The 487,626-nt window shown below is 61.0% G+C and overlaps 42 protein-coding genes, 1 long non-coding RNA gene and 1 other non-coding gene across 109 annotated transcripts; 20 read left to right on the top strand and 24 right to left on the bottom strand.

The window, feature by feature from the left end:
* Nucleotides 1-195: 195 nt before the first annotated feature.
* On the bottom strand, nucleotides 196-12,403 carry ZBTB7B (zinc finger and BTB domain containing 7B). 2 transcript variants are annotated; one of them, XM_054182494.1, is made up of 3 exons: nucleotides 12,282-12,403; nucleotides 1,338-2,341; nucleotides 196-731 (listed from the first exon to the last, which is right to left on the bottom strand). In XM_054182494.1, the coding sequence occupies exons 2-3, from the start codon at nucleotides 2,330-2,332 to the stop codon at nucleotides 311-313; spliced, it is 1,416 nt and encodes a 471-aa protein (XP_054038469.1). In that variant the 5' UTR covers nucleotides 2,333-2,341; nucleotides 12,282-12,403; the 3' UTR covers nucleotides 196-310. The 2 variants fall into 2 exon arrangements, with proteins under 2 accessions (XP_054038469.1, XP_054038468.1); XM_054182493.1 differs by lacking the exon at nucleotides 12,282-12,403 and having other exon boundaries at nucleotides 1,338-2,488.
* Nucleotides 12,404-14,635: 2,232 nt separating this feature from the next.
* On the bottom strand, nucleotides 14,636-15,719 carry LOC128900883 (uncharacterized). Its single transcript, XR_008463379.1, has 2 exons — nucleotides 15,626-15,719; nucleotides 14,636-15,541 (listed from the first exon to the last, which is right to left on the bottom strand). It is a non-coding gene; the product is annotated as an uncharacterized LOC128900883 (long non-coding RNA).
* Nucleotides 15,720-16,165: 446 nt separating this feature from the next.
* LOC128900879 (mothers against decapentaplegic homolog 6-like) lies at nucleotides 16,166-18,735 on the bottom strand. The gene is given in 6 exon segments (XM_054182497.1): nucleotides 16,166-16,650; nucleotides 16,652-16,845; nucleotides 17,542-17,655; nucleotides 17,824-17,890; nucleotides 17,892-18,226; nucleotides 18,628-18,735. Coding segments are annotated over 5 exon segments (1,032 nt in total). The 5' UTR covers nucleotides 18,207-18,226; nucleotides 18,628-18,735; the 3' UTR covers nucleotides 16,166-16,308.
* A 2,139-nt stretch (nucleotides 18,736-20,874) lies between these two features.
* FLAD1 (flavin adenine dinucleotide synthetase 1) lies at nucleotides 20,875-23,970 on the bottom strand. The gene is made up of 7 exons (XM_054182495.1): nucleotides 23,796-23,970; nucleotides 22,940-23,699; nucleotides 22,283-22,430; nucleotides 21,981-22,079; nucleotides 21,700-21,889; nucleotides 21,232-21,305; nucleotides 20,875-21,149 (listed from the first exon to the last, which is right to left on the bottom strand). Exons 1-7 carry the CDS (start codon nucleotides 23,925-23,927, stop codon nucleotides 21,014-21,016), a joined length of 1,539 nt encoding a protein of 512 aa, XP_054038470.1. The 5' UTR covers nucleotides 23,928-23,970; the 3' UTR covers nucleotides 20,875-21,013.
* A 419-nt stretch (nucleotides 23,971-24,389) lies between these two features.
* CKS1B (CDC28 protein kinase regulatory subunit 1B) lies at nucleotides 24,390-26,202 on the bottom strand. Its single transcript, XM_054182500.1, has 3 exons — nucleotides 26,092-26,202; nucleotides 25,425-25,552; nucleotides 24,390-24,551 (listed from the first exon to the last, which is right to left on the bottom strand). The coding sequence occupies exons 1-3, from the start codon at nucleotides 26,148-26,150 to the stop codon at nucleotides 24,499-24,501; spliced, it is 240 nt and encodes a 79-aa protein (XP_054038475.1). The 5' UTR covers nucleotides 26,151-26,202; the 3' UTR covers nucleotides 24,390-24,498.
* Nucleotides 26,203-26,443: 241 nt separating this feature from the next.
* Nucleotides 26,444-36,669, top strand: SHC1 (SHC adaptor protein 1). 6 transcript variants are annotated; one of them, XM_054182490.1, is made up of 14 exons: nucleotides 26,464-26,527; nucleotides 28,563-28,646; nucleotides 32,343-32,498; nucleotides 32,701-32,771; nucleotides 33,081-33,144; nucleotides 33,413-33,532; nucleotides 33,950-34,003; nucleotides 34,114-34,165; nucleotides 34,349-34,475; nucleotides 34,579-34,747; nucleotides 34,958-35,018; nucleotides 35,146-35,310; nucleotides 35,400-35,662; nucleotides 35,878-36,667. In XM_054182490.1, the coding sequence occupies exons 2-14, from the start codon at nucleotides 28,635-28,637 to the stop codon at nucleotides 36,004-36,006; spliced, it is 1,443 nt and encodes a 480-aa protein (XP_054038465.1). In that variant the 5' UTR covers nucleotides 26,464-26,527; nucleotides 28,563-28,634; the 3' UTR covers nucleotides 36,007-36,667. The 6 variants fall into 6 exon arrangements, with proteins under 6 accessions (XP_054038466.1, XP_054038465.1, XP_054038464.1 ...); XM_054182489.1 differs by having other exon boundaries at nucleotides 26,465-26,527; nucleotides 35,143-35,310; XM_054182491.1 differs by lacking the exon at nucleotides 28,563-28,646 and having other exon boundaries at nucleotides 26,444-26,527; nucleotides 35,143-35,310.
* Nucleotides 36,670-36,980: 311 nt separating this feature from the next.
* On the top strand, nucleotides 36,981-39,005 carry PYGO2 (pygopus family PHD finger 2). The gene is made up of 3 exons (XM_054182496.1): nucleotides 36,981-37,275; nucleotides 37,358-37,407; nucleotides 37,520-39,005. Exons 1-3 carry the CDS (start codon nucleotides 37,005-37,007, stop codon nucleotides 38,606-38,608), a joined length of 1,410 nt encoding a protein of 469 aa, XP_054038471.1. The 5' UTR covers nucleotides 36,981-37,004; the 3' UTR covers nucleotides 38,609-39,005.
* A 235-nt stretch (nucleotides 39,006-39,240) lies between these two features.
* Nucleotides 39,241-42,740, top strand: PBXIP1 (PBX homeobox interacting protein 1). The gene is made up of 11 exons (XM_054182486.1): nucleotides 39,241-39,352; nucleotides 39,989-40,060; nucleotides 40,136-40,244; nucleotides 40,327-40,373; nucleotides 40,452-40,590; nucleotides 40,677-40,892; nucleotides 40,961-40,984; nucleotides 41,107-41,180; nucleotides 41,260-41,385; nucleotides 41,478-42,466; nucleotides 42,583-42,740. The coding sequence occupies exons 2-11, from the start codon at nucleotides 40,001-40,003 to the stop codon at nucleotides 42,623-42,625; spliced, it is 1,827 nt and encodes a 608-aa protein (XP_054038461.1). The 5' UTR covers nucleotides 39,241-39,352; nucleotides 39,989-40,000; the 3' UTR covers nucleotides 42,626-42,740.
* Nucleotides 42,741-43,050: 310 nt separating this feature from the next.
* PMVK (phosphomevalonate kinase) lies at nucleotides 43,051-44,627 on the top strand. 2 transcript variants are annotated; one of them, XM_054182498.1, is made up of 5 exons: nucleotides 43,051-43,187; nucleotides 43,396-43,459; nucleotides 43,766-43,918; nucleotides 43,994-44,123; nucleotides 44,361-44,627. In XM_054182498.1, exons 1-5 carry the CDS (start codon nucleotides 43,099-43,101, stop codon nucleotides 44,495-44,497), a joined length of 573 nt encoding a protein of 190 aa, XP_054038473.1. In that variant the 5' UTR covers nucleotides 43,051-43,098; the 3' UTR covers nucleotides 44,498-44,627. The 2 variants fall into 2 exon arrangements, with proteins under 2 accessions (XP_054038473.1, XP_054038474.1); XM_054182499.1 differs by lacking the exon at nucleotides 43,396-43,459 and having other exon boundaries at nucleotides 43,096-43,187.
* A 1,473-nt stretch (nucleotides 44,628-46,100) lies between these two features.
* On the top strand, nucleotides 46,101-63,646 carry KCNN3 (potassium calcium-activated channel subfamily N member 3). The gene is made up of 8 exons (XM_054182485.1): nucleotides 46,101-46,931; nucleotides 50,164-50,259; nucleotides 53,687-54,105; nucleotides 58,298-58,439; nucleotides 60,378-60,488; nucleotides 61,861-61,988; nucleotides 62,168-62,237; nucleotides 63,350-63,646. Exons 1-8 carry the CDS (start codon nucleotides 46,194-46,196, stop codon nucleotides 63,644-63,646), a joined length of 2,001 nt encoding a protein of 666 aa, XP_054038460.1. The 5' UTR covers nucleotides 46,101-46,193.
* A 15,452-nt stretch (nucleotides 63,647-79,098) lies between these two features.
* Nucleotides 79,099-92,620, top strand: ADAR (adenosine deaminase RNA specific). Of its 4 annotated transcripts, none has more exons than XM_054182583.1 (15): nucleotides 79,099-79,228; nucleotides 81,254-82,795; nucleotides 84,114-84,300; nucleotides 84,383-84,540; nucleotides 84,924-85,065; nucleotides 85,259-85,476; nucleotides 85,876-86,032; nucleotides 87,065-87,236; nucleotides 87,822-87,915; nucleotides 89,373-89,501; nucleotides 89,613-89,746; nucleotides 90,221-90,403; nucleotides 90,883-90,995; nucleotides 91,354-91,481; nucleotides 91,781-92,620. In XM_054182583.1, the coding sequence occupies exons 2-15, from the start codon at nucleotides 81,348-81,350 to the stop codon at nucleotides 92,019-92,021; spliced, it is 3,504 nt and encodes a 1,167-aa protein (XP_054038558.1). In that variant the 5' UTR covers nucleotides 79,099-79,228; nucleotides 81,254-81,347; the 3' UTR covers nucleotides 92,022-92,620. The 4 variants fall into 4 exon arrangements, with proteins under 4 accessions (XP_054038558.1, XP_054038557.1, XP_054038556.1 ...); XM_054182582.1 differs by having other exon boundaries at nucleotides 79,119-79,228; nucleotides 81,251-82,795; XM_054182581.1 differs by lacking the exon at nucleotides 79,099-79,228 and adding an exon at nucleotides 79,284-80,061.
* A 2,038-nt stretch (nucleotides 92,621-94,658) lies between these two features.
* CHRNB2 (cholinergic receptor nicotinic beta 2 subunit) lies at nucleotides 94,659-98,472 on the bottom strand. Its single transcript, XM_054182585.1, has 6 exons — nucleotides 98,317-98,472; nucleotides 97,680-97,825; nucleotides 97,541-97,585; nucleotides 96,771-96,880; nucleotides 95,703-96,669; nucleotides 94,659-94,980 (listed from the first exon to the last, which is right to left on the bottom strand). Exons 1-6 carry the CDS (start codon nucleotides 98,357-98,359, stop codon nucleotides 94,810-94,812), a joined length of 1,482 nt encoding a protein of 493 aa, XP_054038560.1. The 5' UTR covers nucleotides 98,360-98,472; the 3' UTR covers nucleotides 94,659-94,809.
* Nucleotides 98,473-99,069: 597 nt separating this feature from the next.
* Nucleotides 99,070-107,475, top strand: UBE2Q1 (ubiquitin conjugating enzyme E2 Q1). The gene is given in 14 exon segments (XM_054182780.1): nucleotides 99,070-99,184; nucleotides 99,186-99,440; nucleotides 100,566-100,670; nucleotides 100,983-101,087; nucleotides 101,447-101,497; nucleotides 103,579-103,719; nucleotides 104,292-104,376; nucleotides 104,845-104,905; nucleotides 105,455-105,545; nucleotides 105,644-105,702; nucleotides 105,999-106,047; nucleotides 106,287-106,382; nucleotides 106,551-106,617; nucleotides 107,049-107,475. Coding segments are annotated over 14 exon segments (1,227 nt in total). The 5' UTR covers nucleotides 99,070-99,154; the 3' UTR covers nucleotides 107,081-107,475.
* A 3,023-nt stretch (nucleotides 107,476-110,498) lies between these two features.
* On the top strand, nucleotides 110,499-115,097 carry SHE (Src homology 2 domain containing E). The gene is given in 8 exon segments (XM_054182918.1): nucleotides 110,499-111,222; nucleotides 111,224-111,469; nucleotides 112,153-112,279; nucleotides 113,099-113,407; nucleotides 113,917-114,067; nucleotides 114,204-114,323; nucleotides 114,789-114,951; nucleotides 114,953-115,097. Coding segments are annotated over 8 exon segments (1,290 nt in total). The 5' UTR covers nucleotides 110,499-111,072; the 3' UTR covers nucleotides 114,977-115,097.
* Nucleotides 115,098-117,215: 2,118 nt separating this feature from the next.
* Nucleotides 117,216-121,088, bottom strand: IL6R (interleukin 6 receptor). The gene is given in 11 exon segments (XM_054182922.1): nucleotides 117,216-117,584; nucleotides 117,678-117,786; nucleotides 117,878-117,956; nucleotides 118,090-118,133; nucleotides 118,214-118,436; nucleotides 118,438-118,612; nucleotides 118,713-118,901; nucleotides 119,033-119,156; nucleotides 119,242-119,493; nucleotides 120,972-121,020; nucleotides 121,023-121,088. Coding segments are annotated over 11 exon segments (1,485 nt in total). The 5' UTR covers nucleotides 121,074-121,088; the 3' UTR covers nucleotides 117,216-117,394.
* A 432-nt stretch (nucleotides 121,089-121,520) lies between these two features.
* Nucleotides 121,521-133,307, bottom strand: ATP8B2 (ATPase phospholipid transporting 8B2). The gene is given in 31 exon segments (XM_054182441.1): nucleotides 121,521-122,763; nucleotides 122,861-122,991; nucleotides 123,094-123,145; nucleotides 123,148-123,237; nucleotides 123,383-123,553; nucleotides 123,555-123,632; nucleotides 123,842-123,925; nucleotides 124,278-124,304; nucleotides 124,306-124,502; nucleotides 124,649-124,778; nucleotides 124,780-124,833; nucleotides 124,920-125,064; nucleotides 125,181-125,286; nucleotides 125,430-125,541; nucleotides 125,632-125,796; nucleotides 125,950-126,065; nucleotides 126,265-126,453; nucleotides 126,531-126,696; nucleotides 126,776-126,819; nucleotides 126,958-127,166; nucleotides 127,878-128,074; nucleotides 128,150-128,238; nucleotides 128,314-128,472; nucleotides 128,697-128,776; nucleotides 128,946-129,016; nucleotides 129,378-129,450; nucleotides 129,602-129,663; nucleotides 129,856-129,954; nucleotides 130,141-130,254; nucleotides 131,031-131,089; nucleotides 133,232-133,307. Coding segments are annotated over 31 exon segments (3,618 nt in total). The 5' UTR covers nucleotides 133,293-133,307; the 3' UTR covers nucleotides 121,521-122,475.
* A 609-nt stretch (nucleotides 133,308-133,916) lies between these two features.
* AQP10 (aquaporin 10) lies at nucleotides 133,917-136,506 on the bottom strand. Of its 3 annotated transcripts, XM_054182460.1 has the most exons (6): nucleotides 135,910-136,506; nucleotides 135,131-135,257; nucleotides 134,898-135,035; nucleotides 134,693-134,811; nucleotides 134,393-134,610; nucleotides 133,920-134,321 (listed from the first exon to the last, which is right to left on the bottom strand). In XM_054182460.1, the coding sequence occupies exons 1-6, from the start codon at nucleotides 136,225-136,227 to the stop codon at nucleotides 134,096-134,098; spliced, it is 1,146 nt and encodes a 381-aa protein (XP_054038435.1). In that variant the 5' UTR covers nucleotides 136,228-136,506; the 3' UTR covers nucleotides 133,920-134,095. The 3 variants fall into 3 exon arrangements, with proteins under 3 accessions (XP_054038436.1, XP_054038434.1, XP_054038435.1); XM_054182461.1 differs by having other exon boundaries at nucleotides 133,917-134,811; nucleotides 135,131-135,639; XM_054182459.1 differs by having other exon boundaries at nucleotides 133,917-134,811.
* A 111-nt stretch (nucleotides 136,507-136,617) lies between these two features.
* HAX1 (HCLS1 associated protein X-1) lies at nucleotides 136,618-138,616 on the bottom strand. 2 transcript variants are annotated; one of them, XM_054182462.1, is made up of 8 exons: nucleotides 138,468-138,616; nucleotides 138,021-138,232; nucleotides 137,778-137,911; nucleotides 137,622-137,667; nucleotides 137,396-137,511; nucleotides 137,131-137,281; nucleotides 136,910-137,056; nucleotides 136,618-136,764 (listed from the first exon to the last, which is right to left on the bottom strand). In XM_054182462.1, exons 1-7 carry the CDS (start codon nucleotides 138,518-138,520, stop codon nucleotides 136,938-136,940), a joined length of 831 nt encoding a protein of 276 aa, XP_054038437.1. In that variant the 5' UTR covers nucleotides 138,521-138,616; the 3' UTR covers nucleotides 136,618-136,764; nucleotides 136,910-136,937. The 2 variants fall into 2 exon arrangements, with proteins under 2 accessions (XP_054038437.1, XP_054038438.1); XM_054182463.1 differs by having other exon boundaries at nucleotides 136,942-137,056.
* Nucleotides 138,617-139,066: 450 nt separating this feature from the next.
* UBAP2L (ubiquitin associated protein 2 like) lies at nucleotides 139,067-171,033 on the bottom strand. Of its 17 annotated transcripts, XR_008463373.1 has the most exons (30): nucleotides 170,954-171,033; nucleotides 166,937-167,066; nucleotides 166,281-166,358; nucleotides 165,777-165,887; nucleotides 163,115-163,310; nucleotides 162,710-162,805; nucleotides 161,947-161,992; nucleotides 161,558-161,670; nucleotides 159,518-159,592; nucleotides 155,926-155,978; nucleotides 154,392-154,477; nucleotides 153,753-153,924; nucleotides 152,662-152,863; nucleotides 151,145-151,422; nucleotides 150,692-150,864; nucleotides 149,661-149,850; nucleotides 148,982-149,036; nucleotides 148,364-148,538; nucleotides 148,096-148,168; nucleotides 146,454-146,649; nucleotides 146,274-146,362; nucleotides 145,507-145,560; nucleotides 144,792-144,873; nucleotides 143,089-143,306; nucleotides 142,893-142,998; nucleotides 141,620-141,687; nucleotides 141,092-141,289; nucleotides 140,590-140,640; nucleotides 139,765-140,040; nucleotides 139,067-139,153 (listed from the first exon to the last, which is right to left on the bottom strand). XR_008463373.1 is itself a non-coding variant. In XM_054182442.1 (29 exons), exons 2-29 carry the CDS (start codon nucleotides 167,024-167,026, stop codon nucleotides 139,945-139,947), a joined length of 3,420 nt encoding a protein of 1,139 aa, XP_054038417.1. In that variant the 5' UTR covers nucleotides 167,027-167,066; nucleotides 170,954-171,033; the 3' UTR covers nucleotides 139,395-139,944. The 17 variants fall into 17 exon arrangements, 16 of the variants coding, with proteins under 16 accessions (XP_054038417.1, XP_054038420.1, XP_054038419.1 ...); XM_054182442.1 differs by lacking the exon at nucleotides 139,067-139,153 and having other exon boundaries at nucleotides 139,395-140,040; XM_054182445.1 differs by lacking the exon at nucleotides 139,067-139,153 and having other exon boundaries at nucleotides 139,395-140,040; nucleotides 140,590-140,625.
* On the bottom strand, nucleotides 144,963-145,097 carry LOC128901202 (small nucleolar RNA SNORA58). The gene has a single exon (XR_008463438.1). It is a non-coding gene; the product is annotated as a small nucleolar RNA SNORA58 (small nucleolar RNA).
* A 103-nt stretch (nucleotides 171,034-171,136) lies between the features above and the next one.
* On the top strand, nucleotides 171,137-174,145 carry C23H1orf43 (chromosome 23 C1orf43 homolog). The gene is made up of 7 exons (XM_054182897.1): nucleotides 171,137-171,286; nucleotides 172,004-172,105; nucleotides 172,362-172,470; nucleotides 172,695-172,748; nucleotides 173,042-173,208; nucleotides 173,344-173,402; nucleotides 173,807-174,145. Exons 1-7 carry the CDS (start codon nucleotides 171,218-171,220, stop codon nucleotides 174,003-174,005), a joined length of 759 nt encoding a protein of 252 aa, XP_054038872.1. The 5' UTR covers nucleotides 171,137-171,217; the 3' UTR covers nucleotides 174,006-174,145.
* A 118-nt stretch (nucleotides 174,146-174,263) lies between these two features.
* CFAP141 (cilia and flagella associated protein 141) lies at nucleotides 174,264-175,871 on the top strand. The gene is made up of 3 exons (XM_054182898.1): nucleotides 174,264-175,186; nucleotides 175,314-175,354; nucleotides 175,475-175,871. Exons 1-3 carry the CDS (start codon nucleotides 175,142-175,144, stop codon nucleotides 175,830-175,832), a joined length of 444 nt encoding a protein of 147 aa, XP_054038873.1. The 5' UTR covers nucleotides 174,264-175,141; the 3' UTR covers nucleotides 175,833-175,871.
* Nucleotides 175,872-179,171: 3,300 nt separating this feature from the next.
* On the top strand, nucleotides 179,172-198,995 carry TPM3 (tropomyosin 3). Of its 21 annotated transcripts, XM_054182593.1 has the most exons (12): nucleotides 179,177-179,323; nucleotides 179,708-179,833; nucleotides 186,023-186,156; nucleotides 186,995-187,112; nucleotides 187,361-187,431; nucleotides 188,777-188,852; nucleotides 189,336-189,398; nucleotides 189,545-189,614; nucleotides 191,397-191,475; nucleotides 193,400-193,463; nucleotides 197,037-197,159; nucleotides 197,779-198,995. In XM_054182593.1, the coding sequence occupies exons 1-11, from the start codon at nucleotides 179,210-179,212 to the stop codon at nucleotides 197,112-197,114; spliced, it is 993 nt and encodes a 330-aa protein (XP_054038568.1). In that variant the 5' UTR covers nucleotides 179,177-179,209; the 3' UTR covers nucleotides 197,115-197,159; nucleotides 197,779-198,995. The 21 variants fall into 21 exon arrangements, 20 of the variants coding, with proteins under 20 accessions (XP_054038569.1, XP_054038583.1, XP_054038568.1 ...); XR_008463385.1 differs by lacking the exon at nucleotides 193,400-193,463 and having other exon boundaries at nucleotides 179,179-179,323; XM_054182597.1 differs by lacking the exons at nucleotides 179,177-179,323; nucleotides 179,708-179,833 and adding an exon at nucleotides 182,638-182,826.
* Nucleotides 198,996-199,346: 351 nt separating this feature from the next.
* Nucleotides 199,347-208,727, top strand: LOC128900959 (nuclear pore membrane glycoprotein 210-like). Its single transcript, XM_054182662.1, has 4 exons — nucleotides 199,347-199,768; nucleotides 206,355-206,486; nucleotides 207,785-207,877; nucleotides 208,593-208,727. The coding sequence occupies exons 2-4, from the start codon at nucleotides 206,355-206,357 to the stop codon at nucleotides 208,608-208,610; spliced, it is 243 nt and encodes an 80-aa protein (XP_054038637.1). The 5' UTR covers nucleotides 199,347-199,768; the 3' UTR covers nucleotides 208,611-208,727.
* Nucleotides 208,728-211,480: 2,753 nt separating this feature from the next.
* On the bottom strand, nucleotides 211,481-217,236 carry SSR2 (signal sequence receptor subunit 2). 2 transcript variants are annotated; one of them, XM_054182844.1, is made up of 6 exons: nucleotides 216,855-217,236; nucleotides 213,993-214,147; nucleotides 213,350-213,448; nucleotides 212,859-212,967; nucleotides 212,592-212,669; nucleotides 211,481-212,306 (listed from the first exon to the last, which is right to left on the bottom strand). In XM_054182844.1, exons 2-6 carry the CDS (start codon nucleotides 214,145-214,147, stop codon nucleotides 212,196-212,198), a joined length of 552 nt encoding a protein of 183 aa, XP_054038819.1. In that variant the 5' UTR covers nucleotides 216,855-217,236; the 3' UTR covers nucleotides 211,481-212,195. The 2 variants fall into 2 exon arrangements, with proteins under 2 accessions (XP_054038819.1, XP_054038818.1); XM_054182843.1 differs by lacking the exon at nucleotides 216,855-217,236 and adding an exon at nucleotides 215,563-215,674.
* Nucleotides 217,237-219,607: 2,371 nt separating this feature from the next.
* On the top strand, nucleotides 219,608-229,732 carry CCT3 (chaperonin containing TCP1 subunit 3). Its single transcript, XM_054182803.1, has 14 exons — nucleotides 219,608-219,798; nucleotides 221,366-221,427; nucleotides 221,909-221,959; nucleotides 222,061-222,123; nucleotides 222,702-222,798; nucleotides 223,181-223,298; nucleotides 223,496-223,682; nucleotides 224,143-224,292; nucleotides 224,768-224,900; nucleotides 225,369-225,450; nucleotides 225,580-225,760; nucleotides 227,048-227,293; nucleotides 228,588-228,719; nucleotides 229,396-229,732. Exons 1-14 carry the CDS (start codon nucleotides 219,768-219,770, stop codon nucleotides 229,498-229,500), a joined length of 1,638 nt encoding a protein of 545 aa, XP_054038778.1. The 5' UTR covers nucleotides 219,608-219,767; the 3' UTR covers nucleotides 229,501-229,732.
* A 203-nt stretch (nucleotides 229,733-229,935) lies between these two features.
* GLMP (glycosylated lysosomal membrane protein) lies at nucleotides 229,936-234,569 on the top strand. The gene is made up of 6 exons (XM_054182828.1): nucleotides 229,936-230,045; nucleotides 231,032-231,289; nucleotides 232,208-232,390; nucleotides 232,541-232,759; nucleotides 232,914-233,191; nucleotides 233,532-234,569. The coding sequence occupies exons 1-6, from the start codon at nucleotides 229,962-229,964 to the stop codon at nucleotides 233,698-233,700; spliced, it is 1,191 nt and encodes a 396-aa protein (XP_054038803.1). The 5' UTR covers nucleotides 229,936-229,961; the 3' UTR covers nucleotides 233,701-234,569.
* Nucleotides 234,570-234,647: 78 nt separating this feature from the next.
* On the bottom strand, nucleotides 234,648-239,286 carry TMEM79 (transmembrane protein 79). 2 transcript variants are annotated; one of them, XM_054182830.1, is made up of 5 exons: nucleotides 238,528-239,286; nucleotides 237,897-238,260; nucleotides 236,757-237,599; nucleotides 236,281-236,494; nucleotides 234,648-236,011 (listed from the first exon to the last, which is right to left on the bottom strand). In XM_054182830.1, exons 3-5 carry the CDS (start codon nucleotides 237,487-237,489, stop codon nucleotides 235,807-235,809), a joined length of 1,152 nt encoding a protein of 383 aa, XP_054038805.1. In that variant the 5' UTR covers nucleotides 237,490-237,599; nucleotides 237,897-238,260; nucleotides 238,528-239,286; the 3' UTR covers nucleotides 234,648-235,806. The 2 variants fall into 2 exon arrangements, with proteins under 2 accessions (XP_054038805.1, XP_054038804.1); XM_054182829.1 differs by lacking the exon at nucleotides 237,897-238,260.
* Nucleotides 239,287-239,536: 250 nt separating this feature from the next.
* SMG5 (SMG5 nonsense mediated mRNA decay factor) lies at nucleotides 239,537-269,262 on the top strand. Of its 2 annotated transcripts, XM_054182544.1 has the most exons (22): nucleotides 239,537-239,661; nucleotides 246,453-246,551; nucleotides 247,068-247,191; nucleotides 247,857-248,013; nucleotides 251,063-251,152; nucleotides 252,507-252,596; nucleotides 253,490-253,568; nucleotides 254,162-254,287; nucleotides 254,743-254,811; nucleotides 256,796-257,004; nucleotides 257,141-257,278; nucleotides 258,308-259,009; nucleotides 260,842-261,011; nucleotides 261,288-261,363; nucleotides 262,121-262,296; nucleotides 263,406-263,564; nucleotides 263,784-263,843; nucleotides 264,666-264,825; nucleotides 265,211-265,301; nucleotides 265,953-266,027; nucleotides 266,368-266,506; nucleotides 266,889-269,262. In XM_054182544.1, exons 1-22 carry the CDS (start codon nucleotides 239,585-239,587, stop codon nucleotides 266,970-266,972), a joined length of 3,150 nt encoding a protein of 1,049 aa, XP_054038519.1. In that variant the 5' UTR covers nucleotides 239,537-239,584; the 3' UTR covers nucleotides 266,973-269,262. The 2 variants fall into 2 exon arrangements, with proteins under 2 accessions (XP_054038519.1, XP_054038520.1); XM_054182545.1 differs by lacking the exons at nucleotides 265,211-265,301; nucleotides 265,953-266,027; nucleotides 266,368-266,506; nucleotides 266,889-269,262 and having other exon boundaries at nucleotides 263,767-263,843; nucleotides 264,666-264,804.
* Nucleotides 269,263-273,298: 4,036 nt separating this feature from the next.
* PAQR6 (progestin and adipoQ receptor family member 6) lies at nucleotides 273,299-278,446 on the top strand. Of its 3 annotated transcripts, XM_054182547.1 has the most exons (8): nucleotides 273,299-273,840; nucleotides 274,788-274,896; nucleotides 275,127-275,254; nucleotides 275,860-276,065; nucleotides 276,164-276,290; nucleotides 276,505-276,601; nucleotides 276,703-276,847; nucleotides 277,001-277,398. In XM_054182547.1, the coding sequence occupies exons 2-8, from the start codon at nucleotides 274,846-274,848 to the stop codon at nucleotides 277,270-277,272; spliced, it is 1,026 nt and encodes a 341-aa protein (XP_054038522.1). In that variant the 5' UTR covers nucleotides 273,299-273,840; nucleotides 274,788-274,845; the 3' UTR covers nucleotides 277,273-277,398. The 3 variants fall into 3 exon arrangements, with proteins under 3 accessions (XP_054038522.1, XP_054038521.1, XP_054038523.1); XM_054182546.1 differs by lacking the exon at nucleotides 276,505-276,601 and having other exon boundaries at nucleotides 277,001-278,446; XM_054182548.1 differs by lacking the exons at nucleotides 273,299-273,840; nucleotides 276,505-276,601 and having other exon boundaries at nucleotides 274,850-274,896; nucleotides 275,198-275,254; nucleotides 277,001-278,446.
* Nucleotides 278,447-278,749: 303 nt separating this feature from the next.
* Nucleotides 278,750-280,005, bottom strand: BGLAP (bone gamma-carboxyglutamate protein). Its single transcript, XM_054182876.1, has 4 exons — nucleotides 279,563-280,005; nucleotides 279,202-279,246; nucleotides 279,047-279,113; nucleotides 278,750-278,882 (listed from the first exon to the last, which is right to left on the bottom strand). Exons 1-4 carry the CDS (start codon nucleotides 279,621-279,623, stop codon nucleotides 278,750-278,752), a joined length of 306 nt encoding a protein of 101 aa, XP_054038851.1. The 5' UTR covers nucleotides 279,624-280,005.
* Nucleotides 280,006-281,042: 1,037 nt separating this feature from the next.
* On the bottom strand, nucleotides 281,043-286,585 carry PMF1 (polyamine modulated factor 1). Of its 2 annotated transcripts, XR_008463387.1 has the most exons (6): nucleotides 284,731-286,585; nucleotides 284,533-284,638; nucleotides 283,897-283,997; nucleotides 282,940-283,135; nucleotides 282,035-282,554; nucleotides 281,043-281,809 (listed from the first exon to the last, which is right to left on the bottom strand). XR_008463387.1 is itself a non-coding variant. In XM_054182659.1 (5 exons), the coding sequence occupies exons 1-5, from the start codon at nucleotides 284,997-284,999 to the stop codon at nucleotides 282,501-282,503; spliced, it is 726 nt and encodes a 241-aa protein (XP_054038634.1). In that variant the 5' UTR covers nucleotides 285,000-286,585; the 3' UTR covers nucleotides 281,043-282,500. The 2 variants fall into 2 exon arrangements, 1 of the variants encoding a protein (XP_054038634.1); XM_054182659.1 differs by having other exon boundaries at nucleotides 281,043-282,554.
* A 150-nt stretch (nucleotides 286,586-286,735) lies between these two features.
* On the bottom strand, nucleotides 286,736-296,099 carry SLC25A44 (solute carrier family 25 member 44). 6 transcript variants are annotated; one of them, XM_054182655.1, is made up of 5 exons: nucleotides 295,902-296,099; nucleotides 291,697-292,028; nucleotides 290,628-291,363; nucleotides 288,560-288,687; nucleotides 286,736-287,988 (listed from the first exon to the last, which is right to left on the bottom strand). In XM_054182655.1, the coding sequence occupies exons 3-5, from the start codon at nucleotides 291,247-291,249 to the stop codon at nucleotides 287,797-287,799; spliced, it is 942 nt and encodes a 313-aa protein (XP_054038630.1). In that variant the 5' UTR covers nucleotides 291,250-291,363; nucleotides 291,697-292,028; nucleotides 295,902-296,099; the 3' UTR covers nucleotides 286,736-287,796. The 6 variants fall into 6 exon arrangements, with proteins under 6 accessions (XP_054038630.1, XP_054038628.1, XP_054038631.1 ...); XM_054182653.1 differs by having other exon boundaries at nucleotides 291,697-291,807; XM_054182656.1 differs by lacking the exon at nucleotides 295,902-296,099 and adding an exon at nucleotides 295,043-295,469 and having other exon boundaries at nucleotides 291,697-291,807.
* A 1,907-nt stretch (nucleotides 296,100-298,006) lies between these two features.
* Nucleotides 298,007-303,367, bottom strand: SEMA4A (semaphorin 4A). The gene is given in 16 exon segments (XM_054182935.1): nucleotides 298,007-298,746; nucleotides 298,840-298,946; nucleotides 299,031-299,200; nucleotides 299,289-299,404; nucleotides 299,503-299,692; nucleotides 299,954-300,104; nucleotides 300,184-300,353; nucleotides 300,461-300,591; nucleotides 300,715-300,831; nucleotides 300,939-301,047; nucleotides 301,452-301,550; nucleotides 301,639-301,701; nucleotides 301,828-301,893; nucleotides 301,895-301,989; nucleotides 303,132-303,234; nucleotides 303,236-303,367. Coding segments are annotated over 16 exon segments (2,352 nt in total). The 5' UTR covers nucleotides 303,272-303,367; the 3' UTR covers nucleotides 298,007-298,117.
* Nucleotides 303,368-311,894: 8,527 nt separating this feature from the next.
* LMNA (lamin A/C) lies at nucleotides 311,895-336,567 on the bottom strand. The gene is made up of 12 exons (XM_054182652.1): nucleotides 336,099-336,567; nucleotides 318,723-318,879; nucleotides 318,463-318,588; nucleotides 318,161-318,331; nucleotides 317,925-318,050; nucleotides 317,606-317,826; nucleotides 317,312-317,516; nucleotides 317,088-317,195; nucleotides 316,759-316,878; nucleotides 316,562-316,657; nucleotides 314,825-315,079; nucleotides 311,895-313,384 (listed from the first exon to the last, which is right to left on the bottom strand). Exons 1-12 carry the CDS (start codon nucleotides 336,446-336,448, stop codon nucleotides 313,352-313,354), a joined length of 1,968 nt encoding a protein of 655 aa, XP_054038627.1. The 5' UTR covers nucleotides 336,449-336,567; the 3' UTR covers nucleotides 311,895-313,351.
* Nucleotides 336,568-366,824: 30,257 nt separating this feature from the next.
* Nucleotides 366,825-380,011, top strand: MEX3A (mex-3 RNA binding family member A). Its single transcript, XM_054182983.1, has 2 exons — nucleotides 366,825-367,298; nucleotides 378,896-380,011. The coding sequence occupies exons 1-2, from the start codon at nucleotides 366,830-366,832 to the stop codon at nucleotides 379,999-380,001; spliced, it is 1,575 nt and encodes a 524-aa protein (XP_054038958.1). The 5' UTR covers nucleotides 366,825-366,829; the 3' UTR covers nucleotides 380,002-380,011.
* A 14,472-nt stretch (nucleotides 380,012-394,483) lies between these two features.
* On the bottom strand, nucleotides 394,484-399,480 carry LOC128901158 (ras-related protein Rab-11A-like). The gene is made up of 5 exons (XM_054182997.1): nucleotides 399,402-399,480; nucleotides 395,541-395,736; nucleotides 395,270-395,463; nucleotides 395,103-395,183; nucleotides 394,484-394,856 (listed from the first exon to the last, which is right to left on the bottom strand). The coding sequence occupies exons 1-5, from the start codon at nucleotides 399,439-399,441 to the stop codon at nucleotides 394,717-394,719; spliced, it is 651 nt and encodes a 216-aa protein (XP_054038972.1). The 5' UTR covers nucleotides 399,442-399,480; the 3' UTR covers nucleotides 394,484-394,716.
* A 1,087-nt stretch (nucleotides 399,481-400,567) lies between these two features.
* RAB25 (RAB25, member RAS oncogene family) lies at nucleotides 400,568-405,485 on the bottom strand. Of its 2 annotated transcripts, XM_054182992.1 has the most exons (5): nucleotides 404,963-405,485; nucleotides 403,774-403,969; nucleotides 403,447-403,640; nucleotides 403,204-403,284; nucleotides 400,568-401,392 (listed from the first exon to the last, which is right to left on the bottom strand). In XM_054182992.1, exons 1-5 carry the CDS (start codon nucleotides 405,402-405,404, stop codon nucleotides 401,262-401,264), a joined length of 1,044 nt encoding a protein of 347 aa, XP_054038967.1. In that variant the 5' UTR covers nucleotides 405,405-405,485; the 3' UTR covers nucleotides 400,568-401,261. The 2 variants fall into 2 exon arrangements, with proteins under 2 accessions (XP_054038967.1, XP_054038966.1); XM_054182991.1 differs by lacking the exon at nucleotides 400,568-401,392 and having other exon boundaries at nucleotides 402,521-403,284.
* Nucleotides 405,486-405,728: 243 nt separating this feature from the next.
* LAMTOR2 (late endosomal/lysosomal adaptor, MAPK and MTOR activator 2) lies at nucleotides 405,729-408,342 on the bottom strand. The gene is made up of 4 exons (XM_054182998.1): nucleotides 408,149-408,342; nucleotides 406,433-406,595; nucleotides 406,210-406,299; nucleotides 405,729-405,904 (listed from the first exon to the last, which is right to left on the bottom strand). The coding sequence occupies exons 1-4, from the start codon at nucleotides 408,340-408,342 to the stop codon at nucleotides 405,848-405,850; spliced, it is 504 nt and encodes a 167-aa protein (XP_054038973.1). The 3' UTR covers nucleotides 405,729-405,847.
* Nucleotides 408,343-409,474: 1,132 nt separating this feature from the next.
* On the top strand, nucleotides 409,475-421,937 carry UBQLN4 (ubiquilin 4). 3 transcript variants are annotated; one of them, XM_054182979.1, is made up of 11 exons: nucleotides 409,475-409,657; nucleotides 411,854-412,005; nucleotides 414,535-414,740; nucleotides 415,073-415,335; nucleotides 416,579-416,737; nucleotides 417,449-417,674; nucleotides 418,024-418,163; nucleotides 418,610-418,693; nucleotides 419,322-419,437; nucleotides 420,083-420,260; nucleotides 420,719-421,937. In XM_054182979.1, exons 1-11 carry the CDS (start codon nucleotides 409,496-409,498, stop codon nucleotides 420,869-420,871), a joined length of 1,839 nt encoding a protein of 612 aa, XP_054038954.1. In that variant the 5' UTR covers nucleotides 409,475-409,495; the 3' UTR covers nucleotides 420,872-421,937. The 3 variants fall into 3 exon arrangements, with proteins under 3 accessions (XP_054038954.1, XP_054038955.1, XP_054038957.1); XM_054182980.1 differs by lacking the exon at nucleotides 418,610-418,693; XM_054182982.1 differs by lacking the exon at nucleotides 420,083-420,260.
* Nucleotides 421,938-429,490: 7,553 nt separating this feature from the next.
* On the top strand, nucleotides 429,491-431,973 carry LOC128901156 (G patch domain-containing protein 4). 2 transcript variants are annotated; one of them, XM_054182994.1, is made up of 8 exons: nucleotides 429,491-429,609; nucleotides 429,915-429,988; nucleotides 430,075-430,167; nucleotides 430,366-430,473; nucleotides 430,652-430,755; nucleotides 430,884-430,934; nucleotides 431,067-431,316; nucleotides 431,395-431,973. In XM_054182994.1, the coding sequence occupies exons 1-8, from the start codon at nucleotides 429,534-429,536 to the stop codon at nucleotides 431,617-431,619; spliced, it is 981 nt and encodes a 326-aa protein (XP_054038969.1). In that variant the 5' UTR covers nucleotides 429,491-429,533; the 3' UTR covers nucleotides 431,620-431,973. The 2 variants fall into 2 exon arrangements, with proteins under 2 accessions (XP_054038969.1, XP_054038968.1); XM_054182993.1 differs by having other exon boundaries at nucleotides 431,067-431,973.
* On the bottom strand, nucleotides 431,963-434,435 carry NAXE (NAD(P)HX epimerase). Its single transcript, XM_054182996.1, has 6 exons — nucleotides 434,218-434,435; nucleotides 433,256-433,364; nucleotides 433,047-433,157; nucleotides 432,810-432,923; nucleotides 432,577-432,724; nucleotides 431,963-432,494 (listed from the first exon to the last, which is right to left on the bottom strand). The coding sequence occupies exons 1-6, from the start codon at nucleotides 434,385-434,387 to the stop codon at nucleotides 432,292-432,294; spliced, it is 855 nt and encodes a 284-aa protein (XP_054038971.1). The 5' UTR covers nucleotides 434,388-434,435; the 3' UTR covers nucleotides 431,963-432,291.
* A 2,586-nt stretch (nucleotides 434,436-437,021) lies between these two features.
* Nucleotides 437,022-440,386, bottom strand: TTC24 (tetratricopeptide repeat domain 24). Its single transcript, XM_054183031.1, has 7 exons — nucleotides 439,617-440,386; nucleotides 439,325-439,537; nucleotides 439,116-439,244; nucleotides 437,970-438,091; nucleotides 437,711-437,851; nucleotides 437,146-437,278; nucleotides 437,022-437,077 (listed from the first exon to the last, which is right to left on the bottom strand). The coding sequence occupies exons 1-7, from the start codon at nucleotides 440,347-440,349 to the stop codon at nucleotides 437,022-437,024; spliced, it is 1,527 nt and encodes a 508-aa protein (XP_054039006.1). The 5' UTR covers nucleotides 440,350-440,386.
* Nucleotides 440,387-442,523: 2,137 nt separating this feature from the next.
* On the top strand, nucleotides 442,524-460,992 carry IQGAP3 (IQ motif containing GTPase activating protein 3). 2 transcript variants are annotated; one of them, XM_054182978.1, is made up of 38 exons: nucleotides 442,524-442,589; nucleotides 444,141-444,228; nucleotides 444,952-445,108; nucleotides 445,454-445,531; nucleotides 445,702-445,778; nucleotides 445,948-446,015; nucleotides 446,262-446,375; nucleotides 447,217-447,395; nucleotides 447,726-447,804; nucleotides 448,490-448,653; nucleotides 448,847-448,934; nucleotides 449,082-449,245; nucleotides 449,396-449,556; nucleotides 449,762-449,886; nucleotides 450,077-450,240; nucleotides 450,813-450,903; nucleotides 451,017-451,184; nucleotides 451,867-452,009; nucleotides 452,090-452,260; nucleotides 452,577-452,660; nucleotides 453,478-453,549; nucleotides 454,102-454,171; nucleotides 454,526-454,734; nucleotides 454,994-455,146; nucleotides 455,254-455,417; nucleotides 455,582-455,806; nucleotides 455,894-456,034; nucleotides 456,540-456,624; nucleotides 456,905-457,137; nucleotides 457,228-457,360; nucleotides 457,673-457,775; nucleotides 457,934-458,078; nucleotides 458,239-458,326; nucleotides 459,040-459,252; nucleotides 459,355-459,518; nucleotides 459,685-459,786; nucleotides 460,507-460,615; nucleotides 460,879-460,992. In XM_054182978.1, exons 1-38 carry the CDS (start codon nucleotides 442,559-442,561, stop codon nucleotides 460,990-460,992), a joined length of 4,917 nt encoding a protein of 1,638 aa, XP_054038953.1. In that variant the 5' UTR covers nucleotides 442,524-442,558. The 2 variants fall into 2 exon arrangements, with proteins under 2 accessions (XP_054038953.1, XP_054038952.1); XM_054182977.1 differs by having other exon boundaries at nucleotides 447,717-447,804.
* The last annotated feature ends 26,634 nt before the right edge of the window (nucleotides 460,993-487,626 follow it).

The raw sequence follows: 487,626 nt of genomic DNA, 5'->3' as shown, positions 1-487,626 counted from the left end.
TGGGGGGACAGCCCGGTCTCGCTTCCCCCCATCCCCCCCCATCCTCGCCGGGGCTCCGCCGCCCGGGCACGGCGTGGGGGGGGGTTGGGGGGTGGGACACGACCCGGACACGGTGAGGGTGGGGGGGCCCGGGCACGGTGGAGGGGGGGGACGGCGGGGACCCCCCCCCCCCCCACCCCATTGTGCAAATCGGCCAGGGGGGAGTTTCCCCCTTTGCATAACTGGGAACGAACCGTGACGGGAAAAACGGGAACAGAAACCCCGGGCGGGCACGGCTCGGCTCGGCACGGCACCCGCCATGGCGGCGGCTCTACGCCGTCTCCACCGGCACAGCACCGTCCGGCTGCGGCCCTTCCTCGCCCTCCGCCTCCTCTTCCTCCTCCTCGGGCCGTCCCGGAGCCCAATAACGGGCGATGGAGAGGCGCAACCCCTCCAAGCGCCCGTTGGAGAGGTCGAGGCCGGGGGGTCCGGCGGGCGGCGGGGGCGGCTCGTCGCGGCGGCGGCGGCGGGTCCGCACCTCCAGGCAGTTCTGGCCCTTGAGGTGCCGCTGGAGGTGGTCGTCCTTGGCGAAGGCCTTGTGGCAGCGGTAGCACTCGTAGGGCCGGGCGCCCGTGTGCAGGTGCATGTGGTTCTTCAGGTCGTAGCTGTGCAGGAAGCGGGCGCTGCAGTGCTGGCAGGAGTAGGGCCGCTCGCCCGTGTGCTTGCGCATGTGGATCTTCAGCTTGTCGTTCCTGGGAGGGGGGGACACACACACACACACACGGACAGGCAAGAGGTTGGCACGGGGCAGCCAACATCCCCGGGGATGTGGCTGCTTGGCCATGGCCGTAGCGGGTAGGGGGACGGTGCCGTTGCGTGGCAGGGACGCGCCGCAGGGCACGGGGGATGCGGCGGGACAAGGGACGGCGTCCGGCTGCCTGGCTGGGGCGCGCGGGGACCGCTGCGGCACCGGCGGCGGTGGGAAATGGGTCCCTGCGTTGCACCACAGCAGGGACGCTGGCAGGTGCCAGTGCGGCGGGGGGACGCTGCCGGGTACCCTGGGCGGCAGGGCAGGGAAGGTCGGGCCGGCAGCACGCAGGGTGCGCAGAAGAGCCCGGGGACCTGGAGAGCAGCATGGCGGGGATGCGGCCAGGCACCGGCAGGGCTGGCGGGGGATGCGGTGTGGGGGGATGCGGTGCAGGCGATGCTGCCGGCTACCCAGCGGAACCAGGAGGTCGGTCTGGCAGCACTCACGACGTGAAGCCGAACCCACCGACCCGCACCGCTGCGCTGTGCCAGGTGCCAGCAGGGGAGGTGCCACGGGGGATGCCGTCGGGTACCCGTCCGGCAGCACTCACCGTGTGAAGCGGACCCCGCAGACCTGGCAGGCGAAGGGCTTCTCGCCCGTGTGCGTGCGCATGTGGCGGGGCAGCTTGCCGGCGCCGTGGATGACCTTGTGGCAGACGGGGCACTCCTGGGGCATCTGCGAGCGGCGCTTGCGTACCAGCTTGTCGGGCGTATCCAGCCCGGGCGCCAGCGACTCGTGGTGCAGCGAGCTCAGGTACGCCATCAGGTCGGGGTCGATGGCGTCCTCGTCGGAGCCGCCCTCCTCAGGGGACAGGGAGGGCTGGTAGGGGAAGGGGAAGGGGTGCGGGGGCAGCTCCTCCTCCTCGGGCAGCTCGAAGCTCTCGTAGGGCAGGGGCAGCCCCTCGGGCAGGGGCGGCGAGGGCGGCCCGGGGGGCGGCGGGGGGCTGCCGCAGCCCTCGGCCTCGGCCGGCGGCTCCTCAGTGTGGTTGTTGAGCCGGGCGCCGCGGGCTTGCAGGAACTTGCGGGTCTTCTTGCTGCGGCGGGCGGTGGGGCGGGGGGGCGGCGGAGCGGGCACCTCGCCCTCGGGGAGGGCGGCGAAAGCCTCCAGGTAACGGCGGGCGCGTTCGCAGTCGCCGTCATCGGGGCCGGGCGCCTCTATCCCGCTGCCCTGCAGGATCTCCACGCAGGCGGCGATCACGCAGGGGATCTCCAGCAGCCGGGCGGCCCGCAGCACCTCGCCCATGTTGGCACTGCTGATGGTGAGCGTGGCCGTGTAGGCGAATTCCAGCAAGGCGCCCAACGCCTCCGGCCCCACGAAGTCCAGCTCGCAGACCTCCTGCCCCGGCCCCGGTCCGGCGAAAAGCTTCTTGAAGTAGCGGCTGGAGGCGGCCAGGACGGCGCGGTGGGTGCGGTACTCCAGCCCCTGCGTCTTGATGGTGACGTCGCAGAGCAGCCCGAGCTGCCGCTGCTCGTTCAGGCAGCTCAGCAGCTCGCTGCTGTGCTCGGGGAAGGGGATGCCGATGAGGTCGTCCTCCGGGCTGGCCATCGTCCTCACCTGCGGGAAGGAGGGGACGCTCGCCCACCGGCACGGGAACCAGCCCAAAGACGGCGCTGGGCCGAGACGCCGCGGCTGAAGCGCCAGCTCTGCCACGAAGCCGGGGCGCGAGGAAACCTCCATTGCGTGGGGCTTGGTGGCGGCGGCGCCGGGGTTTTGGTGGGACACCAAACCGGGGCAGGCTGGGGGCTGCCCTCACCCCCGCTCAGCCCCTGCCGGGGTTGGCGGGCGGCAGGGCCCCCCCCGCCGCAGCCCCCCGCGCTTCCTCCGCCGCCAGCACCCGGCCGCCCGCGCCGCCCCCCGCGCCACCACAGCAAAGGGGGAAATCTCGGCGCGGCGCCTTTGAACGGCGTCGAGGCGCGGCGCTTCCTGCCCCAGCCCACCCACCCCCCGGCACGGCCGGGCGCTGCCACCGGCTCCCGGCACCCTCGTCCTGGGAACGCGGGCCTCACCGGCGGCGGCGGGCGCGGGTGGGCGGGCGAGTGCTGGGAAGAGGGCCCCGAGGGCCGGGGGCCGCCCCACGGAGCCCAGCCGGGGCTGGGAACGGGGGCCACGCTTCCTGCCACCGCAGATTAGGATCTGCACCCGCGCCGCCGGTTCCTGCCCCCGCTCCAGTGGGGGCCCGGCCCCCTCCCTCCCTCTTTGCCCCAGCCCGGGGCTGCTCCTCGCCCAGCCAAGCCCTGCCTGCGCGAGCCGGGCCTTTCCCACGCTGCGGCTGGCAGGGCTTGGCCTCAGCCATAAACCCGGCTCTGGCACCCGGCGTCCTCGCCGTGCTGCGCTGGGGACCCGCGCGTCCCCACGGAGCCGGCGCAGGCGGGCGATGGAGGCTGTGGGAAGACGGGCAGAGGGAGCGCGCTGCCCTCCCGACCCACAGGCAGGGTGCGGGCAGCAGCGGCAGCTCCGGTGCTGCAACCTGGTCTGCGACCCCCTGCCCCGCCATGGGTAACGCCATCCCGGCTGTCCGGTGACGCTGGGTGACACCGGGGTGGGATGTCTGTCCGGTGGCTGCACCCTGGGGAAGGCAGAAGCGGGCACGTCGCACTGCCATGTCCAGGCTCTCGGTGCTGCCAGAGCCGTGCCGTGCCATGCTCGAGCCAAGCCAAGCCATGGCGGATGGTGGCACGTGGCACTGGACATCCCTGAGTCGCACCAGGCCGCACCGAGCTGCGCCAGGCCCATCCACACCGAACCCCACCGCGCTGTGCCAAGCCACGCTGTGCCGTCGGCGGGGCGCGGGGGACGTGCCCCCTCTTGCCCGTGGAGGGGCGGCGCGGCCGGCGGCCCCCGGCGCAGGGGCCCATCCCCGCGCCGGCCGCTCCCTGCGCTTGGGCGGCCGCCAGCTGGGGCTGCCTCGGCAGGCGGCTGGGAACGGCCCCGGAGCAACCGGCTGCGGAGCCGCCCCAGCCGCTGCCGAGCAGGCCCGACCGGCATGGCAGGCGGCAGCCGCCCCTGAAACTGGGAGCCGGGCAGTGCCGACCGCCCGGGATGCTGGCGCCAAGCGCCCATGGCCGCCCCCCCTCCTCCTTCCCTTGCCAGGAGCCCGTCCCGCCGCCGGCCGGGGTCCCCGCTGCCCGCCGGGGCGGGGGCGAGCGGATTAGGGGCGATTAAGCCATCAGGGCCCCGGGAGCCAACAGGCAGCGACAGCCCCCGGTGGGATTAGGCGGGATTAGCAGTGGGGGCAGGATTAGGGGAGGCGAGCGCCCCACACCGTGGCTCGGGCGGCCTCGGCGGGGGGACAAAGGGGATGCGGTGCCCGCTGAGGGACCCCCAGGGCTGTGGCAGGCGGTGGTCCTGGCATGGGGTGGCAGCCAGATCCTCCATCGCTGTCTCTCTTGACCAAACCCTGATGGCAGCAGGATGGACCCCCCCTGTCCCTGCGGCACCCCCAGGCCCATGGGACACCCGGGCACGGGGTACAACGCAGGGCTGGGGCCAGCAGCCGCCGGCATGTGCCCGTGGTGGGGCTCCTGCGCCAGGGCTGCCGGGGCCTGGTGCAGCAGCTGAGGTCCCGGCGGGTGACAGGGCGCTCTGAGGCATGGCCACCAGCCTCGCCATGTCGCGGTGCAGGCGGGAGCAGCCCCGGTGCTCAGGGTGCCACGGTGCTCCCCGGCGCGGGCCGGCTCAGCCTGGCGAGGGAGCCGGGACCCCCGCGAGCGGCCGCGGGGCCGGATGCCTGCGGACGAAGGCGCGGGGCTGGGGCAGGGCGGGGGCGAGGTGGCAGCAGGAGGGGGATTTTCCATCCACCAAACCGCCCGTTTACGGCTTCTTCCCCGACACCCCCCGCCCCCCCCCCCCCCGCGCATCCTCCCCGCTGGAGCGAAGTCACATGCTGAGCGGGTGCTGCCATCGAGATCGCAGCGGCGATAAGGAAATGGGGGGGGGGGACGAGGTGTGAGGGTGCCGGAGCCACCCCCGGACCCCCAACGTTCCCTGGAGACGATGGGGCGGGGGGCACGGCCGAGGAGGGGGCTGGCAACGATGCCCGCACCCCTGCCACGCCAGAGCTTTCTCAGTTACGTCAATGCCTGCGGCCGGGCCCGTTTCGGCTGCGGCAGCCGCACGGGGCCGAGGAAAGGGGGGGTCGCTCCCCACACTGAGCTGGCTGCCATGCCGGGGCGGGGTGGCAGCGGGAACAATGCCTGCCCGGGTCACCCTGACATCCCACCGCCGGCCCACGCCGCCTGGTGCAACTGCAGTCGGCCCCCATTTACCTGCCAGCCCCCGTTACCTGCCAGCCCCCCTCCGCCCCTGGGGGTCCGCAGGCAGCGGGGCGGGGGTCCGGCCCTGCCAGCGCCCACCCTGCACAGGCACCGGCTGTGTCCCGTGCTGCCGAGCCGGGATGGCACCCAGCGCACGGGCACAATGCCAGCCCGTGCCAGGCACTGGCCCCAGCTCGGGGATGGTGGGAGATGTGGGGTGGGAGGGGGTGCCTGGGGGTTCCCCCCCACCTGCTCCCCTGTGGGAAGGGGGGACAGGGGCCTCGGGGAGCGCGGCCCCCATCCCCGGGCTGCTGCCGGGTGCCGCTGCTTTCGGTCACAAGAGTCGCAAACGCTGTCGAGGGACTTCACAGCCGCACCGGGGAGAATGAGTCACCCAGGAAGGGGAGCGCGGCACCAGCCACCAACCCGGCCCCCAGCCCCTCGCCCCGCAGGGGCCCCTCGCCCTTTGGAAGCTGGGAAGGGGACGCAGGTATCCGGGCAGTGCATCCCCCCACCCACCCATCACCCTGCCCGAAGACGGTGGGGGAGCAGCAGCAGCCCTGGCCCCGGCCGCCGCGGTGCAAGGGGGGTGGCACGGCTGCGGGGCGGGGGGCTGTGCGGCCCCTCTGCCCACCCGGCGGGGAAGGCGGTGGGCCAGGGTCCGGCCAGGCTGGTGGCCCTGAAGTGGGCACGTGCCAGAGGCGTGCCGGGGGTCCCGGTGCTGGAGGGGAGGCAGGCGGGGGGGAAGCGGTCCCGCTCTTTGAAAGAAGAAGAAGAAGAAAACAGCGAGCGGAGCCGAAAGGAAATGGTTTGAAGTGAGAAGAGGATAAACAGACCCCCCGCCCCACGGTGCCGGGGAGCGAGCCCCATGGCACCACCCCGGCCCCCCGCTGCCGTCCGGCTCCCCGTGCCCGCAGTGCCCGTCCGAGCGCTCCCAGGCACCTCCGGCGCCTCGCGGGCACGGCCGTGCGCCGGTGGCCAAGGCACGGCGGCCATCAGCGCCGGGGAAAGGGCTCCGAGTGCCGCGGCCCAGGTCCGCCTGCGCGCCCAGCCGGCGCTGCCCGGCGCAGCTCCCGGGGCCCGGTGCCAGCCTGGCACGGTAGCTGGGCTGGAGGCTGGGCGCAGGCAGCCCTGCCGTGGCAGAGCTGTGGTGGCAGGACCTGCGGCATCACCGGCGCCAACCCCGGCACCTGCAGCCAGGACAAGCAGCTGCCGGCCCAGCCGAACCCCCGCGCCAGCCCCCTGCCCACCGTCCCCATGTTGGCATCACCGCACCCTCCCGCTGCCAAAACCTTCCCCCCCGCCCGGCCAGGCAGAGGCGTGTCCGGCATCGACGCCGCAAGGTGCGGGCCTCGCTCTGCCAGGCCGCGGTGACCCGGACCTTGCCACCCGTCCCTTCCCATCCCGTCCCGTCCCATCCCACCGGCAGCGAGGGCGGCGCAGGGCTCGGGCGACGCCAGCATCCCGGCAGCCTCCCGGCCGGTGCCAAAGCAGCCGTGCCCGGCCCTCCCCGCACCCACCCCGGTACCACGCCGGGTCCCCGCCGCCCCGGCACCTTCTCCGCCATGCCGGCAGCTGGCGGCGGGGGTGGGCGCGCGGCTCACCTGGCGCGCGTCCCGGCGTGGCTCGGTGTTGCGCCGCGGCCGGGTCGGCGGCCCGCGAGCGGCAGGGAGGGGAAGGCAGGGTGCTGTGTGAACTTGGCCCCGCTCCCCGCTGCACTTGAGCTCAGGATCCCACCTCAAAAGGAGTCGACGCCCACACCCCGGGTCACGCACCTCCCAGCCCCGCTTCCCAGAACACACACGGCATTAACCCTTCGCGGCCGGCGCCGTGCCGCGGGGCGCCAACCCGGAACCGGGCAAGGGGCATCCCCTGGCCCCCTCCCGCCGGAGGAAATTCCCAGCGCCGGCAGGACGGCCGCCCCGTGCCGCGGGCATCCCCTCCTCGCCGCCGGCATCGCCTCCCCCGGCCCCCAGCGTCGAGGCGTCGGACGAGCCCTCGCCCTCTCGCCGCCCCGGGGCAGGGCGATGGGTGCTGGGTGCTCGCCGCTGGCCGCGGCCGGCCCCGGCCGAGCCGGGAGGGCGCCTGCGCTCGGTGGGAGCGGGGCTGCCACCGCAGGGCTGGGCTCGGTGCGGCGTGCCGTGGCCTGCCTGGCCAGCCCCGGAGCCGCCCCCCAACCCTGCTGATGCACGTCCCGCTTCTGCCCCCAAAGCGGGTCCTCGAGGTCTCACAGGGGATGCGGTGACCAGAGGAGGGGGCTCAGGGATGGCACCTGTGTCTCACCCGGTCCCCTTGGGCAGGGCCACCGGTGGGGCACGGCACGGGCCCCCCCCCCCCCCCGCCGCCCACCCCCCCTGACTTTCCCCCCACAGCCCCCCTGGGGCCGGCTGCAGGTTCACGCAATCCCCCCCCCATAATTACACCCTCTGCGTCCCCAGCTAAACAGCAATTAGCAGCCAGGGGAGCGCTCCCCACACCCCACCGCCGGCACCCAGCACCCGCCCCGGCCGCCCACACCAGCCCGGCCGGGGCCGTGCCAGGGCGCTACGGTGGGGGGCAGCCCCACCGTAGCGCCCTGGCACGGCCCTGGCCAGCCTCTGGGCAACCGTGCCGGTGCTGCCGGCGGCACGAGGCCGGGCAGAAAGGGGAAGAGCCCTGTGCCAGCGGGGCCACGTAGCCGGGCAGGGAGGGGGCCTCCGTCCCCAGCAACGTCGGCGGAAAGAGCCGGGTTGTGCAAGAGCCCGACCACACCGGCGGGCAGCAGGGACGACGGGCAGAGGGGCAGCGGGCGCCTCGGCGACTCGCCCATGGGCGCCATGGCATGGCACGTCTCTCCTATCACCGGAGACCGCGCGCCACCACGGGTCAGCCCGATGGCCGGAGCGCGGCTGGGAGGCGGCGGTGGTGCCAGCAACCTTGGCCACCACCACGCTGCGGGCTGGCCGGCCACCCCGGTGGGGGGAGGACATCCCCAGGCCAGCGTCCCCAGGGGGGAGGGAGGGACATGGCACCTGCCTGCCAACCCTCTGCCTGCCCTTTGCTCCCCATAAAGGAGGGGAATGGCGCCAGCCCCCCCTGGCCCAGGTGTGCCAGGTGCTAAGGGCGGGAGATAAGGTGGGCGAGGCGGGCAGGGAGGGGCACGGCATGGGCACGCAGCCCTGACTCAGGGTTCCCGCTGGTGGCCAGGCCCCGCTGGGGTGAGTCACCACGTCCCCCCCACCCTGGGGGGGGGTGGGGGGGTGTTGCAACCGCCCACGCGCCGGCCACAAACTGCTGCTGGCCCCGGCTGGGGGGCACCCAGGGTGCCCACCTCGGGGTGGGGGGGAACCAGGCGGTGGAGGCGCTGGCCTTGGGGGAGGCAGGGCTGACCTTCCTCCATCCTCCTCCACGCTCCGCCCTTGCCTTGGCCAGTGGCACCCTGACCAGTGTCACCAGTGATGGGACACGGCCCCATCCTGCCAGCGATGGGCTCCGGCAGCATCCCAGCTCCCGCGTGGCACCAGCCCCTCTCTGGATGGCAGGACGGGCACCTTGGCCATGGGCATCCCCATCTCCCGCACCACGGGGGACCCCAACCTGCCAGGATGGGGGATCCCACAGCCACCTGCTCGCCCATGGGTGGCCAGCACGGATGCGTCCAAAGGTGCGTGGCCTCTGTCGGTCACCCCCGGGCTGCCTGCCGCGAGCGTCGCCGTCCCCAGCGTTGGGGAGAGGCCACGCGAGGCGGAGAGGGGCTGTCCCCGGCTGCTCCCTGCCAGGGCGGCCCCGGGAGCGGGGCCACGCACAGCCGGGAGCAGACAGAGAGAAGGGGGGTAGGAAGGAAGGAACGAAGGAAAGAAGGAAGGAAAGAAGGAAGGAAAGAAGGAAGGAAAGAAGGAAGGAAAGAAGGAAGGAAAGAAGGAAGGAAGGGGGCTGCTGAAATGGAGCTTGAGGAGGGGGGGAACAGGAAGGAAATGGTCAACAGCAAACCCCACGTTTGATCACCCCAGCGTGGAGTGAAAGCCACTGGCGGGTCCCCCATCGGCCGGAGGGACAGGGCTGCAGTCGAGGCAGGTGGCACTCGGCAGGGGTCCGAGGCCGGCTGGTGCCCAGGACACCCCTGCCAGTGCCAAGAGGGGCACAGCGGAGCCGGGCATCCCGCTACCCCCGGCTTGCATGGCCCAGCCTGGCCAGGACCCCACTGGGACGGACCAAGACTCGGCTGCCCACGTGCACCCCGACAGCCTGGTCCTGGGCACGGGGGGGGCCAGTGGCAGCAGGACGAGGCCCTGCCAGCCCTCGACAAGGCAGGCTTGCCCACGGCTGGTCCCGCTTGCCGGCCCCGGGGTGAGCCGGCTCCGGTGCTGCTCGCCCTGCGGCCCACAGTCACAGGAGCCCCTTGGAGGGCAGCCAGACCCCCGGGTCCTGCCGCGCCGCACGGCCCCGGGGGCCCCCCAGGCTGGTGGCATCTTCTCCCCGCCGTGGGGTCCCTGTCCTCACTGCACCCCGGGACAGACCGAGCACCGCCAGCCGGAGCTGGCACAGGACAGGCCTCCGCGCTCCATCCCGGCACCGGGGCGGTGCTGGTCCTGGTGCGGTCACCCGGCAAGGACAGTGCCAGCCCACGGCCCCCCCTCCACACCCCCCGAAATAGCCCGGCTTCCGCCCCCACGGCAGCTGCCTGCTGCCAGCTCCCCGCTGCCCACGGCTGATCCCGGGGGAGGAAGGAGGGGGCAGGCGGCTCTAATCCCCCCCAGAGCCCACGTAGCGCTGCCAGCGGGGACGTGCCCGCCGCGGCCTCCCCGACCCACACGGCGCCGCGAGCGAGACCCCGGCCAGCCCCGCACCGTGGGGAGGGCGACGGCCCCGGCCCCCGCAGCAGAGCGGAGCCGGGGGCAGCCGGCCGTGGAGCCCCGCTGTGGCACGCGGGGCCGTCCCCGAGCCGTCCCCAGCCCCGAGCCCCACCGGGATGTCCCCGCTGCGCCGGCTCCTCGGCACAGCCCCAGCGGGACGGGAATCCCCTTTGCCCTCCCCTCCTCGGCCCCGCAGCGGGCCAGGAGTGGAGCATCCTCCTGCCCATCCCCACCGCAGCCCCCAGGGACCCCCCGTGTCCCCAGGGCTACCCGCGGGAGGGGAGCCGAAGCGAAATTACCGGGGCGCTGTCATGCCCACCGCGTGCCAGCCAGCCCGGCCGCGCTCGCCGGCACCCAGGGCAGGCAGCGTCTGGCACCCACCCTGCCCAGGACCCAGCGCCCGGGGGCAGGACCCCGTACTCACCGCCCCCTCCAGCCGCTGCCCATGGGGCCCGGGGACACGGCGGGGACAGCCGGGGCAGAGCGGAGCACGCAGCGCAGCCGAGGCTGCCGGGAGAGGCCAGCGCTCGCCTGACCTACTTCTCCTTCCGCATCACCTGCTTTCATTTTCCCTCGCCACGGCTCGGTCCCCCCGCCCGCCCACGGCCCCGCCAAGTCACGCCACCGGCTCCGCAGGCACGGGACACCGGGGCCCTGCAGCTCCTGCCACACCGGCGCGCACGCCAACCCGCCACCCATCCCCAGACACAGAGCGTGGCCAGGCACCGGGCGCGCTGAAGGTCACCGGCCACGGCACCGGCATCGGACACGGCCGCCTCCCCCGCTGCTTGCACGGCCACCCAAGCGTCACCTCCCTGGCACGAAGCGAGTTTGACGGGTCTCAGCCCAGCCCCTCGCCAGGTCCTCCGGCCGCCCCGGGGCTCACTGGGGTGTGGACACGCAGCTCCCGGGGCATGTCGGGGACGCCAGCGCTGCCGCGGGGAGCCGGGCGGGCACCAACCCCCCAGACGGGGCGGCCTCCCCCGCCGGCACCCCGCCGGCTCCCGCGGTGGGGTTACCATGGAAAGGCGGCGGCGGCGGCGCAGGGGGAGCGCGGGCTCCCGGGGGCTCCCGCCAGCAGCCCGCGCGCTGCCAGGAGAGATTTCTCCGTGGTTTCATCATCCGCCACCCGCCCCGAAGGAGAAGTTCCTGCTCCGCGCGCGGGGCAGCGGCCACCCCTCGAGGGTCGGGCTGCAGGGGCCGCGCTGGCCCCGCACCCCCACTGCGCCCACTGCCCGCCCCTGTCGCGCTCAGGCCCGTCGCGCTCGTGCCACGTGTGCACCGAGGGTGCATGGCACCAGCTGGCAGAGCCGCGCTGCCACGGCCTCGGGCTCAGCACCGTGGCGTTGCCAGCGAGGGGGGGGGCCAGCCAGCCTGCACCCCGGCGGGTGGTCTCAGAGCGTCCCCAGGACCCAATGCCGACGTCCCCCCTAACCTCCTGTCACTTCCCCATGCTCGGGGGCTTCACCCGCTCTGCACCCCCGTCCCCAGCGAGGGCACCCCCAGCCCCAACCAGCCCCCAGCCCGGCTCCGCTGCCCCACACCCTCCCCTGCCCCACAGCTTCCCCTTCTCCACGCATCCACTTCAAGTTCCTGAGCCCAGCTCCTCCCTCGGCGCCCGGCACCGGCATCACCGGCCGCGGCCTCGAGTCACCGGCAGCGGCCGTGTGCCTCTGCCAGCGCCGGGGAGACCCCAGCCCCACCAACCTGGCCGCGGCGGGGGAAACCGAGGCACACCGAGACTCACCCCACGCCAAACCCGCCACCGCGTCCCCCCTCGCCCGGCGAAAGCGGCCTCGGGTCAAGCGCGGCCACGGCGCAAGACGGCAGCTCTCTTCTCTGGCGCGGGCCGCGGCGGGAGGGTAAATACCGCACCCCGCCCCGGGCAAACAGCCGGCTGGGGGCAGCCAGCCAGGGGGGGGGGACAGGTACAGCAGGGCTGGGTGCGCGCGGGGCAGAGTCCACCGGTGTTCGGCGGGTGCCACCAAGCCACCGGGCCCAGTGGGCAACCCCTTGTCAACGGCAAGCAGCCGCCCGCCGCCAGCGGGCCAGGCCCGGCGGGTCACCGGCGTGGGCACAGCATGCCGGGACACGGGGGACACCCACCCTCCGCTCCCACCTCTACCGGCACCTTGTCACCGGTGGGGGGGGGGGGGGGGGGGGGGGCGCAGCGTCGGGAAGCGGCGGGGACCTGCCGGTGGCACCGGTTTCCCGCAGCTCCCGTGCGGAGGGGACCGGGAACAACCCACGGGTGGTGGCCCCCCCACCCTACCGGCGGCGGGCGGGCGGGCACGGTCGGGGCGCGGAGCACCGCCCGCTCCCGGCGCACGGTTTCCGTGCGCCGGGAGCGGGCGGTGCTCCGCGCCCCGACCGTGCCCGCCGGTAGCATCCCGGATCCCCGCGACTCACCGCAACCGGGTTACAAAAGCCTCCGCCGTACCGGTCCCGCTCCCGGTCGGTCCCTCCCCGTCGGTGGGGTCCGTCCGTTCCCACCCGCCGCCGCTCACCTGCGAGCCCCGCCCGAGCTCCGGGGCCGGTCCCGGGGCCTCGGCCCCGCCTCCGCCTTCACCTGCCGCCCCCCCCCCGCCCCATCCATCCACCGACACCCCCCCCCCCGCTGCCCCCCCCCCCCCCCGCCCTCCACCGCCGCCACCGGGGCTCCAGGAAGCGCCCGCCCCCGCCTCGCTCATTGGGCAGCGCGCCGGCGGTCCGGCCTCCCATTGGTGGGGGGGGCCCGCCCATCAACCCCGCCCCACCCCCCCCCAGGGAGGGCGGGGGCCATGAGGGGGCCCCCCCGGGACCGGGGGGTGCGGTGGGAGGAGGGGGGGGGGTAAAGAGCTGAGTCAGAGGCGCGGGACGGCGGAGATTAACGGGGCCGCCGTGGGACCGACCCCGGGGATGGCGGGGTGGGGAGGGGGGGGAGTCCGGTACGGCCCCGCCGGCGCCTCGCCCGGTGCCAGGCGCCGAGCGCGCCCCGCCCGCTGCGGCCGACGAGCCCCGGGGCCGGGCCGCCCCGCTCCGCTCCGCCCCGCGGGCACGGGGCGGGGGAACCGGGCACGGGAGAGCTGGGCACGGCGGGGGGGGGGGTGGGGGGAGTGGGGGATGGAGAACCGGGCGCCGAGAACCGGGCGGGGATAGAGTATCGGGCATGGGGGGGTGTGTGGGGGGTGTGGAGAAGCGGGCACGGGGAGCAAGTCACCGGGGGGTGGGAGGATGGAGAACCAGGAACGGAGAACCGGGCACCGGGGTGGTGTGGAGAACCGGGCACCGAGAACCGGGCACCGGGGGGAAATAGAGAAAAGGCGCCGGCGGCGGATGGAACACCCGGTACGGGGGCTATGGAGAACGGGGCACCGGGGGGGGGGGGGCGGGATGGAGTACAGGGCACGGAGAACCGGGCACCGGGGGGGTGGTGAATGCAGAACTAGGCACGGGGACCGGGACACGGAGGGGGGAATGAAGAACCGGCCACCGGGGAGGGGGGGGTGGGTAAGTAGAACCGGGCCCGGGGAACGGGCTACGGAGAGGATGGAGGACCGGGAACCGGAGAAGGACGGAGAGCCGGGGGAGCGCGGCGCGGCGGGGCGGGGCAGGCCCCCCCCACTCCCCGTTCCCGGCGGCGCTGGGGCAGGGCGCGGCGGCAGCGGCCCCCCCCGGGAGCGGCCCCCCCCCGCAGGTGGCGGGGCGGGGACCCCGCGCAACCTGTTTGGCCGCCGCCGGCCCCCGGGAGGCAGCGGCGGCGGCGGCGGCGGCGGGGCCCGGCCCGGCCCCGGGCTCACCTCGCCTCACCCCGGCCTCCCCCGGCCCCCCCCCCCCCCCTCCGGCTGCTCCTGACTCAGAGCCCGGCCGCTGCCCGGCGCTGGCGGAAAGTGTGAGGAGCCGCCGCCGCCGCCGCCGCCGCCGGTGGCTGCCAAGGCAAACACCGCCCCGCGCAGACGTTATGTCAGCCCGGGGGGCACCGCTCCAGCGCCGCCCCCCCCCCCCCCAACACACACACACACACACTCCCCGCACGCCGGGCCCCGGTACCGGGCACCTGCCGCCGCGCCGGGCCTCGGATTCTGCTTCCCTCCCACCGTCCGTCCCTCCGTCCACCTGCCCCGCGCCCCCCCGGCCACACCTCCATCACCCCCCCGCGCACCGGCCGGCCGGTCACCTGCACCAACCCCTCCCCGGGCCGGCCGCCCCCCGCCCATCCCCGGCACCGACCCACCGGGCTCGGGGCTCCCGCGGGGGCGGCGGCAGCGGCGGGGGGGAGGGGGGGGGAAACCCGCAAAAAATCCCCTCCGCGCCGCTGACACCCGCTCCCGGCCCCGCCGCCCACCGGCCCGAAACCGGCACCCACGGCCCCCGCCGAGCCCCCCCCCCCCCCCCCCACCCGGCACCGCCGCTCTCCGTGGCCGCTGCGCTTTATCGGCGCCGGAGCCCCCGGTGCCCGCGGCGGCGCTCCCGGTGCCGCCCGGCCGCTCCCCCCCGGGGCGGCCCCGACGGCGCGGACCCCACTCACCTCCTGCCCGCGGGGACGCGGCGGGACCGGGGCCGGGACCGGGGCCGGGCGGGGCGGGCGGGGGCCGCGGAGCCCAGGCCCGTCTCAGCCGGGCCGGCGGCGTGGCAGGAAGGACCGGGCGGTCATCGCGGCCCGGCGGCGGCCGCCTGCAGAGGGCACTGCCGGTCCCCGGAGCCGAGCCCCGCGGGCCACGAGCCCCCCCCCGCCGGCTACTTCCCGCGGGCCCGGTACCGACACTCGTGGGGACACGGAGAGGGGGGGTTGGTGCCGGCGGCACCGTTTATTGGGGTTACAAATACCAGACGCAGCCCGGGCACCCCCAAGGCTGCGCTCGCCCGGGGGGACCCCCCCGCGCTGCCCCAGCGGCTGGAGGGGCCCGGGGGTTCCCCGGCCCCGGGACCCGCCGCGGGAGACCCTGCACCGGCCCCGGCCCCGGCCCCCGGCCCCGGGCTCAGCTCCGCTGGGCACCTCTGCCCCGGCTGTGCCGGCCCGGGCCAGCACCCGCTCGGGGGGGCTTGCCTGCCCCACACCCATCCAGCTGTGCGCACCTGCCCCACACTGCAGCTGTGCTCGCCTGCCCTAGAACCTGCCCCACACTCATCCAGCTGTGCGCACCTGCCCCACACCCATCCAGCTGTGCGCACCTGCTCCGGAACCTGCCCCACACCCACCCAGCTGTGCACACCTGCCCCACACGCATCCAGCTGTGCTCACCTGCCCCACACTGCAGCTGTGCTCGCCTGCCCTAGAACCTGCCCCACACTCATCCAGCTGTGCGCACCCGCCCCACACTTGTCCAGCTGTGCTCACCTGCTCCAGAACCTGCCCCATGCCCATCCAGCTGTGCTCACCTGCCCCATGCTCATCCAGCTGTGCTCGCCTGCCCCACGCCCATCCAGCTGTGCTCACCTGCCCCACACTGCAGCTGTGCTCGCTTGCCCTAGAACCTGCCCCACACTCATCCAGCTGTGCACACCTGCCCCACACCCATCCAGCTGTGCGCACCTGCCCCACGCTCATCCAGCTGTGCTCGCCCACCCCACGCCCATCCAGCTGTGCTCACCTGCCCCACACTTGTCCAGCTGTGCTCACCTGCTCCAGAACCTGCCCCATGCCCATCTAGCTGTGCACACCTGCCCCACACCCATCCAGCTGTGCTCACCTGCCCCACACCCATCCAGCTGTGCTCACCTACCCCACACTCCAGCTGTGCTCGCCCACCCCACACCCATCCAGCTGTGCTCACCTACCCCACACTCCAGCTGTGCTCGCCCACCCCACACCCATCCAGCTGTGCGCACCTGCTCCAGAACCTGCCCCACAGTCATCCAGCTGTGCTCACCCGCCCCACACCCCCCACTGCACCAGCTCACTCCAGTTCCCCCCACGCCTGCCATGACCCCCAGACCCACACCCCTCCTTCGCCGTGCTGGGGGTCTGCCCCACCTCCCTAGGGCTGCTCTGTGGCCCCCGACCTGCCCAGCTCCTGCACACCCTGCCCTGACTGCCCCCCCCCTCCGGCCTGGCCCCGGCCACTCACAGCGCGGGGGGGCGGCAGCTGCATCGCGCTTTTCTTTTTTTACAAAAATAAGATAAATTAAAATAAATTTAACCGTTAAAATAAAAAATAAAATAAAATAAAAAAAAAAAACAAAAAAAGAAAGATTAAATAGTGCCCTGTCTCAGCGAGAGGCTGGTGGCCGGGAGGGGTGGGTGCCCCCAGGGTGCTGGGACAGACGTGGGGGGCACTGGGCCCCCAGGGGGCTTGGGCAGAGGGTCCCAGTGCGTGTCCCCTGGGCCAGGACGGCCCCGCTGCAGCGCAGCCCTGGAGGGCTGGGGGGGGGCAGCAGAGGAGGGTTCCCCAGCTCGTGCCTGCCTCGCACTCGCCTCGGGGGGCTCCCTGGCACCCCCCCGGCCACCCCCAGCCCCTCAGCGCGGCCGGTTCAGCAGGACCTCCAGCCAGCACGGGCAGGAGGTGATGAACTGCCGGGAGTAGCAGGGACCCCAGCCCTTGGCGAAGCTGATGCGGACGCTGTGGGGGTCGCAGGGGCCCTCGCCGGGGAGCCGCCAGCCTCCCACCCCCCCCGCCCGCTCGTAGTCGAACACCTTCGCCGAGTAGCCCGGCAGCACCTTGAGGACGGTGAGCCCGCGGGCGCCGGGGGGGCCCAGGGTGGGCGAGCTGACGAAGATGGGGTGCTCGCTGCGGTTGTACGCCCACACGCCGCCCGGCTCCCGGCTCAGCACCAGCCCCCGCCCGATCTTGCCGCGCGCCCCGCCGGACGGCGCGGCTACGGTGGGCAGCGGGCAACTGGCCCAGGCAGAACCCGCTGCCCCGCGGCAGCTCGCCGAAGACGTTCACCGACACCTCGTGCACGGCGTAGAGGCGGCCCACGCGCGTCCGGTGCTCCCAGTAAGCCAGTTTGCACCAGCAGCCGTCCTTAATGGTGCTCCGCGAGATGCTGGTGTCTGGCGGGGGAGAGCAGAGCCGTCACCGCCGGCGCAGAGCGGTCGAGGGGAGAGGGGACGGGGAGGGGTTGGGGGCACAGGGGGTTCCGCGTCCCCCGGTTCACGCAGGGGGTGGCGGAGCGGACGGACGGACAGACGGCCGCGGCGCCCCGCCGATGTCCCAGCGCGGGCTCCGCTACGGGGCGTGAGTCACTGGAGCGGCTGCGAGCCGGCACGTAGGGCTGGCCCGTCCCTGTCCCCCGTCCCTGGGGACGGCGGCGAGGGGGGTCCCCGGGCGAGGGGAAGGTGGAGCCCCGGCGGGCAGTGGCCCGGTGGCCAGCAGCCAGGCCGGAGCCGGCGCTGTGTGCGTCAAGGCACATTGTGCGTGTCCCTGTGGGCAGCGCTTCCTCCGGCGGGGAGCCCGGCGCCGCCAAAAATAACAGGAGCCGCGGTTGGGGCGGGCCCCGGGCTGGGCCCCCCCGCAGGAACCCCCTCACCCTGCGCCAGAGCCTTTCCTCCTGCCCAGGGTGGGGGGGCTGCCGGCTCCGCTCACTGATTATTTTTTTGGGGGGGCGGGGGGGAGGGGGTTGGGATGACAGCGCTGTGCTCTGAGGAGCAGCAGGGTGGGGGGCAGAGCTGCTTGGGGGGTGCAGGACTGGGGGGGCCAGCGCTACCTTAAACCACCACCACCCCCCCCGGCCTGTGGGACCTTCTTACCGCGCCAGTCCCCGCCGTTGTAGCTGAACTCCAGGAGCTGGGTGCCGGGGTGCTGGGGCTCCTCCGGCCAGGAGGGACCGCAGGACGCCTTCGAGTAGGGGGGTGGGGGGGTCTCTGGGGGAGGACAGAAGGGGGTGAGGGGCTGGGATGTGTGTCCTGCCCCCCGCAGAACCCCCCAGAGCCCCGCAGAGCCCTGAGCTGGCCCCAGGGACCAGATATCGGAGGGTGGGGGGGTGAGGTGGGGCGGGGTGGGGGGGCTCCGGTGGAGCCGGGGGCACTCACCGGGCGCAGCCAGGCGGCCGAAGTGGTGGGGGTTGCAGCAGAGCGCGGCGGCGTCCCCGCAGCCCCCCCCGGCCCCCGGCGCAGTAACAGAGGTGCTTGAGCTCGTGGGGCTGGCGCAGGTCGGGCCAGCGGTAGAGGCGGCAGAGCAGGACCTGGGGGGGCAGCGCCTGCTTGGCCCCCCGCGGCGCCCAGACGCAGCCGGACTCCCAGGCGCCCCGGCTCTCCACCGCCTGCACCAGCAGCTCCAGTTCCTCGTCCTTCAGCTTCTTGAAGAGGGCGTGCGCCGCCGGTTTGAGGGCGCCGGGGCCCTCCTCGGGGCCGGCCGTCGCGCAGCGTTGCCGCCACAGCCGCCTCACCAGCCCGGCGCGGCGGGAGCGGAACATGGGGCGGCGGTGGGGACAGCCTGTGGGACGGGGACAGGTGTCACCCCCCGCCGCCGCAGGGAACCCCGGTGGGGACGCGGTGAATCCTCCCACACTGCTGTTCCCTTCCCCACCGCGGCCCCGGCAAGGCCACCCTGCCCGGGTTTGCCGCTGCCCGTGGCCACCAGTCCCCGGCGTCGCTGCCTGTCCCCACAGATGCGCGAGGATGCAGCGCTGCTCCCAGGGGGACGGGTGTCCCCAAGGTCGTGCGGGGACCTGACCCCAAAACCAACTCCCCGTGGAGGGGAAGCTGCCCGTGCCCAGACGGCGAGGGCAGGGGGCTCCGCACCCCCCGCCCGCAGCACCCACCCCACCCCTGTCACCCCCCGGTGTGGGGCTGGGCGAGGGGTCCCCGGGGAAGGGGGGGGGGGGTCTCACTCACGGCGGGCAGCGGAGCTGGGTGCGAGGAGCCGGGGCTGCGCTCTCAGGGCGGCCGGCACCACTCTGCCCGCCGCGCGCCGCCGCCAGGACCTTTTCCTGTGCCGGGACGGACTCTCCCCTCCCCCGGACCTCCCCGTTTGGGGAATTCATTGATTTGCCCCGTCCCGGCCGGCCCCCGGGCCGAGCCGCTGCGGGGTCAGGACGCGGCAACAGCGGGGCAGGCAGCAGACGCGTGGGCTCCGGTGGGCAGCGATGCCCAGTGCCACGCTCCCGGTGATGCCAGAGCCCACCCGGCTCCGTGGGCAGCCGGGCAGAGCCAGCAGCCCGTTCGGCACCGCAGACGGTGCCAGTGCACGGCCGCAGGGCAGGGTCCGGCCGCAGGAGCCGACTTGGGCGAGGGGGAGCCATGGGGTGCAGCCTCCTGGCAGCCCCCCATCCCTGCCTGCGAGCATGCAGGGGGTGCAGGGACCACCTGAGCCCCTCCTGGCACCCCAGGCAGGGGTCCCCACCGCCCCCCAGCCCTCCCTGCGGCCAGGGCCCCCCCGCAGGCGCTGGGCGAGGGTGGGAGCAGGCTCCACAACAAAGCAGCTAATGTAAACGGGACCCTTATCCCGCGCCGGGCCGCGCTTCCTGCTCCCAACTTCCTGCCGAGATAAGGGAGGCCGCGCTGGCGCCAGGCGCTGCCACTGCAGCCGGGACACACGGAGCTTCCCCTGCGCCGGGGACAGGGCTGCGGGCAGCCCCCACGCCGGGGCCTGGCACCGGCGCCACCGGGGCACGGCGGGGCTCAGCCCGCTGGGGGACCCGCAGCCGTCCCCACGGCAGGGTCCCGGTGCCCCGCACGTCCCACCGGCCGTGACCTTTGCCGCAGGTCCAGCCAGGCTGGGCCCTTTGGGGACATTTTGCTCTGGCTGCTTCCCGCCGGCTCTTGGCAGCGCCGGTGCCGGCCAGGCGCGCGGGGCCGGGGCAGGAAACGGCCTGGAGCAGGGACAAGCGGAGACGCTTTTTAAACAAGGGTCTGAGTCACGGGCAGGGATAAACCCGGCGGAGGGGCTGGCACAGCCACGGCCCCGCAGCCCCCAGGGGCCTGGGGACCCTCGGCCCCAGGCAGAGGCGACGTGTAGGTGCCCAGATCCCACCCAGGGTGAGGGGTGGCTGTTTTTTGGGGGGGGGGGGGGCTGCGCTCCCAGACACCCCCCCACCCCCACCCCAAACACACCCAGCCGGTCAGGTGCTGCGGAGGTTTATTGGGGTCTCTCATCAGGGGGAGCGCAGGCTGGAGCGGGGGTCCCAGCGCTGGGGGTCCGTCAGCTCCCACGGCACGGGGCGACGAGCAGTGCTGGGGAGGGGAGAGAGGCACGGGGGGTGAGGACCCCCTCACCGGCACCACGGCTGCACCCCATCACCCCCCAGGAGCACCACGGCCAAGCCCCCATCACCACCCAAGCACCACAGCCGGGCCGTTGTCACCCCCCAGGAGCACCATGGCCAGGCTCCCACTACCCCCCAAGCCCCACCACCCTGTCGCCCCCCAGGAGCACCATCGCCAGGCCCCAAACACCCCCCAAGAGCACCACGGCGGGGCCCCCATCACCCCCCAGGCACCATGGCCAGGCCCTTGTCACCCCCAGGAGCACTACGGCTGGGCCCCGCTCACCCCCCCTCCCCCAAGAGCCCCACGGTGGGGCCTCAAACACCCCCCAGGCACCGAGCGGAGCAGGCAGCGGAGGGCAGGGCACTCACCCATGGCGCAGGGGCGGGCAGGGGGTGCCGGGGGTCCCACGGCATCGGGGGGGGGGTGCTTTGTCTAGTCCAACAACTCACGGATGCACCAGCTGCAGAGCAGGAGGTAGACGCACTCCCGCAGCAGCCGCAGCAGCCAGGAGCCCAGGCGCAGCCCCAGGGAGGTCTCGGCGGGTGCCGGCAGTGCCACCACGCGTGCCATTCGCCTCCGAGTGCCCGGCGGACGGGACGCCGCAGCCCGGTGGAGGCGCATGGCCGAGGGATCAGCAGGGTCTGACAGGGGGAGGCAGCCGCACCGACACACGGGTCCCCGGTAAACGCTGGAACAAGCTCCATTCTCTGCGCTTCAAAAGCTTCCACAATAGCGGACACGGGGAGCGGGCACTGCCCGGGGACACTTTTGTTCAGGCAGAGCTGGCCTCACCCCCGTCCTGCCCCCGCCAGAGCCCCGCGGGGCTCGAAGTGACCAGCACGGCCAAGCGCGAGCACGATGCAGACCACGGGCTGAGCGCAGCAGGTTTATTCAGCGCTGGCAGGCAGCAGGTTTATTCAGTGTCATCCCCAGCAGTGCCAGGGGTGTCCGTGGGGGAGCCAGCTGCCGGCAGCGTCCCAGCAGAGCCTCTCCGAGTGCGGTCCACGGGCCTTCACTGGCGGGAGGTGCGCTCATCTTCCTCATTTTCCAGCTCGTAGGCAGGCCGGTAGCTCTCCCGGCCCCGGGTGTCAGTGTAGCGCAGCGCTGGGTTCTTCAGCGTGTTGGCCATGCTCCCCAGGGAGGTGTAGCTGCGGAGGGAGAAGGCGGCTGCAAGGCTGTGCCCAGGGGCATCGGCCGTGCCGAGCAGGGAGGGCAGCACCAGACACTCACCCCTTGTCATAGAGGACGCAGTAGGGCACGTAGAGCTTGCGCAGAAACTCCCAGATGTCCCGGTAGGTCCAGTCCTGCAGGCAGAATTGGGCAGGGATTGCCACAGAGGCGGGCAGGCTGCCCCCTCGCCCCCAGGGAAGTCAGCCACCCCCCCCTCCAAGAGCACACGGGAGAGCCAGCGGGTCCCCAGAGCACCCTGTCCCTCCCAGCACCTCCCCAAACCCAGGAAAAGCCCCCGGCGGGCAGGAGCGAGCCCTGCCTGACAGCACCAGGCAGCTTGGCTGCAGCGAGGGGCACCCACGACCGCACAACAGGGCAGGAGATGCTCTGAGGAGAGGGGGAATTGGGAGGGAAGCCCTCTGGGATGGGGGTGGATTCGTGCTGGCTTCCAGCCCTGGCATTTAACCTGCCACACTCAGTCCCCCGTTGGGATGAGCCTCATCCGCCGCGCAGGTGGAGGCCACGTACCAGCAAGGGGTTCACCCGCATGTACGGGGGCCAGTCGGGGTCAGTCATGCACATGGGCATCAGGGTGCGGGAGTAGGGGTCTGTCCGCCGCGTCCCCATCAGGACAGCCTCCAGCTGCGGCTGCTGCTCCTTCAGGTGGGCCAAGGCCTCCCGGATGGAGCCCTCCACTGTGCAGAGCTGGATCTTGTACCTGGTGCAGGCAGGACGGGCAGCTGCCTGCCGGGCTGCGGGAGACACTGCTCACCCTCCTGCCCGGCAGCCCACCCCCCTCTGCCCCATACCTCTGGACAGTCGCCTGGATGAACTGCTCCATTTCGGGGAAGGGGGACACGATGCGGATGTAGAGCACCTGCAGCTTCTCCTGCCTCATCGGGTACCGCCTGGGGAGAGACCCGTCGCAGCTGGGATCCAGCAGACAGCAACCGGAGGCAGAGCAGCCCCCCACTCCCTACGAACTGGGCCCCAAGAATCCGCTCTTTTCCCCAGAGCGGGGCAGGGGAGAGTCCCGGAGCCACAACCGGGGCCCATGGGACCCCCTCACCCCTGCCCCAGGCCAGGCCGGCAGAGCCCCGTGGCCGGGTACCTCTCCACGGCGGCGTGGACGAGGTGCAGCAGGGCCGTGCAGTCCTTGCCCCCGTTGAAGCCCACGCAGAGCTGGGCCAGGCTGTACTGGTCCAAAGCCTCCTCGATGGTCCGCAGTGCTGCTGCCACCTTCTGCCCCAGGGCTGAGCCTGCCGGGAAGGGATGGTCGGCGCCTGCCCGGAGGCCACGTTGCCCCAGTGCTACCCCAGGGCCTGTGGCACCTTGCCCTCCGGGCATGATTTGTCTCCAGACACACCATGGAGACAAGACTTGTCTCCAGACACACACTGCCGGCATCACGGCCTGGAGCCAGGAGCTTGCGCAACCCGGAGTTCTGTGCCACGGATGGGACCAGGTTCCTGCCTGCACTGGGGAACCGCAACACTGCTCCCCCTAAGGCACACTGCGCTCTCTGGGACCTGCACTGGCTGGCCCCAGCTGGGGTTATGGGTCGCACTCCCACCTGTGTGGGACGAAGCCCACTGCAGCTGCAGCACCAGTGAAGCTTCAGCACCCCTCAAGCGCCCCACCACACCAGAACAGGCACATTCTGCTCCCAGGCCGGTCTCCCCAGTGCCCCGGCCCTGCTGGGCCGCAGGGGTCTGCGCAGGAGCAGCGCAGAGGCACCGAGCTGTGTTACAGCAGCGCTTCTGTGTACCTGACTCAGCCAGGCCATAAACCTCCGCAGCCGCTGGCGAGACGCAGTCCGTCACCAACGGCACAACAACGCCCAGTGGCAGCTTTTCCATCAAGAAGCAGTAGGCTTCCTCCAGGTCCTGCTCCGATTCCGAGTCCAGCGTCAGCTTCACACGGTAGTAGTTGCTGGCCCAGTCCGGGTAGGAACCCAAACTGACACGGCCCTGGAAGGTGGCGTCGGCCTGGTCCAGCACAGGCGTGATGAGGATCTCATCGGCCGCCACATAGATGGCACGGGAGTGGAAGCGGGTCTGCTCACTGCGGAAGAGGTGGGCAAGGCCGTCCAGGGCACGCTCCATCAGCGCCGGGATGCCAGGGAAGATGTAGACGTTGCGCACGCTGACCAGCGGGTACTTGAAGGTGCCGCCCGTGCGCCCGTCGGTGCCGTAGTTGAGGCGGGAGGACTCGGGGATGCGAGCCAGCTTCATCTCGGGGCACTGCGCCTCCGTCTTGCCAAAGAACTTGTGCACCAGGGCCACCAGTTCGGGGTGGGGGGCAACCTTCTCCCCAAAAGCCCTGGCCACCGCCTCGAAGGTGACATCATCGTGCGTGGGGCCGATGCCCCCCGAGGTCAGCACGTAGGTGAAGCGGGCGGCGAAAGCGGCCACCTCGCTGGCGATGGCCTCCACCTCATCAGGCACCACGGAGATCCGGGCCACCCTCACGCCCAGGGCCCGCAGCCGCCGGCACATGAAGAAGGAGTTCGTGTCCTGCGTGTGGCCCTGGGGACACGGGGACACGCGTAAGAGAGGGGGGCCTCGGGCCCGCCCGGCCCCGACCCACGCAGCAGGCCCCGGCCCTCCCGCCCCCGCCCGCACCTTGAGGATCTCGTCGCCGATGACGATGATGCCGGCGGTGGCGGGGGAGACCCGGGCCGCCGCGGGGCCGGAGGCCGCCATGCAGCGGACGGCGACGCGCAGGGCCCGGCCTGCTCTCAGCACCCCCCACATCGGCCCGGCCGCCCCGACGGGCCGCGGCACCGCCCCACGCCCTCATTGGCCGGGCTGCGTGCCCGTCAAGAGGCGCTGCCGACGCGGATTGGCCGGGAGGCGGGACCTGCGTGGACGGAACCATCGCAGCGGGCGGGGGCAGGGCCCGCTCCCCCTTCGGTGGCCGTGGGTCCGCCCGGCCGGCAGGGGGCGGGGCCACGTGCCCCTACCGGGAGCTTCGGCTCCCCGCCCCCCCCCCCCCCCCCCCCGCGATGCCCGGAGGCACCGGGACCCCCCCCCTCAATCCCCTCCCAGGCACCGGAAGCCCCCCCAGCCCCGGGGAAGCCCTCCCATGCTCCCGGTCCCCGGGAGCAAACCCACAGTGCCCAGGCAGGATGCTCGCAGACACCGGGAGCGAGCCCCGGTGCCCACCCCCCTCCCCCCACCCCCCCCCGCACGGCACACAACAGCTCCTGAACATCCTTTTATTGAAGCTCAAGGCGGGAAAGGCCCCCCGGTACCGGGGGCAAACCCCCGCCGGGGACGGCGAGGCAGCGGCGGGCGCTGTCCCGGCGGGGCGGGGCCGATCATGTCACTTCTCCGGTTTCTTGGGCCGCGGGCGGCGGAAGAGCAGGATGTGGGGCTCTGGGGAGGGGGGGGTGCGGAAGATGTGGGACTCCGAGGGACCGGGGGGACACACGGGAGAAAGGGGATGTGGGTCCCCGGGGAGAACATGGGGCTTGGAGGATTACAGGGCTCGGAGGAGGTTCATGGGGAGGTTGGGGGGGGATGGAGAGACATGGGGGGGGCCCTAGGAGGGGTGAAGTGGCATGGGGGCTCAGCGGGGTTGGGGCAGGACATGGGGCTCAGGGGGTTGGTGGGGACGACGCAGGGGTGGGGTTTTAGAGGGATGAGGTGGCATGTGGGGCTCGGAAGAGGATGGGGGGCTCCATGGTGGGGACAGGGGGGGAAGATGTGGAGCTCAGGGGGACACAGAAGGGGCATGGGGTTCAGGCGGGGGGCATGGCTCGGGGGGGGATGTGGGGTGAGATGTGGGGCTCAGGGGGGAGGATATAGGGCACATGGGGTTGGGAGGCTGTCAGGGGGGATGTGGGGTGGCTGTGGAGGTCCCAGGGAGGCAGGGAGGATCCCGGGGGGGTCCCAAGGGAGATCCTGGGGGGAAGTGGGGTGGCTGTGGGGGTCCCCAGGGGGGCAGGGAGGATCCCGGGGGGCTGTGGGGTGGCAGGGGGGGTTCCCAGGGGGGATCCCGGGGGGATGGGGGGTTGCTGTAGGGTGGCTGCGGGGGTCCCAGGGGGGGATCCCGGGGGGCTCCTAGGGGGATGGGGGGGTCGCTGTAGGGGTGCCGGGAGGGGATCACGGGGGGCTGTAGGGTGGCTGTGGGGTGCCAGGGGGGATCCCAGTGAGATGTGGGGTGGCTGCGGGGGTCCTGGGGGGTCCCGGGGGATCCTGGGGAATGTGGGGTCGCTGGGGGGGTCCCGGTCCCGCCCCCCCCCTCACCTGGCTCGTGCACCATGTAGTGCACCCAGCCCTGGCTCTGCTGCACCCCCAGGTTCCGCCACTCAGTCTCGGAGAGCAGGTGGGTGCGGGGCACCAGCCGGGCCAGGTCCTTGGGCAGCACCACGTGCCTGCGGCCCCAACTCAGCCGGGACCGGCACCGGGACCGGCAGCCCCGGCACCCCCCCGGCTGGAGGACCCCCCCCCCCCCCCCCCCCACCACCCCGTGGAGCTGTTAACGGGACCTGCCCCCTACCCCGGTACCGAGACACACACCCCACCCCGCCTGCCATCCACTGGGGAACCGTTACCGGGATAACCCCGCTCCCACCCCACCGGGGAGCCGTGACTGCCCCCCCTCCTCCAGCGAGCCGTTAATGGCGGCCCCCCCCACCCCCCCGGGGAACCGTGAGTGGGACAGGCCGCCCCCTAGGGATCCGTTACCGGGACAACCCCCCCACCCAGGAATCCCTTACCGGGACAACCCCCTTCCCGCCCCTCAGGAAGGCGTTACCGGGACACCCCACCCCCCACAGGGAGCCGTTACCGGGACAACCCCCTTCCCAACCCCCAGGGATCCGTTACCAGGACTTCCCAACCCCACTCCCACCTCGCCCAGGAGCCGTTACCGGGACACCCCTCGCCCGGGAGCCGTTAAGGGGACACTCACCGGTACTCGAACTCCTCGTCGTCGTACTTGTCCGAGTAATAGATCTGCTTGTGCGCCATTGCCGCCGGTCCGCCCCCTTCCCGGCAGCCCCCGCGCACCCCTCGCCTCAGCGGGGCCGTTGGCGCCCCCACCCCTCACAGCGCTTTCAAACGCCGCCGCCCCGCGCGCCCATTGGGCCGCGCCGCCGTGCGGGCCGCGCGTCAGGGGGCGGGGCGGGCTCCCATTGGGCGGGGCTGGCGGGGCGGGGCGCGACGGCGGCGCCGCTACCCGCGGGTCGGGCGCGGCTCGCTATTGGCCCGCGCGTCACGTGACGGGGGCGCGGTGAGGCCGCGCTGGAGGGCGTGGGCCGGAAGTGAGTGGCGGCGCGGCGGGGGGAGGGCGGGCGGTGCGGCCGCCGGGACCGGAGGACGAACGGCGCGAGACCCATGGTGCCCCGGTGAGCGCGCGGGCCGGCCCGGGGCGGGGGGGCCGCGCCCGGGGGCCGCGGCGGGGTCGTGCAGCGGCCTAGTGTAGCCCCGTGGGAGCGGCCGGCGCCCCGCGGGGTCCTGGGCTGCCGGGGCGGGCCAGGCCCGGCCCCTCGGCGCCGGTGCTGAGTCCTCCCCGCCCGCCGCCGCTGTCTTCCGTTGAGGCGACTGGGGGTCCTGCCGCAGCCGTCCCCGAGGCCCGGTACTGCTTCCCTCGGTGCTGCGGGGCCTGGCCGCCCTTCCCTGCTGCCCGGCGGGGGGCACGGGCCTGGCCCCCTCCCCGGGGCGGCCCGGCCGGGGCCGGGCTCTGCCAGCCCCTCGGTTGTCTCCAGGTCTTGGGGTGACATCGGTGCCCTGGTTCCCCCGCCTCACTGTGCGTGCCCGGGGCCACTCACTGGGCTCCGGTTTGCATTGCTGCTGCCTCCCCGTGCTCGGGGCCGCGGGAGGGAGACCGGCTCGAGGGGCGCTGTCAGGCCTAGGGAAACCCCCAGACTGGCGTCGCCCGCAGCGGGCACAGGGCACCGGCTGGGTTTGGAGGTGTCCTTGGCCTCTGCAGTGCCTGGGCCCTCCTGCACTCCAGTATCCAGCCCTGCCTGCGCTTTCAGGCTTCTGAGGGTGGCAGGGGGCGAGTGGCCGGAGCAGACCTGGCTGTTGTGCCCAGGGCTAGATATTCCCCCTCGCCAGCCTTTGCCTCGCCCCTCCCAGCAGTGTGGTGTGTCCATCCATCGCAGGCTATCAATTCTCCGCTTGAATCTCTCCCACGGGGTCACCCCCTTGCTGGGAGACCCCAGACGTGGGGTGTGAGGAAGTGTGACCAGGGCCCTGCCCGCTGCAGAGGCCTGTGGCCAAAGGGCAGCTCTTGCGGCGCTTGCCAGGGCCGCCCTGGCCTCGTCCTGTTCCGGGGGGTCAAAGACACTGTCTCTCCCCAGCCGAGCAGGGTCTGAGGATCCACCCATAGCCCTTTGGTGTGGGAGTACAGTGGCTGGGCTGCCTGTGCCCCCTGGAGCTGTGTGGGGCAGCATCCCCTCAGGGGGGACACAACCGGGCCCCAAGGAGGCTTCAGTGAGGCTGAGCACCCCGGGTCGGGGTCCCAATCCTCCTTCCCTGTCGCCAACCTCGGCCCCAGCATCCAAAGGGCCTTGTGGCCACCTTTGCTCGGCAGTGAGTGACCTGGCGTGGTGCTGCTGGGCCCTGCCTGGGGCCAGTCTGCGCCGCTGCGCTTGCCAAACCGAGCCCTTCTTATCTCGCTGCCTCCCGAACTAATTGTGTTAGTGCCCGCCTGGGCTCCGGCGCTGCCTTTGCAGGCCCCAGATAAGGGCACGATTGCTGCAAGGAAGTAAATCATGTTTGCTGCCCTGCGCTGCTCGCCTGGCCTTGACCGCATCGGTGTGGGGGTGGGAGCGGGAAGGGCAGTGTCTCCGGAGCTGCTTTTGCTTCGCTTGCCTTGTTTTCCCCTCGCAGAGCTTCCTGCCCCTCCTGGCTTCCCTCTCGTAGCCTCTTTCCATGACTCCCTTCTTCACTGCCCTCCTGGGAAGGAGGGGACCGCAGACGCGGGGGCTCTGCACGTCCTTTTGCGGCGAGGTGCCAGCTGAGGGGGTGGCAGGAGGGGGCAGCTCTGCCCCCCTGGGCTGCCTCTGCTCTCCCCCCAGCCTTGCGTGTGGCCTCTCAGCACTGGTTTTGGGGCCAGGCAGGGATCGGCTCTGACGCTTGTCTCAGGTCACAGAGTGACCCTCAGCCCCCAACGCCGTTTGGTGAGGCCTGAGCAGAGCCAGGTTCAGTCTCACGTTCCTGCCCCAGCGCATCCCAGCTCCATCCTCCCTCGGATGGGAAGCAGGAGGCTTCCCTGGCTCTTGCGCCTAACGCGTCGGCAGTACGTTGTGCTGCTGCTACGGCCCCGTCTGCCTGCAGTCAGCGAAGAAGAGCAGGGTCTGCCTCTTGGTGCCAGGGCCACCGCCTCGGTGGGCCGGGGCAGGGCTGGCTAACTCCCTGTTTGTCCCCGAACCGCAGGTCGGAGTGCCAGACGAGAGGGGCTGTGCGTTTCTGTTCCCTGCCCGGGGCCTGCCCTGCCCTCCGCCGGCGATGGAGTATGTGGTAAGGATTCGGTGGAGGGCTAAGTGGCTTCGGTGGTGGATCCTGCCTCCCCGCTCTCCCCGCTGGCAGGGCCCCGGCCTCCTCCCCAGGTCTCCACTGGCATCTCCAGGCCCCTCTTCTGAGCAGCAGAGAGGTTGCACACAGGAATGTGTAGATGCTGTCAAGACGTTTGGGGGAAAAAACAGCTGTTGGTTAGATTTGAGTGTTTTTCTTTGCTTCCCCCCTGCCCTGGAGGCTTGGGGGCGGCTCCACTGCAGCTGCTGTGGGACCGAGGGGGTCTCCTGCCCCGGACCAGGCGTGTGTACGTGCGGCAGCGTCCGGCTGCCTGCTCGGTTTCTTGCCAAACCACTGGCGTGTTCCAGGTCTCTGACTCAGCTCCCAGTTTGTGTTTCCTGGGAGGATGTCAGGCGCTGGCCTGGTAGCAGGGCCCCAAGCGTCCCCTCTCCGCTCCTCTTCCTCGCCCCGGGCTGTGTGTGAAGTCCCAGCCCCAGGCGCCCAAAAGAAGCCCGCGTCCCTCTGCCTCTCCTGCACGCAGGGAGGATCCGGCGGATCCGGCACCTCTCCTTGCTGCTGGGGTGCGGGGAGCGGCTGGGCCGGGAGGAGCTCCTCGGGGGCGGTTGTTCTGGCTGCTCCGCTCGTCCTCCGCTGCAGGGGCAGGAGCTCGCTGCTGCCCTGTCTGCCTGCTGGATCGGGCTCAAGGGCTGCCTGTTCAGGCAGGGCTGTTCTGCGGCTCTGCAAGTGTCTCAGTTTGCCTTCTGCACTCCAAGCCCCCTGGGAAGGAGTCTCGGATACTCTGGGGGGGGGCTCTGGGGTTGGGGGGGCTGCAATGGTGGCACCTCTGGTCTCTGAGAACTGGGAGTGACGATATGTCTTGTCCCCAGCTGGTGCAGGCTGGTGAGGTGATGTGGGCTGGCTGGCCTCAGAGGATTCTGATAAAATCAGAAATTATTCCATCTTATAAAAGCAGAGGTCTGTGTGAGCAGGACGCTGCGGCTCCTGGGGCGCGCCAGCCCCTCAGTGCGTGTCGGGGACGGCTGCTCCGAGCCCTGTCGCCTGTCTGGGTGACAGCCAGGACCTGGGGTGGTGGGAAGGGGCCGAGGAGACCCCCCTGCCCCTGCTCAGTTCCCTCCTGCTCTTACCCCGGCAGGGGCCTGGGGAAGCGTCGGGGCTCATGGAGCCCGTGCTTCCATGCCAGGGGACCCGCAGCCCCATGTCCGCCAGCCGGCCGGGCCCTCATGGGCAAACCCCACTGCCCCGCGCCCCTTCGACGCCGCCCAGCTGGGCTCCCCCCGGCAGCTGGGGGCTGCGGCTGGCCCCTCGCCGGGCTGGCGGCTTCCTGGCTCCCTGGCCCCGGGCTTCCTGCTTTTCTTTAGAGCAGTGGCACTGCCGGCCACGGGAAGGTCACAGCGCCGAGCGGCCGGGGGCCCCCGGCGGGGACGAGAGCGTCACGGGACGGCTGGTGTGGGCTCTCTGCGCCTGTGGGATCGCCGCCGCCGCTGCCGTCGTCGGCTGAGGTGGGGGCTGATGCTCGCGGAGGCGGTGTGTGCGGCCGAGGCGATGCGCCGGTGCTGGGAGGAGGCGGGTGACGGACCCGCTGTTGTGAGCCACAGCCCCTCGCGCCGTGCAAGAGGCTATTTCCAGCTCCGTCCTGGCTTCCATTTCCCTGTCCCTGTGGCAGCATGCCAGCAGTTGGGAAGCAGGGCAGGCAGCCGCCCGTGCTGAGCAGTGCCCTGCGGCGGGTCCAAGCAGGGAGAGCATTTCCCTTGGGCTGGATTTACCCAGTTTTGGCACGGTGGCTGGTTTTGCGGAGGGCCTGGTGGCCAGGAAGGCCCTGGCCCATGGTGGGTCAGAGGGGTTGGGTGCCGTGGGGCTGCCCAAAACCCCTACTTCAACCCACGGGAAGTGGATGGCGGGGGGGAGAGCTTTTGCCTCCCGTGGAGGCTGGTGCGGATGAGGCCATGGAGAGTGGCGTGGGTGCGGGCGGTGCGTTGCGGTGGGTCTGGCCTGCGGTCCCGCTGGCGTGCCAGTGTGTCGAGGACGGGAGAGTGGGGGAGACTTGCCCCTGACACCCCCGACCTGCCTGCGGGGGCTCTGCCAGGCTCCCTGAGGCCGAGGTTCGCCCCCCGGCGTGCTCTCGCCGCATGCTCCCGCTAGCTCCGCCTGTGACCTTGATTTTTTCTGCTCCAGATCCGCGCTGGGTCCCCACCCCTCGCTGGGAGCCCCTCCTGCGCTGCGCCCCAGCCCGCACGCAGCCCCCGCCGCGGGCAGAGCCTGCCCCGCCGCCCGTGAGTCAGCACGGCCCTTCCCGGTAGCGGCAGCCCCTTCTGCTCCTTCTCCCGGGAGGAGCCGCCGCTCAGCGCCATCCGGGATGCGGGAAGCAGCAGCAATTAGCAGCAGCCGCTTCTCCTGCCGGCTCCTCGCTGCAGCCGGGAGCCTGCGCTGAGCCCTCCTTCGCCCCGCGGACAACCCACCTGTATCCCGCTCCCGGGCATCCTCCTGTTCCTTCGGGCGAGATCCGCACCCAGAGCCGCTCTCTCAAAGGACTGGATGTCTCTGCATCCCAGGCAGCTGCGAGTGCTGGCGGCATCTCAGCATCGCGGCCCCCCCAGCTTTGGGCGCCGCTCCCCCCGGCAGAGCCCGGGGAGCCAACGGCGGCTGCCCACCGCCGGCACGTGGGCTGCGTAGCGCTGGCGGCCACAGAAGGACCTTGTTCGCTCCTGGACGGTGCTTGGAGCAGGGCTGGGCTGGGCTTGGATGCGCTCTGTGGCTGCCTTGTCTCCGGGCTTTAAATATTCATGCTTTTGATTTCCTCCTAGCGGCAGCGGGGCAGCGCAGGGGCTGGAGCGGAGGGCAGCCGTGCCGGACCGGGCCGTGGGGCTTGAGGACCTCCAGGCTGGGGGTCGAGCGCGCTGAGCCCCCGTCCCCGCACCGGCAGCTCCCCGGGGCGTAGCCGCAGCCCCGTTTCCTCCCCACCGCGGCGGGAGCAGGGGGTCGCTCTCTGTCTGCCCGGATCTGCACATCCTTGCTGACGCCGATCGGGATCGATCGGCTGCGACGGCACGGAGCCGGGCAGCCCCCGGACCTGCTGCCTGGCGTCCCGGGGCCGGCTCTCCCTGCCAGCCATGCCGGGCGGGCACGGGCCTGGCACGGAACTCGGCCGAGGCTTGTGCTTGGGGGGGGTTTCCCGGCGGCTGCAGGCGCTCGGATTCTCCATGGGGCCCCCGTGAGACCCGGCCGGCTGCCTCCACCCCGGAGCTGTGCGGGCCGGGCCGGCCCCGGCCCTTCTCGCCTCTCTCCGGCATGGATCTCCTGCAGAAGAGCAAATACAGCCACCTGCGGAACGAGTCCGTCTCCTCCCTGGAGGAGGTGGTGGGGGGCCTGGGGGTCCCGGCCTCCCCGGTGGAGTCCCTCGCAGGCACCCAGTCTCTGCCTGGCTCCCTGTCCTCCTCCTCCCTCAGCCCCGCGGCGCCTCTCGGGGAGCTCTCCCCCGAGTCGGAGGACAGCCCCACCACCCTCTGCTCCTTCTTCCCCAAAATGGCCAACCTGAAGCTCTCGAACCCCGCCAACCTGCTCAGCCTGCGGGGCTCCTCGGCTGGCGGCAGCCCAGGGGACCCCGGCCCTGCCGGGACGGTGGCATCAGCGCCGGGGGGAGCTGCCGGCTCCGATTCAGCAGGACCTGTCACTGTCTGTTCCCAGGATATGAACAAGGGAGGGAAGAAGACGCGGGTGGAAGGTGGCCAGCTGGGGGGTGACGAATGGACCCGCCACGGCAGCTTCGTCAATAAGCCCACCCGTGGCTGGCTGCACCCCGATGACAAGGTCATGGGCCCCGGGGTCTCCTACCACGTCCGGGTGAGTGCTGGGGACTTGGGGGTGGGGTCACGGTGGGGATTTGGGGACTTCCTGGCATGCTCCTTGGGGGTGGCAGGTGGGCACTGGGATTCCTGGAGAGGTCGCTGCTGCGGAGCTGGGGGGCTCAGGGCCCCGGCCCCCTCCTCAGCGGGGTGGGGAGCAAACCCTGGGGCCAGCCGGGCTGACCCTGCTCTCTCCCCAGTACATGGGCTGCGTGGAGGTCCTCCAGTCCATGAGGGCTTTGGATTTCAACACCAGGACCCAGGTCACCAGGTGAGCTCTGCCCCTCCCCGGGGGCTGCTGCTTTTTGGGGTGGGGGTCCGAGCCCCACACAAGCCCCTGGTGGCACATGGGGCTTTTGGTGGTGGTGGGGGGGGGGGGGTGGTGTCAGGCTGCCTGCAGCCCCTTCAAACGTTAATGCCAGCGCGCTTGCCCCGCTTGAAGATCCTCCAGCTGGCGCTGCCCGAGGGCTTCCTGTTTGTCACCCTGTCCCTTCTGCGCTGGTCCCCGCGTCCTCGGTGCCGTTGTTGGGGGGTGACGGGGGAACGGGGTGGGACTGACGTGGCGCTGTGCTCCCCGCAGGGAGGCCATTGGGCTGGTGTGCGAGGCCGTGCCCGGTGCCAAGGGAGCCGTGCGGAGGAGGAAGGTGAGGCCGGGCTGGGGAGCTGCCGGGGGGGAGCGTGCTGGGCACGGGGCCGAGGGCCGGACTCCAGCCCAGCTGGCCATGCCCGGGCTGGGCAGCCTGGGACGCTGATGTCCGCACCGCAGCTCGGGCCAGCGGAGCTCGGCGGGAGCGCTGGGGAGGACGAGGGGCTCGTCTCCACTGTGGAGGGCAGCAGGACGTGCCCCGTCCCCCCACAGCGGGGCTGTGTCTGGCCCAAGGACCACCTTCCCCATGCTGCTGTTGCCCCTAGCCCTGCGGCCGCTCCCTGAACTCCATCCTGGGCAAGAGCAACCTGAAGTTCGCCGGCATGCCCATCACCCTGACCATCTCCACCAGCAGCCTCAACCTCATGGCTTCTGACTGCAAGCAGGTGAGAGCGGGGAGCCGGGGGGATGGCTTCAGATGAGCAGGAATCCTCGTGTCACCCCACCTTTGGGTCCTGCTGGGGCAAGGGATGTCCCCAGCCTTCCTCGGGGATGTCTGGGTGGGTTACGTGACCTGCTGAGTGCCCACCTGCCCGTGGTCCCCGGGGCTGAAGGAGTCGGAGCAACATCCCGCATGCTTTGCAGGATCCGTCCTGGGGAGTGCGAGACCCAGGTCTCCTGGTTTTGACCCCACTCTCAGTGGCCCCGCTGGTGTCCCAGCCCTTTGCCCGGTGGCCTGTGACTCATAACCAGGGCTCCAGGGTCTTGTAAGCCCCCATCATGGGCCAGCCCCGGGAGGAATGTGGCAAGCAGGAGGTGCCGAGGAGCTCCTGGCTGCGCCCGACAAACTCTCTGCCTTGCAGATCATTGCCAACCACCACATGCAGTCCATCTCCTTCGCTTCCGGAGGAGACCCGGTGAGTACGCGGTGTCCCTGTCCACGTCTGCCTTGCCCCGTGCTCGCCATCGGTGCCCCTCCTGCCCCCTCCCCAGCAGCCTCCTCTCATCGCCAGTGTCTCGCCCGCAGGACACAGCCGAGTACGTCGCTTACGTTGCCAAAGACCCCGTCAATCAGAGAGGTGAGGATGCGGCCGAGGGTCCTAAGTGCCAGAGCCCCGTTTCATGGGTGTTTAGGCGCAGCTCAGCAGGGTGGGGAGGGACTGGAGCCCCCCGAAGGGAAGCTCTGGGGTGCACAGGGCAGGCTGGAGGGGTGGGGAGCTTAACGTTGGTTCCCCGTTGCTATCCCGCCATTCCCTCCCCAGCCTGCCATATCCTGGAGTGCCCCGAGGGCTTGGCGCAGGACGTGATCAGCACCATCGGGCAGGCCTTCGAGCTGCGGTTCAAGCAGTACCTGAAGAACCCCCCCAAGCTGGTGACACCCCACGACAGGTAAGGGAAGGAGGAAGGTGGGAAGGTGTCCCAGATTGGTTTTGGAGTGGGGACGCAGCCCTGGCTGCTGGCGGTTGCTCACCTGTGCCGTGTCCCCCTCCAGGATGGCAGGCTTTGATGGCTCTGCCTGGGATGAGGAAGAGGAGGAACCGGCCCCGGATCACCAGTACTACAACGACTTCCCCGGCAAGGAGCCTCCCATCGGGGGGGTTGTGGACATGCGGCTGCGGGATGGGGCTGCTCAGACCCCCAATCACTTGGGGGCCACACTGGTAAGGCTCCTGGGCACGTCCTCACGGGGAGGCTCCACAATACAAGGGAGGTGCAGGGACCCCGACCAGGCCGCGGGCTCTTTGTTCAGGGTTCTTCCATCACGAGAGCGGTGGCACGTGTCTCCCCAGCACCTCCAGCAGCCCGGGGTGTGGGGAGTGGGAAAGGATGGGGAGCACAGCGGGGGGCTCATCACCCACATCTCCCTGCAGCCCGTCGGCCAGACGTCTGGCGGGGACTACGACCCTCGGAAGCAGCACGCTCCTGCCCAAGGTAACGTGACGGATGTGACCAGTCCTGCTCTGCTTTCCTTGGGGTCCCCAAGTGCTCCGACGGCCAGCACTGGTGTTGGGGCCAAGGCAGGCTGGAACCCAGCTGACCGCAGTCCTCTTGGCAGCAGGGAGAGAGAAATACCCGGCTCCGGCAGGCGCCTCCGGCCGCACGGACCTGTTCGATGACCCATCATACGTCAACGTGCAGAACATGGATAAGACACGCCAAGCCTCGGCTGCTGCCGCCCCTGCGACAGCCAACGGCAGCACCCAGAGAGACCTCTTCGACATGAGTGAGTGGGACGGTGGCCGGGGCCGTGCCTGCGCTGGGGGGGTGGCTGTGAGGTTGGTCACGGACCCCCTCGCTCCTGTCTCCCTGCAGAACCCTTCGAAGATGCCCTGCGTGTCCCCCCATCTGTGCCCGTGGGGCTGCCCCCCGCCCAGGTGGTGGCCTCCATGGAGGAGCAGCTGCGACGGGAGCCCTGGTACCACGGGAAGATGAACCGCAAGGAGGCCGAGAAGCTGCTGAAGGTGAACGGAGACTTCTTGGTGCGGGAGAGCACCACCACCCCGGGCCAGTACGTGCTGACCGGCTTGCAGGGCGGGCAGCCCAAGCATCTGCTGCTCGTCGACCCCGAGGGAGTGGTGAGTCCGCGTAGCACCGGGGACGGGGGTTTGGTGGGGGGGTCACAAGAGCCACCAGGGCACGGGGCTTCCCCGCTGCTCCTCTGGGCTGGTTCAGGGGCAGAGAGGGCACGGGCGGGAGCACGGGGAGCTCCCCCCAGGTCGGTGCCCAGCTCGTGGAGGTTGGTGGCATTGTCAGCCTCCTGAGTGTCCCTTTCGTGTCCCCCCCCCTCCAGGTGCGGACGAAAGACCACCGCTTCGAGAGCGTCAGCCACCTCATCAGCTACCACATGGACAATCACCTGCCCATCATCTCGGCCGGCAGCGAGATGTGCCTGCAGCAGCCGGTGGAGAGGAGACTGTGAGCGCCCCAGGGGCCCCCCCGGCCCCGCTCCCTGCCCCAGGGAGCCCTCGGACTCTCAGCCGGCTGCTCTGCCCGGGACTGAGCGTGGACTTGGCTGGGGTCCGTCCCCTTCTGCCCCAAGGAGCTGGTGGCAGCTGAGGGGGGGCTGCCTGCGGGGCAGGGGGGGGCTGCTCTTGCCAAAGTCCCCCTGTCACCCCCCTGGCTCCAGCCTTTGCACAGCAGCTCTACCAAAGCCTGGTGTGGGCAGGGGCTGCCAGAGCTGAGCCCCCCCGCCCCCGAGCGTGGTGGTGGTGGTGGGGGGGGAATGGACAGACGGACACCCCGGCCTTGGCCCCTGCCCACTGGCCCCCGTGGGGGGCCGCAGGGGGCCGCGCTCCCCTGAGCGCCCGCTGTACCGATCACTTGACGTGTTACTCTGTGCCTTACCCCGCGGGTCCCGCGCTCCTATGCAATGCCGGGGGGGCCGGGGCAGACCCCCCCCCTGAAAGCCCCCCGCACCCCCATCCCCGGCCGTGCCCTCTCCCGGGACGTGCTGCTCCTCTGCACCCCCTCCCTACCCCCCCCCACCGGGGTTCGGCGGGGCCCGGCCGGCTCCGGTAGCCCCGGGGCGGGGGGGCGGCGGGAGGGTCCCCCCCGCATGCACGGTGTATTTCCCCCCCTCCACCCCGAGCCAAAGCGCAGCCCCGGCTCCCCCCCCCCTGCCCCCCGGGGCCCTGCGATACCAAAGGAACCGGCGGTTAGTATTAAAGTTGGTATTTCTCTATTTTTCTCTATTCTCACACCGTTCGGTTGGGGGCGCGAGCACCCGGGAACGGCCCCTCCCGCCCCGGGGCGGTGTCGGTGTCCCCTCTATCGGCACATGGTTCCTTCCACCACCACCCCCCCCCCGGCCTTGCAAATGGTCCGTCCCACTCCTTCCGCCCCCCACCGCGGGCGCTGCAAATGGTCCGTCCAGCACCACCACCCCCCCCCCGCAGACCCCCTGCCCGAACGTTGCACATGGTTCGTCCCGCTCCCCGGCGTCCCGCCCCGCGCGCGGTGATTGGCTCCGCGCCGCCGCTACTTCCGGTTCCGGTCGGCGGCGCGGCGGAGGGGCTATGGCGGCGGGCCGGCTCTGAGGCCATGGCGGCCCCACACGCGGAGAAGCTGGAGGGAGGAGGCGGAGGAGGTGGAGGAGGAGGCGTCCCGGCCCCGCCGCCCCCTCCGGGACCTCCGCACCCCGCGGGAGGCGCCGCCGCCGGCGGGCCCGGCCGGAAGCAGGGGAAGGCAGGTGAGTGATGGCGGCCGGGCCGGTGTGTGTGGGGGTGAACGGGGCCAGGCTTCGGTTGACGCGGTCCCGGTTGTCCCCGCAGGGCTGCAGATGAAGAGCCCCGAGAAGAAGCGTCGTAAATCCAACACGCAGGTAGGACCGGGGGCTGCGGGCGACGCCGGGACCGGGGCCGGGGCCTCCGCCCCGGCCCCGGTCCCGGCGCCGCCCGCAGCCCTGACCGTCGCCGTTCCCCCCCTCCCCACAGGGCCCGGCCTACTCGCATCTCTCCGAATTCGCCCCGCCGCCCACCCCCATGGTGGATCACCTGGTGGCTTCCAACCCCTTCGAGGATGACTTCGGGCCCCCCAAAACCGGGGCGGCCCCCGCCGCCTTCCTGGGCAGCCCCGTCCCCTTCGGCGGCTTCCGCGTTCAAGGGGGGATGTCACCACAGGTGCCCCCCGGCTACGGCGGGGGTCCCCAGCCCCTGCGGAGGCAGCCACCCCCTCCCTTCGCCCCCGGGCAGATGGGTCCAGCGTTCGGTATGCCCCCCCAGAACCCCGGCTACGTCCAGCCTGGCGGCATGAGCTTCCCTGGGCAGCCCTTTGGGCAGCCCCTTGGACAGAACTTCAGCCCCCCCGCAGGGCAGCTCATGCAGGGGCCCGTGGGGGGCTTCGGGCCCATGATCTCCCCCACCATGGGGCAGCCACCCCGGGGGGGTGACATGGGTCCGGGGCCTGCCCTCAACCCCCCCGGGGGGCCGGCTGTGGCTCAGCGTTTTGGTCAACCTGGCAACCTCTTTGGACAGTCACCCCTGCAGCGCCCTGGGCAGAACGTGCCCCCTCTGCCCCCCACAGCCAGCCCCTTCCCGGGGGCCGACCCCGGCTTCCCCCCAGGGGGTGAGGAGGGGGGCAAGACCCTGAACCCACCCCCCAGCACCTTTGCCCAGGAGACACATTCAGGCTCCCCTGCCGCCGCCGTCAATGGGGCCCAGCCCCCCTTTGCCCCTGGCAGTGCTGCCCGCGCCGCCGGCACCCCCGAGACCAACAGCCTCCCGCCGCCTCCCCCTGGCAAAGCGGCCGGCGGGTCAGGCCACCAGCCACCCCCGGGGCTAGTGTACCCCTGCGGAGCTTGCCGCAACGAGGTGAACGACGACCAGGACGCCATCCTCTGCGAGGCATCCTGCCAGAAGTGGTTCCACCGGGAATGCACCGGGATGACGGAGAACGCCTACGGGCTGCTCACCACCGAGGCCTCCGCCGTCTGGGCCTGCGACTTCTGCCTCAAGACCAAGGAGATCCAGTCGGTTTACGTCCGGGAGGGCATGGGACAGCTGGTGGCCGCCAACGACGGCTGAGCCGCCCTCCCGCCGCCGCGGACACCTTCCCCTGCCGGTTTAGGACCAAACCCCCGTTTTTTTGTAGCCGTTAACCCCCCCGCCAGCCAGAGAGACTACACTGGGCGCTGGTTCCTCACTGGGGGCCAGCCGCAGCTGGCTCCTGGGCCAGTGCTGGCCGCGCCGTTGCCATCCCTTTGCTGCGGGGGAGGCTCCGGTGTATCGGTCCTTGGGGACTGAGGCTCCCTGGTGCCCCCCAGCTCTGCCCGGTGCCTTCAGTACCCTTGCGGGGGGGGGGGTGTGTGGGTGTGATCCGGTCCCTGCTACCATCCGTGACTCCCCGCGGGGCTGCAGTGTTCCCAGTGCCCCCCCCCCCTCCCCCCCATGTGCATGGGACAGTCCCGGTGCCCCCGGCTTCTCCCCCCCCTCCCCCCGGTGCTCGGGGCACTCCCGGTCGCCCCCCCCCCCGCCCCCGTTTTAGCCGATCGTTAATGGAAACTTTTTGTACCGTCGCTATAAAGCTCTGGAACCCGCCTGTCCGTCTCTCGCTCCGCTCCCGGGTTGGGGGGGGGGAAATCCGGTACCGGCGGGGCCCCGCGTACCCCCTCCCGCCCCCGCCACCCCGTTGGTCCCTCGCTGCCGCCGCCCGCTCCCATTGGCTGCTGGTGTCACGTGCGCGCCCCTTCCCGAGGGCGGCGACCGGCACCGGCGGAAAGTTACCGGGAGGGACTGAAGTTACCGGCGGGACCGCGGCGGCGGCACCAGGTACCGCCCGGCCCCCTCCTCGTCGTCCCCCCGCGTCCGAGCCCGCTGTCCCGGCGGGGCGGGACCGGGAGCGGGGCCGTGGGGGGCCCGGGCCGTTGCTGCGCAGCGGGGCGGCGGGCGGGGCCCGGTGCGTAGGGATGGGGGGGTGTCACCGGCGGGGCCCGGGACGGTCCCGGGTCTCCGGGGGGTGCGGGCGGCCGGGTGCTGCCCGAGGACCCACCTCCGGTATGGCCCCGGTGCCCCCGCGTCGGGCCCCGCGGCCCCATCCACCTGCCGGGCGGCATCACCGGCTAAAAATACCCGCGGCGGCAGCTGCTGTCGGGGGGGGGACACACGGGGGGCTTCGGCCGGGGCCGCTCCCCACAGCAGCCGCGGGCAGGGGCTGGGGACCGGCCGGCGCGGGGAGCGCGGCTCTCCCGGTGACACCCCGGCGGTGCCGGGGGCCGGGCACGTCCCCCCGCCCGTCCGTCCCTCCGTCCGTCTGTCCCTCCGTGCCCCGATCCCTCCATCCCTCCGTCTCTCTGTCCGTCCATCTGTCCCCCCATCCCTCCGTGCCCCCATCCCTCCCTCCGTCCGTCCGTCCTTCCGTCCATCGCTCCGTCCCGTCTGTCCCCCTGTCTGTCCGTCCCCTTGCAGGTGGCTGTCCCCATGGCGGAGGACTCAGGCTCCCGGGACTCGGACGGCAGCTGGGTGCTGGCGGGCGGCGAGGTGAGGGACCCCCGGAGCTGGGGGGCAGCGGGGGGGGCCGGGGACAAAGGTGCCACCCGCGCCCCCCCCTCCCAGGGCCTGCCCATCGACACGGTGGGTCCGGAGCAGGATCCGGCCTCTCACGGGGCCGAGGATGAGGAGCTGGAGGAGGAAGAGCAGGAAGGCGCCCAGGACCCTGTCCCAGGCAGGTGGCCACCGTGGGGATGGGACAGGCCCGGTGTCCCCCCCGTGCCACCGGTTTACCACTGCTCTTTGTGTCTCTGCAGCCACCGTCACCAGGCAGACCCCGTGCCCCGAGGACGCCGGGCTGGGGGTGAGCCAGGGCGCTGGGGGGGTTGGTGTCCTGCCCGCCCCGAGGGGACGCCTGAGCCCCCAGCACCCGTGTCCGCAGGACCTGGAGGACTGTGGGGACACGGGGACAGTGCCCACCCCGGACGGCTCGGCAGAGCCCGGCACGACGGATGGCGGGGAGCCGGAGGAGCCCGATGCCGAGGCTGAGCCAGGACCCTGCCCTGACGCCCCCAAAGCAGGTCAGGCCCCAGCAGGGGCCGGGAGGGGTCACGCTGGCAGTGCCGGGGTGCGTCCCCTCCCTGCAGGTCCCCCCATCCCTCCCCAGGGCCACCGGCGGAGGAGGGGAGCTGCACCAGCAGCGACGATGATGTGGAGGGGCTGCGGCGACGGCAGGGCCACGAGCCCCGGCCCGGCCCCCCTCCTCCTGCGCCTGCCCTGCACCGGGGGATGCCGGACACCGGTGATGAGGACGGGCTCAGCATGAGCAAGTACCTGCTGGGCGCCCTGGCGCTGGTGGCCGTGGGGCTACTGGTCATCTCCGGTGAGTGGGGGTCCCAGGGGCAGAGCGGGGGTCCCAGCATTCCCCTCATTGTCCCTTCCTCTCCCCAGGTGGCATCTACGACCCGGCTGACGGTGAGTACGGGGGACTGTCCTGCCCGGGCAGGGTGCAGCCCCGTGGCAGACCGGCCATTTGGCTGCCGTCTGATGTCCCTGTGGTGACATCGGGGTCCCTCGTCGGTCCGGTCCCTCCCCAGGCCCCGTGGAGAGCGTGGTGACCCGGGACGTGTCTGCCGAGGAGCAGGAGTTGCCGCTACCTGCCGACGGCAATGTAAGGAGCGGGGTCCGCCGCGGGGCTTAGCCCCCCGAGCTGGCAGCATCCTCAGGGCTCCCATCCTGCCCCTCCCCAGGACTCGCAGCAGAAGCCCCCCCCATCGGACGCTGGGGACCCCCAGAGCTTGCAGTCTGTCACCCTCCTCCTGGACAAGCTGGCCAAGGAGAACCAGGAGATCCGGCTCATGCAGGCGGAGCTGCAGGTGGGCGAGCACGGCCGTGCCCAGGGAAGCCGGGTGGGGGTCCCAGCGCCACTCTCCCGCCCCGGCTCACGGCGTCCCCGCTGCCTCCCCAGGCCCACAAGGACGAGCTGCGTTCCCTGCTGCAGAAGAGCGAGGGGGAGGCGGCGGCGGCTGGGGCGCAGCAGCAGAGCCTGGCCGCCGAGAACGCGCGGCTGCGCGCGGCGCTGGAGCGGGAGGCCACCGCGCTGCGCGACGCCCGGGCCGAGCTGCAGCGCCTGCGGGCTGCGGAGGCGCCGGGCGGCCACGGGGCCGGGGCACCGGCGGCAGAGCAGCCCCCCGGTATGGGCGCCGCAGCCCGTGGTGAGGACGCGGCGCGGCGGGAGGGTGCCTGGCTGGCGTCGGTGCGGCGGGAGCTGGCGGGGGCCCTGGAGCGGGCGCGGGGTCCCGGGGGGCTGGAGGGGCTGGCGGAGGAGCTGAGCGCCCTGGAGCAGCGCCTGGGCCGGGAGCTGGAGGCGCTGGGGGCCGAGCCCTTCCCCGGGCCGTGGAAGAAGCCGTTCAAGGCGGAGAAGAAGGAGAGCAAGCGGCACAAGCGGCGCGGCACCGGGGGGGACCCCCACGGGCGGGAGAGGAGGGAGCAGGGCAAACCCCACGGGCACGGGAAGGACCCCCGGCCCCCCCAGGAGCACAAACAGGGCAAAACCTGGGGGAAGTCACCCCACGGTCCCCCCCGGCGCGGCCCCCGCGAGCTGCCATCGCTCAGTCGGTACCGGGCACCCCAGGGCTGCTCAGGGGTGGCCGACTGCGCCCGCAAAGAGGGTCTGGAGGTGCTGGGGGCCGCGCTGGAGCCAGTGCAGAAGGCGCAGTTCCTGCGGTTGCTGGAGGGTTTCATGGGGCGGCTGGGCTGGGGGGAGCATTTCGGGGGGCTGGCGGGGCGGCTGGAGGGGGTTTTCGGGGCCGACGGCGTCTTCGCCCACGACCGCCTGCGTTTCGTCGACTTCGTGGACGACGTGGAGGAGCTGCTGGAGGAGGTGGCGCGGCGGGAGAGGGGCGACGAGGAGGCGGCCGACGGCTTCGAGGAATACGTGCTGCGGCACTACGGCGGGTGAGCCGGGGGGCGCCCGGTGTTGCGGGGGGGGGGGGGGGGGGGGCCGGGGGACTGACCCCAGCCCTCCCCCCTGCCCGCATCCCACCCCCCCCCCCCCCCCGTATCTCTTGCAGCGGCGCTGGGAAGGAGCGGAGCCGGACACCCATGGGGGGGTAGAGCCCCCGCTGCAAGCCTTGATCCAACGCCCCCGGGCATGGAGGGGTGGGGGGGTGGGGCGGGTGTGTGTCCACGAGCCGGTTTTGGGGGACCAGGGGTGTGCCCCCCCCCCCCCCCCCCCACGCACACTTAAGGCCGGGTCCCCGGCAACACGCACTGTGTGATGCTGCGCCGCCACCCGCAATAAAGTCACCGCTGGGCAGAGCGTGATGGTGTGGGGAAAAAAGGGGGGGGGCGTGGGGGGGGGGAAGGGGGGGGTTCAGAGGAGGGGGGCGGGGCGCGGCGGCGCTGACTCCGCCCCTCCGGCGGGCGGGCGGCCGCCCGCCCGCCGGAGGGGCGGAGTCAGCGCCGCCGCGCCCCGCCCCCTCCCCGGGCCGTACCACCCGGCTCCCCGCGGGGGGGGTGTGTGTGTGTGTGTGCGCGCGTAGGGCGTGGCCGGGAGGGCGTGGCCAGGGAGGGCGTGGCCGGGGCGCATGGCGGCGGCGGCGCCGCGCGCGGTGCTGCTGGTGAGCGGGAAGAGGAAGTCGGGGAAAGACTTCGTGGCCGAGGAGCTGCGGAACCGGTACCGGGAGGGCGGAGCCGGGAGCGGGGGTGGGGGCGTGGTCGGAGGCGGGGGGCGGGGCCGATGCCGGGGCCGGTATCCGGGTAGCGATGCCGGTACTGGGGGCCGGGACCGGGGCGGGTGGAGGCGGTACTGGGGGGGTGTGGCCGGCCCCGGGGTGGAGCCGTTACCGGGCCCGGTGCCGGTGCCTCTGACCCCTCTCCCGCAGGCTGGGCCCCGATGTCTGCGCCGTCCTGCGCCTCTCCGGGCCCCTCAAGGAGCAGTACGCCAAGGTACCCCCGGCTGCGCCGCGCCCTGCCACGCCCTGCCACGCCCTGCCACGCCCTGCCGCGCCCTGCCACGCCCTGCCGAGCCGTGCCAGGACGTGTTGCACCGTGCTGTGCCGTGCCACGCTGTGCCGTGCCGTGCCACACCATACTATGCCACGCCGCGCCGTGCCACGCCATGCCATGCCATGCCACGCTGCGCTATCCCATGCCGCGCTGTGCTGCGCCGCGCCATGCTGTGCTTAACTCTGCCGTGCTGCACCATCGTGCTGTGCCGTGCCGTGCCAGCCTGCTGAGCCCCTCTCCCCACAGGAACACGGCCTGGACTTCCAGCGGCTCCTGGATGCCAGCACCTACAAGGAGACGTACCGGCAGGACATGATCCGCTGGGGCGAGGAGAAGCGCCGCGCCGACCCCGGCTTCTTCTGCAGGACGGCGGTGGAGGGGGCGGCGCAGCCCGTGTGGGTGAGTGGGTGGGGGTTTTCGGCGGGGGGGGGGTGTGGGGCGCGTGGGGCAGGCGCTGACGGAGCTCCCATGTAGGTGGTGAGCGACGCGCGGCGCCTCTCGGATGTGGAGTGGTTCCGGGACGTCCACGGGGACGCGGTGCAGACCGTGCGGGTGGTGGCCAGCGAAGAGACGAGGAAGAGGAGGAACTGGGTCTTCACCGCCGGTGAGCAAGGGAACGCCACCTCCCAGAGCACGACGCCAAACCCGGGGCTGCGCTGGCACCGCCGTGGCCCCGCGGGCAAGGCTCCGCTATGCCGCCACCGTCCCCTGGCTGGAGGTTGTAGCTAAAGTCCCCCAGCTCCAGGAGGTCGGGGCTGCGGCGGGGGGGGGGGGACGGATGGACAGACGGAGGGGTGTGGGGGGGCCTCGGGGTCCTCACCCGGGCTCTGCTCCTCCCCAGGGGTGGATGATGCCGAGTCAGAGTGTGGCCTGGACCAGGGGGTGGCCTTCGACTGGGTGATCACCAACGACGGGGACGAGCAGTGCCTGGACGAGCAGCTGGAGCCGCTGCTGCGGTCGCTCCGTGGCCGGCTGTAGCTCGGTGACCCTCTGCCGGGGCTTGGGGACCGCGGCCCCCACCCGGCCCCACGGCGGCCCCCTGTTCTGCCTCCCGCCGGCCCTCCCCGCCCTGCAAATAAAGCTCCGCCACCACGGGGAGCCACCGCCACCCCGGGCCCGTGTGTCGTTTCCCTGGGAGGGGGGACCTTCACATGGGGCTGGGGGACACAGGGCCAGGGGACGTGGGCTGCTCCCCCGCCCCCCGCGTGGGCTCCCCAGCTTTTTGGGGGGGGGGGGGTCAGAGGTGCAGTTTAATTCCCGCTGCCAGGGCGGGAGGGTCGCCAGCTGGGTGCTTCATGGTGTATTTTAATAGGCTTCCAGCGGCCAATTCCCTGCGGATTATCTGCTTCCCGAGCAGACGGCTCCTGCCCTAATACCTGCTCCTCTCCCGCAACAGCTGGGGGGGGCTGGGGGGCTGCGAGGGGGGGGGTTGCAGGGTTGGGGAGGGGGATTAGGGTCCTATCCCCCACACCCCCTCGCTGTGGCAGCGAGCCCCGTGTCCAGCATCGCCCTGATCCCCCTTGGGGACATTTTGGGGATGGGACACCCAGTGTGGGAGCACCTGCTCCAGCTGCAGCTGGGCACGACCGGGGGGGTCCTGGGGAGCTCCGGGGTTGAGGAGGGGGATTAGGGTCCTACCCCCTGCACCCCGTCACTGTGGCAGCGAGCCCCGTGTCCAGCATCACCCTGATCCCCCCTGGGGACATTTTGGGGATGGGACAGGACACCCAATGTAGGAGCACCCACTCCAGCTGCAGCTGGGCATGGTTGGGGGGGGGTCCTGGGGGGCTGCGAGGGGGGGTTGTGGGTTTGGGGAGGGAGATTAGGGTCCTGTCCCCCACACCCCATCACCACGGCAGCGAATCCGTGTCCAGCATCACCATAATCCTCCTTGGGGACATCTCTGGGAGGGATGGGGACAGACACGGGGTGACCCGGCGTGGGAGCGCCTGCTCCAGCTGCAGCTGGGCATGGCCGGGGGGGGGGTGGTTCCTGGGGGGCTGCGAGGGGGGGTTGTGGGTTTGGGGAGGGGGATTAGGGTCCTATCCCCGGCACGCCATTGCTGTGAAAGCCAGCCCCGGGTCCAGGGATCACCCTGCTCCCCCTTGGGGACATCTCCGGGGGGGTGGGGGGGGTGGCACACGCGCGGACAGGGGGTGACCCAGCGTGGGAGCGCCCGCTCCAGCTGCTGCCCGTAATCTCCAGCTTCCACCGGGGGATTAGGGCGGGGGGGGGTGGGTTTGGGGGCTCGCTGTACCGTCGAGGGGAGAGCCCGGTGGGGGTCCCCGGGGGAGGGAGGATGGGTGGAACCGATGCGGGGTCGTTCGGGACTTGGAGTCCGCCGGGGTGCACCGGCGCCGGTACCGGCTCCGGTGCACCCCGGCGGACTACAAGTCCCGAACGACCCCGCAGAAAGGCAGGAACCGGGGGCGCGGGGAGGGACCGGGGGGGTGTGTGGGGGGGGGATACGAAGCGGGGAGCGGGCGGGGATGATGTCAGCCTGCGGGGAGCCCCGGCGCGGCCAATGGCGCGGCGGGGCCGGGCCAGCGGCGGCGGCGGCGGGGGCGGCGGCGGCGGCGGCGGCGGCGGCGGGGAGCGCCCGGCGCCCATTCATGATCGAAGGGCCCGGGAAAGCGGAACCGGTGCCCGGGCAAAAGGCGCCGGTGCCGCCGTTATGGAGACGTCGGGGCATCTCCACGATTCGGGCGTGGGGGACCTGGAGGAGGACGGTCGGTGTCCCTGCCCCTTGGCGGGGGATGAACGGGCACCGGTGCCGCCGCCGCCGCCGCCGCCGCCTCCCGCCGCGCTGCCGCCGCTCCAGCACAGCCTGTTGCACTCCTCGCCCGGGTCGTTACGGGCCCCTCCTCCTCCTCCCGCCGCCCCCGCCGCCCTCCACCCTTCCTCCCGCCACGGCAGCCAGCTCAACCTCGGCGACCACCCGGCGGGCTCCGGGGCGGGGAGCGGCAAACACCGGCAGCCCAGTCCCTTGGTTCACCGGCGGGACAGCAACCCCTTCACCGAGATCGCCATGAGCTCCTGCAAGTACAGCGGGGGGGTGATGAAACCCCTCAGCCGCCTCAGCGCATCCCGCCGGAACCTCATCGAGGCCGAACCGGAGGCTCAACCTTTACAGCTCTTCGGGGCCGGCGGACCCCCCGAGATCGTCGTCTCGCGCGAGGACAACCACGCGCCCGCCGCCCGTCGCCCCGACCGGCCCCCCGCCCGCCCGGCCCCCGCCGCCTTCGCCAAGGGGCCCAAGCGGAAGGCGCAAAACATCGGCTACCGGCTGGGGCACCGCCGGGCGCTCTTCGAAAAGAGGAAGCGCCTCAGCGACTACGCGCTCATCTTCGGCATGTTCGGCATCGTCGTCATGGTCATCGAGACCGAGCTCTCCTGGGGGCTCTACTCCAAGGTACCGGCAGGGCCAGGGGGGTGGGCATGGGGCTGTCGGCGCTGGCCGGTGCCCGGTGGGCTGAGCGCGGAGTGGTTTACCCCATATGGTGTCCCATGGGATAATCATGGAGCCAGTTGCCCCATCTGGGGTTGGACGGGGCGTACGGGCTGGCTGGGACCCACGGGGTGACCCCGGGGCCTCATGGGGCCGCTGCGGCCGCAGGTGTGGGACGGGGCGAGAGCAGGGCTGGGGGCTGCCGGGGCCGCGTGCCGGCCGTCGCGTGCCAGGACGGGCGTTGCACCGGGTCCTGTGCCGGGGACTGACCCACCGGGGTCTGCGGCGCCCGTCACTGGCCCAACCGGGCGCTCCTTGAGGCACCGTGCCCTCGGCGGTGCGGCGGAGCCCCCCCCTCCCCCCCCCCCCTCCTCCTCCTCCTCCTCCTCCTCCTCCTCCACACCCCTTTCTTCCATTTTTTTTTTTTTTTTTTTTTTTTTTTTTGCAGGACGGTGTCTTTTATTTATAATTCTCCCCCCCACGCCCCTTCCAGCTCCTGCTCCCGGGCTGCGCTGGTTGGCAGCGATATGAATAACTCTTTGTATAGACATCTGTCATGTTATTTATACCTATCCAGAGAGGGGAAGGCATCGGCACCCGCGCCGGCAGGGCGTGCGTGGCACCCATGGGCGTCAGCGGGACGGCGCTGCCGAGGAGGCTGGGGGGCGGCCGGCGGGGGTCCCCGTGCCGCGGTGCCGCCGGCGCAGGGGAAGGAGCCGGGGGGTGGTGGGAAGGGGCTGCTCAGCGCTTCCTGCCGTGATCCGGCGCGGGCGGCTGGGAGGGCGGCGCGGGCGGAGGAGGCGACGGAGCTGGAGCAGGTGGAGGGAGGGAGGGAAGGACGCTGCTGGGGGTCCTGTGGGCACGGGGGGGCCCCGCTGCCTCCCCACGGCTGGTGGTGGTGGGGGGTCCCGAGTCTCCGCTGCCGCCAGCGTCGGTGGGAGCGCAGGGGCTGCCGGCAGCGGTTCCCTCTGCTCCGGCCAAGCCCGCATCCCTGGCTTCCCCGCCAAGGAAGGAGGATGCTTCGCTCGGCTTCACCGCCGGAGCCTCTTCCCCGGCGGTTCCCGCTCCCCTTCAGCAGGATCGGGGCTGAACCACCGTCCCCCACCCGTCTCCGCTACCTGTTGAGCCGCGGCCGCCCTCACCGGGCTCCCTGGGCCCACGTGCCCGGTGCCGGGGGGGGACCGGCCGCCCTCGCCAAGCTGCCGGCAACGCCGTTGCCGCGCTCGCTGGCCCCGGCACGCCGAAGCTGCTGTGTCAGCCGGGGAAGACCCCGTGAGTCAGCGCTGCTGCCGTGCAGCCGCCTGTGGCCCCGACCCCTGCCACGATGCTTGTGCCGACAACCGCAGGGTGCAGGAGGGGGGGGGTCGCTGGGTCCCCGCCACCCCAAGCCCTTGGCCGGAGCTGCGGCGGCGGGCGACCATCTATAAATCACCCCCCCCCCACCCCCGGCAGGCCCTGGTGGGAAACCGGAGCTCCTCGGCCGTGACCGAAGGAGCACCCAGGGCCCGGGCAGGCAGCTGTCGTGCGGACGGGGATGTCGGTGCTGCCGGCGCTGGCCGGGCTCCAGCTCTGCCCCGCAGCCGTCAGCCGCGCCGCCGCGTGCTCCCCAGGCCGGAGGGTGCCGGGGCCGAGGCGGAAAACAGGGATGCGGTGGCTGGGTTTTGCCTGTCCCTCGAGCGTGGGCAGGATTGGGGGCTTCTCCTGCCACCCCCACAGCACCGCCGCTTCCCAGAGCCACCGGCGCCGCCGGGACGAAGCGTCCTGCCACCTGCGTGGCACGGGGGTTACCGAGGTGTCGCCGCGGTTCGGCCAAATCCATCCCCCCCCCCAACACACACACACACACCCCCCGCATCGTTGTTTGCCGCGAGCATGGGATCCGGCAGCCGCTCTTCCTGCCGGCTCCCTCCGGACCCAACGCTGGCAGGAGGCATTGGCAAACGCAGTGGTAGCCGATAACACTTGCCGGGAGGGCCGGTGGGGCCCCGGGTGGCGCAGCCGCCGCGACTGCGGCGGCTGCGCCACCCGGGGCCCCACCGGCCCCATGGCATCCCCATGATTTGGGCTCCCGGCCGGAGCAGCCTTGGCACGAGCCCTGCCCCGGAGTTTGCCTATTAATAGCCGTTGTTTGGTCCCCGGCACTTCTCTCTCGGCACCAGCCATTATATCCACACAATTGCCTGGCCGGAGCCAAGTCGTTAACAATGCGCCACCGCCTCCGCGGCAAACCGTCCCCGCGCCGCCTCGAAATCCCCCCGTGGGGCTGGGGAGAGGGAGAGGAGCGAGGCTGAAGGCCCCGTTGGGGTTGGGGGGCGGTGGGGAGAGGGAGAGGAGCGGGGCCGAAGGCGGCCGGGGGTGCTGGGGCCAAAGGATGGGGCGTGGCGTGTCGCGAGCGGGCCAGGTCTCAGCAATGCTGGGTCTCAGCGTTGTCACGAGCGCGCCAGCATCTCGAGCGTGCCACGAGCGCGCCGGATCTCAGCGTGCTGGGGATGGGGCGGAGGCGCGAGCCGGGTGTGGTAACGCCTTGGCGAGGGGCTGCCGGTGCTCGGCGGGTCCTACCTCGGCTTCCTCCTTGTGCCCCTTGGTACGGCACCCGTGGGACCCGCAGCACCCACACGGCGCCGATGGGGCATCCATCGCACCCATAGGGCAACCATAGCACCTGTGGGGCGCCCATGGGACCCACAGTCTCGCTGGGGTCCGGAGAGGAGCCCGTGCAAGGAGCTGGTGAATCCTGCTCTTCCCAGCAGGGTCCCGAGGAGCAGCCGCTTCGGTCGCCAGTCAATCAGGGGCTGGTTTAATTTACGTACAGCTAATTAACAGGAGGATCTAATTAGACTATCCGGTAGGGTGCCATAATATCGGGCTCAGGCTGGATGTGGCCGGGCCGCTTGACGACACGCGTCCCGGTGAGGGAAGGCTGGTAATTACACACTTGGCAGAATCGGATTCAAAAAAACATTTTGGAGAAAAGGTGGCTCTTGCCCGCAGCGTCGCCAGCGCCCGCGGTGCCAGCGCTGCCCTGGCCGCTCGGGGTGGGAGCTGGGGTGGCCGAAGTGCCGGATTGGGGGTGTGGGGGGGTGTTGGAGGGGATGCAGCTTCTCCCTGGGGGTGCGGAGCCCGGTGCCATGGCCAGCGCTGGCAGGGTCCTGTGGCCACGTCCCCCCCTAACGCCGGCCCTGCTCTCGCCTTGCAGGACTCCATGTTCTCCCTGGCCCTGAAATGCCTTATCAGCCTCTCCACCGTCATCCTGCTGGGCCTCATCATCGCCTACCACACGCGGGAGGTGCAGGTAGGTCCCGGCGCGGCCGGTGTGCCGAGCGAGGGGTGGCCGAGATGGGCTGGGGGCTTTGAAGGCCGCTCCGGTGGGATGCGGTGTCCGAACTCGCAGCCTGCACGGAGCCTCCCCGGCTCCTTGCCGGGGTCTTGTGGGGCAGCGCGGGGTCTCGTGGCGGGGGGTGTTGAGGCTGGGCACCGAGGGGTCTGCCCCGGCGCGGGGTGCCCGGTGGAGCTGCCGGTGGCTGGGGGAGGCTGCGGGCAGGAAGGGCTCGGACCAGCCGAGGTGCCAAGGAAAGCTGTGAAATCCTTTCCTAATCAGGGCTGCCCACTCTCTTCCTCCCTGCCCGCCCTTGGCTTCGCTGGGAAATTCAAGGGCTCCCTGTTTGCTCCAGGAAGGCTGCGCTTCCCCGCAGGATCCGGCGTCGGCGCGATGCCGGCGAGTTTTGGGGATGGGAGGAATCAGCAGGCAGGAGAAGGAGCATCCCGGGAAGGGACCCTGAAACCCCCGGCCCCAAGGTCCCACCTCGTCCTGCCCCGGGCTGGAGGTCGGCGCAGCTCCCTGCCTGCCTCCTGCCTGCCTCCTGCCTGCGGGGGACCTTCCCGGGAGCCAACCCTCCGGCTCACCCCACCGGCACAGGGACCGAGCCCGGCGGTGGCTTGTTCAAAGCAAATATTTGAGCGCGCTGTTTTTTCGCTAGAATAATATTTACCCCGGGGTGGGGGCGGCTGGGGTCAGCCGGGAGGGCCGTGCCCCGGCGCTCGCCGGCTTCCTCCCCTTGTTGTTCTTGGGAGCGGGTTGGGCAAAGGCAGCGTCCACCCGAGCGGCGCCTGGGGCTCCTCGCCTCTCCCCGCTCCGCCGGCGGCCGGAGTCGACATCCCCGCTGCCGTCTCTCCACAGGGTCCCGGTCCCCAAAGCGAGTGCAACGCGCCGGTGCCGAACCTCGCCACGGTCCGGCCGTGTGGCCCCGGTTTAACCGCGGGGCTGGTTAACGCTGGCAGGGAAGGGAATGAGATCGGTTTGACTTGATTTGCTCCGGACAAAGCTGCGCTGGCTGCTGATCGCCCTATTATCTCTTAGGTGCTTATAAAGGGATTGCTGATAATCCGGCCAGAGATGGAAGCGGGGCCGGCAGAGCTGTAAATCCTCAGCCTCTCGTCCCTTTTGTCCAAGGGGGGGCTGCGCTTGCCCTGTGTGGCACTGCCAGACCTCCCCGGCCTCCGGGAAAGGCTCGACAACAGCTTCGGCCTCTTCACTCAGTATTAATTCCGTTAATTGCTGAGTCCTTCGGGACGTTTGCAGCTCTCCCTGAGTCTCGGTTTCTCCAGGACTGGGGCATCGCTGTGCCCGGAGCCCTGGGTCCAGCTCCTGGGGTCCTACCTGTCCCCTGCCCACGCTGTCCCTGATGGGCTGGGACGGTGATGGGTCCCTGGGGTGTCCCCAAGCCCATCCCTCGCCAGCCAGGGCTGCAGGTGACCGAGCTCCTCCTGCCCCTCCATCCTCCCAGCTCTGCCTTGTGCTGCAGGGCCACGAGCCGCTGCTAATCGCGTGTGTCACTCGCTCTTCGTTAGGCTGAGCCTGTGCAGGGAGCTGCCGGCGGCGCCGCCGGGTCCTCGCGCTCCCTGTGCCGGCGGGCAGAGCCCGACCCGCTCCCGGTGGCACCAGGGGCTCGGTGTCCTTGGGGACGGCTCCGGGCTGCACCCCGGTGTGGTGCGGAGCGTGGCGTCCCCGGCCAGCGCCGCGTTCATCGCTGCGGCGCGTGATGGAGCGCGGTGCTGGCAAGGCTGCCGGCTCCAGCCGGGGGGGTTTTGGGGGGCACAGCCCCGCTCCGGCGCTGCCCTTGGGGTGCCCAGGGCTCTTTGTGCTTTGGGTTTGGTGAAGCTCTTTCCCCTGCGCGGCTTCTTGGTGGCTTCCCGTGTGCTTTCCTTGTCCGGAGCTGTGGCGGCCAACGCACTTGCTCCGTCCCCTGCCAGAGCTGGTGCTGGGGATGCTGGGGATGCCCCTGTCGGGTACCACCGGGCCGAGCCGGGGTTTCCATGGAAACCCGCAGCGATGCGCTGCAGGTGCGGGGCTGAGAGGGGCTGGCGCAGGGGGAACCTGCCCGAATCCCCCCTTGCTCCTTCCCTTCCCCGACCTGGCCTGTCGCAGCCCCCCCCCACACACACACAGTCAAAAGGCTCCCTGCCTCTTTCCTCTTGCTAATTTGTTTATTTTTAACACCCTTTTCCAGGAAGGAATGGGCTGTCAGCTTGTTAAATGCCTGAGGATCTCCCTTGACAGCTTGGAGCATTTTTATAAACAATTTCTCAAACAAAGCAGCTAAAAGGAGCGGAGCTTTCCAAACAGAAAGGGAGGTGGCCGGGGACGGCCGCTCCGTGAGTCAGTCCCGCCGGCTCTTGCCGTCCCCGGGGAGAGCCCCGTGTGCCGTGCCGTGCCGGCGAGGCGGCTGGCGCAGGTGCACCGGGGCTCCGGCGGGGCGGGGGGGTTGTTCCCGGGCTCGGCGCCAACCTGGGGCCACGCTCCCACCCACCGCCCAGCCGGCAGCGGCTGCGGGAGCTCCCGGACCCCCCGGCCGAGCCGGGGTCGGCCTGCGCTTTGCAGGGTCGAGGACACGCCGGTGACGGTGGTGACCGCTGCCACGTCCCCCTTGGATCCCTCCCAGCGGCGTCTTTGACAAGCGCTGCTTGCGGAGAGGCCCCGAGCGCGTCCCCGCTGCCGTAGGTGACACCGGTGTCCCCATCGCCCCAGGGGCGAGCTGGTGTCCTGGCGGGGCGGGTGACCCCCGGGGGTCTGGCGGCATCCCAGAGGGGCCAGCGCGAGCTGCCCGCGCCCCAGCTTCCGCAGAGACCCCGACTCTGTCGCCGGCAGCGGGAAAGGGAACCGGTACCCAGGATGAACCGGCGGTTGCTATGGCAACCAGATCCCATCGCCGCCAGCGGCCGGCTGCTCCGGCAGTGGTGTTCCCTCTCCAAAAGTTGCCCCCGATAGTGGGGGGGGGGCACGTGGTGGCTGTCGGTGACACCGGGGTGGTACCGGCGGGAGCCAAGGGGCTGGGGTGGCCCGTGCCGGTGCTCTGCGGCACCACGGCTTGCCCGGGCTGTGCCGGGAGCGGGGCTCCTGCCAGCCGCTGTGTGGGAGCGGGTCGGAGCCCGCTGTCCCCATGCCGTGCCTGGGCGTGTGCTCAAGGCTGGGCACCCCAAAGCTTCTGGGGTGTCCCCAGAGCTGTAACTGTCCCCTGAAGACACAGGCAGAGCAGCGGAGGGGATGGCGAAGGCTCGTTCTCACCTTTGCCTCCCCCATCCCTCTCCAGCCCTCCTGGCCGAAGCCGTCACCAGCTCCGCCGGGCTCTGGTGTCAGTCCCCCCACTGCCCGCGGTGGGATGCTGGTGGGGCAGGGTCCTCTGGGGCCACCAGTAATTTGTGTGGTTTTTGCATCCCGGTAGCTCTTTGTGATCGACAACGGAGCCGACGACTGGCGGATAGCGATGACGTACGAGCGCATCCTCTACATCGGCCTGGAGATGCTGGTTTGTGCCATACACCCCATTCCCGGGGAGTACAAATTTTTCTGGACAGCCCGCCTGGCTTTTTCCTACACGCCGTCTCGGGCAGAGGCAGACGTGGACATCATCCTGTCCATCCCCATGTTCCTGCGCCTCTACCTGATTGCTCGGGTGATGCTGCTGCACAGCAAGCTCTTCACCGACGCCTCCTCGCGCAGCATCGGGGCGCTCAACAAGATCAACTTCAACACCCGCTTCGTCATGAAGACTCTCATGACCATCTGCCCCGGGACGGTGCTGCTGGTCTTCAGCATTTCCCTCTGGATCATCGCTGCATGGACGGTCCGGGTGTGCGAGAGGTGAGAGGGGCTGCGGCGGGGGGGGGCGGGTTCGGGATGCGCGGTGGTTTGGGATGCTGAGTGGTTTGGGATGTCTCCTCTGCCCTGTCTCTGCTCTGCCCTGGGGAGGTCACAGCTGCAGCGCTGGGTCCAGTGCTGGGCTCCCCAGTTGCAGAAGGACGGGGAACTGCTGGAGAGAGTCCAGCGGAGGCCGCGAGGATGATGAGGGACTGGAGCGTCTCCGTGCTGGGGAAAGGCCGGAGCCCTGGGGCTGTTCAGCTGGAGAAGAGCAGGCTGAGGGGGGATCTCCTCGACGCTCAGCGAGAGCTAAAGGGCGGGGGGCGAGAGGATGGGGCCGGGCTCCTTCCAGTGGTGCCCGGGGACAGGACGAGGGGCAACGGGCACAAACTGGGACAGGGGAAATTACTCTGAGGGTGGCAGAGCCCTGGCACAGGCTGCCCGGAGAGGCTGTGGGGTCTCCTGCTCTGGGGATATTCCGAACCCGCCTGGAGGCGACCCTGCGCGACCTGCTCTGGGTGACCCTGCTCTGGCAGGGGGTGGGACGAGGTGACCTCCAGAGGTCCCTTCCAGCCCCGGCCAGGCGGGGATGCTGTGATGTGCGGCGGTTTGGGATGCTCAGCCATTTGGGTTGCTGAGCAGTTCAGGATGCTCCGCGGAGCTGCCGTGTCCCAGCACTCTGTGAGAGGGATGCAGAGAGCCGGGGGCTCGGCAGCCGCGGGTTCCCACCGACGAGCCCCCGTCCCGGGCAGGAGGCAGAGGCAGGGGCAGCCCTGTCCTCGCAGCGCCGTGCCTGGGGTCAGGCAGGGTCCCCCTGCGAGGGGACGGTGTGCGGTGCCAGCCGGCGCGGGAGCCCCGGGAGGGCGGGTGGGGGATGGGGGGAGCGGCGGGAGCTGGGGGGGCGCCGAGCACGGGGAGAGGCCGGAGGTGCTGGCGAGCAGCAGCAGCTGGCTCGGGCTCTGGCATCGCTGCGAGCGACTGCCATGACAACACCGCCGTGACAAACCCACTGCCGGATGGCATCACGCCGGCATCGGCGTGCTCGGCGCGGGGGTTGCTGTGGCGACCGGCTCCGGTGGGTACCACTGAGCCTTCCTCTCCCGGGGACACGCCGGCCGGCACCCTTTTGTCCCCTGAGGGGAACCGGGGGGGGCTGTGGCCACCCCCAGCCGCCCCAGCGCTGTGGGGGTTTCTCCCTGGCTGGGTGCGAGGTGCCGGTGGCACCCGTCCGTCCCGGGGCAGGGAGGGCAGGTCCCCCATGGGGTGTCCCGTGTCCTGTCCGGGCGTGGGGCCGTCCCTGTCCCCAGGAGGCTGAGCTCAAGGCCGTGCTGCCATCGAAGCCGCCGGGGCTGGTCTGCAGGGAAAGCGCCCGAGACCAACGAGCGCGTGTTGCGATTCGGTGGCCGGGGATTAGCCGAATCGCGCGAAATCCCTTTCAATTGTGGCGGCGCCATCGTGCCGTCCTCAGAACCGAGGTGCGAGGGATCGCGCCCCGGCGTCCCCTGTGCCACCCAACTTGCTTCTGGGCACTGGCAAGGTGGGGGGAAGGCCCCCCCCTCCTCTTCCCCGGGGTGAGACCCCTCGCACTGGTCACCCCGCGCAGGGGCTTTAAGTACCGTGGCTGCGGAGCGGAGCGGCACGCTGCGATTTTACGAGCTTTTACAGGCCGTCTTTGCCTTCCTGTCTCCCTTAATGATGCTCTCAGGATGTGCTGGATGGTTTTGCGCGGCTTAATTGTGTTTGGGAGATTTTTATTTGTGCCTCCTAAACGGGGAGCGGGCAGACGGGCTCCCGGGGGATATGCAGGGGGTTGATTCTGCACCTGGGGGGCTTAGGCTGGAAAAAGCAATGTAAATAAAGAACCATCAGGGACCAAAAGAAAAAAAAAAAGATAGAAAGAAATGACGCAGACGAGGCGCTGCAGATCACCGGCACCGTGGCTGCCGCCACCTCCCTCTGTCTACAGAGCGGCAGCCGTGAACGCGGGCGGGGTGGGGATGCACCGACCCGGGGGGATGCACCGACCCGGGGGGCTGCACGGACCCGCGGGGACGGACTGAGCCGGGGGGATGCAGGACGTCCGGGACGTGCTCTGTCCCCGGGGGATGCACCGTCCTCGGGGCATGCACGGGCCCTGGGTGCCACCCAGGTCCTGCGAGGGCCACGTCCCCGTGTCCCCACCGGTGGCAGGTTGCTTGCACTGGTGCTGGCAACCAGTTTGCTGTGGCCTGCGGGGACATCCGCAACCAGCCCCCACTGGGGCCGGGTGGCTCGGAGATGGCTGTGCCGCTCCGAGACGCGGTTCCCCGAGCTGGGGTGGCCTGGCCGTGGCACGTCCCCTCGGCGCCGTGGGCTGCTCCGGCGCCCGCAGGCACAGCGGCATCGCTGCCGGGCATCCTCCCGTGCGTGCCGGGGGGCCGCAGCTCTCGGCAGGCAGCGAGTCGCTTAGCAACCTCGCCCGCTCGCCCGGCCGCCACGCAGAGCTGCCTGCGGTGCCGGTGCCGGCAGCGCTGCCGGGGCTGCCCGCCGACGGCGCGCACGTGTGCCTGCACGTGCTGCCGGCCCCGCTGCCCGGCATGAGGGTGCAGCCAGCCCCAGCTCCGTGGCCGCGCTGCCCAAACCCACAGGCTCGGTCCAGCCGAGCCGGTGCCGCCGTAGCATCCTGGTGTGGCGATGCTCGGTGTGGCGGCGGCGTGGCACGGGACCCGTGGGGAGCGGCTGTGACCCTGGTGGGGACAGGCAGACGAGGGGACAATGGAAACCGGCACTGGGGTCTAACTGATCGCGGCACACCCAATTCCTGCCCGCACCAGCCCCAGCACGTGCCACCCCCGCCCCGTTTTATCAGCTCCTTGGGCTCAAAGTGCTTCTCGGAAGAGAAAATGTCTGTGTGTCCGGCGGCGCCGTAACCCCCGTCACCAGCGCGATGCTCCCGGGGTCATCCCCGTGGCTCGAGAGCTCACATCCTGCGGGATGGGCTCAGCCTTTCCCAGGGGAACACACGGGCTGGGATGGGGCGGGGGGTGCGTGGCACTGCTGGCACCGAGATTTCTGGGGAGCCCGGCCCTGGCCGCAGTGATGGGCTCCGGCTCCCCTGGCGCGGCAGCGGCTCTCGCCGTGGCTGAAGGCACTTCCTCATGCGCCAGGATCTCGATCGAGTCTCCGGTTGCTTGGGGCAGGGGGAGGGGGGAAACATTTCGGAAGAGGAGAAAACCCAACTGCTCGGGGCGCTGCGATGAACCGGGGGGGGATTGCCAAAAGATCCATCTGGTTTCCCTCTAACGATTCCGTGAGGAGGCTGGGAGAAGCCTGCCGGGGAGCGGGATGCGTGCGGGCAGGAGGGTGGCTGTCCTGCCATGGCCGGGTGCAGGCGCTGCCCGTCCGTGCCCACGCCGGGCTTGCGGCTGCGTCCCGGGCCCCACTCTGCCTCTGGGAGCCGGCGCTGCATCCCCGGGAGCATCCCCGCGGGGCTCGGCCGGGCTCGCACCGGCCCCGGGGAGCCGGAGGCAGCCAGGGCCCCGGTTGCGTGTTGGCTGGAAGGGCCGCAGCCGGATGCCGGGCCGGCCAGGACGGTCGCTGACCTCGCAGCTCGGCGGGGACGCGGCCATGGAAAGTTTGCAGCATCCCCGAAGCGGCGGCTGCTCCACGTGTGCTTCATCTCGAGCGTGTGAGCCGTTCCCCCGCGCTGTCCCGGAGCCAAGTGCGTGCCGGAGGTTTGGCTGGGTCCGTCCCCGGCGGTTCTGCCGGGGCTGCTGACGGCACCGTCCCCCGGGGCGGTGCAGGGGGAGCGGGCTCAGCCCGCGCCGCGGCAGCGGGGGGGACGCGGAGGAGGATGCAGCGCGGTCGGGGGCTCTGCAGAGCCGCAGCTGTTTCTCCCATCAGCCAGTTCTCGCCGCCGCGCCACGTGTCACCGGGGACGCCGGCGGCGGGACGGGGATGCGGTGACAGGTCTGACCGAAAGCAGAAGCCCTTTTGCGTTGAGTTTTCGCTCTGATTTTGTCCATGCGGGTTTTCCTGCGCCAGAAATTGTGCAACCGCTGTCGCTACGGGGCATCCTGCCGCGTCATTAATCCCTATTCCCCGTGGCACAGCACAGCCTCTCGCCAGAGAAGCCGCCGTGCCCAGGTGGCCCCGTCCCTCCCCGCAGCCGTCCCCGTCCCCTGCCGCGATGCTGATGCCCGTGTCTCCTTGGCAGGTACCACGATCAGCAGGACGTAACCAGCAACTTCCTGGGGGCCATGTGGCTCATCTCCATCACCTTCCTCTCCATCGGCTACGGCGACATGGTCCCACACACCTACTGCGGGAAGGGCGTCTGCCTGCTCACCGGCATCATGGTAAGGGCCGTGCTGAGCCAGTCGCCCGTCCCACGGGCTCTGCCCATCCCCACCCTGGCCACCAGATTTTACGGGGACCCGCTTGCCGTCTGGCATGTCCAGGCTTAACGGCTCCACCTCTGAGCTGTCGCAGCCTGGAAGCTGATCGAGCTGGAATTGCAATTCTGTAAGCGCGGTAATTAGCAGGACGTGGCGGTGTGGGTGAGGAGGTGACGGTGCAGGCTGGGCACGCGGTGTGGGACACCAGCTGGTCCCTTTGCCCCCGCTGGTGAATTTGGGGTGGATTTGGACCCGCGTTCGGTGAGAGCCGGGGGAGGCTGGACTGTGGCGGGGTCGGGGGTGTCCCCGGGGAGCAGAGGGGCCCCCGAGCATCCTTTGGCCATCCCTGTTCACTCCACCTGGCTCCCATCGCCAGGAGTGATCCCAAATGCTGCCGGCTCCTGTCGAGAGCCGGGACCAGCTGGGAGCCCTCCACGCCCCCACGCTCCCGCCGGCGTCACCGCTCCGCCGCGGCTTCGTTTCCCCATGGCCAGAAGGTCACCGTGCTCTGTGGCCTCCGGTGTACCTGCTCCAAGCCGCCCGTGAGATGTCCCGGCTTGTGGGGCTTTCACCGGAGGAACGGCTGGGGGCTCCGCAGTCACAGCCCAGCCCCGGACCCCCAGCTCTGCCCCCCCTCAGCTGCCAGGATCTGGGGACGGAGCCGTCCCTGTCCCCCGCTTCCCAGCTGGGACAGCCCGAGCTGGCGCCCGGCACCGCCAGGTTTAACTCTGAGCCCCGCGAGAGCCATCGGCCGAGGCGGCTCCGCCGGCGGGTATTAATTTTATATTATCTTCACGTCTTTGAGGTCGGGCGCCAGCGAGGCTGATGCTGGTGACAGGAGCCAAGCGAGGGACAAAACCCCTCCTGGGAGGGGGGACGCGGCGTTTCCCGGCTCAGGGGAGCAGCCGCCGGCTCGGCCGGGGGCTCCCGGAGCTCCCCCCACCCCCAAGTCAGGGTTTCCTTTGAACCGAGGCACCATCTGGCAAAGCGTGCCCCCCTCCCGGCACCCATCTGGCACAGGGACGGGGACCCTCCGCGACTGCCGGAGCCGGGGGAACCCCTGGGGTCCCTGAACCGTGGCACCGGGGGCGGCCGCCCCCCTGGGGAGAGAGAAGCGGTGGGAGCCGAGAGCGAGCACACAGCGGGCACCTTCGGGGATGCTAAAGGATTCAGCTCAGAGCATGATGTTAATTAATGACTCTTTAATAAATGAAGGAGCGTTTGCCAGGATCGTGGGCCTCTGCCAGAGTGCCGGGGGCGGGCGGGGGGAGCGTCTCATCTGGTCCGGGCAGCGGCAGGCAGAGTGCAGGAGCCCCGCGGGGAGCCGGGGTTTGGCACCTTTGCTTTCCAAAGACAAATACACGCCGGAGATGATGGCTCCCGCCCGGATCTGGCCCTAATCGCCGGGATAAGCGAGCTCCCAGCTGTCGCTGCTGGGAGACGCGGCGATTTCGGGGCTGGGGGTGGGGGGTGTCTCGAGTTGGGCCTCCCCTTCCCCGCGCTCCCCCAGGGCGCCCGGTGCTGCCCCACCGCTCTCCCTCCCCGCAGGGTGCGGGGTCTCGCCGTCCTCCCGGGGGGCAGGTCCCCAGCCCGTGGTGGCACCGGTAAGCAAGGCTTAGCCCGGCCATTTCCAAGGCGTGCCGGGGACGCCGGGGCTCGCCGCTCATCACCGCTGACCTCGTAAATCGGCCCCGGCCTCTCCCGTTAATTACCCAGCACATCGTCAGCTGCTCAAGGACACCCAGGCTCTGTGCTACCTCCTCATTGGGATGGCAGGGGCGGGTGAGGGGGGTGCCATGGAGCTTTGGTTAATTAGGGGGTCGCGCGGGTGGGGGTGGGCGCGCTGCTCTTGCCCCAGGTTGCTGGCGGGTGACAAACCGTTCGATGTCCCCGCGGCAGGGCGCCGGCTGCACAGCGCTGGTGGTGGCCGTGGTGGCCAGGAAGCTGGAGCTCACCAAAGCCGAGAAGCACGTCCACAACTTCATGATGGACACGCAGCTGACAAAGCGGGTAAGGTGCCGCGGGGGGGAGCTGGGGCGGGGGCTGTACTGTGCCGGGGGAGCCGGGGATGCCGGGAACCGTGGCGGGAGGAAGGTGTTGGCACCCCTGGGTGCGGGTCCCGCGGCGGGTGCGTTGGCTCTAAGCGCTTCGGCTGCAGCCCAGGCATTACGGTGAGAGCAAACAGCTCCCGCTCTGTGTCAGGGATTTAGGTGATGCAGGATGCTCGGCCGCACCCCGAGAGGAACAGCCTGGGGGTTTTTCCCCCCCCCCCCCGGGAGGATACGGACTCCCTCCTCTTGCAGGGAATGATCTCACTCAGCTCCGTGTCAGGAAAACAACTGGAGCCGTGAGGCCCCTGCCGTTTCCATCCTGCGGAGGGACCCGGAGGCTGCGGCTGCGGCTGGGGGGGGCCGTGGGGTGGGTGCTCATGCCGGGGTCCCCCGTTACATCCCCGGCAGCGTGCGGGGGGCTTGCGGGAGGTCTCTGGTCTCAGCAGCTTCGTCACGGCAAAGCATCGGCAACCCGACAGCGCCGCGTGATGCGATGGGCTCCGCGCACCGCTGGCAGTTGCGGTATTTTGTATAGGGCATGGCGGCAAAGCGGGGGTTGGTGCAACCCTTGGAAGGGCTTGGGACAGTGCTGGCATGTGGCCGGGGCTCCCCGCTTCCCCTGGGGGAGCAGAGCCGCGTGCCGGCAGAGGCCCTGGTGCCCCAGCGATAGTCGGGGGCTTCGGCGCGGCCGGGCTGGGAAAGCAAACGGCGGGTTGGCCCCGCTCCCCCCGCCCAAGCCGTGGATATGGATCCGCGGGCTCTGTGCCAGGCAGACGGCGGCGGCCAATTCATCTTGGAGTGCGCAGCGGAGCCGCGGTTTAGCCGGGGAGCCTGCGGAAGCCGTGTCCTCGTGCCGGCAGCCCAGCCGGGACCTGCCAAGAGTGCCAGATGGATGCAGGAATCGAGAAAAACTTGGGGATTTTTTTTTGTTTGTTTGTTTGGTTGGTTTTTTTCTCAAGGCTTAGGGCGCAGGCTGTGGAGTGAGGGGTGAGTGGGATGCGGGATGCGGGGTGCAGGCGAGGAGCCCGCTGGCGGAGCATCGGCGCAGAGTAGGGTGGGGACGTGGGTGCAGCGGGGACCGAGACCCACCGCGCGGCGTGGGCAGCTCTTGTTCCCGTCCCAGCGGCCCTTGATCCCTTGCAGAGGCGCAGGAGACCGTGCGGGAACGGAGCCGAGCACCTCGCTCCAGCTGGGGCGAGTCAAGTGCTCTCGCAGCACCGGCTCCCCAACGGGGGGCTCGCGGCAGAGCCGGGCTGGCGTCTCCGTGAAATCCCGTGTAGCCCGGCGCAGCCGGGGCCGGTGACCCGCCGCCGACTCTCCTCCTCTTGCAGATCAAGAACGCTGCAGCCAACGTCCTGCGGGAAACGTGGCTCATCTATAAGCACACCAAGCTGCTGAAGAAGATCGACCACGCCAAAGTCAGGAAGCATCAGAGGAAGTTCCTCCAAGCCATTCACCAGTAAGGGGCCGCGCGCCGGGTGGGGGGATGCTGAGCCCCAGCCACGGGGGAATCGTGGTCCAGTCCCTGGCCGGGGCGTGGGGACAAATTTCCCATTGCCCAGGACGCAGGCAGGCCTCCGGCTGCGGTTTGCGGTTGGGGAGGGGATGCAGCTGCGTTGCTCTTTCCTTCTCCCCCAGGTTGCGGAGCGTGAAGATGGAGCAGAGGAAGCTGAGCGATCAAGCCAACACCCTGGTCGACCTCTCGAAGGCAAGTCCCCGCTGCGACCCCGCGGCTCGGCCGGGCTGCCCCAGCGTTTCTCTTCAGCTGGAAAAACCAAAGCGGACATGGCCGACCGCGAGACGCTCCGGGCGGTAGATGTCAGCCGGGAATAGCTGCCGTGGGATGGCTGCCCTCGGGAGGCGGGAGGAGAAACGCAGACACAAAGCAGGGGCTGGTGGGGGGGGTGTCTTTGCTCCCTGCACCCCCTTACGCAGCCGCAGCCGGGGGTACCGTGGCTTGGCAGCACGGGGCTGGCCACTTCTGTCAGTTAAAAGCGAACCGCGAGAATTAAATGCTCATCTTTACGGGCGCGCAAGTTCTAACAACGGGCAAGGTAGGACGCAGGTTACGCCGTGAAAGCGTATTTGCTCGCAAACAGATAAAAATACTCGTTAACTAGTTTGGTAAGAAAATAAAAGTGTGAAAGTATCTAGCAAAAACATTTAATCACCTCTGGCAATGGCAAGATCGAATTCGTTTTTATATCACGCGGAACAAAACCAGCTGCAATTTTAGGTTTCCTCAATGCCTTACCCAGAAATACAAAGGAAGACGCAATTTGTTTCCAAACAAATGATGTGAAGTTTCTTAATAAGCTGAAAGGCCCCAGTGCAGGATGAGCTCGGGTATTTGGCCCTGTGCTAATCGTAGGGGTGGTTACCCCGCAGCCATTCTGGAGTCATCAAATAAATGACGGCAGACTGCTTTGGCCGCTGAAATAAAGCTGCAGCGTGGGAGAGAGGTGAAAACCTTTGCCGACACCGAAATTCGGTGCGGGTTTCTTAAGGCTAGGCAGATGCTGGCGTCTAATTTAACCGAGGGCAAAAAAGAGCCAAGCCACCCCTTTTTTTTAAGGGGGCATGACTTGGCCCCGCTGCCCGCGCGGAGGCAGGATTTCCTCGTTTTCGTGTCCTGGGACGAGCCGAGCTGGGTGGCGGCGCCCTGCGAGCTGCGACGGGGCAGCTCTCGGGGCTTTGCTCGCGGGAAGGGGTTCAAGGGCTCAGCGCCGGCGGTGGCACCGACCCAACCACGGCACTAACCCCTCTGTGTGTGTGTGTGTCCGTCTGTCCCCGTGTGTGTCCCCTCCTTCCCCCCAATAGATGCAGAACGTGATGTACGACCTCATCACCGAGCTCAACGACCGCAGCGAGGACCTGGAGAAGCAGATCGGCAGCCTGGAGTCCAAGCTGGAGCAGCTCAGCGCCAGCTTCAACTCCCTGCCCCTGCTGATGGCCGACATGCTGCGCCAGCAGCAGCAGCGCCTGCTCGCCGCCGTCCTGGAGGCGCGGGGGGTCGGCGTGCCGGTGGGCACCCCCCAAACGCCGCTCTCCGAGAGCCCCATCGGGGTCAGCTCCACCTCCTTCCCCACCCCTTACACGAGCTCAAGCAGCTGCTAAAACGCAGCCCCCCCCGGCCCCCCGCCACCGCCACCACCACCACCCCCCTCCACGGACAGGGGAAGCGTTTCCGCGCAGGTCCCGAGGTCTCCATGGACTTTCTTCTGGTCCTCGAACCGCCGCAGGACCCTTCGGCCGGAGCCGGTGGGACCAGCAGTGCCGAGCGCCGCTCGGAGCTTTGCCAACGCCTTGGTATCGGGAATCGCATCCCCGTTCAGGTGCCTCTACACGTGGTGAAGGAAGGGGACGGGAGGCGACGCCTCGGGCGAGCCCGCGCCGCGGCGTCCGGTGGCGGACGGAAAAACCCACGCTCAATCTCAGGTCTTCACATTTGAAAACAAAACGAAACGACGACGAGTCAGAAGCACTGAAGCGACGGAGACACCAGAGGGAGAGTTTTCCTCCCCTGCGTGGACCCCGCCGGGGGCCGGGGCGCTCCCCTCGCCCCCCCGCCCCTCTCACCATTGCAAAGCGCCGCCGGGCAGATGCCAACGTGGTGGTTTCTTGCACGGGCTCCAACCAACGCTGCCCACGCTCCATCCCGTCTCCTTACCGGGACCCACATGAACCCCCCGCCCCGGCCCCGCGCATTGCCGGGCAGGTGACAGTGTCTGGCCATAACCTGCCCGGGGTGGGGGCGGTTCTCCGGAGCCGTGAGTGTTTTCTGCCTGGGCAGAACAAGGGACGCTTCTTCTTTCTGGTCCTCGGCGTCGTATTCTGCCTGGAGACACGTGCCGGAGCCAGGAAAGCAGTGCCTAAAGCGTGCGGGGATGCAGGGCCGATGCGGCGACGGCCGATGACGGGGCTGGCAGGCCAGCCCGGGCGCCGGGGGGGGGAATCTCCAGGTGCTCACACACCGCCGCCCGCCCAGGAACCCCCCACCCAGCATTTCGGGAAGCCAACGGGCTCTTTGCGGCAGAAAAACCCCATGGGCGCCATCCACCTCCGTTCGCACCGGGAACGGTCGCGCTGGAGCCCGGCCGGCAGCGCCGAATCCGCCGGGGTGGAGCAGGGGCTCGCTGGCAAGTGCTGTAGTAGCGGGGGCAGGCGCTTCATCTGTTTAAAACCCGGCCCATCGCCTTCGTGCCGCTTCTGCTGGCTTTGGTGGGGATCAGCAGCACCATCCGGCAACGGCGCGGCACTCGGCGTCGGCCACCGCCTGTGCCCGCCGAAGCGTAGCCCCTCATGCTTTGGTTTTTGGTTGTTGTTTTTTTTTTTTTTTCTGGCATTCAGCTTCCTGAGGTACCCTTGGCATCCCCTGGCTACTTCTGGAACCATTCATTTTCTGTTCCACTTTCACCGTTTCCCCTTTTTTCCTCCCCAGTTCTGCCCCTGGGGTCGTGTTCGGGCTCCGGCTTTGGGGCTGGTGTTTGCTGCTTTCAACGAAAACTCAGCAGAGGCTATTTATATATTTTTTAAACAGATGAAGCAACCATGTAATTACTCCGCGATATTAATTACACCTCACCCAGCAGTGTCAGTAATTGTAATCAAAGTCACTGTGTTACTCCAGGTATACTCAGCCTGTAATCTTCTCCTTTGTAACTCCTTCCCTTCCATGGATAACGCTGGATTTCGCGCACACGTAGGCAGGGACGCATCAGCCCGATGCCGAGGAATTTCCGTGCAAAACTCCACTTGCTGCCGGTGGTAGGTGGTTTACTCCTTGTGCCCCGCAATTAAAGTTGCGTAGAAAACAAGCCGTAGCGAGCGAGGAGCGCTCCCCCCCCGCCCCCCACCCCCCGCCGCCAGCCCCAGGCAGTGGCAGGAGGAGGAGGAGGAGGAGGTGGAGGAAGGCTGCGAGGCGACAGCAGGAGTGCTGCAAGATGAGCCCCCGGTGCTGCAGAGGGGGTTGGCGGCGGCGGGGGAGCGAGCCGTGGCCGTTCCCTTCGCATTCGGGGAGGAGAGGAGTCCCGCGGCCATCGCTGCCGGCCCGTCCTGGTCCTCGGCCGGCCGGAGATACTCCGCTTCTGGGAAGGAGCCGCTCTTCCCCCTCTTCCATGCTCTTGTCGTTAGTGTGATTGCGGGGTGGGCAGGATGCCTGGGAGAGCCTCGCCGCCTTGGTAGCCACCCGCGCTCCGTTCGTAGCCCTGCTGCTGCTCCCTGTGTGCCTACAGGTGACCCTCAGCCCTACCTCCCCGGCAGGAGAAGCTTCTGCCCAGCTCTGCAAGAATGTTTCCGGTGTGGCAATGGAGAGAAAACGTTGCAAATTCTGAGAAGGAGCCTGAAAACGCAGCATCTGCCCTGGCCTGCGGGCAGCCAGCAGAGAAAAACGCTCCCGCGCCTCTCCCGGGGTTCGGGCAGGAACGGGGTGGAGGTGCGGAGACGTATCCTCGCGCGTCAGAGAGCCAGAGGAAGTCTTGACGCTCCAGAATCGATATTGCCGGCAGGAACCTTCTTAGGGGCTAACGATCAAGTCTGGGAAATCAAACGGAGTTAGACAAGACCCGGCACTGTCGGCTCGCCGGGACCCGAGGGGCTGAAGGGGAGCGAAGCGGCGGGAGCTGCAGGATGGCGACTGCTGCAAGAGATCCTTGTCCGGGGGGCAAAGCCACTGCTTCGGCGGGATGTCACCGGGGCGGTGACATCTCTGCACCTCGCACCCTGCGCCCCCGCCCTCCTCCCTGCACCCCAGACACCCCCCTCTGCCTGAGGCCTTGCAGCCCTGCGTCGGCACCCTGCGCCTTGCAGCCTGCATCCCGCGCACCCCTGCCACCCCCGTCCCACACCCTGCATCCCGCGCACCCCTCATTCCACACCCTGCACCCCCACCCTGCACCCCCATCCCACACCCTGCATCCCTGGACCCCCATCCCGCACACCCCCATCCCACACCCTGCACCCCCCACACCCTGCATCCCCATCCCACACCCCGCATCCCACACCCTGCATCCCTGCACCCCCATCCCGCACACCCCTATGCCTCCATCCCACACCCCGCATCCCGTGCACCCCTCATCCCGCACCCTGCATCCTGGCGCCCCCCATCCCGCTCACCCCTGCACCCCCATCCCACACCCCGCATCCCACTCAGCTCCTCATTCCACACCCTGCATCCCTGCACCCCCCATCCCACGCACCCCGCTCCCACACCCTGCACCCCCCTCCCACACCCCCCATCCCACGGACCTCTGCACCCCCCCCACCCTGCATCCCCCGCACCCCTGCGTCCTCCACCCCATGCCCTGCATCCCTGCACCCCCACCCCACACCCTGCGTCCCGCGCACCCTGCAGTCCTCACCCTGCTCCCCGCACCCCACGCCCTGCACCCCCACATCGCACCCCCCCCCATCGCACCCCTGCCAGTGCTTCAACACCGGTGCGGGTCACCCTGACCCACCGCCCCCAGCACCGGGCTCACCGGACCCCGCCGAAGCCAGCACCGGGACTAACCCCCCACCCAGCCCCGCTGCAGGGACCGAGGAGCCGCCCCGATGCCAGGGTGAGGGCAGGCATGGGGGGAACCCCCAGCGCCCCAGCACGGTCCAGCCCACGGTGTCCCCCGGTGCCGGGGGGCTCTGGGCCTGGGGGTGCCCACCTGGAGCCGCTGCCCTGCTCCCCACGCGCGGCTCTCGGTCCCCGGCGGTTGAGCAGCCTCGGCGCAGGCGGCAGCCCCCGGCTCACGCCCAGGGCAACGTGGCGGCTCGACCTGGAGCTTCCCTTCCCGGCAGCGGCTGGCAGGTCTCCGGTAAACAGCTCCGGTAAACGCTCCCCGGCCGGCGCCGCCTGCCCACCTGAGAACGTCATTTGGGAACCCGCGGCCACAAAGGGGATCGGGACACGTCGAGGAGAAGAGCTGGGACCAGCAGCCGAGGTGGAGGAAAAGCACAAGAACAAAACCGTGACGCAGAGTTATAATCCCAAAGAGATGCCGACCTCCCGCAGCCGGGAAGCATCCGAACCCCCCTCCCCGCGCCAGTGGAGCTGAACCCCGAAGCCCCCCCCCCCCGGGACCCACCCAGCCACGGCCCGTCTCGCTTTGGGCACAGCCTCGGGTGGTTTTTTGGTTTGGTTTTTTTTTTTTTTTTTTTTTTTTGCTCCACAAACCTCCTCCCTGCGCTGCCTGCGAGGAAACGGCCCAGAAACGCCAGAAGAATCCCACGTCCTCTCTGCAAACTCACAGACGTTTCTGTCCAGACTTAAGGAGCTTCGACCTGGGTTTGCATCTCGCCTCTGTACTGCTCGCTTCTTTTTTAACAATAGGGGAAAGCATAATAGTTTATTTTAACTATGAAATATATTGCTATATTATAAAGGTTATTGTAACTTTCAATTATGGTTTTGTACCCAACCCGGTTGTCGGTGGGCAGCGACGCCAGCCTGCTGCCAAAAAAATGTCTGTTTCTGAGTACAGCCGCTGCTCCCGGTGAGGACGGAGGCCAGGGGTGGCAGAGGAGGGGCGCAGGACCCCCGCCGGAGAGTGTCCCCACGCTCCTCCTCCCTTACCCCCCAGCTATTCATTCCCGTTACCTGGAAGCGGGTCCACGATCCGCAGAGCCCGCTGGGCACCGCCGCTCTGCTTCTCCCTAGGGAAAAGTCTGCCCCCCCACACACACACCCGCACCCCAAAACCTTTTCTCCTGGGGTCTCGGCGGTTTTTGGAAAGCCATTTGTGCCCCCCCACCCCTCCTCCAGCTGGAGGAGGGACTCAGCTCCCCTGGCACAACCTGTGCAAGAGCCAAAATTCCCCCTTTTCCCCAGGATGGAGGTTTTCACGGAAGAAGTGGCGCGGGGTGCGCTGCTTCCCTCCCCCGGCCGGGTTTTCAGCACGTTTGGGCTCAGCGCGGGCAGGATCCGGGCAGGCTTTGAACGAGGGAATCCCTTGCGCCTAGGGAAGGGTGAGGGTGCAAACATCCTCCTCCCCGGCAACACCGCTCTGTGCCGCGCCGGCTGCCGAAACACCGGGCTCCGCGTTTGGCCTGGGGACCTGCAGGACGGCTCCCACCTGCTCCGGCTCCCTGGCCACGGAGCCGCGCGGGGTTTTGCTCAGGAGGCGGCAGAAACAGCGTGCGCGCTTTTTCTTCTCAGGTCAAACACCTCCTTTCTGGGCTGGGGGTAAGGGGCAGCCCCTTGCCCCGGTGACCTGCGCTGCCGCAGGCAGGGGCTGCGTTCCTGGGAGCGATCCCGCTCTCCCCGGGGTGGGGGGGAATCGCCCCGAGGGAACGCAGCCGCTGTGCCCGGGATGGGTCCAGTTCAGGCTTCACCCCCTGCCCTGGGGAGCTGCGGCTTTTGCTCCCTTCAACCTCAGGCTGCGATGGAGGACGAAGCCCTGAGCGTGAAAGAGAAACGCGATGAGTTTGCGGGGGCTGCTCTCTCCCAGCCCCGCAGCCGACGCGCTCCTTGAGCCTCAGAGAGCATCTCTTCCTTCCCTCCAGCCCCTGAGCCACTGGACCTGACCCCCACTGGATCAAGATTTGTGGGCAAAAAAGGCTTAAAATGTTCTTTGGCAGCCCCGATGCTCCTTCCCGGCCAGTCTTCCCGCACGGCCGGGAACGAGCAGCGCCTACGGGACCAATTCCTGCTGCTGTTCTCCAGAGAAACCCTAAAAGCGCCCGCACCGGTTCTTCCCCGTCGGAATCACTATCAGTGCCGTGCTGTCATCGTTTTCTCGGTTATTACTGTCACGGCTGCCCTGGCCTGACCCTCCCAGGCCGGTTAACCCCAGTAGGGTCAGGTCCCGGCTCCAGTGGCTCCTGGCTGGCCCCTAGACCTGAAATCCCCCCGCAGACCCCAGCTGGCAGACGGTGGCTGCCTGGGATTGCCCGCCCGGGGCTGTTCCTGCCCCACGCATCTGCCCCGGCTTGTGGGGCGGTTGTTGGGGGCAGCCGCCCCTCGTTGGGGACCAGCTCGGGGGTTTATAGCTCCACCGGAGGAGAGGGGCTGGCTCCCCCCGGGGGGGCAGGGCTGAGCCCCCCCCCTCCCCCCGCTGCCAGGTGGGTCTGGGGGCTCCTGGGGATTTCTGGGGTGCTTCACCCCCCCCCGCACCGCTCTCCCTTAGGCTTCTCCTGCCCGGCATCGGACCTTGTGCGATGGCCAGCAGGTAGGTTTGCTGGGGGGGGGGAGAGGTGATTCCTCAGCAGTTGGAGAAGGGGAAGATGCTGCTCCGGGGCTCTGCGCTGGTCCCGGCTTCTCCTCGCCCGGCTCTGAGCTCCCTCCCCAAAGGCACCCAGAGGGCTTGGGGCGGTGGAGAGGGGCTCTCACAGGGGAGAGGAAAAGCTGCTCCGTGGGATTAGTTATTTCCTTGTGGAATGAGCCACCTCGGAGCCCTGTGGGACACCGGGCAGGGCTCCGCCACTGCCTGCCCGGTGGCTGCTCCCGACCGGGGGCTCTGGTGCTCCGGGCGCCGCGAGACGCGCACCCAGCTCTGCTCCTTCTTCTGCCCAAAGTGTTCTTCCCCCCCGCTGAGCCCTCAGACCCCCCGAGCGGCCCAGACACCTCCCAGCGGGAGCCTCTTGCACGTCCCTGGGGTCAGGATGCGGCCCCGGGCTTACGTCCCTCCCTCTGCTCCGCCGGCGGGGGGGGGTCTCTGGGCTGGGGAAGGGAGCGGGGACTGGCCTGTCCCCACAGCATTGCCATAAACCCGAGCTGTACCCAGAAACAGGCATGTTTTAAACTATGGCTTTAACCTGTTCACTGTAAAAAGTGCCTTGGACTTTAATCTGAAGAGGTCAGTATCTATAAATATTTACTTGTGCGGGTGTGTAAGTATGCAGCTATCAATGTATAGTTACACACACAAATATATGATATATCCGTACATCTGCCAATGCTTCGGAGCCCTCTGTTCCGCGGGTCTTGGGAGCTCCCTCCTTCCTGCCGCCGGGGCCGGTGTCCGGCTGTGGAGCGATGTTGGAGGCGTTTCTGCCGCCGTCACACCTGGCCGTCGGAGAACCTGGTGCCGCGAGGGCTGTGCTGGGCGCGGTGGTTCCCCCGGCGGCGCTGAGCTCCCCCGTGCCCCCCCCACCCCCCCCACCCCGGGAAGCAGCTTTGTGCCTCCTGGGGTCCGTCTCTGCGCTTTGGGGAGACCCCGGCGAGGGTCGGGATGGGGGGAGGGATGCTGGGGCTGGGGTAGCATCTCCGGAGCCCCCGTGCCGGGTGCCGCTGGGTGCTTCGTAAAACCACGTGCTCTAATTGCCGCCCCTCGGGATTCCCCGGCTCCCGGGCAGCTGCCTTCCTTTCCATGAGCAGGGAGGTGTTTTCCAGCCACCTGCTCCCAAAAGGGCTTTTTTGAAGCTTTTTGAAGGGGGTCGGGGGCCCTGTGCTCAAGGGGAGAGCGCAGGAGCTCGGCGGCGCAGCTGATGGTCTTTCCTCTGGCCCCGCGCCGAGGCTCCCCGAGGATTTCCCTCCCGCTTCCCCCCGAACATCGGAGCTGGGCTGCTCCCTCCAGCTCAGAGAACGGCTGGGTTCGTCCCTCACCTCTAAAGAAACGAGGATAAAAGCTGGCTGGGGTGCAAAGGGCACAAAAACAACTTTCCCGGGGGGGCGGGGGGGAATGCGTTGGTAGAGAGAAGGGGAAGCTGGAGCCTTTCCCACCGAGCGCCGCTAAATCCAGGCGACGAGTCAAAAGCCTCGCTCAGAGCCTGGCAACGCTGCGCCGCGAGCTTTGGCTCGCTCCGTCAGCAAGCGGGCACCAAGGCGGCAGCCCGAGGGACCGGCTGCCCCCAAATTCATCCCCAAACGCAGGGCAGGGGGGTACCAACAGGCACGACTTCCCCCGGCTAAGCCGGCTATGGGTGCCGTGGGGCCAGTGGAGGAGGAGCGGGTGATGTGCAGTAGTTGAATCACGATGAATGGATAAATTGGGCTCTTTTTTGGTTTGGTTTTGTTGGGGTTTTTTTGAGCTAATACCTGTGAATCCTAAAAAAATACCTCTGACGATCTGGGGGCCTCTTTGCCAGGCGATTAAAACCCTCGAGCTTCGTTTCCAGTACTAGTGGCTGGGCGCCGCGGAGCCCTAACGTACGAAGGCAGCTGTATTTCTGGTACTGCCCACGGAGACAAGGCAAAATTCGTTTAATCTTTGCGTGCGGCGTGAAATCTGGTTTTATTAATGGCTGGGGATTAAGGCTTCTCCGAGGAGAAAGAGAATCATGTCCCTAACGCGGATCTCCGCCTCCCTGCGGCCGTTTGCCCTTGGCTTTTCCAGCTGGAGGAGGGGAGGAGGGAGGATGGTGCTGTCGGTGCGAGGGTCCGGGCGCCTTCGCCCACCCCAGTGCGACGTGCCCACGGCAGCTCCGGGCTTGCGCGGTGACGGGAGGGGAAGTGCAATTTGGAGGAAAAGAGGAAAAACCAAACAAAAAAAATAAAGCTATCGTTTCACTCAACAGCTCCTTGCAGATAGAGCTTTCTATAAACGGTGGGGAACTGCTGGCCTTCCACAAGGGAGGGGAAAACCACCAGCAAATGGCTCCGCAAGGCAGGGGTCTGGATTGCTTTGAGTCGGCACCTGCCCGCTGGGAGCGAGCGGGAGGTGGGAGGCAGCTCCCGGGGACGTGGGAGGCAGCGGGGGGAGCGGGGTCTTTGGACCAGGCTCCGCGTTGGCACGCAGGCAGGAAAACGGCTCCAGCGCTGAGCGACGGCTTCTGCGCGCCGGCATTTCCCCGGCTCCTGAGCCGTGAGCCCCTCTCCCCGCGGAGCAGCTTCAGCTCCTGAGGGGATGGGGCAGGCGGTGAGCGAGGGGGAGCCGCCGTTTCCAGCTGGGCAATCCGGATCTCCTCCACGGCTCCCCCGAGCCCAGGCAGAAAAACCTCCTGTCAACACCCTCCTGCGGAAATTAAGCAAGCTGGGGGCCTGCCCTGCAGTTATTTCGATCTTGGATGGGCTCCTTCTCCAAGGTAAAATCGCAGCTGCTCGGCTGCTAATTCATCACCCCAGCCTTGGGATTCCAGGCACCGACGGGGTCGTTTGTTACTGCTAATTATCCGCCCGGCGGTGTGAGGTCTGCAGGCCAGATCGCGCCTTCGGAGAGGTCTGTGCAACGTCAGCCAAACAGCTCGGCGCGGCGAAAACTGCTCCTGAGCCCTCAAGAGCCCGGAGAGGGATGCTCCGGCTCCTGCTCCGGGGCAGTACTGCTGGGATTCGTTAGTCGATGGAGCCTGTGCCGGTGCCGCTTCTGCGTGATCCCTCTGCCCAGGGGGGGACACGCGGGGCTGGGGCTGCGTGCAAGGGCTGGCAGGGTGTATTTTAGCTCCTGAGCTTCCTGCTCTGGCCACGGCGTTTGCACATCGGCTTCCTCTTCTCTTCCAGACATGCCTGCAATTCCCACGAGCATCCACGGAGGATGCATCTGCACGAAAAGATGCCAGGCTCGAGTTAACGGCATTTGTGTCCCTTCACATGGCTATGGGGATGGAAGAGGCCATCTCTGTTTCCCAGGGCGGTGCTCGCACAGTAAGAGGGTTTCTCAGCAGGGATGGGCTGTAAAATGCGATGGTAAACGACACTTTTCTACCTAAATAGGGATTTCTGGGCTTCCTGCTGGGGAGCGGCTGCTGTGCTGGAGCAGGAGCAACCCTCACGAGCCGGCCGGTGGCGGGGGCTTTGCTGCAAAACCTGCAGACAAGTTGTCGCGACGATATTTCAACCAGAACTGGAGAGCCAAGGGCCAGGAGCGGGGGTCCGACTCCTGCATCTGCTGGGGAGAAGCCGCCGGGTGACAGGAGAGCCCCCACAGCCGCCCCGCGCCAGGGGAAGCCCTCGCGCAGGTCCGAAGAATTAAAACCATAAGGCGGCGTTTCCCGAAGCGCTAGAGCTGCGGGCGGGCGCTGCAGGGGGGGAGGTTTGGACGTGCTTGGCGAAGCCCCCACCTAACCCAGAGCGGCCCTTGCCAACACGGGGCCTGGTTTCAAACCCACGCGAGGGCTTGGACGTCCTTTCGAAGGTCAGGAGGCAAAAAGCTGAGAATTAGCTTCGCTGAAAATGAAGTTGAGCTCTTTTCCGTTCGGAAAATAACCGGATCTGGGTGAGAACTGGTGAGCCGCTGCCGGGCGAGGCCAGGCACAGGCACAGAAATCCCCGTGAAGTCTCGGTTACTCCGGGTGGTCCCATCCAAGCCCCTCGCCGTGGTTCCGTGCGCTGACACGGCCGGCTCTCCTCCTTCCTGCTCTCGCTGCCTGGAAGAAAGTCGTAGGAGCTGGAGGTGGCCCCGGTTCCCGGGTACGGAAGAGGCACCGTCAACCCCGCACCGTTCCCGGCGGCTCCTCTCCTCCCTCCGCCATGCCGAGCCGCGCTGGCGCGGGGACACGGAGGGTGCTGCTTGCTCCAAAGCTGGCACTGAAAGTTGGTTGAGAGCAACAGGTTTTGTACTAATTAAAGAGGAATCAATTAGGCTGCAAGATATTCAGCCACCTGGTGCTTCTGACTATTTTTTCCTCCTCCTTCTCCTCTTCCTTAATGTGCTGCTGCTGCCTCCAGGGAAGTCATGAAAGAAGCAAGACACGTTCCAGTTTCTTGCTTTCTTTTAGATTAAAAAATGCTGTTTGTGAGGAAATCTGTGCAGGCCGACCAATTAAAGTGCTGTACATGTCCCTGAGATCTGCAGCCGGCAGCTCCTGTGCCATCCATCACTCCCTCCAGCCGCCCTCCTGCCTCTCCATCAGTGCGTGTCGCTGGCTCTGGCAGCCGGTTTGTGCTGCGTGAAAAAAATAATCCGCAGCGAATAAAGAAAAAGCGGCGAAGGAGGTGTAATGGGATCCCGTGGGAGGCACAGAGGAGTCCTACACGCGAGGAAGCCCTTCGGAGACCGGGCCGTGCCAGGCTTTCCTTGCGAGACGGTCCATCAGAGCCTCTCTGTGCTCAACAGCACATAAATCCGGAGGAGCGGAGAGCAGCGGCTGCCCGCCCCGGGCGGCCCCTGGGGTTTGCCAAGCGCTGACCTTGAAGAAAATGTTGGGGTCAGCAGGGAGCCCCGCGGCAAGCGCCGCAAGCCCCGCGGGCGAAAATCGGACGCTGGGGCGGTGACGAGCGACAGGGGAGCAGCAGCACAGAGCTCTGCCCCGGGGACGTCTTTTCCCCTCAGGCCGACGCTTTTCCCACCCGCGGCTCGGCCCCCGGGAGGGATTGTGAAATCCTTTTGATTTGTCTGAGCGCGGGATAAAGCTCGCTTGCAGATAAATCCGATTATTTAATATTAAATATGAAAGGGAATAGTAAAGAGCAAAAAGGGGAACCTGGACTTAGATGGTGATGTAAAGGTCACAGAAGAGAGAGTATTAATGCCATGTCAACTGACACGTATTAGGAAGCTCCTTGAATTCTGGCTTTAGGGAGGATTCATTAATTTAACTGATTCATTCTCTGGGAACCACCGCAACGAGTGCACTAATTGAGAGCAGAGACAGTAATCCCCATCTCCTCGCTGGTCCCCCTCCAAGAACAAGCTCTGAGAGGTGCCGGGCGGCTCGAGGTCCGTCCGGGGTCCCCGTCTGACGCCCTGCAGCGACGCTTTGGCCATCACCCAAGAGACGACAACTCGGCAAGGGGCAGGCTGACCAGGCTGGAGCCACGCCGAGGAGAGACGCCGGTGTCTGAAGCGCGCCTTGTTGTGGTGGGAGCGGCCGGTCTTCCCGCAGCTCCTCTCCCAGCTGGAAGAGCCCCTGGCCATCACGGCAGCGGGCCGGAGGAGCCTCCCACTTGCCAAGCAGACGCTGCCATGGCTGTAAAAACACAACAAACGAGCCCGTCGGCATCCAAAGCTAAAGGTGAAGGCTGCGCTCACGTGGCATCCCCTGCCACGCGGGTGGCTGCGCCGCAGCCTGCCTTCTCCTGCCTATTTTTCAAGGGTACCTTTTGTAACAGCCGGGAATAAAACCCTCCTGCTTCCCACCGCTGCAGCTGCCGTGGGAGTCACCGCGCCGGCTCCTTTGCCTGCCGCAGCTGTGCCAGCCCCACCTGCCTTTCCCTGCCGGGGGGCTCCACGGCGGCTCAGAGCCAAGGACGAAGGCCGTGGGAGCGCGCCGGCGCGTCCCCGGAGCACACCGACACCCCAGGGGGATAAGCGTCGTGCGGACAGAGGTGCCGGGAGATGTGGCAGGGTCCCCTCTTCCCCTCTGCTCTGCACAGGGAGCGCCTGAGATGAGTAATCGCTGCTGACGTCTCGGGAGCACAGACATGGCAGCTGCCGGGGCTGGATCAAAGCTCAGGTTCACTCCTTTGCTGAGCAGCGAGGAGCCTCCAGAGAAAAAGCTTGTGCGACGCCCTGGATAGCTCTGGTGCTTCCCCAGCCGGGAACCAGCTCCTCGGGAGCAAAGCGGGTGAAAAACCCCCACTTTCTGGGAACCAGCACCTTTCTGCAGTGCCCAGACCAAAGCCCCAGGCTCAGGGCAGGGCAGCGTCTCCTGTGCGTTACCTCCGCTGTGCTTATAGCTACAATAAAAATCTATTCGAAGGAAATAAAGTGCTTTTTTTCCCCTCCAAGGGGAACTGAAGGCACTGGAGTTCTGGAGATTTTCCACGCCGGTTCCCAGCTGCGCGGTCGGACACAAGAAAGAGCAACGTTTGGGAGGAGGTGGGAACTGACTCAGCCCAATTCCTTGCTCCACATCCGAGGAGCCCGGAGCGCTCGACGGGCGCTTCTGCGAGAAGGCCGGAACCTAATTGAACCTCTTGCCCCGGCAGCGCGAAAGCGGAGCTTGCCCCTGGAGCGGAGGGGGGCAGGCACCAGCAAGGCCAATAACACACCACCCCTCCCAGGGCTGCCTTCAGTTAAAACATGCGGCCAGCTGATTTAGGAGAGTAACACAATGTCCCCTTCGCAACCGAGCCATCGGCTTTTATCTCTGTTATAGGAACAGGCTGCCTTCGAGAGCGAGGAAGTGATGTTTCAGAGCGTCTAATAAAGCAGTTTAAAATGAAGCGGCGGAACAATAGCCTTAGCTGAGAACTGGCATTTGAACAGAAAGTCGGGCGGGGGAGCTGTGCTACAATTTTTCTTCTCGTTTCATTTCATAAGAGGGGAAGCAAAACAAAGCAGACACCTGAGGCATCTATAGCTGGCGCTGGAGATTTAGCAAATGCTGCCATCACGCGGGGAAGCCTTCGCTCAGCCCCGGGGAAGCTGTGGGTTTTGGGGAGCCCCCCGGGGGGGCAGGATGAACCCCGGCATGCCAGGGTGCTGGTGCTGGGCGAGCAAAGGAGCCCTCTCCGTGTTCCACCAAAATCTGCGGGGATAACACAGGTAGCCAGCCGCACGTAAGCCAGTTATCGGCCGGCAGCTCCTTATCTCCGGCACAAATTGACTCGGCTTTGCGTGTCCGTGATGTCGGGAGGCCGCTGGAGCTTCTGCCAGACGCCGTGGCTGTGTTAACGCCGGGCCTTTGGCAGCCGGCGCTTCTCCCCCGTCTCCCAGCCCGTTCCTATGGAAACAGGTTGGGAGCCTGCCCCATTTTCCATAGAGAAGGAGAACGGAGAATGAACTCGTATCGATTAAGTGGCTATTTGTCGCGTTTAGGGTGTTGCAATTCAAGAGGATATATGGCCCCATAACGCCAGCTATAGATCCTTTCATGGGCAGGGTATATCACGTCGAGGCGGTGCAGAGCAGCGCCGCGACCTTCCCGTTCTGCCTTAACGGCAGCCAAGATGAATCACACTCACTGAGGCTGGGTTAAAGCTTCAGAGCGATCACAAGCAATTAAAAAGGGCGGGGGGGGGGGGAATAATAAAAGAACATATTGAGGAGTTGATCGCCGTGTGCTCCGCGTGCTGCAGAGTCTCTCCTGCTGTGGCAGAGTGGGTGGGACATGCTGCTTATGGGGACTGGTAGTGCCTGACCCCCGGTGTCTGCAGTTCTGCCGTGAGCCTCATACCAGTCGGGGGGGGGTTTGCGCACACAAATCCTCCTAGGAATAAAGATGTGACAATTTCAGTTGGCGGAGGGGGCCTTTTTTAGAAAATGAGTCTCCCCATTACAGCAAAAAAAACCCACCCCGCAACAGCACCAATGTGGGAAACACAAGCCCCCAGCTCTCTGAATCCAGAAATCATCTGAAAAAAAAACAAAACCCACCAAACTCTGAACAAGCCTCAACCTCAGCTTCACAAAACGGCCACCGAATGTGAGCAGCAGCTGAGCCCGGCAGTTCGGGGGCCTGACTCACCGCCTCTGCCTGCCTGCGGCGACTCCAGGCTCATTGAAATGCCTTCACGAAGCCGCGGGGAAGCAGCCACGGTGGGTGCAGCGTCCCCACCCGAAGGCACACGCAGCCTTTGGGACGGGCAGAGCTGCTGGCGGGGACCAGGGTCCTCCGAGGAGCTCGTCCTCGTGTGTTTTGCTCATTCGTGGGCAAGTGGAGGCAGATGGTCGCTTAAAACGCACCCAGAGCCCGTGCCCGTCCCTCCTGGCTCCCCTCCGCATCCACCCCCCTGGCAGAAGGGGGGCTGGGGACTCCCGGTCTGATGGTCCCAGATGTTGACTATCGCTTGCCGGTTGCCCCGAGCCACCGGCAGCCTCTGAGCCGTGGGAACCAGGCGTGGTGCCGGTACACCTCCCGCCTCTCCCCTGGCACCCAGCGCCGTCGCCTCGAAGCTCGGCGCTCGCTGCCAGATGGTAAATGACACACAACTATTTACACGCACACGGCAAAGCAGCAGACAGGAACAATCTGTTCTCTGACGGTAGTTTTTCGAACTCACACGACTAGGAGGGGTCTTGCCCGGGAAAGGGAGGATCCGCCGGGACCGGAGGCTGTTCCTGGTTTGGGATCGGGGAAGGGAACGTCTCCATCTTCCTGGAAGATGGGTCGGGGGTGGGGGGGGGAGGTGTGTGTGTGTGGAAACATGACTCGGGCCTCGACTGGAGGGATAGCTCTGCCATTAAAAAACACGTATTAAAATAGGGGTGAACATGTATTAAAATGGGGCTGAGGGGAGTCCCACAGGAAACGGGGAGCCCGTACAGGAAGGGGGAGCCCCACGGGGGAAAGGGGGGAGCACAGGGCGTCCCCAGGGGACAGGGGAGCCCCATGAGGGATGGGGGGGGGACACAGGAGATGGAAGAGCCCTACGCCCTACCAGAGATGGAGGGCCCGTGGGCAATGGGGCCCCCACAGGGCAGGGGCGGCTCACGGAGGGGGGAGCCCCATGGGGGGGGGGGGCAATGGAGGAGGGGGGAGCCCCACGGGGCACGGGCAGGCCCACTGGGGACGGCGGCACCGAAGCAGATGGCGGCCCGGCGAGGAGAGCGGGCGACGGGCCCCCCCCCCCGATCTCCCCCCTCCGTGGGCTCCCACCGCCCCACGGACGCGCATGCGCGGCCCGGCGGGCCTCCAGCGACGCCTCCAGCGACGGCTGCCGCTGCGGCGGGCGCTGCCCTGGGATGCAGCGGGAGCGGCTGCGGGCTCCCAGCCGCAGGAGCGGGGGGGTTGTGCAGCCTCTCCCGCAGCGCAGCGACCGAGCTCGGCCCCGCGGGGCCCCCGGCGGCGGCGGTAGAGCCAGGCGTGCCCTGGCTAAAGATGGCCGCCGCGCGTGGCCCTGAGGGAACATGGCGGCCGCGCGGCTCCCCGCACACTGCGCAGGCGCGGCGGGGGGCGCGCTTGCGTCATCACCCTGCGCCAGCCGCGGCCCCAGCGGCGGCAGCGGAGGGGGTAAGGGGGCGCGGGGGGGGGGGGCGGTTCCGGCCCGGTTCTGGGCCTTCAGCAGGGTCCGGGGCGCTCATGGGCCCCCTGGGTGGAGCGGGGCCTCCTCCCCGGCTCGTGGGTGTCCTCCGGCTGCCGCTGGGCCTGGCAGGATGGGGAGGCGCTGGGCGCAGGCCGTGGTTGGGCCTCTAGTGTGGGGAGCCCCGGAGAGGCGGCGCGATCGCGTCCCGGACCTCGGGGCCCCGCGCTGCGGGCGACCCCATCGTCTCCCACCGCGGGCGCGGGGTGGCCGCGCCGACCCGTGGCGGTTCTGCTCGGGGGAGGGGTGGGAGGCGGGCGCGGGTCGGCGCCGGGCGTTGGGGTCTCCTCCCGAGGGGTAGTTCCAGGTGCCCGCCGGTCCCGCAGCCCCTGGCCCAACCGGGAGAGCAGCCGCCCCTTCCGTGCGGACCCGCGTCCCGTCCCAGCGACGGCTCCTGGCTGCCTGGGGCTGTAAATCCCTGCCGGTACCGGGGGAAGGCGCTCCCCTCCGGGGTTTGCTGTCCCGGCCCGGCCGTGGCCGCCGCTGGGACGGCCGCTCGGGGCTCTGCAGGGCCGAGCGTGCTCGGGCCAGCCCGAAACCCAGCAGCCGCCTCCCCTCCCTGCCAGCGGGGCGGGGCGGCCGCTGCGGGAACGGGAACCGAAACCGAAAGGGAGCCCGCAGCCATCTTGCCGGGGTGATCGGTTACCCGCAGCCCGTCCGGCGCTGCCTGCCCTCCCCGGGAGACGTTCTGCGGGTCGGGGTGTCTTTTTTCCTATGTATTTTCTCACAAAGCGAGGGAATTTGGCCTATGGATGAGACTGAGGTAAGAGCGTTTTTTAAAAACCCCTCTTCCTGCCCGCCGGGGTTTCTCTCCTCCCTTTGCCTCAAGGGTCGCTTTTAAAACGAGTTCACCGAGCGGGGGGACAGTGGGACCCCCCCCCACCCCGCTGCACTGAGCACCCCAGCGCTACGCGTGGAGTCTGTGTTCATCAGAGTTGGTAAAATAAGTCCCGGGTGCAGTTGGAGGCTTTTAATGAGCTCCTTTAATGAAAGGGGTATTTAAGTTGGCCTTGAGGCGTGTTTGACAAAGATGAGGAGCTTTAGAAAGGTACGGCTTCGATCAGACAAATCTATCCCTATGAAGCTGGGTGCCTTAAAGAGGTCACCGGGAGGAAGGTAGGTCGGGGATGTAACAGCAGGTGTCCCTTGCATGTTTTCATCCACTCAGTTTCTCAACCAGCTGTTGTCAAAGAACTGGAATATAGCCTGTGCTGGGTTACTTATTTTTCAAAAGTGTATTAAAAGCTTAGATTTAGGCCCTGTACCTGAGGGGGGTAGCACAACTGTCTGTGATATGAGTGAAATTTGGGCTACAGTCCCAAGAAACTCTTCACACAGTTGCCAGCTGCACACCTATCCGATTTCGCTGCCTGTTCTTGCTTTACTTCCCCTGTGGCGTGCTGCTTTACATCCGCGGGTAACGTAATGGCCAGGAAGCAAAGGACATTTGGGATTTCAGACTTTTTTTGTCCATGAGTTTGAGAACTGTTGCAACTCTGTCCTGTGTGACCGTGCGAGCTGCTTCACCTCCTTGTTGCCTCTGTTTTTCCGATTCCAAAGCGGGTCTTGAGATCCTTCTCTCCCTCAGGGCAGAAGAATAAAACTTGCTTGTGTTTCGGAAGCGCGGGGTGAGCCTCTGGCAGACAGCGTTGTGAAAAGACAAACCGCCCCTGTGCAGCTGGCTTGAAATTCAGTCCAACGGGAACAGAGGGTCGCTCTTCTTCAAGCTGCTTCTCGTTGTTAACTTTGCAATTCCTGACTGCTGGGTTCTGTGCTGGACAGACGCAGAGTTCGCTATTTGTGTTTGCGTTAATAATTTAGACTCGGAAAGCTTGACACGGCGAAGATGCTTGAAATGCCTTGGTAGCAGGGAAGCTGTTTAAACTGCATTTCTGGAATCCTATAGTTGTGTAAACAGGTTCTGAATTGTGGTTTTTTTTTTTCCCTCCTAGCAGGTGCCTGTTCAGGACGGCAGAGTGCGGAGTGAATTGCAGGTCCCTTTCTGGCGCGCAAGCGGCCCGATTCACACGTGTGTCCCAGCAGTGCGCTATGAACAGAGGCGCTGGTCGAGGCAGAGGCTCGTATCTCACCTCGTCAAGACGTAACTACCCCAGCACTAATCAAGGTTTTTTTAACCGCCCTCATACCCCACGAGAAACTAATCGGGAAACCTTTTTACACCAGCAGTTCCTAACAGAGCAGGACACTGAAGTCTCTTTGCTTCAGGGACAGGGATCATACGACGACTCACACATCAGAGGCGTGCGAGCGGCGGCGCCGGCTCCTGCAGAGAGATGGCAACCCAGCTGCAGCAGGGCAGGATGGCATAGGTTCTCCAGCAAGTGTCCGTGGGTAGAAACTTCACCACGTTATTGCCCTCCTCGGTACCGTCATCAGGAGAACTCGGAGCGAGATTCTGATGCCATCAGGCTGAATTTCCAGAGACTGTCTCTTGCTGGACAAGACTGTGAACAAGAAATTCTGACGATTTTTAGGCAGCTGGGGGAGGGGAAGACTTGTACCGTTCATGATCTTGTACGTAAACTTAAAACTCAAAAGAAGGAGGTTAACCGTGTTTTGTATAAACTCTTCAAAGAAGGCAAGTTGCACAAAGGTGGAGAGACGCCGCCGCTGTGGAGGATTGCCAGCCCAAGCGCAGGGAGGGAAAGAAGCCCCGCTGACCACAGCTGTGGCCGCACAGATCCAGCTTGTGAGAGCAGAGGAGAGAGGAGCGCAGTTGGCTCAGGAGACGCCGATCCCATGATGGCTGAGACGAAGGACAAAATCTGCAACTACTTGTTCAGCGTAGCAGAAACGACGGCGCTCAACCTCGCCAAAAACATTGGGTTTTCGAGGGCCAAGGACGTTAACGCCTTTCTCAGCGCTCTGGAAAAGCTGGGAGATGTCCACAAGCAGAACACAAGCCCCCCACGGTGGTCCCTGACAGACAGGAAACGCGAGCGGATGCAGATGAGGCTGAAGGCCAGCATGGTAACGCAGACGACGGATCCCACGCCCGAATCAGGTTTTCCACCTTCTTCTGTTCCTCCATGTCCCCAGGAGGTGACTGTAGCTTCACCAGCAGTGAGAACATCGGAAGAAGAAAGTATAGAGAATGGACGGCAGGCTCCGGGCCAGGCTGATCAGGGCGATGCCAGTGACACAGAAGTGGCCCTGCCTGAAGACACTAAGCCCGAATTCTCCAGTTTAAGTAATTATGATAACTCTGAAAACGGCAAGTGGGCCACGGATGATATCCCGGATAATCTCAACACTATCAACAAGCAGCCTGATGCATCAGAATCCATCATGAATTCCCAGTCTTCCCCCAGTTACGCTGCCCAGTTTGAAACTGCTTTCCCTTGTACGCCTGTAGAGAAACTGATGGCTTGCCAGGAGAAGAACCCCGTGAGTGGCCTTACCGAATATTCCCAGTACACGTACCAGCACTGTGAGTTTGCCATGCTGGAGCAGAGCGGACCCTCTCACGAGCCACGGTAGGAAAATTTCCTCCCCTTCCTGAGCTGTCTTTTTGCTTAAAATGGTCTGACTTCAGCTAACTTCACCCACTCGGCTTTGTCCTGAAGGGCTGCTTGTTCATGCTTACCTTGTTTCAGAAGGATTAGGCTAGTTGATTCCTCACAGCAGCTTATTAAAAAAAAAAAACCAAAACCCAAACCACAGAACAGAACAAGGCTAAAATTTAATCCCAAGTAGCCCGTTTTTGGCAACCCTGCACCTCGTTCCGAGCAGCAAAGGTGGGAATCATCTCTTCAGCCAGGTGCCTGTCTGATTTAATCACTTGGCTTTCAAGTTGATCGTATATGGGGAAACTGGTATTTCTAAGTGACCTCTCAAGATGCTCTCACCCTGGCAGTGTTATAAAGGGGGCACAGAACAAAGTGCTTGGGTGCAGATATCTTGGGTTAGATGAGGTGAACCCACTGTAGAGGTTTCTGTGGCGTAGCAAGGCAGAGCGGCCTGTGTGAGCAGAGCGCGTTGCGCGTTTGCCCAGTCAGTCTCTGGAGTCCTGCTTCCCTGTGCTAAATCATGGCTGTTCCTGAGTGCCAGCGAGACGGTGCAAAGCGCTATATGTGCCACACCGGAATATGTCAATAGATCCGCTAGACAGGAAAATTGGCCTAATTTCTAATGATGGAGGCCCAGGCTTTTTTTTTTTTTATATATATAAGGAGGGTTCTGAATGGATTCAGCCCCATAACCCCTCTCCAGACCTGGTTTGACCTGTTCTCCTTGGAAGTAGGTTTCCTCTGTATAGGGCTGGAGGTCAGAAGAGAAGACGTTTTAGAGCTCACAGGGAGGAGAGAGACAGAAACATCAAAGGCAAGAGGTTTACGTGAGGCAGCACCTCTCTGAGATGGTGCGAATGCACTGCGTAGCCAGGGAAAATGCCAGCGGGACGAGTAACCCCAAACGACCAGGTGCAGATGGAACGGCACAGGCTGCTTTTAAGCTTTCTTCATCCCTGTGCGGGAGACATAAACCTGCTCTTTGCATACAGCTGTTAAAAGTCTCTGGCGCTTGTGGAACAAGGCAGTTAATCCTGTTCCTTTGAAATAAAGTCTGGAACTGCCCCTCTGTCATGAACAGCTCTGGAAACGTGATGAAACGAGGCCCAGATGCAGAGCTGTTGGGGCACCCTTGATATTTTTGTCTTCTGCACGCGGCAGCCTGGGTTTGCTCTCCCAGCCAGGAACTAGGTGTTTCTTCTCACTTGAATTCCAAGAGCAGCCTTGCTCTGAGAAGACCACACTTCTGCCTCTCGATTTACCTCTTTGGTTTTCTCTTTCAAAGATTTAAGTTCCAGGCAGTGATTAATGGGCGCCGATTCCCACCAGCAGAAGCAGGGAGCAAAAAACTTGCTAAACAGGAGGCAGCAGCCAACGCTATGAAGGTCCTGATGAATGAAGCAGAGAATGGAAGATCTGGTGGAATCAAATGTGAAGAGCCGTTTCCCTCCGACAATGCTGAACCAGAATTGGTGAGTCTTGGTTTTGTTACTTATGAGACCGCTCAAGACGGCGTTTAGTCTGGAATTGGTTTCCTCCATCTTCTTGCTGTAGCCTTTGCAGCCAGAGCCGGAGCCGTCGTCTGCGCCAGCTCATCTCAACCTGCTTCCTGGGAAGCACCCTATCAGCGTATTAATGGAGTACGGACAGAAATCGGGGAACACGATTGAATTTCAGCTGCTGTCTCAGGAAGGCCCACCTCACGATCCAAGGTATGGCATATTGTCGTCAGCTTTGGGGAGGACAGAAACCCTTTCTTTAATATCCTTCCTCTTCAGCACGCTACCCGCGTTCCTGGACTTGTCACTGAGTGCTCCTCTTATCTGAGGAGTCTGGGCATGGCTCCTTCAAAACATCTGCCTCCAGAAAGAGACCAAAACCAATTTGTCAGAGAAAGGATGCTGTTTCTTCTACCAGTCCAGGAGCAGGTTCCAGTCCTGTACCCTACCTGGCAGTGCTCTACCGGCAGTATTTAGGGTGTAGATTTAAATTGGAGATAACCCAGAAGGATTTAACTTGAACTGGGAGAAAGGGATAATAAATAGATCGAGACACCTATGCTTAACACTTTTCATATGCTATAATGTCCTGTCAGGTTCAGCTACTGTGTGAAAATGGGTGACCAAATTTTCCCTGCTGTGGTAGGAAACAGCAAGAAGGGAGCAAAGCAAATGGCAGCAGAAGTTGCTGTGAAGATTCTTTCTGGAGAGTCCGTACCCCATGTCTTGCCTGAACAGGTACAAACAGCTCCTTTATAAGAACCAAAGTGTTTTGGCTTGGGTTCCCCCCTGACTATTGTTTCCTATTCCACTGGATTTCACCCCACAAGGTCACGTGCTGGCTCCAGCAGGGGTTTGCGGAGTGCTCTTGGCCTGTGGTGATACCAGCTGCTCGGTATTTAACAGCTTCTCCTGTCTAACTCTGCTCCAGCCTGTCCTGAAGCCCCATGGTGACCAGTCCATGCACAGCTGTGGACCGTGGATCCCCACTCCAGATGAATCCCAGGTGGCGAAAGCGAAGGGTGTCGGGGAGCTCATCAAATACCTTAATGTCAATCCTGTCAGTGGCCTGCTGGAATACGCCCGCTCCAATGGGTTTGCTGCGGAGTTCAAGCTCATTGACCAGTCAGGACCTCCCCACGACCCCAAGTAAGTAGCTGCGTCTACTGGAGCACCATCCCTGGAGGTGTTTAAAAGCTGGGCAGGCGTGGTGCTGAGGGACACGGCTTAGTGGTGGACTTGTCAGTGCTGGGTTAACGGTTGGACTTGATGATCTTAAAGGTCCCTTCCAACCTCAATGATTCCGTGATCGGTCCAGGAGTAAATTTTGCACTGTTGCTGTCGTCCTGGAGAAAGGGCAGAGAACACAAAATTCCTGTTGTGGTTCAAGATGGCAGCAAGGCGAGCTGCTGCCTCTGCCAAACCTTGTATCCAGACGACAATAAGCTACCTCCACTCCTCTTCCCACTGAGACAATTTGAAAAAAAAAACAGGCTGAAATCCGTATGTTTCTTGGTTTCTCAGAGAAGTGCCCTGCTGTCTTTCTAGGTTTGTCTATCAGGCGAAGGTTGGAGGCCGTTGGTTCCCGGCTGTAACTGCACACAACAAAAAGCAGGGCAAGCAGGAAGCAGCTGATGCAGCGCTCCGAATCCTGATCGGGGAAACAGAGAAAATTGAGCGCATGGAAGGGATGAACATCACTGAGGTAAATCCTCCTCCTCCTCCAAAGCGGGGACGGCTTTCGTAGCCCTGCCCGTCCTGCGCCTCTCAGTCCAGCAGAAAAATGCCTTCAAGATCAACTGTGAGATCTCTGTTCTCTGAAGGTGTAAATAAGCTGATGTTTTCCTGAAGTGGGTTAGGTCTTTCCTCAGGGCACACACGTACTCTTCCCTCTTGCTGGCGTCTGCTGTAGGGCTAAATTATCATCAGATTCTTCCATGAGCTGTCGAAATGTGTTCCTGTGGTGGAGCAGGAACGCGCTCATTTTTAATGCTGTGACTTTCTTTTTCTTCCCTGCTTCCAAATTCCTTCACGCCGCGCTAAAAATTGTGTGTCAGCTCAAAAAAGCCTCCCGCATCAGATAAGAGCGAAGGTCTGCTTGTGTCGGGATGGCTGCCCCAAACCTGTGCCGCTTTAAAAATCACACTTAGGAGTTTTGTGATCTCTTAAAAGCCGCGTTCCAGGCTGCACAGCTGAGCACAGCAGCTGTGGCTCTAAATAGAAAAGCCATCAGGGAAGATTCGTCAGTCAGCAGTGGTAGAGGAGGCAAGTGCCCGTCTGCCATGGGAGCGACTGTGCCGACTCCTCGCAGGCAGCCAGAGAAGGGATTCCTCCAAAGCCAGTAACAGATTTCCTTGGCTGAGTCTCTGGGAACAAGCGGGATGGGCTTTGTTCCTTTGCGACGGGGGTTTCCCCTGGCAATCTCGGGAGGCCGTTCCTCAGCCCGGTTTGCTTGCTGCCGGGAAGAGAGCTTGCTGCTGCCTCTTAACGGTGTGCTCGAAGCAGAACTCAAAACGCTGGACAGGTTTTTCCCAGAAATACCTAAAAGAACTTCACCCCCCACCTTGGCGCGATGCTGTCCAGGCGCTCAGCCCCAAATCGCGCCGCCTGTAGCTCGTGTTTTCTGTGTTCCTGCCTCCTGCTTGGATGGCCGTGCTTCAGGTTAGCTACATCTCGAGCCGCTTTGTGACCTGCTCATGATCTCTTAACAGTCCTGATCTTGCTGTCCCCGTTCCAGCTCCCCGTGAGTGGCAGTACCCTGCACGATCAGATGGCTATGCTGAGCCACCAGCGCTTCAACACCCTCACTGCTCGCATCCAGCACAATCTGCTTGGGCGGAAAATCCTGGCTGCCATCATCATGCGGAGAGGAAGCAAGGGGCTGGGAGTGGTGGTCAGCATCGGAACGGGTATGAACAGCTTCTTCCAGCATAAAATGAGCTCTCGCTTCCCCACTAGATTCCCCCGTCAGCTACCACTAGGGAATGGCTTTTGCCTTAGGCTTCTTCAGAGGGCAAGAAACGTTCCCAGGGCTCGCGTGGTGTCACAAGTGATCTGGTTATAGAGAGAGAACAAAGCAAATGTGCCTGCAGCTATATTGCTCTTAATCTTTGCTTGCATTGCTACGCGCTGGTCTGTGCAGCAGAGCATGGATTCCTCACGTCGTACAGCACAAGATCCCCCAGCTTCTCGCAGCTGCACGTACCTTAGCTCCCTTCCTGCCACGCTTCCACCCAGAGCGGTGGGCTGAAAAGCGCTCAGGAAGGGACACTGACCCTAAACCTGTGGCAGTTTAAGTCTCTGCTGCCCCTAAAGTAGCGTGTGCTCTTTGTCCCGTTATTTTCCTATCTGCTTGGATCGGGATAATGATTTAACAGTCAGGGGGGTGCTGCTGCTCAGGAGCCCAAAGAATAAAACTTGAAGCGGGATGAAACCCTCCCTCTTTCTGTGAAGCTGCGTGTTGACTTTGATGCTCGCCTTTTTATTTCTTTCAGGTAATCGTTGTGTGAAAGGAGAAGAGCTGAGCTTGAAGGGGGAGACAGTGAACGACTGTCACGCAGAAATCATTTCTCGAAGAGGCTTTGTGAGGTGAGACAAGGGGAAACCTGCAGGAGGAGGCGACTGCCAAGAGGTGCTGACCCGTTCTAGAGGGACGTAGCTGCGGTTGCTGTGTCGAGGGAGGCTGCGATCCTCTTAACCCTACTGTTTACCCGTGTGTTGGTAAATAGAGGGAAGTTATTTCTGATAAGAAAGGGCCATGCCTGAATGGTGCCCAAATTAGTACCGAACTGGAAACTTGCCAAGAGCCCAGGGGCTGCATCTGATGTACTTCAAATAAAGCATCCTGCAGAGCCTGCTTGGCCGGCACGCAACGCGCTGACGGGGTCTGGCACAGCTCTGAGCCGAGGTGCTGGGGAATCTGCAGGCCACGTCCCCTCGTGGCCCTTCTGCCTCTGGGAGTAGAAGGCTTCAGGAAAACCTATTGAATGTGTTTGCGTTGCGTTGACAAGTCAAAAATCCTTTTTTTTTTTTTTTTTTTTTTTTCCCTCGTCGGTTGGAAAGGGTTTTCCCAACTAAACTGCACAATTGTTCTCTTTTCTTTATAAACATTCCGTGTGGCGCTTTTTTTTTTTTAAAAAACAAAAAGCTAAATTGAAGTGAAGTTGGACTAGCCTTGTTAACGTCTGCCCTTCCATTATGAACAGCAAAGCCCAGCTGCTTTCTTAAAGCCTTTTTTGCCTGCTCCCACTGTACTCTGGGTGCTTCTCGGCGCTGGAAGGTGTTGAGGGACGGTCCCCGGTGGGGTGCAAAGTCAGAGGATTGCGCTCTTACTCGATGGCTGTCTCAGCTGTTAATCTTGACAGTAGCGGCTGCTCTGGCGCAGCCCGTCAGAGACGGGAACAAGTGAGCTCCACCTCGCCTTGCAAAATAAGTCCCTGCACGGGCTCTGCTTGAGGAGTCTGTGGGAAGCTGCGGTTTTTCTTTAGTCCTTGGCGCTGCGTTGGAGACCTCCAGGTTTCTCGCTGTCCCCGGGCAGAAGCAGCCATAAAAGACCCAGTCATTGTAAACAGATCGTGGCGTTGTGCTAATAATACCCCTGGCCTTCAGCTGCCTGTGGGGCTGCTTACGCTTAATGCAGACTGGGTGCTGACTAAAGGTGCTAGGCTGACAACCTTGAAGTCTTCTTCCCACTCGGATCAGATGCATGCAAGGAGCAGCCAGCCAGGCTCCTTCCTCTCTCCTGCCACTGCTTCCTTCTGCTCACCTCACAAAATGCTTATTTTCTCTTGCGTGTCCTCTGCACCATGGGGAATCCGCTGTATTTCATGTCTTTTCCTGTAGCGTCGGACACTACTCGTTGGCTTCTGGGTGTTTTCAGCCGCGGCTCCTGGTCTGTGCTCTCCCGTGCGGCAGGACCTGGAGAGTTGGTGCGACGGAGACAGAGCTTTGGACCCTGCCCGTCCCGGGCACGGGCAGTGGTTGGATTGAAACGCTCCTTGTCTGAGGAGCAAAGCAGCCTTTTGACGCGGTGCTGTTGTTTTCAGGTTTCTCTATAGCGAGTTGATGAAGTATGACCCGTCTAATCCTTCCTCTGCAGAAGAGAGCATTTTTGAGCCAGCGGGAGGGAAGAGACTCAAAATAAAGAGCAGCGTTACCTTTCACCTCTACGTCAGGTTCGTGCGGGGTTGTGCGGGGGGTGACCGCTGTCAGCCAGCACCGTCGCGCCCCCGGCCCTGGCCGTTTTCTGAGAGTCGGTGCTAACCTGGGGAGCGTTTGTTTTCTAGCACAGCACCTTGTGGAGACGGGGCCCTCTTTGATAAATCCTGCAGCGATCAGGCGAGCGTGGTGGGGCAAGCCCAGCATCAACCTCTCTTCGAGAACCCCAAGCAAGGCAAGCTGCGGACCAAGGTGGAGAACGGTGAGCGCGTTTGCCCCCCTGCGGGGCTGGGGTGGCTCCAGTCCTCTCCTCTGAGCCTTTCTGGAGTTCCCGAGTTTCCTTACCCCTCTCTGTGGGGTGCTGTTGTGGGATTTGAAGCATTCAGGAACCAAAGCGGGGTGGGTAAAAGGGATGGGGGCGTTAGAGGGAGCCCCTCCTCCTTCCCCGGTCTGCCTGTCGGACTGCCGTGCGAGCGAGAGTACAGCTGGAGTGTGCGCTCTCTGGCCTCCCTCCCAAGCACCCTTTCGGTCCGCTTCAGCCACGTGAAAAATGACACGTCTGTAATCCGTACCGAGTTCCCTTTTTCACGTCACCTTAAAATGGTCCCCAAACCTGGAGACAAGGCTGACTCTGGAGCTCACCCCACGCCTGCGCGTAGGAGATAATTTCTTGTGCAGTTCGATCTATTGAACATCTGACTCTTTACAGAAAAGCTTTTCTTCTTCCCTTCTGCAGGGGAAGGAACCATTCCTGTGGAGTCGAGTGACATTGTGCCCACGTGGGATGGGATCCAGCACGGGGAGCGGTTGCGAACCATGTCCTGCAGCGACAAAATCTTACGCTGGAATGTCCTTGGCTTGCAAGGGGCATTGCTGTCACACTTCATCGAACCAGTTTATCTCAGCTCTGTTACACTCGGTATGAGATGCCCGCGCTGCTCTCTGGGTTGGGAGGGATGTGCCGCCCCGCTCCTTACAGCTGGGCTGCAGGGACGAGGAACCCCCCTTCCCCAAGCGATGGCAAAGCTTCTTTGTGGAGGCTGTAGGAGTAAGAGCCTGAACCGTCGTTCTTGGCAGCGCCGCGCTGTTTGGAAGCGAAAAGGGAGTTTGTGGATTTTATGCTGTGGGTGGGAGTGGGCTTTTCTCCAAGGCTTTTGATTTTTGGAAGGCACATGTGATCTACGAGGGCGAGACAAAAATTGCCTGTTTGTGTCGTCGGTGAGAAACGTTGCACTCTAACCCCTCATCTTACCCATCGAGGGTACGCGTAGCTGTTGCCGATCCACGTGGCCGCGAGCTTTCTGGAGCTTCGTGAGAAGTGCTGTGGTTCTTGGGGTTTGGCCTGTCCGTCGCCCGTGCCCTTCCCGCTTCCTAACGCCTTCGTCTCTGTCTTCACAGGTTACTTGTACAGTCAGGGGCATTTGACACGTGCGATCTGCTGCCGCCTGGCAAGAGACGGGAACGTGCTGCAGGGAAAGCTCCAGGCTCCGTATCACATTAACCATCCCGAGGTACTGCGGGCTTGGCACCCTTTTGTCTTTCCATCCCGCCCCCTTCCACCTCCGCCCTTGGTGTTTTGGGGGGGGGGGGTGTGTGTTTGTCACCTGGCAGAAGCTTTACAGCCAGGGCCAGGAAACCTGTGCCCTTGGTGTCATCCCACAGCGCCTGGGGGTTCCTGGCAATGACCCGATGCGGGGGAAAAAGGAGGCCAGGGTCACCCCTGTAGCCTTCAGCTTAGTAAAAACCTCGCGCTCGCTGCTCCCAGGATGAGCCGAAGCCCCTGCAGGGGACGGAGGAGGCGAGAGGCTGCCCTCAGCCGCGAGCTCGCGCAGCGGGACCCGGCGTTAAACCCTCGTACGTCTTCTGCAGGTCGGGCGAGTCAGTGTCTACGACTCTGCAAGGCAAACGGGCAAGACGAAGGAGTCGTCGGTGAATTGGTGCCTTGCTGATGAAAGCGAAGTTGAAGTCTTGGATGGCACAAAAGGGAAAGTAGACGGGTAAGAAGAGCCTCTCCTGACGCTGCTTTTCTCGTTGGGGAAGCGGGGGGGCGGCTCTGAAGTCACGAGCACGCTCTGCGCCTCGCGCGGGGGGAGGGTTGCAGAGAGGAGGGTCGAACTGACGTAAGCGAGCGCTCTTGAAGCCAAACGAAATATCGCCCAGACCCTACAACAGGGCCCCCCGCTGAGCCAGGAGATCTCTCAGACCGTCCCATTGGGGGTTTCTCCCCCTGCCCCCGGCTCCTCTTGGCTCTTCCGAGTGTCGTGTCCTTCATCGCCGCCTTTGTCTCCCTTCTCAGGCCGAAGCTGGATGTGTCTCGTGTGTCCAAGAGGAGAATGTTCGCCCTCTTCCAGCAGTTGTGTGCCAAGAACGACTGCAAAGACCTGCAGAACCTCTCGGTGTACTCGGACGCGAAGGAGGCAGCCGCGGGGTACCAAGAAGCCAAGCAGCGCTTCTTCAGCGCGCTGGAAGAGATGGGCTACGGCAGCTGGATCCGCAAGCCCCAGGAGGAAGACAATTTCTCGTTCTCTGATGCGTAACGAGACACCCCGCGTGTGTGAGGGGGTGAGTGTGCGCAAGGCCTGCGCGTGGGTGTGTGCGTCCTTCTCTCAAGCACCTTCTTTTTCGAAGCGGCGTCGGGAACGTGCAGCAGTTTCCCCCGTAGGCCTGGCTGCCTCCTCTCTCTGCTCTTCTTACTCGGAGACCCTGCCCTTTCCCTTTTTAAAACGCGCATGAAAATTACTGTCTCTTTTTTTAAGCTAGGGCAGGCTCAGTCCCCGTTTGCTTTTATGTTTTCCTCTCCTCTTTTTTTAAAAGAAGGCACAAGAAACCAGAGGGATTCTCGGACTGCGAGCTCGAAACCTTTGGACCGTGCACCGCGGTTCCCTCTGGCAGGTTTTGAGGCAAATTTTCTCTTTTGAGAGGAGGGGGAAAAAAAAAAAAAAAAAAGGAAAAAGCTGAGTGGCTGGTTTTATGTTTTTTTTTCCGTCAGAAGGTTTTTTTCTGTCAGAAGGTGGCTGGAAGCCCGTCTGAGGTGGGACATGGGACTGAACTCGGCCAAGACAGCCGGCAGGACCAGCGTAACATTCCGCATTAATAATAATAATAATAATTAAAAAAAGGAGATTTCTGTATTCTAGCTGGCTCTGTGCTGTTGTGTGTGGGGGGGTTAATTCCTGCAGAGGGAAGGGGGGGGCCCTGGCTAGAGCTGGGTGGGATTTGGGGAGGAACAGAGATGAGTTCGCGTTCACTAAATGATGGATGATCTGGGTGGAGCTGCGGCAGCTGTGAATTAAGTCTCCGGCCTTAAGCAGGGGCTCGTTGGGCAGAACTGGGCCCTCGGCGAGCTGGAGCGGCTCCTTCCTCCATTCTGTCTTTGGGGTGGGGTGTCTCCTCTCCGGTCCTGGGAGGTCACTCGGGAGGCTGGTGGTGTCTGCAGGCCCTGTCGTGTGTCTGCTTGTCTGAGCTCACACGCGCCAGAGGCGCTTGTAGAAGGTGGGAATCACAGAATGGTTTGGGTGGGAAGGGACCATGAAGACCATCCCGTCCCCTCCCCTGCCCTGGGCAGGGACACCTCCCACCAGCCCAGGTGGCTCCAAGCCCCGTCCAACCTGGCCTTGAACCCCTCCAGGGATGGGGCAGCCACAGCTTCTCTGGGCAACCTGGGCCAGGGGCTCACCGCCCTCGGAAGAAGGAATTTCTTCCCCACATCTCATCTCAATCTCCCCTCTTTTGGTTTCAACCCATTCCCAACGCCCCGTGGCTCCCCTCCCTGCTCCAGAGTCCCTCCCCAGCTTTCCCGGAGCCCCTTGAGGGACTGGAAGGGGCTCCAAGGTCTCCGCGGAGCCTTCTCTTCTCCAGGCTGACCCCCCCCAGCTCTCTCAGCCTGTCCTCCCAGCAGAGGGGCTCCAGCCCTCCCAGCATCTCCGGGGCCTCCTCCGGCCCCGCTCCCACAGCTCCGTGTCTCTCCTGTGCCGAGGCCCCGGAGCTGGAGGCAGCACTGCAGGGGGGTCTCCCCCGAGCACAGCAGAGGACGTCCTCGGCATCCTGGTGGCAGCAGCGGCACGAGGACGAGCCTGGGACCTCTTCCCTCCGCAGTGACCCCCCCCCATCATGCTGCCAGCTTCTCGGGGCTCCCGCATCCTCCTGCCCCCCCAGGGCGCAGCGGGGAGCCCCCGTCCCGCACTCCGGGGCTGCACCCACAGCAGCGGGGATGCAGCAGTGGGACAAAGCAGGACAAGCCCCAGCACGGGGCTGCTTCGGGGGTAAAACTCTCAACATTTAAGTATTGGGGCGCTCTCCCCTGAGAGGAGGAGGTCCAGGAGCAGCTGCTGGAGCAGCCTGGAATTTCTCTGACCGGGTGAAGTGATTTAAATTCATTTCTAGCGTGTGGCTTCTCCTGGGGCTGTGTGCCCCCGGCCCCACCGCGCTCCCCCCAGCAGGGAGGATTAGCCGCATTTATAGCTCCAGTTCGATTTTCCCCGATGAGGCTGATTCCTGCCTGCGAGGGAGAGTGTGGGAAGCGCTGCCGGGACTGCCAGCCCCCCGCTGCCGGCTCCCCCCCCACCACCCGGGCCCGCCTGCTCCCGGCTCCACTCCTGATCGATTCCTATTTTCCTTTTCCTCGCACAATTCATGCACCGAGCCGGGAGCTCAGCAGGGGCCGGTGGCATCGCCGGAGCGTGGGGCCCAGCCCGGTGCCGCCTGCCCTGGCCCTGCCTGCAGGTAGGACCTAAAAATAGCATCCTCCTGCCTGGTCCATGTGCTCACCTCGAGGAGCGGGAGCAGCTCCATCCTCCTCCCCGTGCGTCGCTGCAGCTCTGCCCGGCTCCCGGCAGCCCCGGGGGAGAGCGCGGGGCTCCGGCAGAGCCGGGGGCTGCCCCCAGGGCTGGGGCACCGGACCCCCCATGGCCGCATCGGTGGGAGAAGATGCGGTGAGCGGCCGGTGCTCCCGGCAGGGTGGGAGGGAGCCGGGTGCATCCCCATGAGGCCAGTTTCACGCCGCTGCGCTCCCTCCCACGGCAACTGGGGTTTTCCCTCTTCCAGAGCCGATTCCTCCCCAGCCTCTTACCTTGGGGAACCAGATTTCCCCCCCCCCCAGCCCTGGCCGCATCCTGCTCCCTCCTGCCTGCGGGGAGCGGCGCGGGATGAAACGACACTAAAATGAACCAGCCCCCTCCTGTGTGAGTATTTATTGGTTTGCTGTGGCTGCCTGGAGACCAGCACCCGGCTCTCCGGCCCCTGGCTCAGCAGCGGGGAGAGAGTGTGGAGCCCCCGGTCCCTCGCTGTCCCTGGGGCCGGCGGGGAGGACGGGCGGCCGCCCCGGCGCTATTTGGAGGTGGGGGTGCCCTGGCCGAGCTGCAGCAGAGAGTTGGTGGCATAGTTCTGGAAGAGCGGCTGGAGGAACATGCCGACGGTGCCGAAGACACAGACAAAGACGAAGATCCACAAGAAGAGGCGGTCGATGACCATGGCCACGTACTTCCAGTCCTCGCTCACCTGTGCGGGGCCGGGAGAGAGGCCGGGTCAGGCCGGGGCCTCCGGCATCACCCGGCGCTGCCTGCGCTGTTTCTGGCAGGACCAGGAGCTCGGCGTCTCCGCAGAGCCCTGAATCTGCTCCCTCAGCACTGCAGCTCCCGGGGCCGCCTGCCAGCCCGCCGTGGGCCCCGTGGGGCTCGCTGCCGCCCATGCCGCTGAGCCCGGGAAATGCATCTCCCCGGGGAGCCGAGCTGGGGGGGTTGCAGCGTCCCCCGGCCCTGCAGCCCCGGCCAGGGCTGGCTCCGGCGAAATCTGCAGCCTCACGGAGCCATGCAGGGTCAGGGCTCCTGGGAGCCTCCCGGGTTTCCAGAGCAGCTGATTCAGGCTGGGGCTGCGGCAGCAGGTTGGGGGCCATGGCCAGGCCCCCCCGCCCAGGCAGGGGCTGCGGGGAGTCCCCAGGCATGGGGCTGGGCAGGGACCCCCTTGGTGCTCCCGCACGTCCCTGCCTACGGTGCAGCCCTGCGCACGCTCCGCACCCCACAGCCCTGCCCGCACCCCACAGCTGCTCCCTGTACCCCACAGCCCTGCCTGCACCCCCAAACCCCTGCCTGCAGCCCTGTTCGCACCCCACATCCCCTGCCTGCACCCCACAGTCCTGCCCGCAGCCCTGCCGGCATCCCGCAGCCCTGCCCGCACCCTGCATCCCCTGCCGGCATCCCGCGGCCCTGCCCGCCCCGACTCACGCTCTGGTCGTCGTCCTCGCTGCGCATGTGGTCGGCGATGAAGCGCACGCCATCCACCGCCTCCTCCAGCCCGCAGGCGCAGCTGGCCGCGGGGGCCGGCGCCTGCCCCTGCCGCTCCCGGTAGCCATTGAGCCCCTCGGCCTTGGCAGCACCGGGGTTGGCGTAGCAGGCGCAGGCGCGGGTGCCGGCCCGGAGGAAGAGGGTGGCGGTGGTGGCGGCGGCGCGCTCCTGGGTGTGGCGGCGTTGGCGCAGGCGTTGGCGCGCGCAGTTCTGCCGCGGCTGCTTCATGAAGAGCAGCGCCGGGAGCTTGCGGAGGAAGAGGGTGCGGACCCAGGGCGGCATGGTGTGCGTGGTGGGTGAGCGGTGGTGCACGTTGAGGACGCAGACGCTGGTGACAATGGAGAAGGTCACCAGCACCATGGTGAACATGAGGTACTTGCCCACCAGCGGCACGTCCAGCGAGGTGGGCGGCACAATCTTGGAGATGAGCAGCAGGAAGACGGTGAGGGCGAGCAGGACGGAGATGCAGAGCGTCATCTTCTCGCCACAGTCGGATGGGAGGTAGAAGACGAGGATGGCCAGGGAGGTGATGAGGATGCAGGGGATGATGAGGTTGATGGTGTAGAAGAGCGGCTTGCGCCGGATGATGAAGTCATAGGTGATGTCCACGTAGGTGGAGTCGTCGGGGTTCTCGTTGCGCCGGCCTGGCAGCGCCACGATGTCCCACTCGCCGCTGGGCGTGAAGTCGTCCAGGCTGGCCACCTCGCTCTTCAGCACCAGGTCGATCTCGGTGCGGTCGTAGGTCCAGGAGCGGAACTTCATGGTGCAGTTTTGCTGGTCGAAGGGGAAGTGCTTCACCTCGATCTTGCAAGCGCTCTTGTAGATGGCCGGCGGCAGCCAGAAGATGCTGCCGTCGTAGGAGATGACCGCGTTGGAGTAGAAGGAGACTTCATACATCCCGTCGGCGCTGGGGTGAAGGGATGCACTGTCAGCCCTGCCCCCATGGCATCGCCCTGAGCCCCAGATGGGGTTGGGGCACGTTCGGCACCCCCAAAAAAAGCCACTTACTTGTTGTAGAGCACCACATCGGGCAGCCAGATGTGCTTGGAGGGCAGGCGGACCTTCTTCATGTTGTCAAAGTCCTCGGGCTTCCAGGTGAGCCGGTAGTCCTCCCACTCCTGTGGGCACGCAGGCTCAGCCCGGCCTGGCCGCCGGCAGCGGGGGGCCCAGGCGGGGAGGGCTCAGGGCAGGGTGGACACAGGGGTCCCACACAGGGCGCAGGGGGGTCCCCAGGACAGCAGGGGGGGGCCAGCGCAGGGTGTAGAGGGGCCATGGGGCAGGGTGCAGGGGGTCCCCAGGACATGGGGGGTTCCAGGGCAGGATGAACATGGGGGTTACACAAGGGTTCTATGGGGAGGGGGCCGGGACAGGGGGTTCCCCAGGACAGGGGGGATCCCAGGGCAGGGTAAACATGGGGGTTACACAAGGGTTCTATGGGGAGGGGGCCGGGACAGGGGGTTCCCCAGGACAGGGGGGATCCCAGGGCAGGGTGAACATGGGGGTTACACAAGGGTTCTATGGGGAGGGGGCCGGGACAGGGGGTTCCCCAGGACAGGGGGGATCCCAGGGCAGGGTGAACATGGGGGTCCCACACGGGGTGTATGGGAGGGGCTGGGGCAGGGTGCAGGGGGGTCCCCAGGACAAGGTGGACATGGGGGGATTCCTCGGGCAGGGTGCAGGGGGGTCCTGGGGCAGGGTGTATGGAGGGTCCCCAGGACAGGGTGCGGGGGGGGGGGGTCCCGCTGCAGGGCGGACACGGCAGAGTCGAGGGCTCCCACCTGGGTCAGCCAGACGTTGGTGGTCATGATCTGCTCCCGCTCGTGCTGCGGAGAGAGCGGGGCTGGTTACTCGGGGGGGCTGGCTGCAGGGCCCCCTCCTTCCCCGGGGGACGGGGGAGCTGAGCCCCGGGCAACTCACCACGCTGATGAGCTGCGCCAGCGACACCATCAGCTGCACGGTCACCAGCTCGGAGCCGTTGGTCGCCGGCCGGATCAGCTTGTTGTAGCGCGCGGGGTCCAGCAGATACTCCACCAGCCGCTCCTCCGTGTCGGTGCCCAGGCTCCCTGGGGGGCGGCGGGAGGCTGAGCCCCACGGCGGCGGGCAGGGCCGCCCCGGGAGGCTCCGGACCCCCCCTCGGGGCTGAGCCTGTGCCCATCCCGGGGGTCCCGGCCCGGCGGCTCGGGGGTGCCGGTGTCACGGGTGGAGGCACAGGGAGGGAGATGGGGGAAACCGGGGGGCGGTGGGTGCCTGCAGCTGGGTGCCCCTCCCGCCCCCCCCCGGCTACCCCCTGGTCCCGGCCCGGTGCTACCCCGCTGCTCCCCCGTCGGAGCCGTTCGGGCAGCGGAAGCCCCGGGCCCGGCGGTGCCGTGGGGGCCGCAGAGCCCCGGGATGGGGGGCGGCGAGCACCGGCAGCGCCGCCGGGCAGGGACAGCGGGCAGGGCCGGTACCGGGTCCGGTCCTGTGCAACAGGCGCATCCCGAGGACCCGGTCCGGTCCCCTCCCCGCCGGTGCCGGTACCGGTGCCGGTGCCGGTGCCCGCCCCCCCGGCACTTACGTCTGAGGGCGGCGAGGAGGCAGAGGACGCGGAGCAGCGCCATGGGGGCGGCCCGGTGCCGCTGCCGCTGCCGCTGCCGCTGCCGGTGCCCGGGCGCTGTCCCCGGTGCTGCCCGCGCTCTCCGCGGTGCTGGAGCCGGCGGCGGCGGCGGCGGCCCGGGCGGGGCGGCCCCGGGCGGGAGGCGGTGCCGGGCGCTGCGCCGGGGCCGCCCCGCGCTCCCCGCTCCGCCGCCGTCACCGCCGCCGTCAGCGGCCCCGCGGCCGCCCCGCCCCCGCCCCGGGGCCGGCGGGGGAGCGGGGGGTTCGGCGGGAACCGGGCTTACAGCACTGTCCGGCCGCTCCCGCTCCACCGGGGCCCGGCTCCCGCCGCCCTTGGTTCTTGCCCGGTGCCGGCGGGGCGGGGGGGGCGGCTCCCGGGACCCGGGACACAATGTGAAGGAGGATCGGCCCGGTCCCCCCCGGTCCTCCCCTCGGTGTTCCCCCCGCTGCCCCCTCACGGTGTCCCCCTCGGTGACCCCCCTCCCGGTGTCCCCCCCGGTGACACCCCCCCCGGTGACCCCCCCGTGACCCCCCCTCGACAGGGGAGGGGCGAGCCCCGCCCCTTCACGGTCCGCGGCACCGCCCCCCCCCCCCCCTCCCCGCCGCCGCCGTGGCGTCACTTCCGGCTCTGCGGCGCCCCGCCCGGTTGGCGAGGGCTTGTTCCGGCGGCTCTGGCCCCGCCCCTTCCGCTGTCGGCGGGAGGGGTCACTTCCGGAGAGCGGGGCCGTCCCGCCGCCATCTTGGGCCGGCTCCGGGGGCTGCGGCGGCGGCGGCGGCGGAGCGGGTCCCTCCATGGGAAGATGCAGCGGGCGGGGGCGGAGGAGGCGGCGGGGGGCGCAGGCGGCGGCGGGGGGGCCCGGGCGGAGCGGGGCCGAGGTGGCGGCGGCCCCCGCAGGGCGGCTCCTGAGGCGGGAGCTGCGGCTGCTCGAGTCCATCTTCCACCGGGGCCACGAGCGGTTCCGCATCGGCAGCGCCTGCCCCGACGAGATCAGCTGCGAGTTCGTCCCGGGGGCCGGGGCCCGCGCCGGGGCCTCCGCCTCCCGGGGGCCGCCGCCGGGGCCCGTCCGCATCCACTGCAACATCACGGTGAGGCCCGGGGGAGGACGGGGACACCGGCTCGGTGCGATGGGCCCCGGCTGCGGGGGCGGCCCTGGGACTGAGAGGCCCCCCCCCCCCTCTCCCCGCCTCCGGGAGTGCCCGCCCTTGGGCAACCGCGGCCCGGCCTTGGGGCGAGCTGGGCCCGGGGCCGGCTGCGGGGAGCCGGGGGGAGCTGCCTCCGGCCACCCCCCTCCCGGTGCCCGTGTGAGCGGGGTGCTCGGACTGTGCGGGGCTCCCCTCACCGGGAAGCGTCTCCCAGCAGAACAAACCCGGGAGCTTCACTCTGGAGGGAGGAGGGGGGAGCTGGCTGGTCACCCTGGGGGTACATGGGGTGCCCCTTCCTCCCCTGTGCACCCTCTGTGCCTCCCCCGGGGGGGGGGGTTGGGGGGGTCACAGGTGGCCCTGAGCAGCGACACCCCGATGTTGGGCCCTTTGCCTCCGCTCTGGCTCATCCTCACCTGGGTTTTAGGGGACCCCTGGTTCTGGGTGGGTTTGCAGCGAGGTGCGGGTCCCACCTCGTGTTGCAAGGCACAGCCGATGTTGCGGCTCCAGGCAAGGAGCAGCGGAGCACAGAAAGCCCCCGGCGTGGACTCTGTCCGGGATTCTCCAGAGGGGCAATTCGGAAACGGTGTTTGAGGCTGTCAGGGGCTTTGGCCTGGATTAAAGGCGCTTGCTTGGTCTCTGGCCCTGATTCTTCTCCAGCGCTTCTGGTGCAGAGCTGGCAAGGCGAGAGGCCCGTGGGGCAGCGTGAAATGCCCTTGGTGTCCTGCCTTAACTGCTTTCCGGTGACCAAAGGGGTGGCCAAAACGTCACCACTTTCTCTGTTACCCCCAGCTCCCCCAAGCTGGGGGGAAGTGGCACAGAGCTGAGCCAGACCAGCGCTGTTGGAGCAGGGGTTTGGTTTGCCCTCGGCCCCAGGGTTACTCTGGAGGGTGGATGCAGTGGCTCACAGGCCGTTTTGCTGATCTCTGCACTCTGGAGGGATCCGTTTGCAGGAGACACGGGGCTGCAGCTCCCTGTCCTGCCTGACCCGCTGCTCTGTTCCCCGCTGGCTGTGTCAGTGGGATGGAGGCAGTTGCAACGGCTCAGACATCATGTTCTCCTTCTCCCCAGGAGGCTTATCCAGCTGTTCCCCCGATATGGTCTGTGGAGTCGGACGATCCGAACCTGGCAGCTATCCTGGAGAGGCTGGTGGAAGTCAGGAAAGGAAATACACTGGTGAGAGCGCGCTGCCTGGGGAGAGGGGAGGCCAGAGGCTGGCTGCTTCGGGAAAGTAAAATCCCTGCTGCCATCCGAGGCGGGGAGCGTGTCTGGCCTCATAAGGGTTCAGTAAGTTTGGGATGAGCAGCTCTGACTTGTCGCGAGTTTGATGCTGGGGTGTGATTTCCCCCCTTGCTTCTGCTGCTGCGTGGAGAAGCAATGAGTGGCCGCTCGGCCTTCGCTCGCTTGTTGCAGCGCTGGGGACGGCTGAGGCTTAGCGTGGCGAGCGGGTCTCTGCACTTCTCTGACACTTGTCTGCTCTCCCGACAGCTTCTGCAGCACCTGAAGCGAATAATCTCTGACCTGTGCAAACTCTACAACCTCCCCCAACATCCAGATGTTGAAATGTTGGACCAGCCTCTGCCGGCAGAACCGGTGAGTGACTCGGGTGGGGACTTTGTAAGCTCATAAAACGAGTTCCCTGGAGTTCGCTTTAGAGGCTGAGGCTTCCTAACCCCTGAAGGAGGAACGCAGCAGGGGAGGCGTTGATCTCCTCTCAACACCTGGGATGGATTCCTGCCCAGGGTGATGCCAGGCTGCTCTGTTGGCCCTCGGTGCTGTTTAGTTGCTCTGGTGTAGTTTCCTGTAAAGGTTCTTGGCTTCACTCTGTTTTTAACTTGGTTCTGCATGTAAATCCCTGTTTAACCTTGCTTTCAAGTGTCTGGGAAGGCCGGAGAGCATTGCTCCAGGATGCTGGTGGTGCAGTCTTCATCTCTGTCTTTTTGTCCCTGCAGAGCACACAGGAAGAGGTGTCCTCTGAAGAGGAAGATGAAGAAATGCCAGAGGTAAGTGCTGCCTCGCTGTATGAGGAAGTATGCTGGAGAGCAGAGCACAGGGAGATAGCCGCTGAAAGGTGCGAGGGCACAGGGATCGTGTGTGGGAGGAGCCCATGGAGTCCAGACAGGGAAGAGTCTGACTCGAAGACTAGATTGTTCTCAGCATTTTGCTGCTGGGGACCCAGGTCCTGAGCCACCGATAGGAGCAATGTGTTCACAAACCGCAGCTGCAGCAGCTGAGAGGCATAGCCGTGGCCTCCAAAGCTGTGCAGACGAGCTGAGAGCGGGGCCCCTTGGACAACTTCTCTCTCAGATCACGCTGCTGTGCTCTGGAGCCTGAAGTTTACTCGCAAGCGATGGGATTTCCGGGTTGCCGTTGCTGGCGGGGAAATCACGCCGTGAAAACGGGAGTCCCACAGAGAGGATTAGGTAGGATGGCTGAGTGTGCGAGCGAGCTAATTGGCAGGAGGGACAGAGGAAGCCATACTTCACTGCAGGCTGAGAATATCATGCTGCAAAACCCACAAGCTTCGGTTGTTTGGTTTGCGGTTTAGAGATCTCTAGAAGTGGGTGGAATAATCTTCAATCTCCATGGTGACGTTTAGCGATGCCTCGCACGCTTCTCCTGGGGTGTGAGAGTCACGGGCACCGAGTCAGCAGCTCCGCAGAACCTGGGGGCAGGTCACTTAGCAGCAGCACGCCTGGCAGTTGTTGGGGTTTTAGCCAAGTTAACAGCTTGCTGAATCAAGGCCGGCCTTTGCTAGGGTCCTGGGGGAAAATGAGGAGGCTTAAACTGGTACCGGCATAACCTCGCTTGTCTGCAGACTTGCTCCTTCATGGCAAATTTGTGATGCGTGAGTCTGCACGCTCCTGTGGCCTGGAAAAGAAATCCCTGGGAACCGAGCGTTCCCCCTCGTGCTTTCTGCTAACACCCTGTGTCGCTGAGCAGGGACAACGCTCTTGCTTAGAGCAAAGGTTTCTTGCTGAGCAGATGGATTTGTTGGGCTGTGTCGGAAGAGCAGAGCCGTGCCCTGGTGTGGAGATGCATTATGCGGGTTAATCCACTCGAGGGATTTTCTAGAAGGATCTGTTTTCCCGTGTGACGGGCTAAAAATGTCAGAGCCCTTCCAAAAATGCTGCTCATCCAGAATAGCAGCAGCAGATAGCCTGGAGAGGCCGAAGTAAACACTTGTTCAGAGGGTTTAATAGCAGCGCTGGAGCTGTAAGTACCCACAGCCATTTGCAGGCAGCTCCTATGGTGAACACTGTGCACGGGGAGAGACCTCTGTGGTGGCCCCTGATTGCTGCAACGGGTTTTTACTGGTTATTAACACTGGTGTCTTGCACATGTCAGCCTGGTGAGCGTTGTGGAGGGGGCTGAGGGGCAGAGCCTCCGCTGGGGTTAGGGAGAGCACTGGGGATGTGCTGCGTGGTGAAGAGCTGAGCTGGTCTACAAAGAGCCTCCAGGCACGCTGTGAAACCTCACCTCCTTTTGAGGGGAAATTGTCCCGCGCTACTGAATGTTGTCTGTGAGGGTCTCCTCTTCTTGTGCCGCTGGCGACCTGTGTTCACGCTGGCTTTGTGGTGGTGAGGGGGGAGCAGCGCGGCCCAGCAGCACTGCACCGAGTGTCTGCGCCTTTGTTCCAGCTCTCCAGAAACGTGACATGGGGCTGCTTGAGCCACGTGCCTGCCGAGATGCAGTGTCCTTCAGTTACGTGGGGCTCGTTCAGGAGCACGCGTAAGGTTAATGGCTAATTATGAACATGCGTGAGACTTGGCAGGGAAGAATCCAGCCAACAAAGAGCTTGTATGAGCCCAATTTGATTCTGGAAAGAGAATTGGGCCGCTCTGCCTGATGGCTTTGTCACGGGAGGGTGGCAGGGGCCCAGGGCCCAAAACTTTGTCACGGAGCTTGCCCAGGCCTTGTGTCTGCCACCCGCTTTGTGCTTGGGATCAGAGCTTGGGACTTCCCTGGTGAGGGAGAGTTGCACCGGGAACCCTTCCTGGTTCAGGGCAGCTTCTGTCTGCAGTACTGGGAGCAGGGGGGAGCGAAGGCGCGTCTCCTACTGACTCTCCTCCCCCCTTCCCAGGACACCGAGGACTTGGACCACTATGAAATGAAAGAGGAAGAGCCGGCAGATGGGAAGAAGACAGAGGATGAAGGCATTGGGAAGGAAAACCTGGCCATTTTAGAGAAAATAAAAAAGAACCAGAGGCAAGATTACTTAAATGTACGTGTCGCCTGGCGGGCAGGCGGGTTGGGGAAGCAGAGGGAGCCAAGGGCGAGAGCGATGGAGGCACCTGCTAGCCCTAAAGCAAAGGGGCCGTCTCTGGCCAAAGGTACAGCGGTGGCTCTCAGGGGCTGGCCCAGCTGATGCAGAGGAGCCTGTGAACTGCCTCTGCGGCTCGGGGAAGTAAGTGTGGGCCGCAGGTGTCCCCGAGGCGTCAGCGCTACGCAGGGCAGCCTTCCTGCAGTGAGATCTGGGGTTGCCCTCTGCTCCCTGGAGCTGCACCTCGCTTCGGGCCGTGGAGGTGGCTGGTGGGCTGCGCTTTAATACTCCGGGGCTGAGATTCTTACTCAGTTGAGAGGGCACGGGGGCCTGGAGCTGCACAGCCTGGGGTGGCATATGTGGGGCAAGGGAAGTTGCTGTAGGGGAGAAGGGGAAGACAAAGGCGAGGGGCACAGTAAGGTCCGGTTTAGAGGCCGGATGGGAGCTCTAGCTTGGGTGTCGGCTTCGTAGAGCAACGGCCGTGGTGGGTGCAGTGTAACAATGCAACTTCCCTCCTCCCAAATTCCTCGTAGGGTGCAGTGTCTGGGTCTGTGCAGGCCACCGACCGGCTAATGAAGGAGCTCAGGGATATTTACCGATCACCAAGTTTCAAGGGCGGTAAGTACTGCGGGGAGCTCCAGGGAGGGGGGCTGCTGCCCCGCTGTTCATGCCGGGGTTTTCCGCATCGTTCTGGGTGGCACCTGATGGGCCTTAGAGCTCTTCTGCTCAGCTCGGCTGAGGAGAGGGTCTCCGGCCTTTGGTTGTTGCGGCTCTGTCAAGAGGAAGCAAAACTGCCGTACTGTCTCTGATCCCCGCCGGCGCTGGATGGAAGCGAGGAGTGCGCTGTGGGTGGGAGGATTATGCGGCTTTGAGGGTGATGGTGCTGTTACCCCTTTCCTGAGCCCAAGGCCTTGGGAAAGAGCAGTGGTCGGAAAAACTGCTGCCCTCAGGACGGTCCCTCTGGATAAATGCCGCTTTTGGGGGGGTTCTGTGTCAGGCTGAGGTGGTGCTGCAGGGTCGAGGGGGTTTGAAATCTTCCCTGTTCAGCCTCCCCCCGCGGTGACGCGCCTCTTCTCTGCCTTGCAGGATACTATGCAGTTGAACTAGTGAACGACAGCCTGTACGATTGGAACGTCAAACTCCTGAAGTAGGTGGCATAGCTTGGGATCATGCGACTGGGGTGGATTTTGGTGGTGGGACCAGAACGTCCCCGTGAGGCAGACAGAGGGGAAGTGAGCAGGGCAGGGGAGCGCCGGGCAGGCCTTGGGTTAGCCTCTCTCAGGCAGCTTGCTTGCTGTCTCCGCATCAGAAAGGAGGTGCCACATCTTCAGAGAAAGATGAGATAATCTGAGGGCTCTGCAAGTCTGTCTGCTGTTCCTAGAGTCCTGGAAGAGTTGCATCAGGCAAAACCCCGAGCTTTCACACCCTCCAGCCACCACTGCTGCCTTTCTCATGGGCCGGGCAGTCTTTATTTTTAAGCTGGCAGCATGCAAAAAGGGTGTGATGGTCTTCTCTGCAAACCGGGAGCAGAATGCCGACAGCCCGTGCTGTCGTTCCCCTCTGGGTGAGAACCTGAGGGCCCACGTGGCGGCCCGGTTGTGCAGGTACGGTAGCTCCGGGGTTCGGTGGCGGTGAGCGCGGCTGACGTGAGGTGCATGACCTTGGCTCTGACCCTCCGGCGTTTCCCCTTCGGCAGGGTTGACGAGGATAGCGCTTTGCACAATGATCTCCAGATCCTCAAAGAGAAAGAAGGAACAGATTTCATCCTCCTAAACTTCTCCTTTAAAGTAAGGCTTCCCGTACCTCCACCTCCTCCAGGTACGCCTGCCGCAGTGGGCTGTCAGAGATGTTTCTCAGCGGCTTTGCTTCCCTTCTCTTCTTCCAGGATAACTTCCCTTTTGATCCACCGTTTGTAAGGGTCGTGTCCCCGGTGCTGTCAGGGGGGTAAGTAGCTGTTTGTCTGTCTCTGCTCGCCGAGGTCTCCGGCGTTGCTTCCTGCAGCAGTTTTCACTCAGAGGGAGTTTATCCGGGGCTGCGCAGTCCCGTAATCTCCTGATGGGAGTTTGTAGTAGCTCTCCCAGGAAGCACAGACAGGGGTGGTGGATTATTTTTTTTATTTATTTTTGTTTGGTGTATTTTTTCCATCTGAGATCTCTGAGAAAAGCGTTTGTCTCCGGAGCAGCGGGTGGGGTGAGGCTGTGTCTGTCTCTGACGTAACTTTGCCCGATTCCTTCCCCAAGGTATGTTCTAGGTGGCGGTGCCATCTGCATGGAGCTACTTACAAAACAGGTGGGTACCGGCCGCTACGCGGGGCTCGAAGGCTGCCAGCGTGGTCGTTTTAGCCCGCCATGCTTTGTATTCCTGCTGCTGGGGGCCTGCGGGCAGCAGAATCCTGGCTGGCAGCTGCCTGGCGTGGCTTTGCGATGCCTGCGTCGGGCTCGGGGAGGCTCTTCGCTGTGGGGTAGCGCAGCCCCCCGGGCGGGGGTCCTGTCGGCGCCGCCCTCACTGCGTTTCTCTGTGTCCCGCAGGGCTGGAGCAGCGCGTACTCCATCGAGTCGGTGATCATGCAGATCAGCGCGACTCTGGTGAAAGGGAAAGCGCGAGTACAATTTGGAGCCAATAAGGTGGGGCCCGGTCAGCGCGAGAGAACCTGAGGGAGCAGTTGGTGGGGGGATGGAGGCAGATGGGGCGACAGCCGGCTCTGTGGCGGCGCGGTTCGCGTAGGGAGGGCGTGTGGGGTGGCTCGCACCGGGTTCCGGCCGGCCTGACGGTCGCCCTGGCTTCCCTTGCAGAATCAGTACAGCCTGACAAGAGCGCAGCAGTCCTACAAGTCCCTGGTTCAGATCCACGAGAAAAATGGTAAGTGCCGAGGGAGGGCGCCTGCCTTTCCCCTTGCTGCTCCGGGCTCCCCTAGGCCGAGCGTCCGGATGCGCCGCTTGAGTCTTCTCCTGCCCCAAGTGCAGAGATTACCTGGAGCGAGACGGCAGCGAGCAATAGCAGCCGCTGTCTTAACGCAGAGCGTGGGGCTGCGGCTCCTCTCTGCCCTTCCCCGCTGCCCGCCTTGGCCAGGGCTGAGCTCCTTCGGCTCTAACTAGAGACAGCGCGGCATCGTTGGGTGGTGTCGGGAAGTAACCCGGAGAAAAAGCCTCCCGGTAATCCGGGAGACGTGGCCCTTCTCGAAGTGGCGCTCGGCATGCTGGCGCTGCCGCTTTTCCAGCTGTGCGTTTCCAGGCGTGGATTTGCGTTCCGCCTGCAGCTCCGTCCCTCACGGCTCTCTCTTCTCCTTCCAGGCTGGTACACACCGCCCAAGGAGGACGGCTAGCGCGGATGCTGCGGGACCAAGCTGATTATCTTCTGGATGCTCTACTTGGATCTTAACGATGCCTCTCGGCTTTCTCCCAGGATGTAATAGCTCTGCCTGTTGCAGGACAATAATGGCTGTTTAAAAACTCTAAATAAAACTGTTTAAGCAGTTGGACTGATCTAAAACACTTGCTGGACCCTTGCTAGCAGGCATTCTTGTTAAAACAAACTTTTGAGCCTCTTGTATCGCTGGAAACTTTCGACTCTACTCCAGTCTAGAGCGTCCTCCTTACCTATGCTATGGATTTAATTTATTTTCTTATTTCATGTACACTGCTTTTTTTTGTTACAGTGTATGATGGATGTGTATGGAAAATGTATCTTTGGAGAAAAATTACAGTTTGTTAATTTGAAGATGCTGGTCTGACTATTTTTTTTTTTAATTGGTTTTTTTTTTTTCCCCCCTTCCCCCCCAGTGGACGGTACCCTGCGCCGGCAGCAGCGGGGAGCAAACCCCTTCGCGGCAGCCGTGCCATGCTGCAGCTCCGGCCCCGGCCTTCCCGTGGGCGCTGGATGGAGCTGAGGGGGCCGCACTGGAGGTGGGGACATGGGAATGGCCCAGACCTCTTGGGCTTGGCTGTAAAGCCCCCGGAGAAGCCCTGCGGAAGGTCTGGAACAGCTGCTGTGGAAGAAGGAAACCCTTTTTTTTTTTTCTTTTTGGCAGCAAGGGAGCAGGGCTTCTGTCCCCTTCTCCCCCAGAGCAAGAAGAGACTTTTCTTTCTATAAACTGCAAACTTAACGCCTCTGGATGCGGAGAGGAGAGGATCTGCACGGCTTTCCCGTGTCCTGCTGTGGATGAGGTGCACCCCGGGGCTGCCAGCCCTCGCCCCCGGCTTCTCCACGTCCCGTCCTGCCAAGCAGTAAGAGATGAGCGGAGGCTCAGCCGTGCCAAACCCGGAGCTGTAGCCCTTTGCCCGTCTCTCCCCACCCGCGGAAGGGGAAGGCACCTCTAAGGGCTGCGCTGTGGATGGAAGCTGCCGAAGGAAGGGGAGCGCGGGCGGTGCTGCGTGGGATCGCCGCTCTCATCCCAGCCCAGGACTCGCTCCGGCAGCAAGTGGCCTGCTTCTGCGGGGCTTTATTTTCTTCTTCTTCCTCAAGCCATCGTTCCTGCTCGCCTCAGTGCTGCAGGGCTGAGGCCAAGGCCTTGTTGCCGTCGTGTCCTGTCGCTTCAGTCCCTGTTCTTTGCTCGGATTCTCCTGCTCGGTCCTGAGGCTGCAGGGAAGGAGATTTGGGTGTTGGAGCTCCTCTAACGTCTGGCGCTGTGTCCTCGGCTGGAGGGCATAGCTGACTCACGGGTGTCAAAGCCGGACCATCAGTATTAATTCACTGTGTTTGAATAAAAGTTATTAGAAAATCAAAGGGCCTCAGAAGTCCGTTATCTCTGCCAGCAGCTGTTCCCCTCTTTAGGCATTGTCCTGCTCCAAGCCTTGGAAGAGAAAGATGCTGTAGGAGAGGGATTACTGATGCTGCAGGAGCGGCTCCAGCCTCGGCCGGGGGCTATTTTGAAGCGTGGGGCTGAAGGACCGGAGGATTTGCCTTGCTGAGCAGCCAGCCCTGCCCTGTGCTCTGCTCCTCTGCCCCGGACCAGCACCTGGGGGGGCGCTGAGCCCTCCCCAGCCCTGCCCCCAGCTCTTCAGCTCAATTAACACCGAGGAACCTGCTGGGGAGGGGGGTGAAGCTGCTTTAATGAAGGTTTAAAACGCTTGTGGTGTTGCAACAGCGATGGGGTTGGGGTTGGCTGGGAGAGCCAAATCCCGGTGCTTTTCCGGGCCGGGATGAGCAGGAGGGTCCCTGCAGGAGCCTCCACTGTTCGGATGCCGACCTGGGGGGTGTGGAGGCTGGAAGCGCGGCAGGAACAGCCCGTGCTGGCGTCTGGCAGGCGCCCGCTTCTCCCGTCTGTTCTCACCCGCCCGAGCGTCGGGATCCATCCCGCTCCCAGCCGGGCTCAGCGCCCGTCACCACCGCGCTGGCTCGGCTCTTGTTTTGGCTTCTCGGGGAAGGAGGCGCTGGGTGCCATCTGTCACCGCTCCCACAGCCTTCCCCTGCGGGAGCCGGCAGGGGACGGGGAGAGACTTCCCAAAGGAGACGCGTGGATGGCGCGGCGCCGGGAACAGCCACCACAGCACAAAGCCACCGAGATGGTGCCACCTGTCTGTCCGTCCGTTGAGGTCCCTGGGAAGATTAAAGGGAGATTTAAATCCGCCAAGGGAAGAAAATGAACCGGCACCTTTCACTCAGCTAGCACCCACGTTTACCGGTGGAGGCACCGAGTTTTTCTTGGCCTCGAGAAAGCGAAGCTGAAGCCGGCCAAGATCCCAGCACCAGTTCGGGCGCCAGCCTAGCAGCGGCGCCTTGGCACCGCGAGGAGCATCCTGCCCGGCAGCGCCGTCGAGGAAATCGCCACCACTTCCGACGGCGCTGCCGGTGACCCCGCGCTGCTGCTCGAGGCGCCCCGGCACCTCCCTGCACCCCGTGGGGGGGCACAGTGCTGGGGACCAGCCCTATCTGCCAGGTCAGGGTCTGTCCTCCCAGCGCCCCCCCACAGCAGCAGGACCCCCCAGTGGCCCTTGGGGACATTCTCCAGCCCCTGCAAACAGGAGGAGCCCCATGTGCTGCCCAGAATCGGAGACTTGGCGGGGGTGGGGAACACATCTTTACCTGCAAAACCATCCCTTTCTATTGTGCTGTTGCAAACAGGTTGGTGAGGGCCCCCTTCCCCCCCCCCCGGCACCCCACAGCCCCACAGGAAGCCAAATCGCTGGGCTCAGCCGATGTTTTCTGGCAAGGTCTGGGTACAACCAGCAGAAGTAGGTCTCTGCCGGCGTGGTGTGAACCACAGCGGTGGCACCAAACACAACCTGCGCCACGTCCTCGCCCCGGTGCGGGGGCCGGGGCGGGGGGGGCTGTGCATGGGCGGTGGGGCCCGTACGCAGATGAAGGGCGATGCAGAAGGTCTTGTGCTGGGGGGGGTGTCTGTGCATAAGGGTCCGTGCTGCGGGGGCTGCCTGTGGGGTCCGTGTGCGGGGTCAAGCCCCCTTGTCCCACCTGCCGGGCCGGGGCCTGAGGTCTCCGAGCCCCAGCGGGTCGGGACCCCCCCCGCCCCCCCCCCCCGCCTCTGCCCCACCGCTCTCGGGGGGACCGCGGATCCCCCGGCAGCCGCCGGATGGAGATCCCGACCCGGGGAGGACGGGGCCGGGGCTCCCCGAGGCCGCCGGGGCCGGGGGCCGCCCGCCCGGCCGGTGCCGCGCCGTCCCCCGGGGCCGCCCCCCTCCGGATCTGGGCGGGGAGCGCCGGCCCCGCCGCCCCCTCCGGCCCCTCCGGCTCCGTCCCGTCCCGTCCCGTCCCGCCGCCGCCGCATGGGGCCCCCCGGGCCGGCCTGACCCCCCCCCTGCAGCCCCGCCGCCCCCGGAGACGGGCCCCGCCGAGGAGCCGCGACGGGACCCCCCGGCTGCCCGGCCCCAGCCGGACCCCCCGGAGCACGGAGAGACCCCCCCGGGCCCCTTCCCCGGGGGCAGAGGACCCTCGGAGCCGCCCCGGGGCTGCCCCGGCCGGACCCACCGGACGCCCGGCGAGACCCCTCGACTCGTCCCATCGCTGGAGCTGAGACACCGGCCCCCCCCGGGACCCTTCCCCGGGGCCAGGGACCCCCGGGGAGACGCGGTCACCTCCCCGGGACGTGGGAACCGGCACCCCTGGGGACCCGCCAGCCGTCCCCGCGGGGACGAAGGACGCCTGGAGCCCCCTGCCCGCGCCGGGGGCGAAGGCCCCGGCCCCCCTGCCCGTATCCCCCCTCCCGGGCTGGCCCCCGGCCGCCGAGGGTCCCGCTCCCAGGGCTGGGGGGAGCCGGGCTGCCCCGTGCCCCCCGGCTGAGCCGGCCCTGAGCCGGCAGGGCGGCCGTGGGGCGTCGAGGAGCCCCGGGGGGGCCGCGGCACCCTGCCCCTCCCCAGCCCCATGGCGGCCAAGTGGTTCAAGGAGTTTCCCTCCAACCTGAAGACGGTTTCGGAGAGGGCTCGGCCCGGCAGCGGTAGCCTGGGCAAGAGCCGCAAGAACTCGGCCGCCGAGTTGGGGGGCTGCCGGGCCGGCCCGGGGGGTGGCAAGGAGGGGGGGTGGCCGGCTGTCGCGGGACAACCTGCAGGGTCTGCTCCAGGCCGCCACCGGGAAGATGCGGAAGAACTCGCGAGTGGAGGGGGTTACGCCCGAGGGACCCCCCAAATCCTGCGGCACCTACATCAACCGCCTCATCAAGGTGGAGGCTCATGAGAAGAACGGGAAGGGGTACCCGGCCCCTCCGCCCGCCGGCCTGCCTGCCCCCGAGCAGGACAAGGGCAAGACCCCCAAGACGGAGACGGTAAGGGGGGACTGGGAGGACTGGGAGGGGGGGGAGCGTGCCGCACTGACAGCTTTAACCGCTTTGGGCTCCGGCTCATTAGCCCGGCTAACCCCGGCCTTTCATCGCGCCCGGCTCTGCCGTCTTCAAATCCCGTTCAAAGCTCCCTTCATCCCGACCGCCCTTCATCACCGCTCCGGGAGGTGGTGGGGGGAGCGCTCGCTGGGGCCCCCCCCCCCCCACCCAACACTGCGTCCCACCGTGTCCCATCCCACCCTGACCCCAGCACTCTGCCGCTGGTTAAACAAAGGCTGACGTAAAGCTTTTCTGGGAAGCCGGACTTTCACCCCACACAGCCCCGGGGTGGCTGGGAGCCAGTCGCGGGGGGAGGTGGGGGTATGTTTGGTGTCACCTGAAAAGATCCCCGACCCACCCCCACCCCCACCCCCGGCTTCTCCCCACCGCTGGGGTGTGTAGGGATGGGTGCTGCCCCCACCCAAAGGTGCCACCCGCTGCATCCTCGTGAGGTGGTGGCGTGGCCCCATCCACCCCAGATGAGTTGCCGTTTCCCTCCCGGGGACCACACCGTCCCCAACCTGCCTCTGCGCCGGTGTCATCCCCGCCACCCCCCCCCTCCCACTCCACCACCCCCGGTGGGACCCCCGGCAGCCCCCTGAGGCCGGCGGTGCCCGTCCCTTCCCCAGGTCATCATCCTGGAGGACTACGCCGACCCCTACGACGCCAAGCGCACCAAGGGGCAGCGGGAGGCCGAGCGCCTGGGGGAGAACGACGGCTACATGGAGCCCTACGACGCCCAGCAGATGATCACAGGTACGTGCCGCCCCGGTGCCGCGGTGGCGCGGCTGGCACCGCTCCCCCGGCCAGGAGCACGCGGCCGCCCTCGGAGCCGCCCGGCGCGGGAGGCTCCGGGAACAGGAAAACCGCTCGCCGCTTCCTGCGGCTGCGCGGGGCCAGATAAGGAGCGGGCGCGAGGCCGGACGCTGACCCTGTGCCCGCCGGCCCCTCGCCCGGTGCCACGACCCGCCGCCATCGCCCCGCGGGTGCGTGGGGACAGTGCAAAGCCCTCGATGCCACCCAGCTGTCCCGGGGTGGTTGTGGGGTGTGTGGGGGGATACAGCACACCCCCGAGGGTCCCCCCCGCGGCCGTGCCCCCCAAGCAGCGACCCCCTGGCCGGCGCGGCGGCCGCCCAGCTGGCCAGAACAACAGGAACTGACTCGGCCGGAAGCTGGAAATAAAAGATTTGCTGCTGATGGTTTTTTTCCGTGCGGGGCAGCCCGGGCTGTTTGGCGGAGCCTGGCGCCGTGGGGCGAAGTGGGGGGCCGGGGTGTGTGTGTGGGGGGGCCTAAACCCCCCGGGGTGGCCTCCTGTGGGGGCTGAGCTCCAGCGTGGGGTGTCGCATCCTGCCCCACCGGCGTGGGTCTGTGCCCGGCCTTGGGGCTGTGACAGCCGCCCAGGCGCCACGAGAATGGGCCCCATCCTGCTCCGGTTCCTCCCAAGCCTGTTCCCAATGGGGTGTCCCCGCTATGGGGCAGGGGGTCCCCGGCGCTCATCCCTCCCCAAGGGCAGGCGGTGGGATGTCAGGGGGACGCGCAGCCCTCTCCCTCACCCCTCATCCCTCTTCCCTGCAGAAATCCGCCGTCGGGGCTCCAAGGACCCCCTGGTCAAAGCCATCCTGCTGCTGGACGGCCCTGGCGAGCCCGGGGAGGGGGGCGGCAAGCCGGAGGCGGCCAAGTGGCCGGGAGGCAAAGAAGCAGTGGGGAAGGGTCCCCAGCTCTACGACACCCCCTATGAGCCCGGGGAAGGGGTGGCCGGGGGGACCCCGGAGCGCAGGGCGAGGGCTGGGGACGGGCGACTGCCCGAGAACGACGAGCGCCCGGCGGGCGAGTACGAGCAGCCCTGGGAGTGGAAGAAGGAGCAGATCGTCAAAGCGCTGTCAGGTAGGGACGGGGACACGGATGGGGATGGGGACAGACGTTAGTAAGGCCTGAAGTGCGAGGGCAAGGCGGGGGAATGGTTTTTGAACTAAAAGATGGTGGATTTAGATTAGATCTAAGGAAGAAATTTGTTGTGCTGAGGGCGGTGAGCCCCTGGGCCAGGTTGCCCAGAGAAGCTGTGGCTGCCCCATCCCTGGAGGGGTTCAAGGCCAGGTTGGACGGGGCTTGGAGCCACCTGGGCTGGTGGGAGGTGTCCCTGAGCATGGCAAGGGGTTGGACTAGATGGGGATGGGGATGGGGATGGGGATGGGGATGGGGATAGGACTGGGGAGGGGGACAAAGATGGGGAGGGGGCAGGGGATGAGGATGGGACTGGGTCTGGGGGAGAGGACAAGATAGGGAAGTGGACAAAGATGGGGACAGGTGCCGAGGCTGGGGACAGGGACGCATGGAGGGGACTTTGGGGGCTCACGTCTCGTCCCATTCCCACCCCCCCCCACCCCCACCCCCAGTCCAGTTCGAGGGCTCGGAGCGTCCCAAGGAGGAGGCGCCGCGGCAGCACCTGCGCCAGAAGAGCTGGACCCCCAAGATGCTGAAGCCGGCGGGCGCCGAGCCCGGCGAGGGGGAGCGGGTGGACCCTGCCCTGGCACTGGAGAAGCAGCCGTGAGTCGCCAGGCTGAGCCGCGTGCGGCAGCCGGGGGGGGGGGGGGAAATGGGGGTGTGTGTGTGTGGGGGGGGGGGGTGTCTGGCGCTTTGCCACCTCTCAGTGTCCCCCCCGGTGTCCCCCCCCCCCTCGCAGCTGGTACCACGGGGCCATCACGCGGGCCGAGGCCGAGAGCCGGCTGCAGGCGTGCCGGGAGGCTGGCTACCTGGTGCGCACCAGCGAGACCGGCAGCGGCAAGTACTCCATCGCGCTCAAGTGAGTGGCCACAGAGTTGGGGGGGGGGGATGTCCCAGCGCGTGGTGATGGTGGGGGGGTCCCACCCTGGAGGGATGCCGCAGCAGGAGCCCCCCCAGGTTGTTTGTGCCCTGATGGGTGGGAGCACCCAGGTCCTTGGGGGGGGGGGTGGGGGTGGGGGAGTGGCACCCCCCGACCCCACGGGGGGACTCAGGCATCCTGGCGCGGTGCTGGGGGCCGTGGGGTGGGGTGGGGGGGTGGACGGGGCGGCGCGTCCCCCTCCCCGGCGCATTGTCGGGAGCGCCGGTGGCGTTTCCTTCCTGAGGAAGCGGAGCCCCTGGAGCCGAAACAATCGGAGCGGGACGGGAACAAACAGGGGTGGATGCGGCCCTGGCCGCGGGGCGGGTGGGTGGGCGCCCGGGGACGGGGTGGGGGGGGTGGGGGGCTGGCGGCACCGCTGACGCCCCCCCCTACCCACCCACCCAGGACCAGCCAGGGCTGCGTCCACATCATCGTGGCCCAGACCAAGGACAACAAGTACACGCTCAGCCAGGCCAGCGGCGTCTTCGCCAGCGTCCCCGAGGTCGTGCACTACTACTCCACCGAGAAGCTGCCCTTCAAGGGGGCCGAGCACATGGCCCTGCTGCACCCCCGTCCACTGCAAGCTGCATTAGCCCCCACTGATGCCCCCCCCCACCACGACTGGCCCGCGACCCCCCCCCCAACCCCAGGGCGTGGGGCAGGGTCCGGCCTCGGCCATCGCCACGTGCTGCGGGGAAGGGTCCGGCGGAGGAACACCCTCCCCCCCAGGCCCTCGGTGGCGTCCCCAGCCCTGCGGGGACCCCGCTCTTGCCCGGTGGCCGCTGGCCCGCCGCTGGACTCCGGCAGGGCTGCGGCCGCCCTTTGTGCCGGGACGGATCCTGCCCACCCTGTGCCGGAGCCGACCCACGGGGGGGCCACCTCCGGGGCGAGGCAGGGCCGGGGCGGGGGGGGGGTGTCACAGCAAGATTGGGATGTGTAACGAAGTAGTAAAATAAACTTGTTGGCTGAGGGGAGGTGGGTGGTCCTGGGGGCTGCAGGGGGACGGGGGGGGGTGTCTGGAAGTTATGGCGCTGGGGCTGTGATGGGGATTGGGGGGGGGCCTGGAAGGGACAGGGCTGGGGGCTGTGATGGGGAAGGGATTGAGGGGGGGGGTCTGGAGGGACGGGGCTTGGGGCTGTGATGGGGGCTGGTGGCTGAGCTGGGGAAGGGATTGGAGGGGGTCTGGAAGGGACAGCACTGGGGGCTGCAATGGGGCTGGGGGGGGGGGGTCTGGAAGGGACAGGGCTGGGGCTGCAATGGGGAAGGGATTGGGGGGGGTCTGGAAGGGCTGGGGGCTGCAATGGGGAAGGGATTGGGGGGGGTCTGGAAGGGACGGCACTGGGGGCTGCAATGGGGCTGGGGGGCCTGGAAGGGACAGGGCTGGGGGCTGGATGGGGAAGGGATTTGGGGGGGGGGGGGGGGGGGGGTCTGGAAGGGCTGGGGGGGCCGTAGTGGGGTTGGGGGTGCTGGGACAGGCGGGTGCCCGGCGGGGGGGGGGTGCTGCCAGGGGTGCAGTGAGTCACCCAGCCCCTTCCCTGCCCAGTGCCGTGGGGGGGCCACAGCGCTGCCCGAAACCGGGGCAGCTTTTTGGGGTCGGGGGGGACCATGAGGGCCGACCCCAGGATCCGGCCCCTCGCCCCCGTCCGCCCCCGAGGGGTCACCGACCTTCTCGGGAGGGTGGAAACGGGTGACTCAAACCCCGGTCTCGTGCCAGGTGGAGCCACCCCGGTTTCGGGGGGCAGGGGTACGGGGCTCCCCCCACCCGCACATCTGCATCCTGCCAGTCTTTTTATAGAGCGGGGCCGGCCGGGACGGGGGGAACGCGGCGTCCCCAGGGAGCCCGGGCACCCGCTCCCCTCGCCCTGCGGTTTCCTGCCCGGGTGCAGCTGCAGCTCCCGGGGGCCTTGCACAACCCAGCGTGGCATGGCCGGGGGGGGGGGACGGGGACGGGACACTCATTGGCACGGGGGCCATAGCCCGGGGGGGGGGCATGGCATGGGGTGTGTGGCACGGGGGGGGGGCATGGCCTGGGGTACCTGGCATGGGGGTAGGTGGCATGGGAGGGGAGGGGACATGGCACAGCATGGGGTGCATGGCCTGGGGCGCGGGGGGGGGGGCACAGCATGGTGTGCAGAGCCTGGGGTACGTGGCAGGGGGTACATGGCATGGCGGGGGGGGGGCACAGCATGGGGTGCAGAGCCTGGGAAGGCACTCGGTGGCATGGGGGGGCATGGCCTGGGGTACATGGCAGGGGGTACGTGTCATGGCTGGGGGGGGGACAGAGCATCGTGTGCAGAGCCTGGGGTACATGGCATGGGGTATGTGGCATGGGGGGGGGGGGGGCACAGCATGGGGTGCAGAGCCTGGGAGGCACTCAGTGACATGGGGGGGACACACAGCCTGGGGTACAGGGCCTGGTCAGGGGGCAGAGCGAGCTGCACAGACTTGGGGGGGGGGGCACAGCCCAGCCTCACCCCCCCCCACCCCCTGGAGTCACTCCCCAGGGAGGGCGGCTGCAGCGACCCCTCCATAACGCCCCCCCACGCCCCCAAAGCACCCACTCCGTTACAAATCCGAGGCATTTATTGCCACGTTTTCCCGACACGGTGGGGGGGATGGGGCTGATCCAGCCAGGCCCCCCCCCGGCCCCCCCCGGCCCCGCGGGAGCTACACCCTTCCCCGAGGGACCCCCAAAACCTGGCCCCGCGGGCAGAGCCCGGCCCCGCTCCCACGCTCCGGCCCGGCCGAGGAGCTCCCAGCGCCTTCACCCCCGGCCACCCCGGCTTGGCCGCGGCCCCCGGAGCTGGCCCCCCCGCCCGGGACCCATCTTGGAGGGCCCCCCCTCCCCCGGCCGGTTCTCCATAGGGGTGAGTTTTGGCACCCCCTGGATAGGGGGGTGGGGAGGCTGCGCTCAGGGCTCCATCCCAGCCCCGGGACCCCCCCCACCCCGCCAGGGTCAGGGACCCCCCCCGCCTGACCCGCAGGCGCCAGCAAGTGTGTCCAGCCCTCGGCTACTGCCCTGAGAAGAAATAGTCCAAGTTGGTGACGTGGAGAGCCCCGGGGGCCGGGGGGGCGGGGGACGAGAGCAGGGGGGTGTCACTGAGCGGGGGGCTGGGGGGGCTCAGGGGCACCAGCACGTGCTGCCCCTCGGCCTCCAGCTTGGCACCGCGCCGCCGGCCCGTCTGCCAAGTCTGCCTGTACCTGCGGAGGGGAGAGCAAGTCCCGGGTCAGGGGGGGCAGGTGGAGCCCCCCCCCCGCCCCGCCGCGGTGTGTCCCCCAGCCCCGGGCACTCACCTCACCATGATGCCCACGAAGAGGGCGATGCCCAGCAGCAGGCTCCCCCCGGCCACCAGGAAGGCGTAGGGGGACGCCATGGAGCTGGCGCTGGCTTCCACGACAGCCCCTGCGGCAGACGGGGGGGGGACGGGTTTTGTGGGGACGAGGGACGTGGGGGTCCCGGCCCCTCCACGGCCAACCCAGGGCCCCCTCCTCACCACCAGCGTCATCAGCAGCATCTTCCATGAAGAGCTCAGGGGGGAGCGTCACCCAGTAGGTGCCATCCTCCACGGGGAACTGCAAGAGAAGGCAGAGGGGTGCAATGGGACAGGGCAGCCCCCCCGGCCCTGGTGGCCCCTTGTCCCACACAGGGACACGAGGCCCAGCCAGCAGCGCGTCGTGTCCCCCCGTGGCTGAGGCCGAGTCCCACCTGCGAGCTGAAGAGCGCCATTTCAGAGGTGAGGTCCCTGGGGTCTGCAAGGCGAGGGGAGAGCGTGAGGCTGGGGGTCCCCGGGCTGAGCCCCCAGCCTCGCGGCCACATGTCCCCCTCCTACCTGTCCAGGGGGTGCCCACTGCCTCCCGGCTCCACTCGCTCCACGTGCCGTGGCCGAACTCCTCCTGCGCCCGCACTTGCACCACGTGCCGCGTCCCCCGCCAGGCGTCACGGATGTCCAGCCACGTCGTCGCCACCTGGTCCACCTGGAGGGGACACGGGCAGCGTGGGCTGGGGGACAGCCTCGCCGGGGCGAGGGGACAGCCCCACGCTGGGGGAGACGCGGAGCAGGGGGGGTCTCACCTCCGTGAAGGTCTGGGTGGGCTCGGGACGGTAGCGGACCTGGAAGTGGAGCCAGTAGAAGCGGGGGTCCCAGGAGGAGGGGTAGGACCAGTTGACCCGCAGCCGCTGCGGCGCCCTCTCCACCGCCTCCACCGTCACGTTGAAGGGGGGGGTCGGGCTTCACTGCCGGGGAAAGAAGCGGGGCGGGGGGGGGGGGGTCAGGGCCCGGCACCGGGCCACACGGCCAGCCCCGGCCCCCGGCAGGAGGGGAGCAGCACTCACGGATGCTGCTGAGGGTGATGATCCTGTCCTCGCCGGCCGAGCCACCGGCACCGTTGCTGACGCAGGTGGACACCACGAGGGGTTTGGTGTCGTCGACGCCGGGCGGCACCTTCACCCGGCAAACAAACTTCCGCGCCTTGGAGAAGTAGCGGCACCGCTGCCCCGTGGCGTTCTCAGCCGCGAACCTGCGGGGACGCGGCTCGTCCGGGGCTGTGGCACACAACGGGCACGGGGCAAGGGTCCGTGGGGAGGGACGGTCCCCCGCCCCCCGTGCCGTGGGGTCCCGGCCCCAGTTAGGTACCGGGAGGGCGCTCACCTCCGCTTCACCCAGAGCATCGCCCGCGTCCCCGGGGACGGCTTCATCCGCTGCGGCCACTCGCACAGGACGTCTTTGTCGTGGCTCCGCCGGTAGCAGGAGACGCGGGGAGTTTCGGGGGGCTCTGCAAGGCAGGGAGGCGCTGGGGGACGGGGGGCGCCAGACCGGGTGATGCCCCGAGGGAAGCCCCCGCCCCGGCGCGGACCCACCTTCCACCAGCAGCCGCAGGGAGCGCAGTGGGCGACCCCCCACGGAGCAGCTGTAGCGCCCCGAGTCCTCGTAGCGCAGGCGCCGCAGGAGCAGCGCGTTGCCCTCCGCCAGCTGCCGGTTGCGGCCCCCCAGCGCCGCCGCCCCCCGCTCCTCCACCTGCCAGGACACGGTGACGTTCGCCGGCTCCTCGTCCCAGCAGGTCAGCGTGACGTTCGCTCCCAGGCGTCCCAGCACTGTGTCCCGTGAGAGCCCTGCGGGGGGGACGAAAGGGGGGGTCAGGAGACCGAGACAAGACTCCACGGGCATCCCCAGAGGAGGGGGACACCCCACCATCTGTTCCCGCGTGCCCAGCGGCCGCTCAGTGGCAATATTTGCAGGAGGCACCGAGCCGGAGCGAGCGGCAGCTCCTGCTGAGCCAGTGATTCCCCACCCAGGCAGGCACCGGCTCCCCCCCGGCACACAGACCCCCCCTGGCACCGCCACCGACCGGCCACCGCAGCACCCAGCCAGGGTGCGAGAGGGGTCTGGTGGTGGGACATGGCCGGGCAGCGTGGGGAATGGCAAGTTAAGCGTGGGGAATGGCAAGTTGGGAGCGGGGCTCCGGGAAAGCTGCGGGCTGGGGGTCCCAGGGGGTCCGGGGACCTGGAGGCAGAGGGGTTAAGTGGCCGGGCTGGCCCGGTGGCACCGGGCCAGGCTGGGCTGGGGCCAGGGAGGCCACCGGGGGCAGCTCTCCCGGCTCCGGCTGCAAAGGTCAGCGGCCAGCCTGGACCTGCAGCTCCCATCGGCTCCCGCTGCCGGGAACGCACCCAGCACGATATCCAGCGCCCAGCACCCACTCGGTACACAGTAACCAGTACCCAGCACCCAGCCAGCACCCAGTACGCGATAACCAGTACCCAGCACCCGCCCAGTACGCAATATCCAGTACCCAGTACACAGTAACCAGTACCCAATAACCAGTACCCAGTACACAATATCCAGTACCCAGTATCCAGTACCCAATAACCAGTACCCAGGGCACAATATCCAGTACTCACTCAGTACCCAGCAGACAACAACCAGCACCCGGCACCCAATATCCAGTGCCAGCCCCCGCTCTGTACCCAGTAACCAGCCAGAACCCAGCCCAAAATATCCAGTACCAGCCCCCGCTCTGTACCCAGTACCCAGCCAGCACCCAATATCCAGTACCAGCACCCAGTATACAACACCCGGCACCCAGTACCCACCCAGTAGCAGCACCCAGTACAAAATATCCAGCACCAGCCCCCACTCTACCCAGTAACCAGTAACCAACCAGCACCCGGCACAAAATATCCAGCACCAGCACCCGCTCTGTACCCAGTAACCAGTACCCAGCCAGCACCCAATATCCAGTACCAGCCCCCAGTACCCAACAGCCAGCACCCAGTACCAGCCCCCACTCTACCCAGTAACCAGTACCCAGCACCCAGTACCCACCCAGCACCCAGTACAAAATATCCAGCCCCAGCCCCCAGCCCCAGTCCCCACCCGGGGTGCCCCGTACCCCCCCCCCGCCCCTCTCCCCGGCCCCGGCGGAGCCCTCCCGGGGCGCTCGGGGAACCGTGTGTCCCGTCCCCCCCCCGCGCGGGGCCCCGCTCCCGGCCGAGGCGCAGGAGCCGGGGCAGCTCCGCCGCCGGGGGGGTGGTGGCGGCTGTGGCCGGGGGGATCCCGCCGCTCCCGCCCCCCCGGTGCCGGTGGCACTCACCGGCGGGGCCGCAGGGCCGCCCGGCGGCGGCGGCGAAGAGGAGGAGAGGAGGAGGAGGAGGAGGCGGAGGAGGAGCGCGGCGGGGAGCGGCGGCCCCGCCATGCGCCCGGCCCCGGCCAGGAAAACATCGGCGCGGCCGGTGCCCGCGGTTGTGAAACCGGGACGGGGCGGGGGGGGGGGGGTGGGGGGGGGCGGCTCCGCGGCGGCAGCACGTGCGCCCGGGCGGGGCGGGGCCGGCACGGGGGGGAGGGGGGACACGGGCCTCCCCCCCCCCCCCCCCCCCCCGGGGTGTCCCGTACCTGCGACCGTCCCGTCCCCCCCCCCCCCCGCAGGACACAGGACACGGCAGAAGCTGCTCAGAACGTATTTTTTTTTTTCTTTTTTTTTTTTTTTATATAAAAAAAGCTGGGTTTTGCTTCTTTTTTTTTTTTTTTTTTTCTCTGTGGACCCATAAAATGATACAATTTCGCAATATAGAAACGTGTAATAAATTAGACGCCCCGATCCTCGCCCCCCCCCCCCAACCCAAAATAACCCCCAAAACACCCCCAAAAATGGACTCCGGCCCACGCCAGAGCCCGTCCCTGAACGGGTTCCTCTTTGGTATCAAGGGGAGAGCGGCCCCGGGACCCCGCCACCCCCCGGAGGGGGGGGGATGGCCACCCGCACCCCCCGGGAGAGGGTCCAGACCCCCGGGAGCCGGCGAGGAGGAGGAGGAGGAGGATGGAGGAAGCGGAGGCTGAGGGTTGTGCAAGACCCCGGCGTGGGAGTGAATCACGGCGGCCTGCAAACCCCCCCCCGCCTTCCCGCAGAAAGCAGGAAGGAGCCGGGGAACGCTTCCCCTTTCCCACCCGGCTCCCCCGGCCCCCACGGCGGGGGGGGGGGGGCGGACAGGGGATGGTGACACCCCCCGCCCCCCTGCACTGGACCCCGGCGCTCTCTCCGTAACCTGCCAACGCTGAGAGAAAGAAGTCGCTCCGTAAACTCCGTAAACTTGGAGGGGTTTTCCTTCCTTTTTTTTTTTTTTTTTTTTGTGTGTTTGTTTTGGTTCCCCCCCCCCCCCTTTTTTTTTTTTTTTTTTTTTTATATATAAAAAGAAGACACGTGGGTGAGGGGCAGGGGAGGGGGCAGGGCGCTGTCACAGCCCCCCCGGACCCCCTGCGCCTGCCCGCAGCGGTGGCTCTGGCATGATACATTCGCGTGTGATGGGGTATTTGCGCTCCGTGGAGGTGAATACTGAGAGAGGAGCAGCCTGTGGGGGGGGGGCTGCTGGGGACAGCGTGCGTCCGTCCGTCCGTCCCAGGGACGAGGAAGAGTATTTTTTTTTGGTTACACAGCAACAGTCCAGACTCCTCCAAACCGCAGCACCTGGGCCCACACGGCCTCCGCTCCCCCCACGGGGACCCCCCCCGCCCCTGCAAGCCACAGTGAGAGAAGGAGGCGAGGGGGGGTGTCCCTGGCTTCACGGGAGGGGACGCCACCCCCCCCCCGCGCGCCCCAAGCCTCACACCTTGAGCGTCTTGTCAGGCGCGGCGCTGGGGCTGCCGGCGGCGCTGCTGTCGCTGCCCTTCTTCTTGCGCAGGGTCTCGATCCAGCCGGCGCTGGGGCGGGCGGCGAAGCTGGAGAGGGCCAGGGAGCTGAGCCGCATGTTCTTGCCCGACATGATGAGCTCCCCGAAACCCTCCTGGTGGGAGAAGGCGTAGCCGGAGCGGCGCGAGCCCGCGCGGCCCACGCGCCGCATGCACCGGTGCTGCGTCTTCTGCTTCTTCCGTACCAGCTGCGTGTAGCGCACCTGGGGACAGGGGGGACGGGGTCAGGGATCCGCAGAACCGCCTGCCCCCAGGGGACCCGACCCCGCGTCCTCCGTCCCCACGGCCACGCGCTCTCACCGTGTCCGAGAGTTCGGGTTTCAGGTCCAGCTTGAGGAAGCGAAAGGCCACGACGGGCATGATGCAGACCACAGTGGTGAGGGCGATGGTCAGCCAGACCGTGGGCTGGGCCAGCGTGTTCTGCGCGTTACCTGGTGGGGGGGGGAAGCACGAATGCAGCCAGGGCTCAGCTGGGACAGCACCCTGCTGCGGGGCAGGGGGGGGGGACATTGCGCAGCCCCCCTGTGACTCACCCACAAAGCGGAACTGGTTGGGGAACATCTGGAAGAGGCCGTCGCTGTGCTGTGCATGGCAAAGAGGATGGCAAAGTAGGCAGCCAGGCTGCCCCAGATGAAGAAGTGGTTGATGGCCGTCCAGAAGCCCGTGTCCAACCCGATCTGGTGGAGAGGGGAAGGAGGTGGCAGGGCTCCGGGGACAGCCGCGCTGCTCCGAGCACGGCTGCAGGGCAGGATGGGACTCAAACCTTCACCCTGCCCTTTGTGCCGCAGGTGAGGGGTCGGAGCCAAGCAGCCACGTCCCTACCTGCACGCTGACGACAATCACGAGGGAGGTGGCGACGGTGACGGCAAAGGACTGGTAATCGGCCAGCTGGGCGCCATCGTCGCGGGTGGCGTCAGCGAAGACGCCGTAGGGGATGAAGAACATGAGGACGGAGGTGTAGATGCCCTGGGCGATGCAGATGAAGAACTCCCGCCTTGTTGAAGAGCAGGTTCAGCTGCCCGGGCCTCGTACAGCTTGGGGATACTCCATGCTCTCGCTGCTCCGGCACGTCCTGGGGGGCACAGGGCACTCTGGGCACCTCCCTCCAGCCCCAGGCAGGCACTGCCGGAGCCGGGCCGGCCTCCACCACCGGCCGAGGGACAACGACAGCCCAGCCCGCGCACCCAGCAGCCCTTCCTCCCGCAGGGTGGGCCACGCAGGGGAGCGGGGCCAGCTCCTCGCGCAGCCAGGGACCCCCCTCACCACCACCCCCCGCTGTACCTGGTCGAAGACGCCCATGGCAAGCACGGGCAGCGATGTGTAGACGATGTTGTAGAGAGTGATGAAGTACTGGTCGTACACGGTCTGCGTGAATGAAGCGCTCAGGGAGCCGCGAGACCTGCCCACCCTGTGTCCCAACCATCCTCGTGTCCCAACCATCCCCGCGTCCCCGCAGCTGCAGGGACGGGAGAGCCACTGCCAGCCCCCTGTGGGTGCCCTCCCCGAGCGGCCACCAGGTGCTGCTGCCACCAGGTGGCAGCCCCGGCCACACGGGCTCCTCGCACCCACCACAAGCTCCAGAGGAATCCCAGGCTGTGCCTGCTGGCCAGGATGGGGCCCCACAGGGAGCCTGGGGACCAGGACACACTTCTGCACAGGGCGGGGGGCCCACGGGCAAACCCTCCCCAACTCCGCGCGCGAGGGGCCAGCAACGCACCTGCGCCGAGAAGCCGCAGAAGAAGCCCAAACCAGAAGTGGACCATGGTGAAGGCGAAGTTCTTGTAGAAGAAGTAGCAGAGGAACTTGCACATGCGTAGGTAGGACCAGCGCCCGTGCACCAGGAGCAGGCGCTGCAGGAACTTGAACTGCGAGAAGGAGTAGTCGGAGGCCAGCACTGCTGGATGCCCTCCTGCCCGCTGATGCCCACACCCGATGTGGGCAGCTGGGGAGGGAAGAGACACGTGGAGTGAGGAGGGCTCTGCCAGGAGCATGGGGCACAGAGGGGCAAGGACAGAGGCTGCCACAGGCCCCGGGGTGGTGCAAGGAGGGACCTGTCCCTCCTTCGGCTCCCCAGATCCCAGGACTTACTCTTGATCATGCTGACATCGTTGGCCCCGTCCCCGATGGCCAGGGTCACAGCTTTCTTGTACTTCTTCACCAGCTCCACCACCTGGGCTTTCTGCAGAGGCGTGACGCGGCAGCAGATGACGGCCTTGCAGGGCACACGCCGTCTCCAGGAACTCCACCTCCATGTCAGCCTCCAGCGCGTGGGCCTGCGAGCAGAACGGGGGGACAGTGGGGGGCACGGCCCACAGCTGGGCACGGTGCCCCGTCCAGCCCGGTGCTCCCAGGTCCCTACCAGGCTGTGCCCGTTGATGACCAGGGCATATTCGCCCGCGATGGCTTCCAGCACAGAGGTGAGCTTGGAGGAGGAGAGTTTCTCCTGGTAGGAGAAGCCGTTGCCCATGGAGCGTGATGCATCCATCATCTTCTCCCGGGCTTTCCTGCGGAGAAAGAGAGGGGTCAGGGGGCCCTGATTCAGGGCACTTCTGTATCCCCCAGCTCCCCCGCGCCAGCCCCCCCCTGTGTCCTCTGCCCAGCCCTGCCCCCCGACCCTCACCTGAGCTCCTCTCGCACCTCCAGCACAGTGTGGCCCGTGACAACAAAAACCTCCGTCATGTCATCCGTCAGCATCTTGCAGGAGTAGCCGATGTTCACAGCCGTTTCTGGGACAGAAAACCCGGGGTTGAGCCCAGGGTCAGCTCAGGCGGGGGAGTGTCTGTCCCACCGCCCCCCAGGCAGGCGGCATCCAGCCCACGAATGTCCTCGTCTCCGGCCAGCCCAGACCCCCACCCCAGCGTTGCCTCACCCTGTTTGTCCCCCGTCAGCACCCAGATCTTGATGTTGGCCAGCGTCAGGATGGCGATGGTTTCAGGGACGCCCTGCTGCAGTTTGTCCTCGATGGCCGTGGCTCCCAGCAGCTAGGGGACCCAAACAGGCAGGAGGTCACCAAGAGCTGCCTCCCCAGCTGCCTCCCACCCCCCCCGCAGTGTCCCCAGCCCACCACATACCATCATATCGTGCTCCACCTCATCGTACAGCCGAGCCAGGCGATCCTCACGGGCCTCGGGAGCGCTGCCGGCTCGGTGCAGCCGCTCTGACCAGTCCTCGTAGTAACTCTCCTCCAGGTCTTTGTAGGCCAGCACCAGCGTCCGCAGCCCCTCGCCAGCATATTCCTGCAAGCGGCCGGAGCTGGGCGCACAGGCAGACCCCCAACCGTGTCCCCAGACCCCGATCGCCCCCCAGGACAGGACACAAGCCACGCTCCGCGCTTCTGGGCAGCCCCTCTTCCTTTCCCAGCCCTGCCCGCAGGACCCTGCCCCACTCACGTTGAGGTGGTCGGTGGTGACATTGGTCAGGTCCTGGTTGACGGGGTGCAGGCGCTCCAGCAGGATGGTGTCAGCCCCTTTGCAGTACAGTCGGATCTTGCCCTCGGGGCTGCGGACTGCGGGGAGCAGGGAACAAGCTGCCTGGCTCAGGGGCACAGGAGCAAATCGCACTCCAACCCCCAGCCATGACGCTACGATGCCTCCACCATCACAGCGCCATCTGCGCGGGGCTGCTCCCCAGCACACCGCACCGAGCCCCAGCCCCACTGCGGCCCTCCCAGCCCCACAGCCCCTGTGCCGTGCCCAGGACCTCACCGATGACAGACATGCGCTTGCGGATGTTGTTGAAATCCAAGATGGCCAGCAGCTGGTAAGTGATGGCTCGACCCAGCTCGTGCACCGTGATGGTCTTGGGCGTGCGGGACCGGAACACGAAACCGAAGTTTCTGGCAGCCGTGACCAGCGCTCCCTCGTCCGGGGACTGAGCCTTGTAATACAGCTCCCCTGGGGACAGCACGGGGGGTCAGAGCTGGCGTCACGCACTGCGCCATGCAGGGACAGGTCCTGCCCTCTGCGCCCACCTTCGCTCTTCTCCTCAGACATGACGGTGTGGCAGAGCGAGAGCAGGCGGAAAAACTCATGCACGTGGGGGTCTCCCAGCTTGACGGCTTCCAGCAGGCTGGGGTCCCAGAACTGGAACCGTGGGTCCGCCAGCGGGTTGAAGGAGAAGTCAACTGGCTCTGGCCTCTGGCAGGGGAAGAGATGGGGTTACCCCACTGCGGCACAGGCAGGCACGGCACCGGCCTCGGCCCCGGGGCACCCTTACCTCTCCCAGCTCCGCCTTGTGACCCAGCACGTCCTGCACGTCACCTGTGAACCGGGGCGCGGAGTTAACCGGCACAGGGACCCAACGCTGCAGCTGAGCGCCCTCGTCCCCCGGCTGCCCCAAAGGGTCTGCAGGAGGGGAGCTGGCGCACCCGCAGCCCGGCCCTGCTGCCCTGTGCTCACCGTAGCTGTGCCCGTTCACGGAGCACTTGCTGAAGACCATGATGTTCTGGGTGAGGGTGCCGGTCTTGTCGGAAAAGATGTACTCCACCTGCCCCAGCTCCTCATTGAGGGTGGTGGTCCGGGCCTCGGCTGGCGTCCGGCGCTTGGCACAGTACATCTTCTTGTCCCAGTTGATGAAGTAGCTGTGCCCGAGACGGATCACCTCCACGCTGCAGGGGGGGGGACAGCCGGGTGTCACCGGGGCAGGGCAGCAGGCTCTGCTGAGCCAGCGACGGGCACACACACACACACATCCGCCCACCCCGGACCCCCAAGCGCCTTGGGGCACCCAGGGCTCCCACGCTGTTTGCCAGCACCCGCGCCCGTCCCCGGGGCTGGCCCACACCCGCTCCTACTGACAGCCACCACCAAGCCAGGGCTGGGGACGCAGGGCCTGGCACCGAGGGGGGTTACCCGGGCATCTCACACACCTACGCGCCCCGAACCCCCTCCCCGGCCCCCAGGGCAGACAGCAATGAGCTAGTGGGAGGGGTGGGGGCGACACGTTCTTACCTCGGGGCTAAGGGTGACAGAACCCATGCTGGGGAACGAAAAGAGAGAGAAATTAAAAGAGAGAGAGAAGGGGACAGTGCAGGAGCCTGGGAGCTGCAGGAGGGCAGAGCAAAATAACCAGCATGCAGCCAGGGCAGGGAGAGACGAGCAGCCAGACAGACACAGCCGGGGGGGCCCCGAGGGACCTGTGGGGTCTCAGGTCTTGGGGTATCCCCGAGGGCAGACGTGGCCCGTCACCCTGACAGCAGCCCGCGCCCACCCCACGCACACAGCTCTGCCCGTGGGTCTCCATCCCCGTCTCCCCTCCCCAGAGGGCACCCCTAATTCCTGCCCCTCGCACACCCCCAGCCCCTCGGCCCCTGCCCTACCTCACGTAGAGCGAGATGGGCACCACAGTGTTGAGGATGATGATGTAGGACCAGAAGGAGAGGAAGCCGGAGAAGAAGGCACTGTGCACCCCCTCGTCCCAGGGCAGGTAGATCTGGAAGCAGACGCCCACCTCGTGCTCCCAGATGGCGTTGCCGATGGCCAGGATCACCCCCATGCACACCAGGAACCCGAAGATCTGGGGACAAGGAGAGGCCATCAGAGCCCAAACCAGACCAGAGCCAGGGCTCCCTGGGATCCACCTTCCCCATACCCAGAGCACCAGCGTGTTCATCAGCCGATCGATGCTCGTCCGCTTGAACTTGGTCCGGCCGCTGTTCTGCATCAGTTTCGTGTCGGGCCCTGGGGAGAGGGGAGCACGTCAGCGCGGGTCTCTGCCCCCCACACAGTGTGGCGGCGGTGGCCGTCCCAGCCCACCTGCAAAGATGACGAGGCCGAAGCACCACTCAGTGTTGCGCAGGACGCAGCCCCGCAGCAGCATGTTCTGGTTGCTCAAGGGATACTTGTTCTCCTTCCAGTACAGCGTCCCGCCAAACTTGTCCAGCTTGTTGTTGGGGGGTTCACAGATCACCTCGCCTGGGCGCAGGGGATGGCTCGGCTGTAACGTGCCTTCTCCACGTGGCCAGCTCCATCCCAGTGCTCCCAGCACCGTCCCCACCTCCCCAGAGATCCGCTTCAAGCCACAGGACCTCACCACCGCGTGGATGGTCCTGGTCTCTCCAGGGTGGAGCCAGGCCAGGTGATGGAGAAGGAAACCCAGGGGCCGCCCCCTTCGCAGAGGGCCGGTCGCGGGCACTCACCATCAAACCGAGCCAGCTTGCTGGTGTCACCCAGCTCCGAGGTGACGGGGATGGCCTGCCGCACCTTCATGTTGGTCTCTCTGCGGGCAAGGAGGCACCACGCGCGGGGTTAGCGACAGCCTGGCAGGGAGGGCTTTGGCAGAGGCTCCACAGTTTCAGGTCCCCGGTGGCTCCTGCCCTGTCCGCAGCCCATTCTCACTCCTACCTCTCACCTTCCCTTGCCACCCGAGGCGAGCGGGGGCTACCTACCCATCCAGCTCCGCGGTCTCTATGTAGCACAGCCCATGGGGTTCGCTGCTGCAGAGGAGGAGGAGGTCAGCCTGCCGGGAGAGACATGTGAAGAATCATGCTGACACTGGGGCTCCCCTGCACCTTTCCCCAGGGAAGCTCCTGACCCTCGGATGCCAGGGGCCAGCGGGGTCCCTGGAGCCATGTTGTCCTTAGCAAGGCGCTGCTGGCACCCTGGCCTGGACACCATCGCCTGAAGCGCCCACATCAGCCAAACCCCCAGAGCTCAAACGCTCCAACCTAAATGCAACTTCCAGGCTAGAAAGTCCCTGCTATCTCCACCCCAGGAGGTGATGGAGGAGCACGAAAGCAGAGCGGGCGCAGCACCACGGCGTGCTCCTGTCCCTGTGTGCCGCCCACCCGGGAATGTGCCCATCTTGGGGCCACACTCACCGCCACAAACTGGTTGTTCTCCAACTTGATGATGTCTCCGACACGGACGTTCATCCACTGCTCCTGCCGGAGGCTGCAGAGGGACAGCAGAGTGGAGTTAGGCAGGAGCTGGCAGCACCACTTCTCCCCTGCCCCACTGCCCTCTGCCCCTGCCTGCAGCACTGCGCCGTGGCCCACAGGGCCCCGTGTCCCCTCCCCGGCCGCCCCGTCCCCGTGACACTCACACTCCGCCGATCAGCACCTGAGACTGCCGGTTGTTCACCTGGTTGTCGCTTTTATGGCGGAACTGGGTGCGGAGGAGAAGAGACAGCGGCATCAGCCCCTCTGGGGACGGGGTCCCGCACCCCTCCCCCTCCAAACGCCACGGCCCCGGGCACCGCACACCCACACCAGGGTCACAGCCCCCCTGCCCAGCCCCTGCTCCCCATGCCCAGGGGGCAGCCAGCCCGGGTAGAGGGGCGTGTGGGGGACCACTCACATAGTCGTCGGTGGCATCTTTGACAGCTGTGATGGTTAAGACAAGAACCAAAGGCACGATGGTGGTGAACCAGGAGAGCGACGAGATCTGCGGGATCAGCTGGGGACAGGGCGCGGGAGTTGGAGGGGACCAGGCCACCCCCAGGCCCCCGCTACCCCTGCCCGAGGGTGCCAAACCCCCCGCTTCCCAGGGGCAGGACGGTGTCCTGAGCCCTCCCGGCCGCCCAGCCAGGGAAGGACAGCGTGGGGGGGCCCCGTCTGCCTCCCCGGACCCCCCACCACTCACCTGCAGGATGAGGAGGAAGAGGAAATAGGTGTTGGCCACTTCCTGGAACTGCTCGAAGAGGTTGACAGGCAGGAAGGTGACGATGTTGTACTTGGAGGTCTTGATGCAGTTGCTCTGGGGACAGACGGGGCAAGAAGGGTGTTCAGGAGCTGCCGAGGCCCCGTGCCCCCCCCCAGCATCGCTCTGGAGGCAGGGCTGCAGCTCACCATGCCCCTAATTTGGGATTTCTGGGCAGCAGCCCGGCCCCCCCCACCCAGCTCCTGCCCCTGCTCTAACGCCATGGCAGCTTCCTCAAGGAGCCCGTTCCTCTGCCTCGGTCACCAGCCGGTACCCGGGGACCAGCCTCCTCCAGCGGCAGCATCCTGCGCACCCTGGCAGCACCCGGCCCCCAACAAGGGTCACCCCAACCCAGACCCCCTGTTTCCCCCCCCCCAACAGCGAGGCCGGGGCAGGGTCCGGTCTGGAGGAGCCAGAAATAACCTCCAGCGTGGAGGGGGAGGCCAAGGTGAGTGGTGCCCTTCCCCCAGCGGCTCCGGAAGCTCGTTAATTAGCCAGACACAGGACCGCATCATCAGGGGACCAGGCAGGGGTGCAGGCAGAGCTGGGGGGGGCTCAGGCCCCGGCAGAGGATGGGGGGGGAGGGTTTGCATCTCTTCCACGGGAGCGTGCCATGCCCCCCTCCACCCAGGCCGTCCCCACCACAGAGCTCCGTTAGCGTTAGCGGCTCGTCAGCACAATTTTCTCCGGGACAAACATCTATATTTAGCCATAACTGCCCCCCCCGCCCCCCCCCCCGCTGACCTAGACGGTGACGCAGGCCCCAGCCCCCCCAAACCTGCCCGAGCCGTGGGATGAGGCCCCCGGGGACGGAGCTCGGTCACCCCACTCACCGCGTACTGGAACTTCTCGTTGTACTCCCGCGCGTTGGCTCGCACCCGCCTCTCCTCCTCTGCAACACAGCGCGCCCCGTCAGCCCCCCACCCCCAGACCTCCCCTCTGCGCCCCCAGAGCTCCCCCCTGCGTGCCCCCAGATCTCCCCGCTCTGTGTCCCCAGATCTCCCCTCTGCACCCCCAGATCTTCTCTCTGCACCCCCAGATCCCCTCTCTGCACCCCCAGATCTCCCCTCTGCGCCCCCAGACCTCCCCTCTGAGCCCCCAGATCCCCCCTCTGCACCCCCAGAGCTCCCCTCTCTGCACCCCCAGATCTCCCCCCTCTGTGTCCCCAGATCTCCCCTCTGCACCCCCAGATCTTCTCTCTGCGCCCCCAGACCTCCCCTCTCTGCACCCCCAGATCTTCTCTCTGTGCCCCCAGATCCCCCCTCTGCACCCCCAGATCTCCCCTCTGAGCCCCCAGACCTCCCCTCTGAGCCCCCAGATCCCCCCTCTGCACCCCCAGAGCTCCCCTCTCTGCACCCCCAGATCTCCCCTCTGCACCCCCAGATCTCCCCTCTCTGCACCCCCAGATCTCCCCTCTGCACCCCCAGATCCCCCCTCTGCACCCCCAGATCTCCCCTCTCTGCACCCCCAGATCCCCCCTCTCTGCACCCCCAGATCTCCCCTCTGCACCCCCAGACCTCCCCTCTGAGCCCCCAGATCCCCCCTCTGCACCCCCAGAGCTCCCCTCTCTGCACCCCCAGATCTCCCCTCTCTGCACCCACGGACCCTCCAGCACCGCTTACCTGCACCCCCAGCCCCCGTCTTGCACCCTCGGACGGCCCGCCCTGCCTCTCTGCACCCCCAGACCCCTTCCAGCCCTACACTGCCGCACCTCTAGCCCAGAACCCCCGGACTCTGCACCCCCAGTCTTACTTATCTGCACCCCCAGCCCCGGATATCTTCACTCCTAGCCCCCTCCAGCCCTGCTTAGCTGCACCCCCAGACCCTGTCCTGCACCCCCAGATCCACAGCCCTGCTCCTCTGCACCCCCAGATCCCCAGCCCTGCGGCTCCAGACCCCCCAGCCTTACTTCTGTGCACCCCCAGGTCTCCAGACCCCTCCAGCATTGCGCTCCCAGACCCCTACCCCAGGACCCCCAGATCTTGCACCCCCAGTCTTGCTTCTCTGCACCCCCAGACCCCATCCAGCCCCGCACCCCCAGCCCTGCTCAGCTGCACCCCTAGACCCTCAGGCCCCCAGCCCTGCACCCCGAGACCCAGCCTTGCTCTTCTGCACCCCCAGCCCCCCAACCCTGCACCTCCAGCCCCCCAGGGCCGCACTCCCACACCCCTAGCCCAAAACCTGCATCCCTAGAACCCCAGCTTTTCTCCTCTGCACCCCCAGCCCTGCACCCCCAGACCCCCAGACCGCTCCGGTATTGCGCTCCCAGACCCCCAGCCCGGGACTCCCAGATCTTGCACCCCCAGTCTTGCTTCTCTGCACCCCTGGACCACCAGCCCTGGATATCTGAACCCTCAGACTGTTCCAGCCCTGCACCCCTAGCCCCGCTCAGCTGCACCCCTGGACCCCCAGCCCCCCAGCCCTGCACCCCCAGACTCCCAGCCCTGGATATCAGAACCCCCAGACCCCCAGCCCTGCACCCCCAGACTCCCAGCCCTGGATATCAGAACCCCCAGACCCCCAGCTCTGCACCCCCAGACTCCCAGCCTTGCTTCTCCACGCCCCAGACCCCCAGCCCTGGATATCTGAACCCCCAGACCCCCAGCCTTGCTTCTCCACGCCCCAGACCCCCAGCCCTGTTTCTCTGCACCCCCAGACCCCGTCCTCCAGCCCCAGCCCCCCAGCTTTGCTTCTCCACACCCCCAGACCCTGTCCTGCGCATCCAGATCCCCAGCCCTGAGGCCCCAGGCCTGCTTCTCTGCACCCCCAGCCCCCCAGCCCTGCGCCCCCAGACTTCCAGCCATACTTCTCTCTGCACCCCCAGGACCCCTCCAGCCCTGCGCTCCCAGACCCCCAGCCCAGGACCCCCAGATCCTGCACCCCCAGACCCTGTCCTGCACCCCCAGCCCCCCAGCCCCGCTTCTCTGCACCCCCAGCCCCCCACTGCCGTCCCCCCCCCCAGCCCAGACCCTGCCCCCCCACAACCCAGGCCCCCGGCCCTGCCCCGCCGCAGGCCCGCCCGCCCCGCACCCACCGGCCCGTCCGGGCCCGCGGACCCGCGGCCACTTCTCGGGCATCTCCCGGGGCACCGTCATGGCTGCGGGGCCGCGGCGCGCCCCGGCGGCGCCATCCCGCTCTGCCGCTGCCGGTGCCCCGGGCCCGGGCCCTCCCGCCCCGCCCCGCCCCGCTCCGCCGCGTTGCCGGGGCAACGCCCGCACCGGGGCCCACCGGGGCCTACCGGGGCCTACCGGGCCCCCGCCCCGCTCACCTGGGGCCCGGCGGGCCGCGCACCGCTCCATGGCCCGCGGCCCCGCAGCCCATGGGGAGCGGGCGGCGGGGGCCGGGGCCGGTGCCGGGGCCGGTGCGGCCCCGCTCCCGCTGCCGCTGCCGCCGCTTCAGCGCCCCATGGCCGCGGCGGCGCCGGTCGGCGGCGGAAGTGATGGGGGGGGGGGAGCGGGGGGAAAGGCGGGCGGCGACCGAGCGCTGCCCCGGGGGGACGGGGCAGCCTCGGGGGGTCCCGTGGATGGTCCTGGGGGGCCAGAGGCAGCCCCGGGGGGGCACCAGGGGTCCCGGGCAGCTGGGGGGGAGGCGTTCTGGGGGTCAGAGGCAGCCCCGGGGGGTACCAGGGGCATCCCCGGGGGGTTCCGGGGAGGGTCCTCGGGGGTCAGAGGCGGCCCCGGGGGGCACCAGGGACAGCCCATGGGGGTCCCAGGGAGCCAGGGAGGGGGGCTGGGGGGCCAGAGGCAGTCCCAGGGGTTCCCAAGAGGGCAGGCCCCCCCGCGCCGGGGGCTGGGGGCCACTGCCTCCCCCTGTGCCCAGACACAAGACACCCCATGATCTCAGGGCTGGTTTAATGGTGTGACGGGGGCTGCAGGGGCGACCAGGGCGATCCCTGGCGTCACTTCTTCTGGGACAGCATCACCCCCTCGTCCTTCTTCCCAGGTGACATCTTGGTGTCCGAGGGGATGGTGGTGCTGACGAGGACCAGGGAGTTCTGCTCATCCTGGGGGTTGCCCTCCTCCGCCGGGTGGTGGAAAGCCACGAAGAGCTGGTAAAGGGCCGAGCCCACGACGGCCCCCAGCAGCGGTGCCACCAAGGGCACCCACCACCACCCATTGCCCCTGCTGGAGACGGGGCACGGTGGGCAGGGGATCACCCCTGCCACCCCCCACCTTGCCCCCGTCCCTCTACCCACCTGAAGACCTCCGCGCCCCAACCTGCCACGTAAGTGAAGAGCCGGGGTCCGAAATCCCGCGCAGGGTTCATGGGGCAGCCACAGTTGGCGCCCATGGAGACCTCGATGGAGAGCACCAGCAGGGCCACGGCCACTGACTCCAGGCCCTTGGGGACAGGCTTGTTGCGGGTGTCCGTGATGGCCAGAACGCCCAAGATCAGCATCCCTGTGCCTATCACCTGCGGGGCCGGCACGGCAGCTCAGCACCGCGGGGATCGGCACCACCGGAGGGGTCTGGGTGCAGCCGACACCGGCACCCACCTGATCCAAGAAGCCGTTGGCGATGGAGACGTAGTCAGCAGGGTAGGTAGCAAAGATGGAGGCGGTTTCCCGGGGGCCGGAGGTGGTGAGGGTCCCGTTGCTGTAGTGCCAAATGGCGTCTGCGGAGCAGAGCCCGTGCGTGAGCCCGGCCACCCTGTCACAGCTGTGGCGTCCCCCCGCCGGGCGCCCACCCACCTCCCCGTACCGTAGTAGAGGAAGTAGACGGCTCCAGCAGCAATGAAGGAGCCCAAGGTCTGCACGGCCACGTAAATGGGAAACTTCCACCAGGGAAACTGCTCCAGCAGGCACATGGCGAAGGAGTACGCCGGGTTCAGGTGGGCTCCTGCAAGGGAGTGGGGAGAGGGGCCAGGAGTGGAGGGTCCTGGGGGATCTGGAAGTGGGGGACAGCAGGAGCTGGGACCCCCTCCCCAGCCTCACCTGAGACTCCCCCCCCTGTGTGGATGGCCACCATGATGGCCAGGGCGCCCGCCAAGTAGGCGCTGAGGTAGTTCCCCTTGGTCTCAGAGGTGGTGACCATCTGTGCCGAGCCGCTCAGGGTGATCAGCTGGAGAGGAGGGACAAGGGCTGCATCATGGCCCCCCCTCGCCAAGCCCCCCCTGCTCCTCAAGAGCCGCTGCCCCACCGTGCCGCAGCCGCCGGCGGAATTAGCACCGATCCCGGGCGGCAGAGGGGCAAGGGCTGCTCCGGTGCCGCTGCCTGCGCTGGCTCCATGGTTTGACAGGGGCAGGCTGGGAGGCAGCTACGGTTTCATTTGTGGTTTTGACAGCAAGGTAAACAAATTATCAGTAATTAAGTAATCTGCTTTCCTGAGGAGACAGCAGGGAAAGGTGCGCCACCAGCGTGGACGAGCTGTCACCGACCACGGGGTTCGCCGTCATGGGATGCAGCCAAACCGCCAAGCGCAGCTCCAGAGCCCCAACCTTTGCCTGCTCCAGGGTGGGAGGCGTCAAGGCCGGTCGGTGCTGCCCGGCACCGCTCCCTCAGCCGCTGCATGGCAGCGCCTGTGCCCGCATTGCACCGAGGGCACACCACGCTGCCGAAAATGGGTCCAGGGGGGAGGCTGGGCAGTGCTGAGCCACTCAACAAGCACGGTGCAGCCCCAAACCCCCCCCACTCCCGGCCAGGGGAGCCCTGGGACCCCTGGCCCCCGCCACCGCCCCACGGTCAGCCCCGGCCCACCCACATGCCCCACTCACCATGAGCACGAAGACAGACAGCAGCTCGGCCAGGCATTCCCGCGCCAGCTGGTTCCGGACCCGGAGCAGAGCTTGCGCCTTCTTCAAGAAAGAAGCGGAGCCCATGGTGCCGTCCGAGAACGGGCAGAGGTGACAGCAGGAACGGGCAAGCAGTGTGTTTGTGGCTTTGTCCCAGTGTGATTTTATGAGCCCCGGGGCTGGGGTGGGTGATAACACGCAGACTTTAAACCAATCCAGGGCCACACCGCAGGGAGACGCCTGGCAGGGACCAGAGTCCCATGTGTGGCCGGGGACAGCGGTGCCTTGTGACCATGGCATCCCCTGGTAGGACCAGACCTGGCGGGAGCCCCCCGCGGATCCCCGACTGGCCGTGGGGACCCGAGACCTCGCTCAGGTGAGCTGGCACCGGCGTTTCCCCTCCGGGGAGCCCCCCCTTTTCCCTGCCAGAGCCCTGCCCAAGCCGCAACCGCAGGCAGCGCTAATGAAGAGGCCTTGGAAAGGCTCCCAGGATGGGCCCTCGAGAGCGGCCCAGGGGAGGCATCAGCCGAGCGCCGGGCAGGCAGGGGAACGGGAGCGGAGGTGGGCAGGGAGCGGTGCAGGCACGGGGCCAGGCCAGAGGAGCCCAGCGGCTGCCTGCACCCATGGGGCAGCCCCCAGGAGCCGTGCAGGTCCCTGCCTCCGAGTCGGAGCCTGAAGGAGCCTGACAGGTCGCCGTTAGCATAAATAGATTTTTATTGCTCTGTACACATGCACACACACACACTCAGCCCCATGGGGCTCCCCGCAGCTCCGCAGCGCCCCAGAAGGTGGACAGCCCCCAGCGTGGGCACCAGCTCCCAGCAGGATCTGACCCATCTGTAACGAAAACAGGGGGTGAGATGAGGCCGCTGCCCACCGCCCACCCTGGATGGAGCCGGCAGCCCCGGCTCCCAAGCTGGCGTCTGTCCCCACAGCCCTGGGAAGCCCCGGGGCCCCCCCACCCCACACCTATCACACATACGGGGCGCTCAGTCAGGGAGGGGGCACAGCTACCAGCTTGAGAACCAGCGTCGGAAGAAGCTGCCCAGCGCGGATGAGGGGTCGCTCAGGTTGGGAGCGCGGAGCTCATCTTGCCGTGGCCACGTGCCCGCGAACTGCGCCAGCTCCCCTGGGAGAGCAGGGAGAGCTCACTCAGAGGGGACCCGGCCCCGCTCCCCTCACCCTCCTCAGCGCCCCACTCACGGTCATCCATGTTGACCACCTCCTCCCGGTAGTCCTTGCTCTGCCCGTCCTCCTTGGTGGTGGTGATGAAGGCCTGGTCCCCCCTCCGGCGGGTCACCGTTGTCTCCCGGCGGCCCTGGCTGTCCTGCACGGTCCGGCGCTCCTCCACCGCCTGTGCAGAGCACCAAGCCCTGAGACATGCCACCAGCCGGGGCTCTGCTCCCTGCCCGAGGACGGTGTCCTCAGGTCACCCATGAGACCATCCCTACGTGATAAGGACACTCACCCCGTCAGGGAGAGTCACTTTGGTGACAGAGACGCTCTGGAAGTAAGAGTGGGACTTGGGCTCATGGGGTCTCAGGATGGTCCCCAACCCTGCAGAGGAGACTTGGGAGTCCAGGTCTGTGGGGGAGACGTGAGACGGTGACAGGAGTGACATGCCCTGACAGCCGCCGCAGCGCGGGCAGGAGCAGGAAAGGCAAAGAACACGCGGCCCCGCTCCCAGCACCCACCTTGGTCTTCCTTGAGGTCTGGAGGCGCCGGGTGAGCGTCTTCCAGCTGCAAGGCAAAGCCACACACCGGTGACGGGGAGGCACAGTGTGACACCGCGCTGGCAGGCTCCAACGGCTGCCAGAGCCCAGCCCGCGGGAGGCGGAGCCCTCACCCACCCCCGGGAAGGGTCTCCAGGGCCGGGCCGGGTCACCGGTGCCTTCCGGGGCCGCGCTGGGAGCGGGGCTGTCTGGGTGCTTCAGCATGGAGTCCCGCAGGGGCCGCCCCTCGCCGGGGCCGGGCAGGGCGGGCTCTGGGGAGCAAAAGGGGGTCGGGTCAGGCCGGGCCGCCCGCGGGGCTCCGCATCGGCCCCCCCCGGGCTCCACGCAGCCCCGGCGGGGGCGGCCCCATCCCTTCCCCACCGAAGGGCTGCGGGGGCCCGGCCCAGGCCCCCCCAAAGACGCCTAGAAGCTCGCCCACGTCCCGGAACAGCTCCTCGAAGGCACCGCGGGACCCGCCGGGACCGAAGCCGAAGCCGAAGAAGTCCTGGGGGGGCTGCGCCAGGGCCGGGCCGTCGTCGTCGTCCTCCTCCTCCTCGTCCCACGCCGAGCTGCCGAAGAGCGGGTCCCGGGGCCTGGGGGACCGCGGCGCTGAGACACACCCGGGCCCGGAGCAACCGGGGGCCGGGACAGGCCCTGCGGGGCAACAGGGGGCTGGGGGGGGACGGACCGGGCGGCAAACCGAGCCAGGGCCTGTGCGGGCGGGGGGACGGGGGGCAACCGGGGGAAAGGGGGCCGGGGTTTGCGCAGCCGGGGGGACCAGGGACGCCCAGTCGGGGGTGGCGGGGGCCGGGGCGGGGGTGGCAGTACCTGCGCCGCCCCGGGAACCCGAAGAAGCCGCGGAACGCGTCGTAGAAGCTCATCGCGCTCCGCCCGCCGCGTCCAGGTCGCGCTGCCGTAAAGCGCCGGGAGCCGCGCGACGGCCGTAAAGCGCCGCCGGGTGTCGCGAGGCGCCGCGGCCTGGAACGGAGGCGGATCCGCGGGGCCCGTCCCGGTCCCGGTCCCCGTCCCGCCGCCGCCCCCGCCTCGGCCCCCCCACCCTCGTGCCCCTCACACTCCGGGGCAGCCCTGGGGCCTCCCGCTCCCTGCTGCCACTGGGCCGCCAGGCTGCCACCGGGCTCCAGGCCCTCCATCCACCGGCCCCAGGCCCGTCCCCTCCATGTCCCCGGGCGTCCCGCCCTCCCTCCCTTGGGGCTGGTGGAGAAGGGCCGGGGCAGAGGACCGTGACGGGGACCCTGTGCTGGGATCCTTTCCTCCTCCAGGAAGAGGAAAAAGCTACAAAAAGGGGAAAAAAAAGCAGCTGGGGTGGGGGAACCGTTCCCCCCCCCCCCCCCGGCCCGGGGCCTCGCACCCCCGGGGTGAAAAACACGGCGGCAGGCTGGGGAGGCAGGTATTAAAAAATACACACATCACTTTGTGATCTTTATTCTCTTTAGTAAATCACCCGCACGGGGGCTTCGGTTGAAGTGACCGGTTTGAACTGAAAAATACAAGATCTGGACCGCATAGAAAAAAAAAAAAAAAAAAAAAAAAAAAAAAGAAGAAAAAAAGACCAAAAAAATAAAACCAAACCAAAAGCAGAAGGTACTTACAGCGTGCAAGGGGAGTGTGGGGGGGGGGGAAGCAGGACCTGCGCTCAGGGCCCGCAGGGAGGGAGGGGGTGCGGATGGAGAACGTAAAATAAGGGGGGGCCCCTCCGGGGGTGTCAGAGCGAGGAAATGAGAGAACTACAGGACGGCGTGGGGTTTTTGTTTTTATATACAAGACACATTTATCCATTAAATTTAGAACACGGTACAAAAAAAACACTTCAACTAATTCATCTTACAATGCTGTTCATATCAATTACTGTTCTTATTCCTAATAATAAGGGGGTTTTTGCTGTAGGCGACTCGCAGCTTCCACTCCTTTGGATCCGAGAGGTTGTGGGGCAGCAGGAGGTGGGGGGGGGAGAGGGGAGAAAGGAGTAAAAACCAAAAAAGGCCCCTACGGCAAACGGTTCAGAATCTGAATGCAGAGAGAGGGGGGCAGGGCGGGGAAAAAGAAAGAAAAGGGGGAGGGGGGGGGGCGGGGAAAAAAGAAAAAATACAAATTCTATATTACATACAACAGGAAAGGTGGCTGAAGACAGACGCGGCCGAGCCGCCTGCCCTGCTCGGGGGCTGCGGGGCCGGGCGCTGCCCTGCGGCAGAGCCTTCTCCTCCCCGGGGTCCTTCGGCATCGTCGGGTTCGGTTGGATTCTCTTCCGGAAGAAGCAAGTGGTGGGTGGGCGAGGGCGGGCCCGGCCTCAGTTGGCGCCCCAGCTGTAGCTGTTGTAGGCCGACTTGTTGGCCTGGGATTTCTGGGGGATGGAGCTGCCTTGGCTGCGCTGCCCGGAGCCGCTCTGCGGGAAGGGGGCGAGAATTGGGGCAAGTTATCACGGGGCAGCGGGTGCCACCATCTCTGGGGACCCAACCCCGGCTTGCTCCGCAGGGCGATGCTGGTCCCCGCAGGACGGCTCCTCGGCTCTGGCTGACCCGCCTCAGCCCAGCGCAAGCCCGCTGGGGCCACCGACACCAGGGCGCGGGCCACCTCCTGCGCCCAGCCGGTGGCCCCTCAATGTCCCAGCACCCTCCCCTCAGCTCTGCGCCTTCCTCCAGGCTGGCACGGTGCCAGGACCGCAGGCAACGGGGGGGGGGGAGCCCTGGCAGCGCTGGGGGGGCTGCCGCGCAGCAGGGAGGGGGGAAAGAGGGAGGGGGGGGAAGGGGTCGAGCCGGGGGGGTGTGTGTCTGCGCGCGCGGGTGTGTGTGTGTGCACATACTGACTGAGGGCCTCTCTCCTCGCCTGGCAGGGCCGCGGGGGGAGAAGGAAGGGGCTACGTGAGCCTGGGGGGCCTTAGGGGCGGGGGGAGACCCCAGGGCAAGTGCAAGGCATTATCAGAGAGGTTCATTACCTGGTCTTCCTGCTGGCGTTGGCAGCACAGTATCATCTGCAAATATGGAAGCTGTTGCAGTACCAGGATATGTAAAATAAAGGGACAAACTATGACAATAGAAATCCACGGTTAGACCTGCAAGCTATGGCGGGGTCGTGGCTGTGGCGAGTCACCCCTTCGCTGCTGGCCTGCGGAGCCGCCCCTCCGAGGAAGGGGGAGGTCGGGGGGTACCAGGCATGTCTGCGAGAAGGGGCACTACCCGACCCTACCTGGTACAGCCCGGCAGCGAGGGGGCCGTGCCGAGTACCCCCCAGCGGAGCGCACCCCGGGCCTTCCTCACCTCGTCCTCTTTATCGGCCCTGTGTGTATGTGCAGGTGTGAGCGTGTGCATGTCACCGCGTGTGTCCGCCGCAGGGCGTGAGGGAGGGAGGGAAGGGGGGGGGGGCCGGGGAGAGGGGGAGCGAGAGCCCTAGGAGATACCCCAGCGAGGGCCGGGGGGAGGCTGGGGGGGGTCGCTTACCTGCCCGTCCTGCTGCAGGTGGTGGTGGAGGATCTGCGAGTGCGGCTGCTGATGCGGGGTCAGGATGTGCATGAAAGGGGTCGGGGGGTACGCCGCCGCCGTCGCGGGGTTGATGGGGCCCCCGCTGCCCAGCGCCGAAGGCAGGTTGAAGGAGGCTGCCGGGGTTCCAGTGTGAAATCCCTGCTTCTCGAAGGATTGCTGAGGAGGAGACGCCAACGGCGGAGTAAGGGCTGGGAGCTGGGCGGCGCTGCCTTGCCCTTTCCCAGCAGCGTGTCCCTTCCCAGCAGCGTACCCCCCCCAGCTCTACAAGTCGTGGGCCCAGGAGCTAGCACGTGGTGCAGAGAACGGCCAAAAGTCTCTGCCTATGGCTCTTTCTGGGCTTGGAATTGCTCTAAGTTGGGAAAGGCCGAGCATTTTCTTTCTGCTCCAAGGGGAAAGAGACCTTGTTGCCCAGGGGGGCTGTCTCAGAGCTGGGCTTCCGCTCCCCAGCAAAGCGGCGCCTTCCTGGAGCACACACCAGACACTAACCTGAGTTTTGGAGTAGACAGAGCCCGAGATGTCCGGCACTCCCGTATTACTGGATGTCACGGATACACCTGGGGAGAAGGAAAGGCAAGCGAGAGTTAGGCAGCAGCCACCGGTTCAGCAGGAGCTACTGCCGCTAATGCCAGCGTCAGGTGGGGGAGAGCTCTAGTGGCCCCGCAGCCAGGGAAAGGTTTGGAGCCAGACGTCGTCTGAGAGAGCAGGGCCTTGGCCAAGCCAAGCTGCAAAATGCCTGCAGGAGTGTAAGTTCTCTCGCTCTGGACACCGGCGGTTTCTGAATGCCTCCAGGAAAAAAAAAAAAAAAAAAAAAAAATCAGGGACCTGCCGCCACCCCGAGAAATGCACGTTATTGAAGAGCCCAGAAAACAGCAACTGGGAGAAGATCCGGGGGGGATGCGGCAGACAAGACAGGGAAACAAACTCCCAGCACGACACAGCAGCAAGGACGGGCCGAGAGCTCCTTGGATGTAAACCAGGCAATTGCATGGAAAGGCCGCTCAACGGCGGGCAGGGACGGCCGGCGCAAGGACTGGCAACGCTGGCACACAACCCCCATTTGAGGCTGTTTCTGACAGGGTGGTACGGAAGAAAGCCTCAGCAATCATTTAAGGCACGGAAAAAGTGTTAAAATCAAAAAGGTTTGAAGGACTCGGTACCGGGTGACCTGGTACAGAGCTGAAGTATCTTTGCCAGGAGAAAACAGTGTCTTGAAGGGCTCTAATGTAGGGAAAAGAGGCGCAACAGGAATTTGGGAAGAGGGACCCAGATGCAGGCCCTCTGTAAGTCAACCAGACGTTAACCGTGAAACCCAGTACCGAGACAAGTGGCAGGTTCACGACTTTCTTGCATCTTTGAATCAAGGACGACACTCCTCTAGAAAGCATCATCTGCCAAACACAGGAGTCAAACAAGTTTCCAGGCTCAAATCTGGAATAATTATTGTTCTACCGATCACATACAGGCAGTAAAAAAACCCACAAACAAACAAAACCCCAACAATTCCGCAGCTTAAGCTCTCCGACGCGAGTCCAAGGCCCCAGCCAGCCAACTGCTGGGCAGAGGGGAGGGCGTGAAGTGCTCCATACTCCTCAAATCCGCTCCAGACCTGGATGCGGAACAAGCCTGGGCCTTTCCACGGAGAATTAAATGATCTGCGAGTTGCACCACAGCCATCTTCCTCCCTTACTGCTGGAAACTGTGGACAAGCCCTGCCACTGTCAGGAACTGCTGCCAAGATGCTCTTTTAGGTGTGTCTTACCAGTGCTGTATCCATGGGAGCCGTAGCCACTGGGCTGCTGAAAAGGGGTTGCTGATGCGTTGACGCTGACATTCACACCATGCTGCTTGGAAGAGGTAGGAGCAACCTACAGCACGGAGAGAAGCGGAGTGAGGAGAGGCTTCGCTGCGTTGCCCTCCTGCCCGAATCCCACACGCCTTGCCTCCGGAAAACTCACAGGGAACACGGCGGGCCCGTATTGGAAGGTGCTGGGGAGCCCTGGTACCCCTGTGTAGTACGGCAGACTGGTGTAACTGTAGCCAGGAGGCAGCGCCGGGTTCAGGAACGTCTGCTGCGTGGTGTGGTGAGTCTGGGTCTGGCTCTGCTGAGGCTGGGCCAAAGTCGTTGCAGGAGCCGGGGAAGAGGCATCGCCTCGGCCAAATTTTGTTAAATCCCCTGGAATACAGGAGACGAAAGGAGAATGAAGAACAGGCACGTGTCAAATCCCGGCCCACTCTGGCTCAGCCCAAGGTGACCCAGCCTTTTGATCAACGGTGACTTGAATCAACCCCCCTTCTACAGCCCTCCCAAGCCCTCAGAGCCTTGCATGCTGATAAGGATAAGCTGTTAATTACTCTCCTCATCCCTGAGAGGACTTCAGAGGGGAAGGGAAACCCCCAGCAGCTAAGCCACAGTGCGGCACTGCCTGATGTCAGCCTGCCATCCGGCACGGGATAAACCTTGCCACTGGCCGCCGGCGCAGCAACAGAGCCCCGGATGCCAGAGCTCTCCCTGCGCCCTCTCCGTGCATCACCCGCAGGCCTGAACACGACTCGGCTCCCTCCAGAGCCAGACCCGAGGCCAGAGTGGCAGCGCGGGGGCCCTGTCCTACCGCCAAACAGCCCCTCACTGAAGGGGGGCGGCAAGTATCTTCCAGTTGAGGATGCGTGAATGGCCCCTTTCTACCGCAGGGTTCACGTCTCCTTCTCTCTTGCTGGAATCAAATGCACCGAGTCAAATGCCGCTGCAGAGCCCCAGCAGCCCGCGGAGAGTACGCGGAAATACAGTTTCCCCTCTTCCCAGTCTGGGCACTGGGCAAGGGTTTGGCTGCAGGGCTCGGGGAAGCTCCCTTTGCTGCTCCTTCACGCAAACACTCAGAGCTCAAACGGTAAGCCAGTGAATTTTCAGTGCTGCCCCAGCTCACAAGCGAGTCCAGGACAGCCACAAGTATTAATTACCACTGATGTTAACTTGGCAAATCCCGCATGCAGCAGTGCCGCACTCTGAGCTTGGGATTTCAGCCTCAGTGTGCCAGGCAAAAGCACCTCCTCACAAAAAAGCTCCCGCTGACGCTGGGGAGAAGCGGTGCTGGGAAAAGAGCGATCCACAAAGTGCAACAATTCCTAGAGCACGTGAAAGCTCAGCAGAACTGCTGCCCGCTGCAAATCAGCAGCGGGAATAAACACACCTACTGAGGTCAGCGAGAGAGCAGCCACTCACTGGGCATTTGGGTTGAATTTGACAGGTCCTAAATGCCCCGTTTTCTTTCTCCATGAGACTGTTGCATAGATAAAAAACTTTAATTCCTCCAGATTTTATGTTTCTTTCTATTTTAAGTCTAAGTGCTTGAGAAGCACTGCTTAATCCCTGCCTCACCACGACCTGAAAAGCAGTTCCCCAGTTTTACACCTCTCAGATTCTTTCAGCCCTTCCTTGCTCCCTTTCCAACTGCTGCATCAACTCCTACTCTGCATCTTCCCGGTAACGTGCCTCGACACGACCAGACGATCAAAGGGAAGTCAAGAATTTAGCTGCTGAGAAACATGCTCCAGACCAAAGGCAGTGCAGGGGGTGGTGCCAGCAGACAACGGCACAGGAAACTAGTAGGCAGCAGCACAAACACCTGATGGGATACACCATCGGAGCAGTGTGTTTCCCTACCAGAGTACGGATTGCTGCTCAGGCTGCCATCTCTTCCAGTCAGCGGGGTGGTAGGTGTAGGGAATGGGATGCTGTAGTAATCCTGAAGGATAAAACCAAAAGGAGAAGTTTTACGAGCTCTGTCCAAAGATGCAAAGCAGTTTTTGGAAAAGAAGAATTTCTGGACTGCAGATATGTTGGAGTATTGCAGTTCAATCAGCCACAGCGGGGCTGATCGCAGCCTACAGCAAGCCCAGGTTTTTGTAGCATGCACCATCCCCCTCGTCTGGCTATGAGAAGAACCAGATAAGGTCTACTGGTATGCAGTCCTCAAACTGCCCGGACTTCCCCCTCCACTTCACCAAAAAAGGAACACGTGTCCTATGGCTAAATAAAACGCATTCTCATAAAAGTATTTGGTCACTGCCTCTTTCAAGGATCAGTGTCTCCAACAGCTCATCAGACCGCTGCCGGGCAAAACAGCTCTGCCTGTGTAGGTCTGGCATTCCCTGGCCCCACCACCCATACCGCTGTCCATATAACCAGCGCTCCTAACTCCAAGTGCAAAGGAGCAACCGATTAACTCCTCACTACTGCCACAGAGCATCTAGCACCCCGCTTTGCCAGCTCCTCAGGACCACCTCGCAGCCTGCCCTGTCTGTACACCCAGGGCACGCAGCACCGGCGAGCTTTGCACCGCTAGAAGCGCGTGTCCCTGGCGGGCTGCAGAACTCACCAATGGGAATCGCGTCTGGAGCATTTGCAAGTCATCGTATCCATACACCTGTGGCTAGAAAAAGAGCAGGAGACAATGTCAGGGACGCAGACTAGATAAAGACACTTACCTAATGTTAGATTAAACATTTAGAGAAGTGTGAGATACAGCCAGACAACCGGAGGCTACACGATTACCTAGGCACAGGCAGCCCGCATTCACTACGGCAAGACTGACGCTCCAAGAGTATTTTTATGAGCTGCTCAAATGAAGAGTGAGCACCAACGCCTAGCACAGCTGCTCCGGACCACAAAGGCACTCGACGGTTTTACTCTAGTAATTGTTCTAACACCAAAAATCTGTCCTCGCCTTCAGAAGCGGGCTGTGACACACCATCAGATCTTTGGGGCAGTAGCCGCCCTTGTTCTGACTGTTTGGCCTCTGTCATAGCGTGTTGCTAATACAGCTCCACGCTTTCACGAGCCACGCTCTGACCGAGGGCTGCTGCTCCCCAGAGGCCTGGGGAGGCTGCAGAGAACAGGCAGACAGTATCTGCTCCAGGGTGACCAGAATTACAGAGATTCACTCCCACAGGCACATGGATTTCCTCTGCTACCATTTTGTGGAAAACGGCAGGTCCAAACTCTTCCCATCCAAGGCAGTCGTGCTGGGCTGGTGTTACCGTTTCTGGTTTCTCTACCACACTACGTCCCTCCCTGCTAGCTGAAGACAGAGCTAGGAGGGATCTAGTGGCATGACAACTGCAGAGAGCCAGTCGTCCCACTCACCGGATAGGCGTGCAGCAACCCCGGAGCCATGATATACGGATTAGGCAACAACGGTGGGACTCCAGGAGGGAGATTGGGAGGGGCTTTTCCTGGAAAAGGAAGAGAAAGGAAAAGTTCCCCAGTGAAGCCATCCCTCAGCCCCTATACCCTCCTTGTGTTTAGCAGTACCCAAGGAAGTACCTGATGTTGTTGCAACGGAGCTGCGAGTTGAGGCCGTCACCGTGGAGTTACTACTGAGGCTGAGGCCCAGGCTGCTGACACTGCTGAGGCTGGATGAAACGCTTACGACTGGCAGGGCGGCTGACACTGTGCTGGAGGAGGTGGAGAAAGTGCTAGCAGAAGAATGGAGGCTCGCTTCACTCTCCACACTTGTGTGCTAGGGAAGGAAGGGAAGAGAGTTAGGGGCCCAGGAAGATAAAAATGAGTGCAGAAATATCGCAGGACGCTGTCTACACAGTGCTAGGTTAATGGTTGGACTTGACGATCTTAAAGGTCTCTTCCAACTAAAACAATCCTATTCTACGCAATATTTTTTGTGGCTCCATCTGCACCCAAATGTTCCCGAGAGCCTGCAATGAACTCGGCTGCTGCAGGCTACGGAGAAACCTGCTCTGCATCTGGCTTAAATCCAAAGTCCTGATAGCAGTCAGCCCCTAGCGCTTCCAAGCCTCTGTGCGGCTGTGTCCCAACACGTCTGTCTGCTGGGAGAAGCAGAGCTGAACACCGCGTCTGCGGTAGGGAGATTTATTCTGCTGCAGAAGCCAACACCCAGGGGCTCTGTACTGCAGAAGCTCCATCACTATCTACATTTGAACAGTGACACCCCATCAGCTACCAGTTTGCTCTGACAACTGGTTGCAACTCCCCAGCATTTTCAAGAGCTGCTACAGGCCCAGAAGAATCACAGAATGGTTTGGGTGGGAAGGGACCTTGAAGACCACCCAGTGCCAGCCCCTGCCCTGGGCAGGGACACCTCCCACCAGCCCAGGTGGCTCCAAGCCCCGTCCAACCTGGCCTTGAACCCCTCCAGGGATGGGGCAGCCACAGCTCCTCTGGGCAACCTGGGCCAGGGGCTCAGCGCCCTCGGAAGAAGGAATTTCTTCCCCACATCTCATCTCAATCTCCCCTCTTTTGGTTTCAACCCATTCCCAACGTCCCGTGGCTCCCCTCCCTGCTCCAGAGTCCCTCCCCAGCTTTCCCGGAGCCCCTTGAGGGACTGGAAGGGGCTCCAAGGTCTCCGCGGAGCCTTCTCTTCTCCAGGCTGACCCCCCCAGCTCTCTCAGCCTGTCCTCCCAGCAGAGGGGCTCCAGCCCTCCCAGCAGCTCCGGGGCCTCCTCCGGCCCCGCTCCCACAGCTCCGTGTCTCTCCTGTGCCGAGGCCCCGGAGCTGGAGGCAGCACTGCAGGGGGGTCTCCCCCGAGGGGAGCAGAGGGGCAGAATCCCCCCCCTCGCCCCCCTGCCCACGCTGCTGGGGATGCAGCCCAGGCTGGGGGGGGGTTCTGGGCTGCCAGCATGCATCGCCTTATTGCACTGCACTTATTGTACTGCACTTATTGTACTGCAAGCGCGTAACAGCATCTACTGTTATGTCTGAAACAGGCAGGGTGTCAAAAGCCTCGAGCCAGAGGTGCAGAACGTTCTGACATAACCCTCCATCCCCTCTCCACATGAAATCCAAACTCTAGCGGGACAGGAGCTGCCAGGCTGCTGGTTGTCACAACTGCAGACCCCGCCAGCCACACACCAAGGTCGGGCACCCCAGCAGAGCTCTCCACGCTGAGCAGGGACGGGGGCGCACAGCACCAGAGCACAGCGAGACTCACCAGAAGAGTTGAAGTTGACGTTCGCCCGGAGGACGTGGATGAGGACAGACTGTTCTGCTGGGTGGGTAACGTACTGCGGAAGGAGGAATAAAAGGTTGTCAAGCCAAGGTGCGAGAATCACCACTGATGGCGCCAGGCCAGATCCCATTCCCCATTTACTCGGATGAGTCATCTCAGTCTTCCCCGCTGCACGAGACAGCCTTCGATGTCTATTTTAGACCCCTGCTTCTAGCTCTGCTCTAGAAATCCGCCCCCCACGCCGGCTCACCTGCTGAGTTGGGCGGTGGTCGTACTGGGGAGCTCCTCACTGTGGCTCAGGCTGCTCAGAGCTGTTGAGTGTTGGCTGGCTGTTGTCAGCAAGGAGGATGCAGACACCCCATCGTTGAGAGGCGTGATACTGGGAGCAGAGGGGGAATCGGATTTCACTGCGGGGCCTGTAGCACCTGCGAAGAAAGGCTTTGGGTTAGGGGCAGCTACTAGCAGCTCCCGGAGGACGACCAGCAAAGGCTCAGCTCAAGGAGCAGGGAGATCTGGGGCTTCCCTCGCTGCTGCCAACCAGTTACACACTTGTGACAGCACGATTGTGTCCTACGTCTCACTTTACCCCAACACCACAATCAGCTCCGCAAAGAGCTTCAAGACCTACACATGAGGTGCCTTTCACAAGCAAATCAGAGTAAATTATTGTCATCAGGGAGTGACCCATCAAGGATCTCAAGGATCCACCAGCAGAAAGCTGAATATTTCAAGGCAAGCAAATAAACAGAGTGGCAGCAATTAGTCCAGCAGGGAAAGGATTTGCTATTAGATGAAGTTTTTAATCCAAAGCAATGAATGCAAGCAGTACAAGAGACTCAGGATACCCACTGCAGCGACAGACTCTTACCTTCAACGGCCTGTGTGGTTTGTAATGGCGTGGGTTGTACAGAACTGAAACCATTCTGAGGAAGAAGAGAAAAAAAAAAAGAGTACTGGGCACTGCAGCTGCTCGTTTCCAGAGGCAGATCTAGTGTCAGCCCCCTCCCACACGCCCTCCTCAGTTGTGAAAAAGGCACACTACTGATACCCGTCACCAGGCTGCGCCAGGGTTGGTCCCAAGCTCAACTAGCCCAGTGCCAGCACAACCCTCGGGCACATATTTTAGAAAGCAGTTCCAAGAAGTTTCTCTACTGTTGGTAGTTAGACTAGCTCAACACCCTCAACCCAAGTTCGTTAGCCAAAATTGATGTCACCGAACCTGTGTGCAGCATGCAAGAATCAAATCCTTAAGACAAAACTAAATCCTTAGCCTGACCGCCGCTCTGCAGCAGGGTAATTATGCGTGACACGACACATGGCCTGCAATCAACTTAACCACTGTTAACCCCACTGGCCCAGCCCCAGGTAAGTAACGTAACTAAGGGCTCTCGTAGCAGCCAGAAGAAAGCTCTCACGAGAGTCCACAAGCCACGTGGTGAGGCTGGAGGATTGCAGAAACACTTGATAAACCACTTGGCTTCCCCCGAGACAGTGCTTTACACGCTATGCTTACTCAGCACAAAGGGAGAGCAAAGCTATTTTCCTACCTTGGCCTGGGTCAGATCTTTCTGGGGCGAGGAGGAGATTGAATTTGGGTATCGCCTCGTCTGGGTGGATCTCTGTTCGTACAGTGGTCCCTGAGCGCTGTTCTGGGAGGTAAACGTTGCTGTCTGTATTGTGCCGCTCTGGTAACCAGACTCCTGGCTTTGATTGGACGAAATTGTGGATGAAGATTCACTACAAAGGGGAAGGAAAGAAGGAGGGGGGGGGGAAAGGAGTTAAGGAGTTTAATGTTCTCCTCCAAAACAGCCCTGCTGACCCAGACTGCTGTAGGCTCTTCATTTCAAATCTTCAAAATAAAGATCCCCATAAAGGCACCACACAAAGCATCAAAGCAAACCCAGCAGAGAAACGCACCCCGACAAGGGCTACAGCCCGACCGCAGGAGGATGCTGGCACCTCGCTGCAGCCTTGCCTGACACACTGCTGTGCTCTGGGTGACGTTTCATGAGCTGCCATCACTCAGGTCCCTGCACTCAAGGGACCGGCAAGATACTAAGGGTCAATCCAACAGGGGCTCTGAACAACCTGGTCCAGTTGAAGATGTCCCTGCTCACTGCAGGGGGATTAGACTAGATGGGCTTTAAAGGTCCCTTCCAACCCAGACTATCCTGTGATTCTAAAAGAAGAGAGGAACGCTTTGCCGTAGATACACCTACTCCACCGTGTTCTTGTTTGCCAGGCAAAAAGCGGGACAAAACACACAGAATCTGTTCACCAGGGACAAGGAACAGTTGCGCTGGGGATTCCCCTCCTGAGTTTCCAGCAACACCGTTTAAAGGCAGCAGGAAACGTCTGTGTTCTGTATAAGTACCACAGGCCAACCAGTCACAGAGCTGCCTGAATGAGCCTGCGGGCAACTTATCCTTTGCTGTTGCATACGTTGTCCCCCCTTTGTGACCACGGCACAGTCAGAAAGGGTCTACTAGTATGCAGCATAACTAAAGCCCACGGGACCAGCTACCTTCCAAAGCTACCTGCTTGGATTAATCGTTCCCTTCCTTGTCCTGGTCCTCACCTAGCCGTGCTGGTGTACAGGCTGCTTTGAGATTGGCTAACAGCGGTGCTCGTTGTGGGCGTCGATTCGTACTCGGCGAGAACAGGCTCCGAACCAAACTGTAACGCCCCAAACTGCAGGTTTAGCCCTGAGATATCTGCTGAGCCAGGCATTTCCACCGCAAGCGCAGGAATCTGCAAGGGAGGAACAACAGAAAGGGTCAATCCCTCCCTGGGGTCAGCCCAGAAAATGACTTTAGTATCCATAATTCCCAGCACACGACGGCAGTTACAGGCTTGTATCCTCTGAATTACGCTGTTCAAGCCAGGCAGGCCAGCTTTTCTCCGTCACCCCCACAAACACCCAGTGCTAACAGCAGGAAAGCCAAGCCCAGCCCTTCCCTCACCAGCCCAAATGGATTTTTCTGCAGCTCTAACACAATACGCCGCCTCCTCCCCCACCATTGATGCGCACCTTTGATGTTAACGACGCTTTCTTCTTCTGCTGCTTCAGCTTCTGCTGTGCTGGCTGGGGACTGGAGGACTGGTTGTCCGAGGACCCTGGGGACATCTGGGGAACAGGATTGGTTTTGCTGGGCAGCGGCGAGGAAGGGGGTGCCGGCACAGTTGTGGAGGCAGTAACCACAGGCTGCTTCTCCTGCATGAACACTTCTATCATGGTTGAAGTTGACGTGAAGGCCTGACGCTTAGTGAAGGGACTATGCACAGAAGAGTCCGTTGGGTTCTTGAGATCTACCAGGGGAGACAAGAGTTGAATTAGCAGGATTTGTTTCCTTAAAATTAAATCTAAGTTCTGACACTTCTCAGCATCAAGAAAAATAAAATCATTTCACACTATGACTCCTCCTGGAGTCTGTCAAAATCAGAAAGCCGAGAATCCGAGCATCTCCACTCCCAGCCTTGCGCTCTCACCACCACCAGCGTCGAGCCTTTTGAGCCCTTCTTCCCTCAGCTCCTTCCACCACCCCTTACAGGACAAAGTGAGCTTGCGCAGCACACATCCTCCATCCTCGGAGAAAAGCTGGACTTCAGAGTCCCTTGTGTGCAGGCACCGCATGGCAGAGTCCTCATGGGCCTGACAGTGCTTCCTTCCCCTTCTCTGCCAACCGCTACATTCACTGCCTGCCCTTTTCCCTGCAAGTACTGGGTATCCTCCACGCAACACCACCGCTCGAGGCTGCCCACCCTCACGCCTTTGCGCGACTGCACCGCCCTCCTCCTTTGCCTAAGCCTTACCGCAGCTTATTAAAAACAACTCCTATTCTCTCTGACTCTCCTCTGTGGCTCCTTGTCTGAAAAGATCAGAAGCTGCCAACACTGACTATTACTAGGACAGGGCTCAATTTTTCTTCAGCTTAGATTTGAACCAGAGCCATTTCCCTACAGCAAGAAACAAAATGCACAAGCTGAAAGAAAAGGCACTAGTACTCGACCACTGTAGGGCTCAGCATCTCATCTAAAAAAAGCAGGATCCTCTCTTAATCACTGTTTATTCCCTCACGCCAGCCCAGAGGCAGAGTTACCTCTTGGCATTTAACAGTCACCAGAACTGAGTTTCTTTAAAAGATAACATCAGGTCAGCAGTGAGGTGAGACTGACAAGTGTTGGTATTCAGGAACCCTTCTCCAGAGGCGCCCACTTTCAGACCCCTTCTCTGCTAACACGGCTTTACACCAGGGAGCAGGTTCTGCACACTGTGAGGGTCTCGGGAGTGCCAGATCCCTGGCTCTGAAGCTGTCTGGAAAGATCAAGAGGCAGACAGATCCAACTGTTCCAAGTATAAAAGGAACAGGGAAAGACTCACACGCGCTATTACGTTTTACTCTCACAAACTCACACACGTTTCTTTTAATTTCTCCAGCAGTTGGCTCGGTTCTGAACTTGTGATCCGTCCCTCCACCAAGTCCCTCACATTTCTGCAGTTCTGGGAGAACACGCTCCCCTCTGGGGAGCCATGCTGCTTTTCCTTACCATACTGCACGAGAGACGAGGGCTGCGTAGTGGATCCCATGTCCCAGGAAGAGGGGGTGGTGCTCCCGCCAGGCTGGGTGTGCTGAGCAGCCAGCTGAGCCAGAGCCTGGGCTGTCTTGAACTGCTCCAGGAACTGAGAACCCGTGGTACTGCTGCCTTTGGCCTCCCCGACGTCTCCAAACCCCTTCCCCAGCATGCTCACCTGCAATTTCAGCAATGAAATAACAAAGTCAGTGTCTCCCCTGGCTTGGAACTTGGCTCAGAGGACAGATCTATCTCTTAACGTAAGCCTGAACGCGCTGTACCCTGCTGCTTCTCGCTGGGTGCTCAGCCAAACGCTCCTGAGCTCCTGATGCACACAGACACCGCTGGCAAGGAGAGCTCACACGTCTCTCTCCACCTTTATCACTTGTGAGCGCAGCTACACTTATCTGCTGCCCAACCCATGGCATTTTACAGCGTCATGGAGGTGTACAAAGAAAGTTAATAGGTGGGATCTTTAAAAATGTACTAAATTAGTGCAACCAAATGCCTGGGAATAAGACAGACAACCACCAGGAGAACGTGGCTTTTACAGTTAAGGTGGTTTTGAAAATTCTTCCTGAACTATCTCACCATTAAGCACACAATTTTAATTTCTTTTGCTGAAGTTACACAAAGCAGCATCTGCCCAGGTCTGTGCCCATCCCTGATTCAGATTCAACACCTCTCTCCTTCACCTGTCCGTAGATACCGGCATTTCATCCCGCACCAAATTCCCAGTCATTCCCACTGCTCAAACTGTTGAATTTGCAAGCCCTGGACTGCAAGAGCTTTTCCTTTCCTCTAAGCAGGAAAGAAGCACGTGTTGCAAGTCTGGCAAGGGCAACAGGGGAGGAATTATCCCAATGATTTCTAATTAAGAAATGGACTTCATGCCTCTGTATTTAGAGCAGACCGGCGTATCAGCCAAGCAGAGGACTCTGCCACCCACAAGAAGCGAGCAGGTGTCAGAACTGGATTTCCCATATTGCCCAAATGCAGACAGAGAACGTCAGGGGAACCAACGCCTGCCAAAACCCACGCGCTGGCAGAGAGGAGCGTTTCCTTACCATGCTGTGGTGAGAGAAGGAGTTACCAGAGGCAGGCTGGGATATAGCACTCTGCTTGGAATTGCTGAACACCAGCGGCTGGGCCAGGGAAGGAGCCTGGGACGACTCCAGGTTTGTTGACTCATTCTCCATAGAAGAGGGCGTCTTTCCTAGCAGGACTGCAAGATCGATTCTGGGTAAAGAAAGAAGACAACCCACTGAGATTAACAAGAGCTCTCTCACTCCCCTCGCTTCCATTACAGTGGTATTCTACCTCCAGCCTCACAATTTATAGCTTTTCCTTTACAAATTGAATGAATCCGCAGAACATTAACTCACAACTGCCAGTAGCAACCTCAAAAGGACAGAGACCAAGCAAGATCCTGCAAGGCCTTCTATTTTAAAGCCTGCCTTCCATTAATTTAACACAATGCAAAATGCCCCCAGATCTGAAGAACCAGCAGCAGAGCCTAGGAAAACTCCGATCCCAGGATTAGGACCCAGAAACTCCTAACTCAACTTTTCGATTTAAATCCATCTCATCTTATTCGGAGCAGGTGCATTTTAGCTAGCTGGCAAGGTTTAGTCTGAGACAGCAAAATGGCTCTGGGACTTGTGTGCCACTCTTCCCACGTAAACAGCATTGCCATGGGTTATCACCTCTGTCCAGCTGTGATTGTCACATTCTCGGCAGGCAGAGGCACTGAAGACACGTTGGAGGCGGTGAAGATCTTCGTCTCAGACAGCTGAAAGATTAAAAAAAAGGCAAACAGAATGAAAAAGTGAGAACGGCGTCTCAGGACTCCAAGTGAAACACACAAACGGTTGAGACAAGCAGCCACAAAAATGATTCAAGAAATTCAAGTGTTTAGACTTAAACTTCTCTAACTGTTGGCTCCCATCTCATTTGTTTCTTCTCAGGCTAGGGCACAAATCACCTGCCAGTGGGGAAAAAAACCCAACCAAATCCTTCTACAAATTTCCCCGTAGTCCACAAATCCGGTGGGGCTGCTGGGTCTTAGGCGGGTGCTCTGAACTGCCGGTACACGCCGCACCAGCCTGCAAAACCCACTGCACAGGTAGGAGCACGCATTGATAAAGAAGTCAAAGGAAAAAGCTTCAGACCCATAGTTCGACTTCCAACGATCCTGGCCTCGCCTGCACGATCCAACCAGAGACCAACAGACCTACTTCAACTACGGAAGGGAAAATAACATTGCTCAAAAATGAACGAAGGGGAGGTTTGACGACCGCCTGTGATTTAGCCCAGAACATATCTGAATATGACCAGCTTTTACTCCAGACTGAGGAGCTGCCAGCAACTCAACAGCATGAGTTTAATACCAAAATCAGGAACCCCTGGGAGCGTTATCACCCACACTGAGGGCAAGAAGGGCTATCAAAGGCTCTCCCCAAGCAGAGACCTGACTGAGCGGACACAGAAGCTGCTTGTGTCTCCAAGCACAGCAGGAGCGCTTCCTTCAGACAGTGCCTGGAAAGCAAAACCTTTCCCTTCGTGCCTGTTCTGTAGGCTTAGCAAAAACGAGCATGCAAAACTAGTAATAATACTAAAAAGGCCCAACCCTGCTCTCATCTGCGATAATAGAAGTTCTCCCTTGATTCAGAGAGGCACCGAAGCCCATTTCAGAAGCAACTGATACAGAGGAATTAAAAGCAAGTGATAACAGTGTCCATCCTGCCCTGAAGAAGACACCAGGTAGAGAACAAAAAGCGGCGAGATGTGCCAACGAGCAAGTCAGAAGGTAAAGCCAAGAGCTTCTCTTCAATCCAAACCACAAGGACCCGCTGATGCACGTGACACACACGAAACCACTGCAGCACGTGGTGTGGATCAAAAGAAAACCTTCCCAAACTGCCGCTTCACCGGAGGAGCGGAGCAAGACTCTTGTGTCAGGCTGGTTCACGGAAGAATTCAATCACGTAGCTGCAGGAAGTGAGAGGACCAGACTCGATGCCCTGGGAGAGGAGATCCCTTCCTGTCTTGAGCTCCTACAACAAGCTTTACTACACCTGTACTTTAGAAGCAGCAATGTTTACTTATTCATCACAGCTCCTGGAACTGGGAGCTTGGCTTTGGGCTATGCCCACATTTTGGGAAGGACGGGCCTTGCGCTCCCCTCGTAGCTGTGTGCGCAGCAGACGCATGGAGGAGAGGGGTTTGGAGAGTACCTACATCTTCATTCCAGTCCTCCGTGCCCCATTCTTCTGTCGCTGCCCTCCACGCACCTACAAGGATAACAACAGGTAGAGAAGTTACACAGGCATCAAAGCTCTAACTCCAAGAGCCAGGGAAGCACTGGGGAGCTTTGCAAGCGGCCGAGAGGATTTCTATTTGCCAACCAGACAAGTTAAAGCAGTCGACCCCAACCCACGATTCACGGGCAAGGTACCGCGATGGGGTGGCCTCAGCTTTGCTGGGGCAGGCTAGGCTGAAACAGAGGGAGCGCCGGGCCGGCAGCGAGGGCAGCGCACACACCCCGACACCGAAGAGGGAAGCTGAGCTTGGCAAGGAAGTCCCGGCATCGTCCCCAGCCTCCTCCTGCCATTTTCCTGATTTCCCCTTGTATTACAGTAGCTGCAAGTTTCAGCATCCACGAGCAGCTCGTGTTACCCCAGCAGTTCAGACAGAGCACCTCCTTCGGGGATTCCTGCCAGCTCTCGTGCGGGATCTCACCACCCAGTTAAACCTGAAGCTTCTATAAACCCCTGGGACAACGGAACCATTCGCATGGTTCATCTTTTCTTCCACACACCAATCCCCCCCGCCCCCCAAAAATGGTGAATCCTCACTGCACCAGGAGCTGCTGTACAGAGGCAAATGGGAATCAGAAAGGAAAATTCAAGGGACTAAGCAATCCATGCATTTTCTGCGACCAGTTTTCAGAAATGCACTGGAAGTGAGTAGCTCAAATACCAGGGAGAAAACCAGGAGATTTCAGCCGCAATCCAGCACAGCGCAGTTTGTAAGAGAGCAAAATTTACCAGGAATGAAAAAGTTTTGCCTGGCCGCATCTTCAACTTGTTCCACCCCTCGCTTCCATCACAGTTTAACCTCAGTACTTTGAATTTTACGTGGCAACTTACGAATCCATTAGACAACTTAAAATTTGGTGTGGGAGGAGGGCGGGAACATTTTACATCCCAAAAAACTCAAGAGCGTAAAAACAGCCACCTTTTGCACGGCCTGTTTTCAGCCCATGCAAACCAGATCAACAAAACAACGACACAGCCGACAGGGTTAATCCTGGAGACGTTTACAGGGACGGAACAAGTTGGCATCAGCCCTTTTATAAGCCAAAAGCCTTTTACAGCAAAAAACCAGAGCACGTGGGAACAAGAACATTGTGGATTCTTCTGCAGGACACAACCAGGCTCGCTGAGATTTTTGGGGGGAAGAATACGGCAGATCTTCCCATTTACACTTCAATTATGAGGCCAAAACAACCAAACAACTGCTTGTATAGAAGCGGGGGATTTAGTGCATGAAATAAGTATATAGCAGTGAATTAGCCTTTTTTCCTTGTTGTTTTGTTGGATGTTTTGTTTTGCCTGGCAAGTGGAGCCAACTCAAGAAGCCTTCCTGGGTTGTTTTTTTTTTTTTTTTTTAAATATTCAAGTTAGAAATACAGATATTAATACAAACATGACTTCCCTGAGTGCCAGGAGTCTCAAGGCACAGCCCTCTACCCCTTCCTCCCCAGACAGAAGCATCAGGAGGAGTTCAGCATATTCAATGCAAAACACATCTGGGCTTTAAAAACCCCGATTCCACCATTCCTTAGATTTTTTTTGTGCAGTAGCGGGAAGGCTCCTTTCCAGATTTTCATGGATCAGAAAGATCCTACCAGCTCGACCCTTACCCAGGGGGTGGAGTGGGAGCTGGAGGTACCTGGGCTGCTGCAGTTGGCAGCGGGGAGCAGGAAGCCAGGAGAGTTTCCCGAGAAGAGTTTGTGCATGTAGGAACACATCACGGGGCTCTCTCAGTCTTGCCTGCTTCGGGGAAACGAGAAGAAAAGCAAAGCAGCAGGAAAAGCAGAAGGAAAACCTGCAGATGGAGAGCAGCCATTGATGGGGCTTTCCTGGCAAGTCTAATTCTCGAGTACCAGACACCTATCAGCACGGCTTGTGCTCCTCGCACCCAAGGGACGGATGGAAAACCAAAGACCTGTGATGTAGAACCGGGCATTTGCCAGAAATGTTCCAGAAAGCTTCCTAACCGGCACAGTGTGGTTAGATTTTTTTTTTTTTTTTTTTAAAAACTGGGTGTATCGCTCTCCATCAAGCTCTTCCGCAGGGGAGAGCTGCAACGCAAGCAGCGCCCTGACGCTTCTAACACCATTTCAGAAGTGTCGTCTTCTGAACAGCAACCCCTCCTCTCCGCTTTAAGGAACCCTTTGAAGAGCTGCTGGTCTTTGAGCTCCTCAAACGAGGAAAAGGGGAAAAAATAAAATTAAAAGTCAATAGGCATTTGCAAATATGAATGTGCTGAAGAAAAAAAAAAATCTCATCGTGTCTTCAAGATTGTCCCCTCTCCAAATACACTATCTCTCAGTTTTAAACCGGGAGGTGGGCAGCCAGCTTGCTCCTCCTGCAGCCCAACAGGAGCTCTGCCGCTATCTCAGTGACTGGATACGGGCTGGATGGCCCAGCCTGGAAGGGTGACAGGGCCAAACCCCCCAACTCTGCACCTCAAAGGTATGTAAATCCAAACAAAGCCAAAGCGTGGCCAAAATACAAAGGCAGTGCTGGAGCAGATGGCCTTGTGCTGCCTGCGGGAGTTAATCTTTAACGCAGAGATGAGAACTGCAAGATGCCCCAAAGCAGGAGAAGCACTCCAAGCAGGTCTGCCTCTGGGCCCCTGCAAGACAGACTCTACAGCCTCAACCCTCCTCCTGTCCTGACCTTCAAGAGCAATGTGACGAGTTCCTTCAAAAGGGCCCTCGACTTTCAGAGCTCAGGTTAGCTTGAGGAGACCTTAAACAAACAGGATTTTGGTCTCGTTACAGACACTGATGGGATTTGGTAGGTAAAAGGCAAACTGCATCAATCTCATGGGCGTCTCTTGGCTTCGTAAGGCACAAAGGTGTAAGAGCAGGAAACAAAGCAGCCAGGCACTGAGCCGCTTTGCCATCAAACATCCCGGTCATCTCAAAATCCACCGTCATCTTCAACTGCAGGGTACGTCGGCTCAGGTGAAGAAAAGCAGCCAGGCAGCAAGGACAGGCCAAAGCAGCCATCAAGCGCATCGCTCCCCCAGAAGCAGTCGTAAGCAGAGGCAAAGCGCTGAGATGGTTTGGCCAGACTAATTCCCCTCCCAGCACTGTTGTGACCCTGAGCAGAAACACAGTGGGGAGAGCAGTGAAGCGATGGCTGCAGAACCCAACCGCCGCGCCGAGGAAATGGCGCAGGGACAACGGCAAGTCACAGCTTTCTGGATGCGAGAGCAGACCACGACTGAGCTGCCTCCCGCTTCCTCCCCTCGGGTGGGATACTCTGTCATCAGTGCTGTGGACACGGAGCTGCTCTGGGCACCGAGAAGCAGTGGCTGAAGTTAAGATTTACATAATCCACACGAATTTGGGTTAACCTCTCCCAATTTACATTCAAGGTGTCAGCATTAGTAAAAGCACAGTCAGAACAAACGCCAAATATTCATTAAAATCAACAAATTAAGAGAGAGAAGAATGACATATCCACAGATATTTCAGTTGTTTTTTTTTTTTAAAAAAGCTATAGAGTAAAAGTATCCGGGGCAGTTAGTGCACCTGGATGTATCGTACCAGGAGCAGTGTCAAATTTTCGGGGATAATTTGACCCCTCACCCCCAATGAAATCAAGTCCTGAAACAAAAAAAAAAAGAAAAGAAAGACAACCAGTGAAATTTCGACTTAAAAGAAGTGAAGGCGAGTTTCATTGCCCCCACGTACACCAGTCACATTGTACCTGTGGATATTGTTAATTTAAAGAGATGCCTGCGGCTACTAAAATGGAAACAAAACGACCACACACGACACAGGTGAACAGCCTCGTTGCACGACCAACTTTACAGCTGTGTTGCAGCACTAGAGCAAATTTGAGTTGTTCCATCAGAAAAATCTTCAGTTCCCCCCAACCAGGCTCTAACCCGCTTTGTTCCACAAAACACCAACACATTAAAAAACCAAAACCCCACACAGAAGCCTGTTCAGACCAGTTAAACCTCCAGCACACAGAGCTCGTCCACTCCCATCCCTTTTTCCTCCAGAGACAAGCCTGCCCGTTGCCCTTAACACATGCCCACATGACTCCCTCTGGTATTTAAAACTCCATTTCTCAGTCGGCAAGACGACGATCGCTCAATCTGTTCGCGTTTTACAAAACCACGCTTGGGTTTTTTTCTCCTTTCAAAACAGCTGTTTTCTGAAAACAAGAAACAAAAAGCCACCAAAACACAAGCCAACCCAAAAAAAAAAACCCAACCCCTACACTAACAACGCGTAGTAAAAGGTATCACAATTCACGGTGTTTTATTTCTCTCTTTCCAAAGCTACCAGTTTTCCAGCAAATACAAGAAATATGGAAGTGGCCCAAAGCAACATTGACATGGTTGTGAATGCTTCTGACAACCAAGATGTGGTATTTACTTGAGCGCTCAAAAACCATGGGAAAACAGTTTGACTTCACAGTGGTGCAAGACTGCTCCATAAAAAAAAACCCCAAAATCCAAACCTCTTAACCCCCCCCTCCCCCAAACAGACTACTTACGATTAAGGGTTGTCCCCTGCGACTCTGTCCAGTTATCACCCTGCACAATCTGAGTTCACTTGTGTCTTACGACAGTGTGCATACTTGAAACAGAAGAAAAGTACCATTTTTCCAAAGCAAGAGAATGTGCCAGGGCAGACGGGTGTTTATGAGCCGCCCAGGGAAGAACGTTTGCTTCAAAGAGGGAAGTGATGAAGATTTCTTTTCGGCTAGCTTTCTGTTACGGGGTCTCATCCTGCAGCACTTTGGGCAAGATGGCCATGACAGAGAGAATGCTCCCCATACCAAAATCAAGAGCAAGACATCTGAGCTCCAAGCAATGCTCTCTGGAGGATGCACCAAATACCAGCACAATTTGCATGTGTTTATCAAGCTACAATTTATAAAAAATACTTTTCCAAGGAGGCAACACGGTTTCTCAAGGAAGGCCTTCTCGCTTGCTACAGCTCCCTGAAAAGAGGGGGTAGCCAGGGGGGGTCGGGCTCTTCTCCCAAGGAACAGGCGATGGGACTACAGGAAACAGCCTCAAGTTGTGCCAGGGGAGGTTTAGGATGGATATTAGGAAAAGTTTCTTCTCTGAAAGGGTTGTCAAACACCGGAGCAGGCTGCCCAGGGCAGTGGTGGAGTCGCCATCCCTGGAGGGGTTCAAAAGCCGGGCAGACGCAGTGCTGAGGGACGTGGGTCAGTGGGGGTTTGGGCAGGGTTGGGGTGATGGTTGGACTCAATGATCGGACTCAATGGTCTTAAAGGTCCCTTCCAATCTTGACCATTCTGTGATTCTGCTGGAAAGGCAAGTGTTCCTGTGCCTCCGTTGGGCAACAGCACGCACAAGCTCACACCAGAACAATCGTCCAGCTCCCAATTTCCAACGTGATCTCCCTAACAGATGCAAAGGCACCAACGGGTGCAGGGAGACAGGGTCACTGAATTCCATCTCGGAACCAACAACCTGTTCCTCCATCCCTGAGACAAAGCCCTACCCAGAACCTCCTCAGTACAACTGGACAGACACAAAATCCACTAAACACAAACCAGCCAACACGCGCGTGAAAACCACTTACTTGTGCCATCATCCGGCTCGAAGCTGCCAGTGTTGTTCCACGTGTTGTTGTTGCTATTCCCGTAGTTCTCATCTGCGCCGGACGGCTCGGCATAGTCAGCTGGGTTGAAAGTTCTGCAAGAAATATAAGGATGGAAATTTTTACTCCCTCTCCCTAAGCATATTAAAAGCACTTGATTTTATTCAGATCATGACACTTCTCAGAGAGTCTCAAAAGACAATTCTCTCAGCAGAGGGATGTTTCAGCTCCACCAGCCATTCCAAATTTAAGTTAGCATGATAGAGTTTTGGTTTTTTTAACAAAAAAAAAAAGGAAACTCGGAACACAAACGACTGATGCAAACAGTACTATTCATGCGCAAAGACTTCTATTTTTGCTTTCAAACTTACCCCATGCCTTGGGCAGAAAACCTTCCCCCTCGCCTTCCAGAGCCACCTGTAAAATACAAATGCACGCATTGCTGAGCATCTCTTGCTCTGCATCACTGGGAAAAGAAATATTTGAACAACATATGGATTTCTGATGCCAGAATATGAGTGGTGAGGATCTTCCCGAGTTGATGGGATTTCCAGCAGCGTTTTTATATGTATGGGAATGACCTCGGCTAGCTGGCAGTGTAATTAGCGATGTGCGATTCCAGGCTCAGATGAGGTTTCCAGCTGGCACAAACCATAAATACCGGACCCCAGGTTCTGATTTCTGCGGTGCGTGTCCTCAGCAACAATTCCTGAGCAGCACGGATTTTGTGGAAAAAATAATTTCTGCCGCCGAGTATTTAAAAACCAAGCCAAGCATCTGCACAGTCACGGTGCTCGGAGACACATGAGCAAGAACAAGGAGGATCCAGATTCTGTTCCTAACAAGCAATTGTCCCACCTGCCAAACTGTCACCTGAGTTTTTTTTAACTTCCCACCTTTATACAATAAAGCCCTATTTTTTTTCAGCTCCATGGGATGCAAGAACTAGGTACTGTTTCTAGAGCATCTAAGATGGGGAAGCAACGTGTAGACACTAGGTGTAAGCATAAGAACAGAAAAATCAAGCGCTTATTTTCAGTTTGGTGACTCCTCCCATAAAAGAGGCTTTCAAACTCCGCAGGGGAGATAGAAACGCTGACTCCCACCCCCTCTGACCTCAAACCCCATGTGTACCTCGGCCTCGGCCACGTCCCCGTCTCCCTCTTTCTGTGCCTCTTCCAGAAGTTCCTCCACTCTTACCACCATCTAGTCCGTTCTCCTGGCCCCGAACTGGAAGACAGAACGAATGCAAAGACAATTTCAAGATTCACCCCGCTTTAGGGAGGATACAAGACCGACCTCAAACAGCGAAGCGCGGCAGCTGTGCGGGAGATCACGCCGCCAAAGGCTCCCATAGCTTCTTTTATTTCAGCTGATGGGACTGAGGGTATCGCCCAAGGAATCATCTCAGACAGGGGAGCATCAAACAGAGCGCCACACACACAAGGAGAGTTTTCCTCAAAGACATGTCTGCCCAAGAAGCTTCACTGGGAGCTTTTATGCAGCACAAAGCGCCCCGGGGTGCGATGTGACAATTACGGGTATTATTAAAGGGCAGGTCCATACACTCTCTTCCACGGCTGGCACCTCGCCCCCGCCTCGGTGGCCCGCCACGTCGTCTGCTGAAATCCCGATCCCTCTCCCGGTTTTCTTTGCTTTCTTCACTAGGTTCTGTCTGTCCGCTCTCCTTCTGTCCCGAGACACCCTTCTTCTTCCCGACCATTTCCCAGGAATGCTGAAGGTTTGCAAAGGGGAAAGTAGTTAATCGTAGTTTGATCAATGCAAATACACACGTATTTAAACATGCTACAGAGAATATAACGAAAGTCTCCAGAAAAATGGTGCCCAGTCCAACTTTATTATTTTTTTTTTTAAAGAAGAGTCTATCAGCCTACACACAGTACAGCCTCTTCCTTGAAGGAAAGCTCTCTTACTAGCATGCACTTTGAGCTAACAGGAGAGGAGTTATTCTATTTCTGCAAAGATCTACTAAACCTCTTAAATAAAGTGGACATAACACTTACTCAGGTTCAAAGTGTGGCTAAATTTACCCTGTTCAGGGGAAAAAAAACCCAACCCTGCCATTTCATATAGGTCACTGTTTTGGGGAGCTCCCAGAATAACCCAGGCAAATGTCCCGAAGTGCTCTGCCGTCAACATTTCAGGGAAAGTTGTTCTCTCAGCTGCGGAGCGATTTAACAAAACCCCTCCTCTGAGCAGCAGCTCACAGGGAGAGGAGTATCACAGAATTTATCCAACAGGCAAGTTCAAGTCATCACAACTGTAAGAAGTTACAAGCACCTCCAGCTTACAGCCGCGGGCCCGCATCGGTTTATTTTATGACAGTCTGCAGAGGTTTCATAGTCTTAAACTGATGCTGCACACTGTTAGAACAATTAAAAATAGGCACAAGTCATTGACAAACACCTGAAAACATAACTGGCAGACGAGTAAACAGCTGGGTTTGGATGACAACATGCACAGACAGTGACAAAAAAACCTCGGAGGCACAAGCTGCCTTCAAACCCAAAGCTTCCGAAGTCTCTCTCCATAGGTATCTGGCTCAGAAGGAAATTTAGGAAAATATTTACTTTGAATACTGTAAATTTTAAGCCAAATCTACCTCGATGCTAAGATCACGCCAGCTCCTCTACTGTTTGAAATACGGTTATGAGTAACTAGCTCAGCAGGTGAGCTGTCTTCATCAGCGGGTGAATATCTGAGCAATTAGCAAGCCCGTTTCTTATCAGAAAATCCCCTTTACAGGATTGCTGCACAAGCTGAATCCGGGCCAGAAGCAGCTCCGAGACCTTTGACCAATTACAGCACAGACGCTGCCGCCTGCGCTCGGTGCGGCGGGCACTGGCCGCAGGCCCCCCATGGCACTGCAGGCTCTCCAGGGCTTTGCTCTGCCAACTCCCTTTCTGCCTCTACAAATCCTCCGCAGTAGCCGTGCCTTGCCCTGCATCTCACGCCGCTGGGCATTCCAGCTGCTCAAATAAAGGAAGTACCGCACACCATCCTGGATGCTATTTTCATGAGCAATGCGTTTATCCAGGAAACGCAACTGCCGTTGCAGCAGGAGTTCATCGTTTGACTAGAAGCCGCTGGTTACAAGGGTTGTGGAGGAAAATGACAGTCATGGCAGAGCTCTGCCTCAGCAACGCACAATCATATCATCCCCCCTTCTAAAAGGATTTTCCGACAGCTATTTTGGTCAGTTGTCAATGGAAAGGGCTCTCTAAAGGCAGGGAAGACCCTTACGCATGCGGTTCTGAGCTCGGCCGGTGCCAAAGCTAGCAAAGCACCCGAATTGTGAAGCAGGTACATTACGCAGAATAGACTCTGAGCCCTCCAGCGCATCCATCTATGCTCAGGGCTAATAAAAAGAAAAAAAAAAAGAGCTAATACATAATATTCTGAATCGACACTTAGAGCCTCAACTCTACAAAGAGTCGAGTCGGCTTCAGCCAAAGCGGGGTGCTGGGAGGACACCTCTGATCAGCGGCAGTTTGGAAGGATCTGATATTTGTAGGCTTTGTACTGGGCTGTAACAGAACTTGTGTCTGCTGTCTGTCACAAAATGAACAACATCCCACATGCCAGGCAGAAGGTTCCTCCGAACCAAGCACTCACTTGTTCTCCGAGCTGACTTTGGCTTGCCTGAGACAGGCACCTTCATGACGGCAGCTGAGCTTAACTCCACAGAAAACAAACGGCAAAAAGACCCTCAAAAATGCAGCACGGGCACACAAGCCAGTCAGCACGCCGCTGAGAAGCAAATGTTTAGGGCCAGAGACACAAAACCGCATTACCCTAACAGAAAGGAACCACAGCTGACACGTACCTGCCCTTTAACACAGACCACTCGGCCCTCGTGGGGAAAGATAAGTTATTTCATGCTCACAGCACTGTGAAAGCTTATACGGATGCCACTGTGCCGTTGTAAAAGTACATAGGAAATAAATGATTTATGGCATTTTCCCCTCTACTCCTTTGGCCATGCTGGCCACGCTCGTTTTCTGTGCAAGCCTACAGAGAGCAGCGTTAAGAAGCCAGGACGCAATCACACATTACGTGCTACTTGTGGAACTAGTAGGTCATTTTGGCTCTTGTTAGCTAGACATTACTGTATGTCTTGTCTCCAAATACGCAGCTACACTGAAATAGGCCTCACCAGATTTACAGGACCCAATCCTACCGTGTCCGGATTGCCCTCCAGCAGCACGTTGATGGCTCTGTTGACATCTCCGTTGCAGTCATGCAGAGCAATCACACACTCGTCCTGGTTCTTGCCTGTGATGTCGATCAGCTGTAGAGAAGACAACACCATGGTCAAAACCATGTGTTCCAAACATCAAACGTGTTCCAAACCAAGAAGGCACCAAAATCTCCACGGATCTCTTAGGAGCCAAGCAAGTTGAATCCCAAACCAGAAATCCTACAAAGAAGTGTCAGGGTTTGGGAGTCTCCCCGTCCTCCTGAGCTTAATTACACCCCCGCAATGAGAAGGTAACTGAGAGTGGGAATTTCTGAGCTACAACCTCCTTTTTCTCAGGGTAACACCATCCCCTACATTCTGGGGAACAAGCCAGTCCAAGAAAATTCAAGGAGCAGCCAGCCGCGTCCCTCCCACCCCCTACACGGTACTCTCGACATCGATCTTGCCTTCCCATCAGGGTTCACCCTCACTTTCCACACTCACTTGTTTCACCTTCTCCTCAAAGTCAGCGTCGTTGTGGTCCGAAATCATCTGTGCAAGTCGAATCTGTTCCGCAGTGGCCTAAAGAAATTGAAGGCAGAGAGAGCGCGCGGTTAGAGCGGCGCATTTCCAACAAACCTTCCTCCAAACGCCACACCGCTTCCCTGAGATCTCTGGAAAGGAATCAATACGATGAAGAGGAGGCACAAACAAGGGTCAGAGAGAGGAAAGCTTCAGGGAGAAAGTCAGACGAAGAGGAGTGAGCGAGGGGAGTCTGGAAAAAAGGGACATACCGCTGGATGGCCTTGCAGCCCCAGGTGAGCAAGACTCACCTAAACCATGTCTATTTTGAGGCAGACCTTACCAACACCAGAGCACCAAGACCCAGAGCAGGTGGCTTCTCAGCCACTTGCGCTCATTAAAGTGAACGAGGAATGGTCAGATGGAAATGAAAACAAGTCTCAGCCCCAGCTGCTGCTCAGAGGCACCGACGCAGAAACCCCACCGTCAGTGGCCGCCCAATTAACCTGGCTCTGCCAGCAGCGCCCCGCAGCACGCGGGAAGTTCGTTAGAGCAAGCCCAGCCGTTAGCGCTGGGCCAGGCAGGAGTGCCAGGTCTCCACCTCCAAGCTAACTGGTTTCCATAGATGCTGCCCTTACCTGCGGCCGCTGCTTGTGCTGTGTCTGGCTCTGTGTCTGTGTCTGCTCCCAGTTCCCCCGGGCTCGGTTAGTGCCCACCGATGTCATCATTTACAGTATATACAAATAACAGTATTTACAAGGTAGAACTCTGTGGTGGGTCAGGGGAGAAGAGAGAACAGACCATTAGAAACCGAAAACAAAAGGCAGCACCAAGACTGAACGATCGCGTAGGCAAGGCAGCCAGTAAAGCCGTTGCGGGCCCCCACCCTCCCCGCCGCTTCCCCAAAAGCCCTGGCGGGCAGCCTACCATTTCCACGTGTCCCCAAGACAAAAAGACCACCTGTACTTCTCGAGGTTTCTCCACCGCTACCACGGTGGAGCGCTTCAAATGAAGCATCACCTGCATTCAGGTGGGAGCTATCAGGACCCAGGAGCAGAATTACTTGGGGTAAAGGGTTGAGCAACTCACTGCTAAAATACAAGTGTGTGAGCGGGCAGGGATTTGCCATGACCAGGGCTGTAAGAGGCTACGGAGATCAACTGGAGCAAGGAGCGTTTGAAAAAAAGCTCTAAAGAAACTTCACTTTGAGAGAACACCTCAGAGCCCCAGACACATCAGCTACTTCCCCTTCTCCTTCCTTACCTCCAAAGCAGGGCAGGGGAAGCAAAAACTCTGCAGTAATAAGTGGTGCTACAGGTTTGGGGGACATTGCTTTAAAAAAAAAATACTGCCCTTGTAGAACTGATGATTTTTGCTTGCTTCAATTATTCCCCAGAACTGGAAATAATGTTTTCTTCTACCAAGTATTCCAGATTAAAAAAACTACCAAAAAAAAAAAATTAACTAGATGTCAACAAGGAATAACAGCCAGTAATGTTGTTGAGTAACTGCTTGAGGCAAAAAATCCCAGTAAGAGTTCAGGCCATGGAGCATCCAAAGCAAGTGGAGTTCTGTAACTTCACTCGGACTTTGGAGGAAGAGCCCAACCCTGCTGGTTAGAACGGGATCGGCACCCAGTAGTTTTACGCTGCCTATTGTCTCCCGGGCACAAGGGATGCCAGGCACAGCCCAAGGCAGGACTTTCTACCTCCGAGCCCCCAAAATCTCAATAATCGCAAACTTCTCATTTTCAGATTTCGTTAACAAGACTGCGACGCCTTCCTCCAAAGCAGCAGGGTGTGCTCCTGGTGCTGCAGGCAGCCGCTTGGGACAGGGGAACGAGCCACAGAGAGAGCATGAGAGGGGGGAGGAAAGCCAAGCGAGAAAATCCGACCTGCAGGATACAATCCGAAACATCGCTTGCGAACACCAACGGGGCAGCACAGGGCAAGACCCAGTGTGCAAAGCGGGGAGAGCTCGGAAGCGGCGTTAGCAAATGGCCCTGTAAGAACCGGGGAGTCTCTTGCCCAAGTCCCCCAGCGGAGAGCTTGACCAGGCTGAGACACCTTTCCCTGAGAGCACGGAGACCCCAAGGTCACCTCCGCGCCGTGGCTCGATGCACATGCCACCGCTCCTGCTCCCATCAGCTTCTAGCCTCCGTTTGCAGGCAAATTTTCAAATGCAATTGCTCTCGTCGCTTCCCACAAAACCTCAAAAGTTGGCCCTTTGGGGCACCCATGCCTCGCGGCAACTTCGAAACACAGTTTTCCAGCCACACAGTGCCAAGGTTCCTTATCAGGAGCTAATCCAAGCTACCTGCCTGGTCACCAGGAGCCCCCAAGGTGCGTGTGACACCGAGCAGATTTAAGAAAGAGCAGCACCAAGCCTGGACTTCACCCAAGGCAGATGAGACAAAGCCTCCTGGGCTACGCAGCCACCCCTCCCACGCTCCACGCAGGCTTCTTCCCCACGGTATTTATTTTCGCTCTCCACCGCTAGGTCTCTTCCAGTTCTAAGTGTTTCACGCACAAACAAGTTGTCATATTAAACCAATTTGGCAGCAGAACGGCAGGCCCAGAGGGAAGCAATCCTGCGCGTTTGCAGTAACTTAATCTGCAATTTCAATAGGATACAGTTCCAGCAGTCTGCTGCCCCGAACCTTTGTGCAGTGGCTGGGCATTGTTCAACAGCTGCCACGCTCTGCCCAGCTGCATTGCTGCCACGATTAAATCATATTTATTTTTTTTCTTTAATGTGAGAAAAAAAAAACAAAACAAAAAACACCAACCCAAACCCACAGGAAAAACATCTATTATAGAAATATCAGCCAGGCCCTGGCCCCGCTGATAAACGGGCATCCCCACGCAACACCCCACGTGCTGCATTGAGGGAAGAGGACTCGGCTGCTGGTAATTTATTCCTCAATCGTGTAACTTCAGTACAGCTCACGGGCAACGTTTAACTGCAAATCCTGGTTATCCTGACCCCGCACAGAAGTAACAACAGTATGAGTTTACCAGTTCAAAGCAGTCTTCATCAAAAGTGTTTTACCATTTAAAACAAATAAAAAAAAAAAGAGCAAGCCCAAATATCAAATATATTCACCAAGAGGGATGTAATAAAAAAGGGCGACTCCGGCCAAAGCAAAATGTGGCTGCTCCACACCAGAGAAACAGCGTTAAACCAGGCCAGCGCTTATGTTTCAAGACAACGGGAAAGCGAGGCATTCATAGAGGATTTAGGGAAAACAAGAAGCTTCACAGCTACAGGTTACAACATCTTTTCTTCAAAGGAGCTGCAAGTAAACGTGACACACTTTGCCGTTACCCCTTTTCCTTTCCAGACTACACCGCGACTCGCCTTCCACGGCCAGAGGAAAGAGAATCTTGGCTACGAGAAACATGAAGCGCGGAGTCTCCAGAAAAAGAGGTGATACAGAAACATAACGAACTGTTAATTTTATTAGAAATTTCAGGTAAGTTACAGTTTTAGAACAAGGATCTGTTGGTCACATCCACTATCCCCGGCTGTGTCAGACCTGCTGGCTGATGCTGGGCGAGTCCCGGCACATCCCAGCCTCAGTTTCCCTTATCTGTTAACACAGAAAATTGGAATTTCCAACCCCCTCTGACAAAGCTTAATTAACGCGTGCAAAAGGCTCCGAAGCTCCAAAGGAAAGGACCCCAGAGGGCAAAGCATTTGGAAAGATTTTCCCTGCGACGAAGGAGCACCCAAAGGAGCCCGACGCAGGGGGCTGGTCTATCAGTGTTAGAAGTTTTCCCCCGGAGCCAACACACTGCGGCTGAGAGCCGAGCCGCTCCCACAAGATTTTGGGGGGACGCCCCCCGGATACGCCATCAGAGCCCCCGGGTCGGTACCGACGCGCAGCGCCGGGTCGGTGCTGCCGCCCGGGAGCGCACAGGCAGAGCCCCCCGCACCGGCGGGGAGGCCGGCGCCGCGCCCGGGACCCCGCCATCGCCCGGGAACCCGCGGTGGGGCCCGCCCCGCGGCCAGGGGCCGAGCTCGGTAACGACCCCCGAGGCGCCGCCGAAGGACGGGTGCCCGGCGGCGGGCGAGGAGCCCCGAGAGCGCGGCGGGCGCGGCGCGGCCCCCATTGTTAGCGCCGGCAGCGGCGGGGCCGGGCGGGCCCCGGGAGCAGGGCAGGGCCCGGTCCCGCGGCCCAGCAGGCCCGGCGGCCCAGCCCGCGGCGCACAATGGGGGCGGGAGGGAACCGGAGGGGGCCGGCGGGGCCGCGCGGGAGCCCCCGCGGCGGCGCGGCGCCAGGCCGGGCCCGCACCCGGGAGGCGGGCGAGCGCGGGCCGCTTCCGCCCTCATGGCCGCGGCCGCCATTCCACCCCCACCCCCCGCCTCCTCCGCCCGCCTCCCGCCCGCCCTCACCTGCGGCGGCCGCGCGTTACGCCAGCCCCCGGCTGCGGCCCGGCCCACTAGGCCGCGCGGGGCCCGGCGGCGGGGCGCGGCGGCCGCCCCCGGAGCGGCGCGGTAGGGCCCGTAGGGGGGGAGGGGGGAGCGGAGGGGCCGGGGGGGAACCGGGGGGCGCTCGGCGGTGGCGGAAGGGGGGCGGGAAGGGGGAGCGGGATTTAAAGGGGCCGCGCGCGGTTACCGGAGCCGCCGCCGCCGCCGCGCAGCAACTTTACCTGGGTCTCACCACACTGACAACTACCAGCGGCGCCCGCCCCCATCACGTGACGAGGGCGCGGGGGCGGGGCCAGCCCGGCTTCACCCACGTGACGCGCTCGCGGCGGGGGCGGTGGGGAGAGGGCAGGGGGCGCTCTCCTGGCGGCACGCGCGTAGTGACGCGCCGCGGTCACGTGGGAGCGGCTCCTCTCCTTGGTCACGTGGTGGGGGCGCGGAGCGGCTTCGGCGGCCGCCATGTTGTGCGGCCCCGGGCCGGGCCGGGGATGGCGGGGGCCGGCAGCAACTGGCTCTCCGGGGTCAACGTGGTGCTGGTGATGGCCTACGGCAGCCTGGTGAGGCGGGGGTGGAGGAGGCCGGGGGAGCCCGTGGGTACGGGCCCGGCGTGCCCCTGGGGCCGCTGTGAGGCCCATCCGGGGGGTGTCTGTGGGGTGTCCGTGGGGCTCCCGTGAAGCCCATCCCGGCCTGTCCGTGGGGCTCCCGTGGGGCTCGGCTCCGGGTGTCCGTGGAGCCCATATGAGGCCTATCATGGCGGGTCCGTGGGGCTCCCGTGGAACGGGGACCGGGGTATCCGTGGGGCTCCCGTGGGGCCCATCCTGGTGTGTCGCTGGGGCCCATGCGAGGCCCATCCCGGCGTGTCCGTGGGGCTTCCGTGGAACCGGGCCCGCGGTATCCGTGGGGCCCTTGTGAGGCCCATCCCGGGGTGTCCATAAAGCTCCAGTGAGATGCATCCAGGGTATTTGCGGGGAACTCGTGGCCCTCACGGGGCTGGGCCGAAGTGCCTGTGGGGTCCTGGCGCCTGTGGGGCGGCGAGGGGACGTGAGCGGGAGCCTCTGTGGAGGCTGGGGCGTTTGTGGGGCTGGCCCGGGTGTCCGTGGGGCTCTGGGTGGGCTGGACAGGGACCCCTGAGCTTGCCGGGTTTGCGGGGGTCTGTGGCGCCCGGTGGCTGCTCGGCCTGGAGTGTCCGGGGGGTTGGGAAGAGGGCGTCGGCGGGGACATCCCCAGGGTGCCACTCAGTGTCCCTGACCCCTGTCCCTGCTGTGGCACCCCAGGTCTTCGTGCTGCTCTTTATCTTCGTGAAACGCCAGATCATGCGCTTCGCCATGAAGTCCCGCCGCGGCCCCCACGTGCCCGTTGGACAACACGCCCCCAAGGTGAGTGCACGGGGCCCCGTGGTGGGGACGTGCCCTCCCTCTCCCGCGCCCGCAGACCCATCCGTGCCCAGAGGGGCAAGCAGGGTCCGCTTCCAAATCGGACCTTTCCAGGAGCTGACACCTTGGTGCGGGGCTGGGCAGCCGGACGGGGAGCGGGTTTATTTCAGAAGGCCCACAGGATGACTGTCGTCGTTCTTGTGATCCCCCAAACAAAGAGAGCGCCCTCTAAATGTTGTGGTTTTTTCCTGCTGTGCAGGATTTAAAGGAAGAAATCGACATTCGACTGTCAAGGGTGCAAGACATCAAGTACGAGCCCCGGCTGTTAGCTGAGGACGACAGCAGGCTTCTGCAGCTGGAGACACAAGGTACGCTCTCTCGCTGCTGCCAGAGACACCGTCCAGTGCTTGTCCCGCTACACCTGGTCGTTGCCCGAGTCGCTGGCCCCTCTTGTTGGCTGTCCCATCGCAACGTCGCGTTTGGCGAGCCGACCCGAGATGGTCTCTCTGCGCTCTGCTCCTATCTGCTTTCCCCACCTCCCTCCCGCTGCCGAGTTTTGCAGAGCTTTCAGTTTGGGTTTTCTCTTTGCCAGGCTGCTATAACTACCTGTACAGGATGAAGGCGCTGGATGCGATCAGAACATCTGGTAAGGGAGCTCGGGGCAGGAGTGGGAGGGGAAGGGTGGAGAGAGACGGGGTGAGGAGGAAATAAGGGTGGGGTGCGTGACCAGCAGCCTCGTGGTAAGGCTCGAGGTCCTGGTTTGGGAATAACAGTCACTTATCCCACCCGGGGCTGAGGGTCCGCTCTGCTCATGCGTTGGGAGCAATCAGCAGATGTGGTGGGACGTTTAATTCCCCACCAACTTCTGACGTCTGTGGGTGAACACGAGCGTTTTCACCTGCACAACAACCGGTTGTGTTGTGCCTTTTTATTTTCCAGAAATCCCCTTTCAAGCAGAGGTCCGGTACCCAAAGTCTTTAATAGGGAAGAACTTCTGTGCCTACCTGCTGGAGCTGCGGAATTCCAGCTCCTCCTTCAAAGGCATCCGCAAAGCCTTGATCGACACCTTGCTGGATGGCTATGAGAGCGCCCGCTATGGCACTGGGGTAAGTGCTGGCACTGCGGCACCCGGCCCCCGCGGCAGAGCAGGGGCCCGCTCCTGCACTCCAGTCCGACGGCTGGACCGTGGTCACCCTGTAACCTCGGCTGGGTTTTCCACGGTCTTTTCTCTTTGCGTCCAGGTCTTTGGGAAACCGGAATATCTGAAGTACCAGGATGCTCTGAACGAGCTGGCAAACATGTAAGTGTTACTGCCCGGGTGTGCAGCTGGGGTGCAGTGGTGGCTTCATGGGGCCCAGCAGCCCATTGTGGCGTGTGAACAGAGACAGGTTTTGGGGCAAAACCCAGCCTCTGAGACATGGGCTGTTTATGCCTGTTTGTCCTTCCAGGTTTACTTGTTCCTTACAGCCTGTCTGTTAATGCGTTTTTGGGTTTGTTACTTGGTCACAGTCACGTTCCTGCTTGCGCTGGCTGCTTTGAGCCAGGGACCTCACGCAGGCTCTGGGCCTGGCACCGGCAGAAGCATTAACCTTGGTTTTCAAAACGGCAGTGAGCGCCGTTGTCCTGGGGGGCACATCTGCCTTGTGTCTGACAGACGGATGTGACGGTGGAGCAGCTGTGACGGTGCCTCTCCTCTCCCTGCAGGACCAAGGCCCGGGGAGGCAGCAGCCAGCGGCAGCACCAGTCGGCAGCGAAGGACCTCACCCTCTCCCCTGAAGTCTCCAACCCTGCCACCATCCAGGTCACCTACCTGCCTTCCAACCAGAAGAGCAAACGTGCCAAACACTTCCTGGAGCTGAAGAGCTTCAAGGACAACTACAACACGCTGGAGAGCACCCTGTGAGCCGCACCGGGAGCACTGCTCCGCGGACCTGCCACGAGCAGAGCATCTTGCTGGGTGCAGCTGGTGTCCTTGGTGGGGTTTGGCCGCAGTTCGGCGTGCCGGCAGCGTCGGGAGGAAGCAGCTGCGCTCTCAGGTCTCCCTCTTGCACGGTGTCCGAGATCGTCGCTCAGCAGAGGCTCCGTTTCGGCTGGCGGAGCTTGGCCCTCGCCAGGAGCCCATTTGAAAGCAGCGTGCCTGCCCGCTGGATCCGGAGGGGGTGAGCTGTGGGCCTCCTCCACAGCGGGCTTGGGACATGCTTCAGGCTTGAGGCTTTGAGTCTGGCAACGTCTTAGAGCCCTGGCCCTGTGAATAAACTGATCAGCTTTAGCTTATTTATAAAAGACATCGATCCCAGCCAGCGCTCTCCTCCACCTGTCCTCTTTCCCCGTGATGGCTGGCACGGGCTGATGCTGTTTCTCCGTCCCGTCTGTGTGGCTCTCAGGCTCTGGAGCTGCTCGTCTGTTCTTTCCAAAGGGTGAACGCTCGTTTTTTTCTCTGCGGCACCGTGCCCAGCCTGCCTGTGTGCCCGGGCCGCGCACGAGGGGGCCTGGACAGAGTGTAAATAGTTTGGTGGTCAGTTCTCAGCTGCCGTGGCTGAGGTGCCTCTTTGGGCTGCGGTTTCTACTCTTTCTCCTGCAACTGGGCATTTGGGGACGTCTCGGGCAGACAAATACCAGCTTTGAACGTCCTGTCTGTCCTGCCAAGGGGGTGTTTCCTCCCACTCTCACCAGCGCCTGTGTGCCAGCGGCTGCCGAGCCCCCATGGGCGGAAGCTCGCGGCCCCAGACTCGACGGCTGCGTTCTGCCGGGCCGACGGCAGCGCCCGCTGCTCACCAGTCACCGCAGCGTGTACCGCGTGGGGCGGGGTCCCCTGCCCCTCGCCTGGGCCTCTGCACTCTTTTTAATTGCTGTTTAATAAAATCACAGTTACCCTGAGCAGGATGTGTGCCGTCGGGCCTCTGACTGCGGGAAGCCCCTCCCTGTCCCTGCGCTGCCACCGTGGTAACCAGGATGCTGCAGTAACCGGGATGCCGTTAACGGCGTGGCTGGTGCAGAGGGCGGTTGCGGGGTCGTTGCGGGGTCCCTGCGGTACCGGCCATGGCACAGCCAAGCAGCCAGACCCCTGTGCTGCGGCGGGAGGAGGTGGGACGGGGCAGGGGGGTGGGTGTCCTGGGTCTCCCCGCAGCAGTTGGGGACAGTGGGGCTCAATGTCCCCCTTGTGCGCGTTAAACCCGGCCTCCCCCCACCAAATGTGTCGCTTTGGTTGCAGGTCCTGGCGAAGGGCAGCGCCTGCACGAGGTTGCTGGAGAGGTAGAGCTGGCAGAGGGAGCCCCGGGGCTGGGGGGTAGTGGGCGAGGGGGAGCTCTGGTGTGGGGTCTCCCTGGCACCCCATCCTGTCCACCCCATCCTGTCCACCCCGTGTCCCCACAGCTGTGGGCAGGTGGCCGTTGAGCACCCGCGGTGTTGGGAGAGGATCTGGGCCGCGGCGCTGCGGCAGCGCATGGAGTCGGAGCTGCACCTCGCCAGCAAGGAGCAGATGGCGGTGAGGCCGGGCGTGGGTCCGGCGTGGCTGGGTGCACCCTGGGCTGTGAGGGATGGGTGTCCCCCTCATCCCGCTCCGGTACCGCATCCCGTGGGACCAGCCAGGGGGACAGTGGGGTTCAGCCCCGGCTCCTGTGCCCGGCAGGTCCGCCGAGCCGCCCTGCACCGGCTCCTCCAGGATGAGCACCAGCAGCACCAGTGGGAGCTGCACCGGCTCGGGAAAGCCTTCTACGTGGAGCGGCTGTGAGTGCCCAACCTGGCGGGCTCAGCACTGGCCCACCGTCACCCAGCTTTGAATAAAACACATTGAGCAAGATGGGGGCTGCGTCTGCTGCGTGCTGGGATGTGGGACAGCCCTGGGCGGAGGTGGAGGGAAGGGGCAGCCCAGCACGATCCCTGCGGCTGGGATCTGGTCGTTGCCTGCGACCCTACTCTGCGTGCCGGATCCTGCACACGCGGGCCCAGCCGTGGCCACGCCAGGAGATGGCAGCACGGCCAGCGTGCTACATGGCTGGGTCCCGCTCCAGCACGGCTCCCGCATCGGCCACACGCTCCTGTCCCCCGTGGCCCAGCGCTCCTGGCCGTGTGGCACTATCCTGCAGCTGCGGGGAGAGGAGACCGGCCAGGTGCGAAGCTCCTGGGCCCCGATCACCGTCCGGGCACCCCTGAGCCCCTGTCTGCTCCCTGCTGGGGGAGGGCCCTGTCCCCCACTTGCTGTCCCCGCTGCCTGCGCCCGACCTTGGTGTCTCCCGGCCCCAGGGCCCATCAGCGCCTTTCCTGGCTCTGCTTATTGACAGGGCTGGGAGCCGCTGGGCCGGCACCCCCCGCCCACGGCCCTTCATTAGCTCGGCTGTCGGGATGCATCACATCAGCCGCCACTGCACGCGCGCTCCCGGCACCGCGCTGCCACCACATGTGTCCCCACCATCCCCGCTGCCACCCTCCCCGCACTGCCCTGCCGCCCCACTGCCACCCCCATGGGGCCAGAGCCCCATGTCCCCCAGCCCAGGCAGGCAGCGGGGTAGGGGCTACGCGCCTGTGCCCCCGTGGCATTCAGGGGCTCCCGCTTGCCCCATGTCCTGCCCCATTGGCCCCCCAAAGTTTGGGGTCCCGCAGAGCTCCCAGTGCCATTCCCAAGGTCGGTGTGTCCCGCTGCAGTGAAGCACCGGTACGGCACAGGGAGACATGTGCCCGCAGCATCCCGAGAGACTCCGTGTGCCCTCCTGCCTAGAGGCCACTGGCTAGGTCCCAATGGCCACCCCAGAGTGGGTCTGGGGTCCTGCCTTTGTCACCCAGCTGTGCCCACTGCAGTGGGACCATCTCCACAGGCTGTCACCTCCTCCGGCCACCCCAGGGAGGGAATGCTCCTGTGCACGGGGGGTCCCAGTGGTTCCCCCGAAGTGAGGGGACAGGGACAAAGCCCCCCAGCGCTGGCTGGGGCTTGTCCTTGGGCAGGGTCACACGCAGCCCCCTTCCTTGGTGGCGCAGAGCCCGCCGGGATGGGCCCGGCTCCCCAGTATTGATGGCCCCGCTAATGACGGCGGCGTGTAACTGGGGGCAGGAGCAGGCGGCGCGGGGCCATCGACCTGTATCGACCGGCAGCGCTCGGCGGCAAGGGCACGGGGGTCTGCAGAGGGGGCAGGGGGACGTCGATGGGTGGTAATTAATGGGAACGAGGCCACGTGCGTGAGGCCAGGGCATTTGCCGGCTGCATCCCCCCGCCGGGTGCAGCTGAGCGCGGTTATAAATGGCGGCTGGGCGGCCCCTGAGCCAGACCGCCGAGGAGCCCCCCAAGCCAGCCCAGGTAAGGCAGGGACGGACGTGGGGTGCCCTCGGCCCCGGGCACGCAGGGACGGGTGGGCAGTGCTGCCTTGCCATGCCATGCCGTGCCAGTCCGTGCCATGGTGTGGTGTGCCGTGCCACGCCGGGAGCACTGCCCTGCTCTGGCTTCCTCCCCGCTGCAGGACACCTCCTGCTCGGGTACTGGATCCTGGAGCATCCCAATACCGGCGCAGCTGCCCAAGAGGGCTCCAGACACCGAAGCGGCACCGAGGTGCTGCCTGCGCAGTGCCCTGGGGGGTCCTGCCTGGGCAAACCGGGGAGTTACCCCCCCCGCCAGCTCTCAGCCTCTCCTTCTCTCTCCTTCTCTTGCAGGGAGCTGAGCCCCGGGTCTTGCCGCCTCTGCCTGCCCCTGCCTCTGTCTGATATGTTTGATATTAGGTTGTTTTATTGGAAAGCCAACTAAATATCAAACATATTCTTACAGCGCCAGGGATGCCCAGCGCCGACCAGGCGAGATGCTGCCTGCACCCTTTGGCGGGCTGGGGCGGGGAGCGCAGGGGGTCCCTCCGCGCCCCTTCCCGCACCCCCTGCCCGCCCTCTCGCTGCTGTAATAAACCCCGTCTGCCCGCACCGCGTGCCGGTCTCGGCAGGGCCAGGGAGAGGCAGCCAAGGAGCTGCCATCCCCAGGGCCCGGCGGAGGTTTGGGATGGCGGTGGGGTCAGTGCTCACCACCTGTCCCCCCCCGGCTCACGCCCGGGATGATCCCAGGACAAAGGCGCGTGGCCCCGTGCCCACCGCTGGCTCCGCTGCCCCTGCTGCACGGGGTTATTTATGGCTCCCAGGGCATGGGGGTGTAGCAGCCGCTCGGGGCCCTTTGTGGGCACCGTCCCTCCTGGCGCCCTGCCCAGGGAGCTGCCGCCGGGGTCCTTGGGTGCTGACCCCCTCAGCCCCCAAAATCTGTCCCTGGAAGGGAGCGGTGGGTCTCCCCCCGTTGGGACATCCCGACTTGGCTCACGGGGCCAGCAGGACCTCGGGGCTGGCGCAAGGAGGCTGCTAATCCCCCGGCTGCGTAGGAAGTGCCGCCGCTCTCCCTGACAATTCCTCCCTGCGCCTGGGGAATTCGCTCCTCCGGCTGCCAACAGCATCTTCTGCCTCGCTGCCGAGCACCAGTGCGGTCAGAGCCAGGCTGGGGGCTCAGGGGGTTCCCGGGGTGCTCTTCCCTGGGTGTTGGGCTTGAATCCCCCCGCTGCTCCCCACCGAGCCAAACAATTCGGGCTGGGGGCTGCTGCTAAGCCCCTGCTCTTAAAATAGTGTCGGGATGAGCTCGCCCTTTTCCACGCCACCCCCGGGCACGGGTAAATGTCAGCCCGGGGGCCACCAAAACATCCCGGTGGGGTGCAAACCGGCTTCGCTGCCGGTGCTGCACGGACCCGGCTCAATGTCCCGAGTGTGTCTCAAGGGAGTGCTGGGTGGGAGCACGGTGTCCCCATGATGTCGGACAGGGTGTCCCATTGCAAGGGGGGGGTGCAGGCGGCTGGAACAATGCGGGACCCCTCTCTTGCAGACCTGCCGCTGCTTTTTATAACCGCCCCAGCTGTTCTCAGGAGCCCAAATAAGGCTGCAGCCACCCGGACCCCCCCAGGGCAGACAATGGGTCCCCAGCACAGACTTTTTGGGAAGGTGGGGAGGCGGCTCGGCCCAAGAAAGGCAAAGCCCCTGCACCAGCGGGCAGGGCAGAGTTGATAAACCGAGCAGCGGGGCATCGGGCAGCACTGCCGCCCTGCCTTCCTTGCCCATCCTGCTGCCCGCTGCCCCGCTGCCGGCACCCGCGTCCCACCGAGGATGGAGGCCATCAAGAAGAAGATGCAGATGCTGAAGCTGGACAAGGAGAACGCCCTGGACCGGGCAGAGCAGGCGGAGGCCGAGCAGAAGCAGGCGGAGGAGCGGAGCAAGCAGGTAGGGCAGGCAGGAGACGTCCTCAGCTGAGGGATGTCAGGGGGGGTGGACCGTGCTGAGCCCAGACCCTGGCAAGGGGAACAAGGGTGTGAGAGCTGCCACTGTCCCACAGCTCGGGGACTGTGTCACGATGTTGTGGGCGTCCCGAGGGCTGCCCAGGGCTCAGCCCATGCCAGCTGGTGGCACGTGGGACAGGTACAGACGTGTGGGGCAGAGCTGAGCCTGGGATGGGGCAGGAGGGATGCTGTAGGGCAGAGCTGAGCCTGGGCTGGGGTAGGCAGGGCTCTCCCTTTGTGTGCGGGTCCAGAGGGGTGTCCAAGGGCTCTCCCCCTATTTGGGGTCCAGAGGGGCATCCACCTGCGGTGACTTTCGCTGCCCTTCCAGCTGGAGGATGAGCTCGCCGCCATGCAGAAGAAGCTGAAAGGGACAGAGGATGAGCTGGACAAATACTCCGAGGCCCTGAAAGATGCCCAGGAGAAGCTGGAGCTGGCGGAGAAGAAGGCGGCAGACGTACGTATGGGGTGCAGGGTGGGAGCTGGGTTGGCTGCCTTCCCCTTGCCCTCCCGGTGGGACTGCAGCCCTTCACTGTGGCCTCAGGGACGGAAGAAGGTCCCTATCAGGCTTGGAGCATTCCTCCAACGCTGTGTATGGGAGCAGAGGGTGACCCTGGGAAGGACATGTCCCCGGCGGGGGCACCCACAGCCACGCAGGGGCCAGAGGGATGCTGGCAGGGGCCAGTCCCAGCTTCTTCCCGGGCAAGGACATCCCAAGGCAGCTGGGATGGAGCGGGCTGGGCAGCCAGGCTCCGCCAAGCAGGACGTGGGGAGCCCGAGCTGGGGGCAGAGCCACAGTGGCTGGTGGCAGCGAGCAGCCCCTCAAGCATGGGACGTGGGGTCCCTGCCTGTCCCCAGGGAAGTCGGTGTCATGGCTGCTGTCAGAGGAGCCGAGCTCCCCAGGCAGGCAGAGGCTGCGTGGGCAGTGTGACAACTGCACAGCCCGGCTATTGTTGTCCGCCGTTACCAGGAAAACAATGGCGCGAGCAGTGCAGGGTTTCGCTGTCCGGCCGCTCTCCCGGCCATCACGTGGCACGGAGTTTGGCTCCACTCCTCACGGCCAGAGGGGCTGTCACCTCGTGGGGCCGCCGTGTCTCAGGGGTCGAGCGGCGAGGAGATGCAGGTCTTGCCTCCTGCACGGGCTGGAAGAAATCCCCCGTCTCCTCTCCCTGACGGGCCCAGCTCTGACGCTCAGGCTGGAGGCAGGGGCGGCACGGCCGCCGACGCTGGGCCATGGGGAAGCGCCCCAAGCCCCAGCACGCTGCCCGGGCTGCCTCTCACCGGCGCATCCCGGCTCCAAGCCGGGGGCCGGGGTGTAATCGGGAACTGTCGAGCCCTCCCTGAGCCCTGGGCAGTCTGTCAGCCCCGTGCCTTTGCTCATGGCTTCCTCTCCTGGCCCCGGCTGAGTGTGCGGCAGCGCTGGAGGTCGGCACACACCGAGCGTGGCCTTGCAGAGCTCTGGGGAGCCCCTTCCCTCCCGCTCGCCCTTCTTTCCTCCCTGGCTGGCATTTTCAGACTCTCTCCCTGCCGTCGGGCTGCAGCACTGAGGACTGCATCCCCGTCGCCTCGCCCCTCGTTAAATCCCTTTCTGTTCATTCTGAGACCCCTTTTTCTGGCCGCCACCCCCCAGGGTGGCTCTTGGGGGTCCCCCGGTTTCACCCCAGCTCATGGAAGGTGGGGGGCGGGAGGAGGGATCTCAGGCCCTGGAGCGTTGGATGCGCAGAGCTGCCTCCCAGCTCCTGCCAGCCGGCGGGTGCAGGCAGAGTCAGGCCCTTTTGGTCGCCAGCTCATCTCCGGGGGATCTGCCAAGACATTCGGCCGCATGAGCCTGTGCCAGCCCGCTCTGCCCCGGCAAACGCACCCCCGGGGCATGTGCCTGCCTGGTTGCTGAGGGTTTTCGGAAGCGGCACAGGGGTGGCAGCCCGACACCCCCTTTCTCTTTTACTTGTGTGCCCAAAGCGGCGCTGAACAGGCTGCGTGGTGAACGAGGGCAGCAACAGCTCTTGGTTACATTTTTATTGAGCTCCCGGGAGCCTCCGTGACCCTCGTGGCACAGAGGAACATCACCCTCGGCAGCGTTTTCTGCCCTCCCAAGACCAGAGAGTTTTAGCAATGGTGTGTTTTGGTGCACGGCGGTGGAGCGGGAGCCTGGCATCGGCGTGCTGGCAGGTGCCGGAGCCCTGTCCCTGGGGAAGAAGCGGGGAACGGGACCTGCGGCAGGGCTGCGGGACCTCGGCCCCGGCGGGTGCGGGGGCTCTGCAGGGCGGGCAGTGCGTGAGCTCAGCCCTCGGGAACATGGTGCCACTGCGGCCCGGCCGTGCCCGTGTGAGGCCTGTGGGGCTGAGGGACAGGGTGGGGCTGCCGGGGCTGCACAGCCACCTGGCTGGTGGGGCCGCATGGGGCACGGTGGGGGCTGAGGGGTGCGTGCAACCCCATGGGGCAGGATGCGGAGGGCCCTGTGGGGCAGGGCTCCAGTCCTTAGGCCTTTGTGGGGCAGGTCCCGGTGTCGCCGCACACACATGGGGCAGGCCCTGGTGGCCCCATACCCACATGGGGCAGGTCCCCGTGCCCGTAGGTCTACATAGGACTAGTCCCAGTGTCCCCCCACCCACATGGGGCAGGCCCCAGTGTCCCCAGGCCTCTGTGGGGCAGGTCCCCAGTGTCCCCAGGTCCCCAACGGGGCAGGTCCTGGTGTCCCCATACCCACATGGGGCAGGTCCCAGTGTCTCCAGGTCCCTGGGGGGCAGGTCCCGGTGTCATCCCAGTGTTCCCATACCCACATGGGGCAGGTCCCAGTGTCCCCAGGTCCCTGTGGGGCAGGTCCCGGTGTCGTCCCGGTGTTCCCATACCCACATGGGGCAGGTCCCAGTGTCCCCAGGCCTCCACGGGGCAGGTCCCAGTGTCCCCATACCCACATGGGGCAGGTCCCAGTGTCCCCAGGCCTCCACGGGGCAGGTCCCGGTGTCCCCATACCCACATGGGGCAGGTCCCGGTGTCCCCAGGCCTCCGTGGGGCAGGTCCCGGTGTCCCCCCACCCACATGGGGCAGGTCCCGGTGTCCCCAGACCCCCATGGTGCCGTGTGGGGTTGTCCCCCGTGTCTCCGCTCCCGCCCGGGCCGTCCCGCTGGCCCCAGGCCCCCCGGCGGCGGAACCGGGCTGCTGCTCCCCGTCTCCACGGCAACGCGGGGGGGGGGGGGGGGGGAGGAAGTGACGTCACTTCCCGGGCGGCGGGACCGGGGCGGTGGGTTCCGGTATTTCAGGGCGGGGCCGGCGCGGAGCGGAGCGGCGGGTCGGGTCGGGCGGCGGGTCGGAGGAAGGATGGCGGGGGCCACCACCATCGAGGCGGTGAAGCGCAAGATCCAGGTGCTGCAGCAGCAGGCGGACGACGCCGAGGAGCGGGCGGACCGCCTGCAGCGGGAGGTGGAGGCCGAGCGCCGCAACCGCGAGCAGGTACCGGCGGGACGGGGGGCGGCCCCGGGAAGGGGACGAGGTGTGTGTGGGGGGTCGCAATTGGCCCCCGGGGGTGTTAGGCCCGCGGACGTGGCGGTGCTGGGGGTCGCACCAGCCGGGCTGCGGGAGGAGCCGCGGGATCCTGGCCCCCGCTCGCAGCGATCCGGGCCCCGCCGCCGTGGTGTCTGCGGGGCCCGGGGGGGGTCCCGTCCCCACCCAGCGTCCCCCGGGTTTCGCCGGGGTCCCCGGGACCACAACGGCGATGCCTCGACCCGTGCTGGGGAGTGACTGGGGCTGGAGTGAGCCCGCGGGTTTTTCTTTCATCGTTACGGGTCACCCCCGCCCCGGTCCCCGGGTCACCCCCCGCCTCGGTCGGGACTCCCCCCGGTCGCTTGCTGGCTCCGAGCTGCCAGAGGAAGGGGAGGAACCCGGCCATCTTGTCTGGCCCCGTGTTGCAAGCACAAAGGTGCGAGTAGCCTTGGCATGTGCTGATAAAATGGAAGTGAGCTCACTGGTGCTGCTGCCAGCGCGGGGGGAGCGGGAAGACTCCCAGGCTCCGCATCCCGGCCAGCGGGAATCCCCGGGGCCGGCAGCCTCGGGAGAGCGTGCTGGGGGCAGGCAGGGGCTGGGATTGCTGGGAGGGAAGGAGGGAGCAGCCACGGCCGAATCTGACCTGGGGAGCGCCCGCTCTGGCGGCTCGGTGGGGCCGGGGGAGGCAGGCGAGGCTGGTGTCATCGTGGGGGCGGCGGATGGGGCGACACGGGGCAGGTCCTCGCAGGTGACTGGCTCGGATCTGAGCGTGGCTCTCTGCAAATTTGCAGGGTGATTTTGCTACTGATTCTGTTGAAAATGTGGAGCTGAGGCTTTTCCACCGCCAGTGCCCACGTCCGTGAGAGGAGCGTGGTGCTGCTGCCGTGGGGCTGACCCGGCTTTGCTACTGGGGCTGGTGGCAAAGGCTTCTGCCGTGCAGTGGGACGAGGCCACTCCCAGACCTCAGCTGGGCTCTGGCTTTGCAGCCACATAAGGAATTCTCTTGCGATAGTGGTGTTGTCATGGGAACGTGCGTGTTTCTCCCAGCTTGCTGGAGCCTCGCTAACTGGAGAGAAAGAACCAGTGCTCCCAGTGTAGTGGCGTCTAGTACTCATCCTGTGGGTTGGCCTTTGGGTCCTGAGGAATGTCCCTGTCAGATCTTGGTGGCCTGGGGAAGCGATGGTGAGCCTCCAAGGCTGAGGCGAGCTCTGCCCTTGGCTTGCAGAGCTCCCGGTAGCTCCCTGACTCAGGGCTGCCTTCCTGAAGGAAGCATGGAGTAATGAGACTGTGCTGCTCGGCAGCAGGGCTGCCTGGAAGTGTCACTCCCGTGCTCCGGGGAAGCCTGACAGCTCAGCTGTATCCAGTGAGGAGAAGTTGAAAAGGAGGTGTAAGGACCCTTCTGCAGAGGGAAAGAGGCGGTTCTTTAAAAGCAAGAGTGTTTTGGGTTTTTTTGTGTGGGCTAAGAGCTGCCTGTGGAAAGTCAGGGCTAAATGATGTGGTTCAGGGGGTCAGGAAATGGAGACCTGTCGTGCTGGTGTGTCTCCATCCCCTGGGAGGAGGAGGAGGTGGCTCTCCACCTTGACAGCTCATTGCCTTTTTAGCAGGCAAAAGACTTGTGTGTCAAGCAGTCTCCTTCCCAGTTCTGTTTAACGTATCATTTTGTTCCTCTTCGAGCAGACCACTTCCTCCTCCTCCTCCGGAGGGTGCCGGTGGAGCTGGCTGTGGGGCAGCCTGCTGCAGCGCTGCCTTGTTTGAGCATCAAAGTGTTGCGGATTTCCCTGGTGAAGAGCAGGGTGTGCCAGCAGGGGAGCTCCTCTTCAACTTGTGCTCTCATAACCTGGCCTTGAAACATGTTGGGGGGGCGGGGGGTGCCAAAGGCCTTGCTGCCTACTGCGGGGAAGAGCTCGGACAGCCTCTCCCAGGAATTCAACGTGATTTGTGTCGGGCCCTGCTCTAACACTGGCTTCTTTCATCTCTCTGCTCCTCCCTCCTTGGGCATGGATAGAAGCAGCATGTTCTTGCAGGCTGCTTTGTTACGAGTAGCTGGGATATTTCATATATGCCTGGCATGTGCCTGTGCGCGGGTCTCTGTAGAAGATCACAGCGCTGCCCTGAAATGCCTGCAGCCCTGTCCATCTTTGTACCAGTGCAGTATTCCCGCTGGAGAACAGGGTGCTGGGTTCTCCCGGGGCGACTCACGCGAGGTGTTGGTGTCCCCAAAGCATCTAGGCTTCCCCCCAGGCTCTGGTCGGGCTTGACACAGCCTGGGCTGTAAGCAGATGCCTTGTGGTTGATAGCAGTGCTGCTGTAACAGGTCTCGCTGGGGGGTGTGTGATGGCTTCTGATCTCTGCTGATTCATTAAAGCCTTGGTCACTTTTGTGGTCACGCTTCTGACAAATGCGCAGCGCCTGAGGGCTCTCGGCAATTTCACAGGCTCCTGGCATGTATGGTGGAGCTGAGGTGGCTGTCGGCTGTGGCTGTTGCTGGGGAGCAGCCTCTTCAACCTGTCTCAAGACTGGATGAGGCTTTTGCTCTTTCTCTGGGTTATTAGTGAATCTCTGGGAGGAAGGAAGCCTAGAACACAGCTGGCTCTCTGGGGCTTGAGCTGCTGGGGCCCCAGGTCAGGGCAACGCTGTAGAAAGCCCAGCCTGCGACGCCTTGACACAGCTTGGCAAACCTCTGAACCTGAAGCTGTTAATCTTTCTCACGTTGCTGATGAGAGGGCTTGTTTCAAGCAACGCTCGTGTCCGGATCACATGAGTAAACTGACTTTGTGCTAAATGGCAGCTGTCACAGCGCTCTGGTGTGGTGGATAAATAGGACTCTGATTGATGGCCTGTCAGGATTACAGCAGCTGCAGAAAAGACCCATTAGCGTAAGTCATCTACTTAGTGTTTATGGCTTAAACTGTCACGTCAGCTCAAGCTGACAGGCGAGGAACCTGCAGGATGACTGCTGCACGGACAAAGCGTGTGTGTGAAATGTTGTGAAGCTTAACATGCGTGCAAGCATAGGGGAGTGCAGCCTCTGTAAGAAAGTGGATAAAGCACCCTGGCTTTGTTTTGGCTTCCCATGCGCTGTCCCTGACCGAAGGAAGAGCTCAGCTGCCCTGCACTAACTGCTAAACCTGCCACAGACTGAGCCACTCTCATCTGCTCCCTCTAGGCTGAGGCAGAAGTGGCATCTTTGAATCGCCGTATTCAGCTGGTAGAGGAGGAGTTAGACCGAGCCCAGGAGCGCCTTGCCACAGCGCTGCAGAAGCTGGAAGAGGCGGAGAAGGCTGCAGATGAAAGTGAAAGGTGAGCAAGGGCTGCTGCTCTTACTCCATCAAACATCTCAGACGTGCTCCTGACTGAGGGCCTGGTGCCATCAACCTCTTGGGCTTCCTGGAGGGTGGGAAGTAGATACCACATCAAGGCGGGATGTGGGAGTTGGTACCCGCTTATATGAAGCAACTAAAACATTGTTGTTGGCCTTGAGAGGGTATCCTGGAACCTGAGGTGAAGGAGCGAGTAAGTGCTGTGTGCTACCATGCCTCCCCACCTCACAGGGAAAAGAAATAAGTGGGCTCTGGGACACTGTGGACTCGTGAAGGTGGCTGCTGGTGGGGAAGCCTCTCTTCCTACTGCCTCTGCCAGCATCCTCCCTTCTGGCAGCCGTCCTCTGACCTGGCAGTGTGATTCAGAGGGGAGCGGTCCACTTCCACTTGGCTGATGTGCTTCATCGGTGCGCACGCTGTAGGGAGCAACCTGACCCTGCTGATGCCCTGCCATAAAGATGGACTTGGCTCTTCCTGTGTTCCAGCCTGGAAAACGCTTGGCTCAGCTATGTGGAGTCCCTAAAACAGCCTGGCTTGTTCTTCTCGGCAGCACGACATTTCCTTTGGTCCGGGGGCCCAATGAGCTGCTGGAGTAATGCTCCAAGAAACAGTTAATTCTGAGCAATCGAGGTTGCTGTATTTGCATCAGCTCAGCGATGGCTGCCTTCCTGTGCTGTCTTCTGCACTCAGAGGTGTTGCAGCTCATAAGGAAGCAACGTGGTCCCAGGGGAGCACAGTTAATGCTCTGAAAGTCATTACACTGCTGGCTTGTACAGGATTTTCATGCATCTCCCCTCCCTGTGCTTTCTTTTGGGCAGAGGCATGAAAGTCATTGAAAACAGAGCCCTGAAGGATGAGGAGAAGATGGAACTGCAGGAGATCCAGCTGAAGGAAGCCAAGCACATTGCAGAGGAGGCAGACAGGAAGTATGAGGAGGTGAGACCTTTGGATGCTCAAGTCCAGCAGACCCTGGCCAGGAGAGGCGGTTCCTCTTCCTGCAGGCAGGGCTTTCCGCAATGAATCTGGGGGGAGAACCTGTCTCTAAGCAGAGCTACATCAGTGTTCCCCTTAGCCAAAAGACTCTGGCAGCTCCAGTGACTCCTGCAGGCGTTACCTTACTGTCTTGCACGGCCTACAAGTACAGAATCACCTTCCTTCCTCTTAACTCCATTTCTTCCTTCCAGGTTGCTCGGAAACTGGTGATCATAGAAGGAGATCTGGAGCGTACTGAAGAGAGAGCTGAGCTTGCAGAGTCGTGAGTAATCTGCTTGCATGTAACCGGCATGTCTACCTTTGCATGGGAACTAACACCGCATTTCTAACCTTGTTACACAAGGCCTGAAGCACAGGGTGGGTTTAGAGCTGTAGGTGAAAGAGCTGGAAACACTCTTCTGCTTAGAACAGGATTAGATCCACAGAGGATGTGGAGTTTGCGATGGCGTGATTTGCCTTGTAGTGGAAGCGTTCTGCCCCTTTGCATGGAGGGCCTCCCTGGTTAGTGAGGCCAGAGAATCCTTCTCCACTCGGTATTCACCGGCACTGCTTTGTACGTGTGGTCACTACATCCTACACATTGCTATGGGGCACGTGTATGCACAGCACTTGTCCTAAAGCAGCAGAGTGGCATGTGGGATGTCCGTGGTCAGAACTGCGGCTGAGGTTGGTCTCTGGCCCCTTAAAATATTTGCAGTAACTACTACAGGCTTCTGCACTGCTGAGCAGCAAGCTGGACTTCCTCTGCTCGGAGCAGACACGCAGATTGTGATGTTTGGGCTCCTTTCATGTGTTTGGATGCTCGAGCTGGTCCTTGAGGAGCTGGTCAGGGCTTCTCTGTTCTCTGGGCCTTGTCTAACAAAGTTAGTGTGCACGCAGCAGTAGCTCTGTGCTTCCTGCCCAGACATGCATGTCATGACCATGACTCTTTTGTGTTTCTCCCCTACCCCCTTTTTTTGCTCTGCGGTATTGTGTTATATTGGTGCTCCTTTTGACCCTTGTCCCCACCTGGCTTGTGCCATCGTGTGACCGTCACTAACAGTCGTTGCCGGGAGCTGCAGGAGCAGATCAGAGTGATGGACCAGAACTTGAAGTGTCTGTCTGTTGCCGAAGAAAAGGTACTAACCTTTCCCTTCTCGAACCATTAAACAAGAACTCTTGTGGTCTTCTTGCTACGCTCCTTCCCTCAGCTTAACTGCGTCTTTCTCCTGGAATGTTTTGTCCTCTCTGCCCATAAATATTCCTGTCTGAGTGGTGGTGGCTGTCCATCTGTCTGTCAGAACAGCTTCCCTCCTTACAGCAAACTAAACATGCAGTTTCTACCGGAAGACTCCAGGTCTGGCAGAAATCTGTGTCCATATCTCAGCTGCTCAGCTCAGTGCCCTGTGCATGTGCTGGCAGAATACTTAAAATATGAACTTGGAGGCGGGACGGGAACTTGCTTTCCGCACAAGTGCCTGAAGGCAGGGTCCCATCCAGTCTGATCACAGACCATATCCTAGTGAACTTCCTGGTCTTCCCTGCACGTGGATTCACTTCTTGTGTCTCCTGTCTTTCCCTCCCACTTCTTTTCCTTTTTCCCCTCCTTTATTTACAAAAACCCACAGTAAATGTTCCGAGCTGGAAGAAGAGCTGAAGAATGTCACCAACAATCTCAAGTCTCTTGAGGCTCAGGCTGAGAAGGTAGGGCTGCTTGTCCAAGGGCCAGAAAGATTTCTGTTTTGCTAGGAGGGTGTGTGACAGCAGAGCACCCACCGGGATGGAAATGATGCAACTGCAGCCTTAAGCAAGCAAGGAGAGCTGTGCCTGCTCTCCTGGGAGAGCTAACGGATTTCCGTGCAGGGCTAACGTTGACTGTAGAAGCTGGGAGTGTGGGAAGTCTGGCTGCCCTTCCCTGCCTCGGGGCAGACTCGATCAGCCAAGATGTTTATGCTGCTGGGATGAGAATTTTTCTGCGCCCAAGTGTGTGTTTTGTGCGTGGTGTGGGACTTGCTGCCTGACCCAGTTCTCTTGGACTAGGGTAGGGGTGTGAACAACTCCTAGTTGGAAGTTTCTGCGGGCACGTGCACTGCAGTGAGGAGTTTAAGTCTCCCTCTGTAGCTGTGGGCTTTCTGGAGTGGGAGATACCTGGGGCTGCTCATTGCCGACTCCTTTCCTTTTCCACAGTACTCTCAAAAAGAGGATAAATATGAAGAAGAGATCAAGATCCTGACTGATAAACTCAAAGAGGTGAGTGACCATGTTGGGATGGCCTGGCTGGGTAAGCTGGCCTCAGCTTGATTGGGTGGGAGAATTCATGTCCTCAGCTGATGCCTCTGTAGTCCTTTGCTGCATCCCAAAGCTGTTGTACTAACTGGCATGCCTCTGTCTGGCAGGCGGAGACCCGTGCTGAATTTGCTGAACGGTCTGTAGCCAAGCTGGAGAAGACAATTGATGATTTGGAAGGTACATTCTGGGGATGGGAAGCCAAAGAATACGTGGTGAGAAGTGGGGAGCTGAGGAAGGAAGGCTGTCTCCCAGATAGTTGGAGAGTGGAGACACTGCTCTGCTCCCCAGTACATGGAGCATGACCTAACTCGGCTTCTGAGGTGAGGCTTGGTGCCTCTGGGCTCAAGAGTCATGCCCCGTGTATCTGCTCTGCAAACAGTTCCCTGGCTGTGCTGCGGCAGGCCTCAAGCTCTCGATCCAAACACCTTGCCATATCTGACTGATGGTGATAGATACTGCGGCTGGTGTGTCTTGATTGTGATGTCCTCAGGAATGTAACTGGATTCCTGTGCTCCAACCTAGGCCGATTTAAGGAGTGGTGTAGGAAAAAATGCCTGAACGCAACAGGAATTGGTTACGATAACATACTTGTGTGCAGAATCTCATGTACGTGGCTGTCTGCTGTAGACAGTGTTGCTGCAAGTCTTGAAACAGCCCCCATGAAGACTTAAGACCAGTATCGCTCCTGGTTCAAGATTAAATCACTGGAAGCCCCATCCATGCAGTATGGTGGTCAGCCTGTGACAAGGATGGGTTCTTTTTTTTTTTTTTTTTTTTCCTCCTGTTCCTGGTTTCACAGTACTTTGGGGGAGCACTCCTGAGGCCAGCCATCGCAGAATCTTGCCTTTTGCCAGGCCATGGAAGGAGAAGGTTCCAACTGCTGCCCTTAAATCTGGGGTTGTGGCTGGAGTGGTGGTGCTGGTAAACCAAAACTCTTACAGGCCTCCTGCCTCGACAACAGCATGTGCCTTTCTGGTCTTTTAGTGCTAGGTCTTGGAGATTCAAAGCCACATCCTACCATCTGGAGTCACTCGGGAGATTTTTTTAATCTAGAAATAGCAATGGTGTCAGCTGAGCTGTTCCAGAACTGCTGCCAAGCAGCAATCTGAGCCACCTCATGATCCAGGGCAAGCTTTTATTTGGAACTGCAAAAACTCCGCCAAATCCCTGCATGCTCCCCTTGAAACACATTGATCGAGAGCTGGCTCTAGTCTCCGGCCTTGCTGCTGAAGTGACCTAGTTTATGACAACTGACAAAGTTCTCTGGGCTCTGTGGAGCTGTTAACAACATTACCAGCTGTCCTGTACCTAGGCAGCCAGAGCTGGGAGAAGTCGGTGCCAGCTCTGCGCGGTGCTCAGGGAGTGCATCAGTGCAGAGTTTCAGGCCTGCCTCCTTCCCTGAAGGCAGGTGATCTGCTCCATTACCTGATGGAGGACACAGGTGTGGCCTGTCTGTTGGGCTCTCACTGCCTAGCTACAGAATGGGAATTCCCTCTGATGCCTGGGACTATTATGTGACTGGCTTCTCCCAAGCATGCTTTTGTATTGAGACTGAAGGTGAGAACAAAGCACCTTGATTGATCTGTGCCTTCCTTAGGCGTAGCAAGCTTCTCCCTAAGTGGATGGAGTTGCCCTTCCCTGCTCCTCCTCCTGTCAGTGGTTTTTGCTGACCTGGCTGGGCAGCTTGTTCTCACAAGCTGATGTGGTTTGAGTTCTTGGCTCTGCTCCCCTCAGAGCTGGCTTGTAATCCTGGAAGGCACTTGCTGGTCAGACTGTCCTCGGGCTGTCGGAACCCTCCTGTTCATTGTCAGGAACTAATGCAGAGTCGTGATGGCTCCACATCTAACTTCATTTTCTTCTGTTCATGAATCCCATACTGCTTTTCCTGCCCCAGGGTGTTGGAAGAACTCTGCCTTCCCTCATTGTTACCCTTTTGTTCTCCTCCTAAACCTCTTCTAGATGAGCTCTATGCCCAGAAACTGAAGTACAAAGCAATTAGTGAGGAACTGGACCACGCCCTGAATGACATGACTTCCATGTAAATATGAGCTGGCTGGTGTTTGCCTCTCGCTTCAGCAGGCTAGACCGCCAGAGCTTGCTTGGTTTGCTGTGATTTTCATAGCTGGAGAATCGATGGCACTGTGTTGTCTAGGTTACTTCTACAGATCTCTGCCTCGAGGACTGTGGAGGCTTCCCTGCAGCATGCTGTATTCTAACTCTAGGTCCTTGTGATCTGCATGTGTAACACTAAGTGCTGTGCTGGCCTGAAAGGGTTCTGACTTGAACTCTGAGTGCAGTTCCCAGTCCCACTGGGAAAGGCTTCCTAAGGTACTGCAGCTTATAGTTGGCTGCTGGAGCCACTGGGCCATGGTCTCGGGATTCCTCCTGGAAGAGGCCGTGGATAGCGCTCAAGTGGATTCCTTAGGGATTGCCATAACAGGCTTGAGATGGGCTGGATCATGAACCGATCTGTGGAAGTAGCTGAACTCATATGTTTCTGCAACTTTGCTACTCGGCTTTTTGTTCGGATTTGTAGTGGGTTCTGCTAACAGCTGCTCCGCACGGTCCTTACCACTAACCAAGGAGAGGCCAGGTACTTGCACTGCAGAGGAAGAGCCTTAACGCGACTACAACGCTAGTGTCCGAAAGCTCCCTAAGCCAAGTTTGCTGTGCACAAACACTTAAACTTTCTCTTAAAATTAGTGTCTCCTTCTGTCTCACACAGATAAGTCTTGCGATTCCAAACTCCACTTTGGATTTGCCTCTCTGCTTGATGGCTTGTTCTGCATCTGCACCCTGCATTCACGCTCTTGTCATCTCGCTCTGAATTCCAGTACCTTTTTCCAGTTACTGTGCACAGGGCATCCCTGGGAACGAGTGCTGTAAAGACGCTGAAGCTTGACAGCAGCAGCCCCCCGGTTATGCTGCCCTTGCTCCTAAACAAAGCTCCCACTGTTTTGACCCGATGTGCCAGACACTGCTGTGCTCTGAGGGGCTGCCCTTTCAATGTCTGGGTGTAGCTGGGAGTATGTTGTTCTCATCTGCATATCTTGTGTAGAGCCATAAAGCTCCTTTTGTATTTCTCTTGCCTCTTGCTTGAGCATGATGTCACAATTTTTAAGGAAAACAACTCTTGTATAAGTTGAATGGAACGGCCGGTGCTTTTGAGAAATGGGTTTCCAGTGACCACTTGCTGCTTTAGAGTAACTGTTTCAACGTTGCCTTCAAACCAGTGTAACCCTCATCACCCATGGTGGAATACACAAGACTTCATTAACGCACTGGATTTTTCCCTTTGGGTGTCTTATTGGCTCACAGATGTGAATTGCAGTTCTGGAAAGGGTGCCTTGGCACGCAGCATGCACTGTAGGGCCAAATGGGAGGCTGGGGTCTGTAGCAGGAGGTCCTCGAGCTGTGCCTGCTTCAGCCTGGCTGAAGACACTCCTCACACCTGCCTGCTCTGTAATGTTCACCGGCCTCGGTTGCCAAATGCTGGCTTGCAGTGGGAAGTCACCATACCTGATAGTCACTGTCAGGGTGTGAAAGCTAATAAATATCAAGTAAGGTCTGGCTGGTTTCCAGTTGGCCAGGACTGTTCGGGTGCGAGGTGCTGCCTGTTGCCTGTTGGGAGGGATGGATGGCCCCTTGCTTCAGGAATGAGAATGCACCACAGCAGGGCTGTGGGCACCCGAGCCAGGGAATCTGTGTTTTGCAGAGTCCTCCCTTCCCCGTGCAAGGGCTGGGGGTGAGAGGATCCTCCTGGGAGCGTGGCACGGAGCTGTACACTGAGCACTGCAGCTGGCGGCAGGCTGCAAACACTTGATGTGCGTCACCGCCGGTCTGAGTCTGTTGTTAGTTGCTCTGGTATCATAACACTGATCAGCCTCTCGTAACTGTATGTGCTGCCTCTTGGTGGCTTGTCAAATACTTTTTTCCTTTCTGGATTGGTTCATCTGCCACAGTGCCCGAAGAGCCCTTCATGAGCAGAGTTTTGGTGAAATGGGACACCTCCCCTGGTTTCCTCAGGTTTGTGTCACTCCGTTCTCCACACAAATGGCACCAGCCGTAAGGATAGTCCAGACACGCTCAACTGCCCCAGCCTGTTCTCACTCTGTCTTCTGTGTCAGGGCTATCCCCTCTCTGCCAGGTCTGGGTGGGGAAGGAGGGAGCATTCCCACAAGGAATTTCAAAGGGTAATAGCCTGGAAAGCTCTGGCAGGTGGTGGTCTGACTCTCCTTGGGTATGGGACAATAACTGTGCCCTGTAAGACCTACAAAGCAAGAAGCCATAACTCCTCAGTAACCAAACCTGCAGCTGGAGTAGGGGCTCTACATCCTGTGGGAGCGACAGGGCTTCTGTCACAAGTGTCCGGGTGTGTGGAGGCTTCCAGCCCAGTGCTCCGTTGCCAGTTCTCACCAGGTGGGAGGTGGCACCCTGCCCTTGTGAAAGAGCCTCTCTCCTCATGGGGAGGTCCTGTCAGCAGTGGGTTTATTACTGACTCGCACTGTGTGGAACTGGTGGCTCTGCTGTTGCACAGTGGTGTTGCAAGCGATCTTATCGAAGGCTGGGCTGTGGCAGGCCCTTTTCCTGCTTGTCCTGATGGAATTCCATGCTGGGTGATGGATGGGTGGGTGATGCAACTTCTGCCCTGGGAGGTTTTGAGAGGCTTCTGGTCTGACTGGATTGTGAGGCTTGTGTGGGCTGGTTACTGTGAGCTGGGCTGTTGACTCAGGAGTGCTGCAAATGCAGGTTAGCTGACCAGGAGGCACAGGTCCTGGAGCTCCCCAGGTTGCAAGGATGGCTAGTAAGGCTGCCCTGCGGGCTGGGTGGAGAAGGGAGCAGCCAAACAAACACTGGAGCTAGCCCCAGCAGAGCTGAGCATGGGAAGGGTCATGCTAGTTACTTCAGTCTGTTCCCTCATGCGGGTGGATCATCAGGTCCCTGTCTAGAAGCAGAAACCCTTGCTCGAAGGCCGAGAGCCGTTGCACCAGCCTGCAGTCACTGGTACTTCTGATGGCAGTTCACTCCCATCCTCTGCTGCTCTGGAGACCCAGGACCAGCCCTGATCACCTGGGGGGCTGGAGACTGGCATCAGGGTGCCCAGCCTACCTGCTCAGAACCAGCCTGGAGGCCAGAGAGCAAGTCACTAGCAGCAGCAGTAGCTGATGTGCAAAGCAGGCTCTGCTGTAGGCCAGGATGGGGTGTACCCGTCTCCCGTACCGCAACTTTCCTCAACTTCTAGTTAGACTGTGGCGGGGCTCAAGTTGGTGGCTTCTCTGGCTGTTGCTTGGTCCCTTGGTGGCTTTAAAGAAGGGATAACCAATCAGCATTGCTACCTTCTGTCCTGCAGAGTGAGGCGCAGCTAGAGCGGGTGCTGAGGGCTGAAAGGAGCTGAGGGTGAGCTTCCCCCCTCACGTGTGGCTGTCATGCTGGAGGGACGGGGCAGAGACGCTCTGCAGAGGGGGATGTGCTTTGGCTGCTCCATGTGAACAGCTTAACTCAGTGTCCTGAATCTTACCTGGCCAAGTCGTCTTCGAGAGCAAAACATTCCTAGGCTTGAAAACAATGAGGAATGGTGTGGATGCCCTTCAGAGCGTGCCCTAGATTCCTAGGGACCTTGTAGACCAGGATTTGAGGAGAAGCCTAAGGCCAACAAGAATTGCTGTGCTTTATGCTCACTCATCAGCTGGAGGCAGCACACTGTGTGTGTCGCTGCAGTTTGTGATGATTAGTTCTGCCAGGCTGGGAGCTGTCACAGAAGGACTTTTCACTGCCTGGAATTCCCCCAAATGCAGGAATTGCGCAGGATCCTCCCAGTCTGAGAACTCCGTGTAGGTGGGCAGAGATAGGTATTGAACTGGTTCTCTGGGGGCTGGTTGTGGCTGACAGGCTGCATGGCAGTACAGTGGCCCTGAGAGGTGACCTGTCCTGGGAGATGATCAGAATGGTTCTCCCTTTCCCTGGAGCTGCTGATGAGCACATGTGCTTGGTACCAGCCTTGGGGACAAGTGTGGCCGCTAGAGCCCTGTGAGGCTGTAAGGACAGGGACTGGGTGTGAGGTGAAGGCACTTTGTGCCCCACGCATTGGGTTGTTCTGGGGGCAGATGTAAAATAGGAGCCTGTGCTCCAGAACTTCCTCTCTCCTGTACCTGACGCAGATACTGCCTTCAGTGCTTGTCTGGATGTGGTGGGTTGTTAGTATGGCATAAAGGCATGTCCTTGGAGGAGTGTCCTCCAGGTCAGGTATGAGGTATGTCATTCTCAGTTCTTCTGGTGTCCCTGTCCTACTGCTAAAACCCCATTAATCCCACTGCTGTGTGGTCACTCTGGAAGGTGCTTCTGGTTCAGCTGTGGTAGGACTACTTTCTGCAAAGTGCTCCACAGGCTTAAAGCACATCCCAAGTCTGTCTCCTTACCTGAGTACAGCCCAGCGTGCAGGCTCCTCTTCTGGTGTTCTCCTCTTCTGTTCTTTGCCTTTGCAAGCCCGTGGTGGCACTTCCATTTCTGCCTGCACTTGGCTTCCTCTGTGATCCTCCTGACCTGAAATGCAAGTTAGAGTAAGACAAACCTTTGTTCTCCCCGGCTTCATCTGTGTAATAGCCTAGACTTGATTCTCAGAGACACGCGTTATGGAGGCAGCTTATTTGATGTGCTCATCTTGGTATTCTACTAACCTTCCCTTTCTCTCTTTTTCTCTCTTCCTCTTGTTTCCCCTAATCCTGTTGCTGCCGCAGAGCGCCTGTACAGCCAGCTTGAGAAAAACCGCCTGCTCTCTAACGAGCTGAAGTTAACGCTGCATGATCTGTGTGACTGAGAAGGGGGCCCTCTAATGCCATTAAACAAGCTTATTGCGACCACCAGTGCTGTGGACCACAGTGAAATCTGATCATTCTTAAGACCGGCAGACTTGCAAATTTTATGCAATTGCTGCTATTTAATGGGGCACTTGAATTGGTCCTCTAATTTAAGAGTTTGGGTTTTTTTGTTGTTTTATTTTTTTTATAAAGGTAACCTCTATTCTTGGTGAAATAACCCTCAAACTTGGCTGTTTTTTCATCAGTCTTGTTCCCTTGTCCAGGGGGTCCTGCCTGGCTCCTCCATGGAACCAGAACGGCTGTACCCACCAGGAGAGGGGTGGGGTGAAGTTAGGCTTATGTCTGCTAGTAGATGCCTGTTGAGTGCTACGACTTAATTTACTGTTAGCTGAATGACTGTAGGATTTCCTGCTGCATGGAATAATGGCTTCTAACAATAAATGACTGACCTCGTGGTCTGTAACGACTGCACACCTGTAGTATTTTCCTATATAGTTGAGTCCTAACCTAGAAGGTTTGGGGGAAGCGGTCAGTCCCGGGGCCTGAGCCCAGTGCAGCTGCAGAGCCCCAGAACCGTTTGGGAAAGCTCACGGACACCTTGAAAGCAACTCCTGAAATCCACAGCATGAAGCTGTGTCTTGAGTGCTTGCAGGGAATCTTTACGTGCCGCAGTTGCTAGTGCTCTAGGAAGGCTGCTTCTCGCTCTGTGCACAGTTTCTGACCCTGGGGAGGTTGGGGAGTGGCTTTGAGAAACTGCCTGTGCCTAAAGGACATCTTTCTACAGCCTGTCTGTCCGGTGTCCCAGCGTGTGGATGTCTTCAGTGATGTGGGTGGGCTCACCTTTGGAGTAAAGCCTACCTAGAGCGCTAGTTGCTGGTCTGAGCTCTCCTCCTGGCTTAAGGAACATGTGAGAATTGACTGTGCAGCTGCCTGGAGTCTCGGGCAGAGTTGTAGCACCCTCGCTCTTGCTCCCTGCCTGCCCTTCACTGACAACAGCCTCTTCCCCGCTGTCCTTGAGGCACGGTTGTCTGCTCCCTGCTGCTAGGTAGTTACGGTCTCGGTGACCAGCTTGGCATCTCTGTCCTGTGCTGGGGGGGGAAAGCGGGGAGCACCACCAGCTGTCCTTCCAGGGGGGTGATTTCTAAGTGTGGTTTTTTTATTTTTTACCTCTGCGTTGCTCTTGGGTGGCTTGCTGGGCCATGGGGGTCTGCTGTCTGGAGGCGTTGAAGCCCTGGGGAAAGCTAGCTACAGTCAGAGGCACCTGCATGCAAAACACTGCCTAAGCACTGCCTAAAAGTACATCGTGAGCACCATGCCGACTGGGAGCACCGGCAATGTGAGAGGCAAGGGCTACAGATGAGCCAGGTAACCTCAGAGCTTCTAGCTGCACCCAGCCAGGCACCCCCGGCCCGAGGACTTGCTGCGGCAGCGTGCTGGGAAGGGGCTACTAGTGCAAGCTTTCTGTGGCCAAGCTTTCTTGGTTGTCTGAAGCCGACTTGTAACTCTTGACTCTTGCTTCCTGCCAGATAAACTGAAATCCACCAAAGAGGAGCATCTCTGCACGCAAAGAATGCTGGACCAGACCCTGCTAGACCTGAACGAGATGTAATGGATCCCTGCCACCGCCTCCGCCACACGATGCCTGGGGGGGCCAGCCCAGCCGCTGCTGGCCTCTAACCCTTGGGGACCAGAGTTTACTTTCTGTTGCCAACTTGACCAAACACAAATCTTCTTTGCCTCAGGGTTAAAGGCCATCAGGTTGGGCAGAGCTTCAAACAGCATTATTAAGGGAAATGAACAATGCAATAATGTTTGGGGAGCATGTTTGAGATGTATACATTTTGTAACTACCTTTTTTTGTAGCAACCATTGTAAACATTCCAAATAACTCTGAGGCTGGTGAGCTACACTTCAAAGCTCTTGGCTTTAAAATTCGGTGTTAACCTTCTGTTAATCAGCTCTGGGCCACCCTGCTTTGTCGGGGGAGGAAGGAGGGTGTGACAGTTCCTGGCTGTGGGCCACTGAATCAGAGTAGCCGGGCTAGGGATGGAAGCCTGTTGGGAAAACTTCCTTTCCAGGAGCTGTTTGCCAAAAGAGCAGTTCAGTTTCTCAGCTTTAAGGTAACTCTCTGTGTTGTGAAGAAGCAACTTGGGAAAAAGGAAACTTTGTGTGTGTTTTTTTTTTTTTTTTTTTTTAAAGCCAAGCCTGTTATCTGAACAATTGAACCTTCACAGGGCTTGTTTCCCTTCCCTCCCCCCACCCCCTTGGCCACTTCCTTTCCTGGTAGGCTTAGAGAAGCCACGGCCCCTCTAACCCATTGCTACACAGGCGTTGAATTTGCCTTCACTAAGTGCTGATGCACCAAGCTTTATTGCTCATTGCTGGGTTACACTTAACAGCTTAAGTACAACAGCCTTGTTTTCTTGGGGAAGTTTGTTTGGTGGGTTTTTTTTTTTTTTTGCCTACCCTGAGGGAGGGAGCTGAGGCCTTCCCTCCTGGCCAGGAGTGCTCTTAGTGTCTTAATAAGGTACAAGCCATCTTGCTGTGCATTGCTGATGTGTAGTTGTTGTGAGGCGTGAGTGTGGAGATGTGTCAAGCTCGTGGCGTGTAGCTTGTGCTCGAGCATGCTGCTTGGTTGTAGCAGTTTTAGGGGCCAATCTGGAGAAAAGAACCTTATCAAGTGTTTTGATACTAAATTGAAAAATTGTCTTACTGTCTTTTGAAATAAAAACCAATCCCTCCACGCTGCTGTCTGGCTACAGAGCTTTACTGTGTGTGAGTTGCTCTCTCTGGGCCTGAGGGGGAGTCGGGAGCGGTGGGGGGAGGGAGCCCTGTGCCCGCCCCTGACGGCGGGGGAGACCGGGACTGAGGTAAGGCTAAGCTTGCCTCCTTCTTCCCGGGCCCGGAGAGCAAAAGCGGGCCTGTGGGAGAGCGAGTCCGCCCTTTTTTACCTCAGTCGTTCCGGCGGGAACTGCTGCTCCCTGCGGGGCTGCGGCCCGGTCGCCGCTCGGCAGGCGGCAGCGCGCATGCGCGGGACGCCGTTGGGGGGGCCGGGTCGCGCATGCGCAGGGCGGCGGCGCGCGGGAAGGGAGCTGTGCCGCCGGCGCCATTGTGGCTGCGGTGTGAGGGGCTGGGGCGGGCTCGGCCGCCTGCTCTGCTCTTCCTCCGCCCGCGCTCGCGGTCCCGTTTCCGCCTTTAAGCTAAATCCTACCCTGCTTGAGGGTAGGAAGGGTCTGCAGAGGGGCCTGGTCAGGCTGGGCCGATGGGTCGAGGCCAGTGGTGTGTGGTGGTCCTGCCCTTGGGTCACACCAACCCCATGGACGCTCCAGGCTGGGGGCAGAGTGGCTGGAGAGCTGCCCGGCGGAAAAGGACCTGGGGGTGTTGGTCGACAGCCATCTGGACGTGAGCCAGCAGTGTGCCCAGGGCGCCAAGAAGGCCAACAGCACCCTGGCCCGTACCAGCAGTAGTGTGGCCAGCAGGACCGGGGCAGTGACCGTCCCCCTGAACTCGGCACTGGTGAGGCCCCCCCTCAGGTGCTGTGTCCAGTTTTGGGCCCCTCACTCCAGGAAAGACACTGAGGGGCTGGAGCGAGTCCAGAGAAGGGCAACGGAGCCGGTGAGGGGTCTGGAGCAGGAGTCCTGCGAGGAGCGGCTGAGGGAGCTGGGGGTGTTCAGCCTGGAGAAGAGGGGGCTGAGGGGAGACCTCGCTCTCTACAGCTCCCTGAAAGGAGGGGGTAGCCGGGGGGGGTCGGGCTCTTCCCCCAAGGAACAGGCGATGGGACAAGAGGGAACAGCCTCAAATTGCACCAGGGGAGGTTTAGGATGGATATTAGGAAAAATTCCTTCATGGAAAGGGCTGTCAGGCATTGGAAGAGGCTGCCCAGGGCAGTGGTGGAGTCGCCATCCCTGGAGGGGTTTAAAAGCCGGGCAGACGCGGTGCTGAGGGATGTGGGTCAGTGGGGGTTTGGGCAGTGTCAGGTTGATGGTTGGACGCGATGATCTGAAAGGTCCCTTCCAACCTAGATGATTCTATCAATCTAAATGTGCCCAAAGTGTTGCTGCCCTTCAGTAAAATTTTGGGATCTGTTTCTGTGTTTCTGTGAATGCTTTAACTTCGCAGAGTAGTTACTTGGGCTCTCTGAGGACGTCTGGATTTTCTTTTAATAAAATGAAAATCATGAAAGAATTCCTATACAAGTACAAAGATGTTCACATGCAAGCTGCATCTGGTCTTCCTGATTGTTGTAGAAGCTGGATTTTTATGTAATAAGAAAATGAAAGCTCGATCGTAAAACTCTTGACTTTTTTTTTTTTTGATGAGGAACATCTTTATGGGAGAATTGCATCCATTGTATTGGCCGTGGGCATCTAAATCTTAAGGCAAAAGTAGACTGCATCTTTTCAAGAGCATTGTTTTGAAAATTGGAGTTGGCTTTTCTCCATTTGATGGGCTGCTCTCTAAATCAAAGTAATTAACTAAACTCAAGATTAACAGCAGGGAAATGGGCCTCGGAGCTTGGAAAGCATGTGTCATGATTGCCTTTGTGCTGCTTTTGGGCTGCTTGCTGAACTGTTTTTGCTGGAGAGTGTTTAGATTCAAGAATTAGTTTGTACATGATACTGGATACTTCGGAGGATGAATAATGAGAGCCTTTCTGCTTCAGTCACTAATTCCTATCCAGAAAAGTTTCACGGTGACCTTAAGTGCTGGCTGCCTCGTGGCTCTCCTTCTCCATCCTGCAGAGAAATCTGTTTATTGGCAGCAGAAAGATGTCTCCGTTACAGAAATTAGCATCGCTGGCACTCACTGCTCTAGGACAAAATGTGGTGCAAACTTCAGGTTTCCAAGCCAATTTAGGAGTGCTTCTGTTATGAATATGCAGACGAATAACTTTTGATAAATAGAGTTGTGTTTCTTAATGAAAAATGCGTTACCACCATTAGTTGCTGTTGATTGTTCTCGGGAGCAAACCCACGTGTTTCATTTCAGGTTTCACTGTCTGCCCGGGAGACAGGTGGATACTGGAAGTGAAGCGAGAGTATGTGATCACTGTAGAAGTTTATGACACAGACAGCACTAAAGTGCATTTATCTGATGTGAATATGTGTTTAGTTAAAACCAGCAGCTGCCAAAGGGAGTGTCATGATGAATTGTGTTACAGATACTTAGCTCTAATAAGGAAATGAGAGAGAGGAGGAAATTAACCCTTGCTGTGTTGTTAGCTCAGTCTCTTCCTCAGTCTCACTCACATTTCATCCATACCAGTTTTCTTGCTGTGTTACAAACCTCTACAGAATGCACAATTCTGTGAGTGTTTGTGGAAGGTGCATCGGGTTTTCCATGGAAGGGGACACAATTTTCACTGGTCTTCGTCATTTTGCAGCACCTGAGAATAACTCACCATTTTTCTAAGGAGTATTTTGAAGAGCTCCTCTCTTCTCAGAATGGGTCTTTCCATGTAGTTCAGGTCCTGAAAGATGGCATTGCAGGGATAAAAGCTGAACTGGTTTCTTTTATTCTACAGGTAAGAGGCAAAGGCAGTCGTCTTCAGATTTTTTTTTCTCTAGTCTCTCAGGTCATGTAATAATACTCTTGTTCACCCCTGTGTGAAAGGAACTGCTCTGTGGTTCAAGTTAGGCCATATTTCTCCTGCAAGAGCAAGTTACTCTCTACAAGGTTTTCGTAGACAATGTCTTCTGCAGTTGGGAGCACTCCAAGAGGCAAATCGGACTCCCTCAGAAATGAGAGAAACCAGGTGCTTTGATAGAAAGTGGAATTACAGCAGTGACTCCTGAATTTCCAGCTCTGGCATCGGAGCAGCAGCAGCTTTTACGTGAGCTGCGTGTAGCATGGCTTCTTCTTGCCTACACCACGTGGAGGTCCATGGCACACTTGCTCGTTGCCAAGTAGTGTTCTTGCAAACAATTTCCAGACCAAGTTTTAGAGTGAGGGTGTTTCGGGGACCATTCTCCATAGGTGAATTAGATGCAGTTTTTGAAGCTGATGAGTTTCAAAGCATAAGCAAGTTATTCCATGCCAACTGGCCTCAGCACCTGGGAATGTAAATTAAATGTGTTCAAGAACTACTATAAATGTAGCCAAAGACTCCTGTCTCTAATTTTATACAGAGCAAAATATTTTGGAGGCAATCCAGCATGTTACAGCGACATTTTGATTACCTCAAAAAAGAAGCAACTAATTGCTTATGTCCTAAGCAATCAGTACAAAATCCTCTTTGCAGGATTTCAGACCTGTTCAGACTTGTATCATGTGTCTAGTTCTGTTACCTGTCACTTTCTACCCGTTAAAAGCCTGAGCTTTCGCCTTTTGATGGTAAGCTGCTTTGCTTGAAAGATTGCTTCCACTTCCCCTTGTTTGTGGGATGGCTCTGAGGTTTACTCCCCATTCCAGTCAGCCACGAGCAGGAGGGGAAGATTTGCCTTCCCATCGAGCTGTCACCTTCTTTCCTTGCATTTCCACACCATCCCATGGAAGTCTTGTATCGACGTAAACGTCAGGTGAAGTAGACTATGGACAGGAAAGTCATGAAGGCCCTCTTGGTGTGAGCGCCTCTTCCAGAAGAAAAGGTAGTTAAAAATGTCTAGCCACTAGAGGCTTAATGAGAATCCTGACCACTGAATGGGCCAAAACACTCTCATTTTCCTTCTTTAGCCTTGTAGCAGTTCCGCTCCCACACTGCTCTCTGTTTAGCTCCCTCAAGCAAACCCCATTTTTTGTTGATAAAGTCACGTACTCTCTTCCTGTCTCCAGAGATGCCATGCTCCTATTCTCAAATGGTTTTCCTCTGTCTTCCTCTCTCGTGTCTTTTTGTTGTCTTGTTCTTTGGTCACGTGCTTCTGTTCCTGGGTCATTTGCTGTTCACTTGGCTGTGCATCATTGAAGTTCTCTGGGTTTTTGAACTGTTGACAGTGTTGTGCAAGAAGAGGCAATGAGCTTTTCCCCCTGTTCTTTGACAAGCTTTGTTCAGTAGTTACCTGGTAAATGATGTCCCCGTGTCTTGGCTGGAAAAATGGAGTTTATGTGGTTTTATTTGAGTTGTAAAAGAAGTCTGCGTGTTTTTCATTTGACTTCTGACAGTGCATTGTGAGATGTAATCGAAGTCTGAAAAGTACTTTGAAATCCTCAGCTGAAAAAGTTACAGGAGTGCTGCTGCTGGGTTTGGTTGGGTATTTGCTTATTTTTATACTGTTACTCCATAGCTAGGCTAGCACTGCTCGCGTTGTTACAGGAGATAATCTTGTGGTGAATTGTATGAACTGAGCCCAGTGAAGCTTTTCTTATGTCAAGTCAATGTAGTTGCCTACCAATGATCGATGTAGTTGATTTGAGCAATGCTTTTGGGCTTTTGAGTAGAATACCTTCTTTCTGTACATTTAGATTAGATATTAGATATTTAGATTAGGTATGCAGTCAATGGATCAATGTCCATGTGGCGACCGGTGACGAGTGGCATTCCTCAGGGGTCGGTATTGGGACCAGCGCTGTTTAACGTCTTTGTTGGCAACATGGACAGTGGGATCAAGGGCACCCTCAGCAAGTTTGGCAATGACACCAAGCTGTGTGGAGCAGGCAACACGCCGGAGGGATGGGATGCCATCCAGAGGGACTGGGGCAGGCTGGAGAGGTGGATCTGTGTGAACCTCATGGGGTTTGACAAGGCCAAGAGCAGGGTCCTGCACCTGGGTCGCCCAAGCACAAGTCCAGGCTGGGTGGAAAATGGCTGGAGAGCTGCCCTGGGGAGAAGGACTTGGGGGTGTTGGTGGATGAGAAGCTCCACACACTCCAGCAACGTGCGCTGGCAGCACAGAAGTCCCCCCCAGCCTGGGCTGCATCCCCAGCAGCGTGGGCAGGGGGGCGAGGGGGGGGATTCTGCCCCTCTGCTCCCCTCGGGGGAGACCCTCCTGCAGTGCTGCCTCCAGCTCCGGTGCCTCAGCACAGGAGAGACATGGAGCTGTCGGAGCGGGGCCGGAGGAGGCCCCAGAGATGCTGGGAGGGCTGGAGCCCCTCTGCTGGGAGGACAGGCTGAGAGAGCTGGGGGGGGTTCAGCCTGGAGAAGAGAAGGCTCCGCGGAGACCTTGGAGCCCCTTCCAGTCCCTCAAGGGGCTCCGGGAAAGCTGGGGAGGGACTCTGGAGCAGGGAGGGGAGCCACGGGACGTTGGGAATGGGTTGAAACCAAAAGAGGGGAGATTGAGATGAGATGTGGGGAAGAAATTCTTGGCCGTGAGGGTGGTGAGCCCCTGGGCCAGGTTGCCCAGAGAAGCTGTGGCTGCCCCATCCCTGGAGGGGTTCAAGGCCAGGTTGGACGGGGCTTGGAGCCACCTGGGCTGGTGGGAGGTGTCCCTGCCCAGGGCAGGGCAGGGAGTGGGATGATCTTTAAGGTCCCTTGACCTTGAAAAGCTGGCATTGGAAAAAAACTACCGTTAATGGCATATTTGATCTCGTACTGTGACAGCTGAGGGGAAGAGGTAATTGTAAAACCGCTGTTGCAGTTTGTTTCCCATTGTAAACAAGAGATGGGGCCGTTACAACTTGGGTGGGAAGCTGCTATTTCTCCACGTGTTTTGATTTTTTCTTGCTTTCTGGCGCCCCCAGGGGGATATTTTTAAGGGCGATGTTCAATCCATGAGAGAAGTCAACAGGAATCAGAGCATTAAAAGAAATCTCTTTAAGTTTTGTTAGCAGTTACCAGCATTGTAGAGGTGACAGCTTGGAAACGGTAAGCCAGAGTGGCAATATAACCCCCTCCTTGGTGGCGCCTGGAGACGTGGTAGGTAACTCTTCCCCGCTTGGCAAAAAACAGCCGAGCCCTTAACCACAGTATGGACGGTTTGTTTCAGAAGCAGAGCTATAGACTATTTCAGGCTGTTCAGTTTGCTCAGATGTCTCAAAGCTTAGTTGTTGTTTTATTTTTGCAAGACCAAGCGGAATTAGAAGTAATTCAGTTAAAAGCAATAAGAATTCATGTACCTGCCACAAAACTTAGAACAGCCACTGTGGTAGGTATTGTAGGCGATACTGAAAACTTCCGTTGGCCAGAAGTTGTGGAGGATTCTTACCCTAATAGGCTTCTGCGATGAAACTGCGGGTTTAAACCCTGAGGTACGTGTTCACTTGAGTGATGCAATCAGTAAAAAGAATTTCTTCGGTTCTCTAATTCAGCAATTCTAGTGTGCTAGAGTGGGTCCTACTGCTAGTTTATGAAACAGAAGCAACAGCCTTGTCCAGCTGTTGAGGCCGGCTGCTTTAGTCCCATGTACCTAATGGGAGGAATTCAAGTGGTGTAAGGGGCTAGAGCTCTGCGCTGAACCGCAGTTGGGGTCTGGGAAATGATGGTGTGCAAGTGTGCAGGGGAGGGCAGCAGAGAAATGCTACGGGGTGAGTGAGGACAAGCCGAGAAGTGCCAAAACACAAATGCCTGGAGTAGCAGTACTGACCTCAGCTGTGTTTTAGGTCTCAAATGAACGGTACTTACTGAAATGGCCTCAAGTTCTGCCAGGGGAGGTTTAGGATGAATATTAGGAAAAATTTCTTCAGCAAAAGGGTTGTCAGGCATTGGAAGAGGCTGCCCAGGGCAGTGGTGGAGTCGCCATCCCTGGAGGTGTTTAAAAGCCGGGCAGACGCGGCGCTGAGGGACGTGGGTCAGTGGGGGTTTGGGCAGCGTCAGGTTGATGGTTGGACTCGATGATCTGAAAGGTCCCTTCCAACCTCGACGATTCTATGATTCTTTGAAATTCCTTTACAGAAATTTGGAGTGCTGTCACATGCTTTGGGAATTGATTCATGGTGGGAAGAGGACAGGATCTTTTCACTGAAGTTAGTCATTTAACTGAAGAAGAGGAGGGTTTGTTTTGTATTTTAAAGGACCACAGAGAATATGCCACTGGTAATAAGTTTACGATGCACATGTCATCATTCCCCTTCCACTCCCAATTTTTAAGCGTTCGTGTTCAATTTCTAATGGCGTATAATGTGGCCTAATGATTTGTCAGCTCTTCAAGCAGGATTGAGACGAGAAGTCCAGAATACAGGAAACCTAAGATGACTTTCCAATCGCTGTGGTGATAATATTCCTCCTTTGCAGATGCCAGTCTTCACGGTGGGGCTGAACAGCATGCTGACTCCCTTTTCCTTCGGTAATGCCAACCCCAAACTCATATTCCACTGGTCGGTGAACAAAAGAGATGTTCCAGACCTTCTTCCTCGACACATGGAGGTATGGAGCAAACCACCGAGAATGGGTCTGAGGCGCAGTGCTGTGGCTGAAAGCATCAGGAGATGGGGCAGGCAGCATTTAGGATTCTCAACTGAGCAGATGGGCCTTGAAGGCTGTATGGTTCCAGTGCTGTCTCCCCAGTTGTTTGTAGTTAGTATATGAAGTGAAGGCATCTCACGCTCTTTCCATCTTTTCTCTCTCAAAATCCCCTTCAAAACATGCAAGCCTTTGCGGAAGATTTTGCATAAAACTTTTGACTCTGTAATGATACTGCTGTAATTTTCTTTACCTCCTGTATGTATGGCCCAGATGGAGACGCTTGAGATCGCGTGCCGTTAGAAACTTCTGTATGCCATATGGAAAGCAGTGGAGTCTGAACAGATGAAATCACATCTGTGCTAGAAGATCTCATCGTTAGGAAGGGAATCCAAGAAAAAGGAGGTTTTTCTATTTCTACACGTGGCACTGTCTCCTTACTAAAACTAGCCACTTAATGTAAGGACTGTTGACCTGTAGTGACAGCTGGGCTGTATCTCTTAACAGGTTTCTATTCAACTCCCATCAAAGAATAATGTCACTATGGTGGTGTATATGAAAGCAGCAGGCAGAGTCAGTATTAAGGTAATAGTGCAGTGTCTGAACGCATCTGCTGGACAGTTTGAAAGAAGAGGAGGCTGAGGGATGACCTTATCGCTGTCTACAACTCCCTGAAAGGAAGGTGTAGTGAGGGGGGTCAGTCTTTTCTCCCAAGTAACAGGTGATAGGACAAGAGGAAACGGACTCAAGTTGCTCTGAAAGAGTTACCAAGCATTGGACCAGGCTGCCCAGGGCAGTGGTGGAGTCGCCATCCCTGGAGGTGTTTAAAAGCCGGGCAGACGCGGTGCTGAGGGACGTGGGGTAGTGGGGGTTTGGGCAGTGTCAGGTTGATGGTTGGACTCGATGATCTGAAAGGTCTCTTCCAAACGAGACAATTCTATGATTATATGAAACTGTACTGAACTATTGGATGAAGTGCAAATCCTGGTAAGTACTGAGTCATAATTGTTAGGGAGATAGGTGTATTTCAAACAGAAGAAACTTGCGGGCAGCATGCACGGACAGATGCATCCAGAAAGCTTCCTTCCAGGTGTAGACGTTGGGCAAACCCGCGTAAAGAGGTTTACACCTCCTTTTGTTCATGACTGTTTTTTTCTGTTGATCAATAACAGGTTTTCTTTCACTCCTGACTTAGAGCTGTTGTTAATCCAGATTTAAAAAAAAATTCCCTGTGTAATAATTTCTTTTTGTTCTGCCTGTAGGTATTTGATAAGCCGCTGCTGTTCTCTCCTGTGTTTTCCACTGAAGGAATTTTGATCTCCACGAATTCTCAACTCAAGCTGTACACAAAACAGGTAGGCGAAGAAAGGAAAAACCAGAATGCAGAGACAGTTCATGATGTGTTTCTCTCCTGTTAGTGCCTGAAGCTGTCTGTCAGCTTATTTTTCCCGTGCTAAAATGCTCAGCAGGGACTTGCAGACTTCCTGCTGCCTGACTGAGAATTTGAGGCATGCTCAGTTTCAAATTTCTGTCTAAAAAGGCTCTATTAAGCATAGTTCAATACAGAGCAGAAAACGGTACTCAAATTTTAAAGGGATAGCTCTGTACTGGTGAAACTTTCACTGCTGAGCATTGACAGGCGGAGCAACATGATTAATCTGAGAAAATGAACTCGACCTACAGGAGCAGATCTCTTGAATGTACGTAGGTCGTGGTGCCTGCTTCTATCATTCTTTTTGGCTTGGTGGGTTTACACTGCCAGCTTCTGGGGAATCTCCTGGGTTGCTCCAGGGGCTGTGTGTTGGAGTGATTACTGAGCGGGGCTGCCGTTTAACAAATCCATTCAATAAAATGTTCTTTTGTGGTGCTCTGTCTGTTGGCATGAGGCTGAAGCCATAGACTTGATGCCATTCCCTGATCTCCTGCCACCATTGAACCCGTGAGTCAGTAGTTTGGTGTGGTATTGAACTAGAAGAACTTCAAAAGCAGCATCCTGAATACATGGTTGGTTGTCAGGGAAAAAGCATTAGCTGATGATGTTTCCTGTCTTTTTTTTTTTTTACCTTACAGTGGCCTTCCAGTATCTGAAGCGGCCTACAAGAAAGCTGTCGAGGGACTTATTACAAGGGCGTATTGTGATAGGACGAGGGGTAATGGCTTCAAACTGAGAGGGGAGATTTAGATGAGCTACAAGGAAGAAATTCTTGGCTGTGAGGGCGGTGAGCCCCTGGCCCAGGTTGCCCAGAGAAGCTGTGGCTGCCCCATCCCTGGAGGGGTTCAAGGCCAGGTTGGATGGGACTTGGAGCCACCTGGGCTGGTGGGAGGTGTCCCTGCCCAGGGCAGGGGGTGGCACTGGATGTTTTTTGAGGTCCCTTTCAATCTAAATCATTCTATGATTCTATGATTTAGTGGCCACCACTGTGAGTGAAACAAACCGCCAGACTATCAAAGTCTAACAGACCTCGTTCACTTTTGTTCTTCACTAAGGGAAGGGGCTGCATCTCTCAGCTTTCACGTGTTGCAGTGTTACCCAGCTCTTCTGTCCTTGAGGAACATCACTGCGGTCTCCTGAGAGCTGGAGCCATCACAGGCATTGCAGTGTTAGAAGGGACTTCTTGAGAAGTTTTTGGAGTCAGACAGACGATCGCAATGGAGCAGTCTGCTGAGAATGCATTTGGTTTGAATGTTACCAAGTATTGTAGGGTTAAAAATAGTTTGTAGTAGCCTAACCTATTTTGTTCTCATGGACCATGATAGTTTTGAGACAGTGATCATCAAATGTGGTCAGAGAGATTCAGAAAGTACATTTTTTTTGTCCCTTGAGTGCAAGAAAAAGATTATGAAGCTGGAGAGAGTCCGGCAGAGACCCCAGCCCCTGGCTGGTGCTGGTGTTGTCAGAGGTGTGTGAGTAGTTGATAGACCAGGAGGCACCTGGCTGGGGCTGGCACTTGCGATGCCGCCTGTGCCTTTCTGTGAGGTAAGGCTGGAACAGGCTGCGGCTTGTGCAGCTCCCTGTGGTGTCTACTGGTGGCTCTGCAGCCATGAGGGCAGGAGCAGGGCCCTGGCTTGTGCAGGTGCCGGTGATGTCCCATGATGCCAGGTAGGGTGTAGGGCCAGAGGTGGCCCCCAGGATGTGCATCGAAGATGATTAAGGGATTGGAACACCTTTCTTACGATGAACGGCTGAAGGATTTGGGTCTCTTCACCCTGGAAAAAAGACGACTGAGGGGGGATCTTACCAACGCTTATAAATACTCAAAGGGTGGGTGTCAGGAGGATGGGGCCAGGCTCTTTTCAGTGGTGCCTGGTGACAGGACAAGAGGTAACAGGCACAAACTTGACCATGGGAAGTTCCATCTCAACATGAGGAGGAACTTCTTTCCTGTGAGGGTGGCAGAGCCCTGGCACAGGCTGCCCAGAGAGGTGGGGGAGTCTCCGTCTCTGGAGACATCCCAACCCCGCCTGGACGCGTTCCTGTGCCACCTGCTCTGGGTGACCCTGTTCTGGCCGGGGGTTGGACTAGATGATCTCCAGAGGTCCCTTCCAACTCTACGATTCTGTGCTCTCCTCTGATGACACTGGTGGCACTGTAGGGCAGGAGCAGGCCCCTGGCTTGTGCAGGTGCTTGTGATGTCACCTGTACCTGCGCAGGTGATGGGGCTGGAGCAGGAACGTTCCTTGCGCAGCTCATTATGATGTCACAGGTGCCTGGGTAGTCGACAGCAGGAACTTGGCTGGTACAGCTGCTTGGGATGTCACTGGTGGCTTTGTAGCTGATTGGGAATGAATGGACCCCTGGCCAGTGCAGGTGCTTGTGATGTTGGTGGTGTCTCTGCAGCTCACAGGGCAGGAGCAGGACGCTGGCTTGTGCAGGTGCTAGTGATGTCATACGTGACGAGAGTGAGAGAAAGTGTTGGGACCATTATGTCACCAGGAAAGCACGGACCCCAAAGGTCTGTAGGGAGATGAAAGCGCTTCCCAGGGACAGCGAGAACAAGCCACAGTTTTCCCTGCTGGCATCTTGGGTGTGGGAGCAATCTCCAGACATTTGATATTTTTGATCCCAGCCCTGGGGAGAGTGAAAAAAGGTGGGTTTGAAGATGACATCACCAGGAAAGTGTGGAGCCCCAAGGTTTGTGGGGCTGTGAAAGTGGTGCCAAGAGATAGTTGTGGGCAAGTAAAATTTTTCAGTCCTGGCACCTTTGGTGTGGAAGCAATTGCTGGATGTTTGCAATTTTTGAGCCTGGTTCTTATGAGAATGAGAAATGTTGTTTTGAGGATTAAGTGCCCCTAGTCCTACCTGGGGCCTGGGCCCTGCTTCCCACTTATTTCCCTGGGGCCTTCACTGGGTTTTTCCAGTGCCCAGCTGCCCTCCAGAATTTCCTTGGGCCTCCACCCAGGTGGTTCCCCGTTCTAGAGCACCCTGGGGCCTTCGCTAGGTGAAATGGAGGGTGCAACCACCAGCAGCAGCAGCAGTTGGGGTGAGGAATCCTGGCTTGGAACCATTGTTCTGGTAACAAAGGCACAGGGTTCGCTCCCGTGTTGCCCAGGATTTCTCAGTTGTCACCACCATGCTGTTGAGTAGGGTCCAACAACTGGCCAGAGGCAGACCATACAGTGCCACAGGAGCACTGGAAACAGCCAGAGCTCAGGGCAGAAATCAACCGCCTCTCACCACTTGCAGGTCTTCCTTGTGCCACCACCGCCCCGTAGGAAAAGCACAAATCGATGCCCAGCACACAGCCACGGCAGCGTTTATTTATGGCTGTGAAGAGAAATCTACTAGGGCCTGGAGCTGTGAGGAAAGCTGGTGCAAGGTACCAGGCTTTCTGGGCCCTTCTTTCCCTCTATTTATTTTACTGATGGTACAGCAATTTATTTTACTCCCTGTGTGCTCATTAGCTGCTGCTGAAGGCAGCCAGGTGCCTCCAGGACTCCCCGGTAAAAGAAAGGCAGGCTTCTTTCATGGTGTTCATTTTATTACAAAATCCTCAGTACCTCAACACACCTCAGCCCTTAACAGAGCAACCAGAAAGAACAGAAACATGGCAATTAACTGCTCACCGAAACACAACGGGGCTTCCTAGAGAACAAGCATCGACAGGGACCTCCCGCACCCCACCCAGCAAAGCAGCAGCTCTGACGAGCCTCCGTCACAAGGAGACCTGGTTTTGTCACTCGACAGAGCTCCTTCCCACAGATATCTCAGGGAGGCGGGCACCACTTGGAGGTGGGGGGCCCCGAGACGTAATACGTTCAAGGAGACTGCAGAAGGCAGAGCCACACGGCTGAACGAGTCGGGAAGGCAGCACAGACACCAGAGACACTGCGGAGCTGCACCACCCCACCCCTCTGAAACAACCTCCTCTGGGTGTTAAAACACGTTCGTATCACAGATGCGCTATGGCTGCAATGGAGTGAGGGGTCTCTGCTCCGAATATGCAGACAAGGGGGGTGGGATTTTCGGTGGCGTTATTTTTTGGTTTGCTTGTTTCCTTTCTAAAATGTAGAAGACGACACGTTGCTGGCAGTGGAGCGATCAATTCCCTCTTGCCCCCCAGACAGCACTTCTTCGGGGGTGGCTGTTGCTGATCCCAACACACCCGCTGCTCTGGGGGGGACGAATGTTTGTTCTTTCCTGAGCTCTGGGGTGCTGGTGGCATTTGACTTTGCTCAGTTCTTTTTGGTCTTGGGGGTGTCATACTTTCTCTTGCTCGAGTACCACAGCAGCAGCGGGATCCCGATGGAGGGCAGGGTCATCACACCAAAAGCTGCCCAGTCCAGCTAGAAAGAGAAATTGTTAGAAAGAAGTGAAACCAAATCCTGTACAGATGAGTCTTATCTTCAGATCTTCTACTCTCAAAGCTTCTGGCTCAAATCCCACAGGGCCAGCTGGGATGAAAACTCTCTCTTATTCAGTGATACGGATTAATTGCGATCCGTGTTGGAGTTTTCCAGGTGACTGTAGTGCAAACCAAAGCCAACCCACCACAAACTGGCAGAAAGCCACCGTGCCGGGCTGCACAGTTGGTGCAGTGCAATTTCCATTACCAACTGAAAGGTACTTACAAAGTGAGGGGAGAACCTCCTGTCAAACTCCCGCTGAGCCAAGATTCCTCCCTGCCCAGGAGCACTAGTGAAACCAACCTGGAAAAGGCAGGGGAAAAAGATAATACTATCTCTTTTTGCAGATAATACTATCTCTTCTTGCACCAGAGCCTGCGCAGTATAAGAGCGCAGGGACATGCATCATCCCCTAAAAAGCAGCTCGAAGAGCAGAGTCAGGTGTATCTGCTGTCCAATTTTGGGCAAGGAGCCTATAAATACTCAACTCACCACAACCTGTCCGCCCTCCTGTGCCAGGTACGTGATGGTAGCAGAGGTGAAGTTGAAGTAACCAGCTTTGAGAGGCCGCAGGACCACAGTGTGGGACACGTTACTTGCTCTGAGAGCCGTGAATTAAGGAAAATAGTTGCATTTCATCAAAGGAAGAAAAGTGAGGAGATGGGTAAAGAAGAGCCTCGACCCAGGTGGAAAAGTCAGTCGTGCTGCCGGATCCGAGTCCTCTGTGGTCACAGACATCCAGCCCCATCCAAGGCTGATCCAGCTGCTCTCCCTGCGCAGGTGGATGAACTGGGACCTGGCCCCGCTTGTGAGGAACCTTTTTTTACACAACATCTTCAAGGGGAACAGAGGTTTGTGTTCCATACCCTGCCCAGGGTCTGGCATGCTGAGATTCCAGTGACAAGGAATGAAGACAGGAAAGCTACAGGATGCTGAGGGGTAAGAAGGAGCATTGGGAGACATTTTAAAACATGAAAAGATACGGAGCGATCCTGTCCCATTTGACGTTGAGCATCCCAGAGACAATGCCAAAATCTTCAGGGGGGAAAGAATCATCCGACAGCTCCACATCTAAAGCAGCACTAAATGCAACAAAGGGATGAAAAGAGAATCTTAGACTTGGCATTCTGCTCACGGGGGACTGCGCCAAAGAGCGATGACAGTGCCACACTGACAGTTCAGCAGCTGGAATAACCGATTTTTGAAACATAAAAAAAATCACCAATAGAAGACTGGGGGGAGAGACAAGGTGCATTACAGGGAGTCTGCAGAAAGAGGAAGGCAAAGCTGAGAGAAACCGCAAAAAAAAAAAAACCAACCAGTAAACCAGATGTGAAAAAGAGCTCACGAAGCCAAGAAAGTGAGGCTGCGTGCGTGGGGAGCAGAGACACAGAAGGAGCTACACCACGCTGGACCAACAGCTGGAGCGTCTGCGAGGTGAAAGCAGGAAACAGGGGACAACAGAACAGGAAGAAAAAGGCAAATTGCAGGGTGAAACCTTCAGGCGGCGGTGGGAAGCTCAGAGTTAGGGGGAGCAAAGGTAACAGCACATCACAGAGCCTGGAAATAGTCTCATACCCATAACGTTTGCTCCTGGTCAGGATTAGAAGCCTGGACACGGCTTACCTGGAGCCGACGTTGTAGATGTTGTACTGCAAGGTCAAGTCCTTGCCCTCCACTGCGTATCTGTTTAACAGAGACTTGGAGGCCAGGAGCCTGGCGCCCTCCTCACAGCGGGCCACGGAAAACAGGGCAAACACAGCAAGAATCAGGAGCTTCATCTAGAAGGAAAAAACGACGGAATGTCATTGGTAACTTAATTGCAAAAAGAGCACGCGCAGGACAACTAAACTATTCGGGCGTTCACATGTAGTGTGACGTGAGCAGCCGTACACCTCACAGCAGTCTGGATAAAGGATTATCCCAAGCCGGCAGAAAGTTGCCCTGGCTCCGCGCAAGTCTGCAGCCGCCCCTGAAACGCCTGGATGCTTTCCCGCGAGGACGTAAGCGGTGGCACAGCAGCATCCCAGATCGGTAGGTGTGGAGAAACGACGATGGGTTTTCTCCCTTTCCAAACCGCCAGCAAGTATCACTCCCCGTTATCACAACCAGCAAAGGTCTCCAATCACAAAGCCTCTTCTAGTCACTTTCAGAGCAAAAGCTTTGGCAATTAACGGTTTCACCAGTTTTAGCAATTAACAGTTAATTGCTATTGCAAAGCATGGCAGCTTTCCAGCACCGTCTTACACAACAGAGTTGGTTCTTCTCCCCAGCAAATTCTCTGTTCTTCTCAGAAAGTACTAGTTCCTCACTTCCAACTTTTGTTATTCTTTCCCGTTTCTAGGCACGGAGGAGCCACTAACTCCCTCCAGTGGCCTTTTGGTCCCCAGAAGTCCCTGTTTCGGGCCACGTCTCCCAGTTTCCCTCAGCCCAGCGTGCCTGGAGCTGCCCTGCTGAGAGGCCAAGGAGGCCACACGGTCATTATACGTGTAACCCATTAGGGAAACTCGTTAGTGCTTTTAGATGCAAAAACAGCTCCCGTGTCAGAGCCTGCACTCTGTGCCAGGGGACCTTTCCTTCCCCTCCAGCCTCCCCTGCTCCAGTCAACACACCACCATTTCCACCCTGGTCTGCTCCCACGGCATCCCAGCCTGGCCGGGGCTGGAAGGGACCTCTGGAGGTCACCTCGTCCCACCCGCTGCCAGAGCAGGGTCACCCAGAGCAGGTCGCGCAGGGTCGCGTCCAGGAGGGTTCGGAATATCCCCAGAGAAGGAGACTCTGGGACCCTCAAAGAAGTTTTTCCTCATATTCAGACGAACCGTAATATTCCAGTTTGTGCCCGCTGCCCCTCGTCCTGTCCCCGGGCACCACTGGAAGGAGCCCGGCCCCATCCTCTCGCCCCCCGCCCTTTAGCTCTTGCTGAGCGTCGAGGAGATCCCCCCTCAGCCTGCTCTTCTCCAGCTGAACAGCCCCAGGGTTCTCTACACACCGACACGGCCCGGAGATACCGCTCCGCAATGCGCCGCCCGCGGCAGACCCGGCCACCAGCGCTCCCCTCCCGCTGCTCCCTCGCGTCCCCTCAGCGCCCAGGCGGCCCCCGCCGACTCCGCCCGGGATCCCCCGCCGGGAACCGTCGGATGCGCCACGGAGCTCCCCCCGTTCACCGATCCTCCCCCGGGAGCCCCCGGCCCCTCACCGTCCCGGCCCCGCGGCGCCCAACGGAAGGCCAAGTCAGCGCAGAGGCAGCGGAAGCGCCTCAGACCGCAACATGGCGCCGAGCGGCGGCCCGGGGCACGCCGGGAAATGTAGTTTGGGGGGGGGGGGAGGGAATCGGACTCGGCGCCTGCGCAGAGCGCGCCTCTGCCGCCTGCGCTGGGGCTTCCCTCGGGGAGGGGTTGGAACCGCTTTCCTGCAAAACACCCGCTTTTAGTCCAAAAATACCGCTTATAACGCCCCGGAGGAGAGGCAGAGTGCCGCCCCCCGCCCTGCCCCAGGCCCCGCAGCCCGAGGGGAGGGCCCTGTTGAGGGATATTAGTGATTTAGTGTAAATCAGTACGTTTTAATTAGACTAAATTACTTAGGATTACAATAGGGTGTGATTTGGGCTGTTGGCCTGGCTTTACTTAGCGTGAGGAGCTGGATTTGCTGAAGCCTTTAGGCCGCGATAGAGTTATTTTTCTTAGTAATTTCTGTAGCAGCTGGTACAGTGCTGGGTTTAGTCTTTTAGTACGGGAGAGATGCTGATACCGCTCTGATGTTTGGGTAGGGTTTTTCCCAAGTCTGGGACTCTTCAGTTCCCCGTGTTCTGCCAGCGAGTGCAGGTGCACAGGGAGTGGAAACCAGAGGATAAGGAGGCTCCAGCCCTCAGGTGACAGTGCAAATTAAGAAGGTAGGAGACTGCCCGCCTGGACACAGGAAAATAATCCAATGAGATATTAGAAGACCCCGGACCGAAAATCATGAACTAAAAGGCACGTGGACAGTGGGTGAGGGGCGGGTGCGTGGATCACAAGGGTTTAGTTGCCCAGGGATTTCTTTCTTTGGGGTCCCTCTCTTTGGAGGCACCCAGCCCGGGCTGTCCTTGCTGCTGGACCTTCCAATTACATTAATTATTTTATAAAATCCAGCACCTGAGACTCTGCTGTGGGAAGCCGAGGGTCGAGCCTGAAGAAGGAGGAAGCACCGGAGAGACTGTGTATGAGTGCTTGGGCAGCGTCTCCTCCTTTAGCAGGCCCCACGGCGGAGCTGCCCCAAGCACGGCAGGGAGACGGGGTTTGATCCGCGCCAGGACAGGCTTCCCCTGGAAGGTGCGGCTGCAGGAACGCACCTTGCCAGGACTCGTTTTCCCCTTAGGGAGAAGGGGACAAATGGCCTGGAGCTGTGATTTGGGTTTGCTGGGGACCCGCTGCTGACGTTAGTGCTTTGGGAGAGAAGACGACAAAGCTGCCAAGCAAGGACAGAGCATGGGAAGCCAGAAGGCAGCCATACCTCCCCTCCTCTGACTACTGCTCATGTTTCTCTCCATCGGTTCTTGAGGTCGCTGCAATTCTCCTCTTATCTCCTTCTTGGTGAGCGCTGGGGGTTAAGAGGCGATCGCCCCACTTTGCTTCAGTTAGTGACGAGCACATAGAGCAGAAGCCCGATGACCACCACGGCTCGGAGGAGCACCTCAACGAGAAGCAGCAGCATGCCCAAGAGGACGATGGCCAGCAGCTCTGCCCAGCTCACCAGTGCCGCCAACTGCATAGAGGCTCCGTGAAGCGATGAGGGAGAAGAGGATGAGAGCAGGGAGGAGAATCTGGGTGAAACTCCTCAAACATTAGGTGGGATGCCTCTCCAAGGGCACAGATGCCAAAACTATACCTTCGTGTATCGGGACGCTCTGCTTAACTAACCCCGCACCAGAGAGGCTCCGCCCGTCTGTTTCCAGTAGATTAGGAAATGTCCTGACCTCCCTGTTGCAAAACGAGTAACAAAACAGAAACGCACTGGGCCCGATTCTGGGCCCGGGAGGAAGCCTCAGGAGGTCACCTCTTCCCATGTGTCTCAGGCAGTTGCCTGCAGAACTCTGGGGGCAGAAGGGTCCCAAATCCACACCCGGGTACACCTCTTCCTCCTCACCCACGCAAATGAACAGCCCATGAATCCACCTCTCCAGGGCCCCAGCAAAGTTCCCCACTCCCAACCTTTGCCATCAGCTCTCCATACGCTCACTTTCTTCTTTTCCTGCTGAACCAGGCAGAGCTTATCCAAGCTGCAGGCTCTGGGCAGCATCACAGAGCTTAAACCAATGTCAGCCGCCTGCCACTGAGGCAGCATAACCACGGGCTGGGTTTCTCTCTTCCACAGTATCACAGGCTGGCAGGGGCTGGAAGGGACCTCTGGAGATCACCTTGTACAACCCCCCCTGACAGGGTCACCCAGAGCAGGTCGCGCAGGGTCGCCTCCAGGCGGGTTCGGAATATCCCCAGAGCAGGAGACCCCACAGCCTCTCCGGGCAGCCTGTGCCAGGGCTCTGCCACCCTCAGAGTAATTTCCCCTGTCCCAGTTTGTGCCCGCTGCCCCTCGTCCTGTCCCCGGGCACCACTGGAAGGAGCCCGGCCCCATCCTCTCGCCCCCCGCCCTTTAGCTCTTACTGAGCGTCGAGGAGATCCCCCCTCAGCCTGCTCTTCTCCAGCTGAACAGCCCCAGGGCTCCGGCCTTTCCCCAGCACGGAGATGCTCCAGTCCCTCATCATCCTCGCGGCCTCCGCTGGACTCTCTCCAGCAGTTCCCCGTCCTTCTGCAACTGGGGAGCCCAGCACTGGACCCAGCGCTGCAGCTGTGGCCTCCCCGGGGCAGAGCCGAGGGGGACGATGACCTCCACACCTCAGCAGGGTTTGCTGCGGTGCCAGGATAGAGCAGGACCCCGTCGCTCAAACACTGAGACAATACCTGCACTTGGCCAAAGAAGCTTTGAGCTTTTGACAAAGGAGGGGCTTGAATTTCTCTGCAAAGCACCTTGCTCAAGCAGCAGTTGGCTGCCAGAGGTTAATGCACCCACCCTCCTTCTTCTGTATGTGTTACTGGCTAACAGTTGGTGGGTCTGTGTGAGCTGGGAGAGAGCGGGAACTGTGAGAGAGGAAGATGAAGCCTCGTTATTGTGCAGAACAATTTGAGAAGGGGAAAAATCAGACGAGCTGGAAACTTTTCTAGGCCTGTGGGCTGTGAAAGGGCAAACAGAGGTGGTTTTCATAGAACCGCAGAACGGTTTGGGTGGGAAGGGACCTGGAAGACCATCCCGTCCCACCCCCTGCCCTGGGCAGGGACACCTCCCACCAGCCCAGGTGGCTCCAAGCCCCGTCCAACCCGGCCTTGAACCCCTCCAGGGATGGGGCAGCCACAGCTTCTCTGGGCAACCTGGGCCAGGGGCTCAGCGCCCTCGGAAGAAGGAATTTCTTCCCCACATCTCATCTCAATCTCCCCTCTTTTGGTTTCAACCCATTCCCAACGTCCCGTGGCTCCCCTCCCTGCTCCAGAGTCCCTCCCCAGCTTTCCCGGAGCCCCTTGAGGGACTGGAAGGGGCTCCAAGGTCTCCGCGGAGCCTTCTCTTCTCCAGGCTGAACCCCCCCCAGCTCTCCCAGCGTGTCTTTCCCTGTAATTAACACCGATTAACGGGCCGGCCTGACCAAGCACACCCTGACAGACATGGCTGCTGCGGGGATGCCTAAGGGTAGAGGCCGAGAAGCTCCGCCCTGAGGGGGCACCAGACCCTCCGGGTCACCGGGAAGCTCTCGGATCCCAGGAGGCAGCCCCGTTCCAGCCTCCGGCCGCCGAGAGGGCGGCGGTGCCGCGGCCGCCGCCTCGGGAACTACCGCTCCCAGCGTGCCTGGCGGCAGCGCGCCGCTCCCATGGTGCACCGCGGGGCGGGCGAGACCACAGCGCTGAAAGGAAGGGGGAGGGACACTTTGAGAACTTCCAGATACCGTTCTGAGAGACCCCGGTCCGCCTCCCAGCTCGCCCGTGGCGCCGTTCCATCCCTCTTCGGTGCCTTTCAAATGCAACGGAGAGCGCGGCAGGAGAGTGGCCCCCGGCCCCTTTGGCCATGCGGGGATCGGTCCCCCCCGCATCCTCCATGTGCCTGGTGCCGGCGGATAGCGCATGCGCAGTCCCAACGCGCAGCGGCCCCATGCGCCGGAGCCGTCGCTTCTCAACCGAACCTACTGTGAGCGCCAGGAAAGGAGGAGGAGGAGCAGCGCCTTCTGATTGGGCGCCGGGCCGGCGGGTCGGGTCGGGATTGGTCGTTGCCGGGGGAGGCGAGGTAGGGTGTCGCTCGGGGTGAAGCGGCAGTTCTGGGAGCGGCCGCCCCACGCTCGCTGTCTCCAGAAGGTTCCGCGCCCGGTGCCGCGCTCCCGCCGCCGCGATGATGGGTCCGCGCCCCGTCCTCGTCCTCAGTGAGTGTCTCCACCGCCCGTCCCGGCCTCCCGGGGGAGCTCCCGGGGCAGCTCCCGGGGCTGGGAGAGCGAGGGGAGGGATGCCCCTTCCCTTCTCTCCTTCCCCGCCGCCATGTTGGGTCCCCTCCCTCACAGACCCCGGCCGGGCCTGGGTCCCCCCTCTCCCCTCGGGGGTTCCGCCGGGCCCTGGCGCGCCCCGAGCTGCCCCCTCGCCGCTTCTTCTCGGTCCCCTCAGGCTCCCCGTGGCCGCTGCCCAGCGCTGACGGGCCGTGCCCCCCCCCTCCGCGGCCCCGCTCCGCGCCTCCCGCGGGAGGTCTCGGGGCAGCGGAGCCCCCGCTTCTCGTTGCGCCGCTCCCCGGCCGCTCGCAGCTGTTTTCTCCTCGCGTGGTTCCCAGCACGTTTCTTTGTGCGGTCCCGTTTGAACCCCTTGTGCTTCGTGGTTCTTCTGCCACCTTCCAACGCGAGGCGTTCCCGGGGGTTTTCTTCCAGCTTGGTTTTTCTCCTTCTCTCCCCCCGCCTGCTCTGTTCAGTTGTAGCCTGGGGCTCCTCAGCTCTAGGGCTGCTTACCTTATTCTTGGTGCTGCTTTTGTTGGTGCTTTCTTTTGTTCTGTCTTCTAAATCTATACACACGAGCATCCACGCCTGAAGTAAATCTGTGCTCGTCCAGTCTAGGCTTGTAATAGAAGAAAAGCAGCACCAAGCCTGGAGATTCTTTGAGGCAGACCCTTTTGACAGCTGGTCCCCAGATACGGTTGTGAGCCCGTGGCGTGGCAGTGGCTGCTCACCCTGATGTGACAAAGGCTGAGTGCCACTGACTGTAGAATCACAGAATGGTCGAGGCTGGAAGGGACCTTCCAGATCATCGAGTCCAACCATCACCCCAACCCTGCCCAAACCCCCACTGACCCACGTCCCTCAGCACCGCGTCTGCCCGGCTTTTAAACCCCTCCAGGGATGGCGACTCCACCACTGCCCTGGGCAGCCTCCTCCAATGCTTGACAGCCCTTTTGGTGAACAAATTTTTCCTAATAACCATCCTAAACCTCGCCTGGCAGAACTTGAGGCCATTTTCTCTTGTCCTGTCGCTTATTACTTGGCAGAAGAGACCAACCCCCCCCTCCTTGCTATTTTTAAATCAATGTTTAACTTGCTATGCGTGAGCATCTGTAACTGGTTTTGACTGAAAACTACGGTGCAGCAGTTCCTGGGCTTTGTGGGATCCTGCAGACAGTAGCGAGTGACGGCTGTTTGATTTTCTTGGGGCAGTAGTTTATATTTCAGGATTGCAAAGTTTTTTCTCATTTGAATTATGATGCTAATCAGGAATTCTGTTATAATAAAGAACGTGGCTTTTCGCTGACGCTTTTCTACAAATATCCCTTCTTGCAGTGGCTGTGGTGTTTATATTGTAAACTTAATTTAGAACTGGACATGTATCAAGTGTGTGTGACAGAGGGTATCTTTGAGGCACTGTCAGTATCATTGTTTCAGGCTTGGACTTCTTAGTAAGATCAGATTAAAGTTATATTTGTACTTTAATATATTTCTTTTTTCCTGTGTGCATTAGGTCAGAATGTGAAACGCGAGTCTGGAAGAAAAGTCCAGACTGGAAACATCACTGCTGCTAAGGTACCGTATTCTCATGTCAGGCTATTTTGATTCTTTTTTTTTTTTTTTTGATAGTGTGTGTTTGCATATATATATACATATTTATATATTTGAGAGGGAAAACTGGATCTGAAGCATATTTTCTCTAGTTTTTATGAATCCAGAGTAGAAGTAGCGTAGCAAATGAATTTTCAGTGTCCGAGTAATAGGTGCAGTGGAACTGAACATGGAGGGGTTTAACCCACAAAAGCCTCTTTCTCTGCAAAATCTGGAAGTGTGTAAGTTTTGACATCTGATTTAGTTAAGTTAGTGTGGTGCCAGCACTCTTACAATCCCTCTGTGTTCTCATTCCCTCACAATTGTTAACTTCTGCTGCATCTAAGCAACTGCAGGGTCATTTGGTCACTTAAATTTTGCAGTGGCTGCTTGTTTCCTGTAGACTATGGGGTTTTTAGACTTCCGATGCCCTCCTGTATTGCCTGATTCCTTTTGTTCCTCCTAGACTATTGCTGACATTATCCGAACGTGTTTGGGACCGAGAGCGATGATGAAGGTAAGACCTTTTGCTGCAAAACCTGTGCTGCACGTACTGACTAGAAACACTGCACCTATTACAGGTCAGTGCAAAATTGTGGGGTTTTTTTTTGGTTGCAGATGCTTTTGGACCCCATGGGTGGGATTGTGATGACCAACGACGGCAATGCTATTCTTAGGGAGGTAAGTTTCTCCTTAAGGTTTGTCTCGCTTAACGTGCGAGTCGGAATCTTCCAGGATACAGTTACATTGCTGCCGATGGAACTATGGTATTTTGTCTTCTGTCTTGAGAGCCACCAAGTACTAAACAGCAGTACCGAGAAGGCTGCTTACTGGGGAGGAATTAAATATTTGCAGCAAATGCTCTTCTTCCTCAGAAATCTAGGTTTGATCCCAGGGTGGTAGGTTTTCATGGAGGTTTTACGGTACTGGTGTAAATCCTGTGGTAATTGTAGCTATAATCACTTGCGTCAAAACCTTACGAGTAGATGCCAGATAATTAGACCAAGAAATCATTGTTGTCTTTCTGGTGCAAGTGAAACAACATCACAAAAATCGTAATGCCTGAAAAACTGTGGGAGACATAATATTGGGAAATACCAGGGCTTATTTTCGGTCACAAAAAGTAAGAAAAATCTCTGCTGTAGTTGAGCAGGATGCCTTTGGCTGTTTAAAAGGTGCGGTATTTGTTCTATTGAGCGGTGCAAGAAGTTTCAGTGTTAATATTCTGAAAAAAACCCATACCCCTCGCTCCTGTACAGATTCAAGTCCAGCATCCAGCTGCAAAATCAATGATTGAGATCAGCCGTACTCAAGATGAAGAAGTTGGAGATGGGACCACATCTGTAATTATCCTTGGTAAGGAGCGTTAATAAGGCATACGTTTTTGTAAAGGCTGAAGTTCACCCTTTTTGCTCATCAAAGCCCAGTCAGTATGCCTTAATGAGACAGATATTTGTTATTTAGCAACCCTAAAATTGATCCTTTTTCTTACCGTGGAAGATAATGCTAGGTTCATTAGACCCTTAGGTGATCAGCTCCGTGCTTTGGAAAGTTGTGTTCTTTCCCCGAGATAAGCAGAATGAAGTATAAAGACAGGTATAGATGACGTTAGAGCTCTCTGTGTGGATAGCAGATACTTTTTATCTGGTGTGCTGTTCTCCTGGCTTGACTGTTGATTGTTGTACTAACTTATCTTTTGATGTTTTTTTTTGTTTGGGTTTTTTTTTTTGGTTTTTAGCTGGAGAGATGCTCTCTGTGGCCGAACACTTCCTTGAGCAGCAGATGCACCCAACTGTGATCATTGGGGCTTATCGTAAGGCTCTGGATGACATGATCAGTATTCTAAAGAAAATTGGGTAAGCGTGGACTGGTGGGAGACAGAGAGAAGGGATATGGGGTTCCTGTACTGCCTAAAGGTGATTCTTCAGGGAATCATGTTAGTAAAATATAACTTAATTTCATAATATAATTGGAGAGGGACTCAATGGGATTATGAATAGATTGTAGCCTGGAGTAATACTCAATTTACTGTTTGGTTTTTCCTTTGTGTCAGCACTCCAGTGGACGTGAACAACAAAGAGATGATGCTTAAAATAATAAAGAGTGCTATAAATACCAAGGCGATAAACCGCTGGGCTGACTTGGCCTGTAGCATTGCTCTTGACGCTGTTAAGACAGTGGAGTTTGAAGAAAATGGCAGAAAGGAAATTGATATTAAAAAATACGCAAAAGTGGAAAAGGTGAGTGTGTCCTGAACTGTTCCGAGTCTGCACGCCCCTTTCTTGTTCCGCACTAGCTGTTCCTAGGATGCTGTGGGAATTCTGTGCCGCGGTTCACAAACGTAACCCTTGAAGACGTTTTAGCGCTGTCAGCCTGGCTGGCTTGCGGTGAGAACAGGGGTAGTTATTTCTGCTCTTTTCCGATGTTTGTCAAAAAGATGGTTTAAGTTGGTTTGGTTGCCGTTTCTTAAACGCGTGTTGTCAGGCAGTAGGATGTGAGCAGTTTCTCAAGTTCTTCCCTGGCTTTGCGCTTAATCGGTGTGCTCTGGAAATGAACTCGGATGGTCAGCTGGATGCATCACGGTTACTTGGGAGAGTTTTCCCTTCTCCGTACCCAGGATGGATAGTTTCGCCAGATATACAGGTTTTCGTAGAGTAGACTGATTTATCTCATTTTTTCCCCCTTTCTTATGTCTGTCAGATTCCAGGTGGTTTTAGTGAAGACTCCTGTGTGTTGCGTGGAATCATGGTGAATAAAGACGTAACCCATCCCAGGATGCGTCGCCTTATTAAGAATCCCCGCATCGTCCTTCTGGATTGTTCCCTAGAGTACAAGAAAGGAGAGAGCCAGGTAAAGCATGTCCTGTTAGAGATGCCCACGGCTTTTGCTGTAAGACTATTAAAGTCAACAAATCCAGATCGATAGTTGCACGAGTGGCAAAAGGTTCTCTTCGTGTTCTGCCTTTCAGAGACCGTTTGCGTGTCTAGGCTAATTCTGCCGTGGGGTCAGTACCCTGGTGGAGGAAAAGGTAGAAAAATAGTGAGGCAAAGCACTGTAGCCTCAGTTCTGAAGCAGCTGCAGTGATTTGTGTCTCTAAGCGATGGTCAAGAGTCAAAGAAATATTTCTGTGCTTTAATTAACGCTAATGTTAAACTGACGCAGCGTCACCGTTTATTCGATCGGTGTTTTTCGCTGCGCAGTTGTCCTTAACTCTTCCCCAGGCAATGTTGGAGGAGTTAAGATCGCTCAGGCCAGGGGATCTGTGTGTAACTGGGTGACGGGTGGGGAGGAATACAGCAAGGCACTGACGCCTCTCTCTGTGCAGACCGATATTGAGATAACGCGGGAGGAAGACTTTGCCCGCATCCTGCAGATGGAGGAAGAGTACATTCAGCAGATCTGCGAGGATCTCATGAGAGTCAAGCCGGATCTGGTCATCACAGAAAAAGGGATTTCTGGTAATAACACGTGTGTGATCCTTTGTGTTGAATTCATCTAATAAGGTTTGTGCTGTGTTAAATGCACCAGTCAGTAACTTTAAAGAAAAAAAAACAAAACAACACAACAAACCAAACATCACAAAAAACCCACAAACCTGATTTTGACCCTGGTTTTGGTTTGTTTTAGCTTTCTAGCAAATAATTCTACATTGCAGGCATCGAAGTGGGTTCTTGAGATTGTTCTGTGAACGTGGACACTTCACAATAGAACTTGGCTTTTCCAGCGTTTGGAAACGATATGAAACTCTAAGCGAGGATGAGTCTAGCAAACCCTGGAAAGCTGCACTGGAATTGTGCCTTGCAGCTTGGGTTAAGAAGCTACATTTAGGTTTTTCTTTCCAGAACCCTTTTTGACTTTAAAAAGACGCATAAAGTTTGTCGTGATACAGCTGATTCATCAATAAAGTTGTCCCAACCTGATTTCAGACTTGGCCCAGCACTACCTGATGAGAGCAAACATCACTGCGATCCGCAGAGTGAGAAAGACGGACAACAACAGGATCGCCAGGTAAGCGCTGTCTCCTCGCTGGAGCTCTCTTCTTGCTCTCTGTGGCACGGATTTTTTTCATTCTTATCTCGCCCTTTCCGCCCAGCTCTTCTTTGTGAGCACCTCACTGGACTGTTCTCTGTGTGCTAGGGCCTGCGGGGCTCGCATCGTGAGTCGCACAGACGAGCTGCGGGAGGAGGATGTGGGAACCGGAGCCAGGCTTTTTGAAGTTAAAAAAATAGGAGATGAGTATTTTGCCTTCATCACCGACTGCAAAGACCCCAAGGCTTGCACTATCATTCTGCGTGGAGCCAGCAAGGAAATCCTAGCAGTAAGTTATCGCACGTTCTGCCTCCCCTCCTGTCCTGGCCACCTTCTTGATGTCACTCAGTCATTGCTTCCCTTGGAGCAGCCGTTGCGCGCAAATGAAGTAAATGCGGGTTTCTTCTGGGTTCTGGAGCGACAAAGAATTTCTGTCTTGTGGGCCGCGTACAGCAAAGGCAAAAAACTTACATACAAAAACGAGAAAGAAGCGTCTTGGAACAGAAATATTTCATCACAGATGAAGTTTCTGACACAGGCATTTTGATGCTTTTGATGATGACTAAAGAAAGCTCTGTCGCTATTGACGCTGCACCGTGGAGTGGTTTTCGTTCGGCCAGCGATGGGGGTGGGGAAAAAAAAAGCTATAAATGAGGAAATGGCCACTTTGTCCTACTGTCACTGTCTCAAGCTTGTTCGGAAAAGTGAGAAAACATGTGGAAAATGTAACAGTGAAAATATTACAGGTGATTAGACTGGGTGCAGATGGGACGTCTGCCATCACTGTGAGGAAGAAAAACGGTTGTGGCGTTCTGCTAGAGGAAAGATTTGGACAGGAAGTTACTCAGCTCCCCCTGCGTTGGCCATAAAGAGGGTCTTTGTGCCAAAAATGCATGTTTCTTACATGCTTAAAATCCCACTTGTCTGGGACATCAGTAAAGTCGGTGGGATCTTAACAGGTCCAGAGGGGGCCCCAGAGATGCTGGGAGGGCTGGAGCCCCTCTGCTGGGAGGACAGGCTGAGAGAGCTGGGGGGGGTCAGCCTGGAGAAGAGAAGGCTCCGCGCAGACCTTGGAGCCCCTTCCAGTCCCTCAAGGGGCTCCGGGAAAGCTGGGGAGGGACTCTGGAGCAGGGAGGGGAGCCACGGGACGTTGGGAATGGGTTGAAACCAAAAGAGGGGAGATTGAGATGAGATGTGGGGAAGAAATTCCTTCTTCCGAGGGCGGTGAGCCCCTGGGCCAGGTTGCCCAGAGAAGCTGTGGCTGCCCCATCCCTGGAGGGGTTCAAGGCCAGGTTGGACGGGGCTTGGAGCCACCTGGGCTGGTGGGAGGTGTCCCTGCCCAGGGCAGGGGCTGGCACTGGGTGGTCTTCAAGGTCCCTTCCCACCCAAACCATTCTGTGATTCTGTGATTTCAGGAGTTTTGTGTTTGCTGGGAGTTGGACTCGATGTTTCTTATGGGTCCCTTCCAGCTTGAGATACTGCGGGACCCGGCGCAGCAGAGCGTGGGCTGTGCTTTCAGCCGGCGGTTTGCTACAGTTCCCGCAAGTGATAAATCCCTGCTTTCCTGCTGTTACAGGAGGTCGAGCGCAACCTTCAGGATGCCATGCAGGTGTGTCGCAATGTCCTCATCGACCCGCAGCTGGTCCCAGGAGGGGGGGCCACCGAAATGGCCGTTTCCCACGCGCTGACGGAGAAGTCCAAAGGCATGACGGGTGTGGAGCAGTGGCCCTACCGGGCGGTGGCCCAGGCTCTGGAAGTCATTCCCCGAACGCTGATCCAGAACTGCGGCGCGAGTACCATCCGCGTGCTGACCTCGCTCAGGGTAAGGTGCAGGGCTGGGGGGTCACCTGAAGAGGGTCAGCCCCGTCCTGCCGTGATCGGTTGAGGAACCCACAACAGTTTAGTGTCATTTAGATAATTATTTTCTCACCCCATGACTGTTCCTCACCTGGGAAGGGGAATTGGTGAGAAAACAAGGGAATCCGAGGGTTGAAATATAAACAGATTTAGTAGAATAAGACTAAATAATTAACAATAATAACACTGAAGAACCAGCGTTGATCCCGATACCAGTATAAAACACCCCAGGACTCTGCCCAGCCCATTCCCTCAGCAGGAAGCCGCGCACTCCCAGCAGGGACAGCCAACGTGGGCCACGGCGAGCGCTGCGGCTTCGGGAGGAAGGGAAGGGCTCAGGGCTCCGGCACCGGGGCGAGGAGTGCTCAGAGGGAGAACTCCTCAGCAAACTTCCTAATTTCTACAGAACGTGCCGTTCACGGTGTGAAATAACCCTGTTGGCAGCTTGGGGCAAGTGCCCGGGTCTCGCTCCTCCTCGTCCCCGCACCTGGGGAGCTCGAAAACACCGAGACCTTGAAACCCGCACCCCAGAGCTGGCTCTAAAGTAAATATTTTCACAGATTCAGCCACTAGAGTCTTCTAAAAGTGCAGTTTTCCCAAGCGTTAAAAGAGCAATTAGTCCTGTGTCGCTCAAACCAGGGCACCCCCCCCCTCAGGTGGATCATCCTTCCGTAGCAGCGCAGCTTCTCGGGCCGGCGATGGTGCAGCTCTTCTGCAGTCGCTTTTACGTTAGAGGAGGCCGGTGTTGAGCTGCTCCGTTGAAGGTGACTGACGGGCCGTTGGGCTTTTTTTCATTGGCTGGGCTGCAGCCGTTTTTACTGAAGTTTTGTGCCAAATTTGAAAGTATGAAAATGGAATTTTCGTGGTGGTCTTAGTGGGAGGGGTCCCTGCCCAGGGCGGGGGGTTGGAACGAGCTGATCTTTAAGATCCTTCCCAACCCACACCCTTCTGTCGTTCTGTGAATTCAGTCGCTTGTTTGAGGTACCAGAGTTTAAAAACAAAACCCTGACGGTAAACAAAATCAAAATCCTCCTTTGCGATTAGATTGGGTGGCGTGAGAGAGAGTATCGCCCAGTCCAACTTGTGATGTAATTAAGTGTTTCAGGTGGTGCTCGGTCACACGCTCTGGTACAAACTCCAAAACTGAGAAAATTCTAATGACCTTTTCCTATTTTCCTGCGCTCGTGCTCAGTTTGGGTTTCCAGCAGGTGAATTTGACGTTTTATTCCGCCGGTGGTGACCTGTCTTTCCGCTTCCAGGCAAAACACACCCAAGAAGGCAGCCAGACGTGGGGCGTGAACGGCGAGAGCGGAGCCTTGGTTGATATGAAGGACCTGGGGATCTGGGAGCCTTTGGCGGTCAAACTGCAGACCTACAAAACCGCGGTGGAGGTGAGGAGAGGGGGGGACGGGACTTCAGAGCCTCCGGGGGCGGTCTCTTGGGAGGGGGGGAACGTTACTGGTCGCGCACTGGGCTGTTTGCGGCGCTTGCCCCCAGCCCGGTGCGTGTGTGACGATGAGGGACGCAGCACCCGCGGGAGCCCCGGCTCGGGCTTTCCAAGGGGTTGATTTTTGATCCTGTGGCCCAAATCCGACACGTTCCATCCCACCTCTTTCTGTGCGGACTCGTTAGTCCCGTGAGGACGGGCTGTTCCGGAGCCGTCACCCAGGTGCCAGCCGCGTGCTGGAGTCCCGTTAGTGGCCCTGAGAGCTCCTGCCCTTCGGCTCCTCGGGGCGGCCGTGCCTCAGCCGCCCGCCCCTGCTCGGAGATCCCGTTCTGAGCGTTCGCTCGCTGGTGTTGGATCAAACGCGGTCGCTCGGGGGGACGCTGTGTCCCGTTCTGGAAATAATCGGTGTCCCCTTTTCCACGGGGCGTCCTGCCAGGTGTCGGAGCCCCTGACCGCTCCTGTGAGGGGCGGCGTGTCTTTTCCACTCTGCTGTGGGGCGAGAATGATTTAATTATTATTACTTAATTAAGGCAGATGCTTCTTTGGTGTGAAAGCTGTGTGGATTGTATTTTATTTGGGCCGAGCTTCTGACTGGAGCTGGGCACGGGCTTTCTCCCCAGACCGCGGTTCTCCTCCTCCGCATCGATGACATCGTTTCGGGGCACAAAAAGAAGGGCGACGATCAGAGCAAGCAGCCGGCGGCGCCGGAGCCGGCCCAGGAGTGAGAGGGGCCGCGACGCCCCTGGGACGGAACCGGGCACTCGGCGCTGGGAGGAGCGGGATGGAGCCCCCCCCTGGGCCGAGGCTGAGCGCGGGGAAAAGTTTGAAATAAAACCAACCACGAAGGTGGGGAAAGGGCTGATGTGCCTCTGGGGGGAGATGCTGATGCTTAATTTAAGTTTCTGGACTGTAACTTCCCTTTCCCCGTTTGCCTCAACAATAAACCGCCTCATTTCACTCGCTGTGTGTGTTTAATGCGGGGCGGGGGGGGGATGGAGGAGCCTCCCCCGGGGCCGGGCGCTGACGGGGAGCTCCGGCTGCGGGTCGGGACCCACCGCGGCGCCGTCTCCGCCCCCGGGATCTTCCTGGAGGGCGGCGGCTCCTTTAAGAGTCTCCCGCGCGGCGCCTTTAAGGGGGGGGGGTGGGTGGGAGGTCCGGCGGTCACGTGAGCGGGTGGGCTGGCAACATGGCGGCGAGCAGCGGCCTCCTCCTGCTGCTGCCGCTGCTGGCGGCGGCGGCGGGCGGCCGCGGTGGCGGCGGCCGGCGGCAGGTGAGCGGGGGACACCGGGGCTCCAGCCCCTGGGCTGGGGCTCGTCCCGCTCCCTTCCCGCGGGGGGCCGGGGCAGGGCCCCGGGGAGCGCCCGGGGGCAGCGTCGGAGGGGCCGGAGTCCGCCCGCCCCCGGTGGTGCCGCTACCGGGGGCCAAACGCGCGGGGTCCGGGGAGGAGAGGGGCTTCCTCGGGTCGCCCAGCCCCGCGCTAAGCGAATGCCCCCCCCGGGGCTCGGAGGGGGAACCTGCCACCGTGGGTCACCCGTGGCCGGGGACACTGTCCCGGTGCCGCCGTCGTCCCTCCCCGCCGTGTCCCGGCCCGGCGGGGGCAGCGCGGGCGGGGAAGGGGAAGGGGCTGGGGCTCCCTGCGCGGCCGGAAACCTGTTGCGAAAGAGCCGGGTGTGAAACGCTGAGCGAGCTGGGACAGCGCGGCGGGGCTTCGTCACCGAGGAGGCTCCTGTCCCCTCGTCCCACCAGTTTCCTGAACTGGGTCCAGTGCTGGGCTCCCCAGTTCAAGAAGGACAAGGAACTGCTGGAGAGAGTCCAGCGGAGGCTGCGGAGACGATCCAGGGAGTGGAGCATCAGCCTGGAGAAGAGCAGGCTGAGGGGGGATCTCCTCGACGCTCAGCGAGAGCTAAAGGGCGGGGGGCGAGAGGATGGGGCCGGGCTCCTTCCAGTGGTGCCCGGGGACAGGACGAGGGGCAGCGGGCACAAACTGGGACAGGGGAAATTACTCTGAGGGTGGCAGAGCCCTGGCACAGGCTGCCCGGAGAGGCTGTGGGGTCTCCTGCTCTGGGGATATTCCGAACCCGCCTGGGGGCGACCCTGCGCGACCTGCTCTGGGTGACCCTGCTCTGGCAGGGGGTGGGACAAGGTGACCTCCAGAGGTCCCTTCCAGCCCCCGCCAGTCTCTGATTCTGTGTAATTTGGAATTGTCCCACGCTGGGTAGGACTGAATCCCCCCCAAGACCTCTCCTTCCCCCGCAGGTGTCGATGCAGTACAACCCCGGCTGGAACAACTCCTCCGTCAACCTGCTTCACGTGCGGGCGGTGGGGCCCGCTGACACCCTGCACTACGTCTGGAGCAGCATCGGGGCCCCCGCGGTGCTGCTGGTGGCCACGGCAAGCGGGAGCAGCGTCCTGCGCATCAACTGGACCCAGCTGCTCTCCCCAGCTCCTGCCGGCGCCATCTGGATCGACCCTCCCAGCAGCGTCGTCTACTCCGCTGCCGTCGTCTTCACCAAGGTAGCACCGAGGAAGGCGGCCCCGTGCCGGGAGAGCTGCCCCGTGGCGGAGGGGTGTCCTGCTCTGAGGAACCCACAAGAAGTTGTTGTCGTTCAGACAATTATTCTCTCACCCCATGACCCCTCCCCACCTGGGAAGGGGAATTGTCAAAAACCAAGGAAACCCAAGGGTTGAAATATAAACAGATTTAGTAGAATAAGACTAAATAATTAACATCAATAACACTAAAGAACCAGCGTTGATCCCGATACCAATATAAAACACCCCAGGACTCTGCCCAGCCCATTCCCTCAGCAGGAAGCCGCGCACTCCCAGCAGGGACAGCCAACGTGGGCCACGGCGAGCGCTGCGGCTTCGGGAGGAAGGGAAGGGCTCAGGGCTCCGGCACCGGGGCGAGGAGTGCTCAGAGGGAGAACTCCTCAGCAAACTTCCTAATTTCTACGGAACGTGCCGTTCACGGTGTGAAATAACCCTGTTGGCAGCTTGGGGCAAGTGCCCGGGTCTCGCTCCTCCTCGTCCCCGCACCTGGGGAGCTCGAAAACACCGAGACCTTGAAACCCGCACCCCAGAGCTGGCTCTAAAGTAAATATTTTCACAGATTCAGCCACTAGAGTCTTCTAAAAGTGCAGTTTCCCCAAGCGTTAAAAGAGCAATTAGTCCTGTGTCGCTCCAACCGGGACAAGGGGTTGCTCGGGGCAGAGCAGGTCCGGCAGCAGCAAAATGGCCCCTCGTGTGTCCTGCCCTGGTTGTCTCTGGCTTGAGCTGTGATGGTGCCCGAGATGTTTGGCCAAGGCAGCTCCTTTCTGGTCTCCACCGCTCCCTGGTGACGGTGCCAGCCCGGTGGACCACAGCACAGGGCGGTGGTGTCCCCAGCCCCTGCTGGTGGCTCCCGGCCCCTCTCCCCTTCCTTCTCTCCAGGTGTTCGAGTACAGCGAGGCCAAAACGCTGGAAGAGCTCTTCTACCCCCCGTACGACCTGTCTGACTTTTCCTGGGACAGCATCAATCGCACCCTGAACCACACGGCCCTGACGGCCGAGTTCACGGGCGTCCCGGCCACCGACCCCAGCGGCAGCTTCTCCAATGGCAGCGTGGCGTTCCGGGTGAGTCCCCGGGGGGTGTTTGCTGCGCTGGGATGCTGTAGGGAGGACACAGTGAATGTCGTGTCCAGAGCACCTTCTGGGGAGGGAACGCTTCTCCTCGGTGTCCTCGCTGGTGATCATGCTGTCCCCTCTCATCTGTGTCCCCTGCAGGTGACAGCCTACGACGCCGGTGGCCGTGACAGGCCGCTGCCCAGCCTCCTGCACACGGCAAACAGCTCCAAAGTGGAGTTTGTCCTGGCGGGGGTGGCTCCGCGGGGCAACGGCTCCCGATTTGCGCTGGAGGTGGCCACGGTGGAGGAGATGGGGGTGGTGCAGAAGCTGCGCTCCACGCGCTCCATCGACGATGAGTACACTCCCACCATCTTCGAGGTGAGCGTGGGGGGAGCGCTGGGCTCGGGGACGTCCCCTGCTGCAGGAACGAGGGGGATCCGGGGCCAGCAGCCTGGGCGACCTGGGCTCCCTGCTGTGGCACGAAGGCCTTCTCCTGCCCTCGCTTCACCGCCCGTTGCTTGCTCTCCGCCAGATGCTCTCCCTGGTAGCCGAGTCCCGAAACGACAGCTCCACGCTCAGCTTCCTGCAGTGGAAGGCGACAGCCTACGGCTCCCGGAGCCCCAGGCGCGAGGACGGCATCCAGTGCCGGTCCCGCGGCCTGCAGGCAGCCAACTGGACCCTGCCCGCGTCCAGCATCGTCCACGCCTACTTCGGGGAGGGCATGGGCAGCACCTACACCGTCAGCGCCATCAATATCTCCTTCGGGGGAGAGGACGGGAAGGTTTACCAGGAGAAGCGCTACCTCAGCTGGTGAGTGGGGTCCAGCGTACGTGAAGTGGTGCTGTCCCGTCACCGCTGCTGTCCCCGCCATGAAGAACTTGCGGTTCGGGCAACTGGTTGGAGGGTTTGTCTGTGTAATAACTTAACTCCTTTCAAAAGTCTCGTGTTTTCCTATGATCCCGTAGAAGGAGTTTTGCAGTTTATCGACGCATTCCCTCCCCCGGTCAGGGAGACCCTCTCCTGCCCTGTGTGGGATCCCGCCAAGAAATCGCGGTCTGATCCTATCGGGGTAGAAAGCCCCAGATATTCCACCCACAGGACACGGCTGATCCCCATCTCCCTGGCTGATTTGTCTCATCCCCTCCTGCAGGTCGGCGCTGCTGGGCTTCGGGCAGCCCCCCAAGGACACCTTCTCCCCCCTCGTCATCTCCATCATGGCCGTGGCGCTGGGCACCCCCATGGCCATGCTGCTGGTGGGCAGCTGCGTGGTCCTCTTTGCCCAGAGGAAACGCTACTCTGAGTATGAGCCCATCAACTGAGAGGGACGGTCCCTGGAGAGACCCCCAGGATCCTTCTTGTCACCAGGATACGACCGCAGCTGCTGCAGGGGCTCCTGCAATGTCCTCTCTGTCCTCAGCCCAGGCTCGGAGGGGACCGGGGCAACATCTGCAGCAGTTGCCCACGTCGTGTATCCCTCTGTCCTGCTCCCTCCTCCTGCCCAGGGTTGCCCAGATCCTGCACGGGATTGCACTTCTTCCTCTCTCTTTTCCTGATCCATCCAGACAAGGGAAATGACTGGGAGGAGCTGGTCAGGGTGGCCTTGAGCCGTGGAAAGATCCTCCTTCTCCCCGGGGATAAAACCACTGTTGTCATGTCCGCGGCCGAGCGGCAGCTGGGACTGGCTGCGCCCTGTCCTGTGCCACCTCCAGAGCACTCCGGAGTTGCTTGGGTGGCTCCGACCCCAGGAGCAGGGCTGGAGGACAGGGCTGGCGACCTTGCAGGGTGCCTTGCTGCTTCTCACTGTGCTGGGGGTGTCCCAGAACACCCCCCCCTCAACCCCGCCGGGGCTCACGGACTCCTCAGTCCCCCAAGAGGCACTTTCTGCTGCGCTGGCCTCGGGGAGGGCTGCTGGTACAAGAGGGAAACCCGGCGCCGCTTCGCAGCGGCTGCTTGAGCTCAGGTGCGTCCTGTCAGCCCAGGAAGGGCTGCTCCAGCCTTGCTCTCCGTTAACCGCAGCCCTCGGCTCGGCAGGGCTGGCTCGGAGGTGCCATCCAGGTGCTTGAAGCCATGGGGCAAGCGTGGTGTGTGGCTGCCAGGCGTTTGCATCACTTGGGGGGGGTGTGTGTGTGCTGGGTTTTGGTGTTCTCTGTCACCAAGTTGTCTTTGACCAAATAAAGTGGATTTCTAAGAGCAGTTTCTTGGGGAAACGCTACGCTACGGGTGGGCGCGAGGGGAGCAGGGTGCTGGAACTCAGCAGGAGCCGAGGTATGAAAACGCCTCTGAGAGGAGGGAGACTCCCTGCCCCTAGATTGACTCCTGCCCCGCAGCAGCGGGTGGTGCTCTGGGGTGGTTTTTTTATGAACCGTGGGGTCAGCGTGAGCGCAGGCCGTGGGCCCTGCCCCTGCCGAGAATTGTGTTTGAGGAGTCACGCTGTTCCCGTTCCCCAACTCAGCTGGGCTGCAGTGGGTGAGCCGCTCCCGTGATTCAGGGATGGGAGGCGGGACGCGACGAACACTTGGCAGATGTAGGGCTGGAGGGGCTTTCCCTTTATTTGGTGGATTTTTAACTGGTTTGGGTTACGCAGAGAATGAGAGAACTGAGACAATCAGAATTCCACGGGGCTGGACTCCCAGGGGTCTGCAATGGACTCCCAAGGGGTGCCCTGAGGGGTGCAGGCTGGGTGCCCGTCCTTGGGGGGGATCAGCCATCCCCAGCCCTCGTCAGCGGCAAGCCTGCTGCCAGCTCACCCATCCTGGCTTCTCCCTGCATCCCTCCCTGGGGCAGGGCTCCCTCCCTCCTACCCGGCCAACTGGTTTGTGAACCTCCACCAGGAGGAAGAGGAGGAGGGACAGGCTGGGCAGGACCAGCCACGCAGGGACCCGGGAGCAGGACGCAGGGCTGGGCTGTTGCTGCAGCGCTGGGAGATGGACAGTTTGGGGAAGCATCTTTCCCCCCCCCCCATCTTGGAAACATCATTTTGGGGCTGGATGACGGCTTTGCGAGAGCGAAGCTATAAATCCTGGCAGCAGCGATTCCATGCGAATGTAACCCACCCTCCCCAAACCAGCCACAGAGCCACTCGGTGAAGGGCTTTATTGGGCAAAGCCAGCTCCAGCATGAGGTTCGCAACTCCCAGCCCGCCCCATCCCTGTGGAACAGGGCTCACTGGTCTTGCTCCAGGCCCTGTTCGCCCTCCTGCAGGAATCTCCCAGTGCAGAGGGTTTTACAGCTTGGCTCTATCATCTCTGGTACCCAGCAAAACCCCGGGTGCCCAGCAAAACCCCACCGGGCCTGGGCAGGGAGCGGGGGCCCAGCCAGATCCGCCTGCACCCCTCCACCTCCAAGGCTGCCAAGGCAGGGCAGCGAGGAAGGCTCAAGCCCTCTGCACTGCGGGGTCCCGGCACCCCATCTCCCTGGGGTCTCCCTCACCCCCAGTACCGCAGTTTGGCTCCGTTGGCCTTGGAGCCGTCCTCGGGCTTTGGCGCTGCCACAGCAAGCAGGTTTTCGGGCTCCACGACGAACATGCTGTAGAGGTTCCAGAGTAGCATGGCCAGGAGGGGCAGGAAGGTCATGCTGAAGCCGAAGGCGCGGAAGGAGCGTCCAATGGCGTATGACAGCCAGTAAATCAACCTGGAGAGGGCAGAGAGGTGCGGGCTCAGCGAGGGCAATGCCTTGGGGCTGGCACCCAGCTTCGCCCAGGGGTTCTGACCCCAGCGAGGGTTTGCCAGGCCGGGCCGATGAGGGATAGAGCAACCCTTCCCCTGTGCCAGCTTTCCTGGCTGTCGTTGGCCAGGTGAGGCACTGCCAGAGCAGGAGTTTCCACCAAGGCGTGGTGTTTGCCAGCGCTGACAGAGCCTGTTTGCACCCTGGGCACTGCCGCAGCCCAGGTAGCCACTTACCGGGAGATGGCAAAAAGCCCCGTGAGCAGGGGGATGAGCTTGAGGACCTCCTGTGGGAGGTAGGTGGCCAGCACAGCCATGTTGAAGAAGTAGAGGATGAAGAGATGGACGGACTGGGAGACGTAGGTGCGGTGGATCTCCACCTCCCGCTGCAGCTCCCCGAAGGCCTCCAATGCAGAGGAGCAGAGGCGGGAGATGCCGCTGACAATCATCCCTGGGGGGCAAAGAGAGGGGCTGAGCCCAGTGAAACTGCACTGGGGCCCGAGGGCTGGGCGTGGGGCGGGGACCAGAGAGAGATGCAAGGGAGTGGGAAGAGGGTAGGAAAAATCCTGCTGCTCCTGGTGGGAGCAATGGAGCTGCAAAGAGCTCAGCCCTGGCTCTGCTCCCCGCCCCCCACAGCCCCTGCTCCCCTCCCCCGGGACTAGTGCAGCCCACCGGTGGGGCGAAGGGCTTTGTACGCCAACCCCGCGGCTCACCCAGAACGATGGGGAAGGTGGCAAAGGCGGCGCAGCGCAGCGTGTAGACCAGGCGGGCGCTGACGGTGGGCAGCAGCGGCGCGTCAAAAGGCAGAAAGACGTAGGCCCCATAGATGAAGCAGGGGCAGAGGAGCAGGGCCCCCACCACGGAGGCCACGGCCTTTAGGTTGCCGGTGCCACACTCTCTGGCGCACAGGCACCCCGGCTCCTCAGCCAGTGGCTTGGTCACTCGCCCCTCAAAGCCCAGCGGGTCCCTGTAGCGTGAGGGGCCGATGGGAAGGAAGACCTGCTTCTGGCGGAGGCCGTCGGGTCTGTCGCTGTGGGGGACGTGCCCCCCCTTGCCCTCCTCCTGAGGCCACGGGGTGGGTTGCTTCTTCTGCTTGCTGGGTCTCTGCTCAATGCACTGCGGGTCGATGGGCACAAAGACATGGGCCGCCATCACGGGCAGCCCGGGGGCTTCCTCGTCTTCGGCCTCAGCTGGGGGGCAGTTGAGAGCAGCCTCCTCTGGGTCTTCGCGGCCCCCTTCGGGACTTGAGCGCCTCTTTGTCTCTGCAGGCTCTGGCTGGCTCGGGGCGCTGTGCTGGCTCCGGTCCCATGGCAGGGTGGCATCAGGGTCCCCTGGGTGTTCACCTGGGGCCGGTGGCACCTTGTCCAGGGGGGTGGCCAGGGCAACCTTCCCTAGCTCCAGCAAAGCCACCTCCTCAGGAGGCAGGATGGGGTCAGCGGCAGCCATGAGAGCAGCCGGCTCAGTATCACTCGGGACGCAGCTGGGGACTGGCAAGAAACTCTCCTGTGTTTTGGGGTGTCGAGAGGGGACTGGGTTCCTGTCCCTTCCACTTCACCCTGTGCCAGGAGAAAGGAGACAGACGAAAAAACAGCAGAAATGAGAGGTTTGGGGTCACGCGCACAGCCCCAGTTACAAAGTGGGCTGCGAACTGGCAGCCGCCACCCCTGGAGTCCCCATCACCTGCCTGCCCTTCCACTAAAGCAGAGCCCAGTGTCCCCATGCTCTCATGCCCTGCCAGCACACCCAGCGCATGGCAGCGGGATCGGGGCATGTGGCATCACACACGTGGGCACCATTGCCCAGAGCTGGGTGCCTGCTGAGCCCTGGCTGTGCCCCGGGAATCGCATCCCCACCTGGCCAAACATCCTGGGGGTTCTGGCGGGCACGAGCCCAGTGACTCTGGCGAGCTGGACACTGCCTGGCTGACACAACCGGCTCCACACGCAGCTCCGTCCCCTGCCGCCATCAGCCGAGCCCCGATACTCGGGCAGAGCCAGCCAGGCTGCATCTAGGATTCACAGCTAAATCCAGGGTGAGCCAGATTTGCTGCCTCTTGTGGCTGAGACTGATCTGGGGCAGGCACAGGAGGCTGCCGGGTGCCGCTTGCTATAGGGAAGCAGGAGATCCAGGCAGAAATCTCCCATTTTTCCCTCTTAGCAGGGGACCCCTGTCTCTTAGCCCGCCTCAGGTGCTGCTGGCTGCAGGCATGGGAGCTTCCTGCAATGAAAATGTCTCTCGCTCTCCCTCCTGGGCACATTCATCCCTGCACCCCCAGAAAGTGCCCTGGCCTGGCCACAGCCATGGGGAAACTGAGGCAGAGCGGCGCAGGGCTTCACCTAAGGTCCACGCAAGGGAGCACGGCAAAAGCAGCTGCCTGTACCTTGCATACCTCCACCTCCCCACTCCCAGCCCCACTCCCTCCCTCATCACCCCCCAGGATGCGGGGGGAAGCTGGCACCGGGCTCCCCTCGCTGCTGGACTTACTTGGAGAGAGGTGGGGGGCCATGGGCCTGGGGGGGGCCACACAGCAGCAGCAGCCGTGCTGGGAGCCTGCGAAATGCTTCCTCAATCTGTGTGTAGACTTCAAACCTGTTTAACCAGCCCAAGGTGGGGCCGAGCCAAAGGGGCAGGCGCAGCCGCCTTGCCCGACGCGGGGCCGAGCCTGCGGTGGCCCCTCAAGCCCTCTGCCAGCTTCCCAGCCCACCCACGCCCGGGGATGTGTCCCTGCATGGGACAGCCACCATGGAGGGGTTGGCACAGGGCGGCGTGTCCCCCTTCCAGGGGGGTTCTGTGCCAGGAGGGCTGGCGGCAGGGCCTGGTGCAGGAGAAGCCCCAGTGCTTGTCAGCCATGGCGGAGACAGGCCAGGCCTGGATCTCCTGTGAAAGCCATGGCCGTGCTGAGGAGGTGACACGCCAAAGGGACCCCGGGGAGTCCCCGTTCCAGCACCGGGCCTCCGTGCTGCATGGCGGCGTGAAGGGAATCCCAGGGCTGGGGAGGGATTCCTGCCGCCACCCCAGCTCATGGCCCTCACAAGGATGGAGTCTGACCCCCGTAACACCCCTCAGGGGCGGCCCTGAGGCGCCAAGGCAGGGGGACGCCCGCCCCACAGCCAGGCTCATGGCGCGGGACAGCTATAGGGAGGGCTCACAGCGGGAACAGCCCCCCTGAGGCCCAGCTCCCGGCAGAGCGACCACCACGGCCCAGCCGCCTGAGACCGCCGCCGCCATATTTGCCCGCCCCCGGCGCTGGCGCAGCGAGAGGGCGAACTCTCGCGAGATGAGGCCGAGCTCTCGCGAGGTGAGGCCGGCCCCACCGCCGCCATGTTTGCCCGCCGCGGGCCGGTCTCGCGCGGAGTCTCGCGAGAGCTGTGCGGGGCAGGGGGCAGCCGCGCAGCCATGGCGGCCGAGCGGGGCCGGGGGCGGCGGCGGCGGCGGGGAGCGGCGGGGCGGCGCGGCCGCTGCTGAGAGGGCGGGCGGGCGGGCGGAGGCCGGGGGGGGTGTCTCGGCCGGGTGGGCCGGGCCTTGCCCTCGGCCGGGCGCCATGAGCCAAGGCGGCGGGGCTACCGGCGAGAGCGGCGAGCCGGAGGCCAAGGTGCTGCACACCAAGCGGCTGTACCGGTGAGGAGAGGGGCGTCCGGGGGGAGGAGGAGGGAGCCGGGGGAGAGATGGAGGGGGTCAGGGGAGAGGTGGGGAGCGGGGGAAGGGGATGAGGGGGTGCAGGGGAAAGTAGGGGGGCGAAAGGAGATGGGGCGGGGTCCGGAGGAGGTTGGGGGGGACCCAGGCGGAGGGGACTGAGGGGATTTAGGGAAGGTTGAAGGGAATGAGGTGGGGGAAGGAGTCAGGGAAGGTTTAGAGGGGCTGGGGAAGGAAATGGCGGCAGGGAGGGAAGGCTGGGGGTTTATCGGGGGTGAGGGGGGATTCAGGGGGCGTTGGAGGGAAACCTGGAGGGGGAAGGAATGCAGGGGAGACTGGGGGAACCGGGGGGGGGGCTTGGAGGGATGTTCAGGAAAGATGGGGGGGGAAGGAGGTGGTGGGATGTAGGGAAGACGGGGGGAAACAGGGGAAGGGGGTGGTGGAATTTAGGGAAGATTGAGGTGAAGAAAATGAGGGGGAATCCAGGGGAAGCAGGGCAGTGCTAAGGGAAAGGAGAAGGGGGAAATTTAGGGAAGACTGGGAGGAAGGGGGTTGTGTGGGATCCAGGGGAGGTGAGGTGTACGTGGGGTGGGGGGCGGCACTGGTGAAAAAGGGGTATGGGGGGTGCAGGGGAGACAAGTCAAAACAAAGTGGGGGGAAAGGAACTGGGGGGGGGATCCAGGGGAGATGAGAGAACACTGGAGAGATGGGGGGAAGAAGACAGGTGGGAGGGTAAGGAGGGGATCAGGAAAGGGGCACCCAGGGGGATGGGTCAGGACATGGGGGATGGAGGAAGGAGTTATGCGGGAATTGGGGGTTACGGGGGCTGATGGGGAGGGAGGTGTGGGGATGCAGTGGGATAAGGGCAAGATGTAGGGGTTACCCAGGGAGATGGGGGGCTGGAGAGGGGGTCCCTGGCATTGACAGCAGATGGGGATTAAGTAGGAAAGGCTGGAGAAGAGGGTGCGATGAGCAGGAGCTTGAGCCAGGGCACTCCTGCTGTGCGGAGGGCAAGGCTGCTCTAGCTGCAGGTTTTACCAATGAAGCACTCCCTGGGACTCCACTCTCACTCACATCTCTGCACCGTGCATTGGAAATAGCATCAGAAGACAAGATTCAGGAAATAACGATGGCCTTGGTCAGCTCAGCCCAGCAGGGATGAGGTGCCACGCTGTCAGCGCTGGGGTGCCTGGCCTCTGCTTTGCTGATGACTTGTTTTGTGAGTGCGGCCCAGAAATTGTCCTCTTCTGTCTCAATTTCTCTATCAGTAAAGCAGATTCGTAGTGGAGTTTCAGCAGTGGCAATGTGGTTTTGAAGATGAGCAACATAATGAAGGCAAGAGATGGGCTCCGTTTTCTTTTTGTCTTGCTGACTTGGTTGGTGACGTTGGCCATGTCCTTTCATCTCCTGGAACCTCACTACCCTCCTCTAAAACAGGGCAAGGCTTGCCTTCCTCTGAGAAATCTGGCAAGATCCTTGCCCAGAAGTCCAAAGCAGTAATAGCAGGTTTGAGTGGTAGTTACCGGAATTCGTTTGTTTCTGTGATGCGCTTCATACAAGCACGTTCCCGGTGCTTTGAAGTTGTATTAGGTGCATTTCTCTTTCTTATTGTAAGGTCAGTGGTAAGACACAATGGCTTGGATTACCCGAGGTGTGGGCTGCGTTGTCGTGCTGGAAGCGCCTGCAGGGCTGTGGTGCTCTGTATCTGCTGTCACATTGAGATACCCCATTTGATCTTAGGGGTGGCTTCCCACATCTGCGAGGAGTCGAGCTGGCACAGCGTAGCACCTTGCCCACTGCTACCCGAGGTGTGGTGGACAGGATTGGAGAGGATGTATGTGCTGCTGCTTGCAAAATAGAATGCATTTTGTTTAAACCACCTTCATCATGGTTTAAGATGTGTTTTACTTTGTGGTCACAGTGGACCAGCAATGTGTGTGCTTCTTGGCTCACCTGGCAAGCGGTACCTCATTATGCCGCTGGAGCTCACAAGTGAACGTCCCTTGACCAGACACTGGATTGGTCATCAAGGCAAGGAAGTGGTTGTTTTCTGTTTAAATTTTTATGGCAGAATAAGGTGTGTGGTTGCTTTATAGCATTTTTATGGCAGAAAAAGAAAACCACACTCCTGTAGAAATGGCCCTTTTTTTATCTGGAAGTGAGTACTGGGATTTTAGTGCAGGATTTATAATGTCTGCAGTGCCCACAAATTTTCTTGCTATGTAGCTGGTAGCTCTCTTAGCAAGCTCTCTACCTTAACAGTCTCTTGTCAGTTCTGTTCTGTTTCAGCCTGAAGTTCAGTTAGATGAAGCGGTAACTTCCTGTCCTCTGAGAAGCACGTTGTACTTTGTGTGGTGGCTGACTGTCTCTGGAAAGTTTCGGCCACCGGATTAAACAGTGCCTTTGAATCACAGGTGTTTGAATGTTCCAGTCGCAGCTATAAACTGCCCACATGGGATCAGCTTTGTGTCTGCTTGTGAGAGCAGCGGGAGTTGAGCTCAGGTCTCCACGGTTCTCGGCAAGTGTGCTGGCCATCGGAGTGTTCTTTTGGAGATGAGGTTGCCCATCACTGTTCATAGGGTGGTCTTTGATCTTTTCCATTTAAGTCTTCCTGGACTGGTAATCCCCAAGTTTCACCTCCGAATGTGGCAACTGGATTACCCTGGGTGCTGTTTTAAAACGTATGTTTTACTGTAGGGTGACCGGCTTTATTTTACAGATTTCTTTTCTGGATTCTGGGTAACCATTAGCTCATTGGCTTTGCGTTACTATTCTTGTCTGCCAGCCTTGTTCTGGGCAGTATTATTTGTGTACTGACACATGCCAGAATACAAATGAATGATTGCAGATCTTTTCCCTGAGAAATGTCTTACTCCTCAGAGACTGTGGCTCTCAGTGGTCTATTAAATAAAGAAATAGAGGGCAAATAATTCTCCCTGCTGTCTTGCCCCATCCCAGAATGTTAGTTGCACAGAAGGAAAGTGATAGATCGGTGTCTGCGTGGCTGAAGAGGACTTCACCTTGGACCATTTCCACCCTGCTTGGCATGATGTGCTGTACTTGGTTCTTTTAATAGACTGGCATCTGATTTGCCTCCTCTGTGGTTTTGATGTGCTGTCTGAAAGCAACGTTTAGACCCAGCAGGTATAAAAATGGGGACTGGGACAAAATTTGGCCTCTTAACTGCTAAGTAAAATTCAGCCCGTGGTCTCAAGCCATCCGAGGCACAAATACCGTATTGCCTTTTAATCAGAGCATGGTCTGTAGTGCCTGTGTTGATGTTTGCTAACATTTTTGAAGTGAGGTGGCTCCTGTACCTTTTTGTCCTCATCGTGTCCCCTTTCCTCACCACTGCGGACATGGGATCCTTGCAGGTCGTCACTGGCTGTCACAGATTCTTAACTCCTGCCTCCGCCTCCTCCAGCAGCACCATGGAGCTCTTGCGAAGAAGGCATTTTTGTGTGGGGTCTGCCTTCTGCCTTACGGCTCAGGAACCTGCATCCTAAAACATAGACCTTGCTGCTTTCGAGTCACCAACCCTGTTTTTTTTTTAATGAACCCATAAAAAGTAGCAGAAGCAACCAGTGTCTTCATGTGCCCGTTCCTGACTGTTGTAGGAAACAGGGCAGTATGGGAGATGCCCTCTGGGATGTCTCCCACCCTGTGCTCGAGGGGAAGGTGGGATACCCTCCAGTGTCCCTGCTCTGATCGTCCCTGGAAGGAAACTTTTCTGTACTTCACATTTGGCAGGCGTTTGAGTCCTGGCGCATGTGCGTAGGCTTTCCTTAACTGCTTGATCCCATTTCTTACCCACTGATACTGTTGGCAGCCAAATAGCTGTCTGTTTGCTTGCAGCTGGGTTAATGGTGCTGGGTTAACGGTTGGACTTGATGATCTTAAAGGTCTCTTCCAACCATAACGATTCTATGAACTTGGGAAGGGGGTTCTGGCCGCTGCTTTTTGAGTAATTCCTGTTATTTCACAGGTGTCGTGCTGCACAGTGTCAAGATGCATTTCTGTCACTGCTGAACTCAGGAGGGCTCTTAGATGAGGTTTTATGACCTGTTTTTTTCCAGATATAAAAAAATAGAGGCTTGTTTGGCATGTGAGCTACCGAGCAGTGGGAGAACCTGGACCACGTGCCCATAAAAGAATCTGAATTGAATAAGTGGCAGGAGAAGGAATCAGTGTTGAGCTTTTGAATATAGTTAACTTGCACATGAGGATTTGGACACACGTGTTCACACCTGCATGTGTGACATCCCGCCCTAAGGGTCGACCGTGTCCTTGGATGCAGGTGTCCACTGCTTGTAGTCACCGTGAAATCATTTCTCACCTTGAGGTGTCAGTGACATGTGAGCTTCTATCAGACACACAGCGGCTGCCGAGCACAGTGAATGCATTTTTACAGCTATTTTGAAGATGTAGAGACTGCCTATTTTGGGACCAGAGGATCATAGTTTTCCTATACTTCTCTCTGGGAATCAAATGAATCAGCAGTTCCCCTTTCTTCTGGTCGCCCTTCTGCGTAGGAAACAAATCAGTTCCCTGTGAGCCACGCTGTTCGTTTCCTGCTGAGGGTCTTTGAGGGATACAGTGACAAGAGATTAATCACCGGTTGCAGTAAGGATGTGTTTATTGCCTGCCGCTTTGTGGAGATCTATTCTGGGGAAACTAAATGTCTATGTGGGGCTTCTTGGCCCTCCCTGTCCATCCCTCCTCCACCAATATGTTGTGAGCTTGGATGAATGCTTCATACACACTGCCTTGTACCTGTAAACCAAAAAGCATTTTACTCGCTTGCTTTATGTGCTCTTGAGGGTATTAGGTTGTTAGAGTTTGCGAAGGACCTTCGGGCCACGGGAGAAAGTCGCTAGGGGGCAGAAGTGGCTGCGGGTGTCAAGGTTAGTTGCAGACGCTTGTGTGTGATTCTTACTCTATTCTTGGTTTTCTTCATGATTATTTAGGAAGAAGTTGGTTGAACACTGTGGTGTTTTGATCTCCCAAGCCATTGTGCAAGACAGTCCTATACCCTATGCTTCTCTTCTGTCAGGTTCTGTGATTTACTGGAAATAAAGGAGATTTCCAGTTACCCTTGAATGAAAGGCTTCCCGTGACGTAGCGTGAGATGGGACGCTTTCTCTTTGAGCTCCTGAATATTCTGGGGTTTTTTTCAGGGAGGTTCCTTTTGGTGTGGTGGGTTTGTGAAAGCGGATTTGCCTTGTTAGCAAGGAGCTGCTGTGTGAAACCGTCAGTTACTTCACAGTAATATCTGTAGTTTTCAAGGAAGTGGTGGTGGTTTCAGCCTGCCTCCTTAGCGTACGGTTTTGCATGCTTTTGCTTGCGAGTGCCCTGTGTTCAATCTGGCGACCGTTTGTGCATGTGCGGGAAAAGACGGTTTGGTCCTCGCGTTGTGCTGCGAGCGTGGTGAGGGGGTTTGCGTTCTGCAGACGATGGAGATTTCGGGGAAGGGGGAGCAGGCTGGGAGCAGCATCGCGCTGTTCTGCTACGCAGAAGTTTGCTCTGATCAAGTGTCCCATTCTGTGTTTACAATGCGTCTTCCTTGTCTTCAGCTTCTTGTTCAAACGGCTCTTGTGCGCGGGAGGCTCAGCAGTGGGAGCAGCGAAGGTATTGGAGCAAACGGGGAGTGACGGGTAGACAGATGTGAAGTTGGGGGGGAGAACAAGTACCTGTGGAGTTTGATAGCTAGTGGCTGGGGATGGTTTGGAGGACAGATTTCTTAGAGGAACATGTCGAGTTAACAGCTGGGGAAAGTTAATTTCAGGAGTCAGTTTATTGAGCTCAAATACAGGCTTAACAAAGGCAGAAGTTTAGAGATGATCTCCCTTGGTAGGAAGGGTTTAACGCAGCTGGTCGATTTTTCTTTATCAAACTGTCCATGAGATATCGATGAGGGTGCTTCCTGTAAGCACTAATGCTTCTGTAAGTCCCTGGTTTTATTTCACTGCAATGTTTTAGTCTGATTTGTTCACAAGCACAAACTTTCAAGTGCTTGGTTTTGCACAGTGTGGTGTTCCTCCTCCAGGAGGAGAGTCTTGGGCAGTGATTCGGTATTTTTTTGCATGGCTCAGAGGTTTGGAGGGGTTGCTTAGTCTGTCTTTTAGCTGGCTTTTGGGGGAAAAATCTCGTAACAAAGTTCGTATTTTAGGCTGGGTTTGAGTATCTCTGTTACCTATTGTTGAGAAATCTTTAAGGGCTTTAATCAATGAATCACTGTAATGAAGTTTTGGCAAATGAGTGACGTGAATTGCCTTCTTTCATAGGCAAGTATGTAAGGAAACGAGTTGGTGGAGGTTTGACTCTTACGCTGTCGATACAGTTAGAAATCAGTCCATTTTTTTAATTCGTAGAGCTTAAGATTCGTAGAGCCTATGCCCAAATTAATTTGGGTGTATGTATAGCGTGATTTAATTGCTGAGGTTAAAAGTTGCTGACATGTCCACCGACACTTCTGACTTTGCCACTGTAGAAATAATTGATGTTTTTGACGAGACGGGCAGTGGTAACTGGTGATTAAACAACTGTTTTGCAGCAAAATCATTACAGTGTACGTAACTGCTTTTCACTTATTTCCATAAGCTTTTTAAAATAGAGGGCAGAAAGGAAATCAATTAATATGGCGTGGTGGTATAGCGCGGCTTGCTAATAATGGAGTTAACTAGGCTGGTACGGTTCTGTGCAGACATCCCAGATCTCACGGAATGATCCCAGATAACCTGCTCTTCTGAAACTCTTCTTGCTGTGTTACCTTGCAGAGCAGTGGTAGAGGCCGTTCATCGTTTGGATCTCATCCTTGGCAATAAGGCAGCGTATCAAGAAGTGTTCAAGCCGGAGAACATCAGCTTGAGGAACAAGTAAGTTGGGCAGGCCCTTAGTTGTTTTAGATTTAGATTAGGTTTAGGAAGAAACTCTTTGCTGTGAGGGCGGTGAGCCCCTGGCCCAGGTTGCCCAGAGAAGCTGTGGCTGCCCCATCCCTGGAGGGGTTCAAGGCCAGGTCGGACGGGGCTTGGAGCAACCTTTAAAAAACTGCGTGGTGAAGAAACTTCTTATATGTGTGTGAAATCTTTTATCAGGTTTAGAGGGTGCCTGGCAGGGATGATTTTCTTACTAATTTTTGAAGCTGTCGAGACAATTCTTGATATTACTGTGCAATTTAGAAAGTTACTGATGGCTGGCTGAGCCAAGGTAACTGGTTAGGTGTATGGCTTTTCCAGATGCTCTTGTGTGGGAGTGACACAAGCTGTACTGTCACCAGATGGCCTAGCTCATCCATCATAATGAATTCAGATTTTCCTCTTCCATGCTTATGTAGTGGCAGCTGTATTTGTAGCTGCTGTAGCTAAATGTGAATTCTCTGCTGTCTGTCGCAGGCTGCGGGAGCTGTGTGTGAAGCTGATGTTCTTGCATCCAGTGGATTACGGAAGAAAAGCAGAAGAACTGCTCTGGAGAAAAGTTTACTATGAAGTTATCCAGCTCATTAAAACAAATAAAAAGGCAGGTATCTGTGGCTCTGGCATGAGAAAGTCTCTGGCTGTGCAATGGGTGAGACCAAGTTAAAAGCTTCATTTGCTTGGAGAAGTTGTGGTCTGAACACAGGGCGGGAAGCCAGGCGCTCCTGAATTTTAATTGTGGAGCTGCCATACACTTTTTGTCTAGCTGTGGGCAGGTAAGCTTTAATGATCTGCTGAGAGTGCTGCCGTTGCAGAGGATATTTCAACATAATTTGCTTAATTTGTGTTTTCCCATCTTCAGTAGACATACAGCTCCGTGTAGAACAGTGGTCTTAAGAGGCTTTTTCCGTGCTGATTGTTTTTGCTGGACTTGATTCCTGGAAAATACTCACAGCATTCACACTTGTATTTTCTAATGCCGTGAACTCTCTCCTGGTGATCTGGTTGTGTGAATGTATTTAAGGTGTTCTAACCAGACACCTTGATTTTATTTATTTGTTGTAGCAGCAAGTGTTCCTCCTTCTTGATGTTGACCCTTAGTCAATACCACTTGGGTACAACATTGTTGAGCAAGAGGAGGTACAGAACTGCAAAACCAGTTACAGCTGAGCTCCCCACTATCTGGCTTCATACTTGGTGTAACTTGGGTGGGCAGCCTGAAATGTTATCCAGACTGCATTAACATATTCTCATTTTTCTTCCCTCCAGCACATTCACAGCCGTAGCACTCTGGAGTGCGCGTACCGGACTCACTTAGTTGCTGGCATAGGATTTTACCAGCACCTTCTCCTCTACATCCAGTCTCACTATCAGCTGGAGCTGCAGTGCTGTATTGACTGGACGCACGTAACAGACCCTCTCATAGGTTAGTGCTTGGCGTGTTGGTCTCATGGGCAAGGCCCGAATCCCCGAACAGGTGGCATCCCCTTGTGCTAGTCCATCTTTGTTCCGGCATTCAAGGGATTATCTTTTTTTTTTTTTCCTGATTAGCTGTTTAGAACAGACTGTCTGTCCTGCTTTCTTTTCCATGGCACTGTGTTGTTGTATGGTTTTTTGTTTGGTTTTTTTTTTTTTTAAATACTAAAGTGGGGAAGAAAGAAGGGTTTCTAACAGGAAGAAAAAGCTGTTAGAAAGTTCTTTAGTATGTGTTTGGTGATGGCAGATTTTTATGGAAAATTGAAAAGCACTTTTGGCTGTACAGGATGTTTTTAAAAGCTTAATTAAAGCAGACAAATGGGCTATCGGGGGAATAGGCTCTTGAAATCAACAGATTTTTGTCAGGACATCCTATTCACTAGGTGTAAGATATTGTTCCTCTTCTTGGTGCCCCTTCTATCTGTGCTCCTTTCACGTGCTTCCTAGTTGTACTGTGTGTAGCTTTGAAACTGCTGTTGACTCTTGGATTGAGAACATGAGGAAGCTGCTGTAACACAGTAAGGTATGTTAGCTGTCTCGCGTAACTGCCTCTCTGTGCCCGTAGATGCAGGGTAATTTGAGGTATCTCACCTATTAGGGAGGAAAGAATAAGAGTGTTCACAGCCTGAAACAGCTCAAGGCTGCACGTGCGTTCACATCCTCGATTACCTTGTAATAGTTTGTTCACATTTGCTCGTGGATTGTGCTCAGTGGCCTAAAGCCACGTGTTTCTGTTTGGGTGGGTCCAGGTGAGAAATGGAACCTCTGTATGTTTTGTGACCTGTATTAGCAAGGGTTTAATTGACATTCTTAAAGCTGGCGGGTTGGGGGACAGCAGAAACAGGCATAGAAGAAGTTAGTGTGTCTGGAGCAATAGAATGTTTTAGTTGCTGGTATCCTATTCTTAGTTCTGGGAGATGATTGTATCATGATTGGCTTTGAGATGTCTGTTTAAAAGGCAGATGTCCCTGGCAACTGTTGCTTTGAGAAATGTGTCTCAGTACCGCAGAATTAATAAATTCTCAAAATGCACATTCCAGATGGGTTTGTACCCTGTGGTGCGTGATTGCATTTGGAAGGCTCCCCTTATTCAGGTTTCTTAATGTCTTTAGGCTCTTTAATTAAAAGGATGCAGCAGGTCAGTACGTAACTGGATAACAGAGATGTAACCTTGCATATCAGGAAAAGATCTGGGTGCAACTTGGTGGTTATAATTGGGAGCAAGAGGATTTAAAGCAAAAAAGAAAGGGAGGGTAGGTCCGGTCCACAGATTTGAAGGCCAGAATTTGTATAACGTAACTCATGCAGTGCCTGTTAGCAAGTGGGAGCTGTTCCTCACTGGTCGCTTAAGAGTGGAAGTGAAATCTGGAGGCTTTTAAACTAAGCCAGGAGGGAAGCGGCTCGGACAGCAGGCTGAACGGGTCTTAAAGATCTTCCTTGGGAATTCCTGCTTGAGGGAATTTTCTCTTCCAGAAGGTGGGAGCCCTTGGCAACAGGGAGACCGAACCTAGACTGAATCCAGGGTACTGGTCTGCCCAGTGGCAGTAAATGCCCTCTGGAGAGGAAGCGCGGACGCGGCAGCCTTTGCTTCCCGATCTCTGGCTGAGCCACGACCCGCTGGCCCGGGAGAAAGTGCTGATGGGGAGGTGGGAAGCACAGTCTTGCCAGCAGCAGCCCCTCCCAGGAGCTGAGTCATGTTTGATGGCATAAGTTAGTTCAGGTCATCTGGCTGCAGCCTTCCCCTGTTGCTTTCGACACTTTCCACTGTCTGAAGTGCTTTTTTCTTTTTTTTTTTTTTTTTTTTTAAAGTTCAGTATAGAATAGAATAGACTATTTCAGTTAGAAGGGACCTCCAACAATCATCTAGTCCAACTGCCCAACCAATTCAGGGCTGGCCAAAAGTTAAAGCATGTTATTAAGGGCATTGTCCAAATGCCTCTTAAACGCTGACAGCCTTGGGGCATCGACCACCTCTCTAGGAAGCCTGTTCCAGTGTTTGACCCACCCTCTTGGGAAAGAAATGCTTCCTCATGTCCAGTCTAAACCTCCCTTGACGCAGCTTTGAACCATTCCCAGGCAGCCTATCACTGGATCCCAGGGAGAAGAGATCAGTCCTTTTCTCCCCACGTCCCCTTCTCAGGAACTTGCAGGGAGCGGTGAGGTCGCCCCTCAGCCTCCTTTTTTCCAGACTAGGCAAGGCCGAAGTCCTCAGCTGCTCCTCACGGGACATTCCTTCCAGCCCTTTCACCAGCTTGTTGCCCTCCTCTGGACGAAGGCAGTTCTTCCTAACTGACGGCAGCCGCCCTGCCTACAGCACAGATTTGCTGTCCTCATTTTGCCTTGTTTTCCTTCTCTTCCTCCCTTTTTGGTCGGCCAGCCCTAAATCTAGATCTCAGTCTTGAGACAATGAGTCTGTTTCCATCTTCGGTGTCGGGGAGGGTACGTCTGCATCGTACGCTACTGCCAGGTGCGAGTGTGCTCAGACTTTGTTCTGGCTTCCAGGGATTTGCTCCGGCTCCCATCCGAAGGCCTCATTAGCCATGCTAACAAAATCAGCCTCTCAACAGGCCTTATGAGCTTGTGCTCAATGCTGCGTTAACACGATCACATGGCGTATAGAGAGGAATTGGCCTTTGTCCCCTTGTCTGAGTGCAAATGGAGCCAGCTCTCGGTGGCATACCTTGTAGGCAAAGTCTGAGTGACAGTCACTTCAGTGACTTTGACATGCACTGCCCCTGACCAGCAGGGAACTGAAGAGGGAGTGGGTGAACATCAGTGTCTCCATGTATTCTCTACATTTATTTTCCGCATTTTGACAATGAGAGCGAAGCGGTGCTGGTCAGATGCCACAGACGGCAGCCAACAGTGTGGTCTGACCTTGTGGTCTTTGTTTTCATCCGGTGAAATGTTGGGTGTCTCGGGCAGAGGCATGAGCTGCTCCTCTGTCTTTCCAGCCGCCTGTACCCAACGGTGTATGTGATTTCGTATTTCTCGTGTAGGCTGCAAGAAACCTGTGTCTGCATCGGAGAAGGAGATGGAGTGGGCACAGATGGCATGTCACAGATGTCTGGTTTATCTGGGAGATCTAGGTAAGGACAGCGTCGTCTTTCAGGGCAGCCTTTAATACATCAAAAAGTTGGTGCCTGTACAGTGCTGAGTCCGTCGTCGTTAGTCACCAGCTGTAGTTATTTGCAGACACTTGTTTCCCTCTGACACGTTTGTGTAAGCTGAAATCCTTGTGGATAACCGAACGGCTACAAATTGCAGAAGCTTTGTTTTTGGACAAGTAGGTGAGGATTTTGCTATTGCTAAACAGCCGTATCCGTGGCTGTGTACGAATGGAAGCCCTTGCTTTTATTTACGTTGTTTGGCCAGCGTGAAGGAAACGCAGAGTGGGCTGACTTCTCACTTCAGACTGGCTCTAAGGTTGCCTTACGGAGCCACCGTCATCAGCACAAGTGTGACTGAGAATCAGATTTATTAAGCAGTGTTGTGAATCAATCCGGAGTGGTAGGCCGCTGCAAAGCCCCGGGTTCTTTGTCATTGTGTCTGGCTGCATGTCATCCTTTTTATAGCAGACGTGTCTATCCCACAGTCACGACCTCCTGAAGTGTGTGGTAAGTGTGTCAGCTTCTTGCTTGATTGTGAACATGTGGGAGCGAAGGCAGTGAGAAAACATGTAACTGTGTGAAAAACAGCTATTTGAAGTGTGGCACGGGTAAATGTGCTTGACACGCAGCAGCCTTCAAGCTCTTGAAAGCTGTTTGGCATTTTATCGTTGCACATGAATCAGCCTAAAAATGGCATTGCAAATAAATGTCTTATGGGGGTAGTAAGAATGACTTACTTGACTGGTGGGAGAGAAATGCGCTTGCCTCTTCACAGTGCTTTCACCTAAGGTTTCCAAAACTGCTGTCAAAAAATAATATAATAAATTAGTAAAGTCCAGTCTGACCACAGCCAGGTATTTTTATATATATATATATATATATATATATATATATACACATGTCAGCTGACATGCTTTAGATTCCACACTCTGCTGTAGTAGAATATAGCCTGTTTGAGGTACCGGGAAATGGAGCACAACTCTGAGTTATTTCCAGGATAAATGAATCGGCACTTAACACTTGGAGCACAAGAACATCTTCCTTTTGCTTACGTGCTGCCGCAAGTGTCGAGGGATATCCCCTTTGCTTGAAGTGGCAGGGGTTGTGATGTGCGGAATAGCGCGGTTAAAATAAAAGCCCTTCAGACGGGCCTGGCAAACCCTGTACGTTCCTGTGTTTTGCCAAGAGCGGTTCTTTGATGGATTTGTTGACTTGGCCAGTATTTCTCGTTTTGTGGTGTTGTTAATCTGTAGGGAAGCTGTGCTTCTCTGCAGGAGGGAAGAGAAGACGCTGCCTTCTGGTTTGTGATGGGCAACGTGTGGTTTTCTTTCAGCTCGCTATCAGAATGAACTGGCAGGTGTGGACACAGAGCTGCTGGCTGAGCGGTTTTACTATCAAGCCCTTTCTGTTGCACCACAAATTGGTGAGTGAGTTACCGTGAATTTTCAGTTGTTACAATCGTGTTGCCGCAACCTCAAAACAATACCGTGTGATACTGCGCTGGTCAGATTTGTATCCTGCTGCTGGGAGAGGAGTGGTTTTATCCTCTGGTCAAAATTACTTCCTTTTTTGAGAATCTCTCTCTTGCTGGCAAGCCAAAGAGAGGAGTTAACAGCAAAGGTGCCCTTCCCGAATGACCTCAACTTTTACCCATCTGATAAGCTCTCAGCAGTTCAGGCTTCCATGAATGTGGTAACGTTGTGCTTGTCTGGCGAAGGGAAGATCCAGCTGTCCGTTGCCAGAAGCGGAGCATTATTGGTCACCTCCCTCTTTTTACCCCTGCAAAAAAATCTCACATGCTGCTTTCTCCTTCAGGTGCGACTACCTTATGAAAACACGCCCTGGCGAGAGTCGAGGGCCTGTCTTAGCTTAAGAAGTGTTTGTACTGTCTTTGCAGAGTTCTCACTGAGTTGTTTGACGGGCTGATCCCAAACACCAATAAACAACAAAAAATTATGTACCCCAGTGGGCTGGAATAGAACTCTTAAATGCTGATAAGATGACGTCTGTGTCAAGAGGAATACAGAGTCAAGGCTGTGGCATTATTCATACAGAGGAGGCGCATTGTTTGCTCTGCTTTCTCATGTAGATAACTGGCAGGAAGGTGGGGAGGGTCTAAAAGCACTATAAAACAGGGAAAAAAAAGCTGGGTGGTGAAGGGATCGAGTAGCTCAGACTCTGTGCTGCAGCTCTACTACTCTTTGTGTCTCCTGGCTTCCCTCCTGTGTGGAAATGTAGTGAGAGGGGAAGGATCTGCTTTCTGGCAGGGCTGTTGGAGAGTTGTGAGTTAATTGCGTTGCCCCTCTCTCATGGCAGGCATGCCCTTTAACCAGCTGGGGACGCTGGCAGGGAGCAAGTACTACAACGTGGAAGCTACCTACTGCTACTTACGCTGGTGAGTGTCTGTGGGGATTGTGGCTTCCTGCACAGAGAACCAGTGCGCTGTGGTTGCTGGTGCCACGCTCTTTTCTCCTTTACTTTGGACTTGTGACTGTTTTCAGCAGACGAGTTCCAGGGGAGGGGGAAGAGAGATGGAGTTATTTCACCCTTGAGCAGGACTGGTAATAAGAGCGAGCCTCGGTCAAACCAAACCGTCGTGCTGGTCGCTAAAATACATGTGCAGGGCTGCGCTTGGAGGGCAGGGTTTCACCTGAGACCCTGTGCTACAGAGCCGGGTTTGAAGGGGAGTGGAGGTGCTGAGTGAGGCACCCCGCACAGTGAGGTGGGTGGAATTCAGTTATCGGAGAATGGCCTCAAGGCACATATTTGAAAAGGTGTGTAAACATTGCAGATGGAGCTGTGGTACAGCTTGAAGTGGGGTTTGCAGACATCAGTGGGAGTTAAGTAGCCCAGCGTGTTCAAACAAAAGCATTAGGTACCTGTCTTCATACTTAGAAAACTGAATAACTTTCTAGTGAATTAAAGCCATAAAATGTGAGCAACCTTGTGGCAAAGTAACTTTTGATGTGGTGTATTTTGGTACCTCAGTATCCAGTCTGAAGTGTCCTTTGAAGGTGCCTATGGGAACCTGAAGCGGCTGTACGACAAAGCAGCCAAAATGTATCACCAGCTGAAGAAATGTGAAACCAGGAAGTTGTCTCCAAGCAAGAAACGGTAAGAGGGAAGAGAAAAGGAGAGGGATGCAGGCTGGGGGTTTGCAGTGCCACCAGCGTCATCCTCTGGGTTGAGAGTAGTGTCTTTCTGGGAAGTGGGAACTGGTAGATGGCTGATGCAAGTCAGTGACTGTTCCCAGAATTTTGAGAGCCCCAATCTAGGTCCCATTCTCGATCTCTCGGGTGATAATTTCAGGAGAAAAGCTAAATGCTGGCTAGGTGTGGAGTTTGAGCTCAGAGATTTTCTCACTCTCCCCTGGAGCTGGTGACTGTTCTTGAGGGTTGAGGCGTATTGGTGGAAGTTAGAAGTGTATACGCTGTCTTTTTTTCTCCAGTTTCACCAGAATGTAGTTTTCAGTTGAGACCCGCTTTACCTATTAATAACGCTCTCTTAGTCTAGTCCCTCTCTGTGACGGCGGTACCTGCTTTACAGTGTTTTCTTCTCAATCTTTTTAGAGGCAAAGACATTAAGAGGTTGCTGGTGAGCTTTATGTACCTGCAGAGTCTTTTGCAGCCAAAGAGCAGGTAAGGTTACGGCAGATATATCTTCTATTGATAACTCACAGTAGCAGGCATTCAGAATTGGAAGAGACTGTTCCCTGTAGAATAACGGTGCCTGTGCTGAGGCTTTCTGCCAAAAGGTCCAAGACTTTAGTCTTCTAACCTTGCAGGGAGAGTGAAAAAGATTATCTTCCAAGGGAGGCTGAAATACCAAAAGGTTAAATACAACTTTGTATTTATGTAAAAGGGTTAAATACAGCCCTTTAAATACAAAGGGTTAAATGCAACTCTGGCTAAATCAAGCCAGTAGCTGAGTGAATGTTGAATTCCTGAGCCTCACAGCTCATCTCTGTGCTATACTGTGCCTTTGGTGTTTTCTTGCCATGCTCACTCATCAAATGCTTTTTCCTGGCAAGCACTGGATTTAGGCTGATGGGACAGTCACTGTCTGTACGTGTGCGGGGCTGTTCACCGCATTTGGAAATGCGTAACCAAATACCTCGTTCAAAGAAACAGATAGCGTAACCTGGGCATGCTTTGCACAGCTGTGTGATTTTATTTTTTTTTTTTCTTGGCTTTTCTCTGTCTCTGCCGGGAGGTTTTCAGATGGTTGTAAATGAACCTCTTACTCCTTAAAATTGAGCAGGTGTTCCAAAGGGCTTGTACACAGGCTGCAGTAAAACTCATCATGGAATAGTTTAGGATGGAAGGGACCTTCTAGAGGTCCAGTCCTCTCCCAAAGTAAGGTCCACTGTGAAGGTAGATTCAAATGAGTTGGATCAGGTTGCTCCGAGCCTCATCCAGCTGAGTTTTGAATGTATTTAAGGACAGAGATTCCACACCTCTCTGGTCCCCCTTCCAGTGTTTGACCGCCTTCACTGTGGAATTTTTTTTTTTTTCCTTCCATCCAGTCTCATTTTCCTTTTCTGCAGCTTGTACCCATCACTTCCCTTCCTTTTGCTGTGCACCATTGAGAAGTCTTCCTCAGTGCCCTGTAACCACCTATTCGGCACCTGAAACCAGGAGATTATACCCGCAAAGCCTTCTCTCTTTCAGGCTGGACAAACTTGATTCTCTTTGCCTCTTCTCATACATCACATTCTCTGTTCCCCTTGACAGGTCCTCTGCTGGAGTAAGTCCAGTTTGTCAGTGCCTTTTTGTTTGGTTGGGTTTTGTTGTTTTTTCATACCGGGGACCCCAAGACTGGATGCAGTACTCCAGATGCCATCTTGCGAGTGCCGAATAGAGAGGGATAATCATTTTCCTCAGCCTGCCGGCTGTGCCCTTGCTAATGCAGCCCAGTATGGGATCAGCTTTCAAATACTGACTTACGCCAGAGTGGAACTTCAAGACTCACTTAATATCTGCTTAACACATATTTAGTGCATAAGAAAATTGGAAATTACTTCAGTTTCCCAAGCATGTTGCCCCCTGAAAAGGATTTGCTAGATGTTTTGCAGACGGGTTTATTTTCTAACCAGGAGACTCCCATAGCCCGTTATATTGAATACTGTGGGTGCTTCCTCTGAGGTAGCTAATAGCTCCAGAGGATTTTAGAATATTCTTACAGGGCTGCAAGTTAGAGCCAGGGGAGGAGGAAAATTTGAGTCCGCAGTTCGTGTGCTGCAATGTCATCCTTTAACTGAGCAGCGGATCCAAAACTTTTGCTGCCGTTAGCATGGAAGCGCCCTGTATATCTTAGTGACTATTGCCAGAGCTCCCAGGGAAGTCGTCATATATTTTTTTTTTTGGTGACCCATCTGTTTGCAGTGAGGTGCTCTCGTTATCGTTTGTCTTTAATTTAGCAGCTTTGGAGAGGAAAACATAATCTGATTCATCTCACTTGCTTCCCGTAGCTGTTGTTCCCCGCAGTATATTCACTGGTGCTTCATCCTGTCTAGTGCTAAAGAATCGCCTAACTGCCAGTTTTGGTTCAGTTTCCATGCAGACATTGCCAGGAGCTTGAGTCTTGAATAATAATTCGTGTTTATTTTTGCCTCTTGTTAAGTTCTCTGGATTCTGAGCTGACATCTCTCTGCCAGTCTGTGCTGGAGGATTTCAACCTGTGCTTGTTCTACCTGCCCTCTCCTCCTAATCTGAGCTCAACTAGTGAAGATGAAGAAGAGTATGAGAGTGGCTACTCCTTCCTTCCCGATCTCCTGATCTTTCGCATGGTGATCATCTGCCTTATGAGTGTTCACAGCCTCAAGAGGGCAGGTAAGCAGTGCTTTATTCAGAAATTTAGTAATTAACATTCAGCAGTCCAGTTAGGCTGAAGATGTTGTCTCAACTGGCGTACGTGTTTTGGGCTAGTGGTCAGTCTCCTCCAGCTCATTACGCTGTCTTGTTGCAGGTTCAAAGCAGTACAGCGCAGCCATCGCTTTCACGCTGGCCCTCTTCTCTCACCTGATAAATCACGTCAATATTCGCCTCCAAGCAGAGCTGGAAGAAGGGGAAAACCCAGTCCCAGCCTTTCAGAGCGATGGCACAGGTAAGAGAACTGAGGCAGTTGCCTGCTTATAGGGCTGGCTTTTACTTTTCTTTCCTAAATCTCCTGGGCATGGGTTTTGGAGTGTAGTGTCTGAGTGGTGCTAATTAGAGACATCTTGGTCTTTGATTGGCGGGCTGAAATCCCCAAAGATGGGTAATCTGCCTCCACTTAGACGTTCTCTGTGAGTATCAGAATCATCACAGGATGAAAATGTTGCTTTCCTTGTTGTGAGGAGTTATCTTTCTGTATCTCTTGGCAGCTCATTTGTCATCTGTTTACCGCAATCTGTGCTCTTTATTTTCTGTCTCTCTATTTGCTGTTATTTACTGGACTCTTTTCTCCTCCACTGAGGGGATGATCTCAGGTGAAACACCTGGGCAGGGCAGTGTCTAAGGGAGACAGGCTCTGCTCAGCACACCTCACCTCTGCTCAGACAAAACCACATCTTTAGTTTCTGGGGGATCCTGTTGAGCAGAGAATCTTTCCCCGGCAAACAGTCAATTTGTAATATTTCACAGAATGCAAGACTAGGGTTTTCCTGGTCAAAAGCAACAGTGAATGGGTTTTGAAGCTGTCGGGGTGACATAGTGCTGCTGGAAAGGCTGTGAGCATGTTGGTCAAGGAAGGGATTAGGTCAACGCAGCCCAGTCACAGGGTGGAGTGGTTGGTTTAATCAAGCTGAGTGGCACGTGTCCTCGCCCTGCTTGGTGTGGTGGAGAAAGCTGGGGAAAAGATTCAAGATTCAACTGTATTTTATGCTGGTCGAGCGGCATTCAGCACTGAGGCTGCCTGATAACGGAGCAGCACAGCTTGGGCAGTAGGAATCCAGGTTTCCTAAGTCGTTCTGGGCTCCTTTTAGAAAGTGAGTCATTCTTCTGGGGTTGCCATTGCTTGTTCTCTGGTTGAAGACACTAATAGAAGTGATGGCTGAAATTTGCACTACTGGTTCCCCAGGCTCAGGGCTGGCAAGCAGTTTGTGTGACGCATCGGGACTTTCTTAACTTGTGGTCTCATTTTAAATGCCGGCAGATGACCAGGAGCCGCGGGAGCCATTGAACTCGATCGAGAAGGAAGCCGACGCTGACTTGGCCAATCATCAGCCCAGCGAGGAACAGCGTAAGAATGACTGCAAGAAAAGCAAGAAATACTCCCGCCTCTCCTGTTTGCGCCGCCGCCGCCACCCCCAGAAGGTGGATGAGAGCGACCTGAGCGAGGGCTTTGACTCTGACTCCAGCCAGGGCTCCATAAAGGGCAGCGATGGCTCAGAAAGTGGCTCAGAGAAGAGTGACGAGGAAGCAGAAGCTGCTTTTGATGTGGAGACGGACTCTGACATGAACAGCCAAGAATCTCGGTCCGACTTAGAGGACATGGAGGATGAGCCGGGTGAGGAGGGAGGCGGCCGAGGCAAAAGTGGGCCCAAAGAGGCCTTAAAAAACTGTGTGGATGGCAGTGGGCTTGGGGACTCCAACAGCCCAAGCATCTCTAAAATTGAGGCTCCGGATCCCGGAGTCAATGGGCCGACTTCCGTGAGCACTAATGACGCGAGCATAGCCAGTAATCTCCAGGCCATGTCCACCCAGCTGTTTCAGACCAAACGCTGCTTTCGCTTGGCTCCCACTTTCAGCAACATCCTTCTGAAACCGAACAGTGACCCGCCTGTCTTGAAGGATGGACTAGAAAGCAAGCCATGTGTCAATGGGGATCTGGAGAAGCCCAGCTTGGCAGAGCAAGGTAAGCATCAGCGACCTCTCTCAAAAGCTCTGTGTAGAAAACTGTGAGCTGTAGCAGTCCGTCCGCTAAAATCCACCTCTTCTCATGGTGCAAGTTCTCCTTCAGCCAGGTTTGGAGGAGCAGGTTGCCCAAGTACCTGGTAGTTCTTAGGTTGGGTGTTTCCTGAAGGAGGAGCTTTACTCTTACAGCCTGACATCCAGGAATATGTGCACAGAACAAACACCTGCAGCCAGCCAGGGTTGTCTGTTGTTCTGCTCAACAGGCTAAACACTGAGCAGCTTTGATAATACAGAGGATAATTCCAGCAGGTATTAAAATTTTGGATTATCTTCCTTTTTTCCTATGTGGAATCTCTGTAATCAGACACTTCCTATTGCTTCTGGAGGTGGATGGTGCAGATGCTGTCCAGGAAGTTCTCCACGAGATGTCAGGCTGTCAAGTCTGCAAAACTCATAGGAGATTTCTGTAAGATGTGATCTAGGTGCATGCGAGAGGAGTTGAGGGCCTCTTTCCCTGACCCTCCCAACGCTGCCTCGCTGAGTGCTCGGGGCTGAACCAGCCTGCAGATGCACAGCAGGTGGAGCTGCGATGTCTCTACACAACTTACCCAGCTGAGTAATGTTCTGGGAAAAATCAGCTTGAAAGGGAGATCTGATGCACTACAGGGAGTTGTTTGTATTTCACATAAAACCACATGGGCCTGTTTGGTCTTGTTTGTCATTCCTCCCAGCTTCCCTGGAGCAAGGAAACATTTTTGCATCGTGCTGCCAAATTCAATGGGCCTGAAGCACTGGCAAGATTCAGGCTTTGCCTGGGCCAGGATTTGAAGGGGGAGTATTAGATCATGTTAATGTTTACTGGCTCCCGGCATTGCTTCATAGCCACTTGAAAGAGATCAGGGTAAAGGAAGAAACGAACGATTTTTGGTCTGTTTAACATTTTCCTTCAATGGGTTACCCAGATGTTTCAGCTCCAGGAACGTATTTGAATAGTGTGGCCATGATACCTTTATAGCTGTAGAAAATGAGAGGTTGAATGAGCCAGGTTGAATGAATTAACCCATGTGCTTTTTAGCTTTGAGCTCTCCTTGCCTCAGCTGTGCTGTTTCAAAACTCGAGCTATTTAACGGTCTTAACACTCTATCGGGGATGGTTTCTGAATAAATTACTTCCTCCCTTTTGATTCTGAGGGCTTATTGAATGATAATTGCTCCGCTAATAGGCAGAAATGACTGTGCAATTAAAATAAGGGACTGTAGCAAAATGCATCGTTGATTCCCAGCTTGCTGCTACCTTGACCTCGGGTCACTCGTGTAGCTCGTGGGCAGTTTCATTGGCTTTGAAATCCTCAGGCTTTGAGATCCTCAGGTCTGTAGAATTACAAGATTGCAAAGCGTATTCAATATTTAAAATCACCTGGGCCCTGGCTTGTACAATAGCCCTGCTGTTTTCTTCTCTTGCATAGCCCGAAGTTTGGTGCGTGTTGACCTAAACAGCGATCGCTGGCTCTGTTCTCTGCAGGAAATGAGTGCCGGCACGTGCTGCTTCTCCCTGCTCTGTTAGTGAGCGTCTCAGGGGCTGCTGCAGGGGTTAAGGTGTTTGTCAGACTTTCACAAGGGAAATTTTAGCAATGTTCTCCCAGTGAAGAAAACGAAACAGTGATACGCTCTTATCAGCAGCCCAGGGGACAGAGAACTGGTTTTGTGAGGGTGTGTGGAGGCACCAAGAAGTTCAACTCAACTCTTGCCAACCCAGCGCTGTTCTCGTACCAGCAGGGCTTGGCTTCTCAAGGGGTTTAATGCCTGCCATCCTGCTTTTCCCTTCATCTTCCAGATGACGTGTCTGACTCTGAGGAAAGCATTTCAAGTAACAAATCCTGCAGGAATGAGCGATCCCTTCAGGAGAAGCTAGAGATCGTGACCAATGAAGGGCTGCTTCTCACTGTCAAGGTGTTTCTGGACTGGCTGAGGACAAACACGGACCTCATCATCATGTGTGCTCAGGTGGGAGCTCTGCTTTGAGTTCAGTCCAAGACTGCGTCTGTTCTGTTCCTCCGGGCTGGGATGCTCGGGGCATATTGAAGCCACTGTCCCAGTCCTGGACAGAGGTGATGTTAAATACCCCGCCAGCTGAATTAAGGTAGTCTTGACCTGTAGTGAAGTTTACTCTTCATAAAGTGTTCTGAGGTCTGTGAAAGATGCTGGAAAGCCCAAGCGGCCTGGTTATTGCATACATCTGTCTTGACGTTTTCTGTGGCCTTTTGTGTTCTGTTCCTGCAGAGCTCTCAGAGCCTGTGGAACAGGCTGTCTGTGCTCCTGAACCTTCTGCCTTCTGCTGCAGACCTGCAGGAATCAGGTACTGGAGAAGGAAGTGGCAATGTAATGTTTCAGCAAGCCTAGTCATCAGGGATTTCCATGGTGTGTGGTAGATCCCGGGGTGAGAGATTTGCCAGCGGCAGTTTGCTTATAGGCACAACGGGAAGCGACATCATGCATGTGTTGTTTTCGCGTTTAAATGCTATTCCGGTTAAATACTGTGCCATAGACTTTAGCTCTATTAATCCATTATATATGGTTGACAATATACCAAAACACTTGCGTGACGTCCTTGCGTGGCCAATGTGGTTGGAATTAACTGTCAAGACCGTAAGTAAGAGTACGATTCTGAGGACGGGGAGAGCATCTGTCGTTCATCTCAGTGGCCAGTCCAGCCCAAACCACGACACGTGGCAATCGTGGAAACTAGTTTTGAAGCTCCAGATGCTCGTGATGTGCCGTGTAGCTCAGCCTAAAGATCCCCGTGGTTCTTGAGAAGCATAGTTTGAACCAAATTGTTTGTCTGTTGGAAGGAATGGGAAAGCTAACCCTCCAAACTACAGTTTTTCTGAAGTGGTGTGTCTCAGCAGGTTGTTTGGGATGGTTACTCTTTATGTTGTGGGTGGCCTTTTTGTTCCTCCTTCAACACATGCTCACAGTACACGTGTAATTTAAAACCTCTGCCCTTGATCATTACAGATTTTGTGCCTTAAAGCAGTTTTCCTCTTTGTCCCCACATCAGTTTTTTTTTTTTTAAGCCGCCATATATTGCTGTGCTTCCCCTCCATCCTCTCCAGGGCTGGCCCTGTGTAATGAAGTCAAGGACATTCTGAGTGGTGCTGAGCTCCCAGACCTGAAAGCCAACTTGCTGCTCCCAGAAGACGTGGCCCTGCGAAATCTTCCCCCTCTGAAAAATGCACACAAGAAGTTTAACTTTGAGCAAGACCGGCCCATTTTCTCAGCAGTTGAGGAGGTGAGTCAGGGTAAACCCTGAATCTCGGCACGAGCTGCGTTTTACTTTGTGGAGGTGCAGCCTTTTCGCTGTGCGGATGAAGATCTAGTTCTTTCTTGCCAAAAAAGACCTCAAACTGATTCAAACTTCTGAGTCTGAGTTACTGGTGGTTGCTGCAATCACCTGTCTATCCAAAAATCAGTGCTCAAAAAATTGCCTTGCCTTCCTCTCCCTGTCAGAGTCGTTGTGAAAGGAAGCAGAGTCACACGTTGACAGCTGTGCTGGATGAAGTCTCCTGACCTCCCTGTCTGGGCAGAAGAGGGAATTTGGGGAGGAGCTGCAGGGATTGGGGGAATTAAGGGAATTTGGTTGGAGCCGCAGGATACTTCCTGCGATCCTTCTCTAGTAAGTGCAAAAGTCAGTGAAATCTCACTTGGTGTGGCACTCTGTGCTCTCGCAGTGCACTTCTGTCTCTTTTCCCCAGCACAAAGGGCCAAGGTGATCGTTTCTGGGTAGTGGAGGTGTGCAGAAAAATGCAACTGTTCTTCTCCGGTCTTGCCTTGCTAGACCAGTCTGCTCCCTTTGGAGTGGGGAATAATACATTAACATCTTCTGCCTTGATTTGAGGGCACCGCTCTGCTGCGTGACGTGGGACACGTGTTTGTGAAATCGCAGTCCAGCCAGCTGAGGTCTTGCATGGCATCTCGTGCTGCCGGGGCAGCCGGAGCAAAGTGCAGCAATCCCACGTCAGCTCACCTTTTGCTGCCTTTGCTCAGTAGCCCAGCCAAGAGTAATGCCTGCCCCAAAATCAGATCTAGGTTGTTGTATTATTTGATTGCTTTTCCCAGCACTGAGGGCTTGAGCAGAGATTTGTGGGGGAGAACTTGCTGATGTTTTCTGGACTCGGGGAAGCCCAGACTGCAAGCACTTCTCCGGTTTCTGGCCAACTGTAGGCTTTCCTGCAGCCCTCTCCTGTGGTTTCTGTCTTCAGAAGCACGTTTCCATCAGAAATGTTTCCTTTGGATTTTTTTTTTAATAGCTTTTTCCGAAAGCGCGAGCTGCAGGGTCAGAGCTGGCTACAGCCCCCGTGGGGAGACGTGGCTGGTGATTGCCTGTCTGCTTCTTTGCAGTCTATTGTTCGGATTTGCTGCATTCGGAGCTTCGGCCACTTCATTACCCACTTGCAAGGCAGCATCCTGCAGTTCAACTCGGAGCTTGGGATCTTCATCAGCATAGCACAGTCGGAGCAAGACAACTTGCTGCACCAGGCGCAAGCCCAGTTTCACATGGTGAGTTGGCAGAGGCGGGCTAATTCTCTGTACTTGGCATAATTTCCTGTAGATTACCGTTAGATTGTAACTATAATCACAGTTCTTTGTTGCGAGACAAAAGTTTTGCTCCTTAAAGCTACTCATGTACCCTCTTTTCACCCTGTTTCTGGAAGCATGGGGTAATGTCAGCTTGTGTGTTTCCTGCTAACTGATATGGAAGTTTGTTTCTGTAACTAGGCTGCAGAGGAAGCGCGTCGGAACAGGCTGATGAGAGATATGGCTCAGCTTCGACTGCAGGTAGGAGATGCTGGTTCCAGCCTGAAAACTGGCAGGGTGGTGGCAGAAATATCTGAAACTGGGGAGGGAAGGGGCAGCTCTCTGCTCTCATTCTGCACAGAGGCAGTGTCTGTTCTGCAAAGACAGAACATCTCGAGTTGGAAGGGATCCATAAGGATCATGGAGTCCATCTCCCTGCTCGTCACGGGGCTACCTAAAACTGAACCCTGTGCCTACGAGTGTTGTCCAGACACTCCTTGAACTCTGCCAGGCTTGGTGCCGTGGCCGCTTCCCTGGGGAGCCTGTTCCAGTCACCGACCGCCTTGTCAGTGAAGAACCTTTTCCTAATGGCCAATCTGAACTTCCCCTGATGCAACTTCATTCCATGTCCTCGTGCCCTGTCGCTGCTCACCAGAGAGAGATCAGCGCCTCCCCGCTGCTGCCCGCCTTGAGGAAGGTGCGGGCTGCCATGAGGGCACCCCTCAGCCTTCTCTTCTCCAAGCTGAACAAGCCAAGTGACCTCAGCTGCTCCTCATAAATCTTCCCCTTGAGACCTTTCACCATCTTGGTCACCCTCCTCTGGACACCCTCTTAATAGTTTGGGGGTCGTCTTGTATTGAGGTGCCCAAACCAGCCCACAGTACCCGAGGCAGGGCCGCACCAGTGCAGTGTAGAGTGGGACAGTCACCTCCCTCTGACTTCCTAGTTGCCTCCAGCCCTCTGCTCCATGTGCTGGGAGGTTGCCAGGGCTCGATGGAGCTTTGCAGGGTGAGTCCTGCCTTGTTTGATGGTTTCTTTCAGCATAAATGTGAAACAAGTGTCTCTGCTTGTGTGTTTTTTCAGCTGGAGGTTTCTCAGCTGGAGGGAAGTCTCCAGCAGCCCAAAGCGCAGTCAGCCATGTCTCCTTATCTTGTCCCGGACACCCAGGCCCTCTGCCAGCACCTGGCTGTCGTCAAGCAGCTAGCCACCAGCGGGAGGTTCATAATCATCATCCCTCGAACAGGTATGGAGACTCCACCTCAAATCACTGAGCCTGCCTTCCCCTCATCCCCTCGCTAGAGGGCAAGCCCTGTGGGCCAAGGTGGTGCCTTTCTCGCCTGCTGCTGTTGTCCTTTACTTTGGCTGAAGCAGCTGAAAAACCATTTCCACGTGGCACTTTTGGGGTCTGTTTTGTGTGGCCCGTGCTTTGGAATCTAACGTAGTGTATCGACAAACAGCCCTGTTCACCCGCTGCCTCCTGTGGCAGCCACTGCTGCCGTGCATCACAGACGGTTCAGTTCGATGAGGAATTCTTGGCACATCTGGATTAGTTTGCAGAAGTATAGCTGTAACCCAGATGTTTTTCCTTCTCTCTTTTTTTTTTTCCTTTTTTTTTTTTTTCCTGTTAGTGATCGATGGCTTAGACTTCCTGAAAAAGGAGAACGCAGGTGCTCGGGACAGCATCCGCTATCTGGAGGCAGAATTTAAAAAGGGAAACAGGTGAGAGTGGTGTGATTTGTCCTTGCTTTTGGAATGGCTGTTATTTTGGGGTGGAAGATGATGTCGATGGGGGGAGTGGGCTGTGCATCCCTTGGAGCAGAGTGAGGAGTGGGCCAAGGGGAAGCCAGGCCTCGGGAATGCGCTTGGCAAGAGGGAAGGTGCCGAAGTAACAGATTTGGCAGCTGGTTCTCCACATGCGCTTGTAGCTGGTGCTCGGCCGTGAAATGTCGGTGCTTTTGAGAAGTGGAGGGAGTTGTGTCTCTATCGGTGTATGAAACTGAGCAGTACCTTGTGCTGATGCGCTGGGGGTGCTGGAAGAGCTGTACTGCGTTGTTGCCTGGGTTAGCCGTAGGAGGGCAAGGAGCTCTGCTTCTGTGAAGGCAAACTGCATCTTCAGGGCCTGTGTCGGGGCTGGTGGGCGTTGAAACACGTGTAATATTGTGAGCTGCGCCCAGTGATGGTGGGGAGATGGGAGGCGATCCGAGGGATTTCACGGGGGATGCCTTTGGCAGGCCTTTGGGTGTTACTTTGATTGATAAAAGGCAGCGTTGCAAAAGGGTCCTGCAGCACCTGGCAGACCTGCTGTAGAGCATTGACTTCAGCCTGTGGGATGGTCTCCGTGTGAGCTCAGTGACTCTCATCTTTCCTTAGGTACATCCGTTGCCAGAAAGATGTTGGGAAGAGCTTTGAGAGGCATAAATTGAAGAGACAAGATTTAGATGCCTGGTAAGATGACAGCATCTGGAGATGTCTGAGCCTGACTCCCAGCAGGCAGGTGGCTTTGGGGAGGGGTGTTAGCACTGGGACCCGTCATGCAGCTTGCTTGATTTGGTGTTCTGTGTGAGTAATTTTAAAATTCCCTAGAGAGTGTGTTAGAGCATTCGTCTCGCATAGCACCGAACACTTGGTGCGAAGAAGGGTCTCAGAAAAGCCCTCAAGAGGCAACAGAGAAACAGTCCTGCCTTCCGCGTGTCCTCCTGAGCATATATGAAACTGTTTGCACAAACAAGTGGTTTTCCCTCTGACTTTTCCCTTCTGTTTCTCTTTTCTTGCATCGATGTGGCAGGAATCTCTATAAAATACTGGACAGCTGCAAACAACTGACAGTGTCCCAGGGAAGCGGAGAAGACGACACCACAGGAATGGTCACCATCATCACGGGCTTTCAGCTGGAGGACCCAAGCACGTTCTCGGCGCCCATGCAGGTCAGCAGCTCTTTCTGCTTCCTAGCAAGATCAAAATCGGGTTGATTGGCAAGAGAATTCTTTCTTTTTTTTTTTTTCTAATGTTTTCTGCCTTGGGTAATAACTGTCCTGGATTTCCCAAATTTAGTTTAGAAGAAGTGGTTCCTATTTCCTTGAAAGGCCCCTTGATTTGTCATGCTTTTGTGGTGCAAAGTGTCCTGGGGGAGGTGGGAGAAGTAATTTGCACGTCTGTGCAGGTCTCTCCTGCCAGAGCAGCTTTGGCATGAAGGAGAATTGGGTCTTTTAGCCATGACAAACTGCCTGAGAATCTCCAAGTTGTAAAGGGCAGTCCTCTTGACAGGACAAGAAAAAAATACCCTGTTTTGTCTCTGTTTGTTTGCAGTCTGCCATCCAGGCAGCCGCCAATGCCAGCGTAGAAATAAAAAATGTTCTGGAGTTCTACAAGCAGTGGAAAGAGATGGGCTGATGATCAGAAAGGCATCGGGTTGGTGTACCTTTCTCTCCCCCTCTCGGAACGTGCAGCGTCTGAACGAAGGAAACAAAAATCCAGGCGACACTTAGACACGAAGAAGCAGCAGCAGCAACAATAACAAAAATACCTACCAAAAAAAAAAAACCAAAACAAAAAAAAAAAACCACAAAAAAAAAATTTTCCAATTTGGGCACGCACACAGACACCCTCCACCTGTATCCCGACCAGACGGCTGTACATCTCCGACGGCGCCAACTGCTCTGAGAAGAGAGAGGCACCTCGGCATGGCCGAGGCAGAGCTCTGCCCTTCTCCCAGTCGGCAGAGATGGGCGAGAGACGGGCAGTCATTCGTTCCCCCTCACTCCCCCCCGCCCAGAGCTTGCTCCGCCATCTGAAATGGGCAGGCGGCTTCTAAAGCGTGGACTTGACTTTAGTGAAACCAAACCAGCGCAGCAGAAATGGAGCCCTCCTAAGTTTGGGAAAGAAGATCCAAAGAGTGTTTAGCCCTTGTTTGGCAATCTGGTGACAGGAAAGCAGATATTCTTTTTTTTCTTTTTTTTTTTTCCCCCTCCCTCCTCCTTTGAATTAATTATTTTTCAAGGTTGTTTTTTTTTTTCCTTTTAATTCTTAGTTTTTATATATATAAATAATATTAAAAAAAAAAGAAAAAGTGGAGTTCCTCTGGGGTTCTGGATACTCTTCCAATGTCAGAGAGAAAAGGAAACAATTATGCTATTTAAAAGGGGGGGAAAGCTCTTAATATAATTTTTTTTTTTTTTTTTCTTTGAGCAAGCATATTTATTTCCTTTCCCTGTCGCCCACGGAGCAGGCTTAGTGCAAAGGGATGGCGGCCTGCAAGGAGAGAGCAGACTGAAGCGCACACCCTTGCTCTGCTTACAAGCTGCACACTTCATGAGCAACGCGACTGGCCGGGCTGCTCGAGGGAGGTGAAAAGGACTCTGCTCCTCCTTCCCCCGTCCCTCCCGCTTCCTTGATTCCAGCGTTAGACCTTGGAGAAAAGGAGCGGAGCCCGGCAGAGATGCTGGAAGAGAGAGAAGAACTGTGTGGGATTTAAACACCGATAAGGCTCAACCACTTGGCTTGAGTGCTGTGACGGAGCAGACATCTCCGAAGGACCCAATGCCTCTTCTTTTTTTTTTTTTTTCTTTTTTTTCCTTTTTATTTTCTTTTTTCCCTTTATTCTTTTTGCTCTCTAAATCTTGCAATGAGGTGTGGAGGAGGAAGGAGGATCTCAAAGCCATTATCTCTTCTGCTGGTTGTTCGGACGCACCACTGCTGCTATGCCGTGCTAGAGAGGGTGGCAGAACTTGAGTGTTTGTATCCCCCGTCCTCACGTCCCTCCAGGGCAGGCAGAGGCAGCGCGGTGACCGCCGCTGCCCAGGACTGAGCTCACAAACCGTTCAGCGCTTTTAGCATCCCAAAAAGAAGGGATGATGTTACCTGGACGGATGCTGGAAGAGCTAATTCCCCGTGTGACCTGCGAGGGACCTTTCAGACCTCCATCCTGACGGCATCTCAAGCAACCCGTGTCTGACGTCCTCCTGTCACACCCTGATGCTTGGAAATGAAGAAACGGGTTGCTCCCGGGACAGCAGAGCGGAGGGAAATAGGCTGAACGGCCTCTTTGTAGTTCATCTGCGTCAATGTACTCAAGAAACAGATGTCTCCATCCACATGAACTAACAGCAGCTATGCAAGTAAAAACCACTAGTCTTCTACATTTGTGTGTTTTTTTTTTTTTTTTTCACATGGGCCAGCCAGAAGCTGCTACAAAAGGGGCATGATATGGAAGGACAAGCAACATACTCCAATCTGTGCGGACTTCCTAGCATGATGCATTGTACTGGAGTGGCAGGATTTGTTTTCAGGTAAAAACTTAAAAAAAAAAAAAACAAACCCAACAAAACCCAACAGCACAAGTCCCAGAGGATTCATCGGTATTCCAGTTTCACTTCCTTTGCAGCATGCGGCCTCGTAGCACAGCAGAGAGAAATGCCGAGCGGGAAGTTCCAGCTCCATTCCGTGGGGGCTGAAGGGCAGGTGGGAGGGGGTGGAGGGGCAGGCTTTCCCTACAGGTCGTTCCTTTTGCAGCTTCTCCTGAAACTCGCGGTGCTTTTCTAGGCTAAGCCAAGGAAACAACACAAGCAGAACAGCAGCTCAAAGACTCTGGCTCATCTTGGGTGTTCTTAGAGATCTAAGATGGGCTGTGAAGCTCGTCAGTCACTCTTTCCTCCAGCGCTACCGGGGTTTTTCTTTGAAGCCATTTGTTTGTCTAGCTCATTATTTTTGTTTGATGGGGTGGAAAAAGAAAAGAGAGTCGCCTTGTGGGACATGTCCTTCAGTGTATGAGGCAGAGCGATGTGGATGGCAGAGTCACCTCCCCGCCTGCCCCTCCCTTGGCTCGGGGAGTGCTGCTGAGCTACGGTGAAATACGCTCCCCGTTCGCTGGAAGCCTGGCGCAGTGGGACGGGTGGCTGGTGGACTGTGCTTTCCCCCCCCGCTGCTTAAGAAAACCATCTGCCTCCTCGCTGCAAAGCACATCGGCAGGGTCTGCAGTCTGCAGCCGTCTTCTGGAGGGCTGCTCGAGCTGCAGCCGGGCTGCCTTTGCAGTCCTGAGAGGTTTATTGTCATTCCCTTGTGGCTGCATGGCGCAGAGCCTGCGCGCGGGGTTTATAGAGCGGAGAGCGGCGCTTGGCTGCCATCAAACCAGCGAGGAGCTGGAGGCGTCCCTCAGCTTCGCTCCGGGCCAGGTGTTCCCTTGGCCACAGCTGGATCTCGAGGGGGAGGAAAGAGCAATGCAAATAAAGCAGCAACCCAAAGGCACCGCCCGGCGCTCCCATCACGGCGCTCTCGGTTCCGTAGCTCCGGTTCCCGTAGCTCCGTGGTGCGGGGTGAGAGCCGGGAGCCCAGTGCTGTGGGCTCAGGGCAGCGGGTGCTGTCACTGGCAGCAAGGGCTCACAGTCGGGGGCAGAAACTGGGCTAACCCGGTCTCTCCGCGTCCCGAGTCAGCCCCAGGGCTTGTTTGGGCTGGATACAGAAGGCAGTTTAAGAAAAAAGTAAATAAACTTGACATTTCCGTAACGAGATGTTGCTGAGCTGCGGTGAGCCCGCCTAGGGGCCACACGGCGCCCTCGGAGGGCTTCTTCCTAAAAGGCAACAAAGCTGTTGCCTTACTGTCCTCGTCCCTCAGTAACTGCCCTGCTCTCCCGAGGCGTTGTTTTAGTGTTGCCCTGGAGCTTTGCACACCTGGAGAGGAGGAGAAGGCCCTGGCCCTTCACCAGGGACGCTTAACTGCCCAGTGGCATCATTCGGGACGTCGTACCTCTGGGCTGAGGGGGGAGGGACAGTGACCTTTTACAAAAAAAAAAAAAAGGCACCTGAAAGCTCCAGAACCTGCCACTAGGGTTGAGGACCTGATAATTTGGTTTCTGTTTTGGATGCATGTCCCCGGTCAGAGATAGGCCGAGCTGAAAGAACGGGAGACTTCAAAGCTCCGGAACAGCGTAGCTGCAAAGCGGCCTCAGGGAAGATGGCAAGCTGCGTCCTCCGGCAAGTGTTGCCTTCTAATGGAGGAGCAACTTGACGTCTTTAAGGTTGGGGTGAAAGAAGACACTTCTTAGCCCCAATCCCAGCACTTGCCGTGAGTGGGAGTCTCCTCCCTGGCTATAAATTGATACCCACCCGTTACGCCCCAGGCCCAGTTTGCCCCAGACGCGATTTGGTGCGTCCCTTCCAAATCCCAACCCAGAAGCCAAAAGCAGGAGCCCGGGCTCCCTGGCGGGTTGTGCTGGCGGCCGATGCTGAGCGGTTCTCCAGGGCTAAAGAAAAGGTGAAGGTCGGGGGGGAGGCTCTGCGTCTCCTGGCTTTCTGCTCCGCGCGGGGCTGGGGTGTCCCGCGAGCTCCCCGACGCGTTTCCATCCCAGCCCGAGAGCGAGCCCCAAACCGCCCTGCCGCGCTCCCGCCAGGCGCGAGCCGGGTGACGGCCAGCTCTGCTCCGCCGCTCGCCCAGACGGTGCTATTGCTGTCCCGGCTCAAAGCTTGCTGCCACCCGCTCCGAGCTCGTCCCGTTATCGCCCACAGTGCTGGGGAAGGAGAGCGAAAAGAAAAACAATCTTGTGGGCCGAAAGCAGTGTTTTTGACGTGTTTTTGTGTGTTTCTTGGTTTTGATTTTTTTTTTTTTTTTCCCCCTCTTCGTTACCACCATGTTGAGCCCTGTGGGGTGACCCCAGGCTGGGAGAGCGCGGGTTTGTGGTGGTTGAGGCTCGCTGGGTTTCCCGGGAGGGGGTGGCACAGGGGCTGTCCCCATCCCGTGCCGGGGTGGACGCGGTCCCTGGTGCTCCTTGGGCTTCTGCTCAGCGGTTTCACGGGCTGTGCCAAGCAGGCGCCTCCTTCTGCTCCCATCCTTGCCGGGCTGGATGCCGCCTGCAATGCCTTGGATTTGCGCTTTGCAACTTAGATTTGATTTTTTTGTTGTTTTTTTCTGTTTATTTCTTCCCCCCCCCCCCCCCCCCCTTCTTGATGTCTAGCAGAGCTAGCCGGTCTGGCTGGGGCAGAACACGGGGTGGGGACGACAGGGTGGCTGCGAGAATGGGGAAAGGCCGGAGGGTTGGCCCAGGGTCCCCGTATCGCAGGTCCCATCTCCGTCTGCTGGCGGGGAGAGGACCGTGGCTTGGTCCGAGGCGAGGGATGGTCACCTCTCCCTCCCTCCCTCCTCCTTTTGCACAAAAGCCGCCCAGCCCAGGGACGCGCGCGCGGATCGCTCTTGCTGGGGGAGCGAGGGGATGGCTGGTGGAGCCCAGCAGGGACGAGGGGGAGCGCGGGGGCTCTCACGGCATGTGTCTTGTCTGGGATCCAAACACATTGACTGGCTTAATAAAATACAAGATGTTTGTAGCTCTCGTTCTGTGGTGATTCCCAGCCCGGCCCCGTCCGTCTCCTGGGCAGCCCCAGGGACGGGTACGTTTTTTGATGTGTGAATCCGCCCTCAAACCTGCGCTTTGCTGACCAAACGTTTTGCTTTTCAGAAAAAAAAGAAAAAAAAAAAAAAAGAAGCTTTGCCGTTCCCAACGCCTTTGTTATTTGACTTGGGTGAAGGAAGGCGTAACCTTGGTTTGCTGTTGAGTTGCTGGGATCAAATGTAGGTGGGTCCCTTCCTTATCCCTGTAGCCGGAAGAGTGTTTTCCTTCGTTCCTTTGCCCGCTGCCCTTCGGGGGTCAGGGTGAGTTTGTCCTTTTGCCAGGACTCTGCCTGGAATCACAGGATAGTTACGGCTGGAAGGGGCCGTTGGGATGGGCGAGTCCAACCATCGACCCAACCCTGCCCAAACCCCCGCTGACCCACGTCCCTCGGCGCCACGGTCCCGGCTTTTAAACCCCTCCAGGGATGGCGACTCCACCGCTGCCCTGGGCAGCCTGGTCCAACGCTTGGCAACCCTTTTGGTGAAGAATTTTTTCCTAATATCCATCCTAAACCTCCCCCGTTACTGCCCTCGGGGGCATCCTAACGCCGGCAGCCGTCGTGAACAGCAAAAATAACGGCGGTGGTTCATGGGGCGGCTTCTCAGCTCGGTTTTAAACCGGGGGGTTGGAAAGTAGACGTCTTTAAATACGCGTGACTTTTAAATGGCGATTCGAGGCGCCTTTAAGAGGCTGGGTGTCGGGGGCAGAGCCGGGCAGCCCGCGAAGTCGGGCGCTGTGACTGGGGAAGCTGGAGGGCGGTGGTTTATGGCGGGGGTGGGGGGAGGAAACTCTTCCATTCCCTGTATTCCCACACCAAAGCTCCTTTATTTGCCCTGCTGGTGGGAAGCGCTGAGCCGGGCGCCGGTAGAATTTGCCCTCCTCCAGTTCTTTGGCGGCTGCCAGCACTGGGAAGGTTTTTGGGGGGGAGGGGGGGTGTTGCGAAAAGGCGACTCCGTCTTTCAGGCTGCAGTGGGAGAAGAAGCCGGGGGCGACTTCTTCCCGCGGGGCGAGACGTGCCCTGCGTCCCAACGCCGCTGCCTGCGGTGGCACAAAAGGGACCCGTCACCGCCAGCTCTGTCCCTTCCGAAGGGGCTGGAAACGCCTCTTCCAGCTCAGGAGGGCTGTGCCAAGACGCTGCCCCGGCGTTCACGGCCTCGCCGGCGGCTGTGGATGCGCCACCTGCCCCGTCACCGAACTCCGGGCCGCCGTTCCCAGTCGGCGGCGGCCGCATGTTGCTGCCGGGGTCGCCCCATGGCTGTGGGTCTGGAATTGAAGCAGGATAAAAGCGTTATAACACTGATCGAGAGTTGGGACTCCTGGTCCTGCTCATTGGGGTGACGAATCCTTGGAAAACCCCGGGAGCATCCCTGTCTCCAGCCCCGCTCACCGGCCTTTCCCCTCCCTCTCTGCGCCTCCGCTTCCCGCTTCTCCCCCATCTCCCTGCCCCGAACCCGGGCTTTGCTGTGCTTCATCCAGGTTATTTTGGAGGGGCTTTTCAGCTCCGGGGGCTGCATCCCTGCCAAGATCCGGCAGGTCCCGAGACCCCAGACCCTCCCGCCGGCCTCCTGCCAACGCCGGCCGGAGAAAGGCAGGACCAGAGCCCAGTGCGCGGCTCTGCCCGCCGAGTGCCGTGGATGCGACCTGCTCGTCCCACCGAGCTGTGCCCGGCTCCCGCGGCCGAGCCGGGAACACGAGCCCTCCAATGGTAAAGAAATCCCCAAAAATGGGGGCTGTGAAAGCACCGATCCCGCTCACAGCTCAACCCTCCACCTCCTGACCGGCGCCTGCATCCAGCCCCGGGTGGACGCCTCCGCTGGCATTCGCCGCCATGGACTGAGCCCGAGCCACCTCCAGCCCTCCTCATGCCAGCGGGACGCCAGCAGGTCAGTCGGGGATGTTTTCCCAAACTTGTTTTCGCTTTTTCCGCCTCTTCTCCCTCTTCCCAGGTCTCTTCGTGGGACCCCCGCCATGTCACCCGAGGGGGGGGGTTTGCTGCGGATCTGGGTCCGGCTCTCCCAGCTGAGGGGCTCCTTGGCATTTAAAGTTCGATAAAGTTCGATAAAGAAGCCACTTGCCAGTCCCCCCGCCACCCATGGAGGTGCACGTGCCCCTCTGGCAGCACACGGCGGGGCAAAACCCCCCCGTGCGCAGTGAGGGGTCTGGCATTTGGGGGGATTTGAGGAGGGGGGGGGATTTCAGCCAAAGCAGGCGGCGTGGCCGGTACAAAGCTCCCTTTGAGCCCCCGCAGAGGCCGCGGCTGCCCCTTCGCCAACGAGCAGGAGCTGCCGGGGCCGGGGGGGGACCCTCGGCCATTTCCCAGCGCTGCAGGGGGCCGGGGAGAGGGGCAGCGAGCGGCCCTGGAGGGGACGGGACCCCCCCGGCCCATGGGGGCGAGGAGGGGGCTCCCCGGGGCGGCTGGAGGAGGGGGCTGCCAGCACGGTGTCCCCCATGTCCCACCCGTGCTCCTCGCCGGCTCCGCGCAGGGTGGTGGGAGGGGTCTCCGGACGCTTGCGGGTTGTTTTGTTGGTTTTCTTTTTTTTTTTCTTCTTTTCTGCCCCCCCCCCCCCCCCCCCGCCCCTTATAAACCACTGGGTGAGTTTTGGGCTGGGGGGTGGTGAGTGGGGACACTCAGGACCCCCCCCACCACCGGTGCTGTCGGGCTGCTTTCCCCATGCCGTGCCTCAGTTTCCCCACCCGCCGAGTTTGGTGTCCCGCTTCATCCCGGACCCTGCGTAACACTGGGGGGCGGGGGGGGGGTGGGGTGGGGTGGCTGTTCTGGCTCCTGCAGCCCCGTCCCAGTCGCCCACTGGGCTCCGTCCCGTCTCCGCAGGACATGGGCTGTGGCCCGGTGCCCTGACACCTCCAGCCCCCGGCGCCCCGGCCCCGCCATGCTGACGATAAAGCTGCCGCAGATCTTCCGGGTCCACCAGGTGCCTCGGGTACGTGTGGCTGGGTGCTGGCGGGGCTCCGTCCCCCCCGTTTCTCCCCCCACTTCCCTCCTCCAAGGTGGAAAATCACCCGGGGTCCCCGGCCAACCTTGCTCCGGCTGCTGAGATGCTCCCAGCCCATCCTGCCTCAGTTTCCCCACCCACCGCGAGGCCAGAGCAGCTCTCGGGGGCTGCCCCGCTCCCCCCGCTGCGTCCCCTGACCGGCCCCGCTGTCCCCACAGACCTTCTGGGAGGATGGGATCATGTCAGGGTACCGGCACCCCAAGAGCTCAGCCCTTGACTGCGTCCTCAGCTCCTTCCAGATGACTAACGAGACAGTCAACATCTGGACACACTTCCTGCCGGCCTGGTGGGGACGGGGATGGGGACAGAGACGAGGATGTGAATTGGAATGGTGATGGGGACACAGGATAGAGACAGGGATGGGGATGGGGACAGGGATGGGGATGGCAATGGTGGAAGGATGGAGAAGGGAATGGGGACAGGGACGGGGATGGCAATGATGGAAGGATGGCAATGGTGGAAGGATGGAGATGGGAATGGGGACAGGGACAGGGATGGCAATGATGGAAGGATGGAGAAGGGAATGGGGACAGGGACAGGGATGGCAATGACGGAAGGATGGCAATGACGGAAGGGTGGAGACGGGAATGGGGACAGGGACGGGGATGGCAATGATGGAAGGATGGCAATGGTGGAAGGATGGAGATGGGAATGGGGACGGGGACAGGTAAGGATGGCAATGACGGAAGGGTGGAGACGGGAATAGGGACAGGGACGGGGATGGCAATGATGGAAGGATGGCAATGGTGGAAGGATGGAGACGGGAATGGGGACAGAGGTGTGGAGATGGGGACAAGCACGGGGATGAGGATGGAGATGGGGATGGGGACAAAGACAGGCTGGAGATGGGGACAGGGACGGAGCTCACCCCAGCGTCTCCTGTGCCCGCAGGTATTTCGTGTGGCGCTTCCTGGTGCTCTCCTCCTCCCTGGAGCTGTGGCGGGACCCCTACCACTGGCCGCTGCTCATCTACCTGCTGCTCGTCTGCCTCTACCCCTTCGCCTCCAGCTGCGCCCACACCTTCAGCTCCATGTCGGCGCGCGCCCGCCACATCTGCTACTTCTGCGACTACGGAGCCCTCAGCCTCTACAGCCTGGGTGAGCCGCTGCCGAGAGGGTCCGGCACGGGGCCGGGGCCGGGTCTGGGGCCGGGGCCGGGGAGCCAGTGGCCCCATCACGCTGCATTTCTCTCGCAGGCTGTGCTTTTGCCTACGGTGCCTACGCGATGCCGGACCACTGGGTCAGCGGCGTTTGGCACCGTTACTTTGTCCCCGCGGCCGCTTTGAACTCCTTTGTCTGCACCGGCCTCTCCTGCTACTCCCGGTACGTTTCGGGGTCGAAGCTCCAGCGCCGCAGCCGGGTGGAAACTGGGGCTGGAGGATTTTGTCCTTCTCAGCTCTGGGGGTGTCTCGGGGCTGGGGGGGGGGGGGATGTCCCTGCTCAGGCCCAAAGCCAAGGTGCTTGCAGGGTCCTGGCTGTGGGGGCCGACAGGGATCTGTGCGTGTGTTGCCCCCCCGGCCCCGGTCCCCCTTCACAGCTTCCCGGAGCTGGAGCGTCCCCGGCTGAGCAAGGTGCTGCGGACGGCGGCTTTCGTCTACCCCTTCCTCTACGACAACATCCCGCTCTTCTGCCGGGTGAGCCGGGAGCGGGGGGGGGTCAGGGGCCGGGTGCCACCACCACGGGGGTCCCAGGTGTTTGTCCCCCTCCCCCTTTTTCACCCCCCCCCTCCCCACAGCTCCTCTTCTTCTTCTGGAGTAACCACCCCTGGAGCGATGCCATGGCCGGGTACTGCTACCACCTCCTCTTCGCGCTGCTCACCGGCTTCCTCTTCGCCTCCCACCTTCCTGAGCGCCTGGCGCCCGGCCGCTTCGACTACATCGGTGAGCAGCCATTCCCCCCCTCCCGGTGCCTCCTGGTGCCCCCCAGTGCCCCCCAGTGCCGCAGCTCCGGTCCCCAGCCCCGCAAAGCAGCAGGAGCTGCGCAGGGAGTCCCAGCACCCAGGGGTGACGTTGGCTTCTCCCTCCCCCGGGCAGGCCACAGCCACCAGCTCTTCCACATCTGCGCCGTGCTGGGCACCCACTTCCAGCTGGAGGCCATCCTCTGCGACGCGCGCTCGCGCCGGGCCTGGCTGCGGGGCCACCTGCCCGTCCCGGGGCTCCCCGGCACCTTTGGCACCGCCGGACTGGCGTTTTTGGGCAACGCTGCCATCATCGGCGCCTTCACCGCCGCCTTGCCCCGGGCACCCAGCAGCTCCGGCAGCCCCCCGAGCGTCCCCAGCGAGGCCGGGCGCTGGAGGGACCCGTGACACTGCGGGCGAGGGGCCAGGCTGCAGGGGCTGCGCACCCTCAGAGCTCTCCCCCCACGCAAGTGTGGGGAGAAGAGGGGCTCACACACCTGGGTCCTGCTGTGGGGTGTCACAAGGTGAGGCGTGTGAGTCCCCCTCCTGCCCTGGTCCCTCTGCAGCCCCGTGCCTCAGTTTCCCCACCTTTTAAACGCAGCTAATCGTACTCATCACTGCGGGAAGGGCACCGTAGCGCACTTAGCTTGCACCTAACCCATGTAGGAGCCCCGTGCGGTGGCCTCACCCCCAGGGCACGGGATCCCCAGGCCACCACAGCGTCCCGTTTCCCAGCAGGTTCAGTGCAGTAACGCTGGGCACCCCGTCTGTCTGTCTGTCTGTGTGTCGGTGAGAGAGAGAGAGAGAGAGAGAGTGTGTGTGTGTGTGTGTGAGATGTGCAGGGCTCTGACATGGCGTGCACGGCCCCGCTGCAGCGTGCATGGCCGTGACACGGCGTGCACAGCTCCAACACGGCGTGCACGGCCCCGCTGCAGCGTGCATGGCTGTGACATGGCATGCATGGCCCTGCCGCAGCCCAGCCATTGCGCAGTGTCGGCAGTGGGTGCCTGGGGACGGCCGAGGGCCGCAGGGACTGGGGCTGGCAGCAGAGGGGGGGGCTTCAGGCTGGAGCTGAGGGTGCAGGGGGCCGGCAGAGGTGGCAGCTGGGGTCAGGGCCTGGCACAGAGTTGGCCCCAGTGGCCCCAGCATGGGGTCAGGGGGTCCTGTGCTGTGGGACGCCAGGAGCGGTGGCTGCGCAGGAGGAGGATTTGGGGCAGGGGAGCTGTGGCCCGGCGTGGGGACCCAGCAGCAACGGGGCAAGTGCTTTGGTTGAGGGGAGCGGGGGTAGGAGAGACAGAGCCCGGCAGCCCCCAGCACGACGGGGGGGTGTGTGTGTGGGTGTGTGTGTGGGAAGGGACGGGATGGGACAGGACACCATGGCCGTGGCCAGGCAGAGCACCACGCACGGGACGTGGGTCCCAATCTCCCCTCGCTCCCCCCCTGCCCCACCCCAGCCTCAATGAACCGGTGGTTTGCCGAGGAAACCCTGCCGCTGGGAAGGGCTCTGGGCCCCACGGGGCAACCCCGCTGCCCCCTAATGACCCCGCGCTTCGGACAAGCAGCTCTAAATTAAACTGGAATAACGGCGGCGCAAGCGCTGGTCTCGCCATTGACAGGAGCCGGCTGGTGACGGCCCCGGCTCTGCCCTGGAGGCTGCTCCCGGTGCTGGGAGAGGGAGGAGGAGCTGGGGGGGGGGTCGTCAACCTCGACCCAGGGCCCTTCTGCTGCCATCTCACCCCCATCCCACCCCCTCAGGCGAGGAAGGGGCTGGCGACACCATTTCTGCATTTATTTCTTTCCACGGTTGACAGAAAGGGGGGTGGAAGCGGTGGTAGCGGCGGTGGCCGGAGGTCAGACCCACGGCCCGGGCGGGGGGCGGCGGGGGCTACACGGTGCCGTAGAAGCGCCGGTACGCCTCCTGGAAGCCGATGTGGTCGGCCAGCTCGTCGCAGTCGGGGTTGAACTCGCAAACCTCGCGCTTGGCCTCCAGCGGGTCCCACACGACACCGTAGGCGCTGCTGGGGACAGGTGAAGGACACAGGGGATGGCAGAGGGTCCCCGGCCCTGGGGAAGGGCCCAAACCCAGGATTTCTTTGCGTGTGCTGGCCGGGGACCGTGTGGCCCCCGCGGTGTCACCCGGGGGGGTGGGAGGGGTCTCCAGCACAACGGGGTCAAGCGCTACCTGTCATAGACGTAATTCCTCTTGTGTCTCCGCACCACCTCGGCGCTGGCGCGTTTGGAGACGAAGGCTGCGGGGACACAGCGGTGGGTGGGTCAGGGGGGGGCTGGGTGTCCCAGCCCCTCTCCCTGGGGACAAACCCGAGCGCAGACACTCACCTTCGGAGCTGGGCGAGTCGTCGGCGCTGCTGGAGCGGTCGGCAGCTGAGGGATGGCACGGAGCGGTCAGGGCAGACGCGGGGAGGCTGGGGATGGCCCCGCGCAGGCTGTGCCCTCACCCTGCTCCTCCTTTTGGGGCTCCCATCCCACCCCCCCAGTCCAACCCCTCACCCAGACCCCCCACCCCCTCCCTGGGCCTGGCAGAGGGTTCCCCATCCCCCTGCTCGGGCCCTGCACCCTCCACCCCACGGCTCGGCAAATCTCCCTCTGAGCCCCTCGGCTCCCTGCAGCCGACAGCAGAGCCCATCCTGGGGCACGGTGCCCCCCACCAGCCCCCGTCACCCCCCCGGACACCCCGTACCTCTGCGGCAGAGGCCGAGGGTGAGGAGGGCCAGGAGGGTCAGCAAGACGAGGGGCTTCATGGTGCCTCTCTGCGCGGGCGCTGGGCTCGGTGCAGCCCCTGGTCCCCGACCGGCTTTATAGGGCGCTGTGACCACCGCGACCAGTCAAGGAGGGGCCCAGCGGCCCCGTCAGGGCTATTTCCAGCACATCCGCTGGGGCCGGGAGCCGCCAGCACAGGCGGCAATTGTGGTTTGGGGTGAACTCGGTTCCCCCGTGACCAGCCAGAGCCCACAGGGAGGGAAACACGGCCCCGGGCCAGTGGAGATTTGCTGGTGAGCCCAGCCCTGTCCGCCTGGCAGCACCCCGTCCCGAACTGGGATGGGAAACGGGGCACTGGTGGGACTCCTCGCTGCACCCCCCCAGGCACCGTCCCCCTGGATCCCAGCGGGGTTGCTGCCACACTAGGAGAGTTTCACAGAATCACAAAAAAAAAATCACAGAACCACAGAATGGTTTGGGTTGGGAAGGGACCTTGAAGACCATCCCGTCCCCTCCCCTGCCCTGGGCAGGGACACCTCCCACCAGCCCAGGTGGCTCCAAGCCCCGTCCAACCTGGCCTTGAACCCCTCCAGGGATGGGGCAGCCACAGCTTCTCTGGGCAACCTGGCCCAGGGGCTCAGCGCCCTCGGAAGAAGGAATTTCTTCCCCACATCTCATCTCAATCTCCCCTCTTTTGGTTTCAACCCATTCCCAACGTCCCGTGGCTCCCCTCCCTGCTCCAGAGTCCCTCCCCAGCTTTCCCGGAGCCCCTTGAGGGACTGGAAGGGGCTCCAAGGTCTCCGCGGAGCCTTCTCTTCTCCAGGCTGAACCCCCCCAGCTCTCTCAGCCTGTGAGAACCTCTTTCCTGCCAAAACCCGGGGGTTTTGCCTCTCCGTGCAGGGCCAACAGGGACTTGGCCCATTTTTGCTTCAGGGACCAGCGTGTGCTCCGTCCGTGGCATCGCCATCGCAGCCCCTCACCAGGGGGGAGGAGGGGGAGCAGGTGCCCTGGCCCTCGGGCTCCGTGCAGCTCTGCCGTGCCGCATCCCACGGGCAGATGCTGCCTGCCAGCGCCAGGGCCCCAGGAACAAGACCCCAGGAAGCGGTCCAGCACCTCTCAAAACCCCAAAACGGGGCCTTCCAAGAACAAAAAGCGTGCTGCTGGTGTGTTTCAGGCACCAGGCAGAGGCAAAGGGGAGTGGAACAGCTGGAGAAGGAGAATCTCTTGTTCCTCCATCCTTTTACTTCCCCCTCTCCACCAGACCCCAACAGTGCTCCGGGTGCTCACCCACCTCCAGAGTTTGCTCCTGTTTAACTCCAGGAGGGCTCTGAGCAGTGGGAGCTCCCAGGGCCACCTGGGCTGACATTCCTCTTTGGGATCCTGACCACTTTCCAGACTTTCAGATCCTATAAATCCCAGCCCTGTCTTGAAAAGCGGAACCGGAGGCTTTGGGGCGGAGGAGGAGAGAAATGCTGAAGCCAGAGCCTTTGTCAAACAAACCCATAAACTATAGACTACGCGGGCCAAGCGCACACAGCGGGAGCCAAGACTGGGGGAACAACAGCTCCAATTTATTTAGATTATAATGCAGCGAGGGAAGGCTTGTTTACGACAGAAGGAAAATATGCCTAAGTCAGTCAATCGCAGGCTCTGGCTGCCTCTAATTAAAACCAGAGGCCTGCGCTTGGTGGAAATCGCCACCATTGTTCTCTGAGTTTGTATTTCCCCACCGCAGAGGCGGGGGGGACGCGCGCACTCGCAGCCGCAGAGCGCAACAGGCGAGGACGACAACAGGTGACCGGAGAACCTGCTGCCCTCGGCAGGTCTGGTGCCTGTTGGAAACAGACTCGCCCTCGCTCCTTGTCAGGCCCAGAAAGACTCTCCTCGTTATCTGCCCGGCCCAGGGGAAGGATCTTTTCTTCGTTTTGAAGACAGAGCTCACGTGCAGGGCTTCACTAACGCCCCGGCAGGCAGACTCCAGTGAGCCCCCGCTTCCCTGGCCGGAAAACTTCCCATGAGACGGTAAAGAACAACTCCAGATGGGTAAAGCCAATCCCAGTTTGGTTCCAGAAGTCAACACACAGATGTTTCACAGGAAAACATTAAAACCCTTCGCCGCGAGCCCACAAAGTCGAGACAGGGCCGTTCAAACCTCTGCTCGTCTCCGCACAGCCAAACGGCAGAGCCCCGGAGCCTTCACACTCGGAGAAGCGGCATCAGCGTGGACCTGCTGGGAGGGAGCAGGGTTGGAAACTAACTGGAAAGAAGGAATATGTGGCAACGAGGAACTTGATGCGATAAAGCAGCTGCTGACACGTCTGTTCTGATGGCCTGCGGGCGGACAACTGCTTAAAAACATGGATAGTGAAAACGAGCACTGCAAAACCATGGCAAAAAAGAGTCCGATGTGGCTGTTTACACTCCACAAAATGCCGTAGTGGCATTTACCCACCTGCAGGCTCCGTGTGCAACAGCTCCCCGGCTCCTCATTCCTGCGCACAGCCCGGCCTCTGGGCTTAAGGCACCATTTTTCCTCTAATTCACACCTGAAATACTTTTAAGGCCACAAATTTGGCTTCGGCGAGCTCGAATCACGCATGTGACGGCGCTAAAGAAGCGTGGGAGTGCACAGGCAGGCCCTGGCTATCAGATCTGTGGGATTCTCCTCCCTGTTGAGCTGAGTGGGGAACAGGAAATCGTCATCTGTTTATTTCCAAAGATCCTGATGTGTTCTTTTTTTATTTCTTCACAAACTTTATCAAATTGTGCAAGTCCAGCAGCTTTTCAGTCCCACTGCGAGTTCCTTCTGGCCTGACAAGATGAAGGCGAGTCTGCGTGGTTTGAACACGCCACGCACAGAGTCCCACTTGAGATGAGGATAAATTTCCCCGCGAGACGTGCAGAACCTCCCCGCGTCCTCACTGGGGCTCCCTGAATGTCATGATGAGTTCTCGTTGCTCTTTAGTAATTGCCTGGAAGGAAAACAACCACCATTGAACTCAGCAAAGCGCTTTTCTTCACAGATAACGCCGTTCAGGACGCAAAGCAGGCTGATATGAAACAGAGCGTCACTTACGCTGCCGTCCCCAGCACGTACGGAATACAACCCCCGAATCTCACATGCTCACCCACAGAAACATCCCACCCGCACACAGGGAAAGCATCCAAGACCTCCAGTGGAAATTCCCAGACCTCCCAGGCCAATTTCAGCAGCACTTGGCGCCCGGTGAGGCCTTTGATAAGCGGAAGGCTTAAATATAGTGCAGCCATTTGCTAGTCAAGCCACAGAACAGCGCTTCTTTCAGGCTGATGCTGCAAAAAGAAGGGGGATTTTAGTTGTTTATTTTTTATTTCTACCTGCCAGGCAAGTTTACGAGCTTGTATCAGCTGCTGCAGCTCCGCAATCCTATCCCTCCCCGCAAGCACAGACTCCGCCACCTTCCTGTTCTCTTCCTCCTTCTCCTTTAGGACTTTCTGCAGGTACGACCGGTGCTTGAGGAGGTACGGCACCATAGCGCTGCGGACGTCCTCCTCCGGGATCCCGCTGGGACGCCTGCCAACAAGCGGAGGTGAAGCAACCAGAGAGCAACAACGTGGCGCAGCAATTAGTCTCACGCACCTCAACTGGGAGCTGAGCTGCTGCCGTAACAGATCAGCTCACCGACTCCCGCAATTTACCTCTGGATGCTTGAGGGCAGCTAAAACCCCATTGCGTAGCTCCCTAACGCCATAGATGAAGGAACAAGAGGAATCCTGCCCAAAACTCTGCCCTCAGTTGAGGCCTGGAGGCAGGTGGGATGTAATTAACTTCCCCAAACACAAACCCAAGAAATCATGGTGATGCTTTTGATTAAAAGACCCAGCCTGCCTTTAGGCCAAAAAAAGGCAGCGCTTACAACTTCCAGTGCCTGCTGAGGCCCTGAGCAAGGCACCCCAAGGAGAAGTGCTGCTGTGAGCTCTGCTATTAGAACAGGAGCTGGGGCTAAAACACACCGCCAGCCTTTCGAATTATTCAGAATTGAGTTTACCTCCCCTCCGGTCTCCGCGGCACTAACCTCCTCCTTGCACTGAGGAAGCATAGATAGATACATGACGTAGAGAAGCACAAATACAACTTATTTTCGGATGTTTTAGACGCAATGACATTACTGTTCATCTCAACACGAAGTTTAAAAAACTCCCTTGCATCACAATGCCGAGAGCACACTTCAACATGACCCAAACGTCACACGGGAACTGACTTTTCCCCTTGAAGGAACACCCCTCCACACACACGCCCACTCCCCAAGCGCCTTCCACAAGGCTATTCCATACCACGCAGGCTCTTTGTGGTCCTTTGCCTCCTCCACGATCTTATCCAGTGAATTAAAGAGCACCTCCAGATTCCCTTCCTCCTTTACCTCCTGGATCTCCTCCTGTGAAGGAAGGACACCACAGGGATTCAGCAGGACCCAAACTGAACTGATGTGGGCATCGTTCTGCTTGTGAGCCCTCGCTTTTCCCTGGATGAGGGCTACACACTGGGAATCATCAGGTCCCCATCCCTGGAGGTCTTTAAAAGATGTGCAGACATGGGGCTTTGGGACATGGTTTAGCAGTGGAATTGGCAGTGTGAGGTTTACAGTTGGACTCGATGGTCTTTTCCAACCTAAGGAAGGCAGTGGATTCCCCATCATTGGCAATTTGAAGATTCAGCTGCCCAGGGTGCTGGGCCATCTTGTCCAGACCATGCATCTGCTAGGAAACGTTGGACAAGGTGGATCCTTGAGGCCCCTTCCAACCTGGGATTCTACAATTAAATGATTCTATAATTCCGCAGCTCTGGCTGGGGAAGTCTCTGGGCAGCAGCCTTAACTTTCTGGTTTCGCCATTCAATAAATGCATTTTCCACCCTTAACACCACGGCGGTCAGTGCCTCCGGGGGCGGCCCGGCCCCGCCTCCCCCTTCACCTTGATGGACGTCTGCAGCTGGGACACGAACTGGTCGTAAATGCTCCTGGTCATCTCGGGCTGCAGTTTGTAGAAGCAGCGGTAGCAGTTGGCGAACCTCTGGTAGCTGCAAAGCGGGAGGGGCAGGGTTAGGCCTCCCCGCCGCGGGGCCCGCCCAGGCCCCGGCTCTCCCGGAGCCCGACCCCGCTCCCGCCTCACCTCCCGGCTGTCACCAGCTTCTCCAGGAAGGTGTCCACCACGGCGGCGAAAACCTGGGCGCGGCCCGGCGTCGCGGGTACGGACGGGTCGCCATCGCCGTTCCCCGCCGCTGCTGCCGCCGCCGCCTCCTCCCCCTCAGCCCCGCTCCGCGCCGCCGCCATCTTCCACCGCCCGCCGGGCCCGCCACTGCCGCTCATTGGCTGCCGCCGCCGCGATGCGGCGCGCCCATTGGATGGCTGCGCGGGGCCCGCCCCTCCCTCAGTGCGCATGCGGGAAAGGGCGCCACGCCTCCCTGCGCGGGCAGGGGCGTGGCCTGTGCCCTGGGGGCGTGGCCTCGGCGGGCAAGGGGCGGGGCCCAGCTCAGCCCCGCCCGGGGCAGAACGGCTCAAGCGTCAAAAAATCCCCAAAGTAATAAAAATCACACACGGGGGAAACGCTTCCTCCCCCGCGTCACGGCAGGAAGCAGCGAGTAGCCCCTGAAGCGTAATCGACCGTCCCCCTCCTGACACCCCCACCCCAGTCCGCTCACGGCCTGCCTCATACACTCAATTATTCAATGAAATAAAGCGACCAAGTCTGAAGAATTCCAAGGGGGAAGAATAACCCAAGTTCTGCACAGAAGGAGAGGGAAACGCAATTTTTCCCTTGTCAAAATACTCCGTGTAAGAGCTAACTAGAACTACCCGCGGACTGTAACGGAGGACGGGTGCTCTGCGCTTTCAGGCGCTACACCTGCTTTAACCTCTTTTTTTTTTCCTGGCTTGCTCAGCTTTACACAGTCACTGCTGTTTCTTGTCAGGTCCCTCCTGGCACTACTCAGAAAGCAAAGTGTTAAAACCAAGAAAGCATCGCTGTGAGATGGCAGGACCTGGCAGACTCCCTCAGCGAGCGCCCTCCCCGCGACTAACGCGCTTTGAAACTCAGGCGTCAAACTGAAGGTCTCTGAAGTTTATTAGTTGTCAAGAACTTCGCTGGTTAAGAGAGGAATATTAAGCTTTAAAGTGTCTCCCTACATTCGTGCTGTCCGCCACTTCGCGACGCGCACCCAGACTTACCCTGCTGGTAATGACAGAGGATGATGATTACCATTTCTTTTAATATCGGTATTAGTACCGCCTTTGTGCGAGACCGGGGCTCCCGTCGGCTCGGGATACTTGCACGCTGGTGACGCTGCTGTTCCACTTTTTAGAGCAGAATCCACTATTACAGAAAGAACCGACTGGGGTCGACTTTTAAACGCCAAAAAGGCGACAGAAGAGCAGCTCGCAGAACACGCTGCTCCAACAGCTCGGGCATACGTCACCTTATTTAACGCTGCAGAAAACAAAGGTGGGATTAAAAAGGCCTTTGATGACTCATCTGCAACCCCAGTAAAGAGTGCCGTATCTTATAACCGAGTTCTGCCCTTAAACATAAAAGTCTCTCTCCAGCGGCGTCTTGTCCCACCTCCAGCAGGAACCGCAGCACATCCAGCCCCTGCATGGCTCAACTGCGGACGGCGGAACGATGGCAAGAGCCACGCTCAGCAAATCCCAGGTGAAAAGGCAGCCAAGAGCCACAGGATCAACGCAACAACCGAGAATTCCTTGTGACAGCCTTGAGATGAACAGAGGCGGCGATATGTATCTGTTGTCGGAGGTGTATCTCTCGCCTCTCAGACATGCAGCTACCTGGGATGAGCACCAGGCCTGGGCTGGCATCGCGAGAGGCAAATCTCAAATCCCGAGACCAGCAGAGCGAAGTCAAAACGATCCCTTCATTCCTCCTCCCCCCCAAAGAGCAGCCTCTTGCTTCATCACTCGACTGCAAGTTTTCATCTGGTAAAAAACACAGACCAAGAGCTGAAGGGTTTTGATCCAGCCAGAGTGCGCGAAGAATCGTCCTTGCCCTTCCCAAACAGGATAAGCAGGATTTAAACTTACAAAGTATTAGCGAACTCTTACTTCTTATTCAATATGAACATGCCGATCAGGTTTGAACTGGATCAAAAGCCAGTACGAACGGGTTTGGTTTTTTTTTTTTTTTTTTTCCCCCACCTCACATCCCATTGTAGCTCCCATCCCCTGCAGTTCTTCTCCGGGCTGCTGGCAGCACTGCAACCTGACACTTCCAAACCCCGCATCTGCCGGAATCTGACACTTCCAAACTCCGCATCTGGCGGGGCTTAAACTAACTACGGGTGGGAAGTGGCAGCAGCCACCCTGAACATGCAGTATGGACACTCACATTGAACAAGGCCACAGAACAACCACTCAGTCCCCCAGAAATCAGAATAAGCTTCCCTAAAATAAAATTTAAAAAAAAAAAAATAATTAAATAACAACAGATTAAAACCATAGGTTAGGTGTCAAAATTGCCACCAGCTAATTACAAACAGCCGGCTCAACTCCTAACTTGCCTATCAGCCAGCTCGCTGTTTGAAGGATGAGAGACAGGAAACATTTTCCAAGAACATACAAAAAAGGTATGTACAGATCTACCCAAAACGCAGTAAATAAGGTCTTAAGCGGTTCCGGGTTACTCTCGTCTCACATCTTCTAGAAATAAGCGCGGGCGATTGGAGAAATCTACTTGTCTATTCTACTCTTCCAGCTTCCCACAGTGCAACTGCAATCAGCACACAACCCGCCAGAGGGCTCTGCTGCAGTCGGTTAGACTCCCCTCCTCGGAAGTTTGGCAAAGATTAAAATAATTTAAAGAATAAACTGGCTTCTTGCTTCAGCCAGTAAGTCTTTAATTTAAAAAAAAAAAAAAAAAAAAAAAAAAAAGGGAATTAAGAACTCGCCAGGATGCATTCACGCACCTGGCTGCTCTTGAATGAACGGTCACAGGCAAACAGCGTTGCCAAAGGTCACATTTTGATGGATTTAAGCAGAAAACAGCAGCAGAGCATCATGTACAATCAAATCTAAAGAGGTGAATTGCAGTTGCTCTTGCTTCTGCCTTGCACTGCGAAACCAGCTTAGAGACAAAAGAGATAGCAGCTGCCTCTCCTCCCGAGCTTTCAACCGTCGGTCCAAACTCAGAGGGTTCAAAAGGTGTTTTTTTCTCTTCCACCGGCTGCCTCTACCAGTGTCTCGAATCCACCAGCTCCGGGCGGAGGCTCAGCTTCTTCAGAGTTTCATACCCCACCACGATGACGATGGTGGAAGGAGTGGCCGAGATGATGCGGGCGGAGAGGCCTTTAGTCAGGCCCCAGGGACCTTCCTCCGCCATGAGCTGTTTGAAGGTGAGGATGATGGAGCTCTTGCCTTCCACCTGCAAAGCCAGAACAAATATTCACTGAGCTGCCAGACTTCAAGCTGAGCTGCTCTGGGGCCCTGCTCCAACTGAAGACTCTGGAGACTACAGATCAGCCAGTCCGGTGACCTTGATCCGGTCTCCAGAACTCCCTGGGGGGGGGGGAAAGGCATAAAGTCCTAAACTGGCAGCAGTAAGTGGGATTCTTAGACCTGCCTCCTCCTCCTCCTCCTCCCCATCTGCGCCTGTCTAGAAGGGGCTGGATCAACACGGCAGCTCAAGTCTCACTAGAGCCGACGCTGCTGGAAGCACCTCGCCTTTTCTGAAGGATGCCGCGGAGGATGCCAAATGAGGGAAACCTCATTTGAGCAGTTTGGGTAGGCGAAGCCAGCCTTGCTACCTGAGCTGCCCCCTATTAAGGCCGAGTGTAAATTAAGCAGCACGATATCTAGGACAAACCAACCTATGAACAGGGAGAGAAGGGGAGCCATTTACCTGAAGCCACAGAGATCAAAGAGGCGAGACCGCACCCCACCCCTGCGTCATGCTGCTGTTGCAGACAGACGTGCCGAGCAGGCTGAGCTCTTACCTGAACCCGAGCTCTGATGACATCCATGGGGTTGGTGAGGGTGGAAGCTGTGGCAGCTGCCAGTGGCCCCGATATAGCTTGCAGGAGGAGATGGGGACAGTCTTTAGGAGTCAAGCTGGAAAGCTGTTCTGGGAACGGGAGAGAGAGAGAGAGTAAAGTTTCAGACGAGTGGCTGCTTATCACTTCCTGAACTCCACCTGCTAATTTAGACTGATTTGCAGTGGGCAGAATCCCTGATTTACAACCTGTCACCTCCTCCCACAGCATGTCTGAACGGTGCTTTCTGCATCAACCAGAAAGTCAGCAAAGCGCAGGGAACAAGCCCGTCAACACCCCAACAGCTCCATCACACAGCCTCTGATCAGCTCAACCGCAGGCGCTCAGACCTGCTGGGCAAAGAGGGCAGAACAAGGCTGTACGTTCCCAGCTCAGAGCACGGAAACATTCACCCCCCTGTAAAAGGCACAGGGGAAACCTTTAGACAAAGCTATCGGAAGTTGCCTGCAAAGTTTCACACAGCTCCAGAAAGCTGCCACTACCACCGAGGACACTGTCCAAGAGATATTCACGTGGTAGCCCGCTGCGGGATCTCTCAGGAGAAAAGCGCTGCGTCCTGCTCAGCCCAGGGATTTCCTCATTCTGCTCCTACTACCTGGCAAACGGGATCTGAACCTCCCCCACTTTTATTGGTTCAAGTCGTAGGGAAGACAGTCCAAAAGTCCCAGTTTCTTTGGATGATGGGGTGGTTGCGTCTCTCTGGCAAGAGGGAAGGAAGCTGCTGTGTTTGACCCAGAACACGGAGCTGAATCGCTGCCAGCGCTGTACTTTGAGGCCGAGGAAGGTTCAATGACCAACGGCGCTGCCAGCCGAGACCTGCACTCTACCCAGGGACAGGGGACTAGAAAAGGCAGCCAAAGCAGAGATGTACTGAAAGCTGGGGCTTAACGTTTAGCATCATCTTGATTGCCACTCCAGAAGACAAGGAAAGAGAGCGAGGCCGTTCGCTCCATATCAACTTTCTCGTTCTTAGATTTTGAACCTTTTTGGCGTGAAAGTCTTACCATTAACACGGCGGATTTTCAGTATTAAAAATCGTGGACACGGAGAGCGAAGGGAGCGCTCCCCAAAAGTTCAGACTGGACCAACATCTCGAGGTGCTGTTGCCATTTAAAGGCACCACTGATGTATAACCATTGTTACCCACTCTGAAAAGCAAACTAGATATTCGCCACACCTGTATTTTTAGAAGCAGTTGATTTCCAAGATACACTTTAAGCCTAGTACAGTGAAATCTGAGCCTCTCATTGTCATCACTTTTAGGCAGATTGCTATTAGGTACATATTAGTCTAAAAACCACATGCAAAGCTGCACGACAAATCTAAAGGATTACTGGGGGGGTGGAAAATAAATCTTAGCTGACCAACATCTTTAGTATTTGGGAACACCCTGAGGATTAGCAGGGCTGAGCTAGGGAGAGAGAACATGCCGCTGAGTGTCATTTTGTATCACAAGGCTTAGTGCCAGTTTTAAAGGTATGGAAACTGAAACATAACCTTAAAACACAAAACCACAGAAGATTTGGCTTTTCTCTGTGCCTGCTGTTTAGTTTTGCTATGAGATTTGCAGCTCTAGAAGTCGTTCTGCCATATATGAGACTCCGGAGCCCACGTGAACTGAAAGAGGAATTGTACTTACGCAGTGGCTTCAAAACTCTGCCCAATGCCAGACAACAGCCTTCCTCACTTCCATGCAGAAAGTAAGCGTTATTTGGGATTAGCGGAAGTCAAAGTAGACACATGAGGTCCCTCTTGCCTAGAGCGACCGAGTTTTAAGTCCTCTAACAGTCAGACCCCTATACTTTGCATTTAAAACAAACAGTTAAGCTTCCACCCAACACCTGCAGAGCTCCATTAAACTGGATACAGCTATTTGTTTTGAGACAGGTTCTGCTCCCACCCCAAATCAAAGACAGAAAGCAAACCACGCTGGGTCCACAGTTTCAGAGTTGATCTGAGGGGCTTCTAGGCCTCCCGGGATAAGATACGTTCAAAGCCTCCTTTCACTCACCGGCATAGAAGTGGTAGAAGGGCCACCAGACCGCACTGTTGGGAATATAGGTGAGCAGCGAGGCCACGTAGCCCCTGTAGAAGCCTCTAAAGCCATCGGCCTTGAAAATCTGTACAATGATGTCCTTGGTTTGGCCAAAGACCAACATCCGCTTGCCGTCTTGGTTCTGCACCTTAAACCTGCCCATGCTTTCCCCCTTCCTCTGCATCATGAGGTGTTGGGAGATGACATCGATGGGCACCGTGATGCTCTGGGCCACCAGGGAGGCTGAGCCGCCCGCCACCAGCGACTTCACAGCGTTGTTGTTGTTGTACCGTGACACATACTTTCGAGTGAGCTCATACGTTGTCACATAGCACTGTCCGGAGATCAGGGTGAAAGTGTTGACCAAAAAGCCACGGTAGAGCCCGGCTGTCCCTTCTGTCCGCAGGATTTTCACAAAAGCATCAAAAGTCCCGTTGTATAGGCTCTTGCCCTTCTGAACCTGCAACCGTGTTCGGATAAGTGTGAAAGGGTAAACGCTCACCCGGATCATCATAGTCATGCAAATCCCAAACACGTAGAATTTCCTTTTGTCCAGGTGCTCCCACTCAATGATGGGGATGTTGCGTTTGTCCTCCATGACTCCTTGGAGCCGGGAAGGAGAGGTGGTATGTCCCAGATCAACCTCAAAAGTACAGAGCAGGTCCAGGCTCAGCCCTCCCGTCGTGACTGCCTAGGTTGGAAGTGCTGGCATCTGAAACGAGAGACACTTTCAGTAGATGACGAGGCACCTAAGATAGGTAAAGCAGCCTACGTCACCTCACTTCGCTGATTCTCCTGAAGCACCCATAAACCACTCTGTGGGCAGAGCAGTGGGACTGTGACCTCGGGAAGCAGGGCCGTATCACGTGGTTGATGGTGGCACCTTCTGATGTCACCACCGCTATTTGTTAAACTCTAACAGTCTGCACACACGGCAGTTCTTACTACGGTCCAGACTACTCTGCTGCAAAGCAAAGCTTGCCAGACTTTGCAAAGCAGTTTGAGATCCACGGAGAAAGTGCACCGCTCCGACAGCAAGCACTACCTTTTAACGAACAGGCAGGACTATGGCTTGTCAACCAAAGCAGCTTCTTCCCAGTCATTCCGGGTTTGCGATGCTCCAAGACGTCAGGATGTCACTTTTCAGTTCCGGGCTCTGTACAAAGGAGGAAGCAACACGTCTCCGTTTGTGTTCCCAGATTCTCTGCACAAATTAAGACGCATTTTTCTGGGCATTTCCATTTTGGCCTTCCTAAAGCTGGAGGGTGATGCAAGCCAGGGAAGGGGGAAGAGAAGGTCGTGAAAAGAAGAGCAACAATGGGAGAACAAGGCAAATGCAAACAGCCATGTAGAGTCTCTACGTTGATGACCAAGACCCTGAAAAGAAAGGGTTAAAAATCACAGCTCAGGGACCTCTCAGTTGAGCAGTGCCTAATTGCGCTTTTGAGCTAAGGCGAGCAAAGTTCACCTTCACTCCCAGTACTGCATCATCCCCTCTGGTACGATAACGCTCACAAACCTGCCGTCCTTCCAATTTTGGCAGCATTCAGAGCACCAGGAACCGAGGGACGAGGCGGGAAACTCCTGATTCAGCCTCCTCCGGCAGACCCTGCCCGAGCCCAGCTCCTGCCCCTGAAGCACTATCCCTGCATCTCATCCCGCAAGGCGGCCGCATCCCAGCTGCTTCCCCAGGACGAGACTCTCGGTAGTTCCACCCGTCTTCCCTTTTGGCTGTAATTTGCTCTAATTTGGTGCATGATTAACCGAGCTTGGAATTAGCGAACCTCCTTGCTGGGCCAGGCATATACAAGCAAAAAGAGCACCTCATAGAATCAACCCAACACGAAACCAATTATTTCGCTGACCACAAGGACCTTCTTCCCATATTGAAAGAAGGGTCTTTCAGGAATAACAGGCTGCTAAATTATTAGAAAGCGCTTGACTGCAGCCGCCTCACAGCTTATATTCCAGGCTCCGGCAAATGGATATCGGAAGTCTGTGCACAGAAACAGGCAGAACTGCTGGAGAGCAGAGCGATACCGAGTAGCTCCACTTGTAAATGCAGAAATTGGAACAAGCGCGCCAAAACCAGAGATCTGAAAACTGATTCGCTTTGAATCTAGACCGAGCAATGACTGAAATTCAACGTGAGATGCAGCCAGCGCCACGCAGCAATCTGGGGGCCATTTTACGTTATCAGTGTAACGCGGAAAGGCCGTGGCGCAAACGCCTCAAAACTGCAGGCTGCACGAAGAGCGCTCAAACAGCCAACAGCCATTTGGTTAGAGACGCAACAACAAAACAACGGGCAATTACTTACCCTCTGGCACAGAGAAGAAATTCTGATTATGAAACCATGGGGGGGAGGGCGATTGCTATTAACGGACCATTTCATTGCCTATCTGCCAACAAAATATTTGCTTAAGATCAGCAAACAGCGTTACAGGCTGCCACCACTCCTGCTGATGGACAGTGAAGTTAAAAATACCCCAGGGCACCCGGGTCCAACAGGGAAGGTGGGGGGGAAACCCTGTTTTACCCAGTAAAAAGAAAACTGCACTTCATTGTTCCAGTCAATTGACTTGACAGATAACGCATAACAAATACCACGGCTTGTCTAAACAAAAGTTGTATTGCTTTAATTATAACTACACTATTACTCGTTCACTAATACAGGCATAATTAGACAGCATAAAGCTTCCTACACAGGAATTATCTGCACACAGCACCTATAAAAACATTATTTTCCTCTTGTCAGGAGTTACATTTAGCTTAATATTTTATAAAAAACCCCAACAAAATAAAAACTATCCAATGCAATTTCCTGGTGAAGCCTGGGGGCTTACTCCACACTCCAAGTTCCTCTGCCACCTAAAAACGGAACCATTTGTAACACGGCTCCCCGTGTGACAGGTAAGGTGTACCTGCTAAGAAAAATCCTCACCACTACCTTAAGGACAACAAATAAATAATAATTTTAAAAGTATGCTTGATTTTTATTCAGTGTTATGTGCTACAGCGCTTTGTTTTTAGAATTTCATCCGTAATCTCCTTGAGGAAGCAACCATACTTTCTTTGGACTCTTACTAATAACCGCTTTCATTTAGGATCTAAATTAAAAAGACAACGTCACTCTAATCCCAGGGCCTGCAGGCAATCGAAGCCAGAAGCTCCTCCTGCGGGAGGTGGAGAGGGATGGCAGCCTGCCACCACCAGGGATGCTTCGGTTTGACCACCACGGCCACAGTTCTCGCTCTGCCAAGACGAGAGTTTTGCTCAGAGCATTTATTCCTCCAGAAATTCCAGCCAGGGCCTTGCTCAGAGGCAAGGTCTGATCTTGTCGCATCCAGTTTCAGTAACTCTTTGATGATCTTTCAAAGTAATTTTGGGGAGATCGACATAAAAGTAATTGCCGAATCTCAAAAGAAGTGGCCTGCCCTCCAAAACAAATCACAAGTACACCAGCTCCCCTCCCAGGTCATGGAGCCGTTCTGTACTTCCACACTTGAACAGTTTCCACGTCAAAACTACGCTTCAATAGATCTATGCAGATGGTGACTTCTCGCCCTGAACAGAAAAGCATTTTGTGAATTTCTGCCTAGGAATTAATTAAAGCAGAGGATTACCAAGCCGACTATACCTGCTTCTGCTCGCTCCCTAGTTTGTGGTCTGACCCACAGGACACCGCTTCATCCCTCTAAACACAGACTGCAACTTTGTGCGAATGCCTTCCCTCAGTTTATCTCCTTTTTAATGCAGCCCCAGCAATCCGTTCTCCAAACTTTTCTTGCTGCAGCTCTACCTAAATATGATTCTTTGGCAAATTAAGACGGGTCCTTTGTGTAGCCCTGGCCAAGGGCGTCTCCTGCTCAGCATACTAATGCCTTCGCACGATGGCCTGGGAACCATCCAGAAGCAGGCGGCGAGGTCGCCTTCCCAAGCCCCAACCGCTATAGGCGGTTGCCTGTGGAGATCCTCTCAAGTGGGAAAGCACGAGACCAAACGAATCCGTGACACGTCTCTCAAATTTGAAGCCTTTTATCCGTGCCACGCTATGCCAAACCTGGTCCAAGGTGGCAGCTGTGTTTTCAAACTCTTTACTGTTAAATTTACCCTGGGAGGGAAGCGGACATAAAACCAGCCTCACTGAAGATCTGCAGTTCCTCCGCAAGCAGCTGTCGCTCTGTAAACGATGAGGCAGAGACGTTCTAAGGCCAGCGCTTCCCAACACACCCACAGCCTGTACGCAGCCGGCCGTACGCAGCCAGCCACCCGCCTACCTCACAGGTAAAGCCATCGGTGCTTATGTTTGGGCAGACAAAAGATCAGACGTGCTCTAAAGGCGGCAAAAAGGAGGCTGAGGAGAGACCCTTATCACTCTCTACAGCTACCTGAAAGGAGGTTGTAGTGAGGGGGTGTGTGCGTCAATCTCTTCTCCCAAGTAACAAATGACAGGACAAGAGGAAATAGCCTCGTGTTGCGCCAGGGGAGGTTTAGGACCGATATTAGGAAAAATTTCTTCACCAAAAGGGCTGTCAAGCATTGGACCAGGCTGCCCAGGGCAGTGGTGGAGTCGCCATCCCTGGAGGTGTTTAAAAGCCGGGCAGACGCGGTGCTGAGGGACGTGGGTCAGTGGGGGTTTGGGCAGCGTCAGGTGGATGGTTGGACTCGATGATCTGAAAGGTCCCTTCCAGCCTCAACCGTTCTGTGATTCTACGAACACGTGCAGAGTCTGGCACGGGACCCGCTCAAGGTCACCGGCGGGGTGAGCAGCTGTGTGGACCAGACGCCTTTCCCACCGCCCGGGTTTCACGTCGCGGCCGTCTCCCCCCCTCTCTCCCCCTCCCACCTTTGCTTCCCGCAGCCCGGGAGTCGCAGGGGACCTCCATCCCCGTCCCCTCCCGCCCCCAGGCCCCCCCAGTGGCGCAGCACCCTCCTCCTCACCCACGGGGGTCTTGCACCAAACCGCACCCCGGCTTCCCCGACGCCTCGCCCCCCCTTCCCCGCCAGCCGTCCCCCAGCATCCTGCCCCGGGGGCTCCCCATCGCTCCCCCTCCCGCCCCACGGCCAGCGCCCCCCAACCCGCCCCAGGCGCGCCCAACCCCACCAGCCACCCACAGCACCGGCACAGAGCCGGGCCGCGGCCGCCGCTCGCCCAGGCCTCCCCCTCCTCCCGCCCCACAACCGAGCCCCGCTCCCCCCCCAGCGCCTCCCGGCCTGGGTCCGCCGCCTCCTCCGCCACCCCCTCACCTCAGGCCGGCGGGCGGGAGGCCCCCGTCCCGCCTGGCCCCGCCGCCGGCCGGTCCCGCCGCCCCATGGCCGCTTCCCCCCCGCGTCCCTCGACGGCGGCCGCCGGCCGGAAGTGAACGGCGGCGGCAGCGCGTCGGGGCCCTCGCGCGCCGCCCGAGCAATCAGCGCCCAAGCGCCGGCGCCATCTTGGAGAAGGGCTGACGCCGCTCCGGAAGAGGCGCCGCATGCTTCCGCCCGCAATAAAGAGGACGGACGCCCGCCGCGCCCCGGCAAGAGGCGCAGGGGACGCATCGCGCGTGCGCACAGCGGGGAGGCCTCGCCTTTAAAGGGACAGCACCGAATCCCGGCTCTTAAAGGGCCAGCGCCTCCAGGCGCGCACGGAGATGTCGCAGCTGTGGATGTACCGAGCGTCAGCCGCCCCAGCGGGCCCAGGAGGAGTGCAGGGCGCTGGTCACACACACGAGCCCCCGAGAACCACTGCTCAAGAGGGGCTGGAGGACAGACCCCAGCGGGAACGACTCACGGAGTCAGGAAACGCCCTCGGCTCGGGCAGCAAAGACGGAGAGTCCAAACCGCCCTCCCGCCCCCGCGCCGGCGCTGAGGGTCCCCTTCCAGTTGTCTCCGCTTCCACCTTTGCCCTTCTCTGTGCCAAGCCTGGCCCCCGGCGCCGGCCTGTCAGATCTGCAGTGCTCAGCCCACCCCGAAAATGATCCCTCCATGAGGAGTGTGGAGTCCTCAAAGCTCATCTGGCCAAGGTGATGGTCCAGGCCTCGGTTTCTCCATTTGCCAGTGCCTTCTTCCAGCCTTTTCCCATCTTAGCTCTTCACCTGGGAGTTTCTCTGGATAGAGATGGTCTCTTTAAGCCTACAGAATCACAGAACGGTTTGGGTGGGAAGGGACCTCGAAGACCATCCCGTCCCACCCCCTGCCCTGGGCAGGGACACCTCCCACCAGCCCAGGTGGCTCCAAGCCCCGTCCAACCTGGCCTTGAACCCCTCCAGGGATGGGGCAGCCACAGCTTCTCTGGGCAACCTGGGCCAGGGGCTCACCGCCCTCAGAAGAAGGAATTTCTTCCCCACATCTCATCTCAATCTCCCCTCTTTTGGTTTCAACCCATTCCCAACGTCTTGTGGCTCCCCTCCCTGCTCCAGAGTCCCTCCCCAGCTTTCCCGGAGCCCCTTGAGGGACTGGAAGGGGCTCCAAGGTCTCCGCGGAGCCTTCTCTTCTCCAGGCTGACGCCCCCCAGCTCTCTCAGCCTGTCCTCCCAGCAGAGGGGCTCCAGCCCTCCCAGCATCTCCGGGGCCTCCTCTGGACCTGTGCACACCTTGCACACGCGTACGCATCCTATGCACATCCCTGCACACGCACAAACACAAGTGCACACACACGCACACCGCCCCCCCGGTTACACTGACACACTCCTGGAAGCCGGAGGCCGAGGGGCCAGGTGCTGCCCTCCCCTGCTCCTGGGACCCAGCAGCACAACGCAGTAGCTTTTCCTTTTTAATTAAAAAAAAAAAAACAAAAACCAAATGTACAAAGAGCAGGAAAATTTACAGCTTGTTCGTCTTAAAAAAAAAAGAAGGCTCAACGTCATCAAAAAAGCAGCAGGGGCCAACGCCGGGGGGGGGTGCAGCTGGGGAGAAGTGGGGGGGCTCCACCACCGCGGCTGTCCAGGGGGCAGGCGATGGGGTGCCGTCCCCCCCCCAGCACCCAGGGCGGTGGGGAGTGGGGTGGGGAGGTCTGGTGGCGCAGGGTGGGTGCCCGTGGGGTCAGCCCATGGAGCCCAGCTGGGATCGGCCTTCCCCATTTTGGAGCTTTGATGGGTCCCAGTTTTTCTTTTTTTTTTCCCTGGGGCGACACCAGTGTCGGCATCCGCCAGCTCCCCCCGTCCCCACCCCACGGCCACGTCCTGCCCTTGGCTCCATGTCTTTGCCCCACGGCCACGTCCCTCCTCTGTGCCACGTCCTTTCCCTGTCCCCGTGTCCTTGCCTCGACCCCCTCTCTCCCCCAAACCCACCTCCTTGCCCCGTCCCACCCCCTTGCTTCCCGGGGCCCGTCCCACCCCGCTGCCCCTCGCCACTACCCCATAATGTTACCTTAACGTTAAAACACATGTATTAAATTAAAAAAAAAAAAAGAAAAAAACCCCTTCACATTCGTATCCCCCTCACACCCCGCTGCTTCTCCACAGTCTCCCCGACCCGCTGGCGGCGTCACGCCGTGTCCCCCGCTGGGACGCGGACCCTGTTGTTATCAGCATCTATGTCCCCATCGAGCTGGAGGCAGCAAGCGCGGGAGCTTTCCTCCTCCTCCTCCTCCTCCTCCGTGGTGGGGACTCCGGGTGCCGGGGGCTCTCCCGTCCCCCCGTTGAGGGGTACCTTCTCCCGGCGCTGGGATGGGGGGCTCTGGGGCGCACTGCACCCCCGCACCTTGCTCCTGGCTTTGAGCTGGTCGTGGTAGGCGAGGAGGGCCAGGCAGGCGGCAGCGGCCAGCGTCACGGCCAGCAGCACGGTGACGGTGACAAACTGGGGCCAGTAAGACCCGGGTGTGCTGGGGGCTGAGGACAACCCCTCCTCAGCCACCCCATCCGGCTGGGGGGCCGCCCCGCCGGGGTCCTGCAGCTGGTAGTGAGCCACAGTCCACGTGTAGCCGTTCTCGGTGGCCAGGCACTTGTAGGTGCCGACAGTCCCCCGTCGCATGATGACCACCAGCGTGTGGTCGGGCAGCAGCGCCGTGTCCCCCTGGTCCCGACGGCCGTTGGGCTGCTGCCAGCTGTAGGTGGCCAGGGCGGAACGGTGGGGGCACGGCAGGTGGACCACGGCGTTGAGCTGGGGTCTGATGCCTGCGGGGTGCGGAGGGGGAGAGCGGGGTGATGAAGTGCCCCCCCATGTCCTACCTTCCAGATCCCGTCCCGCCGTGCCCCCCCATACTCAACTCTCTGCGGCGGGGTCCTCCTGTGTCCCCAAGGCTCGGGGCATGGCCCTCCCACGGTGGCACATGGTGTCTGGGCTCCCCTCCTCGACGTCCTGCACCCATGCGCTCCTGCGGCCGGGAGAGCGGCATCAGCATCCCGGTCCCCTCCGCCGTCCCCCGTCCCGTCCTCATCCCACTCCCTCCCCGGCTCACATGTCCTCGGCAGCGACGGCGGTGCGGGTGGGCTGGCAGGAGCCCTCCAGGCTGTGCCAGGCGCAGTACGGGTCCCGCGCCAGCACGCACTCGGCACAGCTCCGGTGCAGGCTGCAGTTGGCCAATGGGACTTGGAGGACGCCACCGGAGTAGCCCACGAAGAGGATGCCCTGGGGTGGGAGAGGTGCAGGGCTGAGCCTCCCCCTTGCCCCCCCGTGCCAGGCTGGGGTGGGCTGTTGGGTCATCCCTATCCCCTACCTTCCCCGGAGCCAGCAGTAGGTTCTTCACCGGTTCCGGCGTCTTGAAGAGCTGGATGCTCTCCACGATGTGGGGACCCCCAGGCAGCTCCACCGCTTTGTGCAGGAAACCCTCCGCTGCAGGGGCACAGGGGACATCACCGGTGTTTTAGGGGGACGCGGGAAGGGTAGGAGGGGTGACCAGGTGGCCTGTGTGTACCCCCATGGAAACCCACCTGTGGCCAGGAACATGACACGGTAGATGGCCCCCGAGACGCCACGAGTCTCGTCCACCACGATGCGTGTGTATGTGACGTCCGTTTTCACCAGCAGCGGCTGCCCCTGGGTGGGTGTCACCTTCCCATCCATCAGGAAATGGTCCTTCATGAAGGTGAGGGCTTTGTCAGAGGAGGGACCCATGTAGCACTGTAGGGAGAGAGGAGTCAGTGCTGGCGGGGGGACACTGAGGTACGGGGACTGGGGGGGACAGGCCACCAGGCGGCCCTGTGCCAGTGTCAGTTGGGTGCAAAAAGGACCACTATCCCCTTCCCATCCCACTTGCAACGCCACCACCATTTCACCCCAGTGCGAGCACACAGGGTGAACTGGGACAGAAAACCCACTCCTCATGGGGACCAGCATCGTCCCCCAGGAGGGTCTTGGCCCCCGGGGGTGGGCAGTACTCACGCTGCCGGGCCGGGGACTTATGTCGGCGCCGCTGTAGACCGTCCAGCGGGAGCTCTCCTTGTTCAGCTCCTTGTACTTGCCCTCGAAGACCTCCTCCAGAGCCTCCCGGCTGTAGGCACAGACGGCTGCGCTGCCCGCCCTGCCCGCCTGCCTGCAGGGACAGCAAGGTGAGCACGGGGAGGACGCAGGTCCCCGGTGCCCCCGCGACACCCCCGGGTGCTGGGACTCACCACTGCGAGGTGAAGACGGCGTAGAAGTCGGCACCGCCGTCGTGGCGGGGCAGGGCGAAGGCGTGATGGATGACATTGAAGGGGAAGCGGCCGGGTTGGGAGCACACCAGCTGGGCCTTCAGGAATGTCGTCCACTTCTTCTGCAGCACCTTGTCCCCCCCGACATCGCTCTGCGGGAGGCGGGAGGATGCTCAGCCCCTGGGGTGACAGGGGCTGGGTACCCCCATTGTCCCCCGCCATCGTCCCCCGTCATCGTCCCCCGTCATCATCCCTGCACCTTGCAGACACGGGCCACCCGCGGCACCAGGAGCCGCTCGAAGAAATCGAACTCGTCGGCCGTCTCCTCGAAGAAGAAGTAGACCTTGTCGTCTCCAGGGATGCTGAAGGAGGCCACGAAGGCGGCGTCGGCTGTGGGGCACAGCCAGGGCAGGCGGGTGAGGAGCTGGGGTGAGGGGGGGGCTGCAGACACCCCCAGCATGGGGAGGGCGAGGCGGGGGGGGGGATCCTCCCAGGGACCGTCTCCCCGCTCACCCGAAAGCCAGCGGAGGAAGGCGTCCGTCTTGAGCAGGGTCCGGCTGCCCAGCGAGCGGGAGATGATGGGCTCGTTGCCCTGGAAGTTGTTCATGGTGCCGGCGTAGAGCTCGCCATCTGCTCGGGGACGGGGCAGGGGTGAGCCGCGGCAGGGACCTCCCCCCGCTCCACTCCACCCCGGGGATGGGTGCCCACCCATGGGGGCCACTGGCCTCGTTACTCACCCACCAGCAGGGCCGTGTGGGTGTGCTGGGGGTCAAAGGGGCACTGGCCCTTCCCATCCAGGAAAGGTTGTCCTCTGCGGCTGGACACCAGCGTGAAGTTCTCCCGGTGCTGTGGGAAAAGGGGAGAAAAAATCAACGGAGGGAGTTAAAGCAAACCCCAAATCTGCAAGAAACGGCTGCGGACTCCCTCTGGCCTGCGGGGAAGCTGCGGGGCTCGGCAAGTGGGGAGACTTCTTCACTGTGAAATTTTTGGCCGTGAGGGCGGTGAGCCCCTGGCCCAGGTTGCCCAGAGAAGCTGTGGCTGCCCCATCCCTGGAGGGGTTCAAGGCCAGGTTGGACGGGGCTTGGAGCCACCTGGGCTGGTGGGAGGTGTCCCTGCCCAGGGCAGGGGGTGGGATGGGATGGTCTTCAAGGTCCCTTCCCACCCAAACCGTTCCATGGTTCTATGCAACAGAGACACAACACGTCTGGAGACACCCCCTCGTCCCCCTCCTCGGCTGGGGGGACACTCACGATGTAGGTGCAGGCGGGGCTGAAGGCGTAGGTCCCGCAGACGTAGAGGTGGGTCTGGTTCAGGGCCACGAGGACGCGGATGAAGTTGAAGCACTCGGTCTGCGGAGGCCGGGAAAGAGCAAGAGACGGGGGCTGAGCATCCCTGCAGCCCTGCCGGACCCCCCCCCAAACCGTGATGCTGTCTCACCTCCTGGCTCTTCTTCTTAAAAGCGCACTCGGAGGTTTTCTCAGCCGTGGGTCCCCACATTATCTGCGGAGGGAAGGGAAAGTGTCCACGGCCGCCCAGCCCGAGAGGGAAAACTGAGGCACAGCGGAGGGCAACTTCCCCCACCACCACCTCCCCCCTGCTCCAGCCTCCCCAAAAGCTGCTGCTCACCGAGGCTTTGGCACGGATGCTGCCCGGGGTGCCGACGGCGAGGGCCAGCACCCGGTCCCGCGCCCCCCACGTACAGCTCCTCCTCGCTCTCGTGCAGGAGGAAGATGTCGTAATGGGAGACGTTGTCCTGGCTGAAATGGGTCAGGGTCCGGCGGGGGTCCCCTGGCAGGAGCAAAAAGGGGATGACGGGGGCCAAGGGACACACGCGCACGTCCCGGCATCACCGTCAACCCCGGGGCGGATGCGGCAGCAGCTGCCATTGCGGCTTGTGTCACCGCTCACGTAGGAAATGGGGTGCGTCGCTTCCCCCACAGCCCCCCCACTGCCATTCCCACTTCCCCTTCAGGTCCCCACCTGACCCCCCCCCCCATCCCCTCCAGGTCCTGCTGCAAGAGCAGGACGTCCCCAAGCTGCTGCCCTCGCCCTCTGATGTCCCTGCGCTGCCCGTAAGAAACGGGGCGCATTTTCCCTTGTTGGGCTGCGAGCTCTGCCCGAGATGCTTTGGGGCCTCAGCCGTGGGGCGTTTCGGGGATGCCGCACCCCAAGGCGGAGGCCTGAGGGGTTACAAGCCCCCACGGTGCCCCCAGGCACAGCTGGGGGGCCGCAGGCTTCTTGTTTGCCCCCCGCCAGCCACCGAAATAGAGAAAAGGAAAAGGGAGATTTTGCAATTCTTGGAACGGCTGCGTGGGGAAAGGGAAGTGGCCGCGCGGGCAGGGGCCTCGGCCAGGCACGGCCCTGCCATGGGGGCACAGACCTCTCCTGCCTGCCCCCCCCCGCCGCCCTCCCGCCCCCAAACCCCTTGCTCTGCCACCTGCCATTTGGCTGGACGCAGTGCCCCGTCCCCCCGAGGAGGCAGCTTTTCCCCCCACCCAGGGTGGCCCTGAGCGGATCCCTGGGTGCCGGGGGGGGCGGCTAAAATCGCTCTGCCGGAGCTGGCACCCTGGGGTGCACCCAACTCCCGCTCCAAAAGCCATTTGGGTGCCGACCAGCCCCATTACATCTGCCCCCGCAGCGGCCCCGTAGCCCTTCGCATCGCCCTGCTGCCACCAGCCCCCGTCCCCAGCCCCGTAGCCACCGTCCCACTGCCCCAGCCCGTTGCGGGGCTAATGAGAGGGGCTAATGAGAGGGGCTAACGAGGCAGGGAGGCTGTGATGGAGAGCAGCCCATGGGGCCGCCCTGACGCCGGATGCTCCCCCCTGGGCATGGATGCTCCCCCCTGGGCACGGATGCTGTGCCAAGGTGATGTTGTCCCCCTCCCCAGCCAGCTTGTCCCCATCCCCTCCCCAGCCCGGTGCCGTACTCACCGCTGGGGAAGGCGACGCGGGGCAGGGGCTCGGCGCAGAGCATGGCGGCCGGCATCACCACGCCGCAGAGCAGGCGGAGGGCGGCGGTGGGCATGGCGGGGGGGCGGCAGGGATGTAGCCCTCGAGGGTCCCGGCACCATCCCTGCGGGAAGGGCGAGGGTTAGGGCGAGCGCTGCCGGGGCTGCGTGTTACCCAGCGGAAACGAGATGGGGGAAGCCAGCAACCCGGCGCGGGGGGGCCCTGGGTACCCGGCGCCTGAAGCCACACGTGGGCCCCCGAATATGGCTGAGAGCTTCCCGCTGCACAGACGGAGACGTCCCCACACCCTGTGGGGACAGGGTCTCCCCCCCCGGCATGGGGTGTCCAGATGCCCCCGCAGAGCCCCACAGTGCCCGACCCCATCAGGGATTCCCCCGTGCAGCTCCATCAGCGGCCGGAGAATCCAGAAAATTAGTGGGGGGGACCGAGAAACCCCCCTCTTGCAGCTCTTTTTGCAGCTCTTGCTGGAAGCAATGGGGAAAGAGCAACGTCTTGAGAAACGGGTGGTTCCCGGGACCCCTTGCAGGTGGCCACCGTGTCCCCAGTGAGTGGCATTACCTCTCCGGCGGGCGAGGACAGAGCTGGCTCACCTCCGGCCCTGGAGCATCGGCACCCGGCAGGCGCCCGGCCCCAGGGGGCTGCGGCCACAAGACCCTCGCGGGCCCATGCCCAGCACCCGGCCAAGGTCCAGCCGCGCTGCAGGGCTCCCAGCCCGGCTGGTGGTGGGGCTCGCAGTGGCCCGGCCCAGCCCAGCGTGGCCCCGGCGGGGACTACGGGAACCAGAAAGTCCTGCTGGAAGAGGACGAGCCTCAGCAGGTTGGGGCAGCGGGCGCCTGCTCCCGCCTCGCTGCCTTGCGTCCCCGCTGGGAGGGCAGCGAAGCCTGGTGGAGGGAACTGGGATGGGAGCCGGGGTGCTCCCGCTCCTCCGACTGGGGTGCCCGGGGGGGGATGTGGGTGCCAACGGGGTCCCCGGATGCCTGGGTTCTTTTCCTGGCTTCGGGGAAATCTTTAGGGTGAGAGCAAAGCGATGGCGATTCTCCTGCTGACTGTGAGGATCGACAGCGGGTCTGAGCATTGCCCCCCACAACAGCCCCATGGGGCCGAGTATTGCCCCCACAAACAACTACATGGGGCTGAGCGTCGCCCCCACAAACAGCCCCCCAGGGCCGAGCATCGCCCCCACAAACAACCCCATGGGGCTGAGCATCACCCCCACAAACAGCTCCATGGGACTGTTGGCCCCACAAACAGCCCCCCAGGGCCGAGCATCGCCCCCACAAACAACCCCATGGGGCTGAGCATCACCCCCACAAACAGCTTCATGGGACTGTCGCCCCCACAAACAGCCCCCCAGGGCCGAGCATCGCCCCCACAAACAACCCCATGGGGCTGAGCATCACCCCCACAAACAGCTCCATGGGACTGTTGGCCCCACAAACAGCCCCCCAGGGCTGAGCATCGCCCCCACAAACAACCCCGTGGGGCTGAGCATCAGCATCAGCATCACCCCCCACAAAGAACCCCATGGGTCAGAGCATTGCTCCCCACAACCAACCCCATGGGGCTGAGCGTCACCCCCGCAAACAGCCCCCCGGGGCTGAGCACTGCCCCTACAACCAGCCTGTAGCTGTCAGGCTCCACTCCAGGCTGCTCTGGGATGGCCGTGGGCGAGAAACCCACCGAAGCCAAAGCCCTGGGGTCCCCCCAACACCATAGCCACATCGGAGGCACTCTGATAGCCCACTCCTGACGAGGCTGAGGAGCATCCTGCCCTGTTGGCACCTCCTTACCTGCCTCCCCCGGTGCCACCATCCGCCCGCCGGGACACCGAGCCCCGGGAGGGCAGCTCCGTCCCTGCCACCTTGCTTGGCCAGGACAGAAAGCTCCTTGTCAGCCCAGAAACTAGGTTACTCTGCCCCGGATTTCCCACTTGGCGAAGGGTTGGCTGAGAAATGGGGCCGCACGGAGGCTTGGACCGGCCGCATTGTTCTGCCCTGGGCCGGAGCCACCGGGGCCGGCGGAGGGGGAGGAGGGATGGGAAAGAGAGTGGAGGCTCCTCGGCGAGGCTGAAGGCTCGGGGGGCTGGGGAAAGCCCCCGGAGAGGGTTCCCCCCCGATGTGAGCCATCTCTGTGAAGGAAGAGCTGTCTCAAGGCTGCTCCAGCGGCATGGGGAGCCGAAGCTCCGTCACAGCCCTGTCCCTCCTCCTCTCCGGGTCCTCTGGCCAAAGTGGGCTGGGGACACGCAGGGGGGGAGACACCGTTACAGCCTCCTGCGTGGGATTTGGCACGTAGAAGCGAGCGTCACCAAGGGCCTCTCAACATTGGGGTGGTTTCATTTTCCCTGGTGCTTTCGGGTTCACCACGGCTCCATGGGACTCGGTCCCCTGCCCCACTCACTCTCCAGGTCCCCTCCAAGCCGGGGAATACAACGCTGCCGATAAACACACATCATCCCTGGAAAGAGGGGTTTAACCTGCCCCGGGACAGGGCCAGACCCAGACGTGTCACGACGGCGCAGGGCAGACATGAAGCTGGTGGCCACATTGGCACTGCCGAGACTTTCCCCGTGCCTCAGTTTCCCAAGCGGCTGGGAACTGGGATCCCCCTGCAGCGGGGAAGAGCGTGGTCCTTCTCTGCTGCTTGACCCCAACCCCCTGTCCGTGTCCCCCCCGGGACAGGAGCATCCCTGTGGCGTGCCGGGGTGCAGGGATGCTTCCAACACCCAGGCGTTTATCAGGGACTGGGGCAGCCTGGCTCAGACTGGGGGAGGCTCCTTCGGTCCCCCCCTAGACAAGGAGCAGGAGGGGGTGCGGGGGAGATGGAAAGCGAGGGAGAAGCGGGGGGGGGGGTGGGATGCGGTAAGGATACAGGAGGCTGCAGGGGAGGGAGCTGGGGGGGTGGGATTCAGGAGTTGGGGAATGCAAAGGGCGGGATGCGGAGGGTGGGGAGAGATGTGGGGCAGTGCGGGGAGCAGACGGGAGGGTGCACCGGAGGGAACCGGGGCGGGGGGCGGGGGGCGGGCAGAGGAGGTGTGGAGGGATGCAAAGGAGAGCCGGGAGGAAGGAGCGGGGAGGGGGGGGACGCGGGAGGGGTGGGATGCGGGGTGGGGGGGCGCAGGGCAGCTCCCCCCGGGGTCGGGACCTCGGCCCCCCTTTGTCAGCGTCGGGGCTGTCTGGGGAGGGGGGGGTGTCCCCAAAGCCCGTCCCCACTATGGCGACTGCCCCCAGCCCCGGCTTTGCCTCCCACCGCCCAGCAGTGACACCCCCCGCCCCCCCCGCCCCGCTCCCCGGCCCCGTTCCCGTCCCGGTGCGGCGGTACCGACCTGTGGCAGCCCCCGGGGCCGGGCGGCCGGGGAGGCCTGGCGGGAGCAGCATCCCTGCGGGGCCACCGGATCCTGCTCCAGTCGCCATGGCTACGGCTTACCTCGGCCGGCTCCGGCTGGCCTCCCCCCCCCCCCCCCACTTCCCGCTCCCCCCGCAGCCACACACCGACACACGGACCGGCCCGACAGATGGACCCCCGGCCCCTGCACGGGCACGGCTGGGCTCACGCCGCCACGCACAGACCCGCACACACGCGAGAACATGCACATGGACACCCCCCACCCACCCCTCCAAATCTCCCCCCCCCTCCAGATGGGGACGGAGGCGCACGGGCACAGACACCCCTCTGCACCCACAGTGTCCCGTCAAACACCCCCCCTCGACGCGTTCTGGTGTCCCCAGAGCTGCGCCCTGTCCCTTCGCCCCAGTGTTGCTCCCTGCCATTTGCACCATGGCCCCGCACGCCCATCTCTGCACCCCCGGATCCACACTGCACCCCTGCACCCCCACCTCTGCACCCCCGGATCCACACTGCACCCCTGCACCCCCACCTCTGCACCCCCCCTACCCACACTGCACCCCTGCACCCCCATCTCTGCACCCCCGGATCCACACTGCACCCCTGCACCCCCACCTCTGCACCCCCGGATCCACACTGCACCCCTGCACCCCCACCTCTGCACCCCCCCTACCCACACTGCACCCCTGCACCCCCACCTCTGCACCCCCGGATCCACACTGCAGCCCTGCACCCCCATACCCGCACTGCATCCCTGCACCCCCACCTCTGCACCCCCATACCCGCACTGCATCCCTGCACCCCCACCTCTGCACCCCCAAATCCGCACTGCACCCCTGCAGCCCCATTTCTGCACCCCCCTACCCACACTGCACCCCTGCACCCCCACCTCTGCACCTCCGGATCCACACTGCACCCCTGCACCCCCATCCCCGCACCCCCTTACCCACACTGCGTCCCCATCCCTGCACCCCGTCTCTGCACCCCCAAATCCACACTGCAGCCCTGCACCCCCACCTCTGCACCCCCATATCCACACTGCAGCCCTGCACCCCCATCTCTGCACCCCCAAATCCACACTGCATCCCTGCACCCCCACCTCTGCACCCCCATATCCACACTGCAGCCCTGCACCCCCATCTCTGCACCTCCGTATCCACACTGCATTCCCAAATCTGTGCTCCATCCCTGCACCCCCATCCCTACACCTGCCTCCCCGCATCCCACCTCTGCACCCCCAAATCCACGCTGCAACCCTGCACCCCCAAATCCACACCACATCTCTACACTCCCATCCCTGCACTCCCAAATCCACCCCCATCCCTGTGCCCCCATCTCTGCACCCCCAAATCCACACTGGATCCCTGCATCCTTGAATCTGCACCTCCATCCCTGCACCCCCATCCCTGCACCCCCAAATCCACACCACATCCCTGCACTCCAATCACTGCACCCCCATCTCTGCACCCCCAAATCCCCACTGCAACCCTGCATCCTTGAAGCTGCGCTGAATCCCTGCACCCCCATCTCTGCACCCCCAAATCCATCTGCATCCCTGCACCCTCACCCCTGCGCCCCCATCCCTGCACCCCCAAATCCACCTGCTTCCCTGCACCCCCACCCCTGCACCCCCATCCCTGCGCCCTCATCTCTGCACCCCCAAATCCACCTGCATCCCTGCACCCCCACCCCTGCACCCCCAAATCCACCTGCATCCCTGCACCCCCACCCCTGCACCCCCACCCCTGCACCCCCATCCCTGCACCCCCAAATCCACACTGGATCCCTGCGTCCTTGAATCTGCGCCCCCACCTCTGCGCCCCTGTCTCAGCCCCCGTTGCCGCTCACGTGTCCCCGATGGTCCCTGGCTCTGGCTGCCCGCTCTCCCTGGCTTTGGGGGGGGTTCCGGGGGGGTGCGTTCGGGGCCCAGCCCTGGCACAACCAGCAGCTGCCAGGCCCCGGTCCCGAGCGGGTCACCTGTGTCCTCACACCCCGCAGCACCCGATGATGGCGGATGGCACTTCCCCCCCATTGGAACTTCCCTTGCCGGGGAGACCGGCCCCGCTGTCGCCGGCAGATCCCACTTCTCCTTCGGAAGCCGCCCTCCTTCCCCTTCCCGGCCGTGTTGCAGCGGGGTGCCCCGAGCCCCAAAACAGGATCCCCCGCCACCGACTTCCCTGCACGACCTCAGGCTCGGTGTCACCTCGTCCCCAGCCTGAAACTGCAGAACCACCCGCGGGGCGCCCAGGAGAGGTGTTGGCCCCGCTGCTTCACGCACACCGGGGCGCCGCCATCGACACCCCCAAAAGCAGCCAGCCGGGAACGGGCCCGTTCACCCCACGCTGGGGCTACCTGTCCCCCCGTCCCCTCCCCGGGGCTGCTCCCCGCTTCCCGCTCCCCGCTTCCCACGGGGCTCGGGAGTCTTTCCCGGGAGTCGTAAGGACCTTGTGCCTCGTGCCTGCCGTCCCGCCGGCACCGGGGGCTTAGTGCAGGGACACGGAGCTGCCCCGGCCCCCCTCCCACCCCAAAAGTTGAGCCGCAGCAACCCCCCCGCCCCTGCCTGGTTCCCCCCGAGGGTGCCCCGTGGGGTGTCCCGCAACACGTGTCCCGCAACACGCAGCACCTTGGGGTGCAACCTCGGGGGGCGGCAGCGGGCAGAAACTCACATCTTAAACCACCCTTGGGATTAGCGGGGCGGCCTGACCTTAATCCCACCGGGCACGCGGGGGCCTGGAGGGGGCCAGCATGGGGCTCGCGGGGCCCCCAGCACCCCTTCGGCCATGTCCCAGCCCGGTAAACCCAGTGGCTGCCAAACGTCGGGGTCAGCCCTGGCTCTACCCCATCCCGGTGATTGCTCCAAGGCTCCCTTGTGCTAGATTTTTTTCCCCCCCAAAAGCACAACGGTCCCCAGCACATGCCTCCCCCCCGCCCCCCATCCCCACGGCCATGTTTTGTCTGCTGTGCCCAAACCCCGTTGCTCCCACCCGGCCGTGCACCCCAGGGTGCAGAGACCCTGACACTCGATGCACAAGTGAGCGAGGCTGAGTCCTGGCCATTTCCCCCTCGGCAGCCTGCTGGGCGGGGGGGGGTGGGCCCAGTGGGATGGCAGGAGGAGCTGGAGAAACCGCCCCGACTTGGTGCTTCAGCTGGAGCGGGGCCGGAGATCTGTCATGGGCACCCGTGTGCACGGTCCCCAGGGGCTGCGCGAGGTCCCCGAGGGCCACACACGCTCCCCGTGGGTGGTGCAAGGTCCCCACGGGGCTGTGCAAGGTCCCCACGGGCTGTACGTTGTCCCCATGGGTGGTGCAAGGTCCATATGGGGCTGTGCGAGGTCCCCAAGGGCTGTGCCAGGTCCCCATGGGCTGTACATTGTCCCCATGTGGGCCTGTGTGAGGTCCACATGGGGCTGTGCAAGGTCCCCCTGGGCTATGCAAGGTCCCCATGGGCTGAACATGGTCCCCATGGGGCTGTGCGAGGTCCCCATGGGCCATACATGCTCTCCATGGGTGGTGCAAGGTCCGTATGGGGCTGTGCGAGGTCCCCAAGGGCTGTGTGAGGTCCCCATGGGCTGTACGTTGTCCCCACGGGGCTGGGCAAGGTCCCCACAGGCTGAACATGGTCCCCATGGGGCTGTACATGGTCCCCAAGGGCTGTATATGGTCCCCATGGGTCTGTGCAAGCTCCCCACGGGCCGTACGTGGTCCCCATGGGGCTGTACATGGTCCCCAAGGGCTGTATATGGTCCCCATGGGGCTGTGCAAGCTCCCCACGGGCCGTACGTGGTCCCCATGGGGCTGTACATGGTCCCCAAGGGCTGTATATGGTCCCCATGGCGCTGTGCAAGGTCCCTATGGGTCTGTACATTGTCCCCATGGGCTGTGCAAGGTCCCCATGGGGCTGTGCAAGGTCCCTATGGGGCTGTACATTGTCCCCATGGGCTGTACATGGTCCCCATGGCGCTGTGCAAGGTCCCTATGGTTCTGTACATTGTCCCCATGGGCTGTGCAAGGTCCCCGTGGGGCCGTGCAGGGACCCCACAGGTCGTGTGAGCCGTGGGGCACCGAGGGTGGCAAAGGGACCGACGCCGCCAGCGCAGCCCTTCCCTGGGGTGACCCAGCCCCGCCGTGCCAGGACGCCCGGGTCCCATGGGGGGGACATGGGGAGGACCCGTGACATGTCCCCTCACCTCCTGACCTCGTTTCTCCCCGTGGCACGGCCGGGCGGGAGCACGAGGTCCCGGCAGCGTCGCCGGCTTCCCCTCGCCGTTCAGTAACCCGCTATTTTGGGCGCAACCTCATGACTTTCGGGGCTCGGGGTCAGGCTGGATTCCCACCCCAGGGCCAGAGGTGGCACAGAGGGGACGCGCGGCAGCTCCTCGGCATCGCCGGCAGCGCGGGGGTACCTGTCCCAGTGGCGCTGGCACCCCTGAGCCGGGCAGAGAGACGGTGTGGGGAGGGGGCAAATGGGGCACAGGGAGGGGGTGGCACTGGAGCCAGTGTGTCCCCTGCCACCCACCTCTGAGATCCCCCACCATAACCCCCCCCGTCCATGGGCCATGGGTACCTCGCTGCGTCCCCCCCAGCCGGCCCAAAGCTGGAAGGTGGCAGCGATGCCCCGGGGACCCCCTTGGCACCCCCTGCCAGCCCTGCTTGCCCCCTAAGTCCGGGGCGATGTGACCCTGTGGGGCTGGGGGGGTGTGTGTTGTACCCAGGCACCCGAGCGCTTGGGGGGGGGGGTTACCCCAGGATGGGGGGCACTTACCTGGCTGTGCCTGCGCCCCGGCCACCCGCCCGCGGTCCCTCACATCGCGGCTCCCAGCGCGGTGCCCGGTAAAGCCGATTACGCGCCGGCTTTACGGCTCTCTCCTTCTCCCCGGCATCGCCTCCCGCCTCGCTCCAGTGCCTGGCACGGCCCCGCACACAGGGGGGGGTCCCCTTGGCGGGGTGCCGGGGTGCCCCACGGTAGGAGCAAACTGCACTCGCTTGGGTGCTGCCCCCCCCCCGCCCCCGCCACCCCGGCCAAGTCCACCCCATCCAGGGCAATGTCTGCTCCCCAAAATCCCAGGGGGAGAAAATCTCTGAGCCCTCTCCCCAAATTCCACCCCCTCCCCACCAGCTGGGGGGGGGGGCTCCTGGCCCTGCTCAGCACCCCCTCCAGGGCACCCCCCCCCCGGTGATTCGGGTGCACGGGCCCACCCCGCTCTCCCCCTCTCCACCGTAGGGCGCGCTGAGCCCCAGCCCTGGATGGGGGGGCTGAAAGAGATCCCCCCCCGCCACCCCGGGCCAAGAGCGAGCGCCAAGCTGGGGTGCAGCAAAGCCTCTCCCCCCGCCCCCCCCCTGCCAAATTCCGCCCCCCAGGACAGATTGACGACAGCACGCGGGGTGGAAAGGGTTCAGCTGTATTGATTCTGCAAGGAAATACAGGCAGTAATACGGAAGCTTTGCAAGCACAAATACAAACGCTGTCTCACCAGATCCCGCCGGAGTCGGGGGGAGAGGGGGGGCTCGTGTCGGGGACCCGATCCTGCCCCCGGGCTGTGCTCGAGGCAGGGGGTGCTGCCGGCGTTCCCCAATCGAGGCAAAAAGCTGAAATCTCCGTCACCGGCTGGATGGACCCTTGCAGAGAGGGGAGCTGCCCACGCCGGACCCCAAAATCCCCCTCACTGGGACAAAAAGCCTTTCTCAGCGCCCTCCTGGCAAACCAGCCCTGTCCTGGACTCAGCATCCTTGGCCTCATCCTTCCCCGAAACGGGCTCCCGAGCTCCCGCCACCGGAGGAGAGCCCAACTAACCGCGGCCGAGAAAAAAACCGGGGTGAACCCCACTGGATGCGGCAGCCCCAAAAGAGGGGGGTCCACGGGGTCCGAGCTCCATCACCCCATCCGTCAAATCCACCTGGTCCCGGGATGCAGCTCCGGTGGGTTTTCACTTCCCAAACTCCTTCTACATCCACGCTGTGCAGGGGGCCGGGAGGGGGCTCCCAGCCTCGGCTAAGGCACAACTGGGCTGTTTGATAAAAAAAAAATAACGAAAACCCAAAGGGCAAGAGGTGCCTGGGGTGGGCGATACAGTACGTGGAGCGCCGGGAGGGCGCACGCGGGCCAAGCCGGGGGAAATGCCCGCACGGCCGCGGAGAGACGCGGGGCATCGCCCGCCAGCCACCCCCACGGGAGCCCCCCCCTGCAGTAAAATAGAAAAAAAATCCAAAAAAAAAAAAAAAAAAAAAAGAAAGAAAGGGAATTTTGGGTTTTCAGAAACCGCCCACCCCCTCAAAAAAAAAAAAAAACAAAACAAAAAAAAACAAAAATAAGGGTTGCGGAGGTGCCGCGCTCTGCTCGAGACAGCGACCTCCACGGCCCAGCGGGACGATGGGCGCCAGCGTCGGGGCTCAGCCTCTGCCCCAGCCCCTCCGACGGCGCGGCCTCTCCCGCTCCTGGATAAAAAAGCTTTGGCAAAAAAAGGTACAATCTAAAGAGCTATTAAACGACAATCTCTTCCCGCGGGGCTGTTCGGTAAACACGACTCCTCGGTGTCTTTGGCTGAAGTTTTAAAAAAATTACGAAGCTGAAAAGCTTTTTTTTTTTTTTGTTTGTTTGTTTGTTTGGTTTTTTTTATAGAAATAGATTTTTTTTCTTTACAAAAAAAAAAAATCAAAGCATCTTTTAGCATTTTTAATATATATATATATATATATATAAAATTCCTGCTATAGAAAACAAAAACCCCAACCTTGGTTTTTGGTATCATTTTTTTAAAGGGGGGAAAAAAAAAAATATTTCTTTTGCTTTGGGAAAAAAACGAGCTGGAGACGGCCAGCAAACACAGGAATGGTGCCACAGAGTTACATGATGCTGCAGTTTTGCACGGCCTGAGCCTGGGAGGAAGAAAGAAAAAGCAGAAAATTAGAAATAACCCCGTGTTCCTGGTTCCCATCCCTTTGCTCCGGCTGTGGGGGAGGCGGCGATGTCCATAGCGGGACCCTCCGGATGCCCACGGTGCCCGACCGCGTGCGCCCCTGGCTCTCGTCCACCCTTGGCGTACAACGACTACCCCTTGGCTGGGCTATTTCTAGCACTGGAGTCAGAAATTTGGGAATTAGGGTAATAATATTGACTAATAGCGAGGGTATTCATCTGCAAGTGCCGAAATATTCCTGTTCCCAGCACGGAGAGAATCACGGAATCGTTAGGGTTGGAAGGGACCTTAAAGATCATCTAGTTCCATCCCCCCTGCCGTGGGCAGGGACACCTCCCACTAGATGGGGTTGCTCAGAGCCCCATCCAGCCTGGCCTTAAAAACTTCCAGGGATGGGGCTTCCACCACCTCCCTGGGCACCCTGTGCCAGTGTCTCACCACCCTCATGGTGAAGAACTTCTCTCTGGGCAACCTGGGCCAGTGTCTCGCCACCCTCACGGTGAAGAACTTCTCTCTGGGCAACCTGGGCCAGTGTCTCACCACCCTCACAGTGAAGAACTCTCTGGGCACCCTGTGCCTGTGTCTCACCACCCTCATGGTGAAGAACTTCTCTCTGGGCAACCTGGGCCAGTGTCTCACCACCCTCACAGTGAAGAACTTCTTCCTAACGTCCAGTCTGAATCGTCCCATCTCTAGTTTTAATCCATTCCCTCTAGTCCTACCGTTACCCGACATCCTAAAAAGTCCCTCCCCAGCTTTCTTGTAGGCCCCCTTCAGATACTGGTGGGCCGCCATAAGGTCTCCTCGGAGCCTTCTTTTCTCCAGACTGAACAACCCCAGCTCTCTCCGTCTGTCCTCACAGGAGAGGTGCTCCAGCCCTCGGATCATCCTCCTGGCCCTTCTCTGGACACGTTCCAGCGCGACCATATCTTTCTTGTAGTAGGGGCTCCAGAACTGGATAACGCTGGGCGGTGGTGGAACATGGAGGAGGAAGGATGCTCTGGGGTTGCCAAGAGGGGCCGAGCATGGGATGGGGTGGGGAGATCAGAGAACCATGGAATGGTTCGGGTTGGAAGGGACCTTAAAGCCCATCCAGTGCCACCCCCTGCCCTGGGCAGGGACACCTCCCACCAGGCCAGGCTGCTCAAAGCCTCATCCAGCCTGGCCTTGAACCCCTCCAGGCATGGGGATACTACGGCCACGTCCTTTTCCAGTCCCTCTTGGACTCCACGCTCCCCTGGCAAAGAGCCCGACGGTGGCCGGGGCAGGAGGAAAAGCGGAGAGGAGGAGAGGAGGGAGGGGAAGGGCCCCCCCCTGCGCCGAGAGGGGCTGGGAGGGACCGTGTGGAGACCCACCGGCACAGGGAGAGCTGGACCCGGGCTCTGGCCACACCACTAACCTGCCTACGGGGGCTGGAGGTCCCCAGGAGGTAGTTCCTGCTCATCAGGCTCTCCCCAAGGCCGATGCCGGAGTCGCCGACGCTGCGGTAGCTGCGGGTGACGGTGACGCTGGAAGTGGAGGAGCCCGAGGACACGGTGTTGATACCGGTGTTCTGGCCGCCCGACTTCTCGGCCGGCTGGCCGCACGTGCCGCAGACCACCGTGCGCGAGCGCAGGTTGTATTCACCGGGGTCCCCAGAGCCACTGCAGCTACCCTAGATGGGGGCAGGGAGGGGGGGGACGACAGAGAGAACAACCTTGAGCACCCGCCTGAGCATCTTCTGCCCCGAGCACCCTGTCCTGGGCACCGCGGCAGCGCCGGTGTCACCCAGGGAGGGCTCTTCAAGTTGGTCTTCAAAGAAGGTCCGTACTCCAGCCATCCTCCCCATCATGTGGTTTAAAAATAATAATAATAAATAATAATAATAGTAATAATAATAATTATTACTACTATTATTACTATTACTCCTCCTCCTCCTCCTCTTCTTCTTCTTCTTCTTCTTCTTCTTCTCCTCCTCTTCTATTTCTATTTCTATTTCTATTTCTATTTCTATTTCTATTTCTATTTCTTTTTCTATTTCTATTTCTATTTCTATTTCTATTTCTATTTCTATATATTTATAGTATTTATTTATATTTCTAATCCCAAATTCCCAGGGCTGGCGCACTGGGTGAACCGTCCCTGCTGCCCTGTCCTTGCACCCTGGGCTCTCCGCACACGGGAGACGTCTCAGCCGCGCTTCTCTTCTGCTTATCCAAGAGCATCCTCTTCCTCGCTGCCTGGGAGAGCGCAAGCTGACTGCTTGCTGACGGGAAATGCGCTCTTGGAAAGGATTCGCCCTCAGATGAATGGGCAGCACTGGTTCCTCCGGCCAGGGATAATCGATATCCATCTCGGCGCGGCTCTTCACATCCAGAGAACTCCAAGGAAAGCGGGCGATGGAGGCCTCATCCTGCTCCTGGCACACAGAGCCCCCGGGGCAGCGGCATCTGGCGGTTTTTTTGCCGGCGCTGAGGCACAGCATGGCAGCGATGGCACCTCTCCGTGCATGATTCCTGCGGGCGTCTCCTGGGCAAGACAGATCTCTCCCTGCGGGATGGGCTGGGGGGGTCCTGGGCTGCAGCCCCCCCTGCTATGGGGAGAAGCGGCTGCAGCTCTGCTCCGGGCACGCTGCCTGTTCCCTGCCTGCTGCCTGCCTGCTCCCTGCCTGCAGCTCTTCCTGGTGCATATTTCAGCTCCGTGGAGGGGAGCGATGGGCCGGGAGGAAGGACAAAGTCACCTCTGGATTCGTTCCAGCCCCCTCGCGAAGAGGAGAGGATGGAGCAGCTGCCGCCGAGGAGCATCATCCATCAACTTCCCACCACCCTGCCCTCCACCTCCGAGCGGCGCGAGGTACCGGCTGGTCCTCCCTCCCGGCTCCTCCAGCCTTTTTCCCGGCAGGTCAAGGTTGCTCGGGGTCGGAGATGAGTTCCAGCAAGGTCCCTAGAGCTTTTTTGGCGAGCAGTGATCTTCTCCGTGTGCCAGAGCTCTGTCGGCTTCTCCCCCGTGGTTGTTCCCACAGCAGCCTCCCAACTGCCTTCTCCCACGAGGCCCCATCCTGTGCGGTGCTGAGCTGCCCCCCACCCTGCCGACCCCCCCCGCCAGCATCCCCCCCCAGCACCCCTGGGACCAGCGCCTTCCCCAGCGCGGCACTCACGTGGTGATGGCGGTGGTGGATGGCGTCATCGTCGTCTTCATCCTCGTCTTCATCGTTGATGATCACGGTGCGGACCAGTTTCCGCATGGCCACCTCCTGCGGGGGACAGGAAAGGAGTTTGGCGGGGGTGGGGGTGGGGGGTTCGGTGTCTGCCCACCCCCTTGCGCCCCGAGCCGGTGCTGCCGCCGTGCTCTCACCTCCCCGTTGGAGTTGATGAGGGCAGTGCGCAGGCTGTCCCCGGAGCCCCAGCTGCTCTGGGCTTTCCACACCACGTTGCTGGGGGGGCTATGGGTCGCCCCGGCCCCCGAGGCCCAGATCTAGGGAGAAAAGCACAGAGGAAAGTGACGTCTCAGGTCTGCGGAGCCCGGACCCCGGGCATGCGGCTCTGTCCCCCCCAAAAAGGCCATGTGCCGAGGAGCCGGCGCCCTGGCTCCAGCCACTCGGTGTCACCAACCGGTGGCCACCACCCACCACCGGCTGGGTTTGGGATCTCGGCTGGATCCTTCTTCTCCGGGCAGCGACTCACCGTGACCACCTGGCCAGCCTTCAGGGTGAACTTCGGGGGGAAGCGGTAGGTGATGGGGGGATCGTCTCCATTCTGCCGCTTGATCTGCCAGTTCCCCATCGCCTGGTCCTGTGCGAGAGAGAGAGCAGCAACCTTGAGATCCTCCAGTTCCTCCCCAGCTTGTCCTCGTTCACCTCCTGCCCGTGGCTGAACCCCCAGAGGGTCCTCCCCGACGGCAAACGCACCTCGTTGGACTTGTTCCTGAGACGGACGAATCTGCCCTCCAAGTCCACCTCCTCCACGCCGACGCGGCCGCTTGTCCTGGCGTGGTGGGAGAAGCTGGTCCGACTCTCGCTGTCCTCCAGCTTCCGCTTCTTGGAGGAGCCCGGGGTGGACAAGTGGCTGCGGGACGCCCCTTTGTGGGAGGAAGGGCTGGGGGACAGCCTCAGCCTGGGCAGGAGGAGAAGGAGAGATGGAGTCAGTGGGGACACGAGGGCTGGGACCCCCAGAGCCCACTGGGCGCAGCTCCCCGCGCTCACCGCTCCTCCTCGCCCTCCAGCAGCTTGCGGTAGGCGTTGATCTCCATGTCCAGAGCCAGCTTGATGTCCAACAGCTCCTGGTACTCGTCCAGCTGCTGCTGCATGCGCGCCCGCATCTCGGCCATCTCCCGCTCCTTGTCGGAGAGCAGGCGCCGGTTGGTCTCGCGTTCCCTGGCCAGAATATCCTCCAAATCGTGCAGCTTCGCCTCCTTGGCGGCCAACTGCGTGGAGAAGGAAGGTGAGGATGGCTGCTGGGGACCATCCCCAGGAGGGGACCATCCCCGGGGCCGGGGGAGGGGGGGACATCCCCCAGCTTCACCTGCTTCTGCAGCTGGCTGACTTCAGAGGAGAGGTTGTCGATGCGGATGCGGGTTTGCTGCAGCTCCTCGTGGGCAGCACCCACCATGTTGCTGTTCCTCTCAGCCGACTGCTTGGCGTTCTCCAGCTGGAGGACAAGACCGGGGAGGGGTTGGCATCCCCAGCGCCTTCTGCCCACCGGCACCCCGCCGGGCAGGGTGGGGAGAGGATCGGGGAGGGGGAGGGGTGCTTGCTCACCTTCGCCCCGTAGGTCTTCTCCAGTTCCTCCTTGTAAAGCCTGATCTGGTCTTCATGCTGTCTCCGCAGCTCCTGCAAGGCTTCGGAGAGCTTGCTCTCGAACTCCCGCTGCCGCCCGTTGTCGATCTCCACCAGCCGGGTCTCGTGGCGGCGCTTGGTCTCCCGCAGCTCCTGGGGACAGGCCAGGGGACACAGTGTCACCTCGGGGTTGGGATCAGCTTGGGGACAGGGACACAACACACGGATTGTGGGGGGGAGGGGTGTTAGCCCAAGCAAGCCCGGCACCGCACATGGCACCTCACCTCGCTGTAAATGTTCTTCTGGAATTCGAGCTCTTCCTTCAGTGTCTGCAGCCGGTTCTCGGCATCCACGCGGCGCAACATCTCATCCTGCAGCTGCTTCTTGGCTTCGCTCAAGGCACTTTCCAGCTGCGGGGAATGGAGAAGGACCGTCAGAGCAGGCTCCCGGCGACTGTCCAGGACCCACCGCCCAGCCGTGCCCCTGGCACCGAGGGTACCCGGGGGTCCCTGGAGCAACTGGGGACAGGGCTGCCACCGCTCACCTTGGCCACCTGCCCCCTCAGGTCCCGCACTTCGGACTCCAGGTTCCTCTTCTCGCCCAGGGCCGTGGAGAGCGCGGCCTCCTTGGAGTTAAGCAGGGCCTCCACGTCCTTGAGGCGCGCCTGGGCGGTCAGCAGGTCCCCTTCCTTCTTGGCATTCCTGCAAGGCACCGGTGGCACGGGGCAGGGGGGTAAGCGGCACGGCGGGGAGGAACCAGGCATCGCGCCCCGCGCCCAGCACACCGAGCGTCACGTCCGCACCCCTCCGATCGCCCCCAGAAGAGCTGCGGGACTGAACCCTACACCCACCCGCCAAAGGCACCGGCACCTCCCGGCCACCCGGCCCGTCCCGCACCGGTTTGGATACCGGAAAGCAGAAAAGGTTGGGAAAAACTGGGGGAGCAGGAGGTGTCTCGGGGCCGTAACGCCCCGGTGCAGTATGCGCACCCCGGCCCGGCTGCACCCACTAGAGGTCAGTGCCGACCGGCGCAGCGCAGCTTGGCACAACGTGGGGTGGTGTGGCACGGTACGGCGTGGCATGTCATGGCACAACGTGGCGTGCTGTGGCACGGTATGGCATGGTATGGCATGGCACGGCTTGGCACAGTGTGGCGTGGTGTGGCACAGTACGGTGTGGCATGGCACGGCGCGGCGTGGCACAACGTGGCGTGGTGTGTCACGGTATGGCGTGGCATGGCGCAGCACAGCGTGACATGGCGTGGTGTGCTGTGGCACAGTATGGCATGGCATGGCACAGCGCGGCGTGGCACAGTGTGGTGTGGTGTGACATGGTATGGTGTAGCATGGCACAGCATGGTGTGGCACAATGTGGTGTGGTGCGGCACACTACGGCATGGCATGGCACAGCGTGGTGTGGCACAATGGGGTGTGGTGTGGCACGGTACGGAGTGGCACAGCATGGCGTGGTGTGGCACGGTATGGCATGGCATGGCACAGCGCGGCGTGACACGGCGTGGCACGACATGGCATGGCACAGTGCGACGTGGCACAGCGCGGTGTGGTGTGGCACGGTGCGGCATGGCATGGCACAGCACGCCACAGTGTGACACAGTGTGGTGTGACATGGTGCAGGGTGGCATGGCACAGTGCAGCATGGCATGGCACAGTGTGGTGTGACGCGGTGCGGCACGGCATGGCACAGCATGGCACGGCGAGGCACAGCGTGGTGTGGTGTGACATGATGCAGCACGGCCTGGCACAGTGTGGCGTGGTGTGGCACGGCATGGCACAGCGCGGTGTGGGGTGACGCGGTGTGGGGTGACACAGTGCAGCGCGGCATGACATGGTGTGTCATGGCACAGTGCAGTGTGGCACAGCGCGGTGTGGGGTGACGCGGTGCAGCGTGGCATGGCACAGCGGCCGCGTGTCCCGGCCCCCAGCACCGCTGCGCACCCTCACAGCCCCCCGCCATCCCCTGCCTCCATCCCCTCTCGCTTTTCCAGCCCCGACAGCAGGTCGAGGCCGTTTCTCAGAGGCGGCAGAGCCGAGACGTGCCGCGAGCCTCGGGAATTTGATCCGACTGAACCACCAAAACGCCACCTGACGCTATTTCGGCAGGGCCTATAAAAAGAACAGACCCTACGCTCTGTCTGCGGCACCCAGCGGCCGCCGGCACCGGGCCGGCTTGCGCTGTCGGCTCACGACGGGGATTGTCACCCCACCTCCCTGGAAATCGGGCGCGGGACTCATGGAGTTGGGATGCGCCCGGGGACCGGCGCCGGCTGCGGTGCCCCCTCGGCCGGGGGCGAGCGTTGGCCGCAGGCCGGCGCGTGGTGCGCATTCCTGGGGCGGCGAGCGCGCACCCGCGCCATGAGATCATGGGTAAAAACATACCAGGGAGGGGCCGGCGGCGGAGACGGGGCTCAGCCTGCCCCAGCTGCAGGATCGGGCCCCGGGGCAGGACGGGGCAGCGTCAGCAGCGAGATGCCGAGGAGGCGGCTCGACTCCTCTCCTCCTGCCCACGGGGACCGGGGACAAGCAGGGACCGGCGTCCCCAGACTTGCACGCACTTGGGAAGCTCCTTCCTTGGCCAACAGCAGGTTTTCCTGCATTTCTTTCTGCTTTCTGAACACCGGAGACGGTGTTCTGAGATAATCGCGTGCCGTACCCCATGAACCCCCTTTGGCGGGGAACCGCGGTTCTGCCTGCCGGAGCCCGTGCCGGAGCCTGTGCCGGAGCCCGGCCGCTCCAGCCCACGCCGGCGGGTCCCCGCTCTTTTCATGCCAGTGACTCATAGGACAAAAATGCCATCTGGGAGTGGATCCGGAGCTCTTTGCGAGCAACGTTTGAGGCTGAGTTTTCCCATCTGGCAGCGGCTCGCCCTTGCAGCCAGCGTGGCCGCCCCGGCGCTGCCGGCGGGGTTTCATCCCGCTGTCCTGGATGGAGTTAACACCGGCGCTGAGCTCGGGGAAGAGCCTGCCCTCGGCATTTTGCTTCCTTAGCTCTTTGCTCACCGTGTCGGCTGCAGGGACTCGGGTACGGCCGGGGGTCACGGCTTTTTGGGATGGGGCTTGTGGCACGTGCACCAGGCACATCCCGAAGCCTCCGACGACTCTTTAGGGAACACCGGTACCATTGATAAGTGAAATATGGAAGGGAAAACGCTGAGATTAGATAGATGCACTTGTGCCTCCGCAGCGGTGACAGATTCGCCCTCTCCAGGGGACCGGAGGCATCCAGGACTCAGGGCAAAACGCACCGACGCCTAGAAAGCCCCGTGGTAAATCCCAGAATTGAGGACAAATCCTTTTTTCCATACAAGCCTCCTGTGCCCGGCTCCGGGTTGCGCCAAGGAGGAGCAGAGCCGGGCGCCTGCCGGCGGGGCTGATTCTGGGAGCTGTTTTGCGGGAAGGTGAAGGGTGAGACGAACCCCTGCCCTGTCCTTTCCCCTCCTCCGGCGAGGCCGGGGCTCTGCGCGACGCTGCTCTCCGGGACCTGAGCATCTCCCGAATCTTCCTTCGAAACGCAGCCCTGACTCCCGACGCGGCAGCCTCCAGACGACGTTCCAACGCTCCTGCGCGTCCTCTCCGGCACCGGGACCCCCTCCTTCCCCATGCCCACCGCCCCCAGGCGAGCCCTTGTGCTCCCCGTTCCAGCCCAACCAGGGTTTGGATTTTCCCTTCGCCTCCCGTTGGGTCCTGCTTTTATTTCCCCCGCAGCCTCCCCGGCTCCAGCTGGCGCTGGGCTAAAAATAAAAAACTTTGGATGGCAGCTGCGTCGCTCCCACTTCCCTCGGCCCAGGGATGAAGAGGGACCGTCCTCCTCCTCCCCGCAGGGTTTCACCGGTCCCCCCATCCTGCCAAAAAGATCCCAAATCCTCTGCCAGCCAAAAGGGAAGCAGAGATCCACCCTGAAGGACACGGGCTCGGCGTCCCGCGGGATTTGATCCCCCGTGCTGGGAGAGCCGGGCGTAAAAAACAAGCATTTACCGAAGCCAAGAGGAGAAAAAACACAACAGAGGCACCAAATCCTCAAGAAACAAACGTCTCCAGAGAAAAGATGGAGGGGAAAAGGGGCCTCAAGACGTTTTTATTTTTAGCTTTTAAAAGCAGGAAGGAGAGGAAGAAAAAAAAAAAAAAAAAGAAGAAAAAAAGAAAATCGCAGCTGAGCTGCCAGAAAATCCAAATGTTAATGGAAAGTTGGAGCTGCTCTGCCGGCACTCAGCACCGACACGGACACGGACACGAGCCGGCAAAGCTGGAGCGATGGCTTCAAAAAGGGCCGGGGGCTGAAGACGCTCGGGGCGGAGGGTCCCTGCAGAAGGATCAGGGACGGCGCCCAGGACCTGCCATCTCTCCCCTTCGCTCTGCCCCCAAATTCCAACCCCAAAAACCCCGCAGATCCGGGCTCTCCCTCTGGAAAAGCTGTCGGAGCCGACGGGAGATGAGCAGCTTTGGGCAGGCGCCCGCCGGGCTGGCAGGAGGGTGCCAATGCCCGCTCCGTGCGTTTTAGGGAACACCCTTTGGTTTCTCCCTATCCCTAATCCCCAGGAGCCGTTTCTGAAGCAGGAGTGGGATGGAGCCAGGGGGAGAAACGGGGGTTCCCTCCTTCCCTGCCTCCCATCGCAGCCGCCCCCCCCTGCCCCCAGGACGAGGTGCCAAGCCGGGGGGGCTCGCAGGCTCGTGCCCCGTCTATAAATCCTTTTACGCATCCACCGTTCCCCGGGGACGGCGGGTTTTTTCCTCACCTCGCTGCCAGGCGACCCCCCCCAGCCTGCTCCTCCTGCCCCGAGCCCCGGCCCAACGCTTCCCCGGAAAAGGCCCCACGACAGATTTACAGCTGGGGAAACTGAGGCAAGAGAGGCGTCGAGCAGGTTTGCGATGGAGCCGATTGCTGGGAGGACCCAGAAAACCGGCTCTGCCCCACCTTGGGCTCGCTCTGCGCCACGCCGTGCTGCCTCCAGCACCGGGATCCGTCCCAGGGATTGTTCCCCCGCCTCCCAGGGATCATTCTCCATATCCCAGGGATCGCTCCCCCGTCGCAGGGATCCCTCCCTCATCCCAGGAATCGTTCCCCCTATCCCAGAGATTGCTCCCCCACCCCAGGGATCGCTCTCCCATCACAGGGATCGTTCCCCCATCCCAAGGATCGTTCTCCCATCACAAGGATTGCTCCCCCTATCCCAGGGATCGTTCTCCCATCCCAGGGAGCATTCCCCCATCCCAGGGATCACTCTCCCATCACAGGGATGATTCCCCCATCCCAGGGATCCCTCCCCCATCACAGGAATCATTCCCCCTATCCCAGGGATTGCTCCCCCACCCCAGGGATTGTCCGTCCTATCCCAGAGATCAGTCCCCCACCCCAGGAATCGCTCCCCCATCCCAGGGATCGTTCTCCCATCACATGGATTGTTCCCCCTATCCCAGGGATCGTTCTCCCATCCCAGGGATCATCTCTCCAACAAATACGGATCCCAGGGATCACTCCCCCTATCCCAGGGATCATTTCCCCATCCCAGGGATCGCTCTCCCATCACAGGGATGATTCCCCCATCCCAGGGATCCCTCCCCCATCACAGGAATCGTTCCCCCTATCCCAGGGATTGCTTCCCCATCCCAGGGATTGTTCGCCCTATCCCAGAGATCGTTCCTCCATCCCGGGAATTGCTCTCCCATCCCAAGGATCGCTCCCCCATCCCCAGGATCATCCTCCCATTGCAGGGATCACTCCCCCATCACAGGAATCGTTCCCCCTATCCCGAAGATCAGTCCCCCATCCCAGGGATCGCTCCCCCATCCCAGGGATCATTCTCCCATTGCAGGAATCATTCCCCCTATCCCAGGGATGATTCCCCCATCCCAGGGATCGCCCTCCCACCCACCGCAAGGATCACTCCTCCATCGCAGGGATCGCTCCTCCATCGCAGGGATCACTCCCCCATCCCAGGGATTGTCTGCCCTATCCCAGAGATCACTCCCCCATCCTAGGGATCGCTCCCCCATCGCAGGGATCGTTCTCCCATTCCAGGGATCGTTCCCCCATCGCAGGGATCATCCCCCCATCGCGGGGATCGTTCCCCCGTTGCAGGAATCCCTGGGACCCTCAGGGCCAGCGGGAGGAAAGGCGGTCTTGGGAAAACCTCTGCGGTGGGGCAATGGGAATGTGGCAAAGCAGCTTCTCCCAGCTCCTGACTCATCCGTGCCGCTGCGCCTTTGCCAAATCACCAGGATAAACATCGGCCGGTCTCCAGGCAGGGGAGCCGTAAATAGCCAGCGCGATGTATAGCGAGAAGAACATCTGCAGGGCGCCAGCATCCTGCTCGGCACCAAAACCCCGGCCAAACGGCAGCCCGGGGATGCCAGGGCCGGCGGGGTTCAAGGATGCACGGGAAGAGCCCCCACCCTCCAGCCTCAGCTCTGCCAAAGCCCTTCCCGGTGCCAGGGTTGGTGCCGGCCATGCCGCACGCTCCTGGCACGTTCCTCCCTGGGTTTGTTCAGCGGAGCGAGAGCAGCTCGTTGGCATCACCAAAGAGCTGGACTTTCCCCGCGCCCCCCCCCCCCCGCCCTTTGGAATTGGGATCCGGCCTTTCCTTGCATCCTAAAAATGAACCAAAACCGCTGCTTCGCTGGGAAGCAGAAAAGAGCGTTTTGCTGGGAGGCGGACGGAGCCTTCAACCCGGGGTTCCCAAAATCTCAGTCGCTCCCGTCCCTCCACAAAACCCCGTCCCCGGGAGCCTCGCTGGGAGCTGCGGGCGCATACAAAGTCCTGAACGTGATCCCAGCGGATACCTCCAGGAATCGGCTACCAACGCTCCCCAGGGAGCCTTTGGGAGTTTTTCTCCTCCGGCTGGGTACGGCAAGAGCAGCCGCCCCCCGCGCCCCCCCGCAGCCGCGCCACTCCTCACGGGGCTTCACCAGCGCCGCGACACAGCCATGCACGTGACCACGGCGCGGACCGATGGCCTTCCACCCCCCCGCTATTTAAAAACACCATTTCGGAGAAGAAATAGCACCCCCGCGGCTGGTGGGGGAGCCCCGCTGTCACTCGCTCCCCGTCCCGGGGCTGTCACGCCAGCGCTGGTGACTCATCCCGGCCTTCGCCAGCGGCTCGAAATGGAAAGCCCAAGTCATCGAGCGACGTTGCTGTTTGGGCTGAGTCCCCCCTAGAAACGGGTGGCTTTTGTGGTTTTGGAGGGCGGATGGTTTTTAGAGCTGGAAAAGGGGGTTTTGCCGGCTCCCGTGTGGGAGTCGACAGGGGGACGGGACGGGACTTGGCTTTCCGCTGCCCACGCCGCGTTTTTGGGGGCCCCAGGTGAGGTTTGCATCGGGCAGCAATCGATGCGTTCGCGGAGACAAGGGGCAGGATTTATTCTCCGTGGACAGCGTGCCCCAGCGCGGAGCAGGGAGAACAGCTTCCTGCCAGGTCCGACGGCACCTTGATGCCTCTGCACCCCCCTCGCTGCCTCTGCACCCCCTTTCCCAGCTGCCTTGAACTTTTCCGGGCTTTGCTCCCACGCGCAAAGAGGACGCAAAGAGCCGGGAAGGCGCAAGCGAGCGGCGGCTGTTGGAAGCCACCAGCGCAGCCCCCGTCCCTGCTCGCGGCCGAGCCTCGGGGACGAGGGAGCAAACCGAGGGCAGAATTCCCCTGTTTTCCCTATTTTCCCTTTCGCCACCAAACCCCTGGGCTACCTGGAACAGGCAGAAACCCAGGCCTCCGGGCTGGGATAACATGCAAAGTGCCACCGGTTGAAACTTGATTTCGGCAAACTGGTCCAGTTTGTCACCAGAGCCCGGCAATTTTGGCTGCAACGGCGCACAGGAAAAAACCCGGCCGGCCGTTTCGTCTCCGCGGGTCTCGAGGGAATTGGCTGATCCTGGGCTTTCCGGTGGGAGGGAAAGGCCTCGCTTGTAAAAACTGTATTTTCCATTGGAAAAAAAAAAAAAAAAAAAAAAATCCCCAAAGACTTTAAGAACCTGAACACCTCAACCGCTCGGAAACCGCCATCAAACACGGATCGGTCCCCACCCGCCGGCCCAAGCTCGGCACGACCCAAACCCGTCTGTTACGGTTATGAACCCATCCAGGATTGTGAACACACCAGCTCGGCTTTGGCTTTTTTGAATGACACTTGGTGGCCTGGACTTGAACCATCTTAAATCCAGAGGAAAGCAATAACGGCCCTTATCAGGAAAAAAGGAGCTCGCTCTCTGTCTCAAAAAAAAAAAAAAAAAAAAAACCAAAACCAAACTGGAATTGTGCTGGAAAGACAATTTTTTTTAGACATAGCTCAAATACATGAATACGAGACCGTCCGCGTTGCTCATCTGCCACCTTCTGAGGACAAGGTTTTGGTAGAACGGGCACAAGAAGAAAGCTTGTTCTTCCAATCCAGAATTTGCTAATAATTGATAGTGTTGTATATAACACAAAAGCCTGTTAAAAGCGCAACCCTGCGTTGCGTGTCCTTCTGCCGTTGAGAAGAGGAGAGAACAAGGAAATCCCAAGTGTTCACTGCAACACTGGGAACACCCACGATGGCGACAAGCGCCGGTTTCTATCTTTAGTAGAATGGCCAAATATTCACCCAACAACTACTTTCTGGACTGAATTAAATTTAAGGGATTTCGCTCAGTCTTGACTATCTTGCTCTGACACGGCAAATCCCCGTTTTTGCGATAATGGGTTTAAGACTTAACGGGAAAGTTTTATATGTAATTTTTGGTTCCCCCCCCTCCCCCCAGCTTAAAACGACTCCTCGCATTGCACCTCCGGAGAAATCCCATCAGATTTACTTTAATATACACTTCTCCTGATGAAGGAGAAAGGCAAAGCCTATAAACCACCGCCTTAAAGGATGGAGACCACGTGCAGGTTCCCAGCGTTTCCCTGGGGGGATTTGACGTGGGGGGGGGAGGTTTTACAAAAGGAGTCAAAAACAGGGAGCTGAGTCGTGTTAAATAATGTCTTCGGGATGGGGAACGTTGGGGTGGGGGGAAAAAACCAGCCGTGAGCTCGCGTTTCGCTGGGAGATGGCAGCTGAGGATGCGGACGGGACCCGGGGCAGCGGAAGAGGAGCAGGGATGCAAATCCCAGCCCCCGGAGCAAGGAAACGCGTGGCCACCATGCAAACGCATGGCCACCATGCAAATGCGTGGCCGCCATGCAAACGTGGTGGCCATCTCCCTTCCCTCTGCGCACAATGGGTGGGGGGAGCCGAGGGCGATGCCAAATGCAGAGTTTGCAGCTCCCAGGTGGCGAGCAAGGAGGAGGTTGCTCTGCTCACGGGGACATGGCTGCGCCCCAGCCAGGGGCGAAGAGCTGGGAACAGGGACCCTGGGCAAGAGGGGACGAGGCAGAGAGGACCCAAGTGAGGGAAACCAGGCAACAAGCTCAAATTCTCCTTTTTCCTCCCCAGCAGCAGCAGCTCACCCCATGGAGGAGCTCCATACGAGCCGGCAATGTGCGCTGGTGTTGTGGTTTGGGACGGGATGCCACCCAGAGGGATGGGGACAGGCTGGAGAGGTGGGACCGTGCCAATGTCATGGGGTTCAACCAGGCACAGGGCAGGGTCCTGCCCCGGGGTGGGGGCAGCCCCCAGTGCCAGCCCAGGCTGGGGATGGAGGGATGGGGAGCGGCCCTGAGAGAAGGGCTTGGGGGCGCTGGGGGGTGAGAAGCTCAACACGCCCCGGCAACGTGCGCTGGCAGCCCATGAACCCCCCCCCAGCCTGGGCTGCATCCCCAGCAGCGTGGGCAGGGGGGCGAGGGGGGGGATTCTGCCCCTCTGCTCCCCTCGGGGGAGACCCCCTGCAGTGCTGCCTCCAGCTCCGGGGCCTCGGCACAGGAGAGACACGGAGCTGTGGGAGCGGGGCCAGAGGAGGCCCCGGAGCTGCTGGGAGGGCTGGAGCCCCTCTGCTGGGAGGACAGGCTGAGAGAGCTGGGGGGGGTCAGCCTGGAGAAGAGAAGGCTCCGCGGAGACCTTGGAGCCCCTTCCAGTCCCTCAAGGGGCTCCGGGAAAGCTGGGGAGGGACTCTGGAGCAGGGAGGGGAGCCACGGGACGTTGGGAATGGGTTGAAACCAAAAGAGGGGAGATTGAGATGAGATGTGGGGAAGAAATTCCTTCTTCCGAGGGCGCTGAGCCCCTGGGCCAGGTTGCCCAGAGAAGCTGTGGCTGCCCCATCCCTGGAGGGGTTCAAGGCCAGGTTGGACGGGGCTTGGAGCCACCTGGGCTGGTGGGAGGTGTCCCTGCCCAGGGCAGGGGGTGGGACGGGATGGTCTTCAAGGTCCCTTCCCACCCAAACCATTCTATGGTTCTATGGTTTTCCATAAGTCCGGGTACACAAAGCTTCCGGCCAGTAAAATCTGCTTAAGAAACAAAGCTGGGGATTGTTGGATCCAGCTGCCACCCATCTTCCTGGGAACACAAAGGGTTTTGCCATCCCGGCTGCGGGAGCGCAGATAAGGGCGGGCGAGGTGTTTACACTGCCACAAGGTCTGTTTGCATGCCACAGTGGCGCGGGCTGCGCCGGGGCCGCCTTGTTTGCCCACTTTGGCCGCTGGTGTGAGTCACCGCCTCCATCGGGGTGGCTGCCGGCATGGCTCCGAATGTGGATGCTGTTGGGAAAAGGGCAGCTCGGTGCGGGGAGAAGCGGGAGCAACCACGAGCGCCGGCGCCTCACTGCGCTCTGCCGTACGCAGCAGGTCCCAGCACCCCCCTGCCCACCCTGCGCTGTGCCGGGGCGAAACCCAGAACGCCTCGGCGTCCGTGCGGGGAAGAACCGCTTCTTCCAGGGCTGCAGACGGGGCATCCCTAGAAAGTACAATTTAGCCCCAGTTGCAAACGGGGCCACTGCAAGAGGCTCCAGCCTCCCCATTGCCCCCCTCCTGCTCAGCCCCCCGGACCCACAAGCCGGTGGCTTTTTGCACCGGAGTGACAGAATTGAGGCGAAAAAGCAGCGCCGGTGGCTAGTTGGGACGCGCATGCCGCAGTTTCGCCTCCCTGCCCTGCGAACGGGGGCTCCGGGTGCATCCCGGCCTGCCAAAGCACTGTGCCAAGGAGCCAAATCTGATCCTCCCGCCCAGCACTCCGCTTCCCCCCCACCAGCCCAGGGCACGAAGGCTCTGCATTGGACCCCCCCTAATTTCTCCTGGAGAGGTGATGGGGGGAGTGAGCGCAGCGCGGTGCCCCGCGGCGGGGGGGGGAATCCTCGCACCCCACAGATGCTGCCAGGGAGCGGGTTATCCGCCAGCACCCGGCACGGCAGGAAGGAAGGGGCAGGCGAGCGTGACTCCGGAACGGGGGGACCTCGGAGTGCCGGCGGTGGCCGCACCCTGCTCCAGCCCGAAGACGTGCCACCGAGCGTGACTCATCTCCCCGCTCCTGCCCCGCTGCCGGGCTCCATCCTCCCCCTGCCCCGCTGCAACCTCCCCACGGAGCGGGGCAGGCGTTCAAAACCCACGGAGAGCGGAATGGAGGTTTTATTGCCACCATTCACCTCCTGCTTCGCCACCGGGCTGGATCCAGTGCCCTCCCCAAAGCTACCGGCGAGCCCAGAGCTCGGCCAACGGATTGCAAAGAAGAGGGGGACAAGCGGCTCTTCCCAGCGGGGACTGGGAGCTGCAATGGGGCAACTGGCCGCCCCCAGTGCTGGAAAACAGCCGGGCGCCCATGAGCACGGGAGCCAAGTCTCCTTCAGGCTCCCACCCCTTTGAAGCCCTCACATTACGCATCCGTGTCAAGAGCTTGGCCTTTTTTTTTTTTTTTGGATTTACGTGACTCAGAGCTGGGGCTTTAAGGGAGAAAGCGGGTCCCTGAACTGTTATTAATGAAAACCCCAACAAATTGGCGCTACGGAGGCAGGGAGACGCCAAGCTTTGCTCGGCCGGGGTGGGGGACACGGAGCTGGACGGCCGGAGGAGGCGGCGGCTGTTGAAAGCCGGAGCCGCCGCGAGTGGCTGGAGGTGGCTTTTGTCCAAGAGGGTTGGGAGACCTGGGCTATCGCAAACCCTCTCTCCTCCAGAGGTGCTTCTGCGCCGCTCGCAGCCCCCGTGCAAAAATTCAAAAAGCTTCATGAGAGCTCGTTGTTTGCGCCCAAGCCTGGCTCCGACACCTCTCTGCAGGGACACGGAGCCAGCCCCCGCAGCGGTGCCAGCCCCGTAATTAAGCAGGGTAAAGTACAGGCTGTGGGGCACCCGCCGCGCACACTCCCCGGGAACTTTGTCCCTGTTGCTATCGCACCTCCTGGCTCTAAATACATGAAAGGGGCAATAAAGCATCACAGCTGGCTACGGCTGGGACAGTAAGCCCAGCCACAGGCGCCTTCGCCTTCACCTTGGAGAGGAAATCGGTTTACCGTCGGCAGCGGGCGATGCTGACTCAGCGTCGCTCGGGAAGGCGAGGTGTCCTAACCCCAGCCTGGTTTTGCGGCATCCCTGCGGGCTGGGTTCGATGCACTTCTTCAACTGACTTCCACTCCCTTTGGCTCAACCTTAACACCCACGGCGCACCACGGGGCTCGCAGACGTGCTGTGACACCCTTCACACACCGAAACGGGGTGGGTTTTTTGGCTTTTTTTTTTCCCCAGGACGGCAGAGAGCCCGGCTGCGGAGCAGGGGGCCGCAGCTGCCGCCGCAGCCATGGGAGCGGGGGGGACCGCGCCAGCCCCCGGCAGTTGTTCAGCATCACACTGGGGCTATTCAGCCCCGGGGAGTGGGGGGGTGGCAGGAGCGGAGGCAGGTGGGCGCCCAGCCCCGACACCCCGGTGAGGGGCTGCGGGCGACTGGCGGCAGCTGCGGGCAAGAAAGGGGTTTCATGTGGCACCGGCCTCGGCTGTTTGGGAACGCGCCGAGCCCGGCGCAGGGGAAGAAGCTCAAAGGGCCTCGCCACAAGAGCAGGACGGGGAAACGGGTAACGTGGCCGGCGGCAGGCCAGCGGGAGGCGATTCCCAGCTCTGCCATGCGGAAGCCCGTCCCAAACCCACCGATGCTTCCCAGGGAACTCCTCCATGCCAGCCCTAATTTTGGCCAGGAGCAGGGGAAGAGCTCCGGTGGCTTCCTCCTACCGTGGCTGCCAGCAGCAGGGAAGGAAACGGCAGCTCCCAAAGGGCACGGATTTAGCAAAGTAAGGAGCTGGCAGCAGCTGGGGGTGCCGCACCCCGTCCGCCTCGCACGCCACGGCCGAGCACTGCGCCGGGGAAGGCTCTCCCTTCTGCCAGGCTCCGAATTTAAGCGTTATTGGGATTCAGACAACCCAAGTGACGCACGCGAGGCTGGAAAAAAAAAAAAACACACTTGTGGCAGCAAACGCAGCCAAGGGCAGGCTGGGACGCACCGCGGTAGGCGCTGTACGGGGGACGGACGCCTTCCCGCAGCAAAACCAGCCCCTTTTCCCTCTGCAGTCGCTCCTCTAATCCCCCACCTCTGAGGCCGAGGGCCTTAATTTGCCGGGGTGGATCCTATGGTAATAAAAAAAAAAAAAAAAAAAAATGGGGTTTCCTCCCGTTCCCCTCCTCCCCCGGGACAGCGAGGGGGTAACAGAAGCGTGTGGAAGAGGCCGGTGAATGCAGCCAGCGACGGGAGCAGAGCCGGGGAGCCTTTTCCTGCTCGGGGAGCTGGGAAAAAGCAGGGCTGGATATTCGCACAGATAAGAAATAATATGTGTGTGTCGTCCCCCCCCCAAAAATAACGGACAAAAGCCTCAGCCTTGAAGCAACAGGGCTTTTGCCACGGCGCCTTTCAGCCCCGCAGGGAGGGCAGGGGCTCCTGCCCATCCCGAGCTGCCGGCTGAGGATGTCAGGGGAAAATAAATCTGTCCAGAGGGCTGGAGACTCAGGGAGGACGTGTTTAAGAGGGTCCTCGAGGGACACGGAGGGTCCCGGACCAGCCCAGGCTCCGCGTCTCCCGCTCTCCCAGAGCATCACCCGCCTGCACAAACTGTTCTTTGTTTTCTCGGAAAGGGCAAAGCCTCCTCCGAGCCAACCCGTCCCTCCCCTGGCGGGGTTTCTATGAGGCAGAGCGGGGGGGAAAGAGCCCAGGAGCCTGAGGTTTCTCCCCCACGCGAAACGTTCCAGCGCGAGCACATCGCTGCTAAAGGCAGCAGAGAGGCAGCGCCCAGCCCTGCGGCAAGGAGGCTTATTTAGTGATTTATTTCTAATCTTTTTTTTTTTTTTTTTTTTTTTTTTTCTTTTCCCTTTTTCTTTTCCTCACCAGTAAACGGGTCCCAGTTTACCTGCTCCTTCCCGGCAGGTCATCACTGAACCCAGCACGGGGCAAAATCCACCTGGGATTGGGAAGGGCTGTGGGACTGACCCTCTTGGCACCGTCGCTGCCACCGCCTTTGCTCTGCCCTTGGACGAGCTTCACCGCCCGCCACCTCCCCCCACCCCCAACCCTCTTCAACAACCTTTGGAAAACAGGAGATTTTTCCTCATTAGGGCCAGAGATGAGATCTAGGCCCGGGGAGGAAGAGGCGCTGCCAAGGCATCGGCTTAATCGGGTTAGGGGCTGCAATTCAGGAAGCCATCGCTCATCAGCCGCGCTGCTAACGAGGGCTCGGTTCCTGTTTCGGAGGAGGGAGCCGGCCACAGCACAGCCCCCCTTGCCCACGGGAGTGGGGCACTGGGAACCCCCCCCCGGGGCTCCTCGCCTGGGGATGGAGGAGCCCAAGGGCCGTATCCATACACCCCCTGCGCCCCCGAATTGGGGCTTGCGCTGACAAAACGCCTCCGCCTTGAGGATCTGGGCTGGGGCGAATCCCTGGCGAAGCCGGGCGAGGGCTGCGGCTCCTGTTCTCACCCCGTGAGTCAGGAGCCAGCTCACGGCGAGGGGGCGATGGGCAGGACCGGGGTGCAGAGCATCCCTCCGCAGCAGCCCGGTGCCGTGCTGCAGCCTGAGCCCTCTAAAACCACTCGCCCGTCCCTCCTTGGGGACCGCGGGTCAGGGACACGTGGGATGGGGACATTTGGGGCTGGTCCTGGCTCTCCCCACGCGCTGGGAGGGGACGATGCCAGGCGTTGCCAGCACCCCTGAGTCACCAGCCACCCTCACCGCACCCTCTGCTTCGCCTCAAACGCGGCTCTGGCACGGTCAGCAGCCGCACGGGGCCGGGGAGCCGGCAGTGGCTTGGGGACACGGGTGGGTGGCACGGGGCCAGGCAGCGGTCCCTTGGCCGGGGGCACAGGCAGCGCCAGGCTGCGCAGGGATGAGGATGATGGTGGGATGATGCGGGTGATTTGGGAAACCGCTCTTGGACCTGCACCGAGAGCAGCCAAACAGGCAGCGGGAAGGGAAAGCCGGACGGGAAGGGTCCAGCCGGACGGGACAAGGGGGTGGTGGGAGGCAGAGGACGGGCAGATGCCTGCACCTCTCGACCCAGCTCTGCCCCAGGCTGGCCAGACCCTCCTCCACCCCGGCAGCTCCCGCACCAGTGCGTCAGCGGCTGGTGAGACCGGTCTCGGGTTTGCACGCCCTGTCCCCCTCTTCCCCCACCCCAGATGGGGCACCCAGCTCCTCTCCCTCCCGGGGAGGCTCCAGCACCGGCACTGGGCACCGTGCCCGCAGCCAGACACGCCGTGCCCCGACACCCCCCAGCCCTCCCTTCTGCGCAGGCGAGACAACCCCGGCGGCGGGCAGCGGCGATGCTGCGGGTGGCGATAACGCGGCCCCAGAGCCGCCTGCCCCGCGGGAGATACCCAGCGCTTCCCCCGGGGCTGACGGGCAGAGCGGGGGGCTGGCAAGTTAGTTATTAGCCAAGAAAAGCGTCGCTGCACCCAGGTCAGCAGAAATGCCCGGGCTAACCCGGGGCGGGCAGGCAGAGCCGGCAGGATCGTGGAATCATGGAATGGTTTGGGTGGGAAGGGACCTCAAAGACCGTTCCCCCCCCGCTGCCCTGGGCAGGGACACCTCCCACCAGCCCAGGTCACTCCAAGCCCCGTCTGACCTGGCCTTGAACCCCTCCAGGGATGGAGCAGCCATCGGTACCGATGGCACCAGCACACGGGTCCTTCCCGACCCCGTGAACGCTCCAACCCATCCGCAGGGTCTGCCTCGCGGCTGCCCCATTGCCAAAAGTTTCGGGGCGCCCCAGCCAAACCGAGCCCTAAGAGCAACATCGCAGCGCGGCAGCTGATCTGTGCCCCTCTCTGAGGGTCCCCAGCGAGACGAGAGGAGCCGCAGCCCCTCTGCAAGGATTTTGGGGGTTGGAAAGCGGCTCTGGCACCACCGCCCAAGGAAGCGGGGACACGCCAGAGGCAGGAATGAATAGCACCGGCTTCCCCCGGCAGAGCCGCTCTTCCACCTCGCGCACTGTGACTCAGAGGCGACTCACCCCATCGAAAAACCTCTCTCCAGAAACCCTGCTTGCCGCCCGTCCTCCAAAACCAGCCATCTGAAACCCCACCGAAACCTGCCCTCAAACCGGCTGCTGCTCTTCGGGAATCCCCTCGAGTCGAAGCACTTTTTTTTTTTAGGGGGATCTGTCAGCATTGGGGAACGAGCACGGGGAGCTCCGGGAGCTCAGGAAAAAAGCTTAACGCATATTTTTCGCAGGGCCGGCTCCGCGGCGCGGCCGGCTCCGGGCTGAGCGTGCAGCTCTCGGCCAGGAACGCAAGTCGGGCATTTTTTCCAGCCCTCGAAAGATCGCAGCCAAGATAGTTCTGGGTTTGCATAAGGCAGCAAAGGCCTTTAGGCAGCTCAGCCCCTCGTCGCGCCAGCTCCCGGGGATCCGGCGAGCGGGACGGGCGAAGCCGCCTTATCTAAGGACAGAACCGCAGCAGCGCACGGGAAATAGAAAGCTAAATATAAAACACCGCCCGGCTTTCAAAGACAGCTGGAGAAGGCTGCACGTTCGCTCCCTTCCCAGCAGATAGAGTATTTATGGCATCTTCCAAGGACGTTAATTTTAGCCTCATTTGGTACCGACTCAAAACCGGGCGTCCAGAATAAGAGGGAAAAGCTCAAATGGAGGAAGAGGGGGTTGTCCCACCCGGATCCTGCCCTGAGGCAAAGCTGAGGACGGAAAGGGACTTTCCATGGAGCGGGCTGCGGTCCCAGTGCCGCACGGGCTGGCAGAGCCCCGGGGAAGCCCCGCGGCCGGTCCTTGCCCGGCCAGGGGTGTGACAGTGGCCAGGGAGCCCCGTGCAGGGACCCGCGTCCTCAGGGGACCCGTGCTGGGCATCTGCCACCGTCCCCAGGAGGCACCCGACGGCGGCAGGGAGGTGGCAACGCGGTGAGCATGTCTGACGTCAGGAAGGGAAAGAGATAAACCTGACGGGAAGGGGCTGGGGGGATTCGAGCCTCAGAGCAGAGCCGGAGCACGTCACCCAGAGCCAGCCCATGGGACGCGAATGTGGGCGCTGCCCGGGCACTGCCGGCCCCAGAGCGGGGGACGCCGCAGAGCGGGGACAGCTCGGCACGGGGAGGGTTAAGGCGAACAAAACCCGAGCAGGTTCTATAACGGCTGCCAAAGACAGCAGAGGAAAATAGGACGAGCAGGCGAGATCTGTGGGCAGGACACAGCCAGCTGGCTGGCACCGCTTCCCGCTCTGCGCTGGAGCCTTTGGGAACTGCTCCAGGATGACGAAGGCGGAGGGGCCGCCATCCCCGCGGCGCACAGTCCCTCCCCAGGAGCCCGGGGCACGTCCCCTCAGCCCCAGCCCCGCGCTTTGGCGGCTCTGCTCCCCGATCCCCCCTCCAAGGGCATCCCGGCCAAAGATGGCGCTTGGAGGGGGAGCAGGAATGCCGGGAGAGCTTCCCTCCTCTCTCGGTCCCCACCATGGACGCTCCTGCCCCAGTCGGGTCACGGGTTTCCCCTCTCCCTGCCTCCTCCAGGTCGCTCCTTCCTCCCTCCCGTCTCCCTGCCAAGCATGACGACAGTGACCGTCCCGCCACCGTCCCCCCCTCCCTGTCCCCAGGGCACTCACCGGGCTTTCAGCTCCTTGTGCTCCTCCCGGACTTTGCTGAGCTCCAGCTGCAGCCGGGCTCTCTCCTTGGCCACCGAATCCAAGGTCTTGCGGGCATCCGCCAGCTCCGACTCATAGGCGGCCTTGATGCCCGAGACCTCGCGGCTCACCACCTCCTCGGATTCGGTGATGCGGAGCCGCAAGCCGGCGTTCTCCAGCTCCAGCGAGCGCACCTTGTCGATGTAGACGGCCAAGCGGTCATTGAGCTCCTGCAGGTCCTCCTTCTCCTGCAAGCGGGTGATGCGGGTGGGGGACAAGGGGGTCCCCGAAGCCCCGCTGCGGGTGCTCCTCTTCTGGGAAGGCGTCGCCATGGGGCCCGGCGTCGAGGCGAAGGACAACGGCACAGGTCACGGCTCGGCGTCCCACGCCACCCACCCAGCTGTCTCGGCTGCTCCTGGTTGTGTGAGTGACTTGCTTATATCCCAGCTGGGCTGTGCAGCGGGAGGAGGAGCGGCGGGAGGCGGCGGGTGGAGTCACCCGGGCCCTGGGTGGAGACAACCCCCTTGCATCAGTCAAGGCCATCGCCTCCCAAAGGCTGGAAAAGCATCCCTGGGAAAAGGGGCCTTGGGAGGGCGGCTCTGGGGGTTTGCCCCTTGCAAACACCCTGCGCCCCCCCCCTTTTCTGCTGCAGTTCCCCCGGCCGAGGCTCGATTTCAGCTTGGGGGGGGGCTTGGCAAAGGCGAAGCGCACCCTTGAGAGGGGCTGCGCGGCACCCCCAGGACCCCCCGGCTGGGCACCCCCAGGACATTCCCCCCCCCCCCCCCCCCCCCCGCCCCAGGACAGGGCAGGCGGCATCTCAGCAGCGTCGGGGGGGTTCTGGCGTACCCCGACTGCGGGAGCCCCCGGCTGCGCGGGGCCCTGGAGCACCCCGAACTCTGGGCTCCGGGGACGCAAATACAGAGCCCCAGGCCACCCAGGCGTCACAGCCGTAGAGCCCTGGGGGGCCAGAGGACACCCCCCCACCTCACCACCCCCCCAGTTTCCCCAGCACTAGCTTCTCCCAGCACTGGCTGTCCCCATTTCCTTGCCCTCCCCAGTACCAGCTCTGCCCGGTTTTATCCTTCCTCCCAGTTTCCCATGCTGGTTGGGCTCAGTTTGTAACTGCCCCCCCCCCCCCAATTTCAAGCACCAGCTGAGCCCAGTTTCCCTGCCCCAGCTGTTTCCCATTCTCCCGCTTCCCAACCCCAGCCATTCCCAGTCTCCCCCCGCCCCCCCCCCCCCCATTCTTCCCGTACCTCCAGCTCCCACCACGGGCGATTCCCAGTCCTCCCAGCTGCTGGCCAGCTCGGAGCGGGGTGCGGGGTGCCCTGACTCCCTCGAGGCGCCGCCGAGATTCGGCAACTTGTGACTTTGAGATCTGCCACGCGCTTCCTGGCACACCCCCCCCAGGAGCTACCGCGGAGGGGGGGGCTGTCCCCTCCTCGGACTTCGTCCCCCACACGCACACACACGCTTTGCACTCCAGAGCCAATCCCTCCGGCAGGGGAAGAGGGAGAACTGGGAATGGCGAGGGGAATGGAGGAACAACCCCTTTGCACCCCACTAAGGAGGGGCTGAGGCAGGACCTCGGTGGGTGGTGGTCGTGGGGGCTCCAGCTTCCTCCCTTCGGCTGCTCCCGCTTGCAAAACTGGGTTCTGCAGCCAGGAAAGCTGGAATGGGAGCGGTGCCCAGTGGCTGGGGACACTGGGAATAGCCCGGGTGGGGGTGCCCACCCCAAAGCACCATCTGCCCCGGCGGACGGAGGGGTCGGGGGCTGCTGAGATTCTTGGCCAAAGTGCCGCTTCCCGAGGCCCGGCCGGCCCGGCTCGTCCTGCCCCGCGCTGTAACGAGCTCCATTCCCTTTCCAGCTAATTGCAGTGTGGCAGAGCCCCAGGCAGGCAGGGGATGACTCACACGGCAACCGGAGCAACACACGCAAACACACACACGCGCGCACACACACGCGTGTGCTTTATGAATGATTAATCCCAGTGCCGATGAGTCACTGCTGCCAGCCAACAGTAGCGGGGTGGGGAGAGGGACCACGGCGAAAATCCAGGGTCCAACTTTCAAAAAGCAACAGCCCGATGCCGCGAAACCGCCCCAGGGCTGGGGGTTTGGGGGGGGGAGGTGTTGGTGGGGGTTGGTACAGCCTGGGCACAGCCCTCCTGGCACTGCCACGGGGAGGGAGCCGGGGGGGGATTTGGGGTGCTCCGCTCCCCTGGCCTCATTGCACCCCCTTCCCCATCCCACCGGGGGTCCCTCCCTGCACCCAGGGGCACCCTGGGGTGCTGCGGGCAGGGGGTGACCGTGCCCCCACCCACCCACCGTTGATTCTACTCTCTTTTACCCCCACCCCTCAGTCCTCCCCCTTTCCATTTGCAGCTGAATGTCCCCTTTTCCTCCCTCCTCGTCTGTCCCAGGCTGCCTTTCCTCCCCCATGTTCCCCCACGCACTTATCCCCTTGCCTGGGGGGGACGACACACGCTGCACCCCTGGGGACCCCCATCCATGTCACGTCCCCAAGGGAGGTGAGAGCACGTGGGACCCCGGGGCCTGGCAACGCAGGCAGGGGCCATGGGCAGGGATGGTGACGCTGGCCCTGGCACCACGGCGGGCCAGGCTGGGGGCCCGTGGCCCCCCGGGACGCCCGTGCGGGCGCAGCGTGGCTGCCGAAGGCGGGGTCTGGCCGAGGGCTCTGGCGGGGCGGCTGCCAAACCGCGGGGCACTGTGGGACGCAAACAGCCGCCTTCCACTCCCCGGCTCTGTTTTGTTTTAAAAAGTAACCCCCGGGCGGGAGGGAAAGCGCTTTCTGCCCTTTGCCTCGGGGTGCTCCCCGAAGGGGTGTTGTTCACCGGGGTCCGGAGCATCCCCTGGGACAAGGACAGTGGGATTCGAGCTTCCAAGCCTTAACGTGGGAAACCGTGGCCAGGGCAAAGGGACCTCCCCACGGAGGGACCAGCTTGGGCAACGGCAAAAAATGACAGCTAAGGGTCACGGGCACAGCCTGTCCATGCTCCGGCGCGTCCCGGCACATCCCGGCCCCTTGCGCTGCCCACAGAGCTCCCGCCGCACACCGCACCCTGGCACTTGGTCCCGTGGGGGGACTGAGCCTGGGGGCTTCCCCTGGGCGGGGGGCGGCAGGACGACACGGGGGCCTGGGGTTGGGGGGGGGGGCTCTTGCAATCCTCCTCGGTGGCATCGGCAGCCCGGAGTAAAGAGGCCCCGGGGAGGGTCAGACTCCGGCTCCTTTGCAGGAGTTGCTCCGTGCAGAGCCCCGAGGGGATGGGACGGGGCCGTCCCCCGCACCGCACCCGTGCGAACCCCCCTTCTCCTGGCTGCAGCCAGCCCCGTCTTCCCCGCCAGCCCCAAGCAAGGGGGCAACCAGGGCAGGAGGATCCCGACCCGGCACGCACACGGGGAGACAGAGGAGCCCGTCGCCAGCGCAGCCATGAGCCAGCCACCGGGTCCGGCTGGTCCAGGGCTGGCAAAGAGGCGTTTGCCAGAGGCGTTTGATTTAAACCGGATGAGCCGGGCTGGCTCTCAGGCCAGGCGGGAGGACAGGCTCCGCTCCGCATCGCCTTTCCCCGCCGGGGCGCGTGGCAAGGGGCGATGCTTCAGCCCACAAAGGAGAATTCCTGCGGTTTCCAGGAGCGCGTGGGGCGCTGGAGCGGCGTGCAGCCGCTGCGGCAGAGCGAGGGGGACCGGAGAGGGGCCATGGATGGACTGGACTGGAGGCTGCGTGGCTCCAGGAGAGGCTGTCGGCACGGGCCGCATCTTCCTCGGCGTGACTCAGAAGGCAGAGAGCAGTCACATCCCTGGAATTTCAAACCCATCCAAAGCTCTTTGGCCTGCAAAAAAAGCCCGGAAACATTGGGTGCCTGCAAATGCCGCAATGCAAACTTACGTGCGCAAACGTGGGCAGCGCTGAAGCGCAGCTGCTCCCGGGGTCGGGGGCGGCGGGAGGAGCTGCGGCTCCAGGGACCCCCGCACCGGGCGGCTGCTCCAGCACAGAGGGACGTGGGAAGGGGACGTGCCGTCATTCCCAGGTGGGAGCCCTGGGGACTGCTCTTCAGAGGACTTTTCAGCTCTTTTTGGCTCTTCCCAAGGACCCTGGGGTTCGCCTCCCAGGCCATGCACAGCTTTTGTCACTTGCTTTTGCAGGCACGGAGCAGCCCCGCACTGAGACGCCGCGAGCCCCCAGACACCTTCCAAGTGCTCCCCTCGCTCCCGGCCCCAGCGTGGGGCCGTTTTTCCAGCTATTTCCTTTCCAAAGCAGACACGCCCCATCTCCAAGTGGGGATTTTCCCTTTCCAACCCTCTCTTCTGGCCAACAAGACTTAGCACCGTTAACCCTGCATCCCCAACCACCCCGTTACCAGGAGGAGAAGATCCCGGCCTCCCAAGTTTTTTCCCCATCTGATCCCAGACAGCCGAAAATCACTGCGTTGGGTGTACGCAGCCGTCCCCCCTCCCTTATAGCCCTGGCAGCGAGTGACATCCCCGAGGATGAAGAGACGCGGTGGTAGAGGCAGGGACGGGACCCGCGTCTCTCCGTCCAGCATCCCCAGCCCATGGCATCGTGCCACGCACCGCGCTGACCCGCAAGGCCCTGACCGCGATGGGCTTCCAGTTCCCCCCCCCCAACAATCTGTGCACATAAGGGGGTTGGTGTGTGTGCATAGAGGAGTTTTAATTAGCTAATAATCTTTAATAGGGTTTAATTGCCTTGTTATAAAAGGTAATTACAGCAATACGTCAATTAGAGCTGTAAAATTAATAGATTTACCAGTTGTATTTATTGAGAGAGCTGAAACTTGCAGCGAGCGGCAGCCAGGGCAGCGCTGACGATGCTCTCAGATGCCAACAGCAGAAAGGAGAGCAGCCGCAGAGCCGCTCCGGCACGAATCCTGTTCCAGCCCCTCTGCCCGGGCCAGCCTGGGAGCCGCCAGCCCCCCCCGGACCGCGCTGTGACCAGAGCGGATGGACAGACGGACACGCCAAACGTGAGGATGGGGCTCCACCGGCGCAGGCTCCGGCTCACGGGATGCCCGCCGTGTCCCTCGGGGACACTGGAACAAGTCACCCCTGCTCTGGCTGAGCTCCTGAGGTGGGAACAGCGCTGTTTGCTTGGGCTGGGGCAGGTGTCTGCCCCACAGTGACAACCGAGGGGACGCCTGCGTCCCCCCCCCGGCAAGTCCCGTGCTTCACTCTCGGAAGCAAAAGCATCCCTAACATCCAGCCTCTGGATCCCCCTTTAGCAGGACAGCAGGGACCCAAGGGTGCAGGAACCCATGGGTGCTGGGGCAGAGAGAGGAGCACACCCAGAGTGGTGGGGCCGGGGGGAGCGCGGAGGGTTTGCAGCTCCCCCAACCCCAGGAGCCGCTGGGCTGCCGAGCGGGAGATGCGGCCGCTCCAGGCAGCCCAATGGAAAATGCATCTCGTGGCTTCCCCGCGAGGGGAGGGGTTTAAAGGAAAAGCTGTTTTGGCGTCGCGTTGCTTTTTGGCCCCGTTATCCAACCCGTACCAGGCGTGGACGGGATGCTGAGCCCTCCTGCCCCTTTCCCAGCTTCGCTGAGGGTCGCTCCTATAGAGCGGGATCAGCCGATTTTCCATGAAGTCAGTTGGCCACGCGCACAACCACCCCAAATATCCCATTTTGCCGAAAGAAGCAAATTTCTGAGTGTAAAATCCTGAGCAAGCCAGTTTTCTGCTCCCCACAACCCCCCGGCGCGGCTGGGTTTGGGGTCACGCTCACATTTTTAATCACCTTTCCCCCCCCCACCCCCCACCAAGCTTGGCGCGCGCAGGAAAAGCGAACACAATGGGCTGGCGCCAGCCCAGGCCGGCGTGGGGTAGAGGACGGAGGCACGGAGACACGCGCCAGCCGGGGCTGTGCCCTGTTAAACACCGCCTCGGGAACGACACCCATACGCGGGAGCCTGGCTCACCCCCACAGATCCGGAGCGGGGGGGCTTGAAGGGGTTAAAAATGCCTTTGCGCTTTGCCCAGACACCTGGGGCAAATTAGGGGAACCTTGGTGCTGCTGGAAATTAATCTCTGCTTCCCACACAGGCGGCAGCAGAGTCATCTCGGCCGCGGCGCGGAGCTGGGGGATCTCCCGCGGTGGATGCGCTTTGCGAATCAAAAAAGCAGAGCTGCAGGCGGCTCTTCCCGGCCACTCTCGCTATTTATCATAGAATCACGGAATGGTTTGGGTGGGAAGGGACCTTGAAGACCGTCTTATCCCACCCCCTGCCCTGGGCAGGGACACCTCCCACCAGCCCAGGTGGCTCCAAGCCCCGTCCAACCTGGCCTTGAACCCCTCCAGGGATGGGGCAGCCACAGCTTCTCTGGGCAGCCTGGGCCAGGGGCTCACCGCCCTCACAGCCAAGAATTTCTTCCTATTTCTGCTATAAAAAGGTCTAAAGCAGCCACAGCCCTCATGACACCCCCGGGCAGGGATGGGCTGGTTGCGACCAGGCTGTGGTGTCAATGCATGGGGCTGGGGGGGTTCCTCCTGAGCCCCCCGGCCACGACTCGAGCTGGGCTGAGGACGGTCCCGTGGTGTTGCCTCTCGCCCAGCCCGCGGGATGCGCGGGCAGGGATGTGGATTGCAGGGCCGGGGAGGTTTTCCTCCCGTGCGGGCTGCATCAGCTCACCTTGGCGTGCGAAACGCCGGAGCCTCCGAGCCCTGGCAAGTCCGGCAGGATGCGCATCTGCCTCCTTCATCCCAGGCCAGAGAAATCGGGCGGCAGCTCACCAGCTTCCTCGCGGGGCAGTGGAGGTGCCAATGGGGATGTTTGTGCAGGATGGAGCTGGAGAAGATCCAGGACATTGGCAGTGCTCAGCCCTCCCCGTCTGCCTCGCTTGAATGCCCGCAGGAAAGGTGGCTAAAAGCCATCCTGCCTCCAGGGCTCACCGCGTGAGCTTCCCCGGCATCCTCCGCCACGCCAGCCCAGCCCCAAACCTGGCCTCGGGGACAATGTCCCCAGGTTGGCAGCGCTCCCGGCGCCTTTCCTTCGTCCCCGGGGAAGCCCCAAGGTGGACGGCTGCGGGCACAAGGAATTGCAGCCGAGGGCTGGCGCTGCTCCGACGGCAAAACAGCCACGTGCTCACAGGTCTCTGCTGCTTGGGGCTTTTAGGATCCCACGGGACAAATATCCCCAGGGGTGGTTTCAGGATGAATTAATCCTGCCTTTAAGGTGAGCTCTCCTGCTTTTACATTTTCCCATACACACAACGCCCAGCCCAGCACCTTTGTTCCTGCTCTTTGGGCAGCTTCAGGGATTAAAACCCCCCCTTTTTCCTGGGGGCCGTGCAGAGCCAGGCTGCCCTGTGCCGGAGAGCAGCCTCCGGGCATCGCTCACTCACCCCTGCAGCCCCGGGGAAGGGACGGGGACAGGGACAAGGCACATGAGCTGGGACGGTGCCAGGACAAACCCCCCGGAGCCCCACGCCCGCTGTGCAGATATTCACATCCCTTTTTGCTGCATTTAAAAGGGAGAACCGGGGGAGAGACCAGGGATGGCCTGTGCGTGTCGGCGCACACTGGCCTCGGCACGTCCCTCCTGGCATCCTCGGCACAGATGGGCGAGAGCCCGTGTTTCCCAGCAGCATCCCCACCTCCCCGGCGGCCCCCACGCGGCTCCGTTTCCTTGGGCGGGTGCCACCATCTCACAGCAGGGGACGGCTCCTCCTGTCACCTCTCGGCAGCTCCCCGCAGAAGGGGTGACATCTCCAGATGCCGGTCCCCGTGCCCAGCCGGGAGCAGAGGGAATGACCCATCTCACCCGCTGGCAGAAGGAAATCCAGCCCCAGCACATCCAGCTCCTGGCAGCTCGAGGACTTCTTACGCCAGAGGTGCTTCATTAAGGCCACTAGTCCTCCAAAAACCACCTTCTCATCCCGTTCTTGAGCCTCTTCATCCTTTTGGCCACCCTGGATCCTATGGCAATGAACCCCTCAGTGTCATCACACGCTGCGAGAAACATCCCAGACATTTTCTCATACAAAATCCAGTGTTTGCTTCGTTCAGCTCGGAATCACAGGGATACGGAAATCTCAGTTCTTCCCTTCTTTCCTCCTCAATCTGCAACCCTTGCCCGCTGCGGAGGCAACTTAAAAGTGTGGCCGAGCAATGCTGAAAAGCTCGGAGAGCAGGATCCGGAGGGAAAAAACCAGCATTTAGGGCGACTTATCTCCCGGTCCCAAGGCCTGACTCACGCTCTCCGGGCACTTGGTGTGTGGAGCATCCCCTGGGTTCCCCCCACCCAGCAGCGGAGAGCTGCTCGGAGCTGCAAATTCCCAGTGCGGGGATGGGAGCAGGAGGGGACAGAAGCCGTGCCAAGGGTCTGGATGGTGGGAGTTACTCCGCTGGCAGCCGAGCACCTTCCCTCCTCTGCGCCCTCTGTATTTCCTGGAGATGAACCATCGCTCCCCGTAACCCATCGACGGGGGAAGCCGCGCTGGCCAAGCGAGCCCAGACGGCTGCGTCAGCCTTTCATTCATTTCCCTTCACACACCTTTCTGCAACAGGGGTGTTTTCCTGCTATTTTACTACCAACCTCTCCCTCCCAGAACCCCGCTCGGCTTTTCTGCCGGGGCGGGAGAGGAAAGGGATGCGGTCTGGCCGCTTTGCCATCCTTCAGCGCTGCAAAAAGCGAAATTAAAAAAAAAAAAAAAAAAAAAAAAAAAAAAAACTACACAAAAAAAACCAACAAAACCCCAAAAAACCCCAAACCCAACTCGCACCCAAAATAGTGCAAAACGGAAGCGGTGGGGTAGTCCCGCAGATTAAAGGAGAAAAAGAAACGGGCTCGCTTGCAGAAATGAGAGCAGGATGTTGCACGAAGAGGACGGCGCAGACCCGCCGAGGGAGGGGGTGCGGGATTTACCGCCTGCTCGCTCCAGCCCAGCCCCTGCAGGGGGAGAGCGACCCCGGGGCTGCTCTCGGCTATGTTGCGGGTGGAAAAAAAGTCTTTCCCCAAAGCGGGGTGAACAAATCTGCCCCGTGGGGGGCAGCTCCGCGTATCGGCTCTGCTGGGAAGACAGGCTGAGAGAGCTGGGGGGGGTCAGCCTGGAGAAGAGAAGGCTCCGCGGAGACCTTGGAGCCCCTTCCAGTCCCTCAAGGGGCTCCGGGAAAGCTGGGGAGGGACTCTGGAGCAGGGAGGGGAGCCACGGGACGTTGGGAATGGGTTGAAACCAAAAGAGGGGAGATTGAGATGAGATGTGGGGAAGAAATTCCTTCTTCCGAGGGCGCTGAGCCCCTGGCCCAGGTTGCCCAGAGAAGCTGTGGCTGCCCCATCCCTGGAGGGGTTCAAGGCCAGGTTGGACGGGGCTTGGAGCCACCTGGGCTGGTGGGAGGTGTCCCTGCCCAGGGCAGGTGGGGGGATGAGACGATCTTCAAGGTCCCTTCCCACCCAAACCATTCTGTGGTTCTACGAAGGCACCGGAGCCCCAGGATGGCCCCAGGAGTGCCCGGGCGGTGGTTTGCCGGGGCAGCCGCAGGACGGCGAGGCGGGGTGACGCTGGAGCACCCAGGCAGCAGAGGTTTGCGGAGCACCCAGGAGGCAGAGTTTCGTGGGCGCTGCTGATCTGAGCTGATCCTGCAGCATCTCTGGGTACGTGGGCGGAGGAGCGACGGGAGTTCTCTTAATGGGGCTTGGACGTAAATGGCAGCGGAGGCTGGAATTGAATAGATTAACATCAAAGGGGAAATGTGATGTAAAAGTGCCTCGTCGTGGTTTTGTCCCAGGCAGGAGGGGCCAAGCAGTCGAACGGGCCTTTCTGTCCTCACTATTAATTACGGGCTGCGGTGTGACGAAGCCCAGCGGCCGAGCTCAGCACCGGGCTGTTTGTTTGCCCGTTGCCAAGTGCCCCGTGGCTGCGGGTTGGGATTTGCAAGCCCCGCGGTTCAGGCACTGCTTCGAACTCGCCGAGGGGGTTTGGGACGGGGGAAGCCAGGGAGATCCCTGCCTTGGACCGGACGGCAGAGCTGAAACCAGAGGGCTGGATGGACTGGGCAGGATGGAGCCTGTGGTAGCAGGAGAGGGGGCCGTGCTGGCCATGCTGGCACCGGTGGAGACCTCAATGGCTGCAGAGAGCCACGAGGATGGAGGCTGTGGACATACCGAGCGTCAGCTGCCCCAGCGGGCCCAGGAGGAGCGCAGGGCGCTGGTCACACACACGAGCCCCCGAGAACCACTGCTCAAGAGGGGCTGGAGGACAGACCCCAGCGGGAACGACTCACGGAGTCAGGAAACGCCCTCGGCTCGGGCAGCAAAGACGGAGAGTCCAAACCGCCCTCCCGCCCCCGCGCCGGAGCTGAGGGTCCCCTTCCAGTTGTCTCCGCTTCCACCTTTGCCCTTCTCTGTGCCAAGCCTGGCCCCCGGCGCCGGCCTGTCAGATCTGCAGTGCTCAGCCCACCCCGAAAATGATCCCTCTACCCCCCAGCAAGCCATGGGGTCCTGGAAACTCATCTGGCCAAGGTGATGGTCCAGGCCTCAGTTTCTCCATTTGCCAGACTGGGGTAAGTGCCTTCTTCCAGCCTTTTCCCATCTTAGCTCTTCACCTGGGAGTTTCTCTGGATAGAGATGGTCTCTTTAAGTCTACAGAATCATAGAATCACAGAATAGTTTGTATTGGAAGAGACCTTACAGACCACTCAGTGCCCCCTCCTGCCCTGGGCAGGGACACCTCCCACCAGCCCAGGTGGCTCCAAGCCCCGTCCAACCTGGCCTTGAACCCCTCCAGGGATGGGGCAGCCACAGCTTCTCTGGGCAACCTGGGCCAGGGGCTCACTGCCCTCAGCATAAAACTTTTCTTCCTTATACCTAGTCTAAATCTCCCCTCTTTTAGGTTAAAACCGTTACCCCTTGCCCTATTGGAACAGGTCCTACTAAAAGTAGGCCCCATCTTTCTTATAAGCCCCCTGTAGGGACTGGAAGGGGCTCCAAGGTCTCCCTGGAGCCTTCTCTTCTCCAGGCTGAACCCCCCCAGCTCTCTCAGCCTGTCCTTACAGCAGAGGGGCTCCAGCCGGTCCCAGTATGGACCCCTGAGGGACACCACTAGTCACTGATCTCCACCCGGACACTGAGCCATGGACCACTACCCTCTGGATGTGACCATCCAACCAATTCCTCATCCACTGAACAGTCCACCCATCAAATCCATATCCTTCCAATTTAGAGAGAAGGATGGTGTGGGGGACTGAAGGCCCTACAGAGGTCCAGACAGGCGACATCCATAGCTCTTCCCTTGTCCCCTGCTGTAGTCACTCCACCACAGAAGGCCACTGGATTGCTCGGGCAGGACTTGCCCTTGGTGAAGGCACGCTGGCTGTCTCGAATGGCCTCCCTGTCCTCCACATGCCCTAGCAGAGCTTCTAGGAGGATCTGTTCCATGATCTTCCCAGGCACAGAGGTGAGGCTGACGGGTCGGTAGTTCCCAGTGTCCTCCTTTCTCCCCTTTCTAAACATGGCTGCAATGTTTCCCTGTTTTCAGTCACCAGGGACTTCACCGGAGCAGCCATGACTTTTCAATCACCATGTGGAGTGGCTTGGCAACTGCATCCGCCAATTCGCTGGAGACTATGGGATCAGGTCCCATAGACTTCTGGATGTTCAGGTTCCTCAAGTGGTCTCGAACCTGATCGTCTCTTACAGTGGGTGGGACTTTGCTACCCCTGTCCCTGCCTTGAGGTCTGTCCACTCGAGAGGTGTGGGGAGAGGGGTTGCTAGCGAAGACTGAAGCAAAGAAGTTGTTCTTTTCGCCCATTGTTACCAGTTTGCTGGTCTGGCTCATCATGGGGGGCACACTTTCTTTGACCTTCCTTTTCTGGCTGACGTACCTGCAGAAGACCTTCTTTGCACCCCTTGCCGACTTCAGCTCCAGCCGTGCCTTGGCCTTCCTGACCCCATCCCTACCCAACCGGGCAGCATCCCTGTACTCCTCCCAGGATCTCTGTCCCTGCTTCAACGGCCTGTGCACTTCCTTCTTGCCCTTTAGTTTGACCAGCAGGTCTCCACTCGGCCATGCCGGTCTCTTGCCTTCCTTCCCTGATTTCTTACACCTGGGGATCGAGAGCTCTTGCATGGAAAGCGTCCTTAAATCTCTGCCAGCTCCGTTCTGCGCCCCTGTCCCTGAGGGCAGTTTCCCAGCGGCTCCTACTGACTAACTCCTGGAAGAACTCTAAGTTTGCTTTTCTAAAATTTAGGGTCCTGACATTACTCTTTGCCCATCCCACACCCCTCCGGACTGCGAACTCGCCCAGTGCGTGATCCCTGCAGCCCAGCCCGCCTCCGGTCCTGATGTCACCGATCAGCTCACTCGTGTTGGTGACCATCAGGTCCAGTAAGGCACCCCCTCCGGCAGGACATATGTACACGGCAGACAGCAAGGCCAAGCCCCGCTCTCATCTGAGGATGCTGGAAACTACCATAATACAAATAAAGCCACAGATTAATATTGATTATACAGCATCATCCATGCCACAGGCTCTGTGCCGTCCTCAGTTCTGCCAAGCAAGTGCCATCACCCAGGGTCTGACCAGCCCCGTGGTTTTGCAGACACATGGCCGGGTCCATCCCGGTTCCCTTCCCTTGGCCGCGAGAGGCGGCACGGCCAGCCGTCCCCGTGGGGCTCCGCATTGGCAAAGACATGGCACAAACCCCTCTCTTACTGCATGGACACCATAACCCCCAGCTTTGCACCCACAGAATCACAGGACGGTGGGGGTTGGAAGGGCCCTCTGGAGATCGTCTCCTCCAACCCCCGGCCAGAGCAGGGTCACCCAGAGCAGGTGGCACAGGAACGCGTCCAGGCGGGGTTGGGATGTCTCCAGAGACGGAGACTCCCCCACCTCTCTGGGCAGCCCGTGCCAGGGCTCTGCCACCCTCACAGCAAAGAAGTTCCTCCTTGTGTTGAGATGGAACTTCCCATGGTCAAGTTTGGGCCCGTTACCCCTTGTCCTGTCCCCGGGCACCACTGGAAGGAGCCTGGCCCCATCCTCCTGACACCCCCCTTGAAGTATTTATAAGCGTTGATAAGATCCCCCCTCAGCCGTCTTTTTTCCAGACTGGAGACCCAAATCCCTCAGCCTTTCCTCATCAGAGAGGTGTTCCAGTCCCCTCAGCATCTTCATAGCCCTTTGCTGTCCCCTCTCCAGCAGTTCCCCGTCCTTCTGGAACCGGGGAGCGGACGGCCGAGGGGAGCTGCCAGCTCTCCGGGAAGGGCTGGCAGGGTGTCACACCCCGCGGGTGACAGCGGCTCTGTCCCCCCCGGAGGGATTAGCAGCCGGGGGGGCCGCTCTCCCGGCAGGAGAAGGTCGGAGGCCGGGCACAGCCGGGTTCCCCAGGCAGGGAACGGAGCGAACGGCAGCTCCACCTGGTGTCTGAGGGGTGCGGTACAGAACCCCAGAGCCCTGGGTGCGAGGGGCTGGGAGGGACCTCTGGAGATCGCAGAATCACGGAATCACAGAATGGTTTGGGTGGGAAGGGACCTTAAAGACCATCCCGTTCCACCCCCCTGCCCTGGGCGAGAGCTCCGAGGCATCACCTCCCCATCCCAGGGCAGCTCGTTTCAATCCCTGCTCAGCCGCAAGTGAAACAGGACTATCCCAAACCCTGGAAAGGTGGAAGGGAGCATAGAACCATGTAACGGTTTGGGTGGGAAGGGACCTTGAAGACCGTCCTGTCCCACCCCCTGCCCTGGGCAGGGACACCTCCCACCAGCCCAGGTGGCTCCAAGCCCCGTCCAACCTGGCCTTGAACCCCTCCAGGGATGGGGCAGCCACAGCTTCTCTGGGCAACCTGGGCCAGGGGCTCACCGCCCTCGGAAGAAGGAATTTCTTCCCCACATCTCATCTCAATCTCCCCTCTTTTGGTTTCAACCCATTCCCAACGTCCCGTGGCTCCCCTGCCTGCTCCAGAGTCCCTCCCCAGCTTTCCCGGAGCCCCTTGAGGGACTGGAAGGGGCTCCAAGGTCTCCGCGGAGCCTTCTCTTCTCCAGGCTGACCCCCCCCAGCTCTCTCAGCCTGTCCTCCCAGCAGAGGGGCTCCAGCCCTCCCAGCAGCTCCGGGGCCTCCTCCAGCCCCGCTCCCACAGCTCCATGTCTCTCCTGTGCCGAGGCCCCGGAGCTGGAGGCAGCACTGCAGGGGGGTCTCCCCCGAGCAGAGCAGAGGGGCAAAGTAGATATCTCGTCCCACCCCCTGCCAGAGCAGGGTCACCCAGAGCAGGTCACGCAGGGTCACCTCCAGACGGGTTCGGAATATCCCCAGAGCAGGAGACCCCACAGCCTCTCCGGGCAGCCTGTGCCAGGGCTCTGCCACCCTCAGAGTAATTTCCCCTGTCCCAGTTTGTGCCCGTTGCCCCTCGTCCTGTCCCCGGGCACCACTGGAAGGAGCCCGGCCCCATCCTCTCGCCCCCCGCCCTTTAGCTCTTACTGAGCGTCGAGGAGATCCCCCCTCAGCCTGCTCTTCTCCAGCTGAACAGCCCCAGGGCTCCGGCCTTTCCCCAGCACGGAGATGCTCCAGTCCCTCATCATCCTCGCGGCCTCCGCTGGACTCTCTCCAGCAGTTCCCCGTCCTTCTGCAACTGGGGAGCCCAGCACTGGACCCAGCGCTGCAGCTGTGGCCTCCCCAGGGCAGAGCCGAGGGGGTCGATGACCTCCCTCCGCCTGCTGGCCACGCTCTTTTTAACGCACCTCAGGCCACCATTGGCCTTCTTGGCCACGAGGGCACATCGCTGGCTCATGGGCAACTTGTTGCCCACCAGGACTCCCAGGTCTCTTTCTGCAGAGCTGCTCTCCAGCAGGTCAGCCCCAAGCTGTCCTGGTGCAGGGGGTTATTCCTCCCCAGGTGCAGGACCCTGCACTTGCCCTTGTTGAACTTCCTTGGGTCCCTCTCCGCCCATCTCTCCAGGCTGTTAGTCCAGAAGAGGTGAGTCCGGTTCTGGGACAACACTGTCCATGGCAGGTCCTCTCTTCATCTCCCAGGGACCCCGAGTTGGGTGGGCTCTGGGAGCTGCCAGCGTCACAGCCACCCTCACCCGGCGCCTTCTGGAGAAGGCTGGGACCTACAACAGAGATGTCACTTGTCTCTGAGAAGTCCCCGGCCTGGAGACCCAGGGTGGCGTGGGGATCACCCGCCTGCCGTCCAGAGCTTTCAGGCTCCCAGCACTCTGGGGGTGTTCACCCCCGGGGATGCCACCCCCTCGCTGCCCTATGCCACCCGGCTCCGCAGATCCCTGCTCTCGCGGCACAGCGCGTGGCAGCAGCAGCACAGGCACGGATTCATTTGTACAGGCACGGCGCCAGGGCCGAGAAACTGCTTCTCATCAGACGAGCAGAGCCTGGTAATAAATGGTGCTGAGCTCCCATAACGGGCTGGCGTCCTACCAAGGGATGCAGAGGGGACGGGGAGGGGAGACATCCCTCACGGGGGTCTGCGCTGCCTGCAGCGCTTGGCCCATTGCACCCAACGCAGCCCCGGGTTGTGGGGAGCACCCCCTTGTCTCCACCTGCTGCTGGTGTGGGGACACACAACCGTGTCCTGACCCCCGTGGTGTCATGGCAGCTCACCCCCCTCTCCCCGAGCACCGACCGCCCCACGCCGCTCGTTTCTGCCTCCAGGCCCTTTGCCAATGGCACGCTGCGGAGGGAGGAGAGAGGGGGAACAAGGCTCCCGGATAGCAGATAGTCCCGGTGAGCCAGCCAGGAGATGGGACACGCTGCCAACAAGGCTGCTGGGTGACAGCAGGAATGGGAAACCAGCTGGGGCCCCCGTATGGAGCAAGCTCCGGTGGTGCCACCACAGCCCGGGTGGGACGGGGATGAAGATGAACACAGTGCCCTGCGCAGGTCGAAACTCATAGCGTTGGACCAAAAAGACAGCAGGGCCCTTTGGAGACTCAGGATGCGAGCGATGGCTCCTGCATCCCCGCCTCTCTGCACGGAGCACGCCGGACACGGAGCTGGGCTCCCTGCTTCTGGGATGGACCCAGGGTCCTTCCTGCCTCCCAGCGCCCTTCCAGCCCAGCTGCGCGGCTCCGGCGTCCTCCCCCCCGAGCGCAAACCCCTCCTCTGCTCTTGCTGGCACATCGCTGGCGCCAGGATCTCGTTGCTCCAGAGGCAGAGCGCCAAGCGATCTGGCCGGGAATAGTTAGCAGGCTGACAGCCGGGCTGAGCTGCAGGTGTTGGGCCGACAGCAGCACGGGGAGGTGGCGGGGGCAGCGCCAAGGCTTCTCCGGTTTCCAGAAACAAGATCTCCGGGGGAGGCTGCCTGCTCCGGGCACCAACTGGCAGAACGTGGCAAACGCCGCGGTGGGGACGGCCGGGCAGCGAGGTGTCGCTCTGCTGCCCCGGGACCCTGCCTGCCGCGGGAGCGTTGCCTGGTAAAGAACGTTTTGGTGCTGCCCACAGCCAGCTCGGTCCCCAGCCCGGCACCTCAACGCTGCCCCGGGCGTCCGTCCCGCTGACACCGACCTTCCAGCTCCTCTGAGCAAGGTGATGGGTCAGGCGTGGCACGAGGAGCCCACGGCGTCTCCTGACACCGGCATCTAGGATGGGGCCCTACGTGTCCTAGAGGGGCTCGGCCACCTGGGTGGCTCTTTGCCAAAGCGCTGAATTGTGCCATGTGCAAGAAACATCTCCCCGTGGACCCCCACCGGGCAGGGAGGCCAACCCTGGCCACCCACCCTCGCCAAGGCAAAGGCAGGGCGGGATTTGAGGCAGGAGCGGGGTAAAACCCAGCATCAGCACCGCTGCGCCGGCTGCTTCTCCCTCACCTGACCCGCTGCCTCCTCCTTTGGCATGTCACGGGGACGGGATGGCAGAGCCCTGGGCCACCTCCTTGCCTCCGAGATGCCGAAACCAAGGCGTGGGCGGCTTTGGCCACCATGGGATGTGGTGGGGGGGGGGTCTCTCGGGCTTTGCAAAAGCAGGGCCAAGGGCTGCCCTTGCTCCTCTCGCTGCCACCCCATAGAGGGGTCTGAGCCCAAGGCAGCGCTGGGCCCTGCCCGAGGTGAGACGTCCCAGGCGGGGGCTGCGCGAACCTTGGCCATTGCCTCCCGCTCGCCTTCGCCTTCTCCCTCCTGGCCTCATCCGTGTGAGAAACCCGCAGCCCTTGTGCCTTCGGCAGGGCCCTGTGCCCCGCGGGTGGCCGGGACCCCGGGGGCTCCCAAGGGGCGGCAGGATGTTCCCACAGCCGCGGCAATCCCAGCGTTTCGGGGAGCGTCCGAGCCGTCTGCTTGGATTTACACCGGGTGGCCGTTTTGCTGCTTGCAGAGGATCCGGCCCCTTGGCAGGCTCCGAAACGATCCCAAGCCCCCCTGCTTTGTTATTAAATCAAATCCATCTGGCCTCGACCACGGACGTTTGTTATTCGAGATCCCTCTCGGAGCGGAGCTGGGATTAGCTGCCGGGCATGGGGGGATTCTCCCTCCCTCCCTCCCTGGCTCCCACCCGCTCCCAGCCCCTCCTGCCTCTCTCTTTTGTGTTTCTCCACTTCTCGGAGGAGCAGGGGGAGGCGCGGGCTCTTAAGGCTGCTTTGTGCAGCGCGGAGCTGCACGGGTGTCCCCGTGGGACCATTAGGCCACCGTGCTCCCGGCGGGTCCCGTCTAGACATAATTGCCTGCACCTGATTTACCCGCGCACAGGGCAGCCCCCCAAACCCCGGGGACGCCGCGGGCCGCCAAGGCGGGTGACACGGTGCTTCGTCCCCAAGCCACCTGCCATTCCCATTTCTGACCCGGAGCTGCCGGAACCACAGCGCTGGCGGGAGCCGCGATGCCCAGGGGACACGCAGGGCTGAGCAGCGTCCCCAGCCCCGGGGAAGCCACCGTCCCTGCAGAGTGGAGGCAGGCGCCGGGGTAAATCAGCGCAACGCAGGACATGCTGCCACCGAACAACTGCTTTTAAGCGTTACAGCAAGTGCTTTTAAGCGTGGCGGCTCGCCTGGGCCGTCACCGCTGGTTTCCCTTCAGGCTGCAGCTTTCAGACCCCTGTTTAGGAGTCGCTGGATTGAGCAACCGCCTCTGGACGTATCCTCCATGAAGACGAACCGATTCTCATTGCTCTGACAACACAGAAAATGTGGGGAAATGCAATTGTGGATGAGCTGCCAGCACGACGCGGATGCCAGGGACCCAGTCGGTGGCACGTGTGCTCCCGGTGCCACCCTCGGGGCCAGCAGCCACCGTCACCCAGCCGGGACGAGGCGACAGCGTGTCTCGCTCCAGCCCCGCGGGTAAACCCTCGAGGTCGGGCAGACGGGAGCTGTGGTCCCCACGGGCTCCCCAGCCCTGGGCCCGGGGTTCAGGCTGCCAGCAAAGGTGCCAATTAGTGCACCACCAGCTCATTTCAGAGCTATCGCTGGTCACGCCGGGGGCTCGGGACGTGCCCCAGCCCTACTGCTCCCAGCTGAGCCTCACCGTGCCCGCTTGTGTCTCCCCTGCTGCAAACTCCTCTCCAGAGGACACAGCTTACAGCCCCAACACGCTGTTATCTCCGTCACTGCTGGTGGATGTTGTCCCCAGGGAACTACAGGGTGACCCCACGCCGAGCCTGCTCACACCTCCAGCCCCTCGGCCCCCCAGAAGCTGCGGTGAGAGGCACAACCTTCCTGTGATGGTCTTGCTTATAGAATCGTAGAATGGTTTGAGTGGGAAGGGACCTTGAAGACCATCCCGTCCCACCCAAACCATGCTCCAAGCCCCGTCCAACCCGGCCTTGAACCCCTCCAGGGATGGGGCAGCCACAGCTTCTCTGGGCAACCTGCGCCAGGGGCTCACCACCCTCACAGCCAAGAATTTCTTCCCCACATCTCATCTCAATCTCCCCTCTTTTGGTTTCAACCCATTCCCAACGTCCCGTGGCTCCCCTCCCTGCTCCAGAGTCCCTCCCCAGCTTTCCCGGAGCCCCTTGAGGGACGGGAAGGGGCTCCAAGGTCTCCCCGGAGACCTTCATCTCGCTTTACAGGAGACGGATGATCTCAAAGCGCTGACTGAAGGCCAGCTGGGTATGGTGTGAGCCAGACCGGAGAAGACAGAGACTAACTTTAAACACGAGTCGGTGTTTATACCTCACCTGCAAGGCCAGGAGGAAGCAGCATGCCTGGGTTCCCTCTCCAGCCTCGGCAAATGTGTGGTGCCTTAAAAACACCCTCGAAGAGCCGGCCCCCCACGCTGCCCTTTCACCACAGGCTTACCTGTACCAGAGCCCGGCCACCGCCTGGCAGCAGGGAGGTGGCCTCCGAGCAGCAGGTGCATGGATGGCCCTTCATCCCCAGGAGCAGGCAGAGGCTCGGAGCCTCCTCCGTGTCCCGGCAGCAGATTCCCGTCTCACCGCAGACCTCTTCAGGACCAGCCTGGGGATTCGGCATCCCGCAGCCAGGTAATGCCAGATCGGCTGGATTTCCGCCTGACTTCCAAGTCCTGGTCCTTCCGCATCTGACTGGAAAATACAAAAGGAGACAAGGCACTTTCTCAGGGAGCCTTGGAGTCCGGGGCACTCAGCAATGCAATAATGAACAGCGGGTGCCTTCATTCCTGGGTCACACACACACACACACACACGTGAAGGTTATCGCACCAGCTCTGCTCTCTTAGAGGAACCTCAACATTTCAGCGCAATATCTACAGCCAGCAGGAACTTCTGAACGGCACAAGGGACCTTTCAGTGACAGAGACGTTGCTGTCACCTTCTCCGGATGGTCCTGCGGGTCCCGGTCCCCACGGGGACCTCATGGGAGTCCCGGCTCCCAACTGGGCCACCCTGCCCCGCGGTGGGCTGGCAGCCCGTTTGGGAGGAGGCCAGGAACGTGTCCACTTGACGCGCCTGAAAAGCAGCGCACATCTCCCCGTTGCCATGGAAACGCTTCTTTTAAAGCAAATGAACAATAATAATTAACACGATCTATTAAATAATAGTAATGAAGGCATTCGTAATGACTTGTAATTGGTAAAGCGCTCCTAATAATACAGGGCCTGCTCCCGGCACAGGGCCAGGGGCTGGAGCAGGATCTCCCACCCAAGGGGAGTCTCGGGTGAGGCCGAGTGCCCTCTGCCTTCCGCGCTGTAAAGGCGGGAGCTTAGCGGGATTCAGCGGGGGATCAGACATTTATCTGGATAATGAGGATGTCTAGACTGATAAGAAGAAGGGTTAAATTGGCTCAGGGCCTGATTCTGCTTCGCAAGGGCGGTGGGTGCAGCCTGGCACGGCCAGCGCCCCCGGGAGCGTCTCTGTGGGCAGAAGCAAGACGGGTCGAGGCCCTGTGTCCCCAGCCTTTCTTCTTCCCGCTTTTTTCAGAGGTATTGTCAGGATCCCTAACCCCTGGGAGGCAGAGGCGAGGAGAACTCTCAGAAACCTTCAACGTGCTCAAATTAGCTTTTCTGAGGGCTTAGTTTTCTGCCGTGGCCATGCCCTCGCTGTCCCCCCGCTCTCCATGGAGCAAACCCCACAGACTGGGGCACCGCCACCTGCGACACCATCCCGCAGCCTGCCCCCACAAGAAAGGCAAAGACCATTTTAGGATCATGGAGCCACAGAATGGTGGAGGTTGGAAGGGACCTTTCAGATCATCGCGTCCAACCATCAACCTGACGCTGCCCAAACCCCCACTGACCCACGTCCCTCAGCACCGCGTCTGCCCAGCTTTTAAACACCTCCAGGGATGGCGGCTCCACCACTGCCCTGGGCAGCCTCCTCCAATGCTTGACAGCCCTTTCCATGAAGGAATGTTTCCTAATATCCATCCTAAACCTCCCCTGGTGCAATTTGAGGCTGTTCCCTCTTGTCCCATTGCCTGTTCCTTGGGGGAAGAGCCCGACCCCCCCCGGCTACCCCCTCCTTTCAGGGAGCTGTAGAGAGCGAGGTCTCCCCTCAGCCCCCTCTTCTCCAGGCTGAACACCCCCAGCTCCCTCAGCCGCTCCTCGCAGGACTCCTGCTCCAGACCCCTCACCGGCTCCGTTGCCCTTCTCTGGACTCGCTCCAGCCCCTCAGTGTCTTTCCTGGAGTGAGGGGCCCAAAACTGGACACAGCACCTGAGGGGGGGCCTCACCAGTGCCGAGTTCAGGGGGACGGTCACTGCCCCGGTCCTGCTGGCCACACTACTGCTGGTACAGGCCAGGGTGCTGTTGGCCTTCTTGGCGCCCTGGGCACACTGCTGGCTCACGTTCAGATGGCCGTTGACCAACACCCCCAGGTCCTTTTCCGCCGGGCAGCTCTCCAGCCACTCTGCCCCCAGCCTGGAGCGTCCATGGGGTTGGTGTGACCCAAGGGCAGGACCCAGCACTTGGCCTTGGTGAACCTCACACCATTGGCCTCTCTGCTCCCCTCGGGGGAGACCCCCCTGCAGTGCTGCCTCCAGCTCCGGGGCCTCGGCACAGGAGAGACACGGAGCTGTGGGAGCGGGGCCGGAGGAGGCCCCGGAGCTGCTGGGAGGGCTGGAGCCCCTCTGCTGGGAGGACAGGCTGAGAGAGCTGGGGGGGGTCAGCCTGGAGAAGAGAAGGCTCCACGGAGACCTTGGAGCCCCTTCCAGTCCCTCAAGGGGCTCCGGGAAAGCTGGGGAGGGACTCTGGAGCAGGGAGGGGAGCCACGGGACATTGGGAATGGGTTGAAACCAAAAGAGGGGAGATTGAGATGAGATGTGGGGAAGAAATTCCTTCTTCCGAGGGCGCTGAGCCCCTGGCCCAGGTTGCCCAGAGAAGCTGTGGCTGCCCCATCCCTGGAGGGGTTCAAGGCCAGGTTGGACGGGGCTTGGAGCCACCTGGGCTGGTGGGAGGTGGCCCTGCCCAGGGCAGGGGGTGGGTCGGGATGGTCTTCCAGGTCCCTTTCCACCCAAACCATTCCATGTTTCTATGAATTTAATACCTCTGAGGCATCCCTCTGCCAAACTCGGTTGAGGCTGGTCAACAGGTTCAAGCCCTGGGATCAGGTGTGACTTTGCCTCTCTCAGGAAGCCCTGCCTCTCCAAGCTGTGAGATGCTTCCAAAAGGATCTGGAATTGCAGAGAGCAAATAAATGCAAAGTCCTGACAGTGTTACCTGCTTGTTTGTGCCAAAAGTCCCTGTGCTGAGTGCAGCCAGCTGAGAAGGTCTTCTTTGCACAGCAGTAGCGAGGACCAGCTCACTCAAAATTGCTCAGGGCTCCCGCAGGAGTCCGCGTAGTCAGGCAGAGCCGAGAGGCGAATGCTCCGGGAAACCCTGGCCCTGATTTAGGTGCCTGCATGAGAACCGAGCTGTTTGGAAAAGCGGGTGCCCACTGTCAGGGCTGAGCCTCTGGAGGGGCATCATCCACGCCTGGCCTTGCACAAGCACCTTCAAAGCACCTACAAAAAGCTGCAGGACGTGCTCTTGGGGCTTTTCCCCAAAGAGGTCTGATAGCCGGGACGCTGGAGCAGCACGAAGAGGCGTGTCGCAGTGATGGCGACACACCTGCGTGGCATAGCCCCCATGCCGGCCCCAAACACCGCGCTGCGACTTCCCCCGCGAGACTAAAATTAGTAGCGACAGGAAGAGCTCCGGAGTACGCCGGGGTGATTAAAGCATCCCTGGAAAGGAGGCATCACGTGCAACGTAATGACTTTCCTCGTCTCTGGCACAACGTGCAACAACCGTTGTGGAATGCGATGGGGAAAGGTAAGGAAGGGAGAAAGAGAAAGATGCTCCTATGCAAAATCGGAGCCATAGCGCTTGTCCAGAGGAGAAAAACAGGACCTTGGCTCTGCTGGGCTGTGCCATGGGCACACTGTATGATTTTGGTTAAATTGCTAACAAAGACACAAAAAACTTAAGGATCACACACGCTACCGCTGCCTGAGATTTATAAACTGCTCTGGTTACAGGTAAACACCCAGATTGAAAGGAAAAGAAAATCTCTTTTACATCTATCGAACGTCGTGCGTTGAGAGTGCTTTGTGAATGATCAGCACCACCGTTTTCCAGCACAGCCAGTGGGGATGGTCTTTCACTCCATGCACGGATATCCACATCCGCGCTGCTGAGCTCTTGGTTGGCCTTGTTTGGCAGAAAACCCCATGACTGCAGCCAGCCCCATCGCCCACATCCACGTTCCTGAAAGCCACTGGGATGTCACCGGACCTCACCCCCGGCTATGAACCTTCCCTGTTTCCACAGAATGGTTCGGGTTGGAAAAGGAACCTTGAAGACCATCGAGCTCCAACCCTGCGCCATGGGCAGGGACACCTCCCCGCTAGACCAGGTTACTCGGGTTTTCAGTTAAAATCACCTATTATTGGAGAGAGCATCAAAGCCGTGGGTACACCGAGCCTCCAAGCAGGAAGACGTTATTGTGCCGAGAGCGCTCAGGAAAACAGATGAGCTGCTCTGGTTGAACCCTGATGCAAGTTGGTTTGACTCCACCACTCAGATCCTCATCCCGAAACTGGAAATACAGCACATCCCCCTCTCCCGGGGGCCGGTAAAGATCGCACTCGTTTGTTAGGGTAACAGGAGACAGGTAAGTCCCTTGGATGGGGCTGCCGTGTTTCCGTATGAGATTTCCTGGATGGAAATAACACGCGCATGTGCTGCACAGCTTGACCAGGAACGTGCCGTGAATCCAACACATCCTGGAGGTGTTGGATTTGCCGGGCACAGGCGGACCATCTGGCCAGCACATGAGCTTCGGGGGCTTGACATGGCCAGGAAGCGTCTTGACTTATTGCGGATGCGCCAGGGTGGGAGCGCGCGTGGGAAATGTGCCCCGTGGCATCCCAGCAGAGGATGGTGCGATGCCCGAGGAGCCCAGCCGCGCGTGTGGATCTGCTACGGCAGGATTTCTAGGCTGGTGTAGATTCAGAAATGCCAGAGAAGAGGCCAAAACCCTAACACTGCCCCCCCCCCCCGCCCCCAGCCAAGATTTAGAAGAGGGCATGTCCAAGGAAACGTATGGTAATCCTGACGTTCTATAAATTGAAATCAGGAATTACCTGCTTGCAGAAGATGGGATTCCAATGGGAAGAAAAAGTATTCCTTGGAAAACGAACCACATGTATAAGCAGCATGAACAAGGGGAGAGCGTGACCCTGAAACTGAAACCCCCTTTCGAGCCCAGACCTAAAATCATCCAAATTTCAAGCTGAAGGAATTTCTTCAACAACCTTAGGTCAGTTTTTCCAAAAAAAAAACCTCATGACCAAAAGTCCGAAACCTCCACTCTTACAATGGCGATCAAATCTGCAAGTGGCTCAGCACCGCTGGTCCCAGCGCCAGATTGTCCCCGTAGCTTAGCGCTCCATCTGCAGCCAATATGCTGAGCTCTTAACAAAATTGAGGGGTTTTTAAATCTGGTCTCCTGGGCCTGATCCCATGGACCCGGACTCACCAAAACCAATGGACTTCCAGAAGCTTTGGATCAAAGCTTTGCGGTAATTTACTTATCTCATAGAAGAGCTTAATTAACAAATGTTTGCAAAGCACTTCAGGATCCCCGCACGGAAAAGCAAGATACCTCTTGCTGTCGGTCCCGTCTACAAAGCAAAGAGGTTTAAAATCAAGGGGCAGCAAATGAATCGTAAGGACAGCGGCAGCTGGGGCGTTCCCTGGGGTGGATCGGCTGCCGCGGACGGGAGATTCATTTCTGAACCTCGATCGGCGGCGAAGGGCCAGTGCATGGGGATGCTGCTGATCCAGCAGCTGCCGGATGAGATCAGGGGCTCCTCAAAGCTCCACGTCTACTCTGCTCTCATGAGACACCCCCCTGCAGTGCTGCCTCCAGCTCCGGGGCCTCGGCACAGGAGAGACACGGAGCTGTGGGAGCGGGGCCGGAGGAGGCCCCGGAGATGCTGGGAGGGCTGGAGCCCCTCTGCTGGGAGGACAGGCTGAGAGAGCTGGGGGGGGTCAGCCTGGAGAAGAGAAGGCTCCGCGGAGACCTTGGAGCCCCTTCCAGTCCCTCAAGGGGCTCCGGGAAAGCTGGGGAGGGACTCTGGAGCAGGGAGGGGAGCCACGGGACGTTGGGAATGGGTTGAAACCAAAAGAGGGGAGATTGAGATGAGATGTGGGGAAGAAATTCCTTCTTCCGAGGGCGCTGAGCCCCTGGCCCAGGTTGCCCAGAGAAGCTGTGGCTGCCCCATCCCTGGAGGGGTTCAAGGCCAGGTTGGACGGGGCTTGGAGCCACCTGGGCTGGTGGGAGGTGGCCCTGCCCAGGGCAGGGGGTGGGACGGGACGGTCTTCCAGGTCCCTTCCCACCCAAACCGTTCCATGGTTCTATGCTCCCTTCCACCTTTCCAGGGTTTGGGATAGTCCTGTTTCGCTTGCAGCTGAGCAGGGATTGAAACGAGCTGCCCCGGGATGGGGAGGTGATGTCTCGGAGCTCTCGCGGGGACTGTTACCCCAGCTCCACCTTCATGTGAAATGAAAATGAAGAAAAGCCTAAAGAAGGCGTCCTGATCACAAGCAGCATTTTTGCCTCCCCTCTGCCCAAACCACCCTGGCTTTTCACAGCACTTTGCGGGAACGGGGATCCTCACCCAGAATCGAGCTTTTCTAGCAGCTGCCGTCTTTTAAATACCTCTTCCCCCCGGGCTCAGGTACTTTCGGGCGGCGGAGGGACGCGGCGCTGGGAAGTGCCAAACTTCGCTTCGCGTTGATGACACAAATTAACCTAGAAAGTTTCTTTCCTCTGTTCGCTCTTGATGATGAATGCAAGTTACTGTTTTGCCTCAGGACAGTCTGCTGGCACCACCTCAGTCAATGTCAGCTTTATTCTGGCCTTCGAAAGGGCTTTCTATTACAAGCCGCGGTGCCCGCGCTCCCCTCCCCGATGGCTCTGGCATCGGCGGCAGTTGCAGTTTGCAGTTTCTCCCTTTTCTTTGATCATTCTGCCACCGATTGCCGAGGAAGGGGGCGAGGAGCACGTGACGCTGCTACACGATCCCAACCTCTCCGCCTGGCGCGGTCTTCCGTCGCCCCTGGTTTTAATTAATACTTTTTTTTTTTTTTTTGACAGCAATTCAGGGACGTGGATTCTAAACCATTCGGAAACCCCAACTTTTTAACTAGAGACACCGCGTTTCTGCCGAACCCTCGGTCGGGCCGTTCGGAGAGCGGATGGAGCTGTGCAAGAGTCTGCACCCGCAGCAAAGGGCTCTCGGCTCCCAATCCCGCCCCACGACCTGGAACCAAAAAATAACCTTTTACTCCCACGTCCGGGGAGCTGCGAACATTCAAACCTCCGAGAATCCCGTGATGGGAGCCCCGGCGATCTATTCCAGCTCATCAAGTCAATTCAAGCCGCCTGGCAGCGCTAACTTTAACCTGAATTGCTATTGAAATACAGCTTCCCCAGGGGGCACCGGTGCCAGACGGTGGGTAAGATCATTCCTCCGCAGTTGCTATCGCCCTGAGGAGGATCAAAGCCTTGGTTGGAGCCCAGCTACGCCCCCAAAAATATTGTACGAACGGAGAAACGGCGCTATCAGGGACCCATCAGGATTAGTCATTGCCCCTGTTGCCAATTCTTGCAGTTTTTTCTCGGAGCGTTCACGTTTGCCCGAAATTCCCAGCTCCGTGAGTCATGTGAATATATGCGCGAGGAGGAATTTTCAGGTTTTTTTTTTTAAAGTTAGGTTTCTAGCCCTCGTGGCCATGCGGAAAAGTGAGGTGATGTAACTCCGGTGAAATCCGAAAGCCCCGGGAGAAGGGAAATGAAAAAGAAGTCCCGCGTTGGTTATTTTTGCGGAGTCACGCAAACTTTTTTAGTTAGTTTTATGATTTCTGGGCCCGAGCTGTGCTCTTTGCAAGCTCGGAGCTGTCTTTTTCGCTTTTCTTTTCACTTTACGATTCCGAGGGGCACTTCTCTCCTCCTGAAAGCTCCAGGCCAGGATTTAAAATGGAGGTTGGAAGCAAAACTGTGGCCCTAAAATGACATGCTACCCGTGACGGGGCATCTTGACTGGCCTCACGAGCCAGATGAAACTTTTGACAGGTGAAAACGTCGCTCTGTAATTTACAGGACCAAACACGACGGTTCCCGGCGATCCCGCGCCACGCTGGGTGCACACACGTGTGCACGCGCACGGAGAGACCGCCCGCGTCACGGGCACGCCTGCACAGGGACGCGCGTGCACGCAAAAACACTCTGTGTAAAAATATATTTGCCGCTTATGTATGCGTTTCAAGGCCACGCTCGCCACGTGTGCTCGTGTTTTGCACACCCGTGCCCGCGACACACGCTTGCACGGACACACGCGGTCTTTTTACACGGTGTGAAGCGCGGGAGCGAGCCGTTAGTCACAGGCAGCGCGTGCGTGAACGTCCCCGTGCGGGAAACACGCACATTTTTGTCCGGATAATCTCCGTGTGGCACACACGCGAGCGTGCCCGTATTAAGCAAACCCTCCGCGCGATGCCTGTGTTCGCCCAGAGCCGCCATCCATCACATCGCGGCGCAACCAGACGCCACCTCTTCGACGAAAGAAAAAACCCCCCCAAACTGCCAGACTTTCACGAGTGCCATCACCGCGCCAAGGTTAAAAAAAAACAAAACAAAACAAAACAAACAAAACCCACAAAAAAGCGAGTAATTCAAGATGCTGTTCTACAAACACGACCAAAACGACCCACGTGAAATGCAACAGCGTGAGGCGGGTCCTGCTGTTCTGAGCTAGACTTTTTCTTCGTTTTTTTTTCACCAGACAAACGCCCAAACCTCCAACCCCACAGCGTCGCCGCGCCGGGTGCCGCAGCAGGACCTTGCCACCCCCGGCCCCTGTCCCAGCGTCTCCCTGACTTTGCCCTGGGGATGGGGAAACCTGGGCGCCCCAACCAAACGGAAGCAGAATTCCCGTTCCCCGAGCGCCTGGGCAAACTTGCGGGGAAAGCTGCACCAGCAACACCTTACCGTCTGAGTCAGTGGATGAGACATTTCCTTGTGCTGGGTGCCCCATCTGCTTAGTTCATCTGCAAGCTGAGATCTTCTGCTTGGAGACCCAGAAAGGGGAGGGAGGGTTGGGGGGGGAGAAACCTTGCTGCAAGGATCTGAGAGCCAGAGAGAGGAAATCAAAGAAAATACGGTGTGTTGTGGGGGGGGTTAGAAAAATTCCTGCCTCAGTGACGAGGCATCAGGGCCACCATCCCCCTGGCTCCGTCCCCAGCCAGCGCCGCAGCCGTCGCCTCTGCCAGAGCTGCGGCGCGATGGGGCTCGCCGGGGAGCCTCTCGCATCTTCCTGCATTGTCTCTCTCCAGTGGAAGCGCCGGCAAATCTCATTTCATGGGAGAGACATCTGGTTTGATTCAGAGGGAAGAAAGGGGAAGAGGGGAGAAAGGCGCGCTCGCACGCTCACACAACACACACACACGCACACACACGCAGGGCCCCGGCCTCGCTGGCGGGGAGCAGGGAAGCTATTCGAGGAGCAGGGAAGCTATTTTCCATGGTTCCCTCTGCGTTAAAGCGCTCCTCATTTCAATGAGAAAAGCCAGGCGAGGGACAGTGTCCCATGGCTCGCCCCCAGCATCCCCAGTTTGCAGACGAGGGGGGGGTTTTGCTGGGGCAGGGAGCCAAGGTTGGTTGGAGGGGGGCGAGCCCCTGTAGCCCCATGGAGCCCGGCTGCTCCTGGAGCCACCAGGAGGCCTTGGGGGACCGGGGGGTTCCCCCTTCTCCCCTCGTTCCCTGATTCCCAGAGCTGCTGGACACGCGGTTTCAGCCCCTCAAACGCTTGTGATTTTGGTTGGGGGGGGGGGGTGTGGGTTTGTGTGTGTGCGTCTTCCCATCACGAGATTGGAGAGCCCACGTTTGGGGGGCGCCCAGCACCTCTTTGAAGGCCCTGTGCCCCTTCACACGAGGATGGAGGCACCCGTCCACGGGAGGTGGGCTTGTCCCTCCGGGACCTGCCCCATCGCACCCAGCGCCCCCCTTCTCCCCCCCCGTTCACCCCACGACTCTGGAGCCGGTGGCAGCCCATGGCTCGAGCAGTTCCACCTTGAGGTGTCCCTGCCGAGCCACCCCTTCTCCCAAGGGTCCCCGCTATCCCCACCCTTGACCTCTCCACAGCACCCCCCGGGTGGGCAGTGGTCCCCACACAGACCCTCCTTGGTGGGGTGCACGTTTAGAGGTCCCCAGGCAGCTCCCCCTTCCACCTGTGATCCCCCCCGTGGTGGGTCCCCCTGCAGACCCCTTCCACCCCCCGCTCCCCTGCACAGGGTGGGTGCTGCTGGGTCCCCACACGCTCCTCCTCCACTTGAGGCCCCTCCATGCCCGGGGTGTGCGCAGCGAGTGTCCACGCAGCCCCCTCCACCCATGGCGTGGAAGGTCCCCATGCAGCACCCCCCCCATGCGCGTCACAGCAGGTCCCCCCCGCACCCCCCTCCATGCATGTCACGGTGTGTCCCCCCACAGCCCCCTCCACCCATGTCACACTGGGTCCCATTGCAGCCCCCTCCACCCCTGTCGCAGTGGGTCCCATTGCAGTCCCCTGTCACACTGGGTTCCCCTGCAGCCCCCACCCCGTGCCACAGCGAGTCCTCCCACACCCCTCCACCCCTGTCACAGCGGGTCCCATTGCAGCCCCCACCCGTGTCACAGCAGGTCGCATTGCAGCCCCTCCACCCCTGTCACAGCGGGTCCCCCCGCAGCCCCCACCTGTGTCACAGCAGGTCCCATTGCAGCCCCTCCACCCCTGTCACAGCGGGTCCCCCCGCAGCCCCCACCTGTGTCACAGCAGGTCCCATTGCAGCCCCTCCACCCCTGTCACAGCGGGTCCCCCTGCAGCCCCCACCTGTGTCACAGCAGGTCCCATTGCAGTCCCTCCACCCCTGTCACAGCGGGTCCCCCTGCAGCCCCCACCTGTGTCACATCAGGTCCCATTGCAGCCCCTCCACCCCTGTCACAGCGGGTCCCCCCGCAGCTCCCTCCGCCCATGTCACAGCGGGTCCCATTGCAGCCCCCTGTCACACTTGGGTTCCCCCACACACCCCCCCCCATGTCACACTGGGTCCCATTGCAGCCCCCTCCACCCATGTCACAGCGGGTCCCCCTGCAGCCCCCACCCGTGTCACAGCGGGTCCCCCCCACACCCCTCCACCCATGTCACAGCGGGTCCCATTGCAGCCCCCTGTCACGCTGGGTTCCCCCGCACCCCCCCCACCCGTGTCACACTGGGTCCCATTGCAGCCCCCTCCACCCCTGTCACAGTGGGTCCCATTGCAGCCCCCTCCACCCGTGTCACAGCGGGTCCCCCCGCACCCCTCCACCCGCGTCCCGCCGCTCCCCCGGCGCCCCGCGGTCGCTGCCGGCGGGGGTGTGACGGCGGCCGGGGACTACATCCCCCAGCAGCCCGCGGGCCGGGGCAGCCTCCCGCTGCGCCCAGCCGCCTTCAAACAAAAGAGTTTTCCCCCCGCGGGGCTCCGCGCCGCCCCGCGCCCCGCCGGCCCCCCGCACACCCCGCCGGCGGCCGGGAGCCGGGGGCGGAGGCGGCGACGGGGGGACCCCGGCGGGCTGGAAGTGCCTGGGCGAGGGAGCTCGGGTTACAGAGAGAAAGGGGCTTGGCCAGGCGGAGGGGAGGTGGGCGGAGGGTCCTTTTCTCTCTCTGTTTCTCTCCCTCTGCCTTTTTTTTTTTTTTTTTTTTTTTCTCCCTTCTCCCTCCCGAGCTCTTTGTGTCCCCCCCCCCCCACTCCCCTCCTCTCGCTCTCACACCCCCCCCCCCCCCTCCCCAACCAACCACCACCACCCAACCCCCTCTCAAGTCTTTGTTAGCCATGCCTAGCCTGGTAGTACCAGGGATAATGGAAAGGAACGGGGGTTTCGGCGATTTAGGCTGTTTCGGTGGGAGCGGCAAAGACAGAGCGCTGCTGGAGGATGACCGGGCGCTGCAGCTCGCCCTGGACCAGCTCTGCCTGCTGGGGCTAGGCGAGCCTTCCTCCTCCTCCTCCTCCTCCGCCGTGGTGCTGGTGGAGGACAGCAACAACAACAACAATAACCCGCCGCCGCCGCCGCCGCAGCAGCCCCCGCCGCCGCCGCCGCCGCCGCAGCAGCAGCCGCCGCCGCCGCCGCCGCCGCCGCCCCCGGCCCCGAAGGGTTCGTCGGCTCCCAGCGCCGGGGCGGCGGAACCCAAGTTGTGCGCTTTGTACAAGGAGGCCGAGCTGAGGCTGAAGAGCAGCTCCAACACCACCGAGTGCGTCCCGGTGCCCAGCTCCGAGCACGTGGCCGAGATCGTGGGCCGGCAAGGTGAGCGCCGGGGCAACCGTGACCCCCTCCCCGGCCGCCGGTGTGTCCCCCGCCCCCCCCCCCCCCCCCCCGCCATCCATCCTTCCTTCCTCGGGAAACTTCCCCCGCGGCATCCCGGCGAGGTCGGGGACCGCCCCGCCAACTTCCCCCCGTCGCTTCGCCCCCCGCCGTTCCCTCCCTCCCATTGTTCGGGGCCGGGGCCCGGCGGGCACCCGCGCCCCGCTCGGCTCAGCCCTACCGGGGACAAAGCGGAGGGGACACCCCGCCTCCCCCCCCACCTCCCCGCCACTCCCCGCCTTCCCCGGGCCGAGCGGGGCTCCCCGGGGCTGCGGACGGGTCGCGGGGTGTGTGTGGGGGTGTAGCTTTTTTGGGGAGGATGGGGGGCAATCTATAGGAATGCTCGCGTGGGCTGCTCCGGCGGGCTGCACCGGGGCACCGAGCCCGTCGCTCCGCCGGTTCCGCGAAAGAGAACCGCGCTCCCCGCCCTCCTCCTTTAAGGAAAGGAAAGGGAAAAAAAAAAAAAAAAAAAGGAAAAAGAGGAGGAAAAAAAAAAAAAAAAGAAAATAAAGCGGGGTCGCGGGGAGAAGGGAAGGAGGAGAGCGGGGCTGGCCGCCGGCGGAGCCCGGCTCCCGGCGTGGGGAGAAAAATCCCCTTTGTTGGGTTCGGCGGAGCGAGGGGGTGTGGTTGTGCCGGGGCTACCGGGCGAGCTGCCGGGCCTAGCGCGGGTCCAAGCGGGCGATTAATGGGAGTTGAACTCCTCCTGCCGCCATGTGACCGGCGGGGACCCCCGCAGCAGCCACCCGGGTGTCCCGCGTGGGTCCCCCACGCCCCCCGGCCCCGCCGCTGCCCGCGCTCCGCCACAGGGATGCTTTTGTTCTCCTTACGGCTCCGTTCGGAGCGAGGTGGAATGGAGGAGGGCTTTAGGAAAAAAAAAAAAAATTATATCTCTCTCTCTCTTTCTCTACACCACACCCACTCTTAAGTCACCCCTCGCCCACCCCCACCGCTCCGGGCTGCCGGGTGTGCGGGGGGCGGCGTGGGGGGGGGATGGGGGTGGGGGGGGGCGCGGTGCGGGCAGCTCCGCGGGCATTGCGGGAGCCGTGGCGGGGGCTCGGGCGTGGGGCTGGCGAGAGAAGTTTCGTGTCGCTTACAGCGGAGAAGGGGGGGGGGGGGGGGGGGGGGGGGGGAAAGAAAAAGAAAAAAAAAATAATAGTGTGGCTAAGTGGGATTTTTTTTTTCTTTTTTTTCTTTTTTTTTTTTTTTTTTTCTTTCTCTAAGCAAGTAACTTGACGCTCTGGAAGTGTGACGGGCAGAGACTGCGGCTCCAAAGCCAGATGCTTCCTCTTGGCTCGGGAATTGAAATCGCCCGAGCAGGGGGTTTGCAGTTTGACATGGTGGGGGGGGGGGGGGGGGGGGTCGGGGGGAGGCTCCTGGGGACCAGTGCTCCCAGTAGGGAGGCCGAGGTGGGCAAGGGGAGGCCCCGGGGAAGGGGACACGAGTGGCTCATGGCTCTGCATCCTTCCGCTGGAGCGTGGGATGGGAACAATGGAGCTGGTGGCTCGGCTCTCTCCCACCGGTCCCCACGCTGGGATGGAGAGTGCGTGGGGGGGGCCTGTCCTCCCCCAAAACTCGCGGTGTCTGCAGCGGAGGGAACGGCTCTTGCTCTGGCTTCCCCCCCCCCCCCCCCGCCCCGGCCGCCACGCTGGGATGGTGGCCACCGCGCCAGGGATGTTGGGGACACAGTGGGGTGAAGGGCCTGATCCTCCCCGTGATGCTTTTACACCGCTGCGGGCTGAGCGCGGCCAGAAACGGTGGGGGCTGCACCAACCCGGCGCTGGCGGGTGCGAGGCCGTGGAGAATCAGGCCCCCTTTGTTTAATAAAGTTAGAAAAGAGAGAGGATTCGGCAGGCGGAATCGAGGGGAAACGTTAGACGATGCGGGAGGCGCTCGGGCGATTTTCTCCCTGGCTCTGGCTGCTGCCCCAAACTCCCGAGAAGGGGGTGTGTTTCGATGTGCTCGGTACGCAGCGGCGTGGCCGGAGTGATGGAGGGGAACGCGGAGACCTGGATTATTCTATTTTATTTTATTTTTTTTTTCCACCATTTTTAGCGTTGTGTGAGGGTTTTTCCCACATGGGGGCAAACTGGGAAATGTCAGCGGGCCCGAGCCCCGGCTCCATCAGTTGGTGGGGTGGGCGGTGTGAGCCGTGCCCCTTGGAAGAGGCGGGTGGGCCGGATCCTGCGCCGGTGGAAACCGAGGGGGCTTGAGCAGAGCAGCCCCAGCTCTTTACTCCAGCGGAGGTTATGGCCCACACTTCTTATTTTTAAAGGCCTATAGGAATGTCTCCTGGGTCCTGGTTTTGGGCGGAAGGCCGGATTACGAGGGTGGAGCTGGGTGCAGGGCACCCTAAGGGGCCGAATCCTGCGCGCTCATGGGTGCCTGAGCGGGAATCCCAGGGGGGGACCCAGGAGCTGCAGATTTTGTCCCCCCCCCCCCCCAGTAATACCACTCACGGGGCCGGTGGCTTTCTAAGGAAAGGAGTGTTTTATGGGTACTTGCGAAGGGGGTGATGAACATCTTGGAAAAGAGAGCGAAAAAAAAGATGTAACAGTGAAATAAAAATTATTTCAGGGCTTTAATGGGTAACAGGGTTGAGCTTTTTCTTCAACTTCGTATTTTCTGATCTGACGCGCCACACTGTTCCTTCATATGGTTTTAAAAGACTAACTACCATCTTTGAAAGTGTACCTTACTGTCATGGATGTGTGTAAAAGGCCTGGATTTGGGCACGGGGGCCCCTTTATGTGCATCCGGCGACGGGATTTCCACCTGCCCTTTACTTTTCCGGAAAAGCAGAAAGGCACTTGAGTATAAATAAGGCTCAAGCCCCATATATTTTTATTGGAACGTTTGTAAGTGTGATTTGCGAAGAGGTTTGATTGTGGCGGAGGGGGTGGCTCCGCTTGGAAGGAGAGATGCTGCGGGAGCGAAACCCATGCGCGGCGGCTCCCCGCTTTCCCCGGGAGCTGGGACCGTGCCCTCGCGGATGGAGCCAATCGCGTGCTGGAAGCCCCGCTCGAGTTTGCGCTGGTGCCGGTTTGTGCGCTGGATTCGAGCGGCGCTTCTTCAGCAGCGCGACCACCGCTAGCCGGACTAGCGGATGGGGGGACTCGCTGGGACGAGATCGGGGACTTTGCGGGAATTGGCCGGACAGGCGCTGGGAGCTGCGTCTCCACTGGGATGCCCTCCGCGGTGAGAGCGGGGTGGCTGGTGGGATGCGCCAAGGACTGCTTTGCAAATTGAAGGAGAGGAGACTGGAAAAGGAAGGATGAGGGGATGAAGTCCTAACAGTCCCTTTGACTGACGTTTGTGACCTCTTCCACTCTGCCCCTGGCCATGGTTGGCAATGACTTCCCTTCCCCGGCTGGAAGTGGAGCCATGACCTCCATGCACGCCCTCCTGTTGCTGCGAGGGTGAGGAGCGCGGATGTCTCTGCCTCTGTCGCGATTCCTGCAGATCGTTCCCCTTTCCCTCGGTGTGTGAACTCCAGCGGTGCTGAGTTTGGGTGGCTGAACCTCCTGGCAGGTGGCGTGGTGAGCATGGTGCTCCCTGGTTCTTCTGGAGCCGCTCCGGACCTGCGTGGTGCGTTGGGGTGCTTGGTGGCTCTTGTATTTCTCCTGCCAGCTCTTGTGGGCGTCTTCCCTGCAACACCCTTTCCGTGACCGCGTGTGTTCTCAGGGCCGCGCGGATAAATTTGCCCGGGTGTAAAGACAAAGCACGGAAGAAGTGGTTTGCAGGTGATTTTTGAGGAGATGGTGGGGCACCAAGGGAGTCGCAAAGGAGAAGGTTCTTGCAAGCCAAGGGTGTGGGTTGAGATGGGGGAGATGCTGGGAGAGCGTCTCAAGGTGTTGTGCTTCGGCCGTTCAGACTGTGAATTCAGAAAAAGGGGCAGAAATCCTCAGCCACCGAGATGTCCAGGTTCTTGCCTGGAAGTCACCTGCGGTGGGTGTAGACCAGCCTGGTGAAGATGCGTATCAGACTTTTCCACCAGTGTTCGATCTGCTCCCAGTGCCAAACTGGGCTGCTGTCAGTGGAGCCAGGGAAGAGGCTGCTGGGCTCGAAGCGGGGCACGTTTAAGGCTGGAGACACGGTTAGGGAGACACGGTCACGGTTCTTTGTGTGCCTGCTGTGTTGCGGCCATGGGGAGAAGGTAGCGGGTCAGTTTGGCTTCCTGCTGCGTGGACCACAACAGGGCGAGCCGCCCGCTCCCAGCAGGCACCAGCGAGTATTTTTGCTCTCATCATCAATAGTAGCAGCCATTGTCACCTGTACCCGGAGACACCCTTTGATGAAGCATCTCCCAGCCTGCTCCAACTAGCCCGTTGTCACCAGGAATGAGATTATGTGAGAGAGGAGCTTAATATAAATTGCTCTTTCTTGGCAAGGTGAAGTCAAATAACAAGAGGCCCCACTAACCCCAGGTGATTGGGCTCTTTGTGTAGCTCCAAACATGCTCTAACGCTTTCAGCATTTAAAAATAGTCCAAGGAAGCCTTTTTTCATTGAGGAAGTCTGATGATTGCAGCTCCCCCACCCACCATGTGGAGGTGGATGCACAGCATCCGAGAAGCAGCGAGGGGGTCAGATCCTGTTGTCTGCTGGCTTTGCGTAAATCTTGGAGCTAAAGGCACCCGGTCCGGTGGGGCCTGAAAACCAACCTCCGTCCGCCGCTCAAGCAGCTGGAGACGGGCCTTGAAGGGAGAGAGAGAAATTGCAGTGGGTGTCAGATTGTTATAAACTGTTAATGAGAATCCATCTGAATTTACACCAGGGAAAAGTGCGGAACGGGATCGACTTTGTGCGGTTTGAACTAGAGGTGGGAGGAGAAAATGGGTCTGGGAGAGAGACAAAGGGAATTTTCTAGGGAGACACGCACGCCCCGCGCATCGGATCCGGCTGCTGGATGCCGTGCTGACCGAGTGAACCGCGCCGCAGAGCAGCCGGCCGGAATCTAGGGCAGTGGGAAAGCGCGCTGGCGTTGGGTGGGGGCCCCCGCCCCCCACCCCGTTCTTGTCTTTGTCTGGCAGCCCCCTCCTCCTGCATCCCCCCCTCTCCCCGCCAGCTCGCCGGGCCCCGCGTTCCCCCCCGCGCCGTCCGGCTCCCAGCGTGTGCCGCGCAGGATTGTGCCATGCAGGGGTCCGCGGTCACACCCACCCCGGTGTGATGCATCGCTGCCGGAGAGCGGCTGCTCAGCACCGGGGGCTTCCAGCCCCACTTCCCAACTTTCCCCCCCCCACCTCAAGCCGCACAACAAGGCGACGATTGTCTGTGGCATCTGGGTTGTTGCTTTTGGGTCGGTTGCTTTTTTCTTTTTTTCCTTTTTTTTTTTTTTTTTTTAATTAATAAACAACTTTCGTCGCCGCATGAAAACGCTTAAAATCGCTGCGCTGAAATGAGGTGGTTGCTTATTTTCGTGGCGTGACGGTGCGTTGGGTTTGGGGTTTTCCCCCCCACACACCCCCCTTCTTGTAAACACAACTTGCATCATCAGTACAATAAAACCTCAATGCAAAGGGATTTAGTTGTTTGTTTGTGGTCCTTTTGTGTGCATTTGTGTTTGGGGTTGTTTTTTTTTTTTGACACCACTTTCATCAGATTTTTCAATGCAGCAAAAATCTCACTCCACAGATATTCAGGAGGGTTTATTTGTGATGTTCTTTGTGTGCTCGTCTTTTAACATGGCTTTCATCTTAAATGGAAAAAGAATGCCCCACCTTACCAGAGATATTTGAGGGTTGTTTATTTTATGGTCCTCTTTAATTTTATGACTATAACAGAAAAAAGACTGGGTCCTAATTTGCCCACAGGCTCTCTTACACCACACCAGCAATGTCAAAATGTCTTCAGTGGGGTATTTACAGGTGTAATTTATACCCGGGCAGTGTAAAGGTGCGTTAGTGTAAATGAGAAGAGGCCTAAAAATCTTTTGTCTGTAAAGATAATTTTGTATCTGATGAAAACAAGAAATACAAGGACCTGGAGTGATTTGTGTGGTGTGTTTTTTTTTTTTTTAAAAAAAAAACCCAACAAAAACAAAACCCCAGCCAAACAAAAAAACCCCCCACCTCGGGGCTGGGTCTTTAGCTCTTTGCTGGGAGCTGGTCCGGCACCTCCGATGCTTTCCGGGGAAGCCCGTGCTGCTGGGCGTAAACTGGCACGTGGCGGAGGTGTGCTGGTGTGCGCCAGGTAGGACCCTCTAGACTGCACCAGTGTGTCCCTGGGCAGGATCCGGCCTTCCAGCAGCAGTAAGGAGAAGGTCGTCAGCGGGTTTAACTCTGAATTTACACTAAAGTAAAATATCCGATGGAAATACTATGTAGGCATGGCTGCGTCTTCCATCGCGCTGTCCTTCTGCTGGCATTTACACCGTGCGGGGTGAGGTGGGCACGTCCAGTGCACGTCCATCCCGTGCGCTGCTCCGGCCTTTTCCTGCTGCTGGAGCAGCGCTCCGGAGCCGGGCTGCAAACCGCAGGGATGTCCCGTGGAAGCACGGTGGTTTTACACCGCTCTGAAGTGAGACAAGGTTTGGGATGGGTTCGTGCGCAGTAAAAAGCAGCCAGATCAGATGCGTCTTACGCCCTTGGTGCCCTCGTGAGCCTTCGCTGGACCGTGCTCTCGAAGCCTTCTCCGTTGGTTGTGATGGATTTGTTTCCCCCTGATGCGGGGGTAAGCGGAGAGGAGAATGGGGCGCTGCATCCAAATCTTCCCCTACCCCTCCCCAGTTTGCCAATGTCTAGACTCCATTTATTTATTTGTTTTTTAGCCAGAGCTAGCCGCTCTGCGGATTAATTCCAGTTAGATAACTGGTCTGGGTGCCGGAGGCGCGGCAGTCCTCAAGGGTTTGTTCCTGTATGTTAAGGTTTGTGGCTTACTAGGGTAATTTGCAAACACATTTACTTTGAGTCAATTGGCAATCAGTTAACTGAAGTTAAAAAGAAAAAGGGGTGGGGGGAGGAAATAATCATACAAGCCTCCTTTGCAGAATGCTTTGGGATCTGTGTTATTGGCAAAAACCAGAATAATAGAAGCTAGGTAGTGGAAACACGACAAGAAAGGGTTTAATTCTCTCTCTAATATCAAAATCTAACTGGCAGGAGTCTGCCAGGGATCAATTAGCTGATGTCTGCACACTGCCTTTTAAAGAGTAGAACGCAACAGCAAAGTTAGATATTATTATAGTTTCTACGGGTCCTTTTCTCCTCTTAGTTTTACATTTTTCACACCACCTACTAAGCAGTTCTCTCCCCTTTTAATAATCCACCGAGTAAAGCTGTTTGTTGCGTGTTGTTTTCAAATTTCAGTTACGCATGAAGCAGGCCTTTCATTTAAAAAACCCCAAAACTGTACAGGACAGAATTCGTTTGGAAAAAGCGCGTAGGACTGTGCTGCTCATCCGGCCGGGGTGTAAGGGGCCGCATCCTGATCTGGCTGTGCTCTGTCAGAAGCGGAGCGGTGTCGAAGAAGGCTCAGCCCCTATTTAGTTGTGCGCAGCAAGGTCAGGGATGGGGCTGAGATGGGCTGGGAGCCTCGGCACGAGGTGGGTAAATCAGATTTAAGCCCAGCCTGATTTTAGCTGATGGAAATCAGCGCAGCTCTCTCGGAAGTTGGTGGAGTTACCTGGATTTATGCTGCTGATGGCTTGGCCTGTTGTCTGCACCAGTTTAGAGCTGCTAGAGATCTGGGCCACTGGACCTGCTGGGCTGCTGGTCTTGATGGAGTTGGTCTAATTTCCTGTGGGGTTATTTTCTCCAGTTTTTAAGCACAGGATCCCCCATCTGTCTGTCTCTGCAAAGCTGGCTTTCCTGTCTGCAGGCCTGCACGGAGACCCTCCCTCCTCCTCCTCCTCCCCCTGCTTCTCACACCATCGACTGCACCATGCGTCCTTTTGTCCGTTTCTCGATCCTCCCTCCCCCTCTCGCCACGCTCTCTCCTTGCCCGTCTCCCTTTCGCCGTTTTGGGGTGTCTCTCCTTTGCCTCCACACCCCTAATTCTCCTCCTGCCTCTGCGGGATCCCAGCATGCCTCTCCCTCAATTTCCATCACCTTTCCTCCATCCCTAACTCCCTCCCACCCTCTCGTGTAACTCGCTTACGTTTGCCCTCATTCATGTGATTTCCTTGCCACCGTTTCCTTCCATCTGTCCCCAGCATGGAGCCCCCGTCCTTTGTCACTGCTCTGCTTGCCTGACCCTCCGTGTCGCCTCCTTGATTGTTCCCTCTCGTGCTGGGCTCAGATCCCTCTCCCCTGACACGCAGTCATTGTCCCGTGGCTTAGAAAAACGCCGAACCCCAGCCCCAGCCCTGACGAACGCCTACCTGAGGTCCTTTTGCAAAGGAGAGCAAGCCTCGCGCTGCTGGGAGGCAGAACATGGGTCACCGAGGAATTTGGCGATTGCTGCTTGGGGCTGGGGTGATGCACAGGAGTCATTTTCAGCGCAGATGCTTGCCGCTAACACCCCTTTTCTTTCCACGCGACGCTCCGGTGATATCCCTGGGGAAATGGTGGCATCTCGGTTAATCTTCCTAAGATGGAATCTCCATCTTTGGAGCGAGCGGCATAGGAGCGGAGCAGGGAAATGTCTGCCAGGGACGGGTCAGGGAGAGCCAGCCCTGCCTTGGGGCTGCGGGAGGGCAGAGGTGACCCCTTCACGCTTTTATCCCGCCCTCCACGGCCTCCTTGGGATGAACCTTTATTCTGGGATTGTGTCTGCGTGGTTTTATTCTACAGTTGTGTCGTGCCCAGCCCCGCAAAGTCTTATTCTTTGAGTTTCCCAAGTCCTAATAATAGAACACGGTAGGTGACCACCCGTCCACATCAGCTGTTTAGAAACTTTACTGAACAAAGCGTTGCAAATATACTCCAGGGTGCAAACTTGGTGGGGAGTACCATGTGAGCTACGTTGGACTTGGCAGGGGGTGGATTTGGTTTGGATTTTGGGGGTTTGCCCAGCTCCTTCTCTGGGTCAGGTCTAGCATTTCCATTCCGCAGGAACATGAAATTAGTGGCTTAGAGATGGGTCTAATGCAGCAGCATCGCAATGCTAAGTATTAGAGGAAGTTTTGCAGTAGCACAGAGCAAGAGAGAGCAATTCTTCCCGTTGCACGAACTGGGGACTGAGGCTCAGAGAGCCGAGGAGTTAAAAGTCGCACTGGGAGTCGAGAGCGAAGTCAGGATTTACCAGCACGTGTCTTACACCAACGCCAAGACCCTCCGACGGGCGGTGGGGTTTCGAAGCACTGCTGGCAGGTTTCGCCTTGGCGCCGTCTCCCGCAGTTTGAGGAGGCTGCACCCCGGTGCCCACGCGCCGTCGCGAGATGCGAGTTGCGACCCGTCAGGCTGAGCGTGCTTTGTGCCGTCTCTGACTATTGGTCGTACCGTGTGCGGCGCCTGCCACCGCTGCGAGCGCGGGGAATTATTCTTGTCAGCTGTCGTGGCGCCAGGCTCTGTTTTTATCACTGAAGGTGTGGGGTTCGATTCTTGCTAATGATACGTGGTGGTGGGATCGTTACGTTCCTGTAAATACCCTGGTGTCACAAGTCGGTGTCTCATGAGATGAGCTGCAGATAAGGGGCAGCATGAAGCGAGTGGCAGCCCTGAACTCCCAGCTGGGAGAGGTGTTGTTATTTATTAGGATCTGTGTAAATAATAATGTTCCAGCCCACCAGCTGCGGAATCTTAATTTCTGGGTTGCAGAAGCATCGTTTGCAGGTCACCTTGTGTTAAAGTATGATGGCAGTGTAGTAGTAAGTTGAGGGAAACAGATGGTCAGAGGAGAGGACAAGAGATGGGCTCCTTTTGGGATGGGGAGGAGGTGGGGGACCTCACAGAGGGTTCCGTGCCGTATCCTGATCCTTTTCTTCCATGAGCCCCGAGTCAGACACCTGAATCCTTGGGAAACCAAGGCAAAACACTTCCGTACTCCATCCGCACAAGTAGAAACACGATGTCATGGAAAATCACGGTTTTTGATTTTTCTTAGGGACCTGAACTTGGAGCAAACCTCCCCGCAGAGGAAGCTGCAGTCTGCACGGAAACTTGGTGCCAGGCTTTGAAAATGCCTTCAGGCACCGAGGAAGGCTTTTGGAGAGAGGGGTCAGAGGGACAGCAGCAGGGAGGGCTGCCAGAAGTAGTTTAGAAAACCGTGCCACATCTGTAAAAACATTTAGTTGCTTGGTGGCATCCTAGTGTCTTCTAGAAACCTGGAGTTACACAGCTGGCTCTAAACCCCTCTAAAAAGTGATTTGGAAGCCAAAACACACTGAAAACTCTCTTGCCTTTTTTGGAAAAGCAGAAAGATGTTTTCTGAGCCGTACGGAGCAGGGGGAATAGGCTTGGTGGGCTCCAGGGAGGTGGATACCGATACGCAAAAGCACTGGTATGGCAAGTGACCTCGGGAAAGGGTCCGAGCGCCCGCTCGGGTGCCCGGGGTGGTGGGGTGGCCTGTGGCCATCGCTGTTTGACACACCGGAGGGAGAGTCGAGGGCAAAACGCAGCCCTCGCCTGCATCGCCTCCCCGCCCCGGGCAGCCATGGCCGTGCCGTCGCTGCAGCTCCCGGTGAGCGCCAGGAGCCAGGCCCCCTCACCGCCTGCGGCGGGGCTCACGTGGACACGGGAGGGCAGCCCTGCCCCATTTCCTGCTGGTTTGACCCCAAAGCAAATACTGGCATCCTGTGACGCCCCCCCGGCCTCCTGGCAGCGCAGACCTTTGGGGTCCCGCCGTATCTGAGGTGGGGAGCCCAAATTGCTGCATCTCCGCTAACCCTGCCCAAACTTCACTCCCCAGAAGTGGCCAGGTCACACCCGATTCACCCCAAAAGCTCCACAGCAGGGCAGAAGTCCCCATGGAAGGCTCCACTCTCTGGAGTTATGGCAGTCTCCCCTCGTGCTCCCCGTGAGCTGGCACGGGGTGGCGAAGGGGCTCTGCATCAGCCATGCCTGGCTGTGGACTCGGCATCCCCCTGCTTTTTCCTGTCATCTCCAGCCTCTCTCGTGGCCCCGTGTGTCAGCTGAATCCATCCTGTGCCCTCTGAGGAGAGGGGAGCCAAGGCAGCCATCTTCTCTGAGGGGCAACGTGGCGGGACCTGGCCATCAGTGGGGACGGGCTTCCTCACAGGGACCAGAGGGCTTGAATCCCCTCCACCGCGGCTCCTTGGTGCCTGGGGGTGTGAGACAGGGAGATCTCTGAGGGGTGGTTGCTGAGGGGTGGCTGGTTTCTGAGGGGAGGCGGCTGAGGGGGATTGTGTGGTGGGGGGCAGCACACAAAATGGCGACACCCTCATGAGGGTGAGGGACTGGGAGCTCCTGAGGGAAGAGCTCTCTTGGGATGGTGAGGGGGGGAAACCTTCCTCTGGCATGTCTCCTGTCAGGGTTAGCGGGGAAGAAAGGGCCTTTCCCTCATTTTAGGTTGCCGGGCAGTGGCTGCCGCGTGGTGCAGGCCCTGCTGCAAGCATGGCGCTGCAGCCTGGTTTCCTGAGGAGAGGGGAGGGCGGCGGGACAGCCTCTCTAACCTCCCTGCCTTGTTTTCTCTCTCTTCCCCAAGGCTGCAAGATCAAAGCCCTGCGGGCGAAGACCAACACCTACATCAAGACTCCAGTGCGGGGTGAGGAGCCGGTCTTCATGGTGACGGGACGGCGGGAGGACGTGGCCATGGCCCGGCGGGAGATCATCTCCGCGGCCGAGCACTTCTCCATGATCAGGGCCTCCCGCAACAAGGCTGGCACCACTTTCGGCAGCGCTCCCACCTTGCCGGGGCAAGTCACCATCCGTGTGCGCGTGCCCTACCGCGTGGTGGGCTTGGTGGTGGGTCCCAAAGGAGCCACCATCAAGCGGATCCAGCAGCAGACCAACACCTACATCATCACGCCCAGCCGGGACCGGGACCCCGTCTTCGAAATCACCGGCGCGCCGGGCAATGTTGAGCGCGCCCGGGAGGAGATTGAGACCCACATCGCGGTGAGGACGGGAAAGATCCTGGAGTACAACAACGAGAACGACTTCCTCTCCAGCAGCCCTGACTCCGGCATGGAGAACCGCTACTCGGAGGCCTGGCGGGTCCATACGCCGGCACCGGGCTGCAAGCCCCTCTCCACCTTCCGGCAGAACAGCCTGGGGTGCATCGGCGACTGCTCCGTCGACCCCGTCTACGAGACCCCCCGGCTGAACGACCAAAACGACTTCAATTACGGTTACCTCTTCCCCAACTATGGCGTGAACAAGCAAGATCTGTATTACGGGGTGCCGGAGTCGGGTGCCCCGATGTGGGCTGGGCAGGAGAACACCAACCCCGTCTCGGTGCTCTTCTCGAAGCAGCAGCGGTCCAGCAGTACTGGCGCCATCCACCCAAATTCACATCGCTCCCCGTCCTCCTCCATCCAAGAGCCCAATCTCTCCGGTCTCCCCAGGCGGTCGCAGGGGGAACCGCTCCAAGGGTTTTCCAAGCTGGGGACGACCACCGCTGCCCGGACGTCTGTCTCCAGCAGCCGCGAGTGCATGGTGTGTTTCGAAAGCGAAGTTACGGCAGCTCTGGTGCCGTGCGGCCACAACCTCTTCTGCATGGAGTGTGCCGTGAGGATCTGCGAGAGGACTGATCCGGAGTGCCCGGTTTGCCACGCTGCAGCCACTCAGGCCATTAGAATATTTTCCTAAAGAGACAGAGCAGGGCATTGGGGTGGGGGGGTGGGGGTAGGAAGGGAGCGTGGGGGGGGGCCAGGAAAGAAAAATGATGATGATAATAATAATAATAATAATAATGATAATGATAATAATAATAATAATAATGACATCTGAAGAACAAACAAATGAATGAAAGAATAAATTAATTTAAAGAAGAAGAAGAAGAAAAAAAAAAAGAAATTATTTTACAAGCAATGTATGTTATTTTTTAAAAAAAAAAAAGTGAATAATAAAATTAAAATGAATAGCAAAGCCAGAAATTTTGAAGGGCGAACGATGCTCCAGCCTGCAATGTCTTTTTTAAAACAAGTACTCTGAACGCACACTCGGATCTCGCAAGCAAAGCGGTTTAGTTCAGTTTTTTTTGGTGGTGAGATTGGGACTTCTCTGCATTGACCAAGCCAGGCCATCGCGATCGGACGGGGAAGGGAGCAGGGACGCGGGGAGGGCCCTGCCAGCCTTTCTTCTCCAGCCACGTTCAACCTTCGTCTTGGTCTGAAGCCCCTACTCTCCTCCCCCCCAGGGATGGCAGCCCAACTGGGAGCTCAGAAAGAAACAAATAGGAAGAAAGGAAAACGGATGTCGGGGATTTAGAAAAAAAAACAAGAAAGAAACCATCAACCTCTGGGAACCTGTTAGAACGAGGGCACAACTGTATTACCTCAAAGATTTAAACAAAAAAAAAAAAAACCACAGCAGCTAAAGAACTTTTATTGTTTTCCTTTTTTTCTAAAAAAAAACCAAACAAAAAAAAAACACAAAAAAAAAAAAGAAAATCAAAAGAAGAAGATGAAGAAATAAAAATGGCGCCGGTGAAACTGAAGAAGGTTTGGAAGAACCTATTGGAATCACACTGGGCGATTAGCATTTATTTTATTATTCTGAGCCACCGTGGAGTCTGGAACTTTGTTCTTTTTTCCTTATCCGAGCAGGGATTTGTTCATCAGACGAATCAGGAGTCACTAACAGGGTATTTCAAAAGCGGTCCTGAGTTCCCATCCATGGGGGGAGTGTACCGACTTCCGCGTTTCCGTAGTTCACTCTTCATCCTTTTTTCCACGTGATGCCAGCTGCAGCTACACACAACACGCACGCGCGCACACACGCACACACGTAACATTGTGCTTTTCTTTTCTTAGAAAAAAATATATATATATCGCACCAAAACCTAAGAAAGACGATCATGCAATACAGGCAATGAGCCCATACGAAACCAACATGCATCCCAACAGAAAGCAAAAAAAAAAAAAAAACCCTGAGTTTATATATATAATTTTGTTGTCGTCGTTTTTAAACTGGACCAAAACTTTTGTTACCCAAAACCGAGTGGGGGAAAAAAAAAAAAAGAAGAAAAAAGTATTTCTTTATGGACCAAAACCTCTTCAGCTGTCCTTTACCTGGATCTTCCTGAGGTTGGCCACTTTTATATATTATATTTTTTTCAGAACGGAACAAAACAAAAAAAAAATAATTGCCTTGTCGAACATCCTTTAGTCGTTTCAAGACTCCTGGTTTTGTTAAATCAGATACTTTTTAAACCATTGGGAAGTGGGAGAGGATGGGCTTCGAGTCTGGCTTCAGTGCCAACGCACGCAAGATGCCAGCCAGCATCTTAACGCCGTCAGGTTTGTCCAACCAGCCTCTGGATGCCAAAATGCTGTGATGGTAAAGATGTGTCTTGGGTTAACCTGTCGAGTACCAGTATACCTATCTATAAATATATGTGTATATATATATGGGCACTTAACTCATCAAGCACCTATATATATATATGTGTATATAAAATTATATATATACATAATTTTTCTCCCACCGCCACTGCTTCCCCGTTTTCCTGCCCCTCGACTTCTCGCAGATCCTGGACCCTGATTTAGAACTGAACCAACAAGTTTCACAACTTGGCAGAGACAGTTCTACAGCAAAAACACACACACACACACACACACACACACACGCGCACACAAAAATCGCCTGAGATTTTTTTTTTTTTTTTTCCCTTCAGTTACAGGAGACTTTATTTTCATCGTAATAATATTCCTGGGAACATCCCCTCTTCTGCTCGTTTTGCTGCCGCTTGCTCCCGGTTGCCGCCTCCGCCCCGGCATGGTCTGCTCGAGCCATCCTCGGCCGCCGGAGGAGAGGCTGAGCTTGCCACGCTCGGGGCAGGCTGCTCCGGTGCTCTGCGTCGATAAAGATCCGCTTTTCCATCTTCAGATAGCGGGTGGAGGGGCGTGAAACGATGGTGCCTCCACCGTTTTGCATCAACGGTAAAATATTACGTAGGGGCAAGAGGTAGACGGAGGGGTGGACGACGTTCCTAGGCTCTGTAGTGGATGCTGATGTTTTGGAAAAAGTTAAAAAAGAAATAATGCTGTGCTAAAGGGACGCTGTCAGGTGGAATTTGTACTCACCTCCTCCCCAAAGCTTTAAGAAACCTCCGGCCGCTCGGTTCCCCCGGCCCTGGGGCGGTCGCAGCCATTGGCCCCGGGAGCGGGTCGGGATGCGGGCGCTTCCCGGCGGAAGGCGCTGCGTTGTGGACCCGCCGGTGTGGGTGCCGCGGGGCGAGGGCGGGCTGGGGGTGCTGCAGCCGGACTCCCAAAGTCCCCCCGGCCCAGGGTGTCCCTGAGCGCGGTGACAGCCATCCCCTCGTGGAAGCGTGGCCTCGGCAAAGGCTTCAGAGCCCCGGCCAGCCCTGGCCACGTCCTTTCTCAAACTGGCCCAGTTCTCGTTCAAAATCTGGCTTCTGTTTGGTCCCAGTAAAAGAAGGGGAAGGGAGAGGGGGAACATTTCTGTTCAGCGGGCAGTAACCTCTCCCCTCCGCCACCTCCTCCTCCGTCCCGTCCCGTCCCCCCCACCCCAGGGTTGGATTTTTAAACCGTTCCTTGTGCAAAATTCTCCCGCTGACGTCGAGAGAGTGGTTGGGGCAAGAGCTGGGGTGGGGGGGGGGGGATGGGAGCGGGTGCGGGGAGGGTCCAACCACCCTTCGGAGGGGCGTTCGGAAATGTCCGTGTTGGTAACGGAGGGGATTTAGCTGGAAAATGAAATGGCAAAATGCTTCCCCCGGCCGAGTCCCCCGGGGCCGATATGTTAGTTGAGTGACTAGTCGTTCTTGGCTGAGTGAAGTCTGTTCGTGGTAATGTGAGCAAGTTTTTGATCAGTGTCTATTTGCTGCCAGGTTGTGAAGAGGTGGGTGGGAGCGGGGAGGGGGGAAGGAGACACCCGTGTTGGGGGCCTGGGGTGGGGGGGACCTATTCTAGCACTGACCCTAGGGAGTGGGGAGGGGGGACGGTACGGGGCGGGGGGCTCTTCTCTGCTCCTTTTATCTCCTCCCTTCACCTTAACAAGCGAAAACGATGTAAAAGCCTCCTGCATGCTGAAAAAAATGTTTAGAGAAGAAAAAAAAAAAAAAAAAAAAAAAAAAAGAAAAAAAATCCTTTCTTTTTAAAAAAAAAAAACCAAAAAAAACGGGAAAAAAATTTGAAAAACAAAACAACAACAACAAAAAAAAGGAATAATGACCCAAACAAACGTCCATGCTTGCTGATGGGAACCGGGGGGGGCTGCCCCTCTCCGCAGACGAGGTTCCCACTCGAGTCTCCAAGTTGGCCTTTAATAAAATCTTCAGTTCCAATAACCTTTATATATATATATATATATACATATATATATACATATACATATATATTAAAAGAAAGCTTGATGTAGCAGTTCTAGTTTAAAATGAATAGAAGTATTTCGGCCCCTGTTTTATTTTGGTTTCTCCTTTTTCCCCTGCTTTCCCCCATACCGCTCCCCCAGCCCCCCCCCACCCCCCCCCCACCTCCCCAACTCCATATTTTGATGTAGCAACTTTGGAAGAAAGAAAAACAGGCGCTGTAAACCCACCGAGAGCTACCTCTGGCCCTCGAGGGGGCTGCACGGGGGGCGGATGGCGGGGGGGGGGGGCTCGGGCAGTGCGGGAGAGCCGCAGTGTCCGTCCGTCCTTCCCCCCCCCGGCCGTTCCCCACCCGGAGCGGGGCAGTCCCCGGTAGCATCCATGGGGAGCCCGGTTGTGGGGGCTTCAACAACAAATTTTGCGTAACTTTTTTTTTTTTTTTTTTTCTCTCTCTTTTTAAATATATGTATATATATAAAAACCTTAAAAAAAAAAAAATAAAATAAAAACAAAAAACAAGAAAAATGCCCATGACCTTAACTATTTGCTCTGACTTGTATCTTCCTTGATAGGTGACTAAAAATGGCTTGTTGGTCTAATTCACCAGCAATAACGTTAACTAAAGACAGACCCCTCCTCCCCGCACCCTGCCCGGCTCCGCCGTGGGGTCCCGGCGGGGCTCCCTCTGCTTTCCCCCGGCCCCGCGGGGCTGCCTTTGGGGACCCACCTTGCGATAGGAGCCCCTAAACCTCAGCTGCCCTCAGCATCCCTCCCAGGACGCAGCGGGATAACCCTTCGGGGTGCTGGATTGAGACGGGGGCACCCTACGTGTGCCAGCAGGGAAGGAGGGTGGCACACGGTGCCGGGACCCGGCACCCGGAGCCGCGTCTCGCCGAGCCACCTGGCTCTCCCTCCCTCTGGTTTAGGTGGTTTAGGAGCAGCAAAACCCTCGCAAGGAGCTTGTTCCTCAAGACGCCCATCCTACAAATCCCACGGGGGCTTCACTTTCCGGCTAGCCAGCAGGCCACCAAAATCGGGCCGGCTCCTGGCAGCGGCAAAGCAAAGCACCGGCAGGATGGGACCGCGGGTGGTGGCCCAAGGCAAATGGGCGCTGCTGGTTTCCGGGAGCGGGTTGTCCCTGAGTGTTTCCATCTGGATGGTGGAGCTGGGGTGGGGATGCGGCCGAGGACCCGACTGTGACTTGCCGTGGCCGGGGGTGAACGGTGGTGGCCGTCTCCCCTGGGCACTCGTCCTGCAGCGTCGGGGTGCTTCCGCAAGGCAGTGGGATGGAGGGCAGGTCCCCAAAAACCTGGGGGGCTCAGAGCATCGCCGCGTTCAGAAGGTGCTGAGCTGTTCTCAGGAGGCTCCCAGGTGCAGGCAGGATCAGAGCCGCGGGGGGACGGAGTAGAGCGACTTGGTGCCAGACGCCCCAGTTCAGCGCCGCTGGGATTATCCGCGCGGGCTTTGCCAAACTGCAGCCGATTTCGGCGCTTGTTGGAACCAAGGAGCGAGGGCTCCGGTGCTTTGCTGGATTTGGGACTCATCCTGCAACCTTTCCGCGTGGACCTGGCCTCCCGGGCAGAGGCGAGACGGCATCGGGGCTGCGGGAGCCGGGGCTCCCCGGTCCTGGCACTGGGATGTGACAGGGCTGGCAGCGGGGTGCCGGGCAGGGGGGCTTTCGGGGTGATGCCGGCGCTGCTCTGCTCCGTCCCCCGAAACCCACTGCGTCTTCGGTGTTCGCCGTCTGCCGCAGCGGGGACAGGGACTCCTGGAGAAGGGACGATGCGGGGGAGAGGGTGACGAAACATAACAAAGGGAAACGGAGGGAGAAAGTAATACCGTGCTGTGATGTCATCCTCATCGACATAAATTATATAGAGAATAGTGTGTATTATAATACATAACTAAAGAAAAAAGAAAAAAAAGAACCAAAATTGGATTTATATTTAATGAGGAGATACTATAAAAATATCTTGTCCTAGCTCCCATTTGCAAAAGTATTTTTCAGCTGGAGGGATATCTATTATTTTTTTCTCTTTTCTTTCTTTCTTAAAAAAAAAAAAAAATAATCTCCATACATACAAAGGCTCAGACTGTTAATATTGTGAACCTCTTAAATCAAAACGCTACAACCTGTTTATTTGGTATTTGAAGGGTTTATTTTGATGCATTTACTGGTGTTTTTTAAAGAGAGAGAGAGAGGAGGGAAAAAAAGACTAAGATTTTAAAATTAGAACATTTCTTTATAATTTAATATTCTATTTTAATAAAGGCATTTATTACATGTAAATGTAGCAAGGAACTGGGCTAATAAAAATACTTTTTATTAGGTAATTTATTATAAGAAAAAAGGATATTTTATTTTATGATAAAGTGATCCTTAAAAGTTTAGAAGGTTTAGAATATATGTAGGTTAAAAAATACATTTGTATCCAGAGTATTGCTTAAAAAGTGTTTTTAATATATGTTTCCTTTTTTGTGTGTGTGTGTGTGTATGTACAAGGTGATAGTTATGGTGCAGATAGCCCTTTCCAGAAATAAGAAATTAACACAGTTGGATGTATTTAAAAAAAAAAAAATTTTTTTAAAAAAAAAAGGTTAATTAAAAACCAGAGACGTAGAAGAGAAAAACCACTATGAATCCAAGCCCGTGCGGTCGTTTCGAAGCCCCCATCCTGTGGTTGCCCTTGGCTAGTGAATCCCTGCGCGAGGCGTCGGGCTCTGAGCGCGCCGAAATGTCTTGGCAGGATGCGGCCCCGGCTGCAGCGACCCCCCCCCCGGGCCGGGGCTGGGGGGGTCTTTGGGCAGCGTCGCCCAACGCCGGCCCCGCTGCCGCCGGGCGCTTTGGCACATCCCGACGCTGCCGGGGCTCTTGGAGCAGGATGGAGTTCGCTCTGGCTGTGGTTTCGGTGGGGAGCACGGGGGCTTGGGAGGCGTCCGGGCGCTCTCGGAAAGCCAGGCTTTGCCTTCCTCCCGTCTTCAGCCTCCTCGTTTTCCTCCTGGCCCTACCCTGTCCCAGCGAGCCGGCCGAGTCCTGCCATCGATTCGGTTGGTGGCAGGGTTTCGGAGAGCCCAGTGTAAAACCGCTTCGTGTGGGAGGCGAGAGGGTTTGTGGTCCTTCCCGCGGCCTTGACGGGAGGGACCGCCAGCCACCGCCAGCCTGGGTGTCCCCGGGATGGGAGCGCGGTCGCAGGGTGGCTCTGCGGCCAAGGGACGGGAGCGTGGTCGCAGGGCGGCTCTGCAGCCGAGGGTTGTGAGAGCGGTCTCAGGGCGGCTCTGCGGCCGAGGGATGCGAGAGTGGTCGCAGGGCGGCTCTGCGGATGAGGGATGCGGGAGCGGTCGCAGGGCGTCTCTGCAGCCGAGGGACGGGAGCACAGTCGCAGGGCGGCTCTGCAGCTGAGGGATGCGAGAGTGGTCGCAGGGTGGCTCTGCGGCCAAGGGACGGGAGTGCAGTCACAGGGTGGCTCTGCGGCCGAGTGATGGGAGCGCGGTCGCAGGGTGGCTCTGCGGCCAAGGGACGGGAGCGTGGTCGCAGGGCGGCTCTGCAGCCGAGGGTTGTGAAAGCGGTCTCAGGGCGGCTCTGCGGCCGAGGGATGCGAGAGTGGTCGCAGGGCGGCTCTGCGGATGAGGGATGCGGGAGCGGTCGCAGGGCGTCTCTGCAGCCGAGGGACGGGAGCACGGTCGCAGGGCGGCTCTGCGGCCGAGGGTGGTGGTTGCCGTCCGTTGCTTCCCTTTGGGCTCCGTCTCTTTCCGTGGTTGAGCGATCTGCAGGGACAGGAGTATTTTGTCCCAGCGTTCAGGCCAGGCCTGCTCTTGCAAACATCCACCATCGTCCTTTCGGACCGAAGGGCTTGTGCAGGACCCGTGTCCTCCTCCAGCTGCTTTGGGCTGGTTCCTGGTGCTCGGAGCAGCCAAGGGGTGAGACCTGGCCAGCTTCCACCCCTCCGAGATCGGTACATGTTCCCCTTTCCGCTCCCCCCAAGCCAGCATGGGCACGGCTCGTGCAAGACAACTGATGGAAGGAGAGCCTGGAGCGAGCGGAGTTGCCCCCCTTTTTAGCGGGTGAGGCTCTGAGCTTGCAAAGCACGTGCTTTAATCCAGGAAAGCACTTAAGCGTGCGCGTGGCTCCAGCTGCATCCCCGAGCCTTTGGCAGGATCTCGGCCCAAGGAGCTGCTTCACAGCCGGGCTGAGCCACCCCCACGTCCCCCCATGGGCTGGGGGACCCGGACCCCCACCCCGGAGCCAGCCCGTGGCCCGCTCCCCTCCCCAGAGCAGCAGGAAGACGATGGTGGGGGGCGGGGGGGAAGCTTCTGCTCTGTTGCCTTTCAAAGAAGCATTTTAAAAGAAGAGGAAAAAAAAAAAATAATTTTTTTTTTGTTTGTTTGTTTGTTTTTAACCAAAAAGGAGAAGTAAAAAAAAAAAAGAAAAAAGAAAAAAAAGTTTGCGTTGATGGGTATTAAAAAAAAAGTTAATAATAATAATAAACATTCAAATTTATTTCATATAATCCTAGAGTAAAGATTAAAATAAAATTAACTAGTTCAAATAGTAGATGCTATCCATATTGTTTAATCTATAGTAGATCCAAGTGATCCCAGACAGAGCAGAATGTAAAATAAAACTTGTAAACAAGATCAGCTATCATTTTTAACTTCCCCAGAAATTCCATCTTTTTTTGGTACTATTTTTCTGAAGCAAACAAATAAACGAACGAAAGCCTAACAAAATAACAGACCACCGACTGGTACCTTCCGTCAATCAAAGTCCCGAAGTTATTTTTATAGAGGGGAAAAAAAAAAAAGGAAAAAAAAAAAAAAAGGGATCTAATAATATGTATTTTTTTAAAAAGATACGTTTGGGTTTTTATGTTGCTTTTTTAATAAAAATATAAAGATTTGGCTAGTCACTGAACAAAATAAGAACGTTTAGGCCATTGTTTTTGCCTTATTCTGACCTCCGGCCTCGGGCTCGGAGCGGGAAATTTCCGAAAAAGACATGTTAAAAAGTTGCTTTTCTGGTGCCGTTCTCGCTTTTGGAACAGCGCGGGGGCGGGAAGGTCCCCGCTGTGGGACCCTTCCTGGGTGGGAAGGTGAAGGAAAGGAAAGGAAAGGAAAATTGGATGAACTCCCCTCTGTAACGTGACGGACAGAGCTGGAAGGCAGCGAGGTGCTGGTGCGAAGGCGCGGGGCTCCTCCGGCGTGGCCGGGAATTAGGCTTTCTGCCCCCGGAGCCGGGCGGTAGACGTAGGACATTAGGGTTGGTTTGTTCCCTTTTTGTTTTCCTTTTTTTTTTAATTTTCTTTCTTTTTTTTTTTTTTCGTTGTATCTCGACCCGCTGAATCATTGCACCAGGGAGACGATGTGCGCCTTGGGATGACCAAGTTGTTTAGCAACCGGGCGTCTTTCGGGATGCCGGATTTGCCTCGTTGGGTGGTTTTTCCGCGCCGGATGCTCTTGTTCAGCCTCAAATCATCAGGTGCGAGCGCCGGAGCCGCGGGTGAAATGTTGGCAAAAGGCTCTGCTGGCCTGGGAGGTCCTTCCCGTGGCAGTGCCGGGCCACGGCATCCCTGATCCCACCGCTCTGCTTCCCGATGGCCGGTCCCACACCGTCACCTCTTGGGACGGTGACATTTCACCGCGAGCGCCTGGTTTTTTGGCTGTGAAAGCCAAGGCGGCGGCTGTTCTCGGTCAGTGCCGCGCGTCGGGCTCTGCGTCCCTGCGGTGCCGAGGGTCCGGCTCCCTGGGCTGGCGGAGCAGCCTTTGGGTGCGGAGGCTGGACGGCGGGTCCGTTCGCACGGAGCTTTTCCGCTGCCGGCAGATCGACTTTGGGTGGTTCAGGGCAGGGGAGCGCGGCCCCGGCACCGGCAGTGGGGCAGGATTCACCCCCCGGTGAAACCCTGGTCCTTAACGTTTCGGAGCCAGGCCAGCACTTGTCTCCGGAGCGTTGGTGACTGCTTTTCCCTGCGCCAAAATCACCGTTTACACGATATAACTCGAAAATAAATGACTTAGCGTCAACTCCGTTATTATTAGGGAAGCGGAGCGTTGCAAAGAAAACACTCTTGGAAGGTGGTTGCGTCTGGGTTTAGCTTTTGCTCCTGTCCTCTGCGTCGTGGCTCAGCCGTAGCGAACCCAGGGATGTCCTGCAGTTCGGGAGCATCCACAAGGATCCCAAAGCCTTCGAGAAACGCGGTGGCTGCCCCTCGCTCCCTCTCCGGCGTCTGGGCGGGGGCGGGGGGGGCCGAGGCGGCCGCTCAACCAGCATTCCTTCAGCAAAGCCATGCAATTAGGTTAGGACAGGAAAGCGAAGACAGTTCTCAGTCGGTTTCTGCGGATAGCACTGTGAATCAGAGCTCACCCCACGGGACGCTCCCCGCCAGGCCCGGGAGGGGCGGGGGGGGGGTGGTGGGGGTGGGGGTGTCGGAAAGCAGGGCACAACGTCCCCCCGCGCTTTGGGAGGGCTCCGTGCTTGGTGGCATCAAGCGCCTGGTCCTTCCCTGGCGGGGGCGGCGAGGCGGCCTGTTTGCTCTTTCATTTTTGTTTTTACCTCATTTTTTTGGTTTGAATACTTGAAGAAGAGTCAGTGGTTGACATTGTACAGTGATGCCCTGGACTGGAGAGTGGATGCACTTTATAGTAACTTGTATACGGATAGCGGGGTCCCATCCCGCCTCTGCCGAGCCGGCGGCGAGGATTCCTCGGTGTCAGCACCGGCAGGAGCAGAGCCAGGACGGGGCTGGTTCTTCCAAAAACCTTTCTAGGATATTAGGGAGCAATCTCTGTATTTTACTGTGGGTTTTCACATACTGTAGAAACTCAGAAGTCACGTTCTGCTGTCGGTTGACCCGGTGAAAAATTCAGCCGTAATTACGCCGGGCTTGGCCCGTGCCGTGCCGGCTCGAGACGGCGGAGGTGGGGCAGCTCCTGCCTTCCCTCCCCGTGTAACGCCCCCGTTTCGATGGGGTTACTCTGCTGGAATCGGAAGCCGCTTCAGCCCTGGCAGCTCTGCGTTACCACTGGCTCCACTCCAGCGTCGCTCCGGGGCTGCTAACGGAGCAAATTGAAAGTCACCCCCAGTAAAGTGACACTAATGTCAAACCTGGAGTGGGTCCACGGGTGTCTGCGCAGGCATGAAAAAAAATGAAGTCACCCTCCGACGACGGTGGCACCGCTTTACCGGGCAGCTGACGGCAGAATGTGTTTTCTTCGGTCTTGGCAATGGTGCTTCTCAAACAACTTGCAGAGAAACGGAGCGGCGAGACAGAGCAGCGCTTCGTGGCCGCAGGGGTCTTCGCTGGGCTCCCAGGAGCCGGGACGGAGAGACGCGGTCGCAGGCTGCTTAGCTTGGCTGTGAAACAATCAGCACTTTTCTTTTCCCCCCCAGCCTTTTTCCTTAGGAATTCTGCTCAAAGTAATCATAAAAAAAGAGGGGGGGGAAAAAAATAAATCAGGGGCCAGATCCTGTTTTGCCATTGAGGATTTGCTCCTGGGTTCGAAGCAGTGTTAAGCAAACACGAAAGGCAGCGGGCAGGAGTCCCAAGCCGGCAGGTCTGTCAGAGCCCTGGGCGCTGCGGGACCCGCTCACGCTGCCGTGCCGCGGAGCCGCCTCCGATCCCAGCCAGGGGAATCCCCAGGGATGCCCGGAGCAGCCCCCGGGTGCCCGGCGGCACGGCCGGGAGCCTGTGGGGCTGCAGAGGGTTTCCTCCGGCTCTGCCCCGCTATCAAAGCGATTTGGGCTCCGGCTTGCTGCCGCTGGGACTCCGGTGGGATTTCCCATGGAAGACGTGAGCCAAACCGAAGCCACCGGGGACCCTCGGCAGCCGATGTCGGCGATAGCCGCATGGCGGCGGTGGCTTCCGGGGGAGCGCAGCCCTCCGCCAGCCCTTCGTGGCTTTCTCTTGACCAGGTAGCGTTTCAGCTTTCTCTCGTCCTCGCTCCAAACAGTCGCCGTACAAGTTTGGGTGTATCCGCTTTCCCCGGATCCGGGTGCAAGCACACGGTCCTACTCCACGGTACCACCAACCTCGCGCTGAGCCAGCTGGCCACAGAGTTGCCCGGTGTTAGCCCGGCCGTCCTGACTGTGTGGCCCTTCCATTTAAAGTCCATTCCCTCTTACGTTGTGTTTGCTTTTTTTATTTTTTTTTTTCTTTTTCTCTCTTTTTTTCTCTCTCTTTTCTTTTAACGTCATAGGAAACCTGTAGTCGGGATTGTTACTATTGGAAACCGATCACATGTTCCATCCAGGTATTTTCATCTCTCCGGCGTTACGCAAAAATAAAGGCCTGAGAGAGAGATATAACCGAACATAGAAGTAGAGTTAGGCTCGTTGTCTGAGTTTTGAGGCATATAGTATAAGGGGAGAAGGAAAAAAAATTAAAATAAAATAAAAAATTAAAATAATGATGTTGCACAACTTGTAGAAAACAAAGAAGGGAAAGGGTTAATGTATTAAATGTGCTAAATTACATTAAGAACTTAATTTTATTAAAGTATTATTACTTAAGAAACTTGGTGTCTGCTCTGGGTTTCTATCCCCGCTTTGGGAGGGGGCGGTTGGGAAGGGGCCCCCGGCCAGGCTGAGCCCGGGGGGGGGTCGGTGGGGCCGTAACCTCCTTCTCCCACCCCTCACGGGTCTCCCCCACTGAGTTTCACGCCGTTGGCGACACTTCTCGGGGTTCGTTCGAGCGAAGGAGTTTCATTTGCGAGACTGGCAGCTCCCCTGCCGCCGGCTGCCGGTCCCAGTCCCGGTGACAGCAATGTCCCGCGTCCCCGAGCCTTGCGTGCAGCCCCGTGCCCTGTTGCACCCTTCCCACGGCTTCGTTCCGCCAGAAATCGTATAAAAGCTGGAAAACCTGGAACGAAACGGAGCTACCAAGCCTGAAAGCGTCTCCGTGAGCCCAAATGAGCTCATTGCCCCGGGTGCCCGTGCCAGCGGGGTGGCACGTCTGGCGGCAGCGAGCCCCAAGGGACGCTTGGCTCGAGCCTTGTCCCTTTGCGGGGCCGGGGGCAGCGTCCTTCCCCCCCGCACCCACCTTTGGGGGCTGACATCACCTCTTGGCACCGCGTTTGGTGCGGGCAGATGGCGGGGCGGGGGGGGACACGCTTGGCAGCGGTCCGGATGCTCTGCATAGAGCCGTGCCGCTCGCAGCAGGGTAGGAACTGTCACCGGCCTGGGGACAGCCTCCGGCCACGGTCAGACACAACGAGGACGTGGCCACGGATGGGTCCGGCCAGCTGAGGGACGATGGGGCTGCCCCTGGGACAGCAGGGACACGCTGCGGCGGGGTGGCTCGAGCCGAGGTCACGATGCTGCCGGGGCTGAGGTGGCAGTTGGGCAAAAAGGTACAACCTCAGCCCAAAGGGGGCTGGCACCCGCGCGGCGCGGCCATTTCTGCGCCCGGTTCATGCACCCCTGCCCCGGTGCCAGGGCGGCAGGATCTAACCCGCCCCTCCGAGCCCGAATTTCAAGCTTTTCCCCTCCAATCTCCTGACAAGTCACCCCCTTGCCCAGGTCCCACTTTCCTCCCCATCCCTCTTCCTCCTCGCCCTTCATCGCGGGGGGATGCTGCCCTGTGCCCAGGTGGGCAGAGGCGCGGGGCCGGAGCTGGGATAGTTCCTGGCCTCCAGGCCAGACCCTGGCAGAGAGAAAAAGAACATCCAGCAGCAACTTTATTTGGGGATTTTGCCCAAATTCCTGTTCCGCCGATAAATGGCTCCCCAAGGCAAGACCCCGGCACAGGCCAAGTGGGGTGGGGTGAGCGGGGGCAGCCACACGGAGACAGACACACACACCCCCCCCCCCGCAAAAAAGCCCACGCTGGGATGGGGGACACGCTCCCAGCATCGGGGCTAAATGGGGCCGGGGTCCCCCAGGAAGGCCACCGCGGCACCCGCACCCCTCTTGACTGACCCCTCCCAGTCACCCCCCGACAGGGGCACTGGGCTCAGCCCAGCCTGTCCCAGCACCTTGTCCCCACGTCCACCCTGGGGGGCACCCACTGTCCCCCGGGCCGGGGGGGGGGGGGGGACGGGGAACGGGGCCACTGTCACCCTGTAGGTGCAGCAGCCGCTCCATCTAGTGGCAGCCGTGTCCCCCGGCCGGGCCACGCTGTCACCAGTGGCAAAACACTCGAGTGGAGCGGGCGCAAGTCACGGGGGGGGGGGGGGGATGCTCCTCGCAGCCGAGGGGACCCATGTGCTGGTCCCGGCCACCACACGGGGAGGCGTGCGGAGGGACCAGGTGCCCACCCTCAGCGCCCCATCCCCGCCTTCACCCCACTAAAGCCCCGGGACCCCCTTGTCCCCTCCCGGGGGGTCCCCCAAAGGACATGCCCCCCCCCGCCATGTCCCCCTGCGCTGGGGCAGCAGTGGCAGAGGTGCAGCGTCTCCCTTTGCCGGGGCTGTGCTGCAGGGACGCCTGGGGGGGCTGACGGCACGAAAAGCAGGCAGAAGCGGGGGAGTCACCCCCCCGCACCCCACACTGGGTGTCCCAGAGCTGCCCCCGCTGCACCCAGAGGCGCAGCCAGCCCCGGGTGCTGCGGGGGCAAGGCTGGGCGCACGCACTCGCTTCACCGGGCCAGAGAAGGGTGCACCCTGCGTGTGTCCCCCCCACACACACACCCTGCCCCGGAGGTGCTGCACCCAGGGGTGCCACGGGAAATGTGGCACCAAACAAGGGAGTCGCGGTGTTCGGGCTTGTTCGGTGCCACCCTGAGTCACCCGGTGACGCTCCTTCAGGGCTGGAGGAAGCAGGGACACGAGGGGATGGCGTGTCCCAAGCCGTGGGGAGAGAGCGGAGGGACCCTGATGCTTTTCCCTGCCCCCCTCCCCATTTGTGTAGGTCCTACATAAACATGGGGAGCGCGGCGTGATGGCGCGCACAAGAGCAGTGCAGAAGCGGCCGCCAGCCCGCCCTGTCCTGGGGGGGCTGCAGCGAGCAGAGGTAGAGGGTGAGAAACGTGATGCCACCACGCGCTGAGGGGGGTGGCGGGGGGGTGTCAGGACTGGGGCACCCCCGGGGTGTGGGGGGGGGCTCAGATGTTCTGGCAGCAGGGCGCCTGCCTGCCCTCCTGCTGCGTGGGCAGCACCCGGATGGGCTCGATGGTCGTGGCGGGGCCGAACTCGGCCTCCGGCTGCCCGGCGATCTGCCTCTGCGAGACGATGCGGTAGATCTCTGCCAGCACGGAGAGAGAAGAGAGCGCCAAAAAAAAAAAAAAAAAAAATGTTCTTTAAGTTTCTATTTCAGCGGGGGACCTGCCCCCTCCCAAAACACACGGCTCCAGGGGTGCAGAGGCCCACATCTCCCCAACCCGGGGAGCAGGATCCCACCCCAGAACGTCCCCAGCGGGGTGCTGGGAGGACACCGTGTCCAAAACCATCTCCATCCGTCATCCCTCCCCTTTCCGCCGTTGCCCCTTACCTGAGAGGATGTTGTGGAAAGCCGTCTCCACGTTGGTGGAGTCCAGGGCAGACGTCTCGAGGAAGGAGAGCCCGTTCTTCTCTGCAAGGACAGGGCGAGCTCAGGTGGGCACCATGAGCCACAGCCGCCCTGGGGCGGGGAGAGACGGGGTGGGACGGGGGCGATACCTGCAAAGCTCTTGGCCTCATCGGTGGGCACGGCCCGCAGGTGCCGCAGGTCGCTCTTGTTGCCCACCAGCATGATGACGATGTTGGCGTCAGCGTGGTCCTGCAGCTCCTTCAGCCAGCGCTCGGCGTTCTCGTACGTCAGGTACTTGGCGATGTCGTAGACGAGCAGAGCTCCCACCGCCCCCCGGTAGTACCTGGGGGGGACAGCGAGGGGACAGGGTCACAGCGGGGCGCCGGGCGAGGGAGGCGGGTGGGGGACAAGGAAACTCACGCTGAGGTGATGGCCCGGTACCGCTCCTGCCCGGCCGTGTCCCAGATCTGAGCCTTCACGGTCTTGTTGTCCACCTGGATGCTCCTTGTGGCAAACTCCACCCCGATGGTGCTCTTGCTCTCCAGGTTGAACTCATTGCGGGTGAAGCGTGAGAGCAGGTTGCTCTTCCCCACCCCGGAGTCCCCGATGAGCACAACTGCGGGGGGGGACAAGCACAGTGTCACCCCCGCCCCGGACCCAGCAAAGGCATTTGCATCCCACAGCGCCAACCGTCCCAGTAAACCCCACAGCCCAGACTGGCCGGGGGGGAGACATCTCCCCATCTTCTCCCACCCCCGGGGAGAAGCTGGCGGGCGAGGGGGCCGCGACGCTGCCCTCGGGGTGGGGGAACCAGCAGCCTCCACTCGTCCCGGCGGCACCGCAGCTGCCTGTGAACACCCTGCAAGAAAATTCCTGCCATCGCCTGGAAGTTGCGATGGTTTCTTGCGCCCCGGAAGGTCCGCGAGGGGCAGAAAACCAGAGCCTGTGTGGAAACCGGCCGGGCCAGAGAGGCCAAGCAGAGCTGGGTCTCCTGTTGCCAGCCCGAGCTCCAACCCTGAGGGCACACAAGAGGACTTAAGGACATGGTCTGAAAGGAAGCATCATCATCCTCCTTCTCCTCCTCCTCCTCCACCGCCACCGAGAGCAGGGAAGTCCCTGGGTGTGGGTTCCTTAAGTGCATTTTCTGCCTGTCCCAGATCTGGCTGGTTCCCGTAAAACCTGGCGCAACAGGCTCTGGGCAGGCGTTATCACGTGGCTCCCCTATCGAGTTTGTTGAGTTTATGACTCAACAGGTTTGGATTTTTTTTTTTTTTTTTTTTTAATTATTACTATCATCGTTTTATTCCCCCGCTGCCGGTTCTGTTCGTTCTCCGGGTGCGCTGCGTAACGCGGCCCCGCTTCTCTCTGCCCGCCCTCACGGCACCAAGCCTGGGGGGGGGGACGGACGCCTCTCCCCCACCCCTCCCCGGGACCAAACAGCAGGGCTGAGCTCACAACCTTCCAGCGACGGCTCTGGGAGACCCCCGGAGCTGCCGCAGCAGCAAGGGACCCCAGGCTACGCCACAGCCGCGCCGCCGCGCGTCCTCAGGGCTGCAATTCTGCGGCAAGAGGCATCTGCACTCATTGCAGGCTCAGCAGCCGCCATCCCCCGGGAATGCTGCTCCGTGTCCTGGGTAACCCCTTCCCCAGCACCTCCCGCTCCCAGGGACTCGGTTCCCTCCCGCGGGCTGGGATGCAAAGCCTCCAGCAGCGCAGCCACCCCCTTCCAAAACCCTCGGTGCCGGACAGGCAGCACGTAGCATGGCTCCGCGAAGCCCGACGCCATGCGGGGCAGCTCCCGGTGATCACCGAGGGTGGCTGGAAGGCACCGGAGCCTCAATGGCCATCCCCATGTCGGGGCAGCCGGCGACGGAGGCAATGGCGGCTCCTCCGCGCAGCCCTGAAAGCCACCGCCTGCCACGTGGAGGCCCAGGAGGACCATGACAGCCGGGGCTACCCTGGACGAACCAGCAGAAAAATGCAGGCCGGTGATGAGCTGGGTTCGTTAACGCTTACCGAGCCTCGCCGTTTTGATCCCGGCTCGGCGTTTGAACAACGGGAAGTTGCCACTTCCTCTGGCTCAACCACTGCGTCCCCCGTGCCGGCAGTGCCGCGCTCCTGCCGCCTGCAGCCCCGGGGACGGGAGGGCAGCGCAGCCTGCGAGCGCCCGGCCCACCAGGAGCCAGCACCGAGCACGGCCAGGGGAAACTGAGGCAGGAGCATGCCGCGCTGCGGCACCCCCGCAGCCGGCAAAACCCGTATCAGCAGGGGAACGCCTTGGGAAAGCGGGCTGGGGGGAGGCGGCGAGGAGCGGAGCCAGCCCGTGCCGGGCACACCTCACACAGCCCCCCCGGCCACGGCACGCTCCTGCGGGCTTCGCACCACGCCAGGGATGTGGGGAGGGGGATGGATGGATCCGGCACCGCGATGCAGAGGGGGGAACGTGCTCAGTCCCATCCCCCCCGAGCTTGGAGGGCAAGAGGGACTCGAGCGGCATCCTCCACCCCGCGCACAAGGGCGCTCTGGGTCCTCGCTGCCTCCGCGCGCACGGTTCAAAGCATCCCGTGAATCCTGGGGAAACGTCCTTGCCGCATCATGGCCCGCCGCAGCGGCGGGGATGGAAACAGCCTGGAGCTCCGCAGAGGGGCCTGAGGGAAGGGTCCACGGAGCAGCCGTGCCCAGGGCCGTTTCTCATCTATCCCAAGCCCCTCCAGCAGCACCCAGGGCTTTCCCGTGAGCGCAGCTGGAATTCGCGTCATGTTTTGCATCCGGAGAAGGCAGCTGATTCTCCCGGCTCAGTGGAAATCGGGATAACGCCGCTGCGAGCGGTGACCATCTCCCATTTCCCCGGGGAGCGGCTGGGCTCAGCAGAGCCATGGGACCCCCGAGAGCACTGGCCCACACCGGGCCCCTAAACACCGCGTCTTGCCTCGGACTTTGCTCCTGCTTCAGCAGGGATGAGCAGGCCTGCCGTTCAAAACTGGGTTCTCTTGTTATTTTAAGGACTCCAGAGATCACCATGAGACCGAGGAGGGGAACGCAGAGCCCGGCGTGGAGCTGCTCCCAGCCCCGGCTCCTGACAGATCACAGGGAAGGGACGGGGACCGCAGGAGGACAACACACCGGGGCCACCTCAGAGCCACGCTGCTGGGGAAGGGAAGGACACAGCAGCTGGAGGCACGACCCAGCTCCGGCTGCATCAGAGTTTCCCCCTCACCGGGTCCCAGAATAACTCCGGAGAGGAGGATTTTCCTGGGCAGGAGCCAGGGGAGGTGTGCGAGGAGCCGGGGGCCACCGGCCTGTCGGTGGCTGGAATTACTGGGGGCCTTTCGGGCAGCGCTGCCCGGGGAGGTTGACTCACGGCCGCCGCCGGCTGATCTCACTCCCCGGGTTTTATGGCTCGGGAGGTTGTGACGTTGTCCCCTGGCTTCCCCCAGCCACCCGGGACACCGGCAGAGCTGCTAAAGGCAGGGAAAGCCAGCATACGGCCGGGATGGCGGCTCCGACGGGGATGCTGGGCTCCTACAGCCGGTAAAACCGGCGCTGTGTCCCCGAGGGCCCAGCCCCGTCCCCTCTCGCACACCGGAGATGTCACACCGCGAGCGGCGCCGGGAAGGACAACCCCGGAGCCCTGGATCCTCTCCCTTCGCCGCAGCCGGGAGAGCAGCAGCTTTTCCTCTCGGGAACGCTCCCCTCAGGCCCCAGAATGGCTCCCCCCGCCCCAACCACGCAGAGGGGAGCCCCCAAACCGCCCCCCCCCACCGAGGGGCTCAGGGGCCGGCACAGCACCTGCAGGGACCTGCCTTCCCCCCGGCCCCTGCCTCCCCCCACCCTGCCCGGGGCACGGCCACCACCCCCCTGGCTGCTGCACCCAGGTGAGGGCTCCAGACTGCCCCCCCCCCAGCAGTAACGAGCTGCTTTAATTAGCGCTAGGGCCACAAACAGACACAGACCAGCTCTTTGCCAACCCTCGGGCCATGGCAGCGGTTCAGCCTCTACCCTGAAGCCCCGGCACCACCGATAGCCACCCCCCCTCTGCCCAGCGCGGAGGAGCCCCCCCAACACCACCGCCCCCCCAGATCCCCAGCGCTGGGAGCTGTGTTTATATCCCAGTGCAAGCCAAAGCCCCGGCTTCCAGCTCCATCCCGAGGGTGCTGCATGGAGGTAGAACCCACCCGCAGCAGGCTGAGACCCAGCACAGCTCATCGCGGGCATGGCCAGAGCGGCGCAGGCTGAGACCCAGCACAGCTCATCGCAGGCATGGCAGGGCAGGAGACCCACCTTTGAAGAGGTAGTCATACTCATCGTCCTTGCCCCGCATCTCGCCCAGCACCGCAGCCCCACTCCCACTGGGACGACTGGGATTTCCGGGGCCCTCTCCAGCCCTGGCGGGGGCTGTCACCTCCGCACACATTGGTGGCCACAGCCCTTCCTCCTCCGTGCCCATTGGTGGCCAGGGCTGCCCGTCACCGCCCAGGTGCGCTCACCTGGGCCAGGTAAGGGGCGGGGGGGGGCAGGTACGTGGGCCCCGCTCCCAGCTCAGCCCCACGGTGCCTTCCCTGGGGCATGGGGCACCCCAGGGCAGCAGGAAAAGGCCACCGCCTGTGCCAGCCATGGGGACAGCCACGGCCACTGCCGTGGGGACTGGGACGGGATGGGAGCTGGGCAAAGGGAAAGCGAGTGCCCGGAACTAGAGGAAGATGCGGAGAATCCGGAGCGATTCTCACGTTCCCGAGGGGTTTCAGGAACTGGCTGAGGCCACGTCGCGGCTTGGACTGATAAACCGCCAGCTGTCCCCTATAAACCAGCGAGGGCGTGGGGACACGGGCTGGGACAGGCTGTGTGGGGAGGGGGCGCAGGGGGACTGTGGCATCGGGCTGGGAGGGGACATGGGGGGATCACGTCATTGGGCTGGGAGGGGGCATTGGGGGACCACAGCATCGGGCTGTGAGGGGTCACGGGGGGACCATGGCATCGGGCTGGGAGGGGGTTCAGGGGGACCGTGGCATCGGGCTGGGAGGGAGCATGGGGGGACCATGGCATCGGGCTGGGAGGAGGTTCAGGGGGACGGTGGCATCAGGCTGGGAGGGAGCATGGGGGGACTGTGGCATCAGGCTGGGAGGGGGTTCAGGGGGACCACAGCATCGGGCTGGGAGGGGTCATGGGGGGACCATGCCATCAGGCTGGGAGGGGGTTCAGGGGGACGGTGGCATCAGGCTGGGGGTGGGTTCAGGGGGACCACAGCATCGGGCTGTGAGGGGTCACAGGGGGCCATAGCATCGGGCTGGGAGGGGGTTCAGGGGGATGGTGGCATCAGGCTGGGAGGGGTCGTAGGTGGCATCAGGCTGGGCTGCTCGGGTGACCGCGATCTCCAGCGCTTCGCAGAGGTGGGGACCAGGGGACGGGACCACAAACACGCAGGAATTCCAGCTCAGCAAACCCGCATTTCGCAAGTCCTTTAATGGTTGCGTCACCAGTTGCGCTGGGCACGGAGCTGCTCCCGGGCCCCCGGGCACCAGCCCCATCCCACCCCGCGGACGGGAGCGACCTTCGCTGGGTCCCGCCGTCACGTTTGTCCCGTGTCTGGGATGGGGACAGAGATGCGCCGAGGGCTGAGCGCTGCCGCTTCGCTCCTTAGGGCTTGGGGTGACCCCAGAGCAGTCCCCGGTGGGGACGGAGACCTGTGGGGACCACCACATCCCCAGCGCGTGGCACAGGCTGGCCGCAGGGGAGCAACCCCAGGGCCAGACACAATCGGAGTGGCTACCATCGCTGGCACCATCGTGGCCAGAACCTCCTGGATCCTTCCCCAGCGGTGCCTGGGGGGTATCTCAGTCCTCTGCACTGGGGGTCTGGAGGGGCTGGGGGGGTCCGTGCGGGACGGTGGTGATGCTAATCAAGGCCCGGCAAAAACGAAGCAGGCAGAGCAGAGCTCCCGGCACTGGCGCTTCTCACCGTTTATGGCAGAATTTGGCCACTGCCCGGGCTGCTGGTCCCCGCTGCCCCAGGACGGGGGTGGCACCGCAGGCTGGGTGACACCAGCCCGTGCCGGTGGCCAGACAAGTCCGCGCAGAGGCAGACCCAGCTCGGCGCCACTGGCATGTCCCGGGTTTGCGGGGGTCCCCGGGGTGCCCGGCCAGCTCAGAGGGCCACGCAGCACGGGCGCTTCTCCGTCTGCGCCGGAGCCGTGCTCCCCGGGCTCTCGCTGCCGAGGGACACCGTGTTGCTTTGGCTGCTCCTCTGCTTCTGCTTCTGCACTTTGTGGAAGATCTCTGCAAAGCAAGAGGTGCCGGGGGGGTCGGGGGGGTGTCTGTGCGTCACCCGAGGGCCCCCCTGGGAAGCAGGGACAGCTTCGAGCCCGCAGCCCCCGTTGCTTTCCCGCTAGCCCATGGCTTGGCCCCCATTGCTCGCCCGCTGGCCCATGGCTTGGCACGTTAGTGGCTCTCCTTGCCCTTTATGCAGCAGAGGGGACGAGTTGAGGGTGACAAGGGAGCGGCTCCCCCACGCTGCATCCCCGCGGTGCCCGGGGAACACCCTGCGCTTGGGCAATTTCCTCTTGCCCAACCTGGGATTAGTGCTTCACCCCGGGACGGGGCTGGCAGCATGCCGGGCTGGGCTGGCTCGGCATGGGATGGCACGGCTCGGCACGGGATAGCACGGCATGGCACGGCATGGCATGGCACAGCATGGCAAGGCACGGCATGGCACAGCTCAGCATGGGATAGCACGGCATGGCACGGCACAGCTCAGCACAGGATAGCATGGCATGGCATGGCATGGCACGGCACGGCATGGCATGGCACAGCTTGGCATGGGATAGCACGGCATGGCACGGCATGGCACAGCATGGCATGGCATGGCACGGCATGGTACAGCTCAGCATGGGATAGCACAGCATGGCACGGCACAGCTCAGCACGGGATAGCATGGCATGGCATGGCATGACACAGCACAGCATGGCACAGCACGGCACAGCTTGGCATGGGATAGCATGGAATGGCACGGCATGGCACAGCACAGTACGGCTCGGCATGGGATAGCATGGCATGGCACGGCACGGCATGGCACGGCATAGGACAGCATGGCATGGCACGGCATGGTACAGCTCAGCATGGGATAGCATGGCATGGCATGGCATGGCACGGCATAGGACAGCATGGCATGGCACGGCATGGTACAGCTTGGCATGGGATAGCACAGCATGGCACAGCACAGCTCAGCATGGGATAGCACGGCATGGCATGGCATGGCACGGCACGGCACAGCTTGGCACGGGATAGCACAGAATGGCACAGCATGGCACAGCACAGCATGGCACGGCATGGCATGGGACAGCATGGCATGGCATGGGACAGCACGGCATGGCACAGCACAGTACAGCTCGGCATGGGATAGCACAGCATGGCACGGCATGGCTCAGCACGGCATGGCACAGCATGGCACAGCTTGGCATGGCACAACATAGTACAGCTTGTCATGGGATAGCAGGGCATGGCACGGCACGGCTCGGCACGGGATAGCATGGAATGGCACGGCATGGCACAGCTCGGCATGGGATAGCACGGCATGGGATAACACAGTATGGGATAGCACGGCATGGCACGGCACGGCTCGCCACAGGATAGCATGGAATGGCATGGCATGGCACGGCACACCTCGCCGCGCTCCTGCCCGGGTGCTGCCGGCTGCCGTTCCCGGAGAGGTGCTCCTGGCCATCCCCCTGCCCCCAGGTGCCCCCGGCCGGTCGGGCAGGGTGCTGGAGACGTTGAGTCAGGAGCCCGGGACAACAGGAAGGGGACCAGGGATTACAGGGGGAGGAGGAGCCCCCGGGGCTTCGGGGATGCCCAGGGGCCGCGGGAACAAAGCCATGGGGCGCGGAGAGCGAAACGCCCAGTGCAAAAGGCCGGAAACCAAACCAGCCAGAAAGACGACGCCGAAACCTGTCCCAAAGAGCTCAGGTGGAGCAGGGCAGAGGAGAGATGCGCCGCACATCCTCTGCCCGGCCCTGCGTCCCCGGTAAGGGACCCCGCGATGCCCCGGCCCCCGGGACCCTGCTGCTGCAGCACGGCGTCGGTGCACCTACCCTTCAGGATGGTCTCAAACGCCTGCTCGACGTTGGTGGAATCCAGCGCCGAGGTCTCGACGAACAGCAGCCCGTTGTTGTCTGCAACGAGAGGGGTCCCCCGAGACGATGCAGACCCCAGCGAGGGCACGGGCTCCGTTTCTGAGCCCCTTTAGAGGTGTCAGGGTGCCCGCCGTGGTGCGGGTCCCTGCTCTCGGGGAGGTCGCCAGGCCCCCAGCCCCGGAGCAGGGTGCCAGCCTGTACCTGCAAACATTTTTGCCTCCTCCATGGGCACCTCCCGAGCCTGCGCGAGGTCGGTCTTGTTCCCCACCAGCATGACGACGATGCTGGCCTCGGCGTGGTCGTACAGCTCCTTCAGCCAGCGGTCCACCACGTCGTACGTCTGGTGCTTGGTGATGTCAAAGACGACCAGGGCACCCACGGCTCCCCGGTAATACCTACGGGAGAACCCCACCATCACCCCCCGCTCCGGACACCCCTCACAGTGTCCTCCCCCGTGGGGCTCAACTACGAGGGCATCACCAGGCAGGTGCCAGGGGGGATCCCTGATTTCGGGCATCCCGTCCTTACGCGGAGGTGATGGCGCGGTACCGCTCCAGCCCGGCCGTGTCCCAGATCTGAGCCTTCACCACGGCATCTCCCACCAGGATGGTGCGGGTGGAGAACTCCACGCCGATGGTGGTGCGGCTGTCGTGGTTGAACTCGTTGCGGGTGAAGCGGGAGAGCAGGTTGGTTTTGCCCACCCCGGATTCCCCGATCAGGACGACTGCGGAAGGGAGAAAGCCCATTGGAGACATCGGGGAGGGGAGAGGGCAGCTCCAAAACACTTAATAATTCAAACAACCCTTTCTGACCTGAGCCAGACCAGCCAGCAGCTCCTTGCCTTGCCCGTGTGGCAGCCGGACCGCCCCAGCTGCTGGCATGGGGTGCACGGGGGTCCCGCGTTGCCTGATGACCCCCTGACCCAGGCACCGAGGCCACGCAGGACCTGGCACCGTCACTCCTTCAGCAAACGGGGGTCCCGTCCCTGCTCCATGAGCTCTCAGCTCATGGCTGAGCCCGGCCGCGCTCCCCATCTGCTGTCCGGGGGTGTCACGGCTACCATGCTTGCCCTGGCCACGGGTCACCCCACTGCAGTGGGCACCCGGGACTGGTGGCACAGTGGAGCCCGTCCATCTCCGCTTGCCCAAGGGGAGCACCGAGGTCCAGCGGGGTCTGGCCGGTAGCACCCGGCTGAGGCAACGACCTGCAGAGCTCAAGCTGGGGGGGTGGGCACGAGGCCTTGCCCCCGTTTCTCCAGCCCCGGTTTGACCCCCCCCGCGTCCTCTGCGTGTGCCACCGCCCAGGTCACCGCAGCCGAATGACTTTTAAACGCCCGCTGCTCTCAGGGGTTAATGGGCTCGCACGGTATTTACGTCTCGCACGCTCAACCCCAGCTGTCTCAGCCCCCACTGCCCGCCGTTCGCCCGGCGTCCCACGCGTGTGGCATTGGGGTGGGCATGGGTGTCCCCGTGCCCCCCGTGCCATTCACTAGCCCTGACCTCGCCGCCATCAGCCCGGGGACGTGGCCGAGGCCGGTGCCTGCTCCCCGATCCCCCGACCCTTCGCAGCTCCCTGCACACATCAGAGCTGCAGCGATGGTCAACATCCCAGTTTGGGACACGGCAGCCCTGGGCGGGGGGCAGGGGGGGAAGGCAGCCCCCGGCCTCCAGCTCCATCCCGTTTGGGGAGGGGGATCGACATCGAGCCCAGGACTCACCCTTGAAGACAAAGTTATAATCCTCCTCGGCGCTGCCCATGTCGCCGCCGCCGCTGGGTTTCCTCCTTCCCACCGAGCGGACGGCGCAGGGCGGGACGGGCGCCCAGGGGCACCCAGCGAGCGGACGGAGGGGACAAAGTTTCCTCTCCGGTGGGGAGCGAGCGGGGTGCGGGGGAGCGAGCGGGGTGCGGGGGAGCGACGACGGCGAGGCCGGCGGGGTTGGCGGCGTGGCGCGGCGGGTTAACTCAAGGGGTGGGACCGGGTGTCGCAGCGCAGGTTGGGCAGGTAGTGTCACCCTTGGGACCGTCACGGGAGGAGGAGCCGGGGCCCGATCCTGGGTGCCGAGGCCGGCGCGGGGCAGGCTGGGGCTGCGGGGCCAGAACCCCCAGCCCAGCCCCGGCTCACGCCGGCTGAGAACGCGTTCCCTCGCCTCTGCTGCCATCGTGTGAAAATCGGGGAAACTGGGGAAGCGAAGGAGCTCCCGCCGCCCCTCGCTATCCCAGCGCAGCCGGACAGGGGTGCCAGGCCTTTGTTGTCCCCGCTTGACATGAACCCCACACACCCCATGCCTTGTTTTTCCCCATCGTGGACCTACGGGCAGCTCCGAAGCACCACCCAATCCCGGCATGACCCCCCCGCCCCAGCTCCTCCTTTTATTCACAAGAGACACAAAAGGACACAAGAATCAGACACACTTTTATTCCCCACCCATTTTTTCGCTCCCCCCACCTTATTTTTAAAGGCCGCGCCAAAGCAGGACCGACCTCCAAGATGCCCGTGGGGCTGCTCACCCCCCCCCCCACCCCCCCGCACCCTCAGCACCGGTGACGGCGTCGAAGCAAACGGCGTTTGGGCGGCGGCAGGTGCGAGCCCTGCGACGCGAGCTCAGGATGCGGCCACCTGCGTGAGCGGCTCCTCCAGGTACTGGACCAGCGCCTGCGCCTGCGAGCGGGGAGCGGCGTGAGCGGGGCCCGGCTGGACGGTGCCACCCGCGTGCGCACACCCCGCCCGTGCGCTCGTTTTCATTTCTATTTCCTTTTAGAGCCTAAAAAGGTGTGGTGCGGCGCCTGGGCTGGCACAGGGGACGGAGGAGCCTCTGCAAGGAGGACTCTGTCCCAGGAGTGTCCCAGGCACGGCAGCTTCCTCCACCACTCCCATCCTCATCCTCCTCAACAGCTCTTTCCCACCCCACAGCAGGGATGCAGCCCTGTGCCCCCCGCCCCCGGCCCCCTCCCCACCGGCGTTACCTTGGCCTTCAGCATCCCAAATCCCACCGTCTCCTTGGCGTACATGCAGAGCAGCAGGTTTGCCACCCGCGTGATGGCCACTCGCCCCTCCTGCCCAGGGAGAAACAGCACCCGTCGCACCCCCGCCTTGGCAGGGACGGCCCGCAGGGTCCCGGGGGACCCCCAGGGCCACGGCGGTGCCCGGCTGCCTGGGGAGGGGAGGGCAGCCCCCAGCCCCACGTACCATGCAGTCCATGAGGATGAATTTGAGGTTGTCCTCATTGAACGCCTGGTGCCCGTTCTTGTCGTAGGCCACCCAGATGTTGCTGGCGATGGCCGCGGTGACCCTGGCATCAGTGTCCCCGTAGCCCGAATAGGCGAGCAAGGACCCCTCGTTGTTCAGGAGCCTGGAAATGAAATGGGGTGGGGGGGGGGGCGAATTGGTGCCTCTAAACCCAGTGGGGCACCAGACCCTGCTGCGTGCCGGGGGCAGAGCAAAATCCCCAGCCCAGTCCCCCACCCAGGACACCCCAGGTTTGAAGGGGATTTGGGCAGGGGGTGGGGGGCTTCAAAGCCGGGAAGCTTCGGGGTGCCCCCACCCTGAGCAGGGCAGCGTGGTGGGCCTGCGGTGCCGGCTGCAGCCCGGGCACGAGCCTGGCGGGCAACCACCGTGCATGGCTCCGGCACTGGGTACTGCGCACAGTCCTGGCACCACGCAGCTCCATGCAGCACGCACCGCCCAGCACCACGCACCGGCATGGCCCCAGCACCACGCATGGCCCCAGCGCCATGCACAGCCCCAGCACCGTGCGTGGCGCCGGCTCTCGTGCACAGCCCCGACACCACGCACGAGTCCTGACACCATGCGTGGCCCCAGCACCGTGCACTGCCCAGCACTGCCCATCGTGCGCTGGGCACGACCCCAGCACCGTGCATGGCCCCAGCACCGTCCATCGTGCACAGTGCATGGCCCCGGCACCATGCGCTACGCAGAGTGCGTGGCCCCGGCACTGTGCACGGCCCCAGCACCCTGCATCATGCATGGCCACGGCACCATGCATTGTGCATGGCCCCAGCACCGTCCATCGTGTGCCGTGCACGGCCCCAGCACCATGCATTGTGCATGGCGCCAGCACCGTCCATCGTGTGTCGTGCATGGCCCTGGCACTGTGCTCAGCACCATGCGCCCTGCATGGCCCCAGCACCGTGCGCTATGCACCTGGCACCATGCATCGTGCTTGGTCCCGGCACCATGCATCGTGCACCGTTCACAGCCCAGCACCATGCACAGCCCAGCACCATCCATCGTGCACTGTGCACAGGCTCGGCACCATGCACAGCACCGTGCACAGCACCGTGCACCCTGCATGGCCCCAGCACCCTGCCTAACACAGCACCCTGCATGGTCCCAGCACCCTGAATGGTCCCAGTACCGTGCATGGTCCTGCCACCGCGCGTAGCACAGCACCATGTATAGACCCGGCACCGTGCATGGTCCCAGCACTGTGCACCGTGCGCCATGCACAGCCCCAGCACCGTCCATTGTGCACCGTGTAGGGCCCAGCACCGCACGCCCTGCGTGGCCCCAGCACCGTGCATCATACACCGTGTATGGCCCCAGCACTGTGCGTGGCCCAGCACCATCCATCATGCCCCGTGCATGGGCCCCAGCACCGTGCACCCTGCACGGCCCCAGCACCATCCATCACGCCCCGTGCATGGGCCCCAGCACCGTGCACCCTGCACGGCCCCAGCACCATCCATCACGCCCCGTGCATGGGCCCCAGCACCGTGCACAGCCCTGGCCGGGCCCCTCAGCGCCCCGGGAGGCCATTTCCAGGGCCGGAGGTTGGAGGGAGGGAAGGCAGCGTGTCCTGGCAGGCGCCTGTCGCTGCGGGGAGCGGGAGCGAGCCGGCCACCGCTGCCGCCCCCATCGCCCCTCGCCCCGGCCCCTACTCACAGGGTGCTCTGGACCCCGCCGGTGTTGGCCTGGCTCAGCACCTGCGTCAGGGCCTTGGGGCGCAGCATGGCCGCCGCCGCCCCGCTCCGGGCCCTGCGATGGCGGGGAAGGCCGGAGCAGGCCTCCTCCGTCAGCGAGGCCATGCTCTGCCCGGAGCACGCTGGGACATGTAGTCCCTGTGCCGGGGACGCCATGCGTCCCGCTGACGGTGGCCTGCGCCCCCGGGACGCCCCGGGGTGCTGCCCCCGCGCCCAGAGGGACGAGGCAAGGGGAAGCCCGCCCAGAGGGGGGGGGGATTAGCTGGACACCCCCAAACCGACCCCTCGGCCACCCCGGTGGCACCGGGGCCTGGATCAGCCCCGGGGAAAGGCCGTGGCACGGCGGCAGGGGGCCTGGTCCCCACCGCTAGCCCAAGTGAAGGGGGGGGTCTGTCAAAAATGGAGCCGTTAGAGCGGCTTCAGCAAAGGGAGGGGGCACAGATGGGGGGGCCGGGGTTTGGGGCGGCGGGGGGTGCGGGATGGATCCCGCTAATGAGGGAAGGGTTTGCAGGATGGATTTGGCTAACGAGGGGGGTGCAGGATGGATTCGGCTAACGAGGAAGATCCAGGGTAGAGCCAGTTAATGGGGGGCTGGGGGGGGCAGGACGGATCCAGCTGACCAAGAGGATCCAGGCTGCTAATAAGAGGGGTGCAGGGTGGATCCAGCTAATGAGGGGGATCCAGGGTAGAGCCAGCTAATGAGGGGGGGTCGAGGGGGATGCAGGGCAGATCCAGCTAATCAAGGGGATCCAACCTGGAGCCAGCTAATAACGAGGGGGGGTTCAACCTGGAGCCAGCTAATGAGGCTGGGGGGGAAGGATGGATCCAGCTGACCAAGAGGATCCAGGCTGCAGCCAGCTAATAAGGGGGTTGCAGGATGGACCGAGCTAATGAAGGGGGTGCAGGACGGACCCTGCTAATGAGGGGGATCCAGGCTAGGGCCAGCTAATAAGGCGGGGGCGGGGGGGGGGGGGGGGGGGCGCGGTGTGGGACAGACCCAGCTAACCCAGGGGGGGTCCAGGCTGAAGCCAGCTACTAGGAGGGGGTGCAGGACGGATCGGTCTCCCGGGGGAGCCGCTGGGGATGCTGCTGGGGGGGCCGCACGGCAGGCAGCTGCCCCCTCCCTGCCCCTTTAACACCCCCCCCCCGCCCCGCTCGGGGCGCTGCAGCAGGTCCCCGCCGGGCCGCCAGGGGGCGCAAGCGGCGGCGCGGGGGCTGGGCGGGGGGGGCCGGAGCGCCGCTCTCTCGCGCGGCGGCGCGCGCCGCCTCTCTCTGGTGGCGGCCCGGGCTGGCGGGGCGGGCGGCGAAGATGGCGGAGCCGAGCGGCGGCGGCGGCGGCGGCGGGCCCGGCCCCGGCGGGGAGGGTGAGGCGGGGCCGGGCGGCCCCGGCGGGGCTCTCATCCGCGTCACGGTGAAGACCCCTAAGGACAAGGAGGAGATCGTCATCGCGGACGGCGCCTCCGTGCGCGAGGTGGGGGCGGAGGCGGGCCTAGGGGGGTGTGGAGGGGCGAGGGGGGCCTGGCTTTGGGGTGAGGGGACCTGGGGGGACCTGGCTTTGGGGTGAGGGGCTGAGGGGACCTGGTTTTGGTGTGAGGGGCTGGGGGAACCTGGAGGGGCCTGTTTTTGGGGGGGGGGGGTGAGGGGCTGAGAGGACCTGGAGAGGCCTAGTTTTGTGGGGATGAGGGGCTGAGGGGGCCTGGAGGGGCCTGGTTTTGGTGGGGTGAGGGGACCCGGGGAGGCCTGCGGTTGCGGGAAGTAAAGGACTAGGGATCTGAATGCAGGGGCTTTTGGGGGAGGGACCTGGCTTTAGGCAGGCGGGGAGGACTTTGGAGGGGAACTGCGGGTGCCGGGGGGCCCTTGGAATTGGAGGAACACAGCTTTGGGTTGGAGATGAGGGCTAGCGGGACTTGGAGGACTTTTGGGAGACCTGGATTTGGGTTGGCAGGGGAGCTGGGGGGGCTTGGGGGGCACTCCTGGCCTTTGGGGCCTTGTGGGAGCCAGGCTCGGGGGGAGCTGGGAGACCTGGGTGAGGGCAGGGGCTTGGCGGGGGGCTTTGAGTGGGGAGGTGACACTTGGGATGGGGACAGTCCCGGTGGGGAGGGGGCAGGATGGTGCTGGGCTAATATGTGGGAGGGTTCGTGGATGGGATGGGGGGTGAGGGGCTTGGAGAGTGGCTGTATGGGGAAGGGAGCTTTGGGGTGGATGGTGGCTGTGGGGAGAGGGCTGTGAAGGATTGGGGTGGGGGTCTGGGGGCTCGGCCTGCGCGCTGGGCTGCGCGGGGTGCTGGAGGGAAGGTGTTCCTTGAGCGGTTGGTCTGGGAAGGGTGCCGCAATGGGGAGAAGTGGCTTTGGGGGCAGAGCTGGAGGAGTGTGTATGAGGCTGCCTGTGGGGAAGCAGCTGGTGGTGTGGGTCTGGACGCTGGGAGGCAGATCCCTCGGGCGAGAGGAGGGGGGCTGGGCAAGTCTTTTGGGTCAAAGGTTGGATGGAGCAGAGGAAAGGGAATATCAGCCCTTCCTGCGAGGGAGCTTCACAGGGCACGGTGGCATGGGGCAAGCGGGAGGGGGCTGGAATTTGCAAGGCCTGGCTCAAGCGCTGGTGGAAGTGGCTGTGCCCACTGGGACAAGGTGTCATCAGCACGGCTTTCGGCTTCGTGGCTTACTGCGTGCTTTGATCTGGGGTGTAGGGCACGAGGTTGCGGTGTGAAGGACCTGACGGAGATCTGTGGGGAGCAGAGTTGTGGGGTAGGCAGGGGCTGTAGGACGTGTGGCCCTCCTGCTCCTTCTGGGTTGGCTCCTGAGAGCCTGTGGGTATAAGTGTGATGTTAAGTGACGGGCTTTGTGCAGAGGAGGGCACAAAGCTTTGTGACCAGGATGACCTGGGGTCAGGGCTGCGCTCTCCCAGACATTGGTTTTGAGGGTTCTAGTGCGAAGGCTGTGAGCTCCTCTGGGGCAGGTGTGTGCTTCTCTTTCCATCCTGGCCTTTCCCTCTGATTTCCTCTAGTTTGTGGCTTCCAAACGCAGGGCTTTTTCCTTACAGTTCAGGTTGGAAATGTCCCAGCTGGGCTAGCAATGACAATCATATTGGCAGGTGTTAATCCCACCCCATCACAGAGTAAAGAAGAGGTGTCCGTGTTACGTGGCGTGGCATGCTCATAGGGAATTCAGTTGCAGAAATAGGAATTGGAGAAGACCTAGTTTATTTCCATTGGCTGATAAATGATTGTTCCCTTTTGCATAGAGCTCTGTCCTGTATTAAATCAGAGTTGGGCTTTCCTTAGGAAAAAATATCAAATGAGCAGAGACAAAAAAAAAAAGTTCAGTCATTCAGAGGATAAATGGTGTATTTGGATTAGACCTAAGAGACACACTTGGTCTGGCTTTGGAAGCCTTCACCTCTTCGTGAGGTAATCGTTCTATTCTTTCAGAAATTTACTCGGCATTATGTAAATGCAGAGCTTGTCTTTGTGTTGGTTTTTTTTTCTTAACACCTCAGACATCTTCAGCAACTGGTGACTGAATTGGTACCTGCATGGGCTGCTTTTGGGTGAGGTACTGGAGGACTGTCAGTTCCTTATGCCGTTTGCATAGTGGATGTAATATCTGGAGTATTAGCTTTAAATTTCTGGTCTCGGTCCTTTGCCTGAAAAATGCTTTTGTTTGTTTTTCAGTTCAAAGAAGAGATTTCCAGGCGGTTTAAAGCCAAACAGGATCAGCTGGTTCTGATCTTTGCTGGGAAGATCCTGAAGGATGGAGACACGTTGAATCAACATGGGATCAAAGATGGGCTGACTGTACACTTGGTCATTAAGACTCCACAGAAGTAAGAAGCTGTTTCGTCTTGGGGGGGCTGAGGATAAATGGATGATGCGGATAAACGGTGGTGGAGCACTTCTGCGCGGTTGGCGACTGAAGCGGAGTACTTGCGTGAGGCCTGAGTGCCGGTTTTGGGGTGCGTGTGAGTCTGGCAGCGGTGATCTGGCAGGAGAACTCTCCCAGGCGCTCTCCCTGCCACGGCTTTGCTGTGCAGCTGTGGCGTTTATCGTTTGCCCTGTCTTTTCCCTAGGTTACACGGCGCTGTAAGTTTGTGGCAAGTACCTGAGGGAGTTGACTCTTCTTTAACACAACTCGTGTATGTGGCTTTGCGTATTTTGAGCCTTTATAATTTAGTAATCGTGAAAGAACCCATTGGAACTTGATACTAGGTCTAACAAAGATAAGGTGCTGTTAACTGAAATTACTTTCACAATGAATTCGTGTTGAAGTTGAAACCAATACCCAGTTTTTCTTTTGCTTCCTGTCGTATTCTCTGCTCTGAGCCTGTGCTCACGCTCTCTTGGGTGCCACGGGAGGCATGCTGCACGTACAGAGCACTAACTGTAGGGCAGAGTGGTGTTTCTGTGTGGTACCTATAGTATGCCTGCATGGGCAGGTGCAGACAGGTGGGTGCTCCACCTCAGTGGGAGTGTGCGGAGGCTCGGGATGTATGACCACGTGCACGCAGCGGTGTGGTTGTTAGGTCAAGTATAGTACTGCAGGCACACCCTGGGGTGGCTCCCAGCTTGGACACGGCTCGCTTATGTCCATCTACACCGTGTAGCTTGGCCTGAGAAAGGGACGCAGGATTGACCGCAAGGTCCTGCAGGCTTTTCCCAGTGCTGCCCGATGGAGTAGCGGGCACGGAAGGCTCTTGGGAACGGTTGGTATACTTCAGGCGCAGCCGTGTCTCGTTGATCTCGAAACCCCCTTTGCAACTGTTTCTCGGGCTCCCTGCTGCAGTCTGATGGGACTCCCGCTGAGCTAGTGGGGCTGTGTCTCTTTGTGCGGTTCTGCTGTCCCTTGGGAGAGCTGCCTTACTGGCTTAGTCAAGATTACTGCTTTTTTTATCCCCCCCTTCTCTTTTTTTTGCAAAGACAAGCAAGTGTATTGTCAGCTTCTGCAGGAGGCCTCTCTCTGGATTGTGCATCTCCAGGTAGCCTGATAGCCTGATGCTGTTTACCACTGTCTCCACAGCAAACTGCGGTACTTTTGAACCATTTCAAAGGGTAAACAAGAGAGTTGTCCCGGGTTGCTCATTTTTTTTTTTCCCTGCTAATAGTCATAGATAAGTGCTTACTGAAGACATTACAGCCTCTTCCTGTGCTGAGAGAAACCAAGTGACCTTTCTCCAGCTTCCTTCTTCCTTTTTTGTTCAGCTTCCTTTTTGCTTTGTTTCCCCACTCTCTGCCTCCCTCTCAGTGGCTGCCACTTTTCAGCAGCAGCAGTCAGGTGAGTCTGGAAAGTGGACAGGGACCTTCAGGTTTGATTTTTAAAGTCCTAGAATAAGAGTGAAAAAGGAAAACGAGTTAGAGAAAGGACTTTTTCTTGGTTTGGAAAAAAAAATAATCAGGAAATGTTTGTTCTTTTTTACTTGTCAGTGGCATAATAGCATTATTTGAGGCAAGTAAAGTGAGTTTTGTGGTCTAATTTCATGTGAAAGCTCCTCAGCACTAGTCCAGGACTCAACTGTCATGACTGCAGGTGCTTCAGAGAATCTTTAAATGTTCTCTTTCAAATTCCAGTAAAAAGCCTAAGGAGGAACTGTGATTACAAGGTATTAGCTTGGGTTGGTTTATTCAATAAAGCCCACGTCCAGCATCTGCTCCGCTGTGGCTTATGGCGCAGTGTCTGCACGTGTGTATTAAAAGAAGCTCTAGTTAACTTGTGTTGGACGGAGAAGCCTTGTGTGCAAGGTGTGGCGAGATGTGAATTCATAGCCCAGCCGGCCAGAAACATTCTGTAGCTTCATGGGGCAGATGCTGGTTGCCTCGTGCCTCAGTTTCCCTATCTGTAGAGCAATGCTGATACTTAATTTTGCCCCCAGGAGCACTGATAGGAATATTCAGTGCATGGGAGGATTTGCAGAAAAGCAGATTCTTGTTTACCCCATGCGCTAGCCCTGCTGTAACCTCCTGTGGTTTCTGTGGGAGCAGCAGGAGGATTTTCCTGTTTGGAGCAAACTCATTGCTCAAGGATATAGCTGAGGTAAATAGTTCAGTGCGATTCAAGGAAGAGCTACATACAACTCAGGGTAAGACCAGTCAAGCCACTTTGTGTGGGCCAGCATAAAATATCCGGGGCTGTTATGCATCAGGCTGGGAGGCAGATTCCAGCAGATGGAAGGCATCTGGGAGCACAGCTGTGCGTCCGTCCAGGCAGGAATGGAAGCAGCCAGGGCTGGCTGCTGTGGGGACAAGAGGCGCGAAGGGAGGCTTGGTCGGTGTGGGGTGCACTGTCCTGTGTCCCCCACAGAGGCCTCTGCTCACCGTTCCTGAATCTCACGAGTTTAATGCCTTCTTTTGTTTCTTCGCAGGGTCCAAGATTCAACATCTGCTGCTTCTGCCCCCAATGCTGCTTCTGCCCCCACTGCAAACCCTTCTTCTCCTGCTGCCCCGTCTCAGCCTTCCACATCCAGCAGCGCCGGTTCTGACACAGGGAGCGGCAGCAGACGGAGCAGTGGGTCAGGGACCATGGGAGGTCCTGGAGACGGAGGCCCTAATAGTGCTACATCCATCCTGTGTAAGTGACGGCTGTGAGAAGGTGTGGCCCGAAAGAAGAATTTCCTAGGATTAGACCAAGGAGTTCTTGACCCCTGCAGTTATCTCTGCTTGCTGTAGGCTTTGCATGAGTCGTTTCCACCAGCGTACCTCAGTTTCCCTGCTCAGGATAATGCCAAGGCCCTTGTTGAAGCATGTGTAGGGGGTGTCCTCCCTCAGAGTTGGCTGCCGTAGGAATATAGGATACCCCTAGATTCGTGTGGGTGCAGCTCAGCTGACATGCTTGTCCTCTTTTTGCAGCTGCCGACAGTTACTGACTCACGCCTCTCTCCCCGTGTGTTGTTCCCTCTCCAGCTGGCTTTGGTGGCATCACTGGGCTGGGCAACCTTGGGATGGGCTCTGCCAACTTCATGGAGCTCCAGCAGCAGATGCAGCGGCAGCTGATGTCCAACCCAGAGATGCTTTCTCAGATCATGGAGAATCCCTTGGTGCAGAACATGATGTCTAACCCTGACCTCATGAGACAGATGATCATGGCCAACCCCCAGATGCAGCAGCTCATGGAGAGAAATCCAGAGATAAGCCACATGCTGAATAACCCGGAGCTCATGAGGCAGGTGAGTCAGCACGCCAGGGCCTGTTTAAAGCATGTTCAGGAGAATCTTTGTGGACCAGCTCCAGTGCCTGCTCTCCAAAGGGAGTGTGTGAATGCCAGATCAGTGATTTTTTAGACATCTCTTCCTTCCTGCTGTAAGCCCCCCACAAACAGATGGTGGTCTTGAGTTATCTGAATACTCGTTACTCAACCCACATACTTGCAACTCTTATTTCCCTTTCAGGGCTATTGAATCCATCAGGTGTTGGGCAAAAAACGGATGCTGGGATCATCCTAGCGTGCTGAATACGAGGCTACTGTGTTCTGATTCAGCAAGGGGAGTAAAAGCAGTCATGGAGAAGTGAAGCTACTGTGAAAGCTTTTTGTTTCTCTCTCGTTCTCTTGATAGATTAAGTATAGGCTACAGAGCTGTACAGTCGGTATTTTACTACCTGTGTCAGTGGAGAGCACTAGTCGTAGGCCGGGATCCTAGAGGTCTCAATTTTCTGTACAGTCCCAGAACAGAGAGGACCCACGCCCTAGAGGACTGGCTATCTGGAAGACCGAAGGTTCATCGGAAGGGAAGCATAAGGGATGAGTGAGAGCCTGAGTGTTAAATAGCCTTTGACAGGACTCTGCTGTTCCCCCAGGAAGACTTGTCAGGAGGTCTTTCTGGCTCGTTGCTGAACGAGCCTAGTTTCCATCTGCTTCTTGGTTATCTTTCTTTCAACTGTGTCGGCCATACATGAAATTCCAGAGTTGCAGGACTAAATTGTGAATGGTCCATACTTAAACAAGATCTGGATGTTCTTTGTGCAGGGAGACCCATCGGAAGTCTGGAGAGGGTGAATTTGTGGGTTTTCTTGAAATGGGAAGGATCCAATCTCTTCCACCTTCTCAGTTTTTGAATGCAGTCCATCTACTTTGAGTGGGAACATATGGGTGTTAAATGTTTGGATGTCCTGATACTGCTTAGAAACAAAACAATCTCATCCAGCTGAATTGAGGTTGAGAAGGAAGAGAGCTGAGCAAGGATGGGAGGAGCCAGGATCCCTGGGCTCTCTTTGCTTGGATAAATGATCTCTCTGCTCTCTGGCTGTGAAACGGGTTTAATTATACTCTTTCTTCTGGGAGCTGAGATTTAACTCTTTCAGTGCTTGTCTGGTAGATCAGTAGAATACCGCTGGGCTGCTAATTCTGATCCACTCCGGCCTTCCCGTGGTGCACATGGGCCTGAGCTTTCCATGTTTTCCTCCTTCTCCCAGACAATGGAATTGGCTCGTAACCCTGCCATGATGCAGGAGATGATGCGGAACCAGGACCGTGCTTTGAGTAACCTCGAGAGCATTCCAGGAGGATACAACGCCCTGCGCCGGATGTACACGGACATCCAGGAGCCCATGTTTAGTGCAGCCAGGGAGCAGGTACGGACTGAAATCCCGTTAGTGGGTTGCAGTGTGCTGAGTATGGGAAAGGGCTCTTTCCCCGACCCCTGTGTTAACGGGGCAGCCTTCCCCAAGCGTGGCTGTTAACCCCTCCTGCTCTAGATGATGAATGAGAATGTTGGGCAGTGCCCGTCATCCGGTTTTATTACGCGGTTCGGTGTATCTGAGCAGAGACCTGCCCTCCCTCCTTTGGTCTCCAAGCAGGCTGGATGCCAGCCACCGCCGATGCAAAGGCCCCATAGCTTCGTTAGCGCAGCCCTCTGCTCTCAGCCCGGCTTACTGTATTAGCTGGAGCCTGACGCCTTTGGATTGGAGCTGGCTGAGATCCAGCTGGCTTGAAGCGCAGGAGGAGTGAGCACAGGTCTGTCTGCAAAAGGCCGTGCAGACATACTCCAGTCTAGCATTACCTACTGGTATGTCCGGGTGCTGATTTTACATGGATGTTTTGAAGGCCTGCATTTGGGAGCCAAATCTAGGGCTGTGGCCACTTCTTGAGCCTGGTGATTTTCTGACCGAGGTGTGTTGTGGATTACAGATTTCTCAGGAGGCAAATTATGGCGTGTGTTTAGCAAATTCTGGGCCTGGATGAATATGATCGGCTGTTCCCTAGCTCACACAGTGGTGGGGTTAGTCTGACGTTCTCTACTGGGGCTCACTGATTACGGCTATTTCTTTTTTCTTTTTCCCTAGTTTGGCAACAATCCTTTCTCTTCCTTGACGGGGAATTCTGATAGCTCAAGCTCTCAGCCTTTGCGGACGGAGAACAGAGAGCCGTTACCGAACCCCTGGAGCCCCACGCCCCCTGCTTCCCAGAGCCAGGCACCCAGCAGCGAAGGGAGCACCGGCTCAGCAACGACCCAAAGCACACCGACTGTATCCAACCCCTTTGGGCTGAATGCTGCTAGCATTGGGGCTGGTACGTAACCAAGAGAGGAACCAGAGGGTGCTGCTGACTGAAGAGGTCACCCACGCTTCCTTGGAGGGCGGTTTCCTCTGGCATTTGAGTGCCTGCCAGTGGCTGCTCTCCAAATGAATGAATCTAGCCTGGCTGCAAGCACAAATGTGTGCCTGTCGGAGGGTTACCCTGAGGTCCCTGCAGCCCTCGAGGGCATGGGGGAACGGCAAGCAAAGCACTACCATTGCTGTCCACAGCGATATTCCCTGTTGGCCAGGGGATGAAGTAAAGGCATTGGTGTTATATGTCGTCTTGTATTTCAGGCAGCACTCAGGTTTTCCTTTCTCTTCTCTTCCCTTTCCCCTTGCAGGCATGTTTAACAGCCCAGAGATGCAAGGCCTCCTGCAGCAAATTTCTGAAAACCCTCAGCTGATGCAGAACATGATCTCTGCCCCTTATATGCGGAGCATGATGCAAACTCTTGCTCAGAACCCAGACTTTGCAGCACAGGTAAAAGTGTTACAGTTGTCTTCTCTTGTCAGGCTGGCCGTGAGCACAATGCTTGTGATCTGCTTCTGTGGTTGGAGTGCTTCCTCTTGCAAAAACCAGAGAGCTGAGTGAATGTAGACAGTTTCGTTGTGTTTTTTGGTAGCTTGAAGGCAGTCGCAGTACTGAACCCTGTGTCTTAGCAGAGCCCCTAAGAAAAAAAGTGGCTTTCAAAGGGACATGGGAATGAGCCTTCTTTTTCCCCTGGCCAAGTGGTCCCTGTTCAATACTGTTGCCAGGAATTGAGCTGTCCTGTTTCAGTCCCCATTAGCATTAGGGGAACGTGTTGAAAAGCCCAGGGAGGGAGACAGGGGCATGACTGACTTGTTCTTCATGGCTTAGTTATGTAGGGCTTAACAGCCAGTGGCAGCAACCCTCTGACCCTACCTACGTGTGCTGTCTCTTGCTAGATCATGGTAAATGTCCCCCTCTTTGCTGGGAATCCACAGCTTCAAGAACAGCTCCGCCTTCAGCTCCCTGTCTTCCTGCAGCAGGTAAAGGCCCCTGTCTGGCCCTGTGCTGCTCTCGGCCCCCAGGCTCCAGAGCTTTTCCATCCTCTGTAGGAGAGGGAGTAGCTCGGCTGCTTAGTCAAGTGGATGAGGAAGCATGTGGGCTCGGGTGGTCTGGGCTGTGAAAGAAAGGGGTTTGCACAGGGGAGAGAGAAAGGAAGAGCTTATTTAGACGAGGCAATCTAAATTAAGTAATCTACCTAAAGGTGGGCTTCGAATTAGACTAGTTAAGCTACATGAAACCCCTGTGTGGACAGCCTCTCACTGTAATGAGTTTACAAAAATTAAACGAGCTAATTGTGCTAGAGCAGCTGGTTCACTCAGGTAAATCAAATAAAATCACTTTAATTCCAAAGGCATGGGCCCCCAGTTCTAATCTGATTCACCTAGTTCATTTAGGAAATTTGATCTGAACTCTCTGAGTATCTGTAGATGATGAGCCCTGCAGTCTGGAGACTTGAAGGAGGAACCAGACTCGCAGGTTTGCTCTGGCTGCAGGGCGAGAGGCGAAGCTCTGTGCTAATCGTTGTTCGGATTTAAAGCTGGTGGATCTCTGGCTGCCGAAGCTCTCGCTGTTTGGTACCGCTGTGTCTTTTTTTGCCTTTGTTCCCAGATGCAGAACCCAGACTCCCTCTCCATTCTCACCAACCCCCGCGCCATGCAGGCGCTCCTCCAAATCCAGCAGGGACTCCAGACGCTGCAAACGGAGGCCCCAGGACTAGTGCCAAGGTAAAGTGCGCTTCGGAGTGGGTTTCTGCAGGCAGAGATGACATGCTTGATAGCAGCAGGCAAACTAGCTGTTGATTCATCGAGGAGATCTGCTTAGGGCTCTCTGTCATGGGGACTTCTCTGTCTATGTGTGCGCCTGCAGGCCTCTCTGCGTTCCAGCTAATTAGCACTTTCTGCTTGTTTGTACTTCACGCGGGGAAGTCCTTGACCTTTTCTTTTTGGAGACAAGGTTTGGAAACCGCTTGGTCCCTCCTTCGTCTTTTGTTTGCTGTATTCGGTATTGGCTGAACTCAAGAATTTTATCTCTGGAGAGCAGTCTGAGATGCGCAGCCACAAGGTTGGGTGGGTGCTTTGGGGCGGACTGGTCTGCCGGCAGCCCTCAGGCCCTCTCTCCTCTGGCAGCGTGGGTCACGTTCAGTCTCTGCAGTTCCTTTCAGGCCTGCGCCTCATTTAGGATTGCGTATTCCCAGCACCGTGTGTCACCAGGGTACAGACGCAGCCAGTTTAATTTACAAAGCTGTCCGGTAGTATGGGCCTCAGCGAGGGCCAGCCTGGCAGAGCCTGCCGGTTACCCTGCTGCCCGGCACTCGGGGGACACCCAGAAGTGCCAGCTTGCCTCTGAGCGTGCCCTCCCTTCCTCTGCAGCCTCGGCTCCTTCGGCATGCCTCGAATGCCCCCGTCCTCCACAGGAGGAAGCACAATCCCGGAGAACCCCGTTCCCTCCGCTTCAACGCCGGCCAGTGCCTCTCCAGCTGGGGGTGGTAACCCCCAACAGCAGCTCATGCAGCAGATGATCCAGCTGCTGGCCGGAGGAAGCTCTCAAGTATGTAATGCCCAGCTGCATGCCGATACTTTTCTGGGGAGGGACATCTCCAGGGTGAGCTAGAGGATGTTCCGATCGTCCCCCTCCCACTCTAGGGATGTGGTCCCCAACAGGTTTCTCTTGGCTGTGCTTTATGCCGGGTTTGGTGTCTCGGGCTGGCTGGTTCTTTGGGGTGTGGTAACCCTTTGCGCAGGTTTGAAGCTAAGAGTGGCAGGGATTCTCCTCGCAGTGCTGCTCTCACCGTAGGTACAGAACTTGGACTAACCGTGTGCAGTGTGGCTGCTGTGCCAAAGCCCGTGGCGATGCGGGGAGTATTTCGGCGATGTGGGGAGCCTGGCGTATTTCAGTACCCCTAAAGCTGAGCTCAGGGTCCCGCTCAGCCGCCGTCGCTGGCCCTGCCCGTGTTGCTGTTGCCCTCTGCTGTCTGACTCTAAGGTCTTTGTCCTTTCCCTCTGCAGGCGCAGAGTCCTGAAGTGCGATTCCAACAGCAGCTGGAGCAGCTGAACGCCATGGGCTTCATTAATCGTGAGGCCAACCTCCAGGCGCTTATAGCCACTGGTGGAGACATCAATGCAGCTATTGAGAGACTGCTGGGCTCCCAGCCTTCCTAAACTCTTGTCATGCTGCCCCACAGATGTCAGCACATGCATCCATACACATGCACAGGGGGATCTTTCAGGAAAGCCCACCATCATTTTCATATCTGACAGCTGTCCATGTATTTAAAACAAAAAGAAACAGCTTAACCCCTGACCTTCCTACTAAGTTAAGATTTCATGTTGAAATGCTCTTTAACTGGCTTGTATGTGGATTCCAGTTCTCATCGTGGCCACAGAGACTTCAGATGTGTATTTTTTCCTAAATATGCCCTCTGTCTCAGACACTCTTCTCTCTCTCTCTAGATGGTAGAGGCGATACTTCTAGTTACTTACCTGAATGATTGTGTTTTGAGTAGCTTGATTTTAACTGTACATGATTCCCTCCCCCAGCCCTCCTTTCAGGCAAATATTTAAAACTTGAGCCACGTTTGGGTTTTGGTTATTTCTCCCAGCATCTTATTGGGAATGGATCAAAAGAAAAATTGAAATGACCTGGAAATTTCTGATGTCGTTTGTCTTAATGTTCCATTGGATGAACTGAGCCTGTGTCCCTCGCGTACAGGTGCCTCTGATCTCCTGGTAGAGGGCTAACGTGCATGAAAATGACTGTTGAAGTATGGCCTCTTTACGCTCTTGGGATGGTGTAAAGGAGCCTCGATGCCTTCGGGGATCAGGCTTGCTGTTCTTGAACTTGAGTTGAAAGTGCCGTGTAGAAGAACGTGTTCGAAAGGTGTGTTTTTGCCCAAGCGATGTAGTTCTCGCGCGGTGGTGGCAGGGGTTTGTTGACTCGTGTGCTCAGTAGGCTCGTTCCTGAAAGTGTAAAAACAAAAAAGGAAATTGAAAAAAAATACGTTAACAATCTTTTCGCTTCACTGGAAAATGTTGAAGTTCATGTTATTCCCGGTTTAGATCCATCCCTCGTCCTCCCCCCCCCTCCATTTTGGTGTGTTTGAATGTTATGACTCTCCAAGAAACTCCCCAAGGACCAGCAGGGTGATATTTTCCCAAGAGCCTCCATGGCTGTGTAATTTGCATACCATTTTTATCAAAGAAAAATAAATGCGCACAACCATCTGTCTCCCTGCACTCCATGTATCTTCCTTGATTGCCACATTGACGCTGATTGAGTTCCCCTAGTTATTTGTGATTAATCTGTCTTGTCCCCCATCCTTACCCCGTGCAGACGGCGTGGGGCGTCCTTCCCCACCTGGCCGGGCTCGCTTCCCTCTTGTGGCAGGAAACCTTTTGGATGCTGAAATACTTCGGAAATGCTGAAGGTTTGCCCCAAACCTGACCCCAAACGTGCCCGTTTGGAAAAGCTTCCTTTGAATTAGGGACTCTGGAGCATGCGTAGGACAAACCGACAGTGACTTGTAGTTCCGCGGTATTTGGATGACCTGATGCACGGTGTATGAGAACCCAGCGGGTTCTTCTGCTGACCCCGAGGCATTTGCTGGCAGCTGGTCAGTGCACGATGGATTTTACCCCTGCTTTTCTGTAGCCACCAGTGTTTGCTGATAGCTGGGTGTTAGCATTCTGGTTTTATTTTGTTTTTAAAGCTTCTTTTTGTAGGGAGGATCGGGCAGCGCGAGGGAACGGGAGGAATCCCCACGCTGCTTTCTTGTGTACCTGTAAAACTTGCTGCGCCCAGCTTGCTTCTGAGTGGGAGATGGGATCTATCAGTAATACCCCGGCTTGTCGGAGAGCGTAGGTGGAGCAGCGGTTGCTTGAGAAAACACAGGAGCGCGCGCACGCCTGCCTTTGTGTGTGCGCATCGCAACGAGACTGGGGCGGTTTAGAGGAGGATTCGGAAAGCCTCGCCTTAATCTCTCCTCTTGGAGGCTGTGCACATACATGTGGATTTCTTTGTGCAGCCTCCTCCTCAAACCTAAACCGAATTTGCAGAGCGTTGTGTAAGGATGGGTGCCGAGGTTCCTCATCGCCCCGGCAGGCTCAGAGCTCCTTCCTGATGTTAATCGGCCCCTTTGCAGCTAAAAATGGACTTATAAAAAGGCCTGTGCAGTCCTTTGTGATCTCTTAGGTTTGGCAGATGTCCTTTGCCTGCACTGAGGTCTGGTTGTCTCTGCAAAGGCTCTGTCCCCACGTGAGCCAGCTCCTGCAGAGGAGGACGGGGTGACGGGGTAAGCGACGGGGAGCAAAGAAGGCGGCTGGCGCTGCTGGGTCGTGGGGAGCGGAGACATCCCCCCTCTGTCTCTGCCGTAAGGTTGTGCTCTGCCTTTGAACCTCTTCGAAAAGCAGAACTGGTCCCAAACCCTGTTGTTTGTGGCGAGCCGCGGCCCTTCCAGCTCCCTCCTCCTCGGCGTTAGCGAGATGTGCTGATGTGGTGTAAATCACACCAACGCGAGGGATCCGGCTGCGTCGGTGGGCGAGCTGGCGCGCTGCTTGCGGGCACCTTCGGATGCTGGAGGGACTTTGGAGGGTCCGGTGAGTCCAAAGCAGTGACCCCAGCGCGAGGGAGGGCTCCTGCCAGGCCGGAGCAGGCGGTGACGCTTGGGCAGGGCTGGGGTGATGCTGGCGCTGAGCTGCTGGGTGCCTGCGAGCGAAGCTGGCTGGCGATACCTGCGTGGCGCTGGGCTCCTGCTGGCAGCGTGGGCAGGCTGCTGGCAGCCACCGAGGAGGATTAATCTGCTTCTTGTAGAAGTTCTTCCTCGGGTATTTTTTTCTTAAGCTGAGGTCTTGCTTTTGTAGAGGGGGCTCTGAACAAGCGGGTGGAAGCCATTCCCCAGCGCTTCCCGCAGAGGGAGGGTAACGGTTGTCGTCTGTCGGGGGGCAGAAGCGAGGAGGGGGAAATGCTGAGTCTTCCCAGGCCGTTCAGTCCCCAGTGTCTCGCTGCTCATTTAAGCAGGGAAACATATTTCTCCTGTCTCTCCACGTCGCAGCATCCGCTCTTATGTCAGTTTGACATCATTCCTCACCTGCTGCCAGCCCACCAGCCAAGGTGCTAAAATAAAGCTAACGGGGCAGGCTGCTACCTCAGCGTGCAGCCTCTGGTTGCATCTGATGTTCAGCTACCAGCTCTCCACCTTCCCCCGGGCACTTTGGCAAATCTGCCACCCTCCCCCCTCTCCTCCTTCCCGCTCCCGAGGGGCTTTCATAGAATCACAGAATGGTTTGGGTGGGAAGGGACCTGGAAGACCATCCCGTCCCCTCCCCTGCCCTGGGCAGGGCCACCTCCCACCAGCCCAGGTGGCTCCAAGCCCCGTCCAACCTGGCCTTGAACCCCTCCAGGGATGGGGCAGCCACAGCTTCTCTGGGCAACCTGGGCCAGGGGCTCAGCGCCCTCGGAAGAAGGAATTTCTTCCCCACATCTCATCTCAATCTCCCCTCTTTTGGTTTCAACCCATTCCCAACGTCCCGTGGCTCCCCTCCCTGCTCCAGAGTCCCTCCCCAGCTTTCCCGGAGCCCCTTGAGGGACTGGAAGGGGCTCCAAGGTCTCCGCGGAGCCTTCTCTTCTCCAGGCTGACCCCCCCCAGCTCTCTCAGCCTGTCCTCCCAGCAGAGGGGCTCCAGCCCTCCCAGCATCTCCGGGGCCTCCTCCGGCCCCGCTCCCAGAGCTCCGTGTCTCTCCTGTGCCGAGGCCCCGGAGCTGGAGGCAGCACTGCAGGGGGGTCTCCCCCGAGGGGAGCAGAGGGGCAGAATCCCCCCCCTCGCCCCCCTGCCCACGCTGCTGGGGATGCAGCCCAGGCTGGGGGGGGTTCTGGGCTGCCAGCGCACGTTGCCGGGGCGTGTTGAGCTTCTCACCCCCCAGCGCCCCCAAACCCTTCTCTCAGGGCCGCTCCCCATCCCTCCATCCCCAGCCTGGGTTTGTGCCTGGCGTTGCGGCAGCCCCGGTGCAGGACTTTGCACTTGGCCTTGCTGAACCCTATGACATTGGCACGGTCCCACCTCTCCAGCCTGTCCCGCTCCCTCTGGATGGCATCCCGTCCCTCCAGCGTGTCACCGCTCCGCACAGCGTGGTGTCGTTGCCAAACTTGCTGAGGGCACCCTCAATCCCACTGTTGGTGGGATTCCACAGGGGATTCATGGGATCACGTTGCCCACAAAGCCGTTACACAGCACCGGTCCCACGCACTGGGGCGAAGTGCTGAGCTCGGAGCCCGGGCAGCCGCTGGCCTCGGCTCTGGGCAGGGATGTGGGACCAGCAGCGTCCCCCCCCAGCCCCAGACCCCGTCTCAAAACAGGGGAGAAGAGCCGGGAGCGGAGGGCTTGGGGCTTCCCCAGCAGCGTGGCAGGAGGAGGGGGCTGCGGGGTGGGACGCGATGGAGCTGGGATGGACGGAGTTGGGATGGAGTCTCCAGCCCTGCTTCCCAGCGCGTCCCACCTCTGCCCGGCCCGGGCTGGGGAGGAAAAGGCGGCTTTGGAGAGTGGCGGGGAGAGAGGTTTTTAGGGAGACAGGAATCCCTTCCAGAGAGCTTTCCCTAATCCCGGTGATGTGCTGGTCGGAAACCCTCTTTCAAAGGAACAATTGCACTTTCTCGCTGTCGTCGCTCTCCTTCCCCGAGGAATTGCCCCAGGCTGTTCCTTGCTGACTGTTTCCTCTCCTTCTTTCCTGATCAATAGAATTAAAATGTCATGGAAGGGGCACTTTCCCCAGCAGGTAGCGGTGAATCCGGCTGATGGATTTGGAGAGATTGCTGCTGTCAAAATATTCACTTTATTCCTTCCCCCTCCCCGGAGAAGAACCGCAGCTTTTTTTCCCAAAAAACACTTTCAACTTGGAAACCCGACCTCTTCGATGTGGAGGAGGGAGATAGGGCAGGAAACCAACATCTAAATTTCTTTGAAAAAAACTGTTTTTTCTCACTAAGGTCCCCGGGCCATGGCGTTACCTGCCGCCCCAGCCCTGATTTACGGGGGTGCGAGCTCAGGCTGACCCTGTCAATGAACGTGCTGCAAGAGGGGGGGTCAGTGGGGAAAGGGGTTCGGAGGTCAGGGAGTGGGATAACTTGGAAAAATGGACGTATGTGTGTGTGCGCTGAGCTGCTGCAGCGTCTTTGCTCGGCCAGGGGAGCCGTGAGGGAGGGCGAGCGGCGGAGCTGGCCGCGTGATGCTCCTCAGCCTCTCTGCTCAATCCCGTGGCGTTTTGGGGCGGAACCCCACGATTTAGAGAGGGGTTGGGACGGCGCTCGGCTGCCGGCCAGCGGGCCCCGACCGTGTCACTCTCACGTCCGAATTCACCTTGCTCCGATTGGGTTTATTTGTAATTTTCTCTGGCACTTCGATACCTCGTTCCCTGCGGCTCCCTGCCCGGTCCTGGCCGCGTCTCCCTGGGGTCGGCAGTGCCCGCCGGCGGGCAGCCCGTGCCCGGGGCAGGCCGGAGACTGGGATTTGTTGTTTGCTCCCCTTGACATTGGAAACAACAAAATCACAAGTCTTCCAGCCTGCCCCGGGGCTGAAGGACACGTGGGCGGCCGAGGGGCGGATGGAGAGCCCCGTCGGAGCTGCCCTGGGGAGAAAGGGAGAGGGGGGACGTTTGGGCACCTCCTGTCCCCCCACCCCGGGTCCGCGCCTGCCCTTGCCTGGCCCCATGCGGGGTTGGGTTGGGGCTGGCGGATGCGCCCCTGGGTGCGCGAGGGGCTGCGTCACCCGCGGAACCCGCTGGACGCACCGGGAGAGGGTCCAGGGGGCCGGAGAACAGCCCTGGGCTGGCAGCGGTGACGCAAAGGATAGTGGTTGTGCCCCATGGCCTGTCCCCCCCCCCCCCCCCAGTGCCAGCCATGGGTCTGAGCCCCAGCTCAGCCCCGATCTCCTGCTTGGGAGCCCGGGGTGTCCGTGGACGGAGGAGAAGCATCCTGTGGGAAGGGTCTCTGCGTTGGGCAGCTCTCGCGGTGCCGGGGTGTTCGGTCCTGCCCTGCTCCCGCTTTCCTGGGGGTCCCGGTGGGAACGTCCCCGTCCGTCCTCCTGCGTTCCCCTGCCCCGGGAGACCCGTCTGGGGTGCGGCCGTCAGGCGGCTCCTCCACCAAGGTCATTGCAGCTTATTTTAATCCTGGCAGACAGAGCAGCGCGCGGTGAAACACGGGAGCGGTCAGGGCTGCTGCCCCGCGAGCGCGGCGCGACCCTGGAGATGAGCCCCCCGCGCTCGTACCGGGGGGAGAGGGCAGCGGGTGCTGGGGCCGGGTGGGAGAGGGAGCGCGAGGAGGTGCAGGGGCGATGCCGGGGGGGGGGGCCGGAGCAGGGCAGGGGGTGGCTCTCGGCCCCCTCAGCCACGGCGAAACGCCGCTGCCGCGTGCGACGGTCGCGCGGAGCACGGGGTTGGCGCCTTGGCTGGATGCGGGCGCGCCCCGTTGCGCAGCACCACACGCCGTGTGCGCCCCGCGCGCACCCCGACGGGCACCCCATTGCAGGGCACACCCCATGCGTGCCCTATAGACGCCCACTGCACGCCTCGCACGCCCTGTCGTGCACCCCATTGCACGGCAGACCCCAGGCACACCCTGTAGACCCATTGCACACCCCATCGTGCACCCCCATTGCACAGCACGCCCCACGCGCGCCCCAGAGACCCCACTGCACACCCCGTGCACGCTCCATCATGCACCCCATTGCGCAGCACGCCCCATGCGCACCCCGTCATGCGCCCTGTGTGCGCCCCACGCGCACCCCATCATGCACACCTCGCACGCCCCACACCCCGTGCACACCCCGTTGCACAGCACACCCCACGCACACCCCGCCGTGCGCCCCGTGCACGCCTCATCGAGCACCCCGTTGCACAGCACGCCCCATGCACAGTCCGTAGACCCCGTTGCACCTCTCGCACGCCCCACACCCCACGCACGTCCCACCATGCACCCACCCCATTGCACAGCAGACCCCATGGGCACCCCCTAGACCCCATTGCACACCCCGTTGTGCACCTCATTGCGCAGCACACCCCGCGCACACCCCGTAGACCCCATTGCACACCTTGCACACCCCACACACGCCCCGTCATGCACCCCATTGCCCAGTACACACCCTGTACACCCCACTGCACACCCCACACATGCCCCACCATGCACCCCATTGCACTCCAGGACCCCTATGCGCCCCGTAGACCCCATTGCACAGCACACCCCATAGACCCCACTGCACCCCCTCACACACCCCACACCCCATCACACACCTCACGCCCCCGGCTCACCTGGGGACCGTCCGTCCGTCCATCCGTCCTCCCCAGCGGGGCAGGAGCCGCGGTAACGCCCAGGAGTTGGTGGCACCTCGGGGCTGCCCCTGCCCAGCCCAAGCAGGGTGCGGGGACCATTTGTGGGGGGCCACCATCCCTCCCCCCCCACCCCGCACCACGTCCTCCCCCCACTTTGGGAGCGCAGCGTCGCTGGAGCCGAGGGAGTTCCAGGGGAGGTGACAGCGGTGCGTGTCCCCATCCCTGTGGCACCCCCCCGGACAGACACCCCCCCCCCACCTCCACGGACAGCGGGGCAAGGGGGGGCCAGGCCCAGGTTGCCCGAGGCCGGGGTGCCCAAGGCCGGCAGCTGCCGACGGCTGGGAGCCCTGTGGCGAGCCGGGCCGGGCAGGAGGTGGCCTCGGTGACAGCGTGAGCGGCGGCCGGGGCAGGGCCGGGACTGGGAGGGACGAGGACGCGGCGCGGCGGGGGCCGGGCTGCCCCGGGGAGGGGGGAAAGGGCTCGGGATCGGGTCCCCAGAGCCCGCGGGGGCGAGCGCGGGGCTGGGCGGGCACGTGTGAGTGTGAGTGTGTGTGTGTGTGTGACAGTGTGTGTGTGTGTGACAGTGTGTGTGTGAGTGTGAGAGTCTTTATGTGTGTCTGTGTGTGTACGTGTGTCTGTACGTGTGTCTGTACATGTGTACGTGTGTCCGTACATGTGTCCATACGTGTGTCCATACATGTGTCTGTGTGTCCGTACATGTGTCTGTACGTGTATCCATACATGTGTCCATACATGTGTACATGTGTCCGTACGTGTGTCTGTACGTGTGTCTGTACGTGTGTCCGTGTGTCGTACGTGTGTCCATACATGCGTCCATACATGTGTACGTGTGTCCGTACGTGTGTCCATACGTGTATCCATATGTGTGTCCATACGTGTGTCCATACGTGTGTCCATACATGTGTCCATACATGTGTACATGTGTCCATACGTGTGTCCATACACGTGTACGTGTGTCCATACATGTGTACTTGTGTCCGTACGTGTGTCCGTACGTGTGTCCATACGTGTGTCCGTACGTGTGTCCGTGTGTCCGTACGTGTGTCTGTACGTGTGTCCGTGTGTCCATACGTGTGTCCGTACGTGTGTACGTGTGTCCGTACGTGTGTCCATACGCGTATCCGTGTGTCCATACGTGTGTACGTGTGTCCGTGTGTCCATACGTGTGTCCGTACGTGTGTCCGTGTGTCCGTACGTGTGTCCGTACGTGTGTCCGTACGTGTGTCCATACGTGTGTACTTGTGTCCATACGTGTGTCCATACGTGTGTCCGTACGTGTGTCCGTACGTGTCTCCCCGCTCCCGCCGCCCGCGCACGCGCACAGCCCCCGCCCCGCCGCCGGCCCAGTGCGCCCGCGCAGGCCCCGCCCCCTTAAGGCCCCGCCCCTGCTCAGACCCAGCCCCCTCAGGCCCCGCCCCTCGGCCCCGCGCATGCGCGTTGGGCGCTTCCTGCCGGGAGGCGGCGGCGGCGGCGGCGTGGACCCGCCGCCATGAGCGCGCCGGAGCCGCCGGGCTCCGGGATGGGCTTCGCCGAGAGGCAGCTGCGGCGGCACGGCTGGCGGCGAGGTGGGGGCCGCCCCGGGGGGTCCCCCTGGCCCGGCCTGTCTCCCGTCCCCGGCCGGTCCCGGCATCCCCTGTTCCTCCCTGAGGGCCCCCTGCGGTGCCCGGGCCCCGTCTCCCCGCAGGCCCCCTCCCCCCCCGGTCCCCGTCCCTCCCCGCTCTCACGGCCCGTCCCCCCGGGCGTCCCCAGCCCCCTTCCCGGAGGAGCAGGGGTCGGCCTCGCCCCCCACGCTCGGGGTCTCGCAGCAGCCCCCCCCGCGGTGGCCGCCGGGGCAGCCGCTGCGGCGAGTGACGGGTGCCCTTGTCCGCAGGGCAGGGCCTGGGGAAGCGGCAGGACGGCATCGCTGAGGCCATCCGGGTGAAGGTGAAGTGTGACACGGCGGGGGTGAGCGCAGCCCCCTGCCCCTGCTCGGCCCCCGCGGCCGCCGCCGCCGCCTGCGGCCATTTCGGTGGCTCCTCTGCGCCCCGCAGGTGGGACACGACGCGGCGGAGCCGTTCGCCTTCCACTGGTGGGACCACGTCTTCAACAAGGCGGCTGCCAACGTCGCCGTGGAGGCCGGGCAGGTAGGAGGGCTGGGGGTCGGGCCGGGATGGGGCTGAAGGCAGGGGAGGGCGTTGGGGTCCCGCGTAGAGCCCGCTGCCGCTGCATGTCCCTCCAGCATCTTCCACGGGGACTGCGGTGGCAGAGATGTGCTGCTGGAGGGGACGAAGCCCCTTGGGCAGGACGCTCTCGAGCCCTTTGTCTCTCTCTCCCCCTCCCAGGATGGCATCTCCGTGAAGACACTTTCCGAGCAGGGATTCGGGATCAGCAATAAGAAGCCCCGCAAGGCCGGCGGCGCTGGCAGCATGCTGTACGGCCGCTTCGTGAAGGTAACCGGCCCTGGGGACGCGGCTTGGGGAGCAGCTGGCATCTCTGGGAAGGCTGCTGTGAACTCCGCACACCGCCCCTGCCAGCGCAGCCTCCCCAGCCCGTCGCTGCTGTGGCCCCCAGGGCCCCCTTTTCAGTGTCCCCCCGTTCTCACGGCCCCTCTGCCTCTCCCCGCCGCAGTCAGCCACGCTCACAGCACACGGGGAGGAGTCCGCGAAGCTGCCCGCCGGCTCAGAGAGCAGCGAGGAGGAGGAGGAGAAGCTGGACCTCTCTTCGGCCAGGAGGCGAGGCTGGGGCAGCGGTGCATGCGGCGGTGGGGAGGGACGAGGGCTGTGAGGGGGAGCCCCGCTCCGGACCGTGCTCCCCCCCCGTGCCGATGCTGGGGGTGACACGTCCTGTCTGTGTCCCGCAGGCTGACGGACGAGGAGCTGATGCGAGCGTGTGGGGGCCGCACGGCGCACAAGTAAGTGGTCGGGGGGGGTTGCTGCACAGTTGGGCTCCCCCCCTCCTGGCGGGGGCTTTCGAGCAGGCTGGGCTGGGGGGCACGTTCCCTGCCAGGGAGGTGCCGGACCCCGGCTGCCCACCATCATTGCAGGGGTGCCCGTCACGGCCTGACCATGAGCGCCAAGCTGGCACGCCTGGAGGAGCAGGAGCGAGCCTTCCTGGCCACCTACCGACACAAGGAGCGGCAGCAGCAGCAGCCCCCGGAGAGCAGCCCCCCAGCGGGGAGGCAGGAAAAAAGAAAGAAGAAAAAAAGGAAACTGTCCAGGGATGGAGCCGATCCCGAGGTGCTGCAGAGCCAGGAGCCAAGCGGAGAAGAGGAGGTGGCGGGAGAGGAAGGGAAGGTTGCGAAGAGGAAGAGGAAGAAGAAGGAGAACCAGGAGCCAAGCGGAGAAGAGGAGGTGGCGGGAGAGGAAGGGAAGGTTGTGAAGAGGAAGAAGAAGAAGAAGCAGAAGCAGGAGGACAAAGAAGAGCCAGTTGAGACAGAGAAAGAGAAGAAGAGGAGGAAGAAGGACAAGAAGAAGGAGGAGGATGACGAAGAAGAGCCGGCTGAGACAGAGATCCCTCTAGAAGACACAGATGGACCAGATCAGGCTGGGCACAGCCCCAGGAAGAAGAGGAAGAAGAGGAAGAGGGAGCCAGAGTGATCAAGGGCCAAGGCTGCTGCGCTGCGTGGCTGCTGCTCCCACCCGGCTGTGAGGGTCCCCATCCTGCCCGCTGGCGCTGGCGGGTGCCCAGGGATGCTCCGGGCTCTTCCCAGGTGGAGCCCAGCGCCGTGGCCCAGCTGCGTGTTCGCTGCCTGGGGATGCTGGGCTGGGACTGGTTGGGCTGGAGCTGGATCCAGCTTTATTTCACTCCCTGAGCCTTCCTCCCATCAGGAGGATGGGAACTGACCCCAGTTCCCCCCAAGGCCCTGGGGCAGGGACACATTTGCCGTGGGTCTGTCGCAGAGGGACACAGCAGGGACAGACCCCACAGAGAATGGAAATATTTTTTTCAAGGGCATGAATAAACCTTTATTGCAGTGAAACTACGCTGAAGTGCGAGGTATGCGGCAGACCCCGGGATCCTGGGTCGCGTCTACGCCTGGAAGCGCTCAGATCGCGCACCGGCCCCGAACACCGCCCGCCTGGCAGCCCCCCACCCTGCTCCAAAAAGCTCCCGGGGGCTTTGGTCTGCAGCGCACTTCGATCCCGCTGGCAGAGCTGGGTAGGACTGGAGCCCAGTGAGGTGCCGAGCATCCTCCTAGCAGAGCGCTGCGGCTTTGGCAGAATTAGGCCCTGATCTGCTGCACCCCAAGCCCCCGCCGAGCTCCAGCCCTAGGTGAGCTGCAGGACGCAGTCTGTCTCGGGGTACGGCGGCAGGTTTAAAGCGTATTTCTCCTGCAGCGCGGCGGGCACAAACCTGCCCCCCAGAAAGTGGTAGCGGCCAGCGAAATGCATCGCCGCCTTCTTGGGCGCCGTCAGCGAGATAAGCATGTCGGGCTGGAGACCGTCCGCCTTCCCTTTCTCCACGTCCCAGCCTGCAACGAGCCCCGAGGACACGCTGGAGCCAGGAAAACCCCGGCCGGGCACCTTCCTCCGGCGGGTCCGGCTGTTACTCACCCGAGGGGATGTCGATGCTGGCGATGGGCACCGTGATGCGCTCGAGGGTGCTGAGGATGCTGCCGAAGGGCTCCCGCACCGCTCCCTTGAAGCTGAACCCGAAAATCGCGTCCACCACCAGGCCGTAGAGCTCATCGATGAGCGCAGCCTGCGGCGGGGACAGCAATGGGTGACAAACAGCCCCCGCCATGGCTCTGAGGGCGGCTGCTCCCTGGCCGGGGGCTGCTCCTCACCTCGGCCGGGAACTCGGGCAGGAAGGGGATGTCCATCTTCTGGCACTGGGTGGTCAAACCTTCGAAGAGGGGCTTGTTGGGGCGCTTGGGGTAATACACGGTCGGTTCGTAGCCCTGCAAGAGCAGGAGGGAGCTGAGCAGGGCCCTGGCGGCAGGAGGGGGAACCCCAGAGCTTGTGGATCCGGGGGCGCACGGGGACGGGGCGGGGATGGGGGGGAACCTGCACGAGAGACTCACAAACATTTTCAGGTGCCGGGCGCAGACCAAGCCGTCGCCGCCGTTGTTCCCCGGCCCGCACACGACCAGCACGGCGGGCTGGCTGGTGGTGAAGGAGCTGGGCGGGTAGGCCTGGGGTGGGACGGGAGGCGTGGGGTCATGCTGGGGAAGGGGGACCCCCCCCGCCTCCCCGCGTCCCCAGGACCACCACCCGCCTCTCTTGTGCCCACCTTGGCGATGGCGGTGGCGCAGCTCAGCCCCGCCAGCTCCATCAGCTGGTCCACGCTGAACTTGTACTCGGTGAAGAGCTCCTGGTCGATGGCCTGGGCCTCCTCCTGCCTGGGGGGGGGGGGAGGGAAAGAGTGGCACCCCCGGGGGCCTCCAGACCCGTCCAGACCCTGGCCCCGGGGGTTTGGGGGCAACTGTGCTCCCCTTGACTCGGCGGAGCACCAGCGGGGATGGAGCCGGGGCGGGGGGACAGGCTTCCCATGCTGAACCCCCCCCCCCCCGTGCACCTCTGAGTCCCCATTGAGTCCTGCCTGACCCCTCTGCATCCCCCCGCACCGTGTTCCCCCCCACCCCTCTGCACCCCCAACCCCTTTGCAGCCCCCCCATGTGTCCCCCGACCCCTTTACACCCCCTCTGTGTCCCCCTGACCCCTTTGCACCCCCCGTGTCCTTCCTCAGCCACCCCCCTGTGTCCTGCCCGACCCTTCTGCACGCCTCTGTATCCCACCTGACCACTTTGCACCCCCATGTGTCCCCCCAACCCCTCCGCACCCCCCCATATCCCACCCCCGACCCCTTTGCACCCCCCATGTCCTTCCTCATCCCCTCCCCCGTGTCCTGCCCGACCTCTTTGCGCCTCCCTCGTGTCCCCCCAACCCCTCCGCACCCCTCTCATATTCCACCCCCGACCCCTTTGCGCCCCCCCCCCGATATCCCACATGACCCCTTTGCACCCCCATGTCCTTCCTCAAACTCCCCCCGTGTCCCCCCGATCCTTCTGCACACCCCCTCGTGTCCCCCCAACCCCTCCGCACCCCCCCGTGTCCCTCGCAACCCCTTTGCACCCCCCTCCTATCCCACCCCCGACCCTTTTGCACCTCCCCGTGTCCCCCCAACCCCTCCGCACCCCCCCCATGTCCCACCCCCGACCCTTTTGCACTCCCCCCCGCCCCCCGCCGCCGTACCCGAGGAAGCGGAGCCCCGCGGGGCCGGGCCCGGCGCGGTGCATGGCGCGGTGGGGGCGGCTCCAGCTCCGCTCCCAGCCCCAGCCCCGGCCCGGGCAGCGCCCGCCCCCCCGCGCCGCCGCCGCCGCCACCAGCAGCCCCAGCCCCAGCAGCGCCCGCGGGCCCGGCATGCGGCGGGTACGGCCCGGTACGGCCCCGCACGGAGCTCGGCCCGGTAAGGCCCCGCACGGAGCTCGGCACGGAGCAGGCGCGGGGCCGGCCCCGGGGCGGAGCCGCCGTCGCTCGAACCGCCCCCGGTCCGCGGCTCGGGAAGGCGACGGAGCGGGGAGAGACCGGGGGTGCGTCCTGTGAACGTTCGCAGGGGTGTGAACCCACCGGGGCGGGGGCAGCCCCCGGTGCCAGCCCAGGCTGGGGATGGAGGGATGGGGAGCGGCCCTGAGAGAAGGGCTTGGGGGCGCTGGGGGGTGAGAAGCTCAACACGCCCCGGCAACGTGCGCTGGCAGCCCATGAACCCCCCCCCAGCCTGGGCTGCATCCCCAGCAGCGCGGGCAGGGGGGCGAGGGGGGGGATTCTGCCCCTCTGCTCCCCTCGGGGGAGACCCCCCTGCAGTGCTGCCTCCAGCTCCGGGGCCTCGGCACAGGAGAGACACGGAGCTGTGGGAGCGGGGCCGGAGGAGGCCCCGGAGCTGCTGGGAGGGCTGGAGCCCCTCTGCTGGGAGGACAGGCTGAGAGAGCTGGGGGGGGTCAGCCTGGAGAAGAGAAGGCTCCGCGGAGACCTTGGAGCCCCTTCCAGTCCCTCAAGGGGCTCCGGGAAAGCTGGGGAGGGACTCTGGAGCAGGGAGGGGAGCCATAGAATCATTCAGGTTGGAAAAAACCCCTGGAATCATCGAGTCCAACCATCAACCCCACTCTACAAAGTTCTCCCCTACCCCACGACAAACTACAGCTTCTTGGGAAGTTCTTTTGAGGTCGCTTTTGAATAGCAGAATGAGCTCTAGCAGTAAAAGGCTTTAGTAACAGATTTGACTCTACGCTGAATACAGGACAAAATTTTATCGTATGTTCCCTTTTAGGATGAAACACAATCCGTTCCATCCATTTACCATGGCTTTTTTCTCCCCCAGTAATAAATTAATTCAAAAATTAATGATTGTTGAATTAATAGTTGTTGGATTAATAATAAACAAATTCCTACAGTCAAAACCTGCCTTCTAGAGTTCCGTGACATTAGCGCCAGTGACAGCGTAGTCATTTCAGTATAGCCGTATGTGGAAAGAAATATATATTGAAAAGGGTAAATGATGATGAGGTTTTACGCTGAAAGAGGGGAGATTGAGATGAGATGTGGGGAAGAAATTCCTTCTTCCGAGGGCGGTGAGCCCCTGGCCCAGGCTGCCCAGAGAAGCTGTGGCTGCCCCATCCCTGGAGGGGTTCAAGGCCAGGTTGGACGGGGCTTGGAGCCACCTGGGCTGGTGGGAGGTGTCCCTGCCCATGGATGAGATGGTCTTCCAGGTCCCTTCCCACCCAAACCATTCCATGACTGGAGCACAGCGAAGGGGCTCCCAGCGGCAGCTCGTCCCTGCCCCGCGGGTCCAGGCAGGATCCTGGAGCCTTGTCACGCTGCCAGGCGACCCCTGGGGGATGCGGCCATCTCCCCGGTGTCCTCCGTCGTCACACGAGGTTGCAGATGAGGGACAATGTCCTGCTCCCCATGCGGGGCTTGGCAGCGGGGTTGGCGGTGGGGCTGGGGGGCAGCAAGTCCACCGAGGCGTTTAGGGGGTGTGGGGGTGCTCGGTGGGATGCAGAATAAGAGGGCGGGGGGCGGGGATTTCACCCAGGGGTGCTTGAATCCACCCTCGGATCTGCTGCCCCATCTACAGGGCTGGGTGTTGGGGTTGGCTACAAGGTGCCAAAATGCCAAGCCCCTGTGGCTTTGGGCTTGGGGACACGGCCGTTGTGAGGAGAGGGGGTGTCCGAAGCCCTGCCGGGGGTGTCTGTCCCTGAACCCTCCCCTCAGAGGACACCCTGGAGCCCAGACCTCCCATCTGCTCCCTTGCCCGCTCCTCCGGTGCATCACCTACCGCTCCGGGGACCTCCGCCGGGGGGTTTGGCGCTGACGATGCCCTGTGAAACGCAGCGTGAGAACCGCAGCCCCCCCCGGCTCGCTGGGGAAGCAAAGCTCTAGTTGAGTTTGGTACTTACTTGGCTGCTGGGGTGGTGGGTCCGGGCGCAGGCGGGTGGCGTTCAGCTTCCTGGGAGCAAAGCAGAGACGATGGCTCATGTGGAGGTGATGGAGAGCATAGAACCATGGAATGGTTTGGGTGGGAAGGGACCTTGAAGACCATCCCGTCCCCTCCCCTGCCCTGGGCAGGGACACCTCCCACCAGCCCAGGTGGCTCCAAGCCCCGTCCAACCTGGCCTTGAACCCCTCCAGGGATGGGGCAGCCACAGCTTCTCTGGGCAACCTGGGCCAGGGGCTCAGCGCCCTCGGAAGAAGGAATTTCTTCCCCACATCTCATCTCAATCTCCCCTCTTTTGGTTTCAACCCATTCCCAACGTCCCGTGGCTCCCCTCCCTGCTCCAGAGTCCCTCCCCAGCTTTCCCGGAGCCCCTTGAGGGACTGGAAGGGGCTCCAAGGTCTCCGCGGAGCCTTCTCTTCTCCAGGCTGAACCCCCCCAGCTCTCCCAGCGTGCCAAACTCTCCCCTATCACATCGTTACCGAGCCCTCCCCAAATTCCAGCTTGAATTCCCCCAAAACGTGTTCCTCGAAATGACGCATCTTTTAAAATCTCTGGATTTTCACCTTCACCCACGAGAAGCCCCCGAGGGCGATGCCACTCGCTGCACTCCATCCGCTGCTCCTGCAGGGGTATGTGGGTGCAAGGATTACTGGGGTGCCCCCACCCCGCGCCCCCCCTCGCCCACTCACCCGTTAGCGCGGGGCTGACTGCGAGACCCTGGAGCCGCCCTGGGACCATCCTCATCCTCCCCAGAGACGTCCAGGCGGCCGCCTGGGTCGCGGGGCTGCGGTGCGGGGCCGTCAGCCGGGGCGGCTGCTGTGCCTGCGGGGAGGACGGGCAAACAGGCAGGAGCGCAGTACCGGCCCGCACCGGGGCCCTGGCTCGGGCAGAAATGGGGTCTAACGGCTCATTAAATTGTTTGGGTTTTATTTCCCTCCCTCTTACCTGAACGGCCAGGACGTGGTGCCGGTGCAGGCACGTACAGCTCGTCCCCAGGCTGGGGGTTCCCCCCGAAGGACCTGGGGTCGAAGGAAAGAAGGTTTATCTCATGGGTGACGCTGGGAAAACTCCTCCACGGAGGAAGGGTGGAGGTGATGTCAGCTTTCCTACTCACGCCTCGCCTCCTCGCAGTCGTGTCCCGCTGGCGTAGGGCAGCGTGGAGCGAAGCCGTGGCTGGCCGGGGTCCTGCTAGGAGGGAGGGGTGGCCTGGGGTGTTCCTCTTCCCCCAAAACCCTGCTGCCTCCCTCCACCAACCCCTCGGTCTGCCGCCGGGGTGATGCTCACCGGGGCCGGGGCGGGCGCCCAGCCACCCCCGCGGCCGTGGAGGCAGAGCTGCTGCTGGATGGCCTCCGTCAGCTTGCGCACGACCCGCTGGCGGGCAGCTCGGGGGGTGTCCTGAGCAGGAGAGAGCCCGCATGGGCTGGGACGAGGGGGATTGTCCCCAGGGCTGGGACAGTCGCCCCGGGACGCACGGGGAGAGTCCGGCCTCGGGGGCTTCCCCGGTGTGTCTTACCTGGCAGTGGGACAGCAACGTCAGGGCCTCCTGGTAGTGCCCGATGGCTTTCTGGGGGTCTCCCAGGTGGAAGCAGGCTGTTCCCAGCCCCTCGCACGCCTGCCACTGCCCCTGCACGTCCCCTGGGAGGAGAAGGGCAGCGTCAGTGCTGGCCCAGCACGTCCCAGCCGAGGTCCCGGGGAGGGAGCATCGCTGCTGCGCCACGCTGTGTGGAGCGGTGACACGCCGGAGGGACGGGATGCCACCCAGAGGGACCCGGACAGGTTGGAGACGTGGGTCTGCGTGAACCTCATGGGGTTCAACCAGGCCAAGAGCAGGGTCCTGCCCCGGGGTGGGGGCAGCCCCCGGTGCCAGCCCAGGCTGGGGATGGAGGGATGGGGAGCGGCCCTGAGAGAAGGGCTTGGGGGCGCTGGGTGGGGGTGGAAAGCTGGCCATGGGCCGGCAACATGCGCTGGCAGCCCATGAACCCCCCCCCAGCCTGGGCTGCATCCCCAGCAGCGTGGGCAGGGGGGCGAAGGGGGGGATTCTGCCCCTCTGCTCCCCTCGGGGGAGACCCCCCTGCAGTGCTGCCTCCAGCTCCGGGGCCTCGGCACAGGAGAGACACGGAGCTGTGGGAGCGGGGCCGGAGGAGGCCCCGGAGATGCTGGGAGGGCTGGAGCCCCTCTGCTGGGAGGACAGGCTGAGAGAGCTGGGGGGGGCCAGCCTGGAGAAGAGAAGGCTCCGTGGAGACCTTGGAGCCCCTTCCAGTCCCTCAAGGGGCTCCGGGAAAGCTGGGGAGGGACTCTGGAGCAGGGAGGGGAGCCACGGGACGTTGGGAATGGGTTGAAACCAAAAGAGGGGAGATTGAGATGAGATGTGGGGAAGAAATTCCTTCTTCCGAGGGCGGTGAGCCCCTGGGCCAGGTTGCCCAGAGAAGCTGTGGCTGCCCCATCCCTGGAGGGGTTCAAGGCCAGGTTGGACGGGGCTTGGAGCCACCTGGGCTGGTGGGAGGTGTCCCTGCCCAGGGCAGGGGGTGGCACGGGATGGTCTTCCAGGTCCCTTCCCACCCAAACCATTCTGTGATTCTATGATCCCTTTGGATCTGGTGCACACCTCTCTGGACTCTGCCCGGCAGCACAGGGATGATTTCCCCGTGCCTCCCCTTACCCGCCTCCCGGAAGGCTTGCAGGGCGTGCAGGTAGTTCTCGGCGGCAGCCTGGTGCATCCCGAGCCGGCCGCAGGCGTACGCCAGGTTCCCGAAGCACTCTCCCTGCGCCCGCCGGTTCCCGAGAGCGCCTGGAATGGGGAACACGGGGCTCCATCCCGGCCCGGCACATCCGGCAGTGCCCAGAGCGATCCATACCGGCGTGACCTACTGTGCAGTGCCGCCGCTCGCCGGTGCCAGCCCAGGGCTGTGCCGAAGCTGCGCAGGGCGTTGTGGGCAGCACCCAGGTTCTGCAGGGCCGCGGCCTCCCCGCGCCGGTCCCGCTCGCCGCCGCAGAGCGCCAGGGCCCGCTGGAAGCTCTCGGCCGCCGGGGAGAAGATGCGGAGCTGGGAGTAGCCCAGGCCGATGGCGTTGTAGAGCTTCCCTGCGGGACGGAGGGGAAACGCTGGGTGCGGGTGCCATGGCGCCGGGCGCCGGGAGGGACGGCTGCGGCGCGGCGTTACCTCGCAGGGCCGGGTCGGGGATGCTCTCGCAGAGCGAGCGGCACTGAGCGAGAACCCCCGCGATCTCCGCCGCCCCGAAGCGTCGGCTCTGCAGCATGGAGGTGCTGGCCCTGCTGAGGGCCACGGCGGCGGCCTCGGGGCTGGCCGCCGCCACGTAGCCCCGCGCGGCCTCCAGGAAGCATCGCGCCGCTCGCGCCGGCTCCCGCATCCCCAGGTAGCAGCAGCCCATCCGCAACCGCGTCCCCGCTCGGCCGCCGGCCCCCGCCTCCCAGCCGCGTCCAAAACATTCCGGAGCCTTCGGAAAATCCCGCAGCCCTTCGTCAGCCGCTCCGGCGTTGAAATAAAGGTCCCCCCAGCGCTCCCCGCCGTGGCCCTCCGAGGGCTGGGACTGCAGGAGGAACTCCAGGCCCTTTTCGGGCTTCCTGGTCTCCACGTAGGCAGCCCCCAGGCTGAAGGCACAAGCCCTGCGGAGCCGGGGGCTGGCCGTGCCCCCCACCGGGAGAAGCGCCCGCCTGAAGCACCCCACGGCCCCCCGCGCGTCGCCCAGCGCCAGCGCCCGCCCCCCAGCTCGCATCAACCCCTCTGTCTCCGCCGCCGCTTCGTTCCCCCGCTCCTGGGCATCGTCTCCGGCCTCCGGCTTCTCCTTCCTTTTTTTCCGGCTCTTCTTCCCGCCGGTGGGGGCTGCGGGGACCGCAGGCTGCGCCCCCAGGTCAGCATCCTCCTCTGGCGCCATGGGCCGGGTGAGCGACCTGCTGGCAGCTGGGCCGGCGCCGTCCTGGGATTTCTTGAAACGAGCAGCGTTGTTTGATATTATTTTGTAAAAAAAAATAAATAAAATAAAATGAGAAAAGCCTGGTAGCCCGTTGGCTGCTAAAGCTTTGGGGAGGAAAAGGGCCTTTCCACGGAGGATCCCAGCCCAGCTTCTGTGCTCGGCGCTTGCCTCCTGCGACGCTGCCCCGAACCGCGCGACGGGGACGGGGACGGGGATGGTCCAAAGGGGCTCCGACGGGGACAGAAGGTGTCCAATGGGGCTCCGGATGGGGATGGAGGGTGTCCGAAGGGGCTCCAACAGGGACGGAGGGTGTCCAACAGTGCTGTGACAAGGATGGAGTGTGTCCAAAAGGGCTCCGGTGGGGATGGAATGTGTCCGAAGGGGCTCCAACAGGGACGGAGGGTGTCCAATGGTGCTCCAACAGGGATGGAGTGTGTCCGAAGGGGCTCCGGATGGGATGGATGGTGTCTGAACCGTCTCTGGTGGGGATGGAGGGTGTCCGAAGAGGCTCCAGACGGGGACAGTGGGTGTCCAAATGGGTTCCAGATGGGGATGGAGGGTGTCCAAAGGGGGTCCAACAGGGACAGAGGGTGTCCGATGGTGCTCCAACGGGGATGGAGTGTGTCCAGAGGGGCTCCGGATGGGATGGATGGTGTCTGAACCGTCTCTGGTGGGGATGGGGTGTGTCCAAAGGGGCTCCGGTGGGGATGGAGGGTGTCCAAAGGGGGTCCAACAGGGATGGAGGGTGTCCGATGGTGCGCTGATGAGGATGGTGTGTCCGCAGGGGCTCTAGTGGGGATGGAGGGTGGCTGAAGTGGCTCCGGACAGGGACAGAAGGTGTCCGAAGGGGCTCCGGATGAGATGGAGGATGTCTGAAGGGGCTCCGGACGGGGATGGAGGGTGTCCGAAGGGACTCCGAGTCCCACCAGCACCGAGAGCGGGTCGCAGCCCTCCCCGGGTGATGGTCGCCGGTGCCTGGTGCTGGGGCACAGAGAGATTCCCAGGGGCAGGAAGACGTCGGGCTCGTGCGCAGCAGGGACAAACTGGGACAAAGCCAGGTCTCCCGGGGGAGGCAGGTTCCCGCGATGGCCCCGCTGGCTCCGGTTTCACCTCCGTCGCCGGCCGGTGCACGGTGCCATGGCAACTTGGTTGAGCGCCGGGGTGGGAGCCGTGTGCCGGATGGTTCCGGAGAGGCCGTGACAGGCGTGGGGACACGTTTAATGGCAGGGGGGGGACGTTGGTGGTTTGGAGCAGACTGGGGTGGGGGCACGGTGCAACCAGGGCGAAGGGCACCCCGGGGGTGCAGGGCCCCCCCAGCAGCCCCCGTGCGGGTGGGCAGAGGCCGGTGGGGCTGGGGTGCGCCCCCGCTGACAGCCCTGGGGTGTGCGGAGCCCCCCCCGTGTCCCCTGTGCCCCCATCTGCGCTGAGCGTCTGGCACCCGGAGGGCGCTGGTGCCCATGTCCTGCACCCCGGTGTGTGCCCCCCCCCCCGCACCCATGGGACCCCCCCCACACTGCAGTGTCTGCCACCCCCCCGCACCCATGTGCTCCCCCCAGTGTGTGCCCCCTCCCACGTCCCCAGGGCCCCCCCCCCGCATCCCAGTGTGTGCCACTCGCACCCGCGGGACCCCCCCGCGCGGTATGTGCCACCCCCCGCCACCATGACACCCCCCCCCCCCGTGTGTGCCCCCCCCCCTTCACCCATGGGACCCCCGCACACTGGCGTGTGCCACCCCAGCATCCATGGCGCGCCCCCCCCACAGTGTGTGGCCCCCCCCCCTTCACCCACGGGACCCCCGCACACTGGCGTGTGCCACCCCCGCACCCATGGGACTCCCTGGTGTGTGTGAACCCCGCACCCATGGGACCCCCTGCACCCTGGTGTGTGCCGCCCCCAAGCCCCCCCGGCCCCCGCCCCTCAGTGTGTGCCACCCCCCCCACCCATGGTCGCCCCTGGCCCCCGGTGTGTGCCCCCCCCTGCACCCATGGGACCCCCCCGCCATGTGTGTGCCACCCCCGCACCCGTAGGACCGCCCGCACCCCCGTGTGTGCCCCCCCGTGTGACACCCCACCCCCGCCCGTCCCGCACTACAACTCCCGGCATCCCCCGCGCGGCCCCACGTGGGAGGCGGGAGATTCAAATCGCGGGTGGGGCCGCGGCGGCCGCGGCCATGGCGGCAGCGGGGACGGGCCCGGGGCGCTGTGAGTCGGGGGGGGCCCCCGCGCTGGCCTCGGGGGTGGGAGGCAGTGCCGGAGAGGGGGGTGGGGGGGACGGGCGGACAGGCCTGGGGGTGCCGGGGGGGTGGGGGATGGTTGCGGTGCAGGAGGGTGGGGGGGGGGGACGGGCAGATGTGGGGGTGCCGGGGGGCTGTTGGGGGGCAGGCAGTGGTGTGGGGTGTAGGGGGACGTAGGGGGGCAGGCAGGTCTGGGGGTGCCAGGGGATTTGGGGGGTGAGCAGTGGTGCGGGGGGCAAGAGGGTTGGGGTGTCGGGGGGTGGGCAGGAGGGTTGGGGGTGCTCTGAGGGTGCTGGGGGACAGGCAGTGGTCTGGGGGTGCAGGGTTATGTGGGGAACAGGCGCGTCTGGGGGTGCAGGGGATGTGGGGGGCAGGGGGTTGGGGTGCAGGTGGGGGGGCAGGAGGGTTGGGGGTGTCAGGGGGCTGTGGAGGGCTGGCAGGTTTGGGGGTGCTGGAGGGATGTGGGGGACAGGAGGGTCTGGGGGTGCTGGGGGGTGTTGGGGGGCAGGCAGTGGTGTGGGGACCAGGAGGGTTGGGGGTGCCAGGGGCACGTGGGGGGCAGGCAGGTCTGGGGGTGCAGGAGGGTTGTTGGGGGGCAGGGGGTTTCGGGTAGAGGAGGATGAGAGGGCACAGGCAGGTGTGGGGGTGTTGGGGGGCAGGCAGTGGTGTGGGGGGCAGGAGGGTTGGGGTGCAGGTGAGGGAAACAGGTGGGGCTGAGGCTGTCAGATGGGGGGGGCGGTCAGGAGGGTAGGCATTTGGGTGGCTGTGGGGGGCCAGGCAGGTTTGGGGGTGCCGGGGGGGTGTGCCAGGGCAGGGAGATTGGTGTGCAGGGGGTGTTGGGGGGCAGGCAGTGGTGTAGGGGGCAGAAGGATTGGGGTGCAGGTGGGGGGGGGGCAGGAGGGTTGGGGGTGCCAGGGGGGCATGGGGGACAGGCAGGTCTGGGGGTCCCAGGGGGCATGTGGGGGTCAGGCAGGTCTGGGGGTGCCAGGGGGGTGTGGGGTTTAGGGGGATGTGGGGGAACAGGCAGGTCTGGGGGTGCGGGGGAATGAGGGGAGCAGGAGGGTTGGAGTGCGGGGGGATGTGGGGGGCAGGGGGGTGTGGGGGGGGGACAGCGGTCCCTTCCAGCTGGAGGGGACGAGTTTTGGGGAAGGTGGCTGGTGGGGGTGCTGCTGGGGGGGGGGGGGCCACCCCGCACCCCCGGGGGCCACCCGCACCAGTGGTGCCGAAGGACCCTGAACCTGCAGCCCTGTCCCCCCTCCCCCGCCTCGTGCTGGCTCTGGGTCCCCCCCATGGCATTTATTTGGGGGGAAAAAAGGGAAATTGACAACTTCCCTCCAAGCACCAGAAGGGCCTGGCTGGTGTCACTGTCACCGTCGCTCTCGGTGCCACCCACGCGAGGGCTGGAAAACCCGCCTTTCCTTGGCAAAAACCTGAATCTGCGTGGTGAGGGGGGGGGTGCTTAAAAAAAGCCCCCGTCCCCCGGCATGGCGGGGTGTGACGGCGTGTCCCCGTCACCCAGATGAGCGCCTGACCGCCGAGGAGATGGACGAGCGCCGGAGGCAGAACGTCGCCTACCAGTACCTGTGTCACCTGGAGGAAGCCAAGCGGTGGGGACCCCCTCCAGCTCCCGTCTCGGCGGGGGGGGGGAGGAAAGGCGTGCAAAATTTGGGCGGGGGGGGAATAAGGCACAGGGGTCTGGGCGGGGGGAGGCTGCAAGGATTAACGCTGCGAAATCCTGCCGGCTCCTGGCACTTTCTGGCCCTTAAAAGGTGTTTTAGGGGTTGATTTTTTTTTCGGGGGGGGGGGGGGGAGGGTGTGCTGGGATGTGCTGCTAAACCCTGCAGCAAAGGGGTGTGGAGGGGCGACCGCTCTCCCTGCTGTGAGGGGGATTTATGGGGATGGGAGGGGGTCACCTCTCCCTGACATGGGGGGGGGATTTATGGGGATGGGGGGGATCACCTCTCCCTGACATGGGGGGGGAATCTATGGGGATGGGGGAGTCACCTGTCCCTGACATGGGGGGGATTTATGGGGGGGGGGGGGGGAGTCACCTCTCCCTGCCATGGGGGGGATTTATGGGCTTGGGGGGGGGGATATGACCTGTCCCTGCCTTGGGGGGGATTTATGGGGTTGGGGGGGGGGATATGTCCTCTAACTGCCATGGGGGGGATTTATGGGAATGGGGGGGATGACGTCTCCCTGCCATGGGGGTAACACATGGGGATTCGGGGGGGTATCTCCTTTGGGTGCCCCTTTCCCCCTGCGGAAGGGTTCTGGGTAAGGGGGGTAGCGGGGGGGGTGCCCAACGCGCCCCCGTCTCGCCCTGCCAGCTGGATGGAGGGCTGCCTGAGCGAGGAGCTGCCCCCCCCCACGGAGCTGGAGGAGAACCTGCGCAACGGGGTGCTCCTGGCCAAGCTGGGCCACTGCTTCGCCCCCGCCGTGGTCCCCCTGAAGAAGATCTACGACCGCCAGCAGACGCGGTACAAGGTACGGCTGTGGTGCTGGGGGAGGGGGAGTTGGGGGGGGGTCTGTTCCTCAGGGCACGCCCCAAAACTCGCAGGGACCTTTCCCAGCGCTGGTGAACGCGAAATCTGGGGGAGAGGGGGATGGGGGGGGGGGGGGGTGTGATGCTGATCGCAATCGTTAAGGGATGGTTTAATAGAGCGGGGCTGCAAATGGGGGCTGCCCCGGGGCGGGGGTCATGGGTTTTTGCCTCTGTCTTTAACCTCGTGCCCTGGCTGGGGGGGGTTGGGGGTGGGTTCTGGGGGAGAGGGGGACCCCAGGGATGGGAGACGGTGGGGTTCGGCCTCACCCCGGCTTCTTCTCTTCCAGGCAGCCGGCCTTCACTTTCGGCACACGGATAACATCAACCACTGGCGCGACGCCATGAGCCACGTGGGGCTTCCCTCGGTAACGTCCCACGTCCTCCCCTCCTCTGCTCGGGGCCGAGGGACACTTGGGGCTGCATGCCACCAGCTCGGCTGGCATCACAGGGGGGCTTTGTCTCTGTCCCCCCGCCCTGGGGCACCGTCCTCCCCATGGACCGTCTCCACCTGAGCCGTCTCTTCTCTTGCCGGCAGATCTTCCACCCAGAGACCACCGACATCTATGACAAGAAGAACATGCCCCGCGTCGTCTACTGCATCCACGCGCTCAGGTGGGGGTCCCTGGTCCCACCCCGGGGCCAAAACTGTTGTGGCTTGTGTTTGTGGCCGCGAGCCCTTTGGTGGCGTCACCCCAGGGGTGGGGTGATGGCCCGGGGTATTGCAGAAGAATCGGGAGGGAGAAGCCACAGCGTCATGGCATGTGTCTGCTTCGTCTTTCAGCTTGTACCTCTTCAAGCTGGGGCTGGCTCCTCAGATCCAGGACTTGTACGGGAAAGTGGACTTCACGGGTACGGCACCGGGCGGGGGGGAAACGGGGGGTTGCGAGGTAGGGGGGGGGGTTTGCCAGCTCCGACCCCTGCGGTGGGAAGGATGTGGGGAGCGAAGACCTTGGGCAAGCTTTTCCAAAGCCTCCTCAGTGATGCTGACCCCGGCGTGGGGGTTTTCCGCGCCCCTCGGGTTGGGAGCTCTGCTGGTTGGCCCCACTCCGGCGCTGGGCACCGGTGGTGAGCGGTGAATCCTCTGCTCCGCTCCAGAGGAGGAGATCAACAACATGAAGCGGGAGCTGGAGAAGTACGGCCTGCAGCTGCCTGCCTTCAGCAAGATCGGGGGCATCTTGGCCAACGAGCTCTCGGTGGACGAAGCAGCAGGTAATGGGCGCCCATGGGGGGAGCGGCGCAGTGCGTCGGCCCGTGGCGAGAGCTTGGGTCAGCTCCCAAAAGTCAAATCTGGGGCCAGCAAACGGGGAGATTGGAGCGGGGCTGGAGGAGGCCCCGGAGATGCTGGGAGGGCTGGAGCCCCTCGGCTGGGAGGACAGGCTGAGAGAGCTGGGGGGGGTCAGCCTGGAGAAGAGAAGGCTCCGCGGAGACCTTGGAGCCCCTTCCAGTCCCTCAAGGGGCTCCGGGAAAGCTGGGGAGGGACTCTGGAGCAGGGAGGGGAGCCACGGGACGTTGGGAATGGGTTGAAACCAAAAGAGGGGAGATTGAGATGAGATGTGGGGAAGAAATTCCTTCTTCCGAGGGCGGTGAGCCCCTGGGCCAGGTTGCCCAGAGAAGCTGTGGCTGCCCCATCCCTGGAGGGGTTCAAGGCCAGGTTGGATGGGGCTTGGAGCCACCTGGGCTGGTGGGAGGTGTCCCTGCCCAGGGCAGGGGGTGGGACAGGAAGGTCTTTATGGTCCCTTCCCACCCAAACCATTCTGTGACTCTGAGATGCACTGGAGGCACCTGGCTGCTCTCTGTCAGCCCCGTGCGTGGCCACAGGAGCTGGCACAGCCCCTTCCCAGCCATCAGCACCCGGGTTTTGGATCAACTGGGCTCGCTGGAGACATGGGGGCTTCCCAGGCACTGGAGACTGCAGCCGGCTCTTTGAGCAGGGGGGTTCCCACCACTGAGCATGGCGTGGCTGGTCCCACCACACACAGCGATGTAGCGGATGGTCCACCGCAGCCCTCCGTGTCCCATCTCACCTCCCTCCTTCCCGCTTTGCCTCCAGTCCACGCCGCGGTGCTGGCCATCAACGAAGCAGTGGATCGGGGGGTGGTGGCCCAGACCATGGTGGCCCTCCACAACCCCAACGCGATGCTCCTCGACCTGCGTGAGGCTCTGGCGGGTGCCTACCAGGAGGTGCTCCACCGGGCGAAGCTGGAGAAGGGCAGCAATGCCAGGAACAGGGTGAGGAGGGCACTGAGGGGGCCTGGGGGGAGCTGGGAGAGGATCAGCCCCTTAGCTGCTGTGCTGGTGGGTGCTTCCAGCTGGAGGGGTCCCTCTGGGTCAGAGACCGTCCCCAGGCTTGGGGGGTAAAACACAGTCCAGGAGCCCTTGTGCTGGTCATAAGATGGGGGGGGATGTGGTGGGGAAATGATTCCTCTTTGGGGACTGGTTGACCCCGGGCTTGGGGTTGGGAAATGAGCCCAGGCATCGGCAGGGGCCCCCCCCTGTGTACTGTTGGGGTGAGGTTGGCTGGAAAGCTCAGAGTGCGGAGTCCCATTCCAGTGCCTGCAGGTGATCCCCGAGGGAGAGGACATCTACGACCAGTGTCTGACCCAGGCTGAAATCCAAGGGAACATCAACAAAGCGAATGGTGAGCAAAGCTGCGGCTTCCCACCTGGGGGGAGTTAGATGAGATGTGGGGAAGAAATTCTTGTCTGTGAGGGTGGTGAGCCCCTGGCCCAGGTTGCCCAGAGAAGCTGTGGCTGCCCCATCCCTGGAGGGGTTCAAGGCCGGGTTGGACGGGGCTTGGAGCCACCTGGGCTGGTGGGAGGTGTCCCTGCCCATGAGCTTATCAGTGGGACCGTGGTACCCCAGGCCGGTGGGGGGATCCTGCCTGGGGTGGTGGGTGCGGCAGAAAGGGGCTGTGTCTGCTCAGGCCAGCTTCAGAGCCAGTGAGGAGCCGGGCTGGGTGTGCATTTCCAAGGAGAAATTAAACTTATTGGCATGCAGGCTTCAGCTGTAGGTCCCCTTGCTCCCCGGGGCCGTGGGATGATTTACCTGCTCACAAGAGGTAACGGGCACAAGCTTGACCATAGGACGTTCCACCTAAACATGAGAAGGAACTTTCCTTTGAGGGTGGCAGAGCCCTGGCACAGGCTGCCCAGAGAGGTGGTGGAGTCTCTGTCTCTGGAGACATTCCAAACCCGCCTGGACACGTTCCTGTGCCACCTGCTCTGGGTGACCCTGCTCTGGCAGGGGTTTGGACTAGATGATCTCCAGAGGGCCCTTCCAACCCTACCATTCTGTGATTCCCTGGGGGCTGGTCTCTCTCCTAGTGCACGGGGCTCTGGAGGAGGTGGACGATGCTCTGGAGAGCCAGGACGCTCCGGCGCTGTACCACGCGCTGCAGGACCCCGTCCTGGCCCTGCGCTGCCTCCAGCGGGACAACCTCCACCACTACTTGGAGCAGCTCAGCATGGACCGGGAGCAGAAGGCGCTGGTAGGGGCTGGCAGGAGCCTGTGGGCGCGGGGCACCCATGCTGGGGTGGCACCCCAGGACTGCAGGGGTCCCCAGGAGGGTCCCCCCCCTCCTTGGGCAGGGGTTTGTTCTGCAGATCAGCAGCTTTCGGCAAGGGGTCTGAGCGTGGCTGGTCTGGCGTGAGACCAGAAGCCCCTCTTTCTGCCTGCTGCAGGAGCTGGGCTACGTGGACCTGCTGGAGCAGGAGGAGGTGGAAGCAGGGATCCTTGCGGCGAACAAGAAGGGCGAGGAGGAGCGAGCCAGTGAGTGGCCGGGCTGGACACCGGGGCTTGCAGCAGGTTTTGCTGCCTGGTACTGCTGCCTGGTGGCCCTGCCGGCTGCCTGGCCAAGTGGCCCAGGGGAGGGACATGGGGCACGGCCGCCTCTTGCAAGCCTGCTCTCTCCCTCAGTGCTGGGGGCCGTCAGCCGGATCAACGCGGCCATCCGTCGAGGGATGCCAGCCGAAACATTGGAAGCGCTGATGGACCCGGCAGCGCAGCTGCCCGCCGTGTACCCGCTCGCCGCCCCCCTGTACCAGCTCCAGCTGGCCCTGCTGCAGCGCCAGCACCCACGGGTGAGGGCTCCCGGGGACGCGCTCGGGGTCCCATCGGCAGCGGGCCATCGGTGCCTCTGCTGAGTTAGTGAGGGTGCTTCCCCCCCTGCCTCGGGGGGTGGCTGGGGCTGGGGGTAAGGGAGGGTCAGCGTCTCTGCCTGCCCCGTGCAGGGCGAGCTGGTGCAGGAGGAGCTGTTTGTGGCCGTGGAGATGCTTTCGGCCGTGGCGCTGGTTAACCGAGCCTTGGACGCCGGGGACGCCGATGGGCTCTGGAGCAGCCTGGTCAGTCCTGCCCTGGGGCTCGCGGGTGTCGAGGATGGAAATGCGCAGCGGTAAGAAGCTGCTCTCTGTGGTTGGGGTCCACGGTGTGGAGAAATCGCTTGGGGAGGGGGTGGTCAGGGGGCCTGGGCTTCGCTGTGGGCCTGTTTCACTGGCCCCTCTGCCCCATGCCTTGCCTTTTCCTCTCTGGAAAGCCCTCTGTCAGGCACCGATCCTGCTTAAAATGCACCGAGCCGTTGCCCTGTGTCTCTCCTGCAGGTATTTTGAGGACTTACTGCAGCTGAAAGGCCAATCTCGGGAAGTGGGAGCCGAGTTCCTGAGCTGGAATGACATTCAGGACAGCGTGACCAACACCAATTCATCCGTGCAAGGCGAAAACGACCGTGAGTCCTGCCTGCGTGGCGTTTGCTCGAGCAGGGGGTTCTGCAAACTTTTCCGGGAGGGAGTTTGCACGGGGACCCCAGCCCCAATGAGACACTAGAGAACCTCGCGTCACCCTGGGCTGCGACTCCACCGGGTGCCCGGAGCATCGGGGCGGGGGGCTGAACCGTGTGTCCCTTCCCTCCCGTGCAGGCGTCCTCGCTGTGCGGCTGATCAACGAGGCGCTGGTGCAGGCGGACCCCGAGAAGACGCTGGCGGCGTTGCTACTGCCGGCGGCCGCCCTGTCTGACGTCGCCCTCCCGACCGCTCGGCGCTACCATGACGTCCTGGCCCGGGCACGAAGGCTGAAAGCCCGGGTGGGGTGGCATCCCCCCAGCCACGTTGTACCCCCACCCTGGGAGCATGGCTACCTACCCTTGGCAGCGTGGCATCCCCCTGGCCATGTCGTACTGTTCCTTGGCAGTGTGGCATTCCCCCCGGCAGCATGGCACCCCCCTTGTCCCTGCAGTACCCTCTCTTGGTGGCATGGCATCCCCCCCCGGCCATGCAGAACCCCCCTTGTTGTGTGGCATCCCCCCTGGCCATATGGTACCCCCACCCTGGGAGCATGGCTACACAGCCCTGGGAGCATGGCATCCCCCTGGCCATGTCGTAGCCACCCTTGGCAGTGTGGCATTCCCCCCTGTCCATGCAGTACCCTCCCTTGGTGGCATGGCATCCCCCCCGACCGTGTAGAACCCCCCCTGATTGTGCGGCATCCCCCGTGTCCATGCAGTACGCTCCCTTGGTGGCGTGGCATCCCCCTGGCAGCCTGGCACCCTGCAAAGAAGAAGGTGCTCGAGGGGGGCTGTAGTGCAAGACGAGCATGGCTGAAGCTCTTCTGGGGGGCTGCACAGCTTGCTAAACCCCGTCTCCCCCCATCTTGTAGGCCACGGAGGATGATGGAGCTGTGCTTTGGTGGGAGGAGATCCAGGAAGGGGTCTGCAGGGCCAACCAGGACACAGTGGCAGCCAGGAGGAGTGAGTGCTTGCCCCACTGTGGGTGCTGGCCCCCCCCCCCACCCCTGGCCAGGGCGCTGCTAGTGGGGGGAGAGGCGAGAAGGGGCTGATGTGAGCCCCCTCTGCTCCCGCAGTGGCTCTGGGCACCGCTGCCATCAACCAGGCCATCAAGGAGGGGAAGGCGACGCAGACGTTACGGGTGCTGCGCAACCCCGACGTGGCCCTGTGCGGTGTGGTGAGCGCCTGCGCCGCGGCGTACCAGGAGCAGCTCGCGGCTGTGATGGCCACCAAGAGACAAGCAGGTAAAAGGCGGGGGGGCTCCAGGAAAGCTGGGCAGGGACTGACTCTGGAGCAGGGAGGGGAGCCACGGGACGCTGGGAATGGGTTGAAACCAAAAGAGGGGAGATTGAGATGAGATGTGGGGAAGAAATTCCTTCTTCCGAGGGTGCTGAGCCCCTGGCCCAGGTTGCCCAGAGAAGCTGTGGCTGCCCCATCCCTGGAGGGGTTCAAGGCCAGGTTGGACGGGGCTTGGAGCCACCTGGGCTGGTGGGAGGTGTCCCTGCCCAGGGCAGGGGGTGGGACGGGATGGTCTTTATGGTCCCTTCCCACCCAAACCATTCTGTGACTCTGAGATGCACTGGAGGCACCTTGGCTGCTCTCCGTCAGCCCTGTGCGTGGCCGCAGGAGCTGGCACAGCCCCTTCCCAGCCATCAGCACCCGGGTTTTGGATCAATTGCGCTCGCTGGAGAGACACGGGGGCTTCCCGGGCACTGGAGACTGCAGCCAGCTCTTTGAGCAGGGGGGGTTCCCACCATTACTAGGATTCTATGACGTGCTCTGAGAATCCTAGGATTCTACAAAAAGCCTGGGGGGCTGCAAAACCTTCCCCCCCAGGAGCCTGGGGTGCACCTCTGCCCGAGCCATGTCAGGGGGAGAAGCATCCCCCAGCGCCCCCCAGGACGCCCTCTCTATCTCGACGTGCAGGGAACGCGAAGCCGTGCTGGATCCAGCACAAGCTGCCGGATGGTGCCGAGTTCTACCTGAGCCTGCAGACCTTCGAGGGCAGCTGGCAGCGCCCGCGCGACGGTGGCCTCAACACCACGCACCTGAGCCGGGAGGAGATCCAGGTTACGGGGAGGATGGGGCTGGGGCGGGGGGGGCGCTGGTGGCATTGCCGGGGCTGAGCTGGTGTGTTGTGTCCCCGCAGTCGGTCATCACCCGAGTGACCGCGGCGCACGACCGGGAGCGCCTGTGGGTGTCCAACGTTGCCTTCGTGGTGAGGCTGCAGGCTCGGCTGCGGGGCTGGCTGGTCCGTCGGGAATTCGCGGCACGGCGGCATGTCCTGCGGGAGCAGTGGCCGGCTGCCATCAGGATCCAGGTGACAGACCCAGAATCCGTGTCTCCTCTGCGGGAGGGGGTGGGATGCAAACCACGGGGGGATGCAAACCACGAGGGGGATGCTCGCAGCATCTTCCAGGGAGCACCGGTGCTTGCTGCTCCATACGTTTAATAGCCAGGACTCACCCAAGGTGCTGCAGAAGATATTTTGGGGCTTGTTTTTCTCGTAGCAGCCGCTTTAGGTGCTCGTTTCCTCTCTTTTTCCCCGTGCTGTTATCATCTCTTCTTGTGCGCTCTCTAAAAAACCAACCAGACGCCACAGATGGTGGTAGCTGGTTGTCTTTTCTCCCGGCCAGGCTTGTTGGAGAGGGTACAAGCAGCGCAGAGCTTACCAGGAGAGGCTGCGCTACCTGCACGCCAACGCAGACGCTGCCGTAAAGGTTTGGAAAACTCTTCCTTCACCCTTTGCTCCTGCCTTGGGCATGGCCACCGGCTTGCTCGGCAACGAGCGTGGCATTTGCCTGCACATCCCAGTAGCCGGGAGGAAAGTATTGAAAGGAAAAAGGTGACACTCCACCCCCACACCTCGGTAGAGTTTGGGAAAACTGGGAACGGGCGATTTGTGCTTCTGTTCATCCCTTTGCCCCCATCCCTAGCCAGCAGTGCTTCAAATGATGCCCAGCCTGTTCACACCGTCTCCTCCCAAGCTCTGCCCGTTGGGTTTTGTTTTATGGCAACGGGGAGAAAATCGACACTCAGGACGCAGACAGCGTACCACGGCTCCAAAACTACAATCGTGCGAGCGTGCGCTTGTTTTACTGCTTTAATATGGTCTCCTCTTGCCTCACCATCTTTTTTTTTTTTTTTTTTTCTCCACTAACTCGGTTTGTACGGGCAACCCTACATGCACGTGTCTCCATTTTTAAGGCTGGACTGCAGGCTCAGTAAGGGACGTGGATTTGCCTGTTGCATAAATCAGCCTGATCATGACTTCTTAATGAGTTAAATAGCGCTGCGTGAGCTTGTTCGGTTCCGCTGAAATCAGGGTGACCGGAGCTAAGCTGAACGCCCAGTAAAGAGGCGGCCGGGGGAGAATACGGACCAGGGCAAGGCTGGGCATGGGGGAGATTGGGGCTGGGGGAGGATGATTTTGGGCTGATGTCTTGCAAAAATCCCCGTGGTTCTCCCCGTTTTCCACCCACTTGCTTCGGCCAAGTGAGTCCTGCCAGTATCCAACCGCTTGACCATCTCCCCCAGATCCAGGCAGGCGTGAGGATGTGGCAGGCGCGGAGAAAGTACCAGGAGAGGCTGCGCTACTTCAGGAAGAACGTGAGTGACGGGACGGGGGAACAAAACGGCTCCTGGGAGCGCGTCACCGTGAGCGGGGACGGGAGGGGACAATCCTGAGCGTGCGGAGGGAGCTCTGCCCCCGCGTGCTTGTGGAGCAGCTGGAGGGAGAAATCGGTGCATCCTTGCAAGGGGAAGGAAAAGCTGCCCGATGGGTCCGGAAGCCAAACTCTCAGGCTCTGCGAAGTGCGAGGAAGAGGGGGAAAAAAAAACCAAAGCACTCTAGTCCCATCAAAAACCAACAAGGGCTTCAAGGTGGCCATTAGAGAGGAAGGAAATTTGGGGGGGAAAGGGGTGTATGGGCTGCGGGAAGCAAAGCTGCACCTCTGGAGTTGCTGCGGCATGGGAAATCCGGCAAGCGGAGGGGAAACCACCATGGAGGAGGGTGAAATCCTGACATCCCTCTCCTGGGTTGTGGAGACCCTCATCCCGGGCATCGGCAGATTCCCGGCGGTGGGAGCAGGCCAGCTCTCCCCGCGTTGTTCCAGGGTCGCTGTGGGGAAACATCCCCCACTCCCTTGTTTGTCTTGGCAGATTAAAGCTGTAATTAAAATCCAGGCTTTCGTGCGAGCTAACAAGGCCCGTGGGGATTACAGGATGCTGGGTAAGTGCCTGCTTGTCTCTGCTCCGAAGTGGTTATAATTAATTGGGAAGGCGACCCGGCCTCCTCCCTCGTTGGCCCTGCGTGGGGGGGAGGCGGTGGCAGGCTGGCCACCAGCGTCCCCATGGCAAGCACAGGAGTGGGAGAGGCTTGGTGGCCCCTTGGTGTCCCCGGGGAGGTGTTGCAGAGCATGGCACCGTCTTGTCCTGTGCCCCGGTGCCGCAAGAAGATGCTTTTTTGGGGAGGAGGATGGGGGGTGTCTTGGCGAGATGCTGGGGGTCCAAGGGCCCGCGGCGGGGGTGGTGGCCGCTCAGCCTTCCCCACGAGCGTTCATGGCGGGGCCGTACCTTGCTGCAGTCCACGCCAGGAACCCACCGCTGAGCATCGTCCGGCGCTTCATCCACTTGCTGGAGCAGAGCCAGCAGGACTTCTGGGAGGAGTCAGAGGTGCTGCGGCTGCAGGAGGAGGTGGTGAAGAGGATCCGCGCCAGCCGGCAGCTGGAGAGCGACCTGGACCTCATGGACATCAAGATCGGGCTGCTGGTCAAGAACAGGATCACGCTGCAGGTGGGGAGCGTGGTGGTGGTGGGCGGACCCCGTCTGCCTCGTGTGGCTCTACCATGGTGCCCCAGCCTGTTTGGCCAGCACAGAGCTGGTCCTGCCCTCCTTGGCAGCATGGCTCAAGCAGAACTTCTCTCCGCTTGGCTTTTGAAAGGGTTGGAGAGCATTGAGGTGCCTCTGACTCCCTTTCCCCAGAAGCTGGGCTGAACGGCGGAGCTTGCCGGCAGTCCCCAAGGCTTCTCTCTCCTTGCCTGCACGGCTCCAGGAGGTGGTGTCCCACTGCAAGAAGCTGACCAAGAAGAACAAGGAGCAGCTCTCTGAGATGATGTCCATAGACAAGCAGAAGGGGCTCAAGTCGCTCAGCAAGGAGAAGCGGCAGAAGCTGGAGGCCTACCAGCATCTCTTCTACCTGCTGCAGGTGGGGCTTTGCTGTGTCTGCCACAGCTGGGGGAGCAGCGCGGTGACCCTGCCACCCCCACCCGCCCACGCCACTCGGGGTTAGCTTGGTGTTCCTCATCCCTGCAGACCCAGCCTGTGTACTTGGCCAGGCTGATCTTCCAGATGCCCCAGAACAAGTCCACCAAGTTCATGGAGTCGGTGATCTTTACACTTTACAACTATGCGTCCAACCCACGGGAGGCTTACCTGCTGCTCCAGCTCTTCAAAGCAGCGCTGCAGGAGGAGATCAGGTGGGTGGCTGTGGGTGCCCCAGTTTGGGGGAAGGTCTGGGAAAAGGCTTGACCAGAACCACCAACTTGGATGCACCTGTCTCCCCTGGCTGCTGTGTCCTGTGTCGGAGAACAAACACACTAGTCCATCCCCGTCATCCCATCCATCCTGTCTCTCTGCCCAGGTCTAAGGTGGATCACGTCCATGATATCCTGACGGGGAACGCCACGGTGATCCGGCTGGTGGTCAGCTTCTACCGCAATGCCCGCGGGCAGAATGCCCTGCGGCAGATCCTGGGTGGCCCCGTGCAGGAGGTCCTGCAGGACAAGACCCTCAGCATCCGCACCAACCCTGTGGACATCTACAAGGCGTGGATCAACCAGACCGAGTCACAGAGTGGGCAGAAAAGGTCAGGCCCTGGGCAAGGAGGCTCAGCCCAACCACCAGGGTGACAGGCACTGGGATGCTGATGGGGGACCTTGTCTTCCATCTGCAGCAAGCTCCCGTACGAGGTCAGCCCTGAGCAGGCTCTCAGCCACCCCGAGGTCCAAAGGCGGCTGGATATTTCTGTCTGCAACCTCCTCACGATGACGGACAAGTTCGTCTCTGCCATCACCTCTTCCGTAGACAAGATCCCGTACGTATCTGGGTGGTTTGTGTGCGCACCCCTGCAGCGCTGTTGGTTTGAAGGTGGCTTCAGCCAGGCCTTAGAAAGGGAGGTTGGGTGATGGGAGCTGCTGCAGGACTGAGTTACTGCACTGTCACCAAGGGGAAACCCGAAGATCGGTGGGTGCCTCTGCTTCGGCTCCTCCAGCAATGCCCCCTGGCTGGGGGGGGTGGCTCCTCTTGTCACTCCACTTCTGAGCGCTTTACTGCTGGTGTTGAGGTGTCTGCAAGGAAGAAGCTGAGCTTTGTGGTAATCTTGGAGGATGAAGGCTTCCTCTGGGGATGTCTGGGCTGGCGGCGGGGTGTGGGAGGGAGCTGAGCCATGCTTTGGTCGCCAGCCTCTCCCATGGGCTCCTCCATCACTCCAAGGCTGGGGGCTTAATGCTTCTTGGGTGATGGGTAGTAGGGAGGGGGCAGGGTGGCCAAGCCTGGTGCTGCCCCACATACTAATGGACCTCTTCCTGCACTCTCCTCAGCTATGGGATGCGTTATGTGGCCAAAATCCTGAGGACATCCTTGGCTGAGAAATTCCCCAGGGCCTCGGTGGAGGAGATTGACAAGGTACCATGGGGCTGGGGGGTCTCTGTGGCTTGGTGGTGTTCAACTGTGTGGGCAAGGGAAGGGCCAGTATCCCCCCTCAGAAGGTCAAGCCCTCTTGGCTTAAAAAAGCCTTCAAGTCAACATTTTCCTTGAGCCACCAAGGAAATGCCAGTGGTTGGGCTCTTCTCTGTGCTGCTGTCCCCTCTGGGAGGGTCCCACCAGGACAAAACACCCTTCCCTGATGAGCTACCACCTCCTGGGGCACCAGCCTGCATGCTCCCTAGCCGGTCTTGTGCCCTAGATTGTAGGGAACCTGCTCTACTACCGCTTCATGAACCCGGCGGTGGTGGCCCCCGACGGCTTTGACATCGTAGACATCTCGGCTGGGGTGAGCCTGCATCCCGACCACCGCCGCAACCTGGGCTCCATTGCCAAAGTGCTGCAGCACGCGGCTGCCCACAAGGCCTTTGATGGGGAGAACGCGCACCTCTGCGGGGTGAACCGGTACCTGGAGGACACCCACAAGAAGTTCAGGTGGGCACCGGGGATGGCATTGGGGTGGGAGGGCAACTACGAGCTGGTGGCAAGGTTTTTGGAGCTGACCAAAGAGGTCCTTCTCTGCAGGAGGTTCATCTCTGCTGCTTGCTGTGTCCCTGAGCCAGAAGAGAGGTTTAACATGGACGAGTACTCGGAGATGGTGGCAGTGGCCAAACCAGTCATCTACATCACGGTGGGGGAGCTCATCGACACGCACAAAGTAAGAGCGTAAAACTCATCCCCAAACAAGCAGGCTCCACTTCTCCCACCTCCTGGGCTTTCTGCTGGGTTTCATCGCACTCCGCTCTATCCCACCACCAGCAGAGCTCCTCCTGGCCTTGGTCTTTTGCCTTTTTAAGCAAGGAAATAATGCAGATTCTGCAGGTTCTCTGCTGCTTGTCCTGCCCTGAACCTCATAGCTCTGCAGTCCCCTCTCGGCTGCAAAGGCCACCTCATCGTTCCCAACTGGCCTCTGCTCCCTGTTTCTTTGCGTGTCCCTTTCCCACTGACTCTCCTCCCTTGCACCGTCCAGCTCCTGCTTGAGCACCAGGACTCCATCGCGCCGGACCACGGAGACCCCCTGCACGAGCTTCTGGAAGACCTTGAGGAGCTTCCTACGGTCCAGTCCCTTATCGGTAGGCAGAGCTCTGGGGCCCACCACCCACCCCGGCAGGAGGAGGGTGGAGATCAGGATGGTTTCCTTGCATGAAGCTCTAGCTGGATCGCTTTGGGCATGGGGAAGCCAGCTCTCCTGAGCCCCCCATGGCTACTTGGGCTTTCTCTGCCCTCGCAGGGGAGAGCGTGGCCAGCCCGGTGGACGGCAGCGCCGAGCAGGCGCTCTCCCAGCTCAGCAAAATGGAGATGTCCCTCACCCTCACCAGCAAGCTGGTCCCAGCAGCCAGCAGCGAGGAGAGCGATGCGAGGAGCTTGCTGCTGAGGTGAGGATGGGCTTTTTGGGCTTCGGGGGAGCTTCCTGGGGGTTGGGGTGTGCCAGCTGGGATGGTCAAGGGGGGCAAGAAACCCTTGGGAGGCTGCTGTGGTGGAGGAGGGTGGTGGGTGGTCCGCAGTGGACGCCTGAGCTCTCCCTCTGGTCTCTAGCACCAAGCAGATGCTGGTGGACATCATCCAGTCCCAGCCTGGAGATTCCCTTCCAGAAATCCTGTGGACACAGGCCTCGGAGCATGAGGTGGGATGCATGAGGTGGCTGCTGGGGATGAACTAAAAAAAATTCTCGGGCAAGTGTCAAACAAGCCCTCAGCTAAAAGCTGCCCTGTTCCTCTTGAAGGCTTGGCCATTGCTCTTATGCTCCAGCAGTGGCTGGGCTCCATTTTTCAGAGAAATCACGTATTTTGGGCCAGGAGAGACTCATATCAAAGTGTGTGTGTGAGGGGGGTTTGATTGCTCCATCTCCTCGTGTCCCATTCCAGCTGTGTGCAAGGCTTAAGTCCAGAGGAGGCCCCGGAGGTGATCCAAGGGCTGGAGCCCCTCTGCTGGGAGGACAGGCTGAGAGAGCTGGGGGGGGTCAGCCTGGAGAAGAGAAGGCTCCGCGGAGACCTCGGAGCCCCTTCCAGTCCCTCAAGGGGCTCCGGGAAAGCTGGGGAGGGACTCTGGAGCAGGGAGGGGAGCCACGGGACGTTGGGAATGGGTTGAAACCAAAAGAGGGGAGATTGAGATGAGATGTGGGGAAGAAATTCCTTCTTCCGAGGGCGCTGAGCCCCTGGGCCAGGTTGCCCAGAGAAGCTGTGGCTGCCCCATCCCTGGAGGGGTTCAAGGCCAGGTTGGACGGGGCTTGGAGCCACCTGGGCTGGTGGGAGGTGTCCCTGCCCAGGGCAGGGGGTGGGATGGGATGATCTTCAAGGTCCTTTCCAACTCCAACCATTCCATGATTCTTGTCCCTAGGAAGCGTCCCATGACCACCTCATGCACAGGCGAGCGCTGCGGGACGCCCAGACCCCTGCCAAGCTGAAACGCAACCGCTCCCTGGCTGCTAACAGCCAACTGTCCATGGAGGAGAAGAAGCGCAAGATCATCCGCAACCTGCGGCGCTTGGAGAGCCTGGGGCTGGTGGACTCTGCCCGTCAGTACCAGGAGCTCATCGATGAGCTGGCCAAGGTGGGCTGGGTCGGGAGGTCACCTCTCTAAACCTTCCCTGGTGCTTTGATAAAGCTCAGAATGAGTTATATCGGCTTTCTTGGACGGCTTTGTTTCCTCCAGGACATCCGCAACCAGAGGCGTTACCGGCAGCACCGCAAAGGGGAGCTCCTGAAGCTGAGACAGACCCTGGAGGGCCTCAACGCCAAGACCTTGTTTTACGAGGAGCAAATTGATTATTACAACCAGTACATCAAGACCTGCCTCGACAACCTGGCAGCCAACAAGTATGTTTTCTTACAAAAAAAAAAAAATTTTTTTTTAAGAAAATATTTTTCTTTTTTTTTACTGCCATCTGGATGTGGTGGGTCCTGGTGATGTTGGGGGGATGGTTCCGAGGGGTTGCGTGTGCCTGGAAGACAGGCTCTGAGCGCGTGGTCCCTTCTCTTCAAGGGTCAGCGGGAAGAACAAGAAGCTGCAGTCGCTGCACTACACGGCGGCCCGGCTGTTCGAGAAGGGGGTGCTGCTGGAGATCGAGGACTTGCCGCTCAGCCAGTACGTAGCCACTGGTCCGTGGGATGAGCTACCGGAGAGCAAAGCTTGGGCGGGTCGGAGGAAAATAGCCTGGGAGGAGGGTGCGTGTGGGCCCACCATCATCACTCTGCGGATGGGGTGAGTTGTTTTGGGTAAGAGGGCTAAAGGCCCTCTGCTGGGAGGACAGGCTGAGAGAGCTGGGGGGGTCAGCCTGGAGAAGAGAAGGCTCCGCGGAGACCTTGGAGCCCCTTCCAGTCCCTCAAGGGGCTCCGGGAAAGCTGGGGAGGGACTTTCTACAAGGACATGGAGTGGTAGGACAAGAGGTAATGACTTCAAACTGGAAGAGGGGAGATCTAGGTGAGAAGTGAGGAAGAAATTCCTTCTTCCGAGGGCGGTGAGCCCCTGGGCCAGGTTGCCCAGAGAAGCTGTGGCTGCCCCATCCCTGGAGGGGTTCAAGGCCAGGTTGGACGGGGCTTGGACCCACCTGGGCTGGTGGGAGGTGTCCCTGCCCAGGGCAGGGGGTGGGACGGGATGGTCTTCCAGGTCCCTTCCCCCCCAGACCATTCTGGAATTCCATGATTACCAGGAGAACATGGGAGAGTTGGGATTTGGAAGGGGGCTTTTGGGCTGTGGGTCTGGCCTCGTGTGTGCCAAGGGGCTGCGCCGGGTGGGTGACCTGCTCCTTGGCTGCATTAAAGCTGTGAAGGCCCTTTTGGTAGCCAGCGGCTCCTTTCCCTTCAGGTTCAGGAATGTGATTTTCGACATCATCCCGTGCGAGGAATCGGGCAGGTTCCAGGTGAAAGCCAAATTCATGGGGATTGACATGGAGCGGTTCCAGCTGCACTACCAGGTTGGGAGCCCATCCTGGGGCTGCCGGGGGGGTGGCTGGTGTCTCACCACCTGGCTGGTTTTGGGGGGACTTGGAGCCCATGGGGGGGACCCCCTGCCCCAAGCTGGGGACAGCTTCACCCAGCGCGTCCCTGCTGCAAACCCAGCTCTGCGCTGGCTCCCCGCTGCCCTGGGGGATGCTGCAGCTGGGTGCTAAGGGTGGGACAGTTGTCCGTCCGTCCGTCCCCCCCATCCCCAGGCTGGTGACGGCCACCTCTCCCGCAGGACCTGCTGCAGCTGCAATACGAGGGCGTAGCCGTCATGAAGATGTTCGACAAGGCCAAAGTCAACGTCAACCTGCTCATTTTCCTCCTCAACAAGAAGTTCTTCAAGAAGTAACGGGGTTGGGGGGGGGAAAGGGGGTTATGGGGGGGTGGGACGGACCTGCCAAAGCGAAGCTTTCCTGCCCCCATCCCGTGTGTTTTGAGCAGCCGCAGCAGCCGGCGCCCGGCTGGGGAGAGCAGAGGGTTCGGAGCTCAGCCTTGGGCAACCCCGAATCGGTGTTGGCTAGAGGCTGGCCAGGAGCCCCCCCGCCCCCCAACCCCTGCGGCTTGCGCGGGCGTGAGCCGGGACCCGACCCTCCCCGCAGGAAGGATGCGGCTGCCGCAGCTTTTGCAGAGCACGTAGCTTCTGGGGGGAAAAAAAAAAAAAAAATTCTCGGGTTTTTTTGGTGGGTATTTTGGCTGTTTAGTTCCCGCGTTGCTAACGGCCGGCTGCTGGAGGACGCTACGGATTTCTGGACACTACACAGGTTTTTAGTGATGAAATAAAGGTATATTTTAATATATATATATTTTTTTCTTCCTCCCACTAAACGTGGGGAAGATGATGTCAGAATTAGGTGTCAGGTGATTGTCAAAGATGTCAGAATCGGGCTTTATGTCGGGGTAGGGAGAGAGGGAGAACCCAGAGGCGATAACGGCTCCTGACGACACCCAGGGGCTCTTCTCCGCTCAACCAAGGTGCGATAGGAGAGAATTTTGTTCTTTAAAAATGAGTTTCCCTGCCTGCTCTCCAGCCAGGCTGGGGGCGGAAATAGCGGCTCAGAGCCGCTGCTGTCCCGGGGAGGCTGCGGCGGGACCCGAGCAGGGACCTCTCCTCCCATCCGGACCACGTCGCTGCCGGGTGCGGAGAAGCCCCGAGCCCCTGGCTCAGCCAGGCCGGCGGCTGCTCCCTCCCCCGTTGATCTGCTCTGACGCTTAATTATTTTTTAAAGCGCGGCCATGGCTGTTTTTAAGGCACTTTCTCCTTCCCGTAAACGCTTTCTACGGGAGGGACAAGGAGCTGGTGGTGGTCCCAAGCCTCTTCCCAGCCCCGTCTCCTTCAGGCGCAGGAGCAGCAGGTCTCCAACCTGCCCCGTAAAGGAGCTTTTTTTTTTTGGGGGGGGGGCAGGGGGGGAAGGGACCTGAATGGGAAACTCCATCGCTGCTTCGGTAACCGCCTTGGCAGCTCAGCGCTACCCTGATGTCTTGGCCTCTGTCTTGTCTTCGGAAGGTGACGTTTGTTTGTGAGGTTTTTATGTATTTTTTGGGTTGTGTGTTTTTTTTTTTTTTTTTCCTTTCTGTCATTTCAAAGCTGCAACCGGCGCTTACCCCTCGCACCGAGGGTGCCGTGGTCCAGCTGTGCCGTGTTCCAGCTGTGCCGCCTCCGCTCATTTACTCTCAATAAATACGGATAAGAAAATACAGAAGTGCTCTGAACGGTCCTTTCTCCTTAAACCAGCTTCCCCCCCCCCCCCCACCCCACCCCCATCACTCACTGGGTGCTTTCGGGCTCTTGCCTTTTCCTCCGGCACCCTTTTGGGAATCATCATTCCCCATGGGAATCAGCGCCGCATTGGCCTTTCTTCCAGCACCCCGTCGGGAATCATCGTTCCCGAGGGGAATCGTCGGGGCCTGGCTGCCTCGAAGCAGGGCTGAGTCAGGCGCTGAGGCATCGACTCAGCTCTTGCAAGGGGAATTTAGGCCACTTTCAGCCGCGCTTAATTCTTAAATAAATACTATGATTACTTCTCCTAAAGCCTATGATTATATCTCTGAAGGAACGAAGCGGGAGCGAGCTGCAGCACTTTTCCAGTTTTAAAATAAACCCGGCCTGCCGTTAACCTGTTGGGTGCTGCACCGTCGATGGGGACGTGGTCCCTGGGAGCTGCTGGTGTGTTTTACGCGTTGCCGCTTTTTTTTCTTTCTTCTGGTTACCATATTTCTTGTTTTCCTTCCTCACCTTCAGGGGAGGAACTGTCGCTTCCCCAGCTGTGGCTCGGTGGGGTTTCTTTGCCACCGGCAGCCGTTGGCTTTGCGGGAGCAGTGTTTGACGCCCTGGAACCATTTATTCGGGATGTTTTGGGGATGGAGGGGGAGCCTGATGTACGGCTCAGCAGGACGGCGGTCACCCCCAGCTCTCCGATAAGCGGACACCTTGCACGAGGCTCAGCATGGGCTGGAGGGGACTCGGTGTTGCTGTGGAAAAAGGGATTTTTTGACTCCCGGAAAGCTGTGCGATGGCGACCCTGGCTCGGGAATGGGGTGCTGGCTCTGGCCTCCTCCCCACACCTTTTCCAGAAGGGATTTGGAGGGGGAAGTGGAGCCCTGGAGCTGCCGAAGGAGGGATGTCGGGCTGAGCGATTTCCCGAGGCAGCTCCACTAGATGTCAGCGTGAGCTGGGGGAAAGCGGCGGGGCCAGAGGGAGCCCCGGCTCCGGCCGTGGGTGCTGCGGGCACCCTGCAGCATCGGTCCCTGGCGGGCTTGGGGGTGCTGGGGCGGGGAAAGCTGGCCATGGGCCGGCAACGTGCGCTGGCAGCCCAGAACCCCCCCCAGCCTGGGCTGCATCCCCAGCAGCGTGGGCGAGGGGGGGGATTCTGCCCCTCTGCTCCCCTCGGGGGAGACCCCCCTGCAGTGCTGCCTCCAGCTCCGGGGCCTCGGCACAGGAGAGACACGGAGCTGTGGGAGCGGGGCCGGAGGAGGCCCCGGAGCTGCTGGGAGGGCTGGAGCCCCTCTGCTGGGAGGACAGGCTGAGAGAGCTGGGGGGGGTCAGCCTGGAGAAGAGAAGGCTCCGCGGAGACCTTGGAGCCCCTTCCAGTCCCTCAAGGGGCTCCAGGAAAGCTGGGGAGGGACTCTGGAGCAGGGAGGGGAGCCACGGGACGTTGGGAATGGGTTGAAACCAAAAGAGGGGAGATTGAGATGAGATGTGGGGAAGAAATTCCTTCTTCTGAGGGCGCTGAGCCCCTGGCCCAGGTTGCCCAGAGAAGCTGTGGCTGCCCCATCCCTGGAGGGGTTCAAGGCCAGGTTGGACGGGGCTTGGAGCCACCTGGGCTGGTGGGAGGTGTCCCTGCCCAGGGCAGGGGGTGGGATGGGATGGTCTTCCAGGTCCCTTCCCACCCAAACCATTCTGTGATTTTATGATTCTTTGCAGGTACCAGCAGCCTCCTGCTGCGGGGGCCTGGATGTGACCGTGCTGCTGGCCCCCTGGTGTAGCCCAGCCTGGAGGGACAGCTCGGTCACACAGATCCCAGGGCGCACAGTCCAAATCTGGGACAAAGGGAGACCGAGGCACCCGGGGACAGGGGCCTGTCCTCGCACACACAGCCCTTGGCCTCTCCTCTGCCCTGTGGGCTTTCCCCAGGGCCCTGGGCTCGCTGGGGCAGTGTGGTGCTTGCCCAGACTGTGACACCAAAGGGGACAGGGAGGAAAGTCAGGTCCTGCCCTAACCTGTTCCTAAAACCGTCCTGAAAGGTGTTATCTGGGGATGGGGAGAAAGGGAGAGATTTGGGCTCCCCCTGTGGCTTGTTGTTTCACCTAATCCAGCACCGGTGGGTCCCATCCAGCACCTTCCAGCACCATCCAACGCCATGCAACCGTGCCTCATCCAGCGCCTTGCACCTTCCGGTGTCTTGCGCCCATGCACCGTCCAGCGCCATGCGCCTGTGCACCACCCAGCACCTTGCACCCATGTAACACCCAGTGCCATGCAACCGTGCATCTTCCAATGCCTTGCACCTACCAGTGTCCTGCACCCATGCACCATCCAGCGCCACGCACCCATGCGTAGTCCAATGCCGTGCACCCATGCACCACCCAGCACCTTGCACCCATGCCACATCCAGTGCCATGCACCCATGTAACAGCCAGTGCCATGCAACCGTGCGTTGTCCAGTGCCATGCACCTACCAGTGTCCTGCACCCATGCATCATCCAGCGCCAGGCACCCATGCATTGTCCAGCGCCATGCAACTGTGCATTGCCCGGTGCCTTGCACTTTCCGGTGTCTTGCGCCCATGCATCGTCCAGCGCCATGCACCCATGCACCACCCAGCACCTTGCACCCATGTAACATCCAGTGCCATGCAACCGTGCATCATCCAGCACCTTGCACCTACCAGTGTCTTGTCCCCGTGCACCATTCAGTGCCATGCACCCATGTAACGTCCAGCGCTATGCAACCGTGCATCATCCAGCACCTTGCACCCATGCCACGTCCAGTGCCATGCACCCATGTAACATCCAGTGCCATGCAACCGTGCATCGTCCAGTGCCTTGCACCTACCAGTGTCCTGCAGCCATGCACCATCCAGCGCCACGCACCCATGCGTAGTCCAATGCCATGCACCCATGCACCACCCAGCACCTTGCACCCATGCCACATCCAGTGCTGTGCACCCATGTAACAGCCAGTTGATACCATTACAGGGCATGAGAGAGGGTTAACAGAAGCATAAGTATATTCACGTGAGAGGGAGAGAAAAGTGGCGCGGGGTATGGGATATGTGTGAAGTGTTTCCAGTCTAATCAGGCTGGATCTCGGGGCATCTGAGAGAGCCCTGCATCCCGTGGTACTCGGCATTTGCCGGAGTTAAGGAGATTGGAGGCAGCTGCCAAGTGTAATCAGTGGGGAGAAGTGCCACCAGACCCAGCCTGGGGCTGCTCCGGACTGGGAAAGGGGCTGCTGGGTCTGGGGTTTCCCAGATTTGGGGAGAGAGAGGTGGGATGGGATGGAGGATCGCAGGAAGGCTCATGGCTGGAAGCTGGTTGCCCTGGGAGCATCCTCTGCCTACTCCAGTACGCCTGCAGGAGCCCACAAACCCAAAAAGGATGAAAAGTTGTTAAACTGGGCTCAGAAAGCTGCTGCCGCGTCTCGATGCTGCCGGCTGGGGGGCTGCCCGGCTGGCGGAGCGGGTGCCGGGGTTGTTTGGTGCTGGCTCGAAGGCAAGCGCTCCCGGAGAGCCGCTCTCCCCCGGCGTCACGTGCCGCGGCGATGCTAATCCCGTTTTGAAAGCCCGCGCCCCACGCTGCGCCCGTTAATCCCCCTTCGCCACGGCGGCTGCGGCGCTGCCTCGGCGAGCCCCGGGGTGTCCGCGCACCCAGGGCCCCTCCGCCTCCGGCGTCCTCCGCCCGCTCCTGCTTCAGCCTCGAGGATGCTCCTGGGCCCCCCGCCCTGTGCAAAAGGGTGCTGAGCCCCGGACGACCCCCCCACACACACACAAAAAACACACCGTTGGATAGAGTCACGCCGGACCGCTTGCATCCCAGCCCCGAGGTCCCCAACGGGCCGGGAAAACACCGGCGGCTGCCCAAGGAGGAGGGAATTCCCTTTATTCGGCCAACCTGGCTTGGGCACAGCCCCGATTGCTCGGCACAGCCAGACCTGGCCTGCGGCACCCGGCAGGTAAGGTGAGCGGCTCCGGCCACCCCGGCTGGGACTCGGGGTTCAGCGATGGGGGTTTTTGGGTTCCTCCCCAGAAGCCGGCGCTTTCCTGGCAGCTTTGCTCCTGCTGGGATGGCGCAGGCTTCACGCGCTTGAGAATAATATTGTTGTTCCCTTCCGATGGCAGCAGCTTCCTCGTGGGAGAAGGGGGAAAAGCACAAACCGAACCGGGGAGAAAATAAGAGGGGAATGTTTGCCGACTGTCTGCTGTGTGTTGTTGCTGTTTGTTGTGTTTCCGCCGTTGCTTTGGCAACCCTGGGAAGACATGCCAGGCTGGAGCATGGCGGGTACCAGCGCTGCGTGGCGAGGAGCCGGGGCTGGGCTCCGTGGGGCGACGCTGCCGGCCCGGTGACAACCCCCGGCGGGGACAGGGGGCCTTTGGGGCAGGGGGATTGATGGGGGTCACCTTTGCCCCCTCCTGGGTGAGCCTGGGGCGGGGGTTGGCTTTGCACCCCCGGCCGCGGCATCCTCCGAGAGGGACCCGGGTCTGAGACGAGTAAAAGCAGAGCGGCTTTAGGGTCCTCGGGTTGTCCTTGCCCGTGGGGAAAGCAGCCAGGTCCTGGTCCCCAGGGGCACGGGGAGCGTCCGGGCTTGGCATCCCCTTCCTTCTTGTCCGGAAGGAAGGCAGCAAAGCCAGCAGCGTGGCGGAGGGCTGGCTGCTGCGGCGCGGCAGCGGGCACAGCTCGCAGGAGGGGCTGCGGGGGCGTCGGGTCACGCCGGGGCTGCACCCGCATCCAGCCAGGAACGGAATCTTTCCTCTTCTAGCGGGGGCACCAAAGCGTGGCGTCGTGCAGGCAGGGTTAAACTCCGATCTGTCTCCCGTAGCTTCCTCCCTGCTCCGGGCTGGAGGTGGCCTCTGCCTGTGCGGACAGGAGGGATGGAGCCTGGATGGGGTCGGGGTGGGGGGCACACCAGGGGAGGGGAGAGGGGCCAAGACCGGGCTCGGGGAGATGGCGATGCTGCCAGGGTCCCTCCCCGGGAGCTGTGCGAGCGCTGACATCCGTCAGAGCAGGAGCTGCCTGTGCCCCGCGGCATCCCCAGGGCACAGCAGCCAGGGGGTGGGTGAAGGTCCCTGGGGACCAGGATCTGCTCGGAGCAGCCACAGCAGCACCAGAGACCTGCGTTAACTCTTCGGGGGCTGGAGCAGGAGTCCTGCGAGGAGCGGCTGAGGGAGCTGGGGGTGTTCAGCCTGGAGAAAAGGGGGCTGAGGGGAGACCTCGCTCTCTACAGCTCCCTGAAAGGAGGGGGTAGCCGGGGGGGGCCGGGCTCTTCCCCCAAGGAACAGGCAATAGGAGAAAAGGAATGCCCTCAAGTTGTGCCAGGGGAGGTTTAGGATGAATATTAGGAAAAATTTCTTCAGCAAAAGGGTTGTCAGGCATTGGAAGAGGCTGCCCAGGGCAGTGGTGGAGTCGCCATCCCTGGAGGGGTTTAAAAGCCGGGCAGACGCGGTGCTGAGGGACGTGGGTCAGTGGGGGTTTGGGCAGCGTCAGGTTGATGGTTGGACGCGATGATCTGAAAGGTCCCTTCCAACCTCCACCATCCTGCAATTCTCCGAACCGAGCTCCTCGGGGGACGCGGGCACCGACCTCCCGCAGCCTGCGGACCCCGGCGCTTCCGTAGTTATTCCCGCAACCCGGGGGTTTGGGGGCTCGGGCGCTTTCCACCCTGAGAAGTGTCGGTGCGGAAAGCTTGCAGCCCGTCGCCGGTTTAGAAGCGCCAATTCAATGAACATGATTTAATCGCCGCATCTCCAAATGGCGCTTGCTTTAACCGAGAGGAGAGGCCCGATGAGGAATCCTGCCCTGAACTGGAAGCTGACTCATTCTCCTCCCAGTCCCGGGGTCAGCGCTGGATTGCAAATAAACACACCAGATTCCCACTGCTGGGTTCTGGGAACGTGCTCCCAGCCCCGCGCGGAGGGCAGGGACCCGGGAAGGGGCTGGGTATCCGCCTGCATCCTCCATCCTCCGAGGATGCAGGGGGGGAGCTTTGGTGGCATCTGGAGCCATCTCAAGGGGGGATAAAAGCCTCAGGCGGGGGGAAAACCCCACTTTGCTCTGATGAGGGTCTGAAAAATCCCAAAGCGCAGTGATGCACCGCCCTGTTCCCTTTCCTGAATGGATAGAGCAAGGATCGGGCCCCAGCGCTTGTGCACCCTTGCTGTAGCTCCCAGGTGGGACACAATTCCCATTTCCTTTGGGTCCAGCCCCACGTAGCCCCGTACCCTCCTCAACGTACCGTCTCCATCACAGCATCTCCGGGGGCAGCTCCAGCCCCAGCCTCGGGAGCCGGGAAAACTGGAGCAATAAGAGGATGGAGCTGGGGCTTGAAGCCGCCTCCGACTCCCGGGATGTGGGGCTGGGGTGGGGGAGGCGGCATTTTCTGCCCCCAAAAACACCTCCCGGCTGTGGGGCTGAGCAGAAACGGGAGCCAGCCGTGAGTCACCCCGCGAGGAAGGAGCAACCTTGTGGTGCTGAGCCAGTGTGGGCTGGGGGGCCGCGGCCCCCCCCGGCCACGGGAAGGGGAAGCTTTTGCTCAGCACAGATGCTCCAAGGGAAAAAATGAGCTCTGGGGCCGAAACTGCCGGCCGAAGGGGACCGGAGGGGACCAGAGGGGACTGGAGGGGACTGGAGGGTACCAGAGGGGACTGGAGGTGACTGGAGGGTACCAGAGGGTACCAGAGGGGACTGGAGGGGACTGGAGGGTACCAGAAGGGACTGGAGGTGACTGGAGGGTACCAGAGGGGACCGGAGGGTACCGGAGGCGACTGGAGGGTACCAGAGGGGACTGGAGGCGACTGGAGCAACAGGCAAGAGGTCAGGGTGGGTCTGGGGTCTGCCCCGTTCTCGGAAGGGTCTTGCTGGAGCCTCGAGGCAGGATTTGGCCATCCCTGGCCCGCGTGGCGCAGGGTTCGGTGACGCTGCAGCCGCCCCGGCCCGGGACCCCCTCTCCCGCTGTGAAACTCTGGGGTGCGCGCGCGCGTGTGTGTGTGTGTGTAAATTAACAAATCTGCCCTCTGCTCTGTGCCTGCCACCCCGTCCTCTGCCTTGGGATCCTCCCAGGCTGGTGCTCAGGAATATTTCCCCCCCCCCGCCCCGCCAATGCCGTCCCACGACAACTTCTTTGGCTTGAATCAGCGGACGTGACTCACCGGGAGGAAGGCCAGGGCTTGGGGCGAGCTACGCGCCCGCCGCCGCGGCCACAGCGCGGCCCTTTGGGGACGGGGGCGCAAACCCCATCACCGTGGGGGGGGGACACACGACACACAAGCCCGGGGGTGCCTCCGTCCCATCGCCGTCCCCTCCCCGCGCCCGGCCCAGTGCGTGCAGCCAGGTGGGAACTGGTTGAGCCGGCGCACCCCGTCCCGGCGGAGAGGGGAGATTCCTTTGGTGAGGGGGGGGGACAGACATCCTTGCGGCGGGGCAGGGGGGGCTGCAAGACACCTCCATCACCTTCATCGCCTGTACCTTCATCACCGGGGTGGCCATGGGACCCCCAGGGGACCGTGTCGCCCTTCCCAGGGGGCTGTCGGAGGTGGGGGGGGAGGAAAGTAGGGAAAAAAAATCTAACTTCGGCGGGGTGCATGGGGGGGGCGAGATGGAGAAAACGGCCCCCCCGGCGGTGGGTTTGCTCCTGCCGGCAGTGGGTCAGGGGAGCAGCCGAGCGCGGGGGCCAAATCTTGGCTGGATTAGTTAAAGAGCTCAAGCAGCCGCGGGATTAGGGAGTCAGGAGAGCCCGGCCACCTGCGGGGGGGACGGCGGCGGGGACGGGGACGGGGACAGGGTCGGGGCGGGGGGGGGAAACCCAGGGAGGAGGATACGCCGGAGCTCTGGAGAGGAGGTGTGCAAGGCCTGGGCTTTGGAGCGATTAGATAAGTGAATCAGGGCCTGGGAGCGATTAGAGAAAGAAATCAGGTTTTACACCAATTAGGTAAAGTCCCCCAGCGATTAGAGACAGCGGCGGCTGCAGAGAAAGGTCTCCCGGCGGCCCCGGGCGCAAGATAGGGCTGGGAATTGATTAAAGGAGCATCAGAGGCCGAGAGCGATTTGATAAGAAAACAAAACAGTGGATCAATTAGCCCGGGGAAAGCGGACGGGGCTGGGCGATAACGAGAGTAGGGGAGCGGAGCCGGGAAAACCAACCCCTGTGGATGCTACCATGGGGATGGGGATGGGGATGGGAGAAAAATGGTCCCAGCTGGCTCCTCCAGCACCCGGCCGAGTTTAATGGCCTATTTTCGGCTTGACGTTAGCGCAGGTAAATTCCCAGCTTGGCCTAAAAACGAGATCCTTGTTGGCTGTGGCCAAGCGCGAGCCCCGGGCAGCCCATGGCGGGCTGCAGCGAAGCGTCCCCTCCGGCCCGGGAGGTCCTGCTCCTCCAGCCGAGGGAAGCAGCGAGTTCTTCGTCTCGGAGAATTTCTATTTTTTTTTTTTTTTTTTTTAAAGCGGGATTTGCTCCGGGCTCACACTGTTGCGCACCCGGAGCTGGTTTATTCACGGGAAACGCGGTTACACCAGGATAACTCAGACCCGAGTCCCGTCCCAGATGCTCTGGGAGCTTTCAGATACGGGTGCCAGACGAGCAAGCAATTAAGTAACTCAACGGAGCCTTGAAATAATTAGACCAAGGAACGCAGCTCCGGCAGATGAGTTTAGTGAAGAAATTGGGAGTGTTGGAGAGAGGGAGATGAGAAGGGTGATCAGGTCTCGGCACAATTATCTGGAGAAAGTCTGCTCCAGACTGATTAGAGGAAGGGAAAAGAGCTTTCCGGGCAATTAGGTGAGGGAAATCAACTCCGGGCGGGAAGAAAATAGAGTGTGGAAGAGATTGGGGTGGGAGATAGCGAGTTCTCCCTGCTCCCGAGTTAGACGCGGGAGCTCGATAAGGCTTTCCGCGGCGGAGGCAGGAATGAGGATTAGGAAGGATTAGGGAGCGGAGGCGGGTGGGCAGCGGGCGCCCGCTGAGCAGGGAAAGACCGGGAACAAGGGAGCGGGGAGGGAGGCGGGAGGTTGTCCCTGGGATGGATCGGGAGAACGGAGCCCTGAGCCTGGGGAACGGGGGGAATGAAACCCCGGGATTGGGGATAACGCAATAAAAGGGGGGGGGGTCCCGTCCCCGGCGAGGGAGCCGGGGCGGGGCGGGGGGGGCTGGCCGTGGGTCAGAGCGGGACTCGGGCGCTATTTCCAACCCATCACGTGGCGAAAGTCTGCCTTAATCCGGAAAACGGGATTAGTCCCTGCTGCCCGGAGATGTTAAGAGCCGGTGGGTGCTTTCTGTGTGTCCGACCTGGGTGTTAGGCCAGGGAAGGGAGCGCGACCTGGGGAGGGGGGAGCGTGGGGTGAGCACCCCCCGGGATGTCCCCCGTGGCACCCAGCGCCCCCCGGCCGAGGGGGGAGCGCCGGGACGGCCGTGCGAAGTGGGGTGCCGGCAGCACCCAGCTCTCCCCCAGGTTTTGGGGCGCGGAGCCGCCGTGAGAGGGGCACCAAGAGCGGCGTCGCTGCAGCCCGAGGTGGTGGCGGGGGGTCAGGGGCCCCTGGGAAGCACCGAGTCCTTTGGGAACGGATGCATTTGCCATTTAATTAGCTTCGGCTGCTGCTGGAGCAGATTTTGCTGGTCTTTTCCTCTCTGAAGCTGGCCCAGGCTTGAATTCACGGGGCTCCGTGAGGCCAGGCTCCTTATGCCTTTTTTTTTTTCCTTTTTCCTTCCTTGCCTTTTTTTTTTTTAAAACAAAAAGAAAAAATTCTTGCACATAAAAAAGGAAAGCGGAGGGAGGGAGCAGAGCATCACCCCAGGCACATGATGCTGACTCGGTTGCTGCTGGAAGGGGAAGCTGCGGTTTGGCCGCCGGGTCGTGTTTTGGCCTCTGGAAATGACCCTCTTGGAAAGATAAGCCAAGCTGGGTTCGCGGGGGGGGACTCACACAGCCCCCCTAGGAGAGGCGGCAGCGTCGGTGCTGGGACGCTGGAGTGGGAGCAAGGGACCTTACACGCAGCCCCCGGGTGATTCTCAGTCCCCGGGTGATGCCCGGTCCCTGGGTGATGCCCAGTCCCCAGGTGATGCTCAGCCCCCAGGTGATGCCCAGTCCCCGGGTGATGCTCAGCCCCCAGGTGATGCCCGGTCCCTGGGTGATGCTCGGCCCCTGCATGATTCTCAGTCCCTGGGTGATTCTCAGTCCTTGGATGATTTTCAGTCCCCAGGTGATGCTCAGTCCCTGGGTGATGCTCAGTCCCCGGGTGATGCCCAGTCCCTGGGTGATGCCCAGTCCCCGGGTGATTCTCAGTCCCCGGGTGATGCCCAGTCCCCGGGTGATGCTGCTCCGCACCCTGGCAGTGATGGGGCTCAGCCCCAGCCGCTCACTTCACGCCGGGCTGCGGGGAAACCAGCTTCCATGCCCTTCCCCACCACAAACCACCCAGCCTCGGAGGCGACGTGCGGGAAAACAAGCCCCAGGTTGACCCAAGCACCCTTGCTGGTCATGGAGATGTTTTCATTTTTATTTTCTTTTTTACTTTAATTTTTATTTTAAATTTATTTTATTTTTATTGTTTTATTTCTATTACTTTATTTTTTATTATTTTATTTTTTATTATTTTATTTTTTATTACTATTTTTCTTTTCTCCTCTCCTTTCCTTTCCTTTCCTTTCCTTTCCTTTCCTTTCCTTTCCTTTCCTTTCCTTTCCTTTCCTTTCCTTTCCTTTCCTTTCTTTTTTTTCTTTTCTTTTCTTTTCTTTTCTTTTCTTTTCTTTTCTTTTCTTTTCTTTTCTTTTCTTTTCTTTTCTCTTCTTTTCTTTTCTCTTCTTTTCTCTTCTTTTCTTCTTTTCTTTTCTTTTCTTTTCTTTTCTTTTCTTTTCTTTTCTTTTCTTTTCTTTTCTTTTCTTTTCTTTTCTTTTCTTTTCTTTTCTTTTTTCTTTTTCTTTTTTCTCCTCTCCCTTCCCTTCCCTTCCCTTCCCTTCCCTTCCCTTCCCTTCCCTTCCCTTCCCTTCCCTTCCCTTCCCTTCCCTTCCTTTTTATTTTATTTCATTTTATTTTATTTTACTTAAAATTTTTAATTTACTTCCCCCCCCACCCCCGATTTGCCCCGCTGAGGTTTTGCCGCAGCCCCCGCGGCCGGTTGTGAGTGATGGAAAGCAGAGCCGGGGGCAGCCGGGGCAGGTCCCCCTGGACACTTGTCCCTCCTGGGGGTCCCCAGTCCCACTTTGCACAGCGGGGGGGGGGGCGGGGGGAGGCTCTGACATTTCCCCTTCCCCCTCTGGCCTTGCCGGGCCGAGCCTGGTTTGTGTGGGGTGACAGCGTTATCTGGGACACCAGCAGACCAGGCTCCGCTCTGGCCCCTCTTCCGTGGCTGGTGGTGGATTTCCACGGCAGATAGGGAGGGAAATCGCCCCCCGGGCCCCCGCGTGCGTCACCCCCATCAGTAGGACGGGAAAAGGGCTTTATGGGATGCTGCGACCCCGTGGAGCCCCGAGAGCGGGGCGCGGGTCCGTCCCTCGGATCATCAGATGCTGCTTTTGTTCAAACCCGAACATGGATTTCAATGTTGTCACGATTTTTTTTTTTATCTTTTTTTTTTTTTTTCCCCCTTTCCAATTCTGATGAGAAACGTATTGGGGGGAAAATAGAAATATTGAGACAGGCGGCAAGAGCTGGAAGGGCTCTGAAAGCTGCTCTGCGGTACGGCATGGCGCACGTGCGTGCTTACGAAACCTCAGCGCCGAGAGGGGGCTCGGGGACGCCCGCGTCCTCGGCAGCCCCCCGCCGGGCTGCAGCACAGGCCCCAGCGCGGGGAATGGCGGTGCCGGTCCCTGATGGGTCATTCCTCCTTCCAGCAGCCCGGCACGACGGTGCCTTCAGGAGCTGGATGAGAAAATTAAGGTTTGAGCTGGTTTTGGGGAGGATTTTGGAATATGCGTATTTTTTTATATATACACATATAAAAAAAACCCCTACAAATGTCGTAATAGATATATAAAAATACATTAAAATACATTTTTTTTTGGTCTGAGAAACGTATTTTACTTTACGTTGTGCATCTCTCGGGGCTGGAAGGGGAGCTGGTGTTTGTGGTTCGTAGCAGCCCCCCCCCCGCCCGGTTTCCCACCGCGGGGCTCTCCGGGGTGTCTGGGTGCAAACAGATGTTGGGCCAGATGTGGTGGGGAAGAAGGCCACGCGCCGCCCCGCGATGCTGCAGGGACCTCGGGGGTGTCAGCGAGGGCTGCTGGGGACAGAGCTGCCCCCCTGCGTGCCCACGGCCCCGGGACGAGCCCCGACGTCCCTTCCCAGGAGGCAGAGAAATCCCCAGCCCCGAAACTTGCCTTCCCCACCCCATTTTTTTCCCCCGCTCACACCCTGCAGGTCTGGTCACGGGGAGATGGCAGTGCGGAGAAGGGCTGGTCGCTTTGCCCCGAGCGGAGGGCGGCCACTTCAGCCTGCGCTGGGAGGGGACGGTTCCCATCCCGCTCCCCGTCCCCTTGTCCCAGCTGCTTCACCCCGTCGCCTTGCCCGGTTCCAGCCTCCCTCCACCCCCTGACCCACCGCTTTCCCTGTGGGTGCGGCGCCCACGGGGTCCCCGGACGGGGGTGGCACGTGCATGGTGGCACCCGTGCGGCACCGTGCGCAGGGGGCTGCCGAGCTCCAGCGTGAGGAGTGAGAGGGGCTGGAGATCCTTTTGGATTGAGGAGGAGGAGTTCGAAGTCCACTTGCCTGGAGACCTTGCGAAGGCGTTTTCCTGCTCCGAATTTCATAGAATCACAGAATGGTTTGGGTGGGAAGGGACCTGGAAGATCGTCTCATCCCCCCACCTGCCCTGGGCAGGGACACCTCCCACCAGCCCAGGTGGCTCCAAGCCCCGTCCAACCTGGCCTTGAACCCCTCCAGGGATGGGGCAGCCACAGCTTCTCTGGGCAACCTGGCCCAGGGGCTCAGCGCCCTCGGAAGAAGGAATTTCTTCCCCACATCTCATCTCAATCTCCCCTCTTTTGGTTTCAACCCATTCCCAACGTCCCGTGGCTCCCCTCCCTGCTCCAGAGTCCCTCCCCAGCTTTCCCAGAGCCCCTTGAGGGACTGGAAGGGGCTCCAAGGTCTCCGCGGAGCCTTCTCTTCTCCAGGCTGACCCCCCCCAGCTCTCTCAGCCTGTCCTCCCAGCAGAGGGGCTCCAGCCCTCCCAGCAGCTCCGGGGCCTCCTCCGGCCCCGCTCCCACAGCTCCGTGTCTCTCCTGTGCCGAGGCCCCGGAGCTGGAGGCAGCACTGCAGGGGGGTCTCCCCCGAGGGGAGCAGAGGGGCAGAATCCCCCCCCTCGCCCCCCTGCCCACGCTGCTGGGGATGCAGCCCAGGCTGGGGGGGGGTTCTGGGCTGCCAGCGCACGTTGCCGGGGCGTGTTGAGCTTCTCACCCCCCAGCGCCCCCAAGCCCTTCGTCTTCAGCGAGATTTTCGCAGAGGTGTTCCGTTGCCCCCTCCCTCCCCATCCTTTCCCAGCACGTTGCTGGGGTGGGGGGGTGGGGTAGGTGGGGGGGAGGAAATGCATTTGAAGCGTTTCATGGCTGCAAAAATCTCCGCTGCTGTGGGTCACACACAGCCTCCGAACTGCCGGGGTGGAGAGATGCCGGGGCAGGGCTCGGTGGGACGAGGTGTCCCTGTCCCCAGCGCCTGCCTGGTGGGACGGGCGAGGCAGGGCGAGCTGTCCCCAAACCACCCCGGTGTCCTGGTGTCCCTCTGGGAGGGGACCCAGAGGTGCAGTTTTGCCCTGTGGCCGCGTCTCTTGTGCTTCGGCCACCCTTGGCGTGGACGGACGCCCGCTGCCGGGTGGGCACTGGAGACCTGGAGAGCCCCGTGGGGAATGGGAAGGATGGGAAGGATGGGAAGGATGGGAATATTGGGAAAGGGAGGCGGTGTGACCGTGGGATGGGGTCTGCGAGTCGTCCGTCTGCCCCGTTAGAGGGGTCGGGCTCGCTCGGAGCGCGTGCATCCTCGGGCCGTGCGGAGGTGGAGGATGCCGAGGCAGTTTTCCGCGCCCGGGTTCAGGGCGGCGGCGACCGGGAAGGGCTGCGATGGTGGTTTTCCCACCCGTCGGCGCTGGTTTTGAGGGTGGGGGGGGGCTCGGGGAGCGGTGCGGGGGTGGTGAGAGCAGTGGGGCTCGCTGCCCCTTCCCGCTGTCCCCCCCCCCATGCATCCCGGCTCCATCGTTAGCCTGACCCCTGATTACACTCCGCAGGCTCTGCATCGCTGCCGTTGCCCCGGCAACGTGTCGTCGCCACAGCAACCGTGACAACCTTATGTTCATTAATTTAAAAAGGTTCACAGTGTAACAAATGAAATAGTTATAAGCTTGTCAGGGTGTTAAGGAGCAGGGGCTGACAACTCGCCCCCCTCTCTCGCCCAGGAGGAGCAGCTCAGCCCGGCTCCAGCCCCCGGAGCAGCTCTGCCTCGGGATGCCCATCCCAGCCCCTCCATCGCACCACAATTAATTGCAGCGATCGGTTTGCGCCACTTTTTTTGGAGCGTCCCGGCAGAGCGGCATCACTCGGGGACCTCCCCGGGGAGAGGCAGACGTGGGGTGGGGGGGCACGGCTCGGGGGGCTGGATGCAGGGGGTGTGTGTGGGGGGGGGGAGGTTGTGGGGTCCGGCCCCAAAGACGCTCCGTTCGGGCCACCCGCCCTGCGACGTGGCCGATGGCTAGGACAGAGTCGGGGGTCACCCCGCCGTACCTTCCCCGGAGCACGGGGTCTCTCGTGGCGGATAATTATTCCATACAACCTGTAGCACCTCGGTATCCGCGCTATTAAAGTGATTATCTTTACCTTTGTACCCCATATGCTTGAGAGGGGGAGGATGAACAGACCAAATACATGATTCTTTATATATATGTATATATATATATTTAAAATCTTGTTTCCTTAGGAAACATGGGCAGCATCCTGGATACCCTGAACAGCCCATATCCTCAGCTGGTGGACGTTAATCCCAGCTGGCGGAGCCCAGCAGCTGGGGGAAATCAATGTTTTCCTTGAAGTCCCCGGGGGCAGGTTGCCGGCAGGTAGGGAAAGGTGTTGCAAAACCGCAGATAATAAAAGCCACGGCAGTTGATGCCGCCTGAGCATCCGGCTCTTCCTTCATCACGTATTATTTTGCTGAAATCTCAGCAGACTTCAAGTTTGACCGTAACCCTTTAATCTCAAATAAAGGCCCTCCTCTGTTTGGCTTTTTGTAAGCGGAAACATGAAAGGCACCGGCTTAAAAAAAAAAAAAAACTAATAAAAATCTCCTGCCATTGCCATTCCACTCGGCGAGCTGAGAATAAGGTCATTTTTCAGCAAGAAAAGTGGCCGTTTTAGTTGAAAATGGTGAATTGTGGGCCGCATCCGTTCCTGGTGGAAGGGGTGCTGGGATTTGCGCTGGTTTTTCCTAGCTGGGACCCAGCGGTTCCCAGCTCTAATGGTGCCTTCCGCTGGCAAAGTGTCATTCTGGGGACCAGATTTTGTCCCCGTCTCAGCCCCTGAGCTGCTTTTCCTCCCGCCCTGGCGACGGCAGCGGGGTTGCTCGCCCACTGGTTTCAAAGCCCACCCCCACGGCCATCCCCGCGGGAAAAGGAAGGCCAGGCCGGAGCTGGTGTCAGAGGATTCGTGTGGCCGAGGGGGACGACGGTGGCTGCGGCAAAAGGGGGACGTTGGTGGCTTTGTCCCCGCTCTCTGCCCGGCGCTTTGGGGCCGAGCAGCCTCCGCCAGCAGCAGCGGGATGAGAAATCTGGTGAGCACCCGCGGGTGCTCGTCTCCCCGCCTTCGAGAGATCCTTCAAAATCTTTCTCAATAATTAAACAAGCAAGGCCTAAAAATAGCGCCGAGATCTACTGGATGTGGCAGGATAATTTAAGGGGAGAGAAGGGAACAGAATGTCCTCTGTGTCCCAACCGTCCCCCTGACGGCTCGGTGGGTGCCGGCCGGGCACGGGGACAGTGATGGATATCGGGAGCGGGGGTCCGGTGATGGGTAGCCGGGATGCCCTCCAAAGCTGCCGGGTTTGGGGAAGCTTTATTCCCTGGAAAAGGGTCCTTGGCCGCTTTTTATGTCACGGTGGCTGTCGGAAGGGCACGGCAGCCTCGGCTGGGGGGGTCCCAGGCTGCGGCCAGGAAGGGACCCATTTGGGCACCCGCTTGGAGGCTTGTCCTCCACGCCAGCACCCAAGACCTACCCCAAAATAAGCCGGCGGCACCGTTGACCACCCAGCCCGTGGTCCGGGTGGCTCCGTGTATGGCAGCCCAGGAATAGCGTCCCCAGACGCGGCAGCCTGAGCCTTAAATTCCCGCTCTCCCAAGCCCGCGCTTATCTTCAAAGCTCTCCAGCGTGAGAGCGGGTCTGTGGTGGGGCAGATAAAGCCAGCGCCTGGAAGGTGACGGCTCTGCTCCAGCCTCCGCTCGCGGGAGAGGCCTCCAAGGGGAGACCCGGGGCTGGGGAGGGTCCCTCGGGGCGCAGGGATGTGGCACCATGCCCGTGCCACACTGTCCCTTGTGTGGGGGGGCTTGTGCTTCTTGTGTCCCGTGGGGAGAAGCAAAATGGGACCCGGTGTCAGCGGTCCCAGGGCACGGCGAGGTGAAACGGGGCTGCAACCACCACTCGGAGTGTAATTAATTATTCCGGCTGGGAGACGGCAGGGTTTGCCGGGATGCTGTGCCAGGTGCACCGCGAGCTTGCCGCAAGCTCTTCTCCCTTGCTGTAAGCTCCCGGGGAAAGGGAGCAGGGCTGGACCGGGTGGGATGGCTGGGAAGAGGAGAAGGGGAAGGGATTGGGGATGGATGGCAGCCCTGGGGGCAGGGGGAGGGAGGCAGCCAGCCTCGCCGCCTCTCCGTCCCCGTTTGGGGCACGCCAGGACCAGCCCTGCTCTCCAGAGGGGGGCTCCCAGCTCGGCCTCCCCAAAAACTCCCTGGCAGCGCTGGGCAAAAGGCTCGGCACGCATTGCATAACCGGGGAGGGGGGAGAAAAAAAAAAGAAAAAAAAAAAAAGGCGTCCTCTGGAGCCGAGTGGCCGCCAGCCAAGGTTTGGCATTAAAGTGGAGCAGAGGATACCGGGAGGGGAGCGGGGATTAGGCAGGGAGGAGACGGGATCAAGTGAGCAGCAGCCAGGGCAGCGCGGCCGCTGCCATGCCAGGGCCGGGGCGGGGGGGGGGGGTCCCAAACCCCAGGGCCACGGCCGGGAGGGCTCCAGCTTTATTTTTTTTTGGGTGGTGCAAAACCCTGGAATTGGCGGCCGAGTCTGCCACGCCGAGCCCTGGGCACCTGCCATCGGCGCTGGGGCCGAGATGGGTCGGACCCACGGCGCTGGGAGGCTGCTTTGACTCACGGGTGATAAGGACCTCACCCAGGAGAGGGTTTTTTTGGTTTTTGTTTTGTTTTTTTTGGTGTGTGTGCGCGCTGGGCTCCGTTTGTGCAGGTTGGGCGATGGGGAAGGTGCCGGGGGCCCTTTCGTTAGGGCCAGGAGTGCGCGCAGGGAGGGCTGTGGGAGGGGGAACGGAGCTGGTGGCGGAGAGCAAAGAGGTCCCGGCTGCAGAAACCCAGCTCTTCGCTTCCTCCAAGCTGCAGGGCACGGAGCCGCTCTGGATCTCGCCCTCTGATTCAGCGAGGCGTTAAGCCTTGTAACTTTTGGGGAGTTCCTTGAAATTGGGCTGCTCCCAAGCGGCAGCTCCTCCTACACGCGAAGGAGATGCGCTCGCCCCGGGGAGGTTGCCGGGACCCCGCTGGCTGCTGCGCCGGCAAAGGGAGAGCGTGGCTGCGGTCTTCTGCTTTGGAAGGAAAAAGGAGAGATGTCGTTAATTTGAAATTGCAAGGTGCTCCGCGGCTTTTTTCTTCCGAGGAGGACTTTTTCACAGCCTCGGTTGGCTGATGAGCTGCGCGCTGGGCTGAACCCTCGGCGGGGGGCTAAAAGACACCTCCCTTCCCTGATAAACCCCCCCGGCAGTAGGAGATGGGGGAGCATAGAACCATGGAATGGTTTGGGTGGGAAGGGACCTGGAAGACCATCCTGTCCCACCCCCTGCCCTGGGCAGGGACACCTCCCACCAGCCCAGGTGGCTCCAAGCCCCGTCCAACCTGGCCTTGAACCCCTCCAGGGATGGGGCAGCCACAGCTTCTCTGGGCAACCTGGCCCAGGGGCTCACCGCCCTCGGAAGAAGGAATTTCTTCCCCACATCTCATCTCAATCTCCCCTCTTTTGGTTTCAACCCATTCCCAACGTCCCGTGGCTCCCCTCCCTGCTCCAGAGTCCCTCCCCAGCTTTCCCGGAGCCCCTTGAGGGACTGGAAGGGGCTCCAAGGTCTCCGCGGAGCCTTCTCTTCTCCAGGCTGACCCCCCCCAGCTCTCTCAGCCTGTCCTCCCAGCAGAGGGGCTCCAGCCCTCCCAGCAGCTCCGGGGCCTCCTCCGGCCCCGCTCCCACAGCTCCGTGTCTCTCCTGTGCCGAGGCCCCGGAGCTGGAGGCAGCACTGCAGGGGGGTCTCCCCCGAGGGGAGCAGAGGGGCAGAATCCCCCCCCTCGCCCCCCGGCCCTCGGTGCTCTCGCTGTTCCCGCTCTGCCCCAGCTGCTGCTGTTGGAACCCCCCCAGTGCAGATCAGCAAAGTTGCCACCGGTTTGTGCTGAGCCGAGCCCCGGCTGGGTTTGCTGCCTGCAGAAGCAGCTTTTGGACGTTTCCCTTCAGGGTTTGGCCCCGACCGTTACCCCGAGGAGCGTAATTCTTGGTGTGCAGCTCCCACACTGCCGCCGTACTGCACAGGGGCGAAGGCAGCAGCGTGCCGGGGGAGGCCAGCAAACGGTCCTGCCCAGTGGACCGATGCTTTGGGACAGCAGTGGGATCCTACCCCCCTTCCCATTCATCAAGGCTGGTGGCCCTGTGGTCTCCAAGCGGGTCCAAGCCTCCAGCCAGCCCCGGTAGCCCGACTCTGGAGCGGGTCCCCTTCCTTTGCCTCGGTGCTCCGAGCACGGTGTCGGAGAGGATGAGAACGAGCCGTCCCCGCGGTGGGTCCGGTGCTGGCCTTGGGGACACTCACGCAGGGCTGTCACCGCCTGGCCCCCACCAACGGGGTGGCCCTGACTCAGTTCCTCTCTCGGCCGCAGACGGTGTGTGGGACTTTGGGCAGGACGCTAAGGGTGGCCGAGGGTGGCCACCTTCTGCAAATTCTTTTTTTTTTTTTTTTTATTAAATTTCTTTTTTTCCCCTTTCTCCTGGTGGCTCCCGTTTGAGGGCTCGCCGCAAGGGTTCCCCCTCACCCATCTGGCTGCCTCGGGAAAGCAGAGCATTTCCCAGGTCCGGCTGCGAGCGCGGCACCAAGCAGGGGCTGGGGATGCTCCAGGAGAGGCTTTTTGGGACCGCGAGCCTGTGCCCTGCGAAAGCCCCCGGGGAGATGAAGGGCAGCGCATTTGCGCTCAGCTTTGCATCAAAATCAGGGTCACAGCCAGGAATCTGTGTGTGCGCGTGTGTGTGTGTGTGTGTGTGTGTGTCCCCAAGCCTTGCGGTGCCAGCGCCGGTGGCACCCTGCCCAGGCGTCCCGGCCTCGGGTCGAGGATCAGGGCGAATCCCGGTTTAAGGCAAAAGGTTATGGGCGGGAAGGAAACAGTCATAAAGCAAACACCGCAGCCTCCTCCAACCGCACACGGCTTTGGCACAATAAATAGAAGGGAAGGGACGAAAATAGCCCCCAGGGTTGCGGCGTGGACGGAGAGAGGAAGCGGGGATGTTTTGGGGCCGGGGGGGGGGTTGCTCTCCCAACCCACCCCGCAGCCCTGAGTCCGTGGGAAGATGACGTCCCGCGGTGGGAAAGCGATGTCCAGGAGCAGGAATGATGAGTGGGCTGCAGGGCAGGCACCTGAGCCCCTGCAAAACTCGCTGCACCCCGCGCCCAGAGGTCTGGCGCTTGCCCCGCGTAAAAACCCCGTTCCCAGCCTTTAGGACCCAGCCGAGCTGCTCCGTAATTTGGGCACAGTCGAAGCCCAGATGTAAAAGCGCGGGGACTGGCAGCCGGGATAAAACGCCCGGGAATCTGGCTCTGGCTTTTGGAGCTTCCGCGTCTAACGCCAGCTGCTCCCGCTCGGCGTTGGGGGTGGGTTTGGAGGGCGGCGGGGAGGAAGGGAGGGGGGACGGCAGGCAGGGCCCTGGAAGCGGCGTGTTTTCAGGCTCAAGCCCTGCCACGGGGGAGAAAAAGCCTCGTCTCGCCCCAACCCGTGTTGCCCCCCCCCCCCCCCCCCACGTCACCCTGGGGTGGCAGCGGGAGACGCCTCCTCCCGGCTGCGGCAGGACCTCGGTGGGGTTTGGGTGGGGGGTTCAGTGGGGGTGTAGGGGGGGTGTGCAGGGGGGGGTCAGCACCCCGTGCCCCCCTCCCCGCGCAGCTGGAGGCCTGGCAGGGCCCTGCCGCTTTAAACCTGCCTCTCCCACGTGCTGTCTGGTCGTGCTGGAGACGGTGACGCAGGCAGGACGTCAATGGACGCTGTGGGAGAATTTAGACTTGGAGAGGAAGAGGGGAGGGGGGGGGTTGGGGGCGGGGGGGGGGGGGTAGGGAGGAAGGGCCCGTTGCAGGGTGCAGGGGTGGGCCGAGGGGGCGCGTGGCCGGGGTAGGACCCAGCACCCAGCCTGGCAGCCGTCCCCTGGGACATCGCCTGGCGGCTTCGCTCCGCGCAGCGATCCCCCCCCCACCTCTCCCCCCCGCCGTGGTCCCCCGTCCCCCCCTTCCAGCAAACACCGCGGCCTCCACCAGCTGCCAGGGCAAATAATCCGCCTCCGGGGTGGGGGGGTGGGGGGGGTAGGGGGCCCGGGGTGGGCCACGTGAAGGCGACGCTTCCTTCCCGCCCGCATGGTGTCGTGTCCATCCGTCCATTCCCCCCCCCGCCAGGCCGCTGCCCCGGCTCGGCACCGCACATGTGCCACCCGCGTCCTCCCCGCGGGCCAGGGGTGCAGGGTGCGCCCCGCGGGCAGCGGGGTGGCGGTGCCACGGGGGCTGGCGGGGGTCACCAGGGCTGTCCCTCGGCTCGGGGGATTGTCCCCATGAACCGTAGAAACGTGGAATAGTTTGGGTGGGAAGGGAGCTTAAAGACCATCTCATCCCCCGCTCCTGCCCTGGGCAGGGACACCTCCCACCAGCCCAGGTGGCTCCAAGCCCCGTCCAACCTGGCCTTGAACCCCTCCAGGGATGGGGCAGCCACAGCTTCTCTGGGCAACCTGGCCCAGGGGCTCACCACCCTCGGAAGAAGGAATTTCTTCCCAGTATCTCACCTAAATCTCCCCTTTTTCAGTTGAAAACCGTCACCCCTCACCCTGTCGCTCCACGCCCTTGCGAGTGCATCTCCCCTCCCCAGTTGGTGTTTGCTCCCCTGTCCCCCAAAGCGGCCCCGCCGATGGCATCGCCACCCACCCCCAGGGTCAGGGTCCGGCTGCCGTGGGGGTGGCAGGACACCCGCATCCCCCTTGCTCTGCGGCATCCCGAGGGCGCTGGTGTTGCCGGGGACGAGCTGGCAGCAGCGCTTCCACGCCAGCGAGCCATGAGACGAGCCGCGGGCAATGATTCCTCCCGGCATCCCACTCCGGTCTTTGTAAGAGCCAAACTGGTCTCCCAAAAACCGGTGTGGGAGCTCCGCTCCCCCTGGGCTGGAGGAGGAACAGCGGTGGAGAGAGACCGAAAATCACGGCACGGAGGGTAGAGATGCTGCTCCGCGGCACGGGACGCTGCTCTTGGCTTTGAAACCAGCCCTCAACCGGCTCCTTTCCCGTCCTCCGGCCGCTCGAGGCGGGAAAGGAGCAAATATTTTTCCCACTTTAGGTTTTTGGGTGTCTTGGGTGGTGGTGTTTTGTTTTTTTTTTTAATCGCCCAAGGGTGTAGGTGGCTGCGTATCTTGGAAGACCCAGGAGCGCTGCCTCCTACCCGCTGGCACAGGGCAAGGGAAAGCAATTTCCACCGTCGGGAGGCTCCAGTACGGAGCCATCAGCCCGGTGTGGGAAGGGAGTTACTCAGCATTCGGTTCCCAAGAGAAAAAAGAAAAAAAAAAAAAAAAAAAATACCGCTCAAACTGACTTTCCAAAATACTTTGAGGCTCATAGTACTGTTCTCGTCTTCATCTCATAAATATCCCGGGTTGGATCCTCCCTTCTTTTCCACCCCGTGGCTCGCGGAGAGGCACCGGAGCTCGGCTGCTGCGCGTTATTACGACTATTTTTATTTTTTATTTCTTGGCTACATGATCTCAGTTGATTGGAAAACAAACCCCAGAGAATCCTTGAGGAGAGACTGCAAACAGCTCTCGGTGAGATGACTAATCCCCTCTCTATCTAAACCAACAGGGTGCTAAAAATAGCCCCATTTCTAACAATAAATATAATAAAATAACTAACTGACAACAAACAGCCCCAAAAAGCCAAACACACGGGAAAGTCCACCAGAAATACGTATCGTGGAGGGGGAAGGAGCCAGCAGGGAACTGTGTCACCGAGTCAGAGGGGCGGCGACGGCGGAGGTGCCGGTGCCACCGGTGACGCTCGGGTCGGATCCGGCCTCTCCGTTGAGCACCTTAACGCAGATATTTGTGTCTTTGATTAATTTGTCCCAAATTAATGCAGGGAAAAGTGCAGGGGTTGTGCTCCGGCCGCAAAAATGCCCATCCCGGAGCGGTCGGCTGCGCCCGCGCCACCATCCCGGCCCCGAGCACCCGCTGTCCCCGCAGGGACCCCCACAGCGGGACCCCCCTCCCCAACTGGGGGCTGCGGGGCCGCTCGCCCCCCCGGCTTTCTCCCCCTGCCGCGCGCTCGCCGCGCACCTCGGAGAATTCACCGCCTCCTTTCCAACGCACCGGTTGAGTCACCAGCCCCGGGGAACCCGTCACTGGCCCCGGGAAGGGGCTCGAGGAAGCGCCGTCCGTGCTGAAGACCCCCAGCGGAAGCGCAGCCCAGCCTCCCACATCACCCCAGGCATTTTTTTGGGGAGGTCACGGGGTTTTTTGGGGGGGTCTGTGCAAGCACTTTGTGCCACGGGAGGCCGGCGCAGGTGGGCCTGCGTTAATGGTTAAGGGTGATGGTTAACGGCGCGGTTTTGGTAAAAACGCGATGGCTGGCTCTGCTCCCCCATCCCCGGCAACTCCCCGGCGCCCCCCGATTCTCAGTGCTCCGGCTGGATGTGACCCATCGGGGCTGGGACATCCCCGTCACCGGTCCCCAGCCCCCTCGTGCCGGGACAGTGGCCTCGACAGAGTCAGCGCTCACCCTCCCCGTCCTCCCGCTGGGCTCGTGCTGGCTCTGCGCTGCCCGTGTGGGGGCCCATGAAACACCCCCTGGGGGGGGTCCGACCCCTGGCACGGGCTCGGTTCCACCGGGTTCAGTCCCACGCCACCTTGATTTTCATTTTTACTGCTTTCCGTGGCACGCGGGAGCCCCCGCCGTGCCATATGGCACATCTCCGGCCGGCGCTAAACTCATCCATTGGGAGAACCAGACACAGCTCTGCATCCCCATCCCCGAGGCCACCGGCACCCAGCGCTGCCCCGACGCTGCGGCCGCGCGGCACCGGCTCCCCAACCCCCTAAAAATCCCTGTCCTGCCCCAATCCACGGCCCCGGCGCCCACTGGGAGCCATCCTTCAATGGGTTGGATTTTTTGAGGGTAACCACAGAGCGGTTTATCCGGGTTGAAGATACAGGAGTGGGAAGGGAAGGGAATGCCCCGGCTTGGAGCCAGGCCCGGAGCGCGGGAAACCCTTTGCCGTGGCCAGTGGGTGCCGGTGGCGTGTGGCCCCGAGGACTCGGTGCGGGGAAGGGCTGGGGCAGGGCCGGCTTCGCGCCCACGTCCTGGAGATGCCGGAGGTGACAGCAGCCCCATGGCCCGCATTGGGGCAATTTGGGCTGCGTTGTGCCCAGGAGGGGTCCCTGCCGGCACCGGATGTGGAAGCAAGACCACCTCCGAGCGCCACATCACGGCATCGTGGAATGGTTTGGGGTGGAAGGGACCGTGAAGACCATCTCGTTCCACGTCCCCCCCGCCAGCCACGGGCAGGGACGCCTCCCACCAGCCCAGGTTGCTCCAAGCCCCGTCGGAGGGATCCAGCGCCCCCACTGCACCCCCTCCCACCGGGGTGAGGGGGGACACACGTGCCCCGGGGTGGCTTTTAGGGGCACGCACCAGGTCCAACCCCGGGGTTCAGGGCTGGGATGGCGACACCCAAACCCCCCCAACCCCACTGCCCCACGCCTCGTCCCTCCCATGGGAGCGCTGGGCAACCCCCCCGCCCCATCACCCCAGGGTGGCTGCGGGGGGTGGGCTGCCCGGGGGGGCTGGGGGACACGGGATGGCACCCACACAAGTGGGGACGTGCTGGCGGGAGCCAGACCCTGTGGGCAGGGGTGGGGGGTCGCGGCTCTTCCCCCCCTCCCATAGCGCCAGCTTTTCTCTGGGCTCGCTGCCCCCCGGCTCTCCCCCCAGCTCTGATCCCCCCAAACCCGGCTCTGCCTCCCCCCCCCTAGCCCAGCCTTGTTCCCCCCCTCCCCACCAAATCCCCATTTCCCTCCACCCCCCCCCCCCCCCCCCAGCCTCCCCCCTCCCAGCCCAGCTCTGCCCCCCCAGCCTGGCTCTCTCCCGCTGAGTCCCCCCAGCTCTGCCCCCCCGGCCCCGGCTCTCCCCCGACCCCAGTCCTCGGCTCTGCCCCCCACCTCTATTCCCGCCCAGTCCCCAGTTCAATCTGCCACCCCCCAGTCCCCGGCTCTGACCCCCCCACCCCAGTTTCCCCCCCCTCCCAGCCCAGCTCTCTCCCCCCCAGAGCCCCCCCCGACAGCTCTGGTCCCCCCGGCCCTGGCTTCCCCCTCAGCCCGGCCTCTCTCCCCCCCAACCCCCCCAGTTTTCCCCCCCCCATCCCGGCTCTGCCCCCCAAGCCCCCCAGCTCTGTGCTCCCCCCCGCCAGCTCTCCCCCCCCCGGCTTTCTCCCCCCCCCCCCCACTCTGGCTCTGGCCCTGGCCCTGTGTGTGTCCCCCCCCCCCGGGCCCGGCTCTCACCCCCCCCGGCTTTTCCCCCCCCCCCGGCTCTTCCCCCCCCATCCCACCCAGGTCTGACCCCTCCCCCCGGCTCTCTCCCCCCTGTCCCCCAGGCTCTGCCCCCCCCAACCCGGGCTCTGACGCCCCCCCGGCTCTCTCCCCCCCGTCCCCCCCAGTTCTGCCCCCTCCCCACGGCTCTCTCCCCCCCCCCAGCTCTGGCCCTCCGTCCCGGCTCTGCCCCTGCCCCTGGCCCTGCCCCTCCACCCCCCGGCCCCGCTCTCCCCCCGCCGGCTTTCTCCCC

Source organism: Rissa tridactyla, chromosome 23, assembly GCF_028500815.1.
Source record: "Rissa tridactyla isolate bRisTri1 chromosome 23, bRisTri1.patW.cur.20221130, whole genome shotgun sequence".
Classification (NCBI taxonomy): domain Eukaryota; kingdom Metazoa; phylum Chordata; class Aves; order Charadriiformes; family Laridae; genus Rissa; species Rissa tridactyla.
Note: the sequence above shows the minus strand (reverse complement) of the source record. Positions and strands in the feature narration are given on the sequence as shown.

Bases quoted from the DNA above. Each gene is read 5' to 3' on its own strand.
- ZBTB7B (XM_054182493.1), bottom strand. From the start codon at position 2,464: ATGGAGGTTTCCTCGCGCCCCGGCTTCGTGGCAGAGCTGGCGCTTCAG. The intron at 732-1,337 runs GTGAGTGCTGCC...CCCCCCTCCCAG, and splicing joins TGCGGGGTCCGCTTCACACG to GAACGACAAGCTGAAGATCC.
- FLAD1 (XM_054182495.1), bottom strand. From the start codon at position 23,927: ATGTGGGGGGTGCTGAGAGCAGGCCGGGCCCTGCGCGTCGCCGTCCGC. The intron at 23,700-23,795 runs GTGCGGGCGGGG...CCGTGTCCCCAG, and splicing joins TCGGCGACGAGATCCTCAAG to GGCCACACGCAGGACACGAA. The intron at 22,080-22,282 runs GTACCCGGCCAC...GTCTCTCCCCAG, and splicing joins GTCCACGCCGCCGTGGAGAG to GCGGTACCCGATGAGGCAGG.
- CKS1B (XM_054182500.1), bottom strand. From the start codon at position 26,150: ATGGCGCACAAGCAGATCTATTACTCGGACAAGTACGACGACGAGGAG. The intron at 25,553-26,091 runs GTGAGTGTCCCC...TTGGGGCCGCAG, and splicing joins GACGAGGAGTTCGAGTACCG to GCACGTGGTGCTGCCCAAGG. The intron at 24,552-25,424 runs GTGAGGGGGGGG...CCCCCTCCCCAG, and splicing joins CTACATGGTGCACGAGCCAG to AGCCCCACATCCTGCTCTTC.
- SHC1 (XM_054182487.1), top strand. From the start codon at position 31,947: ATGGATCTCCTGCAGAAGAGCAAATACAGCCACCTGCGGAACGAGTCC. The intron at 34,004-34,113 runs GTGAGTACGCGG...TCTCGCCCGCAG, and splicing joins TCGCTTCCGGAGGAGACCCG to GACACAGCCGAGTACGTCGC. The intron at 35,663-35,877 runs GTGAGTCCGCGT...CCCCCCCTCCAG, and splicing joins TCGTCGACCCCGAGGGAGTG to GTGCGGACGAAAGACCACCG.
- PYGO2 (XM_054182496.1), top strand. From the start codon at position 37,005: ATGGTTCGTCCCGCTCCCCGGCGTCCCGCCCCGCGCGCGGTGATTGGC. The intron at 37,276-37,357 runs GTGAGTGATGGC...TTGTCCCCGCAG, and splicing joins CCGGAAGCAGGGGAAGGCAG to GGCTGCAGATGAAGAGCCCC. The intron at 37,408-37,519 runs GTAGGACCGGGG...CCCTCCCCACAG, and splicing joins GTCGTAAATCCAACACGCAG to GGCCCGGCCTACTCGCATCT.
- PBXIP1 (XM_054182486.1), top strand. From the start codon at position 40,001: ATGGCGGAGGACTCAGGCTCCCGGGACTCGGACGGCAGCTGGGTGCTG. The intron at 40,374-40,451 runs GTGAGCCAGGGC...CCGTGTCCGCAG, and splicing joins CCGAGGACGCCGGGCTGGGG to GACCTGGAGGACTGTGGGGA. The intron at 40,985-41,106 runs GTGAGTACGGGG...GTCCCTCCCCAG, and splicing joins CATCTACGACCCGGCTGACG to GCCCCGTGGAGAGCGTGGTG.
- PMVK (XM_054182498.1), top strand. From the start codon at position 43,099: ATGGCGGCGGCGGCGCCGCGCGCGGTGCTGCTGGTGAGCGGGAAGAGG. The intron at 43,460-43,765 runs GTACCCCCGGCT...CTCTCCCCACAG, and splicing joins TCAAGGAGCAGTACGCCAAG to GAACACGGCCTGGACTTCCA. The intron at 43,919-43,993 runs GTGAGTGGGTGG...GCTCCCATGTAG, and splicing joins GGGCGGCGCAGCCCGTGTGG to GTGGTGAGCGACGCGCGGCG.
- KCNN3 (XM_054182485.1), top strand. From the start codon at position 46,194: ATGGAGACGTCGGGGCATCTCCACGATTCGGGCGTGGGGGACCTGGAG. The intron at 58,440-60,377 runs GTAAGGGCCGTG...TCCCCGCGGCAG, and splicing joins GCCTGCTCACCGGCATCATG to GGCGCCGGCTGCACAGCGCT. The intron at 62,238-63,349 runs GCAAGTCCCCGC...TCCCCCCAATAG, and splicing joins CCCTGGTCGACCTCTCGAAG to ATGCAGAACGTGATGTACGA.
- ADAR (XM_054182580.1), top strand. The intron at 84,541-84,923 runs GTATGGCATATT...ATGTCCTGTCAG, and splicing joins GGCCCACCTCACGATCCAAG to GTTCAGCTACTGTGTGAAAA. The intron at 90,404-90,882 runs GTATGAGATGCC...CTGTCTTCACAG, and splicing joins TCTCAGCTCTGTTACACTCG to GTTACTTGTACAGTCAGGGG.
- CHRNB2 (XM_054182585.1), bottom strand. From the start codon at position 98,359: ATGGCGCTGCTCCGCGTCCTCTGCCTCCTCGCCGCCCTCAGAC. The intron at 97,826-98,316 runs GTAAGTGCCGGG...GCCGCCCCCCAG, and splicing joins CCTCCTCGCCGCCCTCAGAC to GGAGCCTGGGCACCGACACG. The intron at 94,981-95,702 runs GTGAGTCGGGGC...GGCCCCGCACAG, and splicing joins GCGAGGACGACGACCAGAGC to GTGAGCGAGGACTGGAAGTA.
- AQP10 (XM_054182459.1), bottom strand. From the start codon at position 136,227: ATGCCATGGTCACAAGGCACCGCTGTCCCCGGCCACACATGGGACTCT. The intron at 135,258-135,909 runs GTGAGTGGGGCA...CCTCCTCTCCAG, and splicing joins TGTCTGTCTTCGTGCTCATG to CTGATCACCCTGAGCGGCTC. The intron at 135,036-135,130 runs GTGAGGCTGGGG...ACTCCCTTGCAG, and splicing joins CACAGGGGGGGGAGTCTCAG to GAGCCCACCTGAACCCGGCG.
- HAX1 (XM_054182462.1), bottom strand. From the start codon at position 138,520: ATGAGCTTCTACGACGCGTTCCGCGGCTTCTTCGGGTTCCCGGGGCGG. The intron at 137,668-137,777 runs GTGGGTGAGGGC...TTTGCCTTGCAG, and splicing joins CCTGGAGACCCTTCCCGGGG to CTGGAAGACGCTCACCCGGC. The intron at 137,512-137,621 runs GTGGGTGCTGGG...TCTCCCCCACAG, and splicing joins AGACCTCAAGGAAGACCAAG to ACCTGGACTCCCAAGTCTCC.
- UBAP2L (XM_054182442.1), bottom strand. From the start codon at position 167,026: ATGATGACATCGGTGGGCACTAACCGAGCCCGGGGGAACTGGGAGCAG. The intron at 161,671-161,946 runs GTAAGTTTGAAA...TATTTCTTGCAG, and splicing joins TTTTCTGCCCAAGGCATGGG to AACTTTCAACCCAGCTGACT. The intron at 154,478-155,925 runs GTAGGTACTCTC...TTAATCTTTCAG, and splicing joins CGGAGGACTGGAATGAAGAT to CTGTCTGAGACGAAGATCTT.
- C23H1orf43 (XM_054182897.1), top strand. From the start codon at position 171,218: ATGGCGGGGGCCGGCAGCAACTGGCTCTCCGGGGTCAACGTGGTGCTG. The intron at 173,209-173,343 runs GTAAGTGCTGGC...CTTTGCGTCCAG, and splicing joins GCGCCCGCTATGGCACTGGG to GTCTTTGGGAAACCGGAATA. The intron at 173,403-173,806 runs GTAAGTGTTACT...CTCTCCCTGCAG, and splicing joins CTGAACGAGCTGGCAAACAT to GACCAAGGCCCGGGGAGGCA.
- CFAP141 (XM_054182898.1), top strand. From the start codon at position 175,142: ATGGCACAGCCAAGCAGCCAGACCCCTGTGCTGCGGCGGGAGGAG. The intron at 175,187-175,313 runs GTGGGACGGGGC...CTTTGGTTGCAG, and splicing joins CTGTGCTGCGGCGGGAGGAG to GTCCTGGCGAAGGGCAGCGC. The intron at 175,355-175,474 runs GTAGAGCTGGCA...GTGTCCCCACAG, and splicing joins TGCACGAGGTTGCTGGAGAG to CTGTGGGCAGGTGGCCGTTG.
- TPM3 (XM_054182594.1), top strand. From the start codon at position 179,210: ATGGAGGCCATCAAGAAGAAGATGCAGATGCTGAAGCTGGACAAGGAG. The intron at 186,157-186,994 runs GTGAGCAAGGGC...TCTTTTGGGCAG, and splicing joins GCTGCAGATGAAAGTGAAAG to AGGCATGAAAGTCATTGAAA. The intron at 187,113-187,360 runs GTGAGACCTTTG...TCTTCCTTCCAG, and splicing joins CAGACAGGAAGTATGAGGAG to GTTGCTCGGAAACTGGTGAT.
- LOC128900959 (XM_054182662.1), top strand. From the start codon at position 206,355: ATGCCAGTCTTCACGGTGGGGCTGAACAGCATGCTGACTCCCTTTTCC. The intron at 206,487-207,784 runs GTATGGAGCAAA...TTCTGCCTGTAG, and splicing joins TTCTTCCTCGACACATGGAG to GTATTTGATAAGCCGCTGCT.
- SSR2 (XM_054182844.1), bottom strand. From the start codon at position 214,147: ATGAAGCTCCTGATTCTTGCTGTGTTTGCCCTGTTTTCCGTGGCCCGC. The intron at 213,449-213,992 runs GTAAGCCGTGTC...TGTTGCATTTAG, and splicing joins ATCTACAACGTCGGCTCCAG to TGCTGCTTTAGATGTGGAGC. The intron at 212,670-212,858 runs GTGAGTTGAGTA...TGCCTTTTCCAG, and splicing joins AGGAGGGCGGACAGGTTGTG to GTTGGTTTCACTAGTGCTCC.
- CCT3 (XM_054182803.1), top strand. From the start codon at position 219,768: ATGATGGGTCCGCGCCCCGTCCTCGTCCTCA. The intron at 223,299-223,495 runs GTAAGCGTGGAC...CCTTTGTGTCAG, and splicing joins AGTATTCTAAAGAAAATTGG to CACTCCAGTGGACGTGAACA. The intron at 224,901-225,368 runs GTAATAACACGT...ACCTGATTTCAG, and splicing joins CACAGAAAAAGGGATTTCTG to ACTTGGCCCAGCACTACCTG.
- GLMP (XM_054182828.1), top strand. From the start codon at position 229,962: ATGGCGGCGAGCAGCGGCCTCCTCCTGCTGCTGCCGCTGCTGGCGGCG. The intron at 232,760-232,913 runs GTGAGCGTGGGG...GCTCTCCGCCAG, and splicing joins ACACTCCCACCATCTTCGAG to ATGCTCTCCCTGGTAGCCGA. The intron at 233,192-233,531 runs GTGAGTGGGGTC...CCCCTCCTGCAG, and splicing joins GAGAAGCGCTACCTCAGCTG to GTCGGCGCTGCTGGGCTTCG.
- TMEM79 (XM_054182830.1), bottom strand. From the start codon at position 237,489: ATGGCTGCCGCTGACCCCATCCTGCCTCCTGAGGAGGTGGCTTTGCTG. The intron at 236,495-236,756 runs GTGAGCCGCGGG...TTTGCCCCCCAG, and splicing joins CACCTTCCCCATCGTTCTGG to GGATGATTGTCAGCGGCATC. The intron at 236,012-236,280 runs GTAAGTGGCTAC...TGCCCTCTCCAG, and splicing joins GGGCTTTTTGCCATCTCCCG to GTTGATTTACTGGCTGTCAT.
- SMG5 (XM_054182544.1), top strand. From the start codon at position 239,585: ATGAGCCAAGGCGGCGGGGCTACCGGCGAGAGCGGCGAGCCGGAGGCC. The intron at 246,552-247,067 runs GTAAGTTGGGCA...TGTCTGTCGCAG, and splicing joins AACATCAGCTTGAGGAACAA to GCTGCGGGAGCTGTGTGTGA. The intron at 252,597-253,489 runs GTGAGTGAGTTA...CTCTCATGGCAG, and splicing joins TTCTGTTGCACCACAAATTG to GCATGCCCTTTAACCAGCTG.
- PAQR6 (XM_054182546.1), top strand. From the start codon at position 274,846: ATGCTGACGATAAAGCTGCCGCAGATCTTCCGGGTCCACCAGGTGCCT. The intron at 275,255-275,859 runs GTGGGGACGGGG...CTGTGCCCGCAG, and splicing joins ACACACTTCCTGCCGGCCTG to GTATTTCGTGTGGCGCTTCC. The intron at 276,291-276,702 runs GTACGTTTCGGG...CCCTCCCCACAG, and splicing joins GGCCTCTCCTGCTACTCCCG to CTCCTCTTCTTCTTCTGGAG.
- BGLAP (XM_054182876.1), bottom strand. From the start codon at position 279,623: ATGAAGCCCCTCGTCTTGCTGACCCTCCTGGCCCTCCTCACCCTCGGC. The intron at 279,247-279,562 runs GTACGGGGTGTC...GCCATCCCTCAG, and splicing joins CCTCGGCCTCTGCCGCAGAG to CTGCCGACCGCTCCAGCAGC. The intron at 279,114-279,201 runs GTGAGTGTCTGC...GTGTCCCCGCAG, and splicing joins CGACTCGCCCAGCTCCGAAG to CCTTCGTCTCCAAACGCGCC.
- PMF1 (XM_054182659.1), bottom strand. From the start codon at position 284,999: ATGCGCACTGAGGGAGGGGCGGGCCCCGCGCAGCCATCCAATGGGCGC. The intron at 284,639-284,730 runs GTGAGGCGGGAG...CCCGCTTTGCAG, and splicing joins AAGCTGGTGACAGCCGGGAG to CTACCAGAGGTTCGCCAACT. The intron at 282,555-282,939 runs GTAGAAATAAAA...TTTTCCTTCCAG, and splicing joins CTCGTAAACTTGCCTGGCAG to GCAATTACTAAAGAGCAACG.
- SLC25A44 (XM_054182655.1), bottom strand. From the start codon at position 291,249: ATGGAGGACAAACGCAACATCCCCATCATTGAGTGGGAGCACCTGGAC. The intron at 288,688-290,627 runs GTGAGTGAAAGG...TCCCGTTCCCAG, and splicing joins CTTCTACCACTTCTATGCCG to AACAGCTTTCCAGCTTGACT. The intron at 287,989-288,559 runs GTAAGAGCTCAG...CTGGCTTTGCAG, and splicing joins TCATCAGAGCTCGGGTTCAG to GTGGAAGGCAAGAGCTCCAT.
- LMNA (XM_054182652.1), bottom strand. From the start codon at position 336,448: ATGGCGACGCCTTCCCAGAAGAGGAGCACCCGCAGCGGGGCTTCGGGG. The intron at 315,080-316,561 runs GTGAGTGCCGCG...GCCCCCATCTAG, and splicing joins TCCACCACCGCCATCACCAC to GGTAGCTGCAGTGGCTCTGG. The intron at 313,385-314,824 runs GTTAGTGGTGTG...TCTTCCTCCCAG, and splicing joins CCTCCAGCCCCCGTAGGCAG to GCTCAGGCCGTGCAAAACTG.
- MEX3A (XM_054182983.1), top strand. From the start codon at position 366,830: ATGCCTAGCCTGGTAGTACCAGGGATAATGGAAAGGAACGGGGGTTTC. The intron at 367,299-378,895 runs GTGAGCGCCGGG...CTCTTCCCCAAG, and splicing joins CGAGATCGTGGGCCGGCAAG to GCTGCAAGATCAAAGCCCTG.
- LOC128901158 (XM_054182997.1), bottom strand. From the start codon at position 399,441: ATGCGGGGCAAGGACGATGAGTATGACTACCTCTTCAAAG. The intron at 395,464-395,540 runs GTGAGTTTCCTT...TGTCCCCCCCAG, and splicing joins TACCGGGCCATCACCTCAGC to GTACTACCGGGGGGCGGTGG. The intron at 395,184-395,269 runs GTATCGCCCCCG...CTGTCCTTGCAG, and splicing joins TGAGGCCAAGAGCTTTGCAG to AGAAGAACGGGCTCTCCTTC.
- RAB25 (XM_054182991.1), bottom strand. From the start codon at position 405,404: ATGGCAGCAGAGGCGAGGGAACGCGTTCTCAGCCGGCGTGAGCCGGGG. The intron at 403,641-403,773 runs GTAAGGACGGGA...GTTCTCCCGTAG, and splicing joins TACCGCGCCATCACCTCCGC to GTATTACCGGGGAGCCGTGG. The intron at 403,285-403,446 runs GTACAGGCTGGC...CTCTCGTTGCAG, and splicing joins GGAGGCAAAAATGTTTGCAG to ACAACAACGGGCTGCTGTTC.
- LAMTOR2 (XM_054182998.1), bottom strand. From the start codon at position 408,342: ATGGCGTCCCCGGCACAGGGACTACATGTCCCAGCGTGCTCCGGGCAG. The intron at 406,596-408,148 runs GTGAGTAGGGGC...TTTCATTTCCAG, and splicing joins GGCGGGGTCCAGAGCACCCT to GCTCCTGAACAACGAGGGGT. The intron at 406,300-406,432 runs GTACGTGGGGCT...CTCCCTGGGCAG, and splicing joins TCATCCTCATGGACTGCATG to GAGGGGCGAGTGGCCATCAC.
- UBQLN4 (XM_054182979.1), top strand. From the start codon at position 409,496: ATGGCGGAGCCGAGCGGCGGCGGCGGCGGCGGCGGGCCCGGCCCCGGC. The intron at 412,006-414,534 runs GTAAGAAGCTGT...GTTTCTTCGCAG, and splicing joins GTCATTAAGACTCCACAGAA to GGTCCAAGATTCAACATCTG. The intron at 420,261-420,718 runs GTATGTAATGCC...TTCCCTCTGCAG, and splicing joins TGGCCGGAGGAAGCTCTCAA to GCGCAGAGTCCTGAAGTGCG.
- LOC128901156 (XM_054182993.1), top strand. From the start codon at position 429,534: ATGAGCGCGCCGGAGCCGCCGGGCTCCGGGATGGGCTTCGCCGAGAGG. The intron at 430,756-430,883 runs GCGAGGCTGGGG...TGTGTCCCGCAG, and splicing joins GACCTCTCTTCGGCCAGGAG to GCTGACGGACGAGGAGCTGA. The intron at 430,935-431,066 runs GTAAGTGGTCGG...CCATCATTGCAG, and splicing joins GGGGGCCGCACGGCGCACAA to GGGTGCCCGTCACGGCCTGA.
- NAXE (XM_054182996.1), bottom strand. From the start codon at position 434,387: ATGCCGGGCCCGCGGGCGCTGCTGGGGCTGGGGCTGCTGGTGGCGGCG. The intron at 432,924-433,046 runs GTGAGTCTCTCG...CTGCTCTTGCAG, and splicing joins CCCGGCACCTGAAAATGTTT to GGCTACGAACCGACCGTGTA. The intron at 432,495-432,576 runs GTGAGTAACAGC...GGCTCGTTGCAG, and splicing joins CAGCATCGACATCCCCTCGG to GCTGGGACGTGGAGAAAGGG.
- TTC24 (XM_054183031.1), bottom strand. From the start codon at position 440,349: ATGGCGCCAGAGGAGGATGCTGACCTGGGGGCGCAGCCTGCGGTCCCC. The intron at 437,852-437,969 runs GTAAGACACACC...TCTCCTGCTCAG, and splicing joins CGTTGCTGTCCCACTGCCAG to GACACCCCCCGAGCTGCCCG. The intron at 437,078-437,145 runs GTGAGTGGGCGA...ATACCCCTGCAG, and splicing joins AGTCAGCCCCGCGCTAACGG to GAGCAGCGGATGGAGTGCAG.
- IQGAP3 (XM_054182977.1), top strand. From the start codon at position 442,559: ATGGCGGCAGCGGGGACGGGCCCGGGGCGCT. The intron at 445,532-445,701 runs GTAACGTCCCAC...TCTTGCCGGCAG, and splicing joins GCCACGTGGGGCTTCCCTCG to ATCTTCCACCCAGAGACCAC. The intron at 448,935-449,081 runs GTGAGTGGCCGG...TCTCTCCCTCAG, and splicing joins GGGCGAGGAGGAGCGAGCCA to TGCTGGGGGCCGTCAGCCGG.